The following is a 407212-nucleotide window of genomic DNA, read 5'->3' on the forward strand; positions in this document are numbered from 1 at the left end:
CGTTTTGTAAAACTTGTGTACCAAGGTGAGGATTGACTTTCATGCACTGTGATGAGAAGTGTAAAAACTCCAAACCAAAAATCGTCTATTTGAGCCTGCAAACCACCCAAAGCCTGCCGTCCTGGCACTTTGTCAGCTGTATGTTCAGAGACATGTTCAGATATCTGGAACAGGGGAAGTCTGATCTCTCCCTCAGTTTTCCAGACACATCTTGGCACCCTCAGCGCCTACAAAGAGTGTCCTACAGCTCAGACTCATTGTAAGTCAACCTTTCTGACAGGAGTGTCATCAAAATGTAAAACTGCCCTGTTTTGACTTTTAAATTCCTCTGTGTGTAGCTCAGCAGATAGGACGCACCTCCGACACAAACGGGGTCATGGTTCCGATTTCCTCTGAGACGTCCCTCGCTGAGGACATTTGCTGTAATTCAGCTTTGTGAGCCGCTGCAGATCAAAGCCACACCACATATGTAAAGTGTGGGGGGGGGGGGGACAAAGAATTACTGTTCAGAAATCCTGAAGAAAAGATCTTCTCCTCGGGAAGAGTAAGACTCTACTTTGTCTCTGTTCTAGTGGGAACACAGCCCTGAGAGTTCATGCAGTATGCAACGCATGTTACATGACTAACACGTCTTTTCTACATTTCCACTCAGCCTGTGATTGTGCAGTCATCTGGCAGCTCCCCACCGATCAGATTTACCTCTGCTGTACAGTTTACCCACCATCAATTGTAAAGTGCTTCATACAAACTCGAGATTACGTTCTTGCTGGAAGACATTATTTGTAACGCTGTGTTTTTAAATCGTTGCTCCTGTGCAGAAAAAAAGAACACTATGTTTTATAAACTTTCTCTACTCCTTTTTTTTTTAGTCTTTTTTCCTTAATTATTGTTTTTATTCTTTTATTTTGTTGATTCAGTGGTTTGTGTGCAGCCTTTTTTTTTTTAATGCTGCAGGTTGAGTGTTGCCAACATTTTTCTGCTGCTTCAGGCAGGGCTCTCGGTTGTGTTTCTGATCAACAAACACTCCATTGTTCTCAGCCGGAGCGCACTGTAACGTTTCCCGCCCATTTATTATACAGTACATTATGGAGAATATGCCCTCCTATAGGCTTCCATGAATCATCTGTGGCTCGCCGGAGCAGACACATTCACTGTGAATAAGTAAAAGCATGAATAAAAGTGTGAGCAGAGTGGGGGGCATAACACCGGATATTTTTATTTTCAGCGATGTATCATTTTTATTTCAGAGATTATTTTAAAGCTCATTTTATCATTCACTTTTTTTTTTTTTTTACCTGAAGTCAGTAACATGAGAAGTTGCTTGATGCCTCTTCCATTCATGTATAGTAAATCTGAAGCTTAGCTTATTTTAGCTGGAGAAACCAGATAGCTCACATCCAATGAAGTTTAATAAAAGTCACCACAAACAATTCCTTAGCACTAAATTTTGTACGTCTATAAAAACTGAATGAAAAGCATATCTGTTGTTGTTTCTACAGGTGGTTAGTCCGACATTTTGTAGCTCAAAGCAGTTGGACAACAATCTGAGACTCCAGCAGGTTACTGTAGCATACTTGACAAATCCTGAAGAGGCTCTGAAGGTTTGTTTCTGATTTTTGTAGTAAAAAGAAACGCTACAAAGTTCATGTTATTTTAAATTTGGCTCTTAATAACTACCAGCATAATGACAAACCCATCGTTTTGTAGCTTTTCGTACTGAAGTGAGATATCTTCTGCATATCGGAGAGATTTATTTGGCCAGAGCTTGGCTAGTCCTTATGCTAGGCTAAGGGGAATTTGCTGCTGGCTGTTGCTTCAAACTATGTTGACAGTTGAGAGAGTTTTATCCTTTTTTTCACATATCTCTCTGCATTAAAGGAAATATTTCCCCCAAAGAATCTTTAACTTTAACCACATTATTTGCTCTGGATTGTGGTTTTTCTCCAATCATGTCTCTTTTGCTCTCATGCACAGCTTTCTCCCATCATTTCATATGCAAATGAAATACGCCCCTGTAAAAACGGCCTGTCCTCAGCTGCTTTGTCGCTGGAATAACCGCTGATTGTTCTCTCGTTGCATCATCATACAACACAAGGTTTAAAAGCAAACTGAAGGTCACTTCTTTTTAAACCGAGCTGTTTCTGAAGAGAAACAGAGGGCTGATTAAACGTTCTCTGTCCTGACGTCTGCAGAACAAAGACGTGAAAATTGTTTTTCTGTTTTAAAAAAAATCGTGTTATTTTTGTCTCCTTTGTTTTTCCCCTGCTGTCATTAGCCGAGGTAATTACTGTCTGTTTTGGAGCCGAGAGTTTATTGTTTTAAAAAAAACTTTTGATTGGCTCGCTCCATGTGGAAACCTCTTCTTCAGTTTATTATGTAGCATTTTTACTAATTCCCTCCTGACTGTTGTACTTGTTGCCATTTTCTAAAATGCCTCAAGTGCTTTCTAACATTGAGAATTTCACTTTATATTTCCCTGAGTGCATGTCTTATTGTTATTTTTTGTGTGTTGTAAAGCACTTTCCTTTGTCATGATCAGGTCAAGTGTCCTTGTGAGACGTGTAACTTTGGGTGTGTGTTGAGTTACATCGAATGTAATATAACACTGAAGTTGTTATAATGAAAGTTTTTTGCTAACACAGCTAACACTCCTTTTTATTGGTGGCAAAATAAAATCCAAATGCTGCATGGATTATTGCAGGTTTTTGAAATGTACTTTTGTTGTTTTTGTTTTTTGAAGTAGTGATAATTAAATCATGTACTATCCTGTCATTTGCTGTCGACGTATTGGCTTCAAGTAAATAATATTATGTGTGTTTTTATTTTCACCAACATGGATTCTGTCCTCTGTGTTTTTTGTTCTCTGTGGGTAATCAAATAAAAACCTTAAGCTCTGTTAAAGACTTGACTATTTATTTTTCAGCAGTGAAAGTCAGAAAGCTAAAAATGATCTTCATGTGATATGAACGGAGGCTGACATGAGCCAGGATCTCCGTTCTGGCATCTGTGAGCTTTCTAAAACAGAAGTGAAGCAGCAGAGATGTGCTGAGTTCATACTGTTCTCTCTGTGAGCATTAGAAACCCTATTTTTAATCTAACCTTTGCATAAATGAACACGAGATATATTCACAGTTTTTCAGTTACAGTCCTGAATAAAGCATGCGGATAGAAACGAAAGACACATTCCAGATATTCACTTGTGCATCTTTTATATATTAAGAGAACTCAGAGGAGACAGGATTAAAAAATGACTGACATGCCCAACTTCTTTGCTCTCTTTAAAGTTTATTAAGATCTCTCTGAGTCTTCATCGACAAGATTTCATTTTCGATCAGGAGAGACAAGAAAGAGTTTGAACTATTTATTGTCAGTTTAAGAAAAAGTAAATCCGTGACATACTCAGGGGAAGAGGTGAGGCTGACAGCAGAAATGGGATATCTAGTAGACACCTATGAAATCTCGACACTGTTGGTATTGGCCTTGAAGGTATGCAGGATGTGATGCAGAGGAAAGAGGACAGATTTGAAAGTGTGATAGTAGCAGGATGATTGGTTGAGAGAGGCTGTGGCAGAATCTGGTCTGATTATTACTTAAAGAGTGAATGTCCTTAATCTGCTGATCACCAGAGCAGGGAGATGGAGGAAATGGTAGAGAGGAAGTGGCGAAGCAGGTTGAATAAAAATAAATAAATGTGTGAGAGAATTAAAGCGAGCCGTCCTGCATGAATCTTACGCTGAGCAAGCTACACAGTGAACAACTCAAACTACAAAAATAACCGTCTCATACATACGGTAACTCTGCAAAAATATTTTTCACTTCAGTTATCGGTCTTGTGTTGAATAATACAATCCAGTTTTATGCAAATTACAAATGATTTTTGTAATAAAACTCGAAGAAAGAAAAATGCAATCTACTTTTCACACTTCGCCAACTGATTATTCATGAATATACTCTTATTCTCGATGAGCAGTGAAGAATAATGTGAGCAGTTAAAAAAAATCCCCTCCCTGCTTTATCAACACAAATATTTCATAATGACAGCAAACACTGAGTCAGTTAACCCTGAAATGAGGGAAACTCTGGGTTTTACCTTTCCGTAAGAGAAGTCCCTCAAATCCGAGAGAAAGGGGGAAACACAGGCCTGTTCCACAGAGAGGTGACTTTAGCTTTGAGTCAGTTTCTATGGTAACTTAATATGTAAACTGTACCTGGTCAGGAGCAGGGTTAGGGTTCATGCTTTAATGAACCCAGAGTTTATCTTCTTTCAAAGCTAGAAACGTTGCATCATTTCCTGATTCTTTGATTCAGTCCGAATCACGCCGCGTTATTAGAGTCACTGATTGTCTGGACATCTTTAGTTTCATCACTAACAGAAAGTTGCATCAGACAGTGATGAATTCAAAAGTGAATCATTTCACCCTCATTTTAAGAAAATACTGATCTAAAGCTGTTGTGTCGTTCCTGTGATAATGGAAAAACTTTTCTTTCGCAGTTTTGATCTCAATGTTTCACATTATTGTAAATTCATTTTGAGAAAGGTTGTGAATACAGCTTTGTTGGCTTTAGTTAAATGAATGGACAGTTTGAATCCTTTGAAGAAGTCCAAACACAAACATTTACTGCAGCCTTATTCAGCTCCGGCTCTGAATGTCTTATAATATAATAAACCAGAAAACCATACAGCGAGGTACCCACAGCACATCAGCAGTTTCATCATTAGAACATTAGATAGCTGCAGTTTTCAGAAGTGCTGGATGAAGCCCCACAGGCAGCTCGCAGCCGGAGCAATGGGAGTAATGGACAAGAGGTCATTTGCACAAGCTTACAAAACCAGAGAAAGTAATGAGCCGGCTGGCTAGTAAATGGAAAGAACTGAAAAGCTATTTCAGCTCCACCTTGAAGAGAGAGGAACATCCCTCCATTGTCCTTGCATTGTAAGGAATTGCTGTTAATTTTCAACGCTAAAATACTGTTTTGATCTAAAACAGTTCAGAACAGTTTGCAATGCATTGTGGGATGCTCATCCTGAAGCAACAGGACAAAGGCCCTAAACAGTATAACGATGTTTTAAATTACAGGACACGTTAGGCTGTTTGTCCTTTTTTGCTTAGAATAATACTTTTTTCAGTTAGTTTTCTTTATTAAAATACCCAACAATCATTTAGCACGAAGAAGCCGAAGCAGAGGGAGGAAAACATAGACTTATACTCATTTAACATCTAGCCAGCTGGTAATGGATTGATTTAAACCATACTGAATAAGGTAATTGTTTACTGTTATTTTACAGGAGAATTATTGACAGTCTTAACAGAGTAAGAATACATTAAACTTAATCTCAACCACAATGTCTCCTGGGTTTTATTTGCAGCATATTTTTGTTTTGCAGGCAATTTGCTCATACTTGAGTTTGCTGTTATGTGCAATATTAAACTAAGAAAGGTCAACAAGCCAACTGGAATATTTTCAATTTAGTATTTGCAAATGTGTTCTTGCAGAGTGTTTGACCTCAAACATTTTTACATGAAGAGTTGATGTTCAGGGCCAGAAGGTTCAACAATATGTAGCTGTATCACAGCACAGCTGAATTTACAGGAATAAAAAACTATTGGAATCTTTTTTCTCTCTCTCTCTACTCTGTCAAAACTTCTGAGCCCATAGCTGATGTCTTTTGGACAAACACAAACTTATGTCTTAAACTGGCCATTTTGTGCTCATCAACTTTGACACTTTATCTTTGTGACACCTTTCTTTGGTTATTGTTGTTTATCACTTTATGTCATCTTTGAAAACCCTCAGTTCAGCCCAGTCGTGTAGTTGGTCATTATTAATAGTTCATGTTTAATGCCCTTTAATGTGAATTTAGTTAACACTAAGAATGTGTTACACTATGAGTGAGAGCAGTTATAGCTCTCTGGCTGTAGTGTTGTGCCTATGTGTATAAATGAAGCTACATGCACTCCAACTGGGGTTAGTACAGTAACTGTGTATTAAACTGAGATCGTTACCTCTGACCTTTTCTTCATGCCAGTTCACCCAAATGAAAAAAAAAATGTCACTGAAAACTGTTCAAACTTTCACATCCTACATTTTTGAGTTCCTTGTTGAAGTCTTGGCATGTGAGCAACATACAGTAACATGCCAGCTGAATTTTCATTTTCTGAACAATTACAGCTACAGAGAAAAATAATTCATGTCCGCAAGTTTTTGTGATATTTGGTGTGCTGACTCAAGGTCATGCTCACTTCCTTTTTTTGTTCTTGTTTCAGACTTGTAGTTTCACTGCTTGTTGCTCTACTCTGCTGTTGTGTGTAAAGTTTGGTCACTCAAGAGAATTTGTTTGTCGATAACATATAAACATATAAACATATCTCTGTTTTGCATCAGAACTCCTTTTATCTCGCTGATATTTCACTGACCTGCTGCACTAATGATCACTTCCCTCTTTGTGAACAGATGCTGCCAATTATTCAGTTGTGTGGACCACATGAGGTCAAAACACATCATTTCACCTTCCCCCCCCCAAACACAAACCTCCAGCTGTGTACAAAGCTCCCATTCTGTTTTCTTGTCTTTGAATATTTGCATCCCTGTTTCAAATAGAGTGTTTTTTTCAATGGACTTTGAGTGCTGACATGCTGTCTATTTGGCGCAGCACTCATGTCTCTTGCCAGAGCAGTTAATTGGTGCATTTCACTGGTTTCAAAGAGCCCGACTGGTGCAGAAATTGTCTGTGCGACTAAACAGCCAGTCCTATTTTTTTCTCTGCTGCCTGCTGACTTTTTAAATGATTACATTTTGACGTGCATAAAAGATGCATTGTCTTTTAATTAATTTAAGGCAGGTTTCTAAAAGCCTCTTTCACAACATATCCCTGTTGTCGCTCCGGCGCCTCATTAATGACTTGCATGAAGCAGACATCACTTTCATCTCCACGTTTTTACACCCTCCTCCCTAAAGAAATATGAGAGCAACACTAATTGCTTCATGTTTTTTATATTGATTACAGCGCCCTCCTCCACTCGTTGCTCATCCTCCCCATCTTCCATTTCCCTAAACACATCGAACCTGTCAGGAGCCAGAAGCGTTCAGAGGATAAAATGTACGCGTTGGTGCTAAATGTCAACTCTCTTCAGATTATTGGAGGCAACAGAAAACATTCAACTGTGACTAATTGGAGCTGTAGCCTGACAAAAATGGTCATTGATATCTACAGTTTATTCTTCCTGAGTCTGTTTTTGTAGCCCATGGACATTTCCAACAATAATTCACGCACTTTAATGGCTAATAATAAGTGCCACCATCATCTTCAACTAAGATTCTGTGATATATGACCACAAGCTAAATAATGTCTCAGTTAATGTTCCTGTTTACAACCATCTCCTCCCACCCGTTCATCAACCATGATGTAATTAAAGTTTATAATGTGCTATATTCCCTGTGTGCCTGAAGGTAATTGAATATCTCTAAAAGGTCTCTTCTCTGTAAAGTCTCCCTTCACTCATCTCAATCAATCACCCAGCCTATTTATATTCCTCCATGTACATTAGCTGCAGGTTTTCTTTTTTCATTTTCAGTGCATTGTCAGGTGTTATGCAGATGATGTCCTTGTTTTTGGGTGACAGCAGACTGAAGTGATTGAGTCCCCTGTCAAATGCTTCGCTTGGAGGTGTCTGCAGCTTTCAAGATGCATGAGGATCAAGGTGAGCACTAAGTGACAGTAGAAAGTTTCCTCGAGATAAACTTCTGGGCCCGTATTCACAAACACCCTGAGAGACCTCTCAGAGAGCTCCTAACTTAGCATAAACAATCCTAACAAGGAGTCTTATCTTAAGAGCGATTTACGAATATTCTGAGAGCAACTCTGAGCAAGGACGAGACAGAAGCTTCTATCTTAGTGAGGGGGCGTTGTTGACCCGTTTATAGGTATGACACATTTTCAGAAATTGTTATTGGCTAAATAGTTAAGGAAAAAAAAGTCAAACATAGAATCTATAGTCAGACATTGTGTGATTATAAACATTGTGAAATTAGCATCTGTGTGATAATCTGTGAGGTGTTCTTTAAAAGGAAATATCCGACAAGATGTTTGAAATCACTGGCCCTCTTGCGCAACAGCTTCTTCACCTGCTGGTCATTACATCCACAGGTAAAGGGTCTTACTTAGTGATTGGATGCACCTGTGGAGCTGACCACACTAAGAAAAAAAACTACATGGGGAATGCTCCGATATCTTAGGGGAAATTATTGAGCTTTTACTACATTTACATTTTGGAAACATGTTCATTATAGGCATTTTTCAGTCAGTGGGGATGAAGCTTTACAGTATATGTAAAAATTTGTCAGAGAAAAATGCTGATATTCCCAATGGTCTTTTTTCTTGCTGGTCTTAATCTACTTGACACTTGTTTATGGCGAAGGTCAAGTCTCAACTTTGAACCTGAACGAATATTGTTCACTAAAGAAGGCAAAAAGCTGAGGCTATAAATACATTGTGACAGGCAGTAACAAAAGTTATTTTCAGCTGGCTTAATAAATGAAATATTTGACTTTCCTCTCCAACTTGTGAGATTTAGGAATCACATCATGGTTTAGATTCATCGTTATGTTGCTAGAAATATAATAACTAGAGTAGCAACGTTGACCTGAGGCAAAGTGAAATTGCAGTACAGCCCCTTACATATGTTGTTCTCCTCCCTCACCTAACCTGACATTGCATGAGCACAGTTTGAACCCAGTGTATGTTGAGCAGTTTGCTTGTCTGTCTGATGCTCGCAGGCAGCACTGTTCTCTGTGGGGAAACTCACTCCACAGAGAAAGAGGAGCATTCAAAAGCCTCCTGAAAATTAGATCTGTCTGAACTGATCACACATCACGGAAAAAACGCTTCCACCAAATCGAAAAAAAAAGAAAAAAAACCCAACAAAAAACTTGTCCAGAATGATGAAAGGATTCTGGCTTCTCCAGCAGTTAGGCTGTGTTTCTGTCTCCTCGGTCTGTGCAGATAGGTAAAAAATTCATGACAAGTCGAGGTTCATCTTAACTGTGATGCTGCAAAACAAAACCCTGAAACAAAGACTGAACAACCTCACTCTTAAAAGGTACATGTGTGCTTTCATAATGATTGACAGTGAATTGTTTCCTTCGTTAGAAAAAGTGGGAAGTTAAAAGTTGTGTGTCAAGAGTGAAAGTTTTTTGACATTATAAAACTTGATTCTGTCTTAACTTAATGTGACCTAGATTGTAGGTGTAGTGCGACATTTACCAAAAGTTTCCATTAAATTTACATACCGCTGAATCAAAAGTCACCAAAAAAAGTTGAACTGTTTTGGACAGGAATGCTGCTGTTGAATTTGGCAAGTGTATTGCGTAATAAAATAAATGATCTATTAATGTGCTCAAGTCATCTTCATTAATAAACACAATTTTTTAATGTAGCTAGGCTAAGATTTGAACACAATTTGAACCTCTGATGTCCAATAACAGTTTTTCCCTGGATAAGATGCCCATTTAAAGTATAATTCAAATATGTCCCCCTTCTTTAAAAGGTTAATGTTTGAATTGTTTTAATGAGAAATTGGCATCTATAACTTCTTTTTACAAACTACAACAAAACTGAAAAGAACTGAACACTAGATATTCAGGTATGTTGTAAGCCTAATCTAATCTTTGTGTTAAAAACTCAGCTAATAACAAGTATGAACCACATGTCCTCCTGTTTTATTTTATGACCATCTCTTTGGGGCCCCTATGCTAAAGCATTTTGACGGTGAAAATGTTTAAAGCCTAAATTTGCACTTCTGTCTTCACACTTGTGACTGAAGGAGCTGGTTAAGAGACTACCATCCCTCCCACTGAGCCACAGCCTGAGTATGATGATAATGATCATTCTGCAGGATTGAAATACAGTTTTTATGTAACTTTCAGTAAACAGTCAGTAAACATGTCGCTGTCACACACTTGCTAAAAAGTCTTTGTCTCTCCTAAATGGGTTTCAACATCTTTTTTTAGAAGAATGTCATTTATGTATTGTATATTTATGTATAACTATTTATTTTTATTTTTATTGGTCTCAATGAATATCTTTGTGCTTTAATTTATTCTCTTATCTGTAAATCAAGAACTTATTGTTGTGGGTTGTTTGATGGGGCATTGTAATTCATAGTGTTTGGGAAGAATTCATTGAAAACCAGCCTGAGATTAAAGACTCTATCGATGCAAGGCTAGTGTTATCACTTATATCTGAACCTTCTGCCACCAAGAATAAATTAATCATGGACTGATAACATCAGATAATAGTATTTCTGCGACTAAGATCTTAACAATTAACCACTCAGTGACCACTTTGAAAATCTCTCTGACATTTAAAAAGAAGATTTTACATTTTAGAAGACTGATTGATTTGATTCCGTTTCATGTACATTTTTTTTGAATTACTGACTCTGTTTGTCAGGTAGAAATTACTGCAATTTACTATCTTGGCTTTGGCACGCTCAGACGGCCAACAACATGATTTCAGATTCCCTGTGTTGCAGTCCTTCTCTTCTGACCTCCAGTATCTCTCTGTCACTGAGGAATCTTTCCCAGCATCTGGCCCACTTACTCCCCCCATGAGAGCAAGCTTGTCGGGGCGGACGAGTGTGCCTCCCTGCAGGCCTGGATGATGAGACAGTGCATTTACATTAGCCTAGTGAAGCAGGAGTATAGTGGCATGCTGCCAGCACTGAAGCACACAGCTTGCAGCGAGAGCATCTGCTTGGTTTGTGCTAAAGTCAGGAGCAGCCTGATCTGCCTCCAGACAGACTCACCGACACACACACAGGCAGGCAAACTGGCACACATTCAGATCATAAAGTCAGATAAACAGTCATATTCAGAACGTTAATTAGCCATTACTCATTCAGCCAAATGGTTTGTCAGCCAAAGAGGGAGGCGGGCTCCTGGCCTGAACCTCTGTCAGCCATAACCAGGGAATAGAATAAGAGAAGAGGGGGGGATGGCTTCATTAAAGAAGTCTGGCCCTCTTTTCTCCTGGCTTGGAGAGCAGGTTGTTCAGTTTCTGGGGAAATTAGGGAGGAGGGAAAGGCAGGGAGAGTTGAAATTACCTTTGACACAAACTGTAATCTGCCTCCGATCTACCAACCATCAAAGGGGAATCTTCTTTTGGATTTCATCCTGACCCTCAATAGAATTCAAATGGAAGGGGCTGAAAATGGGACATTAGAGCAGCACTTGGAGAGAAGCACTTAGGTGTACCAAATGTGAATTTCCATTAGTTCAAATGGAGGACGGACGCTTAATGGCAACGAACACGGCAACATTTTTGGAAGGGTGGCATTACACTGAGATTCAATGTTACTGAGAGAAGAAATAAAGTGCTTCTGTAACTGAATAGGGTCCAAAATTATTGTGCGCTATAGCTGAAATAATCAATAAAAAAAGCACCAATGATCATTTTTTACACCTTACAATGGTGCTCAATCAGCAAAATCTGAAATCCATTTGATTATTACATTTTTAACTGACGTGTATCACTTAACACAGCTGAAACCAAATGTATCTTTTGAGATAATTAAGAAGACGAACATGATAAATTAATAGTACAGGAATAGAAATGTATGAGTTTTTGTCTTATTCCCAGGATAGGAAGCACTCATCAACATAAACTGAGTATGTGTGCCTGCTTTAGGTTGGTGTAATGTGCAAGTGATGGGTAAACAGTGAGGCTTCAACAAAGAGCTGCTTTTCTGTTTGGCAAAGTTACATTCCAAGTGTTTGTTTCACCTCCAGCAGAGAGACACACAACAAAGCGAGGCCCGCTCAAAGTACCCGGTCTCCCTCTGTACTAAGTCCAGTCAACCCTGAAACTAGATTCTCTCTTCCATCATGCCTGAGAGAACAATTTAATTAAAGCCAGCTCAGAGTAAAGGACACCCATCACCTCATTCTTGATGTGTCCACAGTCAACAAACACAAAGAGCAAATAAATCCTCTAGTGGACAATGTCTGTTACAATAACTGTAACTACACACCAAGTGAACAGATTTTAGTGTAATGACTGTCATTAAAGGGGAACCATTAAATATTGTTTGGGCTCCAAGGTTATTTTCATGTAAATGGCCCCTATGATTGACTTTATTAAATGTAATGTGGTCCTGGAGATCCTATCTGTTTTTTAATTTACCTGCAGTCCAACCTGAAAAGACCTTGTTTTTTTGTCCCATTTAGTAATACAATACATTCACTTCCCTTACTAATGACCTGTCTGCCGTGAATATCATATTAACAACCAGTTTATCACACAATGAGAAAACCCCACATTGCACAGATGAAAAAAGGTCAAACATAAACTGTATGTTTCAGTTTAAACTCTGACAATAGAAACAGTCCAAACGACTAAAAGGACCACACCAGAGGATCCTCACACCACTGGAAGGAAACAGCTTGAAACATCCAAGTCTGCTTACTCTTAACACTAAGTCAAGTATGTTGGGACTTCAAGTTTACATGGTTTGAAATAAAAGTAAGTATTCCAACACGCACATAATTCTGTACCTGAAGAGTTTGCTGTCAACCATGTTTAAGTTTGGTGGTGATGAAGGCACATGGACTGGTGATTTTGCTGCTGGGTTTTAAAAAACATGACATGAAAGGCGTCCATAAATAAAATGTATTATCATAAACATCATTGAAAGGGCATCACCATGTGATTGAAAGGTTGCTGTTTTTACAACCTGTTTGACTTTGGATTGTGTATGCTTGGGTTTAATGTTGAATACCTAAGTTAAAGTGAATTCATGATGCTAACCAAGCCAGCATTATGTAATGCCTTCGACTTTGCTCGCTACTGTGCTGGTCTACACACCTTTTTGTTAAGTTAAGTCTTCAAAGCAAATTTCTTTAAACCGTGACGTTGTGTTTTTATGACCGCTTCCAAGGACGGACCGATGTATATTATATGTGTAAATTTCATTCATTACTTTTATCTCCAAAATTGCATACACATTTTGCAGACTTAATTTAAAATGTGATTAATTCAAATCCATTTCAAGAATCTGTTGAGTCATATATCAGATATACAAACATCATTACAGTGGTCATCGGGATGGTAGAGTGGATGTGATTTTGAGTGAATGTGCTTTACATTCAAAGTGACCACTGTGGTCCTTTAAATCTCCCCATGTTCACTTCTCTTGATGGATATTTTCTAAAAGATAAAAAAGGAATTTCCTCTGACTTTTTTGTGTAATAGGATGGTTAAATTACCTTGTAAATGTGTGTCTCCTATCTCCCATGCACGCACTGTTGCTCATTCACCCAGAACAGGGCAGCCAGTGAGGATGCATTAAAACAGGCTCCCTCACCATTTGTCTCTGGGCCCAGGGGTAATGAACAGGGTGAATTGGATGTACTCTCTAATTATGGAAAGGACAAAAAGCCAGTCATATTCCCTTGTCAAGGTCCCTGTCCTGCAGCATCTCAGGAAGAAGCTTCACTCATAAATCAGAGGCAGGATACAGATCTGCAGCGGATTAGAAAGAACATAAAAGGGTGAAATATGGCCCCACGTGGACCCTTGACAATCAACCATGTAACGACCTACGAAAGCCACTAAGTAGGTGCCTGAGCTTTGCTGTGTTATAGCCATCATAAACACCTGCTGATCAGTACCCACCACCAAGCATCCATTTTTCACCCCTAGCACCACCACCATCATCATCATCATGGAGCTGGCCCTGATGATCAGACGCTGCTCCGCGAGCGCCATAACCTCAGTGTTACGAGCATCATTAACATCGATCAACACGCTGCTGGTGCTGCCTGCATGTTTGGTTGCTCTGCATGGTGATTACATTGGTGATTTGTATGACTGCTCACGGCTGATCATCAAGTCTACACCCACTCAGCCTACACGGCCCACACAGCAGCATCTGCACCGGCCCCTCATGAATACTCACACTAAAAACAGGTTTCAAAAGGACTTCAATTAAAGTTCATCAAAGCTTGAGGGGTCGTTTTTTTTTTTACATTTTGTGCACCTTTTCACATAAATATCCCCTGTGTTGTTTGAAAAGCTGTAATAAAGAGAGATTACTCTGGAAAAATCTGAGTACTGAGCTACAGATCAGGGTTATACTGCCACTACCATCTCTATAACAGTTTCCTCATACTCACACTGGAGGTTTTATCCTTTTATCCTTTAACAGGGTCACATAAAATGAATATACAGTACACCAACATTTCAAGCTGTAATCACAGTATGACAAAAAAAAAATCTTCATTTTCATGTATTATTCCACAATAAAACACATTTGTTGAGAAGTGTTGAGTAAATGCTCAGAAACCTTGTGTTACATTTGAAATACATTGAAATTCCTGTTTTTTCTTCTAGGACTAAACATTTAAGTCATTTTACAACTCTCGAGTGCAGCTGTTGGCATGTAGAGAAACATTTCTTCAACCAAGTGCTTGTTGAACCTTTGCTACTCACATTTCCGAAGAGTAACACTTCTCTTATAAATAAAGAGATTCAAAGATGTGCTGAATAGTTTGGTCATTGTGGTATCGTTCACCACGACTTCTCTTCTATGGTCTTACTTTATGGTGTAAAGTTAAACAAAATTCCACTTCAGGAACAGCCAAGAAATTAGCCAGTAAAAGTGCAAATGCATAAAAACTCATGCTTCAGTTACTCACGAAAGATGCTTTTAAAAAGAAATGCTTGAGTGTTTTTCAGTCCGTATGCCCTTTGGATGACCTTCACTCAATCCTTACTTCAAAGATTTCCTTTCCTTGAAACTGTTTGTCTCATGTGCTGTTGTTGTTGTTGAGCCTTCCAACCTTACCCTGAGTTATCGCAACATTATTCCTCCGTGACTCTGATGGCCACAGTGATGTGGATTATTGCTTCTGGGAAGTCTCTCTTGTGTCTCCCATGAGGGCCTTTTTTTTCTCATTTATAAGAAGATTATACACATTCACAAATGGGGGTGAAACATGCAGCAGCTCCACTCTAGATTGAATGCACTGACATACAGTTGTGTGTTGTGTGTTGATGCATGGAGTAACTGTCCATTGTGAAGTGGATTAATGTATTTGGGCTGCGTTTAATGAGATTGCTGGGTTTGTTATGAGGACCATTATAGTTCTTTGGATGGGACTCACTGAGAATATATGGCTAAAATATATTATGCTAAAACAATGCATTGTTGCATGCGAGGTAAACATAATGAACACTTGGTCCACATCTAATGGAATTACTTTTGCTCAATTAAGGCACAAGTTAGTATTAGTGAAGTCTGTTTTTAACCATATTTCAATGAGGAGAGACAAGTGATATTAAGAAAATTAACAATGAATAATACGAAAATGTGACTTGACAGAAAGTCTTTGGGCCTTGGACTCCATGAGGTGATTGATGCGTTTGGAGAATGAAATTCTGAGCATCACCAAAATAAATCCCCCCCATGGAGTCCAGACCCTGGTGGCGGTGAAGCTGATGATTTGATGAGACCGGATGGGTGAAGAATTGATGGATGATGATTCTGCTGATGAAGATGGCGGTCATGGGGAGGTGGAGGGGTGCACGAAACATTAGCATGAAGGAACTAGTGCACAGAAAGAATCACCCTTTTAAATGTTAAAAGTGGAGCAGAACGATGATAGACTGAAAATGAGGGAGCAATGCTGTGCAATTGGTTAGATGAGCAACGCTGACAAGACAGCTGATTACCTGAAGGGAGCCCAAAACTGACAGCTTGAGATTTAAAGCAAGTGAGTGCGTGAGTGAAAAGAAAGACCTGATCAGGAATCACTTACAATCTCCTTGACTGAACTTGCGCTAGAGCTTCATTGAACTCATCACAGTAAGGAAACAATGACAACAATGCGACAAACAAAAACACAAGTAGAACAGTTGTTAATGTATTGTTAATGTAATTAAGTTGCTGTTCCAACCTGTTAGCAAACAGATAACCCATTTATGAGTGCGTGAGAGTCGAGTTTTTCCGCCTTTTGTTCAAGTTTTTTGTCACCAGCGTGTTTGTGTCTTCTGTTTGGTTTGTTGTGCACAGTTTTTAGAGCTTTGATAAAAATTAAAAATAAACTGCTGCCTGAAGCCTCTGGAAATGATGCTAATACGAGATGTTGACAACGAAACCAGGAGCTTAAAGTCCCAAACCCTCAGTGGAGATGTTGAGTGAACAGGCTGCAGCGTTATGTGTAAAAGTGATTAATAGCGAGCACTCTCCTTCACATCACATAGTTAATCTATGTTTTTTGTGAACGTATCAATACAGTGAGGTTGATGCTTGGTGCGTTCTCATTGGCCTTTAAGTTGGGATTTAATTGTTCTCTGACTCTTTCTGCGTTCAATGTTTAAAGTGTGACATTTTTTCAATTTACTGTAATCACTTCAGGGTCTTGTTTCTTGAGTTGTTGTTTTTTTTTCATTTTTTCGTATTTATTGATCGAGAGAATTTTTTACCAAACATTATTTATCATCCAGTCAGAGCTCCTTTCCATACAGTTCGTGCACACTGCAGCAGAAAGATTTCAAAATAAATCTACAAGACGTTTTCCAGCCTGACTGCTGCTCGTCTGTAAGTTTTGGAATCGCTGTTATTAACATTTCACTGCTCACCTTCAAGTCTTGCAGCAAACATCTCTGACCTGTTAATAACCTGAGAGTTCGAAATCTCAGCGTGAGGCCCTCAGGCAGTACAGAGAAGATTTTAGTTCTTCCAGGACTGGAGCTGTAAATGAAGCAGTCTGACCTCTCCTGTGAGTGTACAACAAGTGTGGATGAAACTGAACACACTGTTACTTCATCTACACTCTCTTTTTGTTGATGTCTATGTTTCTATTTAATCTGCATATTTCTTGTTTGATTGAGATCATGTTAATATATTCTGTATGCTTGTTGTACTGTATTGTATATTTAATTCATGAGCTGTATGACTGTCTGCATGCATTAATATATGAGTTTCTGTAAACACCGATTTCTGCTGATCAGTAGCAGACGTGGGTTTATCTTCGACTTTAGTATTTGTATATTTTTCTACATTTATCTGATTAAATAAGTTTCCACTTGTGGCAGTACAAGATAGCAGCAGCTCAGGTCATTATAATATTATATGATTAAAAAGAGCTAGATGTAACTTTAAAAAACACAAAATTTCTAGAGATAACACAGGCTGCTAGGCTAACTGCACCAGCATCCTGTTGCTCTCTCTCGCTGGAGTGCTCTTACGTACACAAGTGAAATTCAAATGGTGTAGAGGAATTATTTTACCTTTTCGATAGTTCAAAGTGAAGCAATCACTGGGTCAGTTTTTATCCCCAAAACCGCCCAAAGCTCCCTCCATGAATAAAAAAAGCTCTCCCATGCGCACTCTATTTTTCGCCCTACACCAGTTAGATTCTAGTGTGGCTCAACAGCTTCTACAGGGGAAACCTTTTTTTGTTTCTTTTGCTTCTTTTGCTTCAACACCAAAGAAGTTTGGTGTTGTGCTAGAGTCCAGATCAGAGCAGCCTGATGAACTTCCATATTTTGGTCTGTGTCGGGACTTCAACCAGCAACCCTCCGGTTTCCAACCCAAGTCCCTAATTAGCTACTGGGCTACCCATGTGCAAAACACATCCAATAGTCCACAGGTACACATATGAGAGATTACATTAACAGTGGTAACTAAATCGCCCGTTTTTTTTTATACGAAGATCTTCTTCTAGGATTCAACAGCTACTTTTAACCTCCATTTAATAAACTACAACCTTAAAATATACCATGAGAAACCTTTCATTTTCTGTTGATCCCATGTGCCTCTTGTGTACAAAGAGGCAACTGTCATCTGTTTGCTGGAGTAGTTCAATTCAATTTAAAAAACTGGGGGGCATTTCAAAGTAGTAGTAAATTTAAAAAGATATGTTCTGCATCAGAGTGTTTGCCGTCTCAACACAAAATGTGTATTTTTGTGGCTCCTGTCCTCACAAAGTATTATTATCTCTTCTGTTTTGGATCATACTGAGAGGAACTTTGTTTTGATAAGTATTCTGTGCTGTGGCCTTTATAAAGTGTTTTAATATTTATAAAAAGCTGTTGCTACAGCTTGGATCATAAAACACTGTCAGGATGACACACTGAGTTAACAGCTGCAAATTTGAAATCTTTTAAGAGGATTTGTTGTTTCAGTGAGGCGAGAACAAACAACAACTGTAGAGCTGCTTTGTAACGTGTGTACATATAGAGGACATTAATACACAGACCCAGCAGGATACAGCACAATGACACAGACTGCATGGACACACAAACATACACTACCAAAAACAAACAATGATTCAGAAGCAGTGCAGATTAAGCACCAGAGCTGCATGTAGCATTGATGCTAAAAAAGTGGGAAAACATGTAGATCACTTTCATGTTCAAGCTGTTTGTTTTGGTCAATGAATGCTTAGTATGTCAGTCATGTTGAGCTGCACCTGAGCCACCTCCACTTTAAAAACAAAGAAAAAGAGAAAAAGGGAAACAAAATATTTTTGAATTTATGATTTTGTTTTATTATGAAGCTTCAATACTTTCAATATTGACTGAAGAGATTGTGTCCTTTAAAATGTCAGATTGGAAAGTACTGAAGGAAAAACATTTTGACAACCTAATTTAAAGATTTCATTGGGCTATTTATTTGTGTACTGGAGGTGTGGTTAAAGCGACTGAGGGTGACTGAGGCTGGGATGGAGGGGCCCGATGTGTGCCCAACATTTCACGGGCCCCAGAAATCCTGCAGACACCATACTATTTTATATCTCTGTAAAATGAAGGCTAGTAAGTAGAAATCAAAAAAGTAAAAAAATGCTAGTAAAATTCATATAGGCCACCTAAAGTTTTTACCTTGCAATATAAGTGTATAAAAAGTACAAAGTTGTATTGACTTGTAGAGACTCAGTGTCAGTTTGTTTTCGAGGACTGAATAACTTCTCTTACATTCATTAATCCGCCTCACATTTTATGCAGGACGTGACATGTTGTTCATTCACTATATTCCAAGTAATCTGAGCACAGATCATCATCAAACATTAGCCCACTCAAACTTAGAGGAACCGTTAACCAATAACCAAAGGGCCTTATCGCCCTAATACAGGTGGAGTCTCTTTAAACTGCTCCTCCTCTCCCCTCAAACACGGAGGGCGTTAAGACCCAGCAGAGCTACAACAGTAAAACATCTGTCGCCTCGCTCTTCAGAATGAATTGCGCCTGGGCTCCGGACTGAAGACAGGCACACAGGCAGCAGGCAGGCGTGTTGTGACGGTGCGGCACGGACCAGGAGCGGATACAGGATGAGAACAGATGACGGCGGATCATGAGAGAAAGTAGAGAGGGACGCACTGAACCACAGAAGATAATACGCAAGCAAAAATGAGGACACTTAAGGTAAAGGTCTCTGTCATGTTGTATTACAGTATTATTACTCCAGCATTGTTCTGTGAAGTGTTCTTAAACCGCCATGCTGCTGTGTATAGTCTGTCGGATCAAAAGATTAGGAGGCGAACAATGGACATCCAGCTGTGCGCTCTGTTTGCTCGTAAGCTCCGGCTCTTTCTTATTTATAAGAACAAGAATAATAAACTACACAGCATGGAGCCCAGCGCGCTGGCATTTTCACGGCGTTCAATACAGAGATATCACCTCAATTTAAAAAGTGCATGACATGTAATTAATTTGGAAGAAACTTGTTGTAATGCACGTTATGGGAAAAAAATAGGTCCACACATCCAACAACCCTGATGCCGCGGTGTGCCAAGACAAACATCAGGAGATGACATGTGTTATCTTCTGCATCTGTTACTAGTTTGTTTTTATTTGGTTAAGACTCAAACTGGCCCAAAGAAGGTCAGGATGTTCCATACGAACTTTACTTTTTAAGTTACACACCTAACTAACTTTATGTTACTGCAGATGTGCTCCTGAGCGCAGATGCGCATCAAAATGCATGCATGCAAACAAGCGTTAAAAAAACATGATCGTTTCCGTTCTGACATCATGCGGGGGGTTTTTGGTTTTGTTTTTAAGTTTCGGTCTTACGTGACTTAAATAACAGGAAGTTAGGGTGTGACTGAGTATGATTAAGATTTAATACCTGTCGTCGTGCATCATAAACTGAGCTCTGTGCTGCAGCGCTGATTTGTCAGCATCTGTGTATCTTTGTGTCAGCGTCATGGGGTCGCCTTGCTGCTCGTGCTGCTCCTGTTCGCCAGCTTGTTCCTCGTGTACAACAACAGCTCCACCGGCCCTCCTTCCAGGGACACTAACGACACGCACATCCGACAGCATGAACATCTGCGGTGGCCCACTGAAGCTCCCGCAAGGGTGGCCAAGCCTCACCCCCCGGCCCTCCAGGGATACATCGGCATCATCGACCATAAGGTAAACAGATGCGGCCATAAGGCACTCAAGAGAAGGATGAATGGCTGCACGTATGTGGTTTTGAAAGTAAAGCCATCTTTACTCCTACAAACTTGGGCTGCAAGTCACAGACAATTATTTTCTTATCAACCAAACCATGATTTATGGTACACCTTAAAACGGGAAAAAGTTGTTAAAAATCCCCTTCAAAGTTTCTCAGAGCCCCAATGACATCCTGAGTCATAATTATGGAAAAAAAATAAGAAGCTAAACCTGACACTAGAAGATTCAGGGAAATATTTTTTTTTTTAGCTCAAACCCATCATCAATGGTGTAGCTAAGTATTAACAAAATACTGTGTCTTAAGTCACATGTTCAAACTTCCAAGTCAATTAAACTGGATTATAAAAGATGAATCAAATAGAATATTTCAAATGTGGTCCAGGCTCTATTTTATGGTTGCTTGCTTGCCAAAAACTTAAACCTGGCACTTGTGATTTTGTTGCGCTCTTTTGAAACAGATATCTATATTGTACGATTTTTTTTCGTATCAAAGTTCTGCTTCTTTGTGTTCTCCTCCTTATAACACAAACATGCCACCATGCACCTTCCCCCAGTCTAATGACCTGCAGTCATCTCTCTGCACAGCTCCGTGAAGCAGAGAGCCTCCCTCTCGTCATCTATCACAATTTTCTCCAGCACCGTGTTGCGCCACACTCAATACCCACCTGTCGTTACTAATAACAGCTTAGGCTACAAATGAAATCCTTGGCTGCATTCTTTGCCTCTAATTGATAAACCCGGGAGTCCTGCAGCTAGTTGAACCCTGACGTCACAGCGGGGGGCGTATTGACTTCCATCTATTTACCAGCCAGGAGAAAACAATCAATGTGAGTACTGGCTAGTGGACGCTCTGCAAGTAAAGAAGACCTAATCACTGTGTAAAGGTTTCTTTAAGGCGACATGCAGGACAGTGTGCATCCCTGCAAGCAATCTGTTTGATGTACTGCTGGATGGTTTGTGTAGTGTTCTGCTCCACTGAGCTATTGATGGATGTAACAGTCCTCCAACCCATGGATTTAATGTGTTTAATAATTCAAGTTTCAGTCGTACTTATAGATCATGCACAAAAGGCCCCTCCGAGCAGGTATGAAACATTACAGACAGACTCTCAGACTAAAGAAGAATACTAACTCCTCTGTTTGTAACTCCTTGTTACAGTTCGGTGACTATTTTTTATTATGAATATGTTTCTTTTATTGTGGATTTGTGTCTCTTTGTAGTCAAGGTTGTGTATTTTTGACTTAACTTGTTGTTGTTTCTTGTGGATTTTTGTCTCTTAGGGTGTTTTCACATTAGGTACGATTGTTTCCCCCTCCTGACTCTCCCTCCTGGTCCGTGTTCACATTTTGTAATATCACTCCTTGCCCGAGTACACTTATGTATGTACACATGGCAATACATTAGGGGTAAGCATGAATATATTGGTTTGCAAATTTACCAAAAAGCAGAAAGAAAAGAAAACCACCCGCTTACTGTGGATATTTCTGAGACCCCTACTCCTACCTCGACATTTGCTCAGGGGTCTCTGGGGTCAGATGGGACCCCTGGGCCTGTGTCCACTGGTCCGATTCAGCAATCCATCTCATGCTAAATTAAATCCAACCTAAGTGGACGGATAAATCCACCCTGCAATCTCTATTTTTCTTAAAAGAAAGTTTCTGTTGGCTGCTGAAAACAGGCTTTAAATCATCAGATTATGTCACAGGAAGTTGATTTGCATATGAGTAATTTGACTGCCTCCTCATCGCTCTTGTTGCTGTGTGGATGAGACAAAATAAGCAGCAGGACCATGCATCAGCTGGATGAATGTGAGAGTCAACACATTGTTCCTGAGCAGCAGAAGAAGTAGCTTAGTTGGTTGAATGAACTTTTGCTAAATTAAACACCAGGGGCTCTGAAGAGTCACTTTATCTTGTGACAAAGTAAAGCAGGTTGGCAACTAAAGGTGGAGCTATTATTCATTACAATAAATCTCTCAAGAAAAACAGGGAAGAAGAAAAACAGGCAAGCATTGTAATTATTAATACATTTAATTTGCATTTTTGCTTGAGACTGACTACAGAAGCACCTGAAACCATTAAAAAATGTTTATATGGCAGAAATGAACATGTTTACAGCCTAGTTACAAAATGTAATTGGTCTAATAATCTCATGTCTCTTTGGGGTTTTAGTGCACAATAAGTGCTGTTCACAATAAGGTGCGTAGCGGCCCTGACCGACGGCAGGCATAGTGTAACGGTTCATTAGGAGGCTTACAACCTGCATCAACTCCAAATCTCAGCCTTTGGTTATAGTTTGGTTGAGACAGCATTTCAAGCATGGTGATCACCATCGATGGGCTTCCAAAGCCCTCTGCAGTGACAGATGGGTAACATCATTCATTCTTTTGTCCATTCATATTTACAGTCTTCTTATTTCTTCTTATACTCCTCTTATTTAGCTTAATGGGAGCTGAGGTTTTTGTGCAAAGCTTGTTTGTGACTCAGAGTTGCATTCATTGTATAAACCGTGTGTATTGTGTCTGCTGTCTCCAGATTAGTTTGTTCAAATTTATTGGTGAAAACTACATTATTACATGCGTAAAGTTTTAATGTTTTGACTCTGTTTAGAGGTGGAATGTGGACACTAAAGATTATCTGCACACATTTCAAAATCAAGGTTAATAGTCCAGGGGCGTGGTCAATATGCCAGCGGCTGTTTTAGCATTTGGTCCGGCAATCAGAATAATTTCACAGCTAGGTCACGCAGGTCTCTACTAAGCTGAGCGGCGCACAAATAAATATGGAATGAGTCAGTCATATTTTAAGACAGCTGATGAGACATGCAGCTGTTTTTTTTTCTTCTTTACTGCCTGAAATGCCAATCTTCAGTGACCCTGTGCGTTTTGATTGGATGAGGATTTGTCTGTAATGTGTCAGAAAAGCCAGCTATGGATGAGAATTGATTTTCCCACAGTTAAACTTCCAGTTAATTTTTTTCTAATTGCAATAAACATTTTGGTGACAAGGGACATCAATTAGGATGACACCTTCTTGCATGCTTCATGCTTCTTCAAATGTGTGATTTGCCACTGCACTCTGGGACTAATACTTTATGATTTCTTTGTTATTTCTTGTCTTCGCAGCATTGCGTGTTGTATAATGCAGTGCGTCCTTCAAATATGTCACGCTCAGGTATAGGTTTCTCTTTGGCTGTCAACAATAGGCAGAGTGTCTGTGTACATCGAGAAGTAGAAAAGTTGCTGGCCCTGTCTGGCATTTGTTCTCCTGCTCTGCCGAAAGATTTGTGAATCTTTGATCTGAAAGAAAAAAAACACTCTGACACGATCATTCATCTAATTCAGCTTTGCCCGCTGACCTCCCTGCCATATTGATCTTTGCAAGATATCAGGAGGCTGGCACGCATGGTGCAGTGCCAGTCAGCCTTTGACTGCTTCACTTTATCTTCCACCAGAGTATTTAAGTCATCACAAACTACAAAACATTTTGAAGCCTGAAACTTCCCTGCAGACTCTTGACTGTGGTGCCAGAACAATTTTCAAACATTGAATCTTTTTGTTGTCCAATCTGGTAAGAGAACTGATTTATTTTATTTTTTCTCTGTTGAGAATCAAACACAATTAACCTGAAACCTTCGCACCAAGTATTTTAAAATCATTTTGGCTATGCAGTAGCAATGGTTGGATTGGACGTGGGCTGCAAAGACGGTGGAGGAGAAGGGCAAGATAAGGATGTAAAGAAAGAAACTTGAAAAGGGAGAGAAACTCTTGCAGAGTAAGGGCAAAGAGAATGAAGGAGGAGGACAAAACCAGGAAAGGGTAAGGAAGGAGAGAATGATAAAAGACAACATACGACTGGGGAAATATTCAGCCTGTGAGTGAGACAAGAGCGAGAAGAAGGAGGCAGAAATGGAGACGTGAGTGAGAGATAGAGGGTGAAATCCCAAAGGGTTTTCTTTCTTCTCGCAGTATACTTTTCATTTTCTTAGTGAGGAGGAGGAGGAGCAGGACGAGGAATCCACTCGCCTGTCTCTCTGTGGAGCAGGGAGGATGGAACAGCGTAACCATCTGCCTCTGATTGTCTCCCTGACATCCGTATAAGACAGATTTCAAGCTGACATCCGAAAAGACAGGTGAAGGAGAAGGAACGGAGGAGATTTTGGCTAAGATGAGAGCGAGGAGCCTTAACAAGCATGAGAGAGCTCCCGACGTCACTGGAAAGAGATGAACAAGGCTGACTTTTCCTCTCTAACAAGACTCCCGATCTCTTCATACAATAACAAGTCAAACCTTTGACTTCTTTTCATGCCCTAGCATGTCCTTGAGACTTTACTGAAGAGTACTCCAGTTCTAAAAATATAAAACATCATAGCAGCTGAACCAACGTTTGTCAGCTTTGTTTCCTGATGTTCATCTTTTACAGTGAGAATGCTGACATGCTGATTTTTCTTATTTCTCTTGTTTATCATTGTAGGTCAACCTGTATCTGCATATTAACGTCTGCCAATTTTTACTTAAGATAGTAATGTATGAAGTACAGCCAAGGGTCAACAGCGTTTTCTGATTTGCAGCATTTGAACTGCAACCAATGTATTGTAAAGTCCTCAGGATTCATCCTCTGGGGAGCAATCTGAACAAAATTATGTTCAATGGATTCATTAGGGATAAGATATTGCAAACAAATTTTCTTCAGGCAGGACTCCTTTATAAATGATATTTTCACCAAAGATTGTTTAATGTACAGTATCTTAAATAATGTTTTTAAAATGCCATTGCAGTCCATCTTTTAGTGAAAGACACATTTAAGTCAAAAACATAAATGTGAACTTTATGGCAGGAAGTCCCTGAAGTCATTGGTATTCTTTTTGTCATGAATGTCAGTTCCAATTCACTTGATAGATAAAAGTGTAATTCACTGACTAAACAAACATTTTGATCAAAATGCCATGCTCAATAAAAAGCCATGTAACCCCCCCAAGATTATGTCATTCTTTCTCTGACCATGTAAATCAAGTCTTTATGGTTCATCCTCTGGAGGTCGTGAATGTCTGAACCAAACTCTGTTCCAATTTATCACTAAATAAGATATTAAACTAAATAACTGAAAAGTTTGACCTGGAGACTGCATGAAATCAAAACTGATGACCATCAAAGGTTGACGTCTGATTCATGCAGGTTTGTTTTCAGTTTCACCTCGATCCATCAAGTATTTGTTGGGATATTTCAGTCTGGACCAAAGTTGCAAACTGACTGACTGACATCACTAACCTCACAGCATCCTTGCTAAAAAAAAAACATCACAGACTTTAGGCAATTCCTCAGAGAAAGCACAAGAGATTAACAAAGCAGATAAATTCTCCAGAAAGAGTCTGTTTTAGACCCACTGTATCCTGGATGAAAATACTCACTGACTAGGTACACTTTGCCTAAAGGCACGAGCCAAGGAGAACGGAGCCATCTGTGCTGAGGAGACATGACAAGGTATCCCTCTCCCAACCACAGCTTTAGTGACAGCTGGAGAAGTGAGATGTTTAATATTTCATCTCAGTCAGCAACATCTTCACTGGCTCTCTTCAAGCAACAACGCCATTTTTCACTGTTCATTAGGATTTTTCTAAGCAATCAGCCAGCTGGATAGAGAGAAAGAAATCTCCCCAATTAGGCTGATACGACCACGGATTTTGTAGTCGTTTAATCCAAACGATCAGTGTTTGTGAAGTCTAGCTGTAGTGTGTGTGTGTGTGTGTGTGTGTGTGTGCATAAACTTGTGTTTACATGTGTGTGGTCTCAGTTTTAAATGACAATGCAACCCGCACAAGACATTCAAGATAGATAACCACTATTTTTATGCAGAGACCTTGTTAGAATACTAAAAGTGTGTGGTGCAATTGAGGAGAAAGGAATAGTGGTTTCGTTATGCCACAGTGGTCCCAATTGGGGCATAGTCTTGGATTTCAACTTATCTCCCGTGCATTCTGCTCCCACCAAACATAACACAGCTTCAGGCTCTTTCAAATGCAGGCCTGGAAAGCAATTATGGATGAAGAGTGGGAGGAGGGAGGACGTCACTTCTCGATAAGCATTCCCTCGACGAAGTAATCTCACACTCGCTGCCTTTTGGTATACTGTGGTTAGGGGATCACGAGGGAAGTCATATATTTTCTTCAACATAAAGAAAGTGGAGGCAGATTTCTTAAGGCGGGTGTCAAGAGATGAATGGTGATTTCATGCTTCTTCCTGTTTTAACCCGAGGTGCTATGGAAGCCTCAGCCTGTGGGGCGCTCTCGTTATTCGGTCCCTGAAAGACCTGTGAGGAATCTAAAAAGGTTAAATTATGATAAATGGATGTTACCTTTTGGCACAACATGGGAGATAGATGAAGGGGCCGCCGCTACCGCCAACCTTGTTGAAAGCGAATGCAAAGAGTGGGCTGGCAGGAAGCGTCGCAATAAAACCAGTTGGTTCAGTTTTATTTCGTCTGCCTCCACACAAGTACAAAGTCTGCTACATTATTCAGCTTTTTAGACATGATTAATGAGTATGTCCTCCTCCATGGTAGGAGAGCGGAATTATCAGGCTTGGATTTTGGTGTTTTTAATCCCTTTGCTCTGAGCAGTTCCCTCTCAGATTAGAAAAATATTGGATACCGAGGTACTTAATTAAAGAAACCTGGGGTCTGCCAGTTAAACAATGAACTTCATGACCGAAAAAGGGCATGTGGGCTAAGTTTGTTTTGTAGGAACACAGAATGATGAAAAACAAAAAAAAATCTGATTCTGCCTTTAATAGCTTTGGATATCAAGGTGTTATTGGAGAGAGGGATGTTAGTCATAGCCAGTGAAATTTCAGCACTCCATTTTTTTAATGTTCTTATATTAGAGGGGTACTTGGTACTGGCCAAAACCCAAGTCTGATTCAGCACTGATGAGTTAAAGTGATTCCAGTGAATCTCTATAAAGTTGTACAAAGTTCTTCCATCTGTAAGAAACCCTGAAGGAGAATCAGCCTTCTGCAGTACTAAACCATCAAAACCAGCCCCATTACAGAGCAGAATGTGTTGAATTTCCCATCATGCCCACATCCAGGTAGCAGGCGGTCTCACGCTCTCACTGTCGAGTCTTCTGATGACACTTTCACTGGTGTTGTTGACTAAGCGTCTTTCCATGGTGCATAAAATGTCGCTTCCACCTTTTTCTTTCCTCTGTGTTGCAGGGAATCCACATTAACGCAGGTTTTATCAACAACAGGGTCTTTGAAAGGACCCCAACTCTCTGAAGTGTTAAACAGTTACTTTAAATAGTCTTACTCCTTCGGAGCGTTCTCATATGAAAGCTTGCTATAAAGAAAAATACGTTATTAATTAAAGTGAATAATTGAACATATGCGATGCCTCAACAGAGGTTACAAAGGCTCATTGAATAGTTAAACGAGTATGTTCATCCAAGCCATGGCGTTTACAGTTACCATTTATGAACACCGAGAATAATTATTTTTACATCACTCTCATTTAAGCCCAAGCGAATGTGTATGAATCAATGTAAAATAGCATTTAGGATGCTCTGCTGGCATATAGTGGCCTCGGATATTTCTAATTAGGGTTTACCAATTTTGTCATTAAATTCTGTTATCAAATGACATTTTGTTGTTCGGTTTAAAGCTTTGTTTGGTCATTCCTGTTCAGTCCAAGAAGAAGAGTTTCAATCAAAGAAAACTTCAAACATTGTCCAGCGAGCTTTAATGACAGTCATCACTCAGCAGGGAGTGTCTGGGATTCAGGTTGGTTTGCTTCTTTGTTTAAGGACTGGCAGACGTGTGGGATGCCAACTGGTGAACCATGATGATTGTTATAAGACAGACAAAACCAGTTGAGCACAATGATATGAGCATGAGAGGGAGAATGAGAGAGTTGTTATTTTACATTAAACAAAGCCTGTCGATAATATATGGTAGCTAAATCGTACTGCACATGTTTTTAAAGAGCACTGTTACGGTGATAACTGTTGCTGTGGGGACATTTATCAAGTTCAAGTTTATCAAGACTTTTATTTAATGTATAGTCCAGATGTCATGTATAACTTAACACACAGGCTCTGCCCAAAAGCAACCTTATGTGCATGCTAACCACAGTTCAAGGACAATATGATAGAGGAGGATTACAGGTTGGTAGGTGGAGAAGTTTGCTTTAGAAAGGCAAAAAAAAAGCATTTCTCAGTATGCGAAAGAGTCCGATACAACACAGGTATGTTGTATAACACATTGAAAAACAGAGTTCAGCACAAAGAACCTGTGCACACTTAGGTTCAGGAACATTGAGTGGAGGTGGAAGAAAGTCCTCTAGTCCACAGCAAACCTTTTCAGTTCTGTCCCACCTACAGAATGATTGCAGTGTTAACTCTGCTGCCAAAGCAGAGGTGTCATTGTTGTTCTACAGTGAGCACGGACAGCCGAAGAAGTAGTCATTGAAGAGGCGTGGAGGACAGAATTTGTCCTTCCAGCTCTGATACAGTGTGAACATTTGTGACAACAGGCAATCACTGTAGAAATCCACTATGACTGCTAGGTTTGTTTCAAAAGGTTTCTCCTTTTACCCTTCCCCTACATCTGAGTATGATAGGCTTAAAGACGTCTGTTCACGTGGCAGTTTTTGATTTAGATACAAAGTTCATTGAGATTCTGGACAGGCATGAATCGGAGCAAGTGGGTCACACTGACATTCAGGTCAAATACAGTCGTTTTCATTATTTTCAGCATGGCCAAATTGATTTTAGGAGGGGAGGGGGGCAAGACTGAGCCTCACTCACACTCAACAAAAAATCTGAAACACACAAAATCTAGATTGCTTTTTAGAGCATCAATTAAAACCTCGTCATTGATTTACTGTTAACAAAAAATGGTTACACAAACAAGAAGACGCCAGAGTGTGCATTTCTAGTGCTGCAGTTATCTAAGTTTGTGTTTGTGTATTTTAGAGCTATACAACATTTTGTTACACCATTGAAAGTGTAGCTGCTGAGTCCATGTTTAAATTGTTCTGTTTATTGTAGGGGACTTGACTGTGTTGAATCAACACAGTCACTGTCTTTAAATAAAGACAACACTGTCTTTTCTTGTGGGTTTTCAACCTGAATGATGTTTGCTGTCTTGTAAATTCATTGCAATTCTCACATGCGACACATATCTCATAATTTTCAACGTGAATGCACATTGTGAATTGGAGACTGTGAGGCAAGTCAATGACACGCAGCGTCCGTAGTGTCATCAGTGTGCGGCTGAAGTCGCCAAGCAGAAAGTGAGGTCTGGCTATAGTGGTGTTAATGTGCATAGAAAGAAGGAATCGAAAAATGAGAACACCGTCGAGGCTCGGGGAAAGAGGCCAAAATGGGATGCCAGTGGTGTGAAGAGAGCAGTCACGACATTGTTAGCATACACCTTCAACAGCTCTGGCTCCTGTGTGGTGGCCTTGATTAGTGCACCCCTTAAAACTGTATTTCTATTGATTGGTATCGGATGTACATCACATTGTGTTTATTTATCTTTGGTCGCAAGATTTGATCCCCTCTCACAATGTTGCATAGGACCACCATTTTAAAACCCCAACAACTAATATTGCCAGAATTGATCCTCTTGTGTATTGGAAGACCTGAAATCCTAGAGACTATACCCGTCTTAACTCAAGATAGTTAAAAAAGCAAATGAAATGATTGCGAATTGAAATTTCCTCAAATAACACAAAAAGTTAGATTTAAGAAGAAACTACCGGTATAAGCTGCTGCAGCTACGTGGCTTTAACAGAGAGAGCTCCGTCATCTTTCGGGAGCATTAGCAAGGACCTGCAGGAGGATGTGCAGCAGATATCAGATACAGGGGGGTCAGCAGATCTCAGAGGTAATCAGTGAAGAGCAGCACGGATCAGTGGTGATGTGCTTTAAGTTCTGACCTCAGTTGTGTGTCATTGATGGTTTTTAATGTGTGTGTGTGTGTGTGTGTGTGTGTGTGTGTGTGTGTGTGGGGGGGGGGGGGGGGGGGGGGGGGGGGTAGGCAGTCCGGTCAGCTTTACAGTTCATCTCTATGATCATGCTAGCATAGACTGAAGTTTAAGCTTTTGAAGTGACTTGACTTGTTTTGAGTCAAGTGATCCTTTGAAACTTCTCTAAAAATGCAGTCGAAACAAGATAAAGCCACTTTGCATGAACCTTAAAACTTTGCTTCCTCTGCTTTGGATCAAACAGATTCAGAATTTCGCCCCATTGATCCTCATTCCTCAAAAATCAAAGTTGATGCTTTAAAAATTCCAACAAAGTTAAGTCTCAAAACGAATTCACTGAGCAGGGAAGGAAAAAACAAAGTTTTGACACTGAAAACTCTCCATACTGTAATTTGTACACAGAAGAAGAATGATATAAAGACAGCTGGCTGCAGCTAATAAGATTTAACAGATGCAGAGGATTGTCTCAATAACGCTAAAGAGTTTCTGTCTATTTATGAGCTGACGACTCCATTTCCTCAGCTCGTAATCTGCGTTAATTCTGTCCTCAATCACCAGCTCATTAATAATGCAGCCAAAGCCTCCATGATGGTGATGATGATAGCCTCAGATGCACAGCTAATAACCAAGAATGAACAATATCAACTGCACAGACATTAGTACAAGTTTTAATGATCTAAACTATCTGTTATACATTTGAGCCACAGCAGACAGCTGTGCATAGGAAGGAAATTAAATTGATTATTGATCAATATTCATCATCTTTAGGCTACTAGAATTCAGAGGAAATGTTTAACATGTCACTTCATTATCAGACAACTTGATAAGTTCAGGAATTCAGATTCTAACTTTGAAATATATTTTTCAATGCAGTGCAGGATTAAAAGCAGCACTTTCCAACCTTTGACTCTTTGACTGCTCCAAAGAAAATGTGTCTGATCGAGTCAGGGTTTTTTTTTTGTTTATTCAAATGTTTCATTAAGTGACAATGAATCGGTATAATTCCCTGATGTGACCTTGTGAACTTAATTTTTTGGAAACTTTTTTACATAAATTCACAGCCATCTTGCAATACAAGCGATGGCTGAAACCTCAAAGCTGATCTGGCATGTATTCCGTTGGGGACTATCAGCAATGTGTGGTGCAGGAAAAAGAAAAACACGTTTTCCAGTTGCAATAAGGTAAAGCCTCAAAACAAACACTAGCACAATCTTTATCATTCAATGTGCCGAACTGAGAGGCTGAAAAAGTGCAATCTGGTTACATACGTAAAGGCACAACAACAAGATTAAATGGCATTGTAACTTTAAGATACAGTGAGAAAAGCCAAGGTGCCCCCCCCCCAAAAAAAAAGAACAGCGATTTTTGCAGTAGATATTTGCCCTTTTCGTCTTTCGAATATGAATATGACCCTTTATTGTTATTATACTGATGCACTATCACTCCTCTCACTAAAAGGTATTATGCTGCATACATATTTGAATTGATGAAGGCCCCACCTACTTCAATGTCCAACCAGTACGGATGCTGGAGAGCTTTAAGTATTTTGACATCATTCTCTGCCTACAACATCACAGATGTATTTAAGCACTGCTGACAAAGCCTTTGCAGTCTGCAAAAATGTAGGGCTCTCTCAGTCAAACCCCACCTGCTGCTGCTGCTCCTTTACACCAAAGTATCATTGAACCCATCAAATTGTACTGTGCCATCTGTGTCTTCTCTATGCCTCTCTAATAGAAAGCAGATTCTAAAAATCCCCAGCATTTCTTCTAAAGCCCTCATCTCTCGACTGTCTCGGTGGTTACGTGATTCACTTCTCCTTCAGCATGTGTCCCTTGTCCTAAAAGCCAATGATCCACACTCATTAAGGGATAAAAACATTGCGGGAGCATCTTCCAAATCGAAGGCTGTTAGCATGCATGCAGCATTGTTAAGGTTTTATGAACTCCTGCTGGGTAGAATACTCTGAGGTTTAGCCTAATGAGCCTCATCACCTTGACAAAAACACAGAAAAACTGGAGTGATTTGTTGATGTGACTCTGCTCCAAAGCTGCTGGCAGGAACTGTGTGAATGTGACTCTCATGCTCATGTTTCTAATCACCAGCCTGGCTATTATCCCATCTCAGGTGCATGGCCATTAAGTAAATGAATAGGCATTACTTTGGCAATAAAAATTAGTGTTGTGATAATTTCAACAGTGTTTCCAATTAAAAGTCTCTAACTTCAGGAATAAACAAAAAAGCAATTTTCCTTAAGTTTCCTTGTTGGAAACTTAAGGAAAATTGGCAACTTTTTTCATGGAGACAGCTCTCCATTTTTACTTTGATTATGTCCAATTTAAGTTATCACAGTCAGTGGTGAAAAACATACTGAGATTCTACTTAAGTACGTGTAAAATTGCAACAACAACTACAAGTAGAGACTTGTTTTAATGAAGTTAATTTCAGAAACACAGACATATAGAGCCTATATTGATAGTGTAATGTGTGTTATTTGCATGACACTTTGCACTTTGGAGCGTGTCCGCCTATATTTTTGTATTTACGCTGTAATCAATGAATTTAAGTAGCCCTAAGTGGAAATGCATCCACACCTTGAAATTTACTTGTAATAATTTGTACACTTGTGATCTTTTCTACAATATTGCAAAAGCACCAAACAAATAAGCTTTACTTACCTCTTTTGTGTTGGAAGTGTGGCAGTATGGCACGTCATTGTCTGGTGACTGGTCCAATGTTTTGTTTACTAGAAAATAATCCTGTTACCATAAGAAAACCAGCTTTGATATATGAAGATAAATATGTCAGATCTTCAGAAACCAGCAGGAACTTACGGTATGGGTTAAGTTATAAACTCGTATTTTTTTTATTTTATTTAACCTTTATTTATCCAGGAAAAGTTCCATTGACATTAGTTAAGTCTATTTAGTCCTGCAGAAATTAAATAAATAAAATGTATGGATGCATGTCCGCTTGAGTCTTCCATATTCTTGTACTGTTTAAGATCATTTTACTTTAAGCACAGTGTTTGAATGAATGTAATGAGTTACATTTCACTACTGATTCTCATTAGTTACATGCACTAAATCAAATTCACAATCACATAGAGACACATTCACGTGTCTTGCTTGCCAATATGAAATCTGTCGCCTCCCATGAGATTCTGTTGTCTTGGGCAGCTGGTGTATAATATATACTGTACACATCCTCACACACATCTTTACACAAGCACACACACACACACACACACACACACACACACAACCCTTTTGGTAACTGTGTCCTTATCCTCGGTTCCAGCTCATAATGGACACACTCCAACTAGAATATTTAGTACTAGAAATGTTTTCAGAGGAAAGCAGAGCTTTCCGCAACACAGGGAATGTAGTATTGGCGATGTATTATTGATGTCTTCTTCTTGTTTTTCTTTGGCTTGTTGTTATTTTGCCAGAACACAACAGTAATTGCTCCCTTGGGATTAAGCTCGCCGGGATTTATTACACTCGCACTCCAAGATTTAACAGGCAGCGTTCAGACTGGAAGGAAGAAGTTTGTGCGTCAGTGTTGAAAATTGCCTGTTTGCCCTTGTTCACAACCAACTTGTCATATCGAGTTTGACGGTTAACAGTACGCTTGAGTGCCATATTACGATTTTCTCCCGCCATTCCTATCCATGCATATATTCTGCTTCACGCTAGGATTATACTGCACCTTTTATCTTTTCACTTTCGTTTTCAACTCTGTATCACAAAAAAGGGTGCACATGATGTGAATGTTGAAGAAGTCAATGTGTTCAGAAGTGAAAACTATCGCCAAACTTCTCTTGACAAGATCATATTGTTATGGATTTGGTGAATTGTTTGGCGTTAAACATGTAGCCACTATCCATGCCTGTCAGTCTTCGAAAGATTGTGGGAACATCAGCCAGAAACATCAGTACATGGTTTGATGATGAAGGCAAAAGGGAGCTCTCTTGTAGTAATAAAATCTCCTGAAAAGCAGAATAAGTCGAGGTGTCTGTGCAGGTTGAGAAAGTGGGAATCCTGCAGATGTTTTAATGATGTTTGCCTCTCGCTCTCATAATGACCTCATCAGATATCAGAACTTTGGCGGCTGCATTTCTAACTTTCCCTCATCAAAGGATGCCCCTGAAATCCCTGCATGTCTCTGCGAAGGCCCTGCCCTACATTTCTCGCTCTCCAAAGTGCTTCTTTCTCTGACAGCCACTCCTTTTTCTTGCTTCTCTTTTTCATCTATCAGATAGCCTTTCATTTCCCTCCCTCCTCCGCCCGCCTCCGTCTGTCTGTCAAGCTGCCCCGCCACCCCCACCCAACCCCCCCCTCTCCCTATCTGTTCTGCCTCCCTCTCTCTTCCTAATGTCCCTGTGTCATTTCCTCCCTGACTCTTTCCTCCTCTATCTTCTCCACTCGCCACCTCCTGCTGCAATTTCGCAGCAGAAAGAGGAGCGAGGGAGAGAGATTCTCTGACCTGGTAAATTGCACCTCATCTTTTGTATTCATGCCAAGGCAATCATTCCTGCAGGGATGTGTCTGTGGGGTCCTCACAGCCGTAGCTTTTTCCTGCTCTATCTGGGTGGAGGTTTTTGGGACATGCAATGGCTGCATCATTGTGCACTTTGCCTTTTATGGAGACAATTAAAGCAAAGTCGGGTGTCTTGTAACAAGGAGCAACCTGTTTCCGTCTGCACTCTCTTTGGCTTGACATTTTAGGAAACCTGCTGAGCAACTTGTACCAACTCACCATATTTGCATAGCAGCCATTTTCCACCAGTGTCAAACTCAGGTTTGGTAGTTCAAATTTTCTGCTCCAAGGTACAAATCTTAAAAACATTGAGAATTAGTCAAATCTTCGCCATTTCACAGCCTCTTCAATGAATTACCAGATGTAAAAAAGAAAGGGAAATTTGTTGCCCAAGGAGGAGGAATAAAAATTCATAGGCTATTTAAAACTACAGATTTAATTACCAATAAGCCACTGTCATTTAGCAGCTAATCATGTTGCTTCAACTACTTTCTAGCTAATATCATTTCACGCTATAGGCAGTGGTACATGCTAGAATTAGAAGAGGGAATATGTTGTACTTATTAAAGGCATAAATGAATGCTAACATAGTCTGATGGTAGCGAATGACTTATCAGGTACATGTATGGTGACATCTTATAGAAGCATTCCATTATGTCCAAGCTAAGCTAACCTCTGTAGTTTGCTTGGTCGTAGCTGAATGTTAACATAAGCTGCTGTCTGCTACAGTATGTTGTTTTTCCTTGAGATATGAAATGTCTCCCAGAATTTCACAGTGTCTTTTCAGTTTCTTATTATTCTAGGCTGCATGAAAATTTAACGTTAGTGTAGCAGCCAACCCATTATTTTACAGCTTAATAGTAACAAAGCAGTTAACACGTCATCAGCTTGATCCTTTTGAAAGTGATGTCAGAGAAAAAAATGACTGTTCAAAAGTCATGGCAAGTACTCTTGTGACAAAGGATGAGATGAAGAAGAAGAAGAGGAGGAGAGGTTATATTAGAGAGAAAAGAGAAAACAACAAGTTGCAGTATTCTTCATTCTCGCAGGTGGTCAGGGGAGTTAAAGTTTAATGACACAGAGTTGTGCCTTCAGGGCAGAGTCGGGCTGCACCACAAGCGGCAAAGGTTGTTTGGTGTCTGGGATACAAGAGCATTTTTGATTGAGGAGGCTGAGCAGCAGAATAGAGGGTGAGACAGACATGAAGCTGTGGATGGACTCAATAAAAGCAACACTGTGATAAAAATCAGCTGTCACTGATTTTTTTAGAGAAACAGTGTCAGAGATGGTGCTTAAAGTTTGTGATCATTTTTGAGAAAATAAAATCTTGGTTTTCATGGTTTTCTTTCTTTTTTTTTGTTCCTGTGTCATCGCTCAAACATCTTCATCATGGGAGGCGCCGGTAGCGCTGTGGCAGCACACGTATGGATGTAGCCACAGTCCTCATAGGCAGCCCGGGTTCGACCCCAGCCTTTGCCTTCTTTCCCGAATGTCATTCCCCTCTCTCTCTGATTTCCAACCCTATCCACTATCCACCTCTCTCTAATAAAGGCAAAACATATTTTATATATATATATATATATATATATATATATATATATATATATATATATATATATATATATATAAAAACGTCTTCAACATACACAGTTAAATCAAGAAATGGTCTTAGCTCGATGTTGTCATTAAATTGCACTCCGTGCCACGTCCCAGAGTAAAAGCTGCCAGAGATAATCGATTTATTGAAAGAAGTATATCTAACTGCATTGCAGTGGGCAGACTGGTTATAGATGAGCGGTGGAGGCAGGGGCATCTTTACAGCTTTGTACAAACTCTACCCTTTACTTTTTGTAATATCCCTCTAACTTATGGTGATATCCAAAGTAAGATGAGAACACAACTTCTGCGATGGTATGCATCAATGCTGTTCGTGAGAACTAGTCTAGTTTGCGGACATTTGAGGCGAATTCTTGTAAATCGATCCCCAACCACATGCTTGGGTGAGTTTCTGACTTTTAGAAATGTGATAAAGTGCAATTTAAGTCAAAGTATCAGTTCAAATGACGGGATGGCTTCTTGTGTGCCCTTGTCATAAAATGTGAGCAATTCAGTAAATATGAGATTTTCACTTTAGACAATCAATTATAACAATATGTTTTGACTGGAAAATGTTGACAAGGGAAAATGTTTTTTTTTTCTGCATTTCACTTAGCAGACGCTTTTATCCAAAGTGACATTCATCAGAGAAAAAGAAGAACACAAGCAAGGATGTAGAAAAGAGGAAACAATGTCATTAAGTGCAGGAGAAAAGCTTTGAGTCCTATCGGAGGTGCTGAAAGGCAGAGTACAACATTGATGGCTGTTGATGACAATACATTTTTCCACGTTGGAGTTAAAAGCAAGGCAATTGGACTGATCATTTAGGGCACATTGGCCTTCATTTGATCAGAATTTCCATATCCATTTAAAAATAAGGTTTAAGGTCATAAATAAATAATAGGCCGGGTGAGGATTGACTACAAATGGTGTATTAGAGTGATGACTCTGTCAGTTTTTCTGACAGAGTGATATTTGTTCAAAACCATTTGTTGGAACAATAATGACTTCCTCATTTCCAAACAGCAGTGTTTGTGTTTTTGCTGGCTGCTTGTGCATATCTGCAGCCTGCTAGAGATTGTTGAATTCTGTGCAAATGAACAAAAGACAGAACAAATATTTGAAGGTGTAGTGTGACTTGAAATTGAGAATTATTTATGTGCCCTGTTGAGACTTTAACACTACTTAAAACATTTGATGCAGAACCTTTTGCATTTGAATTACTAATCAAAGCTGGTTTATTTTGTCTTGAAGGAACTCAATTTTTGCATTTACTAACACAGGTTGGTTTCACAGGTCTTAACAAACAGATGATGGTCCAGTTTTGCAGGTGAGGGCAGTCTAAAATGTTCCATACACTCAAAGTGTGCAACAATTTCTCTTCTTCTCCTGCTGACTTGTCTCACTGTCTGCTCTGACGGATGACTAACTCGCACAGAAAACTACATTAAATTGTTTCCATTCTATAGAAAGCTACAATTCAAAGCATTATTTATCATTTATCTGATTTGTGTTAGACTCAAAGAGATGACCCTACAAACATAGCTGTTAGTTACAGCTTCAGACACACAAGATTGACACCAATGTATACATCAGTTACATTGTAACAGCTTTTAAATAGATTGATCCTAAACTCTGCCATTGCTTTCTCCTATTACCCTTCTCTGACTCACAGGATATCGACCGTGAATAATAAGCCTTTAATTGGTCACATTTATAAAGGTATTCTCCTTTCTTCAAACTGCGTCTTCACGTTTCAAAATGCCAGTCGCTCTCCACCGTAACAAGCTTCTTCCACTCATTTGCAAGGGCACCGACCTGGACTTAGCACAGCCCAAGACGATTGTGATTGGTTTAAATAAATACAAGCAATCTATAGCTGCCTTTCCCCGTTAGTGCAAAATTATATTGACCTCTGCTCGACCTTTCCCGAGCAAAAGCAAATCGTTTTCTGAATCATTAAACTGACTGTAGAGAGAGGCTTTACTTTACTCTGTTTTCCCCTGAAAGGTGTTTTTATTTGTCTTTATCTTGTTAAGTCTTATCTTGAGGTAAGAACACTGGATTTCCTGTAATTATTAGTATATTTAGGTTGTTTTCATGAGATCTTGATATTTTTTTCTTCTTATCACTGGATTACAAGGCTGGTGTTCCCATCACAAGTTATCTCATTATCTTGAGATAACAAGGCTTTATTCTTCATGATAACATGTGAGATCACTGTGAGAGGCCAGACCAAGACATGCCATGATGCCATTGTCCACATTAATGAGGTCAATTAACACTGTTTCGAATCAATACATTTACTTACAAAAAGAACAGCAACACAGTTCTGAAGATGAAGTTTCCAATTTAATCCCACAAAAAAAAAAAAAACATACAGCAGGAGATTGTGGTAAATGCTTGTCAGGCTATAAACTAAAAACTGTTTTATTTTTTTTTATCTTGGTGCGTTTTTGTTTGAGAGACTTGATGTCCTCGAAACAGTAAATTCCCTTTCCAAAGCCTAAACAATTTTAGTTAATCGTAAATCAACACACACGTGCAGTAACGAGCCCGTTTTAGACTCTTGCTGTACACTGATTTGAAGATCAGAGTTCATCGTGTGACCGCTCTTGTTTTAAACTCGGTTCCCCCCTGCTTTTCCCTGACAAGATCATGAGACATGAGACCCCTCTCAACCTCCATCAATAAATATTCATTAGTCTCTTCGTGTCCCAGCTGCTATTTTTATTTGTCTGAAGTAGATAATTGCCCTCCATCAAAGTCGTCTTCTTTTCAAGGTGCTCACACAAAAACTCTGCCCTAATTAAGAGCAGCATGCCCAAGAAGCTGTCATCCTGCGGAACCGCCGTTGACCGCTGGAATCCCTAATTGCCCCGGTTTTCAATATCCACTTTCTCCCGCTCCTCTTCCTCTTCTTCTTCCTATTTCTGCTCCTCGTCTTCATTAGTTTTCAGTGCTGCTCACTCTTTCCCTCCTCTCTCTAATTGCTGGTCAAACGTACACACCGGACAAACTGCTCCAAATAAACCCACCTCAATTGACTCTGCCACTGCAGCCCTGAGGTGTGTGTGGGTGGACATTGTTGTATGAGTGTAATAGGTTTTATTAGCACTATAAAAACTCGTCTGATTCTTCACAAAATTCAGCACCTTTAAAACCTGAATTTTCTCTGCCGTATTTAGCAGTTTTTGTAACATTAGATAACTGTACCTGTTTCACTCCCCATCAGTGCTGTTATCCCCTCGACACATTATTTTCATCCTCTCTAACCCTGTCCATTTAATTTATTTTATCCTTGCATGTCTCCTTTATTTCATCCCCTTTTCATCCTGCTCTCCATTTAATCATCTCATATCATCAATTGAACATGTTGGCTCTCACAGTAGGAACCGGCTTAAGAAATTAACTTATTTTTTCAGGGCATTTTTGTTCCTTTTTTTATCTGATTTTAGAGCTTAATTTGAAGGCCTTTTCACTGGCAGTGTTACTGAATGATGACATACTACGTTAGCATTGCAAATATTCGCTTGATTCATCCTGTGAGATTTGCTTTAACTTTACCCCGCTGTTAGAAACAGCTGGCTTTACAGAGGACTGTGGTGCAGTCTTTCCCAAAAAGTCTGTCTTTAGCTCATTGTTGTTCTTGTTTTATTTTGTCGCCTGGTATTCCTTTAATGTAGTGCTTTAATTTGCTGCTGCAGTTGCCTGCTGTTAGTTGCTTTTAGCCATTATGGTAAGAATGTAGGTCAGTTGGACAGTATTATAATATTGGTCATTATATCCAGGTTTCCATCCAACAGAAATATTCTACACATGCTGAGGTTTTTAGGGGGTGGTTAATGGTGTGGATGACTGTGTCCGCTGTAAGTGCAAATTAATTGTGAAGCTGCCTGTATATTGATGGTATAAACATTTGAATAATGCACCCTCTATGAGGAAGGAAAATACCTCACCATTGACATCATTGTTGATGACACAGTTGCTTTCTGCTGCCTCATATTCTATGAACATTTTAAAGTAATATTCTGAAAAATATGCCTTTGTGCACACAGCACAGCTGGATGCAAGGGCACATGAAGCTGCACACAGCTGTACATATAGCCGCTGTGTGACTGGTGAACTGGGATTGGTCATTATCATGTGTCTGATATTTGTGGAATCTTTGAGGGAAGTATTTGAAGAAAAGGCTTTGTGCTATACTGAAAATAAGGAAATACCAGCTTATTCAGCTACAGACATTCTGCACACAGTGGCCCTGACTCTTTCACGATGATTTGTTCATGTCAATACAGAAACAGTTAAGAATATGTTCAAACTCTGTCCATCCTTTCTCATATCTATAGGTATGTGATATAACATTGTTACTGCCAGAGAATAATTGAAGCAAGACATAGTTGGATCACGATCTATCTATCTATCTATCTATCTATCTATCTATCTATCTATCTATCTATCTATCTATCTATCTATCTATCTATCTATCTATCTATCTATCTATCTATCTATCTATCTATCTATCTATCTGTCTGTCTGTCTGTCTATCTATCTATCTATCTATCTATCTATCTATCTATCTATCTATCTATCTATCTATCTATCTATCTATCTATCTATCTATCTATCTATCTATCTATCTATCTATCTATCTATCTATCTATCTATCTATCTATCTATCTATCTATCTATCTATCTATATATATATATATATATGGGGACTATTGTTAGTACCTTAAATCAAGCTCTTTCTTCTTCTAATGGCCTAACATGTTCTGCTGCTTTAAGCTCTTGTAATTTTCTGATCAGAACCTCTCTATGTTTCTCCTCCATCGTATGAGACTAGAGATTCAATGAGCCATGAAGACAAACGCTGCATTTACAACCTTAACATGTATATTGCGATCAGAATTCCCCATTTCTTTCCCTTTTTTTTTTTAGAATATTCAAGAGCGCTTTGCTTCAAGCTGCCTCTAATTTCTGCCAGTGGGTAGAAGCCGTCTCTCTGAGGAGTTTGTGGAAAACAAAGACGTCTATGACGTGCCTAAAGGTCAGGTCGGAGGAGGCTTAAAACGCTCTGTTCTGTTGTGCTATCTCTGCCTGAAACGAGGCAGCCAGTCAGCTTCCTGCCGAGCCAGATGATTGCCGCCACTCGATGCTCACAGTTACTGGACATATCCCCCATTTTCGCATCCTTGAAGACCCTGTCATACTCACTAAGCCCCTTGCTGCCTTCGTCCTGCTGCATTCACCCAAACGAAATCAATATCAGCACTTGAATGCCATTTTTGGCTCTGAGGGGGTTCAACGTACATCAAGCATTACGGTTCACTGCGGTGTAAATATGTCTCTTCCTCAAGGGACTCTGGGAGAAGGGTGAGGAATTAAAGCTGATTACATGCCCCCTTAAGACCCTTGTGAGTTTTCACCACTAATTATTGCCTGTGTTACCCAAAGGCAGCGGGGGGCTCTGAGAGCTCACTGCTAAGCCAATCAGACTGCTAGAACTGCACAATCTTTTCCAACTACAATCACACAGTAATAATGTGTGATTATTATGTGTATCCGCTGGCTTTTATTCCTCCCTGGTCTTTAATTACACAGTCCTGCACTTGGCCTTCAAATGCCACTCAATAAAACAAGGTGTCTGACTCACACATGTCGTCACAAATAGTCAGAGGAACACGGAAAACCTTGAGAATAAATGCGTACAATGCATGATTTCGATAGTAAAAAGGGAAGACAGACAGACAGACAGACAGACAGACAGACAGACAGACAGACAGACAGACAGACAGACAGACAGACAGACAGACAGACAGACAGACAGACAGACAGACAGACAGACAGACAGACAGACACAAACACAGAGAGACACGTAGATACACAGACACACAGATAAAAAGGCAGACGTAAACAGAAGACGCAGCCCAAGACAGACATGCAAGTTGATTATGATTATGTAAATAATTATGTATTGATCAGTACGGGTCAAGCAGGTTCATGGCAGAAGACAATGATTCACAGGAGCCTGTGGGATGTTAGCGTACAAACGTGAGATATTAGATCTGTATCAGATCAATAAACTTGAATAACGTTAGTATGATCTTTATGACGCAGGTCCCTTTTGTTCAGTGATTATACTTTAAACAACATCTTCATTTAGTCCTGTGCAGTAACACAATCATCCTCCTGTGGTCCACGTCCATCCTATCTCTCTGTGCTCTCAAGGAGACCGCCTCCCTGGGTGGTCTGGGGCCGAGCCGCCTCCCCCTCTCATCCCCTCTGTTGTCTCTGAAGGTTAATCCAGGCCGTTCTGACAGCCATGTTTTCCCTGGGTCAGGGAGTGGGGCAGGCCGAGCAGTGGGAGAGGCGGCGACGGTTCATTTGGCCCTGTGAAGGACGGGCAGAGGAGGTTTCAGACGCAGACAGAATGAGGAAACAGAGGAGGCAGGTCACCTGCTGTGCGGGGAGTTCTGGCAAGCAGAGCAGCGATGTGACTGGCTGTTGTGTCTGTAAGTTGGTGTTTGTGTGGTTTGACTGAGACACCATAGATGGATGGATGCGTTTAATGAAACCAGGGCAGCCTCATGGTGTCAGCTACAAGTGGGACAAGGTCACACTTCATTGGCCTTAGGCTGGAAATCTCACTGTGGAATGAAAAATGGTTCACTTTAGGCTCACCGGGTCCTGCTTCTCATATGTGACTGTTTATTGATATTTGGACATCTGTTCAAACAGAACACGATTTATTTTTTTATTTAAACTAAAAATATTTGATTTCTGAGTCCAAGAAAAAATATTTAAAAAAAAATAAAGAATAAAATTTCCCAATAGTCATTGTATGTTTTTTTAAACTCTATTTATCCCCGTGGGGCAATTAGCACACCAAGCGTTCGACCACAGGAGCAGCAAACTGCATACACCCTGACAGAGCATGAGTTAAGTGTCTTGCCCAAGGACACATCGGACATGTTGCTTGGAGCTGGGGATCAAACCCTCGACTTTCCGGTTGAGAGACGATGACTCTACCCACGGAGCCACAGCCACAAAACTTGCATTTATTACCAGGAGTGGGGTTTGAACCCACGAGGACATATGTCCATTGGATCTTAAGTCTAACGCCTTAACCACTCGGCCATCCTGGTGAACAATAACAAATAATGTTTAATTTATGTTTAGCCCAAAAGTACAAATACCAATCCATTGATTTAGATCTTATGTTAGTTCTGTAACCTACTGAAAAGATATTGATGGCTTCTTTCCTGCATGTCTGTCCCAGTCTGTCTCCCTAAATCTTTAAAAAAACACAACAACTCCTGACACACACTGGATTACCAGCAAAGAAGTTGAGGCTTTCTGTTTTGTCCACAGAAATCAATGCAAACCTAAAGTTGTCCACATGAGCTTTAGTGTAGTATACATCACTAACAGTTCAGCTGTCACATATAATCATACTGGGTACAGTCAAGTGAACACTTGAGAGTTTGAGAGTGTTGCTGCTTCAAAAGTATTTAGACTTCAGGGTCCAGTACAGAAAATAGTTATGGAATCAAAGTATTGAGTAACAAGTGTTATATATACAACTATCTCATTATATTTCCCTGTTACTCTTTAGTTAATCTAATAATATATGGATCATCTTTACTTTCTCCAAAGGGAAATTAGCTGAAAAAATGAATACATTTGATACACACAGCAGATCTGTTGTCATATAAACAGTTACACAGTTTGTGCCGATTAAATGACTCAAGAACTTGTGTTGCATGATTTAGCAATAGAAAAGTCACTTGTAAGTATAGCTTGTTAAAATATTTGTAGGGGATGTAAACAGTGAACTTTTAGGACTATAAGATGTGAAACACCAAAATAAGAGAGGTAACACTTAAGACCAAACTAGAAAACATTCACACACAGGGAAACAAGCGACACTATAAAATGACAACTAAAACAATATAAACAAATCTAAACTCTGAAACACAAACTAAAACAGACCAAGCCATGACAACAATACACTAATAATAATCAGAAAACATTATCAAGTGTGTATATTCTCTTGTGTTTCATCACTGATTGCAGCTTTGATCAGGTGCTGCGATGGGACTTGGATAAACACGCTTTAGAAGCTCAACAGATCGAGTTCAGATGTAGTAAATCTTTTAATTATGATCAAAGGTGTTTTTGCTGTGGTGCAAGAACAAAGCCAGCGATTTCTAAATCTATAAATGATAGATGGGTTCTGAATCAGTAACCATTTATTACATGAATGATTGAATGGAGCACAGTTTCACTCTTGCTTTGTCGAGGATAAATTCAATCTGAAAATAATGTTCCCTTTTTTTTTTTGAGGACACTCACAGCCTGCTTTTAGGTAAAATACAGCTTACCTCGATTCCATCGCCTCCGCCTAAACCACCATATTGAATGGGTCCCGTAATTTCTGCTGAAATGGAGAGCCTTGTCCAGACCATCCAGCCTATTTCTGGGTAATAGTCTGACCGAGCTCCCTGAAGAGACCAATTGTGGCCAGCGAGGCACACTTAGATTCTGGGTGAGACAGAGGAAGAGAGGATAGAGTCTGTGCAGCCACTTAAATGCCTTCTGGGTGAAAATAGGATTTCTGACCTGCTCCACTGGTGCCACAGCTCTACAGCAGGATGGGCTGTCAAGACGCTGCCAGGTGGGAGCGGGTGGAGCAGCTGGGGGGAGAAGGAAGTATTGAATGGATGGTGCCGCCGCCGTCGCTGCTGCTGCCGGTGTGGATGGTGAAGACCACAAGGACCTCATTAGCTCCACATTTCATCAAACACTGTGGCACCAGGGTGGCTCTTACTGCCGACATAGATCTCTTTTTCTTTGGCCATCTTTTCCTTTTTTGCCTATTAAAAAAAACCCACTCAGTTTTATCTTCCCTGTCTCCTCTTTTTACCTCTCTCTGTCTCCTTTAGGTCTCATTAAGTAGATGAGCTTTTCTGCTGGTTATCTGCTACTGAGTCAAAGTCAGTAGACGAGCATGATGATGACATATCTTCCACATACTCATGCACATGCGCGCACGCACGCAAACACACACACACACACACACACACACACACACACACACACACACAGAACTATGATCGTTTGTTCTTGTTAATGCTGTGAAAATGTAAATTTGTCATGACTATAAGAATGTAAATAAGCAGCGCATTTCTGCAGGGGAGATATTTCCGGGTACATTAGATGCCTCTGCAGGGCTGGTTTGCATATCATTGAATGAAATGTGTGTAAGGGTGTGAGTCTATTTTGATTATTTATGTGCATCCAAAACCTCAGATGAGCTGCTGGGTGGGAAAAGAGGCCACACACTAACAAACCTGCAGGACTGAAAGACTCAAAGAGCCGCTCGGTCCTTTACAAGAAGAACATCAGACATCATTGTATGGCTGTGTAACAAAAAAATGCAGAATAGTAATCATGACCACAGCTGCTGGTGGTGATTCATCCTTGTTTTGTCGGTTGGAAAAGATTGAAATATGACTCCACTCCTCAGATGTCAAAGTGACGTCTTTATTCAATCTGTAGATTAATTTCATGCATTACTGATATGTTCAGAAACTGTGGATAAAACATATCCATCATTTGATCAAAGTTGTCCTCGTTTCTGGATTTGTTCAACAAAGAAAAGTTGATTTTGTTCCCTTGTTCCACTTGTCCTGAAGATTTTTCAGATATGGTGCAAACAAAACGCCTCCATTGTTTCTGTTTGAGATTCATTCTGCTCTTTTCCCTTGTAAATAAAGATAAAAAAGAACAGAGGAGCCAAATCATTTAAGAACAAGTGGAAGTGGGAGAACAAATAAGAAATATAACTAAAATGTCGTATCATTTCAAGACTTGACTCACAATATAAGTGATTAATCCACATATTTATTGTTGGTATCATGTTATCGTCTGTAGGATCTTTCATTTGTTTTGTTGAGCTGCGAAATACTTCACAGCTTCTTATTAAATACAACATTGGTCTGAGTTTTATGCATCACAGCTGTTGTTTTGTGAGCAAACACATCCCTGTGTTGTGTGCGAGTGTGAGACAGATTTAAGGTGAATCCTTTGTGAGACCCCGGGGTTTCCACCAATCGTAAAGCAAAATGACAAGCTACACATCCCCAGGGGGCTCCGTCGCTCCCCATTTATCAACAAAGCTTTTTCCTGCCTTAAACACAAAGTGATGCTTCTTACTAAAGTTGCCCTCGGTGTGCATTTCTGTCTGCTTATTTCTGTTTAAACCAGGGCTTAACGCAACTTTCAGGCCTTCTTTTTAACTTCAAGAATTAAAAGAGTTTGTGGACTTTAAAGCAAATATGGTACACATACATCTGCTAGCAGTGCTGCTGGCGCTTCCACAGGGATGAGAAAGCCAAATATTGTCTTGCACTAAGCTTGTTTGTTGTAGGGAGTTTAGTTATGTTCATCTTATTTAGTCTCTCTTATTTTCCTTCCCTCAGCCTCTCAGGAAGCACTGCAGCACCTGCTCTCTGGTGACCAGCTCAGGTCACCTTATCGGCGGCGGACAGGGTGAAGCGATTGACCAGGCCGAGTGCGTCATCCGCATGAACGATGCCCCCACTGCCAGAGGCTACGGCCGGGACGTGGGCCGCCGCACCTCTCTGCGCGTTATCGCTCACTCCAGCATGCAGAGGGTCCTTAGGAACCGCCACGAGCTGCTCAACACCAGCCAGGATACGGTGTTCATCTTCTGGGGCCCCAGCAGCTACATGAGACGCGATGGGAAGGGTCTGGTCTACAACAACCTGAGGCTGATGAACCAGGTGCTGCCCAAAATCCAGGTCTACATCATCTCCCTGCAGAAGATGCTGCAACTGGATGACCTTTTCAAGAAAGAGACGGGGAAGGACCGGTAAGTAAACTCTAGTGGGAACCATGGTAACATGAATAAGGGTGAGGATATGAATTTAAATATAGACAAGCCATACATATTGGCCGATGAGATCAAAAATGGAATTTGACAAAATATGTCAACCAATCGATTCAATTGTTATTTCACAGTTTGTTTGTTTCTTAGACTATTCTTTTGGCACTTTGCCTTTTTTGTAGATAGACAGAATTTGAAAAGAAAAGGGAGTGGGGTGTATTTAGGGGCAGAGAGTTGGGGCCCTATTCAGAAAGTTTCCTTGTACAAAGAGTTGCTCCAAGTGATGAAATTCTAAGATGCTCGTTTTCTGAGAATTTCCCCTGAAAAATAAGACTGTTTCCGGGGGTGCCCGCACCCTATACACAGAGCCTATAGTCCTTGAAGTCAGCTCCTCCTTTGACAGTTTTATTGTATCTTATTGACTTAACAAAATGAACGTCGGTGATAATTTTAGAAATTGGACTATACCTGAAACGATACAATGCATTTTTTCCCTGTGGAGAAATTTGTCCTGGAATCAAATTCTGCACATTAAGGTGCATTCACAGTAGGTTTAACAAATAAAAACAAACAACAATCACAATGTCAACAGAGAAGTACTAATTATAACCTTAACCAATCATAACAAGTAAAAGACAAAAGTACACCACTGAGCCGTTGTACAACCCCTGCAACATTATTTAATATTAGAATATATTTACCAAATCTATGACAATCATCGTTAATTAAATTTATGAAAAGAGTCACACAACAATAAAAAGCTTAGCATTCAACAGATTCAAACAAAGTGCCATTGAAGTGTGTGAGAGAGTGTTAACAGCGAGTCAGCTTATAAACACTTAGTCTTTATTGTTCTGAAGGGCCTGCAGAAACATTTACAAAAGGCCCGCTCCATGACAAGTGGTGCTTACACATCACCAGTTAAAGGTTCGATATGTTCGCCTCCGTTGTGCCTTGTTTGCAACATGTCCAATAATGTAAAGAGGTGGAATAGTCGGGCAAAGGTGTTATTCCCCTAATTCTCTATTAGACATAGTAAAAGAGGCGAGGCGGAGGCAATGTGTTATGTCGAAGAAGGTGGAGCCAAACAGTGTCGATTATGTGCATGGTAATGTGTGTGTGTGTGTTTGTGAAGCTTTTGCTTTGTGCTCACACACCAGCACATCTGTGAAATTGGCATTTTGTCACTTATGAAAACAGCATGTTTAAATTGAATCTAGTGCCTCTAATATATGCATACTCGACCTCTTTTTCTTTGAACAGACCTCACAAAACTGGTTATCACCATTTTACCCTAATAAATAACTATTTGCCACTTGAAACACTGTGAAACGCTCAAGTGTGTAGAACCAAAGAACACATAGAACCAAAGAAAAGGTTTCCTGTTACAACCGGTTTACATTTTTAAATCTTTTTCTTTAGAGCTGCTTATTTATCATTTACAGCCCTTTGTTTTGGTTGAGGGAAAACTTTCCTCACTGAAACATTTCCAACAAACCTGAATTATAACTAAACTTCACTTGTGCAAGAAATAATCAGTCGGACGAAGAAACACAGGAGGTGCACTTCAAGCTTCCTATCAAGGTTCCCTCTGTTATACCTAACTCAGGAAAGGGCTGAACAAGAAAACATTCATAAGCACAAAGGGAATAACGTACAAAAAACCCAAAAGCCTACAGATAAAAAACACATTTATTAAATATATTTAATGTATTTCGGTAAACAAGCAGATTTTGACATTTCATTGCTTTGAAGAGAGCATTCTCAGTTCCATCAATGGAAGTTTTTTAAGAATAAGAAAGTCATATCGACCGTAAAGCTTTGTCTGTTTTCTGATTCCTAGAATTTGTCTCTACTTTGTTTTAGCTTTTATCTTTCACAAGCACTGTGAGCAAAGATGTGAGCGTTGGCTGTTAGAAAGCACGCTGCTGCAAACACAAGCTGCACTGGTTTTTTAAAAAACCAAGCTAGAAAAGCATCCGTTCCAAACTCTGTTTTTATGAAAATGTTGTTTTGCTCGTTAGGATGTTCCTGGAGTCTCAGATGTCGGAGTTTCCTGCATGCATCTCGTTAATACGCCACAAAGGGAAATCATTCAAAGCGGTTCGTTTTCGACATGAAAACGTAATCTAACGAGCTCTTGTTAAGTGCAATACTTTGACTTTATGTGTCTGTAACTCCTTCTCTGAACAGCAGCGATAAAAGGACTTGGATTTAATGAGTCCAGGCTGAGTGTTCAGTCCTGTGGTCATTGATGCTGAATGACACACTTCTCATTTTCTGTCTCTGAGAACAGACTGAATGTGACTTCAGTTTAGGATTGAAGTCACAGGGGTTTTTGCTGAGTCGAGGATTTGGTAAATGACTGCGACATCCATCCTTCAGGATCTGTGTCTACAGTCGTGGTAAATGTTTACAGTGAGCGAGCGTCCTCTGTCGCGCTGTTCTCCTTTGTAGCATCAGGCATTAATATCAGCGTGGCTTATTTGAGGTCTGTGGAGCGTGGGAAGAGAAAAAAAGAGAGCCTAAAGCATTGCTGTTATGTCTGTCTTTAACATTTGAGAGAGCTAGCATGATAAATGTGCTGTGCCATTTCTTTTGAATGACAATATTTTTACCTAATTTAAAAAAATAAATTATATTTTGAAGGAATGGTGACACATGAGCAGCATTAATAGAAGACATATGGAGTAATGAGCGGGGGGATTGGCAGCCCAGCATGCTTTATAATTGTTATTATAGGTTTAAACATTAAAGGGAAGGTGATTAAGAAGGGGTTTTTTTTTTCACATCCACCCATTTTAAACAGCAGAGGAGCAATATAAAAAGAGTTGTGTCTCCACATCTCTAGTAAATTACAGAGTTGGAATGAGCCTCAACTTGTTATTAGAGATAAATGAGCTTTGGAGATTACTTCTTTTTTTATTTAGCGTTCTATTTTCCAGTAATGCTTTATGCAGTCGCTCACTGCACCCCGTGTCACGCTGAAATTTCTGCTGAATAGATTTGAAATTGAGTAGTTCGAGTAGTTCGTTACCAGAAGTTGACGACTTTAATCCCTGTAAAAGAAAATCCACTTGATGGTGAACAAGCTGATAAAGCCTGGAGAACTTTCTGCCGTGCTGTAGGAAAAAAATAATGAAGAAAAGAGATGACAGATGACCTGCTGTGTGACTGAACATAATGCAACAGACGCTCCTCTTACACCACTTACTCTGCCTGATGTTTACTTACTAATAATCTGAAGAGTCCATAATAAAGAGGCCAAACAAAAGGTGACAGACTTTTATAAAGAACCTCAACCTTACAACAAAATGTTGAAATATAGATTTTTGAAGATGTTTTGTTTGTCAACTTCAAGGTGACCTTACTGTGTGCTGAGACAAAGGAGATGAACTCCTTACAGTTTTACAATGTTAAAAATACGAATGTAAAATGTAAAATGCTGAAAGGGATAGAAGATCAGAAAATACACGTTTTTAAGTAAAACAAAACAAAAAAGCAATGAAATATGCACAAAAAATAAACCTCACTTTAATCATTTCAATCCCACAGCTGCAATCACTACAGACTCTCAGGTTGAAGGTGCTGAGGTGGAAATGATCCTCCTCCTGTGTGGCCTGCTCGTGTTTCTTGCGTGAGATGTAAAAAAAAACCTTAAAACAACATATTCATATTTTGTTTTTCAGTTTTCTTTTAGCTACGTGTCCTTACATGAGTTCACTGGAAACAGGTGTTTGTGATGAACCTAATTACACTAAACCTTCATTTGACCTTTACTTGTGACAAGTTAGATTACAGCCATTAAAGTACACACAGGACAACACGCTGTGTCTTGTAAATGAAAATCAATGACAAACTAAAAGGCAAAGGTGATTCGGTTATTTTTCTCTATTGACCTCCTTTAACCCTTCCACACCGAGTGTGTCGTCGATAACACGTTTGCACGAGCGCACTTTGGATTGCTGTAATTATGTTACTGTTTGTGCAATCCGAAAAATGTCAACGGTTTCTAACGACACAATTGGTGTGAAAGGGTTAAATCAAGTCAGGTGAGTTCTACATAATAGTGAGCTCTGGGGCCAAAATGTGGGATAATATTTTATTTTTCAAAGGCACATCAGCGAGCTTCTTGAAATGGGAGTGCGTGTATTTTGAAATCACACCGCAGTGAAGAAAAGATTTCAAGGCTAAAGGATGAACACGCTCTGAAAGTATTCATTAAATGGAGCTAGATTTAGTCGACCAAACTGTGTAAACATAAGGCATAAATCGATCTCCCACTCACAGCTTCCTTACGGTCCTTTTCTTAGAGGCAGCCATTGAAGCCAAGGGCTTGACATTTCACACCACATTATTCATCCACATGTTCATAAACAAGGAGAGGAGCAGTTCTTCTAAAGTGAGATTAGCTGCTGAGCTTATGCTTCCTTCCTTAACACCTCCACACATCCACCACAGATTCCTCTGTGACAAAATGTTGTGCTTTGAACTTTAAAAGTTTTCTAATTTGCAAGTAGAAGTGTGTGCTTGTTTTTGTGTGTGTCTTGGTGTGTGGTCGACTACCAGGCTGTTGTGATATTAAAGCCCAGTGGCTGAGTTTGCATATCACAACAAATCACCATGTTCCAGACAACCTGGGTCCTGTCTTAATTAAAAAAAAAGAGAGAAGTCTGTGCTTCGGCTGCGATAGCATCACTTTGGCTCACTGCCGCTGTTTGCCGCTTGGACAGGCTCTAATGAAAAGGAGAGACACATAAAAGTGCTTTGTCACTATTCATCACAGGGTTACTCAGCCTGTGCAGACGATTAGTTCAGAACACAAAAAGGAATTGGCCGTTTGGAGACACAATTTTGAAGACAAAGTTACACTAAAGGTTGTTTGACATGCAACATGAGTGTGAAATCAATCGTGAAATTTAAGCTCTATATTGAGCTACAAAAATGTCCACATGTTCATGAAACGTTGAAAAAGTACTCAAACTAAGATCATGATGATCCTTAAAACGGAAATCTTTTCAGTTGTTTAAAATGGATATGACCCAAAGATAGGAAAGTTTGTCTTCTAAGGTACTCTCTAAAAACACTTCATGTTCCTCACTCCCCCTCACCTTTCCAGGAAGATGCTTCTCTATTCCAACATCGCCCTGCAGGTGAAATGTTCAATGTACAAATGTTAAACAAGCTTTTTAAGCAATGATTTCTGCCTGACACATATCCCCCTACACAGCTCTCTCTGTGAGGGAAAAAAAGGAAAAAAAAAAAAAAAGTCTGAACACCTCTTAAAACAAGAAGGTAAACCCTCCAATGCAGACGTGTCACCCTCATCAACAGGAGGCAGACAGGCAGGGTTTCTGGGCCCCCGTCTGGTTGTTCCTGTCAAGAATTTTCTTATCAGCCTTGTTCTTTGTTTCTTTGCCTCACTGAGTTCAAACCTGAGCTGCAGTGGATGCTGCTGTTTATGTGTGGGAACCGAAAACAAGCAGTTACGAGCTTTTAGAAAGCAGCAGGGTGACGAGGCGGTCCAGAGATCAGGAACACATCCTGTCAAAATGCACTTAAGGAAGACATTGAACCTCTGTCTCCAATCTCTCTCATGCAGTACATTTGAAAGGTTATGGTCATATGTCCTTGAAAAAACAAGCAAAGCAAAATTCTGACTTATTAAATGACAATGTAGATGTTTTAAAGTTGAGCGGTCTCACTCCACCAATTTTCAAGGCTATACTGTTGGTAGGTCTGTCTGTCTGTGGCTCCACTAGTTTAAGGCTGGTTCACACGGCAGGATAATTAGGCCGATTTTGGCCCCGATTCTCCCCTTCTGATAATCTTGAGGACGCGCCAATCACCACAAGATATTTTTATAAGATCATCCTGCCGTGTGTGGAGTGTTCAGACTGCTCTCGTCTGATCGGAAGGATGTCGGGACCGCTCCGATCTCAAATTGGGGATATTCAACATGTTGGATTGTTTTGGCCCGATCTCTCATCATGTGTGGTGTTTCCCCCCGAGGGGTAAACGAGCACGAGCCTGTTAACTGTGGCGCCTAGCCAATCAGATAGCGAGGTGACGTAGTGGCGTGGAAACACTCGCAGCAAAACAACAACAACTCACCTCCATATCATCATGTAGCAAGTACAGTTCATGCTCCCGTTGTCTCCACTCCTTTGACCAATGCCTCTTTTTAAAACGTGTTTTTCAGATAAAAACAGCACAAACGATCCTTATTACACATCCTCTTTGTCCATTTGTTGACTCTGGAATCACGCTTGATCTCGAGAGGTTTTGTGAGATTTCCCGTCTGATCGGAGGATGTTCGCGAGTGAAATCGGTTTGTAAAACCGGGCATAAGTTGAAATTTGAATGTTCATCAAATATTTAATTGATTGTGAAGATGTTCTGAACAAACACTATGAAACGGTATCACACTCAGCTGTCCTCTTTGTTTGTTTGTTTTTTGCTAATGAGCTATAATGCTAAGCTAAGCTGGTATTTGTAAGTCGATCGGTAGAGGTGGTACAAAATGTCAATATGGCGATATATCAGTGTGATACTATGATTGGTACCAAACATTAAGATTTTTTTTATTTTTTTATACTTTGTTAGCCCTCTATGAATACGCCTCATATTGGCTCTTATGACATGAATGACAGTTACCCAAACAGACGATAATTGACCAAAAACGAAGTTGGCAACTGGATAAAAAAAAGAAGAACAAGACAATGGGACAATGTTGGACAGCTGTGAAAATAAGTGAAAGAATTGAGCATGATGAGCAGTGAAACTGACACTGAATTACAGTAAATACATTTATCCTAAATCAATCAATATTTGTCCTGAGATAACACTCTCGCTGTTTCATGATATTATCATCATTGTGGATCTCATATCACATAAGTTAAGTTGCGCTGTGTTTTCCAGATCTACTTACATTATACCTGCTTAAAATGATATTTATTTAAAAATATAACCTTAGCTAGCTTCATGCATGGCTGAAGTTTTAATTACAATTTCATATTAAATGTGTAACTTTGAGCTTTGTAGATTTCCGTATTATGGGTTTAAAGTAAATTGCCACTTGTAGTTTTAGGCTTAATCTGCTGCTTTTCTGCCCTTAGAAGAGTTTTTTATTCATTGACCTTAAATTCTTCTTTCACCTGAAAAAAAAGCAGTCAAAGATTTATGGCTCCATCTGAAATGAAATACATTTTCTGTACCACAATTGAGTCCACTTTTTTAAATCCCTTTCTGCTCGCTGCTGCGCTACATTTCTGATGAATTCAAACAACTTTCATTCAAAAGGAAAATGTGAGATGAAAGTCTGTTACTTATGTATCGAAGAAATGTGATAAGGGTTTAGTGATGGTAATCATTAGTGTTGTGGAAATGCTACATCTGAAGCATTGAATGAGCGAGTTCATAAAACGTGATAAACGTAGGGCATTCAGTAAACAATCTTTTGTTTTCCACTTCACTATTTATTATGTTTTTTTATAGTCAAGCTTAGAAATGACTCTTTGGGGACAGTAGGAATGAAAGGTCGTACAGGTTACTTCTATTAATCTGGAAACCTCACCATCAGGTGAGGGCCCATCTAAAGAATGCACCTGATAACTTATGCATGAATACATGCACTGGTCACCAGTCACAATCCCAGTTGAGATGAGGTTCAGCTGTGCAGCAGGGGAGCATGACCAGATGCACAGCTGTGCCCGTTTCAGCTGAAGGATTCAAACGCGTCCCCGCTGAATATTTTGTTCACACCTCCGTTATCACACTGTGTATAAGGAGCATGAGCAGTGGTTGTGAAATGTTTTTTGGCTTCTATTGTTTATGAATGATTTGATGAATAGAGATTGTTCCAAAAGTGCTTTGGACCACAGCAGGTAATCCTTTGGCGTGACTTCAGCTGTGGCTAAAAGCCAATGAGTTAAGAGCAGTTCTTTGAGCTAAATGCTATTATCAGTGTTGTTACATGCTTATAGGGAGAATGCTGGTATGCATATGCATAAAAGTTGTTTTTTTTACCACCTTAATTATCAAAGCTTAATGTAAAATAATCATGGGAATGTCCTTAGTTCTGCAGGTATTAAATAATATTCAGTGGTGTCTGGAAAGCAAGAAAAAATAAGAGGTGACAGTCGGACAAACACGCCATATTCCATCAGGTCAAGTCAAGGTCAAATATATAGATAAATATTTTTATCTTGTGGTTCTTCAGAAAAAGTCAGAGGACAACCAAAGTCATTAGTATTCATCCCGTGAGGAGCATTAATCTCTCTGCAAAATATTGTATCAGTTGGTCAAATAGTTGGAGAGAGATTTCAATTTGGACAAAAAAGTTAATTTCATATCCATTACCTTTTCTCTAACAGTTGAAGCAACAGTGTTTTATGGAATAAGTTCAAAACTTTGCCGAGATGGTGGTGTTAGAGGATCAGAGCATGAATTTCTTAATTTGTAATGATCACAATCCATTTTTGGAACCGTCTTCCATTGGATCTGAAAGACTGTGAACGTTATCAAAAACTCATATAATGACTCATTTGTTTAGACATTGTTCGATATGCGTCTGCTTTTATGTACTTTATTTAATTGTGAAGCATTTTTGGATGTCAGCTCTTCAAAGGTTCACATACAACCAACTGTTAATACAACCAAAGTATCAGTGTTATTGATCCATGTTACCACCCTGACGAACTTGGAACAGTTTGGTTGATTTATCTTTCAGTCCCTTTAATCTTCATCATCATATCTACATAAAAGGTTTTTTTGGGGTCGTAATTAAATAAATCCTCAAAAGTTGTCTTTGAAGAATGTTCTTGGGATGTTTTTCTTCACAGCAGCCTTAAAGAAGTAAGCCTCTCATTAACATTTCAATGTTGATGTTATTTATTCATTTAAATGTTCTCATTACAGCAAATTTATCTTAAAATAAACCTGTCAAATGATCTGTCACAGACTCAGGATCTAAACTTCAGTGATGTTTTTTGACTTTTTTTTTTTTTAAATTAGAGACATTTTTAATTTAAATGGAAGTTTTTCATCATCCTTTTAGAAGTGGTGCAACTTTTATGACTCTGAAGCTCATTAACTCAATTCAAAACCATCTGAACTCTTGAGATAAATATGGTGTTCAGACTGGACTGTTTGTTCATCACAGAGAAACCCGACGAGAGAGAGCGCTCTGATGGCCAGTTAAACTACAGAGAGAGAGAGAGAGAGAGAGAGAGAGAGAGAGAGAGAGAGAGAGAGATGTTTTTATTGCATGAAATGACCATTTCATAGTTCTTTCATTACAGCTCATCACAGAAAGCTGTGATTAGTGCTCGTTACTTTGACTGAAACTCTGCAGTGTGAAAGCAGCAGATCATGCTGCTGCTGATAGTCATTCCGACTATCTGCACTTCAAGACCTCTTTCTGATTAAGGGTTTGCGTATTTGACAGGGTTCATTCGTATCAGTCGATATATGTAGGATGGATCTGTATTTTAATGAAGCTGGGAGGGAACACAAATGATCTCGCAGTCAGGAAAAATCGACCTCTGGATTCAGATCAATCTTCATTCTGCCATAAAACACAGATGTGAGATATTCTGATTATCTCTCCTGGTTAATCACATTCAAAAATCAAATATCGTACAGTTTGTATGCTGGTGCTCTCCCAAGCATGAAATCCATTCAACCTTTCTCCTTCTCCCTCCTCTTCCCTTCTGCAGGAGGATATCAAACTCATGGCTGAGCACCGGCTGGTTCACTATGACCATCGCCCTGGAGCTGTGCGATAGGATCAATGTCTATGGCATGGTCGCCCCTGACTTCTGCAGGTGAGACACTGCAGCGGAATGTAAAACAAAATCATTTGCTCATCACCAAGCATCCAATCTTAGCACTTTTAAAGCAGGCTTCATATGAGGCAGCTTCAAATATCTCGAGAAATTCAGGGCAGCACAGCACAGCCACCTGATAAGAAAGATTAAACTGTAATACATTCAAGCAGCTGATAAATAAAATGTCACTGTGGCTGGAGATGTGTTTTGAATACTTAAATTGTCTTAATAGTAAAAGTAAGTCAGTAAACAGGCTAGAAATGGTTATCTGCGCATTGCTTTGTTTAAATTTGGGAAAATTTGAGAATGAAACAGAGGTCTCACTCTGTTCATTATTCTAACCACCAGCATCATTTGGTGTTAAAAAATATAAACAATGTCTTCCTGCCAGTACACTGTATTAGGCTTAATGATAAAAACAAACTTTTGTTTAACGTCTGTATCAGCTGACATGCTTCCCTTGGGGAATTTAGATTGCTTGCATTCAGATGGTGTTGGAAGTTTTGGAAAATTGAGATGAAACCAGAACTCAGAAAGTCAGAGAACATTTTGTCCCCAAGTTCACAGACTTTATATCCTTTTATGCAGAAACATTGCAGACAAAAATCAATGCAGGTTTGGTGTTTAAACAAAAAAGGTGAATTCATTTATGTACTGCATAGCAAATTCTGTCGTTTTACTGTCTCTGGTTAGTGGAAACATCTTCAAAGTGGCTTTTCAGTGCTGAGTTTTTGCTCTCCACTAAATTATGGTTAAAAAAACATCTTGAACTATGACGTCTGTCCCATGTAGCTAAATGGTAAAGAATTATGGGATGCATAAACAGGCTCTCTCTGGCTCCTAGCAGCGAAGCCGTTCAGCCCTCATTAGCAGAGTTGAGAGATTTTAAAGGAAGAAGAACAAAGCTTTTTCCATTTTTAAATAGAAAGACCAAAATGTCAAATGTTGAGTTCAACTTTTGATTCAAGAATGATTTTTTTTTATTATTATTTTGGATTCAGGCACAAATAAAACATGTAAATCTCTTTTATTTATTCAAAAATGATTGGCTTAAGCAGATACTTATCAAACCTTTCATTTTTATAATGAGTGTAATCTGTGAATTTTTATGGATCTCATCGGACTCAGAATAAAAATTCATGTTTCTCAGACACGTTAAATATATTTGATAGATGTCAAGGCTAGATATTTGAGTGAAATCATCAATAATTTAGCAATAAAAATACATTATGCATCTGCTGATTCCTGATTAAATTTGACAGGTTTTCAAGCTTTTCTCACTTTGTATTTCATTATTCAAACTTTAAATTGCTTTACATGTTGACCTGCTTCTTGCTTTTTTTTAAGAACTTTCAGTTTTATGAATTACTTGTAATTGATCTATAGCTTCCATCTCGTTGAGCTTCCGTTACTTCAGTGCTCAACCTTTTCTCAAAACTTTCTGTACTTGTCTTTTCCAATCAGTGTTCAGCTGCAGGTGGCCTTTAACAAATCATCAACGGGAGCTAAATTTGGCTCCTTAAAGCCTGGAAAGACACAAATTCATGCAGATTAGTTTCCCTCCTTCACCGTAAAATGAGAAACTCGGTGGGGTGTCGATGGAACTCAAGTGCCCCATGAAAGGTTTTTTTTCCCCCTGAAATGTCAAATGTCTCTCCTCTGTCACATTCACTACAGGGGGCGTCAGCATCAATCTGTCCCTTACCACTACTACGAGCCGCGCGGGCCGGATGAGTGTGCCATGTACATCTCTCATGAGCGTGGGCGGAAGGGAAGCCACCACCGCTTCATCACTGAGAAGCAAGTGTTTGCAAACTGGGCACGGACTTTTGACATCCACTTTTACCAGCCAGACTGGAGCCCCCCGCCTCTGCCGGCCAATCAGACACTGGAGAGGACGATCGCAGATGTGCCTGTGGTACCCAAAAACACGTGATGGGTGTGGGGTGGGGGGTTTAGGAAATACTTAATTTTACAGAGGAGAACTGGAAAAAGGGGAACTTTGGATGTTTAACAGAACAGATAGAACCTGAGGTAAACGATCGCCTCAGAGGAAGGCAGGGTTTTGTTGATCTTGCTGGACTTTTGTTGTACACAGATCTCCACCGCTGGAGCTCCTTCTGTGTATCTCTACAGAGTTGAAGCAGCTCAGTTGTGCATCTATTTTTTAATAAAGACTTGTAAAGTGAGGTCATACGAGGAGGCAACTGTATTCACACTCTCAATGCATGCATTCACTGCAGAGCCTCCTCGTCTTTGTGCATACAGATGTGTGCGAGTGTGTGTGTGTGTGTGTGTGTGTGTGTGTGTGTGTGCATATGTCAACCAACACTATCACAGAGCATACAAACTTGAACCTTGGCTTTACACAAAGCCTCTCTTTGGCGCTGTAATATGCAGGATTCAGTGCTTACAGTTCAATGAAAGAAAAAATACCATTACTATACCCATAATCTAAGAGTGTAGAGCTGGAGACAGTGTTAGGGGAATACTAATAAAAACTGTAGCTTCACTTAAATTTGGCTGCTTGAAAGAGTACATTACCCCTATTCAGGGGTTTCTTCTCTTGCTGCCTTCAGATATTGAACAGGTCAGATCGGATGAGATTCTTTAGACCCCTAAAGACCTTGAAAGCAGATATTCACTTCCCTGACTTTGAGTAATGCTGCCTTTTAAGATGTGTGCAATGTAAGCTCGCTAAAGTGTCACCATAGTAAAAGTTTGAAATACAAAACTTCCTGTTTGAATGACAAGAGTGTAACCTCACAGAGGATTTAATCTTGGCCCGGCGCGGATGCATCATGAGGCTTTGTTGGCTCCTGTCACAAGGTAATAGCGCAATTTACACAGCTACAAGTCGGATCCATGTAAATGCACAGCGAAGTCACAAAAGACAAGTGGGAGATTAAGATGGAGAGCAGAGATGCAGGGGTAGCATCCATCCTACTATATTCATCTGCTGCAGCTGCCGCGAGCCTAAATTACCTTGTGGGAGAATTACACCCTTTTTTTTCTTTGGTTAAACTGATGAGTATGTGATCTGTCACTCCTTTCCTCTCCAGCTCTCGATTGTGTTTTATGTGCGCTCTCCTTTCATTTGATGTAGTGTGAGCTACTCGTACGCCGCCCTGTCCTCTCTCCCATGGATCCTTTATTTTCCTCTCCATGAATAAGAATCAGGTCGAGAGGAAAGTGATGCCTCGTCTGGTTATTTTAATGATACAGCCTGGTGCTAAGTCCTTATTGATTTGCCCTCATCTTTGTAATGTGAGTAATGAGAGGAGAGGTGCCGTGGGTCAGATACATAGGTGCTCACACCTCCAGGATGTTATTCACATCATGTTTCTTTGGTGGAGGCAAGGATACGATTGCTTTTCATACATCACAAACAGCCGCAGGAGAGACTCTGCTTCTGTTCGGTGTCTTCGCCCGGCTCTGTTGACTCTTTGTTGTGCAGAAAAGTCTAAGCTAGCAGTTTGTTTACTCGTGATTTGATTCTCAGAGTGGAACAGGTATGCATAATAATCCATACAAGGAAATTGATAGGCATTTTAAAGTTGTGGGTCTTTGCCTCATTAATTAAATCATACTCTGTTGCTGAGGGGGATTTCCTGAAAACATTTTCATTTATCATAATTTTTATAGTTGTAAAAAAATAATAATAATAATAAAATCCAACTACAAGTCCACAGAGGTCAAGCTGACAAGTTCAGAGTTCTTGTTATGTACAATCAACAGTGACCTTTCTAAAGCAGAACAGCAGCTCATTACCGCTTTATTACAAAGTGGAATATTCATATCATTTGCTTCGTAAATAACTCAGTTGTTTGATGCCATTTTTCATGCCTGTACAATGTAGTTGGAGTCAGCAGCTTTTAGCTTAGCATCATCTGAAAAAGTAAATGTTAAAAGGTTATTCACTGGACTTGCATTGGTTCCAGACAGTTTATGGTTCAAGTATAATGGCAGACAACACCCCCACCCCCTCTGCTATTCTTCTTTTTCCGACTAAAAGCAACATATTATTCCAATAAAAAAAAGCATTGCCTGGTAGAAGGACTCTGTCACTGAATAAGCAGGCCTCGCTGCTCTGTGTATATCCAGTCTCAATGCTTAGGGAAAGATACCCAACGCTTACATATTTTCTTCCTCTTTATTGACGGGAGTGACACTCGGATCCATGATTTTCTATGTTAAACACACGGGGATTCAGCGGGACTCCCTTACGTTACGTCACAGCCGAATGCGGAAGTAAAGAGCAAAGACGTGCGAAAACGTACTAAAACGTCTCCAGGAGACCCTGTGGGTTATTAATTTCTGAATTTCTTTAAAAACAGTATTGTTAACGTATTTTCCTATGATTAGTTAAGTTTTGTCTTTAACCTGCAATATGCTTTTAAGCTACGTTTTTTCCTTAGCAGACCAGGCAGTAAGGATACCAAAATAAAACTTCAATAGTCATCCTGAAACCTGTTAGCCAACACAATTAACAAAAAGTTAACTTTTGACTCACTCGTTATTTTAAATGTTAGAGAAACATCAGCTTCTCTTTAACATTGCTCTCTTAATTGTATTGAAGAATGACAAAACAAAAGGAAAGTATTAGGTACCAGCAAAACAACATTTGTACTACAGGACTCGCCACATATTTCTGTACAACTTTTTTTTTTTTTTTTTTTACAACTTTCGCAATCAAAACATAACACAGCAGGGTGTTTCCCAACTATAACAATCTTTCAAACCTTCAAACACTCATCCATTGTCTCCGATTATTCTCTGTTAACCAAATAATGACCAAAACCACCAGTGCTCAAATTACTTCTGACTTCTTTTCTCCGGGTTTTTCTTTTTCTTCACATCATGGAAATGTACAATTCAAATCAATAAAGTACTTTTTATCAGTAATCTTTTTTTCCTTGCTGTTTCTGTGTATGACGTTTAGAAAATGGTGGGCATGGTTAGAATAAAAATTCATGTATTGTCTGGTTTTGTGTGTACAGGCCCTCTGAAATAAAGCATGAAAAGGGGAGTTTGTGCAGGATGAGAGGGTGGTGACTCACCTTCACTCTCCACTGAAGGAAGCTGCCATCTTTGCCTTTCAATCTCCCTCTTCCTGTCTGGTTGTGACATTCGGCTGTGTTCCACTGAAATAATAATGAAAGACAGGCAGAGCTACAAGGCCATTCCTCCCCAGAGCTACAAACAGATCCCCGAGTGTCTGAAGAAGCTGGGTGAAGAAGATTACTTATATATAAAAATAGCAGCGTCTGAACCAGCTGACGGTAAAGTATGTTTATCAAGGTAACATTAGAAGATGATGATAATGATCGAAAAGCCAATTACTCAGCTGAACGTCATCAACCCTTTAGCAATCAGACACTTCATCCTTCTACTTACATCATAAAATCTCAAATTTACTGTATCAAAAAGACTTATTACTTTTAACATGTCATTAGATTTAAAAAAAAAAAAAAAAAAAGCAAATTGCTCAGTTAATGACAGATTTTCTTTTTAAACCAGCAGTCTGTTATTTGCATTCTTCATGCTTCTCCCGCCTTCTGCTTGTAAAAACATGAAGTCCAAACAAAGCGATCTGTTCCCCCCCAAAAAGGAAAAGTTGTTCATTTTATCTAGAGCTTCTATCAAAGACAACACAAGTGTGTCTCATACAGTGAGCGAGCAACACTGATCATGAATTTCCCTCTGAATTAATAAGTATCTGTCTGTCTGTCTGATCAGGACTTATGCCACAGCTTTTGTTGCAGATGAGAAGGAAACCTGCAGCTGCTAGAATAACAATAATTGTTCCTTTGAATGATTGACATTTCAAAGGCTCATTAATAAGGACGAAGTTGAGTCTCCATGGAAATTGGACAACCTGTCATGCACACACTCTGTCTCTAAGACAACATTTCTGTTTTTCTGTTTGTGCATAAGTCATTAAATTTAGCAGACTGGCCCAAAGGCATAATGTCTATGTTAGTCTGATTTGAAAGACAAAGAGTGTATGCATTTGAGCGAGCTGCTGAATACGGATGCTGTTTGAACAAGCAGTGTGACACATTCAGAGCGATCTTTCCTGACTTTTCACCCGAAAATCTTTGTGCCTCTTTGGAGGCGGCAGCTGTAATATTGTCCTGTCCTTGATTTCTCTTCACCAAGTCAGGTGTGAGAGAAAAGAAAGACTGATGTGTATTAACTCTGAGAAACCACAGCGAGAGAGGCGAGTACATCATCAGGTTGAAAACATGAGCATATTCAATTTCACCTGGGAGTGTGACAGAGGGAACGAGCGATGCAGATGAGATGCAGTCAATTTTGAAGAGGGTTTAAGAACAAACAAATCTGTGTGAGATCAGGTGGCTTTAATTTCCCATGAATCTGCTGCCAGCCTTGTACACAGATTTTTATACGGAGGTTTGGATCTGAAGGCTGCTCTGTCTTTTGAGCAGACAAGGTTGGAACAAAAAGAAAACAACATTTAGAAAAGCTGCCTAGATTGTTTGAACTGTTTCCAGAAAGAAAACAACAGAGCAGGTGTGTAAATCAACCCAGACGCCAAAGAATTCAAGGATATCTTTGTGTTTCTAAAACAAGCTGAGACTGCGAGCTCTGCCAGGAATACCTTCAAGGGTTTTTTGGAGCAATTAAAGGAAAGTGTGTGTCTTGAAAGGCATCACAGAGTAATTGAAGAAGCTCAATATCTTTGAAATAAGGTAATAAAAAAGGCTGTTAAAGACGCAAAGACCATCCTTTTATTCAGTGTTTCAACTTTAATCAGGGTATCAGAGTCCGACCGATTTTAATACAATGAGCTCACTCTGAAAGGGGATGTGAGACTACAGGAAATAGAAACAGGGAAGAAGAAATAAGCCTTGAATAATTAATGTAAAATAAAAGGTAGATGGTGGCTGACGCAGCAGCTGCATTCACTTACATATGGTTCAATTCCCAGCTTCATCTATTTGCCACTTCAGCCGCAAGGGAGGGTGACGGCTGACACCTGATGGGCGTGTCCTCTTGCCAGGGAGCAAAGATAAACTACCACAGGTTCAATCCATACGCTCGCAGCATCAGTCATTCCCCCAACAATGAGCTTAATGCAGAGTTCTAACACACAGTGAGGAAGGGAGGAAAGGAGGAAAACACGTCCCAGCATAGAGGAGATTCATTTGGGACGACCGGCAGCTTACTGGGTTATCACTCACTTATCGCCGCTGTTGCCGAGACGTTGGAAATAGCTGGGGAAATAGCTGTCCATCACCCGGAATACAATCAGCCGAGTACATGGCTGGGGAGCTAATGGATGTTTCCACAGGGAGGGCAATTTGGAGAATGGGAAAGTGGATGGGTCCATCACTACGAGATGGGATTATGTGCGATTGTTATCCCTCACAAGCGGGATGTGACGGTCAAGGGGTGTAATGTATACAGACAGGAGGGACATTAATCAGTGATCTCCGCACAGTTCTCTCACAGCCAATCAGACAACCCTCATCGCACATTTTCTTCCTCTGAGCAAGCGGAGATTTCTGAGGAGCTCTTTAAACAACACCGCTGCTGAAACATGCAGAGCAGCACTCTCTGGAAAAAATAAATTAAACTCTTATCTGCAGACTTCATTCAGTGCATTTTTCAACCAAATCAATGCAATAATGGAATGGCTCTACAATTTCAGACACACAAGAAATAAATATAAGTTAAAGTCTATATCAAAAAGAAACACATGAAGACAGTTAAAAACACACTGCTCAGAGGCATCCGATGCAGAGTTGGAGCTCTGCAGTGTTTGTCCCTTTCACCTTGACAGTAGAGATGATCCAATACCGATACCAGTGACAGACGTCACTCCTGATAAAGCCTTGAATGCAGTATTGGCAAGTCTGTCAGTAAATGTGGCAATCTGATAGCATCATTTATTCCCCCTAAATTAATCTTAAACCTTCATCGTTCATAGGCTGCATAAAAAGACTGACGACCTGACAACTCCCCAAAAGTGTGGCCAAACGTTTTGGAGCTCCGCCTACAGACTGCAGTCAAGGTCGTGGGCTATTCCTCTTCTGTTAACAGACACGGGTCAAACTTTAGAGTCAAAACATGTCTAAATAAAAATGTCAAACTGAGTTCCTGTCTTTAGATTTACTACTTCTCATGGTAATCAATGTCCAGTGATTCATTCATGTAAAAGTTTTAGTTTTAAAATTGTGTTTTGATGCTAGAAAAAGGGGTACAATGCAGAAATGAGTTTCTTATGGCGCAGTGTGTGCACCAGATCAGCAGTATTGAGGAGGAATGCACAGAGAAAATAAACAAACCCTTACAATAGTCACTGGAGCATGCGCCTCTGCTTCAAGCTGACATGAGATTCTGTTCTGGCCTTGAGGGATTTTTCCATTCTTTATATGCAGTCAATGGCTACAGCTCATTCTCTGGTGACAATAATGAGGAACTACACTGTAATGGAAGCTGAGACTGTAATGTGAGTCAAAGCTAACAAAATGCTAGCATTCAATGTTTTTCCACAATTAATATGTACTGTATAATATGTTTGATTTAAGTGGTATCAAAGGGGTACATGCTATACTCAAGTCAGAATATAGGAAATCCATCTTATCAAGGTAAGAAGGTATCAGAACATCTCATGTAGAATTATACAATATTTAAATCTCACAGGTGAAAAAAAAAACAACATTCAAAAACCAAAAAAAGGCACAGATTCAATCATAAAGTTTGTGGCAGAGCTGATGTGGTGCCACACATCTTCATCCCGTTTCAAGGAGAAAATAATCCAGTCACAAACTGCACCTTCCCTCTAAAATCCCCTCTGTAAAAGCTCCCCATTGACTCCCTCGCGTCCTCAGATATCCAGCGGTGAACACACTGTGAGGCCTCAGAAGATGTGTTTGAGGTGTTTAATGCCATACGTCTTGAAAAACACCATGAGGATTAGAGTCCACAGGCCCAGGATGAAGCCATCAGGAGGATGCCAATCTCTCTGCTTCGGTTTCTGGAGGGAGAAGGAGGAGGAGCGGAAAGAGGAGGGAGGGATGAGGTAAAGGTGAGGTGAGGATGAGGGTGGAAAGCAGGAAGAGAGAGAATGCAGTTAGAAATAGTGTGTATATTTCTCCTGTTGAAGCGGCGGCTGATTGTTCCGTCATTTACACCGGCAGGCAGGAGTCTCACACACACACTTCATCCCTTTGTGTCCACTGTCTGCTGCCTCACACACATAAACACAGAAGTTTACAGAAAGAGCGGGTGGTAAGGCTCATCAGTACGCCTCCCCTGTCTTGTGTACGTCCCTTTCACTGCCACATCATCACTTTGTGTACGATTATACTTTTAAATCTCCCTCGTATTAAACATGCATCTCACAAGGAGCACATTTATATGCTAATGGAGCAACAATATTCCGTGGAGAGATGAGATTTAACCTCTAAAAAAATATCTTTCTAACTCCTTCCGCTGGTGACAAAGCCATAGATAGTCTGTGAGGACGCACTTAGAGATTTCTGTTATCCCCCCGCTACACAAGCAGCCATTATCCCGTCATGAAATCACCACTCAGAAAAGGGATCCCCCAAAGCCAAACACCCCAGGATTTGGCAGAGAGGACGAACACACAGAGGGAACGTGCACCAAGTCTGTGCGAGTCACACTGTACACACACATCAGCCCGGCATACAAACACTCTCTCTCTCTCTCTCCAGAGTGATACTACAGGACGAGTGTACATTTACTGTCTCTGAAGTAAATCCACATCGGCTCACACATCTCACACACTGCAGAGGGAGTTCGAGACACGCTGGCATCAGACTGACAGGCCCTGAAGGATAAGACAGTGGTGTGAAAGCTCAGTCAAGGGTCCAAAAACTATTACCCATGAACCTGGAGTGACTACATCTTTAAGACAAGGTGCAAAGTTATCCATCATGCAGCCCGGGTGTGGGTTAAATCAAGCCTGTGTTAATTCAAGTTTCGAATAGAGAGTGGGAAGGCAATAGAGCATTATTAGTTTCTAAACTTTTATTAGCTCATATTTTAGAAGGGACAGTATAAAAAAAAGGGGGATAATTCATGACAGCACCCTGAAAGTGAAGTCAGAACATTCGGAGAAACTCCTTGATGAACAGCTTAGTTGACTAATGTGTCTCCTGCGGTGCTGTGTGCGGCAGATAAGCAGAGTAGAAGAGGAAGTTCAGTCCATTTTCCTTCAGTGGATGTCCATTCAGCACAAGAACCTGAATATCAAGGCCCAACCAGCTCAGCTCCACTCCACCATCTCAGGCTACTAATGTCTTCCCCAGCACAAGATGTCAGCGTCCGCTGCAGGGAGCGATTTAGCTTCCAGTTTTCGACACAAGGAAAACTGTTGTTCATCTTATAAATAGTGTCAATAGACAACGTCAGCTTGTGGATGACTGTTATGAAGACTCAAGTTTTGAGTCTCATGATGGACGAAGAGGATGTAAAACCAATAATTGTTTCCACTTAATAGTTCAGGGAATTTAGGTGATTTTTTTTTTTTACAATATCAAACCTCATTATTCCATTTGTTTGATTATTGAACTATTCCGTATCCAACAGATTCAGCTGGTGATGAAGCTCAGAGCAGATATTTTTCAGGACACAAAAACTGGAAGAACTCTTCAGGATTTAGAGAGTCTATTTTTTCACTTTAGCAGCTAATAAAACGCACATTGTAATATGACTGACTAACTGGAAGGCTACTTGATGTTTTCAACTGTAAAATGTCACCAGTCATCAGGACTGTAATCTATAAGTAGATTGATTCGGCACAGCTGAAGCGGTCAGCTAATATTTTGCTGAATTTCACATCTTCTGAGAAGTGCAAAACTGCTGAATTGGCATATGTACAGTGGACTCTTTTGTAGAAACTGGCAGCTACTGTCGAGTGTTAAAGGATCTGAAATTACCACCCACTAAGCACCAAATGCTAGCTCAGTCTTTGGCAGCCTAAAGTCTAAAACGGCAGTTATATTCCTTTTTTTTCCCCCTCTCTCTCCCGGTATCATTTCTTTGAAAGCTTGATCTCAGACAGGCTTCTCAGTGGCTGACCGTCACGCTCCTGCTACACAGCTCTACTTGTTTTCCTGTGAAGAGCGGGGATCATGAAACTGACCAACTGCATATTGTTAAATAACACCATGCACCCGACTATCCATGAAAACAGGCATGAATCCATGTTTTAAAATTTCTAGAAATACTCGATAACAATTTCCAGTGAGTGTGGCTGCGTACTGAAGTCTGATTGTGTCTTCTCAAGGCCGTTTTTTCAATCCTAACTCGAGGTTCGTGCACAGACACTGCAGATTTCTAATGTAGGACGGGGTGCTGGATAGCCTTGCGGTTATGAAGCACACCCTATGTACATAGTCTCTTCGCAGTGACCATGGGTACAAATCCGACCGCTGTCCTTTGCTCTGTGTCATCCCCCACTTTCTCCTCCCAACACTTCCTGTCTCTCTTCAGCTGTCTTATTTCTAAAAAGGTAAAACGGCCAAAAAAATAACCTTTAAAGAAATTATGAAAAAGTAAACAGAGAGAGCAGAGCAGGAAAATTGAACCACAGCTTACTTGACATTTATCTAACAGCTCATTCAAGTCAAATCAATGGAGCTTGGTGCAGAATGCTAAAGTGGAGAGGTTTGCATCAGCCCTCGGCCCTCGTCGAGTCATAGCGTGAGACACATTTAGGGCTGGAAGTCCAAGGCAAAGGGCTTGTGATTTAAAGCTGCAGATATTAGCTTGTATTTTCTGCTCATTCTCACACTTTATTGGCCAACGCTGGCAGGGCATAAATCGATTCGGAAGGAGAAAAAAAAAAAAAAACAAGACAACAGTAGTGGAGATGAGCAGCATAGATTACAGGCCCAACGTACACTATTTCTACAGTAGGTAGTGTCGGACAGAAATCAAGCTGTGGATGCAGTGGAAAGAGCGCAGTGCTTCATCGGACAGGCAGTGAGCTGAGGAGATAACACGGGAAGGAAAACAAAGCGTATTTTACAACCCTGAATAATGGGAGTCAACATGAACATCTGACCGCCAAGGTTGGAATATGTTCTATCATGACATGAGAAATATCCTTATTAGTTTCTTCTCTTCCAGCAGGTTGACAGCGGTATGACTAATAATAATAATGATGATAATAATAATAATAATATTACACAACCAAGGGCTGAAAGAGGAGACCTTGGGTGTTGAAAGCTAGTAGAATTAAACACCTCTGGACATAAACCGCTGTTTTAATTCTCCTCATCTTACTTCTTTTTGGATGAATAATGTATAGGGATGATTCCTTACAATGATTTTTGTCTTATCTGGTTATATTAAGGCTTAGACATTTGCATTATTAGTCATTATACAGGGTTTAGATTATTTGACTAACTTGGGGGACGTGCATCTTTAGAGTAGCCACTGAGCCTACTGCAGGTTTTTACAGCCAATGTGAAACACTAACAAAATTCCTAAAGCTAGAAAAAAATATCCTGTCTTGTTTTCTTAGAGAAATGTTCCCACTGAAGGTCAGGAATTGAAATATAAAACATTGTAGAGAGCTGTCTCCCTCAGCCCCCTCCCCCCTCCCGGAGTGGATGCACTTGCAGGTTGCCATGTCGCAGACACAGAAGCTTCAGTGTTTAGCCAGCTCTGCATCAGTCTTAAAACATCTCTACATTTTACAAAAACATCTCCAATATATCTCCTATAGTTTGACCACGTTTCTGCTCGTAGAGCTTTTTAAAAAAAATAAAGAAGCACATGCCGGTCTGGACAGTGGTGACCCGTCTGTTCTAGTTAAGCTGAAACAGAAGCTTCTCCCAATTAAATCTGCCAGCATGCTTGAGTTGTCATCGTCCATGTTTTTCAGGTCAAATTGACACAAAGCTTAGACAGCAGTGAGCTGTCCCATTGAGACGCGGCTGTAATCAGATGAATCCTGACCTGACAGTTTAGACTGTCACTGCACGGTCACTGGTTTTAGACAGCACGAATCATGTATTCACTGAGGGATTTTAATTCCTGCTCTGACTACATGCAGATTTGTGTTACATAACAAAGTTTGTGTTGGAACATTTTTCTTAGCTTCAGCCTTGGTGACAAAGTGACCATCAAAAAGACAAGTATAAGAGCTAAGGGTTAAACGGCTGGAGGACGAAGCAGAGCTGGGACGTTTATTAGAAACGACTGGGAGCGTGTGGCCACTGGGGGCAGTTGACCTCCATGGCGATGGTGAGCAGAGGTCTGCGTGACTGTGACTCTGTGTGTGAGCATGTAAATAAGTGTGTGTGTTAATCCAAGCCCCTTGGGTGAGAAAGAGCAAAGGGGGACAGATCGACTGTGACAGGAGCGCCACGTCAGCAGAGCCGGAGGAGAGAGGAGCATATGTCAAGATGGAGGAGAGGGAGAGAGACCATCGCAGAGAAAAGATGGTGATGACTTAACATTTTCGCTTAGTGACATTTAATCAACTATTTATCAGTTTGACGATGGGATCCAATGTTTAACTTAGACGAGGACATCAGTGAAGACAGATTTTAGTTCAAACTTAAATTAAAAAAATATTAATACCAAATGATATGATTGTTACTGAGGTCTTACTTAATAATGGCTGTAAGAAACTAAAAGTACCTCAGTGTTAGTAATAATGTTATCAAGTTCTCACAGTGCAACATCAGTCTTAAAAAATCTAAATGAATTGTTGAATTAAGACATCGCTGTGAATTAATGAATATTTTGGTTCCTTAAAAATCGCCAATGCAGCCAGCAGGGGGAGACTTCATGGTTCAAGTCTATGAGAAAATAAGTCTGCTTTTCACTTGATTTTCTATCAAGTCAAACACTCAATGTTGTTGAGACATTTTTGTAAAGAATTATGATTGTAATTATGGGGGAAGAAGATTAAACAGGCTAAGATGGAAGATTTAGTGCTCGAAATTGGCTTTAAATCAACAAGTATCCTCCCTTTCATCCATATATGGTCACTTATTGCTCCTGTAAAAAGAGCTGCTTTTTGCTTTAAATGGAATTCTAACAACCTGAACAAATGTTTGCTTACACACAGTTATTAAGAAGTTTTTTATAGGACAGTCTAAACTTTTGGTCAGAAACAGCTTAAAAACATTTTTGGCAACTATACATTGACGCTCATTGACTGTAGATAAAATCCAACCTTTTTACAGAAGTCAAACATATCAGTTATTTCTACCAACAGGAAATTCAAGGATTCAAATTGTAAATGTATGAAGTGGATATTTTTTCTTGATGTTAAAATAAAAGTTAACCCATATAGAGTATACTGTAGATATGATGCACACATCTGTTAACCCCCTCTTTCACAATAAAAGTCAAAACTTCTTATCTCTGTGATCCAAGGTAACATCAAATCGTTTCTTTTGTCTGAATGAACAGCAGTCGAGCACATGAATTTTAATTTTATTTAACCTTTATTGAACCAGGAAGAGAAACTCTTTGAGATTAAAAATCTCTTTTTTAAGAGTGTCCTGGAAATCCTCACATTTGTTAAGAAGGAAATAGTTTCTGGAACTTTTTTGCTTAATAAAATAATGAATGAGTTAAGTTTTTTGATTTAGAGTCAGATAAATTATAGCTTCAATGACAAAATGATTTCAGGCTGCTGGTAACTTCTTCTCTCAATAAAGCCTCTGAAAGCGACTCTAAAGAGACTTACTGTCACATAAAAAGAGACTCTCAGTGAATCACAGGTAGTTTAAGAAATAACTTTTTTTCATGAGATTTTTTAAAAAGACACAAAATAAAAAAACCTAGGAAAAAATAAAATGAGAAAAGAGAGGAAGTACGAAGAGAGATGGGAGCAGAAAACATGCGAGTGTGTGCTGACCTTCACTGAGAGAACCATTCCAATTGTTCTGCCAAGGACAAGAACTGAGACTGGAGCAGCCTGCCTCCATTACACACGCTTTGTGTCGTGCATTCAATTCACAAGAAAAATCAATTAACGGCTTCCCACCTGATTGATTGGAGCTAATTAACATGACCATGCAGGACGCTAATGGTCATTCAGGGAGGTCTGCAATGCCCTGCCAAACTGTAGCACGCCAAGGTCAAACCTGCAGCAAGTCAATGATGTACAGAGCGGGAAGACAGCACAGCAGACAGTGTGCACAGCCAGGACCCTGCACACTATCATCTGGAAGAAAACACTGAGACAGTGCAAGAAGACACTGTGCAATTGTTCCTCCTATTTGTGTTTCTAAACTGAATGATTTGTAAAAAGTGCAACAGACAGAAAAGGCTAAAAAGTAAAGGATATATATTTATAATTCAAGTTAAAAAAAGGGGGGGGCAGTACACTAAACAAAAATGAAAAAAAGGAACATCACGGCTTAAATATCATAGGCAACACTATGTTTACTGCAAATGAATATTTCTAAACTTGTTCTTCTTGATTTTTATCTTCAAGCTGTTCATTGTCTGTTTGCATGCTCGATTGTCTTGATAGTACAATGTCCCGTTTGGGTAACCTCCATTTTATACGTTTTGTAACTTTATGATGGCGTGCTTTCTCTCTTCCAAAAAGAGAGATATCAATATCAATATCATGGGAAAGTTTATACACAGTAAGAGACGCATGGTTTGTGAAAATCAAGGTTGAAACTATTGCCAATTTTTAAATAACAGATGAGCTGATACTGATGTTATTTCTTTGTTTTTTAAAGAAGCTATGTGATGTGTTTGAAGAGTTCCCTCTTCTTGAATAGCCTCTTCTCTGAATCAACAGTTAGCTATGCTACCTTGCCAGCATTAAAGAAAAGTGTCAGTATGGATACAAATGGCCTACTGAAATCAGTGCATGCCACATTATTGGACAGACGCTTGTCAACAGAAACGATGTCAGCCGATACTGATGTTCATGCGACATATTGGTGAACTCTACTTTACATGAACAACAATCCTGACATCCGCTCGAAAAGTGTCAGAGTAGCAGACTGAGTGAGGGTCGAGAGCACAGCAGGGAGGCAAAGCTTTAATTTTCTGTGTTTTCATTTTCATTTCTCTCGAGCCATATGGTGTGAGGCGTCAAGCTGGCAAAGGAACAAATAACAGTTTGAAGCCAGAGACCAGGACGCAGACAGAGCGAGGTAGGAAACGGGTAGAAAACACGAGAGAGAGGAGCTTCTTTTAGTTTGTTTCAGGATGGAGCATATTGTGATTAGGCATTGGCAGCGTGATGAGATGTGTGCGGTTGGGAAGAAAAGGTGTCAGGAAGAGGGGACTCACCCCGTCACCAGCAGCGAGTCGACTGCCAACAGTGACAGGGCATTAATCAACTCCTCACATACACACAAATACACAATGAGGTGAGGTTTGTATACAGACGCTACGCAGCACAGCCTTATATATCCACTGTCACTCACTGTGATGACTTTTCTATTTACAAGCCGTCCCCTGGTCTCCTCGCAAAATGGAAAATGTTTCTCTTAAGAAAATAAACAGACAGAAATCAGCTAGACACCACTTGGGAACTTTTAGACATCAAATTCTATGAGATTCAATCAAATGGTGTTCCAGTTATTCAGATGAGTGCGTCAAACCAGCAGTGACAAAAGGCCGCTGCCGAGTCGGCGAGAAAAACAAAGATATCTCCGGGGGAGTCTTGGTTACAACATGACAGCTAATCAAAAAACAGGAGAGCTGTCAATAAGCTCATGTGGACATTGGTCATTCTGCTGCACTGCAGATGGATTATGGTGAGGAGGGGAGAGATGACTCAGTCCGTCAGGACTCCCATCTTCAGCCCAGCAGGAGTGCGAGCCGATAATCGAAATCGCTGGCAGGGGTCATCGGGTAGACGTGGATGTTTGTGAGTCGTACGTGTGGATGCATTTAAAAAAAAAAAAAAAAAAAAGAGGACGGGAGGCTTACAAAAAAAAAAGAGAGACAGAAACATAAAAAGATGCATTCAAAGAGTTTAAAAAAAAAAAAGAGACAAACAGAGAGAGAGATTTCAGAAGCAAACGAAGCAGACACCAAAAAGCTTAATGAAGTATGTTGGTGTGACTGCTACTGTGGATTGAAATTTTATGGGAACATTTTACGGTTCAATGTTAGATAAGAAGGGGGCAGCAGGACCACAACTGACCCATGTTTCCCAGACTTTCAATGCAGTTCTGAGTGTCAATTTCCCAGAGTGCCTCAGGGCGCGTACACCCCACCTCTTCTCCATCACTATAGTCAATAAGCCTCCGACGGAGCTCAGGCCCGTTGTCAGCTTCATTCTTCTGGGCCGACTGACTGTGACACCTTTGTTCGCGCTGAAGCCGATGTACGACAGGGACTTTTTCCAGCAGCGGCACCCGAGGATTTTTTTTAGATGTATCAAAATAAGAATTATCTTTTACTCGGTTCAGCTGGTTCTGACCTTTACTAAAAACACCAATTGCTTCGTTTCTGTCAACATAGTGGAGCTAAACGTCACACTCACATGTGGTCGCTGAAATGTGAACAGAAGCCTCTCTGACAGATCCACACTGCACATGTTGCTGACAATTTTTGTTGGAGGAGTATGAATTGTTTTTTTTTTTGTTTTATTTACATAGCTCATAATGGAAAATCTTACAGAACGACACAGAAGCAGAGACTGTTTTGAATGCAGAGCACGACGCTCTTACAAGTGCAATGAGAAGGAATAGGTGTTCATTTGTGAAGGTCAGTTCGACTGAAAGCCACAATCCATTTGGGAATGAGGTGAATGCACAATTCCACGCCAAAAAGCAGCCTATCCATTTCTGGTGGATTTCACGGTGGCCCCTGCACGCTGAGACCAGGAGACACTTGCATTACACAGTTAGAGCCGTCACCATGGAAACAACACAATGAATTTGTTGGTGGATGTCGCACGGAACTTTCTGAGTCCAAATAAAGGAGGAGTGTGGACACACTTCAAATAGAAGAAGCGACAACGCTAGGAGCCTGAATGAACAGCTGCCAACGCAAAAAGAGACGAGGGGGAGAAAAAAAAAAGGTCATCACATGGTCTTCAGTGTCCTCAACTAACCCTGAAGTCTGCTCGGGTCTCTTACCTGATGGATGATCTGAGACACAGGCAGCTGATCCACGTACAAGTATGAATTCTTCTCCTTTTCCAGCTCTCCATTCACAAGACTGGAAGAGAAAACACAGAACAGAACGGTTTAGCGTTTACCTGAAGTCTATAAACTGGGCTTTGGAAATATTACGCTTTCACAGTGTGAGACGCCATCATTCAGTGAGGATGAAAAGCTGTCAGGAAGAGGAACAGACTCCAGTGTCTCTGTTGGCAGAGAGTGTAAAGCAGAGGTGTCTATGATTGACAGATCATTTCAAAGCCGAGTCAATGATATGCAGCGCAAATTAAACCATTTTTCCTCTTGATAAATACAAAAAACAAAAAAACATCCTGTGAGAAAAACATCTGAGTGACAATAATTGATGTGACTGGAAAGGATTGAGTGTATATCATTACGGAAGGGTAAAAGACAAAACAAATCAAAACAACAGGAAAAAAAGAAAGTTGTACTGCATCTACGATCGATGTTTTGAGAGCAACATGTTCTAACTTTAGCTAAGTCTGTAAAATGTTCAAACTCCCAGATCCCCTGAACTACCCACAATGCACTCTGCGTTTTGGTGAGTTTTCCCGAAAACATGTCTGAACTTGTAGCAATCAATGAAAGTTAGAGCGAGCTTCAAAGTCAACTCCATTCCTCATGTGATATTTGCTGAAATGGTAAACAAACGATCACGGCTGATGTTTTCAAATTCAGTTCCGACTGGCATGCAACATGTTTCAAACTGCAGCAACTTTTTCTCAGAGAACCCGAATGACCTCATTCAGTCTGTGCTACTAACATAGGAGGGTAATGATAAAGAGTCCATCTTTTGAAATCAGTCACATATTTTTGCAAATTACACTTCACCATGTTTTGAGAACACCGCGTCCCCAGCGCGTCTACAAAACCCTAAATTATGAGAAAAGTTCATCTTTACCCGGCTCAAATATTTATAAAAAAGAATGAAGAAATTCTGTCATCTGTAGCAGCTGTAAGTCTGTAAAAACTTCGACCAATGTCGGATGACGATTCATTTTTTATAAACCAACCAAGCCTCTCTACCTTATGCATGCACGAGCCCACACTCAGAGAATGAGCTGAAATCAGCTTCTGGACCAACGGCTTTTGAGGGAGCACAGAGGGGAGGGGGTGAGTGAATACGGAGAACGGAGAGGATGCTATTTTCACAAATTACCAACACTGCCTTTAAGTGACGGATGTCTCAAAAGATAAACAGTGCGTGTTTGTTCAAGAGGTAACAAACTCACAGAGTGTTCACTGAACTGTAGAGGCAACATTTCAGAGAAAGCAAAAAGCACCGCTGAAGAACTGTGTATGTGTATCCCTGGGTCCAAGGCCAGTTTACAAGGACGAATAAACTGTTATCAAAAGAAACCGCTCGGTTTACAAAGTCAAAAGATGGACCATTCTGAGCCTTTAAGAAGCTGACCTTAAAACATAGGTGACTTGAATTCAGAGCACTGAACTAAAGCTCACAGCGACAGCTACTTGGATTAAAGCAGAAAGTTGATGCTGAGTGTCTTACTCAAGGACTCTCAGAAAGGTCACAGCTTGGCAGTTGATTGATAGACATTAATTAATGTGAGGCAAGATGTATTAAACCTGCGACCTTTCAGACACAGAACCATCATCAGGACTCTCCTGCTTTCATTGTGTCCTAAAGTCCATTAAAAAGCATTAATGAGACACGCCTTCACACTGTGTTACATTTTATATCCTCACACAATTCATTTAGAGTCAACCCCACGTAAACTATCCTGCTGCTGTACACACCACCAAATGTACTTTAAAAAAAATGTAACAGCGGCTATTGTAGGAGAATTACCGAACCTGTTTTAAAATGACAGGATTAGAGCGAAATCGTCTTGAGAGGCACAAAGTATTCAGTCAGACAAAGCCCCCAGAAAACGTTTAAATAAGACTCATTTTCTGAAATGAAACAATATGAATACGATACTCGTCAGGGAAACATTTTGCTTGGTTTGGATATTGCAATAAGCCTAATTCTACACGTCTGAATTGGATTTTGAACAGCCATTACAAGTGCTGAGCCTCGTTTGAATGTTACGTTTACAAGCTGCAACGAAGAAATGCCACTCACTGCAGCTTTAAAATGAACCACAGCAGAGCAAATTGTGAGGAGCACATTTGGTACAAAGGTGACTTGGAAGGTGTGTTGCCCTTATATATGTTGAAAAAATCCAATTTGCTCTGAAGGATAAAGTGAAGGACTTTTTTTTTTTTCCCTCTTTGAAGAATCCTGTTTACCACACATCCTTGGTATGATCTGTAATTTATGTATCTTTTAATGCATGTGTGGTATTTTTTATAATGAATGTGTTTCTTTGATTTTATTACGTCACAGTATGCTTAGTTAAATATGCGTTCCTGTATTGTATTTTAACCATGGTCTGTTGGGCTCGATAAAAATTTTTTTTTTTCTAAAATCTAAATTTCAAAATGACATCAAACTTGTAAACACAGTTAATAAAATATGTGGATCCAACAGTAAGGCGGAGAGAGCTTGTGTTCTTCTATGCTGTTTCTCTGCAGCATCACAGTTTGATAAGAAGTCAGAAACCTGGAGCTTCAGCTAAAGGTCAGCGTGGAGTGGAGGTTCCCCCGAGTGACTGTCTTCTTCTCAAAGAAAGATGGGGTCAGACAGCTGCTGACCAGCGTGGCTCTTCTCCAACTGCTTGCTGTATGAAACAAGCTGCTGCTTCTTCTTGTTTCTTTTTGTCTTCTTCCCTTCACAATACTTTCTCCCACATGTTCTCTCTGGCTTTTGCTCTTTTGTCCTGCCTTCTTTATTTCTGTCTTTGTTGCTTTCTATTCAACTTCCCATTCTTTTTCTCACCATGTCGTATGGCAGGAAGGGAAGGAGAAGTTGGACTCACAGACAGAGCAGAGACAGGGAAAAAAAAAAAAAAAGAGCCGGGCTGCCAGGCGGGTAGACGAGCTCCTGCTGAGCCCTGAATGTGCTCTCGGCTCTTTTTGCCACTGGAAACATGTCACTGAATGCACCACAGATCCCCCCCTCCATCCTCCTTTTCACTTCGCACAAGAGCTGAGCTCTAATTCAATTCAAACCACTTTCCACTTTATTTTCCATGAACTGACTTTTGGAGAGGATTTTCAATCCACTTAGCTGATTCTAATGGATGTTGCTGCCCCTCCTCCACCTCCAGCTCTGTATCACTGCTGTCTCCAGCTGCCATCTTTAGGTCAAACAAATTTCCTTTTAAACATCTGCTCTACTAATCACCTGAATTTTTTTTTTAGAGTCTATCCACAGCTGCAGGTCACAAACGTGATTAAAATCACTTAGCTACTCGATTGGATATGACTTGAGTTTTAATTTGATTCTGATTATCATCCTGGGACACATCTTTTTGGTCAACAAGAACCTATGGCTGTCATTGAGCGACGAGACGTCATCATTACACTATTAAGCCTATGTTTAATGAAGAGCAGTCCATTAAAATGTCCTCTCCATCAAGTGTAATTCACTTAATGGAAGAGCCTGTTCTGATGTTAAAAACCCCCCTCCTGTTTAGAGATGAGGGAATCAGAGAGGCATGAGAGCCACACACACACACACACACACACACACACACACACACACACACACACACACACACACACACACACACACACACACACACACACACACACACACACACACACACACACACACACACACACACACACACACACACACACACACACACACACACACACACACACACACACACACACACACACACACACACACACACACACACACACACACACACACACACACACACACACACACACACACACACACACACACACACACAGTGATCTGTGATCTTGTTTTGTCTTCGGGGAACACTACGAGCTCACTACAACTCATTTTCAGGACCTATGAAAGGCTATTACTTCATTTCACCTGTGCTGTCTATGCAGTGGGATCATAATGATGCCACAGCCATTATCTTTACCTGGATATTTTCCCCTTCAGGTGTGTGTTTTTTTGTTACATCTTTCTTGTTTGTCTGTATGAGTTGGTCCTTGGTCCTCAATTTGACAACGAGCTCAAAACATTAATAATCAGGCATGTGACCTTAAAAGGACAAATACGCAGGAGAATACACAGAATGCAGAGCAGGCCATAGCACATATCAAAATGTGATTTGCACAACGAATAACCTGGAGTTGATGTTATATTGCAACAACAGCTGCATCCTAAGCTACGTCTGTTAAACGCCAGTAATCAGTTTCATCGTGTCAGATGAACTGAAGACACCCAGCACAGGAAGTGTTTCACACGTGGGGTCTAAGGGTCCTCCTCTAGGACATTTTTAGCAAACAACTTCATTTCCTGCCGTTCGGTGAATTCTTGAGCTGTTATTGCTGACTTTTTCGGCAGTATTTTCTGATATTTATTTACTCTTCTGTCCCCTTTGTGTCATCAAGGAGACTTTCATTCATTAACTGCACATGCACTCTGAATTGCCTGGAGTCTAAAACCTGCTACTGTTTATAAAGAAACTTGCCTTTGCTTTACAAGCTAGTAAGACAGAGAATCTTTGGGTGTCTCACAATTTCAATTCTTGGGGGTCACGATTCGATTCATCTGGGACACTGGCTGAATTTCTTTCTGCTCTTTTTGGCATTAATCTGAGTTAAAGAGCTAACCATAGCACTTTTGAAAGTTAGGAATCTATCTAACATTTCTCCACCTCTACAAACCACTGGACAATATTAGAAGTTCTATGTTTGAAAGCCTAAAAGTAGCCTCAGTAAATACAAGATTTACTTTAGTGTCATTCTTTGCATCTATTGTCATTATTATTATTATTACATTAAAGACATAGTTCAAGCATGCCGTCCTGTGGAATGAAACAAGGAGACCACTAAAGTCAGCATTCAAAGTTTCAGGAGCACACCTTGACTTTTCTTCTTCGTATGTTCCCACCTTACTCGTCTCTCTCCGAACAGTAAACATTCAGATTTGATATGATTTGGTACCACTATGAAAGCGGCCTGAATTAGATTTTAACGATTACGTTCCATTTAAATTATGTTGTTTAAAAACAGATCATCATCATCAAACAGGAAAGGTGACAAACAATTTGACTTAAGAGTACCACAGGAAATCAAACCAATAAAAGCAAGAAGAAGAATAAAATATATGAACTAAAAATAATCTAAAAGCTTGAATTCCTACAACCATTGGTCAACAATTAAAATAAAAAAATAAAAAATCTGACTCAGGAGCAAAAAAACAAAACAAACATCTGAGTGGTTCACTTAAGAAGTGAAACTACATTTACTACATGAAACTAGAGAAGAGCCTCAGGAGAATGTGCATGTTTCATCAGAAACACTCAAACACAACGAAGTTCTGTTCATCGTCATATATATAAGGAGAAAAAGAGATTTTTTTTTAGGAAGCTGGAACCAGAACATATAAGGTGAATCTTTGAATGACTGCCAGGTATAATTCTCCTGATTGACTAACGGATCAATCAACTTCTTTCCCCCGCCGCCTCACAGTGAGTTGAATCCTGTCCAGAGCTCACTTGTGTTGTTTTAACCACAATAACATTTTTTTTCTTTTCTATAATAAAAGTTCAATTGGCTTTTAATCCTTTGTTTTTGGTGCATTAAGCAGTTTTTTTTTTCCTCTGACAGAATTTCATCAGCTCTGCGCAGAATTCAATTCAGTGTATAAAGTGAAGAAAATAACAGTGTTGTAATCTGATATAGGCCAACATGTTGGCAACAATATCCAATTATATGATGTCAGGGAAAAGAAAAATAACATTTGTGAGCTGCAAGATTATAAAACTTTGCTTTTTTTTTTCTTCAACATTTTACAACTCAGCTGTATCGAAACTTTTTGTGTGTCATCCAGCTGTTATATTGTGAAGCTACATGGGGGAAACTGGGGATCAAACCCCTGACCTTCCAGGTGAGTGACGACCGACCCTCCGGACAGAGCCACAGCCGGCAGTATTAAAACCAGCAGTCATTCAGTCACCTTCAGACAAACATGTAATAACATCATATATACAGTATCATCAGATGTGCTCACTGTAATAAAAGTCAGTGTTCCTTCAGAATATAATTCTACACTTTGTTCTGTATTTTCTAGAGGCAAAACCACATAAATGTGAAGAAGAGCAAATATGTATCACCCACAACGCAGCCTCCACAATCGAGCTGAACTGTCTTTATATTGTGATTACGCGTTATTCTTAGAAGTAGAAAGACACCACTGGTGGGTTCATCAGTAAACTTTCCCTCTTCACGAAAATGAAGCGATTGCTGCTTTCTTACATCAGATTTGCAGATAAAACGCTCTCGAGGACTGAATCAGGGCAACACGTCACGTGTGGTTCTTTCTGTGCTGCTTCGTTCAGCAGGCACGATGTGTTGGCCCTAATCAATAATAAAGTAATCGGGGAAGTAGTGTGCAATGACTCACTAGCCCGGGGCCAAAACAGACGATGACTAAAATCGGTGTGACAATTGCCTCTAATTACTAATTAGCATCCGACCACATTGGATTCTTTGACTTTAATATCTCCCAGTGGTTCAATTAAATCCCAGCTTAATGAAATTAATAGAAGTGGGGGAAGCATAACCATGAATAAGATTTAAATTTACATCCCATCTGTTTGTAGAACATAGCGGTCTATTCCTCTCACGCAGCCTAACGAGTAAATATACACAGCAGTGTTTGTAGTTTGGTGCATTAGCTGTGTGTTTCCTCAAACCACGGGTGTTTGTCATTATTATGGGATTAGTGGCTCTGGGATCTGGCTAATATGAGAAGGCAAACAATATGTCATCAGACACAGAGGATGGAGAGGAGTGGTGCGTTTGACAGCTCTCTACAGCCATCTAGTGGCCACATGTATTCGTCACAGCCCGTCTCTACCAAAGGCAAAGACGGCGTGCGTTAAATCAATCGGATGCTTTTTGTCCCGTTCACCACATGGAGGAGCTGCAGGCAATCCATCAGAAACACTGCTCTCACTCGATATCACTTAAAATGAGTTAGTGACTCACAGTCACAACCATAAATGTCCATTGATGATCAGAGCATTAAGTGGTGGTGATTAGTACCAGCAGGAAATACTATTTAAATTAGCTTCACTATCATCTCAAACATCAGGGCCATCCATCAGCTTTTGAATCTGTTTGAAATCCCTTCATTTGCAGCTCAGGACAGCAGGCCAGTCACAGCCATACCCACCCTGTGATTTAGTCTCTTAAGAACACAGCATTAAGATGAATATCACTGCCGACAGATGCTCTCAGTGTTATTTGAAAACCAAACATGAAAAGAATTCGGGCTGCAGCACTCCGGTAAAAACAAAAAGTGAGACTTGCCACAATTAAAGATTAAACATCCAGTTTGTATCAAAGCAGCTCAAGCAGGACTTCACTGAAAGTTACAAACTTCCTTGAGGATTACTTTTGCTTTTTTTTTTGGAATACTGTATTTTTATTTGTATTACAGTATACTGTACTGAATATTGTATTTTAATGAACTGATGAATTTGATTTTAGTGTTTTGTTGTTAATTGTCCACTACAGCTGATTTCATTTCCCTAAAGTCTACCAATCAGGTGACATTATCCGATCTACCTTAATGAAATTGCGATGACTAGAATATATGAGGATTATGAAAAGACATGCTTTCCCTTCTAAAGCACTAGCTGTTGTCCACAGCTCCAGTTTTGCCCCTTGCACTGATTGGATCGATGGTATTTTACCTCCAGTATATTTTATTATTCCAGACCTCAGACATCAGTCACCCCAGTGGAATACGCTTATTTAAAGGTGTGAAACCAGTCAAGTGGCTGGGCTATGAGGAAAAAAAAGGAAGAAGACAGTTGCAGTTTGACTTTAATGACAACTCAATCGACCTCGGGTAAAGAACGTTTTCTACTCCCGGACTGGTTGTTCAATAGTAAAATGATCATTTAAAACTCGGATGGATGAAATCTTGCTCAGAGGAAAAAACGGATTAGGTAAATCGGATAAAATCAGATAATCCAGTCTTGTTTTTCAGGATTGGGTTTCATCCAAAAAACTCTGGATTAGCCTGATCCCAGCAGGCCTGATTGAGGAAGGATCACAGGAAGAAAATGTAATAAAGCGTTTAAGTGAGTAAAAAAAAAAAAAAATCCACGACAGTACCTGGCCGATCCTTTAGTTGATGTGCTTATCAGTCTGCTTTTATATACTGGGGTTTTTTTATACTGGGTCTTAAAAAAATATTAAAAGTAAGCAAAAAACACTTTTCAGAAATGTCAAATACGAACAAACACAACTTACTTCTGCTCCACTGTCTTGATGGGTTCGGTCAGGTTGATGGTTTCCATGGTGATCTCGACTTTGCGAACGCTACCAAAGAAATCTGTGATGAGGACGCTTCCCGGGTCCCTCAAGAAAAGGTCCGTACGGTGGCCTGGAGTGGACACGCACTGACTCTTTGGACATACTCTGAACTGAAAAAACAGACAAAACACAAGCATGCACTTACTGTGATAAACGCCACATATTTACATTAGAGCTGTAGAAATATCTAGAGCATATTAAATACTGCCAGTGGTGCTGTCAAGAGATTCAGCATACAGAAGAGTAAATAACATGGTGTCCAACCCTGAAACCAAGACAGAGTCGGTTTTAATAGAGAGTGTTTGGGAATTTGTGTCTCCTTCTTTATAGCACAAACAGCAAGCAGCTGAATTCGGCCCGACGTGGCTCAAGTGTAGGAGGTTTAAAAAAAAAAAAAAAAATCAGTGAGTGGAGATGATGAGAGGCATGGAGTCTAATTTGTGCACGTCATTAAACATTTTAAGCCTTTTCCATGCCCTCATGTTGCCCCTCTTCTTTAAATATGTGATTCCTCAGCGTGTTGTCCCATTTAACTCTCCGCTTGAAGAAAAAAATTATTATATATATATATATATATATATATATATATATATATATATATATATATATATATATATATATATATATATATATATATATATATATATATATATAAAATAAAAATTATATATATATATATATTTTTTTTTTAACCAAGTTAAACGTTTTCTCCATCAGAACAGGACTTCAAAAACACATGGAAGCACTGATGGAAGCTTTGAATGGGAGTTGGTGGCGATTTCTGCTCTTTCAAAGGGTTAGTGAAAAGCAGAGGGATACAAAAACAAAAGACTAACTTGCAGGGGCTCGTCTAGGAAATCTATACTATTGATCCTTAATTCCACAAAATGGCACCAGAACAAAGAGTGCATCTATAGAAAACGGAAAATTGGCACTCAGTCCAAGCTCAATCAATCTGCTCTGACTTAAGCTCACTATTCTTCCCAGAGTGAGGATTGGAGGTTTTTTGATTGTGGCTCCTGCGTAGAGGCTGAGTGGAAGGTGAGGATGAGCGGGGATCCCCGAGGCCTGTAGATCTCTGCAGGAGTGAAGAGGATGAAAAGGGACTAGAGAGATGGAGTCATGGCCGAGAGCAGCATGAAATCCACCTTCACCTCCATCGTGTGTCAAAGGCCAACCTCCCTAAACACAGAATCTGGTATTCTGCTTCATGTGTAGGATTCCTGTGAGCCTGTGTGACTTTCATCTGGATCCTTTAGGACCAGAAACTTTCAAACACGAGGCAGAAGAGGAGGGCAGAGCAGGACGGATACGCACTCACTATTTTAGGTACCAAATCCCAAATGCATACAAAGGAACAGAGACACTTTTCAACAATTCATAGGCTACAAAAAATAACTTGTGTGAGTGTCAGTTGTGTTCAAAAGATAAATGAATCACTATCAGAACCGAACTAAAGCTGCTCATGTTGTCTGAACTAAATCAAATGATAAATCAAAGTAATGATAAGTGTGTATTAACAGGGTTATTAAACATCCAGCAAATGTTTGACATGTGTGCTTATGTAATTAACCAACATGACTGTATTTAGTTATTTAGTTCACTTTTGATCGTAGTTCTTGTGGAAAGGTAAATAGAGGGTTAAAATGAAGATGTATACTGAATCATTGATGTGCCATAAGAACGTTCACATAAATAAGACAGAGAGAGTGTACTGAGACAAACACAACACTCATCATTGTACATCAGGATCTACTGGTGTCTGCATGGCACACTAATACTGAATCAATAAGTGATTAGTAACACTTTATTTGTTGAGAAAATGTTTTTTCTATTTTTAATAAAACTTTAACTTTAGTTTTGAACTGGTGGTTTGAAAATATTCCAATAAGTCACATTGGGCTCTTTTAATCGTGTTTTTTTTCCCTACATTGAACACCGAATCACATTTAAAAAAAATAAACATTAGCTGCTGCTCTACACATGAACCGTGACGTTGGGTGGAATAAACATCCTCACCAGGTCGTTCATGTTGGATTTGCTTGCAGGGTGGATGTCCTCCAGAAACTCCAGCAGGTAGAAGGTGTAACGGTCCATCAAATGGACCCCAATGGCTAAATCTGGCTGGTGCTAGAAGAAGACGGAGAGGAGAAATATTCAGAAGTATAAAGCAACAGGATTAAAAAAACGATAACAAAATATATATATAAAATAAAGTTTCTCATAAAATATGAGCAGTGAGTAAAATAATTGAGCAATTTATTTTTTCCACTTCAGACACTGAAAAAAACGTTCACAGTAGAAAAAACTTATTTCTGTCAGTTGTTTATCAGATGGCACCAAGCTACAGTAAGTGAACACGCTAAAGTAAGTCATAATGGTTGATTAAAACTTTGAGTGTTGATGTTTCGATTTCAGGTGAGTTTTTTCTAAAAAAAAAAAAATCAACATGTACACTTGACCATAAACATGGTTCTATATGACGGACACCTAAGCTACATATTGCACTCTAAAAGTTAGCAACCAAAGCATGACATGATCTATGTCAAATACATGGAGACACAGGAGCAGCACTGTGATGAAGCGTAGAGCTGGTGAGTTCTCTTCCTGTTAGTGTGATAAGAACTGTCACGAGTTCAAACCATTAGCTGTTTGGCTGCATGTCTTAAATTATTGAATAACTTTGAGTTTAATCTTTTTTTAAGATGGTGACTAATTATTAAACATTATACAACAGTTAGAAGTCTGAAGTCTGCATCGTCAGCCACAGCAGTGCGTATGTTCACATCACATCAGTGTGATATTGCTTACAAACCCTATCTTACATATCCTGCTGACCTCACCTTGCCGAAGTGGAAACATTCACAAACTGAAGAAAAAAAAAAGGACCTGGAATAAAGTCTTGTTCACTAAACCTTCAAACTTCCCATTTTGTGAACTAAATGTTTTCTGTGGTGAGTTCTATTATTAGAGCATGGTTTTCATCTGCACTGTGCTATTGAACCACAGTGTTTATTTAACAACCTGAGAGATTATTTTTAAATTAATTTATTTCTAATCAGGGTAGAAAAACTCACCGACAGGGAGTCCTCTCCAACCTGACTGCTGGCCAAAGCCATTAGGTTTGGAGAATAGAACCTCTCATACATGGAGGCTCCCTGACAGGTATCAATGATGAAGAGCAGCTCGTTGTACCTGGAGACACACACACACAGTTTCATGCACAAATATAATCACACAAACACACGATTGTACACTCACCAGAGGAGACACAGCTGGGATATCATTCATTCATTTGTACCAATAAAATCTGGTACCAAACAAAGCTCCTAACCATCTTTTACACTGCAGTTGCCATGGTGACCAAGAAAAACCAAAAGCTCCATTCAGTTTCTCTCACACACCCACGCACATAGCTCTTTCCTCCCGTTCTCCCTCTATTAGAAGACAATCCTACTTTAACTTCCACTCCTAGTTCAGGTCAACATGATGAGGCTTTTACATCCAGTCGTCTGGTCTGAGGTGGTCTGGGGACAATGGAGGAAGGTGGCCAAGTATCTATGGTGACTGTAATTTAGCAGATCAAGCTGCAATTATCACATGAGCATCAAAGCTGGCGTCACTAAGGCCATTTATTCAGCCTGCAGTAAATGACTGTAACCCAGACGCTCTCCATTGATATTTTTGGAGGACAATAGAGGAGCTGGTGGCAGAGAGCCGGGTCATTAAGTGTCTGGCAATTTACAAAGTAAACACGGCGGCACCTAAAAAAAGGACCGCTTTCTATTTATGCAAAAAAAGGTTGGAACTTGTGTTGATTACACCGCCTCCCTTGATGTCATGGCATCACGGTATGCTGCTTTAGTTTATTACGTCGGACATCTTTAAAAACGAGTAACACTCAAATAAATCTCAGCAGAACTGACCCTGGACTGATCATTTTACAAACTGTGGTTAAAGCTGCAGTGAGGAACTTTTGATTTGTGTTATGGACAAAGAGCTACATTTGATCTCTTCACTGAACCTCTTCAGTGGTTGCAGAGTTTTCTGACAGAGGATCTTCTCCTGCCATTGTAGGTTTGCTTTGGAAAAGGTTTTTTAAAACAGTCTGCTTCTTTAGCGACGTTGTGTTGTAAAGAATTAAATACAGAAAAATTCAATTGTGTCCCCGATAGTCTGGTTTGATTTAGTGGCTCCTAAGAGGCCATAAGTATTCATTATAGACCGTTTTATAAACATTTAAAAGAAAACTATGTGTTTCTTGTGCTTTTCTTAACAAAATGGTACAAAAAAATACATATTTTTTTTATTCTTATTGTTATGTCGTTTATCATGTTGTTTATTTATTTACCTTCTTTTCTGCCACATCTGCTCAAAAGCATCAGCCAGCTCCACATTACTGATCTCCTCGGAGTCCTGGAACTTCAGAAAGCCATTCCCGCCATGGCCTGTTTAACAAACACATGCGATCAATAATTCATTCATCTGTGATTCAGAATGCAAATATGATATATAATGCAAAAATATAAAACATGAAAAGGGCTGGGAGCAGCACAAACTACAAAGAAGGGATATGAAATGATGCAACAGCAGAGAGGACTGTGGCTAAATTCAGCCATGAATATTTAAGAAAAAAGAAATTGCTGCATTAAAAACGAGTCTTTGGACTTTAGCCATCTTTAAACATCTTTAAACAACATTTCTTTATAATCATGTGCAGTACCTTCATGAATATACAGTAGATTTTAAAAAAAAAATAATTTTTATTTCTTTGCGAAGAAAAATAAATTATAGAACTAAAGGTGACCACCTCTTTGCTGTCATGTCAGGATTTGTATCACTTCATGTGTGGCAGCAAGTAATAAGAATGTCTTTTTTCTTCATGTGTGGTTTACTAAAGAAATTCTGAGTCAGCAACTAAAAACGTGATGAAATGTTGAAATGTAGATTAAAGGCTTCCCTTGTAGAAAAGCTACCCATACTTACCATCACACACTCATCATCACAGTACCAAGGCTGTGTTGTTTCCTCTATTTACCTGTCAGGTATATGAGGATGTTGCTTCGGTCATCAGAGAGGAGGCGTTTGGAGCGTGGCGTGCTCGGCGGGAGTCTTCCAGTCAAAACACGAAGGAAGTTTTCCACTGTCACCTGAAACAAAGAAGGACAACTTAACCTGCGTCGAGCAGTACTTCTGGGTCAGTGCCCTGCACATAGACAGATGGGCACGAGTCATGAAAACTTTTTATCAATCATACCACATGTTCCACAAACTAAACTTCACATCAGTGGGATCAATTTAAAATCACTATTTTATCAAACTGAGAAAAACTGGAACTCTTCATAGAAAGAAACCTAATTGTACAGCGTTTTCAGACAATAAATATTGACACCAAGATATACAACTTTGAAAATCCTGAGGCAGAAAGAAAAAACAGCTGACTGGCTACGAAAGATATTTAGAAAGAGTTAAGTGGAACTGCTTGCAATCTGAACACACCTCATATCCTCGGTAGTCCACCTCCACATCGTCACCGTACACGTTCAGCTCCATGTTTTTGTGGCTGAACACTGTGGCAGGTTTGGGGTTTCTATGGTTACAAGCCATGTCATCGGCCAGCATGAGGACTATGTGGCTGGAAAAGAATAAGAAGGCAAAGGCCATTTAAAGTTAATACACCTGAGAGTATGTGGAAGAAGAAAAGCTGTCTGTCAAATACATGTCCATGGCTAATGTAAAAAAGTGACAAACTATTATTAACATGATATTTATTCAGTGTCTTCATCTTGCAGAGGATTTTTAAGGAAACAGCCTGCCTGATTGTAAAATAAGATGTATTTCTACTATAGTGAAACTAAAATGAGCTTCATGTTAGCCAGGAGGTTCTAACTGTATGCACATCATCTTAAGTTTGTGTACCCTAGTAAATGATTAAAAAAAAAAAAAGATTTCAAATATTAATGCAGCACATGTATGGCACTTTTTCTAGTCTTCTGACTACTTTAAGCACTGCTCCACGACATGTCACATTCACACCATATTCTAACAATGATGTCAGACTCTGATATGTTAAGTGAACTATCCATTCACATGTATCTGAATCAGCAAGGACCAGGGGATCAACTATCTATCTCTCTATCTTCTAACCCGATTCTACAAGTCATGCCAGAGACACAACACCCCTCCCAATGTTAAAAAGAAACACTTATTTTTACCTGTAAACATCAAATACATATATTAGTTGTATCGGAATAAACCATTAAAAAGCAATAAAGGAGACACAGTAAGAGTCACCTGTCGGGTATGCCCAGCCTCTTAACACTTCTGTAGACGGACAGAGTGTTTGCCACATGACGGTAGTTAAACCAGAATCTAGATGTGCACACCTGTGTATCAAATAAAGAAGGGAAAATGCGTTAATCATCGGTAAATCAGACACACACATTAAGTTTTGCTGCTGTCATCAATACAGAAAATCAATGCAGATCTAGCATCATGTACCCCGGATGTATCATGAATGAATACTAACCAGAACAGCCCAGTTGTTTGTATGACCACTGCTGAAGAACTGCGCTGCTTGGTTCTGAGAATAATGTGAAGAAAATTCAATAAACACATCTGTATTTTAATCGTGTTTGTGCACAGAGAAGCAAAACAGACTCATCACCCAAAACAGCTGGTATGACAGCACAGAGGGCTAACACGAGAAAGGCATTTTACGTCATACAGCAATTAAAAACAAAGACGTTGGCGGTGCATTTATAGCTGTACGTAACAAATACAAACTCACCTCGATGTTGCTGCTGTCCGCTAATATGTATGTGGACCACAAGCTCAGTAAAGTTAATATTTTCATTGTGTAGCACTGTTAACTTTCAGAAACAAGGAAGTGAACACTAGTGGCTCCGCCCACTATCTATTTCCGGTAAGAGACGCTTCAAAATAAAATCTTACATGTTGAGGAGGTCGAAAAGGAAAAAAACTTACATTTTAAATGAATAAAATGAGTGTCAGATCCAAATAAGCTGCTGTACCTCGGCGTGATATGCCAAGACTTAGTTTGACAAAACTTTTAGACATTCTCTTTTAAAACACCATATTTAGCCAATACATGTAAATGGAATAAAGGTCAGGAGCATAGACTGTAATGAGATATTATTTACAGTCTACAGTCAGGAGAATACTCTAACATGGTATATCCCAATCGAAAATACAGAGCACTTAAATCTTTTGGTTTTGTCAAACGTTTTTCTGAAGCAATCACAGATACATATAAGTTATATGTATGAGAAAAATAAATAACATACAAGGTACATGTAAGTCAAGACATTAATATAAGTAGCCCAAATAAGTAAATGGATCTGAATATTTATTTTTTTGAGTAATTTTGTTGAAAAAAATATTATTTTAGTAAATTCTTAATCAGGAAAAGTTTCAACATCATTGCTCTTAACTTCAATGACAAAAAAATATTTTTAGATTTTCCTTTCACTCGATCCAAATTTGAAATATATCAAAACTTTATCTTTAAACGTCCTCTCAAGTTTACCGTTAGGAGCCTTTGTAATGAGAAGTGACATGACAATTAGAGGCAGCAGATGTTAAATGTCATGTCACTGCAGAAAAGTGCAAGAGTCTGGCAGCCCTAGAGATGAGTATAAAAATACTTTCCATGTAATTTTTCTTCTTGTAAATCATACAAGCAACAAGCCCACAGCGCGGGAGAAAAGCAGTATTAAATTGGTTCTGACACTCTGCAGGGCACCTTTACAGGTCAACAGACCACTATAAATTCTTCAGACGTCTTCTACCTCTGCTCCTTTTTGCAGAATCATTAACTCGGCACAGAGTCCATCATGGTAATGCCTTCTTACAAATACATCACATTACAAATAAAAAAAAAGCATGCATAATATTTCAGCAAACTAGTCGGCAGTCACATAAATCTAATCATTATTCCATTTCGAATCCATAAATTAGCATTTACTGTCCCCAATGACTGATTCTTGCTCATTCATGAATTTGTAATCACTAACAAAGTGATGTTACAGAACTAATCTAATGATGTTCTGAGACATAACCAACTGGTCAACAGGATCAGTTGCCTTCCAATCCTATGGGACAAATCAGGAAATCAAACAGGCCTTACTTGTATAACCTAAAAAGGCATTTGTCTTGAGACAAATGGAACTTTTAAATTGTTCCTTTTGATCCATAGCCCAAAATAAAGATATGCCTTCCATTATTATTCAAGTGTGTGGTGAGCCACCAAAAGCTATAATTGGCTGTTCTGAGGGTTTCAGTGATTAAGTTTGCAAACGTTTGGGGTAATTTTGAGCAGACCAGAGTCGTACATTAATAAATGTGTTTCTATTTTTCAATTAATCTTAGAGCAAGGCAAATTAGTGGTAATAAAGGTTTATTCATTCAGTCATTCCTAAGTGTCACTTGCACATTATGGCATATCTTATCTTATTTTTGATCAGTAACAATAAGCAGACAAAGTTGAGATGTAACCTCAACGCACTGCGTTGGAAGTAAGCAGTGTCTCAGCGAATCCAAAATACCAAATTTAAAATCAACCCCAAAATAACAACAGCTAAATATTTAGAAACTAATGTCTGATAGATTCCATGACATTGTGTTTCCATATAATCAACACAGATTGAAGGCAGCATTATATAAATGGTGATCCAAAAATGATAAAAAAAGGTTTAAAAAAAAAAAGTGTGCATGGCCATTGGTTGTGGTTAAATGCCTCAGAAATACTTCGTAAATAAGCAAAGTTACGCAAAGACTGTTTTTAAGATTCAAAATGACCTGGGCTTGCTATATTTGTTCAGAGATAATCAAATACAAGCTTCTAAGAGATAACAGAGATACAGAACTCTGCATATTGAATACATTGAGGACTTCTTGTGCTTTATCAGGGACTACAGGCTATCTAGAAAAACGCGAAACAGAGGAGGTGCGTGCGTCTTTGGCACAGCGGACTCTCGTACCAACGTCGCGACACACACACGCAAATGCAAGCCTGAACACGCACACGGCGCGTGCTTAAAGCGGAGCGCTATAGGAGGGAAGACGGAGGAGTCACGCATCCGCATCACCGAGGAGGAGGAGGAGGAGGAGGGTGGCGCGGTGTCATTGCCTGCAGGAATTCAGTTGTAAAGTGAACACACGAGGCAAAAATGCGTTGAGAGAATAACTGCGTTGAGCTTTTCTGTCATTAACAAAGATTAGGCATTGCACGGCACTTGGACGCCTGAAGGAGAAAAACTAAAACACGCCCTGGACAAGTTGTGATTTCAGTGGAAATCCAGCTGGAGATGAATACCAACGATGCCAAGGAGTATCTCGCGCGGCGGGAGATACCTCAACTGTTTGAGGTGAGAGATGCGCTTCTAAGGGGGAATAGCGTGTTATTTTAACACATTAAACTATCGATGGAAAATACATTTCAGAGTCATGGCAGAGGAGTATTTATAATGTGAAATACATGTTCCTATGGTTAGTCAAGGCGCGTCTCATTGAAGTGAAGAGATCAACATACTTCCTAGTCCACAGGCACTTGTTCTTCCAAATCGTCATCAGAATGAGAGAAGCTGTAAATGTCTGCTCACCTGAACAGAGCTGAGTTAAGGCAGAGATGCAGCTGGAGATGCCGTCTGCTATTATGAAAAGTAGAATTAGAGGGCTGTGGCATGGTATAAAACAGATTAACCTCATTTCAGAAGTGAACTGTAAATGCAGTAAAATACAATCATCTCATTGTTAGCATTTTACCTTCCTTTATTTTGAGGTCAGTTTGTTTATATTTTTAGAGTTTTTTTGTATTGTTATTGCTGCTTTTTTATTTTTCTGGTGGATGATTTTGTTTTTTTGGTCAACTTCTGTTTCTTCTTAGTCCATTCATTTTATATCAGTAAAGGATTTATGTCTCTTAAGCCAACTTTGTTTTCTCTCTTAAGTGCAGAATTTGTGTGGTATTTTTACATTATTGTTTTTGTCATTTTCTGCTCATTGTAGCAGATTCCTGTCTGTGTACAGAAGGTGAAGTCTTAACAGGCATAATTAAAGATGAGCTTTACTTAAAGTGCAATTAAGGCAAGCCATTATAAACTTCTTCTAGCTCCATAGACAGGCAAAGAGAAATGTAATACTAAAGTGTCATTTATTCTCCTTAGGGATTTTAAAAATGGCCAATTACCTTAATTAAGCTTAATCCTCAGTTGTAATGCAGCTCATGTATGAAAGCAACCACTCTCTGTTTATTTACAGCCAGATGAAATTACGCTGAGCTGAGGTGACGCTGCATGATCAGTAGAGCAATGTAATTCTACAGCTCACAATTGCTTCATTATCAATCAGCTAAATTAGCACATGAGATCATTTCCATTTGGAAGAAGCTTTGTGTTTGGAGTGCATGCTGCTGTTGGAGGGAAGATGAAACAGGGGTTCCCAGGGGAAGGTATTGTGAAGTATTCAGGTTTGGGAGGAACAAATATGCATTTGTATGTTTTGGCAACACGTTTGCCCTCACATTCATCACTGTGGTTGGCTTTCTTCCTGGATAATGACAGGTCATCTAAGTGTTTATTTTTTGTGGAGTCTGTAAACATGATGTTTCGTTTCCCTGGTGGAGCCGAGTCAACCAGTTCTGCACTTCAAAACTTCCCCTCATTGTTGTGATACTAGAACAAACGTCTCCACATTCCCACTGTACCTCAATACTCCATGTTTGTCTCTAGAGCCTGCTGACAGGTCTGATGTACTACCGACCCGACGACCCCATTGAGTATCTGGAGGGCTGCCTAAAGAAAGTCACAGAGCTCGGAGGACCGGACAAGGTGCGGTGGGATACATTTGTGGGACAGGAGAAGAAGTCACTTCCTCCTCTCAATGGCGGCCAATCACGCAGGTCCCTCTTCAGAAATGGTGAGCAGCGTATGTTGGGTGTACAGAGCGGTGAACACACAAAAGCTGCTACTATCAGGCTAGTGAGTCAATCAGTATGTAACTGGAGATCTGTAGTTTTTCATATCTTCGGTACTTTTTGACAGTCAATCCTGAAAAATCACACAGATTGTATTTTTTTAACACATAGTATCCAAAAATATAAAATATCAGAAAACTAGACAACCTTAATTGAGAAAGAGTTATAAAAAAATTTGAATTAACTTTAAAGCTCACTTTCTAAAGGTGGCTGGAGTCTTTCTTTTATATGTTGGGTATTTCCCCTTTTTTATCCATTGAGCAAACTGGCTGCCAAGTAAACATCTAACGCAGATGAAGAGCTCAAAAGTGGCAGATATGGAAACATTCAAGTTTGTATTTTTCTTCTCTAAAAGAGCAAGTGATACACGTAAATAATTCTGCAGATTAATCAAAAAGTTCAGTATTGCTGTGGCCCTAAAACACATCCAGTATCAATCTTGTCCTGGTAGATGCAGCCCAACACTTAGGACTTTAAACACAGAAGTATTAGAAAGCTGTTTAATCAATTTGTGTTTGATTAATTTAATAAAGGGAGAATAAATAGTTGCCTGCTCAGAGCCAAAACAATTTTTTTTCATACTTGACTTCTTTCCATGGATGCTGGCAGCAGTTCATCATCCTGTCCTACACAAACCCGACCAGACTGCCTCCCTACTTGAACAGGAAAGGGAGTCGATATTTGTACACTGAGTGAAAAAATAAGACCTTGAAAGATTCCTTGAGGAACAGTTTGAATCACAGCTGTTTGCATCTCTCTCTACACTATGATTGATTCAGTTCCCCCAAAAAGGGTCAGCAACATTTGTTGAGATACCAAAAACCACAACAAAAACACACCACAACCAAAGTGTAGAAGCAACAACTTCAGATCTGTGCTGATGTCCATTTCTCAGCCTTGACCATGCCTGTGCAGCTGTTACTGACTCAGGATTAGTTAGTTAGTTAGCCACTGTACAGAATTAGACCTAATTTAAGAAGGAAAATATAAATATAGCACTGAAAAATAGGATCATCTAACACAGTAACCTGTACCCTATTGGTTGGAAAAAGAGAATAAATCAAGTTATTTGTTCTTTTAGTTGTCAAGATTGATTTTAGTATAGTGGTTTAATATCTCCTTCAAGTATGAAGTATGAAAAGGCAGCTTAAATAATTAGAATCTCCACAGGATTTTTATTAAAGATAGGCCATGACAAAACTACAATACAGTCATCACATACTCTCTATTGAGCCAGACATACAGGTCAGTGTCAGATGAACATGTGAAGTTAATGATTTAAAGATTTCCTGCTGTGCTTTCAGCAAGTGAAAGTTGCAGGAGAAAAATTGTGCTCATATGCTAATTATATGTGACTTTTGCATATTTTTTTCGAGTCTACTTTGAATTCAAACAGATATTTCTTTGTTTGATGATGCATGGCGAGGTGTGCGCATGAAAATTCAATGCACCAATGATATTTGAGTGTGAGTTTTGCATTTTAAAGTTTACAGGCACACCACCGAGGAAGAAGAGTCATGCATACCATGAAGAGAAGATTATATAAAAGAGAAAACTTTTGTCAGCTTCTCGAAATTCCCATTTATCCTGCTTATCGTCTCGTTTGTTAAGTAGCCTGAAATCCTACCAGCTACAGCGTCTGTCTGCTTGGAGCTGCAACCTAGTCAGTGAAAAAGATTCTTATGTCACACAATTCATCTCTTGAAAGAAGGCTGAGGCTCAAATCTGTCATGTTTCAAATCATTTACTGGAATTAAAAATGCTTTTTAGAAAAGCATCTCACCTTGATTGACTGCGTCAAAAAACGGGTACAGATTGTATCAGGCGGTGCAGCATTAGAGTTCATTTGCAAACTTTTTTTTTTCCAAAATTTTTTCATCTTAACAAGGGCAATTTGTTTGTTATTAGATATTTTTATTACATAATTTCTCTGTTCTCTCTTGACTCTGTAAAACCCAAATGATCAAAACAATTAAATGTGAATCAACATTTAATATCTGCAGCTCTGCTTCCTTGGACTAGCAGGCAGTAATGATTTGTACACTATCTCTTTGTAAACGCTATAATCAGTGTTTCTACCGCAAGCGGCAAAAGTCTAATTGCCAGCAGACACAGATTTACAGTATATTAAACTCACCATTTGTTTATTTGTAAAGGCTGAGCTTATTTGTTTGTGTTTTTGTTCTGAAATGGGACTCTGATTTGCCTCTGTACCTGATCAATAAGACACAATTACTCTCCCATTTGTCAGACAAATTCATGAAACATGAGTGAATGGATTCATTAGGCTATAAATGTTCATTTAGAGCTTCAGGCTGTGGGAAAAACATGTTTGTTTCTTTAGCAATACTTCAGACAAAAACAGATAAATTGGTTCTCACTGATACTTTTGTGTTTGTTGTGTTTCTGTCTGTTTTTTCTAGTGTTGCCAGACAGTCCCAACTTTCCCTACAGACGTTATGACCGCCTTCCTCCTATCAGCCAGTTTTCCATTGAGAGCGACTCAGACCTGTCGGAGACAGCAGAGCTCATAGAGGAGTACGAGGTGTTTGATCCATCAAGACCGAGACCAAAAGTCATCCTTGTCATCGGTAAAGTACCAGCACCACACGAGGAAACAAAAACATCTGAAATGTTCATACTAACAATATTAAAATTCCTTAAAAATCACAATAATGATGCCACTAAGAGGCAAACATTAAAGATAGTAGACGAGAGATGGACACACCCTCTTGATTAAACAAGAGCAGCCAATGTCCATTTTTTCTATTGGTCAGGACAGTCTGGGGGATTTTAAGAATAAATCATAAGCTTTGTCCCAATTCAAGGGAGGCATCTTTCAAAGGATCCAGCCTACAAAGGACCCTATAGCCTTAATAGACTGCACAGATGCATTGACCTGAGACAGTCGGGTTTATAGAGGATTTCTTGTCTGAGTCCTCAGCTGTTTCAGCCTTTACCCTTTCAATTCTAAAAACTGCTCCTGTCGCCTAGCAACCTTGGCAGATGCACCAAAACTATCTGCCTCGAACATAACTGTAGCAAATATTACCATTAACAAACACTTCAGACACGTTTAATTTCATTGTGCTCCTTTCAGATATTAATGTTAGCTAGGTAGTGGTTGGATGCTAACATCGCTGTTGTCTAACAGTAGTTTTAAACCAACATGTTAACAGTTCACCTGTTCGCCTGCTTTACAACACTCGCCAATTAAACCATCTCGATTTAATGTCAGAGGGTCTGAGGCTAAGAGATGGAAGAGGACAAGAAGGGATGAAGCAAAAAGAGAGAATAAACAAGCTAGATGATGAGTTTACATCCCTGTAGATATTATTCACAACTGATTTTTCGTAATCATGACGTTTATTTAGATTTTATGGCGCCGTTTAACAGAAAGGCGGGTCAGCTGTTACCGTGGTGAAAAGACCTGTTGTAAAGAAGTCACCACCACAGCAATCCTTCAACCAAGACTGGGAACTTGAAAGACTGACTATTAAAAGGATACAAGAAGGATACAAAGTGTACTCTGCAAAACAGTGGGAGAAATTATGTTTGCTACATCCACTTCACATATATTTCATTGAGTGTTCTTCGGATATTTTAGATTTGAAGCAAAAATCTGGATTTCTACAGACTCATGTTTTACTTTAGAAACAATAAGGTCGTGTATCATTTCATATGTAAACAAAAAGTGAAGCTATTGCCTTGTAATGCATCTCCTGACAGCAGCTTTATCCACTTAAAAAAGGTCAACATAATACTAAATTCAAGTTTATTTTTGCCTCAGTTATGATCTAAAAATACATGACCTGCATAGGAATGTACTCCTGTGTTTATGTGTGTGCATATCAGTGTGTGTTGTTTCCTGGTATTTTGACAACGCCCCGCCTCTCTCTGTGGGTATGAGCAGGGGAGAGCTTGTTGCATGTCGCTTTCTGTGTTAGACACTCACGCTCTCCTAATCTGATTTCCTTGATGGGCCTGCATTAGCCCGCTGAATACTTTCATCAGTCTTATAAGTTACAAACCTCTGTAATGCAATAAAAGCAATGAGACTGGATGAGCTGATTTCCCTCTTAAAAATAGTTTTATCTCTTTAGATTTATCTCTTAAAGCTGCCGAACAACCTTCTGCTACATCATGTTTGGCTTCCAAGGGTGGACTCGGGACTCTGGCTATGGTGTCGATGACAGTTGTTTGTCCTTGCAGCACAAAGCCAGTTCTGCTCTTGTCTTTGTGAGCACAGTGTGCCAGACGTTAGAGGGATAGAACAGGGGGGCAGCAGCTGTCATCTCTTTTGGAGGTTCAAGGCAAATGTTTTTGTCCATCAGGTTTGCAGAGAGAGAGGGAGAGAGACTGACAAAGATACGTTTGGTCAGGAAGAGCCTGGGAGGGGATGAGGTTGAACATTATGAAACACTCAGATCTATGATAAAGTGCACATTTGCTAAAAATACTTCAGCATATCTCTCTGATCCCCTTTCTCTAGTGAAAACCTTATATGTTACCATTCTGAGAATATGTTGTGAAATATATTGGTATCTTTTAATTGAACAGAGAAACCACAGTAACCTGAATAGCTGTTAAGATCATGAAAAAACAGCTGCTTTGAAATTTCAGGGTTGCTGTTCGAGGGTACTGAGATTGCCCGCAATTCCTTTTAAGCAGAGCTATGGTACGTTTGCTTCTAATTGTTCCAATTATTTCCCTTACATACATGCAGTATAGTAGGAATTGAAAGATGAAACTAAGTAGGAGATGATGGTCTGAATAATGACAATTTGAAATGGTCCTCAAATGGTCCTTAGATCGGAGATGCTCTAATGATGTAGCTTTCAAGAAGAGTGTTTTTCTCTCTGTTATTTTTGATATGAAGCTACAACTAGGACTAGTTTTATCTAATTAAGTTTGTCTTGCAGAACTAACTTAGTAGAGGACAAAGAAAAGGCCCTCTGCCAGCAGCTAAAATGTGTATTTTTCTTTAAAAACTTGACTTCTTTCCAAAGATGTTGGCAGCAGTTCATCTTCCTCTCCTACACAACCAGGACCAGACTGGCTCACTGTTTGAACAGGAAAGGGAGTTGATATTTGTACTGCCCTCCCAAGAGCCACACTGTAGATACATTGTTAAAATTGTGGTCCTTCTCTTAAAAATACTGAAAGATAGAAGTGAAGTCTAGCTTTTTACCACACTATTTCATTTATAGATTTAGTTTCCCAAAAGGTTCAGAAACGTTTGTTGGAATAAGACACCACATCCAGCGCTAGCTTCAAAGTATAGAAGAAACCACCGCTGCTCTCGATCTGTGACGCTCAAGAACAGAGTCCAGTGTGCAGACTTCAGCCTTGATCATGTGCTGACTGCTGCGTTTTCTTTGGCAACCTGTTAAAGACAGATGTGACTGCTGAAAATCACCAGTCTTCAGATAGCAAACTAGCTTCAAATCCTGTCCTAATATTTTCTATTTGCATAGATTACTTTTAAATTAAAACATTTATTTGTTATTGTGACGTATGCAAAGCTGTCCCACCGTGTAAATAGAATGAGCATAAGATAAAACAGGGTAACATTAGGCTGAGTACAAATTGTCACCCAATAAAGTTATCGCATAAAAAAATGCCCAGCAGAAAATCTAAAGCTTACTTTTCAACTTCCTAATGACTTCATAGTACTCCAAACAAAAAATATTGAGCCCTTCGCTGTTTTTTTATTTTATTATTATTATTATTATTATTATTATTATTTGTCCCTTTGTTAATCTTTAGAAGAAATGAAGAAGATGTTTATGGGTGAGTTTAAATATGATAAATCATAGTCTTTACAGCAATATGATTGACATCCTCAATTCGTCTTTAATTTTTAACATTTTAACAAGCCAGGTGAAAAGATTGTATTCAGGGTGAGCTGTGTTTGTGGCCCGATGTAGACATCATGATTTGTAAATTTGAGACCGGGCAACTGTATGCCAGTAGCTTGTGTTTCAACCACACTGTATAAAACATGGAAGTCTTTTCAATGACATCATACATTGTGTGCGGTTTTGAAGCCCAAAAAATGGAAGTCATCATATTGGACATGGTGACTCCTAACTTTCTATATGAGGTGGAATTGATGTGGTTCCGTAGCCTCCTGGCAAACAGGTTCCTTGGTTTTTGAAGCCTGCCTTTGACTCTTTGGAGAGCCTGCAGCTTTTCACACTTTCACATTGAATTTGTTTTTCAGCATCAGAGGTTGCTGCATTGCTCAAGCTGAAAGACACTGGATATTCATTAGATTTTTTTAGTTGTCTAATTTTTCAGCAAACAAAACCGCCATGAAAAGGAACTGAATCGCTTAAGGCCTCAGTGTGCTTCTAACACCCTGGGTCATGTGATGTGTTTTCCCACCACAGAGGGTCAAAAAGCCTGCTGTCATAGAGAGGAGCATTATGCATTGAACCTCATGTGCAGTATGACAGTCTAGTCAGAGCCATTCATTGCGTTGCATTTTGTTATGCATATGTACAGTGACAGGGGTTAGTGTGTGAAGACAGGTACAAGAAATGTGAACTTTGCCTACATTCACACATCTGCACACTTGACAAGCTTCTGAACACAGGGCGAGAGTGATTGACAGACTTTCTGCTCTGCTGATCCACAAGAATAAACGTACACTGAGTGAAACAGAAAAACATTTCACATGAATAGGAACAGCAATTGTGATCCAGTGAACCTTTAAACACATTATACAACATTCATTATAACTCTTCAACCTTCTAAATAACAGCCAGCCAAATAGAACACATACTATAGCACTGATTTGCTCTATAAATGTGTACAATTGCAAACACCATGACCAAGATGGAAAAGGCAACCTTTCCTAGACACATTTGACTTCTATCTTGCCTTTCAACCCCAAGCAATTTTGTTGTGATTTGACATTTCAGTAGTTACTGTAGCTTCTCTGAAATCCTCTGAAATGCTATTCGTCTAACAGCAGAGCAGCATTCAGTTTGTCAGATGGCTTTTACAGGCACTTATTGATGCCTCATCGCAAACTGACAGCTCGCCTAACATGTCTATCTGGCACCATTAAAAGGGGAATTTCACAGTTTTTAACTTTATCTTTCCATCAGAATGAGGCCTATGGATTGGACAACCCTGCATTTGTTACCCATGATCTCTTGTTTTCTCAGATGTGGCTCACAAGGCTATACACATTTGATGCTTGTGCCCTCAACTGATGTATTTGTTAGCCATGCAACAGGCTATTTAAGTCTGGGTTTCTACTCACGACTTAGAGTCAAAGAACCACAGCACAGTTATACCAAGTATGCAGCTGCTCAATACAATCATCTAGATGTAGGCACTATTCAAATAGCAGGAGGACTGAGCTTATTGCATACAGACAAACTGATTGTTTTACCTGTCTAGATTTACTATCAACAGTGATTGGAAATCCACATAACTGGAACCTATGGAAATCCCACTCCAAACCATCATTTCATATTTTTTGACTAATATCTTTTTTTTAAGACTTTAAGTAAAAATTTAAGATGTTTAAACAAGCGCTTATCAAAGCAAGGTTATAATAGTTTGGCATATAATTCAATATAAATATTTGTTATCAAAATTTCATTTTGAGTTTTTGTTTTCTATTTCTGTTGCTTTTTAATAAGCTTTGTAATTTTAGTTTAATTTTTAATGCTAAGTTTAAGTTCAGTTTGAATTCGGTTAAGTGTTAGCTTTAGACTTTTTATAGGATATCTGTCATGAGGCAAGACGCAAAGGGGCCAGAAAAATGTAATACAAAGTCAAGACATCCTACCCATTAAAAAAAGAAAAGAAACATTTTCAAATATTAAGATGAGTAACCAGCACCATCCACAGAAGACAAGCCTTAAGGGATATGTGTCACACAGTGCTTGTTTGAGTAACCACAAAAAAACCCCTGGGCAAAACAACAGTACAGTAATTGTAGATGTTGGCCCAGACATGACGAAGACAAAGTCTTAACATAAATTCTCTATAATTTAAATGATTTTGTCGACAAACAATTTAGCTTCAGTTATCTGTTTTGCAAAGGCTGTTTCTTATGCTTCAGTTATTTATTTATTTATTTTTTTGCACTATTTTAGTTTTATTTACAGTTATTAACTTGATTAGGAAAAATATTTGTAAAGATGCTTTTTAAACTATCCAGAGTCAAACTATCCACGCCTGCTGTTGCTCCTCTGCATCTCCTTGGTTGAGAGAAGGAGGGGAAAAGACGAGTATTTATTAGCACATGTAGGAGGTTCACAAATACCTGTTTGTCTCATCTGCACCCATCACCCACCTGCCCTCCTCCCATGCAAAGAATTCAACTTGCAAACACACTAAAGCAGAAACATACAGTCACGAAGAGAGAAACAGTGCCACAAACAACATCTCGCACAAAAAAGTCTCACATAGTCTGGCTTTCCCTCCCCTGGTGCACACACTCGCCCACACTCACACACCCACACATGTAATGTTTCACACTCACACAGACAGATTTCACACACACACACACACACACACACACACACACACACACACACACATCGATACATTTCTCCCAAAACACAGCTATCTCTCTCTCTATATCTCTGTGCCTAGGTGGCCCTGGCAGTGGCAAAGGAACACAGTGCCTGAAGATTGCTGAGCGCTATGGCTTCCAGTACGTGTCCGTGGGCGAGCTGCTGAGAAAGAAGATGATCCACAACGCCACCAGCAACAGAAAGTGGAGCCTCATTGCCAAAATCATCACCAACGGAGAGCTGGCACCACAGGTAGCCGAGGAACAGTGGAGAGAGAGAGAAAAGGGAGAGTGTTGAAATGAGAGGACAGAGGCTCTTGCAGGTCATTATCATAATGTGTGTGTAGACCAATTAGCCTCATCTAAATCATCAGCATGCGGCAGAGAGGGAGTCTTATCCGTCCTATTAGCATCCTTCTTTGCAGCATAATGACTCTGCCTGTGAAAAAAAAGAGGCTCAGACCACCTGTGTCTCATTGCTTTTATTGCACCTGTTCATTCATACACTGAGTAGAAAATGCCGACTATAGCTTTGCATGTCTCATTTCAAGATGGGTATGAAATTGAGAATAAAATGCTGATCATTCAAAAAATCATTAAAACTGCTGAAACCTTAACTAAAATCCAAAGATGTAAATAATTATTTTTCAATGATTTTCTTCTTCCAGATAGCCATCAACTTGAAGTTAGCAAGTTTTAAAGCTCCTCAGAAGTACTTTTTGTTTGCGTTGGTTTTGGCGTCCACTGTGGACAAACCAATAACAATTGTCTTTGCTGATCTTGTCCTCTACCTGTTTAATAGTGGAAAACTGTAAAAAAGTTAAAAAAAAACAGGCTTTTTTGCAGTGCTCCAAGGATGTAGTGCTACAAGCATTAAACATAAGTATGTATAGTAGATCAATCTTCTTCCTGATGGCCTTGGTTGCTATTAAAGGTTATAAACAGGCATCATTGTCATTTTCATTGTCTTATAACAAGGCCAAGAACAGGGAAAGACCGCAAGCAAGGTTGTTATGGCAATCAAGTATTAAGGTTATTTCCATAGCTAACAAATGTATACAGTGTGCTGCAGCCAAAAGATACTTTTCATTCTAAAAATATGATGTATTAAATCAAGGCTTCAGTATGCTTAAAAATGGTCAGCTCAGGTAGCCTATATGTTTATATAACAGACTTACATAGCCATCATGGTTGTCTTTCTTCCTATATTTAAAACTTTCCATTACCCATTCATCTGGTTGTAGTCACATTTAAAAGCCCATATCAATAGATGATTATGGAGATTATTTGTTTTTGGAGTCAGCCTCAAGTAGACGCTCATGGACACTACAGTTTTTGTGCTTCCACAGTGACTGCATTTTCCCAACACCAAAGGGTTACCCTATGGCTTTCACTGATCTTGACTTTGACTTACTAGTATTGTAAGAGATGGGTAGAGTTTGTGTCATATAAAGAGGATACTGAGAAGGTGAAGATTCAAGTGGTCCCAGTTGGGTTTTAAAATGAGTGTAGTCATCTCCATTGAGTTTACCTCAGTGTTTAAAAGGAGGAGTGAATGAGTGAGGTATTTTGAATGTAGCTGCAGTGATGATTGTCTGGTGCTGTTAATGAGAGACCATAATCTCTCGAGTAGTAAGAGATGATTGTCTCAGCATTGAGCCATACAGCGGTTCAGATGGATTTCCTGGATTAGCCTGTCTTACTTTATCTTGCATGCATTAACGTTTCTATCGATGGTTGTTTGAGTTTAATCTTTGTGGTCTGTCAGGTGGCTGCTTTTATATTCTGTGAATGGAGGGAGATTAAACATCTGTGTAACTCGGCATTAGGCACGGCCAGAGATGGAAGTTATTTATAGAGCAGGGCATTGCTCACGTATCTCTGCCATATCGTATGATGCATTCTGCCCAGAGAAATACATTTGAGCATGCTGACCTCCTCCAGCCATGGGAAAGTAATTGATGCTAAAGGATGCTGGCACTCTGTAGCCTTGAGTGGAGTGAAAATATTGTTCGGCTGCATGCAGATATATTGGATAAGCACATTTACTGTATTGTAGAATTCTCCAAGGGGCTGTTTTTCGTTTTATTATTTTTGGCTCTGAATCAGCTGCTCATTAATTTTTAAGGAGTTTTTACTAAACTACAACCTTGGAACTCAAGCAGCAGTAACAAATTGATAAAGTGGAGCACTTGTAATTGAAACAATTTACTTTCATTAATTTGCTGTTGAAATCTCTCAAATGCCACCAGAAAACTGTCTGACGCGACATGACAGTTTGGAATGCCACATGGCCTAATTCTTGAGTTACATATATTGATCACAAATCCATGAACTGTAACTGATATGGTCATTGTTTGCAATAAAACTGTAGAAATCTTTCGGCTCCTTTGACATTTAAAAACAAACTGATGCATCAAGTGATAATAATTTTGAGTAAATCTTCTGCCTTTTTTTCCCAGGAAACAACAATAACGGAAATCAAGCAGAAGATCATGAAGATCCCGGATGCCAGTGGGATTGTTATCGATGGGTTTCCACGAGATGTGGGGCAGGCTTTGTCCTTTGAAGACCAGGTTAGTCTCCTTTGGAAAATAGGATTTAAATACTTTTAACATACATAGTTGTAAAATTACAGCAGGGCTACTGGGAGTAGCAGAGAAAACTCCCATGATTCCCCACTAGCCTCAACATTATCTCTTGTTATTGTTTTGATTGAGAGCCCCCTGGAGGCAGGTACAGTGCACTTAAGGTGTTGCTGGCATACATTTAATTTTTTTTAAATCATTAGCTCAAATGTTAAGTAGACAGTTGTACTGTACTGTACTTTCTGCAGACCAAAATAACCCCCTTGTTACCTGCAAAAAACCCGACTATTGCTGTGTATTTTTAAAACCTTCTCATGTTACTTGACAGCATTTTGTGCAGCCTAGTCTATTCTGTACTCGTTATATTATTTATAGAGATCCAACATTTCACAATTTACCAAGGACTTGGCAGCACTGGCAGAAACTCAAGCAGAACAAGACTCACTGAAAGACAGTGACCAGTTACACTCCAAAAATAAGGACAAAATGTGTTACTTAGAAACCAAAGCGTAACATCATTTATCTTTTCCCAACATTATAACTTCACTGTTGGCTCATTTTACCCCACAACAAGAAATGCTAAATTAAAAAATCTGTGTTTTACAATAACGGATATATCTTACTCTCTAAGCACCTTTATTTCAGGTCTGAATCCAAACATCCTGAAACTTCAGCAACAGGGTCTGCAGCGCTACATTAATGTGTTTTAAATTTTATTCCTAGCTCATGTCATGGCCGAGTATATCCTTTTGTGTGCATCTAAAACATAAGCTATAAAAGGTTCAGTGTGCTTATCAGTTGTACTGTTTAAAGGACTATTTTGTGCCAGTAGTGACCTTCAGCTCATGTTGCTTTCCCTACTGCTGTTGATCAGCTATTCAACAGTGAAACACCGCTTTTTCATGTCACTGTAATGCTCAATGATCCTGAAATGAACAAGTAAAATCACGCTGTGGGGAAGGACTCTGTGAGCCTGTCTCCTGGTCAAAGTCCACACAATCTTTGTGTCGCCAATCTGCCTAACTAAAGAACAAAAGAGTACTTGATTGAGACCTAAAATACTTGAATGCTGTCGTTGGATGTTGTTTCCTGGGGATAAATAAGCATCATCTTTAAGATAAGAATGCATTTTAGAAAGTCGGAGGAAGAGTCTCCAAACTTTTGACTATACAGAAAGATGGATGAGATGTCTCAACCTTCTTCCGTTATACAAAAGTAAAAGAACCTCCACTGATATATTGCGCTGGGAACATCTTTTGGAGCAGAGTTGTGTAGTCTCGGGTCTGCGATAACGTCCCGCCCCTTCAGCTACAAAAAAACCAGCAAAGATCCTTCAGGCCCACAGCAGAAGAGATTATTGTGTCATTTTAAAGCAGAGACGTACAGTTCTAGATCGTTCCATGATTCCTGTGGTTGATACATGTCTGCTTGCTGTTTATCCCCCTACCCTGTCAATCTCATGCATTAAGCAATGCATTTGTCAACAGATCTGTCATTCATGGCTTTGTGGTGCTTTTCTTAGCGTGAACTGTAATACAGTCAGCCAGTACAGTAGGGGGAGCACTAAATGTTTTTACATTTGTTTTGGGGAGCTATCTTTATCGTCTACCGTTTTATTCAGTCTATACTCCACACTGATTGAATTCATCAACATCATTGAGAATAAGCATTGCACAGGGGATGCACGATGAAAGCGGGAGACACAGTTTTATTTAGAATGTGTTTCTTTCGAAGCTGGAGGCTTCTAATGGAAATTGATCCATTACAATTGACCGTCCAACAGTGTCACAGAACGGTCGATTGCTTTTAGAAGGATTGATTTCCTTGATTACATTCTAACTCACTTAAATTTAATCAACTTTTGAATTAACACTCAATACATTTTGGAGTGGTTGGGGAATTTGTGAGGGTGTTAGGGCGTCTATTTAAAACCTGCTAAATTTAGCTGCATTACAGAGAAAGAGGGAGAAGGGCGTCACAGTCTCATGTCTGATTTGGATAGAATTTATATTCATGGAAGAGGATTCATGAACAGTCTCCGTGCTCCAGAATAGCTAGAGACTCAACTCCATGTGTTGGGAAAACTGATTGCCTCTGGTCATTATTAAAGGTGCAATTGGTTTTGTCTAAACATCCGATCACTGATAAGTGTGAGTGGAAATCCTTTGCAGTGTGTAAAATGGCTGTCAAACACCCACGAACTTTGGAAAATAGGAATTTTTGAAGTGAGCCTTTTAGTTTAAATCCGAGGATTATATGAACAGAAGGAACCTGTTCCTGCTGTTTTACCTTCCCTGTGTACTATAAACTCACAAACTTTTCACTGAATAAAATCTGAGGTAATCTTCGTGCTTTCTACTGTGCTGCCTGCAATGCAAACACAAATCCTATTTGAATTAGTTTAAAGTTGATCCTAAGTGTTAGTATGAAAAAGCAACAAGGTTTCTAAACTTCAGCTCTGGATGGATGTTAAATGTGTGTTTGTTGGCTACAGAAGGGAAAACCAGATGGTGTTCTTCTAGATTTAACACTAAGTGAAAGATGTGGTGTTTTATCACATCATCTTTACAGTTAATGCATGTTTAACGGCTTGTTAATTCAGACAGCCAGGGGCGTTCAGCTGACTGTAGAGTCTGTCTGTTACAGTCAATTATTTGAACTTACAACATTAACGGCTATTCTAATTAAGATTACAAGTTTTCACCACTTATATACACTATAGTATACACTCATGAATGCAATTACATTTCACACAAGATAGACCAGTTCACAAAACCTAGTGTAAATCTGTACAGAAAGAAATAGAGGTGCATTATTAAAGTAATTCAGTGAGAGTAACACATGAACATATGCACACACGGAAGCATGTACAAAAATGCAACCAAAGGAATTAACATTGTTGTTATTTTACCATCATTGTGACCAGAGGGAGACCCTTATAGACGGTGCCCCTAAAGGGACAAAATACCAAAAATGAATGCATTAATTAATCTTATTGTTTGTGTGTGTGTGTGTGTGTGTGTGTGTGTGTGTGTGTGTGTGCGTGTGTGCGTGCGTGCGTGCGTGTGTGCATGTGTGCATGTGTTCATGCACGCGCATGTGTGTGTGTATAAAATTACCTTTATGGGTGGTTCAGGTATCAACCATGATTTATCCTTTTCCCTTAAGGACCCCCCTTTTTCCTTTAAGCTACATCCGTCAGTTATACTGCCCCAGCTGTCCCTGTCTGAGGCTTTTATATATATATATAAATAATTTTTTTCAAGATTTATTTATGGGCTTTTTATACCTTTTTTAGAGATGAAGCAGTGAATAGAATCAGAAACTGGAAAGAGAGTAAACTCTGACGGCTGTGCCCCAATTATTTTAATTATTAATACATTTGCAAGAAACAGCAGTTTAACCAATACTTTAAAAAAGCTGAAATGCCTCGGGACTTCCCACAGCCTGAAAGATGTCTTCAGATTACTGTTTTTGTTGAACTGACAGTCCAAACTTCCTCTGTAGACCAAATAACAAAGGTTAGAAGCAGTGTTCACATTTAAGAAGGTGAAACCAGCCAATTTGTGACAAATGTGCTTGAAAAAAGGCTCCAAGTAAAAATGGATCATCAAAATATTGGTTGATTAATGGTCTTTAAATTACAAAACCTATTAATATAATAATCGTTGAAGGAGAATTAATTTTAAATTTCTTTAGACATGGATATTTGTTTATTGTCTATTCGCAATTTTCTCATCAACTTTGCACAACATGTTTTAGGAATGAAACTTTGACTTCAAGTCATTAGTCTTGCTGTAAATAGCAAGCTTAGAACCATGGAATTAAGAGCTGTATTTTGGGGCAAATTGTTTTCCATAAGCCTTACTGTTTGAAATATTCTTGGAGATTGTCCTTAAATAAATGAGTTGCAAAGTCCATGACAACAAACAAAAAAATGTGTTTGTGTGTAGTTTTTTGCACAGTCCATTGATAATTAAATGTTTTTTAAAAACAGGTAACATATGTGTATATTTTTCAGTGTCAGTAAAAATATACACATATCACGAATAGTCTTTTCCTGAATACAGAAAGGTTTGTGAATAAATTCCTTGACTCTTCACACTAACGTCAATAGACAGCCTACCCTCTGTCCTGTGTTCATTACAGTCCCTCTTCTCTCAGGTAATTGTAAATTTTCTCCCTATCCTTGTGAAAAGGCCATGGCTTGGCGTAATGAGAACTCGTAATGTAGTTGCTGTCCCCTGAACCACCTCGTCTGACAGCAGATTCCACTTAGTACATGTTCCCCATCTGAAAGCTGCACAATGGCAGAAAACAAAGAAACGAGATGATACATACAGCTGGATCACTTACTGAGAGAGAGGTATTTCTACCCAGATAATAACTACCGTTCACACACTCCCATTTTATTGATAGCGCTTACAGCTGTGCTTTAACGGTTATTATCAGCAATTCCAGCTGTTTCAAATGGAGAGCAGATTAGTTTTCAAAATCTTCCCTTGGCGTGTAAGGCTGTAAATAAGAGCCAATAACCAGTGCGTGACTAACTCACTAATGGGCTTTCCCACAATAAAAAAGAGCCCAGGAGAATCATAATTAAATAATTGTCCTATCTCGTGTTGTGACTTGGTAAATTGTATTTTGCATAACCACGGAAATTTAAGTCAGCTGAAATGATTCTTTGTTGTAACGATGCAATTTAATTGTCACATAAAATAATTTCTAAAAAAAGGGTTGATGGCAGTTTGCAAACAAGCCTTGAGGGTTAGATAAAGACCTGATCCAATTCTTCTTCCTCTGAGGAAGAGGATTAAACATGTAGATAGTAGCATGTATTCATAACCATGTTTGGACAGGAGGTAACCACCACTTGGCTAATGCAGTGGCCTGCTACAACACGGTAACACCAGCAGTCATGTGGATCACATTGTCTCTCAACGTATCTATTGCTTATCAAATGCTTTAATGGCCGGGCCAAGATTTCTTAGATGGCCATTTATATAACAGGGTGAATAACTCAGGTTAGGTCTATTCTAAAAATGCAACATATGTACTTACCAGATAAAGGCCAGATAGAGGCCATTGAAAAATCAAAAAGGACCATATCTAGCCGTGGGAGCATTAGTAGAATAGATCTACTGTAGAGAATTTACAAAAGAGTTTAGATGCTGGAGCGCTCAATAGCCTAGCGGTTATGTTGCGCGCCCCACGCCCTCTGTGCGTGCACAGACACAGACCTCTCCTGTCATGTAACGGTAAAACAGAACTACAGCCAGAATCTTTAATTCTACATATTAGTTTGCTTGATTAGTGCTGTGCTTGATCCTTGAAATATGAATATTTTATTATTTTATTAATCAGTTTATAAGATTCATGTATGTCATCTTCAGTATCCAGTTATAGCCTGACAGTTTATTTTGGCTTTTGGGTGACATTTCTCTGAACATGTGCAAGTTCATTAATCTCCAATTCCAATCAGCTCTGCTATCAGGACAAAATAACCTGCAAATCCATGTTATCTACAGCTGGTAATGTCAAATAAGATGCCTGGGTTGTTTCTTCCAAGAGCAGTTACCTAACATAGAGTATGTAAATGAGAAATTCTACGAAGGGGGAAAAAAAATTTATTTTCCCACATAGCCAGCTGGTGACTCAAAAGCTTCATTTGTCCATACAACCACTTAAGGCCCAATGATATGACCATAATTCTTAATTTCTGTTAAGCTGGTACCAGAAACTTCTGGGCACTTTTGCTTTAAAAATGTGCATAAAAGAATTACAAAGAATCAGAGCCTGTGGCTGATTGGTTAGAACGACCCCGCGGTACAGAAGTCCTTGAAGTTAGTGGCCCAGAGTTTAGGTCAGACAAAAATACCTGATAGTCCTTCTTCCAAAAGAAATCTGTCCCGAAGTCGTCAAGCCTCAGTGCTTTTAAGATACATAGCCAAAGTAACTAACTAAATATTAAATAGTCACTGTGCACATCTAGCTTCAAGCTTCACTGTATAAAATATTAGTTTCTCTTCAACGTTTGCAATAACATTAGCCTTTTGGTTCATTACGTCCACTTTTCAAAAATACACTGTTTACAGTACAGTACAGTGACTGACACTGGTGGTCTTACATTATGATAGCATATGTTGTAAAGTGGAAAAAAATTACAGCAAATGCCTCATGCACAAATAATTGTGCATTGTGTTAATACATCCAATTAATAAACATCTTTCATATCATATCAGTGATTCTGCAATGGAAATTTTAACTAAGAAGTTGCTGTATGCTAACGTTTGCACTAACTAATGGATTATCAATCTCAAGATAGCAAGTGAGCTAGCTCTCTAAAAACCAATGTGCAGCTGATGTAACATCCTAACTAACCTTTCAGGTATCATTTAGCTTTTGAGCATTTTACTGTTTGATGTTACTTTATATGTTTTCTAGCTTAATTATGACACTGGTGTATACGTCTTCAACATTTCACTTGTGATATTTTTTCTTAGCCTGCTTTCACCAACCTTTACCAAACGGGTGGTAGTTTATCTACATAAGCCAACAATAACTGATGTAACTCCACAAAGATGAGGAGTTCAGAGGAAAGACATTTCTGACTTAAGGAAGTGTACTTTGTTTTTTTATGTTCACAAGTGTGTGAATAGTAAAAGTAAAACCTTCCATATAGCCGTATTGAGTAAATTAGCAGCTCTAACACCAACATTTCAGCCATTACTTTTTCATGAAGTTGGATTACCACCTTTTTGGTGAATTTCTTAATTATACAGAGTATTAAAAGCTGTGAAGTTTAGTTGGATTGGACTTTTATACACACTACTATTTTGTGTCTACGCTCTTTTGTGTCAACCACAGTGTTCGACTGATTCAAATCTTTCAGCTTATTTTTTTAAAAATGTCTATATTCCTGCTGCTACATTACAACACATAACATTCACGGCTCAGGAAATGTGACAGTGCTCCGTGACAGCCAGTGTTACAGTCTCAAACTCGACACAAGCCAACTCTTGAGAAAATTTGTGCCACTTCCTAAAACTTTGTTGGCCTATAAAAGTTATGAAACTTCAATATAAAAACTTTAAACATAAATGCTTTCCTTTCAGAAGCTCCAGTCTATAAATATTTGTACAGATGTTTGGTGACTTGAATAGTCTGTTTACTTTCTAACTGATTATGTGCTGCTTTAAATATACTGCAGTTGGTATTCTGAGAGGTTTTGTTTCGTCAGACCCCATATTCCCCATCACAGTTTGAGCTCTGTTGGCGACTGAGTGATCCTCTGGGAACCTACAGCATCAATTTTTATGATTCTCCCTTCACCCCATGCTGCTACTTTGCCCTTTACAACATCACAGCAGCCATTTATGAGCGGCTCCCGTGGGTCGCCTTTATGGGTCCTTTATAGCTGTCCATAGGGATCATCTATCATCCTCCCTTCAAGCCTTTTTATTCTCCAGAGCTGTCAGTCTATCTATTCATTCCTGTCAATCTAACTATGTGGATTTCTAAATCCATCACTCGCATTTCCATCTTTACATTTTAAAAAGTAATCAGTCATACAAAGTCCATAATCTATGACAGAGTTAAATATGTACTGGTCTTGCCATACAAACACGTGATAATGCAAATAAACATAGCATAGCTTTTTATCTCTATGATTTAATTTTAATATGAAGGATCCATATTTTAATATCTCAATACCGTTTTCTTAAGTTAGTACTCATTTCTTTCTGTGTCCTTTTAAACACATTTTACAACAAGAGAAAACACATACATTTTCTACAGAGGCGTGTTCATTTACTTAAAATGACAATGAAAGTGAACAAAACGGAGCAGAAGGCAATTACCTGGATTGTAGTAAATTGAATTTGGATAATAATAACTCTGCATTTCCTCTCTAGCTGCATATGAAGTGAGCATGTCTTCATCCCCCTCCATCTGGAGATTTCTAGGCGCCTCAGGAGGAGTTTCAAAGACAATGATGTCTTTGCTGCTTTTCAAGCAGGCCTGTTAAAAACTCTCCTTCTCTGAGAAGTCTCATGATCAAACATTTTCACAAACGATAACCAAAACTTTTGTGAAGGTAACATTTAAACATGTTGTACAGTTCAGAGTTAAAGGTTTATCCCTGCGCACCACCGATAACAACTTGATCTGTTTACTTTGGGACAAGATTGATGGATCTTGAGCCACCCAGGTTTTATCTAAACAGCCTAAATACCCGTATGGCCAATCATCCTGTAATTTCTGTAAAGTCTACAAAACATGGACAAAATCTAAATGTTGTCACTAATTATTTTCTAAAAAGGCTATATGTACCCCAGCAAGACCTCGAATAACTTCAGCTAACTGAGAAACAAGCAAAGAAGTGGAGTAAAAACAGGCCAACTGAATATGTAGGTTGCTGAGACATGCCAGTCTAACTCATCAAACTTGTCATTCAGCTGGTATATTCCAAATGATTAAAACAACATCCACAAAGCTGACAGAATAAGGTCAGTGACGGGAAACTTCGATAGCCCTGCCATCTACAACACGCCTGTCTGTCAGTCAAATCAGCCACGTCCCCTTCTTATGTCTAATGATGAATTACTTCATGATATGCCGTAATGTAACCAAATCAGATGAGGCCACGGTTTTTACTAATGATGATCATAACTGATGGATAGTGACTGAAACAGTTACTCGAACCAGGTGGTAAACGATCTGATTTCTCCTTTAAAATATGGGTGTTCAAATATGGTCGCTTGGTTTTTGGAGTCAGTCTGAAGTGGACTACTTTGGCTGTCAGGCAACAGCACCTGAGGAGGTAGCTTGGCATTTTTATAAGGATTTTTCTTGATGGGTTTATTTTTTTTAGCATTGATTCAAAACGTTAGGATGTGTTGTTTCTATTGCCTTGTTTTTTGATTAATAGAAATTTGGTTTCCTTTGTTGGACAATAAAAGCATCTTCTCAACGTTGATCTTTAGGAAACTAAAAAAAAGTTTTGCATTTTTTTAGATAATAAGATCTTCAGCCTTCACTGAGCCCAGCTGCTGGCTTACACAGATCCATGGGTCAGCGTATATTCAGCTAAATGTTCTTTTTCATTTATAGTTCTGTTTATTTGCACCAGTAAGATTTATGTCATTCAAACCTCTCTGAGATGTCTGAAAATGAACAGTCTGTTCTCCATGAGAGCTGCTGGACAGCATAGAGAGGAAACAACCGCAGGGTTTATGGAGACAGATGGAGACGTCTGATAGCCATGCCAGCTCATAGAAAAGCAGAGCAGAAAGAAGGCAAACAGTAGTTTGGAGTGAAGCCTGTAATCAGTGGTTTCCCCATGATACAACAGAAGCCTTCTGAATAAGCTCTATTTCTGGAGAGAGTACGTCATGATAACTACATTTTGCTTCATTTGTTTTCTTATACAAAGACTTCAACAAACACACTCCTGAACTGAAGGTTGAAGAACTGACGACAACACTAAACTGTTACTGAAAACTTAATAATGACCTTTATTCATTGAATAAATCAAAATTTACAAAATGCTTCTCAAAGGCTGGATAATAAAACAGACAAGTCGTAAAACACAAGGTTTTAAAATAAATCAACAACCAGATCAGGAGGATTTAAGTGGCAGTCCTTCTGAAATTCTCTAGAAATTTTCAAGAGTGCATATTTGAAAATGGCTGACATTGATTGATCAATAGATTGAGTCAGTTAGTCATTAAGCCAGGCAAGGTTATATTGATAATTTGATAGCACTCATTCCCACCGAGCACATCATAGTAAATTTACATTTAAAAAATATAAATCCAGTATTTAAGGCAGATGTAGAAAAACAAAGCGTTGTGTGCAGAAAAATCATTTTCCCAGTTCAGTGGCTGTCGGTTTTGCATGTACATACTATAGTTACAGTATATGTCATGTAAAACAGTATTAAGACACTATCATGTTATTAGTGTCAGTATCATAGCTTTTGCACTTTACTACAGGATGTTGACTTTCCTCTGCAGTACTACAGGAAGCTCCCTTTCACTGCCTGCTACCACTTTATATGTCTGCTTTTCTCATTTTGATTGAGTGATTCTAGCTGTTGTTGCTGTATCTGTTTGAGATATTAGCTGATGTTATGGCACACAAAAAATCGAGCCAAAATGTTCCTAGTTCTGCACCTCTTTTTTTTTTTTTTTGTGAATGAACTAGCGAGCAATTCTTCTAACTGCTTCCTAACCCTTGAGCAAAGAGATCACAAACAGAGTGGTCGCCGTCCAAGCTTATTTTGAAAATAGCTGCTCCTAATGTGACATAATGTTACAACAACAATTCCTCATTTCGGAACAGCTGCAGCATGCGATTGCTGCCTCACATTATTGATACAACCTAAGCAAAAAAGTAGGGCACAAGTGCAGTCACCATGGAAACGGTAACTTTGATTTGCTAAGACTCCAAACGGAGTCGCGTTGCCTTCACAAACACAACACCGCTGGAGCTATTTTTAGCTCTGAGACCAGAGCAGACGCAGAATCTGGAGTGTGCAGCAAAGTACATTTCATCTGAGGAGGGAGGATAACACATGGCAAATTATGAATAGTAATAAACCGCTTTCAGTACTTTTTTATAGTGGGTAGTTCCTCCTGATGATGACCATTTGCCGTACTAAAGATGAGGAGAGTATACTGCTTTCTTTATAAAACTAGAAGTGCCTCAGGTTAATGTGTCAAAAGCAGGGAAACCAACTAATTTAAATCTTCATCTGATTATGCTCTATATTAAATCGATGACAGCGTCCTTCACCATGGTGAAATCCACGGCTCCCAGATCTGCTTATTCAGTTTATGAACCCCCTGATTACTGAGGAATTTTGTTTTGTCTTGGACTCATTGAAGAGTCACAAATTGAACCTCTATGATTCAGTGCTGCTGATGCTGTTGATGCTGTTGCTGTCTGACCTTTCCCTATAAATTAAAATCGTGAGTGCTTATTTGCTCACCATCATTTCTTGGCAGCAGCCAGTGAAGGCGTGTCGTAGTTAATACATCATATTCTGATTGCAGTAATTGCGTCTGTGAGAGACAACTTGGCCCAACATTTGATTGCAAATGGGGAGTTATTTACGGTAGTTATAATGCCGAAGCATCATGTGAGCTTCTAGAACCTCCTGTGAGGAGAGAGTTAGCGTCAAGACTGTTTTTATATACAGGATATTTTAATTCATGAAATTGTACAGAGAGATGTAAGTGTCAAACTCAGTAATTAAAGCTTTATTTTCCTTTTTTGTTTTTAATCTTCCTTAAAAAAGATTTTTGTGACACATTCGACCGTTAGACGACTGATAGATATTGTCTTTTATTATTAAAACACTACCCACACATGCCGAGGACAAAATCAGCATAGAGATTAAAAGCATCCAAGTGGATGTAAAAAGCTTTCTTTTAAATAAGTATGATGATTCTTAGATGCTCAAACATTATTCGACCAGTGTAACCTAATACTCTTAGTGCTGTTTAACTAACTGAGCTTTTTAGTGTCTCTCAGGATGTTATTTTGGTTTCTCTACGCACTTTAGTTAAAACCCACTTCAGTTAAAACCCATTATACACCCTGTTGTGCAGAATGTGAAACAGCAGGTAGGCATGAATAGAAAATAACTTGTGAACATAGTAGCAGCTGAAGGAAAGATATGTCCCTATAAATCTGCTACTGTACATACATAATTTGCAAACTATTAACTGCAGCTTAAAAGAGGGGCATGTTATTATTTTTTTCAACCTGTCTGTGCTGTCCTCAAAGGTTCAATCCCCTTTAAGTGTCAAAAAGAATTGCATGAAGAATAGCTGTTTGAATCAATTGTACTCATTGACAGGATCAATTGTTTTAATATGAGCTTATATGACATTAAACATGGAGCAGAAAAGGAGCTAAATTGGAACCTCGAGCTTTATGGTTTTGGCTGCCATAGCGATAAAGACTGATGAGTAATCACAGCAGCGTTCACGCACACTGATTGTCTCTGGGAATTTTGCGCCTTGAGCTGTCATGTTACGCTTCACCGGCCCCTGCTCACATTTGATCCCTAAATAGAGAACTGCCGTCACTGTCGCAGAAGAGGCTGCATGTGTGATCGCACCTCAAATGTCATTTGCTGTTTAATAAAGACGTAAAAGAGGAACGACTTCATTAAAAGGAACTGACTTTTACTTTCCTGTCATCGCATACAATCTTGTTCTCATCTGTATGTCTCAAAGGGTGAGTTAACCAAAACAAAGACAATGTGTCCATGTGGACATTGCTTTTTCTGCATCATCAGAAAAAGCAGGTTGAGGCTTTTTCCAAGCCTATCGTTTTTGTGACGATTTAATCTACTGATATGCAGGTATTGGAATTGCGTTAAAATGTAAATCTCTTCAGAATGAAGAGAGAGAACAAGATTTTATTCTCGAGTAAATTGGAGTCTGGACATTTTGGCTACGGTTCTTTGAGTCAGAAATTAGACTGACGGGTCAAATCCTTAACATTATCTCTAAATGAACAACAGTCTTGGTGGTTTAGGCTTAGATATACACATTTTATACATTTTCTCCCTTATGGCAGATCTGCACTCCTGACCTGGTGGTGTTTCTGGCCTGCACCAACCACCGCTTGAAGGAGAGGTTACAGAAACGTGCCGAGCAGCAGGGACGACCTGACGACAACCCCAAGGCCATCGACCGCCGCCTGACCAACTTCAAGCAAAACACCATCCCTCTGGTCAAATACTTCCAGGAGAGGGGCCTTATTGTCACGGTAAGACGTTGTGTGCTCACCAGAATTGGAGAGAAAGACTGAAGTGTTGAAAAAGGTGTCTCCCTTTCGTATTGACAGGAAACCTGAGGTGAATGAACTCAAATAAAACTGAGAAAGTGGCAAGATGGTTGTAAAAACAATCTTTACTTGCCAAGTTTGCCTCAGGTGGAGACAAGAAAACGAATAAAAAAGGGAAAAGGCTTGGTCAACATTGAATACCACAAGATGAACAAAGAAAAGGAGTGAAACACAAGGGAAATGGAGGTGCGGCACATAGTTGGAAGGTGAAGAGAAAACAGACCCATAGTATAGTGTCTTCACTGATGAGACAGGAAGGGAGGTTGGTTCCTGCTTTGGTGCTTTCTCCACAGATGGACAGTTATATGCCATGATCCTATCATGAGGGATAGTGTACCAAAGGGATAATATTAAACTTATGCAAGACTTGTGGTATACACTAAATAACTAGAAGAGTTACTTTAAAATGTGAGTCAATGACAGCGTTATTGTTTTTTATGAACACTTACAACGTGTTTGCATAGTAAACATGTTCAATTAACAAAAGATAGTCAGTATTAATCTTAAACCCCCAAAAGACAGCAGAAGAGTGCAAAGACAAGTGGGTTCCAGACTGTCTCTGCTGAAGCAAATTACAGAGAGTTAATTGCACACAACTGGGATCTTCGTTATATTGTTTTGATTTGTGTGTGTGTATATCGGTTTGATGGAGAGCAGGAATCAGGATACCCTTGATATTTGCACGGCAGGTGCTAATAGAGCTATCAGTCTTGCAGCCAATGGAAGCAACTGCCCACTCCACTTGTGGGAGTGTTATTGATCTGTCTAAGTCTCTGTGTTTTCTACCTCCCAGCAAGGGGAATACAGAACAACTCCTCGACTGTTATTAATGTGAGGATGAGATTTTGTTTACAGGCTTTAAGATTGTTGTCAAGGGAAATCTGAAAGCCCTGGATGATTTCCATTACTGTCGTTGTCACACTGATGTAAGAAGATTTTATATGTTACCAAAATACCTCAAGAAGTCAGAGGCCCCCAGTATTTATCAGTATTCTCTGCTGTACTTGAGCTTTCTGTCATTGAAGCTACAAAAGTACCAGTGAAGATTCTTTTTGTAATGACATGACTTTAGTGTGGACACCCAGATGCAGATGTCTGTATATTTTGAAACGTTATAAGATGGTAAATAAACTGCACTTACCGTGTAGCGCATGTTCAGATCACTCAAAGCTTTTGTAAATGTAATATCACGTTCATCATTCACACACTTTGAAACACTGATTGCAGAGACTGCGGTGAAAATTGCCAGTCTGCCTAGGATCGAACTAATGTCATTCACATACTTTCACACATCGATGGACATGCTGAATGTAGAGCACCAGGACAGTTTGACGTGAAGACTGCAGGAGCCAGGGATTGAACGGTCATACTTTAGACTGAATATTACTCAGTCTACCACTGAGCCACAGGTGTAATGATAATGTGCTGATCAAAAAACATGTATTTTAAAATATTGTCACTTTATCATGGATAAACTGCATTAAAAGTGACTCTCCTCATATATCCAGGCTTGGCAGAGCTTGAGTTTAATAAAGATCTTTCATAAGAAATTTGACCTTGCAACTCCTGAGGGATATGAGAAGGATGGATACTCCTAAAAAAAATAAAGTGCTTCCTTGCAATATATAACTGATTAGGGTCATGAACAACAGATATGGCTTCAGATTAAATTAAATTAAATCTGCTCTTTAAAAAAAAAAAACCTTGTCTTTCCGCTGTATATTTGAAGCCAACATAACTCTCACTAAGGTCATTGACATGTCACCCTTGTGTCATTTAAAGCAAGAGTGGCACGACAGACTCTGCCCTGGTATAGCTGCCTGCACCTTCCACAACCAAAACAAATGTTTAACCTACTGAGAAATCTGAGGCCGAACAGATTCTTGTGTGGGTTTGAACTAGGCACAGAGTTATACAACTTCAGTGACTCTTGTGTTAGTATCTTTTCTTGTTGATCCTCGTCAGCTCTGCTAATGTTGTACACGCTGTGCCGCAGGAACCACATTTGTCAACGGAGGTTTCAATCATTGTATTTTTGGGATTTTTTTTAAAAAACGAAACAATTTATTAAAATAACATTTCTCAAAAACAAATTCTTGGAGGTAAACAAGAAGAAGAACTTACTTGAAAAACAAAAATCATGTTTGTTAAACATTGTATTTGACAGGAATTTTGTTTTCGTTTTAAGATTTTCTTTTGGCTTTTCTATTCCTTTATTGTTGCTATAGCTAGTTTAGGAGGTTTTTGTTTTTAAAAAAAAGTTCTCTTGTGACGTTGTGCTGGTGAAGCTGCTTTAAGTCACTTCAGGATATATCTCATCATATCGTTGTGCAAATGTAAACTAATTGGATCTCCCTTTCGACACCGAAAGTAACATTTAAAGCTCTAAAACCAACAAACTTTCCTGATATTTTGTTGGTTTTGTCACAAGGAACCAATATTTTTTTGTCCTTCCAAACCTGTGAATGAAAGAAGACCAAAGTCCTCTCCTGGGGTGATCTGAACACTTTGAGAACCTATCAATGGATGGTACCTCCTGTGAATTGCTGTCACCACTCTCTTTGTGATGCTGCAATGCCAACATGGAGTCACAGTGAGTCTCAAACTCAGTGAGTTACACTCCTGGTCCCTTCCTTCATGCTGTTATCATCACACAAGAAAAGTTTGCACACTCTGCAGTGCTCTTTCAAAGACATGAGAAATGATGTCCACACTGAGCCCTTTGACACAAATCAAAGGAGACGCTCCACAGTAACTTATGGCAAGGCAAGTTTATTTCTATAGAACATTTCAGCAACAGGGCAATTCAAAGTGATTCAAGACAACAATAGCATCGTGGCAGGAAATAAAACATATTAGAAAATTGAAAAATCTCTCAAAGGAACAATTCACAGTTGAAATAAAATGGGAAAAAACAGAAAACTATTCAGAAAAGTGTACAAGTTAGAGTGCAAAGTTACAGTTTTAAATCTTGTGAAAATAAATATATTACAATTGTTTAATGAAAGACAGCTGTGAACAGGTGAGTTTTCAACCTTGAGTAAAAAGAGCTGAGAGTTTGAGCTGACCTTTAGTTTTCTGGGAGATTGTTCCAAATACAAGGAGCACAGAAACTGAACGCTGCTCCAGACTCTGGGGACAGAGAGTAGACCTGTCCCATACAAGCTGCGTGGTCTGGATGGTTATTCAGAAGGTCATTCCTGTTTTTTGGCCCTAAACCATTCAGCTCTCATCAGTAGTTTCTTGAGTAATGAATGAAATGACCTCAGGGATGCTTCACTTAGCTGAAGGCTGGGGTGTAGTATCGATCATTTCCCTCTGTACGTCAGATCCAATAAAGTAAGACATATCTCTTTGAAGAACACTCACAGTGAATCATTTCTGCACATCAGTGTTGTCATTACACGTGACTGCGACAGTCCTCTGTGTGTCATTGATTTAATCTGTTTTATTTTTGTCACTGTCAAAACTTTTTCTGACATATAACTGCTTAGCATTTGACTTTAATTAAAAAAAATGTAATTCATCCTTTTCTGAAACATAATAGCAGGTTTTTCTGTCTCAGACCTGATGATCATCTACAAATGAAGGTGTGTTTTGCCACGCTGGAGGACTCAAATTATTAAACACACACACTGGACACACACACACACAGAACTCCATCACAATCAAGCCTAAGCGGAAATTGCAGCGGGAAGAGATAATTGTTTGCTGTGGTCTCTATTGAAGCTGTGGTGTCGTTCTGGGAAAGAGTCTGCCTGACTCTAATTTAATATTCCCTGAGAGAGCTCAGCTTCAGCTTCCTGCGGCGAGATGCCTCACGGATATAAGCAAACAAAGGACACCTCCGCCCGTCTTTCGGAGTATCTCATCACATCCAGAGATGTTTACAAAATATTTGTTTATTATTTCCGACATAAAAAAGAGATAGCCGCATTGTGAATAATCAGTTGAAGCATTCACAAATTCTTGTAAAAAAGAAGACAGAAAAGACTGAATTTCAATTCATCTTTCAATTTGTAAATGACGACGAATAAACCAACTTCTCAGATTCAGTAGCTTGGTTTGTTGTTCTAAGCTTCAAAATACAACAATTAAGGTTCCACTTTTACACGATAACTAATCGCAAACCAAAATAAACCTTCCTGACAAGTTACACATTGTCCTTTGCCGTTGGATGTGTAACAATCCTTAAAAGTTAGTTATTGTGACTGAGCATATTTGCAGGACTGAGTTTCCAAATTTAAACCTATGATTTCAGAAATTCACATTAGTTTGTCCAGATCAAAGAGATGACCCTGAATGCATAAAACATCTTGATGAAAGATTCGCAAAGTCCAAAGAGAGCTGCAGCTTTTAGCGTTCACAGAGTCTCTATCTTTGATTGATCTTCCTCCTTTAATCTACACCTCCATCTCCAAGACTTAGACAGTGAGGGCTTTTATTTTACTTCACTGATTCAGTGGACTCTCTCCTTTAAACTTTGTATATGTTCGGCACATGGAAGTAAAACTTTTCTTTGGATATTGACTTTGGATATGACATATGCCTTTATGTTAACCCTGCTCTTCTTATTTACTATTCTGCATTCCCTCTGCCGTTTTAGACAACACTGCTTTAAACTGCTCATTCATTTTGGTAGGTTTTTTTGGGGGGGCGGGTTTAGTTTAGCTAGGTGATCTCACCATCAAATTAACATACATTTAGCAGGGAATTTCAAGTGAATTAAACATTATGGATCGGCTGAATTTACACAGTTCTAGCTGATAAATCGTATTGGATTTTGGCACAGCATGTGATGGTGCAGTGGTTAGAGCTCTTGCCTCTTTGGCAAAACGGTGTTTAGGTCACATAGCAGGGCAGGGGCTCTTCTGTGTGGAGTTTGCATGTTTTCCCTGGGCATGTGTGGATTCTCACAGTGTAGGCTACTCCAGTTTTCTTCCACTGTCCAGGTTAATTGGTGACTCTTTATTGTAAGTGTGAGCAGATGCATGTTTGTCTCTTAACTTTAGCCATGTGATGGATTGGCTACTCTCTCTCTTGCCCAATGAAAGCTGGGATTCAGCCCTCTTCAACCCTAAAGAAAAGGGGTGGTATGAATAATGGATGGTGGGATGAGTTTTTGGTACAAGGATAATAGGACAAGTTGGGTAAAAGACCGTGTTCCTTGTCTTCTGCATGAAAAGTCACTGAAGTGACACTGAGTCCTCCAGACAACAGTGGACCTTTTCACCAAAAAGTTTGAGCTATTAATCTGTCCTTGAGAAGTGACACTTTTCTCCTAAGTGTCCTCTTGTGAAGTTTGAAAGGATTATATGAAGCCTCTTTATTATGTTAGGGGGAAAATTGGGTTATGGACACTCCCGCAATATAACAGCAGGCAGTTTTTTTTTCTGCTCATGAAGCTGGATGCTGAGAGATCTGAGGACTCTTTCAGGATATAAAACTGCAGTGCTCTCTGGGGGATTCCTCAGTTTGAGCCCATCATCTTCTTTCTTATAGGTGGAGTATCGAGCCCTCGGGTGCTCAAAGGACTCTCCCACACAGCAGACGGTTGTTCCTTTTTTGGGGGGGTTGTAGCCATGAAAAACACAGGAGGAAGATGGTTGTGTTTCTGTCCTTATCTCACATTTCCCCTTGACCTCAACTTCCAGAGCTCTTGTTTAATCATTTATGTATTCAATTGAGTGAGCAGCACTGTTGTCGATCACGCACCTGAAGGACTTTTAAGTCCATTCAGTGTAGGTGGGTTTTTTTCTTCCTCTTTTTGTATTGTAAGTATGCAAAACAAGTTTCCTCTTTCATCTGCTCATCATTGGCCCTAATGAGAGCGCACTGATGGCCAAAGAATAGATTAGAGTGGAGGAGAAGTCAGCTTCAATCGCTCACTTGCATAGCCCATTCGTCATGCTTAATTTGCATGTACTGTAGGTGTGAAGGCAGCGAGCTGGCTTCCGAATAATCTAAAAGACAGCAGTTGATACAAAAGGGAGGCTAATTAATCTCATGTTATTAAAGCTTCGGCTGTGTGTGGAATATAAATAACTTGGAGTGTGTAGTTCTCAGCCTCAGAACTCATTTGTTGGATCCTTTAATGAGTGTTATTGTGGAAGTCACAGTGGTTAATCATAGAGCAGCGTGTCAGATGGGTTCGTGGTATTTTCAATCTGCAGGTCATGGCTCTTGTATATGTGTCGTTTTGGCTGGTAAGGGTTAAAGAGAGCGTTCACAATATTTTTTGTTTTTTTTTACTCCCCTTACAGTTGGATGCAGACCGAGATGAGGAGGAAGTCTTCTGTGACATCAGCATGACGTTGGACAACAAACTGTTTCCCTCCCAGGAGCCAGCAGCAGGTAAGACTAAGGCTTTTATTTTGAAATAAAGGTTGTTTTTTTGTCAGACCACTCCCAACCTGCTTAACAAGGTTTTGTTTTGTTTTTTTCCATTTGTTTATTATTAGTAATTATATTGCAGTCTTAGATAAATGGTTATTTTTAATGCATTTCTACTGCATATTATGTTCTTGACGAGTGTCATGATTGAGAAAACCAATCAGGGGGCACTGATGGCCATCAGTAAAGTCATGCACCATTGAACAGAGGCTAAAATCCTTTAAGAGTGCAGCCCAGGTTCAAGTCCGACCTGCGGCTCCTTTCCTGCATGTCATTCCCCACTCTCTCTCTGATTTCCTGCTCTATCCACTGTCATATTACAATAACACTCCCAAAAACAAATCAGGATACGTTATTTTCACAAACTGGACGTTACCAATGAAAGCAAAATCATACGACTGTCTGTTCTCACTGGATCACTGGACTACTCTTTCTGAGCTCCTTTTTCTGCAAACAGTAATCAGAACACTTCTGATACCAAAGTTTTGCCCTGCATCTTACATATTCGGCAATAATCTTTAAACAGAGATGAATTCTACACAAAATAAAAACAAATGATACAAAATAGAAACTATGCAACAACATTTAGGGACAATATTAAAATGTTAAGCTGAGTCAACATGACTATGTAAATCAAATGGAAACTTTAATATAAAGAGTCTGTATAAATTACAGAACATTTCAGTGCAGGAAAAATGGTATCGACACAACAATATGCAATACAGTTATCTTAGACTGTGTTTGTGCATAGAATAAAGCTTTACAGCCTGATTCTAAGGAACTGGTATTCTCTGTGGGTTAAATGATTCATGTGTAACATCGTCCGCATTCACAAAACACAACAACGTCATCACCTGCCGGCTAATATCACGTGACCATTATCATGGTTACCATCAAAGTCTGCATGGCAACCAGGGAAGCAGAGGTAGCCATGCTTTGTGAGAAATACAGACTCAACCAGGTTAGAGTCACGCTTCATGATCAGTCAGATGGTGTTTGTTATGTAAAACCTGATAATTTATTGATTTAAAAAATGTGCCAGACAGATAAAACATCCTGAATGTCAGTTTCATATAATCAGACCTGTGTTCCTGCTGTGATTTCACACACATTAGTCAAACAGAGAGGTCACCAGTGGTACAGATCAGAGCTAAAATATGTATCGTTTAGTCTTACATTTTAATTAGGTGGAGGCGGAACCTGTAAGTTCTCCAACATAACACAGTCAGCCCACGTCTTCTGCACATTTGGGCACAATGAGATCATTATTTTAAGTAAGCAAACTGAGAACAGAACTGTAAACAGACGGCCTCTTCTTACATAAACAAACACCATAAACTTTTGCCAAGTCATTTAAAATTGCTTGAAAAAAAGGTAAATATGATTAATACCACACGAATAGAAGAGATCAAAAGTACGACATTTTCTGTCTTTTTAAATCCAAGTCCCTTATGGCACAGCTGGTTTAAGTCTGGACTATACGCCTTGTTGTCTGTGTAAAAGGTATAGAGGCAGGAAGGTGGAGCTAAATGGTCCCACTGTTAAGCCAGCAGCAGAGGTTGTGTGTAACTGTTTCAGTCTGATCCTCTTGGTTAATGTTTTGGAGAGCGATGGAGACAGTAAATTAGCCAAAAGTGCACAACCACACGTGTGTTATCATTTTATCTTACATAAAAAAAAGTGTCCACACAAAGTCTCACCTCACTGTTGGGTTGAGAGACTAAAGGAACATAGGGACCTTGGCTACAGACATCCATCCATGGTACAAGCGACGCTCAAAACTAACTTCAAGGATAAAAACAAGGTGTTATCCAGTCACGTCGCTCCCCTAGTAACTAAGCAACATAGTATGTCTTAAAAGATACTTTCCACAATTTCAAGCAAAATATAAGTGAGGTTTAACAAAAGGTTAAAAGACAGAGCCAGCAGGATGGAGCATGTGTGTAATCTAAGGGCTAATGGCTGCAGTCCGTAGATGTAGCTTAGCATGGCATCAAGAGTGGAAATGGGGGAAGCAGCTCAAACTTGACTTTGCGAGGAGTGACAGAATCAGCAAGACAGCAACTCTAAAGCTCAAAACAACAACTAAATATTGGAGAGGATGCCCCAATATATTCCTATACTGGTGCAGTTTCTTTCTTTTACACTGACAAACTATAGATGTTGTTCCACCTTTTCTATTCCTGACACACATGCTTTCTACTTCACATTTCGAATTATGTGCCGAGAATATCTAAAACAAATAGCTGCAATAAGGTCAAACTGGCTTATATTTGTTCTCTCCATATTTGTGTCATTCTGCTTAGATTCTGGCTCAGAGTCTATTTTGTTCATAAATCATCTATTCAAAAGGTTGCTGACTTGTTGTACAGCTCTAGCTAATGTTTGTTGTTTGCGCCTGTATATGCCGCTCGCTTCTTGTTGTATAGTTAAAAATGTCAAAGAGGTTTGGTACTGTGGAGAAGTTTGAAGAGTTTAACACACGGCTTAAGGTAACTTGGAAAGGTTTGTTGTGTTTTGCGGTTGGATAGATAAAAAGTAAAGTTTTTATTTGATTGATCTCTATTGATCAACTGTTCGGTAAATAAAGCTTGGTATACTGATGAAAAGCTCCACAACATATAATGTATAAATGTAGATCATCCTGAAGGAAAAACGATCAATCATCGTTTACTTTCTCTAAAATGCTCTCTCTTATCAGCTCATTATAACGAGGTTGTAATGAGCTGATCTCATTAAAAGCCGTCTCAGAACAACCTGTTTTTTCAGCTTTATAAATAAACTTGACTCGAATCATGTTCATGTCTGATTATGTCATGCCATGAAGCTTGCAGCAGATCAGGAGGCTGCGTAGGAATTGGAGGAGTACTGTATGAACACTGTTTATTCGTAAAAATCAGTGTTAGCAGCTCGTTTGCCGCTACAGTTTCACTCAGGAGACACAAACCTTTGTGTCAGGAGGTGAAGAATCGTCATGAGAGGACATACAGTATGGCACGGCAAAAATACCCCGGAGGAGAATATGTTTTGTTACAGAGTTTTTCTGATAAAATAATCCGCTTGGTTGTGTTTCTGTAAGGAAGCAGTCAGCAGATAAAGCAAAAAGTATAACACAACATGTTAACTTGCAGCCTCTCTGCTGAGTCTAACATTAGCGGAAATAGGACAGTTACATGATGAGACTAAGTGTCACAGTCATCCTTGAAATCGAAATTGTTGTTTCCTACTTGAGAGCTGCCTGACACACTCCTGTACCACCTCTCATCACACTTGAGAGCAGTCTTCTTTATGAAAGGACACTAAAACACCAAACATACACAGAGGAACACCACTTAGTGAGTCTTACTGCTCGAGTTGCACAACACCGAGACAAATGAGACATTCGAGCTCTCATCTTGAAGTCCAGAAGAAAGCCAGAAGTCCTCTTAATATTTATTTGTTTTCTACCTAATGATCACGTACGTTGGTTCATATTATACCATTTGTTATTTAGGGCACAGCTAGCGGAAAGACCCCCACCAAGAATCCACATACAGCAGTTGTGTAAGTGTGGTTAGCCTGTGTGTTTAGGAGCAGGGTGACATGTCTACTTTTTTTCCAGTTATTCTGATTTTTTATCTGAAATCTTGGAAGACGGGTTGTGCACAGAAAAAAAAAGAAAAAAAAGAAAAACACCCTGAAAAGGAATATTAAAGTGTCTATTTCTGCACCTACTCTACATATTGTGAATATAGGACATATTCAAGGATAGTATATGAAAGAGCAGCTTTTAAACATAATTCACCCTATTTGCAAAGCAGCCATTTTCATCTGATGTCCTATAAATTGATGAGCGGCTAAAAGGAAATGTTGTCATACCCTATTTAAGGTGAAACATCCTTTTCAACAGCATCATGCTCTGAACCTGTAACCAGCTAACATTAAATCAGCCAGAAAGTAGGCTCCTATCCACAACAACATGGTGTTTTAGCCACTTTGTAGACTACAATTGCATTAACTATAGGAAGTTGCTAAATGCTAGCAGATTTTAAAACTGTCCAATGAAAAAAAGAAGGTATAATTGTATTAATCTTGCATTTTAACCTTTTTAGGATTGTTTGTATTTGTCATTTAATCAGATATGAAAAAGATAATGCATGAAATGATGTGTTTACTTCAAGTCCTGTCTTTTGTTTTGTCGGTTTCTCTTGACAGTTTGTTGTTAGGGATGTTACTCTTATCGCAGACTTTGCAGGACTGTCTGTTTGTTAAGAATAACAAACTGTTAATAATCGAAAGAAAGCCGACTGTTGCTATGCTGAATTGGTCAATCACAATCAAGTATTGTAACACTATGTATCATTGGTTGTATTGCGATTGCAGAATCGCTGTATTGTGATGTTATTGCTATTGATCACCACATATTGTGTATCATGAGTTAACCTGTGATTCCAATCCCTGGTCACGTGCAATCTCAGGCTTCAGCCTTATTTCCTCTCACAGATCAGATGATGCCTTTAAACCATAAGAAAATATTCTTCAAAACCAAAATACAGAGATTTTAATAGTTATTCAGGAAACAACCTAAGAGAAATTAGTTTCGAGTCCTTCTGTTGCTCCTTGAGCCATATTTTTCCCAAGAGAGGAGAAACTGCTGCTGCTCTCCGCCAGCCCCGGCCATCATCGCTCTGTTATTATCTCAGCAGCACATGTGAACCCACCTGAGGTGCTTTATGACGCCTGCAGCCTGACACCTATGGCTTCCACAGCAAAACAAAAATGTCCTCACTGTCATACCTCAGCGTCTCTCTTTCCAAAGTCTAGATCCCTCCTGACATGTTTGCTGACTCTTAGCCTGTGAACTGCAGAGAGAAGCCAGGACAATTTGGTAGTTGTTGGCTGACTTTCTTTGAATCTGGTGCATTCTGACACTTTTTAAAATAACTCAAATAAGAAATCCTCAGCTGCTGTCTCTCTGGAAGCTTTTTGAGCATTTGAAGCTGCTTCCTCCGAGAATCTAATCCAGTTCTTGAATTGAGAGGAGGCTCTGGCAGGAAGAAAAGAAAATGCGCCAAGGGGAAGTGTTATTCACGACCCATTTCCACCGAGGACGAGGATGAAGATGCTTTGAGTGAGATTTTATCACTGCATCACCCTTTGAAGCTCTCTGACAGGAAGAAGTTTAGTTTCAGATCATTTTTTTTGTCATCGTTCATGTGTTGTTTCCTGGTGCAATAAATAAGCAGGTGAAGGAATGTGAAGAGGTTACGAAATATGTATCGTAACTCTATACAGGCATAAATGGTATGTAGCAATTTGATTTGTCACTCTTTTGGATATTCTATTTCTGATCTATCCAGCTTCTGAAATGTGAGGATGCGCTGCCTTTCTCATTATGCACAGCTACATTTTAGTTTGAATGAAATATGGGCATGTTGCAAGTTAGCTGCAGGTGTCTTCCTTTTTCTGAGGTGATTTTGAGAAACAAGAATGACCTCTTCCAACTACTCCACTCTGGAAGGCAACACAAACAACTTTCCCCCCAAAGCTGTTGAACACCTGAACATGTTCTTGCCCATGTAGGAATTTGGTTGGTTTGCTGTCTTGTTCTCTGCCTTTATCTCACCTGATTTAAGGTTTAAGGTTTGTTAGATACATGTTTTATATATAAAGGACAAATGTGGAATCACCAAAGCAGCTGAATTGTTAAGAGTAGAAAAAGAAGATCAATTTTGTATGAGTGAAACTTTTTTCAAAAAAGAAAAAGAAAAAAAGAGAATAAACTTGTTTATTTTTTTGCAAAAGAAAAGGCCTAAAGGTCACTGAAGCAACTGTGTGAAATGAGTCATACAAAGAAAGCTAACGTGTTCCTGGCTCCCACTCTCAAAGTATCACAGATGGTTGTTCTGTGTTTTTCTCCCTTCAGGTCCCAGTGAGCTGGACCTCAGTCTTCTGGGAGAAACCACCAGTCTGGCAGATGTCGCCTGCAAAAACGATGAGGTAAGGTCAAAACCCATTTCTTTTTTTACCGTTTCTAGGAAGTGATTTGAGATTTCTTGAAACCTGTTCATTTTGGTTTACTGGAACTTTAATTTACTGACACTTTCTATTTGTTAAACTGCTGTTTGATGTCCTCTCTCTAAAAGCAAACTAACCTGGTGCAGCTATCCCTTCCTTTTCATTTAAGCACTTTAAGACATTATTTTGATATAATTGAGTGCAACAAGATAAGACAAATATGTTTTTGTTGTTGTGTCATTAAAAACAGCTGGTTTGAGTCGACTTCTGCTCATAATTTCTGCCTGTTAAAAACAAATAAAAAACCTTGCCATTGCTGCCATGATTTGCCAAGTTTTTGCACATGGTGAATGTGTTGGCTCACAAAACTTATAAAACATTATGATCTAGACCTGCCATTTTTGTAAAGAGTCCCTAGACAACTTTTCATTAGAATTATGTGCTGTTGTATGAAAACAAATTGATTGGCTGAGGTGGATAGAATTGGAAATATGGGAAGAGAGAGGAAATGTCAAGCAGTAAAGGGCTTAGGGTCAGGGTGAAACTCAGGCAGACTGTGGGGATTAGGCCTCTGTACACTGCACTAAGGAAGCAATCTCTTCTCATCAATCAATCAATGTTTAATTTTGCAGCACCAGTTTACATCAAAAATGATCTCAAGACACCTTACAAGAGAGCAGGTCTCGACCTTACTCTTTGTTCTAATATTTACAAAGACCCTCAATTAATCCACCATGAGCACAGAATGAAGCACATTTTACCACACCTAAAACAATTTTAAGCCATCTTCAAAAAGTTTTACCAGAATGAAAATCATTGTCAATGTACGATGATGTTAAACAGAATGCTGGTGGACAGAAAAGCAAAGTTTCCTTTTGTTGATCTGACATCAGCAGTGCTACTGGATTAGTGATGTTTACCAACTGTGACATTCCTGACTTGAAAAATGTACATCTACCTTTAAAAATATCATCGATGTCATTCATGATCCATTCAAAGGAGGTATGAATTATATTTGTCTCTTGTGTTACGACCCTGGCTCTTAAAGGAGCCAAACACAACTGATCAGCAAGAAATAATCATTTCTTCATTTCTAGCAGATCAAACATAAACTTAGAGGAAGAAGACCATGCTATTTGGTCCTGGCTGCAGAGAGAGATGGGAGGCGTTTGACTTGGAGTTTTTGTAGTCAGCTCAGACATGCAGCAGATCAGTGGTTGAAGAGTGTATGGTGGTGTCTCGAATTAAATGAAAGAAGGTCAAATAAGCACATAACACTTGTAGCTGACAAATGTGCACATTTTTCCGTCTTATTAAAGAACAGATCAGGTATAGAAATAAGCTGTGGAAAATATGAAGGTTTAATAGAATATTAACCTTTCAGGATTGGATCTTGTATACAGGGGAAATATCAATAATCTGATTAAAAAAAAAACCCAAATAGGACGACTGAGATAACTTGTTATATCCAGACCTAAACCAAAGGATAGGGACAAAACTGCCAGTTTAAAACTGTGTCATATTATATTGGAGAAATTTGAACCTAGCACAGAAAAGTGCGTGCAGTTTTATGACAATGAAGCCACTCAATTAGTGTTATACATTAAAGATAAGACAATGAGCTAAGTGTCAAACATATAGTCACTTAATATTCCACTCAAATATTGTTGTAATGAATTTGTTTCAGCATTGGCATCTATGGTAACTTAATAATCATCTCATTGTCCTTTTTATAGAAATGATTTTATATCAACATAATCTAATCAATCATGTGCAAAACATTCTTCCTTCACATTTCCAAACCTGCTGCTTTGACTTTCCTCTGCTTTAATTCGCAAAGCATAAATGACACCTGAAGATTACCTTTTTTTTTTTTTTTAAATGGCAAATGGGGAGCTCATTTGAAAGGCCGTATGATTCAGCACATGCACAGATAGAGACTGTTGATGCTGTTGTGTAATGTCGGGGGCAAGGGTAGAGACAAGCATCGCTCCTCCACATAAACCTGTGACTGAAGTGAAGAATAGCCCTGAGCCTATGTCTCATTCCCGACCCGCAGAGAGTCTGGAAACAGATTACTCAGCTCTCCGTCTCTCAACCTTCAGCTGCTCTCTGTTACCTTTTAAGAAGCAAGGTTGGTTTACTTTCTCGATAAAAGGTTGCTTACAAATGGAGGTTCTTAATTTTAATTTTGAGTTTCTCAAATCACTCTCTTATAGTTTCTTCATATTTATACAGTGCATTGCATGTAAAGCTGGCAGCTGCATTAAGTAGCCGATTCCTTTTACTTTGAGTATTTGCTCTAATTGAATGAAGTATGTTTCTGTCATGTTGTATTTACACATTCCTAGCATTTGTACAACGATCTGCATGTGTGAAAACAAACAAATTCCAAATGTGATGTGTAACTAGTGATGTGCGAGTGTAGTTGAGTAAATGTACGTCAATTCTGATTCTGCTATTTTGCACCGGAATTATAAGGTTTAAAAATGTCTTAACTTTCTGACCCTTGATACCACTCAAACTGCCTCATTGCCACTCACCAGAGCTGTAGCCATAGATTTAACATCTTCATACTCTCTTCTACTCACTGGCGTGGTCTTTTGACTTTGCTTCACCTGCAATCTTCAAAATCTTTGTTAGGATTTCGTCTTCTTTTTATGTCACGTCCATTTCCTGAAAAACTTCACGCTGTGAGAGACAAGTGTAAATAACAGTTTTGTAAAGTTTCAACTGCAGGTTGCTTTGGGATTATTTAGAACATTTTCTTGAAAATTCTAAAATTTCAGGAGGGTAAAAACATCCACATGTATGGACACATGTACATGTATGGACACATACATATTGTGTAATGGCCGTGTGTACATTTGAACCTATGTCAGGGAGTAAAATCATTGTAAATCAGTTTGTAACTAAGTGAAGTTGAATGCAAGCAGACAATAAACAAAGAAAAGGTTCCATCAGTTCATAAGCCAGCATGAACCACTTGGCAATTTAACCCAGCTTCGTAAAACAAGGTGAATGTAGTCTCGAGAGTGTGATATGTTTTAGCAGGGCACTGATTGATTGATTTAATTAGTGCATCAACAACATCACACTGCCCTTATTATGGGCTTTCATTTTTTACCCTCATGTGCCTTTATTTAATTGCATTGTTTGCTGGTCACAGCATGTCCTCTCCATCAGCAGCGTTCACAAACCAAGTTACTCACACAGTCGGGGGCTTTTAACCTGACACACAACATCCTGCTGGGTGTCTCCTGAGCTTCATGTCCAGGCTTAGATTAATCTTATAAAACTCTCTTAGTCATGTCTGAGGAGAGTGGACTTTTAAGTGAGGCTGATCAATAATTTACCTGCTCGTCATCACTCAGAGCCTAAAACCTTGAAGAAGAAACATGGAGTGGCTGGAGGACGATAAGAGCCCAAACAGCTGGCTCGTTGAAGACAGCCACGTCCATGTGTGGCGCTTTCTGTGGCGAGCAGGGACACGGTTGTCTGAAGTGGAATGGGGCCGCCGTGTAGCCTTGTCAAACCACATTTGTGGCCTCGGATGTGACATGAAGATGGATTTTGTCGATGATCTACTCAAGGCAGCAGAGGGGGTTGTATAGTTTCAGAACTCATGGACAATTTCCAACAATTCTTTCTTGCATTTCATCACTTCCACCACTATTTCTATTTTTTGATGAACCAACATATAATAAGGATTGGATTTGCATTTCCAAGAATAATTAGCTGTTAGACGATACAGTCATTTTCCCTTCACTCAAACGTGCCATAAATAGGAACCTTTTTTTTCAGACAACCAAGTCAAAGATTACTAACATGAATTCTTAAAACACCCAAATTAAAGATTCAGTAGCTTCTCGTTGTAGTCTTTCAACTTCTCAAAAAAAACTTGGTACAAATCCACCAGGAAGGAAAAAGAAAGACTACAGCAAAAATCTCTAATAATGGTCAAAAATGACAATCTGGGCTTAGACGTTGACTCTGGAAATAAAAGTACATGTTAAAAACGTTTAAAGACCAATTGTGCAGTAAAATCCACGTACTTTGTTGTAGAGTGCCTCATAATCATAATATTAAAACATCCAGATTTTTCTATCAAGTTCTGCTGGAAGTATTTTTCTGATGGTTGGTAAAAGTAACGGTTCTTTTCAGTCAACAGAGGATGTTTAAAAATGATAATTTGGCAGGCCGTCAAAGTTAAAGTTGAACACAGTTTGATTTGAGTGCAAGACAAAAGGTATTAGGGAAATTAAGGTGATGGTTAAATATAGTCATGTAGTACTTAAACAAAGGCTATAGCGATGTAAAGATTCTAATTTGTTGAAAGAGGAATGGTTAAGCTGATCTCTCCATTATGAAGATGATTATGTGACCATGTTTCAGCCATCAGCAGCCCACCAGAGTGTCTCTATGCTCATATTGGCAGCCATGAGCCTTTAATATCTCGGTCCAGAGGATTGAGAATAATGAGCTGTGGGTGATAAACACTGCTTATTTGATCAGGTCACTCAGGAGAATCACAGGACAGTCTCATATTAAGTCATTATCAGGAGTGGAGACAGAGAGAATCGTTGTGCTGCCACTTAGATGTCAGTCAAGAGAAATATACTTTAACTAGTTGGATTAATAACTAACTTATTAAATAAGTGTAACTGTTCATGGTACGCTTTAATATCCAAAGCAAACATAATAGTCATCAGAGGATTAATTGCTTATCAGTTTGCTGTACAAGATTTTTGTTTATGAAGATTTTGGTAGCCCAAGGACACAAACAAGATTTATTATTTAAAATATATCCACTTACTTACAGTGAAGATAACATGTGGGAAGCGTTTAGATGGAAACTGCATGTAGAAAATGCCCAGCAGAAAAGCCAGCTTCTTTTTGTGACTCGTTTTGTGATTTGTTCGGGGAGTCTTTATGCCTTTATTTATGGATAGTGGATATAGTAGGAAACTGGATGGAGATAGTGGAGTATGACATGCAAGAACGTAGCCAAGTGTCACAGTTGAACCTGGTCAACCAAGTGCCCATGTTCAATTAAATGTTCATTCTTAAGCACATTTAAAACCACATCTGACAGTGGATTTCTCTCTGTGGGTGACTTAGCCAAGAGTCTCTTTCAGCCAAGAGGGTGAGATAAGATGCATCATAAGTCATATAAATGTGTTTGTGCAGCTTCAGCAGTAATGTGGGCATTGTACCATTATGTTAAAGATGGAGCAAAACATTATTTTTCAGTCAATCTACATTTCAACCCTCAACCCACTTGTGGTCATGAGCTCTTGGTAATGACTGAAAGAATGAGTCAGATACAAGGAGCCAAAATGAGTTTTCTCCAAAGGTTAGCTGGGCTCAGTCTTAGATATAGGGTAAGGAGCTAAGATGTCAGGAGGGAGTTCGGAGTAGAGCTGTTGCTCCTTTGTATCACAAGGAGCAAGTTGAGATGGTTCAGGTATCTAATGCCTTCGAGTCGCCTCCCTTTCTAGGCTTTTCCCAGAGCTTGTTGGAGGGATTATATTTCCAATCTGGCTTCAGAACACCTCAATCCTCCAGGAGGAGCTGGACAACATTACTAGAGAGAGAGAGACAGATACACATACATGTACTTTAGGTCAGTCTGCTTCACCTGCTGCTCCCGTGACCTATTCCAAGATAAGTGAAGGAACATGGCTGGATGGATGTCATACTTCCTCAAGGTGACTTACAGAAGATTAAAAAAAACAAACAAACAAACAAAAGAAATACTAAAGTTAAGAAAATATAGTATGCTTTCAGGATGTCGTCATGGGAACTAAAATGTAGGGATTCTTTTACTGTTGTTGGAAAAGAAACGCTTCCAAGACGTTCCCATTTTTTAGCTTACTGTAGTTTAAAGGATTTATAAAAAGTTAGACATTGTTCGATGGTAAACATCAAATAGGAAAATGACTTCTCTGAACTGATAAAGAGCCGGGTCATTTGCAGGGAGAAAGATAACACTGAACACTAAGCTTTTTTAACAAGTTTAGATACATTAAATAGAAACCTATAGAGTGTATTTAAATGTCCCACGACAAGGAACATATAAATTCAGTGTCTTGTGAAATGTAAGTGAAAGACTTTAAACTTGGTGTACAAATATTGAATACACAAGACAGGGATACATTAGCAAGAACAATGATTGTTTTATTGTAGTTTGTTCGTTTCTGAAAACATTTTCTTGACTTGAAATACTTCACATTAACTGCACATTAATGTATTTGAATGGGTTTCCTCAAAAAAATCAAGAGAAATTTCACCATCTGACTCAACCATTTGCACAAAAATGTCAAAGTTTCCCTGAAGGTCCATACTGAATTTTGATTATCAAATGGTTCCACTGCTGATGGCAATCTCATCGATACATAAAGTCTGTCTTTCTCCACAGAGTGGAAAAACATGACTGCTGTATCAGTTTATGCATTAATGCTTATCTGCAGTGGAATCATTGAATTAATTACAATTAAAGGATTCTCTTCATGTGAACACAAAAACTATCCTGAAGTTTCAGTTCGTCCCCAAAACGTGTTTTCAACATAACAATCTGTGAGGTGACACAAGAGAAGTGTTGTTTCCAGCTAGTATTTTCAAGTGTATTTGGTTTTTCCATCTCAAGGTGAAAGCTCTATGTATCTCAGTTCACTCCTCACATTACAATTTGTCTACACCTACGATCAGAGAAACGACAAGTAATCAGATCTCACCATATGCTAAAGGATACAAATAGAATTTCTGTTGGCAGAGAACAAATGTATTGTTTTTTCATTTCAGTTTTTTACTTATTATGTCTCCTTTTTTCAAGTCACTGAAATCACATTCTTAGTGAATAGGACGCCATTTGAAGATATTAAAAGCATACATGGGACTGAACCGTGCGGATGCAAAGTACCTGGGTCATGTCCATAAATCCAACTGCTTCAACCAAGCGGCAACCTCAAGGTGTTGATGTAAAAAAGGCAACGCAAAAGTGAAAAGTCTTCCCTGATTGGATGCTCCAAACATTCAAGGAATTTCCATTTGAGCCCCTATCATAATGTCCATTTTTACAGCAGGGAAAAAGGAGGAGGTGCCCAGTTTCAATGTTGCGTTACAAGCAAATGCCACAAAAAAATGCTACTGACTGCACCTTTAACACCTTTAACAGCACAGCAGCTGATTCTTTAACGTGTTTGATGTGGACTCAGACAGGCTTTTGGTTTTGGTGTGGCAATATTGCATTAACAAATATGTAGTGATGTTGATTAGTCGAACGTTTCTTTTTACACATTTGTTCTAAGACTTAAATATCGCAACAACTATTGGTTATGAATAACGATTGCCATTATGTCAGCATCCCTTTAACGGTTTTGTTTCATGATTTTTAATGACCATCATCGCATCAAAGACAGACTTTCGTGTTTCTGGAGTTTGCGTAGGAGTGTGTTTTTATAACAGTACATGTGTCGCAGTTGCATCACGCACAACATACAATTTGAACTTTGCAGGAATAACAAGGATAATTTGTGTGTTTAATCTACATATCTTGTGTGCATCACATGTAAGAGTGCGTGCTACGCATGTGTTTCTCTCTCTCTGAGTCATCAGACCAGTTGGTGTACCCACATGCCAGGCTGGCTCGTCCTTGGCACCTAGCTCTCCCCCACACTGACGACATTATTCAACACTGACTGAGCTCGTCTTCACTTTTATCCTGAGTGTCTGCTGCTCTCCTTCTGTCTGTTACAGCAGCTCCACTTCACTCTGACCCCTCTGCACATCACCTCGTGTCTAAATCACAACCAGTACAAGTCTGTCTCAGAGCAACAAGAGGTAACCACGGACGGTAATAGATGGAAATGTCATGGGAAGTTGTTTCTTTCCTTTAGGCATCACAGAGGAAGCTAAGCATTCATTCAGTGACACACATTGGCCCCAGGTCTACAGAGCTTCTACTGACTGTTTGGATATAGAAAAAATGGTATACAACCAAATAGCTAATTTACAGAGATAGATATGGCCATATTTCACATTGAGCTATTTCAGTGTTGAACAATTTTCCTTGCGGTCATTCTAAAATTTACTGATGCTCGTTAATGTTTTGCACCAGTGAAACATGAAAAACAGTTATAATGCAGGACTCGTGTAGTCGAGTACTTTCTTATGAGGTATTTTACTACCATCCCCTCATGGCAATTTAGCAGAAATGGTTGTTTCTTGTCTTTCAAACAGCTTTTTCTACATCCTTATGAATGGAACCTCAGGCTCATCATGTCACTGATATCATGATACAGACCTACAGTATAATTCACTCACTGACTGTCCTGCCTATTGTTAGCACTGGTTAATGCTATGGCTACCAGTGATGTTCATGATGTACCTCTGCTTCCCTGTAACACACATGCTCCTCCTGCTCTCTGCCTGGCAGTGACACACACCTCTCCTCTTTCCACGTGTTACTGCCTGACAATGGATGCTGCAGAAGCCGACCGTGCCTGCTGCTGGGGCTGCAAGTCTTTGTACATGTCGTGGCATCTTGGCAATTATGTATGCGCTCACATACACAACTTCTTCATAGTTACCTCCTTTTTTTGTACATAAATCTGATTATTTTGACACATTGGGCTTGACCCAGACACTTTCATGGCCTGATGTGTATAATTTAAAATACAGCTTTGGGGCTGAGAAAAACTTGCTGTGAAAAACCAATCCGGAGGGGGCTGGAAGATGATATCAAACTACGGAGGAAAGTTGGTACCTGCATACAGCAAATGCCTGCTGAAAGAGGACAACGGCATTGAGACTGTAAAGGACCATATATTTACTCTTTTCCAGCTTTCTCTGTCACTCACTCTTTCTCTTCACCCGTCACCGTCCTCTGCAGTCTCTGAGCCTCAGCGATTGCATCAAACAGTATAGAGATGGCTAAAGATTGTTATGTAAACCGCAAAGCTGTACACACTTCTTGTGAAAGGCCTGCGCCGTGCTGCCAAAGTTACTTAGTGACTACTGAAAGTTATATATCATATTAATAATATAAGGTGGAAATGTTTTAAGCTTGCTGCTCCGACCAGCTGAATGCAAAAGATAAGCAAAATCTATGTACATCTATTGGATGGTTATAAGACTCTAAAACTGAAATATTGGCCTTTATATGAATACTACAAAATGTGTTGTTTGTGATAATCACAGTATTAACAGATGAGTGGAGAAGAACATACTAGACAGAAACAGAACAGAAAACATCATGCAGCAGTATAATTCCATGCATGCCAAGTTTACCTGGGGGGGATACAATATATGGCTGTTTACTGATCGCAGGGAATAAACATCAGCAACCAAAAATATCCTGCTGTGTTTTCAAAGTCTGCAGACTCAGACTTTCTGTGAAAATAATGCAACTAAATTATACTCAGCTTTTTGCATTCACACATGCAGCTCACCCCAAAAGAATCAGGTGTTTTGTGCAAGTGTGAAAGCACTATTAGAACATAGTCTTGTTTACTTTCATGCAACTGCTTTCTTGGTCAAGGTTCGGTATAAGTTGTTTGTTTTTTAATTTATTTTATTACTACATTTACTTGCGTTACATGGATGCCCTGTTTCAATGAAAGGGGAAACAATAGAAAAAAGGTTGATGAAATGTGAAATTCAGAGAAATTTCTTGTGCACAGTGTGAGAAACTTGAACATTATGTAGCCTATTCCTATCCACACTAAGCTGACAGATGGTCATCTCACGCTCCATTTATGTGCATGTTGGATGTTTTTTTTTCTCTCTCTCAAATTTGAGGTTGGATGCTCAGTTTTCACACATTATTTCCTTTTGTGGTGGGAAGGGAAATAAAACACGGAGGTGCCATTAAAGAGACTATAGAGTTTGCTTCATGCTTCCAGTCAGAGCTTTGTGAATGTGTTGCACAATTTGTGTCATTTCTAGAGAAAACAAACAAACAAAGTGAGGATGTGATTAGTGTTAGATAATGCAGTTACATCACACTTACCATAACTCTGTTGTTTCATCCTCCTACTCCCTCATCTTTGTGCTTCCATGACGGGTCTTTTTTTTTTGTATTATTTTGAATGATTGGATTCAACATCTTGGACTGATATATTTATTGAACTGTCCTAAACAAACTGCATTTCATTACATTGTTAGGACCCTATCATTTATACATGTATTACTTTGTATTAATAGTTTCTGTTAACATCTATAAAAAAAATCTTTGAGCCTTCAGAAATAAATTCAGAAATAAATTTAAAATGTTGAAAATTATATTTTACAAATTAGATGACTATTCAAGAGGATTCATTCTTCTTTTCTTCTTACACATCACAGAAATTCAAACAACGGCAACAGCTTCAAAAATCACGTGTCCAGTATTTACCTGCACATGGTCCAGACTGTTTCCAGTGGACCTTTCAGGGGCCCAGCCCTTTTTTGTGGCCTGTTCACAGGTCCTTGATGCCGGAGTGATGATGAAGAGGTTACCACAGCTATTAGATTTAAGGAGATTTATTTTTGACACAGTTCTTAAATAAATTAAATACCTGATTTGAATAAAATGAATTAGCTTTCCACTTAAAACTGATTAAATGTAGGGAAAATTATTTGCAGCCAATTTGTGTGTCTGGCCTTGACATGCGTCTGTAAAGCTGTGATGAGGATTCAGTGAAGGGGCTGCAGAGTTTCAGTCCTCCTCCAGTCAGCTCCAGGGACACCGCTCTCTCTCTCTCTCTTTCTCAAACATTCTTTCCATCTTTCTTTTTCTCTTTGTTTCTGAGACTTTCCTGTTTCCTGCTAAACACTCTTGACTGACAGTTCTTTGTGTTGCAGAATACTGTACTATTCTTAAAGCAGATATTTATTGCCCTGACCTTACAGTATGTGGACTCTCCATGATCTCAGGTCTTAATATCACAGGATATTATACTATTTGACACAATAATGCACCTTTAACTTTGTGGAAACAGCTTGGGAGAGGCCCTTTCCTGTTTTAAAATGACACTACCATCATACAAAGTCAGGGAGGCATTAAACAAAGATTTTTTTTGACCAGTAACACTGAGTATACAGTTAATTTGAATTACATCAGTACTATGAGATATAAGAAGGTTCATGGGCTAAGAGGGCCTTACCCTACCTCCTGTAAACTTTAAGGGCACATTAAGGGGAAGGTTGGGGCGGATTAAGGAATAAACAAATTTGAAACTGGAAACAAAGTGACTTGACTTTATGTCTCGTGAGAAAAAAAGCCAAGTGAAATGGTGTTGTCTACATGACACGACTTAACTTCTTTTCAAAGACAAAACAAACGCTGTTTGAAAGTCCATCATGAAAATCATAATGAACTCAATGCTCACTTACCTACATCAACAGTTGGAGATACAGTGTGAAAAACAAGAAACTAGGTAACTAGGTACAAATAAATCAATGTGTCAGAAAATATGAACAAGCTAACAAGTCTGATTTTGTTGTTGTGAGCGTAGAGGCTGCTAGGCGCTTTGAATGCCATGATATGCTGTAAATGTACCAAGAACTTACAGCACCAACTTCTTTAACGGTCTGTTGGTCCGTTATAATACAAAGCAAGCCATTTGTCTGATACTCCAAAGACACCAACGACACAAACACAGCTGATGTAAAGTTCAGTGACAGTATTAGCGAAACAAACAGCTAGCAGTGGGCATGTGTCACCCCAAATGAAGTATTGCTTAGAGGCTAACCTCTGCCCCTGTCTACTGTTGTTGTTGTTGTTTATTATATTTTTATTGATGTTTATTTTTGCTGTTAAGTTGAACATTTTGATGTGGGGCCCTGATGCCTCACTTTGGGAGCCTGCCTCAAGTGGCCACTTGAGGAATTACAGTTTTATTTTGTTGGCGCTTCTTTTCTCAGCCTTGAAAGATGCAGATTGATTTGCAAATGAATGATTCTTGTTTCAGTTGTGATGTGAATATATAATGCATTGTATTCGAATCTGAGTGGACAATAATCATTTTGATGAAAGCATATTAATAACAGAGCAAATAAAAGTAGTAAGTAAAAAGGCTGCATGTAAAAAGTAGGTACAGGAAAACAGCTGAATTTGCATCTGTATCTCTTTTTTCCAGGTTGAAGAGGATGAAGAAATAGGGTTTGCTGAAGGAACAACAGAAAGTGAGTTCATGAACTGATTAATTGTGTGTAACAATAGTCCAAAGAAAAACATGCTCACAAAAACAACACATTTTGTCACCAAAGCTCTCATTAGCCATTACAGGTTTATTCTCTATTGCTATTTCACATAAACTATCAGCCAACTCTATTCAGCATTTTATCTCAGATATTTTAGCTGAGCAAATGTCACATGTGTCATGCAGATGTAATTCATCACAAGCCTAAATTAACTTCTCTCTGTAGTTATGTTTGTGTGTGCGTGTTTCATCAGTGTGACTGTCTGCATCAACAGCACTGATTCTATAATAGAGGAGGAGAGAACATCTGCTGAATGACAATGTTGCTGGTGAAAAGTGATGGCTATCTCGTCAGCTAGCTGTCCATATAAGGAGGAGCAGAAGGGGTAGGAGGAGGACAGCAAGCTGAATAAAGTAGAACAAACCCTGCAACACTTGGCATTTTAGAGTTTGTGAAACATTTTCTCATTTTGAGAGTGGTTGCTGCTTGCACATACTGGCCAGAAAGCTGTAAAAACTCTGGAGATCAGCAGAAACCAGCAAACACACAGAATAACTAAAGTACCCAGAGCTGCCACTCCTCCTCCTGCCAACTTTATCTGTTGTGAAATTTAATGTTGACAATAACAACATTAAATAAAGTCTGTTTAATCCCTGGTTGGTTGCACATACTGGCCAAAAAGCTGCCGAAACTCTGGAGATCAGCAGAAACCAGCACACACACAGAAGAATAATAATAATAATTTTGTCCAAGTATCTTGTTGAAAACAACAGACTGTCGAAAAAGATAGACAACGTTTAATCTCTCCAAAAGTCAAGCCCAAACATTTGGAGCTCCCCCTTCTGCTTGGCTGCAGAATAGGTTAACATCTGTCTCCTTCATGTTAACAGATCAGGACATGGGTCAAACATTAAAATCATACTATTTTCTCAATATTTTGGTTTCACTTGTGTACAACGGGAGGAGGTGTAGATGTTGTTCATCTTTATATGCAGTCAATGGTCAAGGCATTGATCCCCAAATTGCTAACAAAGGAATACCCATCCTTGTTTAATGTGTGATTAAGTTCATTGAATTACATTTTAATGGGAATGTTTGCAGACCCTGCAATTAGTTATGAATATATGTGAACAGGTTGAACGTTATCATTATTGTAAAGTGCCTAAAGTGGTTGAAGATTGAACAGGCACGAGGATTGCACAGTCCAAGTTTCATCATTTTGTATAACTTTTGCTGTAATTGCAGTAAATGTTGTATTCATTCTGTCAGTGGTGAAAAAAGTTAACTGACAATTCAGCATCCTTTTAAAAATGCAGGAGCGACTGCTTCAGCCATGAAACTTGCACAATGCACACAGTTAATGTCGTATTCGCTCTGTCCTATTTAGCTGCTACTTGTTTGAGTATAATTTATAATCATTTCCATTCATCTGCTGATTAGAGATCAGAGAAGGTTTGATATAATAACGCAGAACCCAAAGTGTCACCTTCACCTTCTTATTCCGTGAGAAATGCTTTCTTTGGTCAACCTCTCAGATGCAAGATGGGAGTAAGTTAGAGTTTAAGTTTGTAGCCTGAATTGTTCTGCTCTGCATGTTTAACTCTGATCTTTTGTGTGTGTGCTCTCCTAAAGGTTATCGTATAGAACAGAAGAAACCAAAGGTCATCTTTGTGATGGGTAAGTACACGAAGATGAACGTCACGCACACGCACGCACACGCACACACTCACAGTCATAAGTGGGGAATGAGCTGTCAGCAGCTGTAAAACCGTTACAATGTTCTCTCACACACAAACATACACATCAAGCATGAAGAAAAGAATAAGGCTGCCATTTGTTTGCACGTGTTCAGACAACTAAACTCAGAAGTTACAATAAGGAAAATAGCCCAGTCTTATAACCATCACAACACATTCTAAACAAAAGTGATAGCTCTGAAATCAAAATGCAGTCCATCCAAATATGGATTCATTAAGTTAAGTTAACACATGTTAATGTTATCTGTTACCAGAGGCCAACACCTGTGTCATGCATGCAAAATTATACTTTTTTTACTTTCATGTTAATTTTTCTGTCCTCTGATCTGTGAATAATTTCTTGTGTGAAGTCAAGTATAAATAATTTCCATGAATAAGAACTCTTAACCTTTTGTTTATTGGACTTAAATCATTCGAGCTTAAATCCAAAATTATCAACTTTGAAATGACTGTAACTATAAAGCAGCAGGTAAGTAATGTTGATTATCCTATCAGGTTTCTTTGCTAATATTGGCTTGCAGTAGAATGAATGGAATAAAAAAAGAGTGCTCAATCATTAGACAGAAAATTAAAGATATTTCACAAAGTGGTAAGAAATTAAAATCAAATAGCTGTTATTGTTGCTTAAGAGTAAATATACTAACTCACTTCCACACTCCCTATGTTAGAGTGGCGTTTTCATGTGATCACTTAGTATGCAGTGTGAGTCCAGTGAGTCGGTGTGGCTCTCACTGTTTATTTCAACAGGAGAGATGAAGGCTGCTCACTCTGCTCCCATGAAAAAAATACCAAAGATTCAGTTGGTAAAAGATTATAGCTCATTGTCAGACCCTCATCACTCTGTGCAGAAGTGTTCAAATTAGATATTGTGTCCCTCAATTGTTCAGAAATACTTTATTTATTAGATTTTCGTTGAACATCTTAAATATCAACATTAGCATCTCGATATTTTTGTTTTTCTGAAGGTCAGTTAAATATTTATTCTTCTTTTAGCTCTTTTTTGTTCTCCACCAACTCCTTTAACATTTTCAGACATAATATGAACCCTTCCACTTTGTTTTATTTATAGCATTTTCAAGCTTCCAAAAGCACTTTCAAAACGAAAGTTATAAAAGGCTTTTCAGCATGGAACATCTCCAGGGACTAAATTATTTAGTGAAAATGAAAGTACGGCTGATGTTTTCAACAAGTAAAGTGAAGGACTATTCTCTCTCATGCTGACTCTTTACCTTTAAACCATGCAATGTGTGTGTGCATCCCTTCCACACTGTCCTTTGTCGAGCCGTCCAGAGCCAGACTGGCAGCTCTGATCCGAGTATGCTGGATCTTATTTAGCTTTAGGTTTCGCAGCATTAGAAAAAACTGTCGGACAGTAACAGAGGTGAGATGAGACTTCAAGGTTGTATGACTTGTTTTATCGTGTTTTCTGATCGAAAATAGGCATTCTTTCTTTCAATGGAAATGTTACTGCTTATTTTTGCAACAGTATTGTAAATGTGAGCTGTCCATGAACGTTCAATCAGTAGTAACACCCAACAGTTTGGCCTTTTTAACATGCTCAGTGGGTTCCCTGTATAGAGATGAACAGATTTTGATCTGTCTTTAGAGCATGTCTGGAAACAAATATCGACTCTTTGATTTTGAGATGTTTAACTTTAGCCGTTATTCCAAAACACATCAAGAAATCTGCTTTTTTTTCCTGGAGCATTTTGATGAGGTATTTGTATGCAGATACATTATGGTGTAGAATCAACCGCACATACATACAGTATTTGTTGATATTATTCAGTGTTATTCTAGTATCATTATTACTGAGTTGTTTTCGTGAGTTGGTTAAACTTTACTTCTCCAATTTGAAATATGTGATTCTGCTTACACCTCCACAAGGATAATTAAGCTATGACAGCAGCTCTTTTTGATTGACAGGTCTGCTAGGTCCAAACATACAGAGAGAAACGTAGGATTTGTGGCTCAAAACAACTCACAGTATGACAGTTAGCACAAATCCAAACCTGCAGAAACCAGCCTCTGAAATTCAGGCAGCATGCTCCTCATGCTTACAGCCAATGTGTACTCAAAAGTAAATCATTTTGACATCCACAAAGAAAAGCCTGCCAAGTTTTTTTCCAGAATAGATGGGGAAACTGGGAGGGAAAAAAAACCCTTTACAGCAGATTCAGTCAATTCTTTGAGTTCCAGTGCTCAATAAATGCATTTTTGCACTGTGCAATATCCTACTGGTGATCATTAGGATCATGTGAAAATTGATGACTATAATAAAGCCTTTAAATTAGCAGAGGGGAGCAGCTTGTCTCGTCTGAAACCCATAATGTATTATTTTAAAAAAGTATTACCTTCTGAAGAATTGAGAATAATGTATCAGAAATGGATTCACAAATGAAATTACTATATTTTCCTCCGTTCTACTTTTTCTTATTTCATCTCTGCCTCTTGCTATTTCTCCATCTACAGTAATACAGTCCACCCGTCACTTCAGCTCTTAATTACAATTCAAAACATTTTTTTAATTGAATTGAAATTCCATTCGATCTGTAGAGTCCCTTTGCACCTTCAGAAAAAAAGCTGAAGAATCATCTCTTTAAAGAACACCTACGACCTTAATGATGATCATTTTGATATTACTGATGATGATGATGGTAATGACGATGGTTTTGTTTGATAATGATGATTTTAAGATGGTTTCTATACTGATTAGAGCTCTCAAGAACAGCTGTTGTTGTGCTTTGCTGTAAAACTTAAAGGTTGTTTCTAGTGGCCCAAAGTAGCTTAAAGATTTCAAGACAACTTTGAATATGATTTTTACAAGGAATCTTCGGAGAAGCTAACAAGGAACCAAATAAATTTATGATAAGTCAATATACTGAATTTGGGAGGAAGAACACGAAGAGCAAAAGCAGATAGCAAAACAAAAGGTGCAAAATGAACACACCTTATTAAATCTAATACATTGACTTGCAATACGAGGTCATCTTAATTTAAAATGGTCAAAGTAAAAGCAGTATCTCCACACAGAGCCGGTTTATAAGGAAGGCTTGAGTTTGACCCGACTAACCACACTAACAAGCTTCTCTGGGCTTTCGCTTCAGACATGGTGGGTCATTATTTCCCTTCCTGGCAGAAGTGTCAAGCAGTAGAGGTGAATACTTCAGTGAAGAGGCGTAGGGGGAGGCTGTACATCATTTTAATGCAGGCAAAAATCTAAAGTCAGTGAATGTGTGTTGAATACACAATGAATGAATCCATTACTGCCCGTCTCATAATTTCTTAAGGGACCTTTTCTGATGGTAACGGCCCTTAAACTGAGCCTGGCTTGTACCTGTCCATGTTCTCTGAAGAAATGGTGATGAGGATGTTTGTTTGAGAAAATACTGGCTGAAGATGGTGGTCCTCGAGGAGAATATTGATAAATGTGAAGCACATCATCAGTTTTATTGCTAGGCCCAAGGCTGGTTATGATAAATCACTACTTCCTTGCCTCATGGCCGTATAATACAGTTAACCTGTAATAAAAACTTCAGCAGACAGCACAGTGGAGCAGAGGAGTGGACAGTGTGCCGGGATTTCTTTCATAGAAATTAGAATAAATTCAATTAATAAACTGTTGGTGATTTGTTTTCTTATGAGGTTTAAATCAAAAGATAAATGTTTTTCAGACGTGCACCTCTGATCCATTAGGTATCTTTAGCGCTAAACTAGGGTTTATGTGCAGCCTTTGGCAAAAACAGTGTAAATTAAACACCAGAAAATTCTGACTTTTTGACTGCATACAGGCTAATGCTCATGTTTTGTCAGCGGACAAATCTACTTATGTCACAACTTTAGAAAACTATGGGGTAGTTTAATCAAAAATAATAATCAATAATATTTTAAACGTTTAAGTAATTTGAACAAAATCTGTCAAACAATTGTAAAGTAGTAAAGAGCACAATATTTCCTGGGGATAAAAAAGGGCAGATGTATAAAGTGTCATGAAAAGATACCTCAGATTTGTTTGTACTATACTATTGATCGACATGGTTTTATTTTCCAACTGATTTAAGGTTAAATATATGTGCTTGTGTGTGATTGTGTATGTGTTGAACCGAGGAGGTGGAGCAGGTTCAAAAAGAGAAGGGTGGATGATCATCATGTGATAATAACCTGGCTCTCAGCCCCTGGCGTTAAATCAGACCTGAACACAGGCCACGCACACAGGTCACCTCCCCACCTGCAATCTGCTCCCTCTCTTATGTCATCCCGTCCCTTTCTCTGTGTTTCTGTGTTTGTGCTCTCTCAGGTGGTCCAGGATCTGGTAAATCTCTACAATGCGAGCGGATTGAGGAGCGGTTTAGCCTGCGTCGGGTCACTATGGGTGACCTGCTGTGTACTGAGCTGCAGTCTCAAAGCGACAGAGGACGACACCTGCGGGATGTCCTGGAGAGAGGGGAGCAGCTGCCGGGGGTCAGTATGGCACATTAGCTCTGCTATCAGAGGACAAGAGCTGCAATTACAGAGCTGTGAGGTGAAAGAGGGCGCAGGTGCTGGGGCTGGTTTTCCCCAGTGATAGGGGAGAGGGTTTCATTCTTGAGTGCAGAGTGCTTGGATTTATTAAAAGCAAGATAAAAGTACAAGCATTGATCACAATTTTGGCTGAACATCAATCTCAAAGAATAGGGACGTTACAGAACCACCCACACCGTTTGATTGACAGGTGACTGCAGTCACGATGCAGCAGCCGGGTCCAACAAATGTGGACTTTCAGAGTCTATAACAGAAGAATATTTAATAAAGACAGACAGATGAAGATGTCAAACAATGCAGACGAATAAATTCCTGCATGATGTCAGGGAAAATATTAAACACCCACCACAGCTCTCAGACTGACGAAAAACTTTATAATATGTTAAACGGTTTTCCTGCCAAGGGTCTAATGAAATAAACAGTCAAGGGTGCTTGAAAAGGTTTTAATGGAGTTTTCACATCTGTACACTCTGTGCCAGACAGAGACCTGTCTGTCTACGCAGGAAACAGACGCACGGTAAACCTGATAAATCAGCTCCTCAGACTCTCAGAGGAAAACACATTTTCTGAGAAGGCACCGTGATGCAGCGAGCACTGGACACTCAGGTGCAAACACAAACTCTTATTACAATGAACAGTTGAAATATAATCATCACACTATTGGGATATTATTACTGATGCTTCTAAATGATGAACTTATTTTCTTGGAAAATGTAGACAAAAATCAGGATTTTGGTGTCTGAAATGTTGTGGTGTAAGTAAGTAAGTAAAGTTTATTTATATAGCACCTTTCACAGCACAAGGTCACAAAGTGTTTTTACAAGTATTAATCAATAGAAAACAATAACAAATCAACAACAACAACAACAAGGCATTGAAATATGACAGATTGAAATTGCAATTAAATCAATGATTTGAAAGCACAAAAGCAAATCTAAAAAGATGTGTCTTCAGCTCCTTTTTAAAAGCATCTGCCGAAGCAGCCGAGCGTAACTGAGATGGAAGCGAGTTCCAAAGGGTTGGTGCCACGACTTGAAAAGCCCAATCACCCTTAGTTTTTAAACGAGCCATTGGGACCACTTGGAAGCTCTGATCTGAGGACCTGAGAGATCTACAGGGGATGTAGGGTTGAAGCAGATCAGTAATATAATCAGGGGCCTGTCCATGCAGGGCTTTGTTGGTGTAAAGACGAAGTTGCATAAAAACAAGGAGGCAGGTGAGAGTAGCTCAGTTTGTAGTAAACGCTGCATTAGAGACGGTCTAACTTTAGAGACATTCAAAGTTATTCTGTTTTATTCATTGATACGTTGTGACTGGTAAGATTAAAGAACACGATTCTGACTTCATGAAATATCTTAAAACAGATCACAACCTCGCTGTGTCCTACTCTCCTGCCATGATCTTCAGTGTTTGTGTTTTTAGAAATATTCTTTCACTCAGGTGCTAAAAGAGAGAGTTGTAACCTCAGCAGCCAAAAGTGCAAACAGTATTCATCATTCCTTCATTGTAAAGGTCAAAAATATGCATGTAATTATATATCAATATAATTACATGCATATTATAATATATCAGGAGAGCTCGGCCGGTCCGCTGTGTATAGCATTATCATAATGATGCTTTTTCAGCTACTCTAACAGTGTGTCTCTGGAGACACCGACGTCAGGGTGTGTTTTCATAACTTAAGTGCAGTCAATCAATTCTATAAATAGATTTCCATGTCATTATACAACAGACAGTCATCAACCTCAGGGGATTATACTAATGATGGTCCATCATTTAAAATCTACTGTCAACTAGAGGTCCGAATGTATACCCAGAAAAGAAACACAAAATGAATGAACGTTGACTTTGTTACATATAAGCAGCCTTAGCTCACTTAAAACACAAGATTTATTTTGGTAAGAGAAACTTGTGTCAGAGGAATTATTAACAAACATGTTTAAATTAGTGTCTCAGTAGAAACTTATGAATCAATAATAACATAATGAATTCATCTCTTGGCATATAAAATGGCAGATGCTTAAAGCTCTGTTGATACTATTTCATGCCACACAGCTAAACTTTTAAACGTACAAAATCCTGACTGTGCACTGAACGACGGTTCGACTATTCCTGTGCAAGTGTTGGCTTAGAATTATTAATCAATCAAATCGTATCATTTTGTATTATACCCACAGAAAACCTTTTCCATTGTTTCTTGCTGTAAATGACTCAGAGGCCGGCAGATATGTTCCCACTTTTCACCTCTCAGTGAAATATGTTCATATTCTATTATACATTTTATTATGGCTGATTATTATTCATCTTTGTCGTGGATCTGTTTGATTGGACAGTTTGGTCCACGAGTGAAGGACATTTCACATGGCTAGTATGCACATGTCTCTTCAGCTCCCTGGCTGTGTGTATAGACAGGGACATGGGTGAGTCACAAATATTGATTGGACTTGACACGCGTCAAACTTGAAAAGAAATCTAGCGCAGCAGCTTGTCCGTCCTTTACCTGACATACTGGTGCCTGGACTTCATGCTTGTATGTCTTCAGGGAAGATTTATGGAGCGATGTGATCTTGTTCAGCCATCAGCCTGTTGGTCACTGGAAAATTAAACTAAGCATTCTTTGTATTTCTCACAGTCAGCAACGACCACTGACAACAATCTACCTGCTGGTTTGAACATTTCATTAAAGAGAAACACAATCCAAAAAAAAGATGAATACTTATTCACTTGTGGCTCCTGCTTTATTTAAGGCCCCTCCTCAAACTGAGAAACCTTACATATCTGCCACTGACGTAGTGTATGTGCAGCAAAGGTAAATAAAAGTCCCAGATGATTTAACGATTTTTGCAAGGCCTCTCTGCCAGTGACTGTTCCTCATGTACTTTTTCTGTACAGTTTTTCTGAGTGAATCTCAGGAACAGGCAATGTTCACTCTAAGAGTCTTCTCCCCACATGACAAATTTCTATCCATAGAACTCCAGTGTGGAGAGAAAACGCTCTTTTGTCTGCTCAGTTCATTGTTGTTAACATGGGAAGCGTGGGGAGAATAAAACATAGTGAGATATGATGTTTGTGCAGCCTGCAGACCTTTCGAGAACTTCACAAAAAGTAAGAGAACAGAGGTTCAATGTCCTGAAAAACGTGCTTCAATTTAACCCGCAGCAGGTTTTAAGTGGTCTGGATTTGGATTAAACCAGCAGCCTCGAAGAGAGAAGAAAAGAAGAAGAAAAAAGACAAGCTGTCAGCTAAAGTCCTTGAGTTTGAAAAAGTACCATTTAGCCATTGAGAGATGAAACATCGAAAGTCTGAGAATATTTGACCGTATCCCCGAGGAAGTGGATTTAACCTTCAAATCTACCAGAAATACATTTTCTGTCAAAGTAAAAGCAGGTGTGTACCCAACCGGAGATGAAATACGCTCAGTGGAAGATCTCATAGACCAGAGCAGCTTAGCAGTATTTTGATTTGGAAAGTGCGGATAAAGTTCCTGGCTTTCCATTACTTGAAGATTTAAAAGGTGGTGCAGATTAACAAGCAATACAAAGACACCCACACACAGATGAACTTTATGTCACATCAGTGAAGATAACAGATCTGGCTCAGCTGTCTTAAGCTGCTTACAGCCCATTAGGATTATTATGTCCCAAGTGTTCATAAACATAGTCACTCCCACAGCCCTTTTTATGATGTGTGAGTTTGTAATGGTTGCTAAGTGAGAGGCATTGATTCAAGAAAAAGGTGATATCCCACACAGGTACAATCATTCTGTTTAACAGCGGAATACATTACAAACACTATGTGAGACTTCGCACAAGCACTTTGAAACAGTAATCCACGCCTTCATTACATCTCGGCTGGATTACTGCAATGCACTTTACTTCGGAGTCAGCCAGTCCTCCCTCGCACGGCTCCAGTTAGTCCAGAACGCTGCTGCTCGCCTCCTAACCGGAGCACGAAAGAGGGAGCACATTACTCCCATTCTGGCCTCCCTCCACTGGCTGCCTGTGCACTTTAGAGTTCATTTTAAGATTCTTTTATTTGTTTTTAAATCTTTAAATGATCTCGCCCCACCTTACCTCTCTGAGCTGCTCCATCCCTACGCTCCTGCCCGGTGCTTCAGGTCAGCTGACCAGCTGCTCCTGGAGGTACCGAGGTCTAAGCAGAAGCTCAGAGGGGAGAGAGCTTTTTCTACTGCCGGTCCCAAACTCTGGAATGATCTCCCACTGCACATAAGACACGCCCCCTCACTGTCCATTTTTAAAACTCATCTTAAAACACATTTTTATTCTTTGGCTTTTAACCCAGCATGAGACTCTGTTCTTGTTTTATTGTTTTTATTGTTTTAACCCTGTTAGTGTTTTACTTATGTTTTACGTTTGTGCTCTTCATGTATGTACAGCACTTTGTCACAGCTACGGCTGTTTAAAGCGCTTTATAAATAAAGTTGAGTTGAGACAAAATCACACCCAGAGCTTTGAGCTTTCAGTGAGATAATAGGATGTCATGTGGTCGTGTTTGGAAAAATAGAACTGCACTGTGCTGTGTTCTTTGTGACTAATGTAAACATTCAGAAGTCACCATCTTGCGCTCCGGTGTTATAGGAACAAAAAAAAAACTTGACTTAAAGACAATAAAAAAATAGCATGAAACCATCAACAACAATCAATACGGCTGAGAGGTAAATGTAGGCTCCAACACAATATATTCCTCAATAGCAGGATAGCAAGGCTTGCTATCCTGCTATTCAAATGTAGGCGCTTCTCCATGCGCATCAGCTCAGCCTCAAAAAAGAAATGCATTAAAAAAATGGCAATTAGTCATTTCCTTACTCACAACAGCCTTGAGTATTAATATCAGCACAGCAACTGTGTTATGAGAACTTCCTGAAAAGTGCCAAGCAGCTCAAAGCAAGCCAAAGGTTATCATGTGTTTTGCCAAGCGTTGGCTCGAAGAAAGTATTACCACAACTCTGGAGCAGTCAAAACTTGAAGTCTGGAGTGACGGATCAGACGTCGTCATCTTGCAGTCTTGTGGGTGGTTCTGGGTTTGGTGGATGCCAGATGAACCTCAACCAAAGTGCTTTTAGAGTCTCCTATCAAATCAGTTGGAGTAGGTGTGTTTGGAGTTCTTGCCAGGCACCTTGTTTCTAGTGTAGGGTGCCGATGCCTCTAGAGTCAATATGATGCACAGAATCAAACAAGACCACCATTCGAAAGATCCATTAATAAACCTGACAAAGAGATTCACAGCATGCCGCTTAAAGAGTTAGCCTTGGCAAAATTTCACGAGTAACACACGAGAAAGTTAAAAAGAAGCAAAATGAAAGTGATCCTTGTCAAATCTAACATTTGCTGCCAGAATCAATGATAAATCAATAAATTGATTGGCCTGCAGTCTCCCATCAGTTTCTGACATCACTTGTGACTCATGTTTTTTAGTTTAATATGTACAAGTGAAATTACCGGAAACACTCCAATCTGATGGAAAACGTTCCCAGATGGGTGGCGGCAGCTGTTTTAGCTCTGTCCACAACCATGAACATTTTTATGCCCCTGGTTTTAGAATTGGAAAACAAACACGCTTGAATGCACGTGATGGTTCGGTGTTCAAGACAGAAAAACAGCCTCAACACGTCACTTCACGTAACAGAGTGAGATATCTTTCCCAATGTGTGATCTTGGTGTGCAGAGGTGGAATTACACTTCACAAAGAGAGAGAAATCACTCTCAGCTGAAGCAAAAAAAAAAAAAAAATCAATACTTAATGTGTTAAACAACCACAACACATGTCTTCTTTTCCTGCACGTGCTGCACAAGATTAAGTACATCTTCAGGGTCTAATCATGAATAGTTTTTTTGAAAGCATTTTTTCAAGGTTATGTTATCTTATTCAGAAAATATAAAGACTATTTACCCCTTCTTCTTCCTTCCTGGGACTTTTTCTCCTGGAGGTTTTAAGTATAATGCCAGTAAAAGCTAAAAAATAAGAAGCAGTAGTCAAATAAACATGAGCTGTCATCCTTATCTGTTGCACATTTAATTTATTGAACCATCAACTTATTGACTCGAGCATGAGGCAGTGAACCTGTGTTCACATTACATTTTAGATGTGTCTCCATGTTTCGACCGAAGATACATTCAGATATAGAAATCTATTACAAGGCCAGCAGTTCATGAAAACTCATGTTGCATATTCCTTTCTTTGAGCTCCATGTTTCTAATACATGTAAACCATTGAACAACACTGCATATTTACCTGTGCAGAGCTGCTCACAGTTAATTCCAATTGTTCGCCATGGAAGAGAAAGTCTTTTTTGTTTATTTTTATTTCTCCAATAAGTTGCTCTATGCTTCAGTGCAGCAGCAGGCTCAGCAGCATAAGCACCAATCTTCGGCTCTTCTTGGGAGATCCTGAGGCGTTCCCACGCTAGGAATATATATTATTCTTCCAGCGTATTCTAGGTCTACCCTGGGGGTGTCTTACAAGTAAGCCGTGACCAGAAAACCTCCATAGGCAGGTACCCAGAAGGAATCCAGATTAGATGCCTGAACAACCTTTATTTTAGCTTCTTATGATGCGAAGGAGAAACTGCTCTACACTCTGACTGCTCCCTCCAAATGCTCTATGTGAACTTTGAACCCAAACGATACATTCAAATTACAATACAATAGTCCTGCAGTTATGCTTAAGATGTGAACTTTTATTTTAAACAGGACATTATTATTATTATTCTATTGTAAGTGTGAACCACCAACCCTCTGTGAAACAAAATCATTTCATTTCCCATAGAGCCAACAATACAAAGAAATAACTATGTCAAAACCATTTATTTTTTCCCTCCCATTAGCCACAATTCAACCGTAACGTCTGCAAGAGACACAAACATGACCCTAGGCCAACAAAAAAAACAGCAGAGATAACCACCAAAAAGCAAAGTAGCTGATTAAATCCTCACAACAAACCTTCAGAAGCAACCGAAACTCAGAAACTAGAGCAGTAGGACAGCGAAATGTGCAATTAGTAAAAAGAAGAACAGGATTTAGAAAGAATTAGTAACCCACAAAAACAATGACAGAACAAAGGAAAACCCCCCAAGCTCTTACCAGAACTTGTTGGTGAGAAGAAGTGACTCAGCAGTTCAAGCTAACGTAGCTTCAGAATCAGCTCCAGGTTGAAGTGAAGCTAGTAGCTATCCACGTCAGACGTTTCAACACAAACTAAACTATTTCATCTGCAATGACCTCTACAGGCTGCTTTTAGCAAAGTAGCTTGTTAATAAAAAGCATTAAACAAGGCATGTTTGTATCAGTGTTCAATTGTCAAATCACTTTTTTTTCAAACTAGTGGCCGGCTCATTGCAGAGGGATCGCTTGACTTATGTTTCAATAAGAACATATGGTCACGTGTAGTAGTATGCTTTCTCCCTGAACATGCTTGTTGCTAACAGATGAAGAAGACAGAGAATAATTGCATCCTGCCAGTGTTATGTTGTCCGAGATGTTTAGTGGATGATGATTGGAGTAACAATGATTTAAAACCCAGGGAAAAGAAGCACAGTTTTAAAGGATTTGTGAACAGACTGAAGACATATGTTCAACACAAAACAAAAGAGAAGCCAATGTGATTGTAAATAAAAGTCAGTAGCTAACAAGCTGAATACAACTAGAACAGTAAGGCTACAGAAGGATCACGCGTGGGCACACGTTTATACATCCCTGTTTTATTTTTGTGTCATATATGAAGCACTGGGGTTTTTATACGTTGTCCTGTGCTTTTTGTGCCCTGTTGTGTTTGATCTCAGGACACAATGCTGGAGCTGCTGTGTGATGCGGTGGCGTCTTCAGTACGGCAGGGGAAAGGTCTGGTGATCAGCGGCTTCCCCAGAGACCTGAGTTGCGCCGAGAAGTACGAGGCCAAGGTCAGAGCAGCTAACAGCCGACATGTGGTCAGGAACATGAATAAAAGAAGCAAAATACAGTATTCACAAGTTTAAAGTCATAGTTCCACACACACATATTACACAGCAAAGTAAAGAAAGCAGAAAAATAAACCACTGTTTCTTTGATTTTAAAAAGTGTTTGTCATGAAGTATACAGTGTTGTCATCGATGTGGGAAAGATTTCTCAAATATGACGGACTGATAATGCGGGATTGAAAAAACTAGAGTGATTGTAACAGAAAAACTAGTTTGTGACACAGAGTGAAATAAAAGATGTAGCTTCACTGATATCAGCTGGATGTGTTCCTTGTGTGCCAGATGGGAGAGCCCAGTGCAGTCCTCCTGCTGAGCTGCTCTGCAGACACCATGTCCAGCCGTGTGCAGTGTCGCCGAAGATCCTCCTCCAGCTTCCAGCCTGCCTCAGACAGAGACGAAACGCTGCACAGGAGAGCTGAGAGCTTCTGCAGCGACAACCAGGATTTAGCAGCTCTCTATGAACGCAAGAAGCTTCTGCACATGGTATGATTGTTTTCAGTGCTTTGCTCAGGGGCACTTTGGCAGTGCTCAGGAGATAAACTCTCCAATCTCCAGCATACAGTCCAAATTTACTGTATGCTATACTTTGTTGGTACTATGAATTAAACAATGCCAACAATGATGTTAAACACCCCACAGGAACACATTCAGGCCTTTTTAAAAGTATATCTAGACACGCATCAATGTGGCTGTTAAATATTGGTACCTGCCGATATCAACCCTGCTGACAGACAGCTTAACAGAGAATAATGTGGCATGCACTGAAGTGGGTAGCCATTGTATTTGTTGTGTTGCAACAAATACTGGTGAGTTTTTATGGGGTAGAAAAAAATCAAGCTGTAAGGCACATGTGTGATTCTTTTTTAAGGGTCAAGTTCAAAAGAAAACATCAGCAGTGAGGAAGTTCAAGGTCTCTGGGAAAGACCAGCAACGTTTGTTTGACTTAATCGACTGACATTTTAAATTTTTTAAAAACAATTTAAATAAATACAATCAGACAGTTCATTTGGGAAACAGACAAAGAATTACAAATATGTAATGAAAAATACATTGGTATCAGATTTGCCAATTGGCCAGACTGTTCTTTTAAAAAATGTAGCTATCAGCCCTGATGAGTGCAGCTCAACAAATCTTTTTTCTCTGGACAAACATTTGAAACAAAGTGTAGAAGGATTATACATTGAGCTCGATTTTTATGAATATGAAGTTTTTGGGGAACTTTTCTAATTGTGTGTGTCTAGGTGATGAGATCATCAGACAATGTGTGGGTTCAGTGATGGACTCTAGGGTGACATAGAACAAATATTTGGATGGAAGACATCTGGTTTAATTAGCTATTTGTAGAAATGCATGAAAAATACAATATTTTACACTGATCATTTGTCAAAGGTATTCTCTCTCATTTGATGCTTTGATTATTGCTGTAATTGTCAAAAGATTCAGTGGCTCGTTCTTTTTTCTTTTTATATTTGTTTGATATTGGTTGATTAAGTTTCTACCAATTGGTATGATACAAATTCATGTAAATAACTGAGGCATGACAGGCTTTTAGATGTTTAACTAAAAGAACCATACTGAAATAGCTGGTGTTTCAAAAGAAACTATTCTTTTATTTCTTAGCAGTTACAGGATGTTTTAACCTGAGCGATGTGCTATACATTTAGGGGTGAACTGTCCCTTTAACATTAGCGGTTTTAACATTTAAATAGCACATCAGCTTCTCTATGTGTATGCATGCTTAAATGCCACAACAGGTAGGGAGGTCATCGGTCTGCTGTGTGATCACAGAGGTTACACTGCAGCAGACAGCTGTCCTCCTCCAATCAGGACGTAGAAGAATTTGTGTAACCAGGTTTGTCTCCCTGACCAGATTGATGCTGAGAGGTCGCCAGATGAAGTGTTCCATCAGATCTGCCAGGCAATGGAGACCTTCTGATTTCTACCACCACGTCGCTCTCCAGTCCCAAATCTCTGCTGTCCAGGAGCTCCACCTGTGAAGACTTCTCTCTCTCTGTCTCTCTCTCTCTCTGCAAGGAGACTCACCTCACACCTGCACCACATACACGCTCATTGAACTCCAGTGGTCTGCATGCCCCCAAACACCTACCAATTGATGAAACTTCTTCCTGCTTTACACACTGATGAAGCGCCTGGTTGTCACATCCTGCTACACACACTTGCATCATCTCCGTTTCTAACATGGATCTCAATATATGCTGCCAACTGCCCTGCCGAGGCAGATAACTTTCAAACTTGGCATTCCTGCTGTGACCAAGAGCATGTTTCTAGTGGAGAATGTGAAACCGGAGAGAGAGAGGGTTCCCGCCATGCAGGAAAGTGGAAATGTCAGTTTATGTGCTCATGCTCTCATGCACAGTGTTGTGTTTTATATTGTGACAAGCATGCAAGAATTACAATCAAAGCTTAACTGCCTTTTGTGCGTTGAATTAAAAAAAAAAAAAGCAGAAAAAGTTGTAAGAGTGTTCAAGAATATCACATTCGTATGTTTCCAAAGCTCATCGTACAGGTGCGTGTTTTGAGTCTGGTATTAACATTCAATAAAGCCAGTGCATTTGCTAAGACGAGTTCTGAGTCTGTGCTTTGGTTTCTGTTGTGGATGAATATTATAATTTATCTTGTAGCGCCATCTGCTGGTGGATGATTATAACAAAAGTTTGTTATTATAAAATGCATTAAGTATAGTTAGAGGGTGTACCTTTGAGTTGATATAATCCAGCAAACTGACCTTTAACCGCAGCACTCTGTGTGTCTGAAAGCATTCGACGAGAGCGCCAAATGTTGGAGGAACAAATGAAGCTGCTTAAAAACCAATAAGGCATGCCTAATATTTTCACTTGAAGATTATCAACTGCATCTGTTCTGTAAAATAATCTACTCAATCGAATTCATTTTATTCTCTGGAAAGGGAAACTAAAGTGCTACTCGTTAATGAAAGCTACGCATCCCGTCTATACATTTTATTCACTCGTGTTTTCCCGTGATATGGAGTATTCTCGTGTCCCCCAGAGTTAAAAAAGAAAAAGAAAAAAAGGCACCAAACAATCTAGGAAATAGGATTAACTTGTCTTGCTATCTTGGGTGATGGCAGCTGTTCACTTTAAAAGTGTAAATCATCGTGTCAAATGAGCTTCTTTGGATTTGGACATGAATGGGGTTCCTCACATTCACCCCTCCATGTTTGCATAGAACAACTTAGCGTAGCTAACATTTTTAAAACCAAACCATAAGATGAAGATCTCGTACTTGAATCTGCATTAAATATTCTACATGAAAATAATATTTTAACATTAAAACACTGATCGATGAGCAATCGTGGCGTGCAAACCGACAGAGCTTTTAAATCAGGTTTTTATCTTCGTCCACTTGTTATAAAGATTCAAATGGTTTTTGTGTGAAGCACAACCTTAACATACAAGATGGATAAACTAATCTGATCTTGGGGAAGCATTCATTTTAAAAGTAATGTATTGAATGTTTCAGTTCTTAATTGCTAAAGATGCTTGTCTCACTTGTTCATCCTGAATAAAACTACAGGAACCACAGGTGTAGGAACACTGTTTTCACATACTTTTATTTCCACGGTTCTCCTCTAGCATTTTTTTTTTTTTTACATTATTATTTTTTTTTTTACATAAGAACAGACTTATACACAGATATTGAAGCAGGGCAAGGGGGTGAGGGAAGGAGACGAAAACCATACAAAATGGTGTCTACTCAAGCACAACAAAATCTATGTGTATAAAATTGTTTGGGTTGTTCCACTGTGGAGGCACCAACCTCTACCTCAATTCTTTTTTTTCTTCTTTTTTTTTTTAAATAGATTAATAAAAATACAATCTTTTTGAATGGACCTTTTTAAAGTGAACTGCAAAATTAAAGATCTAGAGGCATGACGACTTGCTGGCGGGCAATGTGGGTTGAGGACGAGGTCGTGGTCACGTTCAAAAGGTTGATGTCAACCCGCCTGGGGAAAAAAAAAATGTTGCTTTTAAAAATGGCACACAGCATCTAGCACTGGCTACTTTTCACCATATACTTTTACACTCAACATGATCAACAACGGCACACATTGGGGGAGGAAAAAAAAACAAAAAAAAAAACAGTCTTTTACTTTTCCCCCGTACGTTCCCATTCGCCTCGAAGTCTGCCTTCAAAAACATTTGCTCTCCGTGCTGTAGTGCTTCTTGTTAGACATGTTTTAGTGGAGAGAGCAAAGGGAAAGGAAACACAGATGAAGGTGTGTGTGAAAGGTGAGGTGTTAAGAGAGCAGCTTTGTGTGACAGTGGTAGGGTTGGCTCCATGCTGAAACATGGTGAGCTATCCGTTTAACACATATAGGACTGCAGAACGTCACATGGGTCAGCAGGACTTCCTACAGTCTGCAGCCACGAAAACCGAACCGACCTCCATGTCAAGTCCCCACATCGCCAAACTTCCCCGCATTAGTCACGACTTCTGCTGAGGAAGCTGTGAGGCATAAATACTCAATCTACAGATACCTAGCTAGAACATTTTTCACTCTTGCATATCACGGAGACCACGCACACACACTCGCACGCACGCACACACACACATAAACCACCTATGTGTATCTCAGTTGATGACTTCACAGTCCAGTATGACCACACATCTCTGTTAGGTGGCGCTTCACCAGACTGGCTGTTAGGTCTCCAGTTTGAAGCAGCACAGGGAGGTGAGGGGGGAGGGAGGGAGAGGAGGGGGGGGGAAGCCCTGGTGGGGTCACAGAGCTCGGGAATGTCAGTGTGCCTTCTCTTTAGTTTGTTTTTTTTAAAATAGTGTATCATTTCTAATCACAGATCCATTGATTGACCTGGCTGAGCCGGAGCGAGGCCCCCTTGGTCTGAGGAACCAACATGGCCGCCCGTTGCTTGGGTCAGGGAGGCTAATTTAACAGCCCTTCCCACCGGCAGCACTTGTGGTCTGCTCCGAGGCCCCCCTGGCTGCCTGCCTGCCTGCTGGCCTTCCTGCCTGGCGGCGGGTAAAGCGGTTATCTTGGACTTGGAGGATGGAGCCATGCACAGAGTGGCCTGTGGGATATGTGGAGAGAGCCTGGAGCTAGAGGCGTCTGCGACTCTGTCATCTGTTGGCTGGAAAGTAGTTTGGGTCCAGGTAGTTGTAACCTGTGCTCTGCGGCAGGCAGTAGTCCCTGTCTAGAAATGTGTCAGGCTGGTGCACCGGCTCTAGATGATGGTTCGGCTTGTGGGTCTCCGTCTTGAACAAGCTGGAAGAAGAGAAGGAGAATGCAAGAGTCACTATGTTTGACCCATACTGCAGTTATACAAATACACATGTATATATATGTATTAGTTAGGCTTAGTTATATATTGATAACTACGCCTGTTCAGAACCCAAGAGGAAATATTTAAACCGATCAGAACTGGATTAAAGAACCCGAGCCTTACTCTACATGTAATCCACCTGTCTTGTTGCAGCAGAGAGCTCATTAACACAGCAGGTCTCTGTTGTGTGAATAAAAGTGTGTGTGAGTGTGTGCGTGAACACTGAATAATTTGTGTCTTTGGAGATTCCTGAAGGTGACACAAGAAGAAGATGAGCTAAACCTCTGTGTCATAAAACACCTGAGATCATTTGTTTTTGTCTTTAAGAAGCAGCAAACTACGATGATAAATGTCACAGATGAACTTTGTTTCATCTAATCTAATACTTTAATCAGGAAACAACACCTTCATAATGAATACGTCTTCAGGAAAATCTATCAAATATTATCATTACAAGAAGACAGGACAGTCTGCTTCTTGCTTCTTCATTCATAATCCAAAAAAGTCCCTAAGTGTCTTAAAGCAGTCGTGTCATCCCTTACAGCATATATATCATAATACACTCAACATATCTCATTTCCATTTCCACATTATTTTTATTCTTCACGTAAACATCATCTGAATCTTGTTGTTTTTTTAACATCTTGACTCAGATGACAGAGATTAAGGGAACTCACCAGTCCGAGCAGTTGGAGCAAAAATCCACCGAGTTGTCTTGCGGACAATCCTGACAGTGCCACCGCACTCCCTGGATGGGATCCACGCCACACACGTCACACTGCACAAAATCCACAGACAGCACTTCTTCAGAACACAGATACTGAACAGTGTTAAACTACACAATGTTGGTATAAAAGCCTTGATGAGTGGATGAACAGCAAACATGAGATATATATATTGTTTAATATATATATATATATATATATTTTAAGTGTGGGTGAGGGTGGAGGTGTGCCGCTGGGTGAGAGCAGAGGCTTCAGAGCAGCAGTCACCAAACAGCAGTTTGTTTTGGTTTAATGCTCATGCTCAAGGGCGACATCTACTGGATGAAAAAGTCACACATTGTTCCTTTGATGACGTGCGGCAGTCTTCACCTTGTAGCCTACATGCCGCACACTGGCCTTGTCCTCCTGGATCTCCTGCAGGGTCTGTTTTTTTAGTCGCTTCAGCTCTAATAGTTCTTTGTACTCTGGCAAATTTCTCAACTCCACAGGAATCCCCTCCTCGTCCTGGTCGTGAGGAAAGGAGAGAAGAAAAAAAAGAACACATGGAGACTTAAAAACAGAATGAAAGAGGGGAGAAGACTGACTGGCTTCAGGACAAGCTAAGGAAAAACATGTCATCATGACTCCATGAATATAACTGGATGATGATAATCTCTGGTTGTTTGCAGCCTATCATTATTATCTCATTTTATCTGACCAAATGAAAAATAAACAAAAACCCCCTATCGTGCTTTTCTTCAGTTTGGAAATGAGTGAAAACTTCTGTCTTCTTCACACTTTGTGTCAGTAAACAGAATTATAATGTGCATACAGAACATCCAGGCTGAAAAACCTGACATCAGCATATCCACTTTAAATCAGAACGAGTGTTTTTTTTTTTAGGCTAACACATCAAGTGTTGGGGTGCTGGTGGTGCAGTGTGTTAAGGCTGTAGTTCTCCAGGCGGAGGCGGCCCGGGTTTGAATCTGATGAAGCCCTTACATAAATCTAAAAAATAAACATTTATATAAATCTTGATTTTTTTTTTACAGTGTGAAAAAAAGTAGCAGTGAAGGGTTTAGGTGTTTTAGATTTCAATCTGCAAAGAGCAAATATAAAAATAAATGAAATAAATCTTCAATCAAGGTCCTTTAAAGACGAGTTGAGCATGTCTGTCTTCACTTTGAGGCTGGAACGCCAACGCTTCTTTAAATTTACATTAATAGAGAGAGATGCTACCATATAAAGATTTGTGTCATGTTATAATTTATCCAAACAGGCCAGAAAATTCAGTTCAGGTTGTTCTTACTTAAAAGTCTAAAGAAAGCTTCACCAGTCACCAGACTGAGATGTTGCCATAAGGACAGTAACAAAACCCTTAATAAAGCAGAAAACTCCTCTCTAATATTGGTGAACCTGGAGGGGACAGTTTGGATGATGTGACGTCTTTGCGGACCCCCACGTTCCAAACTCTGTCACACATCCACGTCTTGACGGGTTCCCTGCTGATCTGCAGACACGTTTGCCCTCAGTGAACTTTTATTCCATCTCCTGAACATGGCCGGAGTAAGAGGCAGCCTGGTGAAGTGTGAAATTATTGTGGCCCATGCTGGCAACACCTTTATGACTTGTCTTCGTATCGGTGGTGTCGCAGTTTTTTATTAATGCTCTGGTGGAGCCAGCAGCCTGTGTTCTCAGCGGGGCATGGCGACCTGGATACATTTAAAGGTTACGGCCATCAAAGGCAAAAAAGAAAATGTCAGCTCTTGGATAATGGCGCGCACCGGGAACGGGGTCATTCAAATAAAAGAAATAAAAGGGTGGTGCTGGCCCGGCATCATGCTCTGATTGAACTGTTTCGTACACGCAGCTGTGATTGTACTGAAAAAGAAACGGGAAGACAAAAAGGGAGAGAATATTTCAATCAGAAATGTCGAAATGGTGTTTCGATGGAAGGGTCATGTGAAAGCGAGACGATGCAGTGACTTACTAAACCTCGTCTGATCGAAAAAGATTTAACATGCTCTTAACGGCACATAAAGTGAAGGGTTTCTCTGTCTTTATCTTACAGGTCACTGCCTACATGAGGAGATGAGGTGTGACTGAGTAAATGTGAACTTGTGATTATCTTAATGAAGCAAACCAGCACCACGGCCTCCTCTGTGATCAGTGACATTTAAGGTGGTTAAATCGGATCAGTTCTTCAGTCATTTACCAGGACAAAGAAACAGGAGTCAGATGTGTGCTACGAATGAAAGAGAGCCACCAACTGTGAGCCAAGTGCTTAGTTTGTGTGGCCCATGTACAGAGCCTGTAGTCCTCAGGGCAGGTTTGAATCCAAACGTGTGCAGCTCCTTTCCAGCATGGTCAGTCCCTACACTCCCTCACACTCATGCCCGTCTCTCTAATAAAAGGCATAGAAAGCCCCAGAATAAACGCAAAGTGGTCTGTGACGCGTCAGAGGACTGACCGAGTCCGAGGGGTCCTGCATGCTGCTGAAATACGCCGAGCGTTCGTCGTCATCGTCCATGAAGACCGGAGGCTCATAGGAGGTCAGGAAGGTAGACGGCCGGTACAGGTGCTTATTGAGGTGATGCTGCCTCTTGCTGGACGCCTGAGGAAAAACAAGAAAACGAGGACTACTACGGATGCCCGTCTGTGAAGACTACGCTAATAGAAGTGGATTAGTTAAGTCATGGCGTAGTTTAGCAAATGTTCAGTGGATGCTGCAACCTTTAAAATATCACCACAAATCCATTTCTTGTCAAGTCAAAATACGAGCTGATTAAATAAAAGATCAGATATTTCTTAGTGTTACTGATGAGCATGAATACATGGAGGCATTGAAGGCTTGGTTAAATACCTTTTTAGTGTACATGCAGAGGTTGGGTGTTCTTCCAGGCACAGGGATACCAGCTTTTGTCAGTTTGATGAAGTACTTCTGAACCCTACTGGCAACCTGGAATGTTTTAACAGGAAAACGTCTGCGTTAATGATTTCCAACAGAGGAGCAGCTGCTTGTAGTAATTGAGGTCATGAAAATGTTTCCAGGTTCTTAAAGGGGGAACAGTTTTCACACAAGTCTTTGCCTTTCAGCTCTGCTAAGTGCTCATACTACGTTCTCGCTATTTAACAGCCTGTTTCCATTGCGATGCATCAATGTCAGGAGATGCTAATAGAAACACAGAGAAGACAGCAGTACGACCAGTTCAAAGACAAACTGTGATGTGCTGTAGAGCTGGCAAAATGTAATTTTAGGGAAGTCAGATTTGGTCATTTAAAGGCAGGGTTAGTAACGTCTACAGATACACTTGTTGAGATTTTGGTTGACAGTGTCTTCAGGTCCTGACAAAAATGAATAATTGATGCGCTCCGTCATCTGTAGCAGTTAAAACGTTGACCAATGTCTGCTACGAGGTACCAATCTGATGAACCAATCACAGCCTCTCTGTCTCCCTGCTCGTTCTCTACCCCTTAAGAGTTGTTTTGTATGTATGATGGTAAAGCTTCACACAGTACGAGATGTGAGACGACGTGGTTTTTGCACAATGCAAGCGATGAGTCGAGGTCCGCTTCTGGAGCGACGACGCTCGTGCACGTAAGCAAAATGACAAACTCCATTTGCTGCTTGGACCTTTTTCAATGATGCTGATTTTAACAGGAAAAAGGTGGAGCTCAGACAAACTGCTCTGCAGCTAACACAAACTCCCTCTCACCTGTTTTGCTGTCCGATTGCCCAGCTCATCTGCGATCTTTTGCCATCTTCTGGACTCCACTTCTTCAGGAGGGAACTTAACAAGAAGCTGCTCCAGTTTTTTCTTTCAAAAAAAGAAACAGGAAAAGAGATTAATGACAGTTTGCTACAATATACCTCACTTAGAAGAAGACATACTTTACTGATGCAACAACAAGAGATTCAATTGTACACTCTGTTAAACATCACACACACACACACACACACACACACACACACACACACACACACACACACTAAAGGAGAGATGTCAGAGTGAGTGGGCTGCACACAGATCTGTGCCTCAGGAAGTGAACTGGCACCTCTCCAGCTATCAGACCATTTCCAGATTTGTTCTACATTGGGACTTGAACCGTCAACCCCTCTGGTTCCAAACCCAAGTTTAATCCTACAATAACAGTCAAACACAGCTGGGTCGCACCAATAACATGTTTTAGTTGCTCAAAGAACATCTTGTAAATCAAAGTGAGCTTCTTTGTTTTTTTTGAAGAATAAAACATTTCTATCAAATCAGAAATTCTCCACCACTGCTCCGGGTCCCGTTGGTGAATGGCGGTCTTCTGTAGAACAGAGCAAGAGATCTTACAAACTCGCTACCTACCTGTTCCTCCACAGTCCACAGCTGGTTAAATGTGTCAGGCTTGTTTGGGTGACAAATCCTCCCCCTGATCATCTGTCAGGAAAAACAAGAGTGACAGCCATGTTAAAAGAGTCGCGCAGAACAAAAATAATAGGCACACAACCGATTGAAAAGATCTGTGCATATGAACTGCCTGGCACAGTGAATCTGTCAGATTGACGGGCAGAGATGTGACTCGAGATGCGTCATGTGAAGACCCAGGAGAAGAAGAAGAAAAAAGCGCTCTTGACTGACAAACATGATCCTGTTAGAATTCAGGGAGTGTCATCTGTGAGAATGCAAATGTGTCTTCACAAAACAAACGGGGAGAGCAACAGGAATGATCAAGCAGTTGTTTGCTTTGTGCTAAACGCTCGGCGCGGTCTAATCCCAGCAATCAATTAAAATTGAAAGGGAGACGACAAACATAAACAGACATAAAACACAATCAGAGGTAGACGAGACGTTTCTACGTTTCCATAGATACCACCTGCATGCTTCACTCTGCTGAGCATCAAAAGGAGGGGGGGGGGGGGGGGGTGTGTCAGAGCAGGCAATGTCACCTGGCAATTCGAGGCTACGGTTAGGACAATGCATGTGTAATGTTTGCCTCGAATGATGAGCTGGGAGAAAGGAGGTTTTCCCTGTCAAATAAATGGAATTTTAAATTCAGACTTTTTAAATGGTGAGAAAACAAAAAGAAAGCTGTAAATTGAGCACAATTGATTCAAACGCTGCCCAACACCTGGATGCATGCGTGTGTTTACAGATTCTCCAGTAAGGAGGCAGAGCTGTACCTGCGTTTGCCTGCTGCTGTCAGGTGCATCACTCATGGGCAGAGAGGTGTACATGGTGGAAGACTCGCCTTCCTTCTTGGCTTCAACAGGACTTTTTGGTCGATCGGGCAAACCTGACGGGCGGACATGAGCGGGATTTATCATTCTCGTGATTGTTCGTGCATAATATTAGTAAGTCCGTGTTCCTGCACCGAGATTAAAGATGAACACAATCTGCACATACCTTGGTCAAAGATCAGCTGTAGCCGCCTAGTTTTGCGTTTCTTGTCACAGAACTCTCTCTCAAAGTCACCGAGGCCTGAGGTGTACTGCTCCCACGCCACGTCAGGGAGCTGGACCACTCGCTGAGGACACGGCAAGCTCAAATTCACCTGAGGGTCAAAAGAAACACTTTCAAAATTCATTCAAGGTGTTCACATGGTTAGATACGTCACATGTTAGAAGACATCAACAGTCACATTGAGACACATGTAGCTCTTACATTCAGTCTATTATAACTCTACTCATCCTGCTATATATGACTTTATTCATCCAACACTGCAGAGCGCTGTGGACGCCCTCCCTAAACAGATCAAGAACAGTTTGAAGCAAGCTTACTGGAGCAGAGCTGAACAATGCATAGAAAAAAGAAATGTAGGACATGCTTATGTTTTGACAACATTGTAATCTCAGAATCTGTTCACTGTCCTTGACAAAGACGCTGCCTCGATGAGCGACAGGCAGTTAGTCTTCCAGTCTAACCAGAAGATTGTTATAAAGGATGACTTTTCTGCTCTCCATTGTTTCCAGCCTGACTACAACAATGAATCAATGAATTCAAGTCATTTAGAGTTCAATCCCTCATTAGTCCATGCACTTCTGCTGTTCTGTTCACGGAGGTTTTAAACTCGGACAGCCTTTATTGATTTCAGGTTTTAAAGGAAACACTATTTATTATCTCACGAGTTTAAAACGTTGTGGGCATGTATTTTTCAAAAAACAATAACGTTTCACTGTTTCAACATTTGACATGTTGTCATTGTGATTTGTGCAGTCAAACATGACGTTTCAACCATTTGACACTTACACAATATCACAACTTTGTTTTGGTTGGAGTTAGAGTTCATGAAATGACTGTTTCAAACCGACCATTTGAAGAACAACTGATTCTTAGATTATGATTATATTCTTACAGATTATTTATATCATTGAGTTTTCTCAACAAATGTTGGCATAAATATTCACCAGAATGCATTAAATGATGTGTTGGATGCTCAACATTTCCTGGAGGAATCAAAGTGCCCACATCTTATTACTTATCAACTACATGAACCCTGTTGATTTGGATGAAGTGAATCACTGTTGTGGTTCTAAATAAATACCATGACATATTATAACATTTACTGTTCGACATATCTTAAATATCTCTGGTTGGGAGAATGAACAGTGTGCACATTGTGGCCCAGTTGTGCACGGGTGCAGAACCAGGCTTCAGTCAAGACGGTGGAAAAGTCTGCACACTGCTTCACAGGGAACAGAAAATTTATTCCATCAACGTTACACCCAGCGAGATATTCCTCAGGAGAAAAGCCGAGAACATGATCTTGTGCGCCTTTCCTCAGAGAAAGGCTGCTGTTTGTTTAGAAACAGGAACATTTTTAGACCTGTGCATTAGTTACCCGTTTCTGGAGCTGCTCTACAAAGCTGATGGGATCGGCAAGTGCCTCTCTCTGCTGACGCGCGAGCGTCTCCAGGTCCAGGATGGCCTGTGTACGCTGGGCCTCGAGAACTCCGATAGTCTGCAGCAGCCTCTGATAACTGACATGGAGGGAAGAGAGGTTAGACAACAGGAGGAGGAAGGGCCTGCTTACATTATTTAACCTGACACTTGCAATGCGGCAGTGCATCAAACTTTTAGACCCCAGACGATACATTATTCAAGCAGCGTTCAGAGGCTAAACACTCGAACGTGAACCATGTCACTGTATTTTACAAATTAAGTGCTTAAACGTTGTAGGGTGTGTTCAAATTCTTGACACTGACTGGGACTTGTGCGGCTCAGAGAAGCCGCTTGCACTATTATAAAACAGATCTAGTTGTACTTTTAAAGTGAAATACAAGACGTGCTGCAGGTACGTTAAAAAAAAGAAAACACAACTGAAGCACTAGCATGTTCTGCAATGTGTTAATCCCTCACATTCCTAAGTAATATGAAAACCTTTAGCATGACACACACTGGGGGTTTGAAGTGCGTGTAGCAGTGCTCGAGGAGCCTCTTGCGTTGCAGAAGCTTGACCTTTCCACTCGCACCCTCTGGGGCAAGAGAAGAACTGCAAACTGAGCTGTGGGTGACTAAGTGTGGCACTGACTCAGAGGCCTTACAGTGTGAGCAGAGCGACTGTAGAGGAATCAACGCGAACGAGCCCCGCGTTCTACGTGGCCGTGGCCGTACCCGGACGCAGGTGCTCAGTGAAGCGGAGTGGATCGATCTGCTCTAATGGGACGTGAGTGAAAATCGATGCACAGGACACGGTTTATTCAACAGCTGCTGGAGCTTTAAAACAAATCCTTCAAGCGACAACGTTCAAAACGTGTCGACTGTGTTTAACCCCCGCGTCTCTTCATCAGCTACAGTTCCGCACTACATGAAGCAGCGCTGACCTTGTAAAGCACAAGAGAGTGCATTTCGTGCGAACTAAATCTGTCGTTGCAGCTGTGGCACCGAACCCGCTTCTGCAAATGTCCTGCACCAGAGATTTGATCTGATTCCCATGTCGAGAGTCAGAAACAAAAAGCAGCATGCATGCAGGCTGCCTCGTGAATTGACAGCTCATCTTTGCATAAATCCCTTTCAGGGAAACGAGGAGGATTGGTTCGGATTTCTTAGCACTCTGAACTTCATCCATGTGTCCGGGGACAGGGTTTCATTGCCATCTACTGGGCCTGAGGTCAACTGGCACACCCTGGTGCCAAATGAAAGCTTCCCAGAACAAGACAACATTAATGACTGATAACAGAGGATGCTTTTGCAATTTTTGCATATTGTAAGTGCAGAAAGCTGTGTCTAAACAGTCGAAGCTGTATTATAAGAAGAGAAGTTTTTCCGCACTCATACCATTAATCATGTCGCCGTCACTTCTCCATATTCAGCAACTCTAAAATGCCAAGTCATGCTTGCTAAAAAACGACTCAGCAATGTATTGATTCAAGAACTTTAAAATGTCGCTTATGCAGCACAGCTTAAAACTTGGCAAGTAAGAGAAACTTTATCGAATTACACCGGGAGTCCACTCTCAAGATCTGAAACATCAACCAATACAGGCGCCAAAGACAAAAGGGACATCACCTCAAAGACACCTCTCCTCCCGATCCAAGCCTGCCCTCGCCATTTCAAGATGCATCATGAATCAGCTGGCTTGCCACTGATCAGTAACGCGGTAGCTGAGTGAGCACAGCAGGAGACCTGTCTGCTGACATAAACATCCAAGCTCGCATGACAACCGACAACGACAGAAGGAACCGGGCCAGGCCCAGAAATGAGTTCCCCTCTGAAACGACTCATCTTACTGAGAAAAGAGCGAACATCCAACCTCCACAAGCCCTGAAAATCTGGGAAGTGACAAGTTGATTCACACATTCTCAGAACCCCATTTAAAGTGGAAATGAAGTGTGGGAGCGTGTAAAACCTGAACAGTAAGACGGCAGCTATACTTAGCTGCTTACCGATAGTCCCTTAAAATAACTGTGATCATTCGAACAACGTGTTAGTGGTGCAAAAGCCAGAAACACTCGAGTGCAAATTGGATGCTACCGTTTTTTTTAGTCTTTGTAAGCACTAACAAAAGACTACATAACAGAAGCTTTACGCTTTTAACCTGAACCACCTCCTCAAACTGTCATTTAAACTTAAAGGCCTTTATCACTGAAAATGGCCCATAAACTTATTCAGCCTGTGAGGAAGCAGCCACAAGAAGATCATTAGGAACTACTGATCAGCTTGTCAAAAATGCTCTTTGGCCCTTTTAACAAACAGTGTTTTCACTGATTGACTCACTTCTAAAAACACAAGTAAAGACAGTAAAAAAAAAATTAAAAAAAAAGAAGCTTTTTGATCAGACATCTAAAGTCCTTCACCGATATGTCCTGATCACACGTCGCTAAATATCTTTTACAGAGTAAGAGAAAATGTATCCTGATGAAAAATCTCCTTTATCTTGTCCAATGCTCTATTGTATGTTTGAAATGACGGTCCTTGCTATCGCCTGCTTTTCTGTTGGCAGAGGAGAGGAAATGTCTTTGATAAGTCAATAAACATGAGATCAGGTATCAGCACACGGGATTAAGGGACTGTGTGGATGCCACAATGTATTGGCAGTGGACATTTTTTTTGTTTGTTTTGTTTGGGTCTAAAACAGAAAGCTTCTGCTGAGTTTTACATCGTACGGAGCTGGAAGCTGCTCTGCTGTTTCGAACATGTAGTTTCACCAAAAAAAAACTTTATCTCTCAGACACTCTTCAGCAAATAAATTTGTAATATTTTCCATTCAACCTGAGCTGGGCAGCACAACGATGGCCATATCCATAGAGTTTGAGTAATATAAACAACAAGTATGCATTTTTTTTAACAGTTTGGCAGATTGGCACAACAACGTGTAGTGTTAAATTTGTTCAGATCATCAAAATCCTACAGTAAGTGTGTTCACTTAGACTATGTTTTTAAAACTATCACTAGCCTAAAAACATTCAACAGAAAACACACCAAACATTAGAATATGTGGACCCAGTGAAGTAACCCAGTGATTACAGTGTAGTCATCAACCTGGGTAAAAGGTGCATAAACAAAAGAAGAAGAATCCTCTGGGAGCTCCTACGTACTCTTTGTTGTGTTTAAGTGCCAGGTGGTCTGACTCAAAGTAATACACATCAGGCTCCTCCTCCTCTTCCTCCTCCTCCTCTTCCTCCTCTGCAGCCTGGCTCTTTGTCAGCTCCTTGCCCTCCACAAGCCCAGCGTCCTCACCACCTGTCCTGTCCCCAGGATCCACGCACACGAGCTCCTCGATGGAGGGGCCCACAGGTTCCTCAACCATCGGGCACTCCTCCTCCTCCAGTCCAACCACAACCTCCCCCTCCTCCCTCAGGGGACCATTGTCTCTGGGAGGAGAGCTGAGCTTGGAGGAGGAGGCCTTGCCACCGCTGGCAGCCCTCCTGGGTGAAGTCCGCAGGGTGTATCTGTGTTCATAGAGCTCTGTGAAAGAGGGAGGTGTGCTGGATATGGAGGGGGTGCAATCTGGCTCTGTGGGGGAGGGGGTAGTTGCGAGAGGGGGTGTAGTTTCTCCTGAGTTGCTGTTGTTGTTGATTGGACTATTGTTCATGTTGGAGGAGGTGGAGGCAGAGGCTTCCTGCAGCGGTGTCACTGGCCGACCGTTGGTGTTGTTCTCAGTCTGCGTCACCTGCTCCTCGTGGGCGAGACACAGCGGGTTGCCCACCACGTCGACCTCAACCTCCTCCACCTCCTGCTCCTCAGCCACGATCAACTCAGGGACAGATTCCTCCGACACAGCCTCTAAAGTCGGCGCACATGAGGCAGGCGAGTCCTCCGGGACCTCCATCTGCACAGGGACAGAGTTTCTACAAGGCACGGTGGGGTCAGGGGATGAGGGTGCCGCCGTCTGGCTGCCGTTGAGCAGAGACAGGCAGTTGCTGGCAGAGGAGGGATTTGCACTTGGCTCTTCGGTGAGCGTGCAGTTTTCCTCCGCCTTATTGTCTTTGAGTCCATTCGAGGCCTTATGAGCATGCGGGGGCAGCGCTGGCCCGTCACACTCCACATGGCCATCCTCTGCTTGCCCCCCCGACAGCTCAGCCTCGTCTTTGCCGAGGACGGGCGAGGAGTTTTGGCTGGGAAATTCTTCACAACTGCTCTCCTTGCAGGGCTCCGAGGCCGATACCGGACTTTCAGTTTTTCGAAGCACAGGGTCCTCCTCGTGTCCCTGAGAATCTCCAGAGCGGGAGCACCGCTTGGCCCTTTTGATTTGAGTGCAGGCATCGCGGGCCCCCTTCCCTCTATCGCAGTTCTCGGGACTCGCGTCTTTTTCTAAACAATACACGCCACGCTTCCTCGAGCTGGTCCATTGCTCTGCTTCAGCGGAAGACGCATTCAAATCAGTCACCTTCCCCGGCAACGAGACCTGCTGCTCACCGTCCTGCTGAGTGTCTGGCTTTGCGTCCTGCTTGTTGTCCTGCTTCGACTCCTGCTTAACGTTTTGTTTGGTATCCTGTTTTGACTCCTGCCTGCTGTCCGCTTTGGGGTCCTGCTTGGACTCCTCCCTAACCTCTTGTTTGTTGTCCTGCTTCGACTCCTGCTGCTTGGCGTCCTGTTTCGACTCCTGCTGCTTGGCGTCGTGTTTCGAATCCTGCTTGGCGTCCTGCTTAGACTCCTGCTGCTTGGCGTCCTGCTTCTTCTTAGGCGAGCGGGCCCGGGGCAGCGGAGACACCGAGGTCTCCTCCGGCTGGGCGATGCTGCGGTTCCTGAGGGTTCGGCCACAAAAGTTCTCATCCAATCCATTGAGCCCCACTGATGACCTTGTGACACGCGAGGATCGGGACGCGGCCATACTACGGCGGGTGCCTACAGACTCCTCATCCTGGTGCTCTCTCCTCTGCAGCAGAATCTGGGCACCTGCAAACACACACACACACAGAAACAAGCACTTCATTAGTTTGAAATAATAGCAAACCTTTAAAGCTCAACGAAGTCATCATAGCACTAGCTCTGCCGCAGCAATGTGTTTGATTGGTTTCACTGGCCAACAACGCTCAAAATTAGTAACATGAATGGTACCCTGGGGTGTTTGAAACAAAGCCTTAACCAAAAGGTCTTTGTTGACTGCTGCTCGGATCATTTCTCAGCTCACACCAGAGGTATTGATTTCTCCTTGTCATTGTAACTAAGCAACACCCTCTGTCCACGGGCAAAACTAGAGGTCTTATCGCGGGTCGACAAAGTGGCAGATTGTATACTAACAGACTATAATGCAGGAAACAATGAGGTCAAATCTTCCATCCTTGCTTTAAATGACTAATCGCACAACAGCTTTCTTTCAACGCTCCACAACTCGATCTATATACGTCACGACTCATCTGGGTCTGATCTGCAAATCTACACAAAGTGACGACAAGCATGAAAAGCCCCCTCAGGTGTAAAAGCGTTTGACTTACTACATGCTGAACGACCCGCAATCACACCAAAATTAAATCAAACATATTTTCAATACGCCATCAGTTTGTGTTTTATGGTTCAGTGGGAGTGCATTTATTTCCTCCTCGTAGAGATGACTGCTTAATGTGTCACACACAGAAAAATCTGATTCTGCCACTGTCATCCACACAGATAACACTGCAAACATGAGTTAGTCTTTGCACGCTGTAGGCTTTATCTTTTTATAACAGGTGTGCCAGAGCACCAACAGGCTGCAACTTATCAGAACGTACAAAAAAAAATAAAAATAAAATTCTGACAACAAGAATCCTACACGAGGCTTATAGGCTTAGAGTGAGGGCAACCATAGGGGCTTAGGGTATGACGATTCACTTCCTGACACAATTTAAGGCACAACAAAGCCTTCCCAAAATTGCTCTGTGTGTCGCCTGAGCTATCCCGCGGATGAAGTGTATTACTGTGCATGTGAACAGAAATCCTGGCTTACAGTCTGTACTGGAAAATAAACACAATCTAAATGCTACCAGCCACTGATAAGTAGTCAGCTTAAGATATTTCATTCTCTACTAAATAATCCATTTCAACAGATGCAGTGACAGCCGATGTAATACATGTCAGATGAGCCATTATAATTCCCCTCCTAACACCTTAACCTTATTCACATCATACATTTCCCTCATTAAAGGTTCAATCAATCAATATTTGTGTAGCGTCGACTCACAACAACTGTTCTCTCAAGACGCTTTACAAAAGAGCAGGCAGGATTTTGCTTTCTTTGTATTCCTGGCGTTCCTGTTGCACACACTTGACATGGGGTCGGAGCAGGTTGTTATTAAGGCCAACATTACTTGAATTAGCTGTATGTAGTGGGGTACTTCACGATCAAGCCTGAAGATAGAAGAATGTCGCTTTGGAAATACATCGATGTGAAGAAAATGAAACAACAAACAAACCAAAAAAATGCTTCTTTTTCCTGATACCAGCAATTAGAAAAAAAACTCATGTTAGTGGGCAGGCCTGGGTTTTCTGTCAGCATGTAGGCATGCAGTTAAACTAAGTCTGGGGAAATGTTAAGATTACACGCAGGGGTAAAGAGAGATTTCTGTCCTGGTAAGAGAAAACACCCATTTCCATGGAAAAAAAAAAACTCGAACCAAACCACACATATAGACGAGTTGATATTGAAGTCTCCTCTAGCTCAGAGCTCCAAATAATAAATCTAACAGTGCACAAAAAAAAAAAAAACAAGGCTTGCTTAAGGTTACACTAAGGTGACATTCAAGGGGAAATGATCTCACACGGTGTCCTTTTGCAGAAGATGAGACATAGCTGAAGTATATCCTTGTAGGGAGGAGAAATTATAGCATCAATTAGCATTGTGGTCATGCTCATTTACATTAAATGCAAGTACATCAATGTGTGGGTCAACCTCAGTCAGAAGTGATTTAAAAGCTCCTTGCTGCCTTGCTTGGGACAATCTCTCCCTTGTCATAAACTTTGCTTACACATCAACAACAAAGCCAGAGGCTGCGCTTGCCACAAATACATTTCGATATTTCTTTCTGGGGGGGGGGGGGGGGGGTAACGTACCCGTCACCTGGAACGAGCTCTACCACACGCACACATTACTCACACAACCTTAAAGACTCCAACTGAGAAACGCTAATGTGATTTGTCCAAGCAGAAAATAAGAGTGAGGAAAAAAAGGCGACAGAAGGGAGGAACGCCGTTCAGACTGAGCACTCTCACCCTCAAATCAGCCAAACTAATAAAGCCTGCTCCTCTGACATGCCCTCAAAAAAAGAAAACTAATCACAGCTTCAAACGGATCAAGGCTACAGTTGTTGGGGTTTTTTTATGTTAGAGTCACAAAACGAAAAGATTTTGATCACACATCCTTCCACGTTGTTAGGAAGGCTTTAAAAGCCTAAAAAAAATTGAATAAAAATGTAATGCTGCCTACAGATAACTGTTAGAAACAGTTGAATAAAAGCTTAGCAACCACAAATGATTTAATAAGGCAACTTATCTTGGCTTAAACTCTGTAGGTGTAATAAAAAAAATGCCAGTTCTGGATCGTTGGATGTTGTAAAATGGTCAGAGATGGGGAGTGTGTGGGATCTTTCTTTTTTTACAGTCCAAGCTGGTGCCAGGTGAACGTGCAAGAGCTTTATACTTGAGGACCAATTGTCATCATATTCTTAACTCATGGCAGTCTCCTTGGTCGGTGCATGTGGCAGCAAGTGTTTGGGGAATTAACAAAACATTAAAGTCATGTAATAAAGTACATTTTCTTTATGCACATTAAGATTTTAATTTAAGGCCACTTGTCTGTCTCTCCTGGTTGAATTTAGTATGAAAACATCCATCAAAATAAATATATTTCTGTTTGAGACTATGTTGTGGTCTAGTTTACATTATTTGAAACTATTAACTGCTGTTGGTAGAATGAGAGGGACTTTTTTTTTATTTCCGTCTCTCTCTCTCATTCCTGAGTTAGATGGCTACATATTCAGCTTGTTCCCAACACCATTTAGGATTTGCTTCTGCCTTAGACAAACAGCCAAGCATAGACACATAGGCAAATGGACAGACTAACAAAACTTTATTTTTACTACTAAATAAAATATCCAAGTTATCACAGCCAATATCAATGTTTCATTTAAAAAAAACCATGATATGGATAACTACTGTGGTTGAGCTAGTAATAAATCATGTCAACACTGAGGCCATAATGTCTGATGAGGGTCAAAAAGAGGCAGTGCTTTGCTTTATGGGGTCAAACGCCAAAGAGGTTGTGAACCACTGCTTTACACAACAAATCTGTACTTGATATATACTTTGTGAGATTGCTGGAGGCTTTATAACAGTGGAAAGTGCTCAGCTTCTGTTTTAAAGATTAGATCCACACATTTAACTGGTTACTCCATTGGCAATATAACTATATGTAAACATCTTATCGTTAAAACCTATACTGAATAAATGCAGAAAAAGATCAAGTTCACTTTATCATTGCAAATAACACCTCAGCAGTAAACGTCTTTACGTATCGTCTTTACTCTGCAGCAGGGAGGTTTGAATAAGTCCATTAAAGTCACACAAACTAAACTGGTCCTGACGAGACTAAACAAATAACAGCTTTCCCTTACAGGAGGCAGTTTAATAATTAATTCTGCAAGTGTGAAAGCCCGGATATGTCAGTGCAGGCACACACACAAACAGCAGCCCCAGTGTGTGACTGTCTTCTCAATCAAACCACTTCCTGTACTTTAGGAAAGCGCGTGTTTGTATGGGGAGGTTAAGTGAACACGTGCTTATTGCATTACGGACCTAAATCTACACATGGGATATTTGCTGTAGTAAAGCGAGGCACACATTTAAATTACAGCGAAACAGCTATTGGTTGAACAAAACGCACAACTTATAAGTGAAATGTGAAGACTCGTCTAAGTCAAGTTAATGTCCCTTAAACAGGGTTTAAAGCGTGGTGCTGGATTACTTATCTCTGTGTCTGACCTGCAGTCCAGTACTTCCAAAGGAAGGGCCTATGTGCAAGGAAAAATCCACGGAGTATGTTTTGGTATACATACCGATGAGAATCACTCAAATCCCAACACAGCAGCGTCTCTCATGCCCCGGGTACACTGTGGTGGACTGAAGTTGGTAGCTGGAGGATGCTACTAATCAGAGACTAGACGTGCACGTGCCGCCGGCTACCTACCTTAACACTAGTTTGCAGCAGGTGAACTCAAAAGTTCAGGATTAAAACTCCAAGCACGCGTCCTCCTGACATAACAAGCCGGTTTGGCTTTAAATGGACCTGACGAGCAGGCTAAATGTTAGCACGGACCAACTTCCCGAGCCAACGTTATTTGACCTAGCTTGTCGTTAAGCGGGCTAACCTCATCAAACTAACTTACCGTTAGCTCTAACGGCTGTAAATAAAACACTTAAACAAACCAACACAGAGATTGTTGTCGTCCGTGATATTAATATATTACCCCCAAAAACATTTTATTTCACATCCGTTGAATGTGTACGCTATAATCTAACCATGCCAATTTGGTTTTTTTTCTGTTTTCTTTGAGAGACTAGTTAGCCGAGTCGGCTAATGATCCCGTCGCTAGCACAACAAACGACACAGAAATAAGTCTACACATGTCTAATAAACTCATAATTGGCACCGCTACTAACATTGCGTTTCGTCAAGGTTATATTTAGACTCATACGCGTAGCCACAAGTAGCATGGTGTATCTACTGAACAGTGCAGTTAGCAGGTACGGCTAGCCAAGGCAGCATAGAATCAGCTAGCCGAGCTAGCTGATTGTTCCGCGCATAACTTTGCCGATATATTTGTGTACTTCTAATGATGCCGGCCGTAGACATTTTTGGTGGGCTATTAAACTCCGGATTTTTAATTTGCTTTAATGCGATCACTGAAATTGCTGTGCACTCATAAATAGCGTTTGTAGCTCAAGAATTACACATACCTCACTTCCGTAAATTTGCTGCACGTTCGGCCGCAGCCATGTTTCCAATCCAGTCAACTAGTCGGGGTGTGTGAGCCGACACTACCGCGCTCGTCAAAATGCAACGCTATACAGTACATTTTTACACCCTGCCAAGATTGCAGACTGTCAAATATTGTTGTAGGAACTCCGCTTAACGTTGTCTGTTCCAGGCTACTAAGAAAATAGACAATGGCGCTGCACATTTGGCTTTTCCCTGATAATTTATCCCATCCTACAACCACTTACAAACCTTACACAAAACAGGAAAATGATTGACAAAATCACTGTGACAAGAATGTTCAGCATGTTTTCATCAAGTTTAATAGTGTCAGCCAGCAAAAGTTGGGATGGATAGTATTCAAGTGACATCCATACGCACAAACTTAAGGGTACATTTTCTTTCCTCCTATCAGCCAACATATTAAGCATCACTATGCCCATACACAAAAATAATGCCTTTGATTAATTTGATTGCTAATGCTGCTGAAACATACTACCATATGCTTTCTGTAGCTGTACAATTTAGTGAAGATAGATTCAGATCGTGTTTATTTCGTGCACAAGTAATGAGCAGCTTTGCATTTACATGCAGTTAAATGTGATGTTACACTGGGATTGAGTGTTAAAGCATGCATTCTTAACATACTCTGCCTGCCACATATTTTCTACAAAAAAAAAATCTATGAACATTATGATATATCAATCCCTTCTGTGATAAATATCCAAGTGCTGAATCTTGACCAACATACTATCAGTACTAATACATTCAAATACAAAGCAGACATTTGCGTGAGCATGCCTATTTGTACTTCTACAGAACAGTGCAAAACACAAAAATCATTCCTGAGACTAGTCAGCAATTAGTCCTTTCATAACCTTATTATTTCAATCACTTTAAGAGTCACACATTTCTCTCCCTACGATTCATTGGGCAATATTCTGTAACAACAGGAAATGTGAGATACAGTATATCTACAGCAAGAAGTACTTTCAATCATCAAATATCAGCATCACATGGACATACAGTATGTGCTTATTTTGGTCAAGAAAAGAAAAATATGGCATTCAGTGGAATTTTTCAGCTGCACATAATTTAAATGCTTGGTTCTTAAAACAACCTTACACATGAATACTACAGTGCTAATAGAAATTTAAGAGCTCTTTATACAGATTTGTACAATATGACAACCTTTTCACACTTGTTAATTCCCTCTGTCAGACATCAAAGGCTGCATTGTTACTGTAAAGATGAAGTCCTTTACTTGAATGTTTTTTCAAATAAAAAGTCAAGTGCAAAATAAAAGGCTTTTCATTTCTTAAGTGTTTTCCGTTGGTTTGTTTTTCTGCAGAGTGCTTCATTAAACAGAGCGTGTTTCCACTTCAATCTTCTCTTCCGACTGGGATTCTGCTTCCTGGTGGCTGACGCTTGGCCGGACCGTCAGAAGCGGACCGCCGCCGTAGATCGAGTGGAGGAAGTTCCATGTTTCTTCAGAGATCTGTCCGGAGTCCGCTCCTGCAGCGTCAATGAAAACACACACTTAAATATCAATCATATCTGGCTCGTTAAAAATACGACAATCTGTGCAGACTCTTTTCTCGTTTTCATCTTATACAACTTTCCTCAAAATAAAAGAAGAGCAATTATAACAAAAACAATTTCAATTATAGCAAAAGCAGTTAGTACCTTGTTTGAGTGTTAAATGGCCATTCTTGTTGACGGTGATCTTGGAATTCTCTATGGGTCCCGGTGGATCTTTAGAGGAAGAAACACATTTAATTGGCATAATAACAGGCTGCAGTAATACGCTAGGAGACAAATTATCAATGCTAAAACAATCATGATAAAATGTCAAATGTTTCTGTCACACTAACAAAAGCGATTTCTGCTCCCCACTTTTCCACACAGAGAAAACAAATATTAGAGGAGCAGAAGTCAGAGCAGAAAACACTTGCAGCTGTGCCAGATGTAAGCTGGTATAAATAGATGTGACAATACAAAGCAAGGCAAGTATACCAAAAAAACGAGAACGAGAGCAAGAAACTGAAATGTTCTTTGACACTTCATTTTGCTGTAGTAGGAGGGAAACTTGACTCCAGGGACTGAAGCTAACTCTTTGAAGATATATCAGAAGAAGAAGAAGAAATGGGACTTCCACGCTTCCTTTTGGACATGAGCAGCTTTTTATAACAAGTCAATCTGGATGTTCAAAATAAAACTGTCTATTTGGTATCTTCTCTTGTCCATGTGTAAATCGGAAATGTGCAAATTGTTTCAAAAGATTAAAAAAAAAGGACTTCACAGCCATTACTTGGTCAATAATCAGAATATATGATTCCCAAATGTCATTGGGGGAAACATTTGACCTTTAAGTCAGACATTCAAACAGGACAGGGGACAGAAAGGCAAGAGTTCTGCCCAATTACCATTACCATTGTCTTTTCCTTTGACGAAGCCCTCCCACTCACGAAACCACTGCATGCTGATGCAGTATATGACCACTGGAGACTCCTCCTCCTGGAACGCCTTGTTCAGCTACAGAGCAGAGGAAGGATGGGGGGTGGGTGTTGGAGGAGTGAGCAGCAGAGACAAGGGGGAGGAGAAACAGAGGGAGCAGGATGGGGTGGGGGGAGGCAACAAAAAAAAAAAAACAATTAAATGAGGATGAAGGGATTGAGAGGAGAGGAGATGGAAAACCTAATCAATTCTCTCTGGTGGTTATTTAAATTCGAAGACAGTCTCAACATCATACTGCAGCAATTTCATCTTTCTTAGAAATGATACAATCCTTGTTCATCTTTTTAGCTAACCATTTTATCTCTCTCTCTCTCACACTCACACACACACATTCACTCTCTCTCTCTCTGTCCTTTCGAAAAAGGCCATTGTGCAAGTGGGCCGACTGAGTGGACAATAACAGCTGCATCTGTCCCAATGCATTAATGATAAGGCTTTCATCAGACTCGCACTCCTCATCTCCTGCCGGGCTGAAGAGCACCAACACATGCAGCCTATCAACTGGTTCAATAGACAGGAGAATAGAGCTACACACACACACACATGAACACACAGGGCTTCACAGAGGCTCCCTGACACATAATGCATTAATATCACTCAAGCCAATTTTTACTTGCAGGGGAGCAAACGCTCTAAAGGCTTACCCTGACAAACATGTCCAGCTCTGACTTTCGCCTTTTCTCCAGCTTTTCGATCTCGATCTGGCATGTGTGGCAAACGTACAGGTGGTTGACAGCTGGTCCTCCTCCGTACCTACAGGGAGCAGTCCGCAATAGCTAAGATTAAATTAACATCCAAAAAGGACATTATACTTTGAATTTGAGTCTATCCTCCAGACAGTAGACCCTGTCTACTTCGAGTACCTGCTGTAAAGGTGATCCCACACATTCTGGGGTAACATCACCACCAAGTCATCGATGTTTGATGCTTTGTTGGGTGGCACACCTGGTGAAACAAATGGAGGTATCCATCAGACTTTGACAACAGTGCATTTTTAAGGACGAAGTGGAATTTTATCACTTTAGGCAGGCCAAAAAAACAAAAAAAAGAGCGAAAAATAGTCAGCTCAAAATCTGTTACCTTTGCCTCTAATGTTCACTTCTCTTCTATTCACACCCCCTGTCTCTATTTTTAAAACTGTGTATTCCGATCTGGGGGTTGGAAGCACCTAAACGGTCCAGTGATACCTCAAAAGGGTCAGGAGCTCATTAAAAGGAATAAAAATAACAACAATTATGACACGCTGCGCTTTCTTTTTCGTCGCCACTTTTATTCCTTGGGTGGTTCAACCTGCTTTATCTTATGGGCTTCAACAATTTCATAACTTGTTGTAAAAAAAATCTCTCACCACATTGCTTACCTAAAAACACTTCTGTTTCTATCACCATGGCGATAAAGTCAACTGAAATTAACTGTCACCCTCAAGGTTGCTGTGAACATGAAACAAATGCTGCAACATGGTCCCTCTGAACAGATGTTATCTCAACATAATGTATCAACCTGTCTAATGCGTAAGCCGACTGAGGAGGAGGAAACACCCTGTACATGTTTTTTTTAAAGATTGGGACATTTCCTCTGCTGCCTGTGTATTCTTCCAGCTTTATCATACATTTTCCTATTCGTGCATTTAATTCTGAATTCAATAATTCCAAGCGTTCTCTAAAGAGAGGGCTGTAAAGGAGAGCGCTTGATAGGCAGAAAAACCCTTTTAGAACCCTCCTCTGTTCTCTACTAAAACGAGAAAGCAGGATCATCGGCACAAAGAGAAGCAAAACCCTCCTTTGAAGTCTGCTGTGTTGCGAGGGGAATACTCTGCTTTGTCGGAGTCAAAAATCCATAGAAAAGATGAAAGCATAAGCTGTGTTAGGAGACGGAAGAGCACCATTTTTCCACTAAATGTTTGTGCACAGAGCAAGAAAAAAGGGATTTCTGCTCAGGGAAACTTTGACCTCTGAAGGGTTTTTTTTTTTTTTTTGGTACGATGACGCACCTCCATGCAAACACAGGAAGTCGTCATTGGAAATGGGGCCTGGCTCGGCAAAGGTCTTGAACTTGTTTAGCCACTGGCGGGAGATGTAGAACTGCAGGAGGCTGGGCTCCATCATGTTGAAAAGACCTGACACCCTCCTACGTTCTTTCAGTGCATCCTCGTTACTCTTTCTGTAATCGGAACAGACCAGAGATTATTCACGACTGCGACAGAGCGTGTACATACAAACATGAGAGTATGTTTATGAATGTCCAAGTAGAAAAGAGAATGTTCAAGTGTTGCATCGATCGTTGGGTTTTATGTCACAGCTTTCTACAGCCCTTCTTACTTATAGAAGAGCACATAAGCCTCAGCATTCTGGACGCAGGATTCAGAAACCTCGGTCACACTTTGGTCATCAAATTCATACCACAGATTGTTGACATCATTCCTGCAGTACGCTATGTAGTGGCCACCTGGGATTCGACAAGGAGAAGTGTTAGAGCAGCAGTCAGAAACCTAACAAGAACATGTGAGATATTTCTGCAGGCTCTAATGAATACAGGACACAAAGAGGAGCGACTCGGCCCACTCACTGCTGGCAGTGCCATGGTGACAGATGACTGACAGCAGGTCATAGTTGGTGGTCTGGGCAGGGCTGTCTTTGGCCAGAAAAGGCTGCAGGTCCAGGCCTTCGAGCGGGAACGAGACATGAGTGCCTATCTTGGTGGAGAACATCAATTCGTGCCTGAAGCGCTTCAAGTGGACACAGAGGATCTGGAGCAGAGGAGCGCACACACAAGTTTTATTTTGGAAGCTGGTCCGCGAAGGCATTCGGGGAAATGATTTTTATTGTAATATTTATGAAATGAAGTATCAGAGTTGCTTGTTTACCTCTGGCAAACTTTGCATTTTACAAAACTTTACTCCGTTTCGTAATCTAAGAGGACAGAGAAAGATGAAAAAGAAGACAATCATTTACATTTCCAGACCTTGTGTTCTGTACGTTCAGTTTTTCATGTCAAATGAATGCGAAGTCTAGGACAGCATTGAGTCACTCACTTTTTGCATTTTTCACAGCTGTACATGTTGTCTCCTGGGAAACACAAACAAACAGTTACTTAGACAGCAGCGGTTATGTTTTTGTTGGTTAACAGATTTACGCCCACTCGCTCACCCTTTAGTTCATCTCTGGCAAAGAAAGCTGCAAGGCAGTCTTGTAGTGTAACAACTGGACCCCAGAACCAACTGAGGAAGAGAGAGCTAATTAAGGAGCATGTAATATTGATGAATATTAATAGCTACACTGTACTCGTTGTAAAACTCACCTCTTGATGTACTCCATGACGAACGAGATCCAGCCCTGTGGTGCGTAAGCTTCCCCACAGGAGCCGGCTTTAACCAGGGAGGTCTGGTGGGTGGACGAGTGCAGCTTGGCCAGGTCTTCCTTCCCTGGGATGGGCAGCGAGATGTCCTGGAAGTTCTCCAGGGTTACCGACACCTGACGGCAACGAAACACAAAGACAGTGAAGAACCTTCTTTGGCAGAGCACAAAGTTTTTCTTTTCGTGGTTTTGTTAACAACTGTCTTTTTTGTAGCAGAATCATATTTTTTAGTGTTCCCTTCTTCCAAAGTAGACAACATTTATATTAATTAGTTTTTAGGCCAATTAGGTGCTAGAAGTCTTATTTACATGCAACAATACAAATTAAAGTTAGCATCAGCACTTGAAATACCCTCAGGTGGGCACAGAAATAGCTGAATGTAAACAGCAAAGAGGCTTTGTATCACACACTGCTTTTATATAATGAGACCGCTTTCCAATATGTGTTTGTGATATAAGTGCAAAGAATGCTCTTAACACCAGAATGATATAGACCTATCCTTTATGTCTCATTTATAAAATGCTACATTTTGAATAAGGTCAAATTCACACAGTCCACACAAAGTCCTCTGGTGCTGCCATGCTTCCTCTCAGACAATCAGAAACATTGTATCTGTCCACACTGACCCGATCACATGTCAGGCACTGCACTGAGCTGACAATAGTCCCATCAAACACGTCGGAGATGACACTGCGGTATTTCTTCTGCCGCTTGTTCTTTTGTGGGGAGAACGTGGTCACTGCTGTGGGAAGGCAGGGAGAGAAATGTGAGATCATTGCTTTTCCATATGTCACCACACACAGACACAGGATGTGACTTCCTTCCTTTACCCAGACAAGCTATAAATGTGGACTACCTATCATTAAGCTTCAGGACTTTTGTTCTGCATGAGACTACTCCTACATTATTTTCACAACAGACAACATTGAATAAACTTTTTTTATCACGTGTGTCTAAGGTGTGACAAGATCTCGTGGCATGGTGGAGTCTGATGTTGAGTTGGGTTTTTTTTAATTGTTTGTGTGGCAGGTAGTGGAGAAACACAACATGCATGACCTGTCCGGATCACACTCACGGTTACATTCTGCACATGATAGATAATGTTTCCTCATGGTGTAGAACAAATGCACTGCTGCTAAATCCCAGTACTGTTATAGACTAAGACAAACTGCCAAAGCTCATATGAAAATTATATTATAGTCTGTTGTTCATATATTCTTAAGAAGCACTAGCTCAAAAATAGAGAGTTCAGATTTATGTAAAAAAAAAAAAAAAAATGGAAGAATTGAGTAAAATGTTTTACTAATGCAAACATTTCTGCATTGTTTTGCAATTAAATTAAAGAACTTTTCCAGTCATATATTTTGCCTTCCAAATGTTCTTAATAGCGTTCAAAAATCGTGATGTCACATTCTCTAGAACTAAATATCATTTATCGAGTATCGCCTTGTGAGTCACATCCCTCAGCGAACCTTTCTTGTGTGCAGGGTTGAGGCTGGGCCAGCCGGAGGAAGCCTTGGGCGGGCTGCTGGACAGTTTAGGAATGTGTCCGTCCACCGGGACTGGACTCTGCGGTCTTGTGGTGTTGGACATTTGGATGTCTGGGAAGGAATCTGATTGGGAGCAGACCAAATGTTAAAGAATGCTATATTTGCGTTTAGATTTATGAGGAGAAGAAACATTCATAACTACCTGATGTTCTACTTTGAATCTTGATGGCTCCCTGGCTGCTGATTATGGGCGTGGCTTCAGTGGTGGTGTCAACATCCTTGTCCATGTCCACTCCAGTGCTTCCCCCCATAACACCATTCACCCCGGAGCGATAAAAGTCATTAATCATGTTCTTCTCTTTCTGCCACTCCCTGTTGGCCTGAATCTCATCCTGCTCAGGAATCAGCATCTCGGCCTCGTTGGTGACATCCATCAGCACGCTCCCGCCCTGCACCTCGTTATCGGTCCGCTCGCTGCTGCCACAGGACTCGCATGACTGGAAGTCGTTGTCTGACTGGCTGTGGTTGTCGTCCTCGTGGCTGTCGTCCATGGTGATGCCGTTGGACTGGTCGTGGGGCTCGGGCAGCGGCTCCTTCAGCTCCTCGTGAAGCTGATCCATCAAGCAGCGCAGAAACTCTTGCGAGTCCTGGTGGTGGAGTGGGAATAATCGTGAGAATGTTAGTTAAGGAAGCAAATTGGTTCAAGGGAACATTAGAGTAAGTTCTACATCCATTTAAGTCAAAGAAGTCACAGAGACAAACAGATCTGACACAGCACTGAAGTAATTCTTCGGAAATATGATTCAGTTTTAAGGGCACAGCCAAGCTTTCCCAAACTTCTTCTGTTTTATTTAAAGGGGACATCATTAAAAAGACTATTTGGGTAACCCGAGTGTCTATCAACCCACAAAATGTGAAATAAATCCATCCACTCCTTTGTTTTTAGTCTGCATAAGTCTTACAGCACAGAGAAAGCCCTGTTTTAAATGTCCTCTACTTGTGACAGTTGGATTGTGGTAAAAAAAAAAAAAAAAATTCCCAGCCCTGGTATCTCCACCCCCAGGCTAGAGCATGACTTTAGTGCAGGTCCGCAGGTACCTTATAGGTATAGACCTGCTATCTCGTACTGTGCAATAAGAAATCTGAGGTCTGTTTATCCATTTAATTTTAGTCTGCTGCAAACTGTAATGAGTCCCACCACACATATCCCACCTTCTGTTAACTAGGGTCACTCTTTTTTCTTTTTTTTGACCCATACTCTTCTTGTTGTTTGTTGTTTTTTGTTCTTAGCTGTGTGCACTTTAAGGTGAAGCCAAGTAATCTCGTTGTACAATTTGTATAATGACAATAAAGGCATTCTATTCTATTGCATTTAAAGAGACACACACATCAAACAGAGCGTTCTGAGAGAGCTGGTTCATACAGGGTCACAAACCTCCTCTGGTGTTTGATTCATGTTATATTTTGACCAGAGCACAGCACAGAAGTTTCATTAAGACCACATGTGACTGTTTGAAAAGGTGGGAAAGGGGGATAATGTGTCCTCTTTAGATGAAATAGAACCACCGCTTCACCTCCTTGTTCATCCAAGAGACCAAATGCTCCTGAATGTGTAATCAAACTTAATGTGCCTCAGACATCTCATCTCGGTCTCCAGCCAAATGAACTCTCCTCTCCCAGGGCCCCGGCATGTTAACTTTGTTCACAGTAATGCTAATTCCAAGGCTGTGCAGCCCAACATGGTGTGACGAATGAATATTCCTCAGCTAACTCTGCTGAACAAACACTGGCAAGCACAGAGGAAACAGGCTCTCTTTATTATTTCACCACTCAGGCTTAGAAATCTCTTATTTACAGACATCGGGGGAAAAAAGACAGACGTGCTCCACAACAATGACTTTTAAAAATACTCTACATTTATAACATTAAATCTTCTTCTATTATTCAAGCACCAACTAGGAATCAAATGAAGAACATTACCTTTAGGTTTTATGAGTGCGTTTGAGTGTAAATGAAAGTCAGACTCTCGGTGGGTAATTGCAAAGCAGAGGATTCAGTTTATGTGGTTGAGTGATCTGAGCTGAAGATAATGTCATGTCTGTGCAGGAGTGAGTGTGGAGGGATATGGAGTGGAAGAGGAAAAAGGAGAGGCGGCAGTAGATCTGGGACTATTTTATAGTCCGTGGATTACACCCTTAATGATCCCGGCTCCACTGGAACATTTTTTTAATTTTTTTAAAAGAGGCCAAGCTGACTAACAGACACATTTTTATTTGTCCAATCAGTGCATAAGAAAAGAATGCACGTCTGAACATCAATTGAGACATCCAAACGCATTTTTTTTTAATACATTTAAATTTCTTTAAACAACATTAAAGGTAGAATAAGTTATCCTGTTCCAGTCACAGTATCAGATGTTTAATTTTTTAACATATGAATCAACCAAAGCAGCAAGCACTGTAAAATATGTCTCCAACTGTGAAGAGTGTCTGCATGTTTTATTGATGTCATGGATGAGCGTATGCTTTCTTAAGATGCACATTCATTTCTCCATCTGCAAAAAAAACCCCTCACCTGCTGAGAGTATCCTCTGAACATGGGGTTTATGGCTTTGATCCCCTGGAACAAATTTGTTGGAACGACATAGGAGGGTCTGCAATGTGACAAAAAAAAAAAATAGACAAGGTTATATTCCCATTGACAAAGATATTGTGCGTCTTTTATTGTGCTTCTTTTAAATTTAACAACTACTAAACATGTGACCTACCTGTTCTTGTGCCACAGGTCTGACACTAGTTTCTGGTAGCTTTTGCAGAGCGCAGGCTTCTTGTCCGTCCTCACCATGCCGCCACATTCAAGAAAGAACTGAGTCAACGGCGGGCTGCAAAGGAAAGAGACAGAAATATATCATAAGAGAGTCCTGGACAAATTGTCTTTTATTTCCAAAGACATTTAAGAACCTGCATGTATGTCAGTAAGGCAGAGAGAATTTAGGAATTCAAAGTTGTAATATATCAGCTTTTTTTAGCCACTTCACAGCTCCAGTAAGGAATATTCACTTTGTGTCAGTTTTGCTCCCCCGGTGGACGGAGTGGGAAGTCTTATTCCTTTGCTGATTTTGTCATGTCTTGCTTTCCATCAACAGTTAAATGCATCACTCATTGACAATTATTTGCCTTGTAAAATGTCAAAAAAAGGGATGTTTCGGCACTGAGCTGGAAGCAACCGTTTCAGTTTCAGTCCATTTCAATACCAGCTCAGAACACACAGGAGCTTTAAAATGAACGAGTCATCCTATGTTACAGAATAGAAATTGAAATCCAGAGGCTTACATTCAGAACTTCTACATTAAGCTGCCTCCTTCCTGTATTCCTTTTTATTTAATTGTGTTCCATTAGTCTCATATCTCACTCATGGAGATTTAGTACAAATTCCCAGAGGTACTTGCTCATAAGAGAAAACGCCACATGCAGCTGAGATTCGTCAGAAATAGCTGGTAAAAAGCAGCTGAGGGGATTTGACTTGATGGATACAGAGTGCACAGGAATTTGCAAGGAAGAGACAAACTGCAGAATGAATAAGGCATGGACTGTTCCCGTCCCTTGGCAAGAGAAAAGTCCTTGGAAGTGAATAATGACCCGACAGTAAAGTGAAAGAAGCAGCAGCGCTCACACAAACAGACATCAAAGGAAAGTTCCAGAAAAAGGTCCCTCCTTCCTCAGCTGCGTGACTCACTTCCTCCTATTTTTGGAGTATGATTTAGATTGCAAATTTTGACCCACATCTTTTCCCCCATTTTGACTTCTATCAAAACTTGGCGTCGTCAGTTTAATTCTAAAACGAACAAGCCTCTGGGTATCCAGTATGACAAAGGAGGAAAGGCTTTTCTGCTCCATGAAAAATTAAACAATACTTTGGAGGTAGAAAGAAATATGACACGGCCTTAGGCTTTGCAGAGGAGCTGTAATCTAAGTGACCACACAAACAAACCAATCGTGAAAAAAAAAAAAAAAAAAGAATCAGAAGGAAAGGCAATTGAATGAAAAATGCAGCAGATTGGCTGAGAAAAAGTAAGGAGAGAAGCATTATGGGACATTGTGGGAAAAGAAAAGGAGACGAGGAGGAGTAGAGATTGGGAAAGAGTTGGTGTTCATTTGTAACTGAAGACCCTACAGGGAACTACAAAAGGCCATTTCTGCCTTCTCAAATGGTGCACTGCAGCAAATTTCACTCAGCCGTCAGTCTCCCAAATGAGCACAGCTACTGTATGGTTGTTTTTTTTCCCCCCTGAACTGAGCAGGCAGTGAATATAACAGCAAATAACTACTGAAGGAAACTGTCTTGAAAGACGGAGAAGTGATTAAAAAGCAGTGTAAATAAAAGGCAAAGAGCGTGAAAGGGGGTGTAGGAGAGGTGATGTCAGGTAAACAGGTGGAGGTGGGGACAGGCTAACAGAGCCAGCAGTTCACAGAGGGCTCACCAGTTGGACAGAGCCTGCAAGGCAGCGTTCATGTAGCACGTGTTGCCGATGTTCTTCAGCCCCGTCAGACCTGAGGGAGACAGAACACCATGAGGAAATGAAAACAAGCCACTCATCAAACGCTTGTACATTCGGATGGCAGCCGCAGAGCCTTTCCATTATTAAAAAGACTCCCTCCGTTTGTCAGACGGAGAATGTCAATGCAGGAGAAAAAAAGTCGTACAAATATTGAAAAAGTCGGAATGTTTTGAACAAACTCAATGAGAACACCAGCTCAACTGAAACCCTACCACACAGTTTATGTATCTTGAGTTTGTTAATAGAATGTCTTCTATTTGGGATGTTACTATTCAGTTACTTTTTTTGAACGACAGTTCCCATGATGCTTCGATGGATGATAGTGCTAAGTTGACCTCGGGTTTGCTCGAGGCCGGCTCCAAGACCCTGGAATCAACAAATCCCATCAACAACCAGCCAGAAAAGTGCATGTCACACTGATTTAAAACATGTGAATAATAAGAAAAATGATAAACTTAATCCTTCTCATCATTGTGTTTTCTGTTTTAGTATTGCTTCATGAGCACTGCTGCAGCTGTTGCTCTTATTGATCAGCTGAGGCGAGTCAGTGACATTTAGGAAAACGTGCCTCACTGTTAGAAACCTCTGATTTCACGTGAGCAGCAGTGTACTCTGTGGAGGCTTATTTACTCCGCCTCCTCATCATATGATCTTTATTTGTTACAAAAATAACCGAAGCAGTGACTGGTGCCAACGCCTGCACCGCATGAGAATCAACATAACATATGTTATCTGTTGGAGCATCACAGCGCTGAGTGAAAACACTGTTAGCATTGAAGGACTGAAGCTGTTAGCACTGAAGTGTCTCACTTCACCCTGTTTGTAACAGTGTGTTGTTGTTTGTCACAGGAAAGTTTCGGTGTGTGTCAGGATCTGGATTAGCAGCTCAAAATGACCTGCTTCACATTTATAGGTGGTGGAAATCACTGTTTTTTGTTAGTTGGTTTGAATTGTCTGCATGTCTTGTGATTTGTTTGAGTAGCACTCAAAAACACAGAAGATTATGTCCCTCCCTTTGGTCTTTCTATAAATGGATCTATTTACTGCTTTAAGTAAAATCTGTTCTATGTTCACCTTTCAACTTTCTTATACTTGTTATGTACATTTTAAACACCATCACTGGCTTCTATATTTTCATTATTGACAACCCAACCTTGGACACAAACATGCAGCTCATGTTGCATGTTTCTATCTGTCGCAGGACTGAACCTGCAGATTTTAAATTCTGCATTTAGGCAGCCTTCAATTGCAGCATGTTAGACACGTACTTCCCAATATATCTGTGGATGATGTTGCATGTATTTCTCACGACAACAATTCAATTCTGCATTTGAACTAAATTAAAAAAATAAAAATAAAAATAAAAACCCAGGTATTTCATCGACATATTTAATAAAAATTGTATTGTGCCATTCTGTTTTTTTTTTTATTTATGGGAAGTTGACCTCTAGCTCGCAGTTCATCCTCCTCCTCTGTCTCCATGTCCAGATCTTCACAGGCTCCATTAGGGGGCACTCTCAGAGAGGTCGGGCTCCCAGGGGCCTTACTGTTATCCTGGAGGAAGCACATCACACACCGAGCTCATCATAAAACTCTTATCTAGCAAACGAATCACCACGTCCGACAATATGACAGTGAAACTATCACTCAGGGGAAACTGCTCGTGGTTGTTGTTATTACACAGCTCTGTGAGTACTGCAGGAGAGCCAGCAGTTACATAACTACACGAGTATGTAGTAACATGTCACGTGAAGCTGTCCATTAAAACTGAAACTGTTTTTCTTACTTGTTTCTTTCTATCTAGCACTTTGTACCATGCTGTTTTAAAAAGTGCTATATAAATAAAACTTTACTTACTTACTTACTTACATTAAGGCAGCAGAGATTCCCCAACAGAAAACTCTTCTATTGTATTTTTTTATTTGATGCAAACTCTAAGGACTCTGAAATTTCCTCTCTTGCTGTTGTTAAATATTAAACGTACTTTATGGCTGATATAAAAGCATCAGTGCGAGCTGGGGATTGGAAACGGTTTCCTACCTGACCAGCACTCTGTGAGGAGGGGAGGGCTTTGCTGGTGACACTGGGAGAACTGGGGCCTAGTTTACGCTCCAGGAAGACCTCCTTTCCGCAGGCGTAGCACCACACTCTGAGCGTGGTCAGGTTCACTGTCAGGTTGTGCCTCGTCTCCTGCACGCACAGAACACACGTTTGTGAATATCCTACTGTACAAACAAAGATAAACATGATGACAGGGTTAATGTTTACCGAACGAGACGTGATAAAGAACATGTGGATCTGCTTAATCTTCGACTCTATCTACCGATCTGCATGTCATGACTTTATCAACAGGCTACTCCTGCGGTTATAAAACAGACACATGTGTAGCATATTATTGGACACAGGAATAATGCAAGTGTTACGTCCCAAAGTAAAGTCACATTGCAGGTCTTCCTGTCCTCTTCATAACAACCTGTTACTGTGCTGGGGTGTGTATTAAGTAAATGTAGGTGTAGAGTCTGGGTGCAAAGCAGAACTGAAAAGTATTCACGGCTGTAATTAATCCACTTACAGAGCACCCAAACCTGTGGACGAACTCAGTGTCTTCACAGGTCCTTGGACTGCTGTTGAAATGCAGCCAGCTAACGAAAAGGTAGTGCTCAGGATTAAACACAACGACACAGACGTGTATTTTGCTTCATGTGTCGAATTTGTTATTTAAAGTTTAAAGGCAGAATGAGGCAGTTGTTGCATGAAGGCAGTTTTTTTTTTTTTTTCCGCTACTGTGGAAACATGGTCGAGTTCTGCTGACCCACTGCTGCTCTGACAAATACGGGCAGCCTGGCAGGTCGACAGGAGACGGAACGTGAGCAGCAGCAGACCAGCAGAAGCTGCATTATTCATCAGGGCTGCATTAGCCTTCACACAGCAGGGCAGAGCAGAGCTGGCACAGGGGCAACAGCACACTGAGCACGGCCATGAACAACTCCATAGCTTTAATGATTTATAAAGGAGAGTAGACCATGCGCGGCATTAATAACAAGCTCGATTGATTGGGCTTCTTTTTTGACAAGCCCACATGATGAATTGATTTACAGTTGACTGTTCTGCACATTTCAGGCATCCTAATAGATTAAAAAAAAAAACAGTCTATTCAGGGTAGCGGAGAGCCAAGCAGTTATGTTGCATGCCCCATGAACAGAGGCTACAGTCCTCGTCACAGCGGCCGTGGGTTCAAATCCAACCTCGGCCCTTTTCTGCATGTCATCCCTCACTCTCTTCTCCAACCTTTCCTGTCTCTCTAATAAAGACCTAATGTCCCTCTAATAAAAAACATTTACTCAAGCATAAATCTACATACATAAATCTATAGTGTTCCCTCCACAAACACAATAATACTCTGGATGTTGTCAAAACCGACTGAGTATTCATATCATGCACAGAGGAGCTCCATAATAAACACCGCGTAAAGTTTTTATTGTTGCAGCACCAGCTCACATTTAATACCGTCACGTCTTTTACTACTGACAAGGAACAGGAAACAGCCACATGTATATGCATCTCAATATCTCTTCAACTAATCGAAACTTCAACATAAGTACTGGCATAAGTACTTTTTCTGTCATGTCTATAGTTTACGACCTGGAGGAAGTCACTTTTGTTGCACAAAGTGTCACAGCTTGTTGCTTAAAGAAGACGCAGACGTGACGCTAAACCTATTCAAAGGAGCCGCATCTTCTGAGACTCGACCGAAACAGTCGCTCATCTGTACTCGCAGCATCGTACTGCGTCTGATCTGAGCCAGCGGGACTTTTTTCCCCTCATTGAATAGTCGAGAGATTAAAATGTTTGTCTCCCCGCGGGGCCTGGAAGCAATAATTAAGCACGGCCTTCATTCATAGAAGATTTAACGACGGCGTCACGAAAAGGCAAACGCAGAAAGCGGCTGGCGAGCTGCACAGACAGATGTCCCTTATAAGCCAAGAGGTATACCATTCACTCGCGATGTGATTTTGAAATCAGCCGGTTGATAGGACATATCTCTACATGCAGACTTTGTATCAGATATCTGCGTCTTATTTCAAGGACTGTGCATTTAAAGAGGTATTCAATTGAACAACCCGTTATGGACAATGGTCTGTGCAACAAAAACAAATGATATGTTTGCTGTTTTACACCCCCCCCCTTCTCCTAACCACAGTTGGCCCTGAAGTGCTGCTGGAGGAAAAAGCTTGAGTCAACACTGAGAGCAGCAGAGGCTGAGCCAGGATAGAAAAGAAAGACACTGTAACCATAGAACTGACACTATTGTTGAATCTCCCCCACTTCCCAGAGGAATGCCAATTAATAATTCATGATCCACGACTGAAACTGCACTGAACGTGGAGGTGTAGGCTTGATGTGTTTTAACAATTTGTGCACTTCCAAAAAAAAAAAAAAAAAAAAAAAAAAGCTGCAAAGACTCACGTGAAGACTCTTCGAGAGAACAATGTTAAAAATAAAGCCGCGCTGCAGGCAGTTTCTCTTCCAAGTCCTCCCGGGACGTCGAAGAGGTATTCCTGTCCTGTCCGGCCATATGCGCCTCCTCTTCTTCTCTACTGACACCTCCACTCCTATTTTAGTTGCATCTTATTTTAATTCAGTAGCTAAACACAACTTTAATCCCGTCCCTCGCTCTTGTTTTGCCTGACATTGACGTATCTGCGCGCAAAGTCGTCGGTGAAGTCAGCGAGCTCTCTCTCACCTGTGAGTGGACGGTGCTGTGGTCGGTGTGAGATTCTCCACAGCCGACATATGAGCAGCCATTCTGCAACAGAAAAAGCAGACAGTGCAGCACATAACAGGTTGTAAAAAAAAAAAAACAACAACAAAAAAAACACACACAACAGAAGTCAAAAATAGATGGTAAGAAATAAAGTGCACACACTCTGCTGTTGTTCAGACTTTAAAATTCAACAGTTTTCTCTCCCCTATGTGAGCATTTTCTTACCTCCAAACACGCCCACAAATTTGGTCCTCCAACTCGACAGTCTTGACACTGGCCCTAGAAAGGTCAGAGTCACGTGAGTTTAAAATGGAAGAAATAAAGACAGGGAAGCTCAACTGAGCAGTTTGGATGTGAAAGTGATTAGAGGGTTTCTGCAGGGTCGATCTAAAACTTTTAACACAATATTATTGAATAGAAATGCTTTGTGTTTGTGATGCAGTATAGCCCTATGTTTACTCTCGTTTCTAAAGACCATCAAGCTCAGGGATCCGTCGCTCTGTAAGTTGTTGTTACAAAGCACTTCATTGTTGCCAGTTCTTATCCATGTGTTTTTGTTTTTGTTTTATCTCTTACATCCTCGTTATAGTGCTGTGTGTAAAGTGCTTGCAGAATATACATGTATGCATATAAGTTAAAACTGTTATTTCATATCATTTAACAAAAGATGAGACTTTATGATGACCTGCTCAAGCTCTTTTATATTTTGTATTTTTCCAGTAAATCTGATGCTGACCGCCACTCTAAAAGAAGCACTTTTTTACATTACACAAATCTTTATCGTCTTTCACACAGCGACAGAAAATGTTGTTTAGTTCGAGGCTCAAACAACATCTCCACACAGACCAAAAGTTCCCTAAATGAGTAAAAGCACATTTCTGGCTTGCTTGTTTCAAATGCTTAAATGCAGGGAGCATGAAAGAGTTCTTTATAGTGGTACTCATCGTCCGCCTGAGGGGAGCAGCTGAAACCAGTGCTGAAGGGGATGTGAAGGGTCCCGAGTGATGCAGACTGCTTGCCTTTCTGCTGCACGCATGCACATCAAGTTCTGACAGTTTGGTGATTCTAGCTGCAGGTCTGATAATCCCTGCTGTGAGATGTTTCTCTTTTACAGTGAGAAAGTTGTCCCAGGATACGATGTGTTCAATGTTAACCGTGAGAACGGATTCAATATTACACCGGTATATACAGTAGGTAAAATGTCATATCGAATGAACAAGAAAAAGGAAAAAGAAAAAGAAGAAGAAGGGCTATGTTCTTATTATAAAAGGAGTTCAGCAAGGCCGCTGAGGGAGTAGTGATGGAGGGGTTACTCACATGGGATTTCTGGATAAGTTCTTCCTTGGTGATCTCCCCAACGCAGTCCAGATGGGGGCAGTCAGAGCTGGATGCTGGCGGCATCACTCAGACACAAGTCTGAGAGAAAGAGAGAGAGAGAGACATTTAATCACATGTCCAGCACTGACCTGAATCAATGCAGGACTTAACCAAGCCTGCGTGTCATATTTGATGGAGTAACATGAGATAAACCTGAGGAGCAACACAAGGAAAAACAGAGCGTAACATGAGTCACCATCACGCTGCGGCTGAAGTTTCCACGCCTGCATTATGACAGACACGTCTCCCTTATTTATCAGCCACCCATCAGTCACGCCGAGCAGCACATCATGCCACAGCTGTCAACAACTCAGCAGCATCTGAACGTCTCTGTTGTCACCGCCGAAAAAACAAAAACACTCACAGACGTATGAAAAAGTCCAGATGATTTGAATCTGCCAATCACTGAAGCCCAACCAGCCAGTCCAAAAACTGGTGTTTCGAAATAGAAAGTCTTGTGAGTTTGGTCCATTTGCCCTGACAGCAGGAGATAAAAGGATGACCTACTCGTAGAAATGATGTGCATGAAACTGAAATACCAACGCTTTCATTAGTTCAGGTTAGCTCATTTTAAATGATTATTAAAAAGGAGGAGGCCGAGAGACACGGCCAGGGATTTCATTTAATTCTGGTTTCAAGGGTTTTATTTAGGGTTAATTTGCCTGTTTGTTCCTTTTTTTTTTTTTTTTGCTCTACTTCTGTTCTATTCTATTAGTTTGTGCCTCAAGAGGAAGACTGGCAGCTACAGGACTGTACGCACATGCCCTGTCCACCGGGATGAAAGGAAACCCCTGAAATGTGTTTATGATGAAGCTTCCTGGAAGAACAGTTATATGATAAGAGAAAAACAAATGTGAGCAGTCATTTCTCTGAAGAGACAAATACACACTCAAGTTTTATAAACTGATTTGAGGACACGTTCTCTCCGGGCTTTGCTGTAACATGCCACTCTTTGTGTACACTGTCTCTTGAGTGAGAAGCTGATATCAGACGGATTGACCAGCATGAACATCTGACTGAAAAGGCCTCTTCAGACTTGCATACGACCACACACCACATCATGAAAAGCGTGACCATTTAGCCTGTGGCGGCGCTACAAAATAAGTAAGACCTTGTTGAAAGTTGTGCTTTGACATTTAGCACTTTCTAAGAATCTGCAAAAATCAATGGCATGATGAGTGCTCGGCGTCTATCTTCCAAACGAGTAACGCATGATTAAGCACTTTTAAACCTAACAAACATAGAGACAACACAATGCAACAACATTCCCTCCACAAACATGATGCACATCGTATGGCTTACTAAGAATCAGAAATGTGCAAATAAAGTACTACATTAAAGATGATCCTTTTTGAAAATCCAAACAGTAATACCAATGTACATGGTGCCTCATGTATTGGTATTCTTTATGTATACAGTATATATTTGCACACCTTTGGTATCCTATTTGTCAACAGGTCAAGTAGGAGATCAACAGGTACACAAAGCTGACTGCTCAGCACAGTTCATGTTCAGGCTTGATCAAGTCAATACACCCGCTGACTCCTCTCGTCAATACTATCTGTGAGTCAATTCAAATATCGAGCAGCTTACATAAATTAAAGCTTCTTTATTTGTCAAAGATAAAGTAAATGTAAACAAAAACATGTGGTCGTCTTCTGTTGTCTTTCTCTTTCAGCTAAAGTCTGAAGTATGTGTCCAAACACTGACACTCATGAACTTCCAGTGCATCAATAAGTAAACAGTGACTATGCAAGGAGCTGTTATAATGTTACACACACACACACACACACAAGGAAAATCTAATTAGCCGGTGGCTTAACCAACAAGCCTCTAGAGATTAAGTCTTAAATATCCTGTCACAAGCCATTTTCATCATATCACTGTTTTCCCCCAATCAATAAATAAATATAATCCAGAGAGTTTCAGCCTGGACAAAGAGGGTGGGGCGTCGACCCAGACACACAACCCCGTTATTAAGTGGTGGATTCAAACACTAAAAGGTTGTAAATGAATACTCAAAATAAAAAAATAAGTAGCATGCCAAGGTGCCCTATAATTAGTATATCATTTCAAAGGGCAAAGTTAGCCAGCATGTGTAGTTTAAAACGTTATAACGTTACCTGCAGGTGATTTAAACTACAAAACACAAGGTGCGACGTTTAGACCAGGTTACTTCAGACAGAAAGACCTCTCTCTTCAATCAGCTAAAAATCTGTGTTACATAAAGATAACATAAGGTTATAAGCGTTGTTTGGCTTTGGCCTTGTCCACTGCTCCAACAGAGAGAGAGAGAGCTGTCAAACAACCCAGGCGAGCCGATGACAGCAGCCTTTTTACACGGTTAGCCTTAGCCGCTTATTAAAAATAATGTTTATACTCAGCTAATCCGAAACTACGCTTGTATAAACCTTTGAGGCAAGCGAGGGGAATATCTAGTAGCATAAATTGATCGTAGGAGCTAGATGGTTTATTGTTGATAACCATCTCGCTGGTAACATGCTAGCGTGTATTAGCCAGCTAGCGTTCCTGTAACAGACGATCATCGAGCAGTCAGCAGCTAACTAGCATTACGATTAAATTAAGGCTAGTTTGATCCTTACCGACACGATTAAGAGGTCGGGATGTTTCTTGGGTATAATCCTACTTCAGCGTGTGTCAAGGGCCACAGGTTTAGTTTAGCTTTAGAGGCATATTTCAAAGAGCAATCCTTCACATTAGATATCACCGCTCCTTTACCCTCAGCGTGGTTGCTAACGTTACACGTAGCCCCGCCCCTTTCCGGTTTGAAAAAAACCCTCCCCATCCTACTATACATCTTTATACACCTATATAACATTTACGCCTTGTGTTATTGAAATTATATTATATATATATATATATTTATATATAATCCTAAATGCACATTAATACACTTGTAATTCCAACATTGACAGCAGGGATAAATCCACTTTATGTAGAGAAAATACATAGAGCAGCAGATGTGTGTTCACTTGCTCTACAGTCATAAAAAAGGTCTAACTGCTTTTGGAAAATGTACTTCCTCCGAGTAAAGATAACTGGACTGGGGAGAAAAACCAGTCACCTGATGAAAAGCAATAAAAGGTGAACCTCTCAACCCATCCCTAGCGCCATCTACAGTGTTGTTATTAGGGAAGCCCTTTAAAGATTCATTATAACATCAGATGTGATTTTAAGTGAGAGATATAAAAGTATTGCAAAGATTTGATAAACTTATTTGATTGTTCCCTCACCCTTTAGCTATGTTGCAATTATTTTCTGTCACTGGTAAGTTAAGAGAAGGAACTTTTTCAAGGGTGTCTGTAAATACAAGTTACAGGATTGCACAACATGATTTTTTTTTCATTTATTAAAATATGTAAATACCAGAATATCCAGAATACAAAAACATTGTGACATTGCACATCATGAGGTATATGTCTTTTTTTTAAAGAATCATATCAAAGGTAGACTATATTTGATTTGTAAAAGTTAAACAGGCATACTTATGTCTGTAAGTCAGAAGTTTGTACATTTTAAGAAAATTAAAATCTCCAAATAAAAAATGTAAACAACAACTTCAACCTACTTCTTTTTTTTTTACTCACTATCTGTATGTAACACTGTATACCATCTCATCTTCACATTTATTTGACTTCTTTCCTCGTAATGTACACAACGTATCATAATTAGACATTAAAGTAAAGAAATTAACTTATTTGTTTAGATTGCGTTTGACGCAGAAATGTGAATTGACCTTTAATAGATGTGTTTGAATATTTAATAGTCGAGGTTACTTTTCGTATCAAATGAAGCAATTTCATAAACTATGGAAGAAATTGCATCTTTATCTGCTTCACTGTTACAGCTCACATATATGTTTTATACAACATTCAGCCAAGAGGGGGCGCGCAAACACCATAAAGATGACAAGTAAGCGTGCTTTTATTTTGAAAGGCACGCTGGATGGGCGCGTGCGGCAGCTGAGTCCTTCACACGGCTGCAGCTGAGGTCAGAGGAGAAGACCGGGTATAACACCGGGAGCAAACTATTTGGAGGACACTAACAAATGTACCTGTGATAGCATTTTAACCTCAACTCCTTCCATGTAAGCCCAGAGTTCATGCGCTTCTTTCTTCGACTATATTTTGATTTTAGCAGCCATTTGAACGCAGTTTGCTAACACAGCTAGCCTTTATTAGCCTTATTAGATAAGTTAGCCCTCTCCTGCACCAGCCCAGGCTAACAAGAGTTGACTGTGATTTTTCTTATGTGTGTTTACATGATTAACATAGCATATGTGCTTCAGAGACATGTTTTAATTCTGCATTTTTGTCCACGCAAACCCATTTAAAAACACCTGGGAGATTTCCAATGTATCCTACTGGAAGAGTAATTTGGTTTTGTGTTATTTACTGAATGATGTCAGTTTTTGCTGTACAATATAAGAGATTGAAATGATCAGAATCAAGACTACATAATGCATAATAGCAGTTTAGTATTCACACAACATAAGTCACAGTAGAGCATTAGAACAGCATGTCTAACGCATTCAGGAGGAAAATATAGCCATTTAATTTGGACATTAAGGAAAAGGAACTCTACGTCTTCATTACTTTCAATGTTTATTTGTCAGCATTTATCCATTCTTTTGGGCCTATGTCTGTGCTTCTAAAAGTTCCATACTACAGATAGATAGATAGATAGATAGATAGATAGATAGATAGATAGATGAAAAGCTACATGAAGTTACCACTTAGTCAATGTAAATAGTTTGTAGACTTGCCATCAGACGGGATGATCTTACTTGTGATGAGCCTCATGAGTCTCTTTAACAAACTTAATTGGATGTTGCATGTTGTCCTGTTTAGGTCGATTGTCAGCGGCTTAGAGTTGTTCTTCTAAAGTGTGTGACTGTGTTAAGAGAAACTAATTATATGTTAGCTAAAGCCTGCATTTTATCCTCACGTTTTATTGGGGGGGGTGCTCATTGTTATTCTGTTAGATTTTGATGCATTTCTTAAAATAATATGTAATGAAAAAGTATTTTCATAATATAAAAAGGTTTTATAAGTCAGCTCCGTGCTACTTGCACACACTGTATGTCAGAGGATTTATGTAATAACGTCATTTTATCCCCCCTGAGCCTTCAAGGTTAAATCCTTGTGTGCCACTAACTCCTGTCATCCTTCTCAGCCCCTGCAGAACGGTGATGAGGACAGGAGAGTTGCCAAGTCATGGATAGATCGCAACAATGACACATGAGACCCTCACAAGCTCGCAGCTGTCTGTCAAGGCTGCTGTCCTGCGCATGGTCCACCTCCCGCTCTCCATGTACAGCTCTCTGGCACAGGTGAGGGTGTGTTTGAATGCTTCTCATTTGGGAGCTCTTACTGTCTCTGTCTCTGAACGCTGAGGGTTTGAGTTTAGAATTTTTTTTTCTCTGCTTAAACTGGACATTTGTGTTTCATTTACTAACCCCTGAAAATACTGCACAAATAATGGGGTCATGAAACACATGGCTATTGTGTTTCCTAATAGAACTGTGTCTTGATGTTTGTAACGATTAAAGGAAAAATCTGTAACTTTTACAACATCTTTGGAAAATAGTCGCATTTTAAGTAATAGATATAGGTTATCATAAAAATCATTATTAGCTGGGGTTTTGGTATTGGAGACTTCATTCACTACATATAGCAAATGTTCATTTGTCTTCTGAGTGCTTCAACATTAGAAGATTCATGCTCTCTACACCTTGGCTGATTTCTCATGGTGGCTTTTTTTTCTCTGGCTGTTACACAACAAACAAATATTCAGTTTTTATATGAAAAAGTTCTTCCATATGAGTCATTTAACAAGGCTCTGAGGTTGTACCTTTAATCTCACACAGCGTCCAGACTCCTTCCATTATCTTTATCATCCAGGAGGAAGTGAATCAGAGGATGAAAGCACCGGTTACTGAACCTCACCAATGGCTCGGTTAATAGTTGCTGTTCTGTGTTTGTATGTCTGGAGCAGTGCGTTGCATTTCTTCCCTCCTTCACTCGCTGGTTCATTGTCACCCTCATGTGAGGGTAGAAAAGCTGGTAGAACATGAAACAAAAACCTCGGACCTGTTCATCCGATATGTCGAGCCCTGCCAGTTCCCAAAAGCTTCCACCGGTTCTCTTTGAACCTTTTTCTTTTTTTTGTCACTTGTTGTGATTCTGCATGTTGCAGAGCGAGCTGTCTGACTGAATATGACAGTGTTCCCTTTGGCTGACGGGGAGGGGGACTGACTGTGCTATTCTTCCTCGTGGTTGAGCAGTTAGCTACTTGAGAGAAGACTTTGTGTGGCCCTGCAGTCAAGCTTATTCTTTCCCTGATCAGAGCCATTTATGTGGGAAACAGTCAAGGACAAGGTCTTGATCAGAAGTTGTGCTTGAGTGCAAGTACAGCAATTAGTAAACGTGAACTTCACTTTGTTCTTGTAATGCTCCTGATTTCAATAATTACTAAACTCGAGGCCAACATGCTTATTTAAATGTTTGATCGTTGTTGTATTTATGAGAGAAGGATTTGACCTACTAGATCAAGGGTCTCCAACCTTTCTTCACCTGAGAGCCACTTTGATTAAATACAAGTGTTCAAGAGCTACTTGCATCACTTCACATGGATGGATTTACATGGCACACATCAGCTGAATTAAGCTACTGTTTTTAGACGCTTATCAGTAATCTTAAATTCACATCAAGCTCCAAGAAAAAAACACATATACGCTTCTTATTGTGCCACATGGTCAGCCATGTTACTGAACATTTACATCAATGCCCAAGAAAACATAACTACTCTGATCATCTGATTTATTTTTATTATTTATTTTTAACAGTCTGTCAACTTATAGGCGAGCTACTGAAAACCTGCCCGCTAGCTCCCTATAGCTCCTGAGCTACCCGTTGGGAGATCTCTGTACTAGATGATCATCCAACACAAAAAAAACCAAAAACGAGTAGTATAAACTCCTGATCGTATGTAAGACACGTTCATGTTTGTGAATAGTTGTTGTTGGGTTGTCGTCCTCGTGTCATCGTGTAAAGTAGTGCTGAGGAGAGCGTGCGTGGGCCGAGTCACGTAGCAGATCTGATTTCATTGAGGCTCTGGTATGAGCGTGTCTGACATGTGCTAGCCGTATGGACACACTTGCAGGCCTCTGTTTTATCATGCCAGCCCACTTAATGGCTGTCAAAGAAATAAGTCCATATTACAGCTGTTGTCATGGCTCCAACCTGAGTGTTTATGTAACGGTGAATTGTTGGGGATGTGCTGTCTGTGTGGATAATCTCCTCTGTCACTCAGGGTTTCTATCTATAGTCAGAGGGGGCTCTGCACGCTATCTCGAACAGATTCCTTCAAATCTAGAAAACAGGCTGGTTGCTGATTGTCAGAGCTCGGTGTTACATCATCAGTATCCATTGTGATTTGTTCTCCTCCTCCTCAGGGGAAGTCCTATCAAAAATGACATTTGCTAATGTGATACATTTTCTCTGTTTTTTGGGGACATGAAGTCTGAGCCGCTCACATGACTCTGATAAACATGACTGCTACAGTTTATTTCTGTGATGCTTGCTGTTCTACCTCTGCCCTCTGTAAATGTTTTCTAACCACTAACAAACCACGAGCCTACAGGCGCCCCCTGCTGTCAATATTTTTAACACTTTTGACAATCAAGCTAGCTATTTCTTTTGTTTCTTAAAAGGCCTTTTCTCGAGTAATGACTTAAAGATGTTTAAGCGACATTATAGAAAACACTTTTTTTATTTGTTTATTCTTTAAAATATTTCAGACCATTTTGCCTTTATTGTATAATAATCATAATACGAGAATCAGGAAAGTGATTTGGAGAGAGATGAGGTGGATGAATGAGAGCACAGAGCGAAGAACCGAGCAGTGGTTTCTCATAGAAGGGTAAAATATTTGAATTGGCTGCTTCATCAAAACAAGTTACCGCTGTACAGACGTTGAGTCGCTCAGATATATTTGTTCCTGACTAACCAAGGAACGGAGAGCTGCAACATAAACTGAAGTTGTAACCCCTTCTCCTCTCCCCGTCCTCCAGGTGAGTATAAGCACAGGGACCAAGAAGCTGGTCGCAGCTTCTGCCTTCAGTGCAATCTCGCTCCTCTTCCTCGCGCGACGCTTCCAGAGGAGGAAGGGAAGAAAGAAGGGCCAGTCTCCACAGTGGGAGCAGGCTGGATATGAGTTCCTCCCGCCTGCCTTGGCAGAGAACGGTAAAACTTCACATTTGTTCTCCCTTCGACCTGCAGCTCATCGTCCTGTGACTTCCATGTAGTGTGTTCGCCCGTGTTGCTTTTTTTTTTTGTGTGATTTGATCAGGGGAAATGTTTGAACTCATTTAAGCTCCCTTAGAGAGAAATTAGCATGAAATACAATCAAAGAAACCCTTGGTCAGAGTAATCCAGTGTCATTGAATTACAACGTATTTGTCCGAACAAATGTCACATCGACTTGTTCTGAATAGTTCCTCCAGTGAATACCCAGTATATATGTTTATGTGAATAGAAGTGTCAACATGTAATACAGAATGCAGGTCAAATAAATGAAGTCATTATTTATTGAAGAGCAGAGTCCAGCCACAGAGGTCTGGTTCGTTCAATGGGTTTGCCTTATTTTCTTTTTGCTCCAGCTCAAACTAAAAGGGAGCAGGTCAAAATAAGTCTGAACATATTCAAACAGAACGAGACTTCAGCCGTCAGAGAGGAGACTGTGGTCTATCCATCATGTTATCCTGTTACATGCTCATGGAGCGTGATCACTGATCTCCCCCTATCAAATGTTAACTCTGAACTCTGCTCTTTCTCCACCCAGATAACACCAGCCAAAATATCACTCTCTCCCTCAACTCCAAGCATGGCCTCTCCTCTGGTCTGCTCCTTCCTACGGGAGACTACAGGAAACTGTCCGGGTCTCTGCTGAGCCTGGCCTCTGTAAGATATGATTAAAAAAAAAAAGGATTATTTCATTCCTTTCTTGTGTTGCTGCTTGAAAACGAAACTCTTCTTCTTCTTAATCTACAGGTCAAAAGCATGAACTCATCCAGCAGCAGCACCTGCGCTAATGAGTCCACCTTTTGGGACAGGGCAGGGGAGGCTGATATCTGCGGATTGGTCAACATACCTGTCACTACTCCTGAAAACCTGTACCTCATGGGTAAAGATCCCTACTACTTCACAATGTGCTCAAGAGAAAGGACATACATGGAAGTGTTAAGAGCTGTAGTCATCTTTTAAAGTCTTGTAATATCTAGTTTTTGCAGAGTTGCTTCTGTCTGAAATCGACCTTTTTATTGATTGTTTTGGGTGACTCAGAGTTTTCTGTGTTTTTTCTTTTTGCCTGCAGGTATGGATTTATTTGAGGAGGCTCTGAGGCGGTGGGAGGAAGCGTTGACATTTAGGAGCCGGCAGGGAGAGGACGATGCCAGCTGTGTTTCTGTCAAAACCGGAGCCGGAGACGCCATTGCTGAGCAGGGCATGGAGGTGATGAAGACAAAGACAAACGCACTTCAAAACGTTGAGATCATTCCGACGAGGACAGTCACCACGCTGCCATACTTAACGCCAACTCAACAACACTTTTAATTCAGTTTAATGCCACTTTTAATCTGGGATAGAAGTTAAGTCGGATGAGGCTCGCGAGATCCTTTTCTATCAGATGCCTGTGGACAGTTTATAAATGGTTTAGGCAGGGTTTTACCAGCGTTAATAATGAAACAAGTGTGTCTCTTTATATATCAGAAGATGAGAATTTAGTGGCCTCAAACAGCCCTATAGGGAACACAACAACCAGCTCTCTGACAGCCCTGACAGTCTGTATTGTATAACAGCTAGCTCATTGGCTCGTTAACCTGGTTGGGAGGATTTTGGATTAGTACAGGTCAAATGATTAAATCTGCTGCTCAGTGTGAAGGATATTCCTCCGCTTTAGAAAGCGTATTTAAGCTGCGATCTCTGAAGAACAAGACACTGAAAGAAAATAGTTTGAAGACAGTCGACAAAACCGTCTTTTACTCTTCTGAGTCCTGCAGCATGCTTTAATCATTTGAGTAATGGTGTTCAGGGTTTCTGCTCGTGGGATGAGCGTGCTTTCATTCTGGGTCAGGTTATCTACTTCTACCATTGGTCACAATGCTGACCTGTCGAACATGCACTTCAACCTGCAATCCTTTGCACAGTATACTTTAGCCGGTTGTCGAGTAAGTGGGAAGTGCCACACTGACAGGGCAGCTGACATAAACAAGTCTATATTTAGTCTGTTTCACGAACATGTCTGGCCTGTTAGTCAAACTGTCTTTTATAAAACAGGTTGATCCATTCAAAAAAAACAAACAACCACACTAACCAGTAATTACCAAAGCATTCACACGGAGGTGTCTGTAGCACGAGCAGGGATGGTGATATCCAAAAACTCCCATTTGATATTTTCAGCAAACGCATCCTAATCTGACATCAGCCGTCTTTGATGTCGAGGTTCAAAGTTCACGGAAACGTTACAGCTTTACTCTTTGCTTTAGTTTTTTTAGTCAAATTACCTGGAGCTTTTTGCAAAGTAAGCATTTATTTTGGAAGGGCTTACGCATTACAACAAATGAAACAACCATGAGTAGACTATCAGAGATTGTCTATGTATCCATTGATCAACATTATTAATGAATGAATACATGTTCAAAGTGTGCCCTCCTTTCATGTAATTTGACTTAAAATGGTTTATGATTAGCTTGGTGGTTTGTCCGCACAGAGTTCACCCTCTCCCTTGAAGCCCCCCCCCCCCTCAATGTGTCTCATCCCAGTTTTTGACTCTATATATTGTACCATCCTCTAAATACGGGGATGAAAATACACACGGCTGATGGGCGCTGTTTTCTAGGCATTGTTTAAATGGTTGAACTTGAACGTTTGTGTCTTCAGGACGTCATCAGCACAGAGTTCATCCACAGGCTGAAGTCTCTGCTGCAGCGGGCCTACAGCCTTCAGGAGGAGTTTGAGGGAGTGTTGTGCACATCGGAGCCTTCTTCCCACAGCCAGGGTGAGTCACTCATACAGGATCAACACAGGACACGGCTAATAATGCATACAGCTTCTTAATAGAGTATTAATCAACACATAATGACAATGATTCTTTTCCCATCACAGATAGAATGGTGGAGATTTTGGCCAGAGAGGAGCTGGATGACGCCTGTTTGAAAGACAGCATGAGCATCGCCTCCACAGACTCCTTTGTGTCTGCTGCTGAGGTGACACAACAGACCTTTATGATTCAAACAAAGCCTCATGTCCTGATACATCCTGGTCTTTTTAGATGTCACAGTGTAGTGCAGCTTCATTCAATTAAAAGACAAAGGCCTATTTCTTACTACATTTAAAATGACTTAATCTGACAATCAATGTCATTTCTTATGGTTTGATATTTACCTTTTTTAAACTATAATTTTATAAACTAAAATGAAATAAACTAAAGGCTGTTTCAAAGGATTCTTGTTTAATGATGAAGGGCATTGGTCTGCTTTATGCTTGTAAAAATTAGATTTGCACACGTTAAGTAAAAATATGACCACAAATTTACTGGACAGTTTCTACAGAGGTGTTGTAATGACGAAAACAACAACTGACATAAGTTCTTGATAGCGATGTGATTCTTCACGTGTGGGTGCTGAGGGTCCTCAGCTTTTTATAGATACAAATAGGGGGAGCTCAAAGGACAAAAGGACATCTCGGCTCATCTGGAGGTGTCTGAGGAAATGGGACAAACGGTTCACAGCAGGAGTTTAATTCAGTCGGCTTTGATCCTCTGGTAGGTTTTAGGTTTGACCGCCTGCTGTTTACGAGTATACAACTTATCTCGTTAGGTCCCTGTGGGGGCTCGAGCTGTGTGTCGGATGCTACTGTGCACTTGACCCACAAAGTACAGAAATAAACTTTGTTAAGAATGACTGATTTGTTGACTTGAGATGAATGTTGTTGCCGGAAATGAAAGGAAAAAGTGCATCTGGAGAAAAGAGTTACACACATTTATACATCTCAGCCAGCACTGGTTAAAAACATGTGAGAGATCAAAAGGTTTTTTCGTAGTCTAAAATAGTTTGTCACGTTTAAAACAGATTTACAAAAAGCATAATATCAGGATTCTACCCTGTTTTCTTTTTTTGGGGGGTCAGGCACTTGTCTTGGGCTGGGATTTGACACATCTGATTATAATTTCAAGGACTATTTGTTTTTTCTATAAAATACAAAAAGTGTTCATTACAGAGTGATGTGTTTTTATTGTACTTTTTTCCCCATTTGCCCAAATGAAATAAAAAAAGGAACCAGCATATGCATTTATTTTAGAATGGGGGACCAACAAAGGTTAAATATGTTTTGCTTGACAAGTATAAAAGGCTCAATCTGTTGTCACAATAGTTTCTTGACTAAGACTCTTTTAGTGATTACGACTGTTTTAGGACGATGCAAACCTTGGATGTCTTCCTAAGCTTGAAAGAGGAAGAGTAGATAAACTTAACGCTGAATTTTTGGGACTTGAATGCACCACCAATAAAGTTCGAGAGTAAGGGTTCTTCAGGGATTTGTAGACTGCTTGCATCGTCTCTGACAGGAAGGAGATTAAAATGATGGTTATTAAACCCCTGACCTCTGCTGACTCTCTCTCTGTTTCAGCTGTCGGAGCACAGAGAGCTGAGGAACGTCCTCGCTCTCGGTCATCATCCTTTGTACGACGAGGCGCTGCAGATGGCTGAGGATGGAAAGATCTCCTGCAGGGTGCTGCGGTAATTACACTGATGAATTGAAACACATAGATATCACAACCTGGACTCTTGGAACACGCCACATGTCTGCTAAATGATTAATCTGGAGCTTTTTTCTTTGATTTTCACCCTCAGGACGGAGATGCTGGAGTGTCTTGGAGATTTAGATTTTCTTGCCAAGTTGCACTGTGTACGGCAGGCCAGTCAGGTACAGTAAACCTCGTGAATTAAACTAAATGCAGTACAGTATATAGCAGACGTGGAGGGGAACTTAAAGTAGCATTTATCCCACCAGAAGGTAGCGTAGCGACATTTTCACAACCATAAAGCCGCTGAGAGGCCGAGGAGGGGCCTGTGACATTGTCTGACACACTTTAAAAAAACAAATCACTGCAATATGAAAACTAAGTAGACTTTTTAGTAACGAAAAAAGATAATCAACTTGTAATGATGTGCAGTAACTCATCATCACGGTGACCCAAACACACTGCAGGAAGAAAACAGGAAGGAGTGAATCTCAAATTGACTGAAGTGCAATAGAAGCACTTGAAAAACCAATTAACCCTTTGAGGAAAAGCCAGAGTGTTTAGATATTTAAACGTTTTTCATCCTCTATTTTCAAAAGGAAAAAATGATCAACTTGACTGATATGATCTGGGTTTTTTTCCTTCAGCTCATTTCACGGGAGAAAAAGACCAGGATGTTTCTGGCAGAGACGGGAAAGAAAATCCTGTCCTCCATCATTGTAAAAGCACAGAAGGTAAGTTTGTATCAACAGAGTAATAATACATGTTCAGAGGAGGATTCACCTACTCACTGTGACTGTTTTGCTTTTTAGAGCCCACAGAGATTCGAGGATGTGTTTGAGGAGATGATTTCCTTCCTGGAGCACACGGAGCACTGGGAAAACACAGAGGTGGAACTGGCCACACGAGGGGTGAGAGTGCTGCTCAAACGGATGAGAAGTCTCCTCCGCCTCTATTTAATGTGGCTGACTCCTGCTGTCGGAGCCCAAGACCATGTACTTTATGACTTAAGAACCTCTTATCTTCATCCTCTCAGGTGAAGCACTTGAACTTCTATGACATAGTGCTGGACTTCATCCTGATGGACTCATTTGAGGACCTGGAGAATCCTCCCATCTCCATCCAGAACGTGATCAACAACCGCTGGCTCAACAGCTCCTTCAAGGAAACGGTGAGAAAACGGCTACTGAGACCTCACGGTTTCTTTTGGCAGTCAGTGGATCCATCATTCTTGTTGGGAATGATAGTCAAATTTAACTTCGGAAGAATACGTTTGTTTTTAATGCATATTTTTTTCCATTCTTGTATATATTTTATTTGATTTATCTCTCCTGCTTTGCTGCTGTAACACTAAATTTCTCAGTTTTTTGTTCCCAACAAAAGATTTCTTTATTATCTCAACATCCAACTAATGTTGAATAGCAAGGCTTTATTGATTCTGTACTCAAAATATCTAAAAGGAGAATTGGATAGGAAGACGCATTAAAGACCGACAGCAATAAGAAAGTTTCAGACAAGTATGTCTTATCCACAGCCTTGTTCACACTTGCACAAAACTCCTAAAGTTCCTCCTGAAGTTTTCAGAGTGAGCTGCTTATTAGACGCAAACAGGCTAAATTTTCACTCTGAATTTATCCGGATCTTCCCCTTCTGGACCCTCGGTCATCTTTTTCTGAGTCCGAAAGTCCAAATGAGCTGATGTGAGAGCGCAGCGAGCGGTGACGTTTACTCCCGCACCACAATAGATTGTATGTGCGTTTGATTCATGTCATTAAACAGCTTCATCATGTCTTCTGTTCTTCACGCTATGGTTGTGATTCAGTTGAACGACACGTATCATTGATATAAAGGCAAATATTGTCATCATTGTGTCCTATAGCACACAGTGACCTTTCGCGTTGTTCTTTGTACAGTACATCATGTCTTTCCCTAGGAGATGCCCCGCCCCCTTTCTTCTCCACCAGGGATAGTCTCCCACAGTGAGGTGCAAGTGTGAACAAGCAAGCCAGGAAACTTTCAGGAGCTCACATGAACATAGTTTTTTTTTTTTTATTCTTTTTAAGTTTGCTGAAAGATTTTTTTTATCTTTTTAAATTCTTTGATTTCATTTGAACCTATTTGAGAACGAAACCAATGATGTGCTTGAACTTCACAGGCAGTGGCCTCCAGTTGTTGGTCAGTGATGAAGCAGAAGAGACAACACATGAAGGTAGCACGTCCAGCAGCTTCATGTTAGATATCAGATAAATGCTGACACTGCTTTTTCTTACACTTCACTTCTTTTCTGTGACTCAGACGCCCGACGGCTTCATCGCTCATTTCTACACCGTGTGTGAACAGATCAGTCCCGTCCTGGCCTGGGGCTTCCTGGGGCCAAAGAGCTCCCTACACGACCTCTGCAGCTTCTTCAAGGTCAGCCTCAGCAACACAGAAAAGCCCAATAATAACATGACAGCATAACCGTGTCCCCTCTCTTAGTTTTTTCTGAAGCAACAGCACCGAAGTCCAGTGTCTCGTGTGTTTAACGTGCCTCGTAGTTTAATTAGTTTTCTCCTCCTGTCTCTCACAGGATCAGGTGTTGTACTTCCTTAAAGACATTTTCGATCAGGACAAAGTGCGTTACTCCTCCGTGGAGACTCTAGCAGAGGACATGCTCCACCTGCTTCACCGGCGCTCTGAGCTGCTGCTGGCCTACCTGGGCGCAGACTCCCTGCGACACGTCAACAGCTGCAGTGCAACACAGGTGCAGCTGGTACCGAACAGTGCCCTGCTGGAGGCAAAGGTTCAGTGAGAAACGAGGACTTAAATCTGAGCCGACGCGGGCTCATCAAACACGGCATATATGGATCTCAGCTTCTTCTGTAGGCGCAGTTCTCCTCAGTGGGTGTGATCTGACGTACACACCCACTGAAGTGTAAAACGTCATCTCTTCAAGGTCTGAATTCCACTTCACACCTTTCCCATCATGCTTCGTGCTCTCATACGGATCTATGTAAAACTGTACCAGCTGTCTGCCTTCACAGTGGCTCATCTTCTCCTCCCTCACTTTTTCACCGTGCTATCGCAGTGCAAGTTAAATATCATAGCAATAATGTTTGTAATTCAGCTCTGCGCCACGTTAAACTGTGTAAAGTGAAGGCATATTTCTTGCTGCTAAAATGTGTGAACAGAAAGGTATTTTATATTTATTTTTGCTATAGAGCTAAATGACAGGGTTTATTTTAGAAGCTGTAGTTTTATCTGTATGCATCAGTGAATTTGTGATCAGCTTCAAACATGCCGAAGTAAAAAAACACAATGTTGTATAATGTACTTTGTCAGATGATTTATTCTGTATTTCCACTTACTACTACGCATCAGCAATGCAAAACCATAACATGTACTACTGTGTTTTTGTAACAGGCAAAACATGTGACGTGAAATGTGCTGTCAGAAATGGGTAATTATATTGAAGATGAATAAAAGGGAAAGTGGTTATTTTGGAACTCACAAGGCTCGATGCAATATTTCAGGAAATAAAATATAAAGCACTATTACATAATTCTGTTTAACATGTGCAAAGCAGTTTTTCATGATGGGCAAAAAAACAGCACATTTTCAAGGCTTGTTTTCTTCACTGAACGTTTATAAGCTGAGATTTTGTAAATGCAGAGAATCATAATGATCTGCTGTGCTGTTCATTCACTGCCATTAACAGACTAGAAAGGAGACCGCATGACTCCTGTATTGGCACCATCTTTGCTCTTTTCAGATAACTACTGAAGATGGTAAAGTCTGTTGAGATAACATTTGAGATGAATTGGTTTTAAAATATGATCAGAGTACATAAAAAAAAACAATCAGGACAGCACAGTGGTCATTCTGACTGTAGATGTTTACTGGCAATTTGATTCATGGTCAGGAAAAGTTGAGTTTTAGGAGTTAAGGAAATACATTAGTTCAGAACTATATTTGCTTTGCTTCCTTTTTTAAATAAACTTAAATGACTAGTGTTAATACCATGAGGTAAATGAGTTTCCTAAATGTAAAGAAAATCAAACAGAGGTAAACAAGCCAGTTTATTTGATACAACTTTTAATGAACATGGCAACATTTTCAAAGTCAGAACAGCTGATTCAGAAAAACAAACAAAAAAATATTGGAGAATATACACAGCACATGAAAACGTTTAACCTCTAAGGCATGCTCCTTTTGTCCTACACCCTTATGAACAGTGAACAGCCCCAACCAAACACTATGTGACCCTTAACTACAGAAAAGTGATTTTAAACTGAAAACCCCCAAAATGTCCTGCCAATAAAAGTGCATATGTAAAGTACATCAGTTCCTGTCCTCATCCAACTTTCTAAAGCAAATTCCTACTGACTAAAAGTTATTAATGAAGGCATTCAAGCAAGTTTAAGGAAACAGCCACGTGACAGCTCTAAACAAACTATGGCATCATGTTTAAAACAGTCGATCCGAGCAGGGAAAAACATGTATCTGACCAACACTTTGCAAATCACAGAATTTAAATTTCATTGCGTTGCTTTTTTTTGGGTTTACCTTATCACTGGAGCTCTTGAACGGTCTACGTTCAGCAGTGGGATTGACTCAAAGGATTCCTCCCTTTGGGGACAAACTACGACAGGGCCTGATTCTATGACCTAAGCTTGCAGCACCATCATCCTCCAACACTGTGAGCGAGAAGTGAAGGCAGCAGCGTTTCAATAGGAGATATGCACTGCACTTTGAGGGCAGATTCACACCACGACAGAGATACAAATCATGTATTTCAACGGCTCTTTGACCTAACGAGTTCAGCACATTACCGACTTCTGACATAGCATGCAGTTTAGTAAACCAGTCACTTTCAGGACTTACCAGGATGCAAACATTAAGGCTATCATCAAGTCATAAGATTCTACGACAGACATTTCCTTAGAGGGCCTAAGCAAGTATTTTTCTTGAAGGATTTTTTTTTTTAACGTCAAAGAACAAGTCATAACATGCAGTTCATTCAAGAAATAAGATCAGCTTTAAAGGGAAACTTAGATATTCGGAACAGTTACTTTTGGCATAAATGCATTAAGGGCATATAAGAGACACAGGTAAGCATTTCTTTGCATTTAACATTGGTCATGTCACTGGACAAAACACTTGTTTCCTTAGGCTTCGCTTACCTGTGTAATTGCAGCAGAACCTAAGGTGCAAGGTCTGGGGCGACACTGCAAAGATCAGATATATAATCGCACTGTTTGCCATCAGTGAACAATGCAGTCAAAGATTATTTGTTTAGCCTTTGATCTTTCAATGAACAGCCTCATTCAGAAAATGTCATATCATACTGAGCTGGTTCAGAAGCACTTCAACTACTAGCATTCAACATGCTCAAATAATGGAGAGTAAAGTAATAATAGAAACCTAAGCATGCTACACTGGAGATGAATGCAAGAGAACTTTCAGCAATAAATGGCATGTTAAAAACAGGCTCGGCTAGACAATGGCACTTATCAGATCAGATGTTCAAGAACGCAAAAAAACCACATGGGTGTCCTTTAAAAACAGTTCCTACCAACATGTTAACTGACATTCAAAACCATCACTTCAGAAATCTGTCTGGCACTGAAATGCTACCTACACAATCACTATGAGAATCTACGAAAGCATCAACATACTGAGGAGTCAAAGTCTGAATGATGTGCAGTCTCAGAAACATGTGGTACAAGAAACAGTACTATTCCTCTCCTCAGAACATTTTATACTTACCCAGAGACAAGGGGGAGATATTTGCAATAATTGACAAAAACACTACGTTTTGCAGTTTCAAATGCATCAAAAAAAGGCGATTATCTGTCTTTAGTCAGTTTGGTACTTACAGTATAGGAGGGCTCAACTGATGGATGAAGACTGCTTAGCCAGCCCCGACCCTACATCATCTATGTTCTTAAACTGGATAAACACTAACAGAACGGGCACAGCAAAAACGACTTTTTGCAGCAATGTTTTTATATTAAAAAAACATTCTTTAAAAAAAAACATTTTCATACATGTTAGTTCGCAATTAGAAAAAATAAAGGGCATGACAAACTTTCAATGCATTTTCCAAACAGTGACAAATTGACCCAACTGTCCTGGAAAAAGAATAGCACAAAAAAAATATGTATAACACTAAAAACAGTTCTTGCAACCACGTTTTTCTGAGGAACATGTCAAGAAAATGTACGTGCTTACCGCTTCTCTAAACTTGCCTGTGGAGGAGGAAGTGTCTATCAAGGCAAAATACAGTGCATACTACCTCAACAATGTCAGCAAACCAAGCGAGAATGTTTTAAAAAGGGCCACAGCAACGCAGTTAATGCATGAGATACGATACAAAGACACCCGTCGACTTTCTAATGACAAACATCTGTCTACCGCTAAAAATCAGAGCAATGTCAGGATAGAGAGGTGTAACAAAAAATAAGTCTATTGACAAGGACGTTTGTTGATCAGAACCACTCAGGATCACTGCACGGACATAATGCATCTAAAAAGCCTTATAGACAGTTGGAGAGAGACAGGACAGCACAACCTTTTCGAGCATTAAAAACCCACACATGGCCTTCATTTCAAACTCCCCCCCCCCTCCCGGTAAAAATAAAAACATACAGAATTCATCTCCACCCTTTTGGTTTTAGAACCACCCCAACTTACCAACACAGGAGGTTTCAGTTTGTTTTATTGCAAAAACACAACAGGCAAATAGCATTTTAAAACTGAGATGATTTACATGGTAATGTCTACAGTTTAATAAACATGACTTCTAACCACATTTTATGTAGGTACAGGGCTGGAATGACCATATGTATAATTACCTCACTAAAAACAAAGCATTTACAAGAAACAGAAAAAGAAAAAAAAAAAAAGAAAATGGAGGAGGACGTGTTCGCCGGGTAATCTGCCATCTATGTGAAACACTTTTCAAACCAAGGAAATTTTAGATCTTCATCAAGGCGTCTGCATCCAAACATTTAACAAAGGATTTTGTTTTCGACAATGTAGCATTTACTTTATGTCCACTTCACATTACTGGCCCTGTGCAAAAAAATACATAGAAGATACATTGCATGTTAACAGCGGAAACAGTTGACTCAGCTTCCCAAAATAAAAAGTTAAAAGCCTGTGTAAGGAGGAAACTGTTTTGGTTAAGTGTGTGAAGCTGCTGCAATCACTGGAGCGCCTGTAAAGCCTGTGGGAGGAAGGGGGGTTACGGCACAACAACAAAAAATTGAGTATTGAGTTGATGCTGAGGGCAGATTCTTAATGGGGGTGTACCTGAGGGGCTTGTGGGGCAGCACCCATCCCTTGAGGGTTGGATGTGCCGTAGTAAGCAGCCTGCTGACGGTAGTACTCCGCCCATGCAGCGCTGTAGTCCGGCTGGCCTCCAGGCTGGGAGGCTGCTGCTGCTGCTGCTGCAGCAGGCTGAGGGGCAGCTTGACCTGGGGGATAAAACAGAACAGGTTGGTTCCTGCCAAGTCTCACTTTTTTTCCTATGGAAAAGTTGAGATTACGGATGATCGACTATCTTACACGTAAATCACAAGCAACACTTCACGTCTTTGTAACGGTTAACCGTGATCATTTATCGGAAGGGGAACGAACCCACCACCAGTTTCTCATGGTGGAGGGACAGAAACCTTCTGCTTTATTCTTGGGCAGCTGTGAGAGCAGCCGCTCTACAACAGAGGGCCACGAGAGGAGCACAGCCACCCTTCAACATCTAAAACTATGTAAATGACGTGAACGGCTCATTGATGCAGTTAAAGACATGTAAAAGAGATTGTTCACTTTCAGAAAGGCAACTCTGCAGGACTTTTAAAAAACACAGTGCATCACTAAAAGCCCTTTAAGGCGGTGGTTTCGGATCTTTACCTAGAAATTACCATGACTATATACGATTATCTGGATCAGGACGACTTTTGTTTACTGTTAAATGATTAGAAACCAGTTCTACTGCACCCCGGTCTCCAGTAGCTCAAGTCTGGTTTAACTTTCATGCCCGGTACCTTTCTCTACAACATCTGGAATCATGCATTTATTTAACAAATGTTTTCCTGATCATGATGCACATCAGATCCTAAAATAGATCCTGCAGCAAAAGGTCTGATCACCAACCTTGTTTTTTGTAATACTCCTCCCAAGCTTTAGTATAGTCCTGAGGTTGTTGACTCTGTTGACCTGTAAAGAAAAGAGGCAATGTGTCAAAACATCTGAGAGTCAAACAAAAAGCAGACAAATTCACCACATGGATCCTAAATAGCATCATTTAGCTCTACACACATTCAGTGGCAGTCAAACATTCATGAGCCAACCATCAGTGTGGATAATGGCCCTAGATAAACTGGAAAAAATAAGCTACTCTAAGCTCATTAAAAGGTGGTTCTGTGTCGACAGCTCAGTCCTGTAGATTGTCAAAGTGGTGCAGTCTAAACAGCACCAGTGTGAAATGTTCAAACAAGTGGAGACACAGAAAAGGCTCCACTGCAGGCCAGCAAAAACCCAGACCTGAAAAAGAAACTGACTGAACACCCAGCGGCTGTTTAGACTGTCTGTGTTAATAGGTGTACACTGAAGCTATGTTCGTATACCCATTTTCTTGTAATATTCCTCCCAGGCCTTGGAGTAATCTGCCTGTCCACTCTGACCTGCAGGCTGTGGGTCACCTGTTAAAAAGAACGGTACTTGTAATTAGTGAAGCATTCTCAGCTTTTTGTCCTCCACCTGTCTGGGTCGAGCTGTCAGCCTAGGGACAGTGGGGAGGGGGGGGGGGGAAACTATCCTGCCCCTGGGGTAATATAAAAAAAGAGGGTGCTCTGTAAAAGTAAAGTCATTTTAAAAGGTTAAACCAAACCAACTCGTCCCCTGTTCGGGACAGCAGGGAGAGCACAGGACACAACTCGAGTAAAGCTACACTGCTCTATGCTTTCCTAAACACTTCTGATGCTAATAGGGCTAACAGAGAAACGCGTCAGTTACCTTGGCCGTTGCTTTGAGTGGTGCCGGGAGCTCCACTCGTTGGGGTCATGGGAGCCTGCGGCTGTTGGCTGTACTGAGCATAGTAGGCTGCCCACGCTGCTGCGTTGGCATCAGCAGCTGCTTTATCTGGACACAAACATTAAAACCTTTAATATATCTGTTCCTTTATACAATATGATGCACACTTTCATATTCACAGACCCTGTATGGATAGACAGCTCGTCATAGCAAAACCCAATAAAACAATAATATACCTGGTAGGTATAGGGGGGAAATAAGGTGGTCTTTAGCTTTATTCTTTTTTTTTATTTCTTTTTTTTTATATACTTTATTAATCCCACGAGGGGAAATAATAATAGTGTTGTATAATTCCTGACTTGCTGGTACACATTTTCAAACAACTTCTTAGAGTTCCTCAGATTTGTTCAGGTCTCAGATAAACTTAGGGTTAGGGTTATACATCAGCTTCTCAGCGTGGTGCATGAGTTTTCATCACAGACCGTCCTAAGTACGTCTTTATCATCAACTGGCTCTCGCTATAGTCATGAAAAGCTCTTAAGATTAAATGAACATGTTCCAAAGACGACAGGAACTTACTTGGATCAGGTTGTCCCTGTTGCCAGTGTGGGTAGCCGTTGCCCCATCCCTGAGGCTGATAAGGCGCAGGTGGACCGCTGGTGAAAGAAAATAACAATGTTTCATAATGATTCTTGTACAAGGTGTCCTCACAGTTACACCAGTTATTTATACCAACAAACTTCTTTACACCTGAAGATCACCATTGAACAAAGGCCAAGGTACGTACTGTGGTCCTGGAGGTCCCTGGTTGTACGGTCCAGGGTTGTATGGGCCCATGGGAGCCCCAGGCGGACCAGGTGGCCCAGGGGGACCATGCGGTCCTGGACCTCCGTGTGGTCCAGGGGGACCATGCGGTCCACCCATTGGAGTGACAGGTCCCTTTAAATTAAACAAGTTCCGGTCAGTCAAAGAGAAAAAAAGAGTAACACCTTAATGCGTTTAAAATGCACATGTTAGTCACGCACCCCGATTTTCTCCTCCACCAGCTGCCTGGCATAGTCGATCTGTTGAGGAGAGCCTCGGACTGTGAACATTTTAATGTTGGGATCGGCGTTGGGTGGAGGATTCCTCTGAAGCTCGATCCTGGCTCCAGACTGCTGGCTGATGCCCTTGATTGTCTCGCCACCTGTAAAGTCAAGAAATAAGTTAATACACGATATAAACAGCCTTGTACCTCCACCTCTAATCAATGCACCCGCTTCAAAGACGAAACAACAAACACTCAGATCTCAGAGAGCACTGTAGAGGTTAATCACCATTGTTTCCAAACGCTTACCTTTCCCAATGATGAGGCCCGTCTTCATGGTTGGGACGGTGAAGGTAAACTCCTGCAGGCCACCAGGGGGGCCCATGTTCCAGTTTCCCTGCCCACGACCACGGCCTCTGCCACCGCCATGTCCTGGGGGACCGCCAGCCTGGACACTCCTCAGCAGGTCAGATATGATCTCTGCAGCATGCTGAGCTTGGTCAGGTGGGCCCATGATCTGTGCTATCCTGTCAGGAGTGCTGCCATCATCTGCGGGGAGGGAAAACGACACAGACTCTTTAGTTTTTTCCCCCCAAAAAACAAAACGTGTAGCATCGTCTTATTCCTGATGTGATTATATATATTTTGCAACTACAACTTCTTTGTTACCCAAACTTCTTAATGTGCATGTACAGGTCTCAGAAACTTAGGGTTAGGGTTATACATCAGCTTCTCAGCGTGGTGCATGAGTTTTCATCACAGACGCACAATTGTAACTGTACCTAAATTACTTAGCCTTTCATCATGGTTGTTATTTTGAGGAGCAGACTTACCTGGTTTAAACTGAATCCTGACACCGGTGTCACTCTGAATTTTCTTGATCATCTCTCCATTCCTGCCGATCACAATTCCTACTGCAAATCGGGGGACAGGAACCTGAACGAAGACATTGACACAGTTGGTTCACAGATGCAAACCTTAAGCTCAAAGACAAGAAACGAGACAAGTTACAAAAAATAAATACACACATCCAAGCCTTCCCCTCCTCCATTGCTGCCGCCTCCTCCAGCTCGTGAACCGTACTCTCCCCTCTGCTCCCTGAAGCCCTGGTCTCTGATCAGCTCCATCACCATCTCTTTGGCTTGCTGGTGAGAACAGACAACAAATCATTACAGTACCACTCCACTGGAGCGAAGATGAAAGATCGCTCAGGCCTCATTGAAAGTCAAAAGGTACAGCTCACACACCTGGACTTTGAAGGGTTCTCCTGAAATACGAAGTGGCTTGTCAGCACCTGTGTTTTGGGGCCCATCTTGGATCATGACCATCTTCACCCCAGCCCTTTCCTGCAGGTTAAGAGGAGAAACAAAGCATGAGATCAGGATGTGTATGCACTGTGTATCTGCCCTGGTCACCACCAACACTGATTCACCACTCACCTGCAGGCTTTTGATGGTTTCTCCCCCCTTCCCAATGACGAGCCCAGCTTTAGAGGCAGGGACCATGATCTCCTGGACAGTCATCCCAGGGCCGTCGTTATGGTTAAATGCTGGAGCCGGGCGCCCCTTGTCAACTATCTCTGTTAGTAGCCTCTTTGCAGCCCTGGTGAGGAACATTTTAAAATTACATAACAGCCAGAGATTGGACAAACAGAATTTAAACTCCAATGCCAGCCAAAGTCAATCCCATCTCAAATTATCATTATGTCTTGAACAAAGTGTCACTGCAGGTAGAAGGTAAACGAATAAGAAATACTCACTGGATGGATTCCGGTCCTCCTGTTAATGTTACCGATCTATCTGGCATGCCTCCGCTGTCTGGAACACAAAAAGGCAATGGTCTTGAACAACCTTACAGCACATACAATTTTCTGGAATTTAATACGCGACAGCTTGGATCGAGTCCAGCTCCCCCCGCAACCCTGGACGTGTGAAAACGGTATAAATTATGGATGGATGGTTGAATCTGCAAAAGCAGAAATAATCATCAACATACCTGGGGCAATCTGTATTTTACATCCGGACTCCTGCTGCAGACGTGATATTTGTTCGCCTCCTCTACCAATAACTACGAGAAAATAAAGTATGTTACGCCCGAAATACCGAACAGCAATCATGTGCCGTGTTTGGTCTGTGTGAGAAAATACTTACTGAATCCGACCATTCCATCGGGAACTTTAAATTCCTCTGATAATGACCTGAAAAACAAGACAAATCACTTGAGCTTTGTGACAAACAGGCAACGTGAAAGACATATATACACACACAGATATATATATATAAAGTTAGTAACTCATGTATCACCTTGACGGGCCGCCCATTCCTCCCATTCCTGAGAAGGCTGGTGAAAAAAAATGATTTAAAAAAAAAAATGATTGTTTCGTCCACCATTTTGTGCATGTCATCTAAACGCCAACACTTCTGGTTAATCCGCTCACTTACCGTCATTTGTAGCCACTTTTTTCGTCTCTGGTTGGTCTGCAAAAAACACGAGATTATAAACCGAATGAGTATTTATCATAATTTCTCCCAGCTCATTATCACGTGTTGTTCTTCCAGCAGAAACGGTCTTACAAGTAGAGGCGTGGTGACACTCAGCTAACGACACCACACACAATATTGACTTATCCAATTTAACTTAAAACATACAACTATATTTTTAGAAAGACTGAACTGTCTTCCTATTTGTGCAGCAGATCTCCACAGCACATACATGCACTTTAAATGCTGTACTTTATCCACCCAGACTTTAGACCGGAGAAGTGGTAGAACAAATATATAACAATATACATAAATTAATTGAATATATTCTGCAACTACAACTTCTTCAAATGTGTTCAGGTCTCAGATAAACTTAGGGTTAGAGGTATACATCAGCTTCTCAGCGTGGTGCATGAGTTTTCATCACAGACCTTACACTGAGCATAGCACAACATAATACACAAATATTCTCATACAAACTCAACAGGGTTTTGGCCCTTTTTTGTAATTTCGAGCATGTTAACAAGTCACAAGGTAAGCATCGATTGGCATTAAAAATGGTTTAAACTGTGTTGCATTTCATCAGGCACCTATTTAAAACATCAGCTGTGAAAAGATTGCTTGCTCATGCAGCTAGTTAAGTGCACCGAGAGTATGAAGAACAGAAAATGTTAACTGTAATGTTAAGTAGGAAGACACAGGATATAAAGAGGTATTAGTAAAAAATAAACTAACTGACCAAAAAAGGTTGCATTTATTTATACTTAAAGCGAGTGTCGTAGGTGGTAAACACACAGGCAGGCATTAATCATCAAGACTTGCATTGAATCGATTCGAGCCACTGACCGATATTCAGGTTAGGCATGGGAAAATACCCACCAGCGTCCTCCAGGGGCCTTTTCTGCCCTCCGTATCCAAATTCACTTGATGGAGGTGCCGCAACGCCGTCTCCCCCGATCTTCGCTGCAATCTAAAACAAAAGAAGCACCAAAAAGTTATTCTATATTTCGAAAGAAATTTTAAAAAAAAAGCATCTGTCTGTGTTTTAGTTGTATTCGGCTGAAGCCACGCTGGCTGCGGCCTTCACATCTGTCCGGAAGTCAAAACCCAACAAAGGAAAGCGATTACTTCTACTTACCTACCTCGATTTACAACATCGACACAACACACAGTTCTTCTAATAGTATTATAAGAGTCTTTTTATACTATAAAAATGCAGCAGCGGTTGCTTTTTTAAAGACATTCGTGTGTTTTTTTGGTGTGGCGTAACAGTCACTGTTAAAGTTAGCTTAGCTTAGCCTGCAGTGATGCACTTTGTGACGGTAAAAAGAGATAAAACTACAACTTTCCCCCCCGCCTTTTCGCTTTCTATTTGTATCTTAAATGCACTTGTATTTTTTCCTACCTGTCGTGCTCGTTGAAGGGCGTCTTTAAAAGCGTCGTTCATTCCACCACCGGCGTTAGAGGACGGGGGAGCCACGCTGCTGTAGTCAGCCATATCTGCTGCTGCTCTTCTCCTCCTCAACGAAACAAGATGGCGGGTTTCATTCACGGGATGTTGACGCCAAAACTCGCGGTCAAATATAATCTCGCGATGATAGCTACCACGCTTTCAATCTCTCAGTTGCTGATAAAGTCAAATGTTAAAACACTCAACTATATTGGAACCAAACAAGCTCTAGAAATGTACAAAATGATAAATAAATAAAGATTTTGATTCCAGATTAGAGCTCTGATTGTTCTGATTTTTATTATTGTCTTTGTTCTCTAAATAGGGATTATTCTGTATTTGTTTATACTTTTTTTTTTTTTTTTTACAAGTTAACAGCCAGACTTTATTTAAAGATTTAAGTGAGGGGAAAAGGGTGAGTTTGTCAGATTTTAGGCAAACTCTTAATAGGCTATTTTTTGCTATTTTCACACAAATCTTTTGTCTCATCCTATTATATTCTGGCCTATAAAAAGTTTTTACAAAATGGATTGATGTGAGTTGGATGTTATATGACAATACATATATTACTCTGTCAGTAATATATTTGTCATGTAAAAATCCTTGAAAGTACACATTTGAAACCTACAAGTCATGTCATCATGTAAATGTTTTTCTGTAGTGTTAATTAAAAAGGTAAATGCTGTATAGGACTGAACATTGTTCCTCTTTGAAGCATGAACCCAATGTGTTATGATGTTTTAATCATAAAGTCCACTGCACTTTAATTGGTAGTATATGTAATGTAATCCTTTCCCTACTAAAATGATTTTTTTCTTGTTTATCAGCTGGTTGTTTAATAAGTTGTCATTTGTAATGATTTGCATTTATTATTGCGGTTTTAACCTGAAAAGCATTCCTCTGTATGTTATGTTTTAATGTATGTTGTTAATGGGGTTTTTTTACACATTTTAATTTCATATATGGGAGTCTTGTAAAGTTATGATATCCCCAAACTAAGATGCCCTACTATGAACTGAGATTAGCAGAAAGATTCACAGCGATTGAAATCAACACCGACTTGTAAAAAAAGGAACAAAATAATAAACACAAAATGCTTGCTCTCCTCTGATAAAAGTCAAGTTCAGCTCAAATAAATAAAGTCATAAATGCTTTTTAGTAATGTAAGGAAATGAAGATGTCTGAACTCTGTAATGAAATACAATTTTATTGCACATATTTGTTCACATTTCGTCCTGTTTCACACAGCCCAGTTTCAAGTAGGCACTATGTACACCATGTTTCAGTGGAAAACTGTTCAGCGAACTGTGTTAAGGGTTGAGTCACAGATACATAAATAATGTCTCACAGACGTTACCCAGGCAATTTCAACCAATGAAGAAGATTCTAGTTATATTGCTAAAGTCAGGTCAAATAAATATTAGTTTCACAGTTTTCCGAAACAAAGTTAAAAAGTTATAAAAGCAATAGATCCGCACTCAAATAAAGCAACCTCTTCACTTCATCTCAAGACTGAAATGAAGAAAATAGACTTTCAAATTTTCGAGTTAAAGTGTAGTTTATCAAAGCACATGGAATAGCCCTGACAAAGCTGGCTCCCATCCCGTTATAATATCCTCTAACTCCATTTCTTTCATATATCCCAATGAGTCCTGGTAACACTCCTTTAGCTGGCCGTAAATCTGAGCTGAATGCTGGAAAACAAGGCATATAGTGATTAGTAAAACATCTCAAGTTGTTTCAAATGATTTAAGGTGTTTCTTTACCTTGTGCTTGCTGCTGAGTTCGGATCACTGCCAGCGGGTAACTAGTCATTTGTCCTGAAGCAAAGGCCACAAAATTGAAGAAGAACAGTTTGGAGTCACTGCTGTAGGCAGGATCACTCTTTGCCCAATTCATAATTGACTGCAATGGGGGGAAGAAAAGTCAGAGAGAGTATACTTTACAAAAAAGATGTTGTGCATCTTTGACTGCTCTTCTGTGTCACCTGATGAACCGCACACTCCACACCTGCGTAGGGTATCATGCAGAGGATGCTGGGCTTGAATCCTCTGTAAAAAGAGGACATGGACTCATGTCTGTAAATAGAACGGGCACATGCCACAACACCATTGTAGGTGCCAGCTTGTTGGAGGTTCAACCTCACCTTCAGCACCTGTGTGGGAGAGGTGACAGAAATATGAAAACAATTAGTATCGGTACTTCCTTTTTTTAAAAATGTGTAACAACTAAAAGGAGGAGCTTTATTCTAAACAGGTACTAATGGAAGAATATGGTATGGATACGACCATGACTCTGACTGTATAGGGAGGTATTTGCTGCAAATAAAGGAGATCATAATTGATTGGACTGTTTAAATCTGTTGGCCTCAGAATTTAATTTTTTAATTGATGCAATCATATCAGATTTAGTTTTAATGTCTGAAACGTCATTATTTTATAGAACTGCTTTGGGTTACTGTTTCTCAGTTATTACTTTCATGTATAATTCAATATTTAAGTGCACGTGATTTCACCCCATATCTCAACGATTTTATGATTGTTTACACTTTTGATGTAGCCTACGGAAGCCCAAAGCAAACATGCATTAAAACAAAGCCTTATAATCATTCTATCACACACACACACACTGTTTTTTTTATATGTGTAATAATTTATATATTTTAAGAAAGCTATGACAAAATAGAGGACAGGACATAAATGTGAAAGCACTCAGGCCTGCCACTGATCTTTGATACCTCTAGAGGGTAGAAGGCAGCGTGAGCAACAGCACCGGACACACAGCCCAAACCGAAACGCTGCTGCACTGTCAGAGTCTGCTGAGTTCTATTCTGGGTGTACACCTTCATCTGGACAGAGCGGAGATGCTGTCAGTGTGCTTGAAGAGTAGAAACAAGACACTGCTGCATCAATAATTCACAGCACAGAGTCTTGCCCTGTCACTGTAGCTCACCTGAGTGTAGATTAGACACTGCAGGGTGGACTGTGGTGTTCCTTTCAGCACATTGACTGCGTTTCCTTGCCACATCGAACGCAGACCACCTGCCCTCATCTCCTGAAAGCCTTGAGAGAATGCCTTGGATCCATGAACCTGCACACAGAAAATACTTCTATGTCAATCCATTTTAAAGGCAGCTTTATTGACAATTTGAGGCCTTGTGAAAGACTTTTTTTGATGATTACTGGTGAGGCCCCTATGATGAGAAAATGTCACACAGTAAGTTCACTGATCTTCCAGTATCAGTAAGAAGATATTTCGTATGAGGAGGTATAAGAAACACAAGATCATTGGACAGGCTATTTTTGGCCTTGGACAATAAAATATCTTCAGGTAATGTATTGTTAACATAAAGACACCCCAGGTTTAAGTTTTATTCTTTACTTTGGGTTTGCTTTTTAATAAAGAAAAAATAAAGGAAAACTCTAAACCACTTAAAAATATCAAATCAGATGCAAAGGAAAGTGACTAAATGTGAAATTAAAACCCAGTTTTGTCCTTTAAGCACAGTGCTGTATATGTAACAGCTTAGGCTCAGCTTTAAGGACAACCTGCTTATTTGCTTGTCAGCAAATAATAATGAATTCAACCTGAACTATAGCAGAAGAATGAAACAAGTAGTGTTATATACTGTATTTAGTGTGGCATGTATTTTTTTTTAAACATTTATGTTGGCCATTTTTAATCTTTTTATTATAGAGGAGGACAGTGGATAGAGTCAGAAACCAGGCAGAGCGAGTGGGGATAGATGTGCAGGAAGGGAACCACAGACCGGGCGCAAACCTGGACCCGCACGAGGACCATTGCCCCAATACATGGGGGACACGTGCACTGCCACTGCGCCACCAGTGCCCCTGTGTTGGATGTATTTTTGTCTGTGGTTTTTATCAATTAAGGCTAATTTAAAGAACCCAAAAGGAGTTTTATGTCAGAAATGTTAAAGTGTTTGTTTCTTCATCAGATCATCCAGTCATCTATCCATTATCTATACAGCTTATCCTGTTTGGGATCATGGGGGAACTGGAGACTCCCTGCTGTCATGGGTGGGAGGCAGAGTATACCCTGATCTGGGCACCAGTCAATCAGAGGGCTAACATACAGAGACAAATAACCAGTCCCACTCACATTCACACCTTCAGCCAATTCTGACTCACCAGTTAACCCAGGGTGCGTGTTTTTAGATTGTGGGAGGAAGCTGATGTACTGTACCCTGAGAGAACCCACACAGACACAGAGAACATGCAGACTCCTCACAAAAGCCCCTGTCTGAATGGAGATTTTCTTATATTATTTTAAATCAAACGAATCCAACCACACAGGTGTTCATGTTAAAAAGGAACTCTACAAAAAGGCCTTTTGTGACTGGTGCCAGTCGTGTACATGTTTACCCAGGGAGCTAATTCTCACCTATGATTGAAGCTGATTTTTTTTAGCTCACATTGCTACATGGGTAAAATATTTTGAACTCTTTCATTCTAAATGCATCATTACTTTTTATGACCCTGAACCCCATACTATCCAGCATGTGGTTTTCTTTTTTCTTCGATTTATTACTTCATTGTTTTCCTAAAAAAACATTGATGAATCACACAAAAGTGCCTGGTGAGTGGCTGACCTGAAGTTGGGTCTTAAGGCGGTCAATGGGTGCAGTCACACTTCTAGATACAGCATCGGCCAGTCCTGCTGCTAGAACAAACGTCCTCCAGGCCCCAAAACCAGACGCCTCTTCAGAGAACTCGATGGGCATTGCACGGCTCTCACCCACATCAAAAACCTGCATACAGACAAAATGAACATTTGTCATCCTTCAATCATTACTCACACTCAAGTAGACACTCCATGTGTCACAGCTTGTGCTTACACCTCTGCCTTGCTAAATTATGAGCAGAAATTAGTGTGATTATTCCAGATGATCTTACCAGACTGTGTTTCCATGACGACACCAGCTCCCCGATGTTGTCCACAGGGTTGAGGATAACGTGATGCAGGAATTCACCCCAGTCAACAGTCATCGAGCTGTCCTTATCCATCCTTTAGTTCACATTCAACAGAGGCAGAAAGTAATAGTTTGTTTAAACATGTTCTGAGCATAATGAGCAGATTTGTAATTTGTCAACAAACTGTGTCATCTTATTTATCCATCTGATTTATTAGTATCAATTCACAAAAAGGAAAACTTGGAAGGATAATGATTTCAGATTCAGTTTCTAGTAAGGTATTCATAATCTATTATAAAACAGAATCCACATTAAATCCTCCTTTGACTTTTCAGCCTGTGAGCTACAAACTTTTTTCTTTTCCTTTGACCAAAGGCTTCATGGCCATTTGGTAAGAAACACAACCCTTAAAAGTGCTCATGTTAGGACCTTTTGGTAAGTGTTGATTTTGGCGCCCCCTGTGGACAACGTGGTAACTTTTATCTCTATGCTCATCCTGTCCTGTAAAGGTAGGGTTTCTTAAAAAAAAAAAATTCTCCTGGTTTAATTTGAACACTCACACCTTTCACAAAATTTGAACTTCATCTTTTAAAGTCATTTTATTTAGATCTGTAGGTGTAGATCTGTGGGTACTTAAATGGCAATCACCCTAAACACTCCTGGTTTCACCTTATTGTTTTGGACACTTAATGCTAATCACTGCTCCTTCATGTGGCTAAGCCCAAACTGCATTCCTGCATTGACTGTTTAACGACTGTACTCACACCTCTGGCATAAGCTCAAAGACCTCTGTACATGTTACTAGTTTCTAGAAGGTCAGCCCTTGTTTTCCAAGGCTCTTTAACTGTCTACAGGTCTCTTTTAAACATCACACATGTTTTTCTCTCCTCACAGGTTAGGTACATTATACTATATAAGTTTTAAGTCTAATGCTAATGCCAACTGCACAGGTTTAACCTTTACTCTAGTCACATAGGGTCTGCTAAATCTTGTTTGGGGGATTATTGTATAGAGAGGGGAGGGGGGACTGCGGGTGTGTATTGTAACCAATGTCTTGTGTCCTGCCTGTCTGTATACTGCTACTGGATGCCCTGAATTTCCCTCGGGATCAATAAAGTATCTATCTATCTATCTATCTATCTATCTATCTACCCCCATGCAGCCATTTCAGGCCTTATTAACAAAAATAAAGAAATCTAAATCATAATGTTCTTAAATGTTTTTGTAGAGCGTGAAGAGTCATCAGTATTCATTTCAGTCTGTTTTATGACCAGCTGAAAACTACTTAAGTATGACTGATTTGTAAAAAGTAATAGTTAAGTAAACATTTATAATATGAAGCAACCTCTAATAACTTATTAAACATAGAAACGTAAATGTTATTGATGCAATCATCTTTATAACACCACATGTTTTGAACTAATCTGATCTCAGCTGCTAAAGGTGCATGTGCATGTTTAAAGGTGAGTGAGAGTGTGTGTTTAATAAAGCAATAAACCAAAAGGGTACAGTTGAGTGGGCAAAAGAAATCTTACATTTGAATAATTTGTTTTGCATTCGGCTTTGATATGACCACTCCTAACTCCTTAAACAAACTTATGATGTCCTCCTGGTCAATCACCCCTGATCAGAGAAGAAATGCACAAAATTACAAACAAATATGGGCACTGCTCTTCAAGTTTTATTTCTGGGAAGTCATATAGTTAACTCAAATGGTGCAAGGGTCACACAGTGCAGTGTTTTGTCTTCTGTGTACCATAAACAAATCTTTTGCATATAGTTGCCTTACCTGTCTGACCTTGAAAATGCTTTTTGTGGTGAGACAATTGGCATTTGAGGTAGTTTATCAAGATAATGTCCAGGTAGGATCAGTAGAAAATAGACAAAATAGATAACTTTAATGGAGATTAATATTTTACGACATGATGGTATCTAATAATGTGTCCATGAGATTTATGAACATGTTTCAATAAGTAAGGCATGTGATACTCACCACATTTGTTCTTGTCCAGCTCATGAAAGTAAATTTTCCATTTCCTCTCCCTGTCCATCATGTAGCCGAGGAACTCTTTATAATCCAACAGGCCATCTTTGTCTTTGTCATAAGAGTCAATGATACTCTAAAGGAGGAGCAGGACTAATCCATTAGCATGAATGAAAATAAACTATTACACAGTACATTATAAAACAAATATGAACACTCTTACCTGGACCTTGCCATCAGCTGAAAGGATCCCATGCTTTCTCATTTCATTGTGCAGCTCCGATACAGATATGAATCCATCCTTGTTTTGGTCCAATTTAACAAATAAACCACGAAACTGATCCATGATTCACACACATCAGCGTCAGCTCCAAAATCTATGCAGCAAAAAATGCAGCCTGCCTGCTGCACTTAAGTGTGTTTTAATGAGTAAACGATTGCTTAGATAACAATCAGGGGTTATTGATATGCAGCTCTGACGCTGACTCATTGGCAGAAAACAGAACAACTGCAGTGCAAGCGGTTCTAACGGTTCTAACGGTTCTAACATTAGCGCAAAGGGCAACAATTTCTCTGTGGAACAGCAGGGGGCGCTGTGGCCGCAAGAGAGCCGCTGCTAAAGATTATACAGACAGAATGAGGGTTTAAATACTGAAGGAAAAAGGGAAATTTGGAGATTACGCATAAAAACAGCAGTGTTTGTGATTTGTTGTGAAAGTGTCAAAAACACGATAAATCCAGGTGATAGAAAAAAAAATAATAATGTAGTAGTATGGTAAAAAAAAACATACACATAAGATTAAAACATCAACTTGTACATTCGACAATAGGCTACCATGAAAAAAATATTTATCAATCTATCACATATTGAAAAATAGTATTTGTCTTTTTGATCATTATTATCATGCAAATTATTATACAGTATTACTATACAGCGCCTCTGGTGGCCATTTAAGAAATGCATCACAATAGGCGAAGTGATGAAAATATTAATACATTTGATTAATGTTAACTATCTAACAGTAGAGGGGTAAAACAATGTAAAACAGTTATTTACATTTATTCTTGGAGACTTCAACTTCTCAACTCAAATTACTTTAACACAGTTAACTGACAGCTTCCCAAATGTGTTTACGTTGCATTCAAAACAACTATATAAAAAAAGTATATGTAATTGATGTCATCCCTCAAAATATTCAGGAACTCTAACAGAGACTCTTATTTCCTTAAGAAGCTGCAGCTGCATGGGGACACAAGACAAACTCTCAGATTGTGTGTTTATAATGTTTGCTGTCTTCTGATAGAGTGTCAGACTTTGGCAGAACCCTCTGTCCTTTGACTGAATATACTCTGAGAATAACTAACCCAATTTTCTAGATTTTTAAAAACCCAGCTACTCAAATTCAGCACGTCCATAATAAATACATCATAGACCCATGTGAAAAAGCAAAAGAATGCAGCATCAGCTCATCCTCAAACATCTGAATCACCCTTCTTTTAGATCAATACATGAATATGACTAATTTCAGAAAGCCATAACGCTATTTTCCATTCAATGAACACATGTGTTGTTTGTAACTCTTTATAAAAATGTAATGAATGATATCTCCACCTGATGTGTGTTATTCTGTCAATATGTTTATCTTATACCATTTCAATAAAGAGACTGCCCTTGACTCGTCAGCTCATCAATCTATTTGAGTAAAATATAATTTCGACTCCTTTTGAATAGCCTATATCAAAATCCAGTCATCAATATACTAGCATATTATCTGCAAAACCAGATTTTTTTGCTTTGATTTCATATCTGAAATTATTTGAAACCTCGATACAATTATAAAATATGACGGCAGAGATGTGATTGCTTTCAGACATTTTTAATTTGCGATACAGAGGTAAGATTAGGCTGTTTCAGTTCACCTGAACTCCTGTTACCTGCTACAAAGCACCCCTTATTGGTGGAATTGTAATACATTGACTTCTTTCATTACATCAAATCATCTCTGATCCTGATTACTTACAAGACGTTCATAAATCAGTGTGCACATTCAGACGTGTTATATCAACTAAAGAGTAAATGTGCATCAAATGTAATCCGTGAGTTATGGGGGGAAATCTGAACAATCTCCCTATGGTCTCATCTACTTTAAGCAAGTCAAAAATCTGAACACTTCCTCCTCACTGCCTTCCAACATAAGATACCTTCCCTCAAAGCTCGTGTATTTCACCAGCAGCAGAGGCTGAGCTCACAGGAACTAGATTCATTTAGCTGACTTGGATTTGACGTTGGCGCTGTGGATGCTGGAGAGGGAGCTGAATCTATTTAAAGAGGGTCATCCAGTCACGGATAAATAGCAGAAGGTCCACTGTGTTGACGAACCGCCTCTAAATGGTTTTCATCCTGCACTGTGTATCTGTCTGCGGCTTCTTACTCTTCATCAGTCCGGACTGAAGCTGTGACAACCAGCCGTCGACCAGACCCATCCAGTTCCCCTCCTCTAAGGGCTATTCTATTCTTTTTTTTTTGTATTCATAATTTATCTTCGGGGATACCTTAGAAAATGGGCAAAGACTACTACAAAACGCTGGGCATCTCTAAAGGAGCCACAGAGGAGGACATAAAGAAAGCTTACAGAAAACAGGCGCTGAAATGGCACCCGGACAAAAACAAGTCTGCAGCCGCCGAGGAGAAATTTAAGGAAATTGCAGAGGCTTATGAAGTCCTCAGTGATCCGAAGAAAAGAGAAGTTTACGATCAGTATGGAGAGGAAGGTAATGTCTGGATTATTGTCGTTTAATTACCTCGTGTTCGGCTCTAAATCCTCCTTGAACGCACCGTTATAAATGTGCTATTGCGCATGGATGGTTGGGTGTAAAATCCAGCTGGCTTTAATTCAAGTCACTCACTGTTACCAGAAGGAGGCCGAGAAAACAGCTGTTCAGTAGATCACAGACTCACTGTTCTGTACATTTAATATCAGTTATGACCGCTTTATCTGCAGTTAGAAGCATCTATTACCATATAACAATTTGCACCACCTATTTAGATTAAACTGTGGGTGTTGGATAAAGATAAAATGGCATTTGATTTTGTCAGAGCTGTCATGTAAGCACTATGTCAATTTAATTAAGTTAGATTTAGAAATATTCAGCTCAGATATGTATAAAGGGCTAAAAGCAAAGACCACAGAAGCAGTTACATGAATGTTACTACTGTTAATGGTTAAGGGGGCTAAATGTGTCAAACATGAGTAGCATCATCATAGATAGATGACAGACAGACAGACAGACAGACAGACAGACAGACAGACAGACAGATAGATAGATAGATAGATAGATAGATAGATAGATAGATAGATAGATAGATAGATAGATAGATAGATAGATAGATAGAAATCCGAATTGTAATTCAAACCTTGAGTAGATTATTAATTGTTATTCCTCTTAAAATATGATTTACGTGTGAAAAGTGTCAGAGTTTCTAAAGAACTCAATTCACAATGATCCCTTAAAAACTATAACATGCCCCACTTTAATACTTTAGATCACCATAGTTCACAGGGATCTCTTCAGAGACCTTACTTGAATCACAATTTTTCTTTTCTTTTTTTTCTACATTTGTGATATCAGATTTTAAACTCTCTCACTTTCAATAATTCAATATTTGGGTAGTAGTAACTGTTTTTATTTGGAGGTCTAAATATTAGTACACAAAATAATTCAGTGTTTCTAAAGACAGCTGTTTAATGACACTGTGATAATAAAGATAATCAGAACTCAAACTGACCCATCAGAGCTTGTGATATGGACCATGTCCCTTAATAGGCTTTTCATTTTACTAAACACCTTTTGGGAACTCATTGGGATCATTTATAAAGTCAGGCAATATGATAATAAAGGTTGCTATGGTGCTCTGAAACCAGACGGTGGGCTGTCGTGACTGAATTAATTTCAGACAAAACACTGAATTTTTTTAGTGACTCTGACAGCGACTACAGATTATTTTTAAACAATCAGGTATTCTGGTCTTCATTTTATCATTTGGTTGTCCTCAGGTGAGCCCTCCAGCTTATTTTTGATTGTTGGTTGATGAAGGCTAATTCTACAAATATTTTAACTGCAAAAAGTAATGTCTCCACACTCTCTCATACTTTAGAAAATGAAATCCTCTGAAGATGGTTATCTTTAAAACAAATGTTACATGAGAAATTATTCTGTATTAGAATTGGATAAGTTATAGTGGCAAAGTAGGCAATACTTGTGACAGAAAGCTATTCTGCTGCTGAATGTTAAGATGAGTCATGAATCATTACTGTTGCCCTTCAGGTCTCAAGGGAGGAAATGGGCCCACTGCTGATGGACAAGGCAGCACTTTCACTTACACCTTCCACGGGGACCCTCATGCCACCTTTGCCACTTTCTTCGGGGGTTCAAACCCCTTCGAAATGTTCTTTGGGCGTAAAGCAAATGGCAGAGATGACGAGGACATGGATGTGGATGGAAACGACCCCTTTGGCTCCTTCACCAACTTCAACCTCAACGGATTCCCTCGGGACGGGCACATCGGCCCCGGGGGCCCTCAGCGCCGGAAGCAGGACCCAGCCATCATTCATGAACTGAGGGTCTCCCTGGAGGAGGTCTTCCACGGTTGCACCAAGAGGATGAAAATCTCTCGCAAAAGGCTAAATCCAGACGGCAGGACCATGCGCACAGAGGACAAGATTCTCACAATTGAGATCAAGCGGGGTTGGAAGGAGGGAACCAAGATCACATTTCCACGGGAAGGAGATGAGTCACCGAGTACGATTCCTGCTGACATTGTTTTTGTCATCAAGGATAAACCCCATCCACACTTTAGGCGAGAGGGCTCGAACATTGTCTATCCTGTACGTGTGAGCTTGCGACAGGTGAGGCATTTTCTATTTTGACTCACACTCTGAGTGTTTCAGTATTAATAGAGTCTGGTGGATGTATTAGTCACACATAGGGCAGAGCCAGTACAAGCTCACATTTAGGTTTAAAGTGCTGCTTTTAAGCTCTGGTGCTCCAAAAAGCTGTTCACAATCAATAAGCTGTAGGTAGACTACCTCTGTAGCTGTTTCCTCTGAATGTACAGCTGTACTGAATGAACATAGTACTGAACTACACACTTTTGGCTGTGCACTTATGTAATCCTGATCATCAACATTAAGAAAATAGGAGCTGGTCACATGGTGGGCAGGGAGGCGGCACCCACCCCCTCTCTCTCTCTCTCAAACACACACACACACGCACACACACACACACACACACACACACACACACACACAAGCACACACACACCCCCCTCAAGATGTACTTGTATAGTTCCTCCTACTCTCAGAAATAAAGCTCAGAACCTCATCTCAGATTTTAAATACAAAGATTTAAAATCTTTAAAACTAGCTGTTCTCGAGCTTTCCGCAGCACCAAACAGTCTTCATTGGAAAGACCTGAAAAGAGAAAATATAAAAGAGAAAGTTGAAGGATTTCAGTCAAAACTCAATTCCATTGCTGCAGAGAGAGAGAGAGAGAGAGATTTGGACCACCTGTTGTCACCTGATGACAGCTGAGTCGTCTCCATCACGACAGCTGAGCAAACTCAGACATGTTTGGACCAGTGGTACCAAAATCACTGTTTTCCAAGTAGCACAGGCTCGGAAGGTACTGTATTTAAGAGTTAAAACTCTAGACATTCAGAGGGTTGGTTTGTTTGCATTAGTTAAAGAAACCATTTTGCAACAACTCAAGCAACCAGCACAATGTCTACTTGAGCTATATCAGCTTAAGTAAGCTTACTGCTTATGGCTGTGGACCATACTGCAATAGGCTGTACTGAATGTCTGTTGGGTTGTTATAAATTAAACAAGAATATTCTGGAGCTTGTGCAATATATAGATATACGAAGAACACCATGCAATACCATGCTATCAACTCACAGATATCACCCAGCACTATACTGCACAAACAGATCCTTGTGTTATTTTTGCACACAGCAGACCATGTGTGGGTTGATGTTCTCCAGAATCTCACTCTGATTTCCTTGCCTTTTGTGTCTTCAGTCGTTGTGCGGATGCTCGGTTACCGTGTCAACGATAGATGGGAAGACTTGCAACATGAAGATCACGGATGTCGTTAAGCCCGGCATGAGAAAGACTGTCACCGGGCAGGGTCTCCCCTTGCCCAAAAACCCCGAACAGAGAGGAGATCTGGTGGTGGAGTTTGACGTGAACTTTCCCGACAACTTACCCGGCAACGCCAAGGACGTCCTGAAACGGCATTTACCAACCTAGGAAAAATGACACAAGCACATGACAGAGCTCGTTACTAAACACACTTGCACTTACACACACACACACACACACACACACAAACACACAAGGACAGTTCTGACAGTCCACAGATGGGCCCCATGATGGGGGATGTGCAATCTCTATTTTTGAGCTATGTGGTGTTTTTTATAAACACCATGCATGCTGCCAGGCTGATATAAGTGAAAGACTGTCTGGGTTGTTCATAACATGTTAAGTTTGTGCGCCTTTGCTACAGTCACATTTTGTTAGTGCAATTATTTGGTAGTAAATGAGTCTACAGTTGCCAAAAAAAATCTGTTATCCTGGGGAAACATTGCAGTGCCAGACATGTTCGTTTTCTCGCTTTTATTTGAATTGAAACAGCTTTATTACTGAGATTTTTTTTTTAACTGCCAGCCATGTTTATTTTATCATGAATTAAAAAAAACCAGCCTCAATTTAGAGGCTTCCTTTAAATGTGTGTACAGGTATCAAGAGGAAACTGGCTGAATGATGTGGATCGTCACGTGTGTATTTTAAGAAACTGACAAGTGAAGTCATTGAACTTGAATTTTAAAAAATAAATATTTCCACATGACGTGATTTGGAGATTTTTTAGTTATGGTGAGAAATGGCGACTCTCTTGTTGTATATTCTGATGTATTCAGAATCATCAGTATGAAACGTGAATGTTTGCACAGCTGTATAACAAAGTGAGCAACAGAAAATGATACTTCAAACTTGTATTTCAATAGTCAAATGAGCAACGATAGTGTGACTAAAAATATGTTGACTGCATTTAAATGCTTACTAACAGGAACATTATGAATGTTTAAATATAGCTGTCTGGTCTCAGCTGCTTGCCATCAGCTGCCAACACAAAGACCTTTACATTTTCCCACCAGGGGCCGCCACATCACTCATCGTGGCTGCAGGGGGGCTCCTTGTTATGTCACATATGAGGATCTTATTAGTGTACATCTAAAGATAGGAATCTATTGTTGTAAAATAATTGCTAGACATAAATGGAGACCCTTGGGTGCACAGATGGCTCCTTTAGTAAAAAAAAAAAAAAAAGGAAAAAAGAAGTGTATTAATAACATGTGTTGGAGATTTGTGCAAATGATGAGTCACTATTAGCCAAGGAGGGTGGAGAGTAAACACACCTGTTCCTTCTTAATGTGTGACTTTGCCTGCTTCATTGTGGCATTAGTTATTGTATCTTTAAAAAAAATCTTCATTATCTAATCATGTTGGAGGAAAATCATTTATCAACATTCATGTTTTTTAAACCTGTCATCAGTTTCCAATAAGATGCTTCACATATTAAGTCAGTGGTTTTAAATACGGGTAAGAGCTGTTGACCCCCCTCTAAGATTAAAGGTTGAAGCCTCTGCGTAAAAATAAACCAAATCTTTTGACAGTAAGGCAATCTTTAATATCTGAAATGCCTAAACCTAACATAAAGTGTCTGTATTGTAAACCTGTTGAAATATAATATTGACGCATTTGGGAGTAAAAAAATATATATATATTTTTAAGAACTTTAAAATAAATGTCAAACATTTTGTTTCTTTTCTTTAACTAAAGAAGAAAAGGCACATCAGCAATAAAGACGTTTGTTTTCTTCCCACCACAGAATAGATGCAAAACATGCATTATCATCTAAATATAATTTTAAACGTTAAATCATAACATGCTCATTGAGCCCAATTAACTGATGTAATAAGTTATAGTCTAATTGTTAGGTTTCCCACAGATTGTACAGCAATACAATAATGCAGTGCTCCAATAATCATAGTAAACTGAACATCAGCACTTGATTATGCACGGCTACTTTAACAGACGTGTCTTAAAACAGTGAATTTTGCACTGACGCTGGTTCATAACTTCTTTAAAATTATTCTCCTTCAGGCCATGTGGCCAGCTTGACTTCACCAATTTTATTTTTGCAGAGAGCTACTTTGATTAGAGACTACGGAACAATGGTCTGTGACAGCCTTTCATTTGACCAATGAAAGACTTTTTTTTCATTCTGACCAGTAAATCCAGTTTTTCAAATGTTGGCCTGTTAACTCAAGTCATGTTCACCTGCAGTGAGTCTAAGCATCACTTGTTTTTAGAGGAATGACCCCCCCACCCTGCCCCTGGTGATGGTGCACAGGTGCACCGGGTCTGGTCCTCCTACCCTGTATTCAGCTCGGGTTCACCCCACTGCGCATGCGTCCCGCGGCACGCGAGACAAACAGAGTGGCTATTGTTAGCCAGCAGGTTGTGTCAGAGTTTATCCAGCAGCTTCCTCACCACCTTACCTACCTAACTACCTGTTGAATATTCACACCATTTACTGAGGCGGGGATCGAGTCACTTTCGAAGAACTAAGAAGTCCAATTGAAAACTGCTCCCAGGTGAGAAAAGGAAAAAAAAACGTTTACCGGAAAGAAGGAAGGAAGAAATTAAGGAAAGCTCGGAGGAAACGAGGAAGTAAATAAGGACAAGTCTACTTAGCTACTTCAATGTTATAGCAGCGGCTCGGATTTTTTATAACTTTCTGCGTCGAAAACCCCATAAACAGATATACAAAATGCCGCTAGGACCGTGGAGGAAGAAAAACAAACCGACGAAGGAACATTTGGTGGAAAATGAGGAGGTCAGCGGTGGACACGCAGGTGCCGGGAGCCTGGCGAAGACCGCCGTGAACGGAGCCGGACTCCCCCCTCCACCTGCCAACCTGCGGCCCAAACTAGTCTTCCACACGCAGCTCGCTCACGGAAGTCCCACCGGCAGGATCGAGGGATTTACCAACGTGAAGGAGCTGTATGGGAAAATAGCAGACGCGTTTAATATCAGTCCACCTGAGGTAAGAGCTCACCTGTTGTCCGGGATTGATCGTGTTGCGTTCAAGTGTTAAAGCTCGATTTAAGTGAAAATCAAAGAGTGTGGACAAAGTTACTTTAAATCTACCTTTAGAATATTTAACATGTAGAAACATAATCATATTAATCATAATAATACATTTTATTTATGGGCGCCTTTCAAAAAACCCAAGGACACCTTACAAGCAGGGTTAAAAACAAAAATATAAAATTAAAAACTTAAAAAGGAGATAATTAACAGTTTTTTTCGAACTTGTCCCTTTTAGTATTATGTTTATATTAAATATATAACTCTAAATAACAATCAAAGTCATAACAGGTACAGGGGGGCCCCTAAAAGTGTCTCATGAAGGCTCCTGATCGCCTGTCAGTCAGTAGTTGTGGTCATTTGTCCTTTAAACCTCTCAGGTGGTTTAATTTAGATAACAGAGGCCAAAAGAGATTTAATCATCAGCTATTTTTATTCAATACTATTTTATTATTAGTTATTATTTGTCAGGACAATCTAAGATTACATAGAAGTCGCATTGATTCTCTACCTTTCCTGCACTATTAACCAGAATCAGCATATTGATAAGGTGTGTGTTTATCAAAGAAATGTAACCCTGTTTTTCATTCTCCCTTTTAAAGCTGAGAAACAAAGTTAACAACTTTAAACGAGTCATGTCATTACACTCAGTTTTGTGGCCTGATCGAGGTTCCCTGACCCCTACGTTTGAACATTTGATACCAAAAAGCTTTTAATAGTATATTAAACATTTTAGCTCCAACTAAGAGAGTTGTAAAATGCCTCTTATCAACAAAAAAAAATCACTAATCCAGTCATATATAATGTTAACATAACTGTGTGTTGTTTTAGAGAGTATTTTGCCGAAAGGGAATTCTTCTTTGACTAAAGTAAGGAATCTGAAACTCTCCCTTGACGAATGCAAGGCGAATTCTTGCTGTAAAAGTTCAAGTAAACAGTTTTATAAGCAGCTTTTCCAAGAGATTAGCCTTGTGCGGGCCATTAAACGTCAACTTTGATTGTCTCGTGTCAAAGCTAGGTGTTGTTTGGAAAGGCACGCCCTGCCAGCTCTCTACCAGGCTGCATACCTTCAATCCTGGATTAAGAAGAGATCTGAGACTTAACTTCATTGGATAGTGGCAAATTACTTTCACCTTTGGGCCCATCTGGCATCATTAAGAGCAAAAGCTGCTCCTTGATTCGTCTTGGTTGAGGTCGAGAAATAAAAAAAAATAAAAAAAAACAGTTTCTGTGTGCTCCTCTCAGCCCAGACTGCATGAGCTCGTCTTTTCAAAGGAAAGTGTGAGTGGCATGTTCGACTTTTGTCAGTCTGACTGTGACTAGATAGGCCGGCAGGGCAGCCTGTTATCAGCCTGCTGTGCTGTAAGAGCTGGAGACAGAAAGCTCCTTTCCCTTCTAAAGCTCAGTCATTCAACAAGTGTCACTAATGAAAGGAATTTGTGTCAGTAACACTGGTGCTGAGTGAAGCATACAACACAAGACATCTCTGATATGTTGGAAGCGAAAGGCAGCTTTTTACACACGCTCTGTTTTGATTGGAGGAAATTATTTCAATGAGACTCAAATTCGACAGTTTTTGTCTCTCTGAAACACCAGCCAATTTGCTTGGGGTGTTTTTCCCATCACATCTATCACTAACATTCATTAGGACGGCTCTGTGTCTGCCTGGACTTGTTTTAGAACCGAAACTGGCCCACAGGCTGTTAGTTCACCAACAACAAGCTCAGCATAACACAGTGAAAGAGATTTGGGATTTTAGCTGATTTTCAGCAGTGTGCTTTGGCTGACCCGATTCTAACCTTAGTTTTTGAACGCATAACCCTACTTCACCATTTTTTAGAAGTGTATTGATTTTGTAGCAGCTCTTACAGGACTGTTCTGTAATAGATCTTGACCTTTAACATCTCTGAAGGGAGAAGTATTCAGCACTCCAGGGATCAATAAATATTCACATTGGTTTTTATTTGTGGAGTTGTTACATTATAAGAAGGGGTACCCTGCTGAAAGAAGGCCTTAACGCTTTCCAAACAGATCTGCTTATGATTATTTATATAAAAATGTCAAATGGATAGCAACACATCAATGCGTTCTTTAAAGCAGTTATCACATTGACAACATTTGTTGTGTAGATGCAACTGAGAATAGTGGCTTATTTCAGAAACGTTGCATGGAAAGTATCACAGCCTAAAAAGACACACTGACAGAGATGGAGCCAGACAGAAGTATGGAGTCAAATGTGATCATGTTCGTTGTTGGACTCCACCAGACTTACCGCAGGAAGTCCCTCACGTCCGGCTCAGGGGGGCACAGCCTAAAATCTAAGCAGATAACTCATCCCAGCCAAAGCCAGACCAGGTCCCAGAGGAGCCAGCAGAGCGGCTCTGCCCAGGGCCTCCTCCCTCAATAAACACCAGCGAGCCTCACTGTGGAGGTGTTGCCCCTTCTGAAAGGATGTGACCTGTGACAAACAGAAACAAAAAAAAGGTATCAGCAGCACGGTGGGATGGAAGCCTTATTATTACCTATCAAAGAAGGGACCCCTAATCTTATTCACAGATCATATATAGAAATGTAGAATCTGTGAACAGACTTGCCAGCATGGAAAGAGTTCTTGGTTTCTGTTTGTATTAAATTTAAAGTCCGAGCTGTGTTGAGGATTTAAGACGAAATATGCAGCTGTTATCCTCGCTCATGACTTATCAGCTTCCTTCAGCAGTAACCTCGCTATGACCTCTATAAACATACAGTATGTCCACATGCAAAGTGCAGCTATCCCTTATAGATCAAACTTTTCAGCTTGAGCCAAGAATCAGCTTGATGCTGCTGACGACATGAAACATATCCGACGTGATGATAGACGCTGACTGCTGAAGGGTTCCCAGACTGAAAGCTAAGGTTTGATTTCTATTGACAATATAACCACCATGGATGCGTCTTAACCCACTGAAGAAGCTGCACCTTTTAGTGTTTCCTATGTAATGTATAACAGTGGGCCAAAAACACATCTTTTATGAAAGGAGACTAACTATAAAATCCTTCAAACAAATGACTGTTGTAACGAGAGATCATGACAGGACTGTAGTTTAAATTGCGGCTCTCTAATAAACTATTCCTTCTCGACAAAAAAGACAACACAGGGATGAAGTGAATAGGAGTTTAAGTTCTTGAACTTTTAGCTTAATCTTTTCAGAAAATGGATTTCTGCTTTTTGACAATCCATTACTCATCTAACTCATGCTATTGCAGGACATAACGCCTGTCTGTAAAGGGCCTTTACGTGTTCTTCCGTTGTATAGACTCATGGTTTATGAGCTCATTGGGGAAGTAATTGTTTGATTAAATGATGAAGTACTCTTTAACGGTGGAGGGTTTTGTTTAAGATTTGAAGCCAGTATGAAACCCACATTTTGGAACTTTTGCCAGAAAATAAAAATGAGTATTAGCACAAAGCTTTCAAATGTATTATTTTTTTTTTTTTTAATTAAACATAAAAAGAGTCAGCATTTCTTACCAACTTTCAATGACAGTGACTTATAAGCATCCATTACTCAAAATGTTGTTCATGACAGAGCTGTCAGAATCCTCACTGAGCACTGGAACTTATCATGGATGCAACATCCATCCTGCTTCAGCTCGGGCAAAGCCTTTTTTTAGAAACACATTTACATATGAAATCCTCTGACAAACATCTGTAGATAAGATAACGTTCATTTGAGACATCAAATCATTAACACACAGGAGTTCAACTAGTTGCTCTGTCACGCTGAGGTGGCTGCAGTTATCTAATGAAAAACACTGTCTTCCTTGTACTCATTTCTCCTGACAGCATGGATTTTTTTTATTATTTCCAGACAGAGCTCACACTGCATGAAGAGGTGTGTCTTCATTCGGTTTGAGCTTCTGTTTTAATAACTACTTAAGTCGTCATGCTGCACTGAAGCTCAGGGTCAAATTCTTGAGATAGAAATCACAAACTGGGTGAAAGGAATTTGTCTGATCCAAATAACTGGCATCCCAAACACGAGTACTCTACTTGACACATATTTTACGTGAACTCAAATAGTAATAGCAAATAGCAATAGTGTCGGGACTTTTCAAAACACTTTGCACGTTTCTATCAAAGGGAGCTGCTTCTAAATGAAATCTCTGGGACTTACCCCCCCAAAGAGAGGAGACACTTGATGGGTGGGACATGCAGAGCTGAACATTTTGATCGGTTCAGTCGTTGCAGTATTCAGAAGATTAGGTTCAATTAGTTTTACCAGGCACACTGTGGGGAAAATAGTAGCTTTCCAATTTCCATTGCATTGTACACAATGACACGCTCGTTGTTCAGAGCTGAAGAGAGAGCGTGGGATAAAACAGGAACATATCTTCTGTCTGCTACAACTATCTCTTACATGAATAAGTTAAAACAAGGCGTGCAGTTGCGGCCATTTTTTATTGACTGAAGAAAGTTGCACGTGTCACCAGACTAAACGTGTGTAGGCAGGTCTTTGGACCTCGATGGGAAAAGTCAAGAATAGGCAGGAGGAACTTTGTATTCTCTTAGAGGACTAACAGTCCCCGTTACTTTTGGTTGAAGCGCACCTTTATTTCCACATCTGCGTTATCTCCGCTCGAGAGACATGACGGGAGCGTTTCCTCTCTACACTGGAAAAATCGGATCTTTTTGTGCGCTCAGGTCAAAGTCTGGTTGTTTGGCCTGCAGCTACACCGTTTAAGGTGTGGCTCTCTGACTTTAGTCTCCCATCCACCTGCTCTCAGTGGATGCATTGTGTGCTTTACTCAAAGGGAAAGCACACAATGCATTTGCCTGCAGTTTGAATATCTAGACTGCGGTAGTCTGACAGAGCCACATATCTTGTTTTTGTTTGGCAGGTAGCCTTGCTCCTGTGTTTGCAGGGGGAGGGAGGGTCATGTGAAACAACCCCCTTGTTTAATAAAGCTTTAGTCTGTTTGTGTTATCCAGCAGACTCCTCCACTGTTTTAATCCTTGAAAGCTTCCTGTCAGACCTACTCAGTTATATCCCATACCTAATGAAGCACTATTTAGTTCACTTTTGGCATGGAGGGAAAGATCACTGAGGGCTTTTCTCGCCTTTCTTACACATAATATGAGACATTTGTGAGAGCAGTAAATCAATGCTGCGCTCAGGTCTGAAACACCCGGATCAAAGTAGCAGACGTATGACGTTATTTCAAGGGTGGAACTCAAAGTTGCATTAACTATGTTCCTAGTAATTCCTCCCCTTAGTCACTTTTTTTTAAGCAACACCTTCTATCCAATGCAATCCAGTTGAGCAGCTCTATGTAAACCTTTAAATAATGGGGGTGTTGAACTGGACTGCCTCCTATGTAATGCTGCCCAATATTCAGTGTGTGTGTGTGTGTGTGTGTGTGTGTGTGTGTGTGTGTGTGTGTGTGTGTGTGTGTGTGTGTGTGTGTGTGTGTGTGTGTGTGTGTGTGTGTGTGTGTGTGTGTGTGTGTGTGTGTGTGTGTGTGTGTGTGTGTGTGTGTGTGTGTGTGTGTGTGTGTGTGTGTGTGTGTGTGTGTGTGTGTGTGTGTGTGTGTGTGTGTGTGTGTGTGTGTGTGTGTGTGTGTGTGTGTGTGAGAAGCTGGACTGTATCTGAAATAATAGTTTAAGTTGTTTACCATCAGGGAAGGATGAGGAAAGCGTTGCCATGGCAGCTGTAGAACAACAACAGAGTCTCTGAGGATGATGATGAAGTTTAAACAACAAGTACCAATACATTAATTATCATCTGTATGGAGGTTTTTGTTTTTGTTTTGTTTTTCCCAAGGAGAGCTTGAGCTCTCGTTGTTACTCGGTCCTCGAGTGTTCTTCATGGAGCTTCAACAGGTCCAGTAATTAGCCAGCACATTCAATGTGGTTGCATTGGGGTCATCCTCAGTTTGGCTTGCTTCAGTAATTCAGACTGTGTTCTGTTTAATAAATGATAAGAAATGGTTCTGTTTCAATAAGGAAGTAGGAGGGCCGTAATTAATCGTAGTTAATTTTTAGCACATGATCATACGAAGACAATAAATGATTCATTTCTCAGAGGGACACGCGACAGCTTTAGCAAACTTGTTTTGTTTTTGTTGCTGCTCAGTGCTCTCGCTCATAGATTCTTTTTATCTTTGACGTATTCCTCAGTTTTCCCCTGTGATTCGATGTGAGCAGTGCTGAATGTCTCTTGTCATTAAACCAGTATCACGTTAGCTCCGTGTCGACTTCATGAATTCAGTAAATCCTGGTTGAGTCAGGATCGATCGTTAATTTAAAGCTTTATGTTTCTCCGGTCGGACTTTATGAAACAGCTCTCGGTTATGTTTCCACAGAAAGTCACATGGGCTGTTAATGATTACACTGGCTTCATGCTGACGACTGTGATATCCTGTTGAACACTGAGCCACGCCACAACACACACAGCTTACATCAGCAATCCCTGTTAACAAACCCTCGCCACAGATAACTCAATGGATGAAGACTTCTCTATATTATCCAGCAGAATAACTCTGCTGTAAGCATCTGTTGAAGGGGCTCTAAAACATCTGACCAAACTTTAAGAAACATGTTTCAGTGAGACATAACTGTGAGGGACGTCCCGTTAAAGGCTTTATTTATTCATCCAGCTTTGACTCTAATTCACAGGCCAGAGGAGAGAGCTCTGTGGAGATTTTACGGTTCAATATCAGCTGTTGTATGATATTAACATGTCCAATGTCTGCCTGACAAATCTCTCTCATAATGTTGAACTGCGGCATAATTATTGAAAGCTTGGAAAAGGTTTTGTGTGCGGAGAACGAAACAGCAATAAAATAAAATTTAAAAAAGCTAATATGTCTGAGCAGGGTTTCCAGTGGAACTATTATGTTTCAGTGTGCTGGACGGCAGAAATAAAACCTTCAAACGAACATAAAGCTGATCAGAACAAAACATTTTATTATGTTTTATTTCTTGAGAAAAAATAAAAGGATTCACCCCAGTGTTCACGTGCGTACATGTCCTGACCTGTTGGACTCATTTTTCAAAACAAGGAGAAGATGAAGAGTCTCATAAGAGTGAATTATGAAGTCGATGTTTTATACCAATAAATCCAATAAAGGAGAAATGGGTTTAAAAAAACAGCAAACGGACACGTTATCTGCTCCTGCAGGAGAATCTTTATCTGTCAGGTAAAAGATACAGCAGTGTAAGCTGTCACTAAGTAGTCGACAGAGAGAGAGAGAGAGAGAGAGAGAGAGAGAGCGAGGCTTCATATTCTGTGAGCTCATATAAAGTATGCTGAAGGACATCTTTAATCAGAGCTGCTCTGTACACACTTAGTGCCCTCGCCACAATTTCAGCTGGCGCCCTCGTAAAAAAAACAACCAATTCTACCTCCTAACATTTCAAACTGTCGGACAGCTTCATTTTTTACATATTTTCTTCCTTTAAACTTTATATTTATGAACGGTCAGTGTAACTCTCTTTATGATAACTCGCGTGTCCTCCTCCCCCATTAAGAGCAGCGCGGTTGTGATGCATCAGGTCGTGCAGAGAGTAAGAAAATAAAAAGTCAGGCAAGTTTCAGTACACATTACATATGGCCGCCCTTCTGCACCTCTGTAAGGTCGAGAAGCATGTGATCCTCACTCAGCCAATCAGAAGAGATCACCCAACATCACTGATCCTGCTATTGTGGCATTTGAACCAAATATAGTAACTTCATCAATGTTTATTTTTCTAAATGAAATTCAACAATTTAAAATTTTTTTATGACCCAATGACACTCTGACGTTGATTTTTTGAATTTCAATGTATTTCAATGAGTGCCCAATAAAGGGTTAAATAGGTGGTGTAGTTGTGTTGTAATAATTACTGAAAACTAGCATGACAATTACATTAGATAAAGTAACATTTAGTGATCATATTACACCTTTCCTTCTTTTTCTTCTCATCATCTCCAACTTTTCTTCTTCACTTATTTCAGGTGGCAGAGTGCCCAAAACATTTGTCTAGAGGTCTAGACTGCCAATGACAGGGGCCGGTATTTAAGTCTGTATCTCTCCAATCTCAGTGTACAACATCTGATCCTATGATGTCAAATACTGAAGTTGAGATTTCACTATTTCTGTTTGTAGTGTAGAATTTGTCTGTGGTTTAGCTTCATGACTAACTCTGAAGTGAAAGTGTGCTGTGATGAATCCAACAATCATCTGCTGAGCTGAGTCAGGCAGATCGTGACACATCTCATCTCGTCAGTGTCAGTTACTAAATGACGGGGGGTCAACTCGTCACCTCATATGTTGAACATTTGTGGCCTTTGTTTCTGTGAAGTTAACGCCGATCAAGACAGAAAATAAACTTCACAGTGACGCGGGGAACATTTAGTGTTTATTGGGAAATCAGTCAATCTTGGGACTTCAGCCACAAGAGGAGGGAGGGAGGGAGGGAGCGAGAGGCTTCATATTCTGAGAGAGAGAGAATTTTGAGATATAAATATAAAATGTTTTTTAGGTTTCATGGAGAATTTGATTATGACTACTGTTCACCATCATTATATGATAATTTTTTTTAATTTTTTTTTATCACAGATGAGTCTCTTTGCATTCTGTTGTTTAAATCAGATATATTTCGTGTTCCTCCTCTTCTCGTCTCTTGAACACATTGACCCATTCACCACCACTGACTGTGTCTGAGGTGATGCTGAGCAGACTGCAGAACCTCTCTCCTATCACTTGGCCTTTCCCATGTGCTTATCAAGGTTTCGGTAAGTGTGCAGGCTGTGGGAGGTGAAGTGTGTGCTGTCGTGAGTCAGGTCTTGGAGAGGAGAGGAGAGAGGAGAGGTAGTCGCAGTGTGACGCTGAGCCCCCCCCCCCCCCCCCCCCCCCCCCACAGTGTGAACACTGCAGCCCAGCAGGAGGAGAGGAGAGGAGAGGAGTGTGTTGCACACAACAAGCTTAATGTAGTCAGCAGCCTTGGTAACTGGGTGTGGGCGTCCACTGCTGTTCCTCCCACTCGCTCTTGGGTATTGCCCTTGCCTGGGGGGGGGGTCGTAGGGGTAGTGAAGGAGGCAAGGGAGAGGGGTCTGTTCTGGAAAACTAAATGGAGGACAGCCATCAATTCAGCTACACCCCACCCTTACCTTCTCCTCTGCTCCATTCTCCCTCTCTCCCTTCGCTCTGCTCCTCTCGTGGCCTCCTTCTATTAAAATCCCATTCTTTTATAGTCTGGTAACCCACAGCAACGCATGGGGCCTTGTCTGCTATAATGTGTGTGTGTGTGTGTGAGAACAACGCCTGTTGGTACACAAAGGAGATGGGCCCAAACAAGGCCGGCCATCATTACTCGAACCTGATTGGAGCACGAAGGTCATCCTCCTCATGGACCAGCACCAATCGGTCCTGGAGGTCAGCTGACTGAAGTCCTGGCTCGGGATTTGTCAAAGCCTCACTAGAAGGCTGATTCCACAGTAGATGCAGAACTTACACACGCACATAACTCAAATCTAACGGGAGTTATGAACAGCTCCTCTGTTTGTCGAGGTGAGTTTGAGAGGAATGAATGATTCACACCCTCCCGTCTCCTCTCACGTCGTCCTGGGTTTCACCGTCCCGTCTCTGTGTAAAGCGCTGTCAAATCAGCCCACTGGTGTATCGTGTTGCTTCTGATCGCGTTTCCCTCTCTCCCTCCTGCCAAGATGAGGCAGGCAGCCATAAGGTGTGAGGCCAGATTTTAAAATCTCTGGTCGCAGGAGGAAAAGTCATTTAGCCTCCCCTCCTTCCTCTCAGACACATCACACTTGTAACTCTGTGAGGCGCGAGCCGGGTGTTCTGTCTGTTTGTATAAAGGCTCGGAGCTCAATCATCTTTGAAATCTTTTTATTTATTTTTTTCAAGCTGTAGCTCAAACAAGTGTGATTCTGTTTAGATTCTGGAGTTTTCTTCAGACCATTTTATGAATTTTATATTTTATATATTTTTTTTTTAGGATTTAACTTGTTGCTTATTATTCAGAAGTATTACGTTATTAGTACAAAATCAGCTGTGTTTTAAACGTGTGCTCCTGCTCCCTGTCTGTCTGTGTGTGCACAGCTCCTGTTCTGCACTCTCAACACCCACAAGATTGACATGGACAAGCTGCTGGGGGGCCAGATCGGCCTGGAGGATTTTATCTTCGCCCACATCAAAGGGATCAAGAAGGAGGTGGAAGTTTACAAATCTGAAGATGCTCTTGGCCTCACCATCACCGACAACGGAGCGGGATACGCTTTTATAAAGGTAAGAGGAACAGAAGCCTGTTTCCCAGAAGAAGTTTCCCTGCACACAGTGACTGTTCTTATTTAGTTTATTTTCCAGAGAACTTTTAAAGAATTGACGAAATGATGAAACAATAGAGAAAAAAACAAAGAAAAATAAAACAGGGGGTGCCAGGAGCCTAGTGGTTAATGTACAGAGGACACAGTCCTGTAAGCAGACGGCACATGTTCGAGTACGACCTGCAGCTTCCTTCCTTCATGTCGTTCACAACTCTCTCGGCCCGATGTCTGAATCTGTCTCTCTCGGAAAAAGGCTGAAAAAGCCCCAAATAAACCTTTTAAACATTGAAACAACATTTCATTCAACTGCAGAGAAAAAAGTGTCATTAAATCTAACTTGTTTTCATATACAGTCGATTTACAGGTTAACACGCACACTTAGTCAATACATAGTCACTTAGTGAGCCTTGAAAGACAAAAGGAGTTAATATTAAATGTATATAAAAAGGGAAAAAAGGAGCTTACTTAACTTGTTGAGAGTTCAGAAAATAAGACATTTAACCTTTGTCAACCAGAGTTGTGTGAAAACATCAAGTGACTTTATATGTGTGGCGTCTTCTGTCATATTGGGTGCAGAGAACATTTGTTTATCTATGTTTACTTTTTTAAAGCTGGTCAGACAGAAGAAGAAAAAGATGTTTGATGCTTTTACCCAGACGGGCTAAAAGAAAAGTTATTGGTTTTATCGTTCTTTGTTGTCACTAAATCCAACAATGGAGTCATTCTTTCAGCCTTTTTTTTTTTGCATTTGATCTAAAATATATTACACAATTAAACGAGTAAATAAATCTCAGGTTTGATAACTGAAGTTATCAGAGCTTCAGGGGAATTTTCTGAAGCCATTTCCAAACAGCTCAACAGACTGCCATGTTCAAAGTATTCGTACAAAGCTGCTTTCATACTAGAGAGAAAAACCCAACAGAACAATCACTCAACCTGCTACGTTGCCTCTGTGGATGCAGACGGTGTAATGAGCTTATTCAGTCATCTTTCACCAGAAAAACAAAGTGCTCACGTGTGCCATCATGTGACTCCCAAACAGCACTGCACCCAGATAACCTCGCCCTGTTTACGACACACTGAAGCCCCCTTGGGTCCGGGTTGTGATGCTGGATTAAAAAAAAAAATGCTGCTGCTGCTACAAACTCAGCTGAAATCGTTCAATCTGCAGCCACAGGACGACTTCAGTGTTTCCTTTGAGCTTCTGGAGAATGAGCTACTTTATCTCCTCCCATGGCTTCAGATACACTTCTTTAACAATTTACACTGGACTCACCAGGCACAGCCCAGTGTGCTGCAGCTGTTCTTTCACATCTGGAACAGCCTTTTTTTTTTTAATGCAATCATTTGTCTGTTAGAGAGGTGTATGGAACGACAATTAGGTGCATTTACAAGAAAAGCCGAGAAAAAAATACCATGCACTGTGAACGCTCCTGAACCTTAAAGCCTTGAACAGCAGATTAATTTCCCTCATACATTTTTGTTTCCTTTTTTTTCCATTCATAGTCTTGACAGAAATGAAGTGTTTTAAATTCTTTTAGTTTTGTTTGTGATGAGTCGTGTTGTTTTGTATCTTCGGAAACGAGAGGAAGTGATCGTCTGGTTTCACATAATGAAAGAGTAAATCAATAGACGAGTTAAGTGTTGCCAAGAATGTTTTGCACTGTCGTAGCCTCACATGCACTTTGTTACACTTTGCCTTCTTTGATCTTTATTTTCGTCTTCTGCTTCTGGGAAAATCCTTCAGAAAACCCTCGTTTCGTTCAGCACTGTAATCTTGGCCTCTCTTCATGTATTCTAATTGACCCTGACTTTCGTGGCAGCGTATCAAAGAGGGCAGCGTTGTGGACCGGGTGAAGGTGATCTGTGCGGGCGACCACGTGGAGTGCATCAACGGACGTAACATCGTGGGGACGCGACATTATGAGGTGGCCCGCATGCTGAAAGAGCTTCCCAAGGAAAAGGCTTTCACCCTCAAACTGGTCGAACCCATGAAGGCCTTCGGTGAGTAAGAGGCAGGATGCATGTGGGTGAAAAACATCAGCATCAGCACCTTACATAACTGACCCACTCTTAGAAGACGACAGATTCACCTTCAGCCAATGACAAAGGCTCGTTTGCTGCAGTGTTTCTCAGCATGTGGGACTGCACAGCAGGGTGCAGGAGATCACTCTGCACATCCACAGCATCATCTGTGCAAGGAAAAAACATCCAAATGCATGTGATTAAAAGAGTCAAAGCATGCCTTTTTTTTAAACTGAATGAGTGAATGCGTATGCAAGCCGACACTGGGATTCAGCTGCGTGAAATTGTATGTAATGTCGTTTCCTCTTTGATTGACAGAAATGCTGGAGCCCAGGTCAAAGGGGGCCAAACCTGCGAGTGACAACAAGATCACCAACGGGAGAGGGACTTTGAGACTTCGCTCCAAGGGCCCGGCGACGGTAGAGGACGAGGTGAGATTTCTTCATTTGCATTTATCTGCAGCAGCTCGTGAGAAGCATCTGATGAGCTTCCTTAAAATGACCCTCGCGTGTCATTGACACAGTCTTGATAAGAACCTTTTTTCACCTTGAACATTTGCATTTCCTTTGGTTGTTGGTGTCAATTTTTTTCAACATGTGCTGGACATATAGAAGAATCGCTCTCTGAGCCGCGGTGTAAACTAACAGGAGAAAGATTTATATACAGAAATATAAAGGATACTAAGTAAAAGTGCAGATTTACAAAACTTTCAAGATACTGTGCAAAGATCAGCAGCAGCAACAACAAATGTGCATGGAGTTGTTTTAACCACATGTAAATGAATATAAGGCACTAACTGAAATCTTCATCTAAGTTGAAGATGCACACAAGTTACAAACTGTCCAAAGACGGTTAATATTAATCCCTGCATTTACATTCCTTCACCGTGGGAACTGAATCAATGTGGAACTGACCACCTCATCTTAAAGAGTCTGTGTTGACCATCAAATAAAGAAGTGATCTGTTGATCTTGTTTTTGTTTTCCAGCCCACAGAGTTTGAGGAGAAGGCAGTAAAGAAAGTGGACGACCTCCTGGAGAGCTACATGGGCATCAGAGACACTGAACTCGGTGAGTAGTAACATCTTTGTCCTTTGTTTCTGTGAAACACAGCTCCTGCTTACTTACAATGACCCGGCATTGAGTTTCAACATTTTTAAAGTAAGGTAGCTTATTTCTTTCATATTTACTTCTCCTGAGCGGCCTTTCCGTATTCGTTTTAAGAAGATTATCCGGTTGGTTCATATCCAGCGTCTCACAAATTCTTTGGCCTCAGTTAGCTCTTTCTGCGACCTCAGTCTGTATGTTAATCCATGATTTAATCTCATAGCACACTTTACCCTGGAAGAAAATATGTCAGCCTATTGGTTAAGTGTTTCAGCACTGTTGCTTCACTCCGAGGAGGAGGAGCTGATCATTCTTCTACTACTTTGGAGCAGTTGAGTAAAGAGAACAAATGTCCTTCAGGGGAGAATTTAAAAACCATATTTTATAAGTCTGATTTACTAAACATGATGGAGCCATCGCCTTTAAGTCTATTAAGTTTTACTTTTGTATCGTTCTGTATTGTACAGCTCTGCCAAAAACATCTCCAATCCCTCCCTTTCGGAACTCTTCCTGAAGGAACGTTTTAGTTTTCTGAGGTTTAAAGGATTCTGAACTTCTGTTTGTTTCATGCAACACGTCTGATAAATACTTCATCTTGAAAGGAGTCGTCATCTTCTATAAATAAGACCTGATTGAGAATATCTTATTTGGAAGATGGAGGGTTGAGAGAAATGTATACAATATAAACGTTTATTTTTCTTTCATTCAGATAGAAAGCTAAAAGAAATGGAAGCGGAGAATTTCGCAGTGGTCTCTATATTTTTAGACATCCGTGAAACAATGAAGATTCAACCAACTGCTGAACAATGTAACACCTTTTTAAAAAGTTAAACGCAGAGCCTGAAGGTACTCAGTGAAGTGTTCTGCTGTTTCCTCCCCAGCTGCTACGATGGTGGAGGTCGGCCGCGACAAAAAGAACCCCGATGAATTCGCCATGGCATTAGACGAGACCCTCGGGGACTTCGCTTTCCCTGATGAGTTTGTCTTTGACGTCTGGGGAGCCATTGGAGACGCCAAGCAGGGAAGAATATAAGGCCTCCACCATCCCAATAAAATACACACGCACACACACTCCTCTCCTTCCCCGAACTCACGTCTTATTATTGTCAGAAACAAACTGAACGACATGAGTGAGTTCAGTTTTCATGAAGTGTTGCATTGCTCGGATGGAGTGCATCTCAATGCGTCAAATTTGGTCATTTTGGATTACAGAAAGAATCTAGCACGCCGGCGTTTCAGTGAAATCTCATAAAGATATCCGTGAAATGCTGATTGTAGTTTCCAGCGTGAGACCTGCAATCATACACGCTAAAACTTCTGAGGATTAATTCCAGATGTTGTTCAAACTTTTTGTACTCCACCTTTGAGAAATGGTCTTAAGAGTGATGCTGTCTACCCTGGTCTAATACACTGCTAATGAAAAGGTTTCTGCACACCTTCAATGTAGAGCGATCACTCAGTTTGAATCTAACTTTCTATGTGTCATTTTAAATATACGGATAAAGCACACAGCGTTTTATAGTTTTTTATATGTGAAAAGTTGCTGACTTTGTGGCAGCGACGTGGTGTAATTAGTGTAATTATAGTGATTGTAGCTATATTTCTCTCTCCAACATCTTGTTTTTTTTAATGAACTAAAAGCTTCGGCTGCTTCCACATTTTAAAGTTGGTTTACTTTGTGATTTTTTTTTTTGTCCTTAAAAATCTCTGTTTCAGCCTTTTTTTTCTTTTTAAGTTTTATCTTTGAACCCCTTTTAGTCATGTTTGACCACACACCAACATTCCTTTTAAATCTCTCATATTGTTAAGTCTGTGAACACTGTTAATATATGTTATGACATTCAACTTATTTAGAGATGTATGCTTATTTTGTTCCTGTAATTTATTGTATCATAGAAAATCATATGCTGTAGCAGGTTTTTTTTTCACTGAGATATGGCTCGGTATGAAAGAAAAATCTTTCCATTTAAAAAAAAAAAAAAAAAAAAGCCAGTTTGCAGGCTGTGGTCTGGAAGGGGATCAATTGCAATCCGATGTCTGCATTATTGTGACTGCACTATTTAAATCACTGTCAAACTGAATTTAAATAGTGAGTTGGTTGATGTCTGGTTCTGATGCTGGCTGTTTGCAGCCGTTTCATTTTGTTTGACAAACCATAAGGGATCACTATTGTTGGATGGACAATAAAATTTGATATACTGTTACTACAGCTGTGTGGTGAATGCATCTGGCTCTTAATAAAACGACACAAGACGAAGTAGAACAAACTTTATTCGCACACATGGCTGTGTACATGTAGAAAATACACCAAGATACCTTTTACCAGTGTTTTCATCCCTTATTAAACTAAATATGTACCAAGAACTTCACGAGGAGCCGCAACACAAACTCCAAACAAGAAAACACAGTCAGGCTAATAAGCACAAACTCACAGGATTAAATGAATGAGTATAATAGAACTCAGGTTATAGTGCATGTTAAATACTGACACGACGCAGTTAAGACTGTAGAGGATTTTTGGAAGCACATCACTGTAGGTATTTTAATATGTATCCTGACTAACATGAAATAGTACTGCTGTTGGGTGGAAATGTTACTGGTAAGTGAATCAAACAGTCCTCTCCTTTCTATCCTTAAAAACCAGGCTACTCACCTTTTAAAACTTGGCATTTTCCAGATGTTTCCAACAACAGCACACAGATGTTTGAGTGAATAACTGTTAACTTGGCTTGCATGTCTTGGTTATATCCTCTACAGACAGTAAATAAGTACATGGCACTTCATTACTTACAAATATACATGTTTGTATAACAATGACAGGAACATGAGTACAGTAATCAGAAAAGAAAGGTATCAAACAGAGAGACTCAAGCACCCTTTTAATGGTTGGCTTGGTTAGCTAAGTGAGATGGAGCCTCACTGTCTTAGGTGACTGTTTCAATGGATAGGGAGGAGGGGGGGGGGGGGAGGTGTTAACAGGATGGTCTGCAGCACAGGCCCAGGTAGAGGAAGTGTAGCCCTTACAGCCTGATGCCCGTCTCTGCATCCTCACAGCTCGTCTCCTGCGTGACCCTGCTTGAAGGCGTCGCCCGTCAACTTTTCCTGAGCCTCCTTCATGCCAGACACCACTGAGCCGGAGCGAGGGAGACAAAGTCAGAGGAGGAAAGCCGTGACCATCAAACACTTGAAAAGTTACCTCCAAAGTTACATTTCATGAACTCCTGCGTGCTGCTCAGTCGTACTCTAACAGATTGTGAAGAAAGCCTGAATCTGGATGTTTACCTTGGTCTGCATTGCTGTAGAAGTACTTGTAGTTTGGATTGCCCTTCTTGTTGGTAATTTCAGAATGGACTTTGCCGCTTGGATCTGTGAGGGGGCAAAATGAAGCAAATATTAACTTTGATCAAGATAATAAAAAAAAAAAAGTTTAGTGCTTGAAGGCTCCGGTAAGAAAACATTAAAAGCTGTTTGCAAATCCATTTTCACAGTTTTTCGTACACCGTGCTTGTAGATTTGTAAACTGTCTCATATAGGGTTTGACAGTCTGTGTGCACAGACCATTCAACGTGCAAACAGATTTGTAAACACAGTGAATGGATTAACAAACAGCTTCTTAGCCGAGCCTCGAGGGAGCTCTGTAGGGCTTCAACTTTGAATTTCCCTCAGGATCAATAAAGTGTTTATCTATCTAGAAGTGCACGTCTTTATGAATCAAACATTCAGTATCAGGGCTGAATATCTGGTCACAAATGGTCCCAAACCAGAACAAATGACAAATCAAACAATTAAAAATCAATGTTTTGTCCAAGCAATAGTCCACATTTCAAAGATATTCAATTGTTATAATCAATGATTTGGGAAAAAAAAAAAAGACCCTAACATTTACAAAATCTTCAACCAATTTATATCACTGCTGCTTTAAAAGACACTATTATAGAGCTGTCAGCCATCTGTAAATTGGTTAGATCATCGGCTAACAATTTCATACAATCAAAAGTCTTTTAAGTTATCCAGATAAAAGCTAACGGTTTGTGAACCATTTTAATTTCATTATTTGGAAGCTTTCTCTGTCTTTACACGTATCCTTCTCTGATATTAGTTTTATTTACAATCAGTGGGACAGAAACATGCAGCTGAGACTGAAATCCTGCCCACTGAAACTTCACCAGACACTGCATGTAATCCAGACAGGAGTACGTGTGCAATCAGAGTCTGCAAAAGAATCCCACAATGTTTACATGAAGCCCCCCCCCCTTACCGAGGAAAAGAATCCGAGGAATGTATCCTCCATCAGGGGTCAAGGCATCGTCTTTTGGCTCCTCGTCGTCCTGTTCACACAAAAGATAACCAATCATTTAGAGGCATGGGAACACATCTCACCAAGTCTGATGTGGCTGCTTGCGCTTTGATTCATAACAAACATAATCTACGTTTTCTTACCTCCAGGTTTATCATGACAAAGTTGTGTGCAAGTTCAGCGATTTCCTTGGACTCAGCGAATTTGGGCTTCAGCGCTGATGTTGAAAAGCGACAAAATACAATGAATTATTCTTTGGTGTTGTGATCAAATCCAGGACAAGTCGTACCATTACCATAGCAATACTAGTTTCTACCTTGACATTTGTTTGGATGAACGTCATCTAAGCAGTTGTATTCACCATTTAGGGTGTAGGATCGACTTGCTCCAGTTTATTCGTCTGTATAGGATCGAGTCCGTCTTCAGCTCAAATTAAAGCCGACATTTAAGTCGCCTTGTACTGCAGTATTCTTTCTTTCAGTGACAACTTCCACTGCTCTGTTATCAAAGTTAAAGTGTCAGCGTGCCAACATGAAATAATTATCTGAAAGGATGACGGCAGGTATCTCTGAGGTTAAAGAATCAAGACAATCACCGTTGCCTGCTTTCGAGGTCAGTGAAGACAGTTTGACAAACAGGTTAGTTTGCTTGTTTCGTCTAACTGCAGTAGATCACATGGGGCCAATATTGATGGTATAACAACTGTGTTAGTGTTTTCTTTTACTACAATGACTCCAGACATCTCTCATGATTGTCCTTTAAACGTCTCCATTTACACTGAATGAATTGGTGAACTTAAGAGCCCTGAGCACGTCAACACAAAAGTCCCAAAAGCTATCTCAATAGTTGAAGGTAATCTGCATCGAAGTGCTCTCTGATGGTCACGTGTCCCGAGTGTGAAAGGCCTTCTTTGACTTTGGTTTGTTTTTAAGCTTGAAGATATAATGAAGGGAGAAGACGAGCATATAAAAAACGAGGTGTTGTATTTCACAGGCTAAAAAGCAACATGTTCTTTATCTCTGCAGCCTAACTGACCTGTTCTGACTAAAGGGAGTTATGGCTTTAATAACCTACTCAGGAGCTCTTTTTTATTCTCTGACCAGAATCATTTCCAAACTAAAAGAAACATCCAAAGGTTCAAACTTTATTTCTGCACCAAAGCATCCCTGATGGTTCTATTTAGACTTGATGTTTGTATGAGTGGCGGGGCGAGGTTTGGTTTTACCTTTGCAGGCTCCACACCAGGTCTTGTGGATGATGAGCATGATGGGCAGTCCACTGAATACAAACACAATAAAAAAACACATGTAAAAAATGAAACTAAGCAACGGAGCTAAATAAACTGGAAACTCAAACTTTATGTGTCCAGCAACTGAAGTCTATTTAATTTAAAACAAACAACGGTGATGCAAGCCGCTGATATCAACGAGTCACTCTTCTCCGGTTAGATTCCTGTATAGGATGCTGTTTGTTTTAGAGCTCGGGATAATCGTTGTACAGAAAGCAGCCCAGCAGGTGTTTGAATAATTTCAGCTCCAGGTTCGAACTCACCTGGCCTCTGCTTCCTTCTTGCCATCTTCCAGCGTCCTCCAGTGGATGTTTTCTCCGAACCCTGCGCCAGAATAAAAACGAATGAGCACACCACAATGGTGTAACTGATATTATGTTTGTACTAAAGGGTGGATCTGCCTTAGGAACAGTGTCAACACAAAGAACGGTGAGGAAACGTGTCAATGGTTGTAATTTAATATCAAGCTCGAAGGAAGAATCAGCTCTGTCACTTTGTAAGGCAGCAGTGTGATCAATGTAATCAATACAACCAGGCAGTGCTTTTGTTAGAAGAAGAGAGCTTTATATCAGGTGACGTTTCCTGATGTGACTGCTGATGACTTTTACATGTTTCTTTTCCACTTCTATAGATAGATATCGAGTACATTACACAATTATTTTGACAGTTAAAAATAAAATCGAGAGGATGAAACCCTAACATGTAGGTTTACAGTGAAACATGATTTTGCCACTTGGTGTAAGTAAGGAAGTACCTCTCATGAAAATGCCTGCTGCCGAAGGCCAAGGTCCAATGTGTGGGACTTGTTTTTGATAGCATAGGTAGCTTAATGTGGTATTGATAGTGTTAGCACATGTGCTCATAGACATATCAATGATACTCCTCTTTTGTTTACATAGATATATTGTAGATAGATTGTATACCATTGTCTCTTCTGATCTTGTCACAATCATAAATAATCTGTGACTGATTTCTAAAGAAGTAGTATTCTGAGGAAACAAGCTTTACCACAGTGCTGCTGGAAAACAGTATGTAAACTCTTGCTTTACGATCTAATGGTTAAGTAAAGTGAATGATTTCAATCTTAGACCCAAGGATGTTTTCGTCCAGCATCAGAAATACAAATATGTTTGAGCTACAGTAAATGAAAATGTTATCCTCTCTTAATTTCTGTGAAAAGAAGCACACATTAATGTTTCATAATATTATATTTCAATACTTGTAACACTCATGCACCTTTATGAACATTTGTTTTTGTAGAAATTATTTTTTTTTTAAATATTTTGCTTTTCCCCTTATTTCATGTGTACTGTACTGTTAATGTGAATACACTAGCATGTTCCTTTTTAATTATTATTCTTAAACGTCTTTGTGTCCTTCTGTATGGTTAAAGCTCTGTCCAAGACCGATATATATACATATATATATATATATATATATATATATATATATATATATATATATATATATATATATATATATATATATATATAGTCTGTGGGTGAAACTATCAATGAATCGGTGAAAATAAAAGCACACATGCCAGACTTTGAATATTCATACATTGAATAATATAGCTCAAAATATTTACTCACCTTTCCCTCCAGCTGCTCCCACAACCTCATGAAAACATGTCAAAGACAAAAAGACATGCAGGGATGATAATAAAACGATATTCATTGGAGAAGTTTGCATTTTGACTGGCCTTTTTCCTTCACAATCACAAAACGCTCGGAAGCTAATGGAAGCCGCTGTCCGTGAACCAGAGACCCGGATGTGGAAGTCTTGTCCAATGATTATGAGAGGTTGTTAGATGGCCCCGCCTTCTCATCTTCTGATTGGTCAGTGGTTACTCATTTCCCTTTTAGTGTGTGTGGGAGGGGGTGTTCATTGACGTCACATCCAGAGAACCGCGTGCTCCGTCTACTGCTTCAGCTTGTCAAGTTACAAACCGTTACCAAAGAAACAGACCGGAAATAGACACGGAAATACATGTTTAAAAGCCGATTAATGCGTTTAAAAGATCAAAACAAAATTATTTGCGCACTGTTCACAAAGTTTTACCACTTCATTTACGTCATTTACATTTACGTTTTATATATGTCGATGTATAAGCATAACATGCAAGACTTATGTGATATTCAGAGCGTATCGTGAAAAAATGTAACCGGATGTGAGTTGTATTTCTGGTACTTGACGGAGGTACAAGCTGAACTCCTTCATTAGATACGAGGCTTCGTGTATCGCACTGTTAATTCATTCCTTTTCAGAGGTGAGTGTCGTGTAATTGTTGTTGTTTTGTAGTTAATAATCTTAACAGATTGGTGTTGTATTTTATGTGATCGCGTCGTTTCGCAGGAATAAAAGCACCACTTGGTTTATCCACTATGCTAATATTAGCTGAATTAGCCTTCTGGTTAGCTACTCCACCTGCTACATAATCGTCAGATATCATGTAATTTATCCTCTCAAAATGTTTCAACAAACGCATTTATATGTACTAATAAATGTTTTTATGTCGACAATGTGTTCACAGTGTGTTTCATTTAGCTCGATGTTAGCAGTCTGTCAGCTACATGCTAACGTGTGATAATGATTTATGTTATCTCTAAATGACATGTGCTGCAGAAAATGTTCAGTGTGATTTAGAAGCATGAGACTATCCCACTAAAATGATTATCCTAATATATTATTATATTTATCACAAACAGAGCAGAATGAATCAAGAGAAGCTCGCCAAACTTCAGGCTCAGGTCCGGATAGGTGGAAAGGTGAGTCTTCTTGTTTTTGGACGTGATGTTAAATCTTCTGTAATCACTTTATTTCGAACAGAATCTCGTGTGTCTGTGTGTGTATCCGTGTGTGTGTCTGTGTGTCATGTCTTTTCTCCTGACCTCAGCACTCCCTTTATGGGATCACTGGTCTCTTCATTTGTTGCCTCTGTAGCTTTAAACTGTTCAAAATCATTGTGAGGTCTTTAACACTAGGTGGCGTCCTTTGTTATTTTTGCTGTGAACTGTTTCATGATTGCACCCTCTGAAATATGGCCCACTGCGTTAGTTTCTTCTTATCAGAGTTGTGATCCTGGTTATTTGTCAATTAGAGAGCACTAAACAGTTTATGGACGAGATCGCAGGAAATGACAGCCTCATAGCAGGTCCTATCACAGTCAAGACACAACATTAAAACTGGACCAATAACATTTTAAACACTACATCACCGATTCTTTTTTTAAACGGACTATAAAGTACTTAGTAGTAGTAAGGTTTGTAGTTAAAACATCATTCTGTGATTTCATTTAATTAAAGTCAAAATTAGAGATCTTATCTTGTCAAGAAGTAGATCATTGACAACATTTTTTACTTGTAAGTATCCTGTTAACAAGTCTTGATTTAATTTAAATGGACATTGTAAACATAGTAGTAGTTTCTAAAAAAAATAGATACATCCAGGTGATGTGCTTCTGTGTCCTCAGAGTTTAGCTGCTGCTCTGTTACAGTCACATTACATTTGTTGTTTACCAATGCTGGTCTTATGTTTACAAGTGCTTAACCACGGCCAGAAATGAGTACTTAATGTTCTCCAGGAGAGAACAGAAAAATGTGTCAAACATATTTTATATCTCACACACCTGTTCTTTCTCCAGGGAACGGCTCGCAGGAAGAAAAAGGTTGTCCACAAAACAGCAACAGCTGATGACAAAAAACTCCAGGGCTCACTGAAGAAACTGGCTGTGAACAACATCGCTGGGATAGAAGAGGTGAGCTATCAAAAGAAAACTGCTGTTTTGAAGCTTTGCTGTTTTAACTTTCTTTTTTTTTAAACTGGGAATCCGGAGAGGAGAGATAAAAGCCGGGGAGAGCCTGACTAAAGCATTTTCCTATCATTTCATCTGGTTTATTTTTAGGGAGATTTTTTTTCTTCCCAAACAAGCCCTCTCAACGTGTTTCAGATCAAGCGAAGCAGAAAACAGAGAAAATGTGCAGACACAAACCTGCCGCACAGAGCTCACTCGTCTTATGTCGGGGTTTAATGTTCCTTTTGGATCCAACAAAGACTATTAGAAGTGTTAACTTTTGAGCTCATTGAAATAACTCCATTGTTTATTAAATTACCTATGTGAGGCTTGACGACGAGTCTAAGGATAAACGGTATCATGCTGTAAAGCTTTGTGAAGAGAACTGGTTTGGGCCTAGTTATCTAAAATAATTGTTTTGACACCAGTATTAGAAGTTATCTACCCCTTTATTTAAATGTCAGTGTTTTCCCCTTTTCAGTTCATTGCTTTTAATTGGAGTTATTCTTACTTTTAAACCCATCAACTGCAGGTCTTAATGAAATGATTTTTGGTTTTTCCTCAGGTGAATATGATCAAAGATGATGGGACAGTGATCCACTTCAACAACCCCAAAGTGCAGGCGTCTCTGTCTGCAAACACGTTTGCCATCACAGGCCACGCTGAGCTCAAGCAGCTGACGGAGATGCTGCCCGGCATCCTGAGCCAGCTGGGAGCCGACAGCCTCACCAGCCTGCGCAAGCTGGCCGAGCAGTTCCCACGGCAACGTAAGTGTACACAAACATGCCTCAAACTCTTACAGTCACACTGTCAGGGTTCTCTGCAGTCGTGTAATGCCAGGGATATTCTTAGACGTTTTGACTCATCACTTTTTATGAGTGCGTAGACGAGCGGGAAGGGTGATGTAGTGGGGGGGGGGGGGGGGGGGGAAAGGGTCCTCTGTTCAACCTCAGGAGCAGAGGTCAGATCTCCAGGGTGCCAAGCATAAACTCTGCTGACATAGAAATGACCATGACAATAAAGGCAGCTGGACAAGGTTGCATATTCTTATAATTGTAAACAGTCGCATATGCTCCCTTCTAACATATCAGTGTAGTTGTGCAGATTTGTGCGACAGCTTTGTTCAGCAGATTGCTGTTTGTTTAGAATCACAGGAGAACTCCTGGAGGATAAATCTGCGAATAAGAGAGAGAAACGTGTTATAGTAGCTATGAAAACTGTAGAAAACACAAGGCCTGTTAGGGGAAAAAGAAAAACTGCCACCAGAACTCTTTATTTTTTACAATCATTTAGAAAAGCGATGGTATTCAACGCTTATGAGATCCATCTCACTGTTTGAGCGACTGTAGGGTTCGTTTTTGAGGCAGCTGTTTGACTGTAGGTCACAAAGTCCTTTCACATTGCAACACAACTCATTATTTGTGTTCAGTTTGATGACTGGTAGGGAAATAATTGAACCAGTTCTGCCAGTAAACTTGTGCACACAGTAAAATTGAGGAAACAAAAAACAAAAGAAAAGAGAAGCACCAGACAGGCGCTTTATAGAGTTCAAAATAAAACACTTGTAACATAGCAAGCATTAAAATACATGCCAAATGAGCAAGAAGAAGATGAAGCCCATCTCACAGGCACTGCATGCACAATAGAATTCCCCAAATTCTCCGTGTGGGCTGTTTGTGAACACAGTCTTTAACATTTTAGGGAGGTTGGGAAATGGCAGCAAAGTTACAACAAGGCAAATTGGATGTATTTTTGTGATACGGTTTTGTTTACAAACAATGGGAAATACAATCATGTTAACATGCTCCTGCAGAACTTATCAGTCAACTTATTTTTTGAGAATTTTTCAACTGAATTTTTTTAATATATTTTTTTGCAGCGATGGACATGAAAGCAGTCAAGGAGGTAATTGCAGAAGAAGAGGACGATGATGTTCCAGGTAGGCAAAAGATGATTTTTGCTTTGATGAACCTCTACATAATAAAACAAGGAGCCTTCTTCTCAAACAAAGCCGACATACGTTTTTTTTGTTCTCTGTTGCAGATCTCGTGGAAAACTTTGATGAAGCCTCAAAGAATGAAGCGAATTGATGAAGCCTTTTTTCACCTCCGATTACCGTTTTAATGTTTACCTCTCACGGACCCACAAAGGGCGTTTCCTCTAGTGGGGTTGTTAAAGGTGCAACGCGTCATCCCCAGAGACGTTGACGACTCCAGCCTGTCACAACAGCACAACAACATGCAGATCCAAAAGGTTTTGATATCTGTGGGCTGTGGTATTGTGGACACTCCAAAAAAAGGACTCAAACTACTTCAGATAACAGGTTTCTACATGGCTAATATTTAAGAGATTGTTTATGAAATAACAAAAGTGAAGTTCGCTTTACTTACAGTGGTGATTTATGAATTTAATAAAGCAGTTTTGGGCTACCGATTTTTCTCTTTTATTGTGTCTTTTCTGATTTGTTTTGGTCACTAAGAGGACACTTTAAATTGAGCATATCAGATTCTAAATGTCTGCTTGGGGGAGCACAGATTAAGCAATAATCAAAGCTTTTATATGTGAAGTATTTTTTAACATGCTCATTTAATAAATGGTTAAGCCTTAAAAAGCCCCACAGTGGGCCTCTTCCTTTATACTTCCCTACATTCATAGATATCTGGGCACTTGTGTTTGTGGAAGCCCATTTCCGCCACTGTGATGAAAAAAAAAAAGGCTCGAGGAGGGGTTAAGAGAGTTGAACACATGCCTACATCCCCTCCAACTCTGTCACATCCCGTTTCATTGATCAGCTCTGACGCTGCTCTGCTGCATCGTGCTGATCAATGGGCCGCTGCTGTCGTTCTCCGCAAAGCGTGAGAGCTCTGACAAGGTTACCACGGGCGGTGGGGGTGACTGTGCCATTTTGGCTCAAGTGTGTCGCGGTGCTGTGAGCGGGACAGCGCTGCAGACCCGCCCCGGGGGCTCAGCACACCACCCTCGGCCAGCTTTGAGCCAAAATGTCCCTGCTGCTGCTGCTGCTGCGGCTGGATCGCGGTGCAGGCGCGACATGAACTTCGTCAAGTCACACAGTAAAAGCTGCAACAAAAACAGGATGTGCGCGTTGTCTGCTTGAAAATAAAAGCACATATGCCAGACTTTAAAACATACTTTATTCAACCCCCTGAAATTCAGATGTAGTATTTTCTGTTTATTGTTGGACATACACACACTATTATTTTAAAAGAGTATTGTTACTTTGCTCTTAATATGAAAGAGAAGTGTGACAGTTTTTTCACATGCTCTTCATAGCAGAGTATTAGTTGGATAGCTTTAACTCCAAATGAAAGTAAAACAGGCAGCGATATACGGAGCCTTAATGATGACAATTAGAAACTATAAATCTGCCTACAACACAATAGTAATGGAAGGCCGTGAGATGGCGAAGTGTGGCCACATTATAACTTATGATAAAGTGCCATGGTCACAACTGATAGAACTGACAGTAAACACTTTGTGCCTTGGTTAATTTTCTCCTGGCCATGCTTTATCTCTAAATAAATCCTTAGAGCCCAGCTAGGCATTATTATTATTTTCTTTTTATTAATGTAAACTTGTTAACTTTACCAGACCAATGTATCTCAATTAAGGGGAGGAGGGGGGAGGGGGGGTCAAGACCCTAATGTGGGTTGCATAGAAGCATTCTGTGGGTCGCGAATGTGTACCTGGAAAACAAAACTGTGTTCAAAAGTGTATGAAGACCTTTTTTAACATTTTTGTTTTGTTTCTTTCCTTGTGCTCGACCGTTATGTTTGAGGTCCAAACTGCACAATTTTTCATTAAATAAAGCTGATTGGATGAAAATGATCAGACATGTGGGTCATGATTGTTCATGAAGGAGTTGTGAATGGGTCCTAAAGTGTCGACCAGTTGAGAACAAGTGGAAGAGAAAGAAATTTAAAAAAATAAGATATTTTTTTTATTGTGAAAGGATCAAGCGGAAGTGGTGGAGTTTGATTCTGGTTGTTTTGCCATTGCTTCGTATTTTTCCCCCAACATTAAACCTTATGGGAGGGCTCCTCGAGTGTTGTCGCACAACTACGGCAGACTCCAGTTTGTACTTTCCGCCTGGCGTTGTTTGAGCGGAGCAGACAGCGCAGGGTCTCCACGAGAGGAGCCTCAAATATAGCTTTGAAAGGCGATTAGGCATGACGGATACTGACGACGGGGCTCCGCGGGACTCTACGTAGGGATGAGGATTCCTCCGGTGAATATCCCTTTATTTGTTTCCATGACATTTCACAGCTCTGTTTGTTGCTCTTATATTATTACACCCCGCCATTCCGACTGCAAGAGTAAACTAATTAACCCCAAGTCAGTGTGGTATTTTCTGGACTCTTTATCTCGCCGCACGGTGAGGAATACGGTGGAGGTGGTGTTACGGTAATACTATTTTACGTCAATTACACAACACGTTAACGCTTGCGGTACGAGCTTCTGTAGCTAAACACGCTGCCAGTGTGGCCGAAGAAGGGGAAATACTGTTAACAGCTTTGATAAATTGGCAGAGTTAACCTCAGTGGGGGGAAAAAGCTTTTACGGTCCAGTATAACCATAGAAACCGGCCCACCGAGTCGGTGACGCTGCGTCTGCCCGTCAGAGGTGCAGGACGCTGCCGTCACTCTGCGCGCGACTACCCGCTCGAGCTACTTCACTCACTCACAGCATGCAGCTACATGTTCAGCCATAATGGTTGTGTTTATTTATGTTACCAACACAGACAGTCACTCTTAACACATGTTCAGTTGACTTTAGGATAACTATTCAGGAAACTTACTTGTGGCCTTTTTGTGGGATTTTGGTGGCTAGCAGCCCTGCTAACACCAATAAACCAAGTTCTGGTGCAACCACAACACAACTTTTGTGCATGTATTTTGCTTTTTCAGTGTAAACCTACCAGGATTCAATAACACAAAGTAGTTTGCCCTGTGTGTTTAACCACCGTACCTGTGAATACAAATATACCCTCTGAGGCTTTGTTTGGCCTGCAGGCTGCAGGCAGAGCCACGGTGGGTGCCACTTAATGGGTTTTACAATCCGAGCTATAATGGTCATCTGGTTGCTCTGGAGAGTTAGTTCTGTGAGGTGATGTCTTTTGCATTTACCTCATCATTTCGTCCCCTGGGACTTTATTGAAGCTGTATGTGCAGAAGTGGGGCCCAACCCAATGCCACCTTGAATAGTCATCATCAGTGAAGGAAAGCGAGGCAGATCACATTAAATCAAACAACGCTGAGACTTCTTCATCATACCCGTATTTTATGTCTCTTCTTGCTTACCTGGACTGTCAGACTGCCAATAAATGACATTAGACTTTACCTACAGCAGGAGAATCAGACATCTCACTCTGGTATTAAAACCCAGGAGGCCTGATGGAGTAGACTGATCCAACAGGCTGCCCTGTGAAGGCGAGCTCCTCATGTGTGCAGAGACTTCCCAGATGTAGGTTACTGTACGCTTTCACAAAGTATTAGTCTCTCCCTGACGACAGCCCAGCAGCTTGTCTCCTTTTTGCAGTTTTCTCCCGTCTTGTGGCGCTTAAAAGCAGATCAAAACATAAGGAAGAAAAGAGGATCATAACAGCGTTTGACAGTCTCGCTGTGAAGCAGAGCAGCGACTTTCTTCTTTACCTTTTTGTCTTTAAATCCCAGCCGTTACCTTTTCAACCTCTCTTTGTCAAACAAACAATCTCTTGTTTTTGTTTTTTTGACCTTTTGGGGGATTAAAACCTGACATTTTTTTTCAGTGATATGTTTTTCTTTTTTTTTTTTTTTAAAAGGAAAAAAAAATCTCTATCACTAGATGGAATTACAAAATCAGAAAACGTACTGTTACTCCCAGACAGGGCGTGAGACATTACATTGTAATGTGTCATTCAGTCATGCGATGGTGTTGTGAGAAAGTGATGTCAGTCCATTCTTAAAGAGAGGAAGTGATCATTTGAGGTTTCCTGTGTTCACCCTGAGCTGACGACGTCTGGAGCGTAGCGCTGTCGGACATGGATCCAAATGAAAATGGTGTTTGTCAGGATGTGAACTGGCTGTCCTGAAAGGTTTTTTGGGTTCAAGAGAGAAAAAAAGAGGAAGAGTGCAGAAACTTTTAGTGAAGGTGCCGGCCCAATAAAACTTTCCTAAAGAGAACTAACCAGTGTTGAGGGTTTCCCTAAAGCTCTAAAATCCCCAGTGAGTCAGCCAGTTGTTTTAAACGTAGGAATTAAGCTGGAAATAGTTTTGTTTTTTTTAAATTTTCTTCCTTTGTTGCCAAAAGAAACAGGATTACATTTTCAGTGTTAATTCTGGTTGTCAAATCTGATAATCATTATCAGAAAAATGTAAGGACAATCATACCCTGCAGAATTTTAAATAAAGTGATGTCTAAGTAAATATACCGTCCATGATGCACAGAAGCTTTTAACTTTGATAGGTCAACTTTTCTGGTCACATCACATGAATGCAGGGCTCATCAAATTTTCTTCTTTTTCATTGTTTTTTTTTTTTTTTTTCCCCCAAACATTTTAAACATGTATTTTCATGTCAATTCAATCTGGGCTCTAGCTCTTTAGGCACCCTATAGGTGAGATGTTGAGCCCCTGCTCCAGCACTGCATTCAGTCACCTTGGAGAAAAGTTCAGAAACTTTACTCGCTGACGTTAGAAGAGCAGTTTTTTCTGCAACAGTAGGGCGGCACAGTAAGGTTAATAGTTATCGAAATACGAGCATTCACAATAAACACTCAGAATCATTTTTGTTGAATAATTAGTTTGAGGAGCGACCTGATAAAAACAGGTATCATGTAAAACTTGGCAGCAGGAAGACTCAGACACTGTAAGAGTTTGTTTATGAAATACTGAACAATGTACACTAACATTGTGGGGGTTATTTTATTTTATTTATTTTGATTTTCATGTGCTATCACAGAAACCCAGTAGAGACCTGATGAGCTCAGTTCGGGGGTCTGGGGGATTTGATCGACGTGATGCACTCTTGTCACTATAACGGAAGAGCACAGAAGTTCTCAGTCTGACACTTTACTTATATTGAACATCTACTTAAAAACGTGTGGTTGAAGGCCGCCCTTCCTCTGAACGTGGTCTCCATGGCGACCGCCTGCATTACCTATATTTCTTGATCTGGCCGTGTATTAGTCAGCACTCGTTCTTTCAAGGTTTACATGTCAGAGCTACATCCCTGCACTGCACTCATCATTATTTCATGTCGAGCTTCATGATCAAGCTCCACCGTCACTAATAACTTTTATTTATAAAGCGCTTTCAAACAAAGTGCTGTACAGGTACTAAAAACACTGACTCTAACGCTCACGGAAACACTTGTTTGCTCATCAGGATGGTCGTTTGATACCTTTTTATCAGCCCCTTCAAAAACACCTATAAGGTAAACACTCCTGTTTTTAAATCCTCCTGGTATCTGAGGGGATGAAGGATATCAGGCGATAGTTGAGTTAAGGTTTCATAATCAGTGTTGGTAAAAACAAAAAGATAATATCAGAACACACTGAGCCTTAAACCAAACACGTGGAATACACTTTATTTTACATTATAATGATTATTGCACTTTTGATTAGTTTGGTTCATATGCATATCACTGGATCCATTTCTTTAGAGGATCTTCAGGACTTGAACTTGTTCCTGATGTGGACTCATCACGTCCCTGCAGGTCACAGTTTAGACTGCCATCAGCTCGCTGCATGGACCAAATCTGCTGGAAACATGTAGGCACGATAATTCAGAGTTAAAGATAAAATGCAAGGTCACCCTGAGTTTTTTTTTTTTTTTGGACCTGTCACACCGAGAGACACGCAGAGTGAGACTGAAGTTTACATTATGACAAGATATTAAAGGAGCTCCGTGTCAGCTGGGTAGCCTGTGAGAAACCTGAATCCTGACAATGCTGCACTCAAATGCTGTTATTAAGGATCGTTTACCTGTCATTTCCGTGCCGTGATGTATCAATTGTGTGCTGTAACAAAGGTCCTAATGTTAAAACCTGAAACAGTGTTTATTGTCTGTGTGATTGAATCGTCGTGCAGAAACATGGACCTCAGATAATAAGGATTACAAATAGGATGAAACAAGAACGCAGCAAGAAAACATTCTTAAAAACAGAGTGTATGATTCATCCATACCTGATCCTAAAGCTTTTACAATCCCTGAACTGGAACCAAAAGAGACGTGTCATTGTACACTTCTGCCTGTGGAGGATTTCCAGCTGATGGCTGAGGAAGTGAACGCAGCCCCTTCGCAGGAAACAACAACAGGAAACCGAGTCTTGTCCTGACAACACCGACTCAATGAACAGTCTCAGCATTCTTCTCCGCCCGAGCTTCCTCGATGTTTATGTCCTTGTCTTATTGAATTTTTTTGCTGCCATGCCAGAATGTCCAGCCAGCCATACTTCATCGTGTTAGGAGTCTGTTAGGCCATTTCATTATTAGCATGTCTGACTCGCCCTGGAGGCTGGAGCGTGGCCGGAGTGACTGACTGTAGTGGATTTAAAAATAGGACACAGACCCAGGTCTTGTCTTGGTCATGTTTCAACACTGTGAGTTCAGATTTATAAAGAACAACTTCTACTTTTGATTTGCTCTTTGTCAACATAACGATAGTTCACACAAAATAATAGAGAACTGTAAATGTTTGTGATGATCAATTGATTCACTTCACTTTAATTTCTCAAGTTAGACACCAAACATTTGCATTTCTTCTGTGACAGATTGGTAATCTGATGTCGTTCTGCTAATTTAAAGACCAGCTGAGTTTGCCAATGACTGAAATAAAGAGTGAAAGCAGCCGCCTGTGCAAAGTGTACGTAGTACCTTACACCTCCACGTTTTTTATTTTTTTTATTAGCTTGTATTGTCTGATCGTGGCCTTCTCGTCGACAGCCACAGGAGTGTCTCTCTAAGACTGGACTTGTTTGTAACACTGCTTTGAGCTAATTGCTAACAGCAGTGTGCTGAAACAGACGAGGCTAACATGTCAATGCACTGCAGGTATAGTTACTTGTTGGCTTGGCTGTGAAGACACGGCTGATGCAGATGTTATTAGTTTAAAGAAATGCCCTGTCTGACCTGATAATGACTCAGATCACCTGAGGAGTGATGCTCTTATCCATGATATGATGCTAACACACGTCATACCTGTATCTAATAGTTGATACTTGAGTCTGCCCTGACCTGGTGGATCAACCTCCTGGCCTTCACCCTACTCCACCAGCATGTCTAACAATCTGATACATATTCACAAACATGAACAGCTGCTTTTCATATTCAAATATAAAGACCCATTTTGACTGGACGTCAGATTAGTATGTAGTCTAAAGATCTGTCATGCACAATCTTGTTTGTCTTGTTTTACTTCATGCCACATCACCAGTAATAATCTTAGACAGTTTTTCATTAATCGAGGAGCCGTAGCACGCTTGGCTTACACGCAACATCCTCGTAACATCCTGCAGCCTTGAGTCGCACAGACTCTGTGACTGACACACTCTCTCATGCACATATGTCTCTTTTAGAGCATCTGCCCAAGTTTACATGTCTAAAAATACAACTCCTTCTTCACGCACTTTGACTAAAGATGCATTATTCAATACCTCTGCAGAGTAATTAAATCTTAATCTGGGATGGGCTCCTGTCCTCATGGAGGCGTATCTCTGTGTTTATTCACATGCACCTGTGTGTGTGTGTGTGTGTGTGTGTGTGTGCGTGTGTGTGTCTTGTGAGCACTGTCTCGCAGTCCACTGGATCATTTTTAGACTCTTATGGTGCAAGACGATTGAAGATGTCTGTAGAGTGAGTTAAAAGAGCGTACAGAATAAAAGCTGAAGTCAAAGGTGTGGAGGTTGAATGAGGTCATCCTTTGGTAAGTCTGTCTGAAGGTAAATGACTGAATCCAGCCTGGATCATCTCTCTGTCTTCAGTTTCAGTCTATTTTAAAAGCAGCCTTGTTGTTTTCATGCTTTTCCTGCTCAGGCAATTTCCATGAGACTTGCCTGACACTTGATCCTCCTGCTCTTGTTTCATCACATCAACAACAACTGTCTCCATCTTGGATTTGATCAATATGCTTTTTTCCCCCTTCTTCTTTTCAGTAGATGTATGTCATCCTGTGTACATGTCACAAAAAATTAAAGTCCAAACTGATTTATTTTCATTGAAGGGCTTTTGTCAGTTAAAATCAGTTGAAGGGGGGATTATACGAGGAGCAGGATGTGAAAAGATGTGATGATTTAAAGTAAAAAAAAAACAAACAAAAAAAACAGTCAAACATGGCACCAGGTTTCTTTTTAAAAAAAAAAAGATTCCTGATGAAGATTTAGTTTGTTTTGTTAAAGGGCCAAAAAAGCCCTCAGTAGTTGTCAACTTTGAAGACATGGACTGCACAAAACGTCCCTTTAGTGTTTTTTTTAACAACATTAAAAAAACAAGTTTGTTACGTAGCGTGTACCTCACCAGATGAATTGTCATAAAATCCAACAGATTGTTTTTTGATGATAAACATCTTTTCTTACTTGCACAACTTGAACGGATTTGTGAAAATGAATAACGTCGAGTGGAATGGCGTTGTTGGTAAAAATCTAACTCCCTCGTCTTGATTGAGATTCTGTTGTGTCCGTTTTGCAGGTGATCTTCTAAAATTAGTGACGAAAATGTTGCAGTAAATATTTACATTAGCATGTGTGGAGTTAGTTCTTGCATTGATTGAGGGACGAGTTCTCTTGGCGGCGTCTGTTGTATCTGAGTTGAGTCATCCAACTCCATCTGGTCTGCTCTCTCCCTGAGGTTTGTACAGCGCTCCAATCAGAGCTCTGCTGCTCGCTCATTGACGAGTTATTTGTTTTATCTGGATTTTCTTTTCTTCCAGAACCCTTTTTTCTGACTTTTACATTTAGCCACTGATTGCGGTGTTTCTCTCTTAGCTTCAGTCCTGGCGTGCTAGAATCGTTCTTGACCTACCGTACACGCTACATCTGGAGTCGCAGCCTCGCGTCTGTGCTGACATTGTGCCCACGCTTGCACCTTAAACTAAGCAGAAAATGTGTTGACTGTGCTCCTTTCTCTGAGGACTAGGCTCTGCGGAATATCTGGTCTCTGGTGTAATCCCTGCTCGCTCTTGTCCTTATGAGAATGACCCTGAAGTTCATTGCGGCTGTTACTCACTCGCAGGCCGACACACACACACACGGCTCACACGCCCCACAGCATCACATCCTCGCTCCAAGGTCTCCTCATCAGCAAGGACACACCGTGCAGGGATTCAGGCTTCAGCTGTTTTCCATTCATGCCCCTCATTGCCTTGTGGAGCTTGGATGGGTAACGGCTCACTATCTATGATAATGTACAAAACACAAGATAAGCTCCATGTACTGTTTTACCTCCTGAAGCAGGGTTGTTCAGGAACTGAGTGTCCTACACTAAGAACAGGAAGATGATAGGTGGAACCATGAGGTTTGAGATGACTGATGGGAGTCTTTGCTTATCATATCATATTCTTTATGGATAGTATATTTTAAAATAGACTGGACTGTCTTTACATGTGTACAGCTCCGTCATGCACTAAAGCGCAGTTTCCCTCGAGACTCCGAACAGGTCTTGAATTTCTTTCACGCCGTGATGATGACACATTTTCCATCGATCTGGGCACGACGTGTTCTGAAGCGTAGGTAGGGATTTCAACACTGATCAACTGGGATCCATTGCAGCACGAGGATGCATGCAGAAACAAGCACATGGGCTCAGAGAGGCAGAGTTTTGTAATGGATGATGGTGTTTCCCTCTGTCTAAGGTGTGGGCGCTGGGGGCTTGCCAGACTGGGTGAGGTGAGAACTGAGAAGGAAAGCAGCTGAGAAAAGACCACCTTGGAGTGCTGAGGAGGACCTCTGTGCAGGTAAGGACTGATGCAGAGAGAAGCTCCACATAGAGATCAGATCTCCACCAGTCACCATGTGTGTACAGACTGTTGATCAGAAAGTTGCTTTGGACATTTAGAAGAGTGTTTAACTATTTTAACTGTCAACATCAAACTGCCAGAACATAATAAAATGATCAACCTCCCAGCACTGCCGTCAAAGGAACATTTGCATCTGATGTTAGCGTGTGATCAACTCTTAGCAGTAGGACTGGGTTGGGTTGCTAGATCTCTAACAGCACATGCAGCCTCTTCTTAGAAACAGTCAAAATACGTCTCGATGTCCTTTCCTGCTGTCTTCCTGTTTTTGTTTTTATTTTCTAATTGTCACTTCATATTGTCTTTTCGTATCTGCAATGCTGTCAGGGAATGTTTTGTTCTGTATAGGGTTTTTGTACTGTGTTATAAAAAAATTAAAAACCGAAGTTTAAAAAAAAAAGATGCATGAATGTTAGTGACTGCAAATTGATGTTGTCGACCATTTGATAACCATTGAAACGACCAAGAGCGGTGCGTATTAATCCGGCTTTGTCAAAATGGCATTTTATTTAGAGCCAATTCAACGAGCAGCTCATCATCATCATCATCATCATCATCATCATTAATATCATGTGTATCAAAGTGTGATGATTTGGATATTTTGGACATGAAGTTGGTTAAAGCAAGTGAGTGAAAAATGTACCTTTGACCCGATGAGAGCTGTAATGATTCACGATTGTCTTACGTTAAAATAATGGACAGCTTGATCAAGTCCTGTTTTAAAAATATTGGTGCTTTAAACTTTAAAATCTTGTCACTGAATGGTACGGTGTGTGTGCATTACTGGCTCGAGGAAGGCACTACTTTTTAAAAATGTGATCTGCATTTACTGTATCCAAGGTCATATCATTCACTGTGAAACATTCCTAATCATAAAATACCTTTCTAATGATACTTAGCTAGACCTTCGCTCTCCTCTTGTTATCTTCCTGACCCCAGAGTGATCACAGAAAAGAGGAGGGAATGTCAGGGAAATGAGATGAGGGAGCAAAGGAGTGTGAGAGGGGATGTGTCGACTTAAACCAAATCAGATTGAAATGAGCGCTGGGTGAAGATACGATTTAAGGGCTGTGGGGGACATCTGCGTACACTGTGGCGTTAACGCTCCTCCTGCTTCCAGGTTCACGCGGCCGTCGGCAGGGTGGAGCTTCCTGACCCATGGAGAATTATTTCCAGGCCGAGGCCTTCAACCTGGACAAGGTGCTGGACGAGTTTGAGCAGAACGAAGGTGAGCCGCCGCCGCCGCGTTGGAGACAAGACGGGGGACAAACAATGAGTCACTGCGTTTGAGAAAAGACAGACGGGACAGGGTGCAGCTGAGGGATTTCAGATTTAGAGGAGCTGTGGTTAGCATGCCGTTACATAACCTCCGAGTAAATCATAAAGGTGCGCAGACAACCGGCCTACACCCAGTGAGTGTGAGGAACATTTACAGGTGATGAGTGAGGGTGCGCAGAGAGGGAATAGCCCTAATTGGGTTATCAATTTCCCTCTGGCTGGTGTGAAAGTGTGTAATTGATGAAGCACAAGAAGCTTTATCTCTGCTCAAATCAAGGGAAGAAATGCTGTGAGGGCCTATTTGAAGCAGAGGTTCAAAGGCCCCATTGTTTATTTATGATGATTTGTGAAGTAAACACTGTGATACTGAGCTGTGTTTCAGCACACTCCCAGCTGTCATGAACAAACAGTCTGCTTATCACAGAGGAAAGGCAGCTCCTTTTTCTGGATTTATGGAGGTTGACCTCCGAAAAAAATCCCAGTTCTCCACACACAGCATCTTTTAATGGTACTTTGTGAGCTCAGTGTGTATTTAGGCTTCGAGTGATTATCTGTGTGTCCTGTGCCAGAGATCCAGCCTGGCAGATTAAGTGTGTGTGTGTGTGTGTGAGATACTAAAACAGCTTACAATAAATTCCTTTGGAGGGAGGAAGAGAGCACTGTAGAGTAGCTGACATGGCTGTGCAAGAAAAATCGTTTTGAATAAATATAAGAAGAATTTCCGTTCGTTTTATTCATGCGTCTGCCTTTCTGATGGCTCCCAATGGTGACTGAGCCGTTTGTCCCACTTTCTCAGAATTTCCCAATCCATCCACACGCTGATTTCCCACTCCATGCCAACCTCATTTCTCAAATTGTCCTCTGGTTTTGTTTCTGCCATTTTTAGCTCTTTTGATCACCTGGGAGTGTGTGTGTGTGTGTGTGTGTGTGTGTGTGTCTTACTTCTCTGCAGCAATCTAATTTGAAGCTTCCTGTCATGCTGTTGTAGGTTCATGATCTCTTTGCATGTACAAACATCTTCCTTCTCCACCAAGCACATTTATTGGCGTTTCCACTTTCAAAAGTTGGGAACGGGACCAAAATAAAAGTAAATAAATCTGTACCGCTAAGGGTTGGTGTGATTAGCTGTATTGTTTGCTTTTCACTTAACTTTTCTGTTTCTCTCTCTGTTACACTTCGATCCGACCTCTTTGGTCTCTTTGGTTTAATGTGTCCTGTTCTTCTTCTTCTTCGTTGAACTTAGTTAATAGCGGGCTTGAATTTGTTGGGCTGTTATGATGTCACACTATTTTGCAGCTGAGGCTGCTTTCTCCATCTGGCTTACGCTCTGCTTACCAAAGGAGGCTATAATTGGCTGTGGAAATGCAAGCAAGATCAGAGGTTTACCATAACGAACTGTACCAAGCTGTATTGAACCAAATCGGACCGCTTGGTGGAAACACATATACATATAGTTTCAGAAAAAATGAGGCTACTGTTTAAGAACAATTATAGCCTCACACATGACAATTCAAGCAATTGCAATCTTTGCAGGCTGTTACCAGATCGAAGAAGGATTAGATTAGATGACTTTATTGTCCACCGTGGAAATTTGTCTTTGGCTTCTCCGAAATACAAAAAAACCCCACACAGGACAAATTAAAACACTCCACAAAGTACAACAACACGCAATAAATAAATAGTTGTGCAAACAGGCGACAAACCAAAAAAAAACTAAACAAAAAAAAAAAGGGGGGGGGGGGGGGGGGCGCAGCGGATGTAATAACTGTACCCTCTAAAGGGGGATCACTTGTGCAGTCTTGACCTCCCTAAATGGCATTGAGAGCTCGTACAGCATGTGGCAGAAAAGATCTTCCGTAAATATTGCGGCTCGTCCTCGGGACTCTGAATCTGCGACCAGATGGTAGCAGTTCGAGTGTAAGGGGTGTGAGGAGTCCCCACATATCTGTCAGATAGGAGAGCTTCCTGGTCAGGTCAACCAAAAACTTTAAACTGGATTTGAATAAAGGTGGCAGAAAAGTCATTCCGACCATGTCCTTAATGAGAGTTGAACACTGGCTCGCTGTTAGGACACAGTGTAAGCCAGGTGATGGTTAGCAGGCTGAACCAGTAAACACATTTGGTAAAGAAGAGGTCCAAAATCCATTTCTTTTTTTTTTTCTTATAAATTACTGACTGGAGAGGGATGGAAAAAAATCACAACTAGACTATCTTTAAATTCTTCTGAATAGTGACGCATTTTAGCAAAAGCTGAGTTGAAACTGTTTTTAGATTTGAAAGGGTGTCACCTGGTCATCCTTCATACATACAGTGTGTGTGTGTGTGTGTGTGTGTGTGTGTGTAATCATGGGTTCGCTCTCTTCTCTCTCTGTTAGATGAAGCTGACAATCCCATTCTCTCTGATGCCAAGTGGACCCAGATTCTGGCCCCTCCAGCCCACTTGCTATCGCTGAACCCCGCCCTGGCCCACGCAGACCTCAGCCCCCGGGAGAGTCCACAGTCCTTCAAAACCCTTCCTGACTCTTCATCCAGCGACTCCCCGGGGGCTGACCCCAAAAGACACCCAGGTCCTGAACCTCAATCTTGGGCAGAGGAGAGGCCAGCAGACGTCCACAGCCCGCCCCTTCCCCAGCCCAACATCGGCAAACTGGTGGGCACAGGCGATCTCTCTCCGCCCCCAGTGACGGCCTGTACCGCTGTGGAGAACGGCTGCCCTACCAGCCCGCAACTTGGCGGGCTCAGAGAGATTAATTCTAACAAACCTGGCCGTTCTGGCCAGGAGGGTAAACCCTATCAGGAGGATGGAGTCACCACGGCAGGAGACGGAGGAGAAGGAGGCTCTGATGTCAGTCACACTCACTTTACCTTTGAAGTTGGATTGAGACAGGAGGAGACGCAGGAAGAGACGCAAACAATTCATCCAGATGAGGAAGCATCAGTACATAATGGGAAAGGTGTCAAAGAGGAGGCTGTTACAGCTGTTGTATTAGAAAATGGGCAAGAAAAACCAAGAGCAAACATAAAAGAAGAGCAGGTAGAAAGTGTCCTGAATGGGAGAGGGAGAGACATTCCCACTGCTTGTGAGTGGGAGAAGAATGGTTTTTCTCCTTCTGACAGTGTTGAGGAGGAGCAGAAGGAGTGGATATGTGGTTCAGATGGACAGATAGACCAACTCCTCAGAGTAAGAAGCCTTCCCAACGGGGTGGAGCAGGAGAGCACCGGGCGTTCCACACTTAAGGAGACCGAAACGAAAGAGGAGGATGATGAGGGTTTTTCTCCCTCTCCTGTCCCTTCCAAAGAGGACTCTGTCACCGAGGAAAAGGAAATGGAGGAGAGCAAGCAAGAGAACGGCGAAGGAGGAACAGCAGGGTCAGGTGGCGTACAACCAAAACTCAACAATAACCGGCTGCAGCCAGTCAGCGTTCCATACGGAGGCGCAAGACCGAAGCAGCCGGTCAGCCTCAAGCTCCAGATCCCACAGCCGCTGTCGGGTCAGGTACAAAACCAGCTCGGCCCGAGCGCTGTCAGCAAGAACAAAAACCTGGAGAACCATTGTCGAAGAGGCACTCCGTCTGAATCGACGCTAGGTGGGACTGATCAAAGTGCCAGCGGGGTCAACGGAGATGGCGTGGCCCACTCTCCTCCCCCTATGCCCTCCGAGAGCCCAGATAACGACCTTCAGGCAGGCCAGCAGGGTAATCTGTGCAGGAAGCCTGCCAGCTCTCTGGGGGAGGTCGCCCCTGTGTGGGTGCCTGACTCCCAGGCTCCTATGTGTATGAAATGTGATGTCAAGTTCACATTCACCAAGAGGAGGCATCACTGCAGGGCCTGCGGCAAGGTCAGTGGAGGGCTTCAGCGGTGTTAAGTGAAAATCTTAAATCAGTGCAACGTTAAAAAAAAAAAAAAAGGAAAACCATTTTATCAATGTAATGTGCATTTCTGTGCCAGTTGTACTGATTTGTTTATTAGTGGCCTGTTTATAGAGAGATTAAAGGCATGAAAATGCCTTACAGAGTTATACTTAATTGTTGCGCGTAAGAGGCTAAATGCGAGTGTTTTAAAAGATAAATTCCTCAAAGGCCTTTCTTTGCAGATAAACACAGGGAGGGTGCAGGTAGATTAGCATTAATGCCACCCACACATGCAGCAGGGTGTCCGCACAGTGCTTTAAAGTGAAGATGCGGTCGCTGACACTGCACTGGGAGGAAGAAAGAAAAAAAATCGCTGGACTGCTACTTAATTTCCCATGGTGGTAAACAAACACACTCGCTGCCACTTGAGTGGGGAGAAGCTGGCACTGCAGTAATACTGACACCAACACCACAAACAATAAATGCAGCAGCGGGCTCATCAGTGCATCCACCACCACACTGGTAGATACACATACCAGTTTGAGGTGGGGCTGTGAGACTCTGAAATGAAAAGGATCCTCTGCCCTGTGACTAATATTCTACTAAATACATGTTACTACTGGATAATGATGTGCAGGAAGGTGCTACACTACATCACCCTGCACACAGATGCATCTCATTTAGGCCCTGGCAGAGTCCAAAAATCAATACCCATAAAATGTTACTGAACACTTACCGCCACCTATTTTCAATTCTTCAGCCTTAAAACGTCACGGTTAAAGTAAAACCATACGAATAATGTTTTTCAAACTGTGTGGTCATATTCGCAGGAAAGTGGTTCGAGTGACTTTGTTCTTCCGTGTGTGTGTGTGTTTGTGTGTTTGCGTGTGTTTAAGGTGTTCTGTGCTACATGCTGCAGCCTGAAGTGCAGGCTCACGTACATGGAGAGGAAGGAGGCTCGTGTTTGTGTCACCTGCCATTCTGCTCTAACAAGTGGTGAGCATTATACAGACAGATGGAGATGAGTCAGTCGTATACGTTACATCCACACCTTCTACATGTAAATGCAACTGTGGACGCTGCGCTCTGAAATATTTAACAGTTGACAGTGTAATGACAAGAGAGCAGATGGAGGAAATAAAATGGGGAATAAAATCCATTCAGGGACAAAAAACGATGCCAAGAAGATTAAACTTGACATTGATCAGATCTTTGTTAAAGTCTTATAGCCTGACTGGTTACTATGGTGTTTCTTTTTGGAAGAAATGCATTATTTTTTATTGATTTAGTTGTATAATAAAGCAGTGGGACTAAATTAAAAAGACATACATGATGTGTATGTAGCATGAAAAGCATTTATAATGGCTGAGCTTCATTTAGTTGAGCCTGCTGGCTAACTGGGCCACTTATTGATAAAATAAGCGACAGTGTTGGTCATGTATCCTGATAAGGTAAAACATCTATACATTATAACTGTTAAATTAAATATCAATATAGAGTATAGGAATACTGTACATATTGAACAGTAAGAGACTCTGTGAAACAACATCCATCTCTGTCCATTAAAAACTGAAGCTGCCCCTCTTCACGTCTATTTATTCTGCTTCATTTCCCCAACACTTTGTTTGTGATGTTTTCTGTCTGTCAGCTCAATTGTGGGAGGCACCCGTCACTGCAAGCAACCAGAGTCCAAACCCCAACAACCCAGCAGAGTACTGCTCCACTATCCCCCCTCTGCAGCAGGCTCAGGCCTCCGGGGTGCTCAGCTCCCCTCCTCCTACTGTCATGGTGCCTGTGGGAGTTCTAAAACCGCCTGGCAACGAGGGTACGACCTTTACAGAAGATTAAAATGCTCCCAGAGCTTATTTTTATGTTTAGGTTGACATTCTTTCCACCACTACTTCAAAGAAGTGTTTCATTTTTTGCTAGTCCTGCTCAGAGCTGATTTCAGTTTAATTGATAGTAGCTTTTGTTTGTTAAATTATATGTTTCGTTGATCTCTCACCTTTAGGGTCCCTTTCACGGGAGCAAAGGAGGGTGTGGTTTGCTGATGGGCTCCTGCCTAACGGAGACGCGACAGAGTCACCCAAACCTCCTGCCTCTAATCCAGCCCCCTCACAGTCTCTGGCCATCTCCACATGTTCCAACAAATCCTCCACTTCTGAATCCTCAGAGGTACGCTTGGTATGAAAACATTCACCCACAGCTAATGCTATTAGGTTAACTTGTGCGGTTAAAGTTAGCTACTCCGCAGTGACTCAAAGGAAACCACAAAGAGCTCTTTCTGTGGCATTGTCGGCGGTTTACTGGCCGGGTCACAGACTGCGACAAATGGGCCGCTAAAGGAGTTCAAAGGAAACATTCCTTGTTTGCTTAATCGGGATTAGAAATCCCAGTAGACTGAAATACGTGAAGGAAAGCCCGTGGAAGTTTGCCCTACAACACATTACACAACAGTGAACTGAATCTTGTTGTTTCTGTGGTTGTGATGCACACTCATCGGACTGGATGATTCACGGCCTGTTGAACAGATAGATTGTTGAGGCATCTCCGTTGATGGCGCGGTGATGCTATGCAGACATAACGTTTAAAATCACACGCTCACATGACACTCTGACGGCCATATTGACTTAAGCTCAGCCATGCCTGAGCTACAATTTACTGCCAAAGGTTCGTAACTTTCTCATCTCGAGGTGCACTCCTAGACTGCAGTATGACACTCTTAAGAGGTTTGTTTTTATTTCCTGCCGTTTGGACTCACTGCTTCACTACTTTATGAAGAACAGAGGTGACGAGCAGGATAAAGAAGAAGTTCAGATACGAAGCATAAAAAGAGGTGAAACTGACAAACACTGATCCTGCTTCTTAACATGTAAGGTTTGTTTTTATCATGATGAAGATCGGGGGGGGGTTGATCCCAAGCTCCTGCAGTATCACGTTGAAGTGGAATTGTGCAACACACTAAACCCCGAAGAAGCTCCTGCTGCTTCGGCGGTGGCGTGTGAATGTTTATGAATGGGATTCGTTAAACTGATACTCTAAAGATTTTATTTTTACATCTGGGTGTTCAGTACCTTTTAACCATGGCTATCATAAATAACGGACTTCTAACCCTACACCTCTTGAATCTTCTCTCCACCTCAGGCATCCCACAACCCAGTTGCCCCGGTCGGCAGCCCAGTGGGCAGCTCCTTCAGCCTGATCCCGGAGGACGGGCTCCCTCCCATCCTCATCTCCACCGGAGTCAAAGGAGGTACGGGAGGCCACATCACAGGTGCTTGCCCTCATCCTCACCATTCTGCTGCCTCCTCATTGCTCCGTTAGCTGCCGTGTTTGTGCCGTGTTTTTACATATGCTTTTTTTTATTTTATTTTTTTTATCATGGCTCATTTGTTGTCCACTCATTGCAAACGGAGGGGGAGATTTGGATTTTTCTGTTGAGATGTTTTAAAGAGTTGAAAGGGTTCACTTGGGGACTCTTTTCCTCACCTCCCCTCTGATTCTGGCTCCTGACATCTCCACTCTCATCCTGGCATCTCTCTCTCCTGTCCATCTGTCTAACTTTACCTCAACTCCTCCCTCCTCCTTTTGTGTCTCCTTCGTCTGCTCCATCCCGACCCGCCTGCAGACTATGCAGTGGAGGAGAGGCCGTCAGAGATCGTCCTCATGCAGCAGCTGGAGGAGGGAGGCCCAGACCCCCTGGTCTTCGTGCTCAACGCTAACCTGCTTGCTATGGTCAAGCTTGTCAACTGTAAGTTACCAAAACAAGGATTTACAGCATTCATGAGATTCAGCGTTAGCCTGAAGGATGCTCTGTTAACTCTTGTTTGCTTTCTTATGGGAATTATTAGAGCAGGAAAAGACGTGCATTTAATTTCTCTGAACGATCAATTCAAATTGAAGTCGTATCTGTGGTACAACAACATGCAGTATTCTGATGCTGATTGTGTTTCTGATGATTCTTGCTCAGATCTCCTGTTTGCCTGACCCAGCAGTTTTCTGCTCTTTTAACCCACAGATGTAAACAGGAAGTGTTGGTATGTGACGACAAAGGGCATGCACGCCGTCGGCCAGGCAGAGGTGGTCATCCTTCTGCAGTGTCTACCGGACGAGAAGACCATTCCCAAAGACATCTTCACACACTTTGTGCAGCTCTACCAGGAGGCCCTCAGTGGTAAGAACGCATCCAACAGCTCCACCAGGAGGTTCACTGTGAAACTAGTCCATCTCCACTGTGGGCTCTTCTTGGGAGTGATAGCAGCTCATTAGTAGTCCTGTCTCGGGGTTCCCAGGTGAGTCTACCTGTGTGAACCTGTGCGTGAGTAATGTAGTTTAACGAAAGGGGAAAGTGTCCGAGCTCTAATTTAAGTTCCGAGTGATGCTCTATTTTGAAACCAGGTTAGCTTCCACTGCTGCTGAACCGTCTGCCTCGTGAAAAACGCTCTAAACATTAGCACCCGGCTGTCAGGTCGCCTCCCTCCAGGCGTGACACCTCACGGCTGCTTGTCTTGCATTTTTAACTCCATATGCTGCAGAGCGAAATCGGCTAATATCGGGTGACTTTGACGGCTTGCTCCCCTCTGGCTGTTTCCTTTTCCGTGTTCACATTGGAACACTTTCAGGCTGGTGAAATGGAGCCATATTGTGCATGTCGCTCCTGATTAACTTGCCGTCAGTCAGGCCTAGAGAAGAAGAAGAAGTGCTGGCGTTGGCAGGTTCCAGGCACAGCTTTGTGATGTTGCTATGTGGCATCTAATGCCAGCGATCTCTCCTGTAGATGAAGAGTAACATGAAGCCTTTGTAGGTAAAATGAGATTGTAGGGCAACAGGCGGGCTTTTAGTTCATAGTTTAACTCTGAGTCTCCCTATCGATCCAGTCATCACGGGGATATGTTGAGCCTTCCTCTTCATTTGTGCTTATTCTCATCCTCTTCCTTTTATTCCATTTTATCCTCTTGTTTTTTTATTCCCATCCTTTTTCACATCATCTGCTTTTTATAACTTTTCACCCTCACCCTCCTATTATATTCTATTTTCTCTCGAACTTTCTCTCCCACTTCCCTCCTCTGCCTTCCCCTTCGTTAACACCCCCCCCCCCCCTCCTGCCTTCTCTGTGTCTCTAACGTCTCTTCCTGTCGGTTCTTACAGGCAACGTGCTGAGCCACCTGAGTCACTCATTCTTCACACAGAGCTTCCTGGGCAGTAAGGAGCATGGCGGCTTCCTCTACATCAGCCCCTCCTTCCAATCGTTGCAGGACCTGCTGCTGCCCAACCCGCCCTACCTCTTCGGCATCCTGATGCAAAAGTGGGAAACGCCATGGGCCAAAGTCTTCCCCATCCGCCTCATGCTGCGGCTGGGTGCAGAGTACCGATGTGAGTCGAAGTGAACTGTACAAGGACACACAACGCAAAAACATGCACTGCTTAAATCTGGAGATCAGAGGGAAGGATATGACATAAAAATGCTGGAAGTCCCTGTGTAATGTTTGCAATATATACAAAATTGTGTGGAATAAACCGAGCCCGAGGTTATGATCCCAGATGTTGCTGGAGAAAAGATAAAGAGAATGAAACAGATGCATTACATGCACCATATCAAACTGGTGGTGCAGCATTCACAGGATTTAAACGTTGTCGGCCCTCCCCCACTCTCTTGTGGTGATTTTTTTTCCTGAAAACGACGTGCTGTGTTCACGCCTAGCTCACCCAGGCATTTTAAGGATATTATTAGGAGTGCTGTGTACGTGTGAAAGGGGCTTTGGTTTCAAAGATCACTCCTCAGTCCTTCTACATGATCGTCATGAGCCAAGACTTTTTAAAAGTTGTCCTAAAAGGTTTTTTTCGTCGTCTCAAGTGAGGGGATTCATGTTTGAAAAATGGGGGGAAAAAAAGAAAACAAATCAGAGAATTTCATGCCAGCTTCTGTACTTTCAGTTGATTTTAGTTGGACTCAAACACATTTCCGTGGCTCCCCGCAGAGTGAAATCAGTCGATAGCTCAATTATATCTCTCTACATGCAGTACCAAGAATGCATGTTATTTATTTTTCTGATGTCAGTGGGGGGAAAAAAAAGAAAAAGATTTTCTTTGTTAGTATTTGAAACAACAAAGATAAACGTAAAGCATCTGTCTGTCAGACATTCAAACCATCAAGGTAAAAAAGATATAAAAGAGCAAAGTGTGGATTGACAGTTTCGTATAGTAAGATACACAGACCCATGTTGATGTGGAAAGCTTAGCCTCTCGGTCGTGAGAAAAGGCTGTTGACTTTCTACAAACCTGTTCTAATGTGTTTCTCGCAGCTTCCCACATGAACCATGAAGTCTTGTGAGAGGTTTTATCAGAAGGAGCCTCGTCTCCTCCAAATCCCCTTCTCTCACAGCCAGACCTGCCAGCACGGAGCACCGCCTGGCTCTGCTAAGCCTCTCGCCTGCTTCCAGTCAGCACGGATAGAATACATTAACAAAGCCACATACTGTCAAGGCTCTTAAAACACAGACTGTTAGCACCACCACGAAATGAATCCACCACGGAAACCGCGTCGTTCTCTACGCTCAGACTCTGTACCTTAAGCAGTGACCAGCAGGAGGTCGGGTCTCACATCCACACACGAGTCCCTGCAGAACGCACATTGAGGCTGAGATTTTTTTTATTGCTAATGAGAGTTTGTGGAGAGATCTAATTTCCAGCTGTTTCCTGCGATAAGGCTAAAAATAGTCGTCTAAGAAGCTTTGGTTGCCGCAGAAAAAAAAAAACAGCCTTATTTTTCACTTGTGGATTAGGAGCGTTCCTTCGAACTGCAGGCGCAGTTTGATGTGTGCGTGGGGTCTCTAGTTCACTTCATTTGCATTTATGAGTGAAGAGGATCAAAAACACAGGAAGCACAGGTTGTGTTCATTAAAGGCCTAAAAAAACTCCTGAGGGAGAAACGGAACAAACTCTGAACCGTGACTAAATACAAAAGTCCAAATCAAACCAGGACGAAGACTAAGGCAGCGAGGAAGACTTTGAATTACCCTGAAATGTAAATTCATTCCACTTACAAACTACTGGCGCTATTACTGTAACACATTTGTAGTTTTATTGTGGAATTAACAATGAGCAACATTTTGTTTTGCAGTTTATCCGTGTCCGCTGTTCAGTGTTCGCTTCAGAAAACCCCTCTTTGGAGAGACCGGTCACACTATCATGAATCTGCTCGCAGTAAGTTATGTTCCCTTACTGGTTCCTTCTAAGCTTCTATTATATATTTCTAGATGAATGTCAGGTATATCAAAGACTTGCACCATGTAGTACACATGTCCCTCTCTTAATGCTTCCTTCTTATTTTGAATTCTTAGTTGCACTCTTCTCCCTTCATATTGAATGAAATGATGATAAACTGTTTTCCTGTCGTAGGACTTCCGTAACTATCAGTACACGCTGCCGGTGGTGAAGGGTTTGGTTGTGGACATGGAGGTGAGGAAGACGAGTATTAAGATCCCCAGCAATCGTTACAATGAGGTGAGTGTCCTGCGCCACAAAGCTCCTGAGATAAGGTCTTTTCTCTCAACAGAGCTGTCATTATAAGCACAACATGTATAAGATAATCTGGCCACCGTGCATGTAGCTGTGGAAAGTGCTAAATTGACACACGTTCATTCAAAGTGCCCTAAAACTGCAAAACCTTCAAAACACATTCCAGACGTTAAGGGGAGAAAAAAATGGTTTTGTTTTTTTATTTCCCGGAATCATAAATCATCATTGAAACAAAATGAAACCCTCCAGCAGACTTAATGACATCAGCGGAGGAGGCTCCTATTAAACTCACACGCACACGCACACACACACGCACATGTTGACTGTGTGTAGGTGATGTGCGACAAACTCTCCCGGGTCCTTGCAGCCGAACATTAGGCGTGGGCTGCAGACTTGTCACAACTGCTGCTGCTGCCTCGAGGGTGTGAATGAAACGTCCAACAAGAAGACGTGCTACACAAGAAGCCACCATTTGGCCGAGACAGAAAGTGGTGCTGGTTGTAGCGTTTGGCTACTGATGCACTAACAGATGGGAACCCAGTAATGTGAAACGGAGACCGTTTCTGAACAGCTTGCAGACGAGCCTTTAGCGCAGCGAGCGGTTAAAGCCCTCCAGATTTTCATTTTTATTTCTGATACGCAAAGAACGTCTTCAAAGACATTCAGAGACGAGGGATTTAGCAGTATGAATGTGGGATATTTCCGCTATTGATATCCACCCATGTCATGACTTAAAACATAATCTGTCATCTCAGCCCCCGTCCCTTTAAATGTGAGAACTCTACCCACTAGTGCAGTGCAATTAGGCTTAACCAGGCAGTCTCTGTTAAGCCCTTTTTTTTCCCTCAGCACAGTCACCCGTAGGGCAGCTTAATCAGACACGGATATTGTTCTTCCTTGCAGCTGATGAAGGCCATGAACAAGTCCAACGAACACGTGCTGGCCATGGGGGCGTGTTTCAATGACCGGGCCGACTCCCACCTGGTGTGTGTCCAGAACGATGACGGGAACTATCAGACGCAGGCCATCAGCATCCATCACCAGCCTCGCAAAGGTGCTGACACAGAGACAGATGCATCTCACAGCTTTTATCTCTCACTCCGTCTCTCTGCTTGTTGTGTCCAGCTCTGTGTACTTTAAAGAATCCTGCTCCTCACTGTCTGCTGTTAGTTCTTCTGCGCTGCCTGTTTGCCTTAAAAATCATTCGATTTTCATCTCGGCTTGATTTGTCTCTTTTCTCTCTTTGTGTTGCTCTGCAGTTACTGGAGCCTGCTTCTTTGTGTTCAGCGGTGCTTTGAAAGCCTCATCGGGCTTCTTGGCAAAGACCAGCATCGTGGAAGGTAAGACGTGTGACAACAAAATCCATGCTGGCTGTAAAAGTGCCGAGTTTAGTGTTTTGAGTGTGTTTTTAAGAACCTTCCAGAGAATAATGTTGGCACAAACCAGCGATCAGTGCGGCAACAAGGGATTCTATTTATTACCACATTGGAAGATGTGATTTCTCACATCTATGCATGTGTTAAAAAACTGCAAAACCAATGAGAAAACTTGATCAATAGTCAATTCTTATTGAATTAATCGCAAGTTCTGTGATATTTCAGTAATGAATGAATCGAAATGCAGACCTCATTTGATCTGTAAAGAGTCTGAGTAGATGTTCTAGGAGATTGACTTTATTACATCAAATATTATCAGAATGACAAACGCAAGCTGCAACTGAATATTAATGATCAGTTATTCCTCTGATTATTTTGAATTGTTACCCACTAAGGCATGGCTTCTAGACCAACCATGTCAGTGTTTTACTTCCATAGGACTGGTTAGTCTCAAAAGAAAGATAATTTTGGTTTGGATCTTTGTTTCAGTCCTAATGTGCAGAAAACGACAGGATGTGCTTGTTGATCCAATAACCCACAGAATAAAAATCAGATTGAAAGCCGAACCATGACAGTGTCATCAGAAATCTGTGTTCAAATCATAATTATTAATAAATACACTGTCTCAGCACTCGTCATGTTAATTGATCTTCTTCTCTAATTGTAGACGGTGTCATGATCCAGATCACAGCTGAGACCATGGACTCTCTACGGCAAGCGCTGAGGGACATGAAGGACTTCACCATCACCTGTGGTAAAGTCGACCAGGAGGAGAACCAGGAGCTCGTTCACATCCAGTGGACGGAGGACGACCACAACTTCAACAAAGGGTGAGACGGGAAGAGTGGAAAACAAAGCGGCTCACAGACAAAGAGAGGGAGCTGGCAGAGAGGCGTCGATGTCACGGCCAATTGAACTGATAGCTTCCCAACTGCTCCATTTACTACTGCGCCATAAAAAGCTCGTTGTGCGTGTCGAGGAAGGCCCCTGGAGGAAAGTCTCAGCAGGGGGGACGGATGTGGTGTGATGTGGCGTCTGATGAAACCTGCGGGTCTTAATGTGACTTTGTACCAGATGGTTTATTTATGTTTCAGTTGCAAAATAAATCTTTCTTTATTTCCTTCAAGCACACACAGCACATATCAGATAGGATTCTCTTTTGCCCTGGGTTAAAAATATGGCTGAAGATCTGTAGTTTTTCTTAATGGAACTATCCCATACCATCAATCACAACCATGGCATTGTTAATCCGTTCTATGCTATATGCTAATGTTTTGCCTGTTTGGCATTTATTTAAAAAAACATGTTTTGGTTGTAACTTAACATCTGGCTCAGGGACAGTGGTTCAAGTTCTGCCTTTTGGCAACACTGGCACATTTACAGCAGTGCGAGTTGGCTTGAGTGCGACCTCAGTCTTGAGCGGATGATCGCCAGCCGAGCAGCTGGCAGTTCAACGTCACGCTCAAGGGCACAGCAGACAGACGCTGCAGAAGGAAGTCTGTTTGATATGTTTTACTCATCCAGATTTGAAATCTTACTCTGTGAAGTTATCGGCGTTCATGCGTTTGTGTTTGTGGTTCCTTCAGGGTCATCAGTCCAATCGATGGGAAATCTATGGAGTCTATCACCAGCGTCAAGATCTTCCATGGCTCTGAATTCAAAGCCAACGGCAAAGTCATCCGCTGGACAGAGGTACCAAAAAAACAGCCAAAACACAGACTGATTTTCAAAAGACGCAAATGAACCAAAACGTGTCTTTTACCTCAGCCTCGTCTTACTTGACTTTAAACCATTAGGACATTCTTATTTATCCATGAAGCTCGAGATGACGTCCTCAAATGTCTTGATTTAACCAAAACCCAAAGACATTCCTAATCCCTTGCGATTTCATATTTGTTTACATTTAACCTGCAGACTTCAATGATGGTTGCAGCTTTCATAGATCTGGTCGTATTAAATGAATGAGTTCATGTTTCTGGTATTTCTCTCAGGTGTTTTTCCTTCAGAGTGAAGATCAACCCAACGGTCTGAGCGACCCGGCCGACCACAGCCGACTGACGGAGAACGTAGCGAGAGCTTTCTGCATGGCGCTCTGTCCACACCTGAAGCTGCTGAAGGAGGACGGGATGGCCAAACTGGGACTGAGGGTCACTCTGGACTCAGACCAGGTGGGTTCACGTGCCACAGCGACATCACAGTCGTGTTCATTGATTGGCAGAAAAAGGCTAATCCAGTATCCACACAAATTTAAAAGTATTCTGAATGTAGAATGTCTTTGTGGTTACAGGTGGGTTACCTGGCAGGAAGTAACGGCCAGCCTCTGCTGCCTCTGTACCTGAGCGACCTTGACAGCGCTCTGATCCCAGTCATTCACGGAGGGGCGTGTCAACTAAGCGAGGGCCCGGTGGTCATGGAGCTGATCTTCTACATCCTGGAGATCATCTCGTAGGGAGTCTTTGGATCGTCATCTATTTTTATTTTATTATTTTTTGGACCTTCTGATGTCATCTCTCATCCTGGACCTACGTCATCTTCCTCCAAACGTTTGCACTTCAAAGGAGCCTGATAACTGTGCCGTGCCAGGTGGGGTAGCATTCCTCAAGTCAAAACCTATGCATCCAAAAAAAACAAAAAAAACAACACACCTTCTGTTGTGCTCCAGAGGCCTCCTGGGGCCTGACGAGGCCCCCAGCACAATCGTCCGTCATGTTTCCATTGTGGTGAACTTCACCTGACAGGTCATCTGTCTCAGGTTCTCGTAAGAGGTCCATCAAGCAGGAAGTAAACACCAGAGATGACCTGCTCGATCTGCTTGACCCCAGCGTGGCGTTAAAGTGCTTCTATACAGTATTAAACCCCCGCTTAAAGTTTTCACCTTTATCGATTTACAACGATGATCAAAGTACAATCAGAGGGGCTTTGTTGGTTTGTCAAAAAAAAACAAAAAAAAAACTCTCCTGATGTCTACAGAGGGATTTGATTTCTTTTTTTATGCCTTTATATTTAAGACAGGGTAGAGTCAGAGAGAAGGAAATGACGTGCAGGAAAGGAGCCAAGATCAGAATCAAACCTGGCTCGTCTGCTTTGAGGACTATAGCCTCTGTACATGGGGCATGCTCACTAACCAATAGGCTACCGGCATCCTAGAGGGATCTGACCTTAAAAAAATAAAAAAAATAAAAAAATCTTTATATTTATATTAACCCCCAGAACACGGTAATACACTATCCTCTTAGGGACAATCATTACTCTTTGAAATATACAGCAGAAAGAATGTTGTCAGTTCCTTTTGTGTGCCGTACAAACAATCGTCGAGTTATCGGACGTACCAGCCACAGGGCGTTATCTCTCTTCTGACTCGGGGCGAAGGGTTTGATTCATGCAGCTGCTCGGTCGGCTGTTTAATTTACTTTTAAAAATTCATGACAAATTAGCAGTGATGGATGAAAAACTCAGATCTTTTACTCAAGTAGCAACACATTCATGTAAAAGTAATTTGTTACTATCGTGGACTGACTGTTCAGTTTATGATTACGAGTGAAAAGAGACCTGGATTGAAAATGAAATGGTAGAGACAAATAATGAATCCTGCAGACGGGGCAGTTTCAGAAAAAAAACTCACATTATTATATTCATTTAAAAATGCACTAATTATGACTTTAATACTAAAAGCCTGTAAAGTTATGACTTATTTACTCTGAATAGACGATCGGGTTAGCATTGCTTTTTCCATCATTTATTGGTTCATTCTAACTTTTGTAGTAAATCTGAATCTGAAAAGTACCTACCTAGCTAAATGATTTTGTAGTCTACAGCTGAAAATCTTCTCCTACATTAGGAAGCATTTCAACATGTCCTTAAAGTACACTTTGATATCTCAGTGGTTTAGTTTAATCTCAGATGTTTGAAGACACCAGAACCAGATTATGTCGTTTGACTCTTGGGAAGAAGGTCGTCTCCTCACAGACTTCATGCAGCCTTTCCTATTTTTGGAAACATGTCAGCATCCAGATGTGCAGCTGAAAGAATTATCCACACAGCTGTTTTTTATATTCAAGTAGCAGCGGATGGAGATACTCTGAATTCTTCTTTTTCCATTTGAAGGGAGGTTTTTTCTGTTTAACAGCCTCTTTGAATGTACTTTGATTGAAAGTTGTAAATCAATCCGGCGTGAATTCTTCCACGTGGGGGAAATACGTTTCATAGGCATCGTATGTAGCTGCTCTGGTTCACACAAAGTCGTCCCTCCAAAGTCACTGTGGCAGCCAGCGGTCCTGAAGCACTGACAATTATCAGCAAAGGCCTCTGTGTAGCACGGATGTTCTGAAACGAGGGATACTCACATCCACATTTATCTGAAGAGAAACAAGGAGCTGGAAGATGCGTCAGTGTAATTCTGATTTTTTTTAACCCTTTTTGCACCGAGGTGCTCAGTGCCTGCAGCAGCGAATCATCAAGTGTGAAAAAAAGACAATGTTTCATCTCCACCTCTTAAGCTTTACTCATAAGTCACCAGATGCTTTACGTGATGGACCAATCCACGTGTTGTACATATTTTTATAGACGCTAACAACTCCTCGTCCATTCTGTAGCCTCCAGAGCTCCGAGTTCAATGCAGGAAGTGATATCATGGACTCCTCAGACTGACGCTCCGTGGAATAAGACTACATGGTAACTCTGAAAAACCTTTTGTCCTACAGTAGACGGCTGGTTAAAGAAAAAAAAAAAAAAGGTTCCGATGCTTTATTGATAAACTCAATCTGTACATAAAGCAGAAAATCTTTTTGTAATCTCATCTTCAACATCATCGGGGCTTGTTGCTTGTCATTGGTTGGAAAGACACTCTTGTCTTTTTAATCCCAAAAGAGAATAACTGAATATGTAAAAGATATATATATAGATATATATATATATATATATATATATATGAATAAATAACTATATATAAGAACTGTAATAAATTGCAGAAGCAGTGCACTGGATTCTAAGCCATTTACAGGAGAGTTCAAGCGAGCGACTTGGAGGCCTTTGAGTCCTGGAAGTTTTTTTTGTTTGTTTTTTTAGCTGCAGAAAAAAAAGAACAGCTGTAAAGATCCAGGGTTCCTGCAGCAACAAGAGTTTGATCGACCTGAAGCTGAATGTATCTCATCCCATATATTCTGCAGCCAATCGTCCACCCGCAGCCCTGAAATCACCAACATCCCACCCGAGACTTTGCAGACCTGCGTAGGAACCCTGCAGACTGCTATGATGTCTTCAAAAGGCCTCAACTGTTCAACTCAAGTGAATCTCTTTTTAAAAGATGTTTTTGCTCTGGACTGTGTTTCTGCAGCTTAATGGACCTGGATAAAAATGTAAGAATGTATTCCCATTGTTTCTGTTCCAATCTGCTAAATGTTTGTCCACCTCTAGATAGACTCGTCACCAAAAACCACCCTGTCATGTCTGAACCACTCTTTACAGTAGTCATCTTTAATCATGCTTATAGAAAACCAGACGGGGCTACACAAAAAGTACTGTCCGCACAGTACGAGAGGTTTTATTGAACAATCTCGACATCACAATGAGAATCAGACAATCACGAAAATCTGCAGACGAGCCGGCGCTTCGAGATTAAATTAGAATTTGAGCCTTTCTTTATTCGTTTGTATCTCAATTTGAAGTGTTGTAGGAGCTACTGTAGCAGATATTCTCATATTTAAAGAAGCAGATTAGAACTTTTCAGTGCAAGCTGAACGAGAGGTCAAGGTCGCCAGTTCTGGGTTTATTACTGTGATCATACCAGAGTGGGTGTCTCTCAATCACTGTGTGACATTCATCAGCCGCCATCACCCGGCGGCGTTTCTGTTTTTATAAATCAACAAAACAAAGAGGAGACGAGAGTTTGTTTTTCAGACGTCGTGTTTTCTGTCACGGTTTTACTTTTGGCATTCTCTGACGTGTGCAATATGTCCAAAATCCCAAAAAAAAGAGAAAGACAAGGTGCAATTTGTTTGACTGAAAAAGTAGCATTCTCTCTGTCTTCAGTTGTAAGATGTTACGATCTGATCTATAACTCTGCATGCAAACGAGCTTCAAACGGCGACAGGAGACAGAATCAACTTTGCATTTTAACGGTTAACAGTTGTTCTTGTATGTTGTGTGGATGAATCTTTCAAATTAAAATCTGCTCTGTTATCGACTGGGTTTTGTTTGAATATATATATATATATTTCTTTGTTTTTCTGTTGATGTTTTAAAAGCCAAAAACCCCTGAACTGTACATCTTGTTTTTTTCTTTACACTACATGTCAAGAAAAGTGTTCTTTATCAAGAAATTGTAGTATATGTAAAATAAAAACTTCTAGAAAACTGAAAATGAACGTGTTTATTATAAATAAAAACTTTCTGGACAGCTCAAATTAAACCAGGATACTTTTTAATGGGTACGTTTGAAAGGCGGGCAGGCAGAGATTATAGAGTATAAACAATGTGACATATCTGTAAACATGTACCGTCTCAATGTTTGAACAGGAATATAACAGGGAACATTATTCAAATCAATGAGGGAAGTTCAATCACGTTTGTGAGTTTCATTGAGTCGTGAAATGTTGAGACCATGGAAACGTTACGATGTTGTAGACGTTGACGTAAACCTGGATGATGTGGTTGGCTCAGTTCTGTGTTACAGCCTCAACGTACCAGAGCACTCGAACGACCAACAAAACATTTCTTTTAGTGTCTTATAACTCAAACCAATGTTGTTCGTTTAAGACGAAATACAAGGTGGAGACTTGTTCCAGTGAAGTTACATTACTAAAAGAGTTTTCATAAAATACGACAAAACAAAACGGCCTTGAAGTCGATGCTCTATTCTCGTACTTCTACAGCAGTAAGAGGTTTTCTAAACATCCTTAACTATGAGCATGCTATGAGTAACACATTAAGTGCTTCTGTACTAATTCAGGTGCACTGGCCCTTTAAGAATTTCAGGGATTCATTCAAGAATTCGGGATCTGATGCATAGTTTAAAAAATATTTCAACCAAAGAGGGTTATTCAGGTATTTGAACCGGGATCTTTTTTCCCCCCAAATTGTTGGGACTTGATGACCAAAAGATCAAGTCCGTTTTCAAGTGGTGTACACACACACACACACACAGAGCTGTTTCAGACAGTCTCTCATGTCAAGAGGTAAACTGTTTTGGAAGAATTTTAATTTGTCCCAAACATATGTGAAAAACTTTGTCTAGGTTTAAAATGACTGAAACGACCCTCTTAGGTTGAACTGGAAAACACAACTGTTTACTTTCATGTAAGTAACAGTAAGAAAAAAAAGAAAAAAAAGTTTATTTACCTGAAGTATAAGTTATCGCTCATGTATTCAGCTGATATTTTAAATAAAGATCCCTTTTGAACCACCTCGTGGTCAGCGTAATTAGAAATATTTGCCTTGAGATAAATCTTCATAAAGCTTTTTTAGACTGAAAATCTTTGATTTGTGCTACGGAGTGTAAACAAGATAAATATCTAATCTAAAGCCACCTATATCAAAGGGACCACAGTTAGTGACTTTTTTTAAATTAAAAGAGAAAGGTGCCAAAAAGGAAGGTGGTCTTCTGTGAATGACGTTATTAACCCTTTAATAGTATCATTATTTGTTGGCTTACTCCTCTAACACACCTGTGAGGGTGCTGCGTCTTCCTGCATTCCAAACATCAGATGAAATGTGTGAAATAACCTCCCGTGTCAGCAGCTAAAGGCAACTTCCAATATGCAGCATGATACAGCAACAGTGATTACTTTGGTATTAGTGCATAGGTGCAGTACTAGACACCAGAGCTGAGTAATATGAGGAATATGTACACGTTCTTTGATATATATTTTACATTAACTGGAGTCAGGCAGCAGGATGTGGCCAGCTCGACACTGAGTCCCATTAGCTTCAGTACAGGACACACTGCTTTCTGTCCTCCAGGGGGGACGCAGGAGGAGACTTTCAGGACCACTTTTATCCTTTTTCTGTGATTTCTATCTCATCAGGAGATTCTTCCACAAGCTTACATCTGCACTCACAAAAATAAAACGTTTTCGTTGGTCATCTGGAGTCACTGCTAAGCTCCTAAAGATCCAGACACCAGCTGACGTACCATGAACCAGCTCCATGTCTCCCCCTGGTGGACTGCAGTGTGTGAAAGGGAGCTCTCGTGTCTTGCTAATGTGCAAAAGTTCGAACAAGTCAAAAACCCGTGTCGGTGTCTAAACGACAGGCTGTCTTCACCATCTCTGTCCTCGTTCTCGTCTTTCTCACAATCGGAGTATTTTTGATTGAATGACTTAAATCTGAAACAAACAAATCAAACGCATCAGTCAGGAAATCAAACGTGACCAAAAGAAACTCCATGTAAAAATAAATCATGAATCAAACAAATCTGCAAATTAAACAACAGCTTCTACTGTGCACACTAAAAACTGCAATGACTGAAACGTACTTAAGTGCCATGTGTGCATAAAATATCTTGAACAGAGAGAATTGACCAAAGTCCTAAATATACTCAGATCCTCACATTTTGTTGAAAGAGGGATTTTGAATTGAAATGTTTCAAATGTTTACCAAGTCGCTCAGTGAGTAAAAGTCCTGTAAATAGCTTAAAGTAAGATCAGCAGAAATGGAGCTTTCATGAGCTTAATTGTTATGACAAATATTCCTTAATTAAAGACGAGTCAATAAACCACAACACATAAAACAAGAGAACTTAAAGAACATTAAAGAACATTTACCTTGATCTTGTATATCACCATTATTTCTGAAGCAGCATCTAAACAAGAACCTTGGAAACAACAAGAACCATCACAGGTCTAACATGAGCACTGGTTTGTCTGCGGAGATAAAAAACTAAATAAATGTTCCACCCGGCACATTTCATGTTACCTGTGATTGGTCGATCACCAGCCAGCGCTCTGTGCTCGTCTGCATGTCCTTCCCGCTCAAAGGCTCCCGCAGGCGGACCTTGACTTCCACACGACCTCCTGTAGGCTTACGGCCGTCAATCACCTGGCAGCACAGACACAACCACCTCAGTTAGCTCATTCAATATCAAAGAGGGATTCTTATCTATTCTCCAGTTTATTGGATTTGAAACTCACCTCTACGATCTCCCTGATTTCACTCTGTGACTCCAGTTTTTCCAGCTTCACGAGCGCCGTCCCGATCGGCTTGTCGCTCCGCAAGAAACCTCTGCGGGAAAACACACACACACGTGTTTAAGCGAAGAACGAATGTGACACGGAAAGTCATCTGAATCATTATTCAAGACAAAGCTGTTGGGCTATAGTTTTACATTGGATATGGACGGTTCATTAAGTATTAAGAAAATCCTTTCTGCTCTTTTTACAAATATGTTTTTGGCGACGTGTACGCCTGTATTGGTAGAACAGTAGAGAGAGAGAGTGTGGGGAGACGCAGCGAAAGTTGACATGAATTGTCGTCTTGAATTTCCCTCGGGATCAATAAAGTATCTATCTATCAATGAGGATTACAGATACAGTCTTCATTTCAATTCAAGTGAATGCTACTGATGAAATGGGGACAATCATATTTAACTAGCTGATTATTTTCAGTCACCGTCCCTGGTGCTGAGGCTCCGAGATCAGGGAATGAAAGTCTAAAGAACGCTGCAAAGTTAAAGTGCAGCACAACATGTCACAGTATGAGAAAAGGGAAAAAACCTCAAATACTTGAACTTTGATGGATTGGACTCATTTGTCTAATGAAATATATTACTTTGCATTGAAATGTAAGTACATTTGGAGTAAGGTGGTAGCACTTCATTTTTCACTCATGAATGAACTTTCCTATTTCTTGACTCATTGTAGTCAAAGTTGTAAACGGTCTCATCAGAAGATTCTCATCTTCTTCAACAAAATAAAAAGCTTCATACATCTGCTGCTCGTTTCCAAACTGCTGCTGTGGTCGCTTACACAAAAGGAACTTTCAGCTTGTAGATGTGCTGCGGCAGAAGCCGAGTGAGGTTGTGACTCACCCTTTATGCAGCAGCTCCAGTTTGAGACCTTTCGACGTCACCACCCTCCTGAAGCCGCGGTGGTTACGGTTGATTGACAGGGTGAAGCTTTGGTTGTATTCTGGGCGAAAGAGATCAGAGATAACAAACATGAGAGGAGCTCAAATCAAAAGCAGCGGCAGAAATGTCCCAAAATGAAGACACAAAAAAGAGCTGGTGCTCCAAAAACACTGATGATGTTGATATAAATACTTTAGACACAGAAGTCCACGGGGATGGAAGTCTCACCTGGAGAGTTTGTGTTCTTGATGACGGCAGTTTTGTGTCTCTGCGGCTGCTCCTGAAAAAAAGAAAACAAACTTTTAAGAGGACAGCGAAATGAGAACATGTCAGTGGTCTGAGGTGGAAGCTTCAGTTTGTTACCGCGCTGGGGTAGGGGAAGTCGAACTTCACGTAGGCATCAAGGTCGTTGGTTTGGATCCCTGAAGGAGAAAGGAGCATCAACAAGTTTAAAGTGATTGATGAGCTCGAAATGAACATAAACATCAACGTCTAACTAACACACACGCTCAGACACTTTTTAAAGACAATAAAAGGTCACAACATGTATGTTTGCTCACACCGTTCAGACGTGTCAGACAGCGTGTACGACGACTGTCACTGAATAGTTTGGTTTTTACCATTCGGAGCAGGAAGGTTCATCCCTTTGACGATAACTACGACCATGTCGGTGCTGCTCAGCTCTGGAAATATCCTTCAGAAGACGAGACACGGGACAGGCCGGAGAGGGGTCAGATATGAGCGACTTGTTGCTTTAACATAACTTCATTATAACGTCAATATTTCCAGAGGTCTTTCTGAGGTTTTCCTCACACAATTCGATATAATACAGTCACTGTACATGCTAACATTACGTTTACATTCACACCTCAGCTTCATCCATAAATAAATATTTTCTTCTTCTTTTAGGAAGAGTTTGAAGCAGATTTGTTTTAATGTCTCGGAGGAAGAAGACGTCTCGACTGAGCCAGCTTTAAAGTGGACCGAATGAAACACAGAGTATTTAATGAAGCCTCGTTTTCATCATCTCCAAGGCTGTGTTCATATTTGTTAACAATAACAGAAGGCTTCAGTGAACATGAAAGTATTTGACTTGATCGTTAAATACAAGTTGCTTACCTGACAGTGTGAAACGATCTCTCCTCAAAGTGATGTTTAGGAGGAGGAAGACCTCTGGACTGAGCCAGCTTCAGGACCTCCACACTCTTCTTACAGCCCGCCGCCATCCTCTCAAACCTGGGGCACAAGCATCGTATGTGAGACACTTTAAACAGCCGGGTTGTTTTATTACTAAGTCGTGTGTAATAAAAAAAACCACATGTCCGGCTTCTTGGTAAAATAATGTGGGGTCTTCGCTCTGGTCTCTGCTGAGAAGGGTTAGTCTGTTGTGACAGGTTTACTGCAGACGATGATATTTCAGAGGTTGTACATAAACGGTTGTTTCACAGGAAGCTTACTTTGTTGTTTCTGCGACGTTTCCCAGGTGTGTGAACTGCTTTGAGTGGGTCATACATTTCTAAAAGGAAGAAAGTCAGAAGAAACTTTAAACAGCTCAAAAACCATGCTTGTGTTCAGAGAAATAAACAAATAAAATAAATAAATAAATAAAAACAACCCAATTATTTATCTGAATTATTCGTAGAACTTTGGGTTCTTGAACGTTGGAAATGAAAGAAAGATCTGAATGTGACCTGAGTTAACAGATGTTTGAAGACGTTTACTGCAACGATGGAAATGTTGTACTGCTTACATTTAATACCACAACCATGAGATGTGAGAACTGGGTTGTTATAGATGCAAACATGGCTCAATGTTTGCATCTCATCGAGAAAAGTCTTCTTCAGTCCTTGAAGTGGAGGTTTTACCTCGTACTGCTCTTTCAGGATGTTGATCAGCTGTGTGTAAACCTGCTCTGCTTTCTCGGAGATCTGCACGTCGCTGTGATGTACCAGGATGAAGTCGTCGTCTTCGTCAGCAGGGGGCGACGGCACCTACACATGCGGCACAGAGACAGTCACATAAAACCTTCAGAATGCAAACAATTCCCTCTTTTTGATTTATTTATTCATGATAAACAAAGAGTAAAAAAGTCACGTGATTAAAAAACACAAAACAGGTTTAAACTGGAAGAAACATTTGGGGAAGACTTTCAACAAGCTGGGTTCAAAGTCAACTCAACAAAGTAAAGGTTTCGTCTCCTCACCTTGCTGATGTCCACTGATTTACCGCTGCGTGTCGCCTCGATCATGGGATCGAAGCCTTTAGCGGTGCGGAGGAAAGCCTTTGCCTGCTCCATCTCGTTCTTCTGCTTGGCCTGCAGAGCCGCCTTCATGTACTGCTTCTTCCTGCCCTCCAGGAAGTCCAGCTGTTGAACCGCTGGAAGGAGAAGACGGGTTAGAAAAATCCAAACTGAACTGAGTGCACACAAGTAGAGTGAGCAGAGACGCTTCGTATCGACAGTTCTGTGGGAGTTTGTCACGCTGCCTGACTTTGCTACTTAGTTAACAAACACCGTCCTGTGCTGCTGCCTGACAGAGCTGAATACTTGGTGATGGCTACAATACAAGGGAGTCTGCAGTCCTGATATATATATATATATATATATTTTAAACTCTATTTAATCCCTCTGGGGCAATTAGCGCACCAAGCAGCAGACAACAGGAGCAGGGACCCGCATACACAGTGACGGGGAGCCATTCAGCCCAAGTACACACCGGACATGGTGCTCGCAGGAGCTGGTGATCGAACCCTCGACCTTCCGGTTTGAGAGTTGAGACTTTACCCACTGAACCACAGCCACTCAAATGTTCTTGATTCAGTCTTAGAGCCACCTGGCTTATAATATAACCAGAACATGTGATAAAGTGAATGTCACATCATGTTCAAAATGACAAATATCTCCTTTGGATAAGAGCACACTCATTTTAATGACATATTAACACAAACTGCTTTTGTCCCGATAAAAAGGATGTGGAGAATGAAAACATTGTAAGTGTCTCCTGAATTTCAGGGAAAATATTTGTGTCTGTTTCTTTTTCAGAAATTGTGAGCACACCATCATTGAACTAAATTTCCATGATCCCCCCCCCGATGAAGGCCCCAGCTTGTGTCAGTGCTCAGTCTAAGTGTACAGTTCTGGGTTTTTCTCTCTCTTGCTGTTACTGTCAAGCCGATACCACAGAACTGTACTGAGACACACGGGATCACATCCTCCTCACAGAATGTACACACTCTTCTGTAAGCTGCTCAGCTGTCTAAATGTTTTCTGTAAAGACCTGTAGGTGAGAGTCCTTCTCTGGTTGACGTTCTGTCAGGTGAAGGTGATGGAGTCCTTTTTATCCCTTGACCTGCAGTTGGGATGTCTAATGTTGGCTTCTTTGCTGCCACTGGAGGAGCTGGCTTAGACTGCAGTACACACAAAATATGTTATCAACAACTTGTCATAATCTTAACTTAATACTTCGCTGATAGCTCACCTCCTCCTCCTCCTCCTTCTCCTCAGCGTCTTCTTCGTTGGCTGATTCAGTAGCATCTGTTGAGGATAGTTTATCGGCTGCCTGCAGAGCAGCGATGAGTCCCTGCTCTGCTCCCATCGCCTTCTGACCCGGGATCGGAGGAAACCCTGAAAGAAAGAAAAGACAACACTGGCTCAGACTTCAAGTAAAAATGTCTAAAACGTTATGGTCTTTATTTTCCCCTCTGACCAAGAAATAGAAACCTGTTTGAAATACACCTAGAAATACATTTAGGCACACTGTTAGTCACAAACGTATCTCACCAGGGGGAACAGGCAGCTCCTCAAAGTCCACAGCTTTTCCTGCTTTGTGAGCTCGGATGGCGCTCTGGTATTGCTGAAGAAAAGTTCAATGTTTACGCAGCAGAAATAAAACTGCTTCCATGGAGTAGAAAGAGAAAGATGTGTGAATGTGTTTGGTTGTGTGTAGGGAAACGCAGGCATCCGCAGGTGAGCGTCTTCTCCTACCTTAGCGATGCGGTCATGCATTCGAGCCTTGCGGTCGTCGCCGTTGGCTTTGGCCTGATTGGACGCCTCGACGTACTTGGCTCGTCTCTGCTCCAGAGCCTCCAGCACGTCTTTGGGAGCTGCTGGAGCTGATGAGGGGGCAGAGGCTGAGGGAGACCACGTTTACTCTGTCAAAGACTTTCTCTTTTTACGTGTCCAATAACAAAGACACAAACAGCTTTCTTCAGGGTGAGAAGAAGAAGGTTTGTGGGTTGGTACATAGCTTCTTTACATGCCAATTCAATAATTCTTTCTCTTTACTTCCCAAGACGAGGTTTTGGTTTTTTTCACCGACTTCAATCAAGAAGAATTTGACAGAATGAGGACAGGATGAAGATGTTGCTTTTTCTCTTTTTTTTTTTTGAAAAGTTGCTTTGTCATCTTTCATGCTGCTACATCCTTTAGGTGACAGGAAGTAAGAAAAAAAAAAAACGAGTGGCATGAGTTTGACTTTATGTTTTTCACCCATGAGGGCCTGATACTTTATGATTCATCGACCTTTACACTACAATCCCTAAAGTTGATCGAATCTTATCTTCTCATTGACATGTAAACATTTTTATGAAAGCATTATTGTATCATTGACTCGTCAAAAAAGAGGGACAGATCATGGCTGCAACACGAGCAAATACCAAGGCTTAATAAATGTTGACAAAATTACTACCTGGAGCTGCTGTAACTGGTTTGGTGACTTCCATATTTGGCCCGGAGGAAGGGCTTTTTACAGGACTAGGACCCCCGCCTGAACCTATAACACCAAAACACACAAAGAACTACAACATACAGAAGCACACACTGCAAGTTCCTGATTGCTAAAAAAATGCAGGAAAATATGTTGGCTGTGTTATTAGCTTTACAGAGGACCTTTTTATAATAATTTGATAACACAGACTCTTTTTTTTGCAAATGACTACAAATCCAAAGTTTGTTTTCTTTACTTTTTTTTTCATTTCTGTCTTTTATGTTTCCCAATTTCATCTGTCAACCCACTCGTAACTCCAACGACGATTGGATGTGGAAAGCGTGTCCAGCCAAACTCTATTTGGATCTATCTTATTCTATCTTTTGTCTTGAGAGAAAAATCAAGACATTGTTTGCTTTCCAGTTTCACCATCGTTTCTCACCCTCTTCAGGAGACGGAGGAAGGCTACTTAGGTCGACAGCTTGTCCGCTCACCAACGCCTCGATCACTGCATCAAACCTCTGCATCAAAAAAAAACAACACAAAAAGCTAAACATAATGATGGTCTTTGTCAGCTTCCACATTGTTGGCATGAGTCAAATACTGGAGCAAGGAATACTGCAGAGAGAATATGTGGCAACAAGCTCGGACAACAGTTTAACATCTCTGTTTCTGAGAGCTACAAATCCAAGAGGTTAGAACAAATATCAGATTTGGTTCACTTTGAGTGCAGATCTTTAGTAATTAAAAAAAGGGAAGATATGACTGAGATTAAAGACTGCAAATCGGAGTCCTGCGTGTTATGACAAAGCAGCTGCTGCTACATTCCTACAGCTGAAACTCTCTCGGCTTCACTCTGGGTTTTTTTATTTATAATTTTGTGATAGAAATGGTGATTTATCCTGTTGATGTATTTATGTGAAGAATTGGATCCATCATCTGTGTTTTAGTCAATGAAAAGCACTTCCATTTTTATTTGGCTTAAAATAAATATACATTTATTTGTTCTTCCATCTATCACATCAAATGGAAACTATGCTTAAAAAGATTATTTGGGGTTTTTATTCAGTATTATTTGTTATTATTCAACGTAAACAAAAATAAATACACAAAGATTCAAATGTATGCAAAGCAGCACAGCAGATACAAACATCCCTGGACTCAAACACATCTTTAAAGTCGTGAATTATTTACTCACTTTGCTGGTCTTGAAGTAAAGCTTCGCTTGCTCCATGTCTCCGCGCTTCTTGGCTCTCAGAGCTGCCATCTTGTACTCTCTCTGCCTCTCCAGAAGCATCCTCTTGGTTTCCTCGTTGGCTGCGGATTCACAGGTCAAAACCACAGAACAGTTAGCACGTTGAGAGGCAGCATTCATCACATGTTCAGAAGCTGGAGGACGGCCACTTTGACTCCACAATCTAACAAACCTGTCACTGAAAAAAACAACAGGTCCAAACCAAATCATGTTTGGAAAGAAATATCAGGAAAGTGTGCGAGAATACAAAATGGGAAAATGAGACGGGTGTGTTGGAGAGCAACTTGTCCTTCCACAACTCAAAGGTAAACTCCAGCACGCCGTCTAATTTGCATGAAACATTTATTGGCAACGTTTCAGTACTAACCCTTCATGTTTACAAGTTAGAGTGTGTGCTGGAGTTCACCTTTCGCCTAAACATGTGATGTTTACAGAACCAACATCAGGCAACATGGTCGAAACATTTCAGGGCCAAAACTGAAACCAACCTACCTCAGTGACTGTCGCATTTTAGGGCCACTTCTACACATTTTGAATCCATTTTGAAAATACAAACCGCTGGCTCCACACATACGGTTTTGGGTTCAGGTTTCGTGTGGGTCAGTACAGGAGTATGAAACAGACAGGCAGTCATTCATTTAGTCAATTTGCCCAGATAAAAGTAATTGAAGTTGTTTTCTGAAGATCAGATTTCGACGATTTGTTGACCTCTCATTATCCTCAGATATCAGAGCTTGTTGCGTGTGTCACATTGCAGACGAGGTGTAACAGAGTGGGTAAACTTCCTGCCTTTAACCGAGAATATGTAAGCAATGTGTGTTTGTTTTGTACTTTTGGGAATAAGAGACAAAAAAAGAGAGCAGATCTAGAGAAAACTAAAATGAGTCACTGGAATAAGAGGAGAGAATACTGTAGATGGATGTCTTCTTAGTGCTCACAGGGTTCTGACATGTGATAAATGCTACTCTGTTTATAATCTATCACTAATGCTTTATAATCATTTTGTATATTCCGACTCTCACTGACCATCTGTGGGAGGCTGTGTTGTGGGTTCCTCTGGAGTAGGGACACTGCTCAGAGTAGGCAGGGTGCTGCAGGAAGACTTCTCTTCTTCACTGCTTGGAGTGACAACCTCCGACTTCTCCTGCTGGTCTGACGGCGTGGACTGAGGACGGGAGGGCACGGGGGGAGGAGCTCGTTGGGGGACAGCAGGACAGGAGGGCGCACTCGGGGCTCCAGTGGCAACAGGAGTAGGGATCTCTGCCTCGTTCACTGCTCTCCCTTTTTTCACGGCAGCTAGCATTGACTGCAGAGTCTGTGGAGATAAGAGTAACATTAGGAAGTTTAAAGTGTTTCCAGAAAATGTCGAAAAATCTGTGAAGTCCAGGAAGGCCTGGAGTTGCTTGAGAAGAGAAGGAGAAAAGAAAAAAGTTGACATAGAAATGCTACATAACACTATCATACATAACATTATCTGTTGAAATGTATCCGATGATCTGGCTCTTTATTTTACATTTTTGCTGACATCTTTAGGTTTTATTTCTTTTATTTTTGTAGTGTTTGCCTCTCTAGGACAGGACAGACTTGAAACAGGGCTCCATGCTGGAAGCACTGTAGCGAATGTAGTGAATCATTCACTAATACTTCAATCATAAAGGATCATTATTAATGCATTTACAGGTTCAACTTTTGAAATACCAAAAGCCCCCTTCACTTCCAGAAAAAGGAATGTAGATAATCCATTAAAGCCACTCTAATATCCTAATCTAATATAATCCATTCTAAGCCTGAGAATATATCTTGGCGGTTCTTTCCCTCACCTTCAGGCCGCGATCGTATCTGCGAACTTTGGAGGTCTCCCCTGCAGCTTTGGCGTTTTCTGACGCAGTCCTGTACATGGTTAATCTCTCCTCCAGAGTGTGCTGGAGGCTGCCGGGCGCTGCAGACGGGACTTTTACTTCCTTCTGCTGCACCAAAACAAACAAGTAGGTAATGTCAGCATGATGAGGAAACTGCTAAAGAATCTGTGCTTGGTTAATAAATACTGACAGACTGACCTCAAGTTCATTTTTCTACCAGTCATGAAGTACACTTTTACCTGGAGATACTGCAGGTGTTTATAACAAAGCTGCTAGAGAGAGACACGTGCGTTGTACCTGTGACTCTGGAGACTCTGGTGTGTCAGCTTGAGGAGTCTCAGCGGTTGCAGAAGACGTGGAGGAAACAGTCTCGGCATCCTCAGCCTCGTCATCACCCACCACTTCCTGCAGCTCTGCCTGTTGGGGGTAAAAAGAAACAGCAACTGATTCAACAGCCAGCGATGATTACTCAAACACACAGCTAGATTTATGAGAAACGGTGAGCGAGACACGTTTTCTGTTGAGAGGGTTGGAAAAGAGATGCAGTTGTCCAACAAATACAAAATGAGACTTCAGGCTCTGGATGAGTTTTTGAATTTAAAAAAGACTTTTGAGGACACGGCTGGTGGCCAAAAAAGCTCAATCACAATGCAGCTTTCTTTTTTGGATGGCTGAACTGTTGATTTGTTGGATAACTGCAGTTTTGTCAAGCTAATTGAATCGATTGTAATAATAATAATAAATGTAATTGTAAAGCGCTTTCAGGTCAAAGTGCTGTACAGACAAAAAAAAACTAAAACAAAATTGAACACACTTGCGATATAAAAGTAAAATACTATATATATATATATATATATATATATATATATATATATATATATATATATACACACACACACACACACACACACACATCTGATAGATGACGTGAGAGCAGAGATACATAAACAGAACACAAACCAATAGATCCTCATCATCCTCCAGGTTACCCTCATCTTCATCATCATCCACGTCTCTCATACACTCATCAGCCATCCTGGCGATGTCTTCCATGGGCAGCGGACCTGCAACACATGAAGACATGTTTCCAGCTTAGTAAGCTTATGCTATACTGTACATATACCTATTGATGATTCAATAGGTTAATTATTGCTTGAACTCAAGTGTAAATCAACTAGGAGAACCACTTCTCCAGAACAATAAGCTTGCAGAAAGATGTCTTGGTCACATTGCCGCAGGAGGTTTTTAAGCCAATAAGACATATCGTACTACAGAACATGAAGCACAAGAACACATGTGGATACAATGAAAGTGTATCCTGTGCAGGAGCTGAGCAAAACACATTGTCAATGTATCTCCCAAAGGACACGCACTGACTGCCTGAGTGAAACATCAGACTTGATGTAATAACAAAAGAAACATTTGAAGGAGCAGATAACAGCAGTGTCAGTGTTCTAGGAGTTCACTCTTCTAACATGACAGTAAGCTCTCTGATTGGTGTAGAAACACTTATCCAATACCTGTATAATATGATGCGTCAGCATTGCTCAGGGTAGCCACTTTGCTAGCAGGGCAGTGGTAGGAGCTAACACAAGTTCAGCAGCTGGTTTCTGCACAGTCAGTGTTTGATTGGTTAATATCTGCATATATTGTGCTTGGGCTTTGCGTTCACTTGTTTCAGTGGTTTTGTTTGCAGGTGGAGATCTAAATCATGATAAATTTGCTCCTGGGTGTAAAATACTAAAACACTTGAATTGTCATTGTTGTTAAAGTCACTTGTACATGATTTCTGATCATTTAAATAACAGATAACAAAACATTAAATTGTTATCTCTGTCTACATTTTTTACATTTGTTTTAAGGGATAGGACAGTGAATAAGAATCTGAGAGAGAAGAGTGTGAAATGACGAGCCGCAAAGGAGACACAAGTCTGATTCAAACCAGGACAGCCTGCTTCGAGGACTGTTAGCTCTCTGTACACGAGTCATGCAAACTAACCACTTGGAACCAAACCAGCGCCCGAGGAGAGCTTTATTAAAAACAAACCTGATGTTGCCTGACACAAAAGTAAACGATAAGACTAGCAGCTTAACAAAGACTTTTTGGGACAAACTGTCTCAGGTTCAGCAGCAGTATAGATCAAGTTAAATCTTTGCCCTTTTAACATATAACAGCTGTGCACAGAAATGTTTCAAATGTCACTTAACCATCATTTGTAATTTATTTAACTGTCCCTCTGATCCATTTCTTGATAATGACAACATCTAAATTAAAAAAATGTAAGGGAATATTGTGAATGTGTTTTATATATGTCCAGAGGTAGTAAAGTTGATCAATAATTCATTTAAATGTCAGCATAAATGTCAGACTCCAGAAGACAAAATAAGACCATGTAAAGTGAAAAGGAGTGGGGCTTCATTGCACTCACTCTTTCCTTTCTGCTTGGCTCTCCCTCCAGCTTGATTTCCAGTGATAGCAGCAAGTTCAGCCTCCAGATCCGGGTCGTCCAGATCCCCCTCCATACCCATTATCATCTCCTCAGGGTCAACAAACAGACCCATCTGAAACCAGGGCGTAAAACACACATGTGACAGCTGCTACTACTAGTGAACTGATCCAACTTCAACTTAAACGAATGTGAGTCTTACCTGCTTCGCTGCAGCAGCACCCTGACCTCTGGGCTGCGCTGCTCTCTTCTTCTTACCAAACATGTTGTTGTTGTTGTTGTTGTTGTTTGTTGTCAACAAGCTTCTGGGGTAATCTGCAATGATCCAAATTACAAATGCAAACACATTAAGAAAGCGTCCTGTTGCGGTGTCATGTGTGCGGTCGCAGTAGTTGAAATCATGTGAGCGGTTGTCAGGTGGTAACGACTTGTCAACTGATGGTAACGACAGCCGAGCGGCTAGCTGTTAGCTCACTATGTTTTTATTTCTTAACTCTAACTTCAGAAGTTTTTTTATAAGTAATAAAACGAGTGTTGCTGCCACTGAGAGCGAGTATAAGGGACAGATTTATCTAAAGCTTTGAAAGTGTGTACCTTTACCTGCTCGGTCACCACTTCATCAGTTACTTTTACAGGAGAACAGTTTCATTTCTGCGGCTTGACATGGTAAGGGATTTGTTAGAGTGCGCATGCGCGAATGAGGGAGCGTCCAAAGCTATTGTAGATGTACTTCCCTGAGTAATGTCTGCCAGGTAGCCATTCCTACATTTTAATAAGTAAATATCAATATATATACAGTATTACAAGCCATGATTGCCAAATAATACAGATATTTAAAAAAAAAAATTAAATGCTTTTTCATTTTTGTTTGGGATTCTACACTTTTTTTTGGGAAAGAAACAAGGTAAATCATTGCAATGTCAATTGTAACATCTTTCACTTAATAAGCACAGCAGATCAACAATACATTTCACTGAAATAAAAAATGCATGCTTTATTGTTTAAGTGTTATTGATTATGTTTGTTGTCATAACTCCAGGGTTACTGTAGGTCAGAGGAAGTCCGCCTGACAGACTATTACCGGGGCAAAATGGGGATTATTTTATGTATAGAAATTAAACGCTGACCTACTAAACTGCTTAAATGTTTTATCCCCTTAATCTTGAGAACTATCCTCATTTAATCGACGGGAAGGAAAATTTGCCAAGACTTTTTTTTCAATTTGAAGTTTATTTAATCAATACAATTATACAGAATATGACAGTTAAATGAATAATAACAGGTTACACACCAGTCATTCAATCAATCCAGATAGGGGAAGTTAAGTCTTAAAAGTCAATGTACTCAGTTTAAGCCTGACGTTTAATGCAAACAAAAGCTGATCTGGATTTCTCAAAAGATTATACTGCATAGCAAAGAAACTAAAGTGTAAAACAACGTAATGTTTATGTAACTGTAAATGACTTGTGGTGTAATATTACAAATCCCTGTTGTTGCTGCTGAGCAGTTTTGGGAATGAAGTGCCGATGGATCGCCCGTGCCTATAGACAACCAGCTCCAGCACGTACTCATCCACTTTTACCACCACAGACGTCGACTTCTCAGTTGACATGAGGAAGATGATGGTGAAGAGGGCTACCTCAAACTCAGGGCTGACACCAATGAAGGAGCCGCCAACCGGCTTCACCAAGCCTTTCCAACTGAACTGCAGGTTCAGTACATGGTCATCTTCATCGGGCTATACAATAATGAAGAAACAGGCTCATTAAGGAACTTGTACTACATATTATTGCAACAAGTATATTGACTATAAGTACTTTAATCACGGCAAAATGGAATAAAACTTGAATGAAATGTGTTGAGGAAGATCATTTGTGGATATTTTCCAGAAAAAAAAAGTGTGTTCAGTATCTTCATTATGAATATGATGACTCCATATTTTCTTACAGAATCTTTGTTGTCTCTTGCTTTGTATCCTTTGTAGTCAACATGGTCGTGTTTTTCCTGCAGGTAGAACTGGATCCAGTTGTGAAGACCCATGATCTCATGGCCGTACTTGGTTTCCCCCACAAACACGTGTTCAAATCCACAAGAATCCTCACTACAATAAAAAAAAACAACAACGCTCTGGTAAAAGCAATACATGAATATTAACATCAAAATGAACACTATATCATTTCATTTAGGATTTGTTTTTGGGCTTCAGCCTTTATTTTGATAGGACAATTAACAGAGTAGGATATCAGAATAGAAATAGAGAGAGAGAGAGAGAGAGAGAAAGAGAGAGAGTGAGTTAAAAAAAAAGTTTTTTGTATTCTTGGATTTTCTATATAAATGTTTTATATAAATAAATAAACCATGTAGGATAGTTTTTAGAAAAGCATGCAGTGTATTTTATCTATTTCTCTGTCATGAATAAAGAATACATATATACAATTTAATTTAATAAGTCCTTATTAGGACGAGGGTAGCCAAAGCATAAAACTGAGATTATACTAATCCATACAGCATTCTGAAGGAGTTTTTTTTTCTTGAATTTATTTTAGCGTTCTTAAAGATTCTTTAGGGGTGAGATTCAGACTTTCAGAGGCCAGTCCTGTTGTCTGAAGCTGGTAAAGACATCCTCCTTCAGGTAACTCTGGAGATGATTAAACAAAAGCGCTTTGCATTAAAACATTACAGTAGCCCCCTCTACTGTTAGTCTGATGCTCACCCTCCGCTCCTGTCCCTGTGGTAGAGGCGGAACCAGATGTCATACAGCTGTTTCTTGAACTGTGTAGGGTTTGATGGAGACTGCCTCTTCCCGACCAGATACTTATGAGCACACTATAAAAACAAATAAAAAAAACTGTATACTAACATTTTAAATGAAAGACGGGAAGAAGAAGAAAAACAGTTTAGTGCATAAAGATAGATGTTGGTGTAAAACAATATTTCATTTGAGACTCCATTTACCATTCATCTAAGGTGTCTGGTCTTGTGGTTGCTGTTGCTCTCAAAATATGGACAATAGTAAATGAATCGGACAAAGTCTCATCACCAAGATACAAGTAAATTATTTAAATATTACAATTTCAATTATTTATTGGATGGATTTTTTTGGCAATGGCTATCTTTCTGGCTAAATTAATAATTATTACATTTTTCTCTCTCGTTGTGATCAGATTGGTTGATGTGTGTCCCTGAAGCTGTTAAGGTAATGAAAAGTAGAAGATTCCTTATAAGTGTGTTTTTATTGTCTTTTTGTTTTGATGTATAATTGTCAAAGGAGACACAAAGTATTACTACATGTTTATGATAACCTCTGTCAACCCTCTGGCTCTTGAATTACATTATTATGGAAATCTAACAATGTATTATTACTCGTAACAGACAGTAACATGCAGCCATGGCACAGTAAATAGTGGCTGGTATTGTAGGAGTTGGCCTTTTCATTAGCCTCAAACCCTTCTTAAACTCAACAGTAAATAAAGCTTGAAAGTCTGTCAACATTTCAGGAGCGTTAACAGCTGCTGTGTCGGATCTATTTGTGTTTGACAGATCTCTCCCTTTAATGCACCTTCATGACCTCGGTCTCCATCATCGAGTCAATGAAGAGTCTGTTCTCTTGCAGCTCCTCTGATGTTACCGTCTCTGAAACACCTGTGGACGCCTCATAGTTGTCCAGCAAGTTGACGAAATCTGCAACACATACATGCTGGTTAAAAGTGTAGGACGTCAAGAAAAATAGAGCTGTTAAACAATGGGACTTACGAGCATATGTCTCGATACTCTTGAGTTTTTCTTCGTTGACGTATGAGAAAAGCGGAGCATGTGCCTTGTCTCTGGCATAGTTACTGCCCTGAGGCACATAACCTGCCTTACCCTGGTTACAAAAAAAAACACACAGCAGACAAAGAGAAGGCATTAAAAGTGGTTGACTGTGTATAATACTGATATAAATTCTTTGAATCAAAAAGCAGTTTGTAAGTCATCTGAAACCCCTTCAAAGACAGCTGTAACAATGAATCTATTGTTGCCAGAACCTAGTTGATTATTAAACTAGATCATGTATGCTTGTGTTGGGAGTTGGCTTTTATGACATTTTATCTGACTGACGGTTTGGTATTGCAGAGAGGAGCAATGCTGGCAGATTAAAAATGCTCACCTGGAGGTTAATGATGTAATCGCTCCCTGGTTTTAAACGGTTTGTGTCCAGACGCCACAGTTGGTTGAGCACCTCAGTGAGCTCAAGGTCTGCCTTTTGACTGTGAAATAAGAGAAGAAAACAACCCGTTCAGCAAACTGATTCTGTTTCTGACATTACATGTTTTGAAAACTGATAAAAGACTACCACGTTGTTTTTTTGTTTCCGTTCTTCAGAGAGAGAATTCAGAAACAGTGGGCTTTAGGCGCAGAAGACATTTAAACTGTTTGTGTTAAAGCACAGCTGTTTCTTGTAACATTGGGTAGCTTGGTTGTTTTCAAGCATTCCAGTAAGTAATGATAGTGTGACAGTCAGGAGCTAAAGTAGCAAGTCCCAGACCCAGACAATCGCAGCTGACTAATCCAAAATGTCTTGAATTATTTGTCTTTTTTACTTTGACAAGCTTCATGTGACTAAGACCTATTTCTTGAGTTCAAAGATTCAGAGAGCACTTGGATAAAGTTGTTTGCTGTAAGTTGCTTTAAAGTACAAAAAACAATCCTGGGGGTCAGTGCATGACAGAAGGCAAACCTGGGGGGGGGGTTAATCTGCACATTGATTTGATTAATTGTAAAAGAACACAAAGTCCATTTCCCTAGTCTAAACAAGTGTGCTGCAGGGTATAAAGCTGAGGTCATGGTAAGTTGCTTATAGTTAGTCTTTAAATCTGCTCAATTTCACCCTTATTCTTCATCGTCACCAAAAAGAATCAATGCCATCAAATATACCAATACCTTCTAAAAACTGCTGCACCCTTCCTGTCACATTAGCACACAGCAGTTATTTGTCACATTAAGTGTGTGTGTGTGTGTGTGTGTGTGTGTGTGTGTGGTGTGTGGGGGGGAGTGAGTAAGTAGCAAATGACAGGAAGAAGAGGCACACTCTAAAACAGTCACTTCTCTGTTTTAAGTTTAGTTAGGGTAGGACTGATGAGGATCACAAGGACGTAACTTTACTGCAGAATGAGAGGAGTTCACTATGTCCCATTTGTTGTGTTTTATAATTGACATCATTAATCACTACCAGATCCTCCTCACACAGGCTAGAAACATCAGCACTGACTCTTAACAGGCATAGTCTGTCTGAAACAGATGTTGCTTCAAAAAAAAGGATGAATAGAATTTCAGGATAACTTCTTTTTTTGTCGACATTATATAAGCAAAAACTCAGACAAGAGTGTCGAATTACAGTGCAACGAATGTTTACAACAAATATTTCTTCAATGGAAACAAAGTCTCAGAAATGTCCAAAGTGTGTCTCAAAACATGCAATTAACAGGAGCTGAAACAAAACTTGCAGAAAACGATTTCTGATGTTTTACTTCAATCTCCAAGCAAGACAATTTGGCCTACCTTCTAGACATGGTTCCGTTAAGTGGAAAACTTACTCTAGCACATCCTCAATAAAAAAAAACTACCGCTGCTTGTGGACAACTATCTGAAGCATCAATCATGACGTGGTTAGGAAAAACAGCCAATCAAAATACAGGGAAACGGCTGCACCCCTCCTCTCTGTCATTAGGAGGGTGGACCCCACACAGTGGTTGTGATTAACAATGTTCAATGGGTTGGCTTAAATAAATGCGTATAGGATCACAATAACTTTTGATTTTACTACTCAAATGTTGGAAAATGTATGAGCCAGCGTTTAAACCTGTATCCTAATGATTAACCCAGCAGGCATGATTTAAAATACAGATTTACCTGTGTCACAACAGACAGCATAACTCGGGTTAACATGAAGTAAGGGGAACTAAATATACTATATAACTGAAATAAATAACAGAATTAAAAAATATATATTTTCTGCAAGTTTATAAGCTTTCACGAGGTTTAAAAGTTTTCTGACAATTCTCTTCTCCTTTACTGTTTATTTTTGGCAAGTTGTTTCAAAAGGCTTTATCATAAATATTTAAGTTAGACTGTATGACAACATAACACTAAACTTTAGCTGTCTGTAGATAGACTGATGCTCTGATTTTTTTTGTTGGTTGTGTATCACTGATTATCGTTAAATGATCTTAAACAACTAAAAACAAAACATATCTAAAGTCTAAGAGTTGAAAATATGAGAGGGGGAAACAGCAGGTTTCTTCGCATGTCCAATTTTAAAACACTGGTAGATTAATGAGTGAACATTTTGTCTTTGTATAATTTACACATACATGTTTATACACTTTTTAATATAGCCAATACATGCCTATAAATCAATTATTTAGCATGATTTATTTAGCACTGGCTTTATTTTGAAATCCTTTTCAGCAGAATGTAAGGAAGGGGAGTTTCGCGCAGCCGCAGTTCATTCCCACGTTGTTGTTCTTTTTAAATAGTGGAAGGCATTTCAGAGTAGGTTAACTAAGCTGTGCGTTACTCTTGTTTTTATCTGTGTTTATATAGTCTGTCTTTTCCTGCAGTTGTAGTCGCTGTTAACAAACAGGTGTCACATTTTAGACATAAGTGCTGAAGGTTTCTCAAACTAGCCTGTTAGCTTAGCTTCCAGCATGGCAGCAGTGCTGGAGCTGGTCGCAGGGAGCTACGAGCAGGTCACGGTGGGCTACAGAGTGAACACAGACAACAAAGTAAGTTTGGGGGTCTTATTCTCAGTATACAGGAGAACACATCTGCCTTGTGTTTTTTTAATCTCTTTTACCAGTACTTAGAAACTAAACTAAGCAATCACTGTTATTGATAGGTAGTCTTACAGAGCAATAATAATAACCAGTACCTTACGTTATATATATATATATATGTGTGTGTTTTGTAAAATAGTTGAGGGTATATACAGAAGATTATACATAATGGGTGAACTCCACAGGTTAATGAAGAAATGATGTGCAGTGAATGGCAGGTTGATGATTTAAAGTGATGTGTGTTCAGAGGCAGTGAGTTGTGTAAACAGCAGTTTGACAGTTAGACTAATTATTATTTTCTTGTTTGTTTTTTTTGTCTGCCATGCAGGAGTGGACAGCAGTGCCAGATTTCACACATCACGCCCACACAGCATCCATATCAGCTATAGCAGCAAGTGAGAGGTTTGTAGTCACAGGAAGCAAAGATGAGACCATACAGCTTTACGATATGAAAAAGAGAGTCGAACATGGAGCTCTGCTGCATCACGACGGTGAGTATCTTCAGTAGGACTTCGATCAACGTCATGTTACAGACGCAGACTTTTAACTGTTTGTCCCACAGGTACCATCACCTGCCTGGAGTTTTACGGGACATCTCATTTGCTGAGCGGAGGAGAGGATGGACTCGTCTGTGTGTGGAGCAGCACGAAGAAATGGGAGTGTCTGAAATCTATCAGAGCTCACAAGTAAGCATATACAAAGAAGAGTTTGACGGCTGGTCTGCGGATTTGTTGTATTTATTTATTTTGTTTTGACGAGATCCACTGTTTTCCCTCAGAGGCCGAGTAACTTCACTGTCTGTCCATCCGTCTGGGAAACTTGCACTCACAGTCGGCACAGATAAGACACTCAGGTACATTTCACAGCTCCATGTGAAAGCCTGTCATCATTCAGTGAAGAAGAAATGAAAACAAATGTGCACTCTTTATATCTTTTCAGAACATGGAATCTAATTGATGGAAGATCAGCCTTTATCAAAAACATAAAACAAAGTAAGACCACTCCTGCTTTGTGAAGTTGATAAGTGAAATGTGTATTTAATATACATTGAGTGTATTGAAAATTGTCTTCTCTAAACGTTTAACAGATGCACACATTGTCAGATGGTCTCCAGATGGGGATAAATATGTGGTTGTTATAAATGATCAAATGGACATCTATGACCTGCAGACCGCCTCGGTGACGGCAACAATCAAAAGCCCAAAGAGGATTGCATCCATTAAGTTTTTGAATGTGAGTTCTTTGACTATAAATGACAGTTTAGCATATTATTTATTATATTTATGTGTGTGTTTAGAGATGGATTTTATCAAAACTTGTACTTTAAATACTTGTTATATCTCGCATGTTTTTTAGAACTCCATTCTGGCCGTTGCAGGAGACGATGAAATTGTGAGATTGTGTGACACAGGAAAAGAGACGTGGGTGTGTGAGTTTAAGGCTCATGAAACCAGGTACATCAAAATAGGGGTTTTTTCTTCACTGATCCGTTACCGTGTGTGTTAAAGGTTTCTGTGTTGCAGATGTTGATTTGAATTTGTTTAAAAAGTGAACCATTGTTTCCATTTAACTTTGCGTTAAAACCTCAGTCCTTTTGTGATTCCAGAGTCAAAGCTGTTGACAGTTTCATGATGGAGGACTTCTGCGTGGTGGTGACGGCTTCAAACGATGGATTCATCAAAATGTGGAAGCTCTATCTCAAAGAGGCATGACTCTTTTTTTTTTTACTCTTTCAGGAGGTTTTATTTATGTACATAAAAGATCAATTTAGCTGTAACCTCAAACCATTTCCTCAAAATGTGCATCTTCAGCAATAGTGTATGTTTTCTTTGTTTTAGTACCTTATAGAAAACATATGAAAGAAACAAAAAGTAATATATTCAGAAAATTAAATTACATTATCAAGTGGTTTTCATTTTTAAAAAAGTGAAGCAAGATGACACTGTTAAGACTGTTATACATGTAGAGCGGCTGTTGATGTAACAGTGTCGCCCAACAGGAGCTGGAGTCTCCCACTCTCTTGGGGGAAGTGAACACGACAGCCAGACTGACGTGTCTCGCTGTGTGGAAACCTTCATCAGTGCAGCAGACCACTGAGGAACCATCAGCTGGGGCGACATCATCCAAAGGTAGCTGTCCTGAAACACTGACTGTACATTGTGTTCATCATGTTGGGAGCCAAAAACGAGTTTGGTAAAGACTGGAATACTGATGACTGTATTTTTTTTAGGCCAACCCGGAGGTAGCTTCGCTATGGGTTCGAACGAGAATTTGTCTTATAGGATTTTTGCATTGGATTTTGGATTATTACAGAAAATAAGCTCTGTGGCAAACACACATTTCCCATTTAAAATCCCCATTTAATTTTTAGAGTTTAGAACCCATGGGGCTAAAATGTTAACTCACTTCTGGGTTTTAGGACTCATTCCTGTGCCGGTCTATAAGAGGATATACTGAGGCTGGCAGTTCAAATGCTGTAGGCATTCTCACAACAGTCATAATAGACAAAGACACTCTGTTTTCTACTGTCTGTTTCAATGCTGTTGTTTCTCTGTCCACAGAACTTGCTCAGGAGCTGTCAAAGATGAAGAGAGTCCGCATTGCAACAGAAGAAGTCATCCTAGAAGATGAGAGCAAACCGAAAAAGAAGAAAAAAGATGGTGGAAAAAAAGATTTAAAATAATAAATAGGTTTTATTCATGGACTGTTTTATGTCTTGACTTGTTTGTCACGTGTGCTTTTGTCATAGTGAGGTGATAAAGTACAGCTTTGAATTAGCAATATTATGTAAATATATTTGTTGTTGATGCTGAGAAGAAAAATAAGAGGCAGCAATAAAACATGATTTGTCTGTGGACTGTGCTTTTTTAAAAACATTTTTATTATATTGTCAAGTATTCAACAGTTAAATCTCATATAACTGGACAATAGATGTTGAATGGGTGCTGATTTGAAGCTTAACATCACTGAGACTTCACTTTGTGTATCACTTCGCCTCAGTGAAGTATTCTTAACATTGTTACTGAACATTTACAGCAGACACTGTAATCTGATACTCATGTTCTTACAACAGACTATAATTTTCCTGCTTGCATGTCCGATTAAAACACGTGTATTAAACTGAGAAGCTGCCCTGTGGTAAACTTTGCCATGTTTAGTATTCAATACAAACTTGATGCCTCTGAGGGTATATCTATAGAAATCTGTGTATGCATGTGTGCTTTTACACTTGGTCACCACGAGGAGGTGATAAAGCACAGCTGCTGATTGTGTTTATTTGCTTTCTTTATGGAAAGATCACAATGAGTCAATAAGTCACATTATTATTAGCCATTGGTTTAAAGACCAGTTTAAAAAAAGATATACCACTTAGTACAAAAAAAACTTTTAATTAACCATTTAACTTGAACTACATGACCCCGGAAGTGAAACGTTCAGACGTTGGGTGCACATTGCACAAACTGCTGGTAGAAAGGTTTAGGCATATCGGTTTAGTTATAGCATACTTGTTGATCTCCGTTCATTTGAGTAATATTTTTTAGAGTAATCCAAGCCGTTGTCTTCGTGTGGGACAGGTTGGGTTAAATCATAAAGTCATCTAGCAGGAAGTCTCTGGTGAGTGGACATGGCTGTGGACTGGATTGGTTTCATTTATGCTTCTCTGGTGTCAACAGGAGGAATTATTGGTTACATGAAAGCAGGTAAGAGAAATCCTTCATGTGCATCAATTACAGACGTTATTCACGGCTCTTTTCTTTAATAGTTTGGATTGAGTTTGAGTGTTGAGTTGGCTGGTATGTAGTTCAGTCATTGTTATATTATTATTTTATGTTTTTTCATTCTGTAGGCTACATCTTTGTTGTTCAGGTAACGTTAACAAATCTCATCAAGAGGTGGGAGAATCTGCCATATACTGAAGTCTAACTTTGGTTAATTATCTGCGAAAAAAGTTCTTTAATAAGTAGGCCTATACTTAATCGATATCTACAATTGTTTTGTTTGAAGTTGTTAAAGTATCATTTGTTTGTTTTGAATAGCCATGGTTTGAAGGATTAACAAGCAAGAGCAACTGTATTGTTTACACTCAAGATTTGATTTCTGAGGGAAACCATTTAAAAAGGAGGAAGGTGTACTCACCTGATTCTGTTTCTTCCACAGGCAGTGTCACCTCTCTGGCTGCAGGAGTCCTGTTTGGCCTGCTGGCTGCTGTTGGTGCTTATCAAACATCTCAAAATCCCAGGAATGTCTGGCTTTCAGTAGGTGAGCGAGTTTAGTATGTTTCTTCACAAATACATTACAATGCAATGTGTTTGTGAACGCAACACTTCACTCTTTATGTTCTTGCAATGAATGGTTTTCTGAATTTCTGAAAATGCAGGCACCTCAGGAACTCTGGCTGTGGTGATGGGACTACGGTTTTTAAACTCCGGCAAGTTCATGCCTGCTGGTGTTATGACTTTGGCAAGGTAATACAACAAGTGTTTAATTCACAGCATTCTGGATCACGTTAAATTCTGCTTTCAAAAACTGAGACAAACAGAAGTAAAGACATTTACTGAGACTTTTCAACTGTACCCTAAAACAAGTCTTTTTGTTTTCAGTGCATTGATACTGTTAAGGATCATCCTGAGGCTAAAGAGACCACATCAATCTTAAACACGTTATGTAAACCTCTTCTGTATCTATACATGTTTTTTATATAACTATTTGTCACATTTTGTAAATCCCAACATGTGCTCTGTGTAATTTTTGATTAAAGTTTTGATCTGTTTAAAATGTGTAATCTGTTTAAAATGTGTAATATAAAATAACAGTAATTCGAAAAATAAAGCTTTAAAAGAAAATTTAAAAATCCAACACTTGTTTTGTTTGTTTTACAGTTAGATAGTTTTAGTTAGTTACTTTGTTTCAATTGCTTAAAAATATAAAAATATGTTTTCATTTTCTAGTCTGCTTAAAAAAAATACTGACAGAAGTCACAGGGCTCTGGCACAACACTGAACAACATTTAATCCCATAGTTGATGTAAAAGCAGTCCAGAAGGGATCACTTTTGCACACTGTTGGTAACTTCTCCTCTGAAGGGTGTTTTTCCTGTTGAAGTGCACTGGGGATTTTACCCATGATTCACTGCTGGAGCAGAGTGAAATGCTCTGCTACGGGTAGCCACCATATTTGGCGCTCCAGTCGACTCGTCCATGAATGGGCTGGACGTTTGTACTCTTTGAAAAGGCTTTCTTCCCTGTAGCCTTGGATCCGAGGATTTGAGAATTTCTGATCTCCCACCCTTGGTATTCTGGGAAAATCACCATGAGGGAGAAATGTAACTTAGAGAGTCACAAGAAGCAGAATTTTAGGTGCTCAAAGTAAGAATCTTTTTACCTTCATGTGAGGGGAACAGTTTATCTGATGAAGCCTTGCTCTTGAGTGGTCTGATTTTAGACTGGACTCTGAGATCAGCGACAGAAGACAGATCAACTAAAAAGTGCACAAAAAAGAAGAAGGTTGGTATTTAGTTGAAAGATGCAACATGGCTGAGACTAATAGTCTTAAAGTCTTGTCTTCAGTAAAATAACACTTTCATCATGCAGAGGCTGTTATCCTCAAGGATGGTATTGACTTCTCTCTAACTCCAGGGGGCGTTTGAGGGAAGTTTAATGGAAGAAGAGGAGTGCCTGATCAAACACAAAAGAGGTTCATGTACTATATGACCTCTGCGTCTTCACTATTACTCTGTTTAGAGGAAGGACAACTCACTGGCAGAGGAGCCGGTGGTACTCGGTTTCACTGTTGGAGTTCTCTGCAGAGGTAACAGGTTTGTCCTGGCTGACTTGTTGGCGATGCTCATTAATGAGTCTAGAATGGGGAATGAAGTCAATCAATGGTTAAAACTGGAATTAAAAAAACAAAACAAAATGATTTAACAGTTACTTAAGCATTTTCATGCCTTGAATAATTGTTCAATTATATTTCAGGGAAGATTCTCTGTGGTCAACATTTTGTTTCAGTATTTCATTGCCAATCATCTCGAAATGTTTTTCTAAATCTGAGCAGTACCTTTGGGAAGATCAAGATCCTCCTGGGTCTTATCCTCAAAAGGCAGTGTCTGAGTGAGTTTAGGAAGACCATTATCTGCAAATCATATATTAACAGACAGAAACAGAGAAAGGTGAGTGAAAGGTGGGAAAATCTGACTGGAGGACTTCTCTCAACTCAAAGTCCCAGATGGAGTTTTGACATCATTTCCTCTGGCTGTCTCTTGCTTTTTATGACACTGCTCAATTAACAGTTATGCAAAAATATTACAAGAAATCAACAAGAATCCACAAAAACTTTAATTCAATATTCAGTATAGTTTGATGGTTGCTGAGTAACTCTTTGACTACATAAACAGTAAACATATCCAGAAACCTGCTCTCGCCTGCTTCTCTAAAGCATGGTACCTTTCTTCTCACATGTTTTTTTGACAAGTCTGTCTTACTGTTACTTTGAGGGAACTCCAGACCCTGACCTCTGCTTAAGTTCAAACTGTCCCACAGCAACTTTCTGGTGACCAGCTGGCTTTTTGTTGAGAGGTTTTTTGTCGGGTTTACACCTGCAAAGGACAAAACGACTCAGAGGGAATTTCGCTGAATGTGAGCGATGTCAAAACTTTGCGAGATCTAGATTCAGCAAATACAACGTGGAAAGTACAGTATAAAAAAAAAACATTTACATGTACCAAAACATGTATTGCACCAAACTTGTGTATCAAGGTATCAGAGAAACAACTCTAATCAGTATTTTGACAAAGAAAATTGAACTGAAATGCCTGTTTGGTGTTTTTTTCTTTTTATCCTTTTTGTGTCATAAGTGGTTTGTTTTTGGATGTTTTTCAGCTTACACGTGACAACAATAATAGCATGAAAAAGTAACATTAACACTCCTAAAGATGCAGAGGAACCCAAATGTTTTGCTGAGAGCTTTTTATAACGCTCTCCATGACTTCCCCTCACCTGGCAGATATCTGGACTGGCGGAGGTAGTGCTGCTTGGCCGAAAAGGTTGAGGAGTCTGCCCTTTTTTTCAGCCCACTGCTCGGCAGCTTCACTTCTGTGCTGAAGACAAAAACTCAAGACATTATTTTTCTTTTTAAGAACATTGATGAACCATTCTTTTACGTAAAAAAAATAAAATAAATAAATGTCTAACCAAGGCCCATCCAGTTCCATTTCCCCCTGAGAGTCGATGGTGTTTTTTTTGGAGAGGGAAATCCCAGCGTCTGCATCCTCACTGTTGTCTAAACTGGAGACGTGTTTGAAAGACATCTGACCCCATCTTCTGCGTCCTGTTCTCGCTCCAGTTGAGCTGTTCTCTGCTTCTGTGTGGGTTGCTGTTGTAGACTTTAAAAGCAATATAAAAAGAAGGAGAAAATATAACATCTGTAAGCCACCACCACACGTTCTGTTATACCAAAGCTTTTCCTGGGTGATACCTACAGATTGCCAGTTCAGTGGTTGTCTGTCTTTCACCAGGCTGAGCGGTTCCTGCTGCCCCACTGTCAACATGGTGGAACACATTGCTGGTTCTGTGCTTGGCTCCATGTTGTCCTGAGGCATCTGCTGAAGAGACTGACTGCACAACTCCATCTCCGCATGAGTCCTACTTGCTTTAGTGGACTCGAGGTCTGACTTCCAGAAGGAGAGAGGTTTTGCCTCTGGAGCCGCCTCAAAGATCTTTTTCTGAGCGGTGAGCTGCTCAGAGTACTTGAGAGGAGCACAGAGCGCCTGGCCCACATGGAAGTATGGATAACGTAAAGCCTTGAGCACAAACAAAAGCATCTGTTTAGTTCTTTTTCAAGCTCAGGATGGAAATGTTACACAAACAAGATTCTTGTAATATGACAGGAAACAACAGAGTAATAATCTGAAAAATATACAAGAAACAGAACTAAGGAGGAAAAAGCAAAGTACATTTAAGACATAAACTAAAATAAATGAATAAATATGTGGAAACAGTGTGCATCATTCCACCCTTTCCCCCTCTTCAGCAGAAGTGGTCCCTTAAAGTAAGTGTTGGCTGAATGATTCAACAAGCTGCTTTCATTTTCAAACCCAAGTCAGTTATTCTTGTTCCGATCTTTGCATGTTTTCAGTTTGTTCCAACCAAACATAACAGGTTTATGTACCTGTGCAGCACTTGGTCTTCTCTCAGGGTTCCACTGCAGCATGTCTGTCATCAGTGCGATCGCTTCTTCGCTGGCGTTAGGGATCAGGGATCTGAGGCTGGTGGGTGCATACTTTGGGAAGCGAAAGTTCAGCGAGGTAACCAAGTAGTAGCCCTCAAGCCAGTCCGACTGATGTGGTAAAAAAAATAAAAAATAAATAAATATATATATATATATATATATATAAAAACTTTAGGCCAAAAGATAAGAAGTGTGATTAATAACGTTTCATGTGAGCACAACAGAATGCCAAAAAAGAGTGTTATAAATATTTAACATACTATTAGTTAAGGTTGTCATACATTTTGACAAAATACTGGTATTTTAATGATCAATAGTATCAAAAAGTACTGAGGCTTAGAAAAAACTTTCAGATCTCAAATTCTTTGTTACTGAGATGTTGATAACGTATTATTGCAGTTCAGACAATGCAGGCGTTTGCATGAATACTGTCTTTGTTAATGACAAAAAGAAATAACCCAATATTGGGTGCCAAGGACTTCTATTTTTGTTTCTGTTGTATTGAAACAAATCTCGATATAATTACATTTTTACTGGTTGAACATGATGGTCAACCCCACTTTAAATACACAAGGTGGAATGAATGGATTTAGGTATTGTCTACTAAGACAGCCAAAAATCCAACATACGACAACTCTTTCAATGGTAATACTTCACCTTCTTCAGCGTTCCCAGCACCTGCCAGATCTTTAAGATTTCCTCCACCTCGCTGTTGCCAGGGAACAGGGGTCTGAGTGTGTAGAGCTCCGCCATGATGCATCCCACGGCCCAGATGTCGATGGGCGAGCTGTAGGAGTTAGACTTTAGCAGAATCTCTGGAGCTCTATACCTTAAAAAAAGCAAACGTCAGTATATTAATGAAACATTTACATAAAAAGATTTGTATGTACATATTTAACAGACAACAGCCATACAGATCAATGCCATTTCTTGTTACAATGTTATTGTATACAAAGATGATACTGGCCAAACTTGAGCTGCATGTATCTCAAAGTTAGTCATCCTCTCCTTAACAGATGAACAGAGATGTATTTAAGCTCAAATCTACCAAGCGTTATTCTGAGTAACTAAGAAAAAAAACACTGTGAGTCACAAGCCTGTACCCGGTCAGACATCCCATTGTGTTTCATTACAGGAGTCACTTAAATTGCATTGCTCTGATATCATTCTGTGCCGTACCATCTTGTGGACACATAAGCAGTGTAAGGGGGCTGTGAGCGAATCTCTCTGGCTAGTCCAAAATCTGCAATCTTTACCAGCTCTGGTCCCATGCAGAGCAAATTCTCAGGTTTCATATCCCGATGAAAATACCCTGAAAAACACAAGACAGTCATATGGAACCTGCGCCGATTAGGACATCTGTTTATATATAAGATTTGTTTAGACAGAATTTCTCAGACAAAAGGTTTCATTGCATTTAAGTCTGACTACTGCTATCACTTGTACACCTGATTAAAAACCCAGAATCAAAACAGAGTCGAAACATCTCTGGTAAGGAAAAAAGGATGTCTTTACTTTTAACTAGCACAGTCAAACCGAACATTAATAACATATATGGAGAAAGACTGAGTCTCTTACCATGCTTGTGCACAAATGCTAAGCCAGACAACACTTGGAACAGAATGTTCCTTATTTCATTTTCAGTAAACATCTTATCTTCCCTGGCAGCAGCGAAGTGAAAAGACAAAAGAAAGAAAGAAAAGGGGATCAAGGAAAATACAGCACACAAGCAATGAAGTAGCATCCACAAATATGAAATAAATATAGGTTTATATATTGTCACCCTCTTGTGATGGAGGGAAACCGGAGAAGTGAAGAATTTTCATGTGGAGAAAATACTGGGAAGCTATCTGTCTTATCAACAGTCCAGCTTTTGTACAGGTTTTAGGACTGATTATGTGGTTTTCTTTTATTCACATTCATTTGGACTATTTGTACCTGAACAGTGTTGGACAGATTGATCTGTATTCCAAAAGACATTGTCCTCACGTCTGAAGTCACCTACCACGTTTATGAACAAAGGAATATCTGAAATGTCATGTTTCTGATGGGAACAACTTGTTTCTGCAAAAGACCGACATGTGATGACTCAAACTATGACCCAAATCCCTCTCACACTCGCAAAAAGGTATTAAAAACACACCGCAGAATTGTATCACAAAAGGACTGAAGACACCTATGAAAATGGTGCTCTTTACCTTTCTTTCATGAGCTGATAGAGGTTTTCTTTCATATACTCGAAGACAAAGTACAAGTAGTCGTGTTCTCTGATGACCTCCTTTAGTTTAACGACGTTGGCATGGTTTAGCTTCCTCAGCGACTGTTGACACAAAATATTTTGGAGGCACATTCAGTGGAGTCTGTCAAAATCAGCTCATCATGGCAAGTTTTAAGTATATTCCCTGAAACAATTAAAATGTCTCTTTGTAATATCAGAAAGTTATCAACCACAGCAAAAACACTATCCCATGCAACAATATGAAGGTATCTTCCTGAACTTGATTTATAAATCTTTATGACAAAAAAAAGGGAAGATTTACAATAGGTTGTTTCAAAGATCGCACTGCCCAATATGGAAGTCATTTCTGACTTAGTGCATGTTACTGCTCACCTTCACTTCTCTTAGATTCAAGCACTCGTCCCAAGAATAAAACTTCCTCTTCATCCTGTTGAAATACAAGTGAAAACACATTTGGATGAGCATGTGTTCCTGTTGACCTAAATCCTTTCCCCTCCTGTGATGGTAAAGAAAAAGTTATCCCTTCTTTCATCTGCTTCTGGCTTGATTCGTGTAATTCCCTTTTTAATGAGATCAGCCAGTCGTCTCTGACCTGCTGAAAAAAGTAGGCTGTGGCCAGGCATATCCCTTGTTTTTTGGAAAGGGGACAATAATTGTCCTGTTTTAGCCTCTCTTCACAGAATCCCATTGGCCCCAGGAGTGTTTTATCACACCATATCACAGACCCCCTGAGCTTCAAATACACTATCTCCAGGTCCCTCAGATCATGGTCAAACGCTCCTAACGTAACAACGGCCGCAATTGAAAGGCTCTTGATCCCAACACGTTGTTTTCCATGTTATGACTTATGAGTAAAGTTTATGTTTGATAATTAGTGAATTGTTTGATCTTAAGTGCAGTTTTTTCACTTTGTTGCTTTTTTTGAATGTGCTTCGTAATAGAACACAAAGGGATATTTGAAGACAGTAGTACTAAGGGTAATCTTAGTACTTTGATTAAACTTAATTTCATTTCACACTGACATTTTTTTTAAAATTTAAATTGGTATTTATATTGGTATGCTTCAGCTCTCAAGGAAGGCGGACGCTTTTTCTCTCCCTCCCTTATCCCGAGATGAAGCCAAATAAGCGCGAGAATGTATCGCTGCAGAACCGGTCAACCTTGAATTTCCTTCGGGATCAATAAAGTATCTATCTATCTATCTATCTATCTATCTATCTATCTCTCTATCTATCTATCTATCTATCTATCTATCTATCTATCTATCTATCTATCTATCTATCTATCTATCATTTAAAATTGATTAACAGGCTTGATTATGAGATCTGTACTATGCACTATTAAAACTGTGCTATAAAATGAAGTTACACATTAGTTTTAGCAAGTTTCAAAAAGATGATTATGGACTTTGAAATACGTTGCATCACTGATATACACGCAGTAATAGTAAAAACAGGAACCTGGGCATTGTTGCAATACTTTTCACTACATCTTATAAGATGTAGTGAAAAGTATTTCACCAGTTTCCTGTTTTCAGCTTTTTCTTTCTTTCTTCCCTGCCATCCTTAAAGGTCAACACTATGCAGTCTACTTTCACTCCTTTCTCTGTCATCAGTAGTAACACATCATCTTGTAACAGTAACAGTCTCGTGAGCAGGGGAAGCCTCGTGAAACATTTTTAATTAATTTCTTGCCATAGACATTCTTAAACAGATCATAAATTTCCAAATGCAAATAACAAAGTTATAACAGCAACACAATATTCATTAATAGCACGCCTTAAATGATCTTAGTGATGTAAAAAAAAAAAACATAAATCTTGGCATTCAAAGAGTTTACCTAAACATCGCTGGGTTTAATCAGCTTAATGATACCAGGCACATAAACAAAGCATGTCTCTGGCGTGTTTATTTGATTCACCACTCACCTCTTTATAGCCACCAGCTCCCCAGTGTCATTGCACTTGCACAGGAGGACGCTGCCGTACGTCCCGTCCCCGAGCTGCTTTAGAGCGGTGTAGCGATTCATCTTCCAAGGAAAGCCCTGTCTTTCCTTCATCTGGGAGCCTTGGCAGTCCAACATAGTTACAGCTATAACGGCTATTTATCCCTCGAAACACAGAAATAAAACATGATGGTTCAACCTTTACCTTCCCCTAACTACATTGTTGATGAAGGGTGGATATTTACCTGGCCAAGGGAGGCCGTCTGCACTCTGCCTGTTGCCCTCGGTCTCACCTATTTCAAGCTAAGCCTTGCCGGCAGACAGAGAAAGGGTGATCCATGAGCAAGGGGAAGGAGATTACAGTTGACATGTGATCAGGAACGTCAAATGTGTGCAGTAGAAACAGCTTATGAGGAGAACGGGAAGACATGCTTTGAACTCATCAAGTTCAGGATTTGGAAACATGATTACAGAGAAAAATCAATGTATTTGTCATTTGTGATTAATTTATGTTACTTTTCCCATGAAGACCACATTCATGTGTCTTTTGAGGGACAGAAGGTTTTTCCGCCCTTGGTGTAAAGCCAATCACACATAGGTGAGGCATTTTTCTGAATGTAACTATAAGGATGTGTTTGACTAAAGAAGCATTAACTGACTATGTGTATGCTGCAGATAACACTGCTGACTATATCACTGAGCTTATTCTTAGTATACAACTGACCCCTTTAATTTGAGGTCAGACAGGAACTGAGAGTACACCTTGGCATTACTTGGATCAAATTAAGGTCAGCGTGTTTACAATTGACATAAAGTCAAATGCTAAACATTAATCCAAAATGGGCAATTCTGAATAATCAGTCCTCATGTTGTGTAATATATTTAATCCTTTTTTCAGTCTAAAGGGTCTTAAATAGGACTATTTATAACCACGTTTTCGTTTCTAAATGTGTTTGATGTCAGGAATTATTTAGAAAAACATAAAAATGTTTTAATAATTGAGCTTTTATGCTTTAGCCTATGTTTACAAGTTAAGCATTACGGTCTTCATTTAGCTTTTAGCTAATTAACTGAAAACAGGCTAAGCTACTAAACATTTTAAACTGACAAATAAGCTACCACTACCGACATAATATACCTAATTTCTAATAATAGGAAGCAGTAGTCGTTTCTTTTGGTTTTTTTAAAAACATTTAAGATGTGCAAAACTTGAGTAAAGTATATTTACCATCGAGAAATTCGATGGAGTTTTCCTCCGTGAAGCTGTCAACTTGGTAACCGCAGCCTACTGTAACCTTGGCAACTAGAGAACTATACAAAAAAACCCATAAAGTAATGTTTTAATAATAAATATGACAAAGCATACACTGTGAAAAACCAACATATATACATCCTTGTAGGCTTAAATTAAATAATATAATTTAAAATGTCAGGTCTGTACTATTATAATGGGAAGATGTTGAGTTTTAAAGAGCCTTTTCTTAAAATAAAATTAAAAAACAGGGAACAGGGCCATTACACGAGCAGTGGCAATTAAATTAGAAATAATAAGTAGATTATCTTCTTTATTGGTGCTACTTTACAATTTAATATTCTATGCCATTCGCTTGGTGTTTATTATTGGGGCCCTAAAGTGTTAAGGCCAGTAAAAAACTACTGAATTGAAATAGAAAACAAATAGACCTACTCTATTACAATGCATAGGCCGAGGTATGTGGCTTATCGTATTTGATCCAAAGAGTTTTCATTACCCTAATCAAAATATGAGTTGCATTTTTGAAGCAGCATGCAGAAATGAACGCACTTACCTGAAAAGTTTATGTGGGTCATCTGGCTCGACGCCACAGGATCTAGGATCTCTGTACATGTGCGCCATCTAGTGGTTCCCCTTCAGTCCTGCAGCTGGTTGTAACAGACCTCTGTTAACGCAGGTGAACCCACTTTTTTTTAAGTGTTGAGTATGTCAGAAAGGACCTAAATCAGCAAATATTTTCAGTGACCCCCTTAAAAATAATAACGTGATATAGACTACAAGCAATCAGTGAAGGTGAGGATCCAGTATTCACAAATTAGACTGTTTCTGATTAGTAGAATTAATTAGGTATTAAATTGACAACATGTTAAATAATTACTAGTTTGTTTGTTGTTTCTGCTTGAAGCTGCTGAGACCATTCCCAAAACCCCTGAGAGGTCCCTGGCCCTAATTGGTACACCAGAGGTTTCCTGAAGATATGAATGGGCAGGGGCACTGGGGCTGCTTGGAAGATCAAAATAGGTTATATCTTGAGTCTCAGGATAATTTATAAATATGATAGCCTGCGTTAATTGTGGAAATGAGGAAACATTACGCAGTAGAAAAAAAGCACCAAAGTCGAATTTATCTTCAACAAATTTAAAGCCAAGAGGAAGGCTATACATTTGTTCAATCAATTATGCCTTAACGATTATAATTAGCCTGTGTGTTTTAATCAATTAAAAGATGGATAACAAGTTTAGACATCGTGTAATTTTTATCAGAAATATGTAAACGACTAAATCATGGTAGACCTATAGGCTAAAGATAAAACAAAAGAACAACGTGTTTTTTCCCTAGAGCAGGTTCGCTATCTACAAAGATAGTCTTTAGACACACAGGCATGAAATGTGAGGAATGAAAATCATGACCAGCATTCTCGAAATGGCCATACTGTAGTAACGTGACGTGCCTTGCATTGCACCTAACAACTGTGCAGTCAGATTGTTGGCTGTCTGCGCAGCGGATAGTCGCGCTTTTTTTCGAGGTTGTGCTTTTGGTTACTTACGGTAAGATGGACCCGCAGTGTCCACTAAAGGATCAGGTGATCCACTAACTACGAAGCGAAGGCTGACTGGGGAAAATGCAAAATGACATATAGCAAATGTCGGAGCATAATTCATTCACATTTTCGGCTCAAATTTGGATTTAAATCGCACCGCTGGAGCTCCAATGTGACGATGGCTCGTTAGGGCTGGCGGCGCACTTGCGATTTTTTTTGATATTTTAATTTATGAGAAATCACATTCACAGACAAATATTGGTTTCAACATGGGGCTGTGCTACAGTTTGCGTCCCCGGCTCTTCGGGGACCTGAGTGGGTCTATCTCCAACGCTACCTCGGACTCGGACCAGCCTCCGGACGCCGCCGTGCCGACCCGCGCTGGGGGAGCTCGCCAGGAGGACACCGGGGGATGCGGGGAGACATCGTCGCTACGCGGCGGCGGTGGCGGCCCGGTGCGCCCCGGGGACCCTGCTGCCAGGCTCCCGGCCGGGGAGCACCGCCGTGGAGACACCGGTACAGACGGTGTGCTCATACAAAACGGTGGTGGAGGTGGTGGTGGTGGAGGCGGAGGAGGAGGTAGCGCTAAGGGGACAGGGAAGGACCGTGGTCGACGCTTACAGCTGCTTCAAAAGACGAGCACCCAAAAGCAGAAAAACTGGGACAAATTGCTGGTGGAAGAGAAGGAGGCCGAGAAAGATGCGAAGAGAGTCAGTAAGAATATTGACAGGACGCTGAAGGAGCTCAAACGGGAGTACAAACAGACGCATCGACTGCTGCTGCTCGGTAGGTTTTGTCCCTCTCTGTTGTTGTTGGACCAGGAAGCCGTTTTATTATTAGAAATGAAAACATACTGGCCTTTCCACAAATTATGTCACTACTCTGCTGAGGCCTTTTGCCACATCTGCTGGCTTGGCTGTGAAGAATACCCCCTGCGGCTGTCAATGACAAATGATGAAGATGGACGTATGTACTCACGGGGCCTGCTGTCATTGTATTGTTACAGTTTGGGTTATAAGCATTTCCAAGAAGTCAATTCATATTTATATAGCAGTCTATGAAAAACACCTAATAATGCACAGACTGCTCAGCCATAGGGTGTTGGGCAATGCTTACTCAAAGTAGTATCCTAAAACAGTAGGAGCATACAGTAGCCTACAATACAGAGAGAGGCTACTGGAGAAAAGAGCCCTTTGACATTCTATGGCATGTTGAGTTATTTAGAGGCCACAGGGTGTGTTGTTTAAGATACATAGTACAATTTCAGTGTTTCTGTTCAACGACTTCAGAATTGAACAGAATATGGCCGAGTGCACTGGCAAGTACACTTTAGTACAGTGTTGAATAATTTAAAGGAAATACAACTTAAAAAGCTTTATGATTTAGAGAGCATCAAGGGTGATATTTGTTCTGAAAACCAGCATAGATTAATCTTGCACAGCGTGGTGTGGGCTGTAGATGAGTGTGACAAGTTCATGAGAGAACAGTACGAGTATAGTAGTGGCCTGTGGTGTAATGTAACATCTGTTTAGGGACTACAGATTAATAATAGGCTGCTGAATAGCTGTGTCACTTTTACAGTCACATAATATTTACAGTATTGAGTATAATGTGTTAAAGTTGCCCTTGAAATAATACAGTAGAAGGATGTAAACTGGCCTATAAAGTATTATTTTGTATAGTGACATGAAGTCAAGTACAATCGTCAGTTCGATAGAGTAGTATTTAAGTAATGTATGTATGCTATACAGCATTTAACTGTACCTGCTGTATAGTACAGTTAAATGTTGTAAAGTGGCCTGTAGTATAGTACAGCTGATTGGTATAAAGTAACCTGTAGTATAGTACAGTTGATTGTTATAAAGTAACCTGTAGTATAGTACAGTTGATTGTTATAAAGTAACCTGTAGTATAGTACAGTTGATTGGTATAAAGTAACCTGTAGTATAGTACAGTTGATTGGTATAAAGTAACCTGTAGTATAGTACAGTTGATTGTTATAAAGTAACCTGTAGTATAGTACAGTTGATTGGTATAAAGTAACCTGTAGTATAGTACAGTTGATTGGTATAAAGTAACCTGTAGTATAGTACAGTTGATTGGTATAAAGTAACCTGTAGTATAGTACAGTTGATTGGTATAAAGCAGTGGTGTCCAAACTTTTTTTCTTGCGGGCCAAAATTGTCGCGTTAGAATCGCTCACGGGCTACAGGGTTTTTTTGTTTGTTTTTTTTAAATATTGGAAGGAACTTTTTGTATTTTGACCTCTTCAAAAAATAATGTAAATACACAATAACTAATTGCAGTGGGAAACTGTTGTGTTCTAATTTTTTGGAAAGAATAGTCAGGCTTTTATAGGTCTCCCTCACTGACATGAAAAAGAAAAAAAGAACAAAATATGCCATCTGATGAGGCCTGGGGCCAAAATCTTCTGATTCTTCGATTTGAAGTCAAGGGCCACAAAAAATCCACTCAAGGGCCACAAATGGCCCCCGGGCCGCACTTTGGACACCCCTGGTATAAAGTAACCTGTAGTATAGTACAGTTGATTGCTATAAAGTAACCTGTAGTATAGTACAGTTGATTGGTATAAAGTAACCTGTAGTATAGTACAGTTGATTGGTATAAAGTAACCTGTAGTATAGTACAGTTGATTGGTATAAAGTAACCTGTAGTATAGTACAGTTGATTGGTATAAAGTGGCCTGCAGGTTTGTACAGTAAAATGTTGTTCATTGTAGTAAAATGTTACAAAGTGTTGTGGCCAGTAGCAAAATGAAAGTAGTACATTATCCTCTGTATCACCACAAAGGTTGAATGAGTTGTATTGTTTAATTGACTTTTAGATGTAGAGAGACCACCTAACTTGTGTATTTGGTCATCTGAAGAATAGCATAGTACAGCATGACACATGTCTACGGACTATGTACATACATAAAAACAAAGCTCGCTTTGACATATTTACAAACCTGAACTTTCAGGAAGTTTCACACTTTCAGGATGTTTCTAATGAGGGCACAGATGCCTGTAGCTTAGTATCATACAATGATGTGTTGCGTAATAGGGTCAAAGTAAAATAAAATAACATCAGGTAATTGTTTGGCTGTTGAGTAAAGTAGCACAGGCAGTGTTTTATTAGACAATTGTACATGGGAAAAAAGTACAATATAGCAGTTCACTCATTTTTTGCATTCAGAGAAAAGTCTATGGTACAGTAAAAGACTTATCAACATATGGATTTAGTGGATGAAGACCAATTACTTTTTTACTTTTGGTTTTATGGTATGTAACAGTGTTTGCTTGATTTATCTGTTTTATTTGTCCACTACGACATGCCTGGAGTTACAGTGTAGAGTATTCTACTTGTATTATCGTTTGTGAAACGTTCTTCATTGCAAAGACAATGAATTAAACTCACTTTTTATATTTTAATAATAATTTCTAGTAAGATACCAAACACCTTCTAATTGCAACTCTTTTTAAAACTTGCTTGTGTATGAGTTCAAATGAAACGTATTCTTACTTTTTATGATCACACCGTATTGTGCGTGCTCTATTTTCAGACATCAGTTTGGACTTTGGCAGCTTATAATGCTGTCTGGCATTTTCTAGACTGAGTGATCATAATTGCATAACATCTTGACAGATCTGATAATAATAAGTGTCTTTTTGAGAGGCCCATATCCGTTTAATAGAGTCTATTTGTATTATCAGACCAACATCAATCTAAGATGGTACACTTTATTACCTCACAGGAATCCAATTATTGATAAATAAACAATTTAAACTTAACGGAACATTCTGAAAATCAGAATAGCTTGGATCTGACTTACCTGTAGAGCTTACAGATAAACTGTAGTCGTCATTTATTTTTAACTTGTAGGTGAGGTAATAATGAAGCTTATCCTCAAAACCTCTTGCAGCAGTATTGTGCATTAAGGACAGAGTTAAAAGTTTTTAAAAAGGTCAATTCTAACTTTGAAAGAGAAAGTGTCCCTCACAAACAGGCGCTGAAGTGTCACAATGCTCTGTAATAACACGTACTATGAAAACAGAACTCATCCACCTTCAGTTTTGACACTCTTATGTCACACTTAACACTGCCGTGTGTGTATTTCTTTACTTTCAGCAGTGTTATGCTTCATTACTGTATATAATAAATGGCTATAAGTTTAATTTCCTGAGTAAACATCTATCAGAAGTAATTATACACAGAACGAAATGGTTCATTCTAATGAAGTCACACAGGCATGTGTCATACATTATTCCCTGATCCACTGCTGAAAGCTCTACAGCGTTACCTGTGTTACTATGGCATTATGGTTCAGGCGGCTTGCTTCACCACTATAGAATCAAAATTATTTTCTACACTGTTTGTCCTGGTTTTGCCCAAGTAGCCTCAGCATGAGCCACAGACACACTTCTGGTCTTCCTGAAGTGGCCTTCGGGACTTTACACCCTGCAGGTCTCCAGTAGGACTCCTGTTGCACGACAGAGGACTGAGGTGGTTTGTGTTCAGCTGAAAGTGGACACCTTTCAAATAGTGTTGCGTTTCAAGGGAACATATGCTGGCTAATCTGGGTCACTTTATGTGTTTGTATATGCTGCAGGTGTTTAGGGAAATAATGACAGTCCTAAGGAAGTATTGTTTATACTACACTGGCATCTGGTCTGCTTGTGCTCGAGCTGGATTCCATCAGATTTGATCTCCGATATTAGTGTTGGAGTCCTGCAGTTTTCTAGCACAACATGTTTGGTTACTTATTCCCAATTCAAGATTGTGTTGTCATGAAAGATATCATAATATATCAAGGTCGTCAAAATCGTCAATACTTTTCAACACTAAGCGTTTTAAAATGTTTCAGTCTCTGTGATTGTAATATTCAAAAGTATCAAAAAGAACCTAATGTAAAAAAAACTGCAGATACTGTCATATTTTCGACTGAAAGCTGAAGTAAGCCATATCTTGTAAACAGACAGAACCCAGAGGAGTGACTGCAGAGATTTCATTGTATTTATCATGATGATTGTCATAATTGCACAAATACTTTGGCAAGGTGTCATATTGCTTCTAATTTTCAGAAATTTAAAACTGAGGGCCATCTTAATTTAGGGTGCTTAGCGTATCAATATCATTGATTTTTTTATACATTAGGGTTTTTTCATAACACCTGATTTTTAAAACTTCGATACAGTTTCAGCATCCATGCCTGGTTTAATACCAAAATATCTTTCTGATCTTTCTTTAGAGTTTCATAAAGCTTCGATGCTTTATATGATCAAAACAATGGCGATTTTATCATTATTAAAGCAAGAGGCATCAAAGGTTTGACAACCTTATTGCGTGTCTATTGAATAAAATTTAACATTCTGTCATTTTGACAAGCGTACAAATCCTCTGGTAAGACTCAACAGGTAGAACACTTTGAAACATGTTTTATGAGAGGACAATGAAGAAATTCCTTTAATAGAGTTCCTTCACACTTTATATTTAAGTGCATGAGCACAGGATCAGGATACAGCGATGGGAACTGGAAGGCTAGTTCCTATTATTTCTTGGAAAGGAAGTGACTTTATTGTTAGGTCTCTTGGATTAGATTCTGTACAGTCCTGCGATAACATCTGTTACAGCTTTTTCTAGATGTCCTTAACTGGCCGTTTTATATCTCAGCCTCATCTTCTTCCATGAGCCTGAACAACATGCTGCTAACAATGATGTTCGAATGAGCAAAGAAATGAGTGAGGTTTGGCTCATGAATAGAAGTTTGAAATGACTGTTTCTTAGGTTATGGTTGCTGTTGTTTTTTTTGTTTTTTTTGCCACATTCTACATATAAAGGCATATGTTAGAGAAGCTTACCCACAGAGGCACAGTGCAATTACCTTGTTTGCCCTCACTTTTAAATACAAGTAGAGTCAAGTGAACTTTGCTTCTGTCTAAATGGGTTTTATAGTTGACCATTGCTGAACTTTGTCACTAAATGCACCACGTTTCCAGTTAACATTACAACAAGCAGGATCTTCTGGAGTATGAATTACTGTCATATTTATGATACTGATAGCAGCCGTGCTGGGATGTGATTCGTCTCGATCGTATCAGCTGAATCAAAGTGAACCATGCCCCATCAGAAGGACATTGGACTATGTTTGTTCTCCTGCTCTTGCTTACTCTGTTATGTAAACTTTATCAAGAGCCTCTGTCCCTGAAGAGAGGGCTATAAAGTTCTTCCCAGCTCCAGTAAAAATAAAAAAAATCAAAGGAGGCTAATTTTAGCTGGATATCATTTGGCTGTTTGCCCCTTTTTTCTATTTTTTTTTTTTTTTACAGTACATGCTTCAGTTACAGTCAGGGCCGCCAATGATTGTTAAAGATTTATACGGAGAAAAGAACTTTTTCAAGTGTCAGATGTCATCAGATTCATTGTAACAGTTCCCTGGCTGTTTTTAAGATATCAGAAAATCTATTTATTATAAACATTTATTTAAGAACAGAAATTTAGCAGAAACTCTGTTATATATATAACTGAATGTGTGTAAGGTAAAATGTTTGTCATGGATTAACAGCTGTTTTAAGTTTCTTATAGGGTGTGGTAATCAAACCCCAAACACTCATAGTGTGGTCGCCGTTCGCAGTACACATCTGCTGCCAGACCTAAAATAGTAAAAATAACTTTGTCGTCTTTGTGAGTTTACATGTAAGGAGAGTATTTTTAGCTTGTTGTATTTCTGTGTTTACTTTAGTAAAGGATGTGACCACATCTCCGAGCTCTGCATAAGCACACAAACTGACAGAGAGGTCCATAACGACAGAAAACGACTATTACTTACAGATACAATTATGACAGTTTAAACTTCTCCTCCAGATTTGTTTGACGACTAAAACTAATATCTCCCAAAATAAAGAAGGATAAATAAACAAGTCAATAGTTAATTTGAATGTTTTTTTTTCAGTTCAAAATATAATGTTAAATATGAGATATCTCCTCTGTGACTGTGAAGTCTGTCTCATTGTAGGAGGTCTCTGTGTCACACGTGTTTGAGAAACAAACCACAATTTTCCTTAAAGCTTTTAAGAAAGTTAAATGAGTTTATTTCTATTTTTAAAATCTTAAACCCTGTTGACTGTATATTTTACAGTACGGTACATATTACTTCTTTAAAAGAAAATAACTCCTTTACCAGTGGGCTTTAAGTCCCTTATTAAAAACATCAATTGAAAGTGAAAGTAAGTGCTATCAGACATACTAAAAATGTGAACTAATAATAATAAAAGTACTAATTCAGGAGAGTGAGTTTTATAAAATGTAATTAGTGCATTTTTATTTATTTAAAGAGGGACAGTGAGCATTAATGAACATAAACATGTGAATATGCCAGGCTATAGCTACAGGCTAATTACATCGATGTGTAAATAATTCATGGTGGTTGGTCAAGGTGAAGCTTAAACTCTCTGTGTCCTGTTGAGTAGCTTGCATTTGCTACCCATTTTAATATCTGTTAATGTGTTTTCTGTGCAAAGTCTTGACATAAATAAGGAAGTTTTAAGTTATATATAGTGGAGTTTTGAAGTATAGCACTTTCCTCTTTATTTTATTACAGTGGGAAGTATAAGATACTCAAGTATTTATTTCCTTTATAAAAATCAAAGTGAAACAAAAAAACATTGAATGTAAGTACTAAGACAATGCAGTGATCGACTAAAGTTTGCACTACCAACCTTCACAAAATGTTTTTTATTATTATTTGCATTTTTTTGAAGGTTTATTTTGGGCGTTTTGTGTATAGGACAGTGAACAGAGTCTAGAATTAGGCAGCGAGAGAGAGTGGGGAATGACGTGGGAAAGGAGCCATACACTATATGTCAGATTCAAACCAGGTCCACCCACTTTGAGGACTAAAGCCCCTGCAAATGGGGTGTGTGCGTCAACCCCTAGGCGACCAGCACCCCCACAATTAACTACGTTTTTGTTAATAAAACTAGATGGTGTTGATATGATTTTTTTATAAACCTCATCCGCCAGTTCCATTTCTGTCAATCTTAATTTCAAACTTGCGGGATGGTCACTTTAAAAAGAAAACAACCCCTTTAAGTGTAGTTAAGATGAAGCCAGTGAAAGTCTTCATGATGATTAGGCAGTATTTCTTAAAACAAACAATATTTCTGCAACCAAAAGCTGAGTCTCTAGCATTCTATCTGTGTAACCTCTGGACGCATGTGTGCTGTACTGTCTTTCACCACTAGAGGGTGCTGTGGGACAGTCACTAGTTTTGACCTTGGTGTCTGAGCTGGAGAGACTGGAGTTTTTCCCCAATCGTTTCCAGTGACGGAGGTTGGGGGGAATATTTTAACACCAGTAAAAGTGAGGGCTCTAGTTGTTATTTGCATGTTGCACACATATGTTTTACTCCTGTCAATACACAAAACAAGTATTTGCATTGTTGTTTGCATAATGGAGACAACAACAACAACACACTACTTCTTAACATGTTGCAGAGGCACTGTATTACAGTTATCTCACACTTTTGAACAGTCTATGGGATTTTTTTAAATATAACTAAACAGTGCATCAGTTTATTCCTGACCTAAACACAAGTGTGCAATATTGTTAGTCTAGTATTAGCTCAATGCTAGGCCTGGCCCACAAAGTTTCTACAAGTTTCTGTAAATGAAGACAACTTGCCTCTCTGTCTTGCACACATGGCACAGAGACATGAATAATAAATGTGTGTGTTACTGTTACCTTAAGTAACACAATGATTGTCTACATTAAAGTGCAGCACAGTAACTGAAGAGTCAAACCTTTACATAACCCACACTCCCATTTCTGTCTCAGAGAGGAAGCCGCAGCTAGCTAAACAGAAGTGTCAGGCAATGCTAACAACAGTGGCATGTGCTCTGTTTCCTTGTTCTACCAGAGCATAGTTATTTTTTTTTTTAACCTTTGAAGATTTCCTTAGCATAGGTTGCTTTAAGTAAAATCCCAACGTGATGGAGGCCTACAGAAATGACAGACAGACTCTCAGATGAAAGTGTCTTGTGGTTCCAGTTAAGCATTACTTTATTTCAATGTCTTTGGCAGGTTAACATAAATACATAAAGAAGTTAGCATTTGATGTGTTGTTCGTTGGCACTAAGTAATTACTACTCCATGTGAGATAGATAATTGTTTATTATTACATGTTTTAAAATGAAGTGGTGATTGGTCTCTTAATCATGGATGACATTATACCTATTCTCTACAGTACATACTCAGTTTACTTTAAGGTTACAGGAAAATGTTTTACTTCAAAAAAAAAATATTGATATGTTATAGCCACTAATGATTTAACAGATTACATTTTAAAAAGGCATCTGTACTGTCTTATATTATGCTGCAGCTTAATCACCAAAAATCTATTAAGAAACAAAAAATATAATTAAATTATATAACGAAAAAGGTCAGAATGAAGAAGAATCCACTTCAATGTGATACTAGCTCATTTAGGGTCCTAAACCTCCATACTTAAGTAAAGGAAAAAACTAAGAGTATATAAATTGTGTTATTACAAGCAGGGCAATATTTCTGAATACAATTATTGTTTTTAAGCACAGTTTTATGATGATTGTTGTATATTACTGGAGTTTCCCCACTTTGTTCCAGTTAAAAAAAAATCAACACCTCTACAACCTAGAAGCTACTTACTCAACCTAAATGTGTTCAATATTACTGTGTATATTAGGATTATTGTATTCTACAGCTTTATATTGTTAAATTAAGTCCCTATAAAGCACATACAAGCATCTACATCTTTATCAGTTGCAACATAACATCTTTACAATGAATACTAAACCAAGTATTTAAGTAAAATGTTTGAATGCAGGATGATTTAAACAAGGTGATGTTGTTACTTGTGCTTAATCATTTGAAGTTTTTCTTGCATCATTTAGTTACACTACTTTTACCTGCATACATGATGGGAATACTTTCTGTATCACATCTTAATAATTGTTGTCGTATTAGCAGTCCTCATTTGGTTGCTATGCGTGCCCTTATATCTTTTTAAGCATAACTACAGAGATGTAGGTTAAGCTCAGTGCACACACAGACACAAAATGTAAGTGGGCTGCCAGTCAGGGCCACCTTACTGAGTGGAAGATAACTTCATGAAGAAGAGACCCAGCTTCTTTCTCTCTGTGTTGAGTAACACGCATAGCAATGTGCCTTTAATGTGTAATGAGTGGTGCTATGATTCATTTTAGTAGCCTATATTTTAACGAGAATACTTAAGTACTTTTTTTGTGGTATCAAGTACTTCTTCTGACTTCACAATACTACTTTAAAGATGCACTATGTAGATTTAGGTCTGAAATTTAAAAGTTAGGGTTTGTGAAACAATTCTATGCTATATTTTCTGATGTAAAGACAAAAAATGTATTCAAAGGTAGACAAATTGGATCCCCAGAACAGTGTTTGGAGCTGAAAAGTTACCAGGAGAGTTTCTATCTATCTATCTATCTATCTATCTATCTATCTATCTATCTATCTATCTATCTATCTATCTATCTATCTATCTATCTTTTTCTATTCTATTATCTATCTAATGTCTGTGTGTGTTTATCTATCTATTTAATCTATCTATATTTACAGGGACCACCTTTTCCTCTTAGGACAGTTTGTGTTATATTATGAATATAGTACACATAGATATCTGTAGATGTTTCCAACTTTCCCATTTCTCTACCAAAACTCCACAAGTGCACCTTTAACTTCAGCACAGGCTCTGACTATCTACTTCCTGCACCACGTAGTAAAGGCCTATTCCTCCATTCTCTCAAGGACTACTATAATGGCCCCCAGAGCTGTTATGTATAAACTACAAAGATAGGTAAAGTCCAGTGCATACACACACACAGACTGTAAATGGGTTGCCAGTTTGGGTCAGGGCCACCTCACAGACTGAAAGAGAAGAGACCCAGCCCCTCTCTCTCTGTGTAAACCACCACAGAGGCGTCCGGGTTTCCACCCACTTTTTTTTTTTTTACCGATTAGTTTGATAGCAGGGGTTGCGAAGAAGGACTAAATCAGGGGAATGGCTCCTCTCTCTTTAGCCTCACAACTTATAAAATGCTCCATCTCAGCAGCGGGTTGTTGTTAATGTTTCAGGTTTAACGCAGGTTTATGTTTTTTTTTTCCTTCCACTCTCTTCTTCTTCTTCGGTCCGCGGCTACTTCCTGGTGCCACAGAGAGAGGCAGTGCTGAGTTAAAGAGACAGAAATACTGATAAAAAAAAAAAAAAAACAGAGAGAAGAGAGGGGTTGGAGACGCGATAGGAACAGTTGACTGGATTCCCAGAAATTAAAAAACCCTCTCTCTCTTTCTTCTTATTTATATGTATTTTTGATATTTCCTCGTTTTTACCGAGCCGTTGTTCTTCGTCGGTTTGTAAACTAACCGACGGTTTGGATGACGGTTGGCTGCTGCGGCTAAAGCGGAATTGTAACGGGGAACATTTTCCTTCCCCTCCGACGGACGGAGAAGCCTCGCAGAGATTTTTTTTCTCCCCCCTTTTTTATTTTTATTTTACAGCAGACCCACTCCTGTGTCATCCTGTGAGCCACAGATTGGCGTCATTATTTTTTTTATATTTTTTTTGTATTTTTTTTTAACGATACCACAAGGAAAAGGGGGTAAGGGCGACGGAAGATGGGTTGTTTGGGCAACAGCAAGACTGAAGATCAACGCATCGACGAAAAGGCACAACGAGAGGCTAATAAAAAGATAGAAAAGCAGCTGCAGAAGGAAAGACAAGCGTATAAAGCCACACACAGGCTCTTGTTACTCGGTAAGGCTGATTTACATGTTGATGGCTGCCTGAAATGTAAGCTAACCGTAATCCCTTTCGTTTACCGAACACGTAGCCCCATTTGACAGCGCTTGCAATAATATGTCATGGGGGTGGATATTGATGGAAGCGAGCCTCTATATCCCACAATAACCCAGCTTTTATTTCTTAAACATGTATGTCGTTCTGTACGCTAGCCTGCTTGTCCCTATCCGTCTTCATTTTGGGTGATATTTTTGTGTTTCTTTTCTCTCTCTCTCTCTCTCTCTCTCTCTCTCGAAGGTGCGGGAGAGTCCGGAAAAAGCACCATTGTGAAGCAGATGAGGATCCTACACGTCAACGGATTCAACGCAGAGTGAGTGCTATTCACAGTACACGTAATAAATACCCACAATAATGCCTCCAAAAACAGAAAATGCTTTATTCGTATGTCTTCCCTGCTCATGAGTAACGTTGTCGAGGCCAGAATATAGCCTGTGTGGATGGATTTTCCCCAGGCACTGCAGCGCCTGTTGGGCCCAGTATCCCATGCAAAGCAGCTAATATCTCTCTCTCTCCCTCCACCACTAGCAGCAGCAGCAGCAACATTACTTCCACCTTACGCTCTTTTTTACCTCCTTTCCCTGTTCATGTTGCCTATCATACATATGAGAGGATTTGAGTGTCAAACAAAGGCCAAATAATTCCCTGTTTCCTGTTTCATGTGAGAGGGTGAAAGGTTGTGATCGACACAGGCCTATTGATGATTTGTTTTGCTGCAAGGCCTTGCACGGCATTGATCTTACCAATGGTCTATTTTAAACAAGCATAGGACATGTTAGAGTGCTGTAACTGTATGAAAAGCATCTGAATATGTCCAGAGTGGAATTATTAATCATGGGGAGACATAGTTTGACTGGGTGGGAGAATAATTTGATGTTTAAAGTTAAATAATGAGTAAAAACTTGACTACAGCTCATCATGCCTCCTTCTTTTTGGGTTTTTGCTGACTCCCATTCTGTATGTCACTGTCACTAACTGTAGATATTCACAGATAACACCTGCACTATGTTTGTGGCTACATTGAAATACAGTGTAACCTGGCAGTAGCCCTGACCTTACTCATAACCATCTTGATGATTAGGTATTCATCAAGATGTGGTCAGCTGTGGTTGATTTTTTTTTCACATCTTTCATTTTTTTTCTGTCCCCTTGCAGAGAAAAGAAACAGAAAATACAAGATATTCGAAAAAACGTGAAGGATGCCATAGTGGTGAGTTCGAGCTTCGTGTCCCTGTTGTTAAATTGCAGTCTTATTATACTGATAAGTATACAGGTTGCATTTATTTCGCCCTGTATTCATCATGCTTACTGCTTGTGTTTTTATTCTCTCCCTACTTCTGCTTTGTAGACTATAGTGTCTGCGATGAGCACTTTAATACCCCCAGTCCCGCTAGCCAACCCAGAGGACCAATTCAGAATCGAATACATCAAAAGCATAGCACCTCTCTCGGACTTTGACTATTCACAGGTAAGACTTTTGTGTTTGTGTGTTTGCAGATGTGAATGTGTGTGAGAGAGATGTGCTGCTGTCACACACGTATGCCTGGGTTTGGTTTTGTATTCATGTTGGTGTTAGATGGCATGTTGGGCTGTTGTCATGAGCTCCATGTCATAAAATGTAGATATTACTGATATAGCTTAGTGTGTTGGATTTTAATTAACTTTAACACAACTCATTTTGCCTTTTTCCCCTCTTTATTTTAATTTGGTTAATGACTTTTAACAACACGGAGCTAATGTAAACATTTTTTTCACTCAAAGTTATCGAAACAAATTTGTATCAAATCAACAAGTTAGTTGATCCAAGGGCTTGTTCAATTTTTCCTTTGGAGCAGATGTACTGTGCGTGTGTCTGTGTGTGTGTCTGTGCGCTGATTTGAATGCAAGTTGGAGCACATGGGACTCTTTTTTTAATGTGTGATGAGCCACTCGATAGCGGGAGGTCATGTGTTGGAAATGTAGATAATGTTTTACATAATTTTGAAAGCCTTCCTTGTTTTGACAACTGGTTGTGCTGCACCGCACCGCAGGAATGACACATTAATACAGACTATTGAAGCTTTTAATATTTATGTTTCACTTCAGACTGTTATGGGAAGCGAATGGAAGCTTTAATGAATTACTTTAATGCATGAATCAAGCACAGGGTTTAATCTTCAGTTTGTGTACTGATCACAACTTGTGCTCTTGCTTTTGTTTGGCTTTGATCCCCATTATCCTGTTCGAACTAACAAGGGAGTTTTTACATTTATGAAGGACAGATTGGTTTTTTTGGGGGGGGGGGCAGAACATATTGCTGACTTATTGTTAGTCATCTGACAGTTAAATTAACTTCAACTATTTTTGAAAGCTTTTTCCCATGACTCCCAAGTTATAGCTTTGCTGATGTTCCGCCTCTGTCTGATTGATATCATTATAAACTGGATTTTCGGAGTTTGCCAACTGTTGGGTAACAACAAGCAAGACATGTAAAGTTGGCTACACTTTAATACATTGCACTTCATTTTCTGAATCTATAATATACAATGAAAGTAGCTCTTTACTGCTGACCTACTTCTTCTATCTTTTGTGGTTTTTCTTGGTGGTTATCAACTTTTCTGTTGTTCACTTTACAAAAACAGAAAAGGATAATGAGTGTGTGTTTTATCTCTTAGCCACAACAGGGCATATGACTTTTTCAGCAAAGCCTCAAATGAAGGTACATTCAGGCCCTGTGGACTTCTGGGTAATCTGCAAACTTTTTTTTTTGTCTTGTCTTTGCTTTATGTTCTTATCCATAGCATCGCTTTAGACCTTACAGCAGAATTGGCTTCTGCATGGCCACCTTACATCTTTGCTCGATGCTTCCCCAGCTTCCCTCTTTGCAACTTTATTTAATGAAACATCACAAGAATATCCATTAAAAGGCTCTGCGTGTTAATTTCCTGACAGGGTCCCCACAGTGAGGGTGTTAACAGGGCAGCAGCAGCAGCGGTCTGTGATGTTGTGCTGTGTGAGGGGACAGGGCCATAGGGAGAGCCGGCTTAAAGTTCCCAGGCCCGGCCAGGCCAAAGGGAACAACATGGCTCTGTTTGGACTGTCTGTGCTTGTCATCAGTCTCAGGCTTCACTTGTGCCGTCCGTGTCACCACTACATTGTCACTTAGTGCCACCAGGCATGATATCCAATACAGCAGCGCAAGGAACACAGCCAATCAGTAACCTGTGGCTTTCACCTGTTGGCGCCGATGTGAAATGTGGAAGTATGTTTTTTTTTTTTTTACCTGGAAACTTCTGGGGCAGTGATGTCATAATGACACAAACACATGAAGCAAAAAAAACCTTCTCTTGATAAACATGATGTTGAACCAGTTTTACATGACATGTTGTTGCTGTTATTCCCCTGATGAATTGCACTATGTGAATATGAGGGGAGTTTGATGGAAACAGCTTGGACTGTAACCTTATAAATAGATTACAGATTTATCTGCTAATTTTTTCTTTTTACATTACTTAAAGGGAAATTGAGTGTATTTTTACCCTCATCTCTAAGTAAGGAGTTAAAAAAAAACATGTGTTGTTCCTTCCACAGTCTTTCCATTGTTATTTGACACATTTGATAGAAGTTTTTCAGGCTACTTCAGCTTGAAAATGTCGTCTCTGCCATGGCTAGAGCTGCAAACTTTCTTTAAAACGACACTGTGGAATCCAGACACACAGGTTCAGAAGATGTAATAGATGAGGATATATTTTCCACTATACTACAATTTTAACCTTTAATATTATACTTGCAAAAATCAAACAATACTGTTTAGATACCTGTTCTGAAACCATGTCAACAAATGAAGGTCCTCTGCACCTCTCGGCTAATGATTTGTTTTAAATCACCAAAAATAGCTAGCATACTTCTACACACTGTCTAAGTTTCACAAATACATCCAGCTTTTTGTTCATTAATATGACTGAATAGCTGTGTTTTTTTCCCAAACCAACCATCTTTCATTACTATTGACCATTACACGTTTTAAAACGTGGTATTAAAAAAGTACCCAACTACCAAAACTGTCCACAACCTTTGGGTTAAAATACATTACTCTGTATTTAGACCGACTTCATTAGACAGCCTGATAACGGACCCAAAGAAGAAATGCGTTGGCCCTTGTTGAAAAACACGCCTTTTACTTGGTTTTGTTTATAACAAACATTTTTCGAAACTCGATCACCGAGGGCCAGGAACAAAGGGGAAATCTTTGAGATGTGTTGGACCAACGGTCCATCACCGACAGATAAGAGTTCAAATACATTTCTGGATATCAACTCATCAATCATTCTACTAACTGTTTTGGCTCGATATTTCACATCACAATCATAATACTCAAATGTAGCTTCCCTTGTCATGTGATGAACCATACTGAGAAGATATTATCATTCAAAGAAATGGATTTGGGTGACCATGGAGATGACTCATTACACTTACTTCTATTGGCTATAACTGTTCAAAGGAGTTCAAGCCTTTATTATATTATAGTATAATACATTATATAGTTATATACATTATAGTCAACAGCCTGATAAGTTTGTATGCCGTCCATGGCAAAGGACGCTCCCTGTCTTTTATTATATTTGTATTTGTTTCTTGCATTTACAACTGAGACGTTTTTTTTTTTTTCTTTTTAAATAACTTTATTGAGTCTTGTATTTGGACATGATAGGCTTGTTAGGTTTATTTATAATGTGTCCTTAAACAACAGAAGAAGCTTTAAAAGTGTGAGGTACACTTAAAAAAAGTGGTTTCATGGATTAGACTTTGGGGATTTCTGGCCTTCATAACTTGGAACTATTTTAGGACAACAGTTCCCCTTTGTACATGTAAATCAACAGGTTTAGCGTCAGTGGACTGTACCATTGATCATCAAAGCATCTCCTTTTTTTTTGTAGCAGTCTGGGATAACAGTGGGCCCATGGAAAAGAAAGCAGTCGTCTATGCAAATGGAAACAAATGTCAGTGTGGTAGCGTGAATTAAATTCAGATGAGCTTAGTCAGTTTACAAGCTCACCAACAACTATGACTTTCTATTGACTAACCTGACCTGCTTTTTGCCAGTTACACCTTTTTATAGCATTCTCTTGCTGTTAGCTTCTTGAAGATTTCCTTGTGATGAACAGCCTCAGTCGTAGCAGTATGTTTCCCCCTCTAATTGATAACTTGAGGATCTGTGATGTGGGACAAAGGGGGGTACCGAGGGCTGCCGCCGCTGCTCTGATTTTAGGATCATGACATAAAAGATGAACTCTCTTTAAAAGGCTCCCTTGTTCATTTGCCTATGCTGTATTTTTAATTTATCTCCTGGTCTTGTTTTATGTAAGACAGTTATTTCTGTTATTGGTCTCTGTTATCAAACACAAACATTCATTTGAAATCGGAGAGAAGTGGTCATGTCAGTTAGCTAAGGAGCTGGCTGTCCTCTAGTTGGCTTTTTATTAAGGGATTTAGTAGTAGATATTAAATCAAAAGTCCCTTTTTAACTGTTGACGACTTGCAACAAGTGATACAAGCCAAAACTTAGTTTTGCTAAGTCAGATCCAGGCCATTTTGTTTTCTGTGTCAGCCTGACCTATATGATTCCAAGTGCAACATTACATCACGTACCAACTTGGTTAACTTTGAAGCTTGGGCTGAGGACAGGGAGTTGGTCAGAGCAGAGTAATCACTGACAGAGAATGAGCATCTTGTTGCTGTAGATGAAGATGGGCTGAATGATGAAGTGAAGAACTAATGGAAAGAGTTTAAAAAAAGAAGCTTGTGTTAAAGCAGATTCCCTCCTGGTGTCTTTGTGTGTTATCAGTTCCTCTGTAGGGCACTGCAGCACACACTGCATTTATTCAGAGGCCCAGTGTCACACGCCTCTGTGGAAAAGAGCCCTGAGGACATCACTGCCCCCCCCAGCCCCCTTGCACCCTCTACCCCTTATCCTCCCTCCATCCAGTCCCATCGCTCTTTCAAGTTTCTCACTTTGGGTTTCCATAGTCAGAACTAATGGCGGTAAGAATGTAATCAGCACTCTTAAATCTTGTTGATATTAGTCGAGGTGGCTGTTAAAGTTTGACTGTAAGAGAAGTGAAAGCAAATACACGCAAGAAAGCAAATATGGCCCCATTTTCTTCGACAGTTTTATGCAGCAAGTGAGTTAAGGATATTTGTGCAATGTGTAAGCATGAGCTGTACCCCCCCCCCTCCAAAAAAAAAAAAAAAAAGTCAACAAAAGCTATTTTTTCCTCTTTGTGTGGACTGGATCGTTGGATAGCCATCAGTGATGAACCTAATCACCGGATCTGCTTGGAGGAGATCTCCTGGAGCATGTGATCATTTATCAGGCTTCTTTCCCCTCCTTCCCTTCGCCTCTTTGGTTCAGGGCTGCTTTCACCCTCTCACAGAGTCACTGCTAAGTGCAGAAAGTCATGTGGTAGTTCCAAGCTAGAGGAGGAGCCCGTCAGAAAGACATGTGCACATGATATTAGTCCAGTTGTCTTTGTTAAAGGCGATCAGAGAGTCCTGGGATGAGTTTCAAAGTCATTGATAAGATGAGTTCCCCTCATAGGGCAAACACTGAACCTTGTATTTACAGCCATGATGGGTCTATGGGTATAAAATATCTGCAGAGCAAATATATATGTTTTAGATATTCATCCAAACGTACCATATTTGCAGTTTTTGCTTACAGTGTAAAATTGGTTTCTGACTACACATTCACAAGTTTTGAATTCAGGAACTGTTGGAAGGACCGGCATTAGGGAAGCGATGAAAAAACAGGTTTAAAGTAACATACTGTTAACAGAACTTTCATTTCTGTTAGGAGTATAACATAACTTTTTCTTTGATTGTTTTGGGGTGCATTCAATATCTTTGCAGAACCTCTTGTGCCTTCTTTTGTTTAGCCAATATTTAAGAAGATATTGCTTCAAGGAAATAGTAGCCAGCGCTTTTAAGAGCGTTCGCATGTCAATTTGTATGTTTGTCTTTGTGAATGCCGGTTTTATTTTGGAATAGATTTCAGTGCAAGTAATTGAAAAATACGATTCACATGTAAACTTTCCAAGATCGCAACTACATGTTGGTATCAATGTCAGAACGCGTCTTTGAATTCAGTCGGATGCTGTTTGATAGCAGGTGTCATAAAGTGGTACACTTTGTCTTAGTTTCATGAAAATCCGACTAAAAGCGTTGAAAAATATGGACGCTTTTTAAAAAAACTTCAGATCCTGAGTCACATTTTGAACCAAAAGTTTCCACGAGCAAAAAGAGCGATGGCTCCAGTCCATGAATACATTGACACCATATCAGACGCTTCCTTGCACCTTTTTGGTTTGTAGAAATAAGCCAATAATGAGCATCATATTAAAGTTTATAAATCTGGTAATGTTGAAGCCATCCACTGACATGCTTTATATTCTTATTTAATTTATACACAACAGAGCAGAAAAGCTGGAACTGTTTCTTGATTTCCAACACGTTATTTAAGATTGAAGATTCAAGTCTTTAATGCCATCGTGACAAACAATAAAACAGTGAAGCATCTCCCTGAGCAGTGTAGTGCAAACGCATAAGAGCTGTATATTAACGTATAACATAATCAAACAATACAACTCAGGATCAAGTCAGTATCTACAGAGTAAAAAACATTTACAGGTGAAACATGGCTTGGATCAACAAAACAGATCAAACCCAGTAACTGGCACACATCATGTTTACACAGAGGGAAAGTCCTGTGGTTGTGATGAATCTGCATCTCAATGACCACTGTCAAGTCTGTAGCTTATTGCAAAGGAAGGCTTCTAATGCAGATAGGCTCATATCAGTCCAAGTTTTACATTTGTTTTATGACTTATATTAAATGATTTGATACTTAATATTATCTATTGTTTCTATCTACTAGCCATTGTGTGCAGCCTCTCTGTCTGTAGCTCAGCCTGCTAATGGGCTCTGTGAACAACAGTTTCAGTATAATTTCCTGTACAGGCCAAACCTGGTGTTGTTAACCAGGAAGTGGTTACCACAAGTGTCTGCTGTCATTTTCTTTCACCTTAGACGGAGCCGAACGAGCTGTTTTTCCCCCCCTTCTTCCAATCTGAGGGTTCAGCTAGGCTAAAGTCATCTCTGCTCCAGCTCCATATGTGTTCTAGAGACGAGAACAACCTGTTCAGAAAGCAAATACGTTTACTTCCCAAAGTGTTGACCCAGGCCTTTCAAGTTAAATACACTACTTGTAGATATTAACAGCTACTGTTTTAGTCTACTGTTCTAGAACCTTAAGCTAGGAGTTGGACAGATTCCCCTTCTATGTATGTATATAAAAGCCAGAGTAATGCTTGGTTTAAGAGAGACACTACAATGTGTTTCCTGGATAGGCAACAAAGTATTCCATTAGGGTTATTGGTTTAGTCATTAATCTATCTTGTCCATTTTTTTCGCAACGTGTCAGTCAAGCTAGGAAAGTTTTGTTTCCTTTGCTAGGCTTTGTTGTTGTTCTGTTGGTCAAACTCTGGCATGATGTGAGAGTGCAACACGTGGGATTCCTTTTCAAAGGTTTTTCACGATGTCTCAAAGAAAGATCATGGACATGCAGTTTGTGAGACATGTTCCAAGAAGGAGGCCGCGTTCACATAGCGCGTTTGAAAAACACAAAGTACATCAGTACAGGCCATCGGCTGCGTTGTTATTTTAAACATCTATGCGGCACCATCTCTTCTTTGAACCTTCACTTTGGAGGACAGGACATAAGATGGAGTAGAGAAATAGGGAGGAGAGTGCGGAGAATGATATGTGGGAAAGGGGCCGAGAGTCAGTCTGGGGCCGGCCTACCAACCTCTGTACATGGAGAGCACAACCTTCTGTATTTACTCAGAAATGATAGTAAAAGATAAAGGCTGGTTCTGTTTTCAAATCTATTTGATTTCGCGTGAGTGATTTATACTGTCTGTAATAAGCACTTTGGTCAGACTATGTTCTTTTTAAACGTAAAGAAATACATTTACGTTGACTTTGTTCTAACTTGCTGAACACGCGGCAGTGTATCACGGCCTCTGATGCTTCGTCCAACACTTCCATATCAGTCTTTTTTGTCATGTCTTACCTCAGGAGACCCCCACCCACCACCCTCCCATCTATCTGTAAGGGATAGTCTCCCTCTGTGAGGTGCATACGTAGAGAGAGCATATGTGCTAACAGCTATATGCACTCCGGGACATTTCAAGCAGACACTAAAATGTCCCGGAAATCTTCCTGAGTTCTTGTTCACACGTCACAGCGGGGACACTGTCCCTCTGGGACGAGAGGGGATCTCAGGAGCAAAGACAAAAAGACTCTGAAGTCACAGATAAAGCTGCAGAATCCAATGCTATAATGACAATGGTAGACGACACAATGGTAGCTATTTGGAAGACGACACATTCGATGTAGAGCAGAACATACTGTCACACAGAGGACTTAACGAAAAAGTCTAAGGCAAAACAATTCTGTGTAAATTGGAGTGAAACATTTTTCTGTGTTCACACATGAAGCTCCCCCCAAACATTTCAGGTCGTATATAAGGGCCGTGTTTGAAGGATTTCAAGGCCCCTGACCCTCCCAACATGACACTGTGCTTAAAAAGCTGTTCAATCTCATTTGTTGTCAAATAAATGTTGTCTGTTGCACATGTTTTAATATTTTGTTGTCTTTTTTTTTGTTGTTGCAGGAGTTCTTTGATCATGCGAAGAAGCTGTGGGACGACGAAGGAGTGAAGGCGTGCTTTGAGAGGTCCAATGAGTACCAGCTCATCGACTGTGCACAATAGTGAGTTCAAAAACTTTAAAGACATTTTGTTGGATGATGGAAACTTTCAGGTTTAAAAAAAATGTTGACAGCTACATGCTTTACATAGTCAGTAACTTCTGCTGCTATGATAGTGAGAAAAAGACAAGTTGGCCTCTTTTTTTCTTTTCTTTTTTTTACAGCGTGTGAACTATTATCCCATTCCCTCTTTGTCTGTTCTCTGCATGTCGTGTTTAAAGGCTGAAAGCTCTGCGCTGTGTGCTGGTGTCATGTCATATATGAATAGGGCTGAGATATGTTTACTCTGGGTGTGGCAAGGCAAGCAGCAGTTGTGTTAGTACTTTGGAAAATTCTACATATATCTCCTCATGACTGCTTGTATGATGTCGCCATGGCGATATGCAAAGCCTTGTTTGGCCTGCGTTAAATACCTTAATGTTAAATTCATTGGAATTGTGCTGCTGATGTTATATTAGTTTGCAAACAGGCGTAAAAGGTGTTGTCATGCTGTAATTTAAGTTTCAGTGATGGTAACTAACTAACTTGTCCCGTTTATTTGAACGTCTCTCAGGCTGGATACAAGTTATGTAGGTCATGATTAAATTGTGGCTGCAATCTTTATACCACAATTGCACTCCAGATATTGCAGTTAGGTCATACTGATAACTTCATGTGTGGCAAGGAGTAGAAACTGATGCCCCTGATTGTCTTGGTGGGCTCCTACAGGTTCTCCGGCCACCATTGGGGGCTGGTTGTACACGGTGAAGGAGCCCCTCTTTGCCTGTAAAAAGGCTGTTTGGATATGCAAAGTAACTTACTGATTACAGTGCTCTGCCTCTACTTCCTCTGTGACTGTGGATTCACATGTAAATATGAGGACATACATGTTTCAAACAGGAGTGTGGCCCGCTGGAAGTCGTCCCCTCCCATCCCAAAGGTTGGCTCCCTTTATCTCTCAGGCTTACGGTCAAAGGCACACTTTATCATGCACTGGGGATACTGTGTTGTTGTAGTCAGCGATCTACGAGCCTGTGCTATGGGTGTAGCTTTAACATATTGTAAGGATGGTATGGCACGTAGACAAACAGTCTCTTAACTCTTTTCCTGAATATCTTCCGTTCCTTGAACATAAATTTAACTTGGGGTCAGGTCTTTCTCGGTTGCCCCGCCTGAAAGTTGCTTCCATAGAGAGAAGAGAGACAGTCAGGTGATGGTTGGAGAGTCACATGAAGCTGTAAGGTGGAGCTGTTACAGTCCAGAGCCTGTGTTTGTCTTTGCTGCTCTGAGTCAGTCTGTTTGCAGTGCGGCTGCACAATATGTAAAAAAGCATCTTGTGTTTATTTTAGTCAATAATCCATTCTGGTAATGATACCACATCATATCCCACAATCATAAACACTTACAACTTTTATCCTGGATGTCCTTGTTCTTCTGTTTAAATTAGAAGAATAGATTCTGTACTGTAACAACTGGAAGCACTGATGCTTGCAACGAGCTGAGGCACTGAAAATACAGCTGTCCTGTGACATGAGTAAACATTAACAGAGCAAAATGAAGACCATGGAAAGCATACCCTTTTTTTATATGACTGTGTATGACAACGTGGGCTGTGTATGATAAGAATCTGGTGATGTGTAAGTACAGGGGCTACACCTGAATATATTCTTATTTATAATAACATGAAAGCTAAAAGGCTATAAATCTCTCTTCTACGACTGCCTCATCGGCCTGCATTCTTTGTGTTTGAGCTAACAGTGTGTCCAAACTTCTTCCTGTCTTCCCTTATACTGTTATGGAGTGGAAGAGTCGAATAGCTAAAGATTACAACACTTCTATCATGTGGTCAGGGATTTAAACACAAGACAAGGATCACAAAACATAATACAGCCACGAGATACCCATGTGTATAGATGTTTCTTTCGCCTCTAGTATCTAAATCGAGTCGCCCTGCTTTTTGTTTCATCGTAGTTCTTGACCAAGATTGGAACAAGTAGGACTCGATGTTGGTCACTAGACCTTTTTATTCATAATTTTTATGGATCATTTCTGACCTCTTCTCTTTTAATGATTCTCCTCTTCATTGTCATGACTTGATTTTAACTATGTTGTGCTTCTCCAGTTTAAAGGTTGAAATTAAATAAGTCACAGCTTCATGTTGTTTAATGCCACTTCAATTATGTTTCAGAAGAAAGGCCCTTTAACTTGATATGTCAGGATTTTTTTGAATGGTGGTTCAACTGATTTGGATGCTCGTGTCCTATCTCTCCTCAGTAGTAAACTGAATGTGGGATCAGTGCTGGTAAAGATAACATTAAATGTCATCGTTGTTTTTTTTTTGGGGGGGGGGGGGGGGGGGGGGGGGGTTCACCTTAATCTCACTGTGTTGCTGAAACATCCCAACATGCCTTTATCATCAATGTGTTTGATTGATGTTTGGAATTTGTCAGACTGCGTGGCCTCTCACATACTTCCTCTCTGTTTTGACCTTTGTGTGATCTATGTGGATGGAGGGCATGAATAGTAGATACTCTGTCCTACATGGCAGAAGACCTTTCTGTGTGTAAAGGTGCCAAACACGCACACGTACATTTACTATACGCGTGCGCACACACACAGACACACACCTATTGTTGGAAAGTTACTTTTAATTACACCGTTCTCTTACTTGGAAGTAGTAGTGATAGACGGCTTCAGCAATCCACTGGGTTAAAAGTTAGGCAGCAGAGTTCATAACTTTGGACTCGGCTGTTTTTAAATAAATATTATATTGTTGGAGAAAAATGTCTGTTGTGATTTTTACCCATTTTAGTGGAGTAGAGAAAAGACACGTTTGTCTGTGAGTGCGTCCCTTCTTCTCAGTGAAATCGACTTCTGAATTTGACCAGGAAGTCACTCCAGAGTCAGGCAGTCCAGTTAGATGTTATTTGATATTTTATATGTTTTCTTTCCACCTGCTCTCCTTCATTTGTTCATATCAAAGTTCCACAGACTTGTGCATATATTTTAGGCTAATGCTTTGGAATAAAAAAAAAAGAATTTTATTCATAAATACAGTGAGTTAAAGAGGAAGTTGGCCTACTTGTGGCTGTTTGTGAGAGGAACAGACTGACAGGCAGTGACCTTACATGCTAACAGTGAAACACAAGAGAACCATTGTCTTAAACTCCACCAAACAAGTTCACATCTGAAGGTAAATAATTTCACTGTGTAGATGTTGTGAAGGCAGACGTATACGTCTGTCTGTTGGTTTGTGCTGTCCTTCACAGACCTTGCTGCTCGGACAGATATTTTTTCCAGCAGGCCTAACGCTGGACGAGCCATCAGACAAAGGCACAGGAAATAAGTATGTGCTGATGGGGAGTGTTTGTTATGCCAAAGAGCATGTCCATATTGATGCTTTTGGAATCCTGTCCCCCATTGATCCGCCCTCTGCATTGCACATTTATACGTTTTAAGAGCACAGATATGTGTCTGCCAGTTGATTGATTATGAGCTATTTTCAGCAGCGGCAGGCTGGTTCCATTGCAATGCTTTGGATGTGTCAACGGCAAAATCAAACACTTTCACACGCTAACAAATCTGAACTTCCAGGCCTGCTGCGAGTTCATTTTGTTCCTATTTTTAATGATTTCTGCAGATATGACATAATTCACATGCTTGGGTTGTACTATAAATGATATATGATTAAACCTGCCTTAGTGGCCAACTGTTACTCCGTGTAAGATACTGTCTGGACTGGTATGGACCCTGTGTTGGCGTGCTATGTTGCAGGAGAGGCAGGCTCTAGCAGCAGGCAAGTCAGAGGAGATCAGGCCATGATGTATAACTGTGCAGCTGAAAATTGAGACAATGAAATGGTTAAGCAATAAACTCAACCTATTTTTAATTCAATTTCATTTGTAATCTTAAAATGATGACCCTCAATGCTTCTCGTGTGTCTCCCTTTGATCAGCATGACTACAAAGACCACTGCCTGTTTGACAAATGTGTTGCAATGGTTTTTGCCTCGGCCACAATGCATTCTGGTTATTGTAGTTTATGAATATGTTTTTTGTGTTAAGGGATTAAAACAAGCTTCATCAGCTTCATGTTGCACAGGCTTGCCTTTTAAAGCTGAAACATTATTTAGAGGGCACCGTATTACACTACTGTTTTATCAATTGACCAATAGCACAATAGCAATGATTTCTAACAAATGACCTCTACAATTCAATGATCAATTCACGTTTTAACTAAAAATGACAAACTTGACCATTTTCCAGTCCCTGCTATTTTTCTCGCAGTTTCATATATATATATATATATATATATATATACTCTAAAATATTCCTCTCCTGTTATCGGACTTTCAGATATTCTTTAAATTTGTATACATTTTGTTTAGAAAGATTGATGCAGTTTTGTCTTCCAAATAAAACATATTGCATCTCAGTTGTTAAGGTTTCCAGGGATCATCATATATTTCTTCAGTATGTAATGCGGGTTGAGTATGGAGAGGACAAGCTGGGTACACTGTGATGGGACTGTGCAGAGACATATCCCAGGCTGGGTCTGGCTCTCGGGCTAGGCCTGGGCTGAGGTTGGGGATGGGGTGTAGTGCTGGTCACGGGACTCTGTCACCAGCCTTGGGGCCACTGACACAGTCATCTGAGGCAGTAAAGTGCTAAGAATGGCCAGCATTGTCAGCCAGCCCCGGCCCCTGAAGGGCCTACAGAAACAGAGGGGCTATGCTTTGCAAACAGTGGCTCTCCTCAATGAGGAGCCTCTTCTGTTCAGGAAAGAGCCCGAGAGAGCGATATTTATACTCCGGCTGCATGTCACTGCAGCTTTTTGCTGTCAGTAATAATATGTTTTATTTCTAATGTTTTCACTGATTTTAGTACACCGTTTGTCAGGAAGGGAATAGGCTTTGTTGTGTGCACTATAACTCAATGTTATAGCATTTTTACAAAGGATACGTCTGAAACACGAGTAGGATTTTTTTGTCTCACTGTCGTCAGAGAAACATGTTAAAGTGTGTTCAGCTTTCTTGAACTACGTTGGGTTTTTTTTACTGTGCAGTTAAAGCATTTATAGATTGATTACAAAATCTGAAAGTATTCTTCTGAAATACATGGAGGTTAGGTGTTGGATGATATTCGTTTTTCTGGGCTGCTACCATTTCCAGATATTAGAAGTTCATGAGACCGATAATTAAAATGAAAAACTCCAACAACAAAAAAAAAGACTTTGTTAAAACGCTCAACTGGAGACTTTTCGTGCTCCAAGCTGCTCTCGCCTCTCAGCATGTCAGGCTTCAGTGTTGATTGGCTATTGCTTGTGTGACAGTGAGCCAATGAGATATTGTTGTGGGTGAAACATTAGGTGAAACAGAGTGGTGAGTGAAAACAGACCCAGAGGGGAAGACACACCTGCAGTGGAGCCTAAATAGCGCACTTTTAAATGAATTATTTCGACAATAGATAAAATAAAACGCAGATACAGATGAATTAATCCCTGAAAATCGGCCAGGTCTATTATCAGTCGAGTGGGTTAATTAATGTAAATTGATACACAAGAAGGATGCTACATGTCTGTTACATATCAGGCAGGCTGTGATGATCAGGCATTGAGAACATCACTTGTTCACAACTGAAAAGATTGTGAACAGTTTTTTTTTTTTTTTTTGGTCATTGCAGCTCAAGTACAACATCTCCTGCCTTAAACACTAAAACCTAAAGACTAAAAAGACAAAATATTCCAGATAATATTGCGGCACAACAACTGGCTTTATAAGCCACACCATGTTACCAAGCACACAGTGTAAATACAGTAAAAAGAAATCCTTTTTTTTTTTTTTTTTCTCAGATTCACCCCTGAATTCAAACAGCACAATTTAATTCAGACATTTTTCTGTTGTTTGCATTTTGAGCTATTAATGTGCTATTTTCAGTTTGCTCTTTCTTGTTGACTGCTTCAGCCACTTTCAGTAAACAAGCTCTTAAAAATAGCCCAAATGGTTTCGGTTCAATTTGTTGAATGTCTGTTTCTATTTCTAGATAATTCTGTATCCCTGCCTCAAGCTTTTCAAAAAGATGATCTTAACTCAGATGTTTTCTGTAGCGCAGTTCAAATAATAATTGTAAGGAAATAATTGTAAATAACTACTTTCTTCATAAAGACCTTAATCCAGATTAACAAAAACCTTTGTGTCGCTTGCTAAAATCAGATGACCCTGCTGTCAGCTGACTGAGAAATAATCAAAGGGGGCACTATGGAAGAGTGTGTGTGCGTGTGAATATGTTTGCGCGTTTGCAGATGTGAGTTTGTGCGTGCGTGATTTCTGAGGAAAAGGAAGGAGTGGTTTTGAGCTGAACTGTAGAATCTGAACTACTTGAAGCTCAGCAGGACTCCTTCTTCACAAACCACTGTCCTTAAGGTTGCTGGAGCCCCCTGTGGGACTCTCTGTCTCCCTCACTGTCCCCTGTGCTCCCCCCCTCTCTCTCTCTCTCTCTCTCGCTCTCTCGTTGGTCCTCTCTTGAGGCCAGGCAGCGGCTGGAGTCAGGATGTTGCAGAACACATGAGAACGCATTCCCTGTGTAGCCTGTGATACTGCCACTGCTAATGTCATTTTTCTATCCATCCGTTTAGTGTTTTCAAAATATCCTTGATGTGTTAAGTTGAAGATGTGGGGTTAAGAAAAACAGACTTTCGGCTAGCCAAGCATTTGGAAGCAATTAAAAAGCCTAAAGCTGCCTAGCCTAGCATGCTAGATGTCACAAGATTAGCTACATCACCAGTGTGTTTTTATTTTGTTACTAGAGACCAGAGGCTGTAACAGCCTGTGTGGTTTAGTCGATGAGTAAAAGTCGCACATCAAAGCAATAAAAAATAAATCTGTTTTAGTAAGTATTGAAAACTAATATACGTGACTGTGTCTTGGATGTATGTTGATCAAATGAGTTAAATTGTATTATTTTCGGTTGTTTGTGCTGATGATTCGTTGTGTCTTCTTGATGTTTGACTTTTGTGCTACTGAGGAAAAAAAACTGGAAATTCATGTTCTCCTTTAAAGAAGGGGAATCGTGTCTATTAATAGATTTTTATTTTTGGGTTAAAATGTGCGTCCATTTTAAAGAACAGACACACACACACACACACAAAGCGAGCGAGGCTGGTGAATGGCGGATATCTGCAAGTCTGTTACTGTCTGCCGATTACACACATACAATCGCAAACACACATGCATACCTTTCCCCCCTCCCTCTTTCTCTCTCTCTCTCTCTCTCTCTCTCTCTCTCTCTCTCTCTCTCTCTCTCTCTCTCTCTCTCTCTCTCTCTCTCTTTCTCTCTTACACACACACAGCCTGCTGTTGACCAGGAATGTAAAGGCACAGACTGCTGGAGGACAGCAGTGGCGCTGCAGGTTCCCTACTCAGAGATTGTGGAATGGTCGTCCATAGACCCCCCCCCCCCCCCCCCCCCCCCCTCTGCCTCTCTCGCTCTCTCTCTCTACTGAGGCCCCCCCCCCCTCCTTCTTCTCCCCCTCTATCCCCCCCATACCCCCTCCCACCCCCACCCCCCTCAGAGCTTATGTAAACTAGCTGTGGAGCCAGGGCAAGCTGAGGCTATTTTTAGCAGCAGCACTGCAGAGCAGAAACTGGCGGAGGGTCACGTGTGCGCAGCCGAATCAAAGGGAGTATCCCGGCAATGCGCTGTAAACAAAGGGAAGGTCAGTAGCAGAAGGTGAGACACAAAACGCCTCTGTGTTGGTTTTGTGAGTGTGTGTGTGAACGACAACACACTGCCTGGTCATACCTTCTATTCCTCTGATGCTGTGACATATACATTTAAAAAAATAAATTAAAAAAAGTCCTTCTGACTCTATGAAGGCCCTCGTTTGCTTTCACTCTCCCCCTATTCCACAGAAATACACACTCACAGATAAAACATTTCTACCTCTGCTAGAGACAGGGGGTTTGTGGGGGTGGAGGGGCCGAATTAATCAAAGTGGGGTTTGACAGATGAGGGGACATTTTGCTGTTGAATCATGACCAGGGCTCCCAACTCCACACTGTCCCTCCCTGCTGCTGCCGCCAAGCTAGCCTGTGGGAGTCAGCAGCAGCACACTTGGAGCTGTGCAAAATCCATCAAAAAGCACATGACCACATGTGTTTAGCATCCATATTAGCATGTTTTGTGTCACATGGGCCTTTCAAGCCCTCAGCGCCTGCTGTGTGTGTGTGTGTGTGTGTGTGTGTGTGTGTGTGTGTGTGTGTGTGTGTGTGTGTGTGTGTGTGTGTGTGTGTGTGTGTGTGTGTGTGTGTGTGTGTGTGTGTGTGTGTGTGTGTGTGTGTGTGTGTGTGTGTGTGTGTGTGTGTGTGTGTGTGTGTGTGTGTGTGTGTGTGTGTGTGTGTGTGTGTGTGTGTGTGTGTGTTGTAACTCAGGTTTTTTAGCCGGCAGGCCCCAGCTAGCATTGAGCCTAGCAGTTAGCTGTATCCAGCCACACCCAGGCAAAAGGTCCCTCTTGTCCTCAACCGCTAGTCAAACAAGTCTCAACTTTCACCTCCTGTGGAATGTGGTCAGAAGGGGACTTAGAGCTAATTATAGAAAGCTTTTATATTTTTCTGTCACGGTGGTTTGTTTGACTAGACAGCCCGAGCCTCATCAGGCCTGACTGCAGGAGTATAGCATGGAAGCTAACTTTAGCTCCAGCACTAGCAGAGGTTCAGTGATTTGGTTGGCTGTTTACTGTTGTAGTCTTTCCTAACCTGAATTTCTGGAGCTTCTCAAGTGTCCTGACAAAGGAATATGTCTTGTATGGGGAACGCCTGTTTCCTCTTTGCGTGCTGTTGTTTTTTTTAGAGGGACATTTTAGCCTAAAGCAACATTTATTCAGACATTTAACTCTGCTCCACACCTGATCTGTTTTTTTGTTGTTGTTTTTTTAAATTGCAGCAAAGTTGAACAACGACGTAATGCACTTACCTGTTCGCTTATCTCTCAGTGTCCAAACACCAAACAAGTTCATTGATCACTTTTTGGAGAAACAAATCAGTGAAGTTATATTTTAAGTGGAAGGGCGACATCTTTTTTTCTTTTTCCAACTGCAGGGTCGTGTCGTGCTTTAGTCGTTTTGTGGAGTTGCCCACTAAAATTTGGCGATCTTAAGAATGCAAAGGTTTTTTTCCTACTTCACGTGAAAGGGGTTGTCAAGTTATTAGACAATGATGTGTGTCACAACTCATTTAACAAAACTGTGTTTGAAAGAGCTGAAAATGTTTTAGATAACCTATGCATCAAAAAGATACAGCTCTCATGGTTAAATCACTGTTACCCTGTCAGATGCTTAAAATAATTCTGCTTTTCATTTCATTCTGCTAACACAGAAAACTCACCCTGTGTGTTTTTACAGGACACCTTTGACACTTTAAGGCAGGTTCAGAAAGTTGTCGGATGATTTCACTTAAACTGGAAATAAAGTCTGAACGTGTCGGTGATTGTTCAACAGATTGATCCTACTCTTCAGCTGTGGACTTGTGTCAGGTCATCTGTATTTCACTCACTGCCCTCTACACATTTTCTTCTTAAATTACTCCAAATCCAATTCCTCTTGATCTGCTGCACTAAGAGAAACTATCTTTTGTCAGCCTGTCTTTTTATGTTTTGCATCCTCTAAAGAGGATTGTTACTGAACAGCGCCACAACTTTGCTGTAAAGTGTCATTTCCTTTTGTGTGTTACTGTGGCCTGGCCCATCTCACAGGGCTGCTCTTAACTCTTCCATGACTTGTAAATACCTTACCAATCACTGGTGTGTTTAATTCATCACTACCTGCTCTGCGTCTGACAGGAAATGTCTGAAGAAGACAGAAGCTTACTGCAGACTCCACATGAAAACTCCTCCTTGTCTTTCGAGAACTTGAGCTTGAGACGCACTTTAACATAATCTGTCAAACATACTAACTGAAAAACACACACACGCTGACATACGCACAATGACACACATACAGTGCAGAAAGCTAGCACAGAGCACCCTCCTGCTTTGTGTTGATGTATGGGAGAGTCTGGGAATGGAGAGATGTAAGTGTGGCCTGGCTCAGGAAGAGAGAGAGAGAGAGAGAGAGAGGAGTGGTATGGACTGACTGGGGTTGCCATGGGAACCCAGCTGCTAAAAGCAGGCAGGGTCAGTGAGGAAGAGAGAGGCTGTGTGCAGTATGAGCAGAGGTATGCCACCCAGAGGCCAGATTGTGAACTACACAAACAGCACACAGGCCTCAACTGCAGGAAATCTGTTTCCTGGATTTCAAGCAGAGACGTTTACATTTTAAAATAAGAGGGAGAGGAGAGACTATGTTCAGGCATATGCAAGCTACACTGATACTGTCAAGTGTCTTTGTCTGATATTAGTCATTGGTTATTGACTGTGATTAGGAGAAAAGGGGAGACGCTCATTTTCACTGGGTCACTGGTCGACTTCCAAATGGAACATCTAATCTGACATGGAGGGCTGTGGTTGTTTACGGGCGAGAGAATTCAAACCTGCTCGATATTGTTGATTAGACTATTTTTACTTGCTTTTTCTATTTTTGGTGCAGACTAATTTAGTAGCTGACAGATAATGCATCGATGTTGTGCTTCAGTATTATTCAGAGCAAGCCATGAGTCGATATCACTATGAGAACTGTACTGAGAGCTCCTCATGGACCTGAAAGAGCCGCCATCTTTCCATTGTAGCCTGATTTTTTTAATTTTTAAAAACAATTTTTTTAGGACTGAGTCTATTTTAGGCCGAGGTAATGTAATGGTAGACACTAAGCAGAGACAAAAGAGCGTTAGAATGTATTTTACATTTTTATACAACACCTTTCAAAACCTCGACTTGATGCGGCCCTGGAAGGCAATTTTGCGGCCTTGAGATAAAGCAGGCGCTGTTGTTTACACAAGATTTGGTTTGACTTTCAGGAGTGTCTCCTGTTCTCGCACCTATATTTAGGAAGTACCCACTGAGCTGTTGATGGATTTGTCTAGTTTCAGATCCATCTTCCAAACTGCACAGTGTTCCTGTTTGGATGAATGAGTTGAACCCGGGGCTCAGATCTTTCCACCAGGTGACCGGGATCCTGCACAGCTCCACCTTCACTCTGTCCAGCTGCTGCTGCTGCTGCACACAGCTCAGTGCACTGTCATGAAACAGCTCAGTGTTGGCTGAAAAGCTGTGCTGTGCTGATGTTTTGTTGGGATACTGGATGTGTTTGGGAATTGAAGAAAGGTCAGACATGATGGAAAAATTAAACAAAGTGATCACAATTTGGATAGACATGAAGTGTAAGGAAATAACCATCATTGAAGTCATAAATTCCCAGAGGGAGGATTTAATAGGGACTATTTAGTTCCTGCCTCCCCAGAGTCTCGATGTGCTTCTTTACTCTTTTGAAAACAGAGTATATTTGGCTTCTGAGAAGTTGTGTTGTCCTTTATTAAAACAAAAAAAACCTTATATTTTTTTAAAAACAAGATTGAGATATAGTTTTTTCTGTGCAGCCCTTTATCCAAGATGTGAAATCTGTTTTGTCATTTTAGTTAGAAGTCTATTTATCTAGTTCAGAAATGAGCTTCAGCACCTCATAGAGATGAGTTAGTTTGTCAAGAAGCGTTTCCCATTGATGCTGTTTGGTGACACTTTCCTTCAATGAACCATGAGTAAATAAGGGCGGTGCTCGATCTCTTCATTAATAATAATGTTCAAAAATAAGCTTTATTTGTACAGCACATGTCATCAATGACATGCAGCTTCATACTAGACAAATAAACGGATAATAGCAACAACAGACGCTAAAAACAACTTAAACCAAGTGTAAAGTATCATCATAAAATAAATGTTGAACATGGCTCCTTTTTGTTTAGTAAATGTTTGTGACAAAGAAAAGTGTGTGCAGACCAAAAAGTTCAAATGAAGCGTTCCCAGCCGTAGACAGTGTGTTGCTGTGGTTGCTGACGTGTCCAGCAGTGAGTTTCAAAGTGCTGTCACCGGTCAGTTGGAGTCTAAAGTGAAAGTCCATTATGCTGGCCTGAGCGGCTCAAAATATGGAAACTATTGATCGGATTCTGTGCACTGCTAATTAAAGATGGTCCACTATTTGTAAAAAGTCAACCCAATTATCAAATGAGCACATGAAGCTGGGTGCTGTTGGCTGCTGTGAAGGTTGCCTGTGTGTTAGATGGGACTCTTTTTTTTGTTTTGTTTTTTTTGTTCCAGTGTTGCAGAAAATGTTACTTTTTGCACATGTGTAAAACTGGTTCTTTGCTGTTGGGAATTTTATGCTGGATTCATACAGCTTGTTTTGCTTGAATTTGCATTTGAATGAAAATGTTGTCTGCTTTATTTGTTTATTTGTATTGAGGCCTTTGTGATTGTTTGTTGTGGCTCTTGGAATGGCTGTTTGGGGAGAAGAAGCCCCCCTGTGGAGCTGCTTAACCAATGCCCCAGAGCCCTGGGATGGAGCTTTTTAGTGTCCTATCAACCGGCATATTCCCTTTTTTTTTTTTTTTTTTTTGCTGTTGTTTTTCTGCTCAATGGGCTGCTAGGGACGTGTGTGACCTGGTCCATGTGGGGTCAGGGGCCCTTAAAGGCCCCCCCCCTCTACTGTCCATCGACATATTGGTGTGTGTGTGTGGGTGAAGCGTTCTGCTTGTGTCTCTTTTTTCTGTAAAGATGAAGCCAGTGACACACAGAGACACAGGCCAAGTTAAGTGATACTGTCTAAAACAAAGACTATACATAGCAACACAGACTGGCCCGCAGGACGAGTACAATGTGTTTTGGCTAAATAGAGAGACGACCCAGCCCTGCAGACAGAAGCAGGGGGACTGTAATAGACAAGATAGTAGTGAGTGAATGTGGTTTTATGGTTTTTAAGTGTGTAAAAAGTTATTACCAGTATTCCTGAAATTGTTTTGATAAAATACCCTCTTTTGAAAACACTTAAAAAAATAAATAAAAAAAAGCAAGTCCCACATGGCCAATGCAAGTTCTTTTTCGGTGAGAGAAATAGAGGTAAGATAAAGCGTTTCTTGATAATTTCCTTATTGACAAAAAAAACTGAGCATGTAAAGTCTTCACGAGGTCCGCTGCCTCGATGAGACTGTTGACAAATGAGAAGGGTTGCAGAACATTGAGGTAAATGCCATTAAAACTTTTTTTTTTTCATGATGCAGATTGTATTTTTGCGGACACTTTTTCAATCAATACCAATAATCAATACGTTTCTATGTTTCTATCTGTCTTTCCATATCGAAGCAGGCTGAGTTTCCACAGTGAACATCATCCTAAACCTGCTGGTGTTACAATTAAGAGCACAGCAGCACAATTAATATCAGTTTCATCATTATCCTTATTTCAGCTTTGAGTGAACACATAAATCTGAATATAATATATATATATATATATATATATATACTTTATTAATCCCCAAGGGGCAAATTCTTATTTGCACTCTCTTATTTATTTATTTTTTTGAGACGAGCTTCTCACACACACAGGCCAGAGCTCCTGCCGCCCCAGTTGCAATAAATTAGAAACCTTATTTGCTGTGCTTTCTCTCTCAGCATGCAGACATGTTACCTGTTGGATGGAGGCCTGAATGTCCGTGATAGCACATCATCTGATGCAGGCAGATGAAGCTCAAGCTAGCTAGCAGACACCCTCACATTAATCGCTGCCAATTTATGTGAGGTAAAAAAAGCCTTTTGGATTCTGGACGGACATGCTGCACATACACAGCTGATGTTTCAAACAGCACATAGACTTAAGTGTGATGTATAGCTAACATGTTCTTTGAAACGTGTTCATGTTATCAAAATATTGAAAGTGTTATTACATACGGCACACTTTCATTCTATCGTGCAGGCTTTGTTGAAATATAATAATAATATAATAATAATTACATTTTTTATTATTTAGTTTAAATTAACTTCCCTGCCGGTCTCTGAAGCACCCTCAGTGTGCTAGAACTCTTTTTTTCTTTTTAGAGACACTGGCCTTTGAAATAAATTCTCCACACATACTAAAAACAAAGTAGAAAAAACTTAAATGTTCAGTTTGACCACATCAGAACAGTTGTGGGAAGAAATAAAAGAAAACCAACACTCAACACCACAAGTCTCCTTAAACCTGAACCCCAGCTTTTCTATTTGTAGCACCCGACCCGACCAGGATTGTAGACTGCACCCAAACCTTATGATAAAACATTATCTGAACGGCCTCTCGCTAATAGTTTTTTTTTTCACCCTTGTTCTTTTATATTCTCCTCACTGGATATGAGGACTATATTTGGCTCTCCAGCTCTCCACCGATAGTTCTTTCAGTCACATGGCAGTCAGAAAGCGCTCAGTAATTATAACCTAGCTCTGTTTCTGCAAGGAAGGCTGACTAAAAATACTCCCACACTGTTGCAGTGATGGGGCAAAAGCTGAAGGTTTTTGTGTTTTGGTGTGAGTGAGTGTATGCTCAGGGTGAGATTTGTTTGTATGAGTGATGCTCAATTTCAACGTTCTTTATGTAATTTGCTAAATCCGGACTGTGAAGTCAAACTTTAGCTGACTCGAGGTCTGTCCTTTCTTATCCGGTTGCCTTTTTAGCAGACACTGTTTTACATTCATTCATCATTCAAATGCCCTCTTTATGTTTAAGTTACCAACTGAATGATTAGCTGGTCACCAAGAAATGATATCCACCATTTACTGGACGTTTCCTGAGTTCAGTAGCTAACGTTTCTTGAAATGTAACACAGCCGACTCATTATTGTCAGGGGATAAAAGGAGCTGCACTGTACGAGGAAAAACAAGCCATAACACTGTGTTGTAGTGCAGTAAATCAACAAAAATGTGAGAGGGCTAACTTGAACAGTTTTTAAGTCCATGTGCTGTCCTTCATGTTCGACACAGAACCTGTGTTTGCATCAGGTCCCTGAATCTAAAGGACTGATCTGAGCTGCAGCTTCGTCTGCGTGCCTTCAAAGTGCTCTGAGAGCACGGCCATTAATCCACAGGCCTCAGTCCAGCAGGGACAATGTGCACGTGCAGTTTTACATTCTGTAAAGCTCTGAATCCTCTGAAGTCATAAACACCCATTTGAAGGAATTTCTGACCTCATTACACATTTGTATTGTTTACCTTCATTGTTTACGTTGTTTACCTGCATTGTTTACATCACATTTTTAGTCTTGATCTTCATTTTTTTCCTTCCCTCTTTTACTCTTTTCGGGACACTACCAACTGGCTGCTGGGAATTTTCACCCTCTAGAGTTAGTCGATATAGTTCTTATGTCACAGTGAGTTGAATCTACTGTGTCATATAAGATTTTTCTATGTTTTCTTCCCATGTCTTCTTTTGTGTGAAATATTGACCTAAAGGGCTCTCTTAAGTACGTAAAGACACTTTATGAGAAGAGAGCTGATGTTGAGGCGTCAGGTTGAAGGTGTTTTTACAGAGGTCAGAGAACACAGAAAGTTGAAAGTCTAAAAGGTCCTTCAGTTTACTTTCTTGCATAACAAACCAGTAACAACAGTCAGAAGGTCAGGTTGTGAGCCAAAGACAAGGTGTGGACGACTCTGGGATTTAATCTGACTGGTTTTACCTCTGGCACACATACCTGCTCAAGTTAATAAGTAAAGAGTTTATTGAGCACTAAAATAATAAAGAAGCTCTTTTTCAGGTTGCATATGTAATTTTATGATACTTTAAGACCATCACGTATGGTATCTAATAAAGCTTTTACATAACATATCCTGATGATCAGTTACTCCCTTCCTGTCCTCCATACTGTGTTTTATCTTATTTATTTTAGTGTGAGAAAGTGTAGAGCTTGTTCAGAAATAGCCGTACTTCTCCTTTAGTGAAGACTGCGTGCAGAAGAAATAAATCGGTGTGGTGAAAACATTGTTGTCATAGCACATTAGGGCCGTCTCTGTTATCTAACGCTTCATAACAGAGCATTCGTTCTATTTTATTTAGTTCTACGTTGGAGTGTGTGAGGGGTGCTGCTTTTGGCTTGAATTAAAAAAAAAGCTGCCAACCGGATCCTTGACTATAAGACACCCAGAAACTCTGAGCTCAGACTGCTTCTCTCCTGAGCGTTAGGTTTGTGGTGCGCTGAAGCCATCATGGCCGCCTTGTCACACCGCAGAGACTTACACAGTTTAGGGGAAAGATGACGGAGGGTGTTTGGTCCACATTTGCATCCTACATGCTGGACTAACTCACAAACTGAAGCTTTATGCTGGGTACCCTCCAGGACCACCTGACACACCTGTTTCTCCTGTCTACATTTGGCTGAATTAGTGCTCATAGAAAAAGGATCGATCTGTCGTTAAAAATAAGCCTGGACAATAAATTGATACGAGTGCAGAGTTTTGATAAGATATATTTTTGATACGATAATAAGGTTTGGAGATTTTTTTAAGCTTGATCAAAATGCACATGGTTATAAATCAAAATGCACATGGTTATAAATCAAAATGCACATGGTTATAAATCAAAATGCACATGGTTATAAATCATAATGCACATGTTATAAATCAAAACGTACATGTTATAAATCAAAACGCACATGGTTATAAATATGCTTTCTGAGCAATATTAAGTTGATCAAATGTTTGCCGTGTTGTCGAGCTCTGGTTGATAGTTCCAGTCTGTCTGAGATGATGTAGCGATATGAAGTGGGTATCAAATTCTAGTTTGTAACAAATAAGGCTGCTGCTGCTACTATTAATGATTTAGAAGAAGGTTACTTATTGCAGCGCAGTGGTTGATTAGTTGTTGATCAGTAATGACAGAATCGATGATGGGGGGATAAGTTCCTCCTTGCTGCTGGAATCAAATGTTTCACGTGTTAGTTTTCAACTCTGTGTCCCTCTTCTGGTGTCGGTCAGTTCAGGTAACAAGGCCTAATGCATACAATGTAGGGAGAGGCTTTAATAATCTGCTTCAGTTACATGTGAAATAACAATGACAATATATTTGCCTAGATGATAAACCTTATATTTTGCATGAAGATGTACTTGTATAATGTTAAGTTTTTGTTGTCTTAATGGACCTTTGTGTATTTAGTCTAAGAATAGTTTGGCCCCTCGATCAGCAGCATAGTTCGGGTCTTTAAAAGGTGTGATCCAGACCATGGTGGGATCTGTGTGACTGTTTGTCCCCCCGACTCTTGTTGTCCTGAGCCGGCTGTGTTTCAGAGGGGCCCGGCTGCTGCTGCTGCTGCACATGCTCTTTTTGTAGTGAGGAGACAGCAACAGCAAGCTGCCTAACCTCCACAATAACCGCCTTATGTAATCACTCTGGTTAGAGAAGACCAAAATAGCCCAGACTTAGCAGCCCTGCCCTCTTGTGGCAAGCAGCTGCCATAACACCGGCCTGCTAAACCTCTACAGTGACTCAGACATGGCGGCCTCCATCTGCAGCATCCTGAGTTGCTCACAACTGTTTTCGCTGATGCAGCGAATCTAATATGTGTAGTAGTTGTTTGTTTGGTCAGACTCTTTAAAAGGTTTAAATAGATGGATGAAACTGTGATTGGATTGGAATAGCTTGAAAGTGGCCCTGACTCTCTCTGGAGGAAAAGCTTTGGTTCTGTTTGCTATTTTGTTTGTTTGGATTCGGTATTTTTTGCTAGTGATACATTTTTTAAACAAGTATTCATGCTGTTTGTTTGTCATCGAATTTGTTTTCCGCAGCCCAAAGAACGTGAATAAATAACCTCGGTGCAAAATCTAATTCGGCTCTCTTTCTTTTTTTGCAGTTTCCTGGACAGAATTGACTCTGTAAGACAGAACGACTACACACCCACGGACCAGGTCAGTCCTCTCATTAATGGGATCAGATTTCATAGTTCATAAATTACCACCAAAAGCCAGATTGTCAAACCCTTTAACTGAACTGGATGTGTTTTTACAGGACCTGCTACGCTGCCGAGTGTTAACTTCAGGGATTTTTGAAACGAGGTTCCAAGTAGACAAAGTGAACTTTCAGTAAGTTGTGCTCTTCGTTTATTCAGACTGAAATGCATGATGAAGACCTGTTCTCAGCGCTTATCTTTATATTTAGATTAGACGTCTAATTACTTGTTATATGAAAATGTTTTCCTCAGCGTGTCCACTTATTCACAGAAAGGAGGTTATCACCTTTTTGGAAACAAAGAAACTGTGTGAAAAGACAAAAGAACACACTATACAGATGTTAGTAATCATAAAAGTCAGATGCTCTCCGCCCTGAAGTGTTTGTTTTTTAATTTGTATCACTTCCATTAATCAAATACATTTGTGCCTATTTTTAAACAAAGGAAATCCCACTTTCCCAATTAATTGAACTCAGAAAAACAGGTCAACCAAAATACAAAGTTATCATCTTAAAAATGAAGTTAAGAAAAAAGTTGTTCACAAATTAAATATTACATTTAGTTAGATTCAATAGCATGAAGAACCAAAGAGTATTAATCATAATGGAAATTAGTTTGCTGCAATCATATTGTTAACTATACACACGACCATATAAGGAAATGTCCTCTCTCCAATCAGTGCTTTCATGTGTAACAACTTATACTTACTCCTTCATCCTGTTCCTGTGAAAACGGAGCTCCTCAGGCATTTTCCACCATTCGGGGTCCAAAATTCCACCAAATATGACGGAGAGGGCGCGCGGCCTTCAGAGAAGCGTTGTTCGTGGCTCCTTCTTGCATCATACATGCACAAACAATCCCAGTTAAGAATTCCCTCTTGGCTGTTATTGCTATATTTACCATGGCCTCGTGTTAAGAGCCTCTAATTACAAAGAACAAAAAGCCGAACTCCGACATGTTTAGCGGCAGAAGGCCGAGGGGAAAAAACGTCATCTCAGTCCCGAAATGTAGAAAGACTCTCTGTGGTCAACTGGTGGCATTTCTGAGTAAGTCGAGTCATTTACCGCCGCTTGCAGTTAAAAGAACAGCCGGTAAAAGTAAGGAGTAAATGTTTTGTAACTCCTTTGATGATGTCAGAAGAGATGACCCATTTCCACAGTCACAGACAACAGACGTATTCTCCTGTCTGAAACGGACCTTTGTATCAAATTATATCATCCTCAGTGATTGATGTGAAAACTCTGGGTGGGACATGACTTCCCTTTGGGTGTGCAGTTTTCATTATTCGACTTTGATGATTTCCATCCAGCCAAGGTTACATAGAGTACAAATAACTCTGTTTGCACATTGAATTGATTATTTCTGTGACACAGGATCTCTTTAAGCAAGGCAGAACGGTGTCAATAGAGAAAAGAGTTCTTCATCTATGGTCTAAAAATGTGCATGAATTATGACTTATCTGTAACTGGAGGCTAAATATTCTCAAGCTAGCCAGCTGTAGCATGAAGTGTCTCTAACTGGGCGGAAGTGAGTGTGTTGCTGTGTCTGTTCTGACCCAGAATGTTGTCTCCTCCATAGCATGTTTGATGTTGGAGGCCAGAGAGATGAAAGGAGAAAATGGATCCAGTGCTTTAACGGTGAGACTCTTAACCTTTTTTTCTCCTACTTGTTGTTCTTCAAATAACCACGCCGTACTTCTTTTCTGCAGCATCACGTTTTAGTCATGGCTTGTCCCTAACCATTCCTGATGTGTTTCCTCTGCTCTCATCACAGACGTCACTGCTATCATCTTCGTGGTGGCCAGCAGCAGCTACAACATGGTAATAAGGGAAGACAACAACACCAACCGGCTACGGGAAGCCCTGGACCTCTTCCGCAGTATTTGGAACAACAGGTGAGTGAGACGCATGAATGAAGTTTGAGCCGAGCGGTTTCTTTCCTTCACCTGGTGCGACATCTGACGACCTGGAGGATGTTCTGATCTGTGCAGCTTCCTTCTTGTCTTAATGTCCCACTCCTGATATCAGAGATCATTTACACGTGATCTCATTTTAACCCTAGTTGCTGTTATCCTTTGTATTTTTTAAACCACTGTCCACCTTGACTGCAGAGATTGAAGACTTGCAGAGCAATGCAGACTATGCATTGCTGACTCAGTAAGGCTGCATGCATTGTTAACGCGATGCCTCTTTAATGTGTTTTTGTTTTCCAGATGGTTACGCACTATATCGGTCATATTATTCCTGAACAAGCAGGACATGCTGGCTGAGAAAGTACTAGCTGGAAAATCCAAAATCGAAGACTACTTCCCTGAATATGCTCGCTACACCATACCAAATGAAGGTTTGTGCCTTTCACTGCGAACGCCCTTAGTTTCTTCAGAGTTTCTGTTGGTTGTTGTTGCTGTTTTTGTCTCTGATGGGGGATTTTGTTTTTTTTGTTTAAAGCAACTCCTGAACCCGGCGAGGACCCAAGAGTGACAAGAGCTAAGTTCTTCATTCGAGACGAGTTTCTTGTAAGTATATCGCAGTGTGAAGTGGGCTGAAGTCAAAGAATTTACATAATGGACATTACTCACATGTACAGGATGAAATCAGCAAAGGGACAAGTGATACGGCTTTGTTCACGGGGAGGGGGGCGAAATCCCAGGAGCTCCATTTTCTCCATGTCTGCTGGGGTAACAACGATCTTAAACATAAAGTAAAAAGCAGCGGAGCAGTGTAGCTGTTGTTAACAGAATGTTGTCATAGAGACAGACGTGCAACGCTTTTCTTCTTAGTGAACAAACGCTTCATACAAGATCTCCCGAGCGTGAAAAAAACGGTAGATGGACACAGGGCCTGAGCTGAGTGTGGACTAAGAACAGTGGTGGGTGAAACTGAGAAGTCACCGTAACAAAAAAAAAAAAAAAAAGAACAGACAGATGAGAGAACCTAGCAGCTTCATTAAAGATGGACGCAGAACTTCATCTCCCCTGTCATTCGTTAATGTGGTTTTTTTTATGAGGGGGGTGGTAAGAAAAATTCTCAGGGTGAAAATTCGGCCACATGTGGCTCATCCTCTCCTCCTTCTGTGTCTCCTCCCTCCAGCGGATCAGCACTGCGAGCGGGGACGGTAGGCACTACTGCTACCCCCATTTCACCTGCGCTGTGGACACAGAGAACATCCGGCGGGTGTTCAATGACTGCCGGGACATCATCCAGAGAATGCACCTGCGGCAGTACGAACTCTTGTGATGGGAGACCGCCTCCGTCAGCCTTCTGTGTTTTTTTTTTTTTCTCCACCATTCTGCATCCTTGGCGAACCCTTCCTCCTCCCTCACCCCCTCCCCTCCCCCCTTCCCCAAACAGACCCCTTACCACCCCTCCTGTTGAGGACTATGAAGTACTACTGAAGTGTGTCAAATCCTCTTCCTCTTCGTAACTTCTTAGCTTTTTGTACTTCTTATTTTTTCTCTGAGACAGATTCATCCCCATTTCGCCCATGTGAAAGGAAGTTTTGGGGAACAAAGTTGGTGCGTGCCGCTTTTTTTTCTTTCTTTTTTTCTTTTAATCCTTTTGAATGCCTTGATTTTTTTGTCATTCCACTAAGCCTTGGGCTACCTCCTTTTTCCCCCCTTTGTTTTCCTCTGATTTTTGGCTTCGTTGTTGGACCTGGACTGGTGGGTGTTGAAACATAAATCACACCTACAGGACCTCAGTGTAGAGGCAATGTGTGTGTGCGTGTGATGAAGAGAAGAAAGAATGCCATGTGAGCGAACGCATGTGTGCGTGTTGAAGTTCGTGTCGCCTGCTGGTTTAAGCTGGCATCACCACCATGACCTTTGTCCCCTCTACTTTCTTTTTTTTTTTCTTTTTTTCTTTGGCCTCTCTGTTCCGCTTCTTGTCTCCGAATGGACGTCGACTGGACGGCGCCAAAACCAGAGAGATGGCCTGGAGCGTATGGAGGGGATTGGATGAAGAGATAAATGCACTTTGCATCAGGTTCCTTAATAACTTTTTTTTTTTTTCCAGTTTTTTTTTTTCTTTTTTCTTTTTGTTTTTGTTTTTTCTCCAGAGGAAGCATACACACAATGTAGCATCACAATATTTATTACCCTGTCACGATGTTAGCTTGCCGAGCTGCAGGGTGCACCGAGCATCGGAGAGACGAGTGGAGCGAAAGATTTCAAAAGTGGGAGAAGCGGGGCAGGAAACACAACGACACAAAGAAGGATTTGAAATGAAGGAAAAGGGACTGAGCTCTCTGCACCTTAGCCCTGCTGCCTCCACGGACTCGGACCCGCCTCCTTTTTTTTCCCACACAAACCATCCTTTTAGCATAGAGATACTGATGGGAGGGGAGGGAGGGGGACGGGAGAGAGAAATGTATTGTTCCTTTTTTTTTGTTAACTTGTACACTGTGCAAGGTTGAATTATCCTGTACAGACTGTAAAATGTAATATTATTTTGTACAACTTAATTGAAAGAAAAACAAATCTACTTGTAGATCTTTGTGCCTTGATTATGGCTGTACCTGTAAATGAGCTCAGATGTAAGTATGTTTTTGACTGCGCTGTACAGCTTGATGTCAATCTCTATCAGCAGCGGAAGACTGCGGGTAGAGGACTTTCTCTGTAGAGTTTAGTTTTTTCTGGTTTATAAAAAAAGAGGAAATGCTGTTTAGTAAAAAATAAAAAATAGGGAAAAAATCCTAAAAACCTGTATACATTATGCAAATTAACCACTTACCTGCAGTGAAGACCAGATGTTGCAGCGCCATGCCTTTTGTATTTTGTTGGTTTTATTTTTTTCCTCCTTTTAATTTTATTTTATTTTATTATTTTTTTTGAATTCACAGCTTTAAACAAACATTGGAAATCCATTTAAAGTGTCCAAATTGCAACCTGGTGTTGTTTTAATAGGAACCAACGTTTTTTCGATATGAAGTGTGTCTGAGATCTGTACTGATGTGCGTGCCTGTGCGCATGTGTACATAAAACAAACATAGACTCACAGACGCATTGAGTGTGTGCGTGTGTGAGAGAGCGAGCGTGCGATGTGTGTAAAATTTTATAAATGTATGTACATGTAAATTTATAGGTCTATATAAATATATATGTACAATTATACATGTTTAATTATGTGTGTGCCTAGGTGTACATACCTATGTATGTATACGGTAAATATGTATACATACACACATAGGAAAGCATGTTTAGAATGGAGATGAATAAATGAGAGCGTGCAATATTAGTAATTCTTTGGTCCTTTGGAGCCACACTGATGGCACAGGCACTATGAATGTGTGAACAGCACCCAACAAGACAAGCTCTTCTCCTTGTACAAACAGCATCAGCCTTTTCTTCTGCTACAGTACACGTCTATCCCCAACAGAGAGTGAACTGACTGGAGGTGCAAATACCTTGTTTGGCCTGGGAGGATGATTAAATGACATTTTTATTTTCTTTAAATAAAGAGGCACATTAGAGGACTTTGCTTTATTTCCATCTTGGTGTCCAGTTGTGTCCACATTTGTTACTCTTATCACACTCAAGTTATCGTTCTCAATTTGTATGGTGAAACCTGCTGGACAGGCACATACATACGCTCAGTGGTCACAGTGGTTTTTTATTGTATCAATTAATTGAAATGAAATGTTTAAAGCTAGCTCATAGTTAACAGATGGTGTTACACTGGTTTGAATGATTGTGGAGAAATGTCCTCATGTGATGAGATGAACAGATTTAATGCAGCTCAGGACACAAAACACCAACTATGACCTCAGAGTTCAAACAATATTGAAGTTAACATCCATAGTAACACACTCAAGCTCATAGGCGCATTAAGAGTAGAATGTGAAGCTAAAACCATTGATTGGGATCAGTGTAAACTGAGTCTATGTGGGTGAGTAGTTCTGGGTACATTAAGTAGCTTGAACCTGTTTCTGCAGAATTGTTTTGGTATAAATACAGGCCTCTCATTCAGCTGGAGCAGCACAGGTATTACTCAAAACATAAAAGAGAGCTCTGTTTAAGTGTCACTGTAAACCATCACAGTAAATGTGTTCATTGACATTGTCGGAGACTGCATTGAGCTGTCTTTAAAGTTCAAATAGAGATGGGTGTTTCAAATCCAGTTCTAATGGTAAAATCCTCTTCAGCCTTTGCAAAGATATCAAAGATAAGTTTAAAGTGGTGCAAAATATTTTACCTTCAAATTTAAGGAGTGTCAGTTCCAAAAAATATAACGAGTAAGCTTTGAACATTTCCATAAAATGACATAGCTGAGAACATAAAACACCTATTAGGAGTAGGACAAATGTTGAGATCTTCTTTCTGATTCACCTGATACAGTTATCACATGCGCAGTGATAAATAGGCATGTTTTAATTTTAAACATAATTCCAAGACAGCTTGACTGATGAATGTTCAGTGTGACACGAATGAGAGTAACGTTCACAGACGTGAGTTAACCAAAAACAACAGAAGCTGGCAGCAGAGTGAAAGAAGAGTCAAAAAGCGGAAACATTTTGGACTGGGGCAAAAAAAAAGTTAAAGAGGTGAAACTAACACCTAACCAAATGACAAAAAAATAAATACAGGAATCCCATTTAGGGGCCAGATAACATTATTCGGTTATTAACCAGTTATCCTGATGCATCCTTTTATGTTTGTCTTGTAGTTAAGCCTCATAATCAGTATCTTTTCATATCGTGTTTCCCACCCCTTCATAATATGATCTCATACATGTCAAATGAAGAGAACATCAGCTCTGAAACAGAGATCAGAGGTACTGAAGCAGCTGAATTAAACAAAGCAATGATCAAAAGTATCATTGACACCTTTGCTTTTACTGTGACATGTCAAAGAGTCATAATGACAGAAAGAAAAACATCATGATAATATAATCTCTGCTTGTTTGGATATTTACATCCCTCACAGCTTAAATGGCCACCGGATGAAGATGATCCCTGGAGTCATTTTAACACAGTAGAGACTTAACTGATAGAGACATTAAATCACAAAAAAAGCAAGAAAGATGAGCGTAAGGTTTCTGGAATTTCTGTAAAGACGTTTGTGTTTTGTATTTTTCAGGAAATTACTGACAACTCCTGATTTAGAGACAAGAAAAAGAAGGTGGAAGTACTGACAGATGTGTTGCTGATGTGAGATTTTTGGGGGGTTTTTTAAGCTCCTGTTGGCCATATTTTTCTGGATATCAAACAGGCTGAAATACTACAGAAGCATTAAAAGGAAGATCAAAAGCAAAACACACTATGATCAGGGAAAATCGATTATCTCTATATGGTATTTTTTTAAACTTTAAATGATCCTGCACAGTAGGTGTCAAATGAGAAAATTGAGCACATTACTGAAAACAGCCTTTTCTATATTTTACTAGAATTACAGTGAGCGATCTGTTTGACCGAACAGAAAACACATTTACATGTAAGTGATAAAAGGAACCATTTTTTCCTTTTATCACTAACACAACACAACACACAAGTCAACACAATCTAAAAGTTCCTCATGAGATATTTAAGATTCTAGAAAGTTAGGATAATGTGTAACTTATTTTTCTTCCTCTTCACATGAGACAGTTGTACCAGAGAGACGGCTTCAAAAAACTGTTTCTTCTTAAACTTTCTTTTTATTTGACATAATTTTTCATTTGCAAACACTTATTTGTGTTCAAATCACATTCATGTATTTCATAACCACACAACGCTGTGCCAATTTATGCCACCACTTTCAGGGTTTTGTTTTTTTTTAAAGTCTGGCAGAGACTCTAAACATCCCATGACATTTACTATTTCATCCATAAAGTGATAGAGTGATTTTACTGAGTCTTTGTGCACATCGACCTCTAGTTGACACCACAACTCGCTAAAAACAGAATTTAAGATTCCCATGTCATATTTACAGTTCATCATAAACGTTTTGGCAAAAACCCTCACAAACATTTGGCACATAAAGTCAGCAATAAATATACTAAGATATGCATCATAAAAACAACAAGAAACCTGGATGGCTCAGACAACAGAAAATGAGTGTTCACATCAGATCACGATAAACTTGAGCGTGAAGAGACAGAAACCAACATCTGACTTTGCACTTTCTTAAATCAGACGAGGGACAGGTACTATTTACACGTGTTTCTGGTTTGATCCGGCTCATTCAATGTCACTAGAAACAGGAAAGTTTTATAAAATAAGTGACGATTTACTTTTCTAAAGTTTCACCCGTTTGGCACTCCAATAGCAAACAAACACCAGGGATAATTTTCAACAACAATATGGCACACTTCTCCCTGATCCAAGGCTATGATCACATAATTATCCACAATTTCAGCGGGAAATAAACTTTGAGTTCTTTAAAAACATCTCGAATATAAACTCCAGTCCATCAGAGTGGCTTTAAACATTTAGACGAACAAATCCAGGTTCAGGAAACAGATTTTGGACCCGTTCAGAGGTGGAGGACACAACGGTACATTTTGCAAATCCTCACATCAAGTATTTATCAAACTCTCGTTGTAATGGCTCAGTCCTGGAGCGAGGTGCACTCTGGATAATGTAGTTCACAGGGACTTGTGTTTGCCCAGCAGGCAGAGGCTGAGGCACTGCAGCAGGCCTTTCATCCACATACAGTGAGCGAGGAAGAGCAGCAGCATGCAGGCGCCGGCCGAGCAGTAAACCCCGATGACCGTGCTCTCTTCAGGCAGGAAACACTTGGACAGAGAGTAGCTGCTGGATGACACCGATGCCTGGGACGGGGAGAGTCAAGGGGTTAAAATCAGGTAAAAGTCTGTGTTCCATGCAAGCTGCTAAGATTGAGTGCAATGGGCTCCCTGAGCCACTAGAGGGCCTCCAAAAGTTAGAAATGCTCACTTGTATGTCTTCTTCCCTGTATGTTTAATCTTAACTTAATTATTTCGTGATAGCTTGGCAGCACTGCAGCATTTACTTTATTTTCATCTAACAATGAGATCTTTTTCTTAATTCAAAAAACAATTTTCTCTCATTGCATGCAAATAAGGTCTCTTTTTTGTGTTTCTTTCAATAACATGTTTATCTTGGCCTCTCAAGTGGAAGTGGCTTATTATAAGTGTAATGGGATCGTTTTCACTAGAAATCAGACAAATTCACTAGGTAGGATTTGATGTCTGCAGTGTCCTTTTCAAATTTACATGCAGCACGCCACTGGAAGAAAAAAAAAAAGTAAACATGAAAACCATTGACAGGAAGTGAACTCATGCGAGGATGTTACTGAGATAAGAAGAAGAGAAAAAAGTTGTAATGATGGCTGAGTGTGTGAACCTGTCAGTTGTTACTTTCATATCCAGATACATTAAACCTGGATAACATAGACAGGACTCTCTGGTGGAGGTTGTGTCACGCACCAGGATGAAGCTAGGGTTGTTTCTGTTCCTCCAGCTGAAGGATGGCACGCTGATTTCTGGGTACTTGTTGTCATGGAGAACCTCACATCCGCTGTGGGTGTGTCCACTCAGTATGAGGCGGGGCTTAAACCACTGCAGCAGCTGAGAGAGAGAGAGAGGGGGGGGGGGGGGGGAGAGAGAGAACCCACATCAGCCTCAGAGATGGACCGGTTGCTGCTCACTTACATCATCAGTTTTCATCCTCATCATCATCATCCTCGTCATGATCTGCAGTTTCCACACAGGACTGACTTTGACAGCAGACGACTGGACTGTATTTTAACCGGATTAAACCGCTTCAGAAGCTCCGAGAGGGGGTAAAAAAAAAAAAAAAACAGTAGAGGCAGTGTGATGAGACTGCAGAGTGCTCACTCACCCTCTGTGAGGCCTCCTTAGACAACACGTCATACTTCTCTCTGAACAGCAGGTGTCGCTCTTCAGGAGGCGCAGCATCCTGACCTGAGCAGCTGGCGTCGCTCACTCTGTACAGAGGATAGTGCTGCAGGACGAAAAAAATAAACCACACACACAATAATCACCAATTAATGCTTTCATTTTGTAGATGTGTTTGAGTACTGGCAGGAGTTGTGTGCTGCAATGCCAACTGATGCGCTAAAGATAGGCTGCAAAGACTGAATCACACACACTCATGGATTAGCACTCAATTAAATTAATTAAGTAACACGTTTGTTTTATGAATGAAGTCAGATGGACAGTGTTAAGAATGATAGATGAATAATTGTTTTTGTCATTTATCAAGGCTGTTTTCTGATTCAAGCCTCTGAGATGTGAGCAATTTCTGCTTCTTTCATTAAATATCTAATATACTTGCCTGGGAAGCTGAATAATTGATACAATGACATTGTTTGGGCTTTGTATGATGATACACAATGCCCAAACAACAGAAGATTTTTAGCAAGCAACATCAAAGAAATGTTTGTGGGAGCGCGCAGATTGATTTAAAAAGATTCATCAGTTAATTAAAATTGAGCAACAATCACAGCTGTCAGTGAAACTGCTGAGTTGTTCATTTAAAACAAACTGAAACCAGCACAGACGCTTGAAAAGTCACCAACCTTTTCCGTAACCCCCTTCTGGTGTTTCTCTCTTTTTTTCCTGGTGATTACAGAAATCCTCTTATTCCACTCTGTCTGAGAGTCTCACATGGATTCTGTGTCGGCTCGCTCCCTGCTCTTCATTTCAACTGCGGTTTTTATGAAAAGTCATTTCGGGGTTTCTATCGCTCAGTTTGAGTATTTTGGTTGGTTACATATCAAGGTCGATGATCCAGACTGAGGCGACGCATGCCAACAAAGTATCGAAAGAAAGCAGCGAAGAAAATGCTCTTAATGTGTGCTCTCGTGTAGAAGTAACAGTGAAAGGACAGAAGATTTGCTCACTGATGAGCGCTGAATAAAAGGCGCTTGATTCACAGTAATGTAAAGAACAGAACGCTGCAACCAACCTGGTGTCTGTGTTTTACTACTTTTACATTTGAATGTGGAAAATAAATCCACAGAGTGATGAAAAAAAATGTTAAAATACTTAAATAATATACACAATCCCAGCTAGCTGTTTAGACCTTTAGACATTTTTTCAGATTATGCTAAAACTGAAACTTGGCAGGACTTTTCTTCACCTCTGAAGCTTTTAACAGTGGGGTATGAATACATGTTTTGGCTTGTTTAAACCTTTATTGGGAGGATAGGAGAGTAAAGAGAGATAGGAAATATTGGGAGAAGAGAGTAAAAGATGACATGTAGTAAATGTCGAGGGTTGGACTCAGACTTTGGACTTTACTGTAACCTCTGTGGACAACACGTCCTATAGCACTCATCTGTCTTTGTGATCTCCAAAGAGGAAAAACTGAGGCTTAACACAAAATAAATTTAGAGCTAAAGAGTTCGATTTTGGATGGTAGCTATCTCATTCAATCTTCGACTGCACTGTTAAATGCATTTTGCAACAAGAACACTTCAGTACCAGTTCAGACCCGTACAGCTGAAGTGTATCCAAATGCATCTTTAACTTGAACTGACTGTTCCAGCATCAGTTCTTTCTGTGCGTTGAAATGTTTGAGTGAGTGGACGTGTGCCAGCTTTCCACAGACACACAGTGTATCTGTAGTTTACCTGCAGCATGATGGGGGGCGTTGGAGGATAGAGCTGCGAGCCCTCACAGCTGTCCATCACTGCGCTGCCCGTCTGCGAGTTCTGCAGAAAAAAAGGAAAAAGAAGACAACATAAAGAATTCATCAGCTGCCGTGTCCGACAGCTCACAGTGTGTCCTCCAACATCAGCCAACATTTTTTATTTCATATCTCTCCAATCCTTCTGTTTCAAGAAGTCTTTTGCAGGAAGGAAGAGAAGCAGACAGCTCAAACTTTTAATGTGCCTCACAAACAGTGATGTAAAAAAAAGGACACAAACACCTGCTCTAGATGAGACTGGCTGGGTTTAAGAATCATTTTCTCCTTCTTGTTAATCACTAAGCTCCAGTCTTTTCTACTTTGTGATGGTCAACAGCAGAGTGTTTGAAGTGCTGCAGACTGTTTGAACATGTGTGAAATATGCTTCCGACTTCCAGGAAATGTTGGTCCCACCTGAAGGGAACAGTTGAGTTCTCTTGAGAGTTTGATCAGCTCCTTCTCCACAGACTGGCAGATAGGACATCCGTCACCGTGCAGGGCCACACTGTTCACCAGCAGGAAACTGTGGGAGATGGGAGAGAGTCTCAGTCACACTGGTGTTAAGATCTGCAGAGAGGCTGCAGAGGTCCACCACATGAGGAGACCTGGACATACATAAGAGAGCACCTTGATGCTGGTCTCGTATGCTAGTACAGTATATCTGCACAGCTGAGGAAAAGCCTCTTTAAAAAAATAAGCATATATTTTGGGAGCCACAGCGTTGCAAGTCTTTGTTCACATTATAACCAGTATTTTTAAATTGGCTGCCAACTTTCCGATCACAGCTATGAGTAGTCAGGTTTTATTTTTTCACAGAGACGAAGCACGACTGTGAAGTAGGATTCAAGAAAACTACACGGCTACATCACTTAACTACAAACCTTTTTATCTTAAGAAATATTTAAATAATCACACAAACTTTTTATCCATATATCTTAACATTGCAGCTGCAGGAAGAAAGGATAAAACTGAAAACATTTGTATCATTTTCATCTTCTTATAATATCAATACATTTTCGTTTTAATGTTTACATTGAAATCCTCTTTTTCTGTTTATGTAGAGTAAATTGGGAAATTTCATTTTCACCGTTGTGATTTATTAAAGTAATTTCCCTGATCACTGTGCCGTAATAAATCAAATCATCCATCAGTGCACTTCAGGTGTGAACTGCAAACCAGCACTCAGGCTTTCCTTTCATCACGTCTGTGATTTTACAAACCTCAACGCTACACTTTCTTCCACTTTGTAGGAAGTACCATTACTGTTTGAGTTCAGGTTTAACTGTTTATATTCTAGTATCATATCGTGCCATCTGAACTGTGTCAGATTTGAAGAGTCTGACTTGAAAGGCGTCTGATCAAACGGTGATTCTTCAATCTGAATTGATTGAAAATGTTTTAAAGTGGTAAATATGCATTTGAAATTAGACATTTCATACTTAACTTGTAGTTTTCCATCAAACTTAAAGGACTTTTGCAGTTGACTGTTGTTGTGGATGTACTCTAATGTTACAGTTTATATTATAAATGCACAGGGTGTAAAAAAAAAAACGTTTGTCATTCCTTGACCTTTCGCAGATATTCTAGATCTCGAGAGAAGTTTCCTGTCTGTCGTCTGGTATGAAAAGCCATTTTCTAGCACATATTGACTCAGAGGGATTAAACCTGTGACCTTCCAGCCGGCTGAGTCACATCCCTGCAGCTGTGTCACAGGTCATCCTCTGTGTTTCATGCTCCTGCACACACTCACTTCACTCCCTTTTTGGTGACGATCCGGGTGGAGGAGGCGTTGAAGACCTTCTCGAAGCGCTGCAGCTTGAACCAGTCCATCCTGCAGAGAGACACAACGTGCTCGTCAGACGGAAACACAAAACCTGCTGCTCAGCCTGTCACGTCTGTCTGTCTGTCACACACTGTTACATAAGAGCTGCGAGCCATCTTACTTCTACACCAGTCCAATAAATAAACCCAGACACGAGCAGCGGCTGAGTGTCGGCATAATCCTGCATTTCTGAATCACAGACGTGAAGTACTAAACTGGAGAAGGATTTCATGCATCTCGCTGTATTTGCTTTCACTACTTCTTGCCCCAAAGAAATCCACAAGAAAAGTTTTCAACAAAAAGAGGATGCACAATAAATGCAACATCTCTGCAATGAATGAAATCCAATTTAACAAAGCTTCAAAATTCCCCATGAAGTTGGATCAAGACCTCATTAAAAACTGAACATGCGATGCTTTTAAAAGGCTATTGTTTGTCAGAGTGCTTTATGTTGTGTAACTTTTGTTTGCAGATTTGCCTCTGACTAGATTTTGGCATAAAAAAAGACTACAATATTCAGCTGAAACTGACAGCGCTGCATGTCCATCTGTCCTTCAGGTGGTCAACAAAGGTTCCTGTGCTCTTTGCTTGCCACATTTCGGAGGTAGAAATTTGGCATGGAGATCTCCAATTCTGCACGTGTGAAGGTGTGTATATATGTAAGGTGGGTGTGTTCGTGCCAATTGACAAAACTGGGAGAGGCTCCTCGCAGAAAAAATGCAAAACTTCCAGACTCACAGATTTTTGTTTGTGTGACAGTTGGTCATGAGGTGAAAGACAGCGGATAGCTGTTCATGCCAAAAGTGGAAGAGGAATTGTGGCGATACACACACACACACACACACACCACATCCCTTTTCATGACTCATGAACCGGTTTTGTGAAGATTTTTGGAGAAATCACTGAACTCATCTAACTTCCTTGTTTTTGGCTGAGTTAGATTCAGGCTCTATAATTCATCCGTTCTTCCCGTCATGTTTGTGTGGTAGTGTGAATGCATACTGACTGCACAGCACACTGACTGCACCCTTTAGTGAATCTGCTTTGGTTATCTAATCGTTGAATGTAAACTCGTCTCAAGGTCACAGGTACAGAGAAATCTGTGTTTAATACATCCAACCCCAGAGTCACTTAACACTGCAGTAATGTTGAGCCTCTAAATCAGACCTCTTGTGTTACATGAACGCAAGCTAGACTTGAGAACTTTCAGTTTACACTTCACCCTCTGTCTAATTTTTACACCGTAAGACATTTCTCCATCATCTTGCACATATTTTCTTTCTTTAAATATCTTGTTCTACTACAGTTCCTTGACAGTAGGACTGCTGCTACTTCTGTGTTCATTGTTTTTTCACCGAGACAAAGTCACTGTTTGTGTCAATATTCCTGGCAATAAACACATTCTAATTCGAATGTCTTTGAAATGTTGAGACATTAAAAAAACAAAAACAAAAAAAAACACCTACGTAAAAACACTTCCTGTCTTTCCCGTGGTGGATAAAAAAAATCTGCTGACTGAAGGTATAAATCTCTCAAACTGGGTCAACAATAAAAAGGTTGTTTTTTTTAAATAAGCTCATAAAACAGATGTTGTAAGCGGGAGTCGCTTCAAATCAATCAGAGTGAAACAACTTTCATCTCTTTTACCCGCCAAACATTTCAAGAAATACTAAATTGATAATACATTTCTAGTTAAATCTCCCCCATATGGCTCATAATTAAATGTTTTCCAGAGGTCACGCAGCACGGTCCCTTTCAGCTTGTTTGCTTTTTGCTGCAATAGTTGTAGCATTTATTGACCTTTGTCCTCTTTCAGATGTCTGTTATCAGATATTTCTTAAACTGTAGGCGTACATAACAAATAAAAGTCCTATTTCTCAGAGAGACTGTCAGCAGAGTCATTCCCTCCTTTCATGATTACCTGATCAGCTGAAACCAAACGTTAAACAAACAGAACAATCACACAATAAGTCTTTAAAGCATGCATGTCCTTACTCATAATGAAAACCGATGTCGTGGTTTCCAACCAGTACGACCAGTTCTGTGTCAGTGGTGTGTCTGAACATCCTGTGAAAGCGGCGCACGTCATCCTCCCAGTGCTGCAGAGAGAGAACACAAACACAGCTGAGGCAGGTTTCTGTACAGGCTTCTAATAATTACAAAACTCCCACAGGAGCGCTCATGATCCCAGTTAATGGGATCTCAGAGGGTCACCCAGCAACCCCCATGGGTGGCTGAGCTGAGCAGCTTTGACTCAGAGTCCAGATTCAATGTTGCACCTGCAGGACTGAAGCAGCTCACAGGAGACCTTTGATTACATCACAGTTGTGGGTTTACGTGATGTTTTTCATCCTGACGCGTCTGCAAATGACTCCCTGATGCTGATTTTAATTAGCACCCAAACAATTAGTTGATCGACTCAAGATTAGAGTACAGTAATCTTAATGATTGATTATTCTTTATAGTCATTTATCAGGGGCAAAACAGCAAACATTTCCCCATTTTATGCTCAAAGTTATGAAGATGAATCATTTTTTATACAGATTATTAACGAGACAAGCAAAGCAATTTGAAGACGTCTTTTGGATGCTATTTTCTGGCATGTATAGAACAGACAGCTGATCAAAAGGGAAAATAGTTTGTTTACATAAACCTGCGTATACTTTTATTTCATTCTGCATGAATTCTTCTCATGGGATCCTGAAAAAAGTGAAATAACCTCTATTTTTCATCGCAAATTGAAGTCTTTGTCAAGCAAAACATATCTGCCACATATCTGCACTTTCAAAATCTACAACATAAGGATTACTTGCTTTTTGTGTGTTTTATTTAATCTTCAAATAAATAATTTGGGGGTTTGGACATGTTTTCGAAGAAAAAAGTGACATTTTTTCTTTACATAGGCTGTGAACTCATGATTAATTGATTTATCAAGAACGTATCTGGTGGAGGATGAAAACATTTTTCATAATTTCCGACAAAGCAAGTATAAATCAAAATGTCATTTTGGATTTTAAGAAGTTTAAAATGACCTAAAACTGGTTATCCGAAAGAAAGAAAAAATCAATACACCAATCTGTAACTAGAAAGAATAGTGTGTTGTTGCTGACCTACTTCCAGTATGTCTCTGTGTGTATATTCCAGGATTTGAGTCCCTCAATAAACCCACAGAATACAAATTACAGAAGAGATGCCAACAGAGTGTTAAAATGTAGAAGGAAGCTGATGGGGGAATGAAGTAGATTAGTGGAGATTTTACAGTCTGTGAGCTCTGTTTCTTTTTTTAATGAGGGCTTTTTCTTCCATGAGGCACACTTGCTCAACACTTCCTCTTTCTTAAATCTGAGTTGACTTATCCCACTTGACATCCTGCAATAGATGTGTGAGGATTCCCGGGGGATTTTTTTTTTTTTTTTGTCTATCTAAAGCATGATGGATGTACTGTAGCATGGATGGCTGAGAGCAGATGCAGGCTGCTACTTCTACTGTTGTTAATGTTGGAGGTGTTGCAACCTCCCGGGCTTGGATGGTACAACAAAACGATGATGTTGTTGATGACAACAGAGGTCTACATCCACATACACTGTCCGCTCACAAGCATCATCAACAACCACCACCACCACCACCATCATCATCATCATCATCATCATCATCATCCTAAGCAGTGTGGGTTTTCAGACAATGAGGAGAAATAAAGGGAGATCTGTGTTACCTTCTGTGAGCTCCACTTGCCTTCGTCGAAGATATCCCCGAGAATAAACACTATTTCAGGCCTGAGCAGCCACAAAGCGGTTTGGAAAGCCCTCTCCATCTGCCATTCCCTTTGGAGACAACAAGCGTTAGCCTGGGTTGTTTTTGTTTACAAATCACTGAACACAGAGAGACAATAATGGAGAGGTAAACAAGGAGGAGGAATGATATTACCTCCTCAGCTTGTCAAACCAATGTCCCCCCACGGCTCCCAGGAGGTGGGTGTCTGACAGCACCATCGCACGGACCGATGTGTCCGCTGACCGGCCGTCGATGCCCTCTCCGCCGGCCCGCGCATGGCTGGTCTCCGGCCAGGCGCACTTGAGGATGGTGGGGAAGTAAATGAGATACTCGCAGAAGAAAAAAGCGCCACCGACCACCACAATCAACAGCACCGCCACCATCCATCGGACGCTAAACCTCGGCATTTCTTTGTTATTCGGCGGCTGGGATGCCCTGAACTAGCGCACTGACGGTGATGGAGCGGTCCATGAGGCATCTTCTTTCCCTCCTGCAGACCCGCGACTGTTCAGGTCTCCAGCCGTGTGATGCTCATGGCAAGTTCCTCTGAGGCTGCGCCAGGAAGGAAAAAAAAAAACAACTAAAATACTCCCTGACTTCTCCAGGTGATTTAAAATACCAGATGAAAAGTTCTTTAAAAAATCGTCCCCTGCATAGAGACAGTGGACAAAGCAGCAGCAGCCTGCCGCTGTTTATCAATCACTGCTCCGCTCAGCTCAGCTCGGATCTAAAGCTCATCGTCAAGCTGAGAGTTTGAGGAGCGCGTGCTTCCAAAATAAAACAATGACCTGTCTACTATGTCTGAGAATCACATCCATCTGCTGCCTTTGTGAAGCTTCTTTTTTTTGGTGACTTTTAAATAAATGAATAGACGAGAAGGACTTGCTGATGCCTAATTTCAGTGCACATAGGTCTTTACAGGTCTTTACATACATTTGTACAATTCCGACTATTTAATTTGTCAATATTTTATTTAACAAATGGATGTCGGCTATACGCTTATGATCACTCACAAAGATGAAACTCAAGATTTTTTTTTCTCCATCTTTGTGTGGATTTAGCATCAATATATTTAGCTTAGCTATTATTTTTTTATCTACACACAAGTTTCCATTTGCACAAAAATTCATTCAGCACACATCTGTAGCAGATCTCATCTTATATAGCCTATGTGAGAGATTATTTTAGTATTAATTTTGTTCTAAAGTTTTTGCAGTAGGTTGCCTAACTAGCCTTCTTTGATGTTAAAAATACAGTTGTGTGTTTTTTTTAAGGAAATAATACGCCTACTTGGAATTACTGACATTGGTATGACAGATTTTATTTTATCATTAGGCTACTAATTTTTTTTAAATTATTATTCGCTGGATATCAATTTATTTCCCCAAGCCTGTCAAATGTAACTTTATTTAAAAGCTTAATCTACTTCCTGTATTTTTCATGCCAACACATGCTAACTTAACCGCATGTTTTTGTCTGCGCTCGTGCGTGTGTGCGCGTGGGCGAGGAGAAGTGGAGGGGAAGGCTGTCAGGAGAAAGAAAATCCTATTTTTAACCGGTTAAACTAAATATATTTAAACCTCGATTTCCTTGATAAAACTATTGACAGATCCTTGTCTGATCAGTGATCAGTGAAAACCTGACATCCTTCCACACAAACAGGCAAATACCAAGGGATGGAAAAGAGCCAAGGACTATAGGACAAATGAGATTAAGTGATTGAGAGCAGAAATCTAATCACCAGAAGACGTCTTTTGTGTTTGTGCTCTGTATGTTCTATCTGTACGAGCTCTGAAACCAGAGACAGAGGAATTTAATTGACAGGAGAGTATTTCATAAACTGCTCTAATGGCCCCAGAGTGCTTTCAGTTACCTGCTAAACCAGTTGGTTTGCAAGTCTGCTCACACATGCGTGTTTCACTCAAACATGCACAGGACAAGAGGAATGTCCTGTTTCCACCCTGACCTTATGACAGCAGTTCAAGCAGAAGAGCCAGTACAAGATCTGTTTTGTGTGCAGAAATGGGGAAGCTGCACAAGTGAAAAGTGGAGCAGTGCCACTGAAGCAGCACAGAGGGAAAGTGACGCATGGCAGTTTGATTAAAGGGGAAACACATCTCAAATTTCAGGATTTGTTTGGGATCATGAATGAGCATTTTTGTCCTCCAAGAAACCAGAAGGGGGGACACCCAAAGCTCTGCTCCCCTCCAGATGTGCAGTCTGGCTTTGGTCCACACACAACAGTCTGAGTGGGACGCAAATACACAAAAAAAGAAACACACATATACGAATTTATAAATCCCAGAGTGGACATGCTGGTTTTCACTGTGTTATTAAGAGACATGATTCTCACACACACACACACACACACACACACACACACACACACACATGCACAAACAGGACCTTTGGACATGCATTAATGGAGAGATGCCAGCATGTGGCTGCTACACACAGCTACACAGGGAGCACACCAGAGTGGTTGGGGGTTCTGTGCTTTAGGACTTAGATCAAAGTCTGGAGTGGGGGCCTTTACTTACCTTAGTCCTTCTCTCTGTAACAATCTCCCTGCTGACCTGAGGTCAACCACAAATGTCTCTAATTTTAACTAAACTAAACTCTATTCTTCCAAGAATATGAATGGTTACTTTTTGTTGTGTGTGTGTTTATTCATTACTTGTGTGGTTATTGGTGTTTGCTTTGTGGTGTGTGTGACCCTATTGATTTGATTTCTGTATCTTATTCATGAGCGTGGAAACCATTTTCTTTGTTCGATTGTGTTTCTGACCTCGAGTAAAGCACATTGAGCTTATCTGTGAATGATGCAAAAACTCTTGATAAACAAAATTGCTTTTGCTATTTTATTATATTTGTCAATATCCTTCTTCTACACTGTTAAATCAGCAAAAGTATTTGGCAGCTCATGTCAAATGAAATGCCTAAGGAGGCGTTTTGAATAACATATTTAAACCCTTTGAAAAGGCATTACTGGATTTAAAACCCTGAAAGTGTATAACAAAGGTGCCCTGTGTGACTCCCCGTCCTTTAGTCCCAGGGAGAAAGCACTGAGAGATTCACTACAACGTCAACGAACCCAATTTGTAATTTGCAGCTCCAACCGAGAATCACAATTCAAAACTCTTTCATAATCCAAATCCTGCTTTCAGTCACTGTCAGGGTCTTAGCCTCTAGGTCAAGTCCTCGGCAGGTTTCCTGGGAAACTTTGTGGGAGCTTAAATTGAAAGTTAAAAATTTCCTTTTTTTTTGTTTTGAAGTCAGTATCTCCTTATGAGAGTTGGAAAGACTTTAAAATGTCATTTTTGACCTTCAAGTTGGGAAATTGATAAAAATGTTTTAGGCCAAAAAGCGGTGATTTTTCCACACATGATTTTATGCAACGGTTTACTAACTTTATACTGAAGGACACATCCTTAGAAAAATCCAAACTCTTAAATAATACAGTTAAAAGCCACTGATAAAGGCAACGCCTGCACATTAACACCCATGTACATTAATACCAAAGAATAGGAGTACAGAGACAAGAAGTAAACATTGAGTCCAGATGTATGCACTGTAAAGGTTGTAGTTGATAGCTTATTGTCTACTGAACATACAGTAATTGTTTGCTAAACTTAAGTAAGGCTTTAGACATTTAAGAGCGTGTATTTTGGACTACAAATTGTTTTCTATGCAGATGAAAATGTTTTATAAGCTTATAAATTGGATGTGTCTTTTGAAAGATTTTAAAGGTAATGTGATGAGTTTTTAGCTGCCTATGAAACAGACTTTACTTTATATTTATATGATGCGTCTATGTGACCAACAAAAACAAACATTGCCCATTTCCGTTAGTTATTTTTATTTCTTCTATGAGCTGCTGTGTAGGATGAACTTTGTTTGATTTTTTTCCACAGGTGTGACTACGACTGTTTAATAAAAGCAAGAGGCGTTTTTCTGTAAAATATAAAACAAAGAGCGCTGCTTACACATGTGCAGGACAAGACCAGGGACAGATAAGATGTATCTCTTTTAACACAGGGGAACAAAACCAACTCAGACCTAAAGTGGAGCCTAAAGATTGAGTTATACTGTGTATTTATTCATGTTTACTTATGACATATTATCCTTAGCTGGTTGAACGGTAGAAATAATTATTTTACAAGTGAATCGATGAAGAAAATGCATTAAGTCATTGTGAAGATAATTGAATGAGTCCATTAAAGCTGCATTAAGTAGTCTCTCTAACATGTGGGATGTAAAGATGCCAGTATGTTTCTCAGCGTCCTTGATGGTCCTTGTTTTTAAAATCTGAAGGAAAACTGTGATTCAGGCAATCATTAACTTAACAAATGAAACACAGAGAAAGGAAGTGATTTCCATTTGAGTAGGTTTTGAATTTTGAGACAAAAGGACACCTCGCCTGAGTTAGCAGAGGTGATTTTACCGCAGTACAGTATGTAATCGTTCTCCCTTATTCTGTGTTGAATTAGTCCAACCCCCTCCCCCCCATTACAAGCTGTTTGAGGAGATTTTATACAGCGTGTCAGAGAGAAAAATGAAGTGTGAGTCTCTCTTTTCCCCAGTCCTGCCAAAGCTGTCTACACACAGGTGAACTTAAAGTGAGTGACTCAGCTTGCCTGTCGTTTAAAGGAATAAATAGTCGTCTTAGAAATGTGTGATAATGGCTCTAAAGTGAAGAGGCTGCAGTTTTAGCAGACTGAGGAATTATTCTGAGCTGAGAATTAAACTCAGGAACAGACATCCATCCAGACATAGCTGTTTCTGAGTTTAATTAACTAGCTAACACTAGTTATCTTAGCTATCTACAAAGTTAGCTTTGTATCTTCTGTTTCTGTGTTAGGATATTTATAAAACTTCAGTAGGCTACTGATGGATGGAGATTTGTTAGGACATCCCTGAAATGTTTTAAATTTTCCAACATAACATACAACTGTGTCACAAAGGTTTAACTTTATGTTTTCAATTCCTACTAATCGACTCCTACCTGGGATTAATTAAGTATTTTTGTTTCTGATGTGCTAAACCTGTACTTTGGTTGCTTTATAACCTTTACTTTAATGGAACAGATCCACATTTTGGGAAATGAACTGATTTGCTGACTTTTACAGATCAATAAAGCTCTCATTTCTGTATGCTAAATATACACAGTAGCTAAAGCCAGAAGCTAGTTAAAGACTAAAGACTGGAAACTACCAGTTAGCCTTGCTCTGTCTAAACATGCAAAAATATACCTTTCCTCAGCCAACAAATAAAGTCATAATCTCAAGTTTATTTTGCCAACTTATCACTTTGACCAGTTGCAGCTCCAGGAGTTCACTATTAGCATATCTCTTGTGGTGTTAATGTGGAACATATTACAAGTGATTGTTAGTGACCACTGTTTTCATTCTCCGCAAATCTGGCATACGCAAATCATGGTACATGAAAGTGAACCCCAAGTTGTATTACTGAAGAGTTTCTCTTACTGAGAGGCTCTTAAAAGTCATGGAAATACAAATAAACTTCTTTGTATTGTAGATATGTGACACTGACAAAAAAGCCCAAGTTCTTCATTTGATTGTCTTAAGACATTTTATATTTAAATATGTATATTTCACTGTCTTGGATATGCACCAAGACATAAAAAAATACAATATTGTATATACATGTTTGCATATTCATTTTTGATTAGCTGATCATATATAAAGCTCTAGAAAACAGCCAATTGTTTTTTTACTTTTATGTTCAAACAACAAATCAACAGTACAAATTTAAACTTTCATTTGATTATCCGAAAATTCTAAATTATTCATAGTAAACTTCAATGACAACATTTCAGTTGTTCAATTAGTTTATTTTGGCATCTATGTCACAATGGGGTCTCCATATGCACAGTTATTCTCAATACCCAGGTTGAACCAGTTTCCTTTTCCTCCTTTATACGCACTGGTCACTATTCTTGCCCAGCCATGCTCTCCCTGAAAAACAAAAAGATAAAACATTGTTTATTCTGTGTGCCAAAGATAGTTTAGTAGTAATGGCTACTTAGAAAAAATGTCTGTTCTTCCATTTATCCTTATGTAGTGTTTATGTTGTGTTTATTTTGGCTACAGAGCTGATAGATGTCAGACTTGGGACAGGCTGTACAGTTGGGTGTGGCACACACAGGCAGAAAGACAGACCCACCCAAAACTCTCCCCAGGAGTTCCTGACGACCCAGTACTCGATCCCGTTCTCGGTCACACCCCATCCAGCCACAGACACGATGTGATTTGGCAGAGACAGCGGGTGAAACTGTCTGAATATCCCTCCAGAGTATTTCTCAAGACCAGCTGTGGCCATCAGAGCACAACTGAAAGACAGAGCGAGAGATGAGATGAGATTAGATCTCATGTTTCTTTCAGCTGTGAAGTTATGGCCAAAGATGTGTAATTGTAACTTGAACATCTCATCCAGTGTGTGAGCTCTGAGCGCCAAGTTTCACATGTGGTTTCTGCTCTGAATCTGCAGTCAGCAGTCACAACGATAGCTCTGCTCTATTGGATCCATAAATAAATCAACAGCAAATAGCTAGCTTTATTTCCAATCCAAAAATGTGTACTCTTTGTTGTTCTCGGGATTTGTTCACGACAGCGTAACAATGTTATTTCTTCTTCTCTGTGGGAAGGTAATCTTTTTAATCTGGCATGTTGAACAAGATTGTGTTTTTAAGAAGTTTAATAAACCTACAATAAACTTTATGCTCAGAAAAGGAAGGTCAAAAACAGCAGTTATAGGCCATCTGCAACCTCACTGTAATGCACAAAGCAAAGTAACCCCGACTGGCCCCTTGTAGATTGTCCATATGATGTGAGGTGAGCTGCTCTTTAGTTGATACCGTGGATAAATCTAAGTTTCATTGATAAAAAGGCCAAATCTCTTTAAATGTCATGACCGCAGCATCTGTTTTACTACTTCATCTTCTGCAAGCGTGAGAAACAACAACTTTCTCAAAAGACCACTGAGCTAAGTTTTCATTTTGAAGAGTTCGATCCAACACATCTGCAAGTTTTAGAAAAGCAAGTGTATACTTTATTGAACTCATTAAAAAGACAAAAAAAAAAACTCTCGAAGCCAAAACTTTTGTAAAAGAATTACCCATAATGTAGACATGTAGATCAGTATGATATGAGGTTTTCATTCTCAGTCTTTATATTTAAATAATTTTACGAGTTTTACGACTTATTTGACTGAAATGAAATTGCACTGAGTGATTTCAAGTTTCTCAAATGTTTTAAAATGATGAAATATGTATATGAACTAATAAAGACTTCCCCGTGATGAAGAGCTGCTGGGGGAAAGTGGAGGTTAAGGCTGAATATTTAACGTCACATGAAGGGCGTAGGGGGATGGATGATCAGAAATGACTACGGAGGATGACTAACTCTACCTGATTGGCCCGTTGGTGTAAAGCTCAGCCTTCATCTTGTCTCTTCCAGAAACTTCTCCATAGTCGCCCACTTTCCACACGGTGTAGTTCTGAACGATAGCACATGACTTAAAGAAGGAGCACGTGCCACACTGGTTAAACTGCTCACACTCTGAAACAAACACAGAGGACTGTTAATGAGGATAAACTGCTGATCATTGTTAGTTTGCTAAATTATCCCACGGACACACAAGCCAGTGCTTTATCACTTTAACAGGGATCCATGTACAGTCTATGTCTATGTCTACAGGCTCCATAAAAGTGAAGCCAAAACATTTGGTGCTCCCCCGACTGACAGGCTGTAATATGGATCATAAGATCCGCCTTCTCCATGTAAAGAGCTGGATTATGGGTCAAAGTAGAAAATCTCAATACACATTAAATAAACGTTTAACAGCAAACAGCTGGGCTGTGTGCATCGAATTAGCAGACAAAAGAAGGAATGGTGAGAGGCGGCATAACTAACATTTAGACTACAGTCATTAAACTTTCAATCGTCTTGAATTTATGATTCAAACAGACACAACAATCTGTTCTGCTTAGTATAGGGAAGGATTTCAAAACCACTGTTGTGGAATTTTTTCCAATACCAAAGAGTGAAAATAAAGAGTGAGAAGATCTATTCAAAAAAGAACCCCAAGATCGATCTGGTCTCAGTGAACATTTATTCGATGGCAAGATAAGCATTCGAAGACCCCTCTCTCACACGGTGAGGAGAGAAAGAGGCCCAGAGAAAAGGCAAACATGAAAACTTATACATTTCCATCACACTACACAGAGCACTTCCCCATCACGCCACATAGAGCCACTGCCCACCTGGCAGGGCACAATCTATCCCCTAGTGTGAGAAAAGAGACTACATGACTATTTACCATCTCCCAAGGCTGAGAAGGAGATGGAGTCTAGTGAGAAAGAGCCTGGGTGACTCTTCCCACATGTTCAAATGGTGAGAAACAGAATAAAGGGAACGAAATGATGGAAAACAAAACACCCGATAGGCTGTGCATGTAGTATTCGAAGACATTTCAGATACATTTTATATGACAGATTCTATGATACCTTCGTACAAAGCATATCGTACACATGGAGCAAAATTTTCCATAACACCACCTTAGAGCAACTCTGAGACCAGCTCACGTTAACAAGGCAATCTGTCACCCCCTTTTTGGCTTCAATTTTGTACAGTGTCAGGAGGTGGAGATGTGGCATCCATCTTCATACGCAGTCATTGATCAAGCCCAAACCATACAAATCTGACCATATAGGTCAAATCTAAAAAGCAAAATATATTCATAATAAATAAAAAAAAAGAGAAAACTTTTACTTTGGTTTTTGGCCTGGTAGTTGTTACAGGTTTCATCAGGAATGCCTGTGTGGTGTGCGTAGGCGTAGACTCCCAGGTGATCTCCTCCGTAACAAGAGCCTGCCTTCCCACAGTCTATGACGTTCTGGACTGACAGGTAAGCAGACGGCCACACTCCTCCACGCTTGATATTAATACGATCTTCAGAAAAGAATCACAAAAATAAATCATTTGGATGCTGAAATGCTAAACCCTTTCACTCTTGATGTTACGCAAAGGATCCAGCTAACACTACACACTGTATCTGCCACATATAATGTTGGAAGGTAATATGTTTACTAAGAATACAATTATAACAAGCTTACTTTATATTACACTTTTAAAACCTCTTAAAGAACATGTATAACACCGAGTCCTGTTTCTATCCTGTTCGCTCCCTCTCTCCATCTGTTTCATGGTTACCAGCTAGTGCACTGGTGGATCCCATGGCCCAGCAAGACCCGCAGTACTGGGGGATGTGCTGGTTCCGAGTGACGCTCACATAGTTCTTTCCCTGGATGTTCCTCCAGTCCCAGGACGGAGGAAGGTCCGACACCTTCACATACTCGTGTGGGCGCGGTTGTGTCCTGAAATTATGGACAAAAAAAATACAAAAATGCATGGGCTTTTTAAAAAAAAAACACAATTTCCATCAGCAATGTCTACAAGATGTCTAAATTGTGCATTGATGTCGCTCTGATATTAAAATGTATTGAATCACCAAGCTCAAAACGCAATAACTTAAAGCAGCCTACACTGAAGTAAACTTTACGCAAATACTGGTTAGCATCAGGAGTAATTGTATTGACTTTTGACTATTATATCAGATATTTTAAGATAAACAATTACCCTGTAAACTGTTTTAAGGAGACGTAACAAAAAGGGTGTGATACCACTCCTAGCGTTTTAAGGTTTTTCCTGAAGATCTTCTAAAAGGTAAATACATAATGCTATTTGATGTACACAGTAATTACATATGTGCTGCACATGAATGTGTTTTAACACGTTTATTGCATTACACGTCAAACCAACAGCTGATCATACGATCCTTGTATGTTAAGTGAGCAAGGCCTGTCATTAGACAAGTTAATCTAATTTATTAACTTTATTTTATACATTTTATTGATGCAAAATTACAATACATTATTGACCATAGTCTATGAGATATTAAAACAAATATATACTTTCAAGCATGCTTCATAACAACACAGAAAATAGTTAAATTAAAAAAAACATCCAGACACTGCTTTAACTACAGTTCATTCAAAGGTAAACAACAACAACCCCAAACAATCAACTGCGCCACTGACAGGTACAATTGAACACTTTCCGGTCACTTACCTGACAGAATGTGGCCTGTTGTCTCTGATCGGCTTGTAACAAGGCTCGGATAAAAGCTCTGAAGAGCTAATGTGCAAAGAAAATGAAACTAAAGAAGTAAACAGTAGGACGCATAAAGGCGCCATCTTGGTTCCTCTTTCTGAATTTGTGTGACACGCGCGAAGAGCGCCTCCCTCCGGCGCCTGTTACCATGACAACTAAAAATGAAGACGGCGCACTGACTGAAACTGTTACACGACAAGTGATGTCACATCACATCCAATAATAATCTTTTCAAAGTCCCCAAGATTTTTTCATGACAATTTGTTTAACAAAATATGAAGTCTGTAAACAAAAGTTTGGCGTTGTTTGCTCTCTCTCATTTTCTCGATTTATTCATTGGTTTATTTTTACAGATGCATTCTGCAAGCTTGTCAGAGCCACTTCAATTTAAAAAAAAAAAAAAAAAAAAAAGATTTGTCCCCGGGGGGCACACAGTTCAGCAAATGAACGACAGTGCAGCTACTCTAAAATTGTAACCAAAAGTGTCAACAAAAGAATAAAGTGTCAAGATGTAAGTACAAAGTTAAAATACAAAATTACAAAGTTAGATACAAAAGAAGGTTTAAGTGTACAGCGATCGGACTAAAGATGTGAACAGACATATATGCATGTAAACAGACATATATGATGTAAACACATATGCAGTAGTGAACAAATGTAAACAGAATTACATGTAAACAGATGTACAACAAATTTAGTACTCAATAAAGCATTTTCAGTATCTATAACTCCAATGCATTATTTCATTTTTTGCATAAATAAAGTATGAGTCTGCAAAATACACTGAGCATAAGAAAAACAAGATTAATATTTATTGGTTTATCCTCTTCACTTCTTTTACTTACATGTATTTTTAAAGGGGAACATTTTTTTCAATTCATAGGACCTAAAGGCTAGCCTATACACCAACACGTTACATCTTTACACCAATTACCATAACTGATAGACTTAAATTTCTTCCTTTCACTCCAAACATCACATTTAAAACCACTTTATTGCTAAACTTAGCGATACATTTCTTAAATCTAAAATGGGAACTTAAGTTAATATTAGAAAAGGGTTGGTTATGCACATCATATGTGAAATATAAATACAGAGAGGAAAAGAAGATATCATGCACAATTACTCCAATGACAAAAAAGGTTTTAATTTAATTTCAGTGTTTTGAATGATGGTCTTATTTAGGTGATACATTTTGAAAAAAAAGGACCCCCATTTCAACAATTATCCCCTGAAGAAGACGTGGACAAAACATTGTTATCAAATAAAAAGTTTTTGTGGTATTTGAGAAGGTAATTAGGCACACCTTCCTTCCTCCTAAATTCATTTTAACCATTTCTAATATTTAATGTTACACTTACTATCGCTGATTCATGTCTTCTAAATTAAAAAATCTCTACAAGTTTTGCAGGGTCAGCAAGAAACTTTTACACAACACACTTAGGTCCCAGTTAAAATCAAATTACTTTAATGCAGGACCTACTAATGATCAGTCTATGGAAGATGTGCAGGATTATTACTTAACAAGATTATGACATCACAGGATGTGGCTCAACTTCAATGTAGGTCTGTGTTTGCGAAGGGGAAGCACTCGTTGGTGCTTTTAATGATTAAAACTGCAATGAGATTAGACCCCTATACAGGAGCATTACATCAATCAATCATCAGTTGTTACTTTTTGTGTGATCCATCTTCAGATTGTGGTCTTTTCCCATTGATGCAGCTGCTGCTGAGTATCTCGTGTGCTTTCAAAGCTGCTCAGCAGTAATGTCCATGTGTTAATGTCAGTGTGCAGCCTGAAATGTCAAAGGGCTTTAAAAACAAGCCAAAGAGTAAATATGTTTTCAGACGACTATTTTAAGAGATTTCAATGATAACTTTATCAGGAGCTGGCACACAGGCCTCACACAGCCTTTAAGAAACAATATCCACGTATGTACAAGTGAAATATTACAAAGTGAATTTACTCAAGTTTATAGTAGGCACAGCACATTATTCTTTGTTTCAGTATATTATATATGACACTTAACAAATATTCTTCTACATTGCAGAGTTGAACAAATTATGAGCTATTTTCTCCTTAATTTATTTGCTGAAACTTAACGAGTGAAATCAGGAATAAATACGAAACCAATTTACGCGTCATAAAGTAGTTAGAGCTTAGTCTACATTGATAAAAATATGACTTTAAAAATGCAGTGACAGTGCCGAATCAATTGAGTGATGATTAAGTAATGATACATGTGGAGCGCATCATTTTCAAGACAAATGCTTTAATAGACATTCATTTGCAGGTGTTTTCACAATAACTGTATTAGTACAAAAAAATAAAACCAGAACGTGACCAACAGATCTTTAATCCTGCAACTGTCTTTTTTATTTTATTCTGTATATACAGCATCTGTCTCAAGGCAGTGATGCCACATTATTTGTATGTACACTCAACAAAAATATAAACGCAACACTTTTGTTTTTGCTCCCATTTGTCATGAGATGGACTCAAAGATCTAAAATTCATTCCAGATACACAATATTACCATTTCTCTCAAACATTGTTCATAAATCTGTCTAAATGTGTGATAGTGAGCACTTTTGCTTTGCTGAGACAATCCATCCCACCTCACAGGTGTGCCACATCAAGATGCTCATCAGACACCATGATTAGTGCATAGGTGTACCTTAGACTGTCCACAATAAAAGGCCACCCTGAAATGTGCAGTTTTTGCTTTATTGAGGGTCTGGGGACTCAGAACCAGTCAGTATCTGGTGTGACCACCATTTGCCTCATGCAGTGCAACACATCTTCTTCGCATAGAGTTTATCAGATTGTCAATTGTGGCCTGTGGAATGTTGGTCCACTCCTCTTCAATGGCTGTGCGAAGTTGCTGGATATTAGTGGGAACTGGTACGCGCTGTCGTATACGCCGGTCAAGCACATCCCAAACATGCTCAATGGGTGACATGTCCGGTGAGTATGCTGGCCATGCAAGAACTGGGACATTTTCAGCTTCCAAGAATTGTGTACAGATCCTTGCAACATGGGGCCGTGCATTATCTTGCTGAAACATGAGGTGATGTTCATGGATGTATGGCACAACAATGGGCCTCAGGATCTCATCACGGTATCTCTGTGCATTCAAAATGCCATCAATAAAATGCACCTGTGTTCTTCGTCCATAACAGATGCCTGCCCATACCATAACCCCACCACCACCATGGGCCACTCGATCCACAACATTGACATCAGCAAAGCGCTCACCCACACGACGCCACACACGCTGTCTGCCATCTGCCCTGAACAATGTAAACCGAGATTCATCCGTGAAGAGAACACCTCTCCAACGTGCCAGACGCCATCGAATGTGAGCATTTGCCCACTCAAGTCTGTTACGGCGACGATCTGGAGTCAGGTTAAGACCCCGATGAGGACGACGAGCATGCAGTTGAGCTTCCCTGAGACGGTTTCTGACAGTTTGTGCAGAAATTCTTTGGTTATGCAAACCAATTGTTTCAGCAGCTGTCTGAGTAGCTGGTCTCAGACGATCTTGGAGGTGAACCTGCTGGATGTGGAGGTCCTGGGCTGGTGTGGTTACACGTGGTCTGCGGTTGTGAGGCCGGTTGGATGTACTGCCATATTCTCTGAAACGCCTTTGGAGACGGCTTATGGTGGAGAAATGAACATTCAATGCCCGAGCAACAGATCTGGTTGACATTCCTGCTGTCAGCATGCCAATTGCACGCTCCCTCAATGCTTGCGCCATCTGTGGCATTTTGCTGTGAGACAAAACTGCACATTTCAGAGTGGCCTTTTATTGTGGACAGTCTAAGGTACACCTATGCACTAATCATGGTGTCTGATGAGCATCTTGATGTGGCACACCTGTGAGGTGGGATGGATTGTCTCAGCAAAGCAAAAGTGCTCACTATCACACATTTAGACAGATTTATGAACAATGTTTGAGAGAAATGGTAATATTGTGTATCTGGAATGAATTTTAGATCTTTGAGTCCATCTCATGACAAATGGGAGCAAAAACAAAAGTGTTGCGTTTATATTTTTGTTGAGTGTATAAACATACTTGCTGATTTTGCTAAAAACAAACAAACAAACAAACAACATATTGAGAGAGTTAAAGATCATTTAAAAGAATTTAGATAATTGCTGGACTTTTCTCTCTCTGGCACCATAAACATGTAAACAACAATCCATCACAGAGCAAACCCTGAATAATGACTGAACCTCAGAGAATGATGATGTATGTGACAGTGAGGCAGGGAGGTCGAGTGTTCCCAGAAGGAGCCACTAACCTTGAATAACTCATTAGACTGCATTTAAAGCATCTAAAATCTTACACAAACAAACCCTACCCATCAAAAACTGAGTAAACAGCTAAATGTCTCTGGCCTTAAAACCTAATCTCTGAAATAAAACTCTACTTTGTTGCTTTACACCAAAAAAAAAAGTGGCAATATTATGAAAGAAGATTTGCAGACAGAGCACTACTGGATGGATAAAACAGATTAGTAAAGAGTATTGTACAGTTATCATGCATTACATTAGAAAGACAAATGGTCCTATTAAAGATGTTTGAGAACATGTGGAGTCCTTTCATGAAATAAGGATGTAGACTTAATGGATGATCAGATTTCTGTGGTCAGTATTTTGCAAGTATTACAATCATAGTCTAATTTTTTTAGAGATGGAGTGCTGGTAGCCTCGTGCTTAATGCACTCCTCATATATAGAGGCTGTGGTCCTCCAAGTGGGCAGTCTGGGTTCAGAGCCGACCTGTGGTTCCTTTCCCCCACCTCATTCCCCACTCTCTCGCTCTCCCTGATTTCTGACTCTATCCACTTTCCTATGTGGGACCAAGAAACCCCGAAATAAACATTAAAAAAATGTTGAGATTACCAGTCTTTTATTACAGGAGAAGTATAACTTTGTTTATTCTGTGTATTTAGGCTTTGTTTTTGTTTATATTTTTTCTTCAGTTTTTTTTCTGGCAAGCAAGATTTCTTTTGTTTTGATAAATATTAAATGTAAAAAGTTTGGGAGTGAAACTCTAGTACCCAAATGTTGCAATCAATAAAAGATGTTTTGCAAGTTAGGCGGTGTGCAGGAATTTCCTTGGACATTGACGAAGAGTAGGAGTGATTTTGTAGTTTAATCTAAATTTAAAAAATGGAAGAAAAATCTATACTTTATCCCAGACAATGTCCCTCCTCATCAAATCATTTTGTCTGTGTTTTCTCTGAGAGCAGACACCGCCTACTCCTCTTAAGAAGTCCATTGTGTAATGAAACACAGAGGCTGTTGTCTGCTGCAGAACCAGAGGAATGAAGTCCAGATGACCGTTGACCTCTTAGGTCATTGTTGCAGAAAAGCTTTTTGCTTTGAGACTTCTTCAGGAACACAAAGGGCCTTTTATAATACACAGCATTACAGCATAAGACTGCTCTTCAATATAAGTGCTGCAAAGCCTTTGGGGATATGAAGATACAGCCAACTCAAACCTAATACAAGACATCTGTCCACATATTGGTATCCTGGATATGCACATTAACATGGACATCTTCCTGCCTGCAGATGTTGATGGGGTAAAAGCTAATGTTGATGCATAAACATACATTCAATCATCAATGAAGGAATGCTATTACCCTTCTTCAATTTGCATAATAAATTCGCTTCTCAAGCTCTTCTCTTACATCCAAGCAAGACAACTATGCAGTTAAGTAATTTGTGCTTATTCCATTTGTCTTACTTTTCTATACTACTCATGTACTGTAGGGATTACTCAGGGCTGGGAATGAATGTCTTCAATTGTGAAGCTGTTTTTTTTTGTTTTTTTAAAGAGATGGCAATGGCATTCTGTTCATACTGAAGAGATCTTGATATCTTGTCCCACCAAGATGTCTGTAGTCATTACACTTTGAACAAGCATGCATGGTTCCTACAGGATGAATCGCACAGACTTTGGATCAGATCCCCTGCAGGTTACATTTTTACGGTGGTGTGAGCAGGTAGCTGAAGTGCAGCAAATTTTAATTATATTAGTCCAATACAGTGATTATGATATCTATGGACAAGCATTATGGTGTAAGGGAGGAGTCAAAAACAAAGAGGGGAACGTGTTGAGATACACAGCCATGCTTCTGTGTTTTTTAGCTTCTGCACTTGGCTAGCATTAGTAAGCATATTCACAATCTTAGCCACAGCAGCTGCTTCTTGCTACAAATGACTCATAACGATTGGCTGTATTCTTCGGAAGCCATGAGCAATTATTGGTTATAGTAAAATGTCTGTATTGAGATAAGGTTTATTCAAGAATAATGCAAAAACGATGATGATGTTTCCCTTAGTGTGACTGTCTTCATACATTGTCCAGTTGTGCAGCTGTAAAGTTTGTTTTACATTGTTTTAATTCAATCATGAATATCCTGTAATTACTGGTTTAAAGACTTTCGTAAGACTACAGAGTTGTAGTGTTTATCTGTCTTAATACCAAAAGAGACAATCTGCCCGCAGCCACCACAGAAAGACAGTATAAAGCCCACTTAAGCACAGGCACCTTCAGAGTGCATGGAAAGTGCATCCATGTAAATATTGAACGCACACACAGTTTAGATTTCACTCACGGATCAATATTGAAGCAATCTGGACGTTAATCTCATTTGCACTTCTGCTTCTTCTTGTCAAAAGCTGCTGCAGACTGGCTGTGTGCGATCTCCGGCGGGATTACAACAATTTAAGCATTTAGAGGGATTTTTCGGAGATTCACATGAATATTTCAGACAGCAGGGTGTTATGGCAGATAATCAATACCTCATTTAACTCTGTCATTTTCAACTTTTTAAAGAGGAGCAGTTTTTGGAAGAAGAACAATCAATGCTGCTGAGGAGTTTTTGATTTTGTTTTGAGATTAAGTTCAGTTTTGTTGCTTGTGGTTTAAAAAGGTCAAACAGGAACTCTTTAGGTTAAAAATCATCCCAAATGTTTGGATAATAAAAAAAAGATTTTTTTTTTTCCCATTACATCAAACATCCTTTTTTTTTTTTTTTTTAACATAAGTTTATTAAAATGCTGTGATTATTCTGGAAACTCTCACTGTCACAGCTTTTGCTGAGTGCGATTAAAAATGATTTACAATTTTTACCGCAATGAGGACAGGAATAACTGAAGCTAACTAGGAACCATTGTAAATTCATTTTAAAAGCACCATTAATTCATGCTGAGGCTGTCATATTTGTGACAAAAAGGTGAAGCAGGAGAGTCAGAAACAGCTGACCTGAACTTCCACTTTATTCTGTGTCAACTGCTGTGTCCATTTGGCTGAAGAATTTTATCAATAACTCTCTCTCTCTCTTACGAATCGGATCAATAATAAATCAAAGGCAAAGTTACTTAAGATCCACATCCAACTGAAGGACTGGATCAGCAGGTCCGGACTTCAAACAGCAGAAACAAATTGAGGGCCAACATGTTCTGAGGTTGGTTATTGATTATGGCTGGCTACAGATCAGGGCCTCGTCGGTGACCCTCTGACTGCGCCCTCA

At 40.2% G+C, this 407212-nt stretch overlaps 21 protein-coding genes across 41 annotated transcripts; 10 read left to right on the forward strand and 11 right to left on the reverse strand.

Annotated features, from left to right (window-relative positions):
* Positions 1-19240: 19240 nt before the first annotated feature.
* Positions 19241-59326, forward strand: st6galnac5a (ST6 (alpha-N-acetyl-neuraminyl-2,3-beta-galactosyl-1,3)-N-acetylgalactosaminide alpha-2,6-sialyltransferase 5a). Its single transcript, XM_079348268.1, has 5 exons — positions 19241-19423; positions 20204-20416; positions 47067-47479; positions 57214-57321; positions 59002-59326. The coding sequence occupies exons 1-5, from the start codon at positions 19409-19411 to the stop codon at positions 59258-59260; spliced, it is 1008 nt and encodes a 335-aa protein (XP_079204394.1). The 5' UTR covers positions 19241-19408; the 3' UTR covers positions 59261-59326.
* A 6674-nt stretch (positions 59327-66000) lies between these two features.
* Positions 66001-90775, reverse strand: pigk (phosphatidylinositol glycan anchor biosynthesis, class K). The gene is made up of 11 exons (XM_079347722.1): positions 90634-90775; positions 90373-90426; positions 90138-90229; positions 89343-89478; positions 88882-88993; positions 88195-88291; positions 86921-87038; positions 85863-85973; positions 83781-83953; positions 75411-75492; positions 66001-66331 (listed from the first exon to the last, which is right to left on the reverse strand). Exons 1-11 carry the CDS (start codon positions 90697-90699, stop codon positions 66215-66217), a joined length of 1158 nt encoding a protein of 385 aa, XP_079203848.1. The 5' UTR covers positions 90700-90775; the 3' UTR covers positions 66001-66214.
* Positions 90776-92927: 2152 nt separating this feature from the next.
* Positions 92928-160130, forward strand: ak5 (adenylate kinase 5). Of its 2 annotated transcripts, none has more exons than XM_079348916.1 (14): positions 92928-93232; positions 94595-94781; positions 97263-97430; positions 103462-103634; positions 105844-105957; positions 118564-118755; positions 125097-125187; positions 131132-131205; positions 143346-143391; positions 145042-145086; positions 149464-149627; positions 157486-157602; positions 157942-158142; positions 159530-160130. In XM_079348916.1, exons 1-14 carry the CDS (start codon positions 93173-93175, stop codon positions 159593-159595), a joined length of 1698 nt encoding a protein of 565 aa, XP_079205042.1. In that variant the 5' UTR covers positions 92928-93172; the 3' UTR covers positions 159596-160130. The 2 variants fall into 2 exon arrangements, with proteins under 2 accessions (XP_079205042.1, XP_079205043.1); XM_079348917.1 differs by lacking the exon at positions 92928-93232 and adding an exon at positions 94245-94314.
* Positions 160131-161224: 1094 nt separating this feature from the next.
* Positions 161225-180778, reverse strand: zzz3 (zinc finger, ZZ-type containing 3). 4 transcript variants are annotated; one of them, XM_079348911.1, is made up of 13 exons: positions 180541-180778; positions 175163-175509; positions 173709-175081; positions 170513-170651; positions 169078-169225; positions 168855-168967; positions 168040-168111; positions 167401-167502; positions 166548-166643; positions 166155-166298; positions 164075-164209; positions 163658-163758; positions 161225-162922 (listed from the first exon to the last, which is right to left on the reverse strand). In XM_079348911.1, the coding sequence occupies exons 2-13, from the start codon at positions 175442-175444 to the stop codon at positions 162778-162780; spliced, it is 2850 nt and encodes a 949-aa protein (XP_079205037.1). In that variant the 5' UTR covers positions 175445-175509; positions 180541-180778; the 3' UTR covers positions 161225-162777. The 4 variants fall into 4 exon arrangements, with proteins under 4 accessions (XP_079205037.1, XP_079205034.1, XP_079205036.1 ...); XM_079348908.1 differs by having other exon boundaries at positions 173709-175509; XM_079348910.1 differs by lacking the exon at positions 180541-180778 and adding an exon at positions 179771-180492 and having other exon boundaries at positions 173709-175509.
* An 81-nt stretch (positions 180779-180859) lies between these two features.
* Positions 180860-201405, reverse strand: usp33 (ubiquitin specific peptidase 33). Its single transcript, XM_079348912.1, has 24 exons — positions 201224-201405; positions 198561-198659; positions 197469-197522; positions 197223-197285; positions 194519-194668; positions 193924-194032; positions 192401-192470; positions 190688-190801; positions 190495-190573; positions 188123-188567; positions 187903-188043; positions 187057-187172; positions 186374-186546; positions 186223-186293; positions 186108-186141; positions 185940-185985; positions 185642-185822; positions 185395-185521; positions 185067-185236; positions 183940-184021; positions 183721-183829; positions 182992-183094; positions 182246-182314; positions 180860-182074 (listed from the first exon to the last, which is right to left on the reverse strand). The coding sequence occupies exons 2-24, from the start codon at positions 198642-198644 to the stop codon at positions 181920-181922; spliced, it is 2745 nt and encodes a 914-aa protein (XP_079205038.1). The 5' UTR covers positions 198645-198659; positions 201224-201405; the 3' UTR covers positions 180860-181919.
* Positions 201406-202569: 1164 nt separating this feature from the next.
* miga1 (mitoguardin 1) lies at positions 202570-214983 on the forward strand. Its single transcript, XM_079347932.1, has 16 exons — positions 202570-202728; positions 203817-203973; positions 206716-206887; positions 207486-207604; positions 207695-207827; positions 208017-208153; positions 209582-209699; positions 209807-209907; positions 211328-211437; positions 211552-211624; positions 212090-212176; positions 212255-212353; positions 212479-212613; positions 213598-213651; positions 213738-213854; positions 214012-214983. Exons 2-16 carry the CDS (start codon positions 203875-203877, stop codon positions 214231-214233), a joined length of 1776 nt encoding a protein of 591 aa, XP_079204058.1. The 5' UTR covers positions 202570-202728; positions 203817-203874; the 3' UTR covers positions 214234-214983.
* Positions 214984-215487: 504 nt separating this feature from the next.
* Positions 215488-225522, reverse strand: fubp1 (far upstream element (FUSE) binding protein 1). 5 transcript variants are annotated; one of them, XM_079347927.1, is made up of 21 exons: positions 225370-225521; positions 224811-224934; positions 223926-223961; positions 223788-223824; positions 223635-223681; positions 223480-223551; positions 223244-223301; positions 222924-223086; positions 222732-222830; positions 222513-222629; positions 222318-222420; positions 221794-222033; positions 221483-221643; positions 221245-221396; positions 221037-221113; positions 220440-220565; positions 220052-220126; positions 219579-219641; positions 218739-218902; positions 216605-216649; positions 215488-216118 (listed from the first exon to the last, which is right to left on the reverse strand). In XM_079347927.1, exons 1-21 carry the CDS (start codon positions 225460-225462, stop codon positions 216089-216091), a joined length of 2082 nt encoding a protein of 693 aa, XP_079204053.1. In that variant the 5' UTR covers positions 225463-225521; the 3' UTR covers positions 215488-216088. The 5 variants fall into 5 exon arrangements, with proteins under 5 accessions (XP_079204053.1, XP_079204054.1, XP_079204055.1 ...); XM_079347928.1 differs by having other exon boundaries at positions 224844-224934; positions 225370-225520; XM_079347929.1 differs by lacking the exon at positions 223480-223551 and having other exon boundaries at positions 225370-225522.
* A 1081-nt stretch (positions 225523-226603) lies between these two features.
* On the reverse strand, positions 226604-232856 carry slc25a24l (solute carrier family 25 member 24, like). The gene is made up of 10 exons (XM_079348893.1): positions 232556-232856; positions 232342-232468; positions 231884-231971; positions 230331-230442; positions 230027-230185; positions 228367-228504; positions 228152-228262; positions 227402-227569; positions 227181-227319; positions 226604-227108 (listed from the first exon to the last, which is right to left on the reverse strand). Exons 1-10 carry the CDS (start codon positions 232676-232678, stop codon positions 226921-226923), a joined length of 1353 nt encoding a protein of 450 aa, XP_079205019.1. The 5' UTR covers positions 232679-232856; the 3' UTR covers positions 226604-226920.
* A 1715-nt stretch (positions 232857-234571) lies between these two features.
* Positions 234572-240175, forward strand: dnajb4 (DnaJ heat shock protein family (Hsp40) member B4). The gene is made up of 3 exons (XM_079347933.1): positions 234572-235104; positions 236659-237239; positions 238413-240175. The coding sequence occupies exons 1-3, from the start codon at positions 234894-234896 to the stop codon at positions 238641-238643; spliced, it is 1023 nt and encodes a 340-aa protein (XP_079204059.1). The 5' UTR covers positions 234572-234893; the 3' UTR covers positions 238644-240175.
* A 629-nt stretch (positions 240176-240804) lies between these two features.
* On the forward strand, positions 240805-257188 carry gipc2 (GIPC PDZ domain containing family, member 2). Of its 2 annotated transcripts, XM_079347935.1 has the most exons (7): positions 240805-241051; positions 241219-241503; positions 251631-251816; positions 253678-253858; positions 254198-254310; positions 254867-254948; positions 255866-257188. In XM_079347935.1, exons 2-7 carry the CDS (start codon positions 241228-241230, stop codon positions 256015-256017), a joined length of 990 nt encoding a protein of 329 aa, XP_079204061.1. In that variant the 5' UTR covers positions 240805-241051; positions 241219-241227; the 3' UTR covers positions 256018-257188. The 2 variants fall into 2 exon arrangements, with proteins under 2 accessions (XP_079204061.1, XP_079204060.1); XM_079347934.1 differs by having other exon boundaries at positions 240805-241503.
* Positions 257189-257237: 49 nt separating this feature from the next.
* Positions 257238-262362, reverse strand: txndc12 (thioredoxin domain containing 12 (endoplasmic reticulum)). The gene is made up of 7 exons (XM_079347937.1): positions 262165-262362; positions 260833-260893; positions 260507-260559; positions 259425-259498; positions 259243-259312; positions 258267-258350; positions 257238-258112 (listed from the first exon to the last, which is right to left on the reverse strand). The coding sequence occupies exons 1-7, from the start codon at positions 262262-262264 to the stop codon at positions 258033-258035; spliced, it is 522 nt and encodes a 173-aa protein (XP_079204063.1). The 5' UTR covers positions 262265-262362; the 3' UTR covers positions 257238-258032.
* Positions 262363-262525: 163 nt separating this feature from the next.
* On the forward strand, positions 262526-266798 carry LOC306826557 (transcription factor BTF3 homolog 4-like). The gene is made up of 6 exons (XM_079347938.1): positions 262526-262841; positions 263283-263340; positions 264216-264329; positions 264931-265132; positions 266245-266304; positions 266409-266798. The coding sequence occupies exons 2-6, from the start codon at positions 263287-263289 to the stop codon at positions 266453-266455; spliced, it is 477 nt and encodes a 158-aa protein (XP_079204064.1). The 5' UTR covers positions 262526-262841; positions 263283-263286; the 3' UTR covers positions 266456-266798.
* Positions 266799-268322: 1524 nt separating this feature from the next.
* On the forward strand, positions 268323-354535 carry zfyve9a (zinc finger, FYVE domain containing 9a). Of its 4 annotated transcripts, XR_013779548.1 has the most exons (20): positions 268323-268611; positions 276208-276309; positions 277490-277597; positions 280023-281485; positions 282395-282494; positions 283147-283323; positions 283510-283682; positions 284643-284772; positions 285127-285249; positions 285517-285672; positions 286647-286871; positions 288619-288701; positions 288897-289001; positions 289920-290070; positions 290276-290356; positions 291060-291222; positions 291979-292084; positions 292384-292560; positions 292680-296374; positions 354521-354535. XR_013779548.1 is itself a non-coding variant. In XM_079348488.1 (19 exons), exons 3-19 carry the CDS (start codon positions 277528-277530, stop codon positions 292839-292841), a joined length of 3645 nt encoding a protein of 1214 aa, XP_079204614.1. In that variant the 5' UTR covers positions 268323-268611; positions 276208-276309; positions 277490-277527; the 3' UTR covers positions 292842-296750. The 4 variants fall into 4 exon arrangements, 3 of the variants coding, with proteins under 3 accessions (XP_079204614.1, XP_079204616.1, XP_079204615.1); XM_079348488.1 differs by lacking the exon at positions 354521-354535 and having other exon boundaries at positions 292680-296750; XM_079348490.1 differs by lacking the exon at positions 354521-354535 and having other exon boundaries at positions 284643-284751; positions 292680-296750.
* On the reverse strand, positions 297997-311405 carry cc2d1b (coiled-coil and C2 domain containing 1B). Its single transcript, XM_079348492.1, has 26 exons — positions 311317-311405; positions 310919-311046; positions 310699-310831; positions 309230-309333; positions 308567-308686; positions 308231-308377; positions 307437-307725; positions 306354-306472; positions 305598-305676; positions 305138-305221; positions 304435-304580; positions 304231-304303; positions 303929-304074; positions 303728-303857; positions 302656-302828; positions 302318-302443; positions 301910-301968; positions 301572-301688; positions 301073-301146; positions 300816-300874; positions 300681-300732; positions 300414-300513; positions 299518-299608; positions 299303-299425; positions 299152-299201; positions 297997-298713 (listed from the first exon to the last, which is right to left on the reverse strand). Exons 2-25 carry the CDS (start codon positions 310979-310981, stop codon positions 299190-299192), a joined length of 2619 nt encoding a protein of 872 aa, XP_079204618.1. The 5' UTR covers positions 310982-311046; positions 311317-311405; the 3' UTR covers positions 297997-298713; positions 299152-299189.
* On the reverse strand, positions 311927-316340 carry LOC306827116 (uridylate-specific endoribonuclease C-like). Its single transcript, XM_079348788.1, has 7 exons — positions 316255-316340; positions 314864-314963; positions 314470-314581; positions 314276-314397; positions 313430-313542; positions 312664-312817; positions 311927-312454 (listed from the first exon to the last, which is right to left on the reverse strand). The coding sequence occupies exons 1-7, from the start codon at positions 316263-316265 to the stop codon at positions 312194-312196; spliced, it is 873 nt and encodes a 290-aa protein (XP_079204914.1). The 5' UTR covers positions 316266-316340; the 3' UTR covers positions 311927-312193.
* On the forward strand, positions 317158-320405 carry pak1ip1 (PAK1 interacting protein 1). The gene is made up of 10 exons (XM_079347728.1): positions 317158-317480; positions 317860-318022; positions 318094-318217; positions 318310-318384; positions 318471-318523; positions 318619-318764; positions 318888-318985; positions 319138-319237; positions 319531-319660; positions 320093-320405. The coding sequence occupies exons 1-10, from the start codon at positions 317403-317405 to the stop codon at positions 320212-320214; spliced, it is 1089 nt and encodes a 362-aa protein (XP_079203854.1). The 5' UTR covers positions 317158-317402; the 3' UTR covers positions 320215-320405.
* Positions 320919-322315, forward strand: LOC306826416 (transmembrane protein 14C-like). Its single transcript, XM_079347729.1, has 4 exons — positions 320919-321232; positions 321690-321791; positions 321910-321997; positions 322133-322315. The coding sequence occupies exons 1-4, from the start codon at positions 321157-321159 to the stop codon at positions 322185-322187; spliced, it is 321 nt and encodes a 106-aa protein (XP_079203855.1). The 5' UTR covers positions 320919-321156; the 3' UTR covers positions 322188-322315.
* Positions 322375-331218, reverse strand: LOC306826417 (serine/threonine-protein kinase MAK-like). Of its 8 annotated transcripts, none has more exons than XM_079347733.1 (17): positions 331168-331218; positions 330185-330248; positions 329923-330061; positions 328368-328422; positions 327955-328076; positions 327335-327417; positions 326936-327068; positions 326414-326585; positions 325697-325864; positions 325008-325328; positions 324721-324911; positions 324526-324626; positions 324012-324125; positions 323588-323662; positions 323288-323386; positions 322913-322980; positions 322375-322826 (listed from the first exon to the last, which is right to left on the reverse strand). In XM_079347733.1, exons 3-17 carry the CDS (start codon positions 330051-330053, stop codon positions 322647-322649), a joined length of 2013 nt encoding a protein of 670 aa, XP_079203859.1. In that variant the 5' UTR covers positions 330054-330061; positions 330185-330248; positions 331168-331218; the 3' UTR covers positions 322375-322646. The 8 variants fall into 8 exon arrangements, with proteins under 8 accessions (XP_079203859.1, XP_079203857.1, XP_079203860.1 ...); XM_079347731.1 differs by having other exon boundaries at positions 329923-330094; XM_079347734.1 differs by having other exon boundaries at positions 324042-324125; positions 329923-330104.
* On the forward strand, positions 332788-377751 carry LOC306826925 (guanine nucleotide-binding protein G(olf) subunit alpha). Of its 2 annotated transcripts, none has more exons than XM_079348493.1 (12): positions 332788-333520; positions 344838-344910; positions 345753-345807; positions 345946-346065; positions 354310-354407; positions 372168-372222; positions 372323-372396; positions 373842-373900; positions 374037-374157; positions 374476-374606; positions 374711-374778; positions 375353-377751. In XM_079348493.1, the coding sequence occupies exons 1-12, from the start codon at positions 333004-333006 to the stop codon at positions 375497-375499; spliced, it is 1518 nt and encodes a 505-aa protein (XP_079204619.1). In that variant the 5' UTR covers positions 332788-333003; the 3' UTR covers positions 375500-377751. The 2 variants fall into 2 exon arrangements, with proteins under 2 accessions (XP_079204619.1, XP_079204620.1); XM_079348494.1 differs by lacking the exon at positions 332788-333520 and adding an exon at positions 343751-344555.
* Positions 377752-379953: 2202 nt separating this feature from the next.
* Positions 379954-390196, reverse strand: mppe1 (metallophosphoesterase 1). The gene is made up of 9 exons (XM_079347890.1): positions 389620-390196; positions 389408-389516; positions 387691-387794; positions 385624-385704; positions 384288-384396; positions 383818-383898; positions 382062-382184; positions 381647-381787; positions 379954-381010 (listed from the first exon to the last, which is right to left on the reverse strand). Exons 1-9 carry the CDS (start codon positions 389871-389873, stop codon positions 380825-380827), a joined length of 1188 nt encoding a protein of 395 aa, XP_079204016.1. The 5' UTR covers positions 389874-390196; the 3' UTR covers positions 379954-380824.
* Positions 390197-395299: 5103 nt separating this feature from the next.
* LOC306826524 (cathepsin Z) lies at positions 395300-399819 on the reverse strand. The gene is made up of 6 exons (XM_079347888.1): positions 399618-399819; positions 398700-398863; positions 398259-398438; positions 396896-397046; positions 395653-395818; positions 395300-395444 (listed from the first exon to the last, which is right to left on the reverse strand). Exons 1-6 carry the CDS (start codon positions 399740-399742, stop codon positions 395331-395333), a joined length of 900 nt encoding a protein of 299 aa, XP_079204014.1. The 5' UTR covers positions 399743-399819; the 3' UTR covers positions 395300-395330.
* Between the last annotated feature and the right edge of the window lie 7393 nt (positions 399820-407212).

The sequence above is a fragment of the Symphodus melops genome, assembly GCF_947650265.1.
Source record: "Symphodus melops genome assembly, chromosome: 7".
NCBI classification, from domain to species: domain Eukaryota; kingdom Metazoa; phylum Chordata; class Actinopteri; order Labriformes; family Labridae; genus Symphodus; species Symphodus melops.

What these genes read in the sequence shown, in the direction of transcription:
- pak1ip1 (XM_079347728.1), top strand. Translation starts at nt 317,403, where the DNA reads ATGGCAGCAGTGCTGGAGCTGGTCGCAGGGAGCTACGAGCAGGTCACG. An exon ending in AAATCTATCAGAGCTCACAA is followed by an intron (nt 318,218 to 318,309) that starts GTAAGCATATAC and finishes GTTTTCCCTCAG; the next exon opens with AGGCCGAGTAACTTCACTGT. An exon ending in TTTAAGGCTCATGAAACCAG is followed by an intron (nt 318,986 to 319,137) that starts GTACATCAAAAT and finishes TTGTGATTCCAG; the next exon opens with AGTCAAAGCTGTTGACAGTT.
- cc2d1b (XM_079348492.1), bottom strand. Translation starts at nt 310,981, where the DNA reads ATGTTTGGTAAGAAGAAGAGAGCAGCGCAGCCCAGAGGTCAGGGTGCT. An exon ending in TCCTCCGTCTCCTGAAGAGG is followed by an intron (nt 305,222 to 305,597) that starts GTGAGAAACGAT and finishes TTGGTGTTATAG; the next exon opens with GTTCAGGCGGGGGTCCTAGT. An exon ending in CTGGAGCTGCTGCATAAAGG is followed by an intron (nt 299,609 to 300,413) that starts GTGAGTCACAAC and finishes GTTTTCCCGCAG; the next exon opens with AGGTTTCTTGCGGAGCGACA.
- LOC306826524 (XM_079347888.1), bottom strand. Translation starts at nt 399,742, where the DNA reads ATGGCGCCTTTATGCGTCCTACTGTTTACTTCTTTAGTTTCATTTTCT. An exon ending in CTACCAGGCCAAAAACCAAA is followed by an intron (nt 397,047 to 398,258) that starts GTAAAAGTTTTC and finishes TGTTTGTTTCAG; the next exon opens with AGTGTGAGCAGTTTAACCAG. An exon ending in ACTCCTGGGGAGAGTTTTGG is followed by an intron (nt 395,445 to 395,652) that starts GTGGGTCTGTCT and finishes TTTGTTTTTCAG; the next exon opens with GGAGAGCATGGCTGGGCAAG.
- slc25a24l (XM_079348893.1), bottom strand. Translation starts at nt 232,678, where the DNA reads ATGGATCAGTTTCGTGGTTTATTTGTTAAATTGGACCAAAACAAGGAT. An exon ending in CAGCTGATGGCAAGGTCCAG is followed by an intron (nt 232,469 to 232,555) that starts GTAAGAGTGTTC and finishes CTCCTCCTTTAG; the next exon opens with AGTATCATTGACTCTTATGA. An exon ending in CTGCCTTCTACCCTCTAGAG is followed by an intron (nt 227,570 to 228,151) that starts GTATCAAAGATC and finishes TCTCCCACACAG; the next exon opens with GTGCTGAAGGTGAGGTTGAA.
- st6galnac5a (XM_079348268.1), top strand. An exon ending in TCGGCATCATCGACCATAAG is followed by an intron (nt 20,417 to 47,066) that starts GTAAACAGATGC and finishes TCCTTCCCTCAG; the next exon opens with CCTCTCAGGAAGCACTGCAG. An exon ending in GTCGCCCCTGACTTCTGCAG is followed by an intron (nt 57,322 to 59,001) that starts GTGAGACACTGC and finishes CATTCACTACAG; the next exon opens with GGGGCGTCAGCATCAATCTG.
- LOC306826925 (XM_079348493.1), top strand. Translation starts at nt 333,004, where the DNA reads ATGGGGCTGTGCTACAGTTTGCGTCCCCGGCTCTTCGGGGACCTGAGT. An exon ending in GTCAACGGATTCAACGCAGA is followed by an intron (nt 344,911 to 345,752) that starts GTGAGTGCTATT and finishes GTCCCCTTGCAG; the next exon opens with AGAAAAGAAACAGAAAATAC. An exon ending in GTAGACAAAGTGAACTTTCA is followed by an intron (nt 372,397 to 373,841) that starts GTAAGTTGTGCT and finishes TCTCCTCCATAG; the next exon opens with CATGTTTGATGTTGGAGGCC.
- fubp1 (XM_079347927.1), bottom strand. Translation starts at nt 225,462, where the DNA reads ATGGCTGACTACAGCAGCGTGGCTCCCCCGTCCTCTAACGCCGGTGGT. An exon ending in TAAAATACAGATTGCCCCAG is followed by an intron (nt 223,302 to 223,479) that starts GTATGTTGATGA and finishes TTTGTGTTCCAG; the next exon opens with ACAGCGGAGGCATGCCAGAT. An exon ending in CAGGATTCAGTTTAAACCAG is followed by an intron (nt 222,034 to 222,317) that starts GTAAGTCTGCTC and finishes CCCTCCCCGCAG; the next exon opens with ATGATGGCAGCACTCCTGAC.
- zfyve9a (XM_079348488.1), top strand. Translation starts at nt 277,528, where the DNA reads ATGGAGAATTATTTCCAGGCCGAGGCCTTCAACCTGGACAAGGTGCTG. An exon ending in CCATTCTGCTCTAACAAGTG is followed by an intron (nt 282,495 to 283,146) that starts GTGAGCATTATA and finishes TCTGTCTGTCAG; the next exon opens with CTCAATTGTGGGAGGCACCC. An exon ending in TCACTCTGGACTCAGACCAG is followed by an intron (nt 292,561 to 292,679) that starts GTGGGTTCACGT and finishes TTGTGGTTACAG; the next exon opens with GTGGGTTACCTGGCAGGAAG.
- dnajb4 (XM_079347933.1), top strand. Translation starts at nt 234,894, where the DNA reads ATGGGCAAAGACTACTACAAAACGCTGGGCATCTCTAAAGGAGCCACA. An exon ending in CGATCAGTATGGAGAGGAAG is followed by an intron (nt 235,105 to 236,658) that starts GTAATGTCTGGA and finishes GTTGCCCTTCAG; the next exon opens with GTCTCAAGGGAGGAAATGGG. An exon ending in TACGTGTGAGCTTGCGACAG is followed by an intron (nt 237,240 to 238,412) that starts GTGAGGCATTTT and finishes TTGTGTCTTCAG; the next exon opens with TCGTTGTGCGGATGCTCGGT.
- txndc12 (XM_079347937.1), bottom strand. Translation starts at nt 262,264, where the DNA reads ATGCAAACTTCTCCAATGAATATCGTTTTATTATCATCCCTGCATGTC. An exon ending in GGGAGCAGCTGGAGGGAAAG is followed by an intron (nt 260,894 to 262,164) that starts GTGAGTAAATAT and finishes ATTCTGGCGCAG; the next exon opens with GGTTCGGAGAAAACATCCAC. An exon ending in CTACAGCAATGCAGACCAAG is followed by an intron (nt 258,113 to 258,266) that starts GTAAACATCCAG and finishes GCTCCGGCTCAG; the next exon opens with TGGTGTCTGGCATGAAGGAG.
- pigk (XM_079347722.1), bottom strand. Translation starts at nt 90,699, where the DNA reads ATGAAAATATTAACTTTACTGAGCTTGTGGTCCACATACATATTAGCG. An exon ending in TGGACTACCGAGGATATGAG is followed by an intron (nt 88,994 to 89,342) that starts GTGTGTTCAGAT and finishes TCTTTGTTTCAG; the next exon opens with GTGACAGTGGAAAACTTCCT. An exon ending in CATCCTCATATACCTGACAG is followed by an intron (nt 88,292 to 88,881) that starts GTAAATAGAGGA and finishes TTTGTTAAACAG; the next exon opens with GCCATGGCGGGAATGGCTTT.
- miga1 (XM_079347932.1), top strand. Translation starts at nt 203,875, where the DNA reads ATGACACATGAGACCCTCACAAGCTCGCAGCTGTCTGTCAAGGCTGCT. An exon ending in CTCTGCTGAGCCTGGCCTCT is followed by an intron (nt 207,605 to 207,694) that starts GTAAGATATGAT and finishes CTTAATCTACAG; the next exon opens with GTCAAAAGCATGAACTCATC. An exon ending in ATCTCCTGCAGGGTGCTGCG is followed by an intron (nt 211,438 to 211,551) that starts GTAATTACACTG and finishes TTTCACCCTCAG; the next exon opens with GACGGAGATGCTGGAGTGTC.
- usp33 (XM_079348912.1), bottom strand. Translation starts at nt 198,644, where the DNA reads ATGCCGCCAGCATCCAGCTCTGACTGCCCCCATCTGGACTGCGTTGGG. An exon ending in ATTTGTGGGCGTGTTTGGAG is followed by an intron (nt 197,286 to 197,468) that starts GTAAGAAAATGC and finishes TTTCTGTTGCAG; the next exon opens with AATGGCTGCTCATATGTCGG. An exon ending in GACCTGTGGCACAAGAACAG is followed by an intron (nt 190,574 to 190,687) that starts GTAGGTCACATG and finishes GTCACATTGCAG; the next exon opens with ACCCTCCTATGTCGTTCCAA.
- LOC306826557 (XM_079347938.1), top strand. Translation starts at nt 263,287, where the DNA reads ATGAATCAAGAGAAGCTCGCCAAACTTCAGGCTCAGGTCCGGATAGGT. An exon ending in AGGTCCGGATAGGTGGAAAG is followed by an intron (nt 263,341 to 264,215) that starts GTGAGTCTTCTT and finishes TTCTTTCTCCAG; the next exon opens with GGAACGGCTCGCAGGAAGAA. An exon ending in AGAGGACGATGATGTTCCAG is followed by an intron (nt 266,305 to 266,408) that starts GTAGGCAAAAGA and finishes TCTCTGTTGCAG; the next exon opens with ATCTCGTGGAAAACTTTGAT.
- zzz3 (XM_079348908.1), bottom strand. Translation starts at nt 175,444, where the DNA reads ATGGCCGCGTCCCGATCCTCGCGTGTCACAAGGTCATCAGTGGGGCTC. An exon ending in ACAGCAGCAGGCAAACGCAG is followed by an intron (nt 168,112 to 168,854) that starts GTACAGCTCTGC and finishes TTTTCCTGACAG; the next exon opens with ATGATCAGGGGGAGGATTTG. An exon ending in GCAATCGGACAGCAAAACAG is followed by an intron (nt 166,644 to 167,400) that starts GTGAGAGGGAGT and finishes AAAACATTCCAG; the next exon opens with GTTGCCAGTAGGGTTCAGAA.
- LOC306826417 (XM_079347731.1), bottom strand. Translation starts at nt 330,077, where the DNA reads ATGTTGGACTGCCAAGGCTCCCAGATGAAGGAAAGACAGGGCTTTCCT. An exon ending in GAGCTGGTGGCTATAAAGAG is followed by an intron (nt 328,423 to 329,922) that starts GTGAGTGGTGAA and finishes GTATTTCAACAG; the next exon opens with GATGAAGAGGAAGTTTTATT. An exon ending in CCAGTCCAGATATCTGCCAG is followed by an intron (nt 324,126 to 324,525) that starts GTGAGGGGAAGT and finishes TGTCCTTTGCAG; the next exon opens with GTGTAAACCCGACAAAAAAC.
- LOC306827116 (XM_079348788.1), bottom strand. An exon ending in GAGTATCGAGACATATGCTC is followed by an intron (nt 314,398 to 314,469) that starts GTAAGTCCCATT and finishes TATGTGTTGCAG; the next exon opens with ATTTCGTCAACTTGCTGGAC. An exon ending in CACAGGGACAGGAGCGGAGG is followed by an intron (nt 312,818 to 313,429) that starts GTGAGCATCAGA and finishes TTTTTATTGTAG; the next exon opens with TGAGGATTCTTGTGGATTTG.
- gipc2 (XM_079347934.1), top strand. Translation starts at nt 241,228, where the DNA reads ATGCCGCTAGGACCGTGGAGGAAGAAAAACAAACCGACGAAGGAACAT. An exon ending in TTAATATCAGTCCACCTGAG is followed by an intron (nt 241,504 to 251,630) that starts GTAAGAGCTCAC and finishes GTGTGTGCACAG; the next exon opens with CTCCTGTTCTGCACTCTCAA. An exon ending in CATCAGAGACACTGAACTCG is followed by an intron (nt 254,949 to 255,865) that starts GTGAGTAGTAAC and finishes TTTCCTCCCCAG; the next exon opens with CTGCTACGATGGTGGAGGTC.
- LOC306826416 (XM_079347729.1), top strand. Translation starts at nt 321,157, where the DNA reads ATGGCTGTGGACTGGATTGGTTTCATTTATGCTTCTCTGGTGTCAACA. An exon ending in TATTGGTTACATGAAAGCAG is followed by an intron (nt 321,233 to 321,689) that starts GTAAGAGAAATC and finishes TTTCTTCCACAG; the next exon opens with GCAGTGTCACCTCTCTGGCT. An exon ending in GAATGTCTGGCTTTCAGTAG is followed by an intron (nt 321,792 to 321,909) that starts GTGAGCGAGTTT and finishes CTGAAAATGCAG; the next exon opens with GCACCTCAGGAACTCTGGCT.
- mppe1 (XM_079347890.1), bottom strand. Translation starts at nt 389,873, where the DNA reads ATGCCGAGGTTTAGCGTCCGATGGATGGTGGCGGTGCTGTTGATTGTG. An exon ending in GCAAGTGGAGCTCACAGAAG is followed by an intron (nt 387,795 to 389,407) that starts GTAACACAGATC and finishes CTCTCTCTGCAG; the next exon opens with CACTGGGAGGATGACGTGCG. An exon ending in CGCCCCCCATCATGCTGCAG is followed by an intron (nt 382,185 to 383,817) that starts GTAAACTACAGA and finishes TTCGTCCTGCAG; the next exon opens with CACTATCCTCTGTACAGAGT.
- ak5 (XM_079348916.1), top strand. Translation starts at nt 93,173, where the DNA reads ATGAATACCAACGATGCCAAGGAGTATCTCGCGCGGCGGGAGATACCT. An exon ending in ACGGAGAGCTGGCACCACAG is followed by an intron (nt 103,635 to 105,843) that starts GTAGCCGAGGAA and finishes TTTTTTTCCCAG; the next exon opens with GAAACAACAATAACGGAAAT. An exon ending in AGAGGGGCCTTATTGTCACG is followed by an intron (nt 118,756 to 125,096) that starts GTAAGACGTTGT and finishes CTCCCCTTACAG; the next exon opens with TTGGATGCAGACCGAGATGA.